At 47.9% G+C, this 576,716-nt stretch overlaps 2 protein-coding genes and 1 long non-coding RNA gene across 3 annotated transcripts; 2 read left to right on the top strand and 1 right to left on the bottom strand.

Moving 5' to 3' along the window:
- The first annotated feature begins 84,244 nt into the window (after nucleotides 1–84,244).
- Nucleotides 84,245–87,737, top strand: LOC125513212 (uncharacterized). The gene is made up of 4 exons (XM_087528056.1): nucleotides 84,245–84,396; nucleotides 84,819–84,856; nucleotides 86,668–86,985; nucleotides 87,078–87,737. Exons 3-4 carry the CDS (start codon nucleotides 86,884–86,886, stop codon nucleotides 87,522–87,524), a joined length of 549 nt encoding a protein of 182 aa, XP_087384182.1. The 5' UTR covers nucleotides 84,245–84,396; nucleotides 84,819–84,856; nucleotides 86,668–86,883; the 3' UTR covers nucleotides 87,525–87,737.
- Nucleotides 87,738–553,092: 465,355 nt separating this feature from the next.
- LOC147965349 (uncharacterized) lies at nucleotides 553,093–563,129 on the top strand. Its single transcript, XM_087530421.1, has 4 exons — nucleotides 553,093–553,127; nucleotides 553,569–554,025; nucleotides 562,470–562,619; nucleotides 562,782–563,129. The coding sequence occupies exons 1-4, from the start codon at nucleotides 553,093–553,095 to the stop codon at nucleotides 563,127–563,129; spliced, it is 990 nt and encodes a 329-aa protein (XP_087386547.1).
- LOC125512098 (uncharacterized) lies at nucleotides 560,477–561,939 on the bottom strand. The gene is made up of 2 exons (XR_007285211.2): nucleotides 561,260–561,939; nucleotides 560,477–561,156 (listed from the first exon to the last, which is right to left on the bottom strand). It is a non-coding gene; the product is annotated as an uncharacterized LOC125512098 (long non-coding RNA).
- Nucleotides 563,130–576,716: the final 13,587 nt, after the last annotated feature.

Here is a 576,716-nt window from a genome sequence, read left to right as displayed (position 1 = left end):
GATAAGTTCGATGCTTCTTTTTGTTGGCTTCTGTGTCATCCATCGTTATTGACCACTAGTTGTTTCCTTTGCACCTGTGTGTAAACAGGGTTATCTACTTCACATGGTTGCTATTGTGACCTTTTGTTGCACCGCACAAAACACTTTTGTTTTAAGTGTGTTTTGTGTAGTTCAAGCAAAATGTCACACCGACAACGTTGCTTGATTGCTTTATCTTAGTGGAACTGCAAAAGAGGAGATCTTACTTCATATCCGTGTTGGCAAATTTGGTTCAGATCTTCTTCTTGTGAGTTGTTTGAATTGCGCGTCATGAGAGGTCAGTACTAGCCTTCTTTCACATGATTGTGCAGTGTGCTTTCATATGTTGTGCTACTTGTACGCTAATGTTGCTTGATTTTAGGGAACTGCACAAATGGATACAGGACTTCCAATCTGTATGTGCACCGTAATATCCCATTGAGGTAAGATAAGGATATTTGAGAACTATTGGCCTGTATTTTGCCACTTTCATATGAAAATTAACGTCATTGTTTAGTGCTATACTTGTGCTCCCTAATTGACATGCCAAATCTTACATTGAAGGCGAAGCTTGTGTATTATTGAACCAAGTGATGAAGGGGAAGAACAAGCGGAAGAAAAACAGAAATCAACTCCTGATGCTGTAGTGAAGCACTAGAATTGTGATGACATAAGTAATGATACAGTTTTGCATCTTAATTTATTGCTATTGCAGGAATGAGCAATTATTTTGCCACTGATTTGATGCCACTCTTAATGTAATATGTAATTATCTCTACTTGTGCAAATAGGGATCTTCTTTGAAGATACCATATATTTTAGTGGAACTGCACAAGAAGATGTTGGAAACATTAAACTAATCGAGGAGTATATAGTAAGCATGGCAACCACAGTAGATAACAACAGATGGTTCTGGAGAAGTTCTTGATCTGTATGCTCTACACAATAAGCCTCCTGACAAAAGTTGGTACTCGCCCACGGATTTCATCCATATGATTGAGCTTTGTCATCTCTATTGGTGTTGTGCTACTATTTAGATACTGTCATGAGAAAGTGCTATTGTCCTTGATAAGTGCTTCATCTGTGTTGTTTTAAATATTTCCTTTCCTTTTTTCGAGCAAACAAGGATGCTAGCATTTAGTTGTTCTGTTGTCTTTGCACAACAGGATCATCCTCCTCCTTCGAAGAATATGGTGTACGTGAAGTGCGTAGTTCCTATTATGCCAGGATAAAGAAGCCAAGCCTCTCTTCTTAACAAGGGAGCAGTTGAAGGATGGTTACATTATTGCCCACAAGAACAAACTAACTTCAGCACAGAAGGACTCAGGGATCTCCATCTTTGTTGCTGTGATGGCCAATACAATGTTGTTTTACGATTCCTTTCGACGAGTTCCATTTTTTTAAATGTGTGCTCTGCATGGATCATGTAGGTTGACTGTTTAAACTATCAATTCATAGTACAGTTTGCTTTATACTAATCACTTTTTTGTATTTATGCAAATAGGGGTGTTCAGCTTGATTTCAATGGGAACTACACAAAATGTTCACGAATACATCGAATATTCTCAAATCATTCATTTCCACCACAAGAAAGGAGGTGCCGATATGTTCAAGGCGTTGCAACATATAAAGGCGAAATCATACAAGCTACGCACGAATTTGGTTGATTTTGGTGGAACTGCACAAAAAGAACAGTTAGTTTATTTAGCACGAGGTGCCATGTCAATGTCCGAAATTATGGCAAACCCTGCCCATTCCACAATCGTAGGCATTTGATATTTTGGAATGGGAAAACCTTGTGAAAGTTTGTTCATTGATGTACGCAAAACAACACGCATTTGACATTTTGGAATGGGACAACCTTGTCAAACTTTGCTCATTGATGTTAGCAAGAAGACGTTTGATATTTTCGAATGGGACGCCCCTTGCTGTTAGCAGCATCGATCAATTTTTCTTTATTCTTTAGTTGTGAAGTAAATATTGGCTATGACATGTGAATCGCTGAGATGCATAATCATCGATTGTTTTGAATGTTCTCTATGAATTGCCAGGCCTGTGTATAGATTGCAATGTACAGGAACGCTAAATTCTGTACTCCCTCAGTTCATTTTTACTTTGCATATTAGATTTCTTTCAAGTCAGTTGATTTTGCATTGTGAATGTTGATACTTTTTTCTATAAGATTGGTCAAAGTAGAGATACTTTGTCTTCAGACAAAACTTATATGCAGACTAAAAAGGACCAGAGGGAGTACATGTGAAACTGCTGCAAACGAGGTGATCACCCTGGGAATAATGCTAGTACGTATTGTTTTGCATGTTCATCCAATGCCAGTGATACAAGAATTCAAACAAATCGAACTAAATTCATTCATACACTGCCGAATTTCATATAAACATGCCGGATTTCATTACATTTCATACATTCTTCAAATAAAAAAGGGTGCGCTGGAGGTATAATTAATTAATCGTAGCACCCGTGTCCGGCTGAGCCGAACAGAAGCTTCTTCTCTAGCGGACTGAGCTTCAGTGACATAATAGCAGGTGCAGTTGCGTCACTTACAAGTGGGCCAGCTGCCTCTTGGGCCCACATGCCAGTGACCCAACTGCACCTGCAGTTAAGTAACTGAAGCGGCATCCTTCTCCAACATAGCTCTTCGACTCCACGTCGCCACCAAGAAGCTAATCGGCCGTCAATGGTCAACCCGCCTAGCTTGGGCTTCAACCGAAGGGTAGCAGCGGTGGCCTTACTTGGACCCGAGCGGCGGCGACCTACCATGTTCTAATCTTCCTCGTTTTCTGCGTGGTGCGGCCTCGTTGGCAGAAGGGCGGGGCCTCGACGGAGCCGGTGATCTCCTCTATCTCGTTGCTGGCGGGGCGGCGCCTCGGTGGAGCGGGGGAAATCCTCCCCCACGTTGCTGGCAGGGTGGGGCCTCGGCTGAGCCAGCGATGTTGATAGAGGCGAGGGTGTCCCGTCTTTTGATGAGATGGTGGCTATCGTTTTGGAGGAAGTCGACTTTGACGATCCGACAACGAACATGCGAGGACGTCGCACCTTAGCAATCGCTAAACCAACTCCGAGAGGTTATTGACCACGCCGGAGCACGATCGACTTGACCACGAAGGTCTGTTTCCTGCAGGCAAACGAAGAACAAGCATGAAAGCTTTATTGATCAAGGTGGGGTTCTGTGACGTCTTTGTCTGGTCGTTGAACACAAACGAAGTACGCGAAGTTGCAGCTCTGGAGAACTTTAATCTAAACAAAACCCAAAGTCTAAACGACGCCCTAAGGGCTGTATATATGGAGGAAGAGGGGGGAAATTTCATGGCCCTTGGAGGAGGGGTCCGAAACCAACCCTATCTCTTGTTTCCCCACACATACGGACTCTAAAAACAGCCTATACTTAAGTATTTCGAAAATACATGGGCCTGGCCCAATAATAAGGTGATGTAGCACCTAGAATAGCCTCTGGACGAAATGTATGAAGTGGCATCTTGTATATTTCGTCCAAAGCTTCATGCACTCCTTATGGTGGCTTCAAAGTCCTGAATTCATCACTTGTAACCTCGTTCTTGATCCCCTTGCACATGCCATCATCTCCATGCTTGAACTTGCTCCAAGGTTCATCTTTCTTGTCCAAGCTAGGCCCTTCATTTGTAAGCAAAACAAATGAATCCAATTTAGGCGGCATCATATTCTCATGAACATTAGAATCGTTACCAAGAAACGAAAGTACCCGATAATTCAATTGGCGTGCGCGAGCTCTCGTAATTGGTCCAGTATGTATAGCAGCAGGGGCTGTGGGTGTAACAATGGTATTGATGTCCTCATCATCCTCCCCTTCTTGAAATGAAGTCGTCCTCGACGAAAGTTCATCTTCCTCACCCAAATAAGGCTTCAAATCTACAATGTTAAAAGTGGGACTAACCCCAAAATCTACAGGCTGCTCAAGTTTATATGCATTATCATTTATTTTCTCTAACACCTTAAAAGGACCATCAACACGTGGCATTAGCTTTGATTTGCACAAATTAGGAAATCTATCCTTACGCAAATGTAACCAAACAAGATCTCCAGGTGCAAACACAACATGTTTTCTACCCTTATCTCCAGCAAGTTTATATTTATCATTCATACGATCTATATTTTCCTTAGTTAACTCATGCATTTTTAAAATCAATTCAGCATGTTCTTTAGCATCAAAATTAACCTTCTCCGAAGATGGAAGAGGCAACAAATCAATAGGTGCACGAGGTAGGAAACCATACACAATTTGAAAAAGCCACATCTTAGTAGTAGAATGCAATGAATGATTATAAGCAAATTCAATATGAGGCAAGCATTCTTCCCACATTTTCTTATTATTCTTCAAAACATCCCTAAGCATAGTAGACAATGTTCTATTGACTACTTCAGTTTGTCCATCAGTTTGTGGGTGACAAGTAGTACTAAAAAGCAGTTTAGTCCCCAACTTAGCCATAAACTTCTCCAAAAGTGGCTAAGAAATTTAGTATCACGATCGGAAATGATAGAATTTGGCACACCATGCAACCGAATAATTTCACAAAAGAACAAATCAGCAACATTAACAGCATCATCGCTTTTATGACATGGTATAAAGTGTGCCATTTTCGAAAATCTATCCATGACAACAAATATGCTATCCCTCCCCTTCTTTGTTCGAGGTAAACCTAAAACAAAGACCATAGATATATCCTCCCAAGGAATACTAGGTACAGGCAAAGGCATATATAAACCATAAGGATTGAGTCGTGACTTAGCTTTTTGACAAGTAGTGCAGCGAGCAACAAAACACTCAACATCCCGTCTCATCTTTGGCCAAAAGAAATGTGTAGAAAGTATGTACTCTGTCTTCTTCACGCCAAAGTGTCCCATTAATCCTCCTCTATGCGCCTCCTGCAACAACAAAAGACGAACAGAGCTAGCTGGAATGCATAGCTTGTTAGCACGAAACACAAACCATCGTTAAGAATGAAATTGTTCCAAGTTCTCCCTTCCTTACAATTCTGCAATACATCTTTAAAATCAGCATCATGCACATATTGATCTTTGATGGTCTCCAAACCAAATATTTTGAAGTCAAGTTGTGAAAGCATAGTATACCGACGAGACAATGCATCAGCAATAACATTTTCTTTACCCTTCTTGTGTTTAATGACACAAGGGAAAGTCTCAATGAATTCAACCCATTTAGCATGTCTACGATTCAGTTTATCTTGACTTCTAATATGTTTCAACGATTCATGATCAGAATGTATAACAAATTCTTTGGGCCATAAATAATGTTGCCATGTTTCTAAAGTCCGAAAAAGAGCATATAATTATTTATCATAAGTAGAATAATTTAGACTAGACCCACTCAATTTTTCAGGAAAGTATGCAACATGTTTGCCATCTTGTAATAACACATCTCCTAATCCAATTCCACTAGCATCACATTCAATCTCAAAAGTCTTATTAAAATCAGGAAGTTGGAGTAAAGGAGCATGTGTCAACTTATCTTTCAATACTGTGAAGGCTTCTTCCTGTGTGGTACCCCAAACAAAAGGCACATCCTTCTTTGTAAGCTCATTGAGAGGTGCATCAATGGTGCTGAAATCTCTCACAAAACGCCTATGGAATCCAGCGAGGCCAAGAAAACTCCTCAATTGTGTGACCGTTTCGGGCTGCAGCCAACTCTCAATAGCTTCAATCTTGGCTTTATCAACTTCAATTCCCTGTGGAGTAACAACATAGCCAAGAAAAGATACTCGGTCGGTGCAGAAGGTGCACTTCCCAAGGTTACCAAACAAACGTGCATCACGTAGAGCAGTAAAAACAACACGTAAATGTTCCTCCAAAGATTTGCTATAAATCAATATGTCATCAAAGTAAACTACCACAAATCGTCCAATGAAAGCACATAAAACTTCATTCATTAATCTCATGAAGTTACTAGGTGCATTAGTTAACCCAAAAGGCATGACTAACCACTCATATAATCCAAACTTAGTTTTAAATGTTGTTTACCATTCATCTCCCAATTTCTTACGAATTTGATGGTATCCACTACGCAAATCAATTTTGGAGAATATTGTAGAGCCACTCAATTCATCAAGCATATCATCTAGCCTAGGAATATTATTAATGCCTCTACAATCAACGCACATACGCGACGTACCATCCTTTTTCGGCACTAAAATGATAGGAACGGCACAAGGACTAAGGGATTCGCGTATATAACCTTTGTCGAGCAGCTCCTGTACTTGACGCATAATCTCCTTCGTCTCCTCTGGATTGGTACGGTATGGCGCACGATTGGGTAATGATGCACCGAGAATTAAGTCAATTTGATGCTCAATCCCTCGAATAGGTGGTAATCCCGGTGGCACGTCTTGTGGAAAGACGTCAGCGAACTCCTACAAATGTTAGTGATAGCAGGAGGCAAAGAGGAAGGCATGTCCTTGAATGAAAATAATGCCTCTTTGCACACAATAGCATAGCAAACAGATTTGCTAACATCTAGATCATCAATATCATATTTGGTGGCAAGTAAACATGCACTTTTCAATTTAATTTCAGAAGCAACACTAGATGGTTTATTATTGGGCTTCATTTGTTGCTCAAATTCTTTTGCCACAATCTGATTTTCACTCTTATTTTGCTCCTGTTTTGCTTTATTAGCTCTATTAATATCATATTTCAAAATGGAATCAGGAGTCATAGGAAGCAAAGTAATATTTTTATCCTTATGAACAAGAGTATACTGATTGTTTCTACCATGGTGTACAGATTTTTTTTATCAAATTGCCATGGTCTACCAAGTAATAAGGAACATGCTTGCATGGGTACCACATCACAATCAACATAATCAGCATATGTAGAAATACTAAAATGCACACGAACAGTACGTGTTACCTTAACCTTGCCGCTGTTGTTGAACCATTGGATGTAGTAAGGATGTGGATGTGGTCTTGTGGTGAGAGATAGCTTCTCCACCATCTCCATGCTAGCCAAGTTATTGCAGCTCCCTCCATCTATGATGACGCGAACAGAACGTTCCTTCACAACTCCCTTTGTATGGAACAAATTATGCCTCTGATTTTGCTCAGCTTGTGTAACCTGCACACTCAAAACACATTGAGCAACTAAACATTCATACCTGTCAACATCTTCAGCAGCCATGTATTGTGTCTCATGATCAGAATCATCTCCACCGTGTTCTTCATGTGTAATAAGAGCCAAAGTCTCCTCATCATAGTCACTAGCAGACTCATACCCACCATCCTCAATAGCAATCATCACACGCTGAGATTTGCATTCTCTCACAAAATGTCCTCTTCCCTTACAACGACGAAAAATAATATCACTTGTGTGCCATGTTGATGCCATGGAAGAAGAGCTCTGCGCAGGCCCGGCAGGTGTGCTCTTGGCAGATAGTGGTGGTTGTGCCTGCTTTCTTGTATCACGGCTGGAGGTGGCACCTGATGGAGATTGACCTGCAGAAAAGTTAGTTCACGCCAATGCCTCTCGATCCTGCACTTCATGTCTAGCTTTACAAGCAAGATGGAATAAACAAGTGATATTAGTATACTCCTTATACTCTAGAATGGTCTGAATCTCTCTATTTAATCCACCCATAAAACGTGCAAGCATAGCTTCATTCTCCTCAACAATACCACATCTAATCATGGCAGTTTGTAATTCCTGATAATATTCTTCTACAGATTTTTTTTCCTTGTCTTAAGCGCTGCAATTTTTGAAGTAATTCACGTTGATAATATGGGGGAACCCAACGAGTACGCATAGCAGTTTTCAAAGCAGCCCAAGTAGCTGGAATAGGATATAATCTACAATGTTCAGGCCACCAAACACATGCGAAGCTAGTGAAAGTACAAACAGAAGCAGGAACACGTCTCTCCTCAGGATATTGCAAACATGTAAAACATTGTTCAGTTTCTAACTCCCAAGTAAGATATATATTAGGAACATATCTACCCTCAAATGGTGGAATATTCAATTTCAGTCTAGGAAGATGGTCATAATTTCGTACCTCATGTGGTGGTGCAGGCCTACCGTTGCGATGATATACCTGAGGACGACCTGGTGGTGGTGGTTCCGGTGGTTGGGCGTACTTATGATTTTGATCAACCTCATCGTCGTAATGGTCCTCCACCTCTGCAATAGCAGCAGGAGCGACAGAAGCATCAATAGCGGCACCAGAATTTTGCCCAGGGTCAATGGGGACGCGCTGTGCTCGTCCCACTTGATTTGGAAGGCGACGTTGTTGTTGTTGTTGTTGTTGTTGTTGTTTTTGCTTTTGTTGTTGTTGTTGTTGTTTTTGTTGTTGTTGTTGTAGAGGTGCGTTAGGTGCAGCCGGTGGTGGTGGTGGAAGACGCGCGAGAAATTCATTAAACTTGTTATCGAGCTTTGTTTCGAACGTCTTCTCCATGCCATCTATCTTCTCCATGGCCTCTTCAAATCTGTTTAGCACATCTTGCACCTGTACACTCATCATTTGCTGAAATTTATCATGCAACTCCTTATTCGTCATGTTCTCCCAGTCAGTCTCGTTGGCTTGTGATCCTGCCATGATTAGCAGCAATAGAACACACACAAGAATATGATCCTACAGACTACTAACAAGAGGTGGTGGTGGGTGTCACAAATCCGTCAAGCAAATCTCAAATTCTTACCAGTTCTTACCCAGCAGGCGGTGATCGGCAACCGTCGTAGTCAAAACTCTCAAAGCTTGGATAGAGCGATTACCAAGGAGAGTCAAATGCACGACGTAGATGTATGTGGAGGTGGGAAGGCTTATAATATGGTAGCAAAAAGGGTCAGCAATAATCAATTCAGAGATGCAAAGTTGAATAAACGCTCAACGACGGTACTGTGCTGGTTCTAGGCTAGACCGTGCTAGAGATGCGAGCCTAGAACACTAACAAAATCACGACGCTGCACGTAAACAAGGGAGGAGCACGCTCCAATTTTTTTTCTTTTTTTCCACTTTTTTTGCACTTTTTTCCTCTTTTTTCGAAAAAATCTACAAATGGTCTAAAAACCGCCTAGCCAGAATTTTCCAGACTTAGTTTTTTTTTTGAGTTTGGAACTATTTTTCTACTGCGGGTAGCACGAAAGTTCAGGAGTCCTACTCTGTCATGACTCAGAGTATGGCGTGATTTGGAAATCCAAAAGAGAGTAACAAAATACAGGACACGGACTAGGACTGGTGGCGGAGATGAATCTGGTGGAACTCGGACTGGTGGCGGAGATGAATCTGGTGGAACTCGGACTGGTGGCGGAGATGAATCTGGTGGAACTCGGACTGGTGGCGGATATATGTTGCAGGTGGACTCAAATTGGCGTGATGGCGGAGGATATGTGGTGGCGTATATGGACTCAGATTGGTGGTGAATATGTGGTGGTGGTATATGGCAGCGACGATGAAGTTGGTGTGGTAATGGTATATGGCAGCAGCGATGATGATGATGCGGTGGTGATATATGGCAGCGGCGACGTGACAACCTGTGAACAGAACTCGAAACTCTAAAGGACTAGACGCTAAGACCAGCAACTTGACATGACGATGCAACTGGAAATTCAAGAAAGCAAAAACAGAAAAGATTATGCAAAGGCTCAGATTGGTTCAGATATGATGAACTAACCCTAATTTTTTTGGGCTTTTTTGTGGACTGTAGGTATGAAGAATAGACTCGATCTAAACTATGAAAAACTGTAAAATCTCACCGGGCAACCTGAAAATCTGATACCACTTGATAGAGGTGAGGGTGTCCCGTCTTTCGATGAGATGGTGGATATCGTTTTGGAGGAAGTCGACTTTGACGATCTGACTACAAACGTGCGAGGACATCGCGCCTTAGCAATCGCTAAACCAACTCCGAGAGGTTATTGACCACACCGGAGCACGATCAACCTGACCATGAAGGTCTGTTTCCTGCAGGCAAACAAAGAACAAGCAAGAAACTAAGATTGCAATCTGGATATTGTGAATATAAGATGAAAGCTTTATTGATCAAGGTGGGGTTCTGTGTCGCCTTTGTCTGGTCGTTGAACACAAACGAAGTACGCAAAGTTGCAGCTATGGCGAACTTTAATCTGAACAAAACCCAAATTCTAAATGAAGCCCTAAGGGCTGTGTATATGGAGGAAGAGGGGGATATTTCGTGGCCCTTGGAGGAGGGGTCCGAAACCAACCCTAACTCTTGTTTCCCCACACATACGGACTCTAAAAACAGCCTATTCTTAAGTATTTCAAAAATACATGGGCCTGGCCCAATAATAAGGTGACGCAGCACCTAGAATAGCCTCTAGACAAAATTTATGAACTGGCATCTTGTATATTTCGTGGAAGGTTTCATGCACTCCTTATGGTGGCTTCAAAGTCCTAAATTCATCACTTGTAACCCCGTTCTTGATCCCCTTGCGCATGCCATCATCACCATTCTTGAACTTGCTCCAAGGTTCATCTTTCTTGTCCAAGCTAGGCCCTTCATTTGTAAGCAAAACAAATGTATCCAATTTAGGCAGCATCATATTCTCATGAACATTAGAATCATTACCAAGAAATGGAAGTACCTGATAATTCAATTGGCGTGCGCGAGCTCTCGTAATTGGTCCAGTATGTATAGCAGCAGGGGCTGTGGGTGTAACAATGGTATTGATGTCCTCATTAGATGTCCTCTGCCTCATTGTTAGCGAGGCGGGGCCTCGACAGAGTAGGGCCTCTGCCTCGGTGCCAGCGGGGCAGGGCCTCGGCGGAGCCGGCGGTGTCCTCTGCCTCGTTGTTGGCGCCACGGGGCCTCGGCGGAGCAGGGCCTCGTCGACACCAGCGGAGCGGGGACTCGTCGAAGCCAGCATTGTCCTCTGCCTCGTCCTTGGTCTCACCAAACAGCGCCTCGCCCGGTTGATCGCCCTCTTTGTAGGCGACTGCAGCCTCCGCCACCCGCATGCGGTACCGCCAGTGCTCGAGGCGGCCCTCGCGGGCGGTGCGGTACGAGTCGAGTAGCACCTCCTGCTCCACCCGCTCCGCGGCGATCTGCACCTCCGCCTGCAGGTGCTCCTAGAGGAGATGGTGGTTGTAGGCGACATCGACCTGCGCCTCCCGGAACTGCTCCTCATGCTTCTGCCTCACCTTGTCCATGTATTGGGCACGGGCCTCGCCGATGGTCATGGTGCAATGCACCGGCGAGGATGGCATGGAGGAGGGGGTTGGCGCGGGATCATCGACTACCATGTTCTCCATTGGGACGTCATCGTCCTCCGGCTACCTGCTGGCCAGACAGTCGGCAGCAATGGTTGCCATCTCCTTGTTTTCCGTCGTCTGCCGATCCCGAAGAGCGCTGGAGCGCGAGGAAGCCATGGTGGGCAGTAGTGGTGTGGACAGGAGAAAGGGAACGGAGGCGGATGACTGCGGCTATGGCCGACGCAGCAGTTTATATAGCAATGGTGGGTGGCGGAGGGACGGATGTGTGGCGCCGGAGTAGCCGCCTCGAAAACCGCATATCATTAATGTGGGCGGCAGACGGACGGACGACACTTGTGTCGTTTGAAGGCGGAGCAATCACCTACACCGGGAAGCGGGGCGGGCGGCGCTGACCGTTTCAGGCGGAAAGCGCGCGCGGGCGAGGGAGGCCGTCTGGGTGGGCCAGGGCAGTCAGATTCTTGCTTGGCAGTGGGTTAGTCCAGCAGCCGGACATGCTGGCTCGCCAGCGAGCTCGCCGAGCTAAGCAACGACAATCAGACAATGGACGTAGCTTTCGACCAGGAGCCGCCGCCACTATCCAAGCCGGTTCATGCCGTGTTCACCATAGAGCAGGTGCAACCCAGAAGAGCTACCAGCACAGGAGGACCTGTGCTGCAACCTCCATCTCTTCAATGAGAACCGGTGAACAAGCGAATGATAATGCCGTCACGGACATGTGGCCCTATGATCCTGGCTTCTCGAATGAGCAGCAGGCGCTGTATCAGACCATCCGTAGGGCCCCCGAGGCCCTTTCCATCATCCTTTGAGTTCTTGTGCTCGCCATGGCGCCGCCGTCTCGCGTTGTCAACATGGTCAACGGCATGAGGAATGAGGAGATGACTTTACTTGGAGAGGATGACAGTGGGGACCCACCAGGGCCATAGCCGCACGTACGCATGTTTTCTTTGTCGATAATCCTACATCTACGTAACACACTACGAAGACTTACGAAAGCTTCCTAACTAAAACTCTTTGGCCCCCCTGATTTTAATGGGGTGGGCCCTTGCACTACAAAAAAAGACACATCCGTGACATTTTGGGCCGAACAAATTTTTTTCTGTCAGACTTATGACACTTCTATGACGATAATTGTGACAAAACCCGGTATCATCATAGATGTGGTGGGGTACTACTTCTATGAAAAAAATCATGACAGAAAATGGGCTTTTCGTCCTAGGCGGGCCAGAGACGCAGCTGCATGACATTCTTTGGGCCGTCCATGACGGAAAAACCATGGTAGAAGCGAGGGCGAGGAAAATATTGGGGTGTTCCCGGTTACGGTGGGTGGTCGGGGCCGAGCGATGCGCATTTCTCTCATACATGCACGCGCGTGGGTGCGAGGTGCTGCGCTCTAACTGAACTCAAGCGAGGCGTTGGGCTCTAACTGAACCCGAGCGATTGCACTGCAGGCTACGCGTTACTGAACCCGAGCGATCGATCGATGGCTGTTAACTGAACCCGGTTGAGCGATTCCTTCGCTACTGCTGCTAACTAAAGCCGATCGATGCTGCCTCTGGATGAACAGTGAATGTTGCTCGGGGGGTTTGGATGAATAGTTCCCGGTGTGGGTGGATGAACAGGACCCCGTGATGTTGCCTCTGGATGAACATGACCTCGATCAATCGAGCCGGTTGGGGCTGGATGAACAGGACCCCGTGGAGGGCAAGATGAACAGGACCACCCCGTGGAGGGCTGGATGAACAGTAGATGGTGGAGGGCTGGATGAACAGTCGCAGGTGGAGGGGTGGTTGAACAGGAGCCCGTGGAGAGGGCTGGATGAACAGTAGCATGCGGTGGAGGCTGGATGAACAGGAGCCCGTGGATGAACAGTCGCAGGTGGAGGCTGGAGGAGGTCGACGGTGGATGAATAGTAGCCCATGGAGGCTGGAGGGGGTCGACGGTGGAGATGAACAGTATCCCGTGGAGTCCCGTTTTGCGGTACGCCACACCCCTCCTGATGAACAGGACTCCCGTTTCGACCGTAGCGCTCCTACACTAGTCCATTTCCTCCATTTTGCGGTATGCCACACCCCTCCCGATGAACATGACCCCCGTTTCGACCGTAGGAGGTCCGTTTCCTCCGTTTTGCGGTACTCCAGACCCCTCCCGATGAACAAGATCCTGTTTCGACCGTGGCCGGTCGAACACAAGGCCGTTTCCTCCGTTCTGCGGTATGCCAGGCCTCACTTTCCATCGGCTGTTCCGTCCAAGCCCTCCCGATGAACACGATGACGCATTCCGTTTCGACCCAGCCGGTTGGCTGCCCATGAACACGACGACGACGTTGTTTCTCCGTTCCTACCCAGCCATGTACACGAGCCCTGGCCGTCCGTATGCGCGAGTAGGCGTTCGAGACCCTGCCCGTATGTACGTACATGGCCGTATTTTCTTTCCTGCACACTGGCCGTTGTACGTACGTGCACATGCTACGTGCGCGCCTCTACTATGACACGTGTGCGCCTCTACATCGACCAGTATGTACATACACATTCGTGACCAGAATGACAACGCTACATACGCTTTGACCAGGTGGGTACCGACTGTTATGCACTTCCTTGCGTGCGAAGATGTAGATGGTGGGTCCTAGTAGTCAAGGGGCGAATCATTTTTTTTGCCCGGACGCACTTCCTTGCGTGCGAAGATGTAGCTGGTGGGTCCCAATAGTTAGGGGGAAACCTTTTTTTCACGAAATACGGTGGCCCGTCTGGTGGGTCCCCGCTCTCAGGTGGAGGAATAATTATTTTGCGCGTAATAAGGAGCACTTTCTTGCTGCGGCCATGGACCCAGCTGTCAGCCTCTCCACGTACAGTCCACGTCCGATGGAAGCCGTTCCTTGACCATGCCGCACCGAGAGCACCAGGGCGGTGGACAACGGCGAGGCCTAGGAAGGGGACGACGTGGAGCCGAGGAAGACGTGGCAGTGGAAGCCCGCGTAGAGAGGAGTACGAGGGTTCACTGGTTCGGCTGCGGTGTGAGGCTGCCATTGGCGCAGGGCCTGGCCAGCGGTGGGAGTAGTAGGGGCGATGAGTCCTCTGCGGCAGCACAGCCGACCACGAGAGGCAGGAGCATGCGGCACGACCGGTGCAGCTTTGGGCGGCTGGAGCAAGAGGACCAGAGGTTGAAGAAGCACTAGGGCAGTTGGATGGACATCGTACGGTCACTAGATCTAGAATCGTTCATATTGACTAAGTTGACAAAGCACTCCATCCCCGTCAACTTAGTAGGCCCACAAGTTAGCCACCCACCAAGGTGGGTCCCAACTAGTAGGGGGAGTATTAATTTTTTTGTGCGTAATAAGGAGGCACTTCGGGTGGGTCCCAGCTGACAGCGGGGGGAATTTTTCTTTTTTGTGAAATACGGTGGCCCGTCCGGTGGGTCCCAGCAGTCAGGGGGAAATGTTTTTTTGCCAAATATGGTGGCCCGTCCAGTGGGTCCCTGCTGTCAGGTGGAGGAATAATTATTTTCCACGTAATAAGGAGGCACTTCCTTGCTGCTGGCGTAGACCCAGCTGTCAGCCTCTCCACGTACAATACTCTTCCGATGGAAGTCGTTCCTTGACCACGTTGACCACGCCGCGCCAAGAGCACAAGGGCGGTGGACGACGGTGAGGCCTAGGAAGGGGACGACGCGGAGCCGGGGAAGACACGGTAGTGGATGCCCACGCATAGAGGAGTATGAGGGTTCACTAGTTCGCTACGGTGTGAGGCTGCCGTCACCGCAGAATAATAGGGGGTGTGGGTGAGTAGAGGGATGGCCTGGCCAGCGGTGGGAGTAGTAGGGGGCGGTGAGGCCTCCGCCGCATCGCAGCCGACCACGGGAGGTAGGAGCACGAGGCACGACCTGTGCTGGTTTTGGCGGCTGGAGCAAGAAGACCAGAGGTTGAAGAAGCACTACGGCCGTTGTATGGACATCGTACGGTCACTGGAACTAGAATTGTGCATATTGACTAAGTTGACAAAGCCCTTCATCCCCGTCAACTTAGTAGGCCCACAAGTCAGCCTGCCACTATACTGGGTCCCAGCTAGCAGGGGGAGTATTCATTTTTTGTGCGTAATAAGGAGGAACTTCCTTGCGTGCGAAGATATAGCTGGTGGGTCCAAGCTGTCAGCGGTGGTAACGTTTTTTTCACGAAATACAGAGGCCCTTTCGGTGGGTCCAGAATGTCAGGTGGAGGAATAATTATTTTGCGCGTAATAAGGAGGCATTTCCTTGCATGCGGTCGTGGACCCGGCTGTCAGCATCTCCACGTACAATTCACTTAAGATGCATGTCGGTCGTTGACCACGTTGACTAGGCTGTGCCGAGAGCACCAGGGCGGTGGACGACAGCGAGGCCTAGGAAGGGAACTACACGGAGGCAAGGAAGACTCGGCAGTTGTTTCCCACGCGGAGGGGAGTATGACTGTACGAGGGTTTACTGGTTCGTCTGCCATCTCCGGAGAATAACAGCAGGTGTGGGTGAGTAGAGGGATGGCTAGGCCAGCAATGGGAGTACGGTGGGGTGGTGAGGCCTGCGCGGCAGCATAGCTGGCCACGGGGAGGAGAGAGCAGGCAGTCCCGCCGACACTTGTGTGAGCGCCTGGAGCAGGAAGAGCAGATATTGAAGAAGCACAACGGTCGTTGGATGCACATCCAACAGTCACTGCTTGTGCGTCAACCTTTTTTTAGGAAAGCCTCAAATTTGTGGAAAACATCATACAACCCATCTCCCATTATTTCTAATAATTTACAACCCATTTGCTAATTCTTAAGGTTTTTTTGGATCCCATATTCTTTTTGTTAGCATTACATCCCATATTGTGGCCACGGTTAAAAAAATATACGAATTTTTGCATATTTCGGCCCGGTCCGAACTGTTTTTAATCCCGAAATTTCAATTCACATTCAAACTAATTTTAAAAATAAATATATATCAATATAAAATCCAACAAATTGTCCACACATAAAAATCAATGCAATTTAAAATCTCAAAATGAAAAAAAGATATTTGAAATTAATTGTTGGTTTGATGTGTTTTAAAAATGTACAACCCATTTCTCATTACTATTAGGCCATTTTCTCGGCCAGCCGAATGAAGCTCTCCTCGTCTTGAAAGATTTGCAGCTCAACAGGCCTGACAAAGCGACTTACTTGGCAAATCACAAAAAAACTGGGCTGTGACCGTGGACCCAGCTGCGGTCGTGGACCCAGCTGTCAGCCTCTCCACATACAGTACTCTTCCGAAGGAAGTCGGTCGTTGACCACATTGACCACGCTGCACCGAGAGCACCAAGGCGGTGGACGACAGCGAGGCCTAGGAAGGGGACGACGCGGAGCCGGGGAAGACGCAGTAGTGGATGCCCAGGCGGAGAGGAGTACGAGGGTTCACTGGTTTGGCTGCGGTGTGAGGCTGCCGTCGCCGTAGAATAACAGGGGGTTTGGGTGAGTAGAGGGATGCCCTGGCCAGCGGTGGGAGTAGTAGGGGGTGGTGAGGCCTCCGCGGCATCACAGCCGGCCACGGGAGGCAGGAGCACGCGGCACGACCGGCGCTGGTTCGGGCGGCTAGAGCAAGAAGACCAGAGGTTGAAGAAGCTTTACTGCCGTTAGATGAACATCGTATGGTAACTAGAGCTAGAATTGTTCATATTGACTAAGTTGACAAAGCCCTCCGTCACCGTCAACTTGGTACGCCCACAAGTCAGCCTCCCACGATGCTGGGTTCTAGCTGGCAGGGGGAGTATTCATTTTTTGTGCGTAATAAGGAGGCACTTCCTTTTGTGCGAAGATAGCTGGTGGGTCCGACCTGTCAGCGGGGGGCACATTTTTTCGCGAAATACAGAGGCCCTTCCGGTGGGTCCCAGATGTCAGGTGGAGGAATCAAAGACTTGAGAAGGCGTACAGAACAAGCTAGTGTACCAGTAAAGAGATGTTGCTAAGTTTTAGAAACAAGAGAGACATGCTCCTGTAGCTGGTTCGAATCCAAACCTAGACTATGACTATATATGGTGCTATGCTACTCTGCAAGTAATGAAACCGACATATCCAACGTTCGCTTCTCCTCTTCTGTACTTACTCTTCCTAGCATAAGAAGCTCTGGCCGCAGCAACCATGTTCGCTGGCTGCTCATCCACCTGCTCTTCAGCAGGCAACAACCAAATATGTGCCAACTTTCCACCCGTACCATCACCTGTGGGTCTCATCACACCCCCACCGGCACGCGCACTGCAGCCGGTTGCTCATCGCAACCTTCTGCCGTTGGTGTGGTGCTACTGCTGCAAATCACACAGAGTCATCCGTCGCGTCTCAACCACAATCCTCAACCCTGGCCGAGTCTTCTACAATTGCCCGAATCATGGGGTAATAATATGTTTAAGTGTTGTTCTGCTACTTTCAGTTGCTGATTTTTTTTATAGTTTGGTTGATGATTGTTATAGCCTGGCCTAATAGGGATGATAGACTACTCATATCAATAAGGAATTCCTTCTTTTCCGGGAGCCCATCCGGACAGAACTCCAAAGTTAAGCGTGCTCAGCTTGGAGTAGTGTCAGGATGGGTGACCGACTGGGTAGTTGCTCCCGGGTGCGCATGAGTGAGGACAAAGTGCGCAGAAAAGACTAGTATTGATCTGTGGGGCCAGTCTAGATCCCGCCAGGAGTAACGACCACCGGCGGTTGTGTCCGGGACGTTACAAGTTGGTATGAGAGCCGACCCTCGTGGTTACACGGATGGTTGCGAACAGGTGTGCGGTCATGTTGTTCATGACGTTTGTGACCCGTCGTGGCACCCGACATGGCACATGTACCGGACTGGATGCACAAACGTATGTGCCAAGAGGGAACGTTCCTGTGGCCCGATGAGGATGTGGGTTCCTCTGAGTGGGGGTGTATGTGCTAGCCTGGCTTAATAGGGATGATAGACTACTCATATCAATAAGGAATTCCTTCTTTTCCGGGAGCCCATCCGGACAGAACTCCAAAGTTAAGCGTGCTCAGTTGGAGTAGTGTCAGGATGGGTGATCGACCGGGAAGTTGCTCCTGGGTGCGCACGAGTGAGGACAAAGTGCGCAGAAAAGACTAGTATTGATTTGTGGGGCCAGTCTAGATCCCGCCAGGAGTAACGACCACTGGCGGGTGTGTCCGGGGCGTTACAATGATCTTCCAATTTGATTCGTGCAGAAAAGGGAAGATTCATGTGATTTGTATTTCTGGGAAGTGGCTGATATGGGGGAGTGCTACTACACTGATTATTTGGTTAGCCGAGGAATCCTAATACCAGCAGGTTGGGGTGTTGGACAAGTAATTGAAGGAACAACAAAAGAGGAAGATGCAGAGCAGAAGGTTAAAGATGCAGTTCCTCTAATCTTGGCCAAGCAACAGCTGCTGAACGGCCTTGACAGCAATGAGGAGATGAAAGAGCTTGTGAAGATAATGGGCAAAATCGATGTGCTCTGTAGGATGATTGTCTCTTTATTTGCAGTGTATGTAGCACTCGTGATGTATTCAGTGGCTATGACATTAGCACTTTGCTGAAACTAGTAGTGAATGAAACCTGTGTAGCAGGCTGGGCATAGTGTTGTGAACATATAATGATTTCTATTAACGGAAATCAGGGGGTATCCCCTTTTGCTCATAAATAAATAAATAGCAGAGGCCCTTTTGGTAATAAATAAATAAATTAGCAGAGGTCCTGTCAGGTCAGCTTTGTTCTCATTCGAAGACGTCGAGCAAATTGCAGTCCAACAACAAACTATGTCATCAAATTCAAGTTTCACAGCCAAATATGAGTACAACTAAACAATAACGCCATCATGTTTTAGTCATCATACAATCACCAAACACAGATCAGCATACATAACAAGTGATGTTCTCACAGGAAAATACTAAACAACATGTTCACGAGGTTTCAGTTGTCATAGCAAACACAATTTCACATAGTAGATAAAAAACGCCTTCTGACAGGCAAATACGACAAAAGCAATGTAATCATCATCCGCAGCAGCAGCGTCAACGTCTTCGCCATGTGTATCAGTCTGAATCGTAATTCCCCACGGTGCCATCTTCTTCTTCATCCTCAACATCCTCTAACGTTGGCTTCTTCTTGATCAACTCTTGTATGTCCAGAGCACGACAGGTAATCTTTTCGCCGACGTCATTGACGTGATGGTTCTCAAAGATAATAGGACCATCTGTGTTATCTTGTACTGTAAGTGCATCTAGTGCCCCTTAGTGATTTTGGTGTATTGAAGACTTATAGGTTAAGGGACTAATGCGTTTGTGAGTGTACACAGGTCTATAAGTCTATGAGGAGTTTGATATTTACAGGAAAAGTCGACCCCTAAAAATGAATATCTTCGACTGAAGATTTTGGTATTTTTGAAGACTTTCATGAAGACTTTGAAAGTGAAGAAATTGGTGTTTCTGTGAAGACTTGATATTCATGCGAGGAATATGAAGCTTGAAGACTTTCGTTTTCACAGTTTTGTTATTCTCTTTCTTGAGTCATAGGAAACACCGTACTGTTAAAGGGGGTCGAGGAAATACTAAGGAAAAATTTCCATGTGATGCTCAACTCAAAATCCTACACCTACCAATCCCTTCGAGTGAAGCCATTGGAAATCTCATACAGTTCAGTAAATTTCTTCAGTGACAGAGACGAAGTTCTTCTGGTCTCTGAGGAATTTGTCCTGACTAAGGAGTTAGGAATTCGCCAGTGCGGTTTGCCTACACAGTGAGGAACATGATAGCCTTGAGGATTTTACTACTCAAAATTCCGCCCGTTGTTGTGCTATGCGCCAGCTGTCCCAAAATATCTATCCACCTAAAGGTCATATCATTGAAGGGCATTTATGTCTTATCATGTCGGGCTGCTCCATAGGCTATAAATAGCCGCCCCCTACAACCACCAGCTGGTTGGCTGCTCCGAGAGAAACTGACACTTGTCATTTGAGAGCAAACCATCCTCTGAGGACTTTGAGCGAAAATCATCAAGTGAGGAAAAACCAAAAACCCAAAACCCAAACACCTACAAACCCCAAGTGATTGAGCATCACTGAAGAGATTGATCCTGCGTGGATTCGACGCTTGTTACATTTGAAGACTGTGCTTCTTCCAGACGGTTAAGCGTCATGGTCTAGAGCATCCAAGAGGAATTGTGGATCACCGAGTGACCAAGTTTGTGAAGGTTTGGAAGTCGCCTGAAGACTTACCACGCATGATTGGACAAGGTCCGTGTGACCTTAGTTCAAGGAGAATATGGTGAGGACTGGGTGTCCTGAGCTGCGTGTTCAGGTCTGGGTGTCCGGGACTGTGTGTCCTCGAGTTTAAATACTCAGCCGCTCCAACCAGACATACAACTGAGACAACAGTTGGAACTGGTCTACCAAATCATTGTCTTCACCAAGCTTACTGGTTCTATTTCCTCAACTCTTTCATTTCCTCATAACTGTGTTGTGTGTTTGTTCATATCTGTGTTTGAAGACTTTGACTGAAGACTTTCTCAATTTCCTCAGTTCAATTTCTTCAGTCTATTTGTCTTCATCCTGTGTTATCCTGTGATTACGCTTCCTGTACTCTGTGCCTGTCTTCATTTCATCATGATGACTATGCTTGTATTCTGTTATGTTTACTTTTGAGTACTTATTCCGCTGCTAGTAGTTCTTCGCTAAGGAATTTCCTCACCGGCAAATTCCTCAGTGAAGAATTTCATAAAAATCGCCTATTGACCCCCCTCTAGTCGATACAACGCACTTTCAATTGGTATCAGAGCAAGGTACTCCCTTGTTCTGTGTGATTTTGGTTTAACCGCCTAGAGTTTTAGCTATGTCGACTGCAGGTATGAATAAGGTCTCTGCTGGGTGTCCTACCTTCGATGGGACGGACTACCCCTACTGGAAGAATAAGATGCGAATGCGTCTTGAAGCAATTGATAACGTTCTCTGGTATGTTGTGGAAAATGGTGTTCCCTCAGTCACACCTTCTCTGAATGCTGCTGATGTGAAGAGATTCAACAACTCGACTCTCAAGCGAAGAATATCATATGTGGCCATCTGAGCAAAGGAAAGTATGGCAGAGTGAGTGCTTTGGAGACAGCAAAGCTTATCTAGGACAGGTTGTCCAAAGTGAATGAAGGAGTCTCAACTCAGCGTGACTCTCGAGTTGATGTTCTTCGCAATCTCTTCAACCGCTTAAAAAGACTCGACAATGAAAATGTTTAACAAACTTTCGATCGCCTCACTGACATCTCAAATGAGCTTCAAGCACTTGGTGCCACTAACACCACCGACCATGAGGTTGTGAAGAAATTGCTGAGGTCGCTTGATTCCTCATTTGACACTCTGGCCTTGATGATACAAGAAGGTGCTGATTACAAGTCACTTGATCCCGCTTGAGAGGCTAAATACTCATGAGTTCCAACTTGCTGAAAAGAGAGATCTCTATGGTTCAAGCTATGGCAGATCACGTGCACTAAAGGCCAAGGCAGTATCTGAGTCCGAAGATGAAGACTCTGATAGTAGCCTTGGTGATCCTGAAGAACTGAGCCATGATCTGGCTCTGCTCGTGAAGAAGTTCCAAAAGTTCTCAAGACGTGGTCGCCTTGGAAGACCCTCAAGGAGCAATGATTCCTCATCAAGTGACTACAAGAGGAGGCTCTGCCACAAATGCAAGAAGCCTGGTCATTACATTCAAGACTGTCCTCAATGGGTAAAGGAATCAAAGAAGAAGAAATACAAGGATTACAGTTCTGATGATGCGAAGAAAAAGAAGAAATCCTCAAAATCTTCGACATCAAAATCCTCAAAGCCTTCACATCACAAGAAGATCAGCTCCAAGAAGGCCAGGGCATTCATTGGCAAGGAAATGGACTCTGAGGCTGAATCTGAAGAAAATGAGGAAGAGGAGTCATCTGAGGAGTCCGAATGCGGAGTGGCGAGCCTAGCTCTCGCTACTACATTCGTCAGCAAGTCTATCTTCAACACTGAAGAAAATAACCTCACCAACAAAGCTGATGAAGGGGATGATGACTATGCTCCCACCTACTACTTCATGGCAAAGGGTGCCAAGGTACTCAAATATACCTCATCTGAATCAAGTGAGAATGAATCTGATGAAAATCTTAAGCCCAACTATTCTAAACTTGCTAAGATTGTTGTAAAACAACAAAGGGCTTTAGAAAAGGTTCAAAACATGCTAGACAAAAGTGATGCTATGTTGGGTGAAGAAATGGATCACACTAAAGCCCTAACTGAAAATCTTCAGAGATTTCAGACTAGGTTTGACAATCTTCAAAGTCATCATAACACTCTCTTATCCGACCATGAGAAGCTTTCTTATGAATTTCTTCAAAGAAAGCAAGACCTTGAGAAGCTAAGAGTGAGTTATGAAGATCTTCAGAAGGAGCGCGATTCATTACTTGCTCAACAAATCAGGGCATCTGAGGAAGAATTTGTTCCTCCATGCTTGAAGTGCATTGAACGTGAATCTGCTAATTTTTCACCTGAATGTTCAAATGCTGCTAATGTTTCAAATTCTTCACATGCCTCTGCTATCACTAATTCCTCATCTGAGGACCTTGCTAGTATCACTGACGATGCAGGGATGAAGGAATTGTACACGACAGGCATGTACAAAAGCCTCAAAGGTCATCAGGCTCTTTGTGATGTGCTTAAAAAGCAGATCCTCAAGAGGAACCCTAGGAAAGAGGGTATCGCCTTTGAGAGGAAACTCAATGCTGATGGTACATATTGGAAGCCTGAGGAGTACCCCAAAACTACATTGGTTGCTGCAAAGGGACCTCCAGTTGATCCATCTAACTTATCTGGATTTGCATGTGAATATCCTCATTCTGATGATGAGTCAATTGACTCCAACTACAAACTATTCAAAAATTAGAATGGTGAAGTATTTGCTAGATATGTTGGCACTAACTGCAGGAACGGTCCCCCTATGAAGAAAATCTGGGTTTCCCAAAAGATGCCTTGAAAATCTTCAGGTGAATGTCATCATGACGCCACCTATGAAGAATAGGAACCCCAGATCAAATTCTTCATATGGATCAAAGTCCTCATATGAACATCATCGTGCTAACCCGTCTGTTTCACAGGGAAGATCTAAGGATTATGGATATGTGCATTATTCTTCAAATCATTATGTCCATAAGTCCTCGAAGAATTTCTCTGCTCACTCTTATGCTTATTCTAACCCCTCTTATGTGAAACGAAATGGACCGGCTTCTATGCCATCCTTCTCGTATGGAGCTCGTAGAATGATGAACTCTTTGCCACCCCTTCAGATGTGGGTGGTGAAGAAAAAGAACTAATCTCTTCTGCAGGGTCAGGTCTCCAGAGGCACGTAATCGTCTGAAGAATTTGCTGGAGACCTGAGCATGCTTGATAGGATGCAGGCTAATCTTGAAGAAATGAACTTTCATTTCTCACGTCCTCATACTGCTTTATCAATTCTTTTACTTGATGAAATTTATCTGATGAATTGATGTCATATTCTTCACAGATGAAGTATATGAGTTTGTAAGCTGCACTAATTCGTCTGCAGGATGATCAACCTAAAGCCACTGAGTGGGTCCTCGATAGTGGATGTACAAACCACATGACTGGTGACAAGAATCTATTGATGGATGCTCCATTATCTCCGTCGCATCTGAAGCATATCATCTTTGCTGACAAAGGCAAAATTCAGCTATTGGGTCTAGGTAAGCTTGCGATTACAAAGGATCGGCACATGGACAAGGTCATGCTTGTTGAGTCCTTAGGATACAACCTTATGTCTGTCTCAATGCTTTGTGATCTTGATATGGTTGTTGTCTTTGGCAAGTACTATTGTGTTGTGGTTATGGAAGCTGACAATTCCAAAGTCTTCGAAGGCTTTAGGAGAGGAGACCTGTATATTGTTGATTTCTCTACAAGACTACAACCAGCCGTGTGCTTACTTGCAAAAGCTTCAGAAAGCTGGCTCTGGCATCGACGACTTGGTCATGCAGGCATGAGGAATTTGCACATGCTTGCGAAGAAGAAGCATGTCATTAGCATCGAGAATGTCAAATTCCTCAAGGATCACCTATGCGGAGCCTGTGAAGCTGGGAAGATGACGAAGGCCAAGCATCCAGCAAAGACTATCATGACCACCACTCGCCCGTTTGAATTGCTTCACATGGATCTCTTTGGTCCTAATCATTATTCTGCTATTTCAAATGAAGCATCTCAATATGGCTTTGTTATTGTTGATGATTATTCTCGCTATACATGGGTACACCTTGTTACTTACAAACATGAAGTGCAGGAAGTCTTCAAACGATTTTCCTTGAGGGCTTCATCCAACTTTGGTGTGAAGATCAAGCACATCAGAAGTGACAATGGCACTGGGTTCAAGAATTCTGTTCTCGATGACTATCTTGATGAACTTGGTATTACTCATGAGTTATCTGCTCCCTACACTCCTTAGCAGAATGGCGTCGTGGAGCGCAAGAACAGGACTCTCACTGAGATGGCTCGCACTATGCTTGATGAATACAAAATGCCTCGTCGTTTCTGGACTGAGGCAATTGATACTGCGTGCCACATCATCAATAGAGTATATCTTCACAAATTCTTCAAAAAGACTGCCTATGAACTCCTCACTGATAAGAAACCCAATGTAAGTTATTTCAAAGTCTTTGGTGCTAAATGTTGGATTAGAGATCCTCATCACAACTCAAAATTTGCACCGAAAGCACATGAAGGTTTTATGCTTGGTTACAGAAAGGACTCGCACACCTACAGAGTCTTCAACAACGTTCTTCACAAAGTTGTTGAAACTGTAGATGTGCGGTTCGATGAAACTAATGGCTCGCACCTGGGGAAACTATCAAGTTCAAGGCTACTGAGGATGTCATTCCTACTGAAGAATCTGCTGAAGAATTCATTCCAGAACATGAAGAACGTCGAGCTAATGCACCTGAAGAAAATGCTGAAGAAAATGGTGCTGAAGAAAACACTGATCAAATTCTTCAACGGCAACCAGCTCATCCTCGCATTGCAAAAGAAGTGCAAGTTGAAAAGATCATCAATGACATCAAAGCGCAAGGTCCTCTCACACGCTCAAAAGCTTCACATTTGTCTAACTTTTGTGGGCACTATGCTTTTGTCTCTATTACATAGCCCACTAAGGTAGACGAAGCATTTCTGGAGCCTGAGTGGATTCAGGCCATGCAAGAAGAATTACATCAGTTCGAGCTCAACAATGTCTGGGAACTGGTCAAACGTCCAGATCCTCGCAAGCACAATATCATCGGCACAAAGTGGATCTACCACAACAAGCAAGATGAAAATGGCCTTATGGTGAGGAATAAGGCACGACTTGTAGCTCAAGGCTACACACAGGTGGAAGGAATTGATTTCGATGAAGATTTTGCACCTGTTGCTAGACTTGAGGCTATTCGCATATTACTTTCTTATGCTAACCATCATGATATGTGAAAAGTGCATTCCTCAATGGTAAGCTTGAGGAAGAAGTATATGTTGCTCAACCCCCAGGTTTTGAAGATCCAAAGAATCCTGACAAAGTCTTCAGACTCAACAAGGCCCTCTATGGCCTCAAGCAGGCCCCACGGGCTTGGTATGATACCTTGAAGGAACTCCTCATGAAGAAAGGCTTCAAACCCGGTTCACTCGACCCTACTCTTTTCACTAAATCTTATGATGGTGAATTGTTTGTGTGCCAAATATATGTTGATGATATTATCTTTGGCTGTACTGACCAACGTTATAGTGATAAATTTGCCTATATGATGAGAGAAGAATATCAAATGTCTAGGATGGGAGAGTTGAAATTCTTCTTAGGTCTTCAAATTCATCAACAACGCAATGGCATATTCATATCTCAGGAGAAATACCTCAAGGATGTACTGAGGAAATTCAGCATGCAAGATTGCAAAGGTGTCAAAATTCCTATGCCCACAAATGGCCATCTGTGCACTGATGAAAATGGTATTGACTTCGATCATAAGGTATACCGCTGCATGATAGGTTCCTTATTGTACTTATGTGCATCTAGGCCAGATATAATGCTTAGTGTTTGCTAGTGTGCCCGATTTCAAGCTACACCGAAGGAATCACACCATAAGGCTGTGAAGCATATTCTTCGATATCTAGCTGACACACCAACACTTGGATTATGGTACCCCAAGGGCTCGGCTTTTGACCTTGTTGGATATTCTGACTCTGACTATGCTGGTGATCGTGTGGATCGCAAGTCAACATCTGGTACATGTCATTTCCTCGGACGATCTTTGGTCTATGGATGAAGCAAACTCTCAAGGACTACGGCGTCAACATGAAGAATGTGCCTCTCTTCTGTGACAATGAGAGTGCCATCAAGATTGCTCACAACCCAGTTCAGCACTCGAAGACAAAGCACATTCAAATTCATCATCATTTTCTTCGTGATCATGTGTTGAAGGGCGACATTTCTATTGAGCATGTGAAGACTGAAGAACAGCTAGCCGATATCTTCACAAAGCCCTTGGATGAGAAGAGATTTAGCAAGTTGTGGTGTGAGCTAAATATCCTAGAATCTTTGAATGTTCTTTGAAAAGGACACTCATCCTAACACTTATGCAAAATTGATGACTTATATGTGCAACACATGAAGAAACGTTTTTCTTCAATCAATGAAGAATAACACTCTTAGTGTGATGAAATTAATGAAGAATTTGATTCTCAGAACCTACGATAATTGTACGCGGTGTTTGAAATCATCATTCTTATACGGTGGGTCACGCCACCACCGAAAGTTGAAATTCCTCAAATTATTCATATTCTTCAACTTTGCATAGTCTCCACTGGTTCCGATGTTTTTCTTCATTGGCTATATATATATATATATGAGTTTATGTCCTCTACAGCATTCACTTATTGCTATTTCTTCAAGTTGGTTTTCTGCTAAGTGAATGTTATCGGACCCTTCCCCCTCTATGCTATACTCAACCCAATCTGTTCACAAATTCTTCATGTGCGTTCTATTTGAAACTCATTCAAAATCTTCACTGTGTCCTGGTCGGCTGAAGAAATTGCGAACGGAACTTTAAAACCTATCTTATCGAAATTTTTGGCTTTGTCGCTCAAACCGCTCCGCATCCCACGATACACTTATCCACTCACCCACGATCTAACACGATCTCCACCTCTCACTACGTGGGTGACACATGTCATACAAATGAGAAGGGTCAGGGGCACGTTCGTCCAATTTCTTCGGGCGAGCAGTTTTTCACCGTGTCTATAAATACCCCTCCTTCCCTTCCTCACTTCTTTTACTTCGCTTGATCTCTCTCTCCAGCTCGAGCTTCTCAAACACTAGCGCCGCTGCTACTTCATCGCCGCCGGTGAGGAAGAGCTTCACTGCCTCGACCTCGTCGCCGACGTACTCATGCCGACCGCGGAAATCTTCACTCCGCCGCCGCCATAGCCGTCTTCCTCCGCCGAGTTAGGGCATGGAAGATCTGCACAGACAAACTTCACATCTCCTCACTCCAGTTCGTCATGTTCTTCGTCCAGGGTAATTAAAAGTTACTTTTACTACCCTTGTTGATTCGAATGATTATCTACAAAATCCTCAAAAGTGTTTTTCTTCATATGTTCACACACTGAACACCTCACAAGTCATCTGTTCTTGATTCGTTTCTCTAAGCATCATTTTTCTTCAAGATTCCTCAATTGTGTGGATCTTCGATCTATACAACTCTGGAACCTAAGACAAAGAACGCTTAGTGAAAATCTTCAAGACTCATCTGGTCAAATTCCTCAAACTTGTTCTTTTTGAAAAACCTTCTGAGAACGCATATGACCTCTCCAAATTCCTCGCAACTATACTCTGTTCACAGGTACACATGTCAGCTGCTGAATCACTAGGTTCTCATCAACTTAACTCATTTGCAGCGTTCCTCGAAGAAAAGTTGCATACTTCTTCAGAGAATTCGATTGTTCAAATTCCTCAACTGAAGAAAATGGTTGATGGTAAAAGGCCACAGAAAGGAGGAAAGAGGCCTGAGGTAAATACAGCGTTTGAGATCCCTGATGACATATATGCTGGGTACTACACACCTACTGAGGAAACCAAGAATGAGCGCAAAGTGCGCAAACAGAGGATAGAGAGGAGATGGGGAAGAGAATGGAGGGAGTACAGATATGTCACTCCTAAGTACATGAAGAAATTCGCACTCAATCCTCCATGCCCAAGAGCTCCATTGGCACCTGGCCAAATAGCAGATCCCACCAGCCTCAAGCGCGGTGAGGACTATCCTGATGAATGGGCCAAGCGCCAAACCAAGTTGGCTAAGCAAGCCAGAGAAGCAGTGAGGAAATTCAATGAAGACTCTGCTGCTGCTGCTGCCTTTGCTGAGGCCTCTGCTGTCAAGCCAAAGAAGGCCATGTCTAAGAAACCTGCGCGCAGGCCAAGTTCCACAGCAATGCCCTCACGGCCAGAATCATCAAAGCCCTCACGGCCAATTCCTCATGCTGCTCCTGTTCCTCCCAAGTCCTCAGCTCCTCTGCCAAAGCCTTTAGCTGTTCCGCCTAAATCCTCAGCACCTGTGCATCTCGCCTTGTGCCAAAGGACTGCCGGCATCTCCATTGCCTCAGGTGTCTCAGCTAGTTCCTCAGGTGCACCAAGTTCCTCAGCTGGCCCTCACTGCTGAAGACAAAGGCCACTGCTGGACGAGGTCCTCGCCCAAGTCCTCAAAAGAAGCAAGTCGCTTTCCAAGTGCCGTTTGATGAAGACGAAGCTGATGATGATGAACTTACAGAAATCATCAGAGACAGGCAAGTCAGGGCCGCTAGAGCCAAAGGATCAGAAGTGCCACTGCTTTTGGATCCCAAGCTGATCCTCGACTACATTGATGATTGGCACAAGGACCACAACACTCCCTTGCCTGACTTCAAGCTGACTCCTGGCCAGAGTCACATGCTGACCCACTTCATTCAAGAAGAAAAGTGGAAATTTGAGAAGGCCAGGAAGATCAAGAAAGCGCAGTACAAGAAAGAGCACTATCTGAAGAAAAACGTTGTCTCTATGACAACTGAAGAACATGTCACTATTCAGACTGAGATTAAGAAACTCAGTGATGACTTTGATGCATATCGCGCTGATTGGCTTGGAGCCAAGGTTCGTTTTGTGAAACTTACAGATAACTTCACTTCCAATGTTGCAGCCCCAACGCAATAGGAAATTCCTCAGGCTGAAGCATCTGCTCAGCCTACTGAAGAAAATGCTAGCACCGCTGATGACAATCAGGCTGCTGAAGATAATGTGAGTTCCAGGGCTGATGACTGCATTCCAGCTGCTGAAGAAATTGCCAAGGCACCCACTAGTGGTGTGCCTGAAGAAACTGAAGAACTCAGGGCAACTGCATCAGTTGTGCCTGAAGAAAATCAACCAGATTCCTCAGCTGCTCCTGCACCAACTTCAACTCCAATCCTTCCATCTGCATCAGATGTGAAGAAGACAAAGGCTGCAGAGCGTGCTGAAGTGAAGAAAAGGAAAGCATCAACTGCTTCAGATTCTTCAGCTCCGAAGAAAATGAAGCCTATGACAAGTTCATTTGCAAATCCGATTGATGTTGTTCCCATCTCAACCAGGCCATCAAAGGACCTTGTTCCTTTTGATGGAGAATATGTGATCCTCAGCGGATCTGATGAAGAAACTCCTTCTGCTGCTTCGTCTGAACCGTTGGATGAAGAAATTGAAGTGGATGCGATCCCTTCAACACCTATCATCTCCTCGCCTATGCCTCAGTTCATAGCTGAAGAAGCTAGCATTGAAGAAATGGAAGATGAAGATGCGGACATTGGCTGCTCCACACCCGTAATCAGTGATGAATTCTGGGAAAGTCAGCATCCAAACTCCCCAATGTTCACCCTTCTACAGAAAATTCCTCAGTCCCCCACACAAGCTGTTCACATGGGCTCTGAAGAAACTCATCCCACTGCATCTGTCCATGAGGAAATTCCAGCCACTAGCGCTGAAGAAACTGCTGCTGCTGAACAACCAACGATGCAGACTGCCACTGAGGAGGAACCAGAAATTCCTCAGCCTGAAGAACCTGCGATTGAGATTCCTGAGGTCGTGATGCAACTCACTGACACTCCTCTGCCGAAGCCAAAGGATCCTTTCTCACGCAAGCAAAAGTTCAAGGCTGATGATTTCTTTGGCGAGCACGTATTCTTCGAAGATTACAACCCATATGACTCTGCTCGCATTAGGAAGAGGCGTTTCTGGACTGCCAGTCAAGCAAATTTCTATTCCTCAGTGCTGTTCAACAAGGAGAAAATCTTCTACCATGAGCATATTCCTCACGTGGATATGGAATCTCTGCCGTGCTTCGCACCAGTCCTCAGTGTTCTTCACAATGCTGGACTCCTAAACTTTTGCTCTGACATCTGCGATTGGAATGAAGAACTGAATTCTTCAATTCTATGCAACGCTGCATATCACCGGAGATGCTGAAGATGTGAATTCATGGGTGCTGGACTGGATGTCTGAAAACACTCACTACACTACACCAGCCTTTGAATTGCTTCGTGCCCTACCACTCAGTCCTCCCCTTGAAGAAGCTCGCTGCATCTACAGTGAACCTGAGCTCACACATCATTACATGCAGGTGCTGATGAAACCTTTGAAGCCAGGTCAAGCACCAAGAACCAAATTCCTCGTGAAGGAATTGCTATACGTGCCCAGAACTTTCTATCGTATTCTTACGAGGACAATCAGTCCCATCAAAGGCCATGACTCATCTGATGAGGAAATTGTTGGCATCATGAAGAATCTGGTATTCAACATCGTTCATGGCATTCCTGTCAATTATCACGATTTCTTCATGAGGACTATGGCAAATGTTGCACTGTCACCGTTTGAGCTGAAGCCTTATGCACCTTGGATTATGAGATTCCTCAGAACAAGGTCTTCACTCAACTACAAAGCTGATTTCCAGAATCACCTCAGCTACTTGCCCCCAATTGAAGTCCTCAAGCAAACATATTCCTCAACTACTGGAAAGGGAAAAGCACCAGCTGTAATAGATGAAGGCATTCGTCCATTGGATGGTCAATTTCGCAAAGCTGCATCTTATTCCACCAATGATGACTTTGCCACACATGACTCTGCCAATGCACCTAAGTCCACTCCTCAAGCCACTGCTCCGCGCGTGATGGCTGACCGTGAACTTCTGCTTAGTCTTCACCAGAAGGTGGATCGAAATCACAAATGGGTTAAGCGTCAGTTTGGTTCACTTCTTCACAACATGACTGCCACACACAATGCAGTGAAGAAAAACCACTACTACCTCCATCAAGTCTTCGGTCGTACCTGGGAAATCCTATCACATCTGTATGGTGAAGAAGATCTGAAGAACATGGGTCTCAAAGAAAATTTTGACTAGTCTGCACCTCCACCGAAGAAATTCAAGAAGGTCCAGGTTCCTTCTCTGGTGGCCAGCTCATATTCTTCATTGCGCGACACTGATGAACATGAAGATTTAGATGACACTGCGGCATGCCCTACATCAACAAACGACCCCAAAAATGCTGGCGCTCCTTCATTAACATGATTATCTTCAGGGGCGTTAGTCCACATTTTCGATCCTTTTGGTCATTCGATGACAAAGGGGGAGAAATATGAGTTAGTCTTCAAGCGGGTCTACTATATTGGCGTTTTTTTTGCTAAGTTACAACTCTCGTTCTTCTGAAACTTTATTGGATCGAGTTGTAATCTTAAACCCGATGGTGCTCTGATACTTTTGATGCACTATGCTCTGATACTTTTGATGCACTATTCTGCATGCTTATTCCTCGTTAATATTATTGCACGCATGCTGAATTTCCTCAGGCACAATATTTCATAATGCATTTCAAATTCTTCATATTATATGTTAAATGCGTGTATGAATTACAAGATATAAGGGGAGATCTCCATGATTCAACTCTTCAAGTGTGCATTGCTTCAAAGGCAAATTCCTCACTATACACATCTTCAGGGGGAGTTCTTCTATATCTTGCAATCAAATTCCTCAATATCAGTAGTTACACTTCATATGTTTATCCCCGTTGAAAACTTAACCTATATTGTCATCAATCACCAAAAAGGGGGAGATTGTAAGTGCATCTAGTTCCCTTAGTGATTTTGGTGTATTGAACACTTATAGGTTAAGGGACTAATGCGTTTGTGAGTGTACATAGGTCTATAAGTCTATCAGGAGTTTGATATTTACCGGAAAAGTCGACCCCTAAAAATGAATATCTTCGACTGAAGATTTTGGTATTTCTGAAGACTTTCATGAAGACTTTGAAAGTGAAGAAATTGGTGTGTCCGTGAAGACTTGATATTCATGCGAGGAATATGAAGCTTGAAGACTTTCATTTTCATAGTTTTGTTTTTCTCTTTCTTGAGTCATAGGAAACACCGTACTGTTAAAGGGGGTCGAGGAAATACTAAGGAAAAATTTCCATGTGATCCTCAACTCAAAATCCTACACCTACCAATCCCTTCGAGTGAAGCCATTGGAAATCTCATACAGTTCAGTCAATTTCTTCAGTGATAGAGACAAAGTTCTTCTGTTCTCTGAGGAATTTGTCCTGACTGAGGAGTTAGGAATTCACCAGTGCGGATTGCCTACACAGTGAGGAACATGATAGCCCTGAGGATTTTACTACTCAAAATTCCGACCATCGCTGTGCTATGCGCCAGCTGTCCCAAAATATCTATCCAACTAACGGTCATATCATTGAAGGGCATTTATGTCTTATCATGTCGGGCTACTCCCTAGGCTATAAATAGCCGCCCCCTACAACCACTAGCTGGTTGGATACTCCGAGAGAAACTGACACTTGTCATTTGAGAACAACCCATCCTCTGAGGACTTTGAGCGAAAATCATCAAGTGAGGAAAAACCAAAAACCCAAAACCCAAACACCTACAAACCCCAAGTGATTGAGCATCACTGAAGAGATTGATCCTGCATGGATCCGACGCTTGTTTCCTTTGAAGACTGTGCTTCTTCCAGATGGTTAGGCGTCATGGTCTAGAGCATCCAAGAGGAATTGTGGATCGCCGAGTAACCAAGTTTGTGAAGGTTTGGAAGTCGCCTGAAGACTTACCACGAGTGATTGGACGAGGTCTGTGTGACCTTAGTTCAAGGAGAATACGGTGAGGACTGGGTTTCCTGAGCTGCGTGTTCAGGACTGGGTGTCCGGGACTGTGTGTCCTCGAGTTTAAATACTCAGCCGCTCCAACCAGATGTACAACTGAGACAACAGTTGGAACTGGTCTACCAAATCATTGTCTTCACCAAGCTTACTTGTTCTATTTCCTCAACTATTTCATTTCCTCATAACTGTGTTGTGCGTTTGTTCATATCTGTGTTTGAAGACTTTGACTGAAGACTTTCTCAATTTCCTCAGTTCAATTTCTTCAGTCTGTTTGTCTTCATCCTGTGTTATCCTATGATTACACTTCTTGTACTCTGTGCCTGTCTTCATTTCATCATGATGACTATGCTTGTATTCTATTATGTTTACATTTGAGTACTTATTCCGCTGCTAGTAGTTCTTCGCTAAGGAATTTCCTCACCGGCAAATTCCTCAGTGAAGAATTTCATAAAAATCGCCTATTCACCCCCCTCTAGTCGATATAACGCACTTTCATGTACATTAGGAGCAGTGTAAGCATCATGTTGTTGTGCAACTTCATTAAACGAATTCCTCTGCTCAAACCATTGCAATACTCTCCAGTCATCGCTATGTGCAAATGTGTCTTCCAAGAAAAATATCTGTGTTGCTTGATTTTCCAAAATAAAAGGCTCGTTGGTCTGGTACGCCGCCTTGACTTTGATGGATTTGAAATAATCATCGGCTCTGGGTTTTGCGATCCTGGAAAACAGGTTATACCAACGACAACACAACAGAACCACACACCAATGATCCTCGAAACTAGAGATATACTCCAACTGAACAATGTCTGTTATGTTAGCGTACATTTCAGTTGTCTCTTTGTCATACGTATCTGTGCTCATGATGGCACTGTTTTGTGTCTTCCTGCCTTCGTCTCGTGCAAGGGTGTTGTAGCGCACATCTCCAACAACGGAATATTCATAATGTTTTACCCGAGTATCATGACCCATTGCTAGTGAGTAAAGGGCATCATCAACTGCCTGCCCATCCTCCCACATCTTCTTAACCTATGGTTAGAAAATAGACAAGCTGATCATCTTATGTACTCAATATATTAAAAAAACTGACAGTGCAATTCAAAAGCTTACATGGCTCTTGAACCATTTCACAAATCCTGTCATAACCAGTTTGTCAATGTTTCTTGGATTTTGCGACAGTAACTCCTTTTTGTAGATGCTGCACAACATAGTGATTGCATCAAACATCTAAATATATAAGAATGTGCTGCATGTTTAGTAGATTACGATGTATAAGCTGCAGTACTTAGCACTTACTTGATATAAGGTAGTATCTCAGGACAGTTATTCAACACATACGAAACCATTTTGTCCAAATCTTTAGGTTTGTCCTCTTGTCAACTCTTCCCTGTAACTCGAACAGAATAATCGAAAAAATTGAGCCAGGGATAGTCTTCATCCACCTCTTTGCTAAGCTGATCAGCTGTTTCACTATATTTTGAGCAGAATGTCAACACTTCTGTAGCAATGTAGGCCTCTGCAATGGAACCCTCGGGTCTAGCTCTGTTCCTAACATAGCCCTTGAAAGTGCCTAGCCGCCTTTCAATAGGGTACATCCAGCCATACTGTACTGGACCTCTAAGTAGTGCCTCATCAGGTAGATGAATAGCCAAATGCACCATCACATCAAAGAAGGCTGGAAGATATATCTTCTCAAGGTCGCATAGGATAGTTGGTATCTTGTCTCTAGGACGCTCCAAAGCATCTATCTTGATATTTCTACTACAGAGTTCCTTGAAGAATTGTCCCAACTCTGCAACTGCTCTGTATAAGTTAGGGCGGCCTAATACTCTAAGGATAACAGGTAAAACCCTTTGAAGTAGGACGTGGCAGTCATGAGTTTTTAACCCTTGTACCTTGTTTCCATCTGCACTAACTCTCCTTTCAGGGTTGGAAGCAAATCCATGTGGGAATCTCACATGTGCAGGATCTCGCAGAATTCTTTTCTTTTTACCTTGTCCAAGACGTACACAGCTGGTGCCATACCCTGTGGTTTACCTTCATTTTGCACCTGCAAATCATGTCTGATACCCAAGTGTGTCAAATCAATCCAAGATTTTAAGGTATCTTTCGTCTTGCCTTCAATATTAAGAAGTGTGCCGATAATGTTGTCACATATATTTTTCTCGATGTGCATCACATCAGGATTATGCCGTAGATCCAAATCTTTCCAATACTCCAAGTCCCACAAAGTGGACCTGCGGGTAAACAATAATCTCTCTTCTGCCCTGCCATGCTTCCTTTTCCCGCTACCATTATTAGGATGGTTTCCTGGTGTAATATGCTTGACCTTCTCTAATTCCACTTGCAACTCATCGGCGGTGAGCCTCTTTGGTGCATCACGGGTTTCATGCTTTGCATCGAACACATTTCTTTGGTATTTTCTAGGATGCGGCTTGTCGTTGGCAAGGAAACCGCGGTGTCCAATGTAACAGATCTTACTAAGTATTGCATATGACAGCGGATTCCTGTCACAATGAACACATGCAGTGTAACCATGTGTCGTTCGCCCTGACATAGTGCCCAAAGCCGGATAATCATGGATGCACCAAATTATAACAGCACGCAGGAAGAAATCAGCTGAAGGGCTGCTATATAGGTCTCGAGTGAGAACACCCCTCCATAGCTGTTGAAGTTCCTCCACAAGAGGCTCCAAGAACAAATGAAAACCCTTTCCAGGACTTTTTGGACCTCGGATGAGCAAGGCCATCATGTAGTTTGATTCTTTGGTGCAGACATTTGGAGCCATGTTGTAAGGGATAACAAGCACTGGCCACATGCTATATGTGGCGCTCTGGTGGCCAAATGGGTTAAATCCATCTGAAGCTAAGCCAAGTCTAATGTTTCTCGGGTCAGCAACAAACTTTTCATGGTTCTATTGAAGCTTTTCCACTCACTGCCATGTGATGGATGGCTCATTACATTTTGATCTCTGTACTCCTAGTTCCTAGAATGCCATAGTACATCCTCTCTTGTTTCAGCATCATGAAACAACCTCTGCAATCTTGGTGTAATTGGAAAATGTCTCAGAACATTATGAGGAATCCTCTTCACAACATCGCCATCTTTCCATCTTGATGATTTGCATTTTGGGCATTCACTTAAGTTGGCACAATCCTTCCGGAACAGAACACAATTGTTCTTACAAACATGGATCATATCATATCCAATTCCAACTGCACAAAGGAAATTCTTCATTTTACTATAGGTGTGTGGAAGCTCAGATGCATCTGGGAAAGCTTTGCGGAAAGAAGCCAACATCGCATCGAATGATTTGTTGGTCATCCGCTCAGATGTCTTCACCTGAAGAAAGGTGACCATAGCTGAGAATACTGACAGCTTATTTCCTGGGGTGACAGCCACGTTGCATTGTTCCAACATGCGGGCCCACCGTTTTTCTTCTGCATGTGTAAGTTCACGGAATGCACAAGCATTTCGTAGCATTGTTTCAATGTTGGTTAAACTCACTAGCTCCGCCACCACCTCCTCCTCCTCCTCTTACACCTGAGCATCAGGCAGATCAAGATGGTGATCTGCTGCTTCCATGTAGTCAATAACATTGATGTTCACAGCTTCACCATGATGAACCCACCTAGTATATGTGATCGACATCCCATACAAGTGTGGATGATTTTGCACAGTTGACTGGGGTCTTGTAACTGAATTCATACAACTGCTACACGGGCAGAGCAAATCTGATTTCAGACCATCATACTCAGATCTGATAAAGTTCATGAAGTTTTCAACCCCCTCGACATATGCAGCGGAGAATCTTCGAGCAGAAGTTATCCAAGTCCTGTCCATCTGTTAGACATACAAATTAGTTCTTCTTTTGATATTACAAGAAAAACATATATGCTTTTTTATGAAGTCCAGAAGAAAATACCTAGGTCGATGTCTAAAGCTATGGCAAGATATTTGGACGAGCAGATCTATGTAACGAAATATATGTAAAGCTAATTCAGTAAACAGATTTGAGTCCTAAATTATGGAAGGCTGTTTCAGTAGTCAATAAGGCCGAGCACACAGCCATCGAACTATCGAAGGCCATCGTAGCAACAAAGATCGAGTATAAAACGGATTAGAGCTATTTCACCTAACAGATTGGCTACTAGACCATGGCAATCTACGTCACAATAAATATATGGTAGGATATTTTAGCAACTAATTGGCCTTGGCATGCCATCTCAGCTAAGCAAATTGAGTGCAGAACAGGGCAAGGAAGCTTCTTAAGCAGAGCATATTGATTGTAAACTACTTCAGCAAATAGTGAGATTAACAGCGTCTATCAACTAACATTCAGCGCTACACCGACATGCACGGGGCCTCAGTCTAGAATGCGCGTACTGTGGGAGAAGCTGACCGCCGTGCGTCTCCACACAAACATCGCCAGCGGTGGCGGCGCTGACCGCCGTGGGCCTCCACAAGAACGTCGCCAGCGGTGGCGGCGCGGCTAGAGGATGGCAGTCTACGAGAGCGTACTGTGGGGGCAAGAGGATCGCTGTGCGTCCCCTCGATGAACCGCGGCGCCGACGTATCAGCGTGGCGGGGAGGGCGGCTTTGGCGGAGCGAATGGAGTGGAGGGGGACGGGGGGAGGGGGGTTTGGGGAATATTATTGGCTAGTTGACCGAAGGGCGGTTGAATCTAGGATTTGGGGGGAATTTTTGCGTGGGGGGGGGGGGGGAGGATTTTCGCGCAGTGGGCGGGGGAGTTTGGCGCATGGTCGGTTTCTCCAAGTGCAGTCCCACGTGTCAGTGAAGAGGCAAGCCGAAGCGCGTTCCATTTGCGTGAGCCGTGTGCAGGACCGAACGTGTGTGGGGTGCAATGCGGCCGCGACAGGGGTGTTGTGAGTGTACCGCCTTTTTCCTTTTAAACTAGGTGCTTCACCTCCTAAAAAAACTTTTTGCTTCGCGCGATCCATTGATACTACTACTAGTAATCCGGTAATCCCGACTAAAATGGCGCGGCCGGATCTTTTCCCGCGCGATATGCTGGGAGGTTGGCTTAGTTGGGTTTTTTAGGACGAGTAATGCTACACCTACATAGTCCCAGTTACGTAATGAACATAATGTGAAACGTGTGAGCTATTGATTGTAGATTGGGGGGAGGGAGGGGCCCACCACCATGAAAATCAGGGGAGGAGAGAGAGAGAGAGGCAATTTACGTGAACCCTTGTGCAGGTTCCCGTAGATGTAGAAAGATGTGAAATGCGTGAATGTGCATTTACAGATAAGGCCTTCCCTCATTCATCCTTTTCTCCCACAAGATCTTGATCTTCCGTGCAACACATAGGCATCTTGCTAATACTCCTACAATATACTATATTATTGTGAAAGTTCATATACACCGTCCGGATTAATGCAAACACGACAGATTTTCATTACATTTCAAACTTTTATGGGACAGAAAAATAAAAGAAACCCGACCCTAAACCTATTCTACGGTGGTGACCGACGTCCTTCATCTGCGATTTCCATGTATGGGGGCGGGGTTCAAGACCCGTGAAGTGAAGGTGCGGTCTCCGGCGAGGAAAAGTAGAACATGGGAGACGGACTGGCCAGTTGGCACACCATGCCCTACCGCCTCCCATGCCCTACTCATCCTCAGAGGAGTCCCCGACCTCGGCGATGCCGGACGTTGGACAGCGGCAAGTAGGACGCGTGGCTGACGGTGCTCCCGTCATCGGCTACCAGTGTGGCCACCGCTTGTGCGGCAACTTGAGCGAGGGCGGCGACCTCGAGCTCCATCCCCGAAGACAAGCTCTCCCGTAGAGCGTTCGCGCTTGCGGTCATGGCGGATGTGGTGCCAGGTAGGAGGACGACGCGCTATGGTGTGGAGGTTAGCTGGGCATTGCCTCTTTAAGTAGCGCATTCCGGTGAGGCCAAGCGCCCTGGTGCGTCATTAAGTCGCCGGAGTTGGTTCCTCGGGCACCGAGCCTCTTAACGACGGCATACGGATGGACGACATGAATGCGGGCAGCTGGCGCTGGATGGGAACACACCGCGCGATGGCACGAGGGATGAGGGTTTTTGGTGTGCCAGGGTAGTCAGCTGCGGTCGTGGCAACTTTGGAGATGCCCTTTGCTCACATGCGATCGATGCATGTCATTGAAAAAGCAAGATGACCGTGTCTAGCGACGATGAGCGTGTCACTCACCGTGGTCGCCGTGTCCAGAGGCGTTGCTGGAGTTGCACCACATTGTTGGCCCCCACGACCCACATGAACGGTTGTCGGTGGCGAGGAGGTCGTGGGCCAGCTCCTCCATTGGACTAGTTTGCGCTACGTCATCCCGACAAGTGTGCCCCACATGTCGGTTTCCCTGTTTTCCCGGCCATATTCGAGCGTCAGTGCTCCACGTTGCGCATTAGGCCTTTCACTATGTAGGCCAAGAGAGACACCTTATTGTTTATTTGATCCGTTCAAGTATAATCATGTGGCGTTTGCTTATTTCTCATTCCTCTCCAACCCTCTTCTCCATCGATCATGTCGCCCTCCGGTCGAGTCCATCCTCCCGCATGCCTCATTTGAACATTCCGCCGAGTATCATTCAGATGTGGCCCTAGACCATGCTTGTATTTCCAATGTTTATTTGTAATTTGTCCGACATGCATACAAACAAACGGTTTGTTTGAAGTTTCACTTTGCCTCCACTACGTGTCGCTTCGCGTCTTAGTTTTGACATCCCATTCGGTTCATGCCCCGACACATGTTGACGAGATCGATTGATGTTTAGAGATCAATTGCGTGTCGTGCAAGGAGATAAAGGTTCTTATGTTTCTATGATAGAAATGACCCGCAGGGGGGGGTCTGTGGGGATCAGAGGGAGTATATTGTATGTTCATAAGCGAAACAAATGTATTGTACCCACCCTAGTCCTCTTTCAACCGATCTGCGGACCCCGAGATGAAATTGAGAGAGAACGAGTGGGGCATGTGTGATACCTAAGGCAGATTCAAAATTTTGAACCGGTGATCATAGCATTCGCAAATCATATATAAAGGGTATTCAATGTTCGTTTCGTTTTTGAACGTACAATATACTCCCTCCTAGCCTTTCTAGTTTACATATAAGTTTTATGTGTAGTCAAAGTATCTCTACTTTGATAAAAAAAAGTATCAACATTCAACAACGCCCAATCAATATTGTTAGATTCGTACGTACTCCTAGATTTTTACTCGAGATGGTTTCCAATTTGTTTTCAACCACGTGAATGTGCTTGTTCTTGCGCATGCTCTTCCTACTAGGATTTCGCCACGTATAGCCAGTCCAATAGTAACTTTTTTAAGCTCCCTGTCCAATAGTACTAGTGGAGTACTGACAACATCTGTACTAGAGTATGCAGTGCTCATAGTTGTACTCCCTCCTTCCATTTATATAGGGCCTATGTGGAGGAGAGAGATGTGAAAAAGTAAGGGGAGTGAGCTCTCATGCAAGGGCCTAGCTATATATGCATTCCTAGTTAAATACGTACAATAAATATGAAGAAAGAGATGGAGAGGAGATGGAAAAAAGTACTAATACAATAGCCAACCTTATAATTTTTTTGCGGGAAATAGGCAACCTTATAGCCCACACTACTGTATGAGTGCATATAATAGATGATGTCTATAGATGACATGGCAGTTCCTTATAGCCATCGACTGGCTATATTATTAACCATGCTCTAATGCGTTTTTCAAAACCGCATTTGACTATTGAGAAGATTAATAGTACATGCGATGTATAATGTGAAAATTATATCATTGGAAGCTCCTTCCACATACGTATCCCTGCCTTACCCTCCCTTTCGGTCACTTACTGGCAGACCCCATGCTTGCTAGGCCCCGCATGTCAGCTACTCAATGGGTTCAGCCACGTCAGGGGATCCTCATCCGTAGTATACTCCCTCTGTTTTTATTTACTCTACATAAAATGACGCGGGCGGGGGAGGGGAAGGGACGTCGGGTTGCTCTCCACTACGGGTCCCACAAGCGAGCGAAAACGCAAGACAAAGCGCGTTCCATTCGGTGAGCGATGTGGAGGGTCCAGCGTGCCGGGCTGCAACGCGAACACGACAAGAGTGATGTACAGTCAAAACCGATTGGCCGGCCGTCACCGGAACCACTATTCAAACCAGAACCTTCGCTGCTCGGCATGCGCCAGCCACTGCCCTAATACCACACCTAATCTCCATCCCCTTACCCCACCTTTCGATCCCCTAGCCCGCATCATGCGTCCCCTAGTTCGCCGGAAAGCCATCGTGCGCAGCAAGACCACGTACTACAAGATGCTGACACCGGAGCACCGCGCAGAAATCGCGGCGCCGGTCGGCGCCAGAGACCTCTGAGGGAGTCCTGGATTAGGGGGTGTCCAGATGGCCGGAATATACCTTCAAGCGGACTCCTGGACTATGAAGATACAAGATTGAAGACTCCGTCCCGTGTCCAGAAGGGACTTTCCTTGGCGTGGAAGGCAAGCTCGGTGATACGGATATGTAGATCTCCTACCATTCACTACAGGAATCAGCTATTTTGCCGTCTGCCACGGCGGACGGCAAAGGCATGAACAGCGGACGGCAAAGGCCTTTGCCGTCAGCCGCGGACGGCAAAAGGCTCCGGCAAAGTAGGCTACGGTAAACAGCTACTTTGCCGTCTGCTTCCTGGCGGCTGACGGCAAAGGCCCTTTGCTGTCTGTGGCGGATGGCAAAGAGAGCGGACGGCAATAATTGCGCTGTCAGTCCGTTAAGTGGCTAACGGCAGGCCTTTGCCGTCCGCCGCTGACGGCAAAATTTCTAGTGTCTTTGCCGTCCGCCGTATGATGTCATCTACACGTCACTACATGGCAGGTTCTTTGCCGTCTGCCACTGATGGCAAAGTGCAGGTTCTTTGCCGTCTGCCACTGATGGCAAAGTCTTTGCCGTCTGCCACTCTAGGCAAACTGACCAAATGGGTCAGCTCCCAGGAAGCACAGCTGGATGCCATGTGTCTTCTTTCCCGTCCGCGGCAGACGGCAAAGAGCCCGTTGCCGTCGGTGGCAGACGGCAAAGAGCCTGCATATTGGATCTTTTATCTGTTTTTTATTAAATCCAACAATTTTCATCACAAATATATATGACATATATAGATATATTTCAAAAGGCCATTACAGAGCAAACATATAAGATATCCAACACATAACTTCATCATCCAACCATATATATTACATGCATAGTTCCATCATACATAACAAGTTCAACATAGAGGCATCCAACCATATATATTACAATAGTTTGATCCAACGATACATGCATAGTTCAACGATACAAAAGAAACAGAGAAAGGGATAAGGAGCACTCCATCTATGCAAGCTTTCGTCAAGTGAATGAAATCTGCAAAATGAAAAATAAGAAAGTTAGAACAAGAAGAGTAGAACAAGAAGAAGAGTAGAACAAGAAGAAGACTAGAACAAGAAGAGTAGAACAAGAAGAAGACTAGAACAAGAAGAGTATGTCATTTATGAGCTAACTTACGTGAAATGGATCATATATGAGCTAACTAAGTTGAAATGGGTCGTTTATGAGCTAGCTAAGGTGAAATGGATCATTTATGAGCTAACTTAATTGAAATGGGCGTTTATGAGCTAACTAAGGTCAAATGGATCGTTTTTGAGGTAACTAAGGTGAAATGGATCGTTTTTTAGCTAACTTAGGTGAAATGGATCATTTATGAGCTAACTTAGTTGAAATGGATCGTTTTTGAGCTAACTTAGGTGAAATGGATCATTTATGAGCTAATTTAGTTGAAATGGATCTTTTTGAGCTAACTTAGGTGAAATGGATCATTTAAGAGCTAATTTAGGTGAAATGGATCGTTTTTTAGCTAACTTGGTGAAATGGATCATTTATGAGCTAAATTAGTTGAAATGGATCGTTTATGAGATAACCTAGGTAAGATGGGTCATTTTGGAGTTAACCTAGGTGAAATGGGTCATTTTAAAGCTAACGTAGGTAAAATGGATCATTTAGGAGCTAATCTAGGTAAAATGGGTCATTTTTTAGCTAACTTGGATGAACTGGATCATTTATAAGCTAACCTAGGTAAAATGGGTCATTTCAGAGCTAACTTAGGTAAAATGGGTCATCTATGAGCTAACTAAGCTAATTATGCAATTTTTGACATAAGTAAGCTAAGTACAGATCGTTTTAGAGCTAACTTAGGTAAAATGGATGGTTTTGGAGGTCAGTAAGCTTATTAAGTCATTTTGGAGGAGAAGAAGCTAAGTCTAGGTCATTATGGTAAGCATTGGAGGAAATAAAGCTAAGTCTAGGTCTTTATGCATGTGTTAAGCAAAACACTAGATAAACTTACCAAGATCCAGGAGGTGTAGGAGCGGGGTGGCTCGTGTCGGTAGATGGAGAAGGATCGTGCGATGCTTCTCTGGAGTTACGCTGCACCAAAGATCATTTCCAATGTCTTGTTAGCATGATGACACTCAAATGTTAAGACTAGCAAGTAATGTCCATTCAAATAAAACTCACCGTGGTCCCAGGAGCAATCACTGGCATCGGCGGAGTGGTCTGACCTGTCTTGTCGCACACAGACTGCACATTTGGTTTTGACGACTCAGTCATACTAGTTAGTAATGAGACAAACACTACATGAATGTTGTGGCTAATCTGCAGAAGAAACTTACCACAAGGAGCTCGTACATGGCCCTTGCCTGCATGTCATTCCGTGCCCTCTCCTCCTCCATCATCTTTGTCATCCTCTCCTCCAACTCCCGCTGCCTCTCCGCCGCCTTCGCCAGAAGTTTCTCCGTTCTATCTCTCTCACTCTGTATAGCAGCCTGCAACACCACTCACATGACCATTTGTAATCATTGATGGAAGCGCACACAATGTAATGGAGAAAGATAACTGAGTACGTATCACTAACCTTGATGGCGAGTTGCACTGGCTGTTCACGAGGCCTTATCTCAGGAGCGGAGCTCGACTGGCGCGCCTTGATCTCCGGGAGAGTGCTAGGAAAACGGATAAGTCCATCTCCAATGGCTATGGAGCCATGGGACCTCTCGCCACCAGATATCATCACCAGCTCTGGATCAATAGGACCCTGGCTCGGGTTAAAGTCCTCCCCTTTCCTCGCCTTCCCCTCATCTCTATATCTCACGAGCTTGTTGTGGGAGGAGATGTTGGTGAAGTTGTTTGCATCATCGAGGTCAGACTGAGAGAAAGCCTTGACTTTCTTGAAAGAGGCAGTGTGGGCCATGGCATACAGGTCGTACACCTCTGGCACCTTATCCGCCTTATTGTAGCGTGCCTGAAAGAGAGAAACAATGAAAATTAGTAATTAAAGGGCTCAAGCTAGCATGATGAATGACTTGCATGAATCATGAAGCAAACCACATACCCAGTTGCGTCCGAACTGATATAAGTTGGAGCTGCCTTGATGATGTGGCACACCTTCCATTTGGGCACGTTTGTCCTTGGCCTCGTTGTGGAGGGCTAGCCATTGTTTTGAGCACCACTCATCGACCAACACCTCCCAACAATCCATCCGATCTGCACACCATCTCGGAGGCGCCTAAGTTAGCAAATAGAAACTTGAGCGCTACGGCTAAGAATTACTAAATAAAGGAACTTAAGTAGAGAAGGCCTTAAGAATTACCTTCACGTACTGCTCCTTACTCAGGAACTTATCACGGCACGCCGGCTTGGTCTTCTTGATACCACGCAAGGCGTAGTAGTCTCAAACAGCCTGCACCCGAGCCTCGTGCCGTAAGTTCTGGAGTAGGCGCTTGCAGACGTTCTCGATAACATGTGCCGCGTCCTCCTCGTATCCCTCCTCACACCTGTAGAATGTCTGCAATCAAATGAGACAATATTGATTAGTACAATTAATAACTAGCTAGTTGAAGATTTTTAAATGTGTAAAGGAGAAATTACCCAGAACTTTCTGATCACCATGTCTGCCCTCGTGTCGCACACGACACCGTCGATAATCTCATCCGGTGGGGCCGGGGCAGCCACGTAGTGCTCCCAGCTCAATCCAAGCTCTGGAAGCCGACCCTCACCAGGCAACGTGACAAACCCCGGGAAGTTTTGTCGGCAAAGAACTCCAAGGACGGAGTTGGGCCGGCGGACACTATGATGGTGGTCCCAACCCCTGCAGCATGACAAGGCCAATGCATTAGTTATTTGAAGAAACGTGAATGCAAAAGGTAGAAAAATATTAAATGCACTTATGTACCTCTCCCCATCAGGGAAAATCAACCACCTCTGCTCGCGGGTCACCGGCACGTACGGGAGCCGTGTAGCACCACGCTGGTAGACGTTGCCCCCCTCCTCCCCCTCCTCATCAGTCGGCTCCCCGCCATCATCAGCATGGCCACTCGGCTCCCCGCCATGCTCAGGCTGACCCGACCAGGTACCCCATCCAGACGTGTGCTCCTCCGGGGTCTCGTGGGCCGAAGGCCCGTCGACCCGAGGCTCGTGGGCCGAAGACTCGTGGACCGGAGGCTCGTGGACCGGAGTCCGTGCAGCCTCCTCCTTAGACGAGTCCACCCTAGCAGTCACGTGCTTGGGTGAAATAGCTGGGGGCGGTGGCGAGGAAGGCGCCGTAAGAGTCACCCTACCTCCTCTCCCGCGACCATGTGCTCCACCTCCTCTCTTCTTCTTACCTCGTCCCCTGCTGGGCACCACAGTCAACGAAGAAGGGCCCGGCGGTGTCGCCATACTGTCCAGCAACACTCGGCGGAGAGGTGCGTGTGGAATGGAAGACCTCGCACCACGCGCCGACGAAGAAGGGGCATCGGCGCGTTCCCGACCAGCGCCCACCATCTTTCAACACCTTCCATGACAAAGAATAAACGAAATTAGTACAATATAAAAAAAGTACCGACATGAATAATAATATGTATATCACTTAAGTGTATCATCATCAAGTACAACATAAAAAAATTGAATACCTGACACTACTAATAATCTCGATCAGCATCATCAATAAATGCATAATCATCATCATCACTATAATCAATGATGGGCTCATAGGGTTCATTGGCATCAACATGTGCAAGGCCACCTTGACGTAATCGGTCAAGCATTGACAGGTCATCCGCAGCAGTAACCTCTTCTTGTTCCGGCTCTTCTTGTTCCTCCTCTCGGGTGATGTCGGATTCATTGTCGCTGTCTACTTCAATGTTTTGGGGTGAAGTATAGCGGTTCTTGAAACGCTTTTTGGAAAGACGTGTCTCTTGGAAGAATTCTCCTTCATATGTGTCTGGGTTAATGTGAGGTTCATAATCCTCTTCCATTGGGGGAGAAAGTCTAGCACGTGGCGGCACTTCATAAACGACATCCCAACCTTTCAGATTTGGATTAGTTTGGCAGGCCCATGGTAGATAGAGTACTTGGGTCGCCTGTTGAGCCATAATATAGACATTAGGAACATCTAAATGAGTGCTTTGGTTGATTTCAACTAGCCCTATATGTTCATGAGTCCTTCTAGTCTCCTTCGGCTGAAACCAATAACATTTGAAGACTACGACATTCGGTGGGTTTTCACCATAGAACAGAAGTTCATAAATTGCTTCAACTCTCCCATAATACTCGGTACCTCCTTCGCCGATAGCAGATACACAACAATTTGTAGAGTTTCGGTCGGCCATAGATAGCTCTTTGCCATAGGTACGAAAGCGATACCTATTGATGTCGTACTTGTCAAATGAACGGACCTTATAGTCAAAACCATTAGCGACTTGTCTCAATTCGGCGTCCATAGACTCTGAATTAGCCTACAAGTTTAATATGAAAGGATTGTTGCATTATGCACAAATTAGCGAATGAAATGAAATTGTCTAATAGAAATTACCGTTTGTTTGAACCAAGAGATGAAACCGGGATAGCCACCTCCTTGCTTTGCGAGAAGCTCATACTCTTTGACGGAATCCTTTTGGATCTCCGCTCCATACGAGAATATGGCGATGTATCGACTGTATGACATATCCAGGAATAAGAGTAGTTCAAAGGAAATAGAAGTTGCGAAACAATGTACCGAGAACTTACTCAATGTACGGCCGCACTTCTATCAGGTTGTTGAAGATATACAACGAAATGGTCCGCCATTCTTCGTTATCCAAAGATACTGGATGTGAAACACTAGCTGGTGCGAGATTCCCTTTGAATAGGCTGAGGTTGGATCCACCCTTTTTAGGCTCGTCAGCATTGTACCGAGGCTTCAGATTATGCAAATGACGATTTTTGGCTTCGTAGTGCGCTGTTACGAAGTTTGCCGCCTCCTCTGTGATGAATGCCTCAGCCATCGATGCTTCAATTCTACATTTATTTTTACATTTTTCTCGAAGCGTATTCTGCATCCTCTCAGTTGGGTAGCACCAACGATTTTGCACGGGCCCTCCCAATCTTGCCTCGGTCGGGAGATGCAAAATCAAATGCTGCATTGGATTAAAGAAGCCCGGTGGAAAGATCTTCTCTAACTTGCAGATCAACTCCGGCGCCAACTCTTCCATTTCTTCTAGCACGCCAGGCGATAGTTCTTTCGCACAAAGAACACGGAAGAAATAGCTGAGTTCTGCCAGTACTAGCCATTCATCCTCAGGGATGAAGCCACGCAACATCACCGGCATTACCCGCTCAATCCATATGTGCCAATCATGACTCTTGAGACCAAATATCTTCAATTTATCAAGATTCGCTCCCCTCTTTAGATTCGCTGCATACCCATCGGGGAACATCAACTGATGTTGCACCCACAAGAGAATTTCCCTCATAGCTGGCCTTCCAAGATTGAACCATGCCTTTGGCTTCATCCAGTTCTGCTTTCCTTTTGGTTCTTTCATGTTTTGTAACGGCCTATCACATAGCGCCTCCAGATCGACTCTAGCCTTAGTATTATCCTTTGACTTCCCATCTATGCCGAACAATGTACCAAAAAGTGCCTCGGCGATATTCTTCTCAGTGTGCATCACGTCGATGTTGTGTGGGAAAGGAGGTCTTTGAAGTAAGGCAGATCCCATAAGCATGTTTTGTGAGTCCACGCGTGCTTAGTATTATACCCCTTGAAGTACCCTGGACGTTGTGGATCTGGCTCGAGAGCATTTAACTGATCCAGGGTCTGTTGGCCTGTCAATGCAGGTGGTGCAGAGTTTTTGACAACACTACCCCTGATGAAGTTCTTCTTGTCTTTCCTGAACTTATGGCGAGGATCCAGGAACTTTCTATGCATGTCGAAGCAAGAAAACTTGCGACCGGCCTGAAGCCAACGAAACTCAAGAGCTCCCTTGCATGTGGGGCACAGGAACCTTCCATGCACACACCAGCCAACGAATAGCGCATACGCCGGCAAGTCATGCGTCGAGTACATGTACCAGACACGCATTATGAAGTTCCGTTTGCTAAAGGCGTCGTATGTCTTGAACCCATTATCCCAGGCTTCTTGCAATTCGTCCTTAAGCGGCTGCATGTACACATTCATATTTTTGCCCGGATAGTTGGGTCCTGGAATTATCAATGTCAGGAAAATGTTCTTTCTTTGCATAATCTGTCCGGGGGGGAGATTGAGTGGAAAGACACGGGCCAACAACTGTATTGGGCTGCCGTCATACCAAACACACTGAACCCATCCGTGCTGATGCCGACTCGAGAATGCCTCGGATCTGCCGCTTTGTCAGCATGTAATTCATCAAACTTTTTCCACGCAACACCATCCGATGTGTGTACCATCATCAGATTCCCATATGCATCTAGTTCGGTTCTTTTGCCTGTTTTGTGCCATGTCATCTGTCTGGCCGTCTCTTCGACCATGAAAAGACGTTGAAGTCTTGGTACGATTGGCATATACCGAAGAACACTAACGGGGATTTTGGTCTGTGTCTTCTCACCCATACCGTTGTCTACCACAATATACCTGGAAGACTTGCAAATGGGACAATAGTTCAAGTCCGCATAGTCAAGCCTAAATAAGGCACATCCTTTCTCACAGGCATGTATCTTCTCATAGGGCATCTTCAGTGCACGGAGGATTTTGTCCGAATGGTACAGGTTTGCAGGAATTACATGGCCTTTGGGTAGAAAGCATCCAAATACTGTCATAATTGCGTCATAGTATTCTCTACCCAAGTTGAACTGAGCCTTCAGAGCCATTACTTGTGAGATGGCATCCAACTGACAAAGCTCAGTGTGCTCGTGGAGCGGACGTTTCAAAGACTCCAACATTTCATTGAAGGCCTTTGCAGATTCCTCCATCTCCTCGTCCGAATCCCGAGCATCATCATAGCCTTGCACCATGTTTTCCATACCGGTACCATGCTCGTCGGTGCGACGACGATCCACCTCAGCTCGGTCACGTTGGGCAGACTCACCCTGAAATGTCCACACCGTATAATCGGGCGTAAAACCACTCTTCTGCAGGTGTTTGCCGCACCGGAAATAGGGGCACCAGGTTTTCTTTTGGCCATTTGCAAATGCGGCTTGCACAAACCCCTTAGTTTTTGTGAACCATTCAGCGCTCCATTTGTTCTGACCAGTGTGACCGGTATACATCCAAGCATGGTCACTCATCTTGACTTTCAGAGCTACTGGACACACAACAATTATATATGTAATTCACCATGTATATATTCATCAGTTGATCTACTTTGTCAATTTTATTACGTCCATGCAACCTACACTCTAATAGGTAATGATAGGTCCTAATCCCACCCGTGTATGTGTAGATTGGGTTCATTTTCCCATGCTATGCTCCGGATCCGACGCAAAATTTCGGCAGCACCTCCCCGCTGTTCTCCTGATACACGTCTCTGCAATAAACAGAGAGGATGTGTACCCGGAGAACAACAGGGGAGGCACTGACGAAATATATGCGTCGGATCCGGAGCAAAGCATATGGGAAAACGAACCCAATCTACACATACTCGGGCTGTCCATGGATAGCGTTGGACAATTCGAAAGAATCAAGGTTATAAATATGCAAATGCATGCATATTTATAACTATGACGCTTTCGAACGGGAGACACATATTGGTTACGCATACTGATGATTCAAGACACATATATAGCTAGCTATCAAGTTTCATCGGAATAGATCAAATAATTAATGGGGGAGGAGGACTTGTCATGTGTGCTCACACACGAACGAAGGGGCAGAGCTCGTCAAACGCACGGCGAGGTCGTCGAACACCAAACCTCGCAGTGATGAAACAACTGCACATTTAAAACTACACGATCAACACAATTATATATGATGTTTTTCATAACAAAATCGAAAAATATATGACCTAACTAATAATTCAAAAATATATGACCCCGTCGGCCTCTGGAAGGCCAAAGAACACCTTTTCGGGAGGTGTCGGTGGTCGGGGTGTCCTGTCGGTGTCGGGGTGCCGTGTCGGGGTCGGGGTGCTGTTTCGGGGTCGGGGGGTCGGGGTCAGGGGGTCGGTTGTCGGGGTGTGGTGTCGGGATCGGGGTGTCGGGGTCGGGGTGTCATGTCGGGGTCGGGTGTCGGGGTATCGGGGTGTCGTGTCGGGGTATCGGGGTGTCGTGTCGGGGTCGGGGTGTGGTGTCAGGGTGTCGGGGGTCGGGGGTCGGGGTCGGGGTGTCGGGCCGGGGTGTCGGGGGTCGGGGTCGGGGTCGGGGTGTCGGGCCGGGGTGTCGAGGGTCGGGGTCGGGGTGTCGGGGGTCGGGGTCGGGGTGTCGGGGTGGCGCGTCGGGGTCTTCTTCTTATTCTTTCTTCTTCTTTTCTTTCTTCTTCTCCCTCCTCCTCCTCCTCCTCTTCTTCTTCTTCTTCTTCTTTCTTCTTCTCCTTTTTCCTCTTCTATATTGTTCTGTTTTTCAACTTTCTTCTTATTCTTCTTCCTTTTTTTCCTTTTTCCTCTTCTTCTACTTCTTCTTTTTTTCAACTTTCTTCTTCTTCTTCTAATAATATAAACCTATATCTAGCACTAACCTAAACCAACCACTAACCTAAACCTATCAATAACCTAATTAAACCTAAACAGCAAAGAAAAACAGTAGAAAAAACAAAAAAAATGCTCACCTTGGCTCCTCTCGATGAAGGATGGAGGGGACGGCGCGGGCGCAAGGGCGGCGGCGAGCCTGGCTCCGGGGCGGGGGGCGCGAGGCAGACACAGGGGCGGGGGGGGCGAGGCAGACGCAGGCCTAGGGGCGAGCCCGCCTCCGGGGGCGGCGCGGGCGCAGGGGCGGCGGCGAGCCTAGCTCCGGGACGGGGGGCACGAGGCGGACGCAGGGGGCCCATGGCGAGCCTGGCTCCGGCGTGGGCGACGGGACGCCGGGGCGGTGGCGGGTGGTGGGGGCGACGGGGCGAGGGGCGGTGGGGCCAGCGGGCGGTGGCAGGTGGTGGCGGCGAGCCTAGCTCCGGGACGGGGGGCACGAGGCGGACGCAGGGGGCCCATGGCGAGCCTGGCTCCGGCGTGGGCGACGGGACGCCGGGGCGGTGGCGGGTGGTGGGGGCGACGGGGCGAGGGGCGGTGGGGCCAGCGGGCGGTGGCAGGTGGTGGCGGCGGCGAGTGCTTGGGACGGTGGGGCGACGGGGCGAGGGGAGGTGGGGCAAGGGGGCGGCGGTGGGTGGCGCGCGGGGGCGGCAGCGGGTGGTGGTGGTCGTCGGGGAGGAGAGGGGGACAGATCGAACAGAGAGATGGGCGGGGTGGGGCGCTGTTAGTAACCTAAACGTTTGCCGTCCGCCCCCCTTTGCCGTCCGCTTACTTGCTCTTTGCCGTCGGCTAGCAGACGGCAAAGAGGGGGGCCGTTAAGTTTTTTTAAACCAGCTCGTCAGTGGGGCCCCCTCCCTCTTTGCCGTCCGCTAGCCGACGGAAAAGCTTCTTTGCCATCTGCTTGCGGACGGCAAAGAACTGGCTGATGGCAAAGAAGTACTTTGCCATCAGCCCGTTCTTTGTCGTCTGCTTTTGGGTAGCTGATGGCAAAGAGCTTCTTTGCCATCAGCCCGTTCTTTGCCGTCTGCTTTTGGGTAGCTGATGGCAAAGAGCTTCTTTGCCGTCCGCTAGCAGACGGCAAAGAGCTGGCAGATGGCAAAGTAGCTGATTCCAGTAGTGACTGTAACCGACTTTGTGTAACCCTAACCCTCTCCGGTGTTTATATAAACCGGAGGGTTTTAGTCCGTAGGACAACATACAGAACAACAATCATACCATAGTCTAGCTTCTAAGGTTTAGCCTCTCCGATCTCGTGGTAGATCTACTCTTGTACTACCCATATCATCAATATTAATCAAGCAGGATGTAGGGTTTTACCTCCATCAAGAGGGCCCAAACCTGGGTAAAACTTCGTGTCCCTTGCCTCCTGTTACCATCCGGCCTAGACGCACAGTTCGGGACCCCCTACCCGAGATCCGCCGGTTTTGACACCGACATTGGTGCTTTCATTGAGAGTTCCTCTGTGTCATCGCTGTTAGGCTCGATGGCTCCTATGATCATCAATAGCGATGCAGTCCAGGGAGAGACATTCCTCCCCGGACAGATCTTTGTCTTTGGCGGCTTCGCATTGCGGGCCAATTCACTTGGCCATCTGGAGCAGATCGAAAGCTATGCCCCTGGCTGTCAGGTCAGATTTGGAAGTTTAAACTACACGGCTGACATCCGCGGGGACATGATCTTCGACGGATTTGAGCCACTGCCGAGCCCACCGCAATGTCACAACGAGCATGATCTAGCTCTGCCGCCGAACAGTGCCCTGGAGGCCGCACCCGTATCGGCTTCGACCTTTAATTCGGAACCAACTGCGCCGATTGAGGATCGGTGGTTGGACGCCGCCTCGGGGGCTGTGATCCCAACGGCGATCATGCCGAACACCAGCCCCGCACTCCGGGAGACTCATGACTCCAAGGAGCCGGACTCCTCTCCGGACTCCGAACCCTCCGCGCCCCTGCCGATCGAATCTGATTGGGCGCTGATCATGGAGTTTACTATCGCGAACATCTTTCAGCACTCGACTTTCGGCGATATTCTGAAGACACTAAACTCTCTCTCTTTATCAGGAGAGCCCTGGCCGGACTACGGTCAGCAAGGTTGGGATACGGACGATGAAGAAATTCAAAGCCCACCCACCACCCACTTTGTAGCCACTGTCGACGATTTAACCGACATGCTGGACTTCGACTACGAAGACATCGACGGTATGGACGCTGATGAAGGAGACGATGAAGAACTAGCGCCTATTGGGCCCTGGAAAGCCACCTCGTCATATGACGTATACATGGTGGACGCACCAAAAGATGACGACGAGGAGCGAAAGGACGCACCGAAGGCTTGTTCCCTTGAGAAGCAGTCAAAGCGGCGACGCAAGCGCCGCCCCAAATCCCGCCTCGACAGAAATAACGATCACACAGACCCAGCGCTGGAGCAGGGCGAACCGCTGCTGGACAACGGCAATCCAGATAATCAAACCGAACAAACAAATTCTATCAAGGATAATGGTCCGGACGACATAACGCCGGACAGGCACCCGGAGCAGCAGAATGCCCGTAAAAGGCTTGTTGCCATCGCAAGGAGTCTTAAAAAGCAGAAGCAAAGGCTCAAGGCTGCGCAAGACACACTCCAAATCAGATGGAGTAAAATACTCAACACAGCAGCAAGGTACGGCGACAATCGCCCCTCCAAGAGCTACCCAAAGCGGAAGCTGCTACCTGAATTCGATGAGGAGGCCTCAGACCCTCCACAACCAAATATCAAAGCAGCCACCTGGCCGGATAGACGACCCCTCTAGCAACACAAAGCGGCATACAACGGCACTCACAATACAACACGCGACCCATGCGAGGGCTCGCACCCAAAGAACGGCGCAACAAGATCCATCTATGGACCACGCACGCGCGCCCCAGCATACAATGCAACACAACAAACATCCGAACAACGCGGTACACCCAGCTACAGGGGTGCCGCACACCCCCTATGTTTCACTGATGAGGTGCTGGACCATGAATTTCCAGAGGGATTGAAACCCGTAAACATAGAGACATACGACGGAACAACAGACCCTGGGGTCTGGAATGAGGACTACATCCTTCATATCCATATGGCTCGAGGAGATGATCTCCACGCCATCAAGTACTTACCCCTCAAGCTCAAAGGGCCAGCTCGTCACTGGCTCAAAGGGCCCCCCGAAAGCTCCATTGGAAGTTGGGAAGAGCTCGAAGACGCCTTTCGGGCAAATTTTCAAGGGACTTATGTCCGACCTCCGGATACGGACGATTTGAGTCATATAACTCAACAGCCCGAAGAGTTAGCCCGAAAGCTTTGGAACAGGTTTCTTACTAAAAAGAACCAGATTGTCGACTGTCCGGACGCAGAAGCCTTGGCAGCTTTTAAGCATAGTGTCCGTGACGAATGGCTCGCCAGACACCTCGGCCAAAATAAGCCGAGAACGATGGCCGCATTAACAAGCCTCATGACCCGCTTTTGCGCGGGTGAGGACAGCTGGCTAGCCAGATGTAGCACCAGCGACCCCAGTACATCTGAAGTTACAGATGGAAATGGGAAATCACGGCGCAACAGCAATAACAAACGCCAGAATAAAGAAGACAGCACGAAGGGCACGGCAGTAAACGCCGGATTCAAAAGCTCTCAGCCATGTCAAAAGCCGCCCCCTAAAGGCACCAGGGATGAACTGTCCAGCCTCAACAAAATTCTAGACCAAGTATGTCAGATCCATAGTACCCCTGGTAAACCTGCTAATCATACCCATAGAGAATGTTGGGTCTTCAAGCAGTCCGGCAAGCTCAACGACGTCCATAAGGGGGAGGATACACCAAGTGAAGACGAGGACGAGCCTCCCAAGCAAGACAATGGGGAACAAAAGAATTTCCACCAGAAGTCAAAACAGTAAACATGGTACACGTGATCAAGGGAAAAAACAACGCGACACTCCCAGGAAAATATACCCAAGTGCCTGTCACCGCGAAGTCCTGCCACTGGTCGTCTCAACCGATCACTTTCGACCATTGCGATTACTCAGCAAGTATCCGATGCGCAGGATAGGCTGCCTTGGTATTAGACCCAGTAATTGGTGGATATCACTTCACACGAGTCTTGATGGACGGTGGCAGCAATCTAAACTTAATATATCAGGATACAATCCGCGGGATGGGGTTAGACCCAACAAAAATTCGCCATAGCAATACTACCTTTAAAGGAGTAACGCCAGGCCCAGGGGCTCGTTGTACGGGCTGCCTCCTACTACAAGTTATATTCGGCTCCCCCGATAACTTCCGTCGCGAGCATTTAACGTTCCACATCGCTCCGTTCCAAAGTGGCTATCAAGCACTGCTCGGACACGAAGCTTTCGCTCGCTTTAATGCAATACCACACTACGCCTCCCTCACACTCAAGATGCCTGGTCCACGTGGCATCATTTCAGTGAACGGAAATATCAAGCGATCTCTGCTCGCCGAAGAGAGTGCGGCTGCCTTGGCAGCCGCACACTAAAGGCGCCCGGACCAGCAAACGCATCCAATAGGTCGTCAAGATCCCAGATACAACTAATCAAGTCCGGCGCCGCTATTTTTACCGAATAAAGGGTCACAGCCCTATTTGTCAATACAAGGGGCTCAACGCGCGTAGACAAGTGGCAATTTCTTCTCATCTTGAATTATACATGGTTTCTTTAAAAAACTATCTTTTTGCATGACAACTTTTTCACCTAAATTCCTCTCTTTTACAGATGATCATCGTGCTACACCCGTCCAGGATACGGCACAACGGAGACACAGGCGCAGACGTGCAGCAGGGACCCGCTCCAAGGATTCTTTTTAGATTAAGACCCTGCGTAAACCTTTTTTACTGTCTCTTGTTGATACATATCCACCGTTGAGAAGGATGCTGACATCTTGGCATGTGGCCATGCCAGAACAATGCACGTACCTGGACACAAGGGGCTTCTTACAAAGGCCATTATTTAGGCTCGGTTTATACCACAAAGACCGAATACCTTAGGGAGTGTTCGGCGTCGCGAGTTTGGCCCTATATGCATCAGCTCCGAATCATTGTCTTTGGTCAAATGTTGGGTTTGCCCGGCTCCTGTGTTTTGGTGCCCTACGTTCCGCTTTACCAGCTAAGGTAGCACCAGGAGAACTACTCCGATTATGCCCTGGTTCATCCAGACGAGCACCTCAGTAGAGAAAGCCGAAAACTGACTGTCATGATATAGCGTGAGACTGGTCAACCACTCGATGACCTATTGGAATGTTAGAATTCCTCCGCCTTAACGAAGGGCCGTTTTCCGGCCAGGCATGTATGCACCCCGGGATCGGGAGAGTGCGGAGCCACCATGGGCTATCTAGTAGCCCCACTGTCAAACTCCTATGGCTAAGTGAAAGTGCTAAAGCATTATAGTCCGGTTGCCTCGCTCGCTCCGCTATCACCTCCTTAATAGGACCAAGACGCCGGGTTAAGTGTGAACGCGTGTTTTTTGTGAGCACCTCCGCATTATATGCGTGGGGGTTGAAGCCAATGGCTGCAATCTTTCAGGTTATACACATGTATACATAAACGGCCGCCCAGGAGGCATCATATTACTTTCAGGCAAAAGTATAAAAATAGCCTTATAAAAATTTATAAAAGCACTTCGCTTACAATGAGATTACATATCACTCAAACATAATATTTTTTGAGCACTGGGTCTCTATCAAACGACCACCCTCAAGAACTTTTCAAAGTAGTGCTCAGCAGCCATTCGACCTATGGCCGAATCTCGCGCTGCAACAGTGGTAGCATCCATCTCTGGCCAGTATGCTTTAACACGGGCAAAGGCCATCCGTGAGCGCTCTATGCACGCCGACCTCTTCATCGCATTAATGCGCGGCACCACGTCAAGGAGCTGCTGCACCAAGCTGAAATAGCTGTTCGATTTTGGCATTTCCGGCCATAGCTGATCCACAACAGACCTCATGGCGAGTCCGGACAGCCTATTTAGTTCGGCCCATTTGGCTAATTGGTCAGTCAATGAAAGCGGACGCTCGGGAGAATGGAATTGTGTCCAAAACAGCTGGTCCACTTCACGGCCCGTCTGACCCTGGAAGTACTTGGCCGCATCGGCAGCGCTCGCCGCCAAATCCATATACACATCCTCCGAACTCCACAGCCGATCCAGAGAGACATACCATAGATCTCCGAACTTCCTCCGCAACATAAAGGATTTCCCAGCTACAATATCCCGGCTTCCCGCAGCTCCTCCTTCTTCGCCCTCATAGCAGAGCGGATGTCTTTTCTCGTCGCAGCAGCCTTCTCAAGGTCCGATGCCTTCGCTAGGTTTTCCTTTTAAAGAACCCAAAAACGGTTGGCGGCGGCTTTTAATTCTATGGCCATCTTGGCCATCTTATCTCGGCTCCCGCCATGCGCGGCCTTCTCGGCTTTCAACTCTTCGGCCGCCTTCAAAGCAGCCGCATTACCAAACCTCGCTTGTTCCTTCGCTCGGGCAAGTTCTCCCCGCAAGGCTTCAACAGTGGCAGCTCCATCTACAGTCACAACATATTAAAGATACTGACATCATGCTGCTCTTACTATGTGGCGTTTACCAGATAATGACACTTACCCTGTGCCTCGTCAAGCCTTTTGTTAACAAGCTCAATGTCGGCGTCTGCCGCATCCAACTACCGTTTTAAATGGGCAAACTCGCTAGTCTGGCTAGCCACCGGAGCTTCCATCACCTGCACGTAGAGGCAGTATGGTTATTACCTAGGAATATGATCCTCTGTTCACTGTCATTTCCGACGACAACCAGTCTCAGGGGCTACTATCTACACAAGGCACACCTAGCATGTGCAGGACTATCATACATTATTTTACGTACCTCAAAGCCTGTCAGTAGACTCATAAAAGCTTCATGCAATCCGCTTTCGGCGGACGAGATTCTCTCCATCACCGTATTCATCAGCACACAGTGTTCATCTGAGATGGCCGCTCGCCCCACCAACTCCCTCAGAACATCCGATCACACACTAGACGGTGTCGGACTCTTTTTTCCGCTCTCTTCGGGAGCCGGACACTGGGAGCTTCGGGGGTCAATGGGATTATCTTCTGGCCTCACCGGACTCGGAGAGGCCCTCCGCGACGACACTTCGGGGTCGCCCGCTTCCGGAGCGGAGGAGTCCGGAGGAGGCGTTTCGCTCTCCATAATCTCTGGAAGAAGATCCCCCGAAGACGAGCTCATTTGACAGGGGCTAAGGCCCGAACTGCAAAGATATATGCGGTGGTTATTTTCTCAGAAAAAAAGATGGCATACCTGTACTATTAAAGTATTTCGGGTCACTTACGACTCGCTGGAGAATTGATCCCCCCGCGGACTTTGTGCGACAAAAGCACCCCCCAAGGTAGGACCCTCTGTGGGAGACTTATTCTCCCGTTTGAAAGCTTCAGCTTCCGAATGCCCAGGCGCAGTCGTTTTCTTCCTCCGGTCGTCTTCCTTCATGGAGACGCTCGCTCCCTCGGTAAGAATGGGCAGCGCTGGGGGCCCGCGTCCGCCCGTATTATCCTCCCCAGTATCTTCCTTCAAGGGCTCCAGGCAAGGTGCGACCTGGAGCATCTTTTCCAATACTGGATTGTCCAAACCCTCAGGGAGGGGGGCCGAACAACGAATCAACTTCGCCTTTGTTAGCAAGTCCTGGTCAAAAAGCGAACTCTCAGAAATAACTTTGTAACAAATGAGAGATAGTATATTTGGCCAGAAGATTCCTTACCTGTTCAGCGGCGCGGTTACTGCTCAGGCCCACGTCCTCGGTGATTTCCGGACACTCTACCTGAGGTCCGAAGAATGACTTGTACATCTCGTCGTGCGTTAGGCCAAGGAAACTTTGAATGACACGCGGTCCCTCGGGATTGAACTCCCACAAGCAAAGGGGCCGGCGTTTGCAAGGCTGGACTTGACGAACCAGCATAACTTGTATTACCGCAACCAAACTAAAATCTCCATTGAAGAGATCTCGAATGCGGCTTTGGAGTATAGGCACGTCCTTGGCTGGACCCCAGCTCAGACCTCTGCTGATCCATGACATCAGTTGTGGTGGAGGGCCCGAGCGGAAAACAGGGGCGGTCGCCCACTTGGCACTTCTAGGAGCCGTGATGTAGAACCACTCATGTTGCCACAATTCAGACACCTCTGGAATGGAACCTTTGGGCCATGGAGCTCCCATCATCTTGCATATTGAGGCACCTCCACATGCTGCGTGTTGCCCCTTGATCATCTTCGGCTTTACTTCAAAGGTCTTGAGCCACATGCCAAAGTGAGGGGTAACCCGGAGAAAGGCCTCACACACGACAATAAATGTCGTGATATGAAGAAAGGAGTCCGGAGCTAGATCATGGAAATCTAGCCCGTAATAAAACATCAAACCCCTGACGAAAGGATCCAGAGCAAGGCCTAGACCTCGGAGGAAGTGGGAGACGAACATGGCGTTGTCGTTGGGTTCGGGGGAGGGGACGGCCTGCCCTCAGGCAGGCAGCCGATGCAAAACCTCGGCAGTCAGATATCTGGCCTCCCTCAACTTTTTGATGTCTTCTTCCGTGACAGAGGAAGGCACCCATCGGCCTTGAAGGCTAGATCCAGACATGATTGAAGGTTCGGAGCACCTGACCTGAACTTTGGGTGTTTGAGATTGAGGTGGGGGAAGGATTCGATTGAGCACGGGAGGGAAAAAATAAAAGCCTTGTCCCTTTATAAAGAAGGTGAATATCAAGCGTCCTCTCCGTGGCCGTTTGGACATGCCTATAGTCTAGGAGTCCTAGAAGCGGTTGGGTTACCCACGCCCGTATTGATGAGAATCCCAGAATAAGGGGACACGATCTCTGCTTTAACAAGACGTGCCAAGGAAACCGCCTCGCATGACGCGCTGACGTGGGGTAATAAAACGATTCGAATAAAGGCTTGGCCGTGGTGCGTCACACTACGGAATACGTCAGCAGATTAGATTTGTGTAAATATTATTCTCTCTATGGCAATATGTGGAAACTTATTTTGCAGAGCCGGACACTGTCTTTGTGTTCAAAATCTTCTATGAAGTACTTGGAGGAGGAACCCGCCTTGCAATGCCGAAGACAATCTGCGCGCCGGACTTGTCATCATTGAAGCCTGGTTCAGGGGCTACTGAGGGAGTCCTGGATTAGGGGGTGTCCGGATGGCCGGACTATACCTTCAGCCGGACTCCTGGACTATGAAGATACAAGATTGAAGACTTCGTCCCGTGTCCGGAAGGGACATTCCTTGGCGTGGAAGGCAAGCTTGGCGATACGGATATGTAGATCTCCTACTATTGTAACCGACTTTGTGTAACCCTAACCCTCTCCGGTGTTTATATAAACCGGAGGGTTTTAGTCCGTAGGACAACATACAAAACAACAATCATACCATAGGATAGCTTCTAGGGTTTAGCCTCTCCGATCTCGTGGTAGATCTACTCTTGTACTACCCATATCATCAATATTAATCAAGCAGGACGTAGGGTTTTACCTCCATCAAGGGGGCCCGAACCTGGGTAAAACTTCGTGCCCCTTGCCTCCTATTACAATCCGGCCTAGACGCACAGTTCGGGACCCCCTACCCGAGATCCGCCGGTTTTTACACCGACAACCTCCATTCCCAAGTTCGCTTTGCGGTCGGCCAATCCCCGAGTTCTCTGGAGCCAAGCTACGAGGAGGAGGAAGCCAATCCAATGTTCAGGGCGGAGGTCGCGGCGCAGAAGGCCCCCAATGGGTATGAGACAATGGACGTGGACTTCGTGATGGCGTCCGAGTCCCCGATGGTGCAGGCGGACCAGTGGTTCAACCTGGCGATACTAAAGGAGAACCGGGATGCAGAGGATCAACTCAACACGGAGCGCGCGCATGCCGCTACCATCGAGGCTCTCCTACAGGCGGAACCGGATGTCGTGGATGTGAACCGGGCAGTGGAGGCTCAACTTGAGGCGGAGCGCGCGGATGCCGCTGCCATCGAGGCCCTCCTGCAGGCGGAACCAGACGTCCTGGACTTGAATCGGGCGGCAGAGGCTTAACTCGACGTGGAGTGCGCGGATGCTGCTCTCATCGAGGCCCTCCTGCAGGCGGAACCGAACGTCCTGGACTTGAATCGGCGGCGGACGCTCGACTCGACGCGGAGCGCACGGATGCCACTGCCATCGAGTCCCTCCTGCAAGCAGAACCGGACGTCCTCCACTTGAACCGGGTGGTGTTCTCGTCCGTGCAGAGCGCCCGCACGGTCCGCGTGAAGGAGTAGCTGGAGGCCAAGGACAACCACGGTGTGGAGACACACGTCGGCAGCTACGGGTGGTTCACGCCGGTAGCCAAAGACGACGAGGCCGTCTCGTTCCACGAGCAGTGGTAGTTTTTATTTATGTTGTTGTTTTTATGGATCTTTTGTTGTGTAAAAACATATATTGTTATGCAAGTCACCTGACTTGGGTCAGTCTACCATTTCAACCGGTTGGATGAATATCCTACGTCTCCTAACCCTTCTTCCTCACCTCTTCTTCTTCCCAACAGACCACCGCACGGGCCGTACGGATACTCCCCAACATGCGGTTGGATAAACATACTCTATGAACAAAAATTATGTGTCAGCGATAGGATGGCTCGGTTTGGTTTGTTCACATGCGACATCATGTGTCAGTGAGGGTGTGTTCCCTTGGTTGGGTTTGCGGCGTGCAGGAGCGACTTTGCATGTGAGGGTGCGGTGCGACCGCGGCGTGCAGGAGCGGCCGTGTGAGGGTGCGGTGCGACCGCGACAGCCGTGCGCAAGTGTACCTCCTTTTCATTTTGAAAACTTTAGGCAAGCTTGGCAAAAATGTGTGGCGAAGTATGGCAATGCAAGGCCTAGACCCAAACAGCATAAGTACGTACTACGTACTAGGAGTACTAGTGTTAAAAAGAAAGGCAGGGTTTTCCTTTGCGGGATTAATCGATACAAATCCTCGTTTCACGTGTCAATTAATGTGTATTTTTTCTCCAAAGCCCAAAGAGCTAACCATCTCATTCCTCATCGCTTGATTAATGCAGCGCCATGCAAACCAACCTTCTCACTTCCGCATGCATGCAGGGGATATTAATGTCCTTCGTTGCTAGTACGAGGCAAACCCCATCAATTTTGCCTCAATTAGTGTTAGTGGCCCTTTGAAAATTGTAATTTTGATATACTAGCCTTGTGTACAAAAAAATGGAGGTAGTAACTATATTTGACTTCCTTCCCCATTGTGGTGACGTCAATGATATCTTGAACATTGTCGTTTGGAGAAGTGCGTTCGACGGAGAACACCATTGAGGGAGACCACGGTAAGTTGTTCGCAAGTGCACCTGCACGCCGAGACAACCGCCTTATTTGCATCCAGGAAGTCCGTTGAACCAAAGGACGCGTAAATGTACTAGTACTACTCGTACACAATAGTGTCGTCCGTCTAGCTTAGTGCGGTGAGATGGTTTCTCGAAGAAGACGATGGAGAAGCGGAGTCAGCGAAGAGTGAAATGATGGTTGCTTCGTCCGTGCTTTGTGATTTGACACCTCACTGCTTTGTGATTTGTGATAGAAGGGACATGGGAGTGAACTATGTCCTCTATACTGTACATGCATCCAAGCACGGGAGAAAGAGGAGAGACGTTGCATTTTTCTATTCCTTCAATCAATCAATCAGGGAGCTTCGGTTCCATCCTTTTGGCTTTGGCAACACCGTCCACAATGGTTCCCATGATGCCAAAAGCTATTTTCACATTTGGCTACACATTATGGATGCCCTTAACCGTACCACTTGGTTTTGCTCCTGTGTGCTATCTATACAAATCTCAATTATATTGTTCTAAAAAATTATAGAATCAAGATTAGTAAAAGGTGGTGATTTTGCCGCGCGAATGGCGGGGGAGGTTTCTTATTTTTAGAGGATGTTGTCCTGGCGGTTTGCTAACATGCGGTCCCACATGTCAGTGCTTTACCAAGCCGATCCGCTTCCCACATGAGGTAGAACAACGGCAGAAGCAACACGTGGTTAACTTGAAGAAGATGAGGGAGAAGCGGATTCAACAACGAGTGAAATGATGGTTTCTTCATCCCTCCAACTTCTTTTTAGCATTATTACTTCGTCCCTCCAACTTAACTGCGGGAAAGGTGCAGCTTTGTGATTTGACGTCTCATTGCCCATTACTACGCCGACGCCATGACTGGGTACTTCACCCCGGCTGCTCTGCACTGTATTCCGGTATGACACGTGGACCCTGTAGCTTGATGCCCCACATGTCGACGAAAGGTACTAGAAGATTTATGAAAGCGAGCGCTCCACTCTTACGACGGAGGAGTACACGACACGACGGCCCAGTGAACTGGCACTTGTATTGTATATAGTACTATAGTTTTGCTGTTTCGCACGATCCATCGATATAAACCCAATTAAACAGGAAAGGGCGGGATTTTTCCTGTGTGGTCTATGATACTAGCCATACATTTCAAAGGCAATTTTAATGTATGCAAGCTGAATAATTAAGTAACAATATGATATCTAGTAAAACTAAAGACACAGACTATGATTTATTGTGTTAGAGTGTAGTAGTTGTGCTGTATTGCATAGTTGTTAGATGTAACATGCGAGAATGTGTGGAGATGTAGATTTGGAGGACCTACAGAGAGAAAAGCGTAATACGTTCACCAAACTTCAAATTAAGCTGATTACGGTCACTATATACATTTTGCGGTGATTATACGGTCACTTGCTCACGGTTCAGCATCAGATTGCACTCTGTTGACCGGCCAAATAGTCTGCATGGCACCATGTTGACTAGATAAATTGACCATGTTCCTTGTGGGTCCCACCTGTCAGTTCGCATAGGGAAAAGGTCGGATAAACACAAATTTACGCAGGCACGACAAGACTCCACCCTGTGCGTGGGAATCACCTGGTTGTGTATGTGTCTGTCAGGGCCTGATGTGTGCGCATGCATGTGTAGGTTGAGCACTTGAGCGTGAGAGTGTGTGTTGGTCGTGTGGTGTACTTGTGTGTGCATGCATGCGTGCATGTGTGCGTGTGAGTGTTGCGTGCGTGCGTGGCTACGTGTGTATGTGTGAGTGTTGCATGCATGCGTGGGTGCATGTGTTCTTGTGAGTGTTGCGTGCATGCAGTTCGTGTGCATGCGTGTGTGTGTGTGTGTGTATAATCACCACAGCAGCTCCTGTGTGTTGAAACAGACGGCTCAGCATACCAATACAAGGCCACCCTGTCCGCTATGCCCGCGGCCATGACTTCAAACCACCGTCCAATATTTTTTTGTCGTTTGTTTTCATTCTTACTAGCAAGATGCCCGTGCGTTGCACGTAACATCAAGATGCATTTGTATGACTAGTTTATCTTGTGAGAGAAAAGGATGAATGAGGAAATGCCTTATTTGCAAATGTGGAGAGGTGTGTGGGTACCTTTTTGCAAAATTGTCATAGTTTCTTTCCTATCCGTCAGATATAAATCGGCCGATGTATATTGCAGGATGGCAGGCACACCATCATCACCAACTCAGTTTTTTATATGAGTGTATTTTATCCCTACTCTTATAAAAAGCATAGTCGGTGATGACCGTGTGCCTGCCATCCTGCAATATAGGCCGTCCGATCTATATCTGACGGATAGGAAGGAAACTATGGCAATTGCAAAAAGATACCCACACCCCTCTCCACACTTGCAAATAAGGCCTTCCCTTGTTCATCCTTTTCTCCCACAAGATAAACTACTCATACAAATGCATCTTGATGTTCCGTGCAATGCATGGGCATATTGCTAGTATTTTATAAGAGTGTAGATGTAGAGTAGATACAAGCCAACAGGTGGGCCCGATGGTAGTGAGATAATGTGATGCAACACTAGAGGTGCCACGTGGAGCGTTTAACAGGTCAACTAGTCGTGTCTTGAGCGAATACAGAGTTGTACGGTGAGCCCGTGACTGTATAATAACCACAAAACGTAAATGGTGACCGTAATGAGTGGATTCTGAAGTCCAATGTACATATCATGCTTTCGCTTCGAAGAGAAAGATGAAACATGCGTGAATGTGCCGGGGGCTTACTTTTAGAGGACCTAGAGATAGTTTGTGTGCGTACGTGAAAGGGGCGTAGAGGGGGGGTATGCGATGGAGAGAGAGATGCTCTTCGTTTCTCTTTATTATGACTAACTTTATATATAGTATAAAAATATACCAATTCACAGTGCAGAATAAAATATCATTGTGGGCACCATGCAATGCAAGCGTTCATACTCCTCCATATAACTTTGTAATGTTGTATATATGTAGAAATTCGAAAATATTTTTTTGGCCACACTTTATTCAAAAGGAATGTTGTATGCGAAATAAACGTGAAGAGAGGGCTTTTTAGATCAATGGGGTACGTGATGTAACATGTGTGAATGTGTAGTTGATGCATTTGGCAGGGCCTAGAGAGGTATGTGTGTGTATTACATATTCGAGAGAGGCATGGATAGAGCGGCCGACGGGGACGGGGGGGCGTGGGAGAGATAGCACGAGAAATAAGAGTGGTCTAGAGAGAGATACACGAATATGACGTCACAGCGAGAGATTCCCTTGAGTGTGTATATGCAAGGGGGAGTGGATAGAGGCACCAGGAGAATATTTTTTTGTGTGTGGTGTCTGTGTTGGTATGTGTGGGTGCGAGAAGATAACGAGACATGGGGGCAGAGGCTGTGTCACCGTGTGAGGTCCAGTGGGTCGAGTGAGGCCCTTCGTTCGGTTCCGTCCTGCGCCACATTGGTCGGCCCGTGACGCATTTAGGGAGACCCATGGATGACTAGTCGTACAAGACAAAGATAGCATAATTGTGAAGGACTCTATGTCCACTGACAAAGCCGGCTAGGATTTGTAACCCTAGGTTCTCGGACTAAGGTAACCCCTTTATCTATGATATTACTATTCATCCAACCTAACTTTAAGGTACATCCTACAGAATGCTCTGCTAGAATCATACTCGTAGATTAGGAAGAGAGGTGTGAGACAATGCAAGAGAGACATGCCTAAAGATAATGTGCGTACAGGAGACACGTAGGCATGTCTATGTATATAGAAAGGGTCGATGGGGATTGTGCGTGTGTATGCTTGCGAGAGGAAGGGTGCTTGTGATAAAGGTTAGTGAAAATAGTCGTAAATGGTTATGAGAGGGAGGGAGGGTTATATCAAGAGCATTTGTGCGAGAAAGACACCTCGGGAGAGAGTGTGTGAGCATGTGTGAGAGACCACCGATGGAGAGTGAAACTACACGTAGAAGACTATTGTACACATTGATTAAAGCTATAAATTGTATCCAAATATTAGGATGGGATCATGATATTTGCAATTCATGCAAGGAACGGTCATTGATCCATCAGACATCTAGATTATATAGAATTTGAGCATGTCTATGTTATTATTCGACACAATTGATCCACATAGTTAGTATTTTGAACTCCAGATAATGCATCGCTTTAGCAATCGAATATAAACGTGAGTATAGTTCATGTTGTGTGTGTAAAGCACATTATACATACAAAAGTTACACAATGAACATTATAAATAGCTACCTATGAACTACCATACATTTGAATTCAACTTAAGGTGGTTTAAACAAATAGAATTCAACATGAAGTCCATTCAATTATTTTAATTTGATATCATGACATTTGTAAATCATACCTAAATTATGGGGGCACCAATCTTTGCTCTAATTTCGTACATAATAGCATATGTAGTCGTGTACAAAATAGATTCTAATTTAGCTCCTCCATTCCAAAATAATCGTAGTTATAGGATTTTCAAGTGTCAAAATTTCAAAAAGAAGTGGATAATTTAATGAGGTTTTCAAACATACAAGGTCAAATTTAATGTTGTCTATTTAGGTGAATCCTCAACGTTCAAGAGTACTCTAAACGTGAATGCTTGTGTTTCAAAATTTCGAATGAAGCGCCAAAGGTGCCTCTACTCGCTCGAAACCGCATGAGACCAATGTTTGGTAGTACAAGGAAATTAATTTTCTAATAACTCCGGCCCGTGAAACCTACCGGCCCGACGTCCAAAGGTGTAAACCGGGGTAGGTTTGTAGCTTCATCTAGACGCCATGCAACCGCCTCCGAAAAACATTCATACACAATGGCCGCCTAAGCACACATGCACGCACCCGAAATCGCTCCCACCCACTATTTGGGACACCTGGGATTACCATCCTACCCCCCGACCCGCAGTAGGTCCGAAATTTAAGAGGGGGGCAAAGTTTGTACTTTCCCCAAATTTCAAACAAGCGCGTCCAATCTTGTGTTCAAAAAGCCAAAAACAAGCCCATCCCAGACCGAAACATGGTTCTCCCCCTCCCCCCGCCCACCCGTCCGATTCCCCATTCGTAATCCATGGACACAAAAACTACCTCTCCACCAGCGGCGAAACCCCAACGTCCTCCGTCCGCCACCCCATTCCACCCATCAACCGCCGCCCTCCTCCATCACGCTAGAGCCGATACCCCGAGGTCGTCGTCCACCGCAACCTCAACCGCAACGCCCTCCACGACTAGTAGTTGAAACGGAGGCCGAGTCGTCCGTACCTAAGCCAGTTCAACCACGCTGTCCTACGCCTCACCGCTGCCGCTCCAACTTCGCCACCCTCCATCGCACCGGAGCTGTTCCTGCTACGCCGTCCTTCGCCGCGTCGGATTTGCTTCCCCTCCGCCGACATACGGTCACAGCAACACAGTCAACAACTTTGCCATGGGTTCGTCCAAGCCCGCACCCACCTCCAGAACATTGGTTTCCCCGGCAAAAAGAAGAAGATCGGCGCAACATGTGGAGGCGACCACACCGGCAACCGAAAATGATACTCCTCTTCCCTTATTCTTGCAAATCTTATGTGTCTGCTTGCACGGTATTCATCCCATAGAAGACACTAGTTGACCGCTTCTTCTTGATACTAGATGTTCCTAGTAACTCGCGATGCACAAGGTTTCTCCTCATATACTATTTCACCTTAGCTAGAGGTCTGTCGCCCCCCTGAATTTCAATTCCTGGTCAGTTGATTCCCAATTAACGGAAGCATTCCCCAGCGTAACAGGCGCTAGTCCGCCTATTACGCCGGGGAAGCAGCGCCACGGTGTTTATCTTAGGGGCGTGTGGGGCCTAGAGCTACTAGCGCCCGATCTGGAGGTCGGCCGGGATTAAAGGGATGGCCTGGGGGCGCTGCCAAGCATGGCGGTGGTGTGAGGTCGAGGGGAGGGCGGGGCGGCGGAGGCAGGGGTCCAGGCCGGTGGTCGCTGGAAGTTCGAGAAAGATCGTCAACAGTGACTGGCGGGAGGTAGACGAAGGCCATCTGCCCGTTCCTTATAGATCGGACGGTTCATTAAAAAAAATCGACTGACCTATTTATTTTCAGTCGACTGTTATCTTGATATGACCACATTTGCTGGTGTGATGGAGGAGTACCTGCATTTCTTGTGCTCATATATTACAAAATCATACGGAGTAGAATTTAATTTTGTTTGCCATGCAATGTTGTAGAGCTATCATATGTCTCCTGTCATTTATTTTTCAGCCACCTGCTATCTGCTAATTTTACAGTGCACTAGTTCCGCACACACTTCACCCATACTCTCACTATTGTGTTTTTATGCAAGGGTATTTCAGACTCTGCTGCTACGAGAGAAGCAAAAAAGAAAAAGAGAGAAGTCGCTCCAGCGTCGTACGCGGATAGGCCAGACACGTTTCAGCCTTATAATAGGTGTAGTGTCAGCAGATGGAGACGGTAAACGTAGCTCTGGAGTTGATGACCTTGCTCGCAATGAACCACCATCCTAGGTGCTTGCTTTAACTTCGCGGTGTCATATGTGGTTGCATGTTCCATATGGTGTCTAGCTTGTATTCGAAAGGCCGAAGTCGGTCTTTATTAAGATAAGAAAAGATATTTTTTACATGAACCACCATCCCATGAGCACCAAAAGACAAATAGCTAGTCAGGGCACTGGCCGAGCCAGTGACAAGCCCAACAAAGAGAGGCATCACCTGGAAGCCAACTAAAAAGCCGTGATGGTGGTGAAGAAGCCCGCCTCCCACGAGGCTCTCAAGTCCTAGATGATCATGCTCACCACTCCAGCCGGATGTCAAGCTTGTATTGCTTCCAATTTGGTTAAATTGCATCTGCTTAGCTTACACATTATACCTTTGAATGTGGCATGCCTTTCTATTTTTGGTACATACTAGTACATCTGTGTATTGACCATGTTCTTACATCAAACTAATGTTCTTGTGTATCCCTCATCAACCACTTATGATGAGGCAGTCAGGCAAGTGGATTACTCCTCATTTCAAGAATGCGGCGTCAGCCTCCTGACATGATTCTCAAGAAACAGCAAGGCTAGATGAAGATAGTGAATGTAGCTGTGTAGTTGATTACCGCATTTCCCCTACACTAGCATCGCAGGTGCTTGCTCTAACTTGGCAGCATGATATGTGGTGGCATGTTGCATATGGTGTCTAGATTGTAATTCTTCCAATCTGGTTAAACTGCATGTGCTATTTTGCATAGCTTATACATTATACATGTTAATGTGGCATGCCTTCCTGTATTTAGTACATAGTACATCTTTCTATTAAGCATGTCCTCACATAAAACAATTGTTTTTTTGTATCCCGCATAAATCAATATGACGAGACACCTTCAGTATATGTAGTGTGATATTAGTTGCATCTTTGATATGATTTATAGCATGCACTACTTCTAATTTGTTGAAATGCCATTTATGATGGGACACTTTTAACTTGGCAGATTCATATTGGTTGCATCTTTCACATGGTGTCGCTTGCATTGCTTCTTATTTGGTGAAATGGTTTCTGCGTTTACACAAACAGTTGTGAATATGCCATGCCGTCCTGTTTTTCATATTATTCCATCCTGGAATCATGTGTTTGCCTTACATCAGAGTAGGGATTGTCAGTATCATGCAAGAATGAGTTCTAAAGAGTGAATTTATTGCTTTTTCTTGTCGGTTTTACTTGACAATTCAAAATCAATAAAGCAGAAGGAAGTTAGCAAGGCAGCGGATGAAGGTGCTCCTTCCAAATGTAGGGCCTCTACAGATTCTTATCCTCCATCCCCCCAAGATGATTTTCAACACAACACATGCATACACACTCAACGTAGGTGTGTTGGTGATGAGCACGTCTCCCCTAGTGCACCATCACAGGTGCTCCCTCTAACTTGGCACTGTTATATGTGGTTGCATGTTATGTATGATCTCTAGCTTGTATTGCTTCTAATTTTGTTGAATTTCATCTGCTTACTTTACACATTATACTTGTGACTAAGACACATGTTCCTGTTTCTAGAACATACAATATCTATCTATCACACCATGTTCTTACATCAAAGTACATTTGTTCTGAAGAACTAAATTGTTATTCGTTTTCTTGTCGGCTTGACTTAACATGGCACAGAGGAAGAGGAAGCAAGACAGAACGACAGGGAAGGGGAAGCAGAACAATCCTGTAGATTCTGCTGGTACTGATGGTGCTATAGAAGGTCAAAGTCCAGCGGAAAATTGTACCGACAGGGTATCTCGTGCTACACGAGCGGCAGAACAAGCCAAACAGAAACAAATAGCTGCTGCCAAACAAGCAGAGACAACCCTAGTTGTTGCAACACCTTCCACAGTACCACCAGTTGCATGATTTACTCCTTGGTCAACTCAGCTAGCAGCACGTTCCCAAGCTCCCTTTCCACTACTTCCAAAGCACTCTTGACACAAGATGAGTTGGCAAGATCAAATGAACTTTGTGAGCTTCAACAGCAAGAAGGTAGCTGCTGGAGTCAAGTTAGAGTTGCATGCTTCTTTATATGTAGTCTCACAGTTTGATGTACACTAACACTTCCTAGGTGCAAGAGGAAACAAACATCAGGGATAATGCTCGATAGGTTAACTAAATCTAGAGGAGGAAGAATGGAGATCCGTTTTGAGGCAGGTTTAAAAAGGCCACGTGATGCTACAGAGTTAGCCAAGTTAGTATTAGACGCATCGGTTGCTGTTAGGTGTCATGTACGTATCCTCCCAACATGGATTCAGTACAGGAATGACAAAGACGAAACCCAGTTTAACACCTTCCTCAACCATTTATCTGTAAGTATGGTTATGTGTGGAAACTAGTAATATCATCTCGCTCTATCCAATACTTTCTAGGTTGCTGATAATGAGACTCCCATAATTTTCAACAGATGAGGTTCAAGTTGGATAGCCAAGATGATGCAACCAGACAAGCTTGCACCCATGTTTTCAAGTCTACTTTGTGATAGTATCGGTATAATTTGAGGAAAACTCACTTTGAAGGCAAGGCTAACAGTGAACTTGCCCAAACATCTTGAGTGGAAAATATATCTGATGAAGACTGGCGAGGCCTCGTTAAACACTGGTCCGATCCGAAGTATCAGGTACATTATATATATGTGATCAGATCACATGTTGAAGTCCTATTTACGCATGTGCCACACAAATCTATCTTCTTGTAGATGAACCGTTCAAAGAACAAGGCCAACCGTATGAAAGTGAAAGTCCAACACACGACAGGAACTCGTAGCTATATTGCACACTGCGAGGCTCTTGTAATTAGCTGATGTTTCACTGTTTTTGCTGTACCATATTATCAGATCTATATTGACTTGTTCCAAATGCAGAGGAAAGCCTGCAAGGACCAAAAAGTACCTGAACCAAACACTGTGGAAATCTTCCAGGACTGTCACACCAGCAAGAAGAAGGGCATGACTACACCAGTCAAAGCCGTTGTTGTAAGTCCTTAATCCTCATGCCTTTTAACTACTACTTATTCTGACTTGTGCCTTGAACTGTATGGTTTGCAGCCAATGTCTATTACTCTTTTCAATTTTATAAACAATTGTCTTAGCATATCATTGCACCTTACAAGGTTTAAAAGAGAGGAGTGATGTTCCTTTGATCTTGACCTATAATCTAGTTCCGTGCTAGACTTGCCCACACAATGTTACAATTGCGTGTTTGTCTGTTCTTAGTTGTTTTGTGATATGAATGATGTCATACTATGCTTACCGTATTATAAACTTCGTCTCTTTATCCTTAGCCCACAATACAATGTGAAGAAATAGACAATACATTAGCGATGGTACATGGTCATATGTTTCGAACCTGGTTTTATTATGTACTTTGCAATAAAATACAACTATTATTTTACATGGGTTCACCAAAATAAGTTCTGTATATAGACCAAAGCTATTTTGTTTGGTTTTGGTGCCTCCTTAATATCTTCTGTTCTGGTACTACTAATGTAAAACCACAACTTTTCAGCGAGCTATGGAAAAAATGGTGGAACCGCCACCTTCTGAAGGTGGCGAGGCAACTATAACCGCAATGATAGCTCTAGCTGTAGTGGGTTAGTACCTGTCCACTAACAGTGCCAAAAGCACGTTCTTGCGTAATAATGGCTTGGTTGTTAAGGCAATCTCGTCCAAACTGCCTCATGATCAAGATATTCAAGCTCAACACAATGTTCTATATGCGCTCCAGACACAAGTCCATTCCCTAACAGAGACCCTTTGTGAAACAAGGAGATACATTGTTCGATGTCGTCAAGATATGCATGGTTTTGAAACCAGATTATCAGACATTTGCTATGTTTTTCAGGAGCCTAGGAGAACTGAAGGCGAAGGTTATGGTGCTCCATCGGACAATACAACATGAAAACGTAATAGTCAGGTCAAATGAACTGAGCTTCTGAACTTCTGATGGTGCATTTATCTGCTAGACTGTTAACTTTTATGCCAACCTTCCTTTTGTTCTATAGTTGTAATTTGTTTTGGTGCGATACAAAATTTATTCTTAACATGCAGCCACCGGCTCAAGAAAACAACAAGCCATTTTTGTGTAGTGTAGGGTGTTCCCTATATTTGCAGTAGTGGCGAACTTTGATGCCCACCGGCTGTAGTTAACATGGGCCTCCTACGGGCCGTAGAAACAATGGGCCTTCTAAGGGCCATAGAAACAATGGGCCTTCTACGTGGCGTAGAAACAATGGGCCTTATATGGGCATAGACACAATGGGCGTTCTATGGGCTGTATAATCAATGGGCCTTCTATTGGCCGTATGATCGGTTGGCCAAACATGGGCCAATAGCAGACCACATTATGGCCGTAAATGGGCTAGAGTTGAAATCGTTCATGGGCCGACCATAATGGGCCGTCGTTAATCGGCCGTATTTTGATGACGCTATGAAAACGGCCCAACGTATTAATGAGCCACAAACGGGCCGACTGCAACCACGGGCTGAATTTGGCCCACAAGCAGAAAATGACAGTAACGGGCCGTAAGTAAACGAATGTGGAAATGAGCCCAAGAATAAATGGGCCCCGAGAAGGCCGAAAGATAACATGGGCTGGAAACGGCCCAACGGAATAATGGGCCGTTAATGGGCATAAAGTGATACATTGTTCAGTACGGGTCAGTTTCACCATGTGCCGTTAATCGGTATAAAGTGATACACTGTTCATTATGGGCCAGTTTTACCACGGGCCATTAATGGGCCATGAGTAATAAGGGCCTCATATGGGCCGAAAGACGTCATGGGCCATACTTGGGCCGGAAGTTAAAACGGGCTGGAATTATATTGGACGGCCCAGATGACGCTACTGGGCCTAATTCGGACAGGCCGTAAACGGGCCCTGGGTTAGCGGGCTGTAAATAGGCTATATGCGAACAGGCCGTTAACAGGCTTGCCGTGGGCTGGCCCGCCACCTTTTGACCAAGTCAAACAGGCCGGCCTTTTCACAGGAATGGGCCTCTGTTGGGCTGTGCCACATGTCGACGTATCATAGGGGCTTTGGGTCCAATGAGTGGATGACATTTGTCCCAACGGTGAGCCGACACGTGTTTCCTCCAGCCAATGATGATTTTACACGTGGAAAATCCCCATTAGTCGGGGCTGTTAACGGGTTATCGGATCCAAAACCAGACCCGATAGCTTAAAGGCGTTCCGTTACGGTGGATGCCACGTGTCGGTCACCCTTGATGAAAGCACTTCTGTGACGCGCGATTTATCGTCATGGAAGTGGACACTTCTGTGATGATAATTTTGGTAATGTCATGGAACACTTCTACGACAGCACATGTATGACTATCTTGATTCCGTCATAAATTTTTCATGGATGTATATGCAAGACAGAAAACGTGACCTACTGTGACAAACATGTATCATCACGGAAGTGTATTTTTTTGTAGTGTTGCTGCACCTATCCATCCAATCCCACCTCACCACGTTCCCTTTTACATAAAATATTTACGTAACCTTACCTAGGTCAAGCATTACTCTTTCGTTGTTGTTCAGAGGAGAGCATGGTATTAACTGGGCGGGTTGTGGCCCGTCTAGCCCAGGCCAGATATCCAGCCCAGATATTAATTTTTTTTCAAGCTGAAAATGGCTAGCTCAACTATACTTTTTTTGAGGAATACCCAGGCAAGGTCAACTTGTTATTCTCCGCCCCGCTGGGCTGAAAATCTTTCCTAGGAGGGATGCACTAGGCTTAACAAGAAAATGGGCTTTAAGAAATAATAAATGGGATGTAATTATAAAAATTGGGCAGTAACTATAAAAAAAGCACCAAACACGTAATTAGTTTATAAAATATTATTTATGGATTTTGAAAATTTTAATTTCATTAATTGTTGCGCGTGCAATGTTTCATTCGATTTTTACGTAATACAAATTTAGATTGAAACTGTATTTAATCTGACTAGAAATTTCGTAATAAAAATATTTCGGATCCCATCAAAATATTGGAAATTTTATTGAATTCTATTTTGAACGGTTTGTTGAAATTATTAATTGTTGTCCTAGCTAGAAAATGGGCTATACTTTTAACAAACTGTAAATGGGTTGTAGTAAATTCCATTAGAATTCAAAAATGGGCTGTACATTCTTACAAATCTCAAATGGGCTATAAGTTCTCTGCCACACACTTGTGGGCCTACTAAGTTGATGCGTCCCATCAAAAAAAAATAGTTGACGCGTATGCAAGGCTTTGTCAACTTATAGTCAACACACGGTTCTAGCAGAAGTGGCCGTTGGATGTCCATCCAATGGATATTGTGCTTCTTCTTCAATCTCGGATATTCTAGCTTCACCCGCCCAAAAAATGATTCCTCCCCCTGACATCTGGGGCGCACCGTTTCGGAAGCTGACCTGTAGGCCTACTAAGTTGACGCGTACCAAGGGCTTTGTCAACTTAGTCAATATAAATGTTTCTAGCTGTAGTGACCATACGATGTCCATCCAACGGTCGTTGTGATTCTTCAACCTCTGGTCTTCTTGCTCCAGCCTCCCAAAGCAGCGCCAGTCGTGCCGCCTGCTCCTGCCTCCTATGGCCGGCTGTGCTGCCGCGGAGACCTCACCTCCCCCTACCACTCCCACCGCTGGCCAGGCACTGTGGCGACGACATCCTCACACCGCAGCCGAACTAGTGAACCCTCATACTCCTCTTCGCATGGGCATCCACTGCCACATCTTCCCCAGCTCCGCGTCGTCCCCATCCTAGGCCTTGCCGTCGTCCACCGCCTTGGTGCTCTCGGCGCGGCGTGGTCAATGTGGTCAATGACCGACTTCCATCGGAAGAGTACTGTACGTGGAGAGGCTGACAGCTGGGTCCACGGCCGCAGCAAGGAAGTGCCTCCTTATTACGTGGAAAATAATTATTCCACCACCTGACAGCAGGGACCCACCGGACGGGCCACCGTATTTCACGAAAAAAACGTTTCCCCCTTACTGCCGGGACCCACCACCTACATCTTCACAAGCAAGGAAGTGCGTCCATATTACGGGCAAAAAATGATTCACCCCCCTGACCGCTGGGACCCACCAGCTACATCTTCGCACACAAGGAAGTGCCTGACAGTTGGGACCCACCTAGTTGAAGCGTACGTAGCTTTGTCATTCTGGTCACGAACATGTACGTACATACTGGTCGATGTAGAGGCGCGCACGTGTCGTAGTAGAGGCGTGCACGTGTCATAGTAGAGGCGCGCACATGCCGTATTAGAGGCGTGCACGTAGCATGTACACGTACGTAAAGTGGCCAGGGTGCAAGAAAGAAAATACGACCACGTACGTACATACGGGCGGGGTCTCGAACGCCTACTCGCGCATATGTACAGCTAGGGCTCGTGTACATTCCTGGGTCGGAACGGAGAAGCTGCGCCATCGTCGTGTTCATGAGGAGGCAACGGAATGTGTCTTGTTCATCGGGAGGCAATGGAACGCGTGCTGTTCATCGAGAGCCAACCAGCTTGGACGGAACGGGCGATGGAAATGAGGCCTGGCGTACTGCAAAACGGAGGAAACGGCATTGTCCTCGACCGGCCATGGTGGAAACGGGATCCTGTCTATCGGGAGGGGTATGGCATACCGCAAAATGGAGGAAACGGACCTTACCTCCTACAGTCGAAACGGGGTCCTGTTGATCGGGAGGGGTGTGGCGTACCGCAAAACGGAGGAAACGGACTTGTGTTGGAGCACTACGGTCGAAACGAGGGTCCTGTTCATCGAGGGGGGGGGGGGTGTGGCATACCGCAAAATGGGACTCCACGGGATACTGTTCATCTCCACCGTCGACCTCCTCCCGCCTCCACGGGCTACTGTTCATCCACCGTCGACCTTCTCTAGCCTCCACCTGCGGTTGTTCATGCACGGGCTCTTGTTCATCCAGCCCCCACCGGCTACTGTTCAACCAGCCCTCTCCATGGGGTCCTGTTCAACCACCTCTCCACGGGCTACTGTTCATCCATCCCTCCATCGGCTACTGTTCAACCAGCCCTCCACGGGGTCCCGTTCATCCAGCCCTCCACGGGGTCCTGTTCATCCACTGGCTCGATCGATCGGGATACTTTTCATCCAGCGGCAATGGCCTCTACTACAACGGGTTCCTTTTCATCCAACCCCCACCGGGAACTATTCATCCAAACCCCCCAACAACGCTCATTGTTCATCCAGAGGTAGTATCGATCGGCTTCAGTTAGCAGCATTAGCGAAGGAATTGCTCGATCGGGTTCAGTTAACAGCCATCGGTCGATCGCTCGGGCTTAGTAACGCGCACCCTGCAGTGCGATTGCTCGGGTTCAGTTAGAGCCCAACGCCCCGCTCGGGTCCAGTTAGAGCCCAACCCTCACACACACGCGCGTACGTACGTACAAGAGAAATGTGCATCGCTCGGCCCCCGACAACCCACCGTAACCGGGAACTCCCCCGATATTTTCCTCGCCCTCGCTTGTACCACGATTTTCTCCGTCATGGATGGCCCGAAGAATGTCATGCAGCTGCGTCTCCGGCCCGCCCAAGAGGAAAAGCCCATTTTCTGTCATGATTTTTTGCCATAGAAGTAGGAGCCCACCACATCTATGATGATACTGGTTTTTGTCACAATTATCGTCATAGAAGTGTCATAAGTATGATAGAAAAAAAATTCGTTCAGCCCAAAATGTCACGGATGTGTTTGTCTTTGTAGTGCATATATTCCTCCCTCATAATAATTTCCAGTAGCATCATGCATGAATTCAACAATATAAATATCACATAAACCGTTCTTTTCATGATCTACAAGCATAGAAATTTTTGTAATCTCCACATAAGCAAATTTATTCTCATGGATTGTAGTGGGAGCAAACTCAACAAAATTTCAATAATCATCATCGATGACAAGTTTCATGTTTATCATGATTCTTTATAGCATACTTGTCATCACAATAATCATCATCGATAGCAACTTTATTCTCACAATAAATTGGAAGCTCTTCCAAAATAGTGGATTCATCACTAAATAAAGCCATGACCTCTCCAAATCCACTTTAATTAATATAATCATCATAAATAGGAGGCATGCTTTCATCATAGTAAATTTTGCTCATCAAAACTTGGGGGACAAAAAATATCATCTTCATCAAACATAGCATCCCCAAGCTTATGGCTTTGCATATCATTAGCATCATGGATATTCAAAGAATTCACACTAACAACATTGCAATCATGCTCACCATTCAAATATTTAGTGCCAAACATTTATAGACTTCTTCTTCTAACACTTGAGCACAATATTCCTTTCCATCATTTCCACGAAAGACTTTAAAAAGATGAAGCATATGAGACAACCTCAATTCCATTTTTTGTAGTTTTCTATTATAGACTAAACTAGCAATAAAACAAGAAAATAAAAAAATTCAATTGCAAGATCTAAAGATATGCCTTCAAGCATTCACCTTCCCGGCAACGGCGCCATAAAAGATTTTGATGTCTACTACGCAACCTTCTTCTTGTAGACTCGTGTTGGGCCTCCAAGCACAGAGTTTTGTAGGACAATAGCAAATTTCCCTCAAGTGGATGACCTAAGGTTTATCAATCCGTGGGAGGCGTAGGATGAAGATGGTCTCTCTCAAACAACCCTGCAACCAAATAACAAAGAGTCTCTTGTGTCCCAACACACCCAATACAATGGTAAATTGTATAGTTGCACTAGTTTGGCAAAGAGATGGTGATACAAGTGCAATATGGATGGTAGATATAGGTTTTTGTAATATGAAAATATAAAAAAGCAAGGTAGCAAGTAAACAAAAGTGAGCGAAAACGGTATTGCAATGCTTGGAAACAAGGCCTAGGGTTCATACTTTCACTAGTGCAAGTTCTCTCAACAATGATAACATAATTAGATCATATGACAATCCCTCAACGTGCGACCAAAGTCACTCCAAAGTTCCTATCACAGAGAACATAAGATGAAATTGCTTGTAGGGTACGAAACCACCTCACAGTTATTCTTTTCGATCAATCCATTGGGCTATTCCTATAAGTGTCACAAACAGCCCTAGAGTTCGTAGTAAAATAACACCATATGACACACATCAATCAACCCTAATGTCACCTAGATACTCCAATGTCACCATAAGTAACCGTGGGTCAATTATGGAATATGCATCAAACAACTCTAGATTCATAATATTCCATCCAACACAAAGAACCTCAAAGAGTGCCCCAAGATTTCTATCGGAGAAACAAGGATGAAAACGTGCATCAACCCCTATGCATGGATTACCCCAATGTCGCCTCGGGAATCCGCGAGTTGAGTGCCAAAACATACATCAAGTGAAACAATAGAATACCTGATTGTCACCACTGGTATCCCACACAAGACATACGTCAAGTGTTCTCAAATCCATAATAGTATTCAGTCCGATAATAGTGAAACCCCAAAGGTAAAACTCAATTCATCACAAGAAGGTAGAGGGGTGGGGAGAAACACCATATGACTCAACTATAGTAACAAAGCTCGCGGTACATCAAGATCGTGCGAAATCAAGAACACGAGAGAGAGAGAGAGAGATCAAACACATAGCTACTAGTACATACCCTCAGGCAAAAGGGTGAACTACTCCCTCCTTCCCATGGAGACCGACGGGATAATAAAGATGGCCACCGGTGATGGTTTCCCCCTCCGGCAGGGTGCCGGAACGGGCCCCCGATTGGTTTTTCGTGGCTACAGAGGCTTGCGGCGGCGGAACTCCCGATCGAGGTTTATTTCTAGGGGTTTCTATATTTATAGGAATTTTTGGAGTCAAGAACAAGTCAGGGGGTCCACGAGGAGCCCACAAGACAGGGGGCGCCCCCCTTGTGGAGTAATCGTGGATCTTCTGGCCCAACTCTTTTGCTTTTGGGGCTTCTTATGGTGCATAAAAATCACCGTAAATTTTTAGCTCAATTGGACTACGTTTGATATTCCTTTTCTGCGAAACTCAAAAACAAGGAAAACAAAAAACTAGCACTGGGCTCTAGGTTAATAGGTTAGTCCCAAAAATCATATAAAATAGCATATAAATGCATATAAAACATCCAAGATAGATAATATAATAGCATGGAAGAAAAAAATTATAGATACGTTGGAGACGTATCAAACCCATCCATCACATGAAGACGAAGGTACTCGAGCGCTGTATAGCCGAAGAGCAGGCGCTCCAAATCCTGCTTCAAGATGCGGACGACAATGAGCTCGAGGTGCTTAAGTTTAGGGAGATGAAGAGTGCGCGCGACATCGATCCAGGGGAAAATGCCCCGCCTGAATGTAGCGCGACGCAACGTGGGCGCGAGGTGGAACACGGACGGAGGTAGCGAGCAAGGATGTCTAGCATGAAGGCTGAGCTCCTCGAGCCGATCCAGGGCTGGGGATAGGAACCGGTAGTGCAACCTTGGTCTGGTGTTGTTGTGGGGATTGAGCCTGCTGATAGCAAGGCGTCTGACCGGCCTAGGGTGCGTGTCGAGGACGTGGGACAATCCGTCCAGGCGTTGCTTCTCCCTGCTGCAGAACTCATGGTCAACAATGAGGTACAGGGGATGCAACGCCAGAGGGGGCACCACCGCCACGAGAGGACAGTGGTCCACACGCCATATTTGATGGGGAGGTGGGATATGATGGTTCCCAACATCTCGTCGGGGATGCTCCTGACAAAGTCCACATTTGCCGGAGCCTCTTGCGATTCTGGGTCGACCCGCCCCCGCTTGTTGGCCGGCTCGTCCTCCATCTCGCAGTAGGCGGCGATCCTCGGTAGCGGTGGTTGTAGATGAGAACGGAGGACTGCTCACAGTCATCCCGTCTAATCAAACAACTGCACGCGGTAATAAATGGTTAGTTGAACGCCCACACTTTGACCAATACAACTATTTGCGATAATAACGTGGTGGCTATTTGTTAAAAATGACTAGGAAAATCAATGTATAAAAAGGCGAAACGAACCCTGGATAATTTCATATGTTTAGCACAGTTGCATGTTGCCTTTGTAAAATAAATCAAGGGGGGAAGATGTAGTGTATGTCGATTCGCGACCAGATCATGTGACCAAGTTCGCTTTCGGAACCATGAGGCTTCTTGATAGAAGCTCCGGTTTGTATGAAGAAAATAAGGGTCAAAGCCGAGTTGAAAAGGGCAGGAATATCTAAGCCCAGCTTACAGAAGGTACAAAAGCACGATGATTAAGTGTTCATCAGGTTTACACAAAAATCCAGATTGAACAGGACAATAACAACTAACTCAACCAAAGTTTTGAGTAGTCACAGTGAAATGGATCGGTCTAATCCATAAAATCAAGATCCTGGACCAGAAAATCTACTGGTACATGATAAAAAAGGTTGTAAATAGAAGCCGAGCACGTTCAGAAGCCCTTTTGTCCACCTGAAACTTCCTTTTATGTTGTTCAACGTGTCCATCCGTAAGAAAGTGTCTATCCAAAAACTTAATCCTCATGAACAATAGTACTCTCGCATTCAACAGGAAGAATGTGACAAAGCTAGTGTTTGCATGGTTGGATGCATATCCTTGCAGCGTTATTGCCCTCAAATGAATGTCATGAAAACTAAGAAAATCCCGGTGCTTCTTATGGCACCGATTGGTTATACCTATTTGTCCATGTCCTTTAGCCTAAATAGACATGAAGACTGATAACAGTTAATGTCTAAAAAAATAGTATAGCTAAACGGTTAGTTCTAGTAAAGTATATCAATGTGCTTGATATCATCACCTGTATATACAAATTCTCCACACATGGAAAGCATCGCAACAAGCCGATAGCCATGCTTAGATCAAAACACCACATACTGATATGTAAGGTCTTGACAGAATCCAGCACCATTGATAGGGTACGCATGGACAAACTCTTCATTGAGCATAGAACATAATATTAGTACCAAAAGCATACTCCAAGATTGTATAAAGATTATGCACACAAATGAAAAATGCAGCTTATGATTACAAAAGTGTTGTTGATATAAAACCTACGCACACAAATGAAAAATACAACTTATGATTACAAAAGTGTTGATGATAATATACATTACCTGAATAAGTGTGGAGCCAACCACCATCTTGTAACCTTCAAACAGATCAGGAATTACACCCAAGGTCTCCAGTTTAGGCCCAGAGACCACGGTTATTTGTGAAGGTGCATAATGATAAACAAGGAGCAACCTTTGGAGTGAAGGGGTGTCTTTGATGATGAGCTCTTCTCCTTTAAAGCAAATTCCAATGCTTACAAGGTGAGGAGACTTTATTTGGAGACAACATATACAAATTCTTTTCCAAAAACAAGCAGCAAGCGCTCTAGGGTAGGGTAGCAGGAGTGGATGCATGATCCTATGCAGTGAGGCCTCCAACAGATCGACCACCATAAGCGCGAGTTTTTTTAGCAGTGGGAGTCGAAGCATTTGTACCAGATTGTGGTAGATGACACCGGGCCAGGGTGGTGGTCTGGAGAGAGGAGGAAAACTATGAGATGGACACTAGTGGTGAGGGCACAACTACAACGCTTGGTGGACAACAATTTTCATAGTAATGGTAGAACTCAAGATGTTGGAGTTTTTCGAATTGAGGGGATGTCAGCCTGGCGTTCACCGTGAGGGGTATGTGCAGCAGGCAGCTGATATGTCTCCGACGTATCTATAATGTTTGATTGTTCCATTATATTATATTATCATTCTTGGATGTTTTACAATCATTTTATATCATTTTTTGGTACTAACCTATTGACATAGTGCCAAGTGCTAGTTGTTGTTTTTTGCATGTTTTTTACATGATAGGAAATCAATAACCAATGGAGTCCAAACGCAGCGGAACTTTTTGTGGATTTTTCATGGACCAAAAGACACCCAATGGGCCGGAGAAGCACCTGGGGGTGCCCCGAGGGGGCACGATGCACCAGGGCGCGCCTGGGCCCCCAGGCATGCCCAGGTGGGTTGTGGCCACCTCGGTGGCCTCTCGAACCACCTATTTGCTCTATAAATACCCCAATATTCCAGAAACCCTAGGGGGATCGACGAAAATCAATTCTAGCCGCCGCAAGCTCCAGAACCACCAGATCCAATCTAGACACCATCACAGAGGGGTTCATCATGTCCATTGGTGCCTCTTCAATGATGCGTGAGGAGTTCTTTGTAGACCTTCGGGTCCGTAGCTAGTAGCTAGATGGATTCTTCTCTCTCGTTTGATTCTCATTACAATGGTCTCTTGGAGATCCATATGATGTAACTCCTTTTGCATTGTGTTTGTTGGGATGCAATGAACTTTCGGTTTATGATCAGATCTATCTTTTTATCCATGAAAGTTATTTGAGTCTTCTTTGATCTCTTATATGCATGATTGCTTATAGCCTCGTATTTCTTCTCCGATATTTGGGTTTTGTTTGGCCAACTTGATCTATTTATCTTGCAATGGGAAGAGGTGCTTTGTGATGGGTTCGATCTTACGGTGCTTCATCCCAGTGATAGAAGGGGAACCGATACGTATGTATCGTTGCCATTAAGGATAACAAGATGGGGTCTATTTCTACATAAATATATCTTGTCTACATCATGTCATCGTTCTTATTGCATTACTCTGTTTCCCCATGAACTTAATACACTAGATGCATGCTGGATAGCGGTCGATGTGTGGAGTAATAGTAGTAGATGTAGGCAGGAGTCGATCTAGTAATCTTGGACGTGATGCCTATATAATGATCATTGCATGGATATCATCATGATTATTTGAAGTTTTATCAATTTACCAACACTGCATTTGGATGTCCGAATTAAGGTGTGTGAAATGGATTTGGTATTCCCTGGATTACAATTCAGCTGTTTGGTTGGACTGTGAATTGCCGCTCGGAAACAAAACCAAATTCAGCGTCGTATTCAGTCCCACCAAAACTTCCCTCCAACGATACGGAGCCTTGGCACTCCAATTTCCTCCGAATTGCCGCTTTCCCGCAAAACGTACCCCTTCCCTGCCTTATCCCCTCGTCCTCGAGGAAAAAAAGAAAAGAAGGAGACGAGGAGCTCGGCGTTAACCACCACTAGGGAGCTCGGCGGCGACCACAGGCAGCTCGGCGGCGAGTCCCAAGGAGCTCGGCGGCCACCCCCAGGTTTGATTCGGCCCCGCTCCCTGCTCCTCTACCCATCTCCTTCCCCGCTCCCTTCTCTTGTTCCCATCACCATCCTCGCGCATCTCGGCGGCCACCACGAGGACCTCGCCGGTGAGCACCAGCAGGACCACGGCAGCGTCGGTGCCGGTTCCCCGGTCTAGGTTGCATCTTGTCGGCGTCCAGCGGACCACGGCGACCACCAGCAGGGCTGCGATGGCAGGGGCATAGGTCTCCTCTGGCCACGGGCGCTGCACCTCGGGCCTTCTCCCTATCCGCTGCGTGCACCCCCTGTACCCATCTCCTTTCCTACACCAGCGGACCAGCCCATGGTGCCCAACTACTGTCTTGTACCTATAACTTGTTTATGTGAGGATCTTTCTGTTCTCTGTTATTAACCAAGTTTTTGTTTATGTATTGTGCAGATTTGTGAACTGTCCGTCGATCTGCATGCCGAGTGAAGGTATATGGCTGAAATCTCCTATTTTTGCTATGCATCTATGCATGCGATGTCTTGCTGCAATGTTTTACATCTAGATAATAAAACTGAATTGTACAGCCCAATGTCGGATCAATTGGAATTGGTTGAGAGGATAATTGAAGAAAATAAAAGATGGAAGAGGAAAAGAATAGTTCTGACTAAATTGTTTGTTGAAACATGTGCTCTTGCTTTAGAATTTGTTTCTACACAAAGGAATAGGGGACCAAGGGACCTAGGAACTTATAATGATGATGAGGACAAGATTAGGAATAGGAAATATTTGCTTAAATGCATGTATGATGGATCTGCTGTGGCATGCTATGATCAATTGCGTTTAACTAAACGAAACTTTCATGACCTTTGCACCATGTTAAGGGAGAGATGTGGCCTTTGTGATAGTGTATATGTGACAGTGGAAGAGAAAGTTGCAATGTTCTTGCTTGTAGTTGGTCATAGTATTAAGATGAGGATGTTGCGTGGCACCTACAAGCGTTCTTTATGGACCATTAGCACACACTTCTCTGCTGTCCTAAACACCCTACTCTCTCTACATGGGGAGTTCATTAAGTTACGTTCCTCTACCGCTCAAGCTCCTGATGATTACAAATGGAAGTGGTTTGGTAATGCACTTGGAGCACTAGATGGTTGTCATATTGACGTGCTTGTTGATGTGGCTGACCAAGGAAGGTATAGGAACAGAAAGCAAGCCATTACCACTTGGAGCACCAAGGAAGGTACTTGGAGCACTAGGTGTTGTTGATTGGAACATGAAGTTTCTTTATGTGTTACCTGGCTGGGAGGGTTCAGTTTCAGATTCGAGAGTTTTGCGTGATGCAATGAGGGCGAACCGCCATGATTCATTTGTTGTGCGTAAGGGTACGAACTCTTACTCTTGGCATGTAGTTTCTTTGACTTGATTGTTAGCTAACTGACTTATTGATATAGGGAAATATTATTTAGTTGATGCTGGTTATACCAATGGAGAAGGATTTCTAGCTCCATTTAGGTCCACTCGGTATCATCTAAAAGAATGGGCTGCAAGTGCACAACAGCCTCAAATAGCTAAAGGGTTATATAATTTGCGTCATTCTCGTGCTAGGAATGTAGTGGAGCGAACATTTGGCTTCTTCAAGAAAAAATGGGCTATCTTGCGTTCCCAAACCTTCTTTGACATAAAGGATCAGGTACAAAAAGTAAATATGTTGTTAAATAAAATCAGTGTGTGAGATGAAAATTGCTTACTATGAACTAAAATATCATTGCAGATTCGAATTATTAGTGCTTGTTGAGTGTTGCACAACTTTGCAAGGGATAGGCAACATGTCATGGATGATTTGTTATTGCCTGAAGTGGATAGTGAATTAGCCAATGCGCCAAATGATGATCCAGATGATGACAACTTCATTAGAAGTGTGCAAGTCACTACTGAATGGTCCAACTTTAGGCAACAACTAGCTGATGATATGTTTGCTGAGTACCTTGTGGCGCAAGGAGAACAAGAGATCGAATAGGATGAGAGTATGATATGTAGCTGCGGTGGTCTTCTATTGTATAGCTAGCTGCGGTGGTCTTCTTTTGTATAGCTAGCTGCGGTGCTCTTCTTTTGTATATCTAGCTTCGGTGGTCTTCTTTTGCATAGCTAGCTGCTGGCTAATGTGATGATGCGTGTGGTATTTTGTATATGCATCATCTTCATGCAACTAATGAATGACATTATGTTTTAATCATGGTGTTTGTCAAGCTTAATATTGTATTTGTTTTTTCTATTATGTACAATTTTTATTTCCTTGTAGAACCATGGCCGTAGAAGTACCTCCAAGGACGAGGAATTATTGCACATGGGATGATGAGATGGATGAGGCATTGGTTGAAGTCCTTGTTGAGCATCACAACAAGGGTGACCATGCCCAGAAGGGATGGAAACCACATGTGTACACGCATGCCATAAGGCATGTGAAGGACAAGTGTAATAAGCATATCACAAAGGATAAGGACTTTGGATCATCACTATGAGGTCGTTAGCAAGATCCTTTCTCAAAGTGGTTTTGGCTGGGATTGGACCAATAATAGGCCCAATGGATAGTGATGATGTTTGGGCTAAATATGTGGAGGTAACCATGCATCATGAGTACACATTCTCTATATAGTTTGCATATGTACAATAACAAGGAAGTAGCTTTACTAGTTTGTGTTTATTATGCAGGCTAACAAGGCATCCAAGGAGATAAGGTCTTACAAGACCAAAGTAATCAAGCACTGGGAGTCCATATGTATCATATATTCAAAAGATCATGCTAATGGTGAGGGGGCCAAGACAGGTGCTGAGATTGCTGCAGAGTCATTAGAAGAGCCAATTGAAGTCTCTCCAGAAGTAGCGCCAAAGAGGCAGCGAACAGGTGATGCTATTCTTTGCATGCTTGGAGATATGAAGAAGGACTTAGTTGATGCTTTCAAGACAACTGAGCCCATTCCACTACCAAAGGTTACCACACCCGCTGAAATACTTGATGCACTTGGGGTGATACCTGATTTAGCCGAGCAAGATATGCTTCGGTGTTATGGGAAGTTGGTCCTCAATGATCGCCTGTTTCAAGCTCTGAAGGAGCTTCCCATCACCATGAGGAAGACATGGCTGCTAATGTTGCCTTGAGGATCGATGCTTTTATGTGTTGTTGAACTTCGAACCATCTATTTCATGTCCTGTTAAACTTGGAACTATGTATGTACTGCCATGTACTGTTTATGTCAAGCATTTGGACCTATCTTTTAAGTCGTTGTGATTTATGTCATGTACGAGACCATATTTGAGAGTACGTGCTACTTGTTTTATGTTATTGTAAGAAAATATTTTGTTGTCATTGTATGACCATTTGCGTTTCCTTATGCATTTCTAGAATATTTATTAATTTATTTTCAGTGCTATATATTCATTCGTAGTCAGATTTGATTTTTTGAGTCATGTAGAACAAGGTATAACTTGGTAATGTAGCCATGTAATTCCAAAGTTGGTCATCCAAACAAGATTTGGTATTGAAATCTCAGAGGCATTTCAAGGGCCAATTCAGTGGACAGCCAAACAGGTGAATCTGTATTCGTGCCATTTCCATTTCCTCACTGATTTGGAATTCAGACCAATTCAATATAGAGCTCTCCAATGGAGACATCCAAACGAAGCACAATAGTAATTTGTTTACCCACCATTTGCTATTTTTCTCGAGAGAAGCCACTAGTGAAACATACGGCCCCTGGGTCTCTTCTTTATTATATTTGCCTTTGCGATCTATTTTCCTTTGCTTTTATTTTCAGATCTATTAAACCAAAAATAGAAAAATACCTTGCCGCAATTTAATCTTATTTATTTTATCTCGCGTTCCCGCGTGACTATCTATCAATTTATTACAACTTTCTCACGTCCTTTTTCCAATTTCTGGGCCTGTTACCCAAAGACAACCCCTTTAATACCTCAGGTTGCGAGTATTTGTTATTTGTGTGCAGGTGTTGTTCACGTAGTGCTGCGTGGTTCTCCTACTGGTTCGATAACCTTGGTCTCATCACTAAGGGAAATACCTACCGTTGATATGCTGTATCATCCCTTCCTCTTAGGGGAAATACCGACGTAGTTGTAGCAGACATCAACAGCCTGCCGAGATGCATAGGCATTGAACGGTGCCCTGGTGGGAGAAGATGATGGCTCCGTGGAGTTCAAAATTATGAACGATAGATAGCCGGCGACAGTCTAGATTAAGAGGTGCAATGCGCAACAGAGTGCGCCACCGAGATGCGAGGACCTGTGTGCGGTAGCCATCCTTGGTGGGGAGAAGGAAGACGATCTCCCCAAGGATGGCGTCTAGGAGATCGCTGATGCGGTTCGCCTGATATTCTACGGGTTCCTCAGATCCAGGGGGCGAGGCCGCTTCTGTCCGTGCTGCCGGGTGCAGGATCTATAGCCGGCAGCGGCGCTGGCCGGAGCCTCATATCTATATATAGCAATCTGGAAGAAAAAAAGGCAGAAACATACATGTAGGACATTCAAAATCAATTTTGAAGATCTGGAAGAAAAAAAGGGCACAAACATATATGTAGCACATTCAAAATCAATTGTCAAGATCTGGCTATGAATTATTAGCACGCTAACCATAGTCGGATTATTAGCAAAACAAAGACCGAAGATCCCCCTTCCCGGAGCCCCGAACGGGCTCTAGATCTGGCTTCGCTATGAAGAAAAGGAGGCGGTGGCGGCTTTGTATCGTAAAACGTGATGAAACTTCCTCTCCTATTTTTTCTCTGAAAATTTGAATTTATATAGTTGGAATTAGCGTCAGCGGAGCCTCGTGGGCCCCACTACCCACCAGGGTGTGCCAGAGGGGGGTGGCGCACCCTGGTGCCTTGTGGGCAGCTGTCCCCCCTCAAGTGGGTCTTGGTTCCAGTTTTTTATTTATTCCAAAATAATTTTCCAAAAAGTTTCGTCCAAATCCGAGAACTTTTATTTCTGCACAAAAACAACAGCATGGTAGTTCTACTGAAAACAGTGTTAGTCCGGGTTAGTTTCATTCAAATCATGCAAATTAGAGTCCAAAACAAGAGCAATAGTGTTAGGAAAACTAGATACGATGGAGATGTATCAGCAATAATGAAATTTTTATGCAGGCGAAAGCAAAGATTAGAGGAAGTTCATTCTTGATTATTTGTAATATTCTAGCGAAAGGGTGAACAATATGGTTCGGAAGATGGCTTTGAGATACATATCTATGAAACTTTATCACTTGATTTTTAATGAAGTTGAGAAGGTTTCACCCAAGTTTGCATCAAGAGGTTCAAACAAGCAATGGTCAATATATACCAGGTGACCATTGCTTGTTTGACCACATGCAAATGGCCGATGGAGTGTTGACATCGTCCTTAGACCAAGCTCCATGTAAATTATTTTTCGGGATGCAAGATTTGCCGAAAAACAGGGGGCATGTGTTGACACCAGATTTTGGCATGGTCAAAAACATAATTAAGAAGGCCTCAAATGGAAAAGTGCTCAAAGTGGGAAAGTTCCGTATTGTCAAAAGGAGAAACTTTGATATTTGGGCCATAGCCATCCGATCTCATCTCTAAGGCTGGCTGTAATGGGGAGTATCATATAGTAGTATCATGCATATGATACTAGTGTATGATACTACCTCCCTAATGCATAGTATCATATATTAGTATCATGTAGCACTCTATTTATTGCCATGCATGACACAAAGTAGCATAGCATTTATTATGATACAATATCATGAAATGATACTCCATCCTCTTTTTCTTCATTTAATGCTATGACACCTCATCAAAATTGCCTAGTTGGCATGCATGATACTAGCTATGATACTACCATTACGACCAGCCTAATGCCGAACCTGTGTTTGAAGTACTGATATTTTGTATCTAGAATACTGTTCGGCTGATTACGCCCTCAAGGCAGCCTCATATGAAAAACTGATCTACACAAGTTGTTTTCGTCTCATCGAGTTGATCGATTTTGATATAAAAATCTTCTTCATCCGAGATCGTATGGAAAAGTTAAAGCTAAAACAATGTTGCCGCAGAAAAAATTGACATTACCACACTATCCAGAAATTGGACCGGACTGTCCGGTTCAGATTGTGAAAATAGCCCAAACCTCCTGTTTGGAACAAACTGTCCGGTGAACAGTCCGGTCCAACTCGGAATTACCAGTTTTTCTGAGTTTGATCTATACGAGAGAGATTAAGGCCTCGAGATGGATCCAGATGAAAAAAACACATAAAATGAAAGTTCTTCATTTTTTTCAAGGCGAACAGCTTTGCGTTTTACGCAATTTCAAACCGAGGTTGTTTACAGCCTAAAAAACGACCAGCAAGGTGCACTCATTGTTTTGACCCAACATTGTTGGAAGGTTTGGACTTAGCCATCCGAATTGGAACCAAAATAGGGTTTTGGACGTGAATCCGCACTGTTTCCTTGGATGGGAAGTCTAGCAGCCTCTTATATACATGAGGGGTGATGGCCTATTGAACAATAACACAAAATCGATCAAATCATCTACAAGTTTTACCTTTACTTTTATCTCTCTCCCTTGTTCTCCTTCTTTCTCGCTCTTCATTTGTTCCTCTTGTCACAGAGCTGGCAATCTCAAGGCCCTAAGGGTGATCAGGTCGACCTAGGGAAGCCCATAGCCACTGCACGCCCTGACAAGGTCTCTCCCGGGCGCATAGGGTTTCGGGTGCTCAAAAGCGCCCGCCGGATTGCTTGCGTACCGCGCTTCCGGACGGGTCTCCTTCGACGCGAGCTGCGGTGCATCACTGATGACCCACAAGTATAGGGGATCTATCGTAGTCATTTCGATAAGTAAGAGTGTCGAACCTAACGAGGAGCAGAAGGATATGACAAGCGGTTTCCGGCAAGGTATTCTCTGCAAGCACTGAAATTATCGGTAACAGATAGTTGTGTGATAAGATAATTCGTAACGGTTAACAAGTAACAAGAGTAACTAAGGTGCAGCAAGGTGGCCCAATCCTTTTTCAAGCAAAGGAAAAGCCTGGAAGAACTCTTATATAAAGCAAAGCGCTCCCGAGGACACATGGGAATTATTGTCAAGTTCATTTTCATCATGCTCATATGATTCATGTTCGTTACTTTGATAATTTGGTTTGTGGGTGGACCGGTGCTTGGGTGCTGCCCTTCCTTAGGCAAGCCTCCCACTTACAATTAACCCATCTCGCAAGCATCCGCAACTACAAAAGAAGAATTAAGATAAATCTAACCATAGCATGAAACATATGGATCCAAATCAGCCCCTTACGAAGCAACACATAAACTAGGGTTTAAGCTTCTGTCACTCTAGCAACCCATCATCTACTTAGTACTTACCAATGCCTTCCCCTAGGACCAAATCATGGTGAAGTGTCATGTAGTCGATGTTCACATAACACCACTAGAGGAGAGGCAACATACATCTCATCAAAATATCGAACAAATACCAAATTCACATGATTACTTATAACAAGACTTCTCCCATGTCCTCAGGAACAAACGTAACTACTCACAAAGCATACTCATGTTCATACTCAGAGGAGTATTAATTATCATTAAGGATCTGAACATATGGTCTTCCATCGAATAAACCAATTAGCATCAACTACAAGGAGTAATCAAAACTACTAGCAACCCACAGGTAGCAATCTGAGGTTTTGAGACAAATATCAGATATAAGAGATGAACTAGGGTTTGAGAGGAGATGGTGCTGGTGAATATGTTGATGGTATTGACCCCCTCTCGATGAGAGGATCATTGGTGATGATGATGGCTTAGATTTCTCCCTCCCGAAGGGAAGTTTCCCCGGTAGAACAGCTCCGCCGAAGCCCTAGATTGGTTCTGCCCAAATTCCCCCTCGAGACGTCGGTGCTTCGTCCCGAAAGCTTCCTTCTGGTTTTTCCAGGTCAAAACACACCTTACAGCAAAAGATGGGCATCGGGGGCCTGCCACGTGGCCTAGAAGGCAGGGGTGCGCCCCCACCCTTGTGGATGGCTAGTGGTCCCCCCTTTGGTGCTTTCTTCGCCAAATATTTTATATATATTCCAAACAATTCTGTGTGAAGTTTCAGGACTTTTGGAGTTGTGCAGAATAGGTCTCTAATATTTGTTCCTTTTCCAGTCCTGAATTCCGGATGCCGGCATTCTCCCTCTTCATGTAAACCTTATAAAATAAGAGAGAAAAGGCATAAGTAGTGTGATATAATGTGTAATACCAGACCATAATGCAATAAATATCGATATACAAGCATGATGCAAAATGGACGTATCAACTCCCCCAAGCTTAGACCTCGCTTGTCCTCAAGCGAAAGCCGAAATTGAAAAATATGTCCACATGTTTAGAGATAGAGGTGTCGATAAAATAAAATAAGGACATGAGGGCATCATGATCACCTTTAGAATAGCAACATATATTGTCATATAATTTCTTATGCTAAAGTAACAATTCGTTCACAAGGTAAAGTATGAATCAGAAACTCTATTGAAAACTAAAAAACTATGATCTCAGTCATTGAAGCAATTGCAATTTATCATAACATCGGAAAGAGTCAATTCAAGAGCTTTTCAGCAAGTCCACATACTCAACTATCATTTAGTCTTTAACAATTGCTAACACTCACGCGATACATATGGGTTCAAAGCTTCAGTCGGACACAGAGAAAGATAGGGGCTCATAGTTTCGCCTCCCAACCTGTTACCTCAAGGGTAATGTCAACATAAACACTATTCTGATCACGGGATCAGAATAATATTCTGATCACAACCTGGCCTGCCCCGCTAGTAGTACGTTGAACTTCCCTGTGAACTAGGTTGAACTTCCGCCAACATTGCCCAAATGGGGCTTGCGATATACCGAGCTATAGACCCCAATATCATGACCCAACTTAAATTTTTGGCAAAATATAAGCGGTTTAAGAGCAGTTTTGAAAACCGTTTTTTCTTTCCACAAAAAACGTGAATCGTATTTTCGATCGCATTTCTAAACCGTTTATCGGAATGAGGCATATAATATGGCGTTGGAAAGCTGCTGCAAAACCGCTCCTTCCACATGTTGAAAGTTTTCTCTAATTCCCTATGGTTAAAGTGTAATTTGAAAAAACGTAAAATTTCGTAAACCAAACAGCTAAGTTCGTTTTTCGATGTCATTTCTAAATGGCTAATGCAATGGAGGCATATGATATGGCGTTGGAAAGCTTAGGAAAATTCGCTACTTTTTCATCGTGAAAGTTTTTTTTATAATTACGAATGGTTTAAGAGTAATTTAGAAAATGGTCCAAGTCCTACCGAGTTCGTATTTTCAAGCTAATTTTTTAACCGTGCGTCCGAATGCAGCAAATGATATGGCGTTGGAAAGCTTGAACAAATGCGAAACTTTTTGGTATGTATTGTTTCTCCCAATTCTTTACGATTTTAAGTCAGTTTCAAAAATGGAGAAAAAACTTATTTTCGCCGTAATTTCTACAAACTTTATCAGAATTGGGTAAATAATATAACGCTGAAAAGCTACGGAAAATGCGAAACTTTTTCATGTTGATGGTTTTCTCTGATTCTAAGCCGTTTTCGAGTAATTTCGAAAACGGCAGGATCATGCGTTCTGCCTCTATCGCGAAACGGATTCTTCGAAAATGCACTGCGTGAAGAACCTGAACTTCTCAGCATGTCTACCTGAACTTCACTCTGTTTTCGATGTGCTTTTTTTGCTGGCAGATCTCCATCCACTACTCGTAGTTCTCCATCCACTCACCGGAATTCAACGAGTGATATACCGATGGAAAGCTGTTGTAAACACGCAAGTTTCCCGTGTTGATCATCTTTTCGTACTCGTGATGATTTTAAAAGTTTTTCATCTAAAATTCATTCAGCGTAGTAGTTGAACTTCCTGCTATTTTCACGTTGAACTTCTGTGATGTATTTTTGTTTGTAATTTTCTCATCCATTCGTTACTGTTACACAAATAATATCCCTTTTGTGCAAACATCTCTCACAATAATTTTTTAACTTTCTCGGACCGAGGACTTGAACTTACACAAATGATATTCCTGTTGTTTTGAGGTAAATTAGAAAATGGCGAGATCATGATTTATGCGTTCATCGCGAACGAAAATGCACTGTGTGAAGTAGTTGATCTTCTGGCGCATGTTTGTTTGAACTTCACTCTGTTTTTGACGTGCCATTTTTTGACGTGTTGCTTTTTGCACCGCGTGAAGTAGTTGAACTTCTGGGGCATTTCTGTTTGAACTTCACTCTATTTCACTTTATTGTATTTTTCTTATATGAAATACACACCATGTAGCACGTGAACTTCCGGTTGTTATCACTTTGAACCTCTCTCTGGTTTGAGAGAATTATTTTAAAACACAAAAAACTACATTTTTATGTATTTTTGGACATCTAAATACATGGTGGACCTCGCTCACAAGAATTTTTTAAACTTTTCCTCGCCGAGCACTTGAACTTCTAGCAACCATTTTTTTTCGTTTATGAGTTGTTTTTAAAAGTGCAAAAAATGGCGTTGTGTTTTAATTTTTTGAACATGTAAACCCTAGGTTTTAATAAACTCCGAACTTCTGTGTCTTTTCAATTTGAACTTCACCTTTTTATATTTTTGATTAAAGAATTGTATTCGATTTTTATAAAAAATCAAGCATGGAAATACAAGGTGAACCTCTCTCGCAAGGATTTTTGAACCTCCCCGGACAGAGCACTTGAACTTCTTTCAACAAACATTTTATGCTTTTATTTTTCTGTAATTTTATTCTCACCTGAAATGCATTCCTTGCACTAGTTGAACTTCTCATTGTTTTCACCTTGAACTTCTGTCACATATTTTTGTTCAACCTCTCTCACAAGAATTTTTGAACTTTCTTGGTCGAGCACTTGAACTTCTAGCAACAAAATTTTTGGACTTTGCTTTTTTATTTCTTTTTTCTCTCATACGAAATGCACACCACATAGTAAATGAACTTCTGACAGTTATCAAACCGAAATTCTCTCTATTTCATTTTCGTAACAGAAAAAGTCTGAGTTTTTTATGTACATCAAACCTCTCTAACTTTTTATTTGAACTTCTTTGTGTATTTTTTAGAAATGTGAAAATTGGAGTTCTGTTAGAATCATCGAACTTCTTCATTATTTTCAATTGAACTTATTGGTTTATTTCTTTAGTAATTGTAAACTCTGAAACTTCTAAAATGGTTAAACATACAAAACAAAATTATGGTTTTTTCCATTTTTTCTAGAAGTCACTATGTTACAACTTGTGAACTTTTTATTTTTTTGTCGTGACATTCTGTTCATTTTTTTGCTTTTGTTGAAATGGCCTAGGTGGTCCCTTTTTCTCATTCGATGAATTTCTTCTGTATGTAGTACACATGAACTTCAGAATTTCCGAAACATTAACTTAATGTGCTATTGAAAATCAAGAAAATTATGCACAAAAAAACACATACACTGCACATGCTTCATGCACAACCAACACATACACTTCCTAGAAACGGAAATAATTTAAGACCAAATAAACCTAGGACAACAGCAGCAGCTAATCTGTCTCAGAAATCTTTTTCCTCTCGCACTCAAGCTGAACTTCATGAAAGACAACCCTCTATTTTTTAATTTTGGAATTCTTGGGTTTTCTTTTTTAGAACTGAAAAATATGTTTTCCATTTGAATTCCTGAACATATCTATTTTTACATTTTGAACTTTTTGGTTGTCCTTTTTAGAAACAAGAAAAAAAAAGTCATTTATTGATTGGTATTTTTTGTGTTTTTATATTTTTTAGGTTACTGTTCTCTGAGTAAAATAATGCATATGAATTTCTATGATGAGAGTAAGTGAACTTTGTGCACATAATTTATAAAACACTCTTTTGCGCGTATATGAATTTTCCTGTAGATGTATAAGAACGTTTTTTTGCTTGCACCTCAACAACCGACATGGAATTGTACGATGATAGAAGTCTTGTACAAAGCTCCATAAAATCACAGAGAAGCTACACCAAATGGATCATAGAAAATATTGACCAAATCACACAAGAAAAAGGTCAGGTCTAGGGAATTCTTTAACATGCATTAAAAAAGAAACAGGTAGGGCATGGAAGCAACAAAATCTGAAGGGAGGTTCAGATCCCTCCTCACCGCACAAGTCCACAGCCTCTTGCGCAGGTGAGCCATTTTTGCCAGCGATCAATGTATATTAATTCTACAGTCGAAGTGCCAGACAGCATGCCTTATTCTGCAAAACAAAAATCTAAGCATATATATCAGAACTAGCACGAACAAAAAGTGTGGCAGGGCATATTTTTTCTGAACTTTATTTGCAAAAACTTTCTGTATTTCTTCACCCCTTGTTCTATGTGAACTTCAGTGTCCAGACAACAAGAACTTGGTCGATCGAACCAATGGATCGACGGGTCAGGGAGGACCTTGCGGACAGCAACTGCACCATCAGGAATCGGAAACGTCCCGTGAACAACATTCGCGCCGTGAAGGGGAGTTGGGGACGAGGACATCGGCATGATCTAGGAGCTTGAAGAACAAGAATGGCCATCGAAGGGGTCGGCCGCGATGGTGGTCCAAGGGTCACGCAGGACGCGCTTGTTCCAGCGGCGCACAAGACGAACCAGGCGGCGACTAGCGGGAGGATCATGGGGAGTTACCCGGAGGCAGAGAAGGAGAAGATGGAAGCAGAGGGCGAGAGAAGGCTCACCGGAGGGGAGAAGTGGGGGGTTGATCGAACGTGAAGGACGGGGAGAGCAGTGGCGGTTGGTGGTGGAGGCGTAAGGCGGCCGCAAGATCCGGTGGCGCGCGTGCGGATTCCGGGGAGGGCGCGCCGCGGTGGGTGGATCCGGGAAGGTGGCGCGGCGGCGGGGGCCTCCGGGGACAGGGCGTGGCGGCGGGGGCCTCAGGGAGGGGGCGCAGCGGCATGGGGGTGCAGGGAGGGCGCGGATGAGGCGTGTGGATCGGGGAAGGAGGCTCGGCGGCGGGATATCGAGGCGTGTGGGCGGTTCTCGGGTGCGGGAGAAGTGGGGGAGAAGATCCGTTTTTTCTTTCTATTTTATCGTCTGGTGCTGGCCGCACCGGTCCGGGAGGATCTCCTCGCGCTCTATATAGGGCTGTCCGTGATCCAAATAGTTATTCTAATCCTGGGATTATAATAGTGCTGTCCTATATATATATATATCCAACACATAGTGCTTGCCAAAAGAAGAAGTGTAAAAAGGAAAGGTGAAGATCACCATGACTCTTGTATATGGGTAGAAGATAAAAGTAAAAGATATGCCCTTCGTAGAGGGAAGCAAAGGTTGTCATGCGCCTTTATGGTTGGATGCACAAAATCTTAAAGCAAAATAACATCACTTTATATTGCCACTTGTGATAAAGAACTTTATTATGCAGTCCGTCGCTTTTATTTCTTCCATATCACTAGTTCATATAAAGCTTATTTTCTTCTCACTAATAGATCATACATATTTAGAGAGCAATTTTTATTCCTTGCACCAATGACAACTTACTTAAAGGATCTTACTCAATCCATAGGTAGGTATGGTGGACTCTCATGGCAAAACTGGTTTAAGGGATGTTTGGAAGCACAAGTAGTATCTCTACTTGGTGCAAAGAATTTGGCTAGCATGAGAGGCAAAGGCAAGCTCAACATGTTGGAGGATCCATGACAATATAACTTCTATTTGGATATAAGAAAACGTAACCTATTATGTTGTGTTGCTTGTCCAACATCAACTTTTTAGCATCTCATTAATGAGTGCTCACAATTATAAAAGATGTCCAAGATAGTATATTTATATGTGAAGCCTATCTTTCTTTATTACTTCCTATTAATTGCAACAATGACCAAAACTATGTTTGTCAACTCTCAACAACTTTTATTCATCATACGCTTTATATGTGAAGTCATTACTCTCCATAAGATCAATATATGATCTTTTTATTTATTTTTATTCCTTCTCTTATTCTTATACCCTCAAGATCATAGCAAGAAAGCAAAGCCCTCAACTCAAAACTACTCTTTATTATATATGACTCATGGACTCGATTACATAGATAGAGATCGAAACAAAACTCAAAGCTAGATCATGCAAAAAACTTTATTATAGTAGATCAAGATATAACCAAAAAGATCAAACTAAGAAAAACAATAAAGGTAAAGGTGTGATGGTGATACGATACCGGGGCACCTCCCCCAAGCTTGGCAGTTGCCAAGGGGACTTCCCGTACCCATATATTTATGTCTCTTTCTTCGAAGGTGGTGATGTGATATTCTTGGCGATGATGCCCCTTAGCATGCGATTCTCCTCATCGAGCCTATTATTTTCCTGCTTAAGATCCATTACCTCCTGGCAGAATTTACCCATGATGGCTAGAGCTCCATTCACCCATGGATGTTTCATAGATGCGGGGGGAAAAGCAACACTCATTTTCATATTTTCATAAGAGAGAAATTTAACATTGGGAGGGATGACCGAATTTGGTATTGCTGAGCTTTGAAGTTCCTCTAGCATGAATCTAGTTTGAAGACGAGAGGCAACTTCTTAATCCTCCTCCATGGCATCCACCCTTTTCAAGTCGGCCTCCATCTCTTCCTCCTTTAATGGCCCAAAGTGGTCAGCTTTGCTATATGCTCTTGGGCCCAGTGTCGGGTGAGAGACAGGACTCTCCCTAACAGAGTCTTGGGAAGACATCTTGCTCTAAATCTGCTGCACAAACAACTCAACACAAAAACAGGTGATATTGTCGTGGTATGGTGTGTCGGATTCAGGGTTTTGCGGACCCTTGAGAGGTTCAAACACTGGGGAGCGTGCGAAGAACTCGTCCTCCCCAACCTACCTGTTCACTGATCCCACGGTCTAAATCATCGAACCTAAGAGACAAGAGACACAACAGTTTACCCAGGTCCGGGCCACCTTGCGGTGTTAAACCCTACTCCTGCTTTGTGGTGGATTGGCCTCGAGGGGCTGAGGATGAACTAGTACAGCGGAGAGCAACCTCAGGAGGAGAGGTGTTCTTGCGCTCGATGAGCTATTGGGTATGAGGATGATCTGAGTGATCCATCCCCCTCTATGGTGGTGGTTAAGTCCTATTTATAGTGTCCTTGGTCCTCTTCCAAATGTAAGGCGGGAAGGGATCCCACAATGGCAAAATTCAAAGGGAGACAACTACTACATGCTATCCTGACAAAAGTAGTCTTCGCATGCAAAAGCTCCTGGCTGTGACGCCGTGGTGGGCTCCGCGGAGACCTCTGTCCTACCGTCCTGGTGGTCTTGGTCTTGTTGCACTGAAATGGAAACCTTTGCTTGACGCCTCGAGAATCCGCACCTGCGCTTGCCTCCTTGGCACCAAAGAGGAAACGAGTACACTGCGCCCGCTGGCACCCGCCTAGCCTTGGTCATCATGGCTCACGTCATATGAACCTCGCGAGGTGCACCTTGCATTGATATCTCCGCTCCTCGGGAGGCAGCCTGGTGAGACTGCCCTCTAGGGAGGTCTTGGTGACGTCCACCTCGTGAGGCTTGGCCCCTCGCGAGGGCCTTGGGTTGTTGTTGCTGAAGCTGGGCCATACCAGGCCATTGACAGAGCCACGCCATGGGTCGCAAGCAGGCAAGTTTGGGTACCCCCATTCCCAGAACGCAGACAGTAGCCCCTGGGCCCAAGGCGCGCTCGTACTTGGCTTCGAGGCAAAGCCAAAGGGCAAGTGCGGAGTGCCGCGGGCCCTAACCGCCTGCGGACTTAGTCAACGCATGGCGATTGATGGGACGTGGAAGCCTCTGCTTCCCCACGCTCCTGTCGACAATCGTTCGACTTGACGAGACCGTGCTGCATGCAGAAAAAACCAATATTGCGTGGGATCGTGGAGGCTGGCGGTTGGCCTCTGAGGGAGTCCTGGATTAGGGGGTCTCCAGACAACCGGACTATATCCTTTGGCCGGACTGTTAGACTATGAAGATACAAGATTGAAGACTTCGTCTCGTGTCCAGATGGGACTCTACTTGGCATGGAAGGCAAGCTAGGCAATACGGATATGTATATCTCCCCCTTTGTAACCGACCTTTTGTAACCCTAGCCCCCTCCGGTGTCTATATAAACCGGAGGGTTTTAGTCCGTAGGACAACATACAATCATACCATAGGCTAGCTTCTAGGGTTTAGCCTCTCCGATCTCGTGGTAGATCAACTCTTGTAATACTCATATCATCAAGAATAAATCAAGCAGGACATAGGGTTTTACCTCCATCAAGAGGGCCCGAACCTGGGTAAAACATCCTGTCCCCCGCCTCCTGTTACCATCCACCATAGATGCACAGTTCGGGACCCCCTACCCGAGATCCGCTGGTTTTGACACCGACAGCCTCCCTTGGCAATAAATGAGAGGAGGGGCAGAGCTCCTCTCGCTCATCTCCTTCTTTTCACTGCCCGCTTCTTCTTCCTATTTCTTGCCTCACCGTCTTGCTGTAGTCCTCATGGTGCCGACGAGGAAGTTCTCCAACGCCAAGAAGGGGAAAGCCCCCAAGGAGGGACCTGGCTCGCCACCTCCCAAGAGAGGGCGAGGCCACCCCCGCAAGCACGTCGCAACTCATGTGGCGGCTCCTCGGGGGCGCGGGCGCGCCTTGGCTGGCCATGGCGGCGTTTCTTCTCGTGGCGGGAGCCGCCAAGGGCGAGGCAGCCCCTACAACGAGGGGAGGCGCGCCATGATTGCATGGCCTCCTTGGTCGCGCTTCCACTCGGCCGAGGTGCTCCCGGAGTTCGTCGTGTGGTCGGAGAGGCCAGCCGGCACCTGGCTCCCACTCCCCCACTTCTTCGCGGGTAGGCTGCCGGCCGCGGGGCCTGACGGCCTTTGGCTATAGGGCGATGCCTGTTGCAGCAAGGCTTCATGGGTCAGGGTCGAAGTTTCCTCCGCTGGGAACGTGTCCTTGGCCCGCGGCTGGCTGCCATTTGCCCGCGCGCGCGGCGTGAGCGGGAGGTGCACCCTCCACTTCAAGTACGTCGGCGTCACGACCCTCTATGTGATGGTGTTTGGGGAAGACGGCCGTCGCGCAGGGTGCTGCCCCAAAGACGACGCCGGTGACGATGAGGTTGGCCTTGATGACAGCTGCGATGACGCCGAAGGTGAGCTCGCCCTTGGCGACAGCCATGCTTCATTCAGCGATGGCGGCTCCTCTAGCGAGAGAAAAAGCAGCAGCGTCTACGATCAGCCGCCACGTCGCTGGTCTCGCTTCGAGGAAGGTGGCAGATGATCTTGGTGCCACGCTCCGGTGAAGCGAGAGGAAGGCTCGGGTTGAGCCTGGGGGGCCTCCGGAGTCCGGCCACGGGAGCTGTCGTGGTCGCGCGGCCACTTTTTTTAGCCTTTCCTTTCTCCTGCGTTTTAAAAAAAGTAGAGGGCCCTGCTGGGCATGTAATGAACCATGGTACTTATGCCGCTTATGCCACTATGATATGCTTATTGTTCTAATGTATGCCGTGATGTTCATGTCCGGGTAGGCGCAGTAAGTTAACTTAGCTTGATTCACTCGTGGTAGTCTCGCACCTTGCGATGGGGCGCCCTCCAGTGTCTCGTGAGCCCCCCTTGCTGGTGAATCAGGGGTCGCTGGCCTCAGGAGACATCGTGAAGCTGCAGAATTGTAAGAAAATTTTGTTGGGTGTCTTGTTCTTCCTTGCGCGAGACCTCAAGCGTGGGCTAGTCGTGGCTTAGTGCATCATGCCGCGGTACCCGGCGGAAACAGACTTAAGAAGATGCGCAAATCACAAGCTCGTTCGAGGGTGTCTCGTGAGGATAGAAAAAGCCATGGCCCTGGGGGACAGGGCTGTGGCGAAGTGTGTTTGCAGCGTGGGGCAGGCCCGACGCCGCGCACGCACACACCTGCCCAGCCCCCGCGCGCGAGACATGCTAGGAAGAGCGATGGGCAACTGCCGCTCCTCCTGGGCCAAGACCGAAGGGCAAGAGAGAAGATGAAGGGGAAATCCAACTTGGCAATCGAAAATGCGAGAACTCCAAATTTCATTAAAATAAAGGGGCAAACCAACTACATAAAGCAAGCAAATGAACAGTCGCGTCCGGCACCTAGACTAGTTTTCTCACCAGCGCAGAGCTAAGTGTTGCCACAAGGACGTGGGAGGGTGCCCTTGAGTCTCGAGGGCGGCTCTCCAGAGACTCCAGGGCGTGTACAACCCCACTCATTATTACGTGAGAGTGTCACGACCGGAGACCTTCACAGGCACTGGGCCTTGCTTCATGGGTAGAACTTCTGGAGGTGCTGGATGTTCCAGGCGTTCTGGATGGCGATCCGTCCTGCATCTCCAGGCGCGTGGCGCCAGGCCTGGAGACGCGGGCAACCCTAAATGGCCCCTCCCACATGGGTGAGAGCTTATGCATCCCTTCCCTGGAGAGCACCCACCTCAGGACGAGATCACTCATCTCGAATGTCCTGGAGCGGACGCTGCGGCAGTGGTACCGCCGCAGCGCCTGCTGGCACCTTGCCGCCTAGAGCGAGGCTTGACGACGGCGTTCCTCCCCCAGCACGAGGTCCATCCCCTACGTGGCGTCTTGGCGTGCCTCATCAAACGCCAAGACCCGCGTGGAGCGATGCTTGACCTCGTGAGGGAGAACCACTTCGGCTCCGTAGACGAGGAAGAACGGAGTCTCTCCCGTCGGCTTGGTGGCGGTGGTGCGGCTGGACCACAACACGGACTGGAGCTCATCGATCCAGTCCATGCCGCAGGCCTCGAGCTTCTTGAAGGTTCTTGTCTTGAGGCCTCTCAGGACCTCCGTGTTGGCGCACTCAGCTTGGCCGTTGCTCATGGGGTGTGCCACTGAGCCGTAGCATATCTGCATTCCAAGGTTAGCACAATACATTTTGAAGAGGTTGCTAGTGAACTGCAAGCCATTGTCAGTGATGATACGATTAGGGACCCCGAAGCGGCTCACGAGGCCCTTGATGAACTTGACTGCCGAGCCGGCCGGGATTGTACGGACGACTTCCACCTCCGCCCACTTGGTGAACTTGTTGATGGCAACATAGAGGTAGCGGTAGCCCCCGGGCGCTCTTGGGAATGGTCCCAAGATATCCAGCCCCCAAACCGCGAACGACCATGTGAGAGGAATGGTCTAGAGGCTGTGAGCAGGCTAGTGGATCTGCTTGGCATGGAATTGGCACGCTTCGCAAGATCTCACCAGCTCGGTGGCATCATTGAGCACTGTGGGCCAATAGAACCTGCTACGGAATGCCTTCCCCACAAGGGTGCATGATGACGAGTGATGCCCGTAGTCCCCGCCGTGTATGTCAGCCAACAGCTCATGTCCCTTCTCCCTAGAGATGCATCGTAGAGAAACATCATTTAGTTGTTTCTTATAGAGCTCACCGTCCCGGATGCAGCCGCATCCTCCTCCTTCTCCGGTAGGGTCCCCCTAAAGCAGATACGCCTTGAACTCTTCGGTCCAGCACCCCTCCTCAGGTTCCAGCGCAAGAAGGAGGCGGGATCCAGAGGTCGGGCCACAAGTCGAGGCACTCGATAGAGGGGCCTGAGGGAGGTCCTCGCGAGGTAGTCCTGGTGCTGCTGCGGGCGGGGCTGCAGACGGCTTGAAGAGCCGCTCCTCAAAGACGCCAAGCTCTCGAGGCAGGCGTCAGGACGCCCTCTTGGTGATGTCGTGTGCTTCCTTGTTTGTGCCGTGCATCACATGCTGCAGTTCCGGACCCAAGAATTGTTTTTCAATTTTGCGTACCTTCGCAAGGTATGCATCCATGTGCTCATCCTTTGACTCGTATACTTTGTTGGACAAAATTTGACGAGGAGCTGAGAGTCGCCCTTGATGGTGAGGTGCTTCACTCCCAAGGCTGCCGCATGCCCTTGATGGTGAGGTGCTTCACTCCTAAGGCTGTCGCAGCCTTGAGACCGACGATCAAGCCCTCGTACTCCGCGATGTTGTTGGAGACCTTCTCGCCCTGCTAGAAGCAGAGCTGCAAGGCGTAGCAGAGCTTGTCCTGGGTGGATGAGATGAGCACGGCTCCAGCCCCTGCGTCCTGATGCACGAAGGCGCCATAGAAGTACATGACCCAGCCATCTGGCGCTTCGCTTCCTGGTGAGAGTGGGCGGTCCTCGCCTACTTCGGGGCTGGGAATGTCAGTCCATTCTGCCACGAAATCAGTGAGTGCCGCCCCCTTGATGTCCCTGGTGGTGCTAAACTTCAATTGGAATGCCTGCAATTCGATGTTCCACTCGGCGACTCTCCCTGTAGTATTGCGGCTCTGAAGCACCCTTTCCAGGGGGTAAGCTGAGACGACCTTGATTGGATGGCCTTAGAAGTAGTGGCACAACATGCGGGAGGCGACAAAGAGTGCGAGCAAGAGCTTCTGCGGCATGGGGTAGTGCGCCCGCGTGTCACGCAGTACCGTGTCGACAAAGTACACTAGGTGCTCAACGATGGCGGAAGTGTTGGTGGAGTCTTGCACCTCCTAAGGCTGGAGGACCGCAAGAGTTTGGTTGCTTGTTGGGGCAGCCGCGGCCTCAGGAGCATCATTCAGTGGGGTGTAGGATCGAAAGTATGTCTAGAGGGGGGTGATTAGACTACTTGACCAAATAAAAACTTAACCTTTTCCCAATTTTAGTTCTTGGCAGATTTTAGCTAATTTAGGACAAGTCAAGCAATCATCACAGAATTCAAGCAAGCATGCAAAGAGTATATAGGCAGCGTAAAGTAAAGCATGCAACTTGCAAGAATGTAAAGGGAAGGGTTTGGAGAATTCAAACGCTAATGGAGACATGGATGTTTTTCCCGTGGTTCGGATAGGTGGTGCTATCCTACATCCACGTTCATGGAGACTTCAACCCACGAAGGGTAACGGTTGCGCGAGTCCACACAGGGCTCCACCCAAGGGTAATGGTTGCGCGAGTCCACAGAGGGCTCCACCCACGAAGGTTCCACGAAGAAGCAACCACCCACAAAGGGTCCACGAAGAAGCAACCTTGTCTATCCCACCATGGCCATCGCCCACACAGGACTTGCCTCACTAGCGGTAGATCTTCACGAAGTAGGCGATCTCCTTGCCCTTACAAACTCCTTGGTTCAACTCCACAATCTTGTCGGAGGCTCCCAAGTGACACCTAGCCAATCTAGGATACACCACTCTCCAAGAAGTAACAAATGGTGTGTAGGCAATGAACTCCTTGCTCTTGTGCTTCAAATGATAGTCTCCCCAACACTCAACTCTCTCTCATAGGATTTGGATTTGATGGAAAGAGGGTTTGAGTGGAAAGCAACTTGGAAAGGCTAGAGATCAAGATTCATATGGTAGGAATGGAATGTCTTGGTCTCAACACATGAGTAGGTGGTTCTCTCTCAGAACATATGAGTTGGAATGATGTGTGTGTTCTGATGGCTCTCTCATCGAATGAGAAGAAGGTGGAGGGGTATATATAGCCTCCACACAAAATCCAACCGTTACACACAGTTTTCCAATCTCGGTGGGACCGAATCAATAAACTCTGTCGAACCGAAAATGTAAACCTAGTGACCGTTAGTGATTTTCGGTGGGACTGACATGCAACTCGGTAGGACCGATATGGTTAGGGTTTGGGCATAACGTAATCTCGGTGAGACCGATTACACAAACTCGGTGAGACCGAATTTGGTAACTAGCTAACCAGAGAGTTGGTCAGGCAAACTCGGTGGGACCGATTTGCTCTTTCGGTGAGACCGAGTGAAACTCGGTGAGACCGAAAAGTTACAAAGGGGAAACACTGAGTTTACATTGCAATCTCGGTGGGACCGATTCGCTCTTTCGGTGGGACCGAAAAGTTACGAAAGGGAAACAGATAGTTTGCAACCCCATCTCGGTGAGACCGAGATCCCTATCGGTAGGACCGAATTGCTAGGGTTTGGCAGTGGCTAATGACAAGTGAAACTCGGTGGCGCCGGATAGGAAGAATCGGTAGGACCGAGTTTGGCTTAAGTTTTAGGTCATATGTGGAAGTGGGAAAGTAGTTAAGGGTTTTGGAGCATATCACTAAGCACATGAAGCAAGAGGCTCATTAAGCAACACCTCATCCCTCCTTGATAGTATTGGCTTTTCCTAAAGACTCAATGTGATCTTAGATCACTAAAATATAAAATGAGGAGTCTTGAGCTTTCAAGCTTGAGCCAATCCTTTGTCCTTAGCATTTTGAGGGTTCCACTTTCACATCCATGCCATGCCAATCATTGAGCTTTCCTGAAATAATCATCTTGGAATAGCATTAGCTCAATGAGCTATATGTTGTTATGAATTACCAAAACCACCTAGGGATAGTTGCACTTTCAATCTCCCCCTTTTTGGTAATTGATGACAACATATAGATCAAAGCTTCGACAAAAGATAATGAGCATGAAAAATATCGTCGCTTTGAGAAGTATGTGATAAGTAAGAGCTCCCCCTAAATTTGTGCATATTTAAAATTTGCTTTGGACTTTAAATGCACAAAGAGTTAGAGTCATGGGTTACTCTTCCATGTCACATACATCTTGGTGGAGCGCTCAAAAATGATAAGAATGAAATACATGCACTCATCACCAAGAAAAGTGAATGATCACACAAGATAGATAAGATGATAATATTAAGCAAGCATTAAGTGTAGCTTATGATCAAACACATGATCATCAATGTCTCACAAATAATGACGTAGTATCAAACAAGCACTCAAAAGCAAACAAGTTCGAAAAACCACCAAATAAAGCAAGAGAGAAAAGCAACACTCTCTCTCTCGAAGCCTATGATCTATACATCTTCTCCCCCTTTGGCAACAAGTTACCAAAAAGTTCCTAGAAGATGCATAGTGCTAAATCGACGCTCAGGCTTGATCTTCAGGTGGTGGTGGAGTCCGGATCACTCCAAGGATGAAGGCTTCGGTAGACGTTGAAGTAGTCGCTGGAGTTGGAGCTGAAGTAGACGCTGGAGCTGGTGGAACTAAGGCTGTAGCTGGTGCTGAAGTGGTGGCTCTGGTGTCAGCAACTGGCACGGCAGATGACCTCGGGCCTCGTGGCACTCTGGCAAAGGTATGAGTGGTAGTCCTGCCTCTCCTCTCCTGCATGTCCTCCTGGAGCTGCTCCACTGCAGACTGAACTTCCGTTACCTTGACATCCAGGTCATAGAACTTCTGTTCCATGATTCTCTCTAGGCTCTGCTAATTCTGAGTGAGGGTGGCCAGACTTTGCTCAATCCTCAGCGTGGTGCAATCAAGTAACCAAGCTGCTCTTGTTTGGTCTTCAAGAAGTATTCAGATGCCTCCTATTCGGTAGGCATCTTGGCAGCTTTCTCCTTGCTCGCCTTCTCCTTCTTTGCAAATGCTTGGGCAGATGATGGCTCGTTCTCAGTCATGACAACTTCATTATCCTCGAAATCTGGACGGATGGGCAGGTGTTCCTTGTCCAATAGATATATGCCCGTGCCCATCTTGGAGTTGATGAGCTCCTAAATTTGAGGGGCATATCCGCAGCTCCTCTTCTGATCTGCTGCAGTCCTCTTGATAGTTTCCACTATGAGGCTCATCACCTTGAACTTCTGAGGCACATCAAACACATGTAGCAAGTTGATAGCATGGCTCTAATCATCTTGTGATCTCCAGACTTAGGCAATAAGGTGTGCCTTAGTATCCAATTGATCGTTGGGAGACCTGATAGAAGGTAATGTACTGAGCCGAACTTGAAGGTGTCAAGAGCTTCATTGGGAATTTCATTGTACATATTGGACATGGAGTTATGGTCCATCTTCTTCTTGGCATAGATATCCAAGTCATCATCTTGCTCCTCTGGGGCATTTATGATCTGTGCCCACTCAGCAACTGTGGATTGGTACCTTGTACCCTCAGACATCCATGTGATCCTCCCATCTGGATAAAAGTGTGCCGTGGAGTAGAATTGCATTATCAGTTCCACGTTCCACTTTGTGAGCTTCTGCCCAACAAAGTCAGCTACTCCACAAGCATTAAAGCTGTCAAATACTCCTGGGTAGTGCTCCTCCTTCTCCTTGATGTAGGTCCAATCAACCCAACGCATATCACAGACAATGGGCTTCTTATCTAACAGCACAGTCTCATAGAAATCCTGCTGCTCCTTGGTGTGAAACCTGTAGTCCATGGCAGTCCTTCTTCTTGAAGCATATGGGTCCGCTTCTCTCCATTTCCTTAGCCCTGAATCTCTCCTGAGCTTCATGTCCTCAGCCACAGGATGAGCATCGTTGTGGTCTGGGATCTTGGGCTTTAGCTTCCTTAGGACATTTTCTTCTTCTTCTTCAGCAACAGTCTCAGGCACTGGGGCCTTGTTCTTTTCAGCTGCAGGAATGCTCCGTGTGTTCCTCTTAGGCTTTGGCTTGGAGGCAGCTTTGGGCTTAGATGCAGTAGCCCCTGACCTTATGGCATCACCCATCAGCTTGGGTGCCTTGGGTGCTGGTGCAGCTACCTCTTCTTCCTCTTCTTCTTCCATGATGGAAGCCTTTCCAAGCACTCTAGCCACAGTCTTCTTCACCCTTTCCTTTCTTTTCTTCCCCTCTGCAGCAACTAGCTCTTGGGGAGTGGGCTTCTAAGTTGAGGCTCTTGCCTTTGACATGGGCTGCCTTCCTGCTGGCCTTTTGATTTTCAGACATGGCTTAGTGCCTTGAGCTGGCTCAATTCTCTTGGAAGTGGCCTCTTCCTCTGCCACATAGTCCTCATCCTCGGAATTTGAAGTCCTGTTCTTCCTTTGTCTCATGGAAGCCTTTGGCAAGTTTCTAGGAGTGCTCCTGCTGCCTTCATCAGAAGAACTTGAGGGACTAGTGCCCTCACTCATCACTACTTGCTGCTCTGACATGTTTTGGCTATCACTTTGATCAGACATGCTGCAAACTGACTGCTGACCCTGTGAATAGATTATAGAAGAGATAGAGTGGATGAGCATCACAAAATGCAGAGATTTTTGCAAAAGAATGATCCAAAAACTTAGTTTTAGTTTCACACTGAAATCATCTCGGATCTACCGATTTTCAAACTCGGTGATACCGAAGCAGTTTTGGAACCTAAACTAGTGAACTCGGTAGGACCGAGTCACAGTTCGGTGGCACCGAGACTGCTAGGGTTTCACTGAGTTCAAAAATCGGTCACACCGATAAGTAATTCTCGGTCAGACCAAGTCTCACATGTGCAATGGCATAAGCCACATCGGTGGGACCGAGTTTTTCAACTCGGTGGGTCCGAGATGGTTTCGGTGGAAACCTAAACCTAGAATTTTCGAATCAAACCTAATCTACGGGCGTTTTGACTGGATAGAAGTTTCTCAAACGTGGCAAGAATCAATATGATCACAATGTGCTAGGAATCAGATTGAGGAATAGCACAAAGATCAAGTCCATACCCTAGTTCGGCGGGGACTTGCTACGGCCGCAACGGCGGGGCAGAATTCCTGTTGACGGCAACGGAGACCAGCGACTGGAGGCTGCTGGCGGCGAGAAGACGATTCGGAGACCTCGAGGGCAGAGCAGGCTATCGCGCGGGCGAAGGGGTTCGGAGAAATTTCCAAATTTTGCCCGTGACTATATATAGCCCGACCCTGTTGGTGTGACCGAGTGGAACGACTCGGTGGCACCGAGATTCATAACTGCGTGCAGTTACTGAAACTCGATGTGACCGAAAGGTTCAAATCGGTTGCACCGAGATCGAAAACCTAGATCAACTTAATGATCTCGGTAGGACCGAAAGTGGAGTATCGGTCAGACCGAGAATCATAAAGAGGTTTTGGAAGTTTAAGTCTATGACGAATCGGGGACTCCGAGCGCTCCTCACACAGAGTGGTTCGAATATGACTTGATCAAATTTTGTGATGCAGCATGAATAGAGTTTGAGACGAGAAAAGCATAGATAGCTAGAGGAGGTTCTTAGGCATTCTTGTCCATCCACTTGGCAAAAGAAGATAAAACCAAACAGTCAAAACAACAAGTGGATGTCCTCGAATGAGTAAAATATGCAACCAGCATGCTCACACAATAAGATGGCAAATGAAATATGTGACATGACATGCACAACCAATTCTAGCATCTATCAAGCAATTTGCGATGACTAGATCATCTATATGTGAGTATATTGACTTAGGAGTCAAGTGAGAACACTTGATCATAGGTCATACTCATCGTTTAAGCCCAAGTGGCGTTACCACTTTTACATAAAGCATTGTTGTGTTCACATCTTTAGAGTTGCTTTAGCTCAAGTCTTAGAGTAAAGCTCCCCCTAGATGTGATATCCCCCCTAAGAGGGATGAACTAACCTTGGGTTTTGTCGATGATGACTTCATGTAGATATTGAAGATGTGGATGCTCAATGTTGATGTAGATCTCTTGGAGCTATCCATTTGAGTGAATTGTACTTTCAATATCTACATGGGTTAGTCCCACAAGGAACAAACAAGGATATCCATAGACATAGAGTGATGCACACAAAAAATGATGTCCATGAAAACTCGTCCCTTGTCTTACCAACAAGAGGGTTTGTGACTCCTTGAACTAGTGCAAGATGTGGAAGTTGATTGCACTTGTTCTTGCCAAAATGATAAGAGTGAAGTATGTTGGCGGAGTCACCCTCAAGAACTCTCTAGTTCTTCTTCTTTTGGATCCACATCATCTTGATGGGAATCCTTGGAGTTGTAGTCGTACTTGATGAAGTGGAACTTGAAGTAGTCTTGGGAACCCACTTGATTAAGGTCTTTGGAGCTTCTTCAAATGCATCAATTTCCTCTTGAAGCTTGTCCTTGCCTTTTTGCTCGTAGTCTTGTGGTGGAAGATCATCTTGAGCTTGTGTCCCCTTGAAAGAAGCATACTTCTCTTGTTGAGGGACAAACTTTGTCTTGGGGTATTGATCTTCTTCCCACTCAACTCCATTGGCATTGAACTTTTGTTCAAAACCAACACCTTGATTCTTCCGGTGCATTCCTTGCTTGCGCACAATTTCCTCGAATTGCTTACTCCTGGTAAGGCTTTTGTACACACCTTTCTCTATAATTCCCTTCAATAAGCTATTTTCTTGCTCAAGTGTAACTTGGCTAAGAGAATCATTAGTGGAATCAAGAGAACTACTAGAAGCAACAATATTGGATTTAGCATGATCATTGTTACTACTAGAGGAAGAATCTTTCTTGTTAGACTTGACTTGAGGCATGTAAGTGGATAAGAGTAAACGCTTGGCAATGTAAGAAGAACTTTTCTTGCGGAGATCATCATTGATTGCTTTTAAGAACTCATGCTCTTGCTCAAGATTGAGCTTTTCAAAGTGTAATTTCTCATGAGCTCTTAAAAGTTCTCGATGATCTTCGAAGATAGTGTCATGAGCTAACTTAAGAGTTTTTAGTTCTTTAGTTAGAGCCTCAATCTTCTCCTTATCATTGTCATTCGTTTTATCTTGACTAGCATGATTAATTTGTCTTTCATCATAGTATTCATCACTAGAGTTGTCAACAAGCAAATCATCACCTAACAAGTCATCTTCATCACTATTGAAATCAACATACTCGGGGTGTGTTACCTTAGGACCTTTGGCCATGAAGCATCTTCTAGTTCCCTCATTTGGTGAGTCAAATATGTCGTAGGAGTTGGTTGACACAAGTGCTAGACCGGCAACACCTTCATCTTGAGTATCTTCGGAGTCGGAGTGATAACTTCTCTCGGAGTAGCTGTCGGAGTCGGGGCCGGATACCCATTCACCAACATGAGCTTGATGTCTTCTTCTTGTGTACCTCCTTGATGATTTTTCCTTCCTTTCCGAATCCTTGCTTCTCCGTGAGTATCTTCGTTCATAACGATCATCTCTACTCCTTCTCTCTCTTGGTGGTGATTCTTTGCTTTTTCTTCTTGGAGAATCTTCTCTTCTCTTGTAGGGAGCCGTACACTCATTAGAATAGTGTCCGGGTTTTCCACAATTGTAGCAGTTTCTCTCTCGACTAGAAGATCTTTTGTCATTGTAGGACCTTGACTTGAAGATTCTATCTTTGCTTCTACTCTTGTAGAACTTGTTGAAGTTCTTCACCATTAAGCTCAATTCTTCATTGAAGTCTTGTTTTTCACTTGATGATGTAGGGGCTTCACATGAGGCTTTATAGGCACCACTTGATTTGTTGTGAAGTTCCTCTTTATCCTTAAGTGATATCTCATGAGCAACAATTCTTCCAATCACCTCCGTTGGCTTGAGATCTTTGTAATTGGGCATCATTTGGATCAATGTGCACACAGTATCATATTTTCCATCCAAGGCTCTTAGAATCTTCTTGATGATGAATTTATCGGTCATCTCTTCACTTCCTAAGCCGGCAATCTCATTTGTGATGAGAGCAAGCCTAGAGTACATTTCAGCGACACCTTCACCATCCTTCATCTTGAACTTGTCAAGTTGGCTTTGAAGCACATCTAACTTGGATTCCTTGACGGAGTCGGTACCTTCGTGCATATCAATCAAAGTGTCCCAAATTTCCTTTGCATTCTCAAGGCGGCTGATTTTGTTGAATTCTTCGGGGCATAATCCGTTGAAAAGAATATCACAAGCTTGAGCATTGTATTGCAACATCTTCAACTCATCCGTGGTAGCTTCACAGTTTGGTTCTCTCCCATCAAAGAAGTCACCTTGCAAACCAACACACACAATACCCCAAACGGCAGGGTTATGTCCAAGAATATGCATTTTCATTTTATGCTTCCAACTAGCAAAATTAGTACCATCAAAGTAAGGACCTCTACGGTGATAATTTCCCTCGCTAGACGCCATACTCTCCTAGGTTGTGAAACCAAGGCTATGACCACCAAAAGCTATGGAGATCAAGCAAATGGAGACCAAAGCTCTGATACCACTTGTAGGATCGAAAGTATGTCTAGAGGGGGGGTGATTAGACTACTTGACCAAATAAAAACTTAACATTTTCCCAATTTTAGTTCTTGGCAGATTTTAGCTAATTTAGGACAAGTCAAGCAATCATCACATAATTCAAGCAAGCATGCAAAGAGTATATAGGCAGCGGAAAGTAAAGCATGCAACTTGCAAGAATGTAAAGGGAAGGGTTTGGAGAATTCAAACGCTAATGGAGACATGGATGTTTTTCCCGTGGTTCGGATAGGTGGTGCTATCCTACATCCACGTTGATGGAGACTTCAACCCACGAAGGGTAACGGTTGCGCGAGTCCACACAGGGCTCCACCCAAGGGTAACGGTTGCGCGAGTCAACACAGGGCTCCACCCACGAAGGGTCCACGAACAAGCAACCACCCACAGAGGGTCCACGAAGAAGAAATCTTGTCTATCCCACCATGGCCATCGCCCACACAGGACTTGCCTCACTAGCGGTAGATCTTCACGAAGTAGGCGATCTCCTTGCCCTTACAAACTCCTTGGTTCAACTCCACAATCTTGTTGGAGACTCCCAAGTGACACCTAGCCAATCTAGGAGACACCACTCTCCAAGAAGTAACAAATGGTGTGTAGGTAATGAACTCCTTGCTCTTGTGCTTCAAATGATAGTCTCCCCAACACTCAACTCTCTCTCATAGGATTTGGATTTGATGGAAAGAGGGTTTGAGTGGAAAGCAACTTGGAAAGGCTAGAGATCAAGATTCATATGGTAGGAATGGAATGTCTTGGTCTCAACACATGAGTAGGTGGTTCTCTCTCAGAACATATGAGTTGGAATGATGTGTGTGTTCTGATGGCTCTCTCATCGAATGAGAAGAAGGTGGAGGGGTATATATAGCCTCCACACAAAATCCAACCGTTACACACAGTTTTCCAATCTCGGTGGGACCGAATCAATAAACTCGGTCGGACCGAAAATGTAAACCTAGTGACCGTTAGTGATTTTTGGTGGGACTGACATGCAACTCGGTAGGACCGATATGGTTAGGGTTTGGGCATAACGTAATCTTGGTGAGACCGATTACACAAACTCGGTGAGACCGAATTTGGTAACTAGCTAACCAGAGAGTTGGTCAGGCAAACTCGGTGGGACCGATTTGCTCTTTCGGTGAGACCGAGTGAAACTCGGTGAGACTGAAAAGTTACAAAGGGGAAACACTGAGTTTACATTGCAATCTTGGTGGGACCGATTCGCTCTTTCGGTGGGACCGAAAAGTTACGAAAGGGAAACAGAGAGTTTGCAACCCCATCTCGGTGAGACCGAGATCCCTATCGGTAGGACCGAATTGCTAGGGTTTGGCAGTGGCTAATGACAAGTGAAACTCGGTGGCGCCGGATAGGAAGAATCGGTAGGACCGAGTTTGGCTTAAGTTTTAGGTCATATGTGGAAGTGGGAAAGTAGTTGAGGGTTTTGGAGCATATCACTAAGCACATGAAGCAAGAGGCTCATTAAGCAACACCTCATCCCTCCTTGATAGTATTGGCTTTTCCTAAAGACTCAATGTGATCTTGGATCACTAAAATATAAAATGAGGAGTCTTGAGCTTTCAAGCTTGAGCCAATCCTTTGTCCTTAGCATTTTGAGGGTTCCACTTTCACATCCATGCCATGCCAATCATTGAGCTTTCCTGAAATAATCATCTTGGAATAGCATTAGCTCAATGAGCTATATGTCGTTATGAATTACCAAAACCACCTAGGGATAGTTGCACTTTCATGGGGCCTGGTCGTCTGTTGGTGCCGTCAGGGCCTCAGCGGTGCTGTCTCGGAGCCGCGTCGTCTTGGCTAGGTGCGCGATATCGCTCGGCGGGCCCCCGTCCTTGCACCCCTATCGGACAGCCACCAGTGCCGCGCTGGCCGAGTGAGGTGTGGCGGCCAGGAATAGCACCAAGGGCTCCATAGGATGCGGTGCTACCATCACCGGCGGGCTGGTGAGGTATCTCTTGAGATCTTGGAACGCTGCGCCAGTCTCTGGAGTCCACTCCAACAGGCCCTTCTTTTTCATTAGCTTGAAGAACGGGAGGGCACGCTCCCCCAACTTGGAGATAAAACTCCCCAGCAACGTTACACAACCCGCCAGTTTTTGCATCTCCTTGAGAGTCTGTGGTGGGCTCATCTCTTCTATCGCCTTGACCTTCTCTGGATTTGCCTCAATTCCCCTGTGTGACACCAGAAAACCCAGCAACTTGCCGGACGGAACACCAAACATGCATTTCTCTGGGTTGAGTCGTAGGTCCACCGCGCGCAGACTGGCAAATGTTTCCTCTAGGTCCTTGACAAGGGTCCTTGCCTCCCAAGACTTCACTACTATGTCGTCGATGTATGCCTCAGTGTTCTTCCCAAGCTGCTGGCCAGGGCGATGTGCATCAGCCGCTGGAAGGTCGACCCGGCGTTGCGCAAGCCAAACGGCATGCAGGTGTAGCAGTACACCCCGCATGGGGTCAGGAAGGCCGTCTTCTCAACATCTTGTACCGCCATCTTGATTTGATGATAGCCCGAGAAGGCATCCAGGAAGCACAACAGGTCACACTCGGCGGTGGAGTCGACGATTTGATCGATGCGCGGGAGCGGGAAGGGGTCTTGAGGGAAAGCCTTATTGAGGTTGGTGAAGTCTACACACATGCGTTCCTTCCCGCATTTCTTGGGGACGACGAACGGGTTCGCCAGCCATTCCGGGTACCTCACCTCCCGAATGACACCAGCTTCTTGTAGTTTGTGGGTTTCTTGGACGATGAAAGACTGCTTATTCATGGATTGCCGCCGCGCCTTTTGCTTCATGGGGCGCACGTTGGGGCATATCCTAAGGTGGTGCTCGATTATCCCCCTCGGGATCCTGACCAGATCCTTGGGTTCCCAGGCGAACACCTCCTTGTTTGTGCGCAAGAAGTCGACCAACGCCCTTTCCTGGTCTGGAGGAATGTTGGCGCCTATGGTGAAGCTGGCGCCGGATGCCCCGTCTTCGTCAACCAGCACCTGATTCCTCTCGGTACGATCTTGAGAGAACATCTTCTACTTCTTTGCCGGTGCAGCTCCTGGGGCCTCTGGGCCCCTTCCTCGGCCGGGCGCGCTGCCATTGCGGCCCTAAAGGAGAGCTTGAGGGCCGTCAGGGCTTCCTTGGTGTCACCGGCCATAGTGAGGATGTCGTTGCTCCCCGGCATCTTCATGAGTTTGTAGGCATGGTGAGTGGCCACCATGAACTTGGCCAGGGCTGGGTACCCGAGGATGGCATTTTACGGGAGGCCGATGCGGGAGATGTCGAAGTCGATGAGCTCGGTGCGGTAGTTGTCGCGGGTGCCGAAGGTGACGGGGTGGCGGATCTGCCCTAGGGGGCAGGTGGAGCCGTCGATGACTCCGGAGAAGGGCTTGGTGGGGCGGAGCCGGCCATGCGGCACATGGAGCAAGACGAAAGCTTCCACAGAGAGTACGTTGTGGCCAGCCCCGCCGTCGATGAGGGTCTTGGTGACCGCCATGTTGCAGATGGTGGGGGTGCAGAGCATCGGGAGTGCGCCGGTGCCCGCGGTGGTTGCAGGGTGATCTCTTGAGTCCAAGGTGAGGTCAGCCTTGGGTGCCGCCCATCCCGGAGGGGCTCCCTGATGCACATGGGCAGCGCCCACCTAATGGAAGAACTACTTGACATGGCAGTCCGAGGGCGGCGCCTGCGAGCCCCCGAGGAGAGCTGCTACGGTGTGGGGTGTTGGTGCCTCGAAGCACGCGGCGAAGAGGCCGCATGGCTCCCCCTAGTAGGCCACGGAAGATCCCGGTAGGCTGAGCAGCCAGGCATGTGGTGCGCTCGTGAGGGCCATGGGAAACTAGTTGGCCATGAACTTGTTGTCGCCACCGGCCTCCCAAACAGCTCCCTCATACGCCCGAAGGAAGGACGCTAGGTCCGCTGCGCCGTCGTAGTAGGGCGGCATCTCTGGCCTGAACTTGGGTGGCCACTTTACCCGCCGGTGGGCGGGGGTGAAGGCTTAGAGGCCCCTGGCTCCTCCAAGGGCACGCGTCGGTCCGGTCGATGGAGAAACGTCCACCATGAGAGTCGAACAGCAGAGCGTGGCAGATGGAGAGGCGGATCTCTAACGCGGCCCTGCCTGGCGTGCCAAATGACGGATTTAGGGTTCCATAGACCCTTGAGAGGTTTGTACACTGGGTGCGTGCGAAGAACTTGTCCTCCCAACCTACAAGCTCACCGATCCCACGACCTAACTCGTCGAACCCAAGAGACAAGAGACGCAACAGTTTACCCAGGTTCGGGCCACCTACTCCTGCTTTGTGGTGGATTGGCCTCGAGGGGCTGAGGATGAAATAGTACAATGGAGAACAACCTCTGTAGGAGATGTGTTCTTGCGCTCAATGAGCTGGTGGGTGTGAGGATGATCTGAATGATCCGTCCCCCTGTATGGTGGTGGCTAAGTCCTATTTATAGTGGCCTTGGTCCTCTTCCCAAATGTAAGGTAGGAAGGGATCCCACAACGGCCAAATTCAAAGGGAGACAACTAGTACATGCTATCCTGACAAAAGCCGTCTTCACCTGCAAAAGCTCCTGGTCGTGATGCCGCAGTGGGCTCCGCGGTGACCTCCGTCCTGCCATCCTGGCGGTCTTGGTCTTGTTGCACTGAAATGGAAACCTTTGCTTGACGCCTTGGGACTCCGCGCCTGCGCTTGCCTCCTTAGAACCAAAGAGGAAACGGGTACACTGCGCCCGCTGGCACCCGCCTAGCCTTGGTCGTCATGGTTCACGTCATATGGACCTCGCGAGGTGCACCTTACATTGATATGTCCTCTCCTCGGGAGCCAGCCTGGTGAGACTCCCCCCATGGAGGTCTTGGTGTCATCCGCCTCATGAGGCTTGGACCCTCGCGAGGGTCTTGGGTTGTTGTTGCTGAAGCTGGGCCATACCGGGCCGTTGACAGAGCCACGCCGTGGGCCGCAGGCAGGCAAGTCTGGGTACCCCCATTCCTAGAATGCCGACACGGTGGTCAAAACCTTCCGGATATTATATAATGAATTTTTATTGACCAAAATAAGTATTGTGCAAGAAAACGGAGTCCAGAGGGCACACGAGGTGGCCACAAGGCAGGGGGCATGCCCAAGGGGGTAGGGCGCACCCTCCACCCTTGTGGTTGCCTCGTGTCTCATTCGGACTACTTTAAGTTTTCCTGATTTTTTAAATATTCCAAAATGGAGAAAAAAATTTCTATTAGAACATTTATGGGATTGCTTACCGTATCACATACCTATTCCTTTTCGGAGTCTGAAATGTTCTGGAAAGTGTCCCTTATGTACTCCTCAAGTGTTAGAGTGTCAATTATATTGGTCTCAACATTTATGGGATTACCTGAGATATAGTGTTTGATTCTTTGACCGTTTACAACCTTCGGATTTGTGCCTTCGGCGTTGTTGATTTTGATGGCACCGGAACAACAGACCTCCTCAATAACAGAAGGACCTTCCCATTTAGAGAGAAGTTTTCCTGCAAAAAATCTTAAATGAGAGTTGTATAGCAAAACTTGATCCCCTACATTAAACTCACACTTTTTTATCCTCTTAGCATGCCATCTTTTAACCTTTTCTTTAAACAACTTGACATTCTCATAGGCTTGGATTCTCCATTCATCAAGTGAGCTAATGTCAAATGACCTCTTCTCATCGACAAGTTTGAAATCGTAATTGAGCTCTTTAATAGCCCAATAAGCCTTATGTTCTAGTTCGAGAGGTAAGTGACATGCTTTTCCATAAACCATTTTATATGGAGACGTATCCACAGGATTCTTGTAAGCAGTTCTATATGCCCATAATGCATCTTCAAGTTTCTTAGACCAACTCTTTCTAGATCTATTAACAATCTTTTGCAAAATAAATTTAATCTTTCTATTGCTCAATTCTAATTGACCACTAGACTGAGGATGATAAGGAGATGCAATTCTATGGTTGACATCATACTTAGAAAGCAACTTACGGAAAGCACCATGAATAAAATGTGAACCACCATCAGTCATTAAATATCTAGGGACTCAAAACCTCGGAAAAATAACTTCTTTAAGCTTCTTAATAGAAGTGTTACGATCAACACTAGTAGTTGGGATACCTTCTACCCACTTAGTAACGTAATCAACAACAACTAAAATATGTGTATACCCATTAGAGGAAGGAAAAGGTCCTATATATAATCAAAGCCCCAAATATCAAATGGTTCAATAACGAGTGAATAATTCATAGGCATGTCCTGACGTCTACTAATATTGCCAATTCTCTGGCATTCATCACAAGACAAGACATACTTACGAGCATCCTTGAAGAGAGTAGGCTAATAAAAACCAGATTCTAATACCTTGCGTGTCGTTCTATCTCCAGCGTGGTGTCCTCCGTAGGCCTCGGAGTGGCAATTCCGTAGGATCTGTTCCTGTTCATGCTCAGGTACACAACGTCTAATAACACCATCTACTCCTTCTCTATAAAGGTGCGTGTCATCCCAAAAGTAATGTATTAAATCATAGAAAAACCTTTTCTTTTGCTGGTATGTGAAACCAGGTGGTACAAATTGAGCAACAATGTAATTAGCATAATCATCATACCAAGGAGTATTACGAGAAGCATTTATGACAGCTAATTTCTCATCAGGGAAACTATCATCAATAGGCAGTGGGTCATGAAGAACATTGTCTAACCTAGAAAAGTTGTCTGCAATGGGGTTCTCAGCTCCCTTTCAATCGATAATATGCAAATCAAATTCTTGTAACAAGAGAACCCATCCAATAAGCATAGGTTTAGCATCTTTCTTTTCCATAAGATATTTTTTGACTGGAAACCGTGAGGCAACAACCCCACAGTATTTTATTAAATCTCAACCACCAAAATACAAGAGGTTCTAGGAAAATAAACTAGGGGATGAAAACTACTTACCTATTTACCTATGCACATATTTACAGGTAAATATACATAAATACATAGAGCCAACTAGGGCAAAGAGTTAATCCAGTGCAACAACAAAGGTTTGAGACTAGGCTTGAATCTGTGGGACAATAGAGTAACATCATGGATGAAGTTCCTCCTCCGTGCTGCAAAAGTGGGCCTTTCGTGTCTGAAGATTCTGCCATTTTTGAGCAGCCATACATTCCATGCTGCTGGATAAACTACCTCCTTGAAGAAAGGTTGCCCAAAACTCTTCCTTGCAGCAATTAAACACTGAGTTGGGGATAAACCAGCTAACCACTGAATGTGCAAGTAGTTCCAGACTCTTGTGCTAAATTGGCATGTGAAGAAAAGGTCGTTTCTGTCCTCATGAGCATGGGCATAGCATAATGGACAATTGTTGTCCTCCTAAGGCGATTGCCAGTGCCTCCTGACCAGCAAGTCTCTGGCATTGAGTCTGTCATTTAGCATTAGCCACGCAAACACCTTTATCTTCATGGTCGCCCTACTTTCCCAAATCCATTTGGCTGGTGTGTCAGTGGGTAGATGAGCGTGCATCACTGTATAATAACTCTTGGCTGAAAAGGTTCCTTTTCCAGGTGTCCAGGACCAAGAATCATTTATTCTTTCATTAGCATTCAGGTCTAGCAGACCAGCCTAGACAGTGAGCATCTCAACCATTGCTTCTGGGGACAAGGGGAGATGAAAAAGCTCAGACATATCAGATGTGTTAATAACCTCTCTTACAGACACCTTATCATCAATGGCAAAAGAGAACAACCTAGGAAACCTCGCTCTGAGTGGAACTGGAGATCCCAGAAGGACCCAAGCATCAAACCATTAAAGAACAGAGTCCCCCATATTTATGGTGACCACAGAGTATAGTCTGAAAACATCATTGAGTTTAAGGATATCTCTCCACCAATAAGAACCACATAGAACTGTGCCATGAGGAACAACACCATCATAGTATGTATTCCAGATAAGAGAGACCCAAGGGATGTCATCTTTGTTATAAAACTTGGAAAGGTGCTTGGAAAGGACGGCTCTGTTTTGGATGGTAAGGTTTACTATCCCCATGCCACCTTTGTCTTTGGGCCTGCAACCAAGAGGCCAAGCTGCAAGTGACTACCTAGGAGTGTCAGAATTGCCTCTCCAAAAGCACTATCTCATAATCCTTTCAATTTGCTTTATAATACCAGCTAGCAAGCATAAACTGCAGAGAAAATAGATGGGAAAAGAGGACATGACTGATTGAAGCAATTGCAATCTGGCTCCTTGGTTCAGAAGACTTGAGCTAGCAGATAACCTTCTTTCAACTCTATCAACCACAGGAAATAAATCTTGAATCCTAGGTTTAGTTGTACCCACAGGGAGTCCAAGATAGGTGAAGGGGAGGGTCCCAACCTGACAGCCAAAAATAGCAGCTAATCTAGCAGTTTCTGCCTCATCCACATTAATAGGCCATATGCATGGTTTACGAAAGTTTACCCTGAGACCTATGGAGGCATGAAAATATTGCAGCATTTCCTTGAGATCTAGAAGTTGTGAGTCCACAACAGGCACAATGAGGAGAGTGTCATCCGCATATTGCACTATAGGAAAATCAGGGTCATGAGTTTCAATAGGCAGAGAAATCTCTCCATTTCTGAGCATATTATTTACAAAAGTTTGTAGTAGATCAACTGCAAGAACAAATAAGAGGGGTGATAGAGGGTCACCTGCCTTACTCCCCTTTTGCAAGTAAATTGTTTTCCAGGCACTCCATTGAAAATGACAGAAGAAGTCCTAGAGGATAAAAGCTCTTTAATCCAACCAATCCATTTGCTGTCAAAACCCTTGTGGTGCAGGAGCTTTAGAATTAGGTCATGCTCAACAGTATCAAACGCCTTTGCAAAATCTAACTTAAGAATCAAGATGGGCTTCTTGGATTTGTGACACTGATGAATATATTCTAGAGTCCAAGCAATGCAATCCTAAATAGACCTGCACTTAAGGAACCCATATTGGTTTTTATGAATGCATTTGAGAATCACCTCTTGCAATCTATTAGCCATGAGCTTTGTCCGAAACATCAGACAAATATTTTTCAAGGAAATAGGTCTGAAATCATTAGGACCCTTAGGTTATAGCTTTTTTGGAATTGAAGTGATTAAAGACCCATTGATGCTGCTAATAGTGACTTTTCCATCATAAAAGTCATGGAATAATTGCAAAAAATCCTCCTTAATGATGTGCCGGCATCATTTGACAAACAAACCAGTAAAACCATCAGGGCCAGGGGCCCTATCTATGGGCAAAGACTTAAGCACCTCATTTATTTCGTCCTCAGTAAATGGAGCAGACAAATTATCAAGACCATCCACTGTGTCAATCAAGGAAGCTAGATCAAACTTCATGTCAGTCCCCTCAGAGACTCCCATTCTATCTCTGAAAGTTCCCCACAGCATGCCCGCCATCTGTTGGTGATCAGAGACAACCTCACCATCTTCATTCTGTAGTGAGGAAATGGTATTTCTCCTAAATCTTTCAGTTGCCATTGCTTGAAAGAACTTAGAGTTCTCCTCCCCAACTTTAATCCACCGAATGGTACATCTCTGTTTCCAATAAGTGAACTGCAGGTGTAGGATTTCCTCGATATGGAGTTTTACAATTTTCCTGAAATTAAATTCAGGTCTTGTTAAAGGCCTCAATTCCGCAAGGTTATCAAAAAATAGAACCACCTCATTGCAAGCCTGGATGGCCCTCTTAAGCTTGGACAGACTAGTGTACAGTGTTTGAGAGCACATCGGAGTTGTTTGAAATTTTCAGTCAAACGAGCTGCAGAATTTGATTTCTTCATTGGAGCATTCCATGATTGTTCCACATAGTCAAAGAAACCAGGTAGATCCACCCAATAATTTTCAAACCTAAAGATCTTTGACTTGGGTATAGATGTTGCAATGGAGACTACACGAGGTACATGATCCGAGGCTATTCTTGCTAGTGGATGAACCATTGTGTTGGGATAGTCATTGATCCATGTGGAGGAAGTGAAGAACCAATCAAGCTGCTCGAGCAATGGATTTTCTTGCATGTTAGACTAGGTGTAGGATCTTCCTTTCAATGACAGCTCAAGAACACCAAGGTGGCCAATTATCTCATTGAAGAGAAAAATATCATTTAAGTCTCCTCCCGGCAAGTTTCTGTTTTTAGGAGATCTAATGAAATTAAAATCCCCTACAAGGAGCCAATTATCATCCATTGGAATTTCCAGATTATACAACCATTGGACAAAATCATCTCGAGGCTGCCCTTGACATGGTCCATAAACATTTACCAGGGTCCATCGATTGGCATTGTGCGCAGATGTGAAGGAAACTACGATGCCAAATGGTTTAATATCCACTAAAGCGCCAATGAACATATTGGAGCACCACAACACAAGGATGCCACCAGAGGCAACAACAGAAGGTGAAAATGCAAAATTGTCAAATCTTCTAGGGCAAAACTTTCTAATTGCACGCTCATCAAAGAAATCACATTTAGTTTCTTGTAGGCAAATAATAGAGCACTGACTTTCCTCAATTTTGGCTCTAACACTTCTTTGCCTATCCTCAGAGTTTAGGCCTCTCACATTCCAATAGAGCACTTTCCAATCTCTAGTTTGGTGTGAATTAATGAGGAAACAATAAAAAGAGGCAGATATAATAGTTCACTGCATAACAGTGAAACAAAAGCCTATAGATAAAACCATCATTCCAGACCAAAGTGCAAGTAGTAGACAAAAGAGAAACTAGGTTCAGATAACTGGCATGACAAGGGACATGCCTCCCTGTAGAACAATTAAAAGCCTTAATCATCATGAGGAGTTGTAGGCTTGGGGGTAGCATCTGAAGAATCCATAAGCTTCTCCTCAGTAATCCTGTCAGCAGGGACACCTAGAGCTGCTCCAATCAGCCGGAGCGTAGCAATTGGAGTTGGAGGAGGAACCTGCTCTTGACTGCCTGCAATATCTGGCTGGGCCTGCCTGCTTGGAGTGGATGCCTGACTGCTAGCTTTCATCTTCTTGGCTCTAGGCTGCCTGAGGGGCTTGGGCTTTGGGGACAAAGGAGATGTAGGTTTGAAACCTTTGGATTTTGCTGCACTCCTGGTCATCCTTCTGTCAGAAAAGTCTAAAGCTGCCTAAACCACTGAAGTCTTGGGATTTCTGGCACGAGGTTTTCTGGTTTGCTTCGTTGTGGCAGTAAAAGTGCAGTCCATACTAACTGAAGCTTCAGTAGAAGGTTCAGATGAAGGGGCACTTACATCTGTCTCTGGTATTGAACATTGGATGTTCCTGTCCTCCAAAAACAATCTCCTGGCAGTGTGCCGAGAGGACTCTGGCCGGCCAGAAGCTGGAATGCAGAAAGATAGTGGTGGATCAAAAGCCAGAGCCCAAGGTCTTTTATTCCTAGCAGGTAAACCAGGTGGAGGCATGGCCTTAGGGATCTGAGCAGCTAGAAAAGTATGCATGCGTGACTCAAAAGAACTTCTTCATATAAATTCAGGTGGTAAAGCTGGGCCCATTACAATTCTCACAATGCCAACATGCAAAGGAGGTGCCTGAACCACAATGGGGTTATATGGAACAATTGCAAGATTGTTCTGAACTTGATCCTCCACATCAACAGGCATGATCACCTCCTGAATATTATTAGGTTCCTCCATATGCATGTGCTGCTTAGGCTAGGCCAGAAGATCATCAGCAACATGCTCATGTGGGCCCCCTCCATGTGATTTTCCTGGACTAAAATCGGGTCTTCAACCACAGCATTGTGAGGCCCATCAACCAGATCAGCAGGCTCAAATGGGCCCAAAGCATCTCCTGACTCATTTGAACCCATAGAAGGGTTTAACACCATAGAGTTGGCTTCTTGGACCTGGGGTTGCACTGGCTGAACCTCATCAAAATTGTTGTCCTGTCCCCAGCCATGCAAATCTTGTGGATTAGGCTGAGGTGGCTCCTCTGGTGCAGCCGGTTGAGGGACATCATTCCATCCAAGTGTAGGATATGGTGGCAAAACCCAGAAATTCTCGGGTGGCTGTAGGTTACCTGGCATTGGGTGTGGATTTCCATCAAAAGGCATGACATCCTCATCAGGTGGAAGTTGTTCAGCAAAGTCGGCAGTCAGGATAGAAACAGATGCAGTCTAAGAAACCACTACGCCACCAATATTTGCAAACTGACGAAAAACCACATCACGCAGGACTAGCTGATCGTCAGGGAAAGAGGCATAGACTAAAGATCGCACAAGCCTGTCATCTTGATGATTCCAATAATCAAAATGACCAAACGTACCCACAACCTCAGCTAAGTTGACCTCATTGCGATAATCCAATAGAACTCCAACAAACATCAGCCAGCCTGTTCTATGCCCTTGCAGTGCACAAAAACCCTCCCCATCATCATGCCTAATGAATCTGACAAACAACTCATTGCCATGTTGGTCTAAACCCAGCAGCCAAGGTGGATGAGCAACTAATGCAGCGCGGATAACAGGATCTTGCATCTCATAAAGACCTACTCCCTGAAACCAGGTCTGTGCAGATCGTACGGGTAGCTCAAGCTGATTGGTGATGAAGGCGTGGACCAGCTGGCGACGAATAACAACATCTTATGGTGGCGGAGGAAGTTCGACAATGCCAACCATGAAGGATTCATGGTGCCGGGGAGGAGCTTGGGACGACGTGTAGAACATCCTCAAGACGTGAAAAGGCTCACCGTCGACAATGTCGTGGCCCGTCGGGAGGAATCAGCGAGGATCAAGCTCATACACTGCCATGGGAGGAGGCAGCGGTGAAGCTAGGTGCGGTGGGCTACTCGGCGGTGATGTCGATGGTGGTTTTGGTGGGGAAGCGGAGGAGGCTGGAGATTTTGGTGGGGATCTATCAGAGCTGGCAGAGGAGGCGGTGGAGCTCGAAGCGTCAAGTTTCCTATTGAAGGCGCGAGGCTCGAAGCTGGGTGCTCTGGTTTTGGGAACCCAGAGTTTAATATTCGGAGGAGATCGAGTGCAGTCCTTTTTAACGTGACCAGACCAGGAGCATTTACGACATCTAACCATATTAGTGCAATGTTCTAAACAATTCCCCATGCCAAGGCAGTTTGAACAATCCCAAAAACAGGCAACCATTTCTTCCATAAAAAGATCAAGACCTTGCAAGTCTCGAACTAACTCGATCGGTGATTTAGGAGGAGAGTCCTAGGACATGGCAAACTCCGGCGTGTGGGTATTAGATTCATTTGCCTGGTCAGAATCATCATCCGATAGCTCCAACAGATTTTGGGCCGATCCCAATGGTGTGGGCTTTGGGGTCAACTCAGGCCCAACATGACTTGCATGGGAGAAAATCAAACCAGTTGACGTACCCGATCCTGAGAACTCCGGGAGAAGATCACGGGGAGATATCGATTCAAACATGACATCCGGAGATTGCAAAACCCTCCATGGCGAAGTGGCCGGAGGGGGCACCGACGGCGAGAGTAAATCAACCCGATTGAGATCAGCACATTCCTGAGGATCAACTGAATAACTAGCATCTAAAATAACAATATTGATTTCCTCGGCACTTTCCGGATAACTATAACCCTTGCAAGCATCATAATTCAAAAATGTGGCAAAACGCAGGGATTTCTTAACAGCATGGGTAGATGAGCGCAAAGACTATTTAGCCAGTGCATGTTTCATGGCCTCTAGACCAAGGCATGCATGACGCTTGGAGGGACTAACCAGGGTTCATTCTTCATGGCATTCAAGTTTCCAAGCATGAAACTCTTTCTCCCAATACGGGCCTCCATGGCCCCAAAGATGAAAATAGCATTTGAATTGCGGGCAAACAAAAGAGCGCTGATGCAAGATGAAAAACCCCACTTCTTTGCATGAAACATGAAAGGCAAAAACTTGGTCACGTTGACAAGATACCTTGATAGAAGAACAATAGCCACCAATCGCAGATTATAGTGCCAAATCCACATTCTCCTCATCTAGCCAAAAGTTGTGGCATGCAAAAGACACCACCATGATGAAGTGGCCAGATCAATCCGAGGGGTGCACCATGCGATGAAGGGAGTGCCAAATCGCTTTTGCCATGTCAATCCCAGGGGAAAAATCCAAACCCGGGGAGATGGCCGCGTGGACAGCCATGGAGATGACAACCAGGAGAAAGAGGACGAGATGCCAGACGTGATGGCCGGATCCAAAACCAAAACCCACGGAGGGAAATGGAGATCACCAGCGGTGGGTGGTCTAGGGTTTAGGTGGGGGGCGAGCGGTGGGTGCAGCCATGATGGGACATAGTTCTTTAATAGCAGCATGATTAGTGTGAACAGTTACTTTGGAATCAACAATATAAGATCGAAACTTATCACAAGCAAATACAACTGCTAGAAATTCTTTTTCAACAGTAGCATAATTTCTCTGGGCACTATCTAGAGTTTTACTAGCATAATGAATACCATTCAATTTCTTATCAACTCTTTGCCCTAGGAAAGCACCAACAACATAATCACTAGCATCGCACATAATTTCAAAAGGTAAATTCCAATCAGGTGGCTGAACAACAGTTGCATAAATCAAGGCTTTCTTAAGTATTTCAAATGCTTCTACACAATCATCATCAAAAACAAAAGGAACATCTTTTTGCAAGAGATTAGTGAGAGGCCTAGAAATTTTAGAGAAGTCTTTAATAAACCTCCTATAGAAACCAACATGACCATGGAAACTTCTCATATCTTTGATATCTTTAGGACACAACATCTTTTCAATAGCATCTACTTTAGCTTTATCAACTTCAATACCTCTTTTTGAAATTTTATGCCCCAAGACAATACCTTCATTAACCACAAAGTGACACTTCTCCCAATTCAAGACAAGATTAGTTTCTTCACATCTCTACAAAACTCGATCAAGGTTGCTTAAGAAATCATCAAAAGAAGTTTCGTAAACGGAGGAATCATCCATGAAAACCTCAACAATCTTTTCACAAAAGTCAGAGAATATAGCAGTCATACATCTTTGAAAGGTAGCACGTGCATTGCATTAACCAAAATGCATACATCTATAAGCAAAAGTACCGAAAGGGCAAGTAAAAGTGGTCTTTTCCTGATCATCTTTTGACACAGGTATTTCAGAGAAACCAGAATAACCATCTAGAAAGCAAAAATGTGTATGTTTGGATAGTCGTTCTAGCATCTGATCAATAAAAGGTAGAGGGTAATGATCTTTTCTAGTAGCTTTGTTTAATTTGCGAACATCAATTACCATTCTATAATCTGTAACAATTCTTTGTGGAATCAATTCATTCTTATCATTAGGAACAATACTAATACCTCCCTTCTTAGGGACACAATGAACATGACTTACCCATCTACTATCAGCAATAGGATAAATTATACCTACCTCCAGAAGCTTTAGTATTTCATTTTTTACCACTTCTTTCATCTTAGGATTCAACCGTCGTTTATGATCAACAACTGGTTTAGCATCCGGCTCCAAATTAATTTTGTGCTGGCATAGAGTGGGACTAATGCCCTTAAGATCATCAAGAGTATATCCAATAGCTGCATGGTGCTTCTTTAGAGTTTTCAATAATTTCTTTTCTTCATGCTCTGAAAGGTTAGCACTAATAATAACAGGATATATCTTCTTCTCATCAAGATAAGGATATTTCAAAGTATCAGGTAATTGTTTAAGCTCAAATACGGGAACACCATTGGGTGGAGGAGGATCCACAAGGATTGCAACAGGAAAATTGTGTTTCAAAACATGCCCTTGACTAAAGAATATTTCATCTAATTCCTTTCTTTCATTCATAAACATATCATTTTCATGGTCTAACAAATATTGTTCTAAAGGATCAGTAGGAGGCACAACAATAGAAACAAGACCAATAATTTCATCCTTACTAGACAATTCTTTATCATGGGGTTGTCTACGAAATTTGGAAAAATTGAAGTCATGAGACATATTCCCTAAACCAACAACAACAACATCTTTCTTGTAGTCTATCTTAGCATTAACAGTATTCAAGAAAGGTCTACCAAATATAATGGGACCAAAATCATCTTGTGGGAAGCAAGAACAAGAAAATCAGTGGGGTATTTTATTTTCCCACACAAGACTTCAACATTTGTAACAGTCTCAATTGGTGATATAGTATCTCTATTGGCAAGCTTAATAGTAACATCAATATATTCTATCTCAGCGGGTGCAATATCATTCATAATTTCTTGGTATAAGGTATAAGTAATTGCACTCACACTAGCACCCACATCACATAAGCCATGATAACAATGATCTCCTATTTTAACGGAAACAACAGGCATGCCAAGAATAGATCTATGTTTATCTTTAATATCAGGTTTAGCAATCCTAGTAGCTTCATCAAGGAAATAAATAACATGCCCTTCAATATTATCAACCAAGAGATCTTTAACCATAACAATATTTGGTTCAACTTTAATTTGTTCATGGGGTGTAGGTGTTCTAGTGTAACTCTTATGAACCACGGTTGAAGCTTTAGCATGATCCTTTATTCTAACATGAAAAGGTGGTTTCTCAATATAAGCAGTTGGAACAATAGGATCAACATTATAAGTAATAGTTTCTTCTTCAACTTTAATAGGTTATACTACTTTTACTTCAATGGGAGGATGATATTTAAACCACTTCTCCTTAGGGGATCAACATGAGTAGCAAATGATTCATAGAAAGAATCTACTATCTCAGAGTCAAGTCCATATTTAGTGCTAAAATCACGAACAACATTAGTATCCATAAAAGATTTAACACAATCAAGCTTAAGGTTTATACCTGACTCATTACCTTCGTCTAGTTCCCAATCTCCAGAGTCGTGTTCAATTCTTTCCAATAAATCCCATTTGAATTTAATATTGTTTTTCATAAAAGAACCAGTACAAGAAGTATCAAGCATGGACCGATCATTATGAGAAAGTTGATCATAATTTTTTTGAATAATAATTTCTCTTGAGAGCTCATGATTGGGGGCATGAATATAACATTGACTTAAGCCTCCCCCAAGCTTGAGCGATACTTTCTCCTTCACGAGGCCTATAAAAATAAGAATTCCGATCACGATGAACCAGATACATAGGATAAAACTTCTGATGAAATTCCAATTTCAATCGATTGTAGTTCCATGATCCAATATCATCACATAGCCTATACCATGTCAATGCCTTTCCCTTCAAAGATAAAGGGAATACCTTCTTCTTGACAATATCCTCAGACAAACCAGCAAGCTTGAATAACCACAAACTTTATCCACATAGATTAGGTGCATATCAGGGTGTAATGTTCCATCTCCTGCATATGGATTAGCCAGCAGTTTCTCTATCATACCCGAAGGAACTTCATAATAAATATTTTCTTTAGGTGCAGTAGGATCAGGAGCAACTATTTGCTCTTCTGGTCGAGGTGATGATACCCTGAAGAAGCCCCTCAAAGGATTATTTTCCATAATAACAAGTGACAGTAAATTTCAGCACACTATATAAATGTTCCCTTACCAAAGGCGCTTCACTCCCTGGAAACGGCGCCAGAAAATAGTCTAGATGACCCACAAGTATAGGGGATCTATCGTAGTCCTTTCGATAAGTAAGAGTGTCGACCCCAACGAGGAGCAGAAGGAAATGACAAGCGGTTTTCAGCAAGGTATTCTCTGCAAGCACTGAAATTATCAATAACAGATAGTTGTGTGATAATTCATAACGAGTAACAAGTAACAAGAGTAAGGTGCAGAAAGGTGGCCCAATCCTTTTTGTAGCAAAGGACAAGCCTGGACGAACTCTTATATAAAGCAAAGCGCTCCCGAGGACACATGGGAATTATTGTCAAGTTAGTTTTCATCATGCTCGTATGATTCACGTTCATTACTTTCATAACTTGATATGTGGGTGGACGGGTGCTTGGGTGCTGCCCTTCCTCGGGAAAGCCTCCCACTTATGATTTACCCCTCTTGCAAGCATCCGCAACTATGAAACAAGAATTAAGATAAATCTAACCATAGCAAGAAACATATGGATCCAAATCAGCCCCTTACGAAGCAACGCATAAACTAGGGTTTAAGCTTCTATCACTCTAGCAACCCATCATCTACTTATTCTTCCCAATGCCTTCCCCTATGCCCAAATCATGGTGACGTGTCATGTAGTTGATGTTCACATAACACCACTAAAGGAGAGATAACATACATCTCATGAAAATATCAAACGAATACCAAATTCACATGATAACTTATAACAAGACTTCTCCCATGTCCTCGGTAACAAATGCAACTACTCACAAAGCATATTCATGTCCATAATCAGAGGAGTATTAATTATCATTAAGGATCTGAACATATGATCTTCCACCGAATAAACCAATTAGCATCAACTACAAGGAGTAATCAACACTACTAGCAACCCACAGGTAGCAATCTGAGGTTTTCAGAGAAAGATTAGATACAAGAGATGAACTAGGGTTTGAGAAGAGATGGTGCTGGTGACGATGTTGATGGAGATTTACCCCCTCTCGATGAGAGGATCATTGGTGATGACGATGGCTTATATTTCCCCCTCCCGGAGGGAAGTTTCCCCAGCAGAACAGCTCCGCCGAAGCCCTAGATTGGTTCTGCCCAAGTTTCCCCCCAAGACGGCAGTGCTTCATCCCGAAAGCTTCCTTCTGATTTTTTCCAGGTCAAAACACACCTTACAATAGAACATGTGTATCGGGGGCCTACCAGGTGGCCCTGAAGGCAGGGGCGTGCCCAGGGGGGTAGGGCGCGCCCCCACCCTTGTGGATGGCTGGTGGCCCCCCTCTAGTGCTTTCTTCGCCCAATATTTTTTTATATATTCCAAAACAATTCTCTGCGAAGTTTCAGGACTTTTGGAGTTGTGCAAAATAGGTCTCTAATATTTGCTCCTTTTCTAGTCCAAAATTCCAGCTGTCGGCATTCTCCCTCTTCATGTAAACCTTATAAAATAAGAGAGAAAAGGCATAAGTATTGTGATATAATGTATAATAGCAGCCCATTATGCAATAAATATCGATATACAAGCATGATGCAAAATGGACGTATTAATCACCCTCGCATTGGAGCTACACGGTGACGTTTTCGTGTGCGAACACAATAATTTCATCTTATGTTCTCCACTAGATAAGGACTTTGGAGTGATTCTCTGTCGTACGTTGAGGGATTGTTATATGATTCAATTACGTTAGCACTGTTGAGAGATTGCACTAGTGATAGTATGAACCCTAGGCCTTGTTTCTAAGCATTGCAAATACCGTTTGTGCTTCATTCTATCACTTGATACCTTGCTGTTTTTATATTTTCAGATTGTAAAAACCTATTTCTACTATCCATACTACACTTGTATCACCATCTCTTCACCGAACTAGTGCACCAATAAAATTTACCATTGTATTTGGTGTGTTGGACACAAGAGATTTCTCGTATTGGATTGCTAGGTTGTTTGAGAGAGACCATCTGTCGGATTTTGGGTTCCGGCAAAACCCTTAAGGTTCAAACACTGGGGTGCATGCAAAGATCTCCCCCTACCAACTCACGCCCTCAACCATGCCACGATCTCTAAGGCTAACTCGACGAACTCACAACGCAACGGACACAAGATTTATACTGGTTCGGGCCACCGTTGTGGTGTAATACCCTACTCTAGTGTGGTGTGGTGGATTGCCTCTTGGGCTGATGACGAACATTACAAGGGGAAGAACTGAGGTGAGGTGTTCTTGTGCTTGGTCGGTATGAGGCTAAGGATGGAATGGCTCCGATCCAAGATGAGGTCGATCCCCTAGCTATGGTGGTGGCTAGTCCTTTTTAAAGAGGCCCTGGTCCTCTTCCCAAATATTGAGCGGGAAGGGATGCCACAATGGCCAATTCGAAAGGGGACAACTAGTACAACTTATCCTGACAAAAGTAGTCTTCGCCTGCCAAAGGCTCTGGTGGTGACGCCATCTTGGGCTCCACGGTGACCTCCGTCCTGCCGTCCTGCTAGTCTTGGTCTCCTTGCAACGATATGGAAACCTTTGCTTGACGCTGTGGTACTCTTTGTCTGCGCTTTCCTCCTTAACACCAAAGAGGAAACAAGGACATTGTGCGCGCTGGCTCCTGCGTGGTCTCGATCGTCATGGATCACGTTACTGGAACCTCGCGAGGTTTGCCTGGCCTTGATCTCTTCGCCCTTCGCGAGCTAGCCTGGTGAGGCCGCTCCTGAGGAGGTATTGCATCGTCCGCCTCACGAGGCTTGGCCCCTCTCGAGGGTGTTGAATGCTTGTCGGTGAAGATGGGCCATACGGGCCCGCTCGCAGAGCCACGCCGTGGGCTGCAAGCTGGCAAATCTGGGGACCCCCGTTCCCAGAACACCGACAGTAGCCCCCGGGCCCAAGGCGCGCTCGGGCTTGGCTTCGGGGCTGATCCAAAGGGCATGTGTGGAGCGCCGCGAGCCCCAACAGCCTGCGGCCTTGGTCGAAGCGTGGCGATTGATTGGACGTGGATGTCTCCACTTCCCCATGTTGCCTCGGCAACTGCCCGATTTGACGAGTCCCTGCTGCATTCAAGGAAAAACCATCATTACCTGTGATCGTGGGGGGCATTGGTTGGCCTTCTCCTGCAATAAATGGGAAGGGGGAAGAGCCCCCATCGCCCATCTCTTCCCATTTCGCTCGCTTCACCCCCTTTGCTCCATCGCCAGTTGCGACACCAATGGCGCCATTGAAGAGGTTCTCCGCCACGGAGAAGGGGAAGGCCCCTCGCGAGGGGCCCGGCTCTCCGGTGCCCAAGTGTGGACGCAGCCGTCCCCGCAAGAACACCGCGACACCCGCCGCGGCCCCTCGCAGCCGTGGCGGTGCCGCTTCACGTGGCAGGGGTCGCTCCGGTCGTGGCAGTCCTATTGATGAAGGGAGACATGTCGTGGTCGTGCGGCCTCCCCGGCCATGCTTCCACTTGGTGGAGGTGATGCCGGAGTTCGTTGTTTGGTTGGAGAACCCGGCCGGCAGCTGGCTTTAACTCCCGCGCTTCTTCGCCGACGAGCTGCCGGCCTCAGGTCCAGACGGGCTCTGGCTACAGGCAGATGGCTCCTGCAGCAGGGCTTCTTGGGTCACGGTCAAGGTCTCCGTCGTGGGCAAGATAGCCCTGGCCCGCGGTTAGCAGACGTTTGCCTGCGCACGCGGCCTTGGCAGGCGGTGCACCCTCCATTTCAAGTACGAGAGTGACGCGACCCTCTACTTGAGGGTGTTTGGGGAAGATGCTCGCTGCGCCGGGTGCTGCCCCGAGGTCAACGACGGCGAGGAGGTGCTCGGCCTTGGCGATGGTCATGATGAGGATGAGGGCGAACCCACGCTTGGGGCCGACCATGTCTCGTCCAGCTACGGCGGCTCTTCCTCCGGCGACAGCTCCAGCAGCGGCGGTTACGACCAGCCGCCACGCCACCACACCCGCTTCGAAGGCGACAGTGGGTAGTCTCGTCGCCGTGCCTCCGTGAAGTGCGAGGAGGGTCTGGCTGAGCTCGGGACGGCGCCAAGAGCCCGCCCTCGTGGATCAGTGTAGGGGCACGCGCCGCTTTTGTTTCATTCTTCTTTTCCTTCCTGTACTGAGAGAGACAAGTATGGGGCCCCACAGGGGCACGCAACAACTATGATTTCCAAATTGTTATACTGTGCTTGCCATTCCCATGTCGCATTGCAGCATTCATGTTTCATATAGGTACGTAAGAAAAACTTAGCTTGATGTGCTTGGAGCGGTTTCCGCCTTGCGAGGTGCATGTTTCTCGGTACCTGATAAGGAGGAACTACAAAAATTTGTCAGGAGATCCAAGTCGTGGTCACCGGCGTCGCTGGCCATGGCTTAGCGCTTTGTATCGTGGTACACGTCAGACACGGATTGAGAGAGGTGCACTAGCTTGCGGGCTCGAACAAGGGTACCTTCCGAAAACAGAAGAAGGAAGCTCACGAGGGTACCTGTTTAGCCCCCTCGGGAGGGACGCGAGAGAGAGTATAGGTCGACCAGAGAAATGAAGGCAGAAACATAGGCAGAAAGTGACAGGACGAGACCAGCAAGAGATACCAGAAAGCAAATTTCAATTAAAAGAGGGGTGAGCTAACTTCGGAAAGCAAATGAAAAGCCGCGTACGGCACCTAGTCTAGTCTTCATGTCTTGTCACCAGCGCGGAGCTAAGTGCTGCCACTAAGATGTGGGAGGGAGCCCCCGAGGCCCAAGGGCGGCATTCCTGAGACTCTGGGGCGTGTACAACCCCACTCATTATTATGTGAGAGTGTCACGAGTGGAGACCTTCACAGGCACTGGGCCTTCTTCATAGGAGCTGGGCCTTTCTTCACAGGCGCTGGGCCTTTCTTCAGGGGTAGAACTTCCAGAGGTGCTGGATGTTCCAGGCATTCTGGATGGGTAACCCGTCCTGTGTCTCCAGGCGCGCGGCGCTAGGCCTGGAGACATGGACGACCTTGAACGGGCCCTCCCACATGGGTGAGAGCTTATGCAGCCCTTCCCTGGAGAGCACCCGCCTCAGGATGAGGTCACCCACCTCGAGTGTCCTGGAGCGGACGCTGTGACACTGGTACTACCGCAGCGCCTACTGGTATCTTGCTGCCCGTAGTGCAGCCTTGCGGTGGCGTTCCTCCCCCAGCACGAGGTCCATCCCCCGCGTGGCATCCTGCTGCGTCTCATCAAATGCTAGGACCCGTGCGGAGCGATGCTTGACCTCGTGAAGGAGGACTGCTTCTGCTCCTTAGACGAGGAAGAACGGGGTCTCGCCCGTGGGCTTGGTGGAGGTGGTGCGGATGGACTACAGCACGAACTGCAGCTCGTCGTGCCAGCCCCTGCCGCAGGCTTCAAGCTTCTTCTTGAAGGTCCTGGTCTTGAGGCCTCTCAGGACCTCCGCGTTGGCGCGTTCAACTTGGCCATTGTTCCGGGGGTGCGCCACTGAAGCGTAGCAAATCTACGTTCCAAGGTTAGTGCAGTACATTTTGAAGAGATTACTGGTGAACTGCGAGCCATTATCGGTGATGATGCGGTTGGGGACCCCAAAATGGCTCACGAGGCCCTTGATGAACTTGACCACAGAGCCAGCTGGGATGGTGTGGACAGCTTCCACCTCCGCCCACTTGGTGAACAGTCGATGGCAACATAGAGGTGTCGGTAGCCCCTAGGTGCTCGTAGGAACAGCCCAGGATGTCCAGTCCCCAGACCGCGAACAGCCACGAGAGTGGAATGGTCTTGAGGCCCTGCGCTTGCTGATGGATTTGCTTGGCATGGAATTGGCAGGCCTCGCAGGACCTCACCAGCTCAGCTACGTTGTTGAGCACCGTAGGCCAGTAGAATCCACTGTGGAATGCCTTGCCGACAAAGGTTCATGACGACAAGTGGTGCCCGCAGTCCCCGCCGTGTATGTCGGCTAGTAGCTCTTTCCCCTGTTCCATGGAGATGCAACGCAATGAAATGTCATTTCACCGCTTCCTGTATAACTCACCGTCCTGGATGCAATATGTCGTGGCTTGCCGGGCCACACACTCCATGTCTTCCTCCTTCTCCGACAGCGTCCCTTGCGTCAGGTATTCCTTGAATTCCTTGGTCCAACATCCCTCCTAAGGCTCGAGCACCAAGAGTAGACGCGCTCCTGAAGTCGGGCCACAGGCTAGGCCTCCCGTGGCAGGTGGCTGTGGGAGCTCCTCCCGAGGTTGCGCTATCCTTGAAAGCGATGGTGTCGCCGATGGCTTGAAGAGCCGCTCCTCGAAGATGCCATGCTCTTGGGGCTGTCGCTTGGATGCCCTTCTGGCAATGTCGTCGGCTTCCTTGTTGGTTCCCCGGGGCACGTGCTGCAACTCCAAGCCCAGGAACTGCTTCTCCATCTTGCGTACCTCTGTGAGGTATGCCTCCATGTGTTCGTCCTTCGGCTCATATACCTTGTTGGAGAAGTTGACGAGGAGCTACGAGTCGCCCCTGATGGTGAGACGCTTCAACCCAAGTGCCGCCGCAGCCTTCAGGCTGGCTATGAGGGCTTCGTACTCTGCAATGTTGTTGGAGACCTTCTTACCCTGCTGGAAGCAGAGCTGCATGACGTAGTAGAGCTTGTCCTGACTGGGTGAGATGAGCACCGCTCCAGCCCCCGCGCCTTGGCACGCGAAGGCACCGTCGAAATACATGACCCAGCCATCGGGCGCATCACTTCCCTGCGAGAGGGACCAGTCCTCGCCTATTTCAAGCGCCGGGGCGTCCGTCCATTCTGCCACGAAATCGGCGAGTGTGGCTGCCTTGATGACCCTGGTGGTGCTAAAATCCAACTGGAATGCCTGCAGCTCGATGTTCCACTCGGCGACCCTCCCGGCGGAGTTGGGGCTCCTGAGCACCCTCTCTAGTGGGTAGGCTGAGACGACCTTGATGGGGTGGCCTTGAAAGTAGTGTCGCAGCTTTCGTGAGGCCACCAGGAGCGCGAGTAGGAGCTTTTGAGGAATGGAGTACCGTGCTCTTGCATCCCGCAACACCATGTTGACGAAGTATATCGGATGCTCGGCAAGGGTAGGTGCGCTAATGAGGCTTGCATCTTCCGGGAGTTGGGGTGCCTCCTGAGGTGGTGGAGCCCCCAACGATTGATTGCTTGTCGGGGCCTTTGTGGGTTCGGGGGCGTCGTCCTGCTGAGCTTGATCCTCTGTTGTCGCTGCTGTGGCACTTGCGGCGCCCTCCTGGTCTTGCGTCGCCTCTACTAGGGGCGTAGATCCGCACGATGCGCCCTTGGCTTGGTGTTCTTCCCGAACCGCCACTAGAGGTGCGCTGGCTCGAGAGGTCGTGGCGCCACCATCACTGGACGGCTGGTCAGGTATCTCTTGAGGTCTTGAAATGCCCGGTCGGCCTCCGGGGTCCACTCGAATGGGCCATTCTTCTTCATCAGCTTGAAGAAGGGTAGGGCGCGCTCTCCCAGCTTGGAAATGATGCGTCCCAACGCAGTCACCCGTCCAGCGAGCTTCTGCATTTCCTTGAGGGTCTGCGGTGGGATCATGTCTTCAATGGCCTTGACCTTCTCCGGGTTGCCGTCGACCCCCCTGTGGGACACAAGGAAGCCCAGCAGCTTGCCGGAAGGGACGCCAAACACGCACTTCTCCAGGTTGAGTTGCAAGTCCACCTGGCCGAGGCTTCCAAAGGTCTCCTCCAGGTCTTGGATCAAGGTCCTCGCCTCCCGAGACTTCCCCACGATGTCGTCGACGTAGGCTTCAACGTTCCTCCCGAGCTGCCGACCCAAGGCAATGTGCCTGAGCCGCTGGAAGGTTACGCCTGCGTTACACAGCCCGAAAGGCATGCAAGTGTAGCAGTACACCCCACACGGGTTCAGGAAGGTTGTCCTCTCCACATCTTCTACCGCCACCTTGATCTGGTGATATCCTGAGAACGCATTGAGGAAGCACATCAAGTCACACTCGGCAGTGGAGTCGATGATCTGGTCGATGCGTGGAAGAGGGAACAGATCTTGGGGGCAGGCCTTGTTGAGGTTGGTGAAGTCGATGCACATCCGCTCCTTCCTGCCTTTCTTGAGGATGACGACGGGGTTTGCCAGCCACTCGGGGTAATGAACCTCGCGAATGACACCCGCAGCCTCCAACTTGCGGGTCTCTTGGACGATGAAAGATTGCTTCTCCGTAGACTGCCGCCTCGCCTTCTGCTTTACGGGGCATACGTTGGGGCACACCTTCAGGTGGTGCTCTATCACCCCTCTTGGGACCCCTACCAGCTGATCGGGTTCCCAAGCGAACACTTCCTTCTTTGCGCGCAAGAACTTCACCAGCGCCTCCTCCTGGTCAGGCTCAAGGTTGGCGCCAATGGTAACGGTTGCCCCCGAGGACCCATCCTCCTCGACTGGCACTTTCTTGGTTTCTGCCTTGTCTTGAGTGAAAACTGCTTCTTCTTGGTTGGTGCGTCTCCCTTGGTCTTGGAGGTATCCGCATTACCGGGCTGTGCTGTCGCGGCGGTCTTGAGGGCGAGCTTGAGCGTCATCAAGGCTTCCTTGGTGTCCCCAACTACCGTAAGGACACTCTTGCTCCCGGGCATCTTCATGAGGTTGTAGGCCGGATGGGTCGCCGCTATGAACTGAGCCAAGGCCGGGTACCCGAGGATGGCGTTGTACGGGAGGCCGATGTGGGCGATGTCAAAGTCGACCAGCTCGGTGCGGTAGTTGTCGCGCGTGCCGAAGGTCACGGGGAGGTGGATCTGCCCCAGGGAGCGGGCGGAGCCTCCACCAACTCCTGAGAAAGGCTTGCTAAGGTGGAGCCGCTCGAGCGGTACATGAAGAATGCTGAAGGCCCCGACGAAGAGCATGTTGAGGCCAGCGCCACTGTCGATGAGCGTCTTGGTGATGGACACGTGGCAGATGTGTCGGATCACAGGATCCGGCAAAACCATTAAGGTTCGAACACTGGGGTGCGCGAGAAGTTCTCCCCCTACCGATCCACGTCCTAGCTTCGCTAATATCTCAAGGGCTACTCGACGAACTCGCAACACAAAGGACACAAGTTTTATACTGGTTCGGGCCACCGTTCTGTTGTAATACCCTACTCCAGTGTGGTGGTGGTGGATTGCCTCTTGGGCTCAGGATGAACAATACAATGGGAAGAACAGCCTCCTGAGGAGAGGTGTTCTTGTGCTTGGTGGACTTGTGGTTGTTCGGATCGATCCCTCAGCTATAGTGGTGGCTAGTCCTATTTATAGAGGCCCTGGTCCTCTCCCCAAATATTGAGCGGGAAGGGAGCCAACAACAGCCAATTCGAAAGGGGACAACTAGTACAGCTTATCCTGACAAAAACAGTCTTCGCCTGCAAAAGGCTCTGGTGGTGATGCCGCCTTGGGCTCCATGGTGACCTCTATCTTGCCATCCTGCTGGTCTTGGTCTCGTCACACTGATATGGAAACCTTTGCTTGACACCTTGGTACTCCGCGCATGTGCTTGCTTCCTTAGCACCAAAGAGGAAACAAGGACACTGTGCTTGCTGGCGCCCGCCTGGCACCCGCCTGGTCTCGATCGTCTTGGCTCACGTCATCGGAACCTCATGAGGTTTTCCTTGCCTTGAAATCTCCACCCCTCGCGAGCCAGCCTGGTGAGGCCGCTGCTGAGGAGGTCTTGTGTCATCCGCCTCGCGAGGCTTGGCCCCTCGCGCGGGTCTTGAAAGCTTGTTGGTGAAGATGGGCCATACGGGCCCGCTTGCAGCGCCACGCCGTGGGCTGCAGGCAGCAAGTCTGGGGACCCCCGTTCCCAGAACACCGACAGTAGCCCCCGGGCCCAAGGTGCGCTCGGGCTTGGCTTCGAGGCGAAGCCAAAGGGCAAGTGCGGGGCGCCGCGGGCCCCAATAGCCTGCGGCCTTGGTCGACGCATGGCAGTTGATTGGACGTGGGCGTCTCCGCTTCCCCACGCTGCCTCGGCAACTGCCCAACTGTCAAAAGGCTGGCGCACACAGCGCTTGCCTTCACTGCTTCCTTTCACCTTGCTCTAGATCCCCTTTCTTGCGCCCTACCTCAGAAATCTCCAGATCTACTCCCATCCTTTTCCGCATCAACGAACAATGGCGCCCCGGAGGGTCAAGCCCGCCTCGTCGCCGTCTTGGTATGTGCCAGCCCTTGACACTCCCAACGTCTCGGGGAAGAGCCTCGCCTCCATGCGCTTGCTAACGGCAGGGGAAAGAAACAAGAAGGGGAAGACCAGGCTCTGGGCAGGCTTCGACGTGCCGGAGCCCGAGGGAAGCACCTTCTTCCCCTTCTTTATGATTAGCATCGCCGTGGGGCTGGTTCACCCTTCTATGACTTCTTCTTTGAGGTCCTTGACCACTACGGACTGCTGGCGCTGCATCTTCGTCCCAACTCTATCTTTCTCTTGTCGATCTTCGCCTACTATTGTGAGGCGTACCTCGGCGTGATGCCGTCCGTGGCTCTGCTGTGCCACTTCTTCTTCCTCCGCATCAACGATGGCCATACCTCCGGGTGTGCCAATTTCATCACGGCCGGTAAGGCCAACTAGATCTTGAAGAAGCGGAAGAAAGCCGAAGGCTTCCGGAGCAAGTGGGCCATGATGGACGTTAAATGCATCCACCCGCGCTTGACGCTGCCGACGAAGATGCCCCAGTCCGACAAGGGGTGATCTCGCGTAAAGCTCACTGATGAGCGGGTGATGTTGGTGCTGGAGCAGATGAACGTCGACCTGAAGCCGAGCAAAGCGAAGGCGGCGAAGATGACAGGGGCCATGCTCCTGAGGGAATTCCTGATGCTGCGCGTAGCCCCACTCCAGGCGCGTACGCGCCCCTTGTGGGAGCTTGGGAATGAAGAGGACAAGGTTCGCCTGATCCCGAAAGCCTTGTCCGATGATGAGATGGCTGTGGCTCCCGCATTCTGGTCGGGAATGACCAGGAGTACCCGCCGAATATCTTCACTCCCTTGTTCCGCCGCAAGGACGGGGCGCTGGTCGTGGCCTCCAGGCCGACCTTTGACGGGCGTGGACTGGTTGTGCCAACGCCCACCGGGGCCCCTGCGGCACCGACGCCGGTGGAGCTGTCTTCTGGTGAGTCCCGCGGGGAGGAAGAGGAGGAGGAAGACTCAGAGGTGACCCCTGGAGGGGTGGGGGAAACCTCCCCCTTGAGCAAAGTTGACATCCTCCGCACCCTTCCTGACGATGACGAGGCCGACGCCTGCCTGGAGAGGGGAGAGCCGCTCGTCATCACGACAAGGGACCTATCGGCGGAGCTAGCACGCCCGCGCCTCGGGTTGTGAAGCTCTCCGGCTTCAAGCTCACCAAGAGGAGGGTGGACTATGCTACTGTGGACCAGTAAGTGCTTGAGCTTCATCTTGTTCTTGCTTACACTGATGCCTCCTGACGTTCGTCCTTGTTTGACCAGACCGCCGCCTTCAGTGAAGAACAAGAAGGATGGCGCAGCGCCCACACCTGGGACTGAACCATCTGTAGCGATCGCACCCCCCTCCATGGAGAAAGGAAACGACAGCTCTCGTACCTCTCCGGCCCTGTCACCCTCGTGAAGCCTGGAGGGGCGCCGTCTGGAGGAGCCAGCCACCAAGGCCCCGCTGGCTCCTGAAGTGCTGTTGTCCAGTTCGGCTGCTGAGGTCTCGAAGGCTTAGGAGCCCTTGGTCTCCCAAGCCCTGGTGATGACGTCACCTCCTGCTCCACCTGCTATGCCATTACTCCCAGGTTCTTCTACCTCCTCTACTGTCTTGGAGCGTGCCCTTTCAGAGATGACTTAGCTGCGGGAAGAACTCCTGGGCGCGGGTCCGCGCCTGGTAGCCGGGCGCCTGGAGCTGGCCTCCGGCTGGCTTCAGTCTGACGTAGCAGTCCGAGCGGTGCTGAGCCAGGCCGCGACGACCTCCGTGGAGGAGAAGTGGGCCGTTGCTCAAGCTGTGGCCGATCGCGAGGCGGCCGGGCGCTGGAGGACGAGCTGAAGAGTCTGCGTGATGAGCGTGCAAAAGAAGCTTGCGGCCGCCAGGCGAAGGAGGAGGAGATGAGGGCCCGGGAGGACGCCATCAAGAACCTCGACGCCGAGCTGGGGGAGTTGGCGAAGGCGCAGGCCACTAAACGCAGCCAGCTGGAGGAGCTAGAGCGGAAGGTGGAGGCGAAAGGGGTCGATCTTGACGCCAAGGCGAAGGTTCTGGCCGAGGACCACGCGGCCTTCGTGCTTCTGGAGAAGAGGTCTCGCGTGGCCTTGAAGTCACTCTATGAGAAGGGCTTGGAGAAGCCGTTGGCCACCAATGAGGACGGCCCCGCCCAGTTGCTTCCTTACTTGGTCGAGGTGCTTGAGGAAGTCGTACGCGGCATCGGACCCATGGCAGAGGCAGAGGCTCACATCCTTTCTTCAGCCATGCTGACGCGCGTCTTCAGCCACCTCCATCTTTGCGATCCTGCCGCCCGCCTTGACGAGCTACTGGAGCTTGTGGATGGGGAGCATTGTGCGGCTGCCGTCGCAGCCGTGAAGGGTCAGGTGGAAGCCCTACTGGAGAAGTTCGACGCCTTCGCCCCCGCTCCTTCGACCGGTGGTGCAGGTGAAGGCGACGCCACCAAGGAGGGGGCACCTCTTGTAGGTGCTGGCGGTATCGAGGGATGACTGGCTTGCGGCTCCTTTCTTGTTGAAACTCCTGCAGCATGTAGCGTGCCTCATGGAGGCGTTTAAACTTGTGTTTGTTATTCGGAGAACAATATGTCTTGTAATATTTTCTTTCAGATTTTGAGATTTTCTTCCTATTTGCTTTATGTTCTTCGTCGGCAGAGCCCAGCCCCACACATACCTCAACCGCCATTGGACCGACCAGAGACCAGGATGGACCCAAGGAGTGAGGGGCTACGTGACCAGTTAGGCTCCTGAGTCGCGATGCTCAGTAGTCCCCCTTGACGCACAAACAGCTTGTGGAAAAGAGATGCAATGGTTGGTCTTGTGTTCTACGTCGGTAGGGCCCAACCCCGCGCATAACTGAACCGCCGTTGGGCCGACCGGAGACCAGGACAGACCAAGGAGTGAGGGGCTATGTGCTCAGTTTGGCTCCTGAGTCGCGATGCTCAGGAGTCCCCCTTGACGTTCAAATGACCTTCATACCTTAGCTCCGCTTGGGAGGGCGAGCCACGACCAGGTCCGAGGGACCTAGCGGGGTGGCGTACGCTTGGGCGTGACCCGAGCGCAGCCCCCTCGCGTGGCTCTCCCGAGGGGAGGCGTTGCGCTCTCCAAAGGTGACTGGGAGGCAGACCTATCCTATCGGCGTGGTGGAGCCATCGTTCACTCTTGAGAAAGGCTTGATGGGCTGAAGCTGATCGTATGGCACTTGAAGTTTGTCGAACGTCTCGACGGACAGGACGTTGAGCCCTGGCCGCTGTCGTTGAGGGTCTTGGTGACTTGCACGTTGCTGATGACGGGTGAACAAAGCATTGGGAGAGCGCCGGCGGTGGCTGCACACTTGAGCTGATCTGCTGAGCTGAAGGTAATGGCGCACTTGGACCACCTGAGCTGGCGCGTGGCCTCGAGCTTGGGGAGGATTGCGTTCACCTCGCAAGCAAACTGCTTGAATATACGCTATGAGGCTGGGGCTTGAGCTCCGCCCAAGATGCAGGCGATAGCACGCGGCTCGTGGAAGCCCCCAACCCCCTCGTCTTGGTGGTGGTCGTCGTTCCTTATTGGTGGTGGCGTAGTGGAGGGAGACCGGCGTTGCCCTGAAGACGATCCTCAAGAGGCTGATCCCTCCAGGCACCTTCGCGAGGCTGGTCACACCACTCCTAGCGCGAGCCACGGTCATCCCAGCGTCCGCCGCCACGTCCTCCTCCTCGGTTGTAGCCCCGGTCATTACGCTCGGGGCGTCGACCGAAGCGTGCTTCTCGAATGGCCCTGAGCTCTTGACAGTCGCCGGTGTTGTTGCTATGCAGGTTATGGAAGGCGCAGAACGGTTAGCTGCTCTTGGATGACTCGGTCAGGTCCCTGCCGCGCTTTTGTCCGGCTCCGCCGCGATCACGACTGCTCCCTTGCGCTTCACGTCTTTGGCCTTGGCTTTCTTCTCCTCCAGGTCCGCAGCCGGGAGCTCGAGGAGAGAGAGGCGCCCCTCCTCGGCTCTTGCGCACTTGGTCGCCAGGTTGAACAGCTCCAGAGACATGCACAACTCCTCGTGGATGGCGAGCTCCTCCTTCATCTTGACATCGCGGATGCCATCAGAGAACTCAGAGATGATGGCCTCATCCGTCACCTTGGGGATCTTGAGGCGAACGTTGTTGAAGCGCTGGATGTACTTCTGGAGGGTCTCTCCTGGTTGTTGCTTGACGCAGCATAGGTCACCCGCAGCCGGTGGGCGGTCGCGAGTGCCCTAGAAGTTGGCAAAGAAACGGTCGCGCATCTTGTTCTAGGAGGAGATCGAGCCTGGAGTCACATTCAGGAGCCAGGAGCGGGCACCATCCTTGAGAGCCATGGGGAACCAGTTCGCCATGACTTTCTCGTCAACGTTGGCCGCCTTGATGCTCAGCTCGTAGAGCTGCAGGAACTCCGCGGGGGCGGGGGTACCGTCATACCGAGGAGGCATATCCGGCTTGAACTTTCTCGGCCAAGCGACGCTATGCAGCTTAGGGGTGAAGGCGTGGTAGCCTGCTGTGGTCACCGGGACTCTGCACTGGTGGACAACTTGTCCTTGATGGGGTCCGCGCACCGCCGCCGCCGGTGGCACGCGGTCTTGCCGTGGTGGCGCAGGGAGCGCGGCGGCGTTTTCTCGCGGTCGAGGGACTTCTTGGTAGCTTCCTTCTTCTTGCGCGGTCGCCGGACGCGGCAGGTCACGCCATGGGGCCGCGCGCCTGGGCACCAAGACTCCATCTTGGGGCTGAGGTGGTGCTGGCGCTCCAAGGGCCATGCCGCCCATGGCTGGCGGAGGGCGAGGCAGCGAGAGGGACGGCGTAGGGGAGCCCCCGCGGAGCTGACGAGCTCGGCGATGCGGTCGAGCCATTCCTCGTAGAGGTCGTTGATGGGGCAGTAGCGCAGGAGCTCGCGCACCATGCACAAAGCGGCCTGCGCGTCCACGGGAGCGCGACGAGCGTGGATGACGAGCCGGCCGGGGTCAGCGATGGAGTGGCGGTGCGGCAGTCCTGCCGCACCGAGAGGTGCAGCGAGGATGCTAGCCGCTCGTTCCCCGCCAGGCCGGTGGCGGCGTCAGCGCCAGGCGATGGAGAACGATGGGGTGGCCCGCCGACGGCAGACGTCTGAGCAACGTGGGCGGCAAGGGCAGCGCGGCGCTGAGCGCGAGCACGGCGAGTGTCCGCCATTGAAACGATGAGACAACGGGACGCGGAGCAACGAAAGGGAAGCTTCGGCGCACCCCTACCTGGCGCGCCAAATGTTGGATCATGGGTTCCGGCAAAACCCTTAAGGTTCGAACACTGGGTGCGTGCGAAGATCTCCCCCTACTAATCCACGTCTTAGCTTCGCTAATATCTCAAGGGCTACTCGACGAACTTGCAATACAATGGCCACAAGATTTATACTGGTTCGGGCCACCGTTCGGGTGTAATACACTACTCCAGTGTGGTGGTGGTGGATTGCCTCTTGGGCTCAGGATGAACAGTACAATGGGAAGAACAGCCTCCTGAGGAGAGGTGTTCTTGTGCTTGGTGGACTTGTGGTTGTTCGGATCGATCCCTCAACTATAGTGGTGGCTAGTCCTATTTATAGAGGCCCTGGTCCTCTCCCCAAATATTGAGCGGGAAGGGAGCCAACAACAGCCAATTTGAAAGGGGACAACTAGTACAGCTTATCTTGACAAAAACAGTCTTCGCCTGCAAAAGGCTCTGATGGTGACGCCGCCTTGGGCTCCATGGTGACCTCCATATTGCCGTCCTAATGGTCTTGGTCTCATTGCACTGATATGGAAACCTTTGCTTGACGCCTCGGTACTCCACGCCTGCGCTTGCTTCCTTAACACGAAAGAGGAAACACGGACACTATGCGCGCTGGCGCCCGCCTGGCGCCCACCTGGTCTCGATCGTCATGGCTCACATCATCGGAACCTCGCGAGGTTTGCCTTGCCTTGAACTCTCCGCCCCTCGCGAGAGCCAGCCTGGTGAGGCCGCTCCTGAGGATGTCTTGTGTCGTCCGCCTCGCGAGGCTTGGCCCCTCGCGAGGGTCTTGAAATCTTGTTGGTGAAGATGGGTCGTTCGGGCCCGCTTGCAGCGCCACGCCGTGGGCCGCAGGCAGGCATGTCTGGCGACCCCCATTCCCAGAACGCCGACAAGATGGTGGGCGTGCAAAGCATTGGGAGCGCACCCGAGCCGATGGTGGAGACGACATGATCCCCTAAGTTGATGGTGAGGTCCGCCTCGAGCACGTCCCAGCCCAGTGGAGCCCCCGGGCGCTTGGAAGTGGCGCCGATCTGGCAAAAGAGTGGCTTGCCATGACGATCCGAGGGTGGTGCTTGCGAGCTGCTGTAACACCCCGGATGTAACTTTCCCAATTTGTACTCCAACTCTTGCCGTTTCCGGCGTTAAGTTATTTTATTTTCTCGGGATCGGGTCTTTGTCTCCATGTGTTGTTGTCGTTGTCATGCATCTCATATCATGTCATCATGTGCATTGCATTTGCATACGTGTTCGTCTCATGCATTCGAGCATTTTCCCCGTTGTCCGTTTTGCATTCCGGCGCTTCGTTCTCCTCTGGTGGCCATTTCTACCTTTCTTTCATGTGTGGGGATTAAACATTTCCGGATTGGACCGAGACTTGCCAAGCGGCCTTGGTTTACTACCGGTAGACTGCCTGTCAAGTTTCGTACCATTTGGACTTCGTTTGATACGCCAACGGTTAACCGAGGGACCGAAAAGGCCTCGTGTGTGTTGCAGCCCAACACCCCTCCAATTTGGCCCAAAACCCACCTAAACCCTCTCCATCATCTAGAGCGTTCGATCACGATCGCGTGGGCGAAAACCGTACCTCATTTGGACACTCCTAGCTCCCTCTACCTATAAATATAGCCTCCTCCCCAAAAATTTCAGATCATGTCGACCCTAACCCTAGCTCCCCGCTCCTTTCGGCGCGCCGGACGTGTCCTCCGGCATCGGACAACGTTCGCCGCCGCCCGCGCCCTCTCAGCGATCGCCACATGGTGCGCCGCCGCCTCCCGCCGCGTCGGCCCGCGGGGCCCGACCGCGGCCCTCCCGGCCCGAGTCTCCGCCGCCGCTTCGCCCGCCTCCCCGCCGCCCGAGCGCCGCCCGCGCTGCTCCCGCTGCCACCGCGCGCCATCACCGCCGCCACCACGCGCCCTCGCCGGCGTCGCCGCATCCGCGCGCTGCCCGAGCTCGTCGCCGGCCGACGCGGCTCTGCCGCCTCGCCGACGCCGCCCTCCGCCGCCGCCTCGCAGTCCCCTCCCTCCTCCGGCCAGATCCGGTCGAGGAGCGACTGGATCCGGCGACCTCGACCTCGCCGGCCGCCATCTTTGAACTCCGGCGAGCAGCCCCGCCGCCTCGTTTTGCGTGCCCGGGTCAAACCCTAGATCCGGAGGTGTTTTTTTCTTCTAAGTCCCTGTTTCCACAAATCCATATGCTCTTGTTCATGGCCTTGTAACTTTGCATCCGTAGCTCCGTTTTGGGCATATAGCATATCAAAATGTTCATCTCAGAGAGTACATCATTTGATTCCATTGCATCATTTCCATTTGAGTTCATCTTGATGCCCGAAATGCTGTTAGAAGAGGGCTACTTGAGATAATTGTCAGATCTGCTACTCCGTTTAGATATTTGTCATTTTTGCCATGATTAATGTGTGCATGATATGCCCATGAGCTCTACATATGTTTTGTTAAGAGTTTTGTCATCTTTCCAGAGGTGCAACCCATGTATTTTTCTGATGTGTGTGGTGACTAGCACAAGCTTGCAAAGTGGTGCACTTGGTAATTCTGATTTCAGGGACTTAGCATTTCCACTAAGTCTTTGAGCTATTTATCTCATATGGCCATATGTTCATGTTGTTTCCTAGTGATCCGTGCCTCTTTTGAGGATGAGCAGTAAGGATGTTTTGTTAATCTTGTAGTGCTCTATCCATCCATGTCTTTGTTTGAAATTATGAAGCACCCTAGCTTGAGTCAATCGAGCTCTACTTTTGCTACTTTGTGAATCTGGGCAGATTGTCAACTTGTTTGCAATTTTGCCGATGATGTTGTAGTTGATCCGTGCATGCTATGCTATTGTTCTTGCCATTTCTAGCTTGCATTTTGTGTATTATTGATGGATGTATGCTTATCTTGTCATGACTTGCAATGTAGTGAGTGCATCGAGCTCGTAAACATGGCTACTTGAGTTATGTTTCAGCATGTGCCAGTTTTCACAAAGTCTGAAAACTGATTATGTTTTTGCTATGTTCACATGCTTGCAATTGTATTTTCTGATCCCTTTTGGCTCAAGGTCACTAAGGGACTTTTGTTAAGATCTTTGAGTAGCTCCATTCCATGCTTTAATTTGCCATGTTCAGTTCGTTCAGCATGTAGTTTTGTTGCTCCGAAGTGTGCTACCTGATCTGAAATTCCAGACAAGTGTTAATTTCACAAAGTCTGAGATCTGTTTGCCATATGCATTTTTGCCATTCTTGTTTGAACCTGTTAATGGATGAATTGGCCGTATCTCAGTGCTATACTTTTGTTAAGCATCATGAACGCATCCCTGCCATGTATATTGTTGCCATGTTTGGGTGCTGTAGCATGTTCATCTTGTTGCATTTAGATGGCTACTTGCTGTAAATCGCAGACCGGTGTCATTTTTGAATCGCTTGCCATTTCCAAACCGTAACTCCGAATCCGACGTTCTTTATATAGTTTTCAAGTGATTTCATCTCATCTTTACAGTGGCACACATGAATTCCCAAGTTGAGGCCAGGGTCATGCATTCCTTGTCGCATCTTGCATATGCATCCCGCATCGCATCCTGCATAGCATACCATCTTTGCATCATGTTGTTTGAGTTGCACGTGGTTTATTTGTGTCCTTGTTGCTTGTTTGTCTTGTTTGGGTAGATCCGGGAGACGAGTTCGCTAACGAGGAGCCCGTTGAGTTTGCTTTCGAGGATCTAGTCAACTCTGACAACTGTGCAGGCAAGATGATCATACCCTCGAAATCACTACTATCTTTGCTATGCTAGTTTGCTCGCTCTTTTGCTATGCCAATGCTACGATGCCTACCACTTGCTTTCAAGCCTCCCAAAATGCCATGTCAAACCTCTAACCCACCTTGTCCTAGCAAACCGTTGATTGGCTATGTTACCGCTTTGCTCAGCCCCTCTTATAGCGTTGCTAGTTGCAGGTGAAGACTGGAGGCCGTTCCTTGTTGGAACATTTATTTACTTGTTGGGATATCATTATATTGCCATGTTATGTTAATGCATCTATATACTTGGTTAAGGGTGGAAGGCTCGGCCTATCGCCTAGTGTTTTGTTCCACTCTTGCCGCCCTAGTTTTCGTCATATCGGTGTTATGTTCCCGGATTTTGCGTTCCTTACGCGGTTGGGTTATAATGGGAACCCCTTGATAGTTCGCCTTGATTAAAGCTCTTCCAGCAATGCCCAACCTTGGTTTTACCATTTGCCACCTAGCCTCTTTTTCCCTTGGGTTTCCGGAGCCTGAGGGTCATCTTATTTTAAACCCCCCCGGGCCAGTGCTCCTCTGAGTGTTGGTCCAACCTAGAGCCCCTTGCAGCGCCACCTCGGGGAAACTTGAGGGCTGGTTTTAGTTGTACGGATTGCTAATCCGATTGTGCCCTGAGAAAGAGATATGTGTAGCTCCTATCGGGATTTGTCGGCACATTCGGGCGGTGTTGCTGGTCTTGTTTTAACCTGTCGAACTGTCTTGAAGAACCGAGATACCGAGTTTGATCGGAACGTCTTGGGAGGAGGTCTATTCCTTCGTTGACCGCGAGGGCTTGTCATGGGCCAAGTTGGGACTCCCCTGCAGGGATTTGAACTTCCGAAAGCCGTGCCCGCGGTTATGGGAAGATGGGAATTTGTTAATGTCCGGTTGTAGATAACTTGAACCTTAACTTAATTAAAATGAATCAACTGATTGTGTTACCATGATGGCCTCTTCTCGGCGGAGTCCGGGAAGCGGACACGGTGTTGGAGTAATGTTTGCGCAGGTTGTTCTCTAGTTTCTCGCTCGCGCTTTGCCTCCTCTTCTCGCTCTCTTTTGCGAATAAGTTAGCCACCATATTTTGCTAGTCGCCTGCTACAGCTCCACATATATTTACCTTGCCTTACCTATAAGCTTAAATAGTCTTGATCGTGGGGGTGCGAGATTGCTGAGTCCCTGTGGCTCACAGATTACTATTACACCAGATGCAGGGCCTGATGATTCCGCTCCAGGTGACGCTCTTGAGCTCAAGTGGGAGTTCGATGAAGACTCTCAACGTTACTATGTTTCCTTTCCTGATGATCAGTAGTGGTGCCCAGTTGGGGGTGATCGAGACCGTGTCGCTTGTTGGGTTTTTTTTTTATTTTGGCGCCGTAGTCGGGCCATGAGTTTTTGGATGATGTAATGTTATTTATGTACTTGATTGACGTGGCGAGTGTAAGCCAACTATGTTATCTCCCCTTTTATTATCTATATTACATGGGTTGTTGTGAAGATTGCCTAACTTGCGACATATGCCTTCAATGCGATTATGCCTTTAAGTCGTGCCTCGACACGTGGGAGATATAGTCGCATCGAGGGTGTTACAAGTTGGTAATCAGAGCCTTCCCCGACCTTAGGAGAACCATTGCTTGATCGTTTTTAGCGGCCGAGTTGTGTCTAGAAAAATGTTTTGAGTCATTTAGGAATTATATATCGGAGAGTTTAGGAATTCTTTTTACTTCCCAGTCTCTTCATCGCTCTGGTAAGGCATCCTGACATAGAGTTTTGACTCTTCTCTTCTCAAATTTGACTAAATTTTTTTAGGATCACGCGGGTATCTTGGAATCGTTCCGATGGTTTTGTGGTGAGAACATTGTCTTGGTGCCTCCTGTCAGGGGTTTTGTGGAAGTGTCCCGGGGAGTTGAGCTCTGAGGTGTTGTCGTCATAATTTTATCGTTGCAATTCTGGAATACCTGAGTTTAGTACGCCGACATCGAAAATCTCTTTTATGCAGTTCGTTGGTGAGATAACCTCGACGCCACCTAGTACTGGGGCGGGAGTTCGGGAGTATCGCCATAACTTGTATAACGGATGCTTTTCGAAGGTTGAGGTAGATGGTTTCCGAAGTTTTTCTTGGTTATGTGTTGAAGGATGGATACAACTGGATGTAGGATTTGCTAGAATTGGGTGAGATATTATGCTTCCCCTGTATCCCCAACACCTGATTGCATAACCGGAAAGGTTCGGGAGTTTCATAGGTGGGAATTCTAGTAGCTCTAGTTCTTCTTCCACGGATATTGGTTTGAGATTGGGATTTCTTACCGATTATTCGTTCTTGATCCGTACCTTGTTGATTTATTTCTCTACCTTAATTCTACGTGGCTTCTCAATTTATGGATATGTGACCATTTCAAGAGGAATGCATTCGTTCATTTTGTTCGGATGTGAAGACTATATGTTGCAATTATCATTCCGTTGGATTCAGCTTCAAGATTTATCTATCAATGTGCTAATGGATGTCAACCTCTTCAGGATGGCTCCTCCAATGCACACGACTCCGAATCCTGATCCGCCACCACCTCCACCTCCTCCAGAGGCATGGCAAGCTGTGATGGCCACAACCAATGCAAACACACAGTTGATCATGCAAATTCTTCAAGAGCGCAATCAAGGCAACCAAGGGAACCAAGGCAACAATCAGAATCACTTTGCTACACTCAACCAGTTCCTTGCTAATGGGCCAAAGACTTTCAGCAATTGTGTTGAGGCAACCGATGCTGACGTTTGGCTTGTGGATCTGTGCCAGCATTTCGAGTGCAGTAACGTCAGGCCTGAGGATTTCGTCAAGTTCGCTTCCTTCCAACTCAAAGATCAAGCTGCAGAATGGTTCCAGCAGTACAAGGATTCCAGAGGTGGACGTGTTATCACCTGGGATGAATTTGGTCAAGATTTCCGAGCTCATCATATCCCTCAGAGCATGGTTGAAAGCAAGCGTGAGGAATTCTGCAACCTGAAGCAAGGCTCTTTGTCTGTCTATGAGTACAACAAGTGGTTCCAGAAGCTCGCCCGCTTTGCCAAGCAGGATGTACCTGATGAGAAGAGCATGATATACCAGTTCAGGGGTGGTCTCAGAGAAGAAATTCAGCTAGCTCTTGTTCTCTTTGAGCCCTTGAGATACGATGAGTTCTACAACATGGCATTGAAGAAAGAGGCCGCTCAGTTGAGGTGTGATGCCTCCAAGAAGCGAGTCAGAGATGTTACTCCTTCTTCCTCTACTCAACTGGCCAAGCAGCAGAAGTATTGGCTTCCTCCTCCTCCGTTCCGTCAGCCGTATCAGCAGAAGAGCAAAGGTGGTAGTGGTTCTTCCCACCCACCCAACCCTAGCTTTCAGAACAAGACTTCGTCTCAAGCTCCAAGATCGAGTGCTCCGTATCACCGTCCGCTTTCAGAGGTTACGTGCAACAAGTGCCAACAGAAGGGTCACTATGCCAACAAGTGTTTCAACCAGAGGCGTCTTCCTCCTCCTCCTCTAGTGAGATCGGCAAGTATAGTTGTGGTCAAGCATAACCCCAAGTACGCCAAGGTCAATATGGTGAATGCAGCTCAGGCAGAGGATTCATCAGATGTCATCATGGGTAACCTTCCTGTTAATGATATTCCCGCAAGAGTTCTTTTTGACACTGGTGCATCGCATTGTTTCATCTCGAGACCTTTTGCATCTAAGCATGATTTTGTTACTCCAGTGTTGTCGAAACCGTTGGCTATTGTCTCTCCGGCTATTGACATCTCGAGTATGCGTTCCGGATGTTACAATCACTTTGGGTGACTATAAGTTCTTGTCCTCTCCAAATGTTCTTGGTGACTCGGATATTGATCTTATTCTCGGAATGGATTGGCTTTCTAAGCACAAGGCTCAGCTGGATTGTGCAGCTAGGCAGATTCAATTGACTCATTCGTCTGAGGATGTAATTGTCTTTGCCGCTCGTGATGATACCATCCGTCTATTTTCTCTCAATGAGAAGGGTGAACTCGATGCCATCTCGCAAATTCCAGTCATTTGCGAATATCAAGACGTCTTTCCAGAAGAGCTTCCTAGAATGCCTCTGCACCGGCCAATTGAATTCGTCATTGATCTTGAGTCCGGCACGGAACCTGTGTGCAAGCGTCCTTACAAGCTCGGACCTGAAGAGTTGAAGGAGCTGAAGAAGCAACTCGATATTCAAGAAAGAATGGGTCTCATCCGGCCTAGTTCTTCTCCGTGGGGTTGTGGTGTTCTTTTTGTGAAGAAGAAAGATGGAACGGACCGGCTTTGTGTTGATTACCGTCCATTGAACAAGAAGACCATCAAGAACAAATACCCACTTCCCGACATCAACGAGCTATTCGAACAACTCAAAGGTGCCCAAGTATTCTCCAAGCTTGATCTCCGTATGGGTTATCATCAGATTCGAATCTGGGAGCAAGATATTCCCAAGACGGCTTTCAGGACAAGCTATGGTTCATATGAATACACTGTCATGTATTTTGGCCTCGTCAACGCTCCTCCGACTTTCTCTCGCATGATGAACTTCATCTTCAATGCCTACACCAATGACTTCGTTTTGGTCTATCTCTACGACATTCTGGCTTTCTGGAAGAACAAGGAAGATCATGCCAAGCACTTGCGTTTGGTGCTCGATAAGCTCAGAGAACATCAGTTCTACGCCAAGTTCTCCAAGTGTGAATTTTGGCTCGATGAGGTTCTTTATGTTGGTCATATCATCTCTGGCAAGGGTATTGCCGTGAATCCTGAGAAGGTGTCTGCAATTGTGAATTGGGAACCTCCTCAGAACGTGAAGCAACTCCGTAGCTTCCTCGGTCTCGCAAGCTATTGCCGAAGTTTCGTTGAAAACTTTTCTAAGACCGCGAAGCCTCTCTCAAATCTTCTCCAGAAGCACATCAAGTACGTTTGGTCTCCAGAGTGTGACATTGCTTTCAACACTTTGAAAGATAAATTGATCACTGCTCCAGTTCTGACTCCGCGTGATGAATCCAAGCCGTACGAGGTCTTTTGTGATGCCTCTCTCCAAGGTCTTGGCGCAGTATTGATGCAAGAGAAGAAAGTTGTTGCTTATACCTGTCGCCAGTTGAAGCCTAATGAGAAGAACTACCCCACTTATGATCTCGAGTTGGCGGCAGTTGTGCATGCTATTTTGACTTGGAGACATCTCTTATTGGGTAGAAAAGTGGACATTTTCACTGATCACAAGAGTCTCAAGTACATCTTCACTCAGCCTAATCTCAACCTCAGGCAAACTCGATGGGTCGAAATGATTCAAGAGTATAATCCGAGTATTGAGTATACTCGAGGCAAGGCCAATGTGATTGCTGATGCATTGAGCAGGAAGGCTTATTGCAACAGTCTGATTCTCAAGCCTTATCAACCCGAGCTTTGCGAAGCTTTCCGCAAACTTAATCTGCAAGTTGTTCCTCAAGGTTTCCTCGCCAACCTTCAAGTCTCTCCTACCTTGGAAGACCAGATTTGCCAAGCCTAGCTTCTTGATGCTATGGTGAAAAAGGTGAAGATTGGGATTGCCAAGAGTCAACCCAAGTATAAGTGCTACTGCCTTGATGACAAGGACACTCTCTTCTTCGAGGATCGTATTGTGGTACCCAAAGCTGACCTCCGTAAAGTGATCATGAACGAGGCTCACAATTCTCTCCTCTCCATTCACCCTGGGAGCACGAAGATGTATCAGGACCTTAAGCAAGCTTATTGGTGGACTCGAATGAAGCGCGAGATTGCTCAATTCATGAATGAATGTGATGTCTGCAGAAGAGTGAGGGAAGAACACCAGTAGGTCTCCTCCAACCTCTTGCCATTCCAAAATGGAAGTTTGACCAGATTGAAATGGACTTCGTGACTGGGTTTCCAAAGTCCAAGCGTGGCAATGATGTTATATTCGTTGTCATCGACAAACTCACCAAAGTGGCTCACTTTCTGCCTATCAAAGAGTCGATCACTGCAGCTCAATTGGCGGAACTCTATACCTCTCGAATTGTCTCTCTGCATGGTGTTCCACAAGTGATCTCTTCAGACCATGGCAGCATCTTTACCTCAAAGTTTTGGGATTCTTTTTAGAAGGCCATGGGCACTAACATCCGCTTCAGCACAGCTTTACATCCTCAAACTAGCGGTCAAGTCGAGCGTGTCAACCAAATTCTTGAAGATATGCTCAGAGCTTGTGTGATCTCCTTCGGCATGAAGTGGGAGGATTGTCTTCCTTATGCTGAATTCTCCTACAACAACAGTTTTCAAGCAAGTTCGGGCAAGACCCCATTTGAAATTCTGTATGGCAGGAAGTGCCGTACCCCTCTCAACTGGTCCGAAACCGGTGAACGTCAGCTTTTGGGTAATGACTTAATCATAGAGGCAGAGGAAATGTGCAAAGTCATTCGTGATAACCTCAAAGCAGCCCAATCCCGTCAGAAGAGCTACTATGATAGTAAGCACCGTGATTTGGCTTTCGAGATCGGAGATCATGTTTACCTCCGCGTCTCTCCTATGAAAGGTACTCGTTGCTTCGGTATCAAAGGGAAGCTTGCCCCCAGATACGTGGGACCTTTCAAGATTGTCAGCAAGAGAGGCGACCTCACCTATCAACTCGAGCGTCCTTCAAACTTTGCAAATGTTCATGACGTGTTCCATGTCTCTCAGCTCCGAAAGTGCTTCAAGACGCCTGACTGCACCGTCAACTTCGAGGACATTGAGCTCCAAGAAGATCTCTCCTATCGTGAGCACCCAGTTGCTATTCTTGGAGAGACTGAATGCAAGACTCGCAACAAGTCAATCAAATTTCTCAAAGTCAAGTGGTCACACCATTCCGACCGTGAAGCTACCTGGGAACGCGAGGATCACCTCCGTTCCGAATACCCGGCGTTCTTTCAGTCCTAGATCTTGGGACGAGATCCTTTCGTAGTGGTGGAGTGTTGTAACACCCCGGATGTAACTTTCCCAATTTGTACTCCAACTCTTTCCGTTTCCGGCGTTAAGTTATTTTATTTTATCGGGTTTGGGTCTTTGTCTCCATGTGTTGTTGTCATTGTCATGCATCTCATATCATGTCATCATGTGCATTGCATTTGCATACGTGTTCGTCTCATGCATTCGAGCATTTTCCCCGTTGTCCGTTTTGCATTCCGGCGCTTCGTTCTCCTCCGGTGGCCATTTCTACCTTTCTTTCATGTGTGGGGATTAAACATTTCCGGATTGGACTGAGACTTTCCAAGCGGCCTTGGTTTACTACCGGTAGACCGCTTGTCAAGTTTCGTACCATTTGGACTTCGTTTGATACTCCAAAGGTTAACCGAGGGACCGAAAAGGCCTCGTGTGTGTTGCAGCCCAACACTCCTCCAATTTGGCCCAAAACGCACCTAAACCCTCTCCAACATCTAGAGCGTTCGATCACGATCGCGTGGGCGAAAACCGTACCTCATTTGGACTCTCCTAGCTCCCTCTACCTACAAATATAGCCTCCTCCCCAAAAATTTTGGATCAAGTCGACCCTAACCCTAGCTCCCCGCTCCTCTCCGCGCGCCGGACGTGTCCGCCGGCGCCGAACAACGTCCGCCGCCGCCCGCGCCCTCTCAGCGATCGCCACGTGGTGCGCCGCCGCCTCCCACCGCGCCGGCCCGCGGGGCCCGACCGCGGCCCTCCCGGCCCGAGTCTCCGACGCCGCTTCGCCCGCCTCCCCACTGCCCGAGCGCCGCCCGCGCTGCTCCCGCCGCCACCGCATGCCATCGCCGCCGTCACCACGCGCCCTCGCTGGTGTCGCCGCATCCGCGCGCTGCCCGAGCTCGTCGCTGGCCGCCGCGGGTCCGCCGCCCCGCCGACGCCGCCCTCCGCCGCCGCCTCGCCGTCCCCTCCCTCCTCCGGCCAGATCCGGTCGAGGAGCGACCGGATCCGGCGACCTCGTCCTCGCCGGCCGCCGTCTTCGAACTCCGGCGAGCAGCACCGCCACCTCGTTTTGCGTGCCCGGGTCAAACCCTAGATTCGGAGGTGTTTTTTTCTTCTAAGTCACTGTTTCCAGAGATCCATATGCTCTTGTTCATGGCTTCGTAACTTTGCATCCGTAGCTCCCTTTTGGGCATATAGCATATCAAAATGTTCATCTCAGAGAGTACATCATTTAATTCCATTGCATCATTTCCATTTGAGTTCATCTTGATGCCTGAAATGCTGTTAGAAGAGGGCTACTTGAGATAATTGTCAGATCTGCTACTTCGTTTAGATATTTGTCATTTTTGCCATGATTAATGTGTGCATGATATGCCCATGAGCTCTACATATGTTTTGTTAAGGGTTTTGTCATCTTTCCAGAGGTGCAACCTATGTATTTTTGTGATGCGTGTGGTGACTAGCACTAGCCTGCAAAGTGGTGCACTTGGTAATTCTGATTTCAGGGACTTAGCATTTCCACTAAGTCTTTGAGCTGTTTATCTCATATGGCCATATGTTCATGCTGTTTCCTAGTGATCCGTGCCTCTTTTGAGGATGATCAGTAAGGATGTTTTGTTAATCCTATAGTGCTATATCCATCCATGTCTTTTTTTGCAATTATAGAGCAACCTAGCTTGAGTCAATCGAGCTCTACTTTTGCTACTTTGTGAATCTGGGCAGATTGTCAACTTGTTTGCAATTTTGCCGATGATGTTGTAGTTGATCCGTGCATGCTATGCTATTGTTCTTGCCATTTCTAGCTTGAATTTTGTGTATTCTTGATGGGTGTATGCTTAGCTTGTCTTGACTTGCAACGTAGTGAGTGCATCGAGCTGGTAAACATGCCTACTTGAGTTATGTTTCAGCATGTGCCAGTTTTCACAAAGTCTGAAAACTGATTATGTTTTTGCTATGTTCACATGCTTGCAATTGTATTTTCTGATCCCTTTTGGCTCAAGGTCACTAAGGGAATTTTGTTAATCTCTTTGAGTAGCTCCATGCCATGCTTTACTTTGCCATGTTCAGGTCCTGTAGCATGTAGTTTTGTTGCTCCGAAGTGTGCTACCTGATCTGAAATTCCAGACAAGTGTTAATTTCACGAAGTCTGAGATCTGTTTGCCATATGCATTTTTGCCATGCTTGTTTGAACCTGTTGATGGATGAATTGGCCGTAGCTCAGTGCTAGACTTTTGTTAAGCATCATGAACGCATCATTGGCATGTTTTTTGTTGCCGTGTTTGGGCGTTGTAGCATGTTTATCTTGTTGCATTTAGATGGCTACTTGCTGTAAATCGCAGACCGGTGTCATTTTTGAATCGCTTGCTATTTCCAAATCGTAACTCCGATTCCGACGTTCTTTATATTGTTTTCAAGCGATTTCATCTCATCTTTCCAGTGGCACACTTGGATTCCCAAGTTGAGGCCAGGGTCATGCATTCCTTGTCACATCTTGCATATGCATCCCGCATCGCATACCATCTTTACATCATGTTGTTTGAGTTGCACGTGGTTGATTTGTGTCCTTGTTGCTTGTTTGTCTTGTTTTGGTAGAGCCAGGAGACGAGTTCGCTAACGAGGAGCCAATTGAGTTTGCTTTCGAGGATCCAGTCAACTCTGACAACTGTGCAGGCAAGATGATCATACCCTCGAAATCACTACTATCTTTGCTATGCTAGTTTGCTCGCTCTTTTGCTATGCCAATGCTACGATGCCTACCACTTGCTTTCAAGCCTCCCAAAATGCCATGTCAAACCTCTAACCCACCTTGTCCTAGCAAACCGTTGATTGGCTATGTTACCGCTTTGCTCAGCCCCTCTTATAGCGTTGCTAGTTGCAGGTGAAGACTAGAGGCCGTTCCTTGTTGGAACATTTATTTACTTGTTGGGATATCATTATATTGCCATGTTATGTTAATGCATCTATATACTTGGTTAAGGGTGGAAGGCTCGGCCTATCGCCTAGTGTTTTGTTCCACTCTTGCCGCCCTAGTTTTCGTCATATCGGTGTTATGTTCCCGGATTTTGCGTTCCTTACGCGGTTGGGTTATAATGGGAACCCCTTGATAGTTCGCCTTGATTAAAGCTCTTCCAGCAATGCCCAACCTTGGTTTTACCATTTGCCACCTAGCCTCTTTTTCCCTTGGGTTTCCGGAGCCTGAGGGTCATCTTATTTTAAACCCCCCCGGGCCAGTGCTCCTCTGAGTGTTGGTCCAACCTAGAGCCCCTTGCAGCGCCACCTCGGGGAAACTTGAGGGCTGGTTTTAGTTGTACGGATTGCTAATCCGATTGTGCCCTGAGAAAGAGATATGTGTAGCTCCTATCGGGATTTGTCGGCACATTCGGGCGGTGTTGCTGGTCTTGTTTTAACCTGTCGAACTGTCTTGAAGAACCGAGATACCGAGTTTGATCGGAACGTCTTGGGAGGAGGTCTATTCCTTCGTTGACCGCGAGGGCTTGTCATGGGCCAAGTTGGGACTCCCCTGCAGGGATTTGAACTTCCGAAAGCCGTGCCCGCGGTTATGGGAAGATGGGAATTTGTTAATGTCCGGTTGTAGATAACTTGAACCTTAACTTAATTAAAATGAATCAACTGATTGTGTTACCATGATGGCCTCTTCTCGGCGGAGTCCGGGAAGCGGACACGGTGTTGGAGTAATGTTTGCGCAGGTTGTTCTCTAGTTTCTCGCTCGCGCTTTGCCTCCTCTTCTCGCTCTCTTTTGCGAATAAGTTAGCCACCATATTTTGCTAGTCGCCTGCTACAGCTCCACATATATTTACCTTGCCTTACCTATAAGCTTAAATAGTCTTGATCGTGGGGGTGCGAGATTGCTGAGTCCCTGTGGCTCACAGATTACTATTACACCAGATGCAGGGCCTGATGATTCCGCTCCAGGTGACGCTCTTGAGCTCAAGTGGGAGTTCGATGAAGACTCTCAACGTTACTATGTTTCCTTTCCTGATGATCAGTAGTGGTGCCCAGTTGGGGGTGATCGCGACCATGTCGCTTGTTGGGTTATCTTTTATTTTGGCGCCGTAGTCGGGCCATGAGTGTTTGGATGATGTAATGTTATTTATGTACTTGATTGACGTGGCGAGTGTAAGCCAACTATGTTATCTCCCCTTTTATTATCTATATTACATGGGTTGTTGTGAAGATTGCCTAACTTGCGACATATGCCTTCAATGCGATTATGCCTCTAAGTCGTGCCTCGACACGTGGGAGATATAGTCGCATCGAGGGTGTTACAGCTGCCGAGGAGGGCCGCAACCACGTGGTGTGCTGGTGCTGCGTAATGCGCGGCAAAGAGGCCGCGCAACTCCTCCCATGACGCCACCATGGATCCGACGAGGTTGAGAAGCCAGGCGCGCGGTGCGCCAGTGAGGGCCATGGGAAGCCAGTTGGCCATGACCTTGTCGTCGCCCCCGGCCTTAAGGACGGCCTCCTCATACGCCAGTGGGAAAGCCGATGGGTCCGCCGCGCTGTCGTAGCACGGCGGCATCTCCGGGTTGAACTTGGGTGGCCACTGCACCTACTGCAGGGCGGGAGCAAGGGCTTGGAGCCCCCGAGCGTCACTGTGGGCACCCGTAGATCCAGCCGGAAGGGCGGCGCCAGCCATGGAGAATGGGCGTGAAGATGGTGGAGCGCGAATCGGCGGAAGGAAAACTCTGGCGCACCCCTACCTGGTGTGCCAAATGTCGGATTTCGGGTTTCGGCAAAACCCTTAAGGTTCGAGCACTGGGTGCACGCGAAGATCCACCCTACCAACTCACGCCCTCAACCTCGCCACGATCTCTAAGGCTAACTCGACGAACTTGCAACACAAGGGACACAAGATTTGTAATGGTTCGGGCCACCGTAGTGTTGTAATACCCTACTCCAGTGTGGTGTGGTGGATTGCCTCTTGAGCTGATGATGAACAGTACAAGGGGAAGAACAGCCTCCTAAGGTGAGGTTTTCTTGTGCTTGGTCGGTATGAGGCTAAGGATGGAATGGCTCCGATCCAAGATGAGGTCGATCCCCTAGCTATGGTGGTGTCTAGTCCTATTTATAGAGGCCCTGGTCCTCTTCCCAAATATTGAGCGGGAAGGGATGCCACAACGGCCAATTCGAAAGGAGACAACTAGTACAGCTTATCCTGACAAATGTAGTCATCGCCTATCAAAGGCTCAAGTGGTGACGCCGTCTTGGGCTCCACGGTGACCTCCGTCCTGCCGTCCTGCTGGTCTTGGTCTGCTTGCACCGATATGAAAACCTTTGCTTGACGCCTCGGTACTCTTCGTCTGCACTTGCCTCCTTAACACCAAAGAGGAAACAAGGACATTGTGCGCGCTAGCGCCCGCCTGGCACCCACCTGGTCTCGATCGTCATGGCTCACGTCACTGGAACCTCGCGAGGTTTGCCTGGCCTTGATCTCTCCGCCCCTCATGAGCCACCTTTGTGAGGCCACTCCTGAGGAGGTATTGCGTCGTCCGCCTCGCGAGGCTTGGCCCCTCGCAAGGGTCTTGAATGCTTGTTGGCGAAGATGGGTCGTACGGGCCCGCTCGCAGAGCCACGCTGTGGGCCGCACGCAGGCAAGTCTGGGGACCCCCGTTCCCAGAACGCCGACACCATCTTCATCCTACGACTCCGATGGATTGATAAACCTTAGGTCATCCACTTAAGGGAAAATTTCTACTGTCCTACATAACTCTGTGCGTGGAGGCCCAACACGAGTCTATAAGAATAAAGTTGCATAGTACACATCACAGGGCTCGGGGTGAGACAAGTCACTCACGCGGGTGCACTGTGCCATCTGGACTCGTCATGTCCATGTCCACTGTGTAGGCTCCCGGCATCCTAGAGCTGCAGAGAGGTGCTAGGTGCACGAGGAGGAGAGTGTTGAGTGGCAAGGACATGTTGCGGTGGCGCGAGGAGGGCGAACGGGCGGTGGCAGAGGGGGCTTGGCGCTCAGTGCAGGTTGACCGACTATCGAACATGTCGTTGATGCGCAGTCACCGCATGCACTGGCGCACGTGGTATTCTTGGGGCTGCCAGACCATGTCTAGGGTTTTGTCCCTTCGACGCGGTGCTAGAGAGTGCCCTTGGCTTGACACGTCGGCCACTGGACAAGACTTGAGCAAGCATATAAGTTTCTGTTGGGAAGCCTAGCATGCAATTTCAAAAAATTTCCTACGCTCACGCAAGATATATCTAGGAGATGCATAGCAACGAGAGGGGGAGAGTGTGTCTACGTACCCTTGTAGACCGAAAGCGGAACTGTTTGACAATGCGGTTGATGTACTCGAACTTCTTCTCTTTCCGACCGATCAAGTACCAAACGTACGGCACCTCCGAGTTCTACACACGTTCAGCTCAATGACGTCCCTCGAAATCTTGATCCAGCAAAGTGTCGAGGAAGTAGATGAGTTCCGTCAGCACGACGGCGTGGTGACGGTGATGGTGAAGTGATCCGCGCAGGGCTTCGCCTAAGCACCACGAAGATATGACCGGAGGCGTAAACTGTGGAGGGGGGGGGGGCACCGCACATGACTAACAATTGTTTGCATGTGTTCTAGGCGCCCCCTCCCCACGTATATATAGGTGGGAGGGGGAGGGGGACAGCCTTGGGGCGCCCCAAGTAGGAGTAATCCTACTTGGGGCCCTAGTCCATTTTGCCCCCCTTACCATGTTTTCTGCAGGGGGGGGGGGGCGGGGGGAGGAGGAGGGAAGGAAGGGGGAGGCCGAATCCCTCCCCTTCCTTCTCTCCTCCCCTCTTTCCTTCCCCTCAGGTGTGGACCATATGGGGGGCACGGCAGCCCCTGCTGGCTGCTGCGTTTCCCCTCTTGGCCCATTAGGCCCATATCTTTTGTCGGGGGTGTCCGGAACCCCTTCCTGTGACCCGATATGTACCCGGTACCCTATGGAATACTTCTGGTGTCCGAATACTATCGTCCTATATATCAATCTTTATCTCTTGACCATTTCGAGACTCATCGTCATGTTCGTAATCTCATCCGAGACTCCGAACAACATTCGGTCACCAAATCACATAACTCATATAATACAAAATCGTCATCGAACGTCAAGCGGGCGGACACTACGGGTTCGAGAACTTTGTAGACATGACCGAGACACCTCTCTGGTCAATAATGAACAACGGAACCTAGATGCTCATATTGGCTCCTACATATTCTACGAATATCTTTATCGGTCGAACCGTTATGACAACATACGTTATTCCCTTTGTCATCGGTATGTTACTTGCCCGAGATTTGATCGTCGGTATATTCATACCTAATTCAATCTTGTTACTGTCAAGTCTCTTTACTTGTTCTGTAATACATCATCCCGCAACTAACTCATTAGTTGCTTTGCTTGTAAGGCTTCTTATGATGTGTATTGCCGAGAGGGCCCAGACATACCTCTCCGATACTTGGAGTGACAAATCCTAATCTCGATCTATGCCAACCCAACAAACACCTTCGGAGATACCTGTAGAGCATCTTTATAATCACCCAGTTACATTGTGATGTTTGATAGCACACAAGGCATTCCTCTGGTATCCAGGAGTTGCATAATCTCATAGTCGAAGGAATATGTATTTGACATGAAGAAAGCAATAGCAATAAAATTGAATGACCAATATGCTAAGATAAAAGGCGGGTCTTGTCCATCACATCATTCTCCTAATTATGTGGTCCCGTTCATCATATGACAACACATGTCCATGGTTAGGAAACTTAACCATCTTTGATTTATGAGCTAGTCTAGTATAGGCTTACTAGGGACACAGTGTTTTGTCTATGTATCCACACATGTATCAAGTTTCCGATTAATACAATTCTAGCATGAATAATAAACATTTATCGTGATATAAGGAAATATAAAATAACAACTTTATTATTGCCTCTATGGCATATTTCCTTCAGTCTCCCACTTGCACTAGAGTCAATAATCTAGTTCACACCGCCATGCGATTTAGCACCAATAGTTCACATCTTTATGTGATTAACACCCATAGTTCACATCGCCATGTGACCAACACCCAAAGGGTTTACTAGAGTCAATAATCTAGTTCACATCGCTATGTGATTAACACCCAAAGAGTACTAAGGTGTGATCATGTTTTGCTTGTGAGAGAAGTTTAGTCAAGGGGTCTGCCACATTCAGATCCATACGTATTTTGCAAACTTCTATGTCTACAATGCTCTGCATGGAGCTACTCTAGTTAATTGCGACTTAGAGTCATCTAGATTAGTCTCAAAGTTTGCATCGACGTAACTCTTTACGATGAACTCTTTATCACCTCCATAACCGAGAAATATTTCCTTAGTCCTCTTTAAGGTAACTAAGGATAATTTCTAGTCCTGGATCACTACTGTACCCCCTTGTCAAACTCATGGCAAGGTACACAATATGTCTGGTACACAACATGACATACTTTATAGAACCTATGGCTGAGGCATAGGGAATGACTTTCATTCTGTCTCTATCTTCTGCCTGTTGGGGAATGCAATATTTCAAAATTTTACGTACGATCATGCAAGATCTATCTAGGAGATGCATAGCAATGAGCGGGGAGAGTGTGTCTACGTACCCTCGTAGATTGAAAGTAGAAGCATTTAGTAATGTGGTTGATGTAGTTGAACGTCTTCGTTATCCAACCGATCCAAGTATCGAACGTACGGCACCTCCGCGATCAGCACACGTGCATCTCGGCGACATCCCTTGAATTCTTGATCCAGTTGAGGCCGAGGGAGTGTTTTGTCAGCACGAGGGGGAAAGAGAGGGAGGAGAAGAAGGAAAGGGGGTTCCCCCCAACCCTAGTCCAATTCGGATTGGGCCTTGCGGTGGGGGGGGGCATCTCCACCTAGCCACTGCCTCCTCTCTTCCACTAGGGCCCATGAAGGCCCATTAACTCCCGGGGGGGGGGGGGGTTCCGGTAACCCCCCGGTACTCCGGAAAATGCCCGAACCTATCTGAAACCATTCCGGTGTCCAAACATAACTTTCCAATATATCAATCTTTATCTCTCGACCATTTCGAGACTCCTCGTCATGTCTGTGATCTCATTCGGGACTCCGAACAAACTTCGGTTCATCAAAACACATAACTCATAATATAAATCATCATCGAACGTTAACCGTGCGGACCCTACGGGTTCGAGAACTATGTAGACATGACCGAGAGACATCTCCGGTCAATAACCAATAGCAGAACCTGGATGCTCATATTGGCTCCTAGATATTCTACGAAGATCTTTATCGGTCAAACCGCATAACAACATACGTTGTTCCCTTTGTCATCAGTATGTTACCTACCCGAGATTTGATCGTCGGTATCATCGTATCTAGTTCAATCTTGTCACTGGAAAGTCTCTTTACTCGTTCTGTAATGCATCATCTCTTGACTAACTCATTAGTCACATTGCTTGCAAGGCTCATAGTGATGTGCATTACCGAGAGGGCCCAGAGAAACGTCTCCGATACACAGAGTGACAAATCCTAATCTCGATCTATGCCAACTCAACAAACACCATCGGAGCCACCTGTAGAGCATCTTTATCATCACCGAGTTACGTTGTGACGTTTGATAGCACACAAGGTGTTCCTCCGATATTTGGGAGTTGCATAATCTCATAGTCTGAGGAACATGTATAAGTCATGATGAAAGCAATAACATAAAAACTAAACGACCATTATGCTAAGCTAACGGATGGGTCTTGTCCATCACATCATTCTTTAATGATGTGATCTCGTTCATCAAATGACAATACATGTCTATGGATAGGAAACTTAACCATCTTTGATTAACGAGCTAGTCAAGTAGAAGCATACTAGGGACACTCTGTTTGTCTATGTATCCACACATGGACTAGGTTTCCAGTTAATACAATTCTAGCATGAATAATAAACATTTATCATGATATAAGGAAATATAAATAACAACTTTATTATTGCCTCTAGGGCATGTTTCCTTCAGTCTCCCACTTGCACTAGAGTCAATAATCTACATTACATAGTAATGATTCTAACACCCATGGAGTCTTGGTGCTGATCATGTTTTGCTCGTGAGAGAGGCTTAGTCAACGGGTCTACAACATTCAGATCCGTATGTATCTTGCAAATCTCTATGTCTCCCTCCTTGACTTGACCGCAGATGGAATTGAAGCGTCTCCTGATGTGCTTGGTTCTCTTGTGAAATCTGGATTCCTTTGCCAAGGCAATTGCACCGGTATTGTCACAAAAGATTTTCATTAGACCCGATGCACTAGGCATGACACCTAGATCGGATATGAACTCCTTCATCCGGACTCCTTCATTTGCTGCTTCCGAAGTAGCTATGTATTCCGCTTCACACGTAGGTCCCGCCACAACGCTCTACTTGGAACTGCACCAACTAACAGCTCCACCATTCAATATAAATATGTATCCAGTTTGTGACTTAGAGTCACCCAGATCAGTGTCAAAGCTTGCATCGACGTAACCATTTACGACGAGCTCTTTGTCACCTCCATAAATGAGAAACATATCCTTAGTCCTTTTCAGGTATTTCAGGATGTTCTTGACCGCTGTCCGGTGATCCACTCCGAGATTACTTTGGTACCTCCCTGCTAAACTAATAGCAAGGCACACATCAGGTCTGGTACACAACATTGCATACATGATAGAACCCATGGCTAAGTCATAGGGAATGACTTTCATTTTCTCTCTATCTTCTACAGTGGTCGGGCATTGAGTTTGACTCAAGTTCACACCTTGTAACATAGGCAAGAACCCTTTCTTTGACTGATCCATTTTGAACTTCTTCAAAACTTTATCAAGGTATGTGCTTTGTAAAAGTCCAATTAAGCATCTTGATCTATCTCTATAGATCTTGATGCCCAATATATAAGCAGCTTCACTGAGGTCTTTCATTGAAAAATTCTTATTCAAGTATCCTTTTATGCTATTCAGAAATTCAGTATCATTTCCGATCAACAATATGTCATCCACATATAATATCAGAAATGCTACAGAGCTCCCACTCACTTTCTTGTAAATACAGGTTTCTCCAAAAATCTGTATAAAACCAAATGCTTTGATCACACTATCAAAGCGTATATTCCAACTCCGAGAGGCTTGCACTAGTCCATAAATGGATCGCTGGAGCTTGCACACTTTGTTAGCACCTTTTGGATTGACAAAACCTTCTGGTTGCATCATATACAACTCTTCTTTAAGATATCCATTAAGGAATGCAGTTTTGACATCCATTTGCCAAAATTCATAATCATAAAATGCGGCAATTGCTAACATGATTCGGACAGACTTAAGCATCGCTACGAGTGAGAAAGTCTCATCATACTCAACTCCTTGAACTTGTCGAAAACCTTTCGCAAAAAGTCGAGCTTTGTAGACAGTAACATTACCGTCATCGTCAGTCTTCTTCTTGAAGATCCATTTATTCTCTATGGCTTGCTGATCATCACGCAATTCAACCAAATTCCACACTTTGTTCTCATACTCAATCCATTTCGCAGAATCTGGGCTCATCATCGCTTCCTCATAGTTTGTAGGTTCGTCGTGGTCAAGTAACATGACTTCCAGAACAGGATTTGTCGGATCTGGAGTTCCAGCAGACCCTTAAGGTTCGAACACTTGGGTGCGCGTGAAGGTTTTCTCCCTATTGATCCACGCCCTAGCTCCCTAAGATCTCGCAGACAAACACGACGAACTCTCAACACAGAAAGACACAATATCTATGCTGGTTCGGGCCACCATTGTGGTGTAATACTCTACTCCAGTGTGGTGGTGGTGGATTGCCTCTTGGGCTAATGATGAACAGTGCAAGGGGAAGAACAGCCTCCTGAGGTTGAGGTGTTCTTGTGCTTGGTGAACTTGTGTGTGGCCTTGGTGGGGTGGATTCGGTCCAAGGTCCGATATCTCTTTTATGGTGGTGGCTAGTCCTATTTTTTTGATAGAAAGACTGTAGGGGAACCCCCTACAGTATAATTGGTGCAACAAACCCAACTTGCAAGTACCATGCCTTGAACCTGGGTGGGTGGGAAGGCATCAGCCCCTTCCCATGACTAGTCTATGCCTTAGTCTGTGTGGCTAGTCCTATTTATAGAGGCCCTAGTCCTCTCCCCAAATATTGAGCGGGAAGGGAGCCAACAACGACCAATTTGAAAGGGGACAGCTAGTACAAGCTATCCTGACAAAAGGTGGTCTTCGCCTGCAAAAGGCTCTAGTGATGACGCCGTCTTGGGCTCCATGGTGACCTCCGCCTTGCCGTCCTTCTGGTCTTGATCTTGTTGCACCAATATGGAAATCTTTGCTTGATGCCTCGGTGCTCCGCACCTGTGCTTGCCCCCTTAGCACTAAAGAGGAAACAAGGACGCTGTGTGCGCTGGCGCCCGCCTAGTCTCGATCGTCATGGCTCACGTCACAAGGTCCTCGCGAGGTTTGCCTTGCCTTGATCTCTCCGCCCCTCTCCAATTCAGGAGGTCTGGCGTCGTCCACCCCGCGAGGCTTGGCCCCTCGCAAGGGTCTTGAATGCCTTGTCGATGAAGATGGGATGTACGAACCTGCCAGACCAGCCACACCGTGGGCCGCAGGCAGGCAAGTCTGGGGACCCCCGTTCCTAGAACGCCGACAGGATTACCGTACCACTTTGGTGCGGATCTTACTCGGGTTGACCTACGAGGTTCAGTAGTAACTTGATCCGAAGTTTCATGATCATTATCTTTAGCTTCCTCACTAATTGGTGTAGGAATCACTTGAACTAATTTCTGTGATGGACTACTTTCCAATTGAGGAGAAGGTACAATTACCTCATCAAGTTCTACTTTCCTCCTACTCACTTCTTTCTAGAGAAACTCCTTCTCTAGAAAGGATCCATTCTTAGAAACGAATATCTTTCCTTCGGATCTGTGATAGAAGGTGTACCTAATAGTTTCCTTTGGGTATCCTAGGAAGACACATTTCTCCGATTTGGGTTTGAGCTTATCAGGTTGAAGCTTTTTCACATAAGCATCGCAACCCCAAACTTTAAGAAATGACAACTTGGGTTTCTTGCCAAACCACAGTTCATATGGTGTCGTCTCAATGGATTTAGATGGTGCCCTATTTAACATGAATGCAGCCGTCTCTAAAGCATACCCCCAAAACGATAGTGGTAAATCAGTAAGAGACATCATAGATCGCACCGTATGACGTTCAGACACACCATTACGCTATGGTGTTCCAGGTGGCATGAGTTGCGAAACTATTCCGCATTGTTTCAAATGAAGATCAAACTCATAACTCAAATATTCACCTCCACGATCAGATCGTAGAAACTTTATTTTCTTTTTACGATGATTTTCCACTTCACTCTGAAATTCTTGGAACTTCTCAAACGTTTCAGACTAATGTTTCATCAAGTAGATATACCCATATCTGCTCAAATCATCTGTGAAGGTTAGAAAATAACGATACCTGCCGCGAGCATCAACACTCATTGGACTGCATACATCAGTATGTATTATTTCCAATAAGTCTATTGCTTGCTTCATTGTTCTGGAGAACGGAGTCTTAGTCATCTTGCCCATGAGGCATGGTTCGCAAGCATCAAGTGATTCATAATCAAGTGATTCCAAAAGCCCATCAGCATGGAGTTTCTTAATGCGCTTTACACCAATATGACCTAAATGGCAGTGCCACAAATAAGTTGCACTATCATTATTAAACTTCTATCTTTTGGCTTCAATACTATGAATATGTGTATCACTACTATCGAGATTCAATAAAAATAGATCACTCATCAAGGGTGCATGATCATAAAAGATATTATTCAAATAAATAGAACAACCATTATTCTCTGATTTAAATGAATAATCATCTCGCATCAAACAAGATCCATATATAATGTTCATGCTTAATGCTGGCACCAAATAACAATTATTCAAGACTAAAACTAATACCGAAGGTAGATGTAGAGGTAGCGTGTCGACCACGATCACATCGACTTTGTAACCATTTCCCACACGCATCGTCACCTCGTCCCTAGCCAATCTTCACTTAATCTGTAGCCCCTATTTCGATGTGCAAATATGAGCAACAGAACCAGTATCAAATACCCAGGCGCTACTACTAGCATTAGTAAGGTACACATCAATAACATGTATATCAAATATACCTTTCACTTTGCCATCCTTCTTATCCGCCAAATACTTGGGGCAGTTCTACTTCCAGTGACCAGTCCCTTTGTAGTAGAAGCACTCAGTATCAGGCTTCGGTCCAAACTCGGGCTTCTTCACTTGAGCAGCAACTTGCTTGCCGTTCTTCTTGAAGTTCCCCTTCTTCCCTTTGCCCTTCTTCTTGAAACTAGTGGTCTTGTTAACCATCAACACTTGATGCTCCTTCTTGATTTCTACCTCCGCAGCCTTTAGCATCGCGAAGAGCTCGGGAATTGTCTTATCCATCCCTTGCATATAATAGTTCATCACGAAGCTTTTGTAGCTTGGTGGCAGTGATGGAAGAACTCTGTCAAGGACACTATCATCAGGAAGATTAACTCCCAGTTGACTCAAGTGGTTGTGGTACCCAGACATTCTTAGTATATGTTCACTGACAGAACTATTCTCCTCCATCTTGCAGCTAGAGAACTTATTGGAGACTTCATATCTCACAATCCGGGCATTTTCTTGAAATATTAACTTCAACTCCTGGAACATCTCATATGCTCCATGACGTTCAAAACATTGTTGAAGTCCCAATTCTAAGACGTAAAGCATGATGGCACACTGAACTATCGAGTACTCATCAGCTTTGCTCTTCCAGACGTTCATAACATCTGGTGTTTCTCCTGCAGCGGGCTTTGTACTTAGCAATGCTTCCAGGATGTAATTCTTCTGTACAGCAATGAGGATAATCCTCAAGTTACGGAACCAGTCCGTGTAGTTTCTACCATCATCTTTCAACTTAGCTTTCTCTAGGAACGCATTAAAATTCAAAGGAACAGTAGCACGGGCCATTTATCTACAACAACATAGACATGCAAAATACTATCAGGTACTTAGTTCATGATAAATTAAAGTTCAATTAATCATACTTAAGAACTCCCACTTAGATAGACATCCCTCTAGTCATATAAATGATCACATGATCCATATCAACTAAACCATGTCCGGTCATCACGTGAGATGGAGTCGCTTTCAATGGTGAACATAACTATGTTGATCATATCTACTATATATGATTCACGCTCGACCTTTCAGTCTCAGTGTTCTGAGGCCATATTTGCATATGCTAGGCTCGTCAAGTTTAAACCGAGTATTCTGCGTGTGCAAAACTGGCTTGCACCTGTTGTATGTGAACGTAGAGCTTATCACACCCGATCATCACGTGGTGTCTCAGCACAATGAACTGTAACAACGGTGCATACTCAAGGAGAACACTTATACCTTGAAATTTAGTGAGAGATCATCTTATAATGCTACTGTTGTACTTAGCAAAATAATATGCATAAAGGATAAACATCACATGCAATCAATATAAGTGATATGATATGGCCTTCATCATCTCCAAAGCACCGCCATGATCACCATCATCACCGACTTGACACCTTGATCTCCATCGTAGCATCGTTGTCGTCTCGCCAACTATTGCTTCTACGACTATCGCTACCGCTTAGTGATAATTAAAGCAATTACATGGCGATTGCATTTCATACAATAAAGTGACAACCACATGGCTCCTGCCTGTTGCCGATAACTATTACAAAACATGATCATCTCATACAACAATTTATATATCATCACGTCTTGACCATATCACATCAAAACAAGCCCTATAAAAACAAGTTAGATGTCCTCTACTTTGTTGTTGCAAGTTCTACGTGGCTGCTACGGGCTTCTAGCAAGAACCGTTCTTACCTATGCATCAGAACCACAACGATTTTTCGTCAAGTGTGCTGTTTTAACCTTCAACAAGGACCGGGCGTAGTCAAACTCGATTCAAATAAAGGTGGAGAAACAGACACCCGCTTGCCACCTGTGTCCGAAGCATGTTGGTAGAACCAGTCTCATGAATGCGGTCATGTAATGTTGGTCTAGGCCGCTTCATCCAATAATACCGCCGAATCAAAGTAAGACGTAAGCAGTATGACTATTACAGCCCACAACTCATTGTGTTCTACTCATGCATATAACATCTACGCATAGACCTGGCTCGGATCCAGTGTTGGGGAATGTAGTATTTCTAAAATTTACCTACGATCATGCAAGATCAATCTAGGAGATGCATAGCAACGAGCAGGGAGAGTGTGTCTACGTACCCTCGTAGAATGAAAGCGGAAGCGTTTAGTAACGCGGTTGATATAGACGAACGTCTTCGCGATCCAACCGATCCAAGTACCAAACGTACGACACCTCCGTGATCAGCACACGTTCAGCTCAGTGACGTCCCTCAAACTCTTGATCCAGTTGAGGTCGAGGGAGAGTTTCGTTAGCATGACGGCGTGGTGACGGTGATGACGAAGTTTACCGGCGCAGGGCTTCGCCTAAGCACTACGACGGTGTGACCGAGGTGTGTAACCGTGGAGGGGGGCACCGCACACGGCTAAGAGAAACTTTTGTGTGCCATTGGGGTGCCCCCTCCCACGTATATAAAGGAGGGGGGAGGAGGAGGCCGGCAAAGGTGTGGCGTGCCATGGGGGGAGTCCTACTTGGACTCCCGGTCCAAGTAGGATTCGACCCCCCCTCTCCTATTCCAAGAAGGAGAAGGGGCAAAGAGAGGGAGGAGAAGAAGGAAAGGGGGCCCGCCTCCCAAACCTAGCACAATTCGGATTAGGCTTGGGGGGGCGCCTCCACCTGGCCGCCGCCTCCTCTCTTCCACTAGGGCCCATGAAGGCCCATTAACCCCGGGGGGGAGGCCCGTCAATCAAATAACTATGTAGACATGACTGAGACACATCTCTGGTCGATAACCAATAGCAGAACCTAGATGCTCATATTGGCTCCTACATATTCTAGGAAGATCTTTATCGGTCAAACTACATAACAACATACGTTGTTCCCTTTGTCACCGGTATGTTACTTGCCCGAGATCTGATCATCGGTATCATCATACCTAGTTCATTCTCGTCACTAGCAAGTATCTTTACTCGTTCCGTAATGCATCATCCCGTGACTAACTCATTATTCACATTGCTTGCAAGGCTCATGGTGTTTGCATTACCGAGAGGGCCCGGAAAAACCTCTCCGATACACAGAGTGACAAATCCTAATCTCGATCTATGCCAACTCAACAAACATCATCGGAGACACCTATAGAGCATCTTTATAATCACCCAGTTATATTGTGACATTTGACAGCACACAAGGTGTTCCTCTGGTATTTCGGAGTTGCATAATTTCATAGTCCGAGGAACATGTATAAGTCATGAAGAAAGCAATAGCAGAAAAACTAAACAATCATTATGCTAAGCTAACGGATGGGTCTTGTCCATAACATCATTCCCTAATGATGTGACCCCGTTCATCAAATGACAACACATGTCTATGGCTAGGAAACTTAACCATCTTTGATTGACGAGCTAGTCAAGTAGAGGCATACTAGGGACACTCTATTTGTCTATGTATCCACACTTGTACTAAGTTTTGGTTAATACAATTCTAGCATGAATAATAAACATTTATCATGATATAAGGAAATATAAATAACAACTTTATTATTGCCTCTAGGTCATATTTCCTTCACTGCCGTGGTCGGGCTTTGAGTTTTTACTCAACTTCACACCTTACAATACATGCAAGAACTCCTTCTTTGACTAATCCATTTTGAACTCCTTCGAAATCTTGTCAAGGTATGTACTCATTGAAAGTCTTGTCAAGCGTCTTGATCTATCTCTATAGATCTTGATGCCCAATATGTGAGCAGCTTCACCTTGAAAATTTCTTATTCAAATATCCTTTTATGCTATCTAGAAATTCTACATCATTTCCAATCAACAATATGTCATCCACATATAATATCAGAAATGCTATAGAGCTCCCACTCACTTTCTTGTAAATACAGGCTTCGCCATAAGTCTGTATAAAACCATATGCTTTGATCACCTTATCAAAGCATACATTGCAACTCCGAGATGCTTGCAACAGTCCATAGATGGATCGCTGGAGTTTGCACACTTTGTTAGTAGCTTTAGGATCGACAAAAACCTTTTGGTTGCATCATAAACAACTCTTCTTTAAAAAAATCATTAAGGAATGCAGTTTTGACATCTTTTTGCCAGATTTCATAAAAATGCAGCAATTGCTAACATGATTCGGGCAGACTTAAGCATCGCTATGAGTGAGAAAATTTCATCACAGTCAACACCTTGAACTTGTCGAAAACCTTTCACGACAAGTCAGGCTTTACAGATAGTAACACTACCATCAGTGCCCATCTTCCTCTTGAAGATCCATCCATTCTCAATGGCTTGCTGATCATCTGGCAAGTCTACCAAAGTCCACACTTTGTTCTCATACTTGGATCCTATCTCAGATTTCATGGCCTCAAGCCATCTGTCGGAATCTGGGCCCATCATAGCTTCTTCATAGTTTGTAGGTTCGCCATGGTCTAATAACATGACTTCCAGGACAGGATTACCATACCACTCTGGTGCAAAACGTGCTCTGTTTGACCTATGAGGTCCAGTAGTAACTTGATCCGAAATTTCAGGATCATCATCATTAGCTTCCTCTCTAGTTGGTGTAGGCATCACGGGAACGGATTTCACTGGTGTGCTACTTTCCAATTCGAGAAAAGGTACAATTACCTCATCAAGTTCTACTTTCCTCCCACTCACTTCTTTCGAGAGAAACTCCTTTTCTATAAAGGTTCCATTCTAGGCAACAAAGATCTTGCCTTCGGATCTGTGTTAGAAGGTGTACCCAATTGTTTCCTTAGGGTATCCGATGAACATGCACTTCTCTTATTTGGGTTCAAGCTTATCAGGCTGAATCCTTTTGACATAAGTTTCGCAACCCCAAACATTAAGAAACGATAGCTTAGGTTTCTTACCAAACCATAGTTCATACGGTGTCATCTCAACGGATTTAGACGGTGCCCTATTTGATGTGAATGCAGCTGTCTCTAATGCATAACCCCAAAACGGTAGTGGTAAATCTGTAAGAGACATCATAGATCTCACCATATCTAATAAAGTACGGTTACGATGTTCGGACGCACCATTACGCTGTGGTGTTCCAGGTGGCGTGAGTTGTGAAACAACTCTACATTGTTTTAAATGAAGGCCTAACTCGTAACTCAAATATTCGCCTCCGCGATCATATCGTAGAAACTTTAATTTCTTGTTATGATGATTCTCCACTTCACTTTGAAATTCTTTGAACTTTTCAAATGTTTCAGACTTGCATTTCATCAAGTAGATATACCCATATCTTCTCAAATAATCTATGAAGGTCAGAAAATAACGATACCCGTCGCGAGCTTTCAACACTCATCGGACCGCATACATCGGTATGTATTATTTCCAGTAAGTCATTAGCTTGCTCCATTGTTCTGGATAACAGAGTTTTAGTCATCTTGCCCATGAGGCATGGTTCACAAGTATCAAATGATTCATAATCAGGTGATTCCAAAATCCCATCTGCATGGAGTTTATTCATGCGCTTTACACCAATATGACCTAAACGACAGTGCCACAAATATGATGCACTATCATTATCGAACTTTGCATCTTTTGAGATCAATATTATGAATATGTGTATCACTATGACCTAGATTCAATAAACCATTTACATTGGGTGTATGACCATAGAAGGTCTTATTCATGTAAAAAGAACAATAATTATTCTCTGACTTAAATGAATAATTGTATTGCAATAAACATGATCCAATCATATTCATGCTCAACACAAACACCAAATGACATTTATTTAGGTTCAACACTAATCATGAAGGTAGAGGGAGTATGCGGTGATCTTATCAACCATGGAATCAGTTCCAACACACATCATCACCTCATTCTTAACTAGTCTATTTTCATTCTGCAACTCCCGTTTTGCGTTACTAATCTTAGCAATTGAACCGGTATCAAATACCCAGGGATTGCTAAAAACACTAGTTAAGTACACATCAATAACATGTATATCAAATATACCATTGTTCTATTTGCTATCCTTCTTATCCACCAAGTTTTTGGGGCAGTTCCACTTCCAGTGACCATTTCCTTTGTAGTAGAAGCACTCAGTTTCAGTTTTGGGTCTAGCTTTGGGCTTCTTCATGGGAGTGGCAACTTGCTTGCCATTTTACTTGAATTTCTATTTCTTTCCCTTGCCCTTTTTGTTGAAACTAGTGGTCTTGTCAACCATCCACATTTGATGCTATTTCTTGATTTCTACCTTCGTCGATTTCAGTATCACGAAGAGCTTGGGAATCATTTTCGCCATCCCTTGCATATTATAGTTCATTGCGAAGTTGTAGTAACTTGGTGATAGTGACTAGAGAAATCTGTCAATCACTATCTTATTTGGAAGATTAACTCCCACTTGATTCAAGCGATTGTAGTAACCAGACATTCTGAGCACATTCTCAGTAGCTGAGCTATTCTGCTCCATCTTGTAGGCAAAGTACTTGTCAGAGGTCTCATACCTCTTAACATGGGCATGAGTCTGAAATATCATTTTCAGCTCTTGGAACATCTCATATGCTCCATGGCGTTCAAAACATTGTTGAAGTCCCCGTTCTAAGCCGTAAAGCATGGTGCACTAAACTATCAAGTAGTCATCATACATAACGTCTGCATCTGCTCCTGCAGTAGGTCTGTCACATAGAGGTGCATCAAGGACATAATTCTTCTGTGCAGCAATGAGGATAATCCTCAGATCACGGACCCAGTCCGCATCATTGCTACTATCATCTTTCAACTTAGTTTTTCTCTAGGAATATATCAAAAATAAGGGAGCTATATCATGAGCTATTGATCTACAACATAGATTTTCAAATACTATCTGGACTAAGTTCATGATAAATTAAGTTCAATTAATCAAATTACTTAAGAACTCCCACTTAGATAGACATCCCTCAAGTCATCTAAATGATACGTGATCCAAATCAACAAAACCATGTCTGATCATCACATGAGATGGAGTAGACATCAATGGTGAACATTTCTATGTTGATCATATCTATTATATGATCCATGTTCGACCTTTCGGTCTCTAGTGTTCCGAGGCCATGTTTGTACATGCCAGGCTCGTCAAGTTTAACCCGAGTATTCCACATGTGCAAAATTGTCTTGCACCCATTGTATGTGAATGTAGAGTCTATCACACGAGGAACTGTCGCAACAGTGCATTACTCAGGGAGAACACTTATACCTTGAAATTTAGTGAAGGGATCATATTATAATTCTACCATCATAAAAAGAAAAATAAGATGCATAAAAGATAAACATCACATGCAATAAAAATATGTGACATGATATGGCCATCATCATCTTGTGCTTTTGATCTTCATGTCCAAAGCATCGTCATGATCTCCATCGTCACCGCCTTGACACCTTGTTCTCCATCATAGCATCGTGGTTGTCTCGCCAACTATTGCTTCTACAGCTATCGCTAATGCATAGTGATAAAGTAAAGCAATTACATGGTGTTTGCATTTCATACAGTAAAGAGACAACCATAAGGCTCCTGCCAGTTGCCAGTAATTTTTACAAAACATGATCATCTCATACGATAATGTATATCACATCATGTCTGTCGGTGTTCTGGGAATGGGGGTACCCAGACTTGCATGCCTGCGGCCCATGATGTGGCTCTATCAACAGCCCGATACGGCCCAGCTTCAGCATCAACAACTCAAGACCCTTGCGAGGGGCCAAGCCTCGCGAGGCGAATAACACCAAGACCTCCCTGGCGGGGGGGCTTCCCCAGCGTGGCTCCCGAGGAGCGGAGATATCAATGCAAGGTGCACCTCCCGAGGTTCATATGATGTGAGCCATGACGACCAAGGCTAAGCGGGCGCCAGCGGGCGTAGTATATCAGTTTCCTCTTTGGTGCTAAGGAGGCAAGCACAAGCGCGAAGTCCCGATGGATCAGCTAAAGGTTTCCATTCTGGTGCAACAAGACCAAAACCTCCAGGACGGAGGTCATCGCGGAGCCCACTGTGGCATCACAACCAGGAGCTTTTGCAGGCCAATACTACTTTTCTCAGGATAGCATGTACTAGTTGTCTCCCTTTGAATTTGGCCATTGTGGGATCCCTTCCGGCAGCACATTTGGGAAGAGGACCAAGGCCACTATAAATAGGACTGAGCCACCACCATAGACGTGGACGGATCATTCAGATCATCATCACACCCACCAGCTCATCGAGCTCAAGAACACCTCTCCTCCGAAGGTTGTTCTCCACTGTACTAGTTCATCCTCAGCCCCTCCAGGCAAATCCTCCACAAAGCAGGAGTGGGGTTTTACACCGCAAGGTGGCCCGAACCTAGGTAAACTGCTACATCTCTTTGTCCGTTGTGTTCGTCGAGCTAGGCCGTGAGATTAGCGAGCGGGAAGGTTGGGGAAGACGAGTTCTTTGCATGCACACTAGTGTTTGAACCTCTCAAGGGTCTGCGGAACACTAAATCCGACATTTGGCGTGCCAGGTCGGGGCGCGTCAGAGATCCGCCGCTCCATCCGCCACGCTCTGCTGTTCGGCTCTCATGGCAGACGCTTCTCCATCGACTGGACTGACGCGTGCCCTCGCAGGAGCCGAGGGCCTCCAAACCTTCACTCCCGCCCTCCGGTTCAGGCCGGAGATGCCGCACAAGTATGACGGCGCGGCGGACCCGACAACCTTTCTTCAGGCATACGAGGGAGCCATTTGGGAGGCTGGTGGCGACGACATGGTCATGGCCAACTGGTTTCCCATGGCCCTCACAGGCGCACCGCGTGCCTGGCTGCTCAGCCTACCGGTATCTTTTGTGGCTTCCTGGAGGAGTTGCGCGACCTCCTTGTCACGTGCTTCGTGGCACCAGCACCCCACGCCGTTGGACCGCCATCTCAAGCAGTTCCTCCGTCAGGTGGGTGTCGCCCACGTGCATCAAGGAACTCCTTCGGGATGGGCGACACCCAAGGCTGACCTCACCTTCGACTCAAGAGACCATCCAGTGACCACCACGGGCGCCAGCACGCTCCCGATGCTCTGCACCCCCACCATCTGCAACGTGGCGGTTACCAAGACCCTCATCGATGGCGGGGCTGGCCTCAACGTACTCTCCGTGTAAGCTTTTAGCTTGCTTCATGTGCCGCACGGCCGGCTCCGCTCCACCAAGCCCTTCTCCGGAGTCGTCGACAGCTCCACCTGCCCCCTAGGGTAGATCCGCCTCCCCACCACCTTCGGCACCTGCGACAACTAACGCACCAAACTCATCAACTTTGACTTCGGCCCCATTGGCCTCCCGTACAATGCCATCCTCGGGTACCCACCCTGGCCAAGTTCATGGTGGCAACTCACCCCGCCTACAACCTCATGAAGATGCCGGGGAGAAACGGTGTCCTCACTGTGGCCGGTGACACCAATGAAGCCCTAACGGCCCTCAAGCTCGCCTTCAGGGCCGCAGCAGCAGTGCGCCCGGCCGAGGAAGGGGTCCTAGAGGCCCCAGGAGCTGCGCTGACAAAGAAGAAGCAGTTGTTCTCTCAAGATTGTGCAGAGACAAAGCAGGTGCTGGTTGATGAAGACAGGGCATCCGGCGCCACCTTCACCATAGGCGCTGTGGGGGTCTCCGGACAGCCGGACTATCTCCATTGGCCGGACTGTTAGACTATGAAGATACAGGATTGAAGACTTCGTCTCGTGTCCGGATGGGACTCTACTTGGCGTGGAAGGCAAGCTAGGCAATACGGATATGTGTATCTCCTCCTTTGTAACCGACCTTGTGTAACCCTAACTGAGGGAGTCCTGGATTAGGGGGTCTCCGTACAGCCGGACTATCTCCATTGACCGGACTGTTGGACTATGAATATACAAGATTGAAGACTTCGTCTCGTGTCCGTATGGGACTCTACTTGGCGTGGAAGGCAAGCTAGGCAATACGAATATGGATATCTCCTCCTTTGTAACCGACCTTGTGTAACCCTAACCCTCTTCGGTGTCTATATAAACCGAAGGGTTTTAGTCCGTAGGACAACAATCATAACATACAATCATACCATAGGCTAGCTTCTAGGGTTTAGCCTCTCTGATCTCGTGGTAGATCTACTCTTGTACTACCCATATCATCAATATTAATCAAGCAGGACGTAGGGTTTTACCTCCATTAAGAGGGCCCGAACCTGGGTAAAACATCGTGTCCCCTGCCTCCTGTTACCATCCGGCCTAGACGCACAGTTCGGGACCCCCTACCCGAGATCCGCCGGTTTTGACACCGACATTGGTGCTTTCATTGAGAGTTCCTCTGTGTCGTCGCCGTTAGGCTCGATGGCTCCCACTATCATCGATAGCGATGTGGTCCAGGGTGAGACTTTTCTCCCTGGATAGATCTTTGTATTTAGTGGCTTTGCACTGCGGGCTAATTCGCTTGGCCATCTGGAGTAGATTGAAAGTTATGCCCCTGGCCATCAGGTCAGATTTGGAAGTTTGAACTACACGGCCGACATCCATGGAGACATGATCTTCGACGGATTCAATCCACAGCCGGGCACGCCGCACTGTCGCGATGGGTATGACCTAGCTCTGCCGCCGAACAGTACCCCAGAGGCCGCGCCTGCATCAGCTCCGACCCTTAGCTCGGAGCCAACTGCGCCAATCGAGGACGGTTGGTTAGACACCGCCTCAGGGGCTGCAGTGTCAACGGCGATCGAGCCAAACACCAGCATAATCCTCTGCGCAGCCTGTGACTCCAAGGTGTCGGACTCTTTTTCTGACTTCGAACCATCCGCTCCCCTGCCAATCGAATGCGATTGGGCGCTGGTCATGGAATTCACCGCCGCGGATATCTTTCAGCACTCACCCTTTGGCGACATTCTGAATTCACCAAGGTCTCTCTCTTTGTCAGGAGAGCCCTGGCTGGATTATGGCCAATAGGATTGGGATGCGGACGACGAAGAAATTCGACGCCCACCCACCACCAACTTAATAGTCACTGTCGATGACTCAACCGACATGCTCGATTTCTACTCCGAAAACATTGACGGTATGGACGATGATGCAGGAGGCGAAGAGGAACCACCGCCCGCAGGGCATTGGACATCCACTTCATCATATGACGTATACATGGTGGACACACCAAAAGAAGACGACGACGAGGAACGGAAGGATGCACTGAAGGCTTGTTCCCTTGAGAAGCAGTCAAAGCGGCGGCGCAAGCGCCGCCCCAAATCCCGCCTCGGCAGAAATAACGATCATACATACCCGGTGTTGGAGCAGGGCGAACCACTGCCGAACCATGGCAATACGAAGAATCAAACCGAACAAACCAATTCTGTCAAAGATAATAGTCCGGACGACATAACGCCAGATAGGCACCCGGAGCAGCAGAATGCCCGTCAAAGGCTTGTTGCCACCGCGAGGAGTCTAAAAAAGCAGAAGCAAAGGCTCAAGGCTGCGCATGACACACTCCAAATCAGATGGAGTAAAGTAGTCAACACAGCAGCGAAGTACGGCGACAATCGCCCCATCAAGAGCTACCCAAAGCGGAAGTTGCTACCTGAATTCGAAATGGCCACCTGGCCGGATAGACGACCTCACGGCCAACATAGAGCGGCAAACAATGCCACTCACAAGACAATACGCGATCCACGCGAGGGCTCGCACCAAAAGGACGGGGCAACCAGATCCATCTATGGACCACGCAAGCGCGCCCCAGCATACGATGTAACACAACAAACATCCGAACAACGTGGTACACCCAGATACAGGGGTGCCGCACACCCCCTATGTTTCACCGATGAGGTGCTGGACCATGAATTTCTAGAGGGATTCAAACCCGTAAACATAGAGGCATACGACGGAACAACATATCCTGGGGTCTGGATCGAGGACTATATCCTCCACATCCATATGGCGCGAGGAGATGATCTCCATGCCATCAAGTACTTACCCCTCAAGCTCAAAGGGCCAGCTCATCACTGGCTTAAAGTTCTCCCCGAAAACTCCATTGGAAGCTGGGAAGATCTCGAAGACGCTTTTCGGGCAAATTTTCAAGGGACTTAACTCAACAGCCCGGAGAGTCAGCCCGAAGATTTGAGTCATATAACTCAACAGCCCGGAGAGTCAGCCCGAAAGCTTTGGAACATGTTTCTTATTAAAAAGAACCAAATTGTCGACTGTCCGGACACCGAAGCCTTGGCAGCTTTTAAGCATAGCGTCCGTGACGAATGGCTTGCCAGACACCTCGGCCAAGAAAAGCCGAGAACAATGGCAGCATTAACAAGCCTCATGAGCCGCTTTTGCGCGGGTGAGGACAGCTGGCTAGCCAAATGCAGCACCAGCGACCCCAGTACATCTGAATAGAGATGGAAACAGGAAATCACGGCGCAACAGCAATAAAAAATGCCGGAATAAAGAAGACAGCACAAAGAGCACGAGAGTAAATGCTGGATTCAAAAGCTCTCGGCCAAGTCAGCAAAAGCTGCCCTCTAAAGGCGCCAGAGACGAATTGTCCAGCCTAAACAAAATTCTGGACCAAATATGTCAGATCCATAGCACCCCTGGTAAACCCGCTAATCATACTCATAGAGAATGTTGGGTTTTCAAGCAGTCCGGCAAGCTCAACTCCGTACACAAGGTGGAGGATGCACAAAGCGAAGATGAGGATGAGCCTCTCAAGCAAGACACTGGGGAACAAAAGAAATTTCCACCGGAAGTCAAAACAGTAAACGTGTTACATGTGATCAAGGGAAGAAACAAAACGGCACTCCCAGAAAAATATGCCCAAGGGCCTATCACCGCGGAGTCCTGCCACTGGTCGTCTCAACCGATCACTTTCGACCATCGTGATTACTCAGCAAGTATCCGGCGTGCAGGATGGGCTGCCCTGGTATTAGACCCAATAATTTACGGATACCACTTCACACGAGTCCTGATGGACGGTGGCAGCAGTCTAAACCTGATATACCAGGATACAATCCGCAAAATGGGGATATACCCAACAAAAATTTGGCATATCAACACTACCTTTAAAGGAGTAACGCCAGGCCCAGGGGCTCATTGTACGGGCTCCCTGCTACTAAAGGTTATATTCGGCTTCCCCGATAACTTCCGTAGCGAACATTTAACCTTCCACATCGCTCCATTCCAAAGTGGCTATCAAGCACTACTCGGACGCGAAGCTTTCGCTCGCTTTAATGCAATACCACACTACGCTTCCCTCACACTCAAGATGCCCGGCCCACGTGGCATCATTACAATGAACGGAAGTATTAAGCGATCTTTGCGCGCCGAAGAGCGTGCGGCTGCCTTGGCAGCCGCACACTGAAAACGGCCTCACCAAATAAAGCATTTAACAGGTCTTCAAGACCTCGGACACGGTTAGATGAGTCTGGCGCAGCTATATGTAATTCATACCGGATCAATGGTCACACCCCTATTACAAATACAAGGGGCTCAACACGCGCAGACAAGTGGCAATTTTTACTCATATTGAATTATACATGGTTTCTTTAAAAACTATCTTTTTGCACGACAACTTTTTCACCTAAGTTCCTCTCTTTTACAGATGATCATCGTGCTACACCCATCCAGGATACGGCACAATGGAGACACAGGCACAGACGTGCAGCAGGGACCCGCTCCAAGGGTTCTTTTTAGATTAAGACCCTGCGTAAACCTTTTTTACTGTCTCTTGTTGATACATATCCACCGAATTCTCAGCACAGTTGAGAAGGATGCTGACGTCTTGGCATGTGGCCACGTCAGAATAATGCATGTACCTGGACACAAGGGGCTTCTTACAAAGGGCACAATTTAGGCCCGATTTATACCATAAAGACCGAATAACTTAGGGAGTGTTCGGCATCACGAGTTTGGCCCTATATGCATCAGCTCGAATCATTGTCTTTGGTCAAATGTTGGGTTTTCCCGGCTCCTGTGTTTTGGTGCCTTACGTTCCGCTTTATCAGCTAAGGTAGCACCAGGAGAACTACTGCGATTGTGCCCTGGTTCATCCGGACAAGCACCTCAGTAGAGAAAGCCGAAAACAGACTGTCATGATATAGCATGAGACTGGTCAACCACTCGATGAACTATCGGAATGTTAGAATTCCTCCGCCTTAACGAAGGGCCGTTTTCCGGCCAGGCATGTACGCACCCCGCGATCGGGAGAGTGCGGAGCCACCAGGGGCTATCTAGTAGCCCCACTGTCAAACTCCTATGGCTAAGTGAAAGTGTTAAAGCATTATAGTCCGGTTGCCTCGCTCGCTACGCTATCACGTCCTTAATAGGACCAAGATGTTGGGTTAAGTGTGAACATGCGTTTTTTGCGAGCACCCCCGCATTATATGCGTGGGGGTTGAAGACGACGGCTGCAATCTTTCAGGTTATACACATGTATACATAAATAGCATAAGTATAAACATAGCCTTATAAAAACTTCATAAAAGCATTGTGTTTACAATGAGAATACATATCACTCAAACACAATATTCTTTGAGCACTGGGCCTCTATCAAACGAGCACCCTCAAGAACCTCCTCGAAATAATGCTCGGCAGAAACTCGGCCAATGGCCGAACCCTGCGCCGCAACAGTGGTAGCGTCCATCTCCGCCCAGTATGTTTTAACACGGGCCAGGGCCATCCGCGAGCCTTCTATGCACGCTGACCTCTTCATCGCATCAATGCGCGGCACCGCACCAAGGAACTGCTGCACTAAGCTGAAATAGTTGTTCGGCTTTGGCTTTTCCGGCCATAGCTGATCCACAGCAGACCTCATGGCGAGTCCGGACAACCTATTCAGTTCGGCCCATTCGGCTAGCTGGCCAGTCAATGAAAGCAGACGCTCTGGAACGTGGAATTGCGACCAGAACAGCTTGTCCACTTTACGATCTGTCTGACCTTGCAAGTACTTCGCCGCATCGGCAGCGCTCGCCGCCAAATTCATATACGCATCTGCCGAACTCCATAGCCGATCCAGAGGGGCATACCGTAGATCTCCGAACTTCCTCCGTAACATGAAGGGTTTCCCAGCCGCAATATCCCCGGCTTCCCACAGCTCCTCCTTCTTCACTCTCATAGTAGAACGGGTGTCTTTGTCCGCCGCCGTAGCCTTCTCAAGGTCCGTTGCCTTCGCTTAGTTTTCTTTTTCAAGGACCCGGCAACGGTCGGCAGTGTCTTTTAATTCTACGGCCATCTTGGCCATCTTCTCTTGGCTCTCGCAATGTGCGGCCTTCTCGGCTTTCAACTCTTCGGCCGCCTTCAAAGCAGCGCCATTACTAATCCTCGCTTGTTCCTTAGCTCGGGTAAGTTCTGCCCGCAAGGTTTCCACGGTGGCAACTCCATCTGCAGTGACAACATATTAAAGATACTGGCATCATGCTGCTCTTACTATGTGGTGTTCACCAGATAATAACACTTACCCTGTGCCTCGTCAGGCCTCTTGTTAACAAGCTCGATGTCGACGTCTGCCGCATCAAGTTGCCGTTTTAATTTGGCAAACTCACTAGTCCGGCTAGCCACCGGAGCTTCCACCACCTGCACATAGGGGAAGTCTGGTTATTGACTGGGAATATGATCCTCTGTTCGCCGCCATTCTCGACGACAACCAGAGTCTCAGGGGCTACTATCTACACAGGCCACACCTAACATGTGCAGTACTATCACATATTATCTCACGTACCTCAAAGCCTGTCAGTAGACTCATTAAGGCTTCTGTAATCCTCTTTCAGCGGACGAGATTCTCTCCATCACCGTACCCATCAGCATACGGTGTTCTTCTGAGATGGCTGCTCGCCCCACCAACTCCCTTAGAACGTCCGACCGCACACCAGGCGGTGATGGACTCTTTTGACTGCTCTCTTCGGGAGCCAGACGCTGGGACTTCGGGGGTCTATGGGATTATCTTCTGGCCTCACCGGATCCGGAGAGGCCCTGCGTGACGACACTCCGGGGTCGCCCGCTTCTTGAGCGGAGGAGTCCGAGGGAGGCGTTTTGCTCTCCATCATCTCTGGAAGAAGATCCCCTGAAGACGAGCTCATCTGAGTGGGGCTAAGTCCCGAACTGCAAGATATATGCGGTGGTTATTTTCTCAGAAAAAAGATAGCATACCTTTACCATTAAAGTATTTTGGATCACTTACAACTCGTTGGAGGGCTAATCCCCCCATGGACTTTGTGCGGCAAAAGCACCCCCCGAGGCAGGACCCTCCGTGGGAGACTTCTTCTCCCGTTTGGAGGCTTCGGCTTCCGAATCCTCGGAAGCAGTCCTTTTCCTCCCCCGGTTGTCCTCCTTCATGGAGACGCTCATTGCCTCGGTTGGAACACGTACCGATGGGGGCCCGCGTCCGCCTGTATTATCCCCTGGTATCTTCCTTCGACGGCTCCGGGCAAGGTGCGACCTCGAGCATCTTTTCCAAATATCGGATTTTCCAAATCCTCAGGGAGGGGGGCCAAACACCGAATCATCTTCGCCTTTGTTAGCCAGTCCTGGTTAAAAAGCAAACTCTCAGAAATAACTTCGTGACGAATAAAAGACAGTGTGTTCGGCCAGTGGATTTCTTACATGTTCGGCGGCGCGGTTACTGCTCAGGCCCACGTCCTCGGTAATATCCGGACACTCTACTTGAGGTCCAAAGAATGACTTGTACATCTCCTCGTGTGTCAGGCCGAGGAAACTTCGAATGGCACGCGGTCCCTCTAGGTTGAACTCCCACAAGCGAAGGGGCCGGCGTCCGCAAGGCTGGACTTGACGAACCAGCATAACTTGTATTACCACATCCAAATTAAAATCTCCCTCGAAGAGATCTCGGATGCGGCTTTGCAGTATGGGCACGTCCTTGGCTGGACCCCAGCTCAGACCTCTGTTAATCCATGACATCAGTTGTGGTGGGGGGACCAAGCGGAAAGCAGGGGCAGCCGCCCACTTGGTACTTCTGGGAGCCGTGACATAAAACCACTCCTGTTGCCATAATTCGGACACCTCTGGAAAGGAACCTTTCGGCCATGGAGCTCCTGCCATCTTGCCTATTGATGCACCTCCCCATGCTGCATGTTGCCCTTCGATCATCTTTGGCTTTACTTCAAAGGTCTTGAGCCAAAGGCCGAAGTGAGGGGTAACGCGGAGGAAGGCCTCACACACGACAATAAATGTCGAGATGTGGAGAAAGGAGTCCGGTGCTAGATCGTGGAAATCTATCCTGTAATAGAACATCAAACCCCTGACAAAAGGATCCAGAGTGAGGCCTAGACCTCGGAGGAAGTGGGAGATGAACACGACGTTCTCGTTGGGTTCGGGAGCAGGGACGATCTGCCCTTGAGCAGGCAGCTGATACGAAACCTCGGCGGTCAGGTATCTGGCCTCCCTCAACTTCTTAATGTCCTCTTCCATGATGGAGGAGGGCATCCATCGGCCTTGAAAGCTGGATCCGGATATGACTGAAGATCCGGAGCACCTAACCAGGGCTTTGGGTGTTAGAGCTCGAGGCGGGGGAAGGGTTCGATTGAGCACGAGAGGGAAAAAGCGAAAACCTTGTCCCTTTATAAAGAGGGTGAATATCAAGCATACTCTCCGTGGCTGTTTAGGACTTGCCTATAATCTAGGAGTCCTAGACACGGTTGGGTTACCCATGACCGCATTAATGAGAATCCTGTAATAAGGGGACACGATCTCTGCTTTGACAAGACGTGTCGAAAAACTGCCTCGCGTTATGTGCGGGGCTGGTTAAAAGAAATGGTTCGAATAATCACCGGGCCATGAAATAACGTCATGCTTCCAAAACAAGCCAGCAAATTAGATCTGCGAAAATATTATTCTCTCTATGGTGGAATGTGGAACATATTTTGCAGGGTCGGACACTATCCTCATATTCAAATTCTTCTATGATGTATTCGGAGAAGGAACCCGCCTTGCAATGCCGAAGACAATACTGCGCACCGGACTCATCGTCATTGAAGCCTAGTTCAGGGGCTACTGAGGGAGTCCTAGATTAGGGGGTCTCCGGACAGCCGGACTATCTCCATTGGCCAGACTATTGGACTATGAAGATACAAGATTGAAGACTTTGTCTCGTGTCCGGATGGGACTCTCCTTGGCGTGGAAGACAAGCCAGGCAATACAAATATGGATATCTCCTCCTTTGTAACCGACCTTGTGTAACCCTAACCCTCTTCGGTGTCTATATAAACTGAAGGGTTTTAGTCCGTAGGACAACAATCACAACATACAATCATACCATAGGCTAGCTTCTAGGGTTTAGCCTCTCTGATCTCGTGGTAGATCAACTCTTGTACTATCCATATCATCAATATTAATCAAGCAGGACGTAGGGTTTTACCTCCATCAAGAGGGCCCGAACCTGGGTAAAACATCGTGTCCCCTGCCTCCTATTACTATCCGCCCTAGACGCACAGTTCGGGACCCCCTACTCGAGATCCTCCGGTTTTGACACCGACACTAACCTCTCCAGTGTCTATATAAACTGGAGGGTTTTAGTCCGTAGGACAACATACAATCATATCAAAGGCTAGCTTCTAGGGTTTAGCCTCTCTGGTCTCGTGGTAGATCTACTCTTGTACTACCCATATCATCAATATTAATCAAGCAGGATGTAGGGTTTTACCTCCATCAAGAGGGCCTAAACCTGGGTAAACCATTGTGTCCCCTACCTCCTGTTACCATCCGCCTTAGACATATAGTTCGGGACCCCCTACCTGAGATCCGCCGGTTTTGACACCGACATTGGTGCTTTCATTGAGAGTTCCTCTGTGTCATCGCCGTTAGGCTTGATGGCTCCTACTATCATCGATAGAGATGCAGTTCAGGGTGAGACTTTTCTCCCCAGACAGATCTTCATGTTCGGCTGCTTTTCACTGCGGGCCAATTCGCTTGGCCATCTGGAGCAGATTAAAAGTTATGCCCCTGGCCACCAGGTCAGGTTTGGATGCTTAAACTACACGGCCGATATCCGTGGAGACTTGATCTTTAACGGATTTGAGCCTCTTCCTTGTGCGTCATGCGGGCATGATAAGTACGATTTAGCTCTACCATCGGACAGTGTTCAGGAGATCACACAGACAGCTGCTCCGACCCTCAATTCGGAGCCAGTTGCGCCGTCCATGGGCGGGTGGATGGACCCTGCCATGGAGGCCTTACCCTCAGCGACGATCGAGCCAAACATCGACCTTACCTTGCACGAGAGCCATGTTGTTAAGCTGCCGGATCCTTCTCCGGCCATAGACTCCGAGCCGCCTGCGCCCGTTCCTATCGAATCCAATTGGGCGCCGATCATGGAGTTTACCTCCGCCGATATTTTTCAGCACTCGCCCTTTGGCGACAAACTGAACTCATTAAGGTCTCTCTCCTGTCAGGAGGATCCTAGCCGAACTATATCCGGCAGGACTGGGATGCGGACGACGAAGAAATTCGCGGCCCACCCACCACCCACTTAGTAGCCACTGTCGATGACTTTACCGACATGCTCAACTTCGATTCCGAAGACATCGACGGTATGGACGACGATGCGGGAGACGAAGAGGAACCACTGCCCACAGGGCACTGCACAGTCACCTTATCATACGATATATACATGGTGGATACACCCAAAGAAGGCAATGGCGACGAGATAGCGGAGGATGACCCCTCCAAGAAGCAACCCAAGCGCCGACGTCAGCGGCGCCGCTCTGAGTCCCGCCAAAGCATAAGTGGTGATACCGGCACAGGAGATAATAACACTCTGGATAGTGCCTAAGACAACAACAATCCCCTCCAGCAAGATTTAGAGCAGGAGGATGGAGGAGCCAGCCCTCCTGAGAGAGCGGCAGATGGAGAGGCGGAGGATGATAATTACATGCCCCCCTCCGAAGATGAGGCAAGCCTCGGCGACGACGAATTAGCCGTGCCAGAGGATCCCGACGAACAAGAGCGCTTCAAACGCCGGCTTATAGCCATGGCAAATAGCCTTAAGAAAAAGCAACAACAGCTTCAAGCTGATCAAGATCTGCTAGCTGACAGATGGACTGAAGTCCTCGCGGCCGAGGAATATAAACTCGAGCGCCCCTCCAAGAGTTACCCAAAATGCAGGTTGCTACCCCGACTGGAGGAAGAAGCGTATGACGGGGCTGATCGGCCACCTCGTGGCCGCGATAGAGAGGCATTCCAGCCAAAAACTTAGCCTGCACCCCAACGCCATTCAAATAAAAAGGCATGGGGAGATACGCCAGACCTGCGAGACATATTGGAGGACAAAGCAAAGCATGCAAGATCGATCTACGGATTACGAGGGCGCGCCACTATGCGAGACGATAAACATCACGCCGGATATAGTAAAAGTAAATCCGGCCGGGCCGAACACAGCGGGCAAGACCCATTCGAGCTGCGTCGCGATATAGCCCAATACAGAGGCGCCGCACACCCCTTATGCTTCACAGATGAAGTAATGGATCATCAAATCCCAGAAGGTTTCAAACCTATAAATATTGAATCATACGACGACACAACAGATCCCGCAGTATGGATCGAGGATTTCCTCCTCCACATCCACATGGCCCGTAGTGATGACTTACACGCCATCAAATACCTCCCACTAAAGCTCAAGGGACCAGCGCGGCATTGGCTTAACAGCTTGCCAGCAGAGTCCATTAGCTATTGGGAAGATCTGGAAGCCGCATTCCTCGACAACTTTCAGGGCACTTATGTGCGGCCACCAGATGCCGACGACTTGAGCCACATAATTCAGCAGCTAGAAGAATCGGCCAGGCAATTCTAGACTCGGTTCCTAACAAAGAAAAATCAAATCGTCGATTGTCCGGATGTAGAGGCCCTAGCGGCTTTCAAACACAACATCCACGACGAATGGCTAGCCCGGCACCTTGGTCAGGAAAAGCCGAAATCTATGGCAGCCCTCACGACACTCATGACCCGCTTTTGTGCGGGAGAAGTCAGCTGGCTAGCTCGCAGTAATAATATATCAAAGAACCATGGTACTTCGGATACCAAGGATGGCAATAGTAGGTCACGTCGCAACAAACATAAGCGCCGCATTAACAGTGATAATACCGAGGATATGACAGTCAATGCCGGATTCAAAGGCTCTAAACCCGGTCAGCGGAAAAAGCCATTCAAACAAAGTACGTTTGGCCCGTCCAGCTTGGACCATATACTCGATCGCTTGTGTCAAATACACGGCAACCCAAATAAGCCAGCCAATCACACAACAGGGATTGTTGGGTGTTCAAGCAGGCCGGCGAGTTAATTGCCAAAAACAAGGACAAGGGGCCACATAGCGATGACAAGGAGGATCCCCGGCAGCCACACACTGGAGGACAGAAGAGGTTTCCCCCACAAGTGCGGGCGGTGAACATGATATACGCAACCCACATCCCCAAGAGGGAGCGGAAGTGTGCGCTCAGGGACGTATATGCGTTGGAGCCAGTCGCCCCAAAGTTCAATCCATGGTCCTCCTATCCGATCACTTTCGATCGCAGGGACCATCCCACTAGTATCTGTCATGGCGGATTCGCCGCACTGGTTCTGGACCCAATCATTGACGGATTTCACCTTACTCGAGTCCTTATGGATGGTGGCAGCAGCCTGAACCTGCTTTATCAGGACACAGTGCGCAAAATGGGTATAGACCGCTCAAGGATCAAACCCACAAAAACGACCTTTAAGGGCGTCATTCCAGGCGTAGAGGCCCATTGCACAAGCTCAACTACACTGGAAGTGGTCTTCGGATCCCCGGATAACTTCCGAAGCGAAGAGTTAATCTTCGATATAGTCCCGTTCCGCAGTGGTCATCATGCACTGCTCGGGCGAACCGCATTTGCGAGATTCAATGCGGTACCGCATTATGCATACCTCAAGCTCAAGATGCCTGGACCTCGTAGGGTTATTACAGTCAATGGAAACACAGAGCGCTCTCTCCAAACGGAGGAGCACACTGCGGCCCTCGCAGCAGAAGCGCAAAGCAGCCTCTCAAGGCAGTCCACCAGTTCGGCGTTTCAAGACCCGGACACCTTCAAGCGCGCTCGGAGCAATCGGCAACTAGACCGCCTGGCGCGATCTAAGCTCGCGTAGCAATGCCGCCCCCACCCCAGTTCCAGCCAAATGGTGAAACTCGTGCCACGCGTACAAAATTACGCATTAAAAATACCATGGGCACAGGTGGGGAGGGGGGCACAACTGCGGCACGCCCCAAGACGCGGCTTAAACCGCACTAGGGGCTTCCCGTTTGGTTATTTTTCTCTTTTTCAGGACATTAATCTCTGGAAACCCTGCCCAGCAGCACTATTGCCGAACACATGATGCAGCAACCAAGGAGGCAAAAAGCTACATCACACCACGGAATACCCAGGTGGATTATAATAACGAGCGAAATATTTGATTTAATACTATTCCTCAGCTTGCCCTTGGAAGGGACATAGTCCTACTCTTTGCTTATCGCACCATCTGTATCATTCTGCTTTAAAACACCTTTTTGAATAAACAATGCATAACATTACGACTATTATTGCATTCTTGTTATACATATATGTGTTCATTAATGACGCTTTGCAACCGTACACTTTGGTACGGCCAATACACCAGGGGCTTATGTACCCCACAATATGGTCTGCAAAGTCCGAACACTTTCACAAGTGCGGCACCCCGAACTTATAGCATTATATGCATCAGCTCCGAATCATGTCTTTGGTCAAATGTTGGGTTTGCCCGGCTCCTATGTTTTGGTACCTTACGTTCCGCTCTATCGGCTAAGGTAGCGTTAGGAGAACTACTGCGATTGTGCCCCGGTTCTGCTGGGCTAAGCACCTCAGTACAGAAAGTTAAAATTGACTGTCATGATAAGACGAGAGACTGGTCGCTATTCGGCGAGGTTTTCGAGTCCCTAAAGACTTATGCCGCTTAGAGCGAGGAGCCGGCCCTGTCCGGCTTAAAGGCGTGTATCGCGCCCCGAATTTGGCCTTCCGAATACTAGGGGCTTCGCCGAAATTTAAAATTATAGAATTCTATGGTTAAGTGAGAGTGATAAAGCATTATTAGTCCGGTTGCCTTGTTTGTTGTGCTGAGCACCTCCCTCGAAGGACCCAAACATGGGAACAAGAGTGCTTAGGTCTATCCCGAACACCCCAGCACTCGTGGCATGGGGGTAGAAGCCGATGACTAGCCATCTCTCAGATTAGATAAACAGCCAAACAAAAGGTAGTATTTTAAATTCACACAAGCATTGCATAGCGCATATGAAACAAGTTTTCATCATATAGGATCACACGAGCAAGTTTACTCAAATATTACATCCTTTGAACATTCGTCTGCTACAAGATGGGCACCCTTTAGGACACCCTCATAATAAATTTCGGGGGTGCGATGCTCCTTGCCCTGCGTCGGCCCTTCCTTGATCAGCTTCACGGCGTCTAGCTTGGCCCACTGCACCTTCGCACAGGCGAAAGCCCGGCATGCACCTTCGATGCAGAAGGACCGCTTGACGACCTCCAGCCATGGGCAGGCATCCACAAGCCGCCTCACCAGGCCGAAGTAGCTGTTCAGAAGGGCGTCGCCAGGCCACAACCGGACTATAAGGCCCTTCATGGCCTGTTCGGCCGCCTTGTGCAGCTCGACCAGCTGCTTTAGTTGGTCGCTCAGAGGCATCGGGTGTTCGGTCCCAGTATACTGAGACCAGAACAGCTTCTCCGTTGTGCTTCCCTCCTCGTCCTGGTAAAACTGTGCGGCATCCGACACGCTGCGGGGCAAATCTGCGAATGCTCCTGGAGAGCTCCGAATTCGGGTAAGTAATCGGTAATTTACTTTTACATGCTTGCTCTGCATATAGAATGCCTTACCCGCCGCTATCTTCTTCATTGCGTCGATCTCCTGGAGGGCCTTTTGGGCTTCGGCCTTGGCACTTTTTTGCGCTCTCGAGGTCCGCGGCAAGCTCAGACTCTCGCGTCTTCGAGTCAAGCTCCAACGCCTCGTGCTTCGTCACGAGAGCCTGGAGCTCTTGCTGCACCTCACCCACCCAAGCCTCTTGCTTTTCTCGCTCGGTGCGCTCCTTGGCCACTTTATCTTCGGCCTCTGACAATGCTTGCTTTAGGGTCGCCACCTCGGTCATGGCCCCTGGCAAATTCACGATGATCCTGTCATTTTGCAATCGCACTCTTTTTATACATATCCACAGACTAGGTACTACTTACCTTTGTTCTCCTCGAGCTGCCTCTTGGCAAGGCCGAGCTCGTCCTAGGACCCTTTAAGGTCATGCTTCAGTATGGCGACCTCCGCAGTCAGTGCGGGGGACGCGAGCAGCGAAGCCTGCATATGCATATTGACATACTCGTATTAGACTCCTGCGATAGTGTTTGATCCTCTGTTCGGCTTTTCTTTGTGAATAACGGATGGAGCATCAGGGGCTACTATCTATGCGGTAATATTTTCCTGTATTTTAAACACTTACCTCAAAGCCTGTTAGAAGGCTGGCACAGGCTTCAGTCAATCTGCTCTTGGCGGACTGAAAGTTCTGGATCACCGCACTCATGATAGTACGGTGCTCCTCGTCGATGGAAGCGCTGCGAAGCGCTTCCAGCAGATTGTCCGGTGCCTCTGGATGGACAGAGGTCACCGGTACAGGCGTCTCGCCCCTCTTAGAAGGAGGCCGCCTGCCCGAGTCCGGAACCACTAGAGGTTCCGGTGCGATGTTCGACTGAGGGCCGAACTTGGAGCTCTCAGGGGCCTTGTCCCCTCGGCTCTCGAAGTCCGGGAGGCCGCCTTGAGGCGCCTCCGGGACTGTCTCCCCTCGACCCAGTGCCTCATGAGACAGCACCTCGGGGTCGTCCACAGGATGAGGGGAGGTGGCGGTCGAGACTGGATCACTATCCATATCCGATGAACCCAGGGAGCCATCGGATGATACATAAATACGGGCTCGGGGCGGCCTGCATAATCATATTTCAGCATTAGGTGAAGTAGTGCGACAAAGGAATACTATGAGTTACTCTAGTATCCGAATACTTACGACTTCCCCAGGGGCTTGGCCCTAGGTAGCCACTCGTCTTCGTAGTCGGTGGTGGTGGTAGAGCTGTCCGGAAGGAGAGTCCTCCCCTTCTTGGACCCTTCGGCCTCCCCAGTTGGGGCGGCCTTCCTTTTCTTGTCTCCCCCGTCTGGAGGGGGGGCATCTTCTTCTGCCACCTCGTCTTTGGGGGAGGATTACGCCATAGAGTCCTCGGACGGTGAGTCCGATGACGCCTGGCGTCGGGAACTCTTTCGGGTTCCCTTGGCCTTCTTGGTCTTCTCCGGCACCGTATAAGGAGCCGGAGTCAGCATCTTCGTCAGAAGAGCGTCTGCTGGGCCTTCGGGCAAAGGAGCCGGACAGTCGATCTTTTTGGCCGTGTCCTGCCAGTCCTGTCAAAGGTACGGGAGTTTAGATCCCCCATGGAGTTAGTCTATGAAAAAATAAGTATCCTGTAAGAGGTAAAGCAGCTTACCGCACTGGCTTGGCACTTTGAGCTGAATCCACGATCCTCAGTAATGGGAGGGGGGACCTCGGCGTTCTTGAACAGCACCCTCCAGGCATCTTCGTGAGTTGTGTCGAAGAGCCTGTTCAGAGTTCGGTGCTGCGCCAGGTCGAACTCCCACAAGTTGAAGGCCCGTTGCTGGCACGGGAGGATCCGGCGGTGGAGCATGACCTGGACTACGTTGACAAGTTTGAGCTTCTTGTTCACCATGTTTTGAATACATGTTTGGAGTCCGATCAGCTCTCCTAAACTACCCCAGGACAGGCCCTTCTCTTGCCAGGAGGTAAGCCCTGTGGGGAAGCCAGATCGGAACTCAGGGGCCGCTGCCCATGTAGGGTCACGCGGCTCGGTGATGTAGAACCACCCCGATTGCCACCCCTTTATGGTCTCCACGAAGGAGCCCTCGAGCCATGTGACGTTGGGCATCTTGCCCACCATGGCGCCTCTGCACTCCGCCTGGCGGCCGCTCACTACCTTCGGCTTGACATTGAAAGTCTTCAGCCATAAGCCGAAGTGGGGCTTGATGCGGAGGAAAGCCTCGCACACGACGATAAACGATGAGATGTTGAGGATGAAGTTTGGGGCCAGATCGTGGAAATCCAGGCCATAGTAGAACATGAGCCCCCGGACAAATGGGTGGAGAGGAAATCCCGGTCCGCGGAGGAAATGGGTGAGGAACACTACCCTCTCATGGGGCCTGGGGGTGGGGATGAGCTGCCCCTCCTCTGGGAGCCGGTACGCGATGTCGTCGGGCATGTATCCGGCTCTCCTCAGCTTCTTGACATGTCCCTCCGTGACGGAGGAGACCATCCACCTGCCTCCCGCTCCGGACATGGTTGGAGAAGGTCGAGGTGGGAAATGCGAACTTGGGCGCTGGAGCTCGAGTGTGCGAAGGTGGATGAGCAAAGGAGGAAGAAGGCGTGGATGAAAATGTAAATCCTTATCCCTTTATATGGGCGGACGAAACTATGCGTCCCCACTAGCCTGGTAAAACTCGCTTCTCCCCCAATCGTCATAATTGATGGCACGGTTGGGTTACCCACACCCATATTGATGAGAATCCCGTGATAAGGGGACACGATCTCTACTTTGACAAGACGTGTCAAAAAACTGCCTCGCGTTATGTGCGGGGATAGTTAAAGGAAACGGTTCGAATAATCGCCGGGCCATGACGTAATATTGTGTTGCCAAAACAAGTCAGCAAATTGGATTTGTAGAAATATTATTCTCTCTACGGTGGTATGTGGGACTTATTTTGCAGGGTCGGACACTATCCTTATATTCAAATTCTTCCGTGGTATATTCGGAGGAGGAACCCGCCTTACAATGCCGAAGACAATACAGCGCACCGGACTCATCGGCATTGAAAGCCTGGTTCAGGGCCTACTGTGGGAGTCCTGGATTAGGGGGTCTTCGGACAGCCAGACTATCTCCATTGGCTGGACTGTTAGACTATGAAGAAACAGGATTGAAGACTTCGTCTCGTGTCCGGATGGGACTCTACTTGGCGTGGAAGGCAAGCTAGGCAATACGGATATGTGTATCTCCTCCTTTGTAACCAACCTTGTGTAACCCTAACCTCTCCGGTGTCTATATAAACCGGAGGGTTTTAGTCTATAGGACAACATACAATCATACCATAGGCTAGCTTCTAGGGTTTAGCCTCTCTAATCTCTTGGTAGATCTACTCTTGTACTACCCATATCATCAATATTAATCAAGCAGGACGTAGGGTTTTACCTCCATCAGGAGGGCCCGAACCTGGGTAAAACATTGTGTCCCCTGCCTCCTATTACCATCCGCCTTAGACGCACAGTTCGGGACCCCCTACCCGAGATCCGTCGGTTTTGACACCGACAGGCGCCAACCTTCCTCCATATAAGGAAAGGGCGTTGGTCGAATTCTTGCGCGCAAACAAGGAGGGGTTCGCCTGGGAACCCAAGGATCTGGTCAGCATCCCGAGGGGGATAATCGAGCACCACTTGAGGGTGTGCGCCAACGTGCGCCCCGTGAAGCTAAAGGCGCGGTGCAAATACATGGAGAAGCAGTCTTTCATCATCCAGGAAACCCACAAACTACAAGAAGCTGGTGTCATTGGGGAGGTGCGGTACCCGGAATGGCTAGCAAACCCGGTCGTCGTCCCCAAGAAAGGTGGGAAGGAACGCATGTGCGTCGACTTCACCAACCTCAATAAATCTTACCCTCAAGACCCTTTCCCGCTCCCGCGCATCAATCAGATCATCGACTCCACCGCCAAGTGTGACCTGCTGTGCTTCCTGGACGCCTTCTCGGGCTATCATCAAAGCGGTACAAGATGTTGAGAAGACGGCCTTCCTGACCCCATGCGGTGTGTACTGCTACACCTGCATGCTGTTTGGATTGCGAATGTCGGGGCGACATTCCAGCGGCTGATGCAGATCGCCCTGGGGCAGCAACTCGGAAGGAACGCTGAGTCATACGCCGATGACGTAGTAGTGAAGTCTCGGGAGGTAAGGACCCTTGTCAAGGACCTAGAGGAAACATTTGCCAGTCTGCACACGATGGACCTGCGGCTCAACCCAGAGAAATGCGTGTTTGACATTCCCTCCGGCAAGTTGCTAGGTTTTCTGGTGTCACACAAGGGAATTGAGGAAAATCCAGAGAAGTTCAAGGCGATAGAAGAGATGAGCCCACCACAGACTCTCAAGGAGATGCAAAAACTAGTGGTTTGTGTAACCTCGCAGGGGCGTTTAATCTCCAAGCTGGGGGAGCGCGCCCTCCCGTTCTTCAAGCTGATGAAAAAGAAGGGCCCGTTCGAGTGGACTCCGAAGGCTGACGCAGCGTTCCAAGATCTCAAGAGATACCTCACCAGCCCACCGGTGATGGTAGCACCGCGTCCTCTGGAGCCCCTGGTGCTATACCTGGACACCACACCTCACTCATCCAGCACGGCACTGGTGGCTGTCCAAGAGGGGTGCAAGGACGGGGGCCTGCCGAGCGACACCGCGCACCTGACCAAGACGACGCAGCTCCAGGACAGCACCGTCGAGGCCTCGACGGCGCCAATAGACGACCAGGCCCCATAGAATGATGCTCCCTAGGCCGCGGCTGTCCCCAAGAAGCAACCAAACTCCTGAGGTCACCCAGCCTCAGGAGGTGCAAGACTCCACCAACACTTCCGCCCTCGTCGAGCACCCGGTGTACATTGTCAGCACGGTACTGTCTGATGAACGGGCATGCTACCTCATGCCGCAGAAGCTCTTTCTCGTGCTCCTTGTCGCCCCCCACAAGCTGCGCCACTACTTCCAAGGCCATTCAATCAAGGTCGTCTCAGCTTACCCCCTGGAAAGGGTGTTTCGGAGCCCCAATGCTGCAGGGAGAGTCGCCGAGTGGAACATCGAATTGCAGACATTCCAATTGGAGTTCAGCACCACCAGGGTCATCAAGGGGGCGACACTCGTTGATTTCATGGCAGAATGGACCGACATTCCTAGCCCCGAGGTAGGCTTGGACCGCCCACTCCCACCAGGAAGCAAAGCGCCAGATGGTTGGGTCATGTACTTCGATGGCTGGGGGAGTCCTGGATTAGGGGGTCTCCGTACAGCCGGACTATATCCTTTGGCCGAACTATTGGACTATGAAGATACAAGATTGAAGACTTCGTCCCGTGTCTGGATGGGAGTCTACTTGGCGTGGAAGGCAAGCTAGGCAAAATGGATATGTATACCTCCTCCTTTGTAACCGACCTTGTGTAACTCTAGCCCCCTTCGGTGTCTATATAAACCGGAGGGTTTAGTCCATAGGACAACATACAATCATACCATAGGCTAGCTTCTAGGGTTTAGCCTCTACGATCTCGTGGTAGATCAACTCTTTTAATACCCATATCATCAAGAATAAATCAAGCAGGACGTAGGGTTTTACCTCCATCAAGAGGGCCCGAACCTGGGTAAAACATCGTGTCCCCTGCCTCCTGTTACCATCCGCCTTAGACGCATAGTTCAGGACCACCTACCCGAGATCCGCCGGTTTTGACACTGACATTGGTTCTTTCATTGAGAGTTCCTCTGTGTCGTCGCCGTAAGGATTGATGGCTCCTACAATCATCGATAGTGATGCAGTGCTGGGTGAGACTTTTCTCCCCGGGCAGATCTTTGTGTTCAGCGGCTTCTCACTGCGGGCCAACTCGCTTGGCCATCTGGAGCAGATCTAAAGTTACGCCCCTGGGCACCAGGTCATGTTTGGAAGCTTAAACTACACGGCCAATATCCACGGAGACTTGATCTCCGACGGATTCGAGTGCCTACCGAGTGCGCCGCACGTTCTTGATGAGCATGATTTAGCTCTGCCATCGGACAATGTTCAGGAGATCGCACCGACAACTGCTCCGACCCTCAATTCGGAGCCTATCGCGCCATTCGAGGACGGAGGGATAGACAGCGCCACGGAGGCCGCACTCTCAGCGGCGATCCAGCCGAGGATCGATGCTACCTTTCACAAGAGCCGTGTTGCTAAACTTTCGGATCGTTCTCCGGCCACGAACTTCGAACAGCCTGCGCCCATTCCTATCGAATCCGATTGGGCGCCGACCATGGAGTTTACCTCCACGGATATTTTTCAGCACTCGCCCTTCGGCGACATACTGATCTCAATAAGGTCTCTCTCCTTGTCAGGAGGATCCTGGCTGAACTATGTCCGGCAGGATCGGGATGCGGATGACGAAGAACTTCGCCGCCCACCCACCACCCACTTAGTAACCACTGTCGATGACTTAACCGACATGCTCGACTTCGACTCCGAAGACATCAACGGTATGGACGACGATGCAGGAGACGAACAGGAACCACTGCCCACAGGGCACTGGACGCCCACTTCATCACATGACGTATACATGGTGGACACACCAAAAGAAAACAACGACGAGGAATGGAAGGACGCAACGAAGGGTTGTCCCCTCGAGAAGCAGTCAAAGCGGTGGCGTAAGCGCCGCTCCAAATCCCGCCTCAGCAGAAACAACGATCATATAGACCCAACGACATCACACCGGACAGACATCCGGAGCAACAGAATGCCCATCAAAGGCTTGTTGCCACTGCGAGGAGTCTTAAAAAGCATAAGCAAAGGCTCAAGGCTGCGCAAGACACACTCAGGATCACATGGAGTAAAGTACTCAACACAGCAGCGAAGTACGGCGGTAATCGCCCCACCAAGAGCTACCCGAAGCAGAAGTTGCTACCCGAAGCAGAAGTTGCTACCCCACAGAGGCGTTAGATCCCCCGCAACCAAAAATCAAAATGGCCATCTGGCCGGATAGACGACCTCACGGCCAACATAGAGCAGCAAACAACGCCGCACATAAGCCAATACGCGATCCACGCGAGGGTTCGCATCAAAAGGATGGCACAACCAGATCCATCTATGGACCATGCAAGCGCGCTCCAGCATACGATGCAACACAACAAACATCCGAACAACGCGGTACACCCAGATACAGGGGTGCCGCACACCCCTTATGTTTCACCGACGAGGTGCTGGACCATGAGTTTCCAGAGGGATTCAAAGCCGTAAACATAGAGGCATACGATGGAACAACAGACCCTGGGGTCTGGATTGAGGACTATATCCTCCATATCCATATGGCTCGAGGAGATGATCTCCACGCCATTAAGTATTTACCCCTCAAACTCAAAGGGCCAGCTCGGCACTGGCTTAAAAGCCTCCCCGAAAGCTCCATTGGAAGCTGGGAAGAGCTCGAAGACGCTTTTCGGGCAAATTTTCAAGGGACTTATGTCCGACCTCCGGATGCGGATGATTTAATTCATATAACTCAACAGCCCGGAGAGTCAGCCCGAAAGCTTTGGAACAGGTTTCTTACTACAAAGAACAAAATAGTCGACTGTCCGGACGCCGAAGCCTTGGCAGCTTTTAAACATAGCGTCCGAGATGTATGGCTTGCCAGACACCTCGACCAAGAAAAGCCGAGAACAATGGCAGCATTAACAAGCCTCATGACCCGCTTTTGCGCGGGCGAGGACAGCTGGCTAGCCCGATGCAGCACCAGCGACCCAAGTACATCCGAAGTTAGAGATGGAAACGGGAAATCACGACGCAGCAAAAATAATAAGCGCCGGAATAAAGAAGACAGCCCGAAGAGCACGACGGTAAATGCCGGATTCAGAAGCTCTTGGCCAGGTCAGCAAAAGCCGCCCTCTAAAGGCGCCAGAGATGAACTGTCCAGCCTAAACAAAATTCTGGACCAAATATGTCAGATCCATAGCACCCCCGATAAACCTACAAATCATACCCATAGAGAATGTTGGGTCTTCAAGCAGTCCGGCAAGGTCAACGCCGAACATAAGGGGCAGGATACACCAAGCGAAGACGAGGATAAGCCTCGCAAGCAAAGCACTGGGGAACAGAAGAAATTTCAACCAGAAGTCAAAACAGTAAACGTGTTACACGTGATAAAGGGGAGAAAGAAAGCGGCACTCCCAGATAAATATGCCCATGGGCCTATCATCGCGGAGTTCTGCCACTGGCCGTCTCAACCGATCACCTTCAACCATCAGGATTACTCGGCAAGTATCCGGCGTGCAGGATGGGCTGCCTTGGTATTAGATCTAATAATTGACGGATACCACTTCACACGAGTCCTGATGGACGGCGGTAGCAGTCTAAACCTGATATATCAGGACACAATCCGCAAAATGGGGATAGACCCAACGAAAATTTGCCACAGCAATACTACCTTTAAAGGAGTAATGCCAGGCCCAGGGGCTCATTGCACGGGCTCCCTGCTACTAGAGGTTATATTCGGCTTCCCCGATAACTTCCGTAGTGAAAATTTCACCTTCCACATTGCTCCGTTCCAAAGTGGCTATCAAGCACTAGTTGGACACGAAGCTTTCGCTCGCTTTAATGTAATACCGCATTACGCTTCCCTCACGCTTAAGATGCCCGGTCCACGTGGCATCATTACAGTAAATGGAAATATTGAGCGATCCCTGCGCGCCGAAGAGAGTGCAGCTGCCTTGGCAGCCGCACACTAAAACGGCCTCACCAACTAAAGCATTCAATAGGTCGTCAAGACTACGGACACGGTTAGAAGAGTCCGACGCAGCTATATGTAATTCACATAGGTTTGATGGCTACACCCCTATTACAAATACAAGGGGCCCAACGCGCGCAGACAAGTGGCAATTTGTAGTCATCTTGAATTGCACATGGTTCTTTAAACCTACCTTTTTGCACAACAACTTTTCACCTAAGTTCCTCTCTTTTATAGATGACCATCGTGCTACACCCATCCAGGATACGGCACAACAGAGACACAGGCGCAGACGTGCAGCAGGGACCCGTTCAAAGGATTCTCTTTAGATTAAGACCCTGCGTCAACATTTTTTACTGTCTCTTGTTGATACACATCCCTCGGATTCTCAGTACAATTGAGAAGGATTCTAACATCTTCGCATGTGTCCACGCCAGAACAATGCACGTACCAGGACAGCAGGGGCTTCTTACAAAGGGCACTGTTTAGGCCCGGTTTACACCATAAAGACCGAATACCTTAGGAAGTGTTCGGCGTCGCGAGTTTGGCCTTATATGCATCAGCTCCAAATCATGTCTTTGGTCAAATGTTGGGTTTGCCCGGCTCCTGTGTTTTGCTGCCTTACGTTTCGCTCTATCGGCTAAGGCGGCACCAGGAGAACTACTACAATTGTGCCCTGGTTCATCCGGACGAGCACCTCAGTAGAGAAAGCCGAAAACTGACTGTCATGATATAGCGTGAGACTGGTCAACCACTCGATGACCTATTGGAATCTTAGAATTCCTCCGCCTTAACGAAGGGCCGTTTCCCGGCCAGGCATATACGCACCCGGAATTCGGGTGAGTGCGGAGCCACCAGGGGCTATATAGTAGCCCCACTATCAAACTCCTCTGGCTAAGTGAAAGTGTTAAAGCATTATAGTCCGGTTGCCTAGTTCGCTGCGCTATCACCTCCTTAATAGGACCAAGATGTTGGATTAATTGTGAACACGCGTCTTCTGCAAGCACCCCCGCATTATATGCGTGGGGGCTGAAGCCGACAACTGCAATCTTTCAGGATATACATACGTAAACGGCTGCACAGGAGGCATCATATTACTTTCGGGCAAAAGTATAAATACAACCTTGATAAATTTACTAAAACATTGTTTTTACAATGGAAATACATGTCACTCAAACATAATATTCTTCGAGCACTGGGCCTCTATCAAACGAGCACCCTCAAGAATTTCTTCAAAATAGTGCTCGGCAGCAACTCGGCCTATGGCCGAACCCTGCGCCGCAACAATGGTAGCATCCATCTCCGCCCAATATGCTTTGACACGGGGAAGGGCCATCCATGAGCCTTCTATGCATGCCGACCTCTTCATCGCATTGATGCGTGGCACCACACCAAGGAACTGCTACATCAGGCTAAAATAGCTGTTCGGCTTTGGCCTTTCCGGCCACAGCTGATCCACGACAGACCTCATGGCGAGTCCGGACAACCTATTGAGTTCGGCCCAATCGGCTAGCTGATCAGTCAATGGAAGCGGACGCTCTGGAACGTTAAATCGTGACCAGAACAGCTTGTCCACTTCATGATCCGTTTGATCTCGGAAGTATTATGCCGCATCGACCGCGCTCGCTGCCAAGTCCAGATATGCGTCTGCCGAACTCCATAGCCGATCTAGAGGGGCATACCGTGGATCTCCGAACTTCCTCCACAGCATAAAGGGCTTCCCAGCCACAATATCCCCAGCTTCACGTAGCTCCTCCTTCTTCGCTCTCATAGCAGAGCGGGTGTCTTTGGTCGCCATCGTGGCCTTTTCAAGGTCCGTCGCCTTTGCTCGGTTTTCTTCTTCAACGAACTGGCAACGGTCGGCAGTGTCTTTTAACTTACAGCCATCTTGGCCATTTTCTCTTTGCTCTCGCCATGCGCGGCCTTCTCGGCTCTCAACTCTTCGGCCGCCTTCAAAGCGGCCGCTTTATTACTCCTTGCTTGCTCCTTGGCTCGGGCAAGCTCCGCCCGAAGGGTCTCCACGGTGGCAGCTCCATCTGCAGTCACAACATATTAAAGATACTGGCATCATGCTGCTCTTACTATGTGACATTCACCAGAAAAATCACCTACCATGTGCCTCGTCGAGCCGCTTGTTAACAAGCTCGATGTCGGCATCCGCCGCATCCAGTTGCCGCTTCCACCACCTGCACATAAAAGCGGTATGGTTATTACCTGGGACTACGATCCTCTATTTGCCGCCGTTCTCGGTGACAACCAGAGTCTCAGGGGCTACTACCTACACAGGGCACACCTAAAAATGTGCGGTACTATCACAAATGTATATCATTTTACGTACCTCAAAGCCCGTTAGTAGACTCATAAAGGCGTCATGCAACCCGCTTTCGGTGGACGAAATCCTTTCCATCACCGTGCCCATCAACATACGGTGTTCTTCCGAGATGGTCGCTCGCTTCAGCAGATCCCTCAGTGCGTCCGACCGCATACCAGACGGCGCCGGACTCTTTTGTTTGCCCTCTTCAAGGGCCGGATACTGGGGACTTCGGGTGACCATAGGATTATCTTCTGGCCTCACCGGACCCGGGGAGGGCCTCTGTGACGACACCTCAAGGTCGCCCGTTTCTTGAGCGAGGGAGTCCGGGGGAGGCGTTTCGCTCTCCATCATCTCCGGAAGAAGATCCCCTGAAGACGAGCTCCGTTGAGAAGGGCTAAACGCTTCGGTAATTTTCCTCGAAAGTAAGGTATAATATCTTTACTATTAAGCATTTTTTATCACTTACAGATCTTTAGAGGGCTGATCCCCGCGCGGACTTTGTGCGGCAAGAGCACCCTCCAAGGCAGGACCCTCTGGTGGAGACTTCTTGTCCCGTTTGGAAGCCTTGGTTTCTGGCTCTTCAGAGGCAGTCCTCTTCCTTCACCGGAGCGAGAGAATGTCAGATTCTTCCCCTTGGTTATCCTCCTTCACGGAGGAACTTATTCCCTCGGTTGGAATTGGTAGCGATGGGGGCCCGCTTTTGCCATCATTATTCCCCCCTTTATCTTCCTTTGAGGGCTCCGGGCAAGGTGCTAGCTCGAGCATCTTTTCCAGTACCGGATTGTCCAAACCCTCAGGAAGGCGGGCCGAACACCGAATCATCTTCGCCTTTGTTAGCCAGTCCTGGTCAAAGAGCGATTTCTTAGAATGACGTCATGATAAATGAAAGACGGTGTGTTCGGCTAGAGGATTACTTACTTGGTCGGCGGTGCGGTTCCTGCTCAGGCCCACATCCTCGGTTGTATCCGGACACTCTATTTGGGGTCCGAAGAATGATTTATACATCTCCTCGTGCGTCAGGCTGAGGAAATTCTGAATAGTGCACGGTCCTTCTGGGTTGAACTCCCACATGCGGAGGGGCCAGCGTTTGCAAGGCTGGACTCGACGAACCAACATGACTTGCACCACTGTAACCAGACTGAAATCTCCTTCGAAGAGATCTTGAATGCGGCTCTGCATTATAGGCACGTCCTTGGCTGGACCCCAGCTCATCCCTCTGCTAATCCATGACATCAGTTGTGGTGGAGGGCCCGAGCGGAAAGCAGGGGCAGCCACCCACTTGGCACTTTTGGGAGTTGTGATGCAAAACCACTCCCGTTGCCATAATCCGGACACCTCTGGAAAGGAACCCTTTGGCCATGGAGCTCCAGCGATCTTGCTTATTAATGCGCCTCCGCACGCTACATGCTGCCCCTTGACCATCTTCGTCTTCACGTCAAAGGTCTTGAGCCACAGGCCGAAGTGAGGGGTAATGCGGAGAAAGGCCTCACACAGGACAATAAATGACGAGATGTGGAGAAAGGAGTCCGGGGCTAGATCGTGGAAATCTAGCCCGTAATAGAACATCAAACCCCGAACGAAGGGATCCAGAGTGAGGCCTAGACCTCGGAGGAAGTGGGAGACGAACACAACGTTCTTGTTGGGTTCGGGAGTAGGGACGACCTGCCCTCGGGCAGGCGACCGATACGAAACCTTGGCGGTCAGGTATCTGGCCTCCCTCAACTTCTTGATATCCTCTTCCGTAATGGAGGAGGGCATCCACTGGCCTTGAAGGCTAGATCCGGACATGGTTGAAGGTCCGAAGCACCTGACCTGGGCTTTGGGTGTTAGAACTCGAGGTGGGGGAAGATTCGATTGAGCACGGGAGGGAAAAAAGTAAAAGCCTTGTCCCTTTATAAAGAGGGTGAATATCAAGCGTCCTCCTAGTGGCCGTTTGGGACTTGCCTAAAATGTAGGAGTCCTAGGCACGGTTGGGTTACCCACGACCGTATTGATGAGAATCCCGTAATTAGGGGAACACGATCTCTGCTTTGACAAGACGTGTCAAGAAACCGCCTCGCGTTATGTGTGGGGCTAGTTAAAGAAAAACGGTTCGAATAATCGCCGAGCTAGGGCATGATGTTATGTTGCCTAAACGTGTCAGCAGATTAGATTTGTGGAAATATTATTCTCTCTACGGTGGTATGTCGAACTTATTATGCAGGGTCGGACACTATCCTTTATTAGCACTCTTCTATGGTATATCCGGAGGAGGAACCTGCCTTGCAATGCCGAAGACAACACTGCGTGCCGGACTCGTTGTCATTGAAGCCAAGTTCAGGGGCTACTGAGGGAGTCCTGGATTAGGGGGTCTCTGGGTAGCCGGACTGTTGGACTATGAAGATACAAGATTGAAGACTTTGTCCCGTGTCCGGATGGGACTCTACTTGGCGTGGAAGGAAAGCTAGGAAATACGGATATGTATATCTCCTCCTTTGTAACCGACCTTGTGTAACCCTAGCCCCCTCCGGTGTCTATATAAACTGGAGGGTTTAGTCCGTAGGACAACATACAATCATACCATAGGCTAGCTTCTAGGGTTTAGCCTCTCCGATCTCGTGGTAGATCAACTCTTGTAATACCCATATCATCAAGAATAAATCAAGCAGGACGTAAGGTTTTACCTCCATCAAGAGGGCCCGAACCTGGGTAAAACATCGTGTCCCCTGCCTCCTGTTACCATCCGCCTTAGACGCACAGTTCGGGACCCCCTACCCAAGATCTGCCGGTTTTGACACCGACAATGGCGCTTTCACGCGTCAGGGCACGGGGGTTGGAGACGTGCTAATCTCACCCACCTAGGACAATCTCTGCTACGCCGTGCAGCTCTGCTTCCAGCAGGGCGAGAAGGTCTCCAACAACATCATGGAGTACGAGGGCTTGATCGCTGGCCTCAAGGCTGCGGCAGCCTAGGGAGTGAAGCGCCTCACCATCAAGGGCGAATCTCACCTCCTCGTCAACTTCTCAAACAAAGTATACGAGCCAAAGGACGAGCACATGGAGGCATACCTTGCGGATGTACGCAAAATTGAAAACCAATTCTTGGAAATGGAACTGCAGCATGTGCCGCGGGGTGATACGTCTCCAATGTATCTATAATTTTTGATTGTTCCATGCTATTATATTAGCAACCATGGATGTTTTATATGCATTTATATGCTATTTTATATGATTTTTAGGACTAACCTATTAACCTAGAGCCCAGTGCCTGTTTCTATTTTTCCTTGTTTTTGAGTATCGCAGAAAAGGAAAACCAAACGAAGTCCAATTGACCTGAAACTTCACGGAACTTATTTTTGGACTACAAGAAGCCCACGGAGTATCAGAAATGGACCAGAAGTGTCCCGGGCTGCCCACGAGGGTGGGGGCGCGCCCACCCCCCTGGGCGCGCCCCCTGCCTCGTGGACAACCCGGAGATCCACCGACGTACTTCTTCCTCCTATATATACCCATATACCCTAAAAACTTCGGGGAGCAGAATAGATCGGGAGTTCCACCGCCAGAAGCCTCCGTAGCCACCGAAAACAATCTAGACCCATTCCGGCTCCCTGCCGGAGGGGGGGAATCCCTCTCCGGTGGCCATCTTCATCATCCCGGCGCTCTCCATGATGAGGAGGGAGTAGTTCTCCCTCGGGGTTGAGGGTATGTACCAGTAGCTATGTGTTTGATCTCTCTCTCTCGTGTTCTTGAGGTGATACGATTTTGATGTATCGCGAGCTTTGCTATTATAGTTGGATCTTATGATGTTTCTCCACCTCTACTCTCTTGTGATGAATTGAGTTTTCCCTTTGAAGTTATATTATCGGACTGAGTCTTTAAGGATTTGAGAACACTTGATGTATGTCTTGCGTGGGATACTCGTGGTGACAATGGGGTATTCTATTGATCCACTTGATGTATGTTTTGGTGATCAACTTGCGGGTTCCGTGACCTTGTGAACTTATGCATAGGGGTTGGCACATGTTTTCGTCTTGACTCTCCGGTAGAAACTTTGGGGCACTCTTTGAAGTACTTTTGTGTTGGTTGAATAGATGAATCTGAGATTGTGTGATGTATATCATATAATCATACCCCACGGATAATTGAGGTGACATTGGAGTATCTATGTGACATTAGGGTTTTGGTTGATTTGTGTCTTAAGGTGTTATTCTAGTACGAACTCTATGATAGATCGAACGGAAAGAATAGCTTCATGTTATTTTACTACGGACTCTTGAATAGATCGATCAGAAAGGATAACTTTGAGGTGGTTTCGTACCCTACCATAATCTCTTCGTTTGTTCTCCGCTATTAGTGACTTTGGAGTGACTCTTTGTTGCATGTTGAGGGGTATTTATATGATCCAATTATGTTATTATTGTTGAGAGAACTTGCACTAGTGAAAGTATGAACCCTAGGCCTTGTTTCCAAGAATTGCAATACCATTTATGCTCACTTTTATTACTTGTTACCTTGCTGTTTTTACATTTTCAGATTACAAATACCTATATCTACCATCCATATTGCACTTGTATCACCATCTCTTCACCGAACTAGTGCACCTATACAATTTACGATTGTATTGGGTGTGTTGGGGACACAAGAGACTCTTTGTTATTTGGTTGCAGGGTTGTTTGAGAGAGACCATCTTCATCCTACGCCTCCCACGGATTGATAAACCTTAGGTCATCCACTTGAGGGAAATTTGCTACTGTCCTACAAACCTCTACACTTGGAGGCCCAACAACGTCTACAAGAAGAAGGTTGTGTAGTAGACATCAAGCTCTTTTCTGGCGCGGTTGTCGGGAGTTAGCGCTTGAAGGTATATCTTTAGATCTTGCAATTGAATCTTTTTGTTTCTTGTTTTAGCACTAGTTTAGTTTATAAAAGAAAACTACAAAAAAAAATATGGAATTGAGTTTGCCTCATACGCTTCATCTTTTTAATATCTTTCGTGAGTGTGATGCAAAGGGAAATTGTGCCAAGGTGTTAGAAGAAGAATGCATTAAAATGTTTGGCACTAAATCTTTGAATGATGAGCATGATTGCAATGTTATTAGTGTGAACTCTTTGAATATCCATAGTACTAATGATGATTGCACTAGTCATGATGAGAATGTCTCTCATAAGCATGTCGATTTTTGTGGAGTGCATAGAGTTTGCAAGTACACACCAATTAGGGAAGATAGATTTTTCAAGAGGCATAAGTACTTAGAAACTAAATGGTTGCAAGAAAGGAAAGATGTTTGTGCTGAAAATTTAAATTTTCTTAGCCGTACTTGTGAACTTTGCAATGAACGTGGTCATTTAACCATCCGATGCAAATTGTTTCATGATCTAATCGTTTCCAAAAATTGTGATGATTTGATTTCCCTTGCACATCATAATGAACTTAGTTTTCTTATGGGTTATGAAGAAATGAAACATATAACTAACTATCTTCCAGTATTTTCCTGTGATAAACTTCTTGATTTTGATCTAGAGGAAATTTATATGTATTGTGCGGTGAATTGTATTGAAAATCCTTATATTGCCAATTACATAAAGAAAAGAAAACAAATAGAAGATGAAGAGAATACTAATGAAAGGGAAGAGACCTCCCAATATCCTCCTATTATTTCTTATGATGAATCAGGTAACGAGGAGGAGCCTTCTATTCAACAAATCTCATTAATAAGGAGCTCTAAAAAGAGGATTGAACCCACACATCATGTGAAGAAGAAAAAGAAGAAACGAAGAAGTAAAGGTAAAACGGTATCCCTCCCAAATGATGTTGCTCCTATTACTCATTGTGATGATGATAATTGCTATACTATTGGTGTTGTCCATACTATTAATGATGAGAGTGATTATGCTTATGATATGAAAAGGCCCAAGCTTGGGGATGCTATGTTTGATGAAGATGATGTTTTTGAGAATATATTTGCTGCAGTTAATGTTTGTCCCAAGCTTGGGGATGCTACGTTTAATGAAGATGATATTTTTGGTCTCCCAAGTTTTGATATGCAAATTTATAATGATGATAGCATGCCTCCTACTTATGATGATTATAATGTTGAAAGTAGGTTTGGAAGAATGTCAACTTTAGGAAGTAATGATCCCAGTATTTTGGAGGATGTTAAATCTTATTATGATAATTATGAAAGTGTATTCTGAGAGGTCATGACTTTATTTAGTGATGATTCCACTATCTTGGAAGTGGTTTCAATCGATTATGATGAGAACAAAGTTGCTACTTATGATAATTATTGTGATGATACATATGCTATAAAAAGTAGTGATGAATATATTTATAAAATGTCTCATGATTATGATTACCCTTTTTCTGAACATTACTCTTTTAATGTGGAAACAATTTATAGTATTCGAGTTTCTTATGATACTCTCACTATTCTGAATGAGAAGAATTTTGCTTATGTGGAGAGTAATAATATTTCTATGCTGGTAGATCATGAAAAGAATGCTTTATGTGATGGTTATATCATTGAATTTATTCATGATGCTACTGAAAATTATTATGAGGGAGGACCATATGCTTGTAGGAATTGCAATAATATCAAGTTTCCTCTCTATGTGCTTAAAGTTTTTGAAGTTATGCTTGTTTTGCCTTCCTATGCTAGTTGATTATTGTTCTCATATGTTGTTTCCTCACAAAATCCCTATGCATAGGAAGTGGGTTAGACTTAAATGTGCTAGTCATATTCTTCATGATGCTCTCTTTATATTTCAATTCTTATCTTTTATGTGAGCATCATTGAAATCATTGAAATCATCATGCCCAGCTAGGGGCGTTAAACGATAGCGCTTGTTGGGAGGCAACACAAGTTTATTTTTTGTTCGTTGCTTTTTCTTCCTGTTTAGTAATAGATAATTTATTTAGCCTCTGTTTTTGTTGTGTTTTTATGTTCAATTAGTGTTTGTGCTAGCCTGGTGTCGGGTGGTAGGTGCGACATATGCCAACGGGTGGCTTATCATTGTGGGAGTCAGTAAGACATCGTCGGTGCCTGGAAACGGGATAAGGCGAAGACATGCACGCCGGCGGATCTTACCCAGCTTCGGGGCTCTCCGTGGAGATAACATCCCTACTGCTGCTCTGCGGGGTCTCCGCATGATCACTAGATGAACAAGTGCTACACAATGCTCCTTGAGCTATTTGGTGGGAGGAGGAAGAAGGGCACGGCTAGCCTGTTTCCTCTCCTCGTGTGGTGTCTAAGACTAGCAGGGGGTCGAACCCTTTGCATGGGTGCCCTGGGGGGTTTATATAGGCCTACCCCCCGGGGGTACAATGGTAATCCGACTGGGCGCGGGGCCCAGCCGTCTATGACTGCGCTCGCCGGCTTCTGCGCCTGCTGCTGGGGCCCGCCGACTGGTGGGTCCCGCCGGCTGCCGGCCCTTGGTCGACGGGCAGGCCCCACTGTCCAGGGCCTGGTCGGCGGCTGGTTACTGTGGCTCCATCTTGTTGACGTGGGCTTCGTCGTGGTAAGCGAGGCTACAGTACCGCCACCTGTCAGGCGATCGCTGTAGCCTCACCGCGTCTTGTCTCCTTAATGGGTCGTCTTCTTCGAGGGAGGCGGCAAGCCAGCTGCGGGGAGCCGGCTCTGTCTTGGGCCGACTGGTTGGAGGCGTGGCCGCCTTCGGGCATCTCTCTGCTCAAAGGGGCCCACCATCTGTGGGCCACGCTGGCGGCCCTCGTGGGTGACACCAAAGTCATCATGGCAATAGTGCTGCGCCGGACGGGTCATGCCTACTCCGTACGGCGCACTGTGCCAGGCGTGCTCCGGGATTCGGGGGTGGCAGGCTTCACTGTAGCCACGCCCCATCGCACCGCCGTTAGGTGGGTGCAAACTTTGAGGGTACGGTCTCGACCGCTTTATGGGAGTCGGCCTTCTCATGGCCGGCTTCTTGGAGTCGGCCTTCTCATGAGGGCTAAAGTCGAACCGCCTTCCGAAGGCCGGCCTGGGTGGCAGCCAGCAAGGGGAAGGCGGCCCCATGTCTTGGATTCTTGAGAGCCGGGCGGGCTCGTAATTTTTTCAGAAGGGCCAGGGGAAGCCGGCTAGGCTACCCATGGCTATTTACTCCGACAGTAGTCCCCAAAGTTGATCGAGCTCCGAGGCGAGCAGGGGGACGAGAAGCTTGGTCAGCTTCCCATCGTGAAGAGCCGGCTTTGCGGGCGTATGCCGACTTCAGAGAGCCCCGCGTCTTGTTGGCGGGAGGAGGGGGGGACCTGCGTGCCGACCACGGGCCCTCCCGCGGCCACGTGGCAGCGGGATCCTGCGAGCGCACGCGCGCGACGGGACGCCGCCGCAGGCCTGGGCCCGCCACTCGCGAGCCTTGGTCCGGGCGCGGATCTTCCGTGGCCCACAGGGGCCGCTCGCCTTCCCGAGGCAGTTTTGTTTCGCCGTTAAGGCTCAATAATCGCGGGACGTGGGGAGTGGGCACGATCGATCCCCACGCTTCCCCACGCCACGCCTCCTCGGCTCCGCCACGTGAGCCTATAAGTAGGGGGAGGAGGGAGAGCGACAGAGGTTCGCACGCTCTCTCTAGCTCCGCCCCTCCTAATCCTTGTTTCTTCCTCTTGTTGCCGCCGCAGCCTCCCATCTCAGCGCCGCCGCGTCTCTACATCGCCTCGCTCCCATGGCGTTGTCAAGCTCGTGGGACGGCTCCAACGTCCATGAAGAGCATGTGGAGTTCCTCCGCCAGACTCGGCGCCTGCCCGGCGCCAACCTCGTGCAGGTCCGCCTGGCGCCGGCGACGGAGATCTCGCCGGCCCCGGAGGAGGGCGAGCGGGTCATTTTCCGCTCGCACTGCCTGCACGGTTCCGGCCTTCCGGCGAGCGGATTTCTGCGCTCCTTCCTCGAGTTCTACAACCTCCAGCCGCATCACCTCACGCCCAATGCGGTGATGCTGCTGTCGGCCTTCGTCTCCCTCTGCGAAGGCTTCTTGGGGCTGCTCCCCACATTGGAGCTCTGGGGAGAGTTCTTCTAGAGCAAACTCGGCACCGTCGTCGCCGGCGTGCCCGCACCCTGTGGGGCCTTCATCGCCATGAGGAGGGCGAGCGAGAACAATCCGTTCACGTCCATCCCTCTAATCCAGTCGGTGAAGGTCTGGCAAAAATCGTACTTCTACGTGAGGAACATCGCCGAGCAAGGAGACTACATCAACCTACCGGCTTACGTAGCCGGCCCGCCGGCTGGGAGGCAGCCCTCGTGGGGTTTCCGGTCCCGGTCACTATCTCCGGCCGGGAACGCCGCCGTCCCGGCTTCGGGTGATGATCCAGTCAGAAGGCCTGCGCGGGGCCGACTTGGTGGCCGCCTTCGTGGAGCGCCGAATTCTTCCTCTCCAAAGCCGGCCCCATATGATGTGTCAGATGAGCGGCCGCTTCGACCCAAGCCGGCTGAGCACATGGGAAATGCCCCACGCGGAGGTGGCGCTCATGGTTAATTACATCGCCAACTGCAAGCTCGCCGGGGACTGGCAATACGGCAAGGCGCCATATTCTCGCGCCAATCCTCCGCCCATGGTAAGCTTCTCTCTCTATCTTCTTTTTGTCTTCAGCCGGCTTCGTCACGGCCGGCTTCTGACCAGTCGGTTCTTTTGAGCAGAACCCTCTTCTTCCGCCGCCGGCCGGGGCGGCAGGAATTGAACGCCAGTATGCCCCGACCGCACGGTGGACGACGTTGACGACCCAGACTTGGGGGCGGCCGCCATGGAAGACGCCGTCGTGGGGGACAACGCCGAGCCCGGAGGCTCAAGGTTCACCGCGAGCTTCGAGGACTGGCCGGACGATGCTGAAGCCGAAGTCGCCCCGCGTCGCCAGCCGGCGGCCGACTATCAGGGCGCGGGCTCGTCCATCGCACCGGCCGCCGGCGGTGCGCAGAAGTGCCGTGCCGCTTCAGGCCTCTTCGGTAGTGGGCCGAAGAAGTCCAAGCCCTCCACCGCGGCGACAAAACGAGACGAGGCGGCCGTGAAGGCGGCCCGCTTCCGCAAGGCGGTGAAGTAGCCTCAGGCGATTTCAGCGTAAGTCGCCGATTGCCTGGTCGCATGCCCTTCACCATTCTCTTTCTCTTCGAATATTCTTCTTAACTTTTTCTCGCTTGCTGGACAGGGCGCCGCTTTCCCTTGAGCGGGGTTCGGGTGGCTCCGTCATGGGGCCGGCTGGAGGGTCTTCGAGCTCCCGCCGTGTGGACCCCCGGGCCGATCTCAGGGAGGCCACAGAGCGGAACGCCCGCGAAGCGCGGGAGGAGCGCGAGGCGGCGGAGAAGGCGGCCACCCAGGCGGCGAGGGAGCAGGCCGACGCGGCAGCCAAGGCCCAGACGGAGACGGCTACAACGGAGACGGAGGCGGAAAGCTCACGCAACCAGCCTCCGCTGCTCGCCATTCCTCTCCGAGCCGTAGCCCCTGACACCCCATTGCCCTTGGCGGAGGAGATCGTCCAAGACCCGCCGCTGATGGAGAGGGGGGAGGACCCCGTGGCCTTCACGAGGAGAGTGCCGCCAGCAGCGCCAACCGGAGCGGGCCAAGGCAGCCAATCGTCAGCGGCGCCAGAGGGGCCGACCGGAGGTGAGCCGGAGAACAGAGCCGGCCTCGAGGTGCAGCCGGCGCAGGGGAGGCGCCGCTCCGCCGGAGTTGCACCGAGTCACGGGCGCAGGCCAGTCGGCGGAAGATCTGGAGGCGGCCAGCACTGCCACGTCCGAGTGGACTCCCAGCGGGGGGACTGGCGAGCTGAATGTGGCGGCTCAAGGGGTCCGGAGCCGGCTGCAAGCTCAGGCCGCCCTGCTGCAACAGTTCACCCAGGAGTTCTTGTCGACGCGAGCCACCATCCGGGTGAGTCCTTCGTTCTTGGCTGCTTTGCTTTCTTAATTTCTTCCGTGGGGGCGCGTCAGCACACCCACTGGGTGTAGTCCCCGAGATTTGGGCCGACTGCTGCGCAGTCGGGTCGGATCTTTCTCGACGGCTACCTTACTTTGCTTTTTTCTGAACTTTCAGGAATATCACAACCTTCGTGCTGCTGCCTTCAACTCCCAGGCTCGGGAGTTGAGCCGGAGGACCGACGACCTGGTCGACAGCCGAAGTAAGTACTCGATCTTGTCTGTCTCCTGTGGGGGCGCGTCCGCGCAGCCACTAGGTGTAGTCCCCGAGATTCGGACCGACTGCTGCGCAGTCGGGTCGGATCTTTCTTGACGACTCTTTCCTTATTGGTTTTTCTTTTTCTTTGTCTTCAGGGGCCAACGCCGACTTGAGGAATGAACTCGGCGAGTACGCCACCTTGGTCCAGGAACGGGATCGCCTAGCCAAGAAGCTGGCCGACCAAGAGGAGAGCCACAAGGCGGCCCTGCATGCGGCGCAGGATAGTGAAGCCGCCTTGAAGGTGGAGTATGAGACCGAGGCGGCGAGCTGGTCTAAGACCCGGCGAGCCCTAGATGAAGGCTTCGGCCGGATCGAGGATTTGATCGATGGTAAGCCGCCTTCCTCGGCCCTCCCCTGCCCCTTGCCGCCTGGGTTTTTGGCTTATCTTGAGCTGCTGCTTGTTTTTTGGTGCAGACTACTTCCCCGGCTACTCCGCCTTCGCAGCCCAAAGCATTGAGGCCCATCGCGAGGCGCGTCGTCAGGCGGGGGCCAACATCGCGCCGGATGCGAACGGGACACTTGAGGAGCAGCTCCTGGCTGTCTAGGCGCGGTTGCAGCTGGCTCATCGGATGCTTCGCTGGCTCCAACGTGCCGGGGCGCAAGTGTTGGCCGCCCTCTGGCCCGGCGAGACGATCCCCCGCACCCCAAGCCAAACTGCCGACTGGCTGGAGGTCACAGTTGGTCGCTTTGAGGCTTGGAAGGCGTCGGCGGCCCGCCCCGGAGCCGAGCGAGCGTTGGAGTTCGTTCGGGCTTGGTACCCAGGGCTGAGCCTGGACCAGCTGCGCACTTGGCGGATGGAGGCCGACGCGGAGCTGGAGGAGGTGAGGCCGGCTATCGCCCAGCGAGCTTCGACGATCGCCGAGTGCACCGATATCAGCGTTTTCGCACCCGAAATCGATGATGACGGTGTTGCTCAGCCGGAGGAGTGGTTCGGGCTGAACCGGGCGATGGGCGAGGACTCGGCGGAGGAGATTGCCTCCAGCGATGAAGGCGAGGATGACGAAGAGGAGGACGGCAAAGACGTCGAGCCGGCTGGTGGAACAACCGGCTGACCTCAGGCCGACCGTGTCTCCAGCAACGAGGCGCATGGAAGCACCCTCTGTGGGAGGCAGCGACCAAGCCGAAGTTCGCCAGCTGGCCGCTCCTTTAGCCGGCACGACCATCTCCGCCAACCAGTCCGGCTCGTCGGCCGCTCCGCCAGCTTGACCTGCCGTCTTTATCTTTCTTGCTTGTTGTCTTTTGAACAATCTTTGTTAAGTTTTCGCAGTTCCACCCACTGGGGGTGTATCCAAACTATGTTGAATGCTGGCCTCTCGAAGGTCTTTTATGTAAATATTATTATGTGCATGTTTGGTTTCCATTCGTGTATGCTTTTTCTCCTTAGGCTTTTTTCCTTTGCCGCCTTCCCTCTTTGGGGAGGCAAGTACTTGAGCTTTATTGGATTGAAATGAAGTGAATGGAAACTGGCCGGTCGGCTACTCTGGTAGCCATTCGGCGGTGGGAGAAAAACCGGCTTTTATATATTAGTCCGTTAGTCCCTAGCCGTTTTTCGTGTGGGCGCCCGTTCCTTCCTTTAACTCTTGCCAGCCGGACAGCCGGTTCTTCGAACTGCGACTTTTGGCAAGAGAAGGCTTGGGAGCCGGCACACTACTTGTCTGACTGCGGGTAGGACTTCTAACATAACTCCAGTCGGCCAGTCCCCGAGCCGACTAGTCGAACTCGGTGCCGGACGGAATAAGTAAATGACATGACAAGGTCATAAGCATGATATTTTTCATTCACAAATAAGAGATGGCAGTCCCCGAGCCCTCCTCGGGGGGCCTATTGTCTCGTACTTAATACAAAAGTTAGCGTGATACATACTGCATTTCATCAACTATAAAATCTTCGAAGGAGGTTGGCGTTCCATGGTCGTTCCGACTCCTTGCCGGAGTCGTCTCTCTTGCGTGCCTTCGGCTTCTGTGCATCGATTAGGTAGTAGGAGTCGTTGCCTAGAGCTCAGCTGATGACGAAGGGGCCTTCCCAAGGGGCTGAGAGCTTGTGCTGGCCGGCTGTTCGCTGGATCAGCCGGAGCACAAGATCACCCTCTTGGAAAGATGTTGGCCTGACCTTCCGGCTGTGGTAGCGGCGCAAACCCTGTTGGTAGATGGCAGACCGGCTGAGGGCTAACAGCCGGCTTTCTTCCAGCAGGTCGACGCCGTCTTCTCGTGCTTCCTTGGCCTCCGCTTCTGTGTACATGGTTACTCGAGGCGAGTGAAACTCGATGTCAGTTGGGATGACCGCCTCGGCACCATATACAAGGAAGAAAGGGGTGAAGCCAGTTGACTTGTTTGGTGTAGTCCGCAGACTCCAGAGGATAGCCGGCAGCTCATCGAGCCAACAGCCGGCTGAGCGCTCCAGAGTTACGACCAGTCGAGGCTTGATACCGGAGAGGATGAGGCCGTTGGCTCGCTCGACCTGGCCGTTTGACTACGGGTGGGCGACGGATGCTAAGTCCAGCCGGATACCTTGGGCTGTGCAGAAACGTGCCAAGGCTCCTTTGGCAAAATTCGTGCCATTGTCGGTGATGATGCTGTGCGGCACGCCGTACCGAGTTGTTATGTCTGCGATGAACGTCACGGCAGTCGGCCCATTCAGCTTCCTGATTGGCTTTGCCTCAATCCACTTGGTGAATTTGTCCACGGCGACAAGCAAATGCGTCATGCTGCCGCGCGCCGTCTTGAATGGGCCCACCATGTCCAGTCCCCAAACGGCGAAGGGCCAAGTGAGGGAATGGTCTTGAGTGCCGAAGCCGGCATGTGTTGCTTGGAGCTGAAGAGTTGGCATCCCTTGCAATGTTTGACTAATTCTTTAGCGTCATCCAAAGCAGTCGGCCAGAAGAAACCATGGCGGAAGGCTTTGGCGACAAGTGATGTTGAGGCTGCATGGTGGCCGCATTCTCCTTGGTGAATGTCTCTAAGGATTGCAATGCCCTTCTCTTGCTTGAGGCACCGTTGGAGGATTCCAGTGACACTGCGCTTGACTACTTCTCTGTTGATGATTGTGTATGCTCCGGCTCGACGTTGGACTTGTCGTGCTTCTGTTTCGTCAGCCGGCATGTCTTGGTTTACTAGGAAGTTGAGGATGGACTGAGCCCATGACGGAGCCGCGACTTCTCCTACTGCCAATGTGGCAACTGCTACCAGGGTGGGCGGGCTGGGTGGTGAAATGCTGGAGTCGGCCGCCGGCTGTTGTGCTGGCGCAGTCCCCGGGCCGGCTACCGTAGTCCCCGAGCCGGGTGTGGTAGTCCCCGAGCCGGTTGCCGAAGTCCCCGGGCCGGCTGTGGGAGTCTCAAGGTCGCCTGCTTGGTTCTTCGAGCCGGACCCGGCCGCATCGGGGTTAGGCAGCACGAAGATGGAGTCGGACTCTGGAGACGGCTTGATAGATGGCTTGAGGAGGCGTTGTAGAGCGACGCCGGTTGGTATTGCTTGCCGAGTAGAGCCTATTCGAGCCAGGGCATCGGCTGGCTCGTTGTCGGCTCGCGGTACGTGGAGGAACTCGCACCCTTCAAAGTATCTGCTGAGTTGTTGGACCAGGAAGCGGTAGCTCGCCATATTTGCGACCTTGGCGTCCCAGTCACCGGATGATTGCTGGACCACCAAGTCCGAGTCGCCATAACATAGGATCCGGCGAATGCCAAGTTCTTTGGCAAGTCGGAGCCCGTGTATGAGCGCCTCGTACTCGGCCACGTTGTTGGAGGCGGCAAAGTGGATCTGTAGCGTGTATCTGAGCTTGTCGCCTTTGGGAGAGGTAAGGACGAGGCCGGCTCCCAATCCGGTGCGCATCTTGGACCCGTCGAAGTGCATGCGCCAATGGGTGGAGTCGGGAGCCGACGGCAGGTACTGGGTCTCGGCCCAGTCGACGAGGAAGTCGGCAAGTGCTTGGGACTTGTTGGCGGTGCGGGGCTGGTAGAAGATCGTGTCAGGGGCCAGCTCGATGGCCCATTTCGCCACCCGGCCGGATGCGTCCCGGCTGCCTATGATCTCGCCCAGCGGGGCGGTGCATACGACCGTGACGAGGTGCTCTTGAAAGTAGGGCTTCAGCCTCTTGGCGGTGAAGTACACGCCGTAACACATCTTCTGGTAGTGCGGGTAGCTCTGCTTTGAGGCAGACAGCACCTCGCTCAGATAATACACCGGCCTCTGGACCGGCTGGGCTCGGCCTTCTTCTGGGCGTTGGACTACGATGACGGTGCTGACCACCCGGCTGGTTGCGGCGATGTAGAGAAGCATGGGCTCTTTCTCAGTCGGCGCCGCCAGAACGGGCGGCGTGGCCAGCATCTTCTTCAGCTCGTGAAAAGCTTGGTCAGCCTGGTCGTTCCACTCGAAGTGAGTGCTCTTCTTCATGAGGCGGTAGAGGGGGAGAGCTTTCTCTCCGAGCCGGCTGATGAAGCGGTTCAAGGAAGCCAAGCACCCGGTGAACTTCTGAATGTCTCGAAGCTTGGTGGGGATCGCCATTCTCTCGATGGCCTAGATCTTCACCGGGTTGCATTCGATGCCGCGTTCGGAGACCAGGAAGCCTAGGAGCTGGCCGGCTGGCACTCCGAACACGCATTTCTCGGGGTTGAGCTTGATTTGAAATCGGCGCAAGTTCTCAAACGTTTCCTTGAGGTCTCCCAACAAGGTGCCGCGCTTCTCCGTCTTCACCATGATGTCGTCCACATAAACGTGAGCGTTTCTGCCGAGTTGCTTGAGGAGGCACTTCTGCATGCAACGCTGAAAAGTGGCACCGGCATTTCTCAAGCCGAATGTCATAGTCAGGTAGCAGAAGGCTCCAAATGGCGTGATGAAGGCGGTCTTCAGGCGGTCGTTCGGATCCAGCTTTATCTGGTGATATCCGGAGTAAGCATCCATGAAACTCAACAGCTCGCATCCGGCTGTGGAGTCTATCACTTGGTCAATCCTTGGCAGGGCAAAGGGATCTTTGGGGCAGGCCTTGTTGAGACTTGTGTAGTCTATGCACATGCGCCACTTGTTGTTCTTCTTCAGCACGAGGACCGGGTTGGCGAGCCACTCTGGAAAGAAAACTTCCATAATGACGCCGGCTACCAAAAGCCGGGCTATCTCCTCCCCTACAATCCTACGTTTCTCCTCCGACAGTCGGCGAAGGGGTTGTCTGACTGGCTTTGCGTCTTCTCGAACGTGTAGTTTGTGCTCGGCGAATTTCCTCGGAACACCCAGCATGTCCTTGGGGGACCATGCGAAGATGTCCCGATTCTCACGGAGGAAATCGGCGAGCTCGCCTTCCTATTTGATGTTCAAGTTTGCCCCGATGACGGCAAGCCTCTCTGGGTGCTCGGGGTCAAGGGGGTATCTTCTTCGTCTCCTTGGCCGGCTGGAAGGATCCTTGAGCATCGTGCTCCTTGGGGTCGGGGGACACGGCCGACTGCTTGCCGGCTATGGCCACGACTCGTTCCAACATCTTCTTTTCCTCGGCAATCACAAGGGACTCGGCCAGCCTGCTGCTGGCTGCCGCGCACTCAGAGGACTTCTTGTAATCGCCGGCTACGGTGATGACGCCTTTGGTGCTTGGTATCTTCATCTTGAAGTATGCATAGTGGGGAACTGCCATGAATTTGGCCAAGGCAGGTCGGCCAAGCAATGCATGGTAAGGGCTCTCCAGGTCCACCACTTCAAACCAGATCGCTTCCCGGCGGAAATGCTCCTTGTCCCCAAAAAGTACATCGATCTTGATCTTGCCAATGGGGGCGCAGGATAAGCCGGGTACGATGCCATGAAACACTGTCCGAGTAGGCACGAGCTGCTTCGTCTCGACGTTTAGCTTCTCCAGGGTATCACGGTACAGGATGTTGATGCTGCTCCCGCCGTCTATCAACACACGGGAGAAGCGGGCGGCGCGTCTATCCGTTGCAAGGGTGGCTTCGAGGACCAAAGCATAAGAGCCGGGATATGGCATCACCTCTAGATGTTCAGCCCGGCTCCAGCTGATGGGCTTTTCTGACCAATGCATGTGTCCGGCGGGGTTGGCAGCGACCACGCTGACTTCCTGGTGCTCTTGGCGCCTACTGCGCCGGTCTTCGGGCTGGCTGGTGAAGACGATGTAGGTTACTTGCTCGTCGGGGAACTCGTCGTGCATGGCTCCGACTGTGGGCCGAGTGGCCGAAGGCGGCGGGGCCGGAGCCGGTGGGCCGGCAGGCGGAGGCGGCACGAACCCCTCGCCCTTAGAGATTCGGGTGAGCCAATGGCACTTCCGGGTTGTGTGGTTGGACGGCTTCGCGCCGCTGTGGAATTTGCACGGGGCATCGAGAGTTTGTTCGTAGGAGAAAGCCGGCTGCCAAGCTGGCCTGCCGCCCTTGGGTTTCTTGGGCGCCGGACGCTCTTCAGGCGGCGCGTCTTCAACTGTGGCCACCTGCCGACTGGCGGGAGTCGGCGCGGGGCCCTTGCGCTTGTGGTTGTTCGAGTGGGGGTGTCCGCCGGAATCCCCAGCCGGCGTCTTGTGCGCAGGGTTAAGTACTTTCTCGGACGCGTCTACCCGAAGCTCGGTCTTCATCGAGGAGTCGGCGGTGGCGTACTTGTCCGCTATGTCCAGAAGCTCGTCGCGGGTAGCCGGCTCGTCGCAGAGGAGCTTGTGCTTGAGGAGGGTGCCCTCTCGGCATCCGGCTGTGAAGTACTCGATGGCTTGCACCTCGTGCACCCCCTCGCAAGAATTGCGGAGCTCGGCCCAACGCGTGAGGAAATCGCGAGTGGACTCGGCGGGGCCTTGTACGCACAAGGAGAGCTGTCTGGGCTTGGGAGCCCGCTTGTAGGTGCTGGTGAAGTTGCGGATGAAAGCTTTGGTAAAATCTAGCCAGCTGTTGATGCTGAGAGGCTTGAGGCTGTTGAGCCAGGTTCGCGCCATGCCTTGCAGCATGAGGGGCACGTACTTCACGGCAACGCGCCGGTTGCCGTTGGCTATGCTGACCGCCGTGGAGTAGTCGATCAGCCAATCTTCCGGCTTCACGGAGCCGTTGTACTTGGGCGTGTCTCTTGGGAGAGAGAACCCTTTGGGGAAGGGCTCATCGCGGATGCGGGGCCGAAACAAGGCGGGCCGACATCATCTTCTCCTTCCAACGCCAGGGGTCGCGCCAGGCGGTCGATCCGATGGCGGGCGTCGTTCTCGCCGACTCCTTCGCGGTGACCTAGCCGTCCGCTGAGAGTCAGGTGCGCCACTGGCGGCGGGGCGGGATATCTCTCTCCATGGGGTCGAGGCGGCGACGGGTTGCCCCGCCATTCCATGGCTCAGGGATGGCCGTCCGCATCTCGCTCGATGGAGATTCGGGTCTGGCTAAGGCTGGCAGCCGGCTCTTTCTCGCGCCGCGCGCGGGTGTCACTCGTAGCCGGCGTCCGGGACGTCGCACCATGATCTCGGCGCGGGGGAGGGCTTCCCACGCGGGCGTCTGCTTCGTGCCGCTGCGCGGCTGCGTCGATCAGCTACTGGATGCGCCGGGTCATGTGGGGGAGGTCTTCGGCCTCCAAGCCGTCCAACTCGTCTACGGCCGCCTGGGCGTCACGCAAGTTCTCGAGCGGAGTGGCATAGACCGGGCGGTTAACTCCCAGCGTGTTAGCGATGACGGCGCCGCGTTGCTTGACAAGGCCGGCCCGGCTTGGCCTGCCTGGGGCCGGCGTGCCGAAGGCGGCACGGTCAGCTTCGCGCTGGTAGGCCTCAGTGAGGCGTCTTACGGAAGCCAGCCTCCGTCCCTCTGCGAGGAGGGCGAGGCGGTGTGCCTCCAGTGCTTCGTCGTCGGCATCAGCCGGGAGGGGGGTGGACAAGTCATGGGCCGCCGCATGCGGGGCATTGTGGGCGCTCTCGCCGGCCGGGCCGCCGTGGCCGACAACCATCACTTCGGTGGTGACAACGTCACAGCCACCGGCTCGGGGAAGCGGGTCGTTGTAGATCGCGATGTTGATGGGGAAGGCGTCGAACGAGGCCGTGTCGGAGTCGACAGGCATCGGGTCGGTGGAGCCAACCGACTCCAGGTCCACAGCGGGCTCGCTGGAGACATGGAGCTGGCCGAGAAGGTTGGCGAGGTGGTCGGTGCTCGCATCGAAGGCGAGCTCGTCGGAAATGAGGGTTTCGTCGAGGAGATCGGCGAGGCTGCTCGCCGCGCAGATGCTGGTGACGCCTTGCAGCGCGTCGTGGCAAGCGCCATCGGGCGTGCCGGGCTGGCTACGCTCGTTGAGGAGGAAGAGGGTTCCCATCCAGAACAGGTCTCCGGACGACGGTGCACCTGGCCCCACGGTGGGCGCCCAATGTCGGGTGGTAGGTGCGACATATGCCAACAGGTGGCTTATCATTGTGGGAGCCAGTAAGACATTGCCGGTACCTGGAAACGGGATAAGGCTAAGACATGCACGCCGGCGGATCTTACCTACCTTCGGGGCTCTCCGTGGAGATAACATCCCAACTGCTGCTCCGCGGGGTCTCCGCATGATCACTAGATGAATAAGTGCTACACAATGCTCCTTGAGCTGTTTGGTGGGAGGAGGAAGAAGGGCACGGCTAGCCTGTTTCCTCTCCTCGTGTGGTGTCTAAGACTAGCAAGGGGTCGAACCCTTTGCATGAGTGCCCCGGGGGGTTTATATAGGCCTACCCCCGGGGGTACAATGGTAATCCGACTGGGCGTGGGGCCCAGCCGTCTGTGACTGCGCTCGCCGGCTTCTGCGCCGGCTGCTGGGGCCCGCCGACTGGTGGGTCCCGCCGGCTGCCGGCCCCTTGGTCGACAGGCAGGCCCCACTGTCCAGGGCCTGGTCGGCGGCTGGTTACTGTGGCTCCATCTTGTTGACGTGGGCTTCGTCGTGGTAAGCGCGGCTACAGTACCGCCGCCTGTCAGGCGATCGCTGTAGCCTCACCGTGTCTTGTCTCCTTAATGGGGCGTCTTCTTCGAGGGAGGCGGCAAGCCGGCTGTGGGGAGCCGGCTCTGTCTTGGGCCGACTGGTTGGAGGCGTGGCCGCCTTCGGGCATCTCTCTGCTCAAAGGGGCCCACCATCTGTGGGCCACGCTGGCGGCCCGTCATGGGTGACACCAAAGTCATCATGGCAACAGTGCAGCGCCGGACGGGTCATGCCTACTCCGTACGGCGCACTGTGCCAGGCGTGCTCCGGGATTCGGGGGTGGCAGGCTTCACTGTAGCCACGCCCCATCGCACCGCCGTTAGGTGGGTGCAAACTTTGAGGGCACGGTCTCGACCGCTTTATGGGAGTCGGCCTTCTCATGGCCGGCTTCTTGGAGTCAGCCTTCTCATGGCCGGCTTCTTGGAGTTGGCCTTCTCATGAGGGCTAAAGTCGGGCCGCCTTCCGAAAGCCGGCCTGGGTGGCAGCCAACAAGGGGAAGGCGGCCCCATGTCTTGGATTCTTGAGAGCCGGGCGGGCTCGTAATTTTTTCAGAAGGGCCAGGGGAAGCCGGCTAGGCTACCCATGGCTATTTACTCCGACACCTGGTCAGCCACCTTTGACTTGCTGACGCAATGCTGCAGTCATGCTGATGCAGTAATGGTTTTCTGGATTTAAAACAAATCAGGAAAATCCAGAAAATGTTATAAACTTCGAAAATTCATAGAAATTCAACCATAGCTCAGATTGAAATAATTTATATATGAAAAATGATAAGAAAAATTCAATCTATCCATCTGTACCATTTTCATGCATGACAGACAAACCTGTACATGCTGTATATATGAAAATATATAAATGGCATATTTAAGAGCTTAATTTGGAGTTGCATTTAAACCCTTGGTTCAAAGGACTTCAACCAAATAAATGCTAGATGCATTAACTCAAACAACATCACATACTCATGCCATGTTCATGCATCATATTGTTGCATATGCTTGTGTTTGACTTTCGACACCATTCCTTCTCGATAGGTCCTGCTCCGGAGACCGATCCAGAGTACCTGTCAGTGGAGCAGTGCCCCCCTGTTGATCTACCAGGCAAGCAAACCCCCTTGTTCATTCCGATACAATCCTACTCTCTCGCTCCTGCTCTCATTTATTGCATTAGGACAACAACGATTCAACTGCTACTTTATGCTGCGGTAGTTGAACCCATTCCTCTACATGACCTGTCATTGCCATAGTAAATAGTTAAAACCCACTAGCATGTGTAGGAGTTGATTGAGCCATGTTGTATTCCTACCATGCATTGCCTGCTATTGCTTAGAGTATGTCAGGTCTGATTCATCGGGAATGAATTAGAGTGTTACGATATGTTCTGGTGCTGAGAGTTAAGCGTGTGAACATGATTTCATAAAAGTAGCGGTGAGAGGCCATGTAGGAGTACATGGTGGGTTGTCTCATTGGGACCATCCTTAAGAACTGAGTTCTATGTAAGTTGTCCAATGACAAGCTACTACCACACATTGGGCTCCGGGCGCTCCAAGCTCCCTCGACTTATTAACCGCCTTGACCTCTGTCCAGGAGTTGCAAATAGTTTCTGGTGTTTGTAGGTAGTGCTATTTTTCTACAGAGTGGCACCCGGCAGGGTGGACTTTGGACAGACTAGGCACACGTGGCCCGGTGTATTGAGTGGCACCCGGATTGTGTGCTCGGGAACCCTGTACACATCGTTTGGGGCCGTGAGCGAAACCCCGGCCGGATCTCCTTGCGGATGGAACCCGAATTGGCGCTAAACCTTGACTAGAGTCTTGTGTCGTTAGTCAGGTCGTGGCCGACACCCTCGCCAGGCTTCCGCTTGAAGGTTGCCGAGATACATGACGTGTATATGGTGATAAGTGGTGAGAGCGTGTGTGAAGAAGTACACCCCTACAGGGTTATCATGATCTATTCGAATAGCCGTGTCCTTGGTTATGGACTTCTTGGATGCTTACGTGGTACATAGACAACTTAAAGTGGATACTCTAAAATGCTCAAGACAAGTGTGAGTGCTATGGATGGCCTTCTCGTAGAGAGACGGGCATGAATCCATAGTAGTTTATTGATGTGGTGATTAGTGGACTCATGTGCGCTGCCTCACCTCAAAGAAGTTTCTCATTGTCGTAGAATAGGATAGCCACTGAGTCAAAGTTGGCTTGCTGCAACTAAACCCCACATTACCTTCTTGATACAAATGCATGTATGATAGGATCTGATGTAAGTCTTGCTGAGTACCTTGTACTCACGTTTGCTTTATTTATGTTTTGCAGGTGAGACATCTGTCTTACTAGTAGTACCGCTTGTACTTTGACGTGTAGCTTGTTACCTCAGCTACAATCTTGTACCCTTGGGAGGGACTTGTAGATAGTCAGGCTTCTCAGCCTTTTTCTTTTGTAGTTGTCTGTACATAGACATGTAATGCTTCCGTTGCTTGTATGCTCTGAATGATGGGTCATGAGACCTCTGCTTGTATTAATGCTATGTGGCTCTTCTGGGCCTTTATCTATATGAGTTTGCGTTATGCTGTGATGCCATGTTGTACAACACATACTTGCATGTTATGCGTACGTGTGACATGTATTTCTATGTATGGGTTCCGACAATCTAGCTATTTATCCTTGGCAGCCTCTCTTATGGGGAAATGTAGTCTAGTGCTTCCTTGAGCCATAGTAGTCCGCTACAGCCCGGTTCACCGGAGTCCTGATAGCCCAGCACTACTCTTAGGACACTTGACTGGCCGACATGTGTTTCGCTTCGTTCCTGTGTCTGTCCCCTCGGGGAAATGTCATGCGGTGACATCCGGAGTCCTGCCTAGCCTGCTACAGCCCGGGTTCCCCGGAGTCCTGTTAGCCCAGTGCTACAGCCCGGATTCACACGCTGCTGACCGACATGCTCGATGTGAATCATGTATGCCTGTCCCCATAGGTTAGTGCCTCTTTGGGTTCACGACTAGCCATGTCGGCCCGGGTTCTCTGTCATATGGATGCTAGCGACACAATCATATATGTGAGCCAAAAGGCACAAACGGTCCCGGGCCAGGGTAAGGCGTCACCCGTGGGAATACCGTGCGTGAGGCCGCAAAGTGATATGAGGTGTTACCGGCTAGATCGATGTGACTTGGAACCGGGGTCCCGACAACTTTGGTATCAGAGCCTGACTGCCTGTAGGATTACCAAGCCAACCTGGTCGAAGTTGGGTCTAGAAATTCTTTAGCTATATAGGGGAATTGATTGTGGAAGGGAACGTAAGGCTCTTTTTACTCCTTATACCTCATGTTTTCTGATCTGAGTCATCCTATCTTTCCTACGGGGTGAAGGAACTAGGCTTTCTCTTCCGTCTATCAGGATCACGTGTTACTACTCCGTAGTCTCTTAGGATTGGTTGATTAGAGTCATATTCTAGTTTTCAAGTACTTCCGGTGTAGTCTGTTTAGTAATATCTCAAAACCTTGAGTGATGATGTTAAGTATGGTACTACCCCATCGTTTGCAAGATGTCTCATTTTGAGCATTTTACTGCTGTTATGCTGCCGGAATTGTCCTAGGAGTTCAAGAGATAGTATTTTCCCTGTACTATATTCTACATCCTTCTGATGATGCTGAATCCATCCTTGTTTCCTTGGTTGGTTCTTCAGGATGTCATCAGTTAACCGAAGTTCTATTGCTCGTAGTCGGAACCACGGAGATGGTAGGGATGAGGATCCTCCCGACCAGCCTTTGTTGGCAAAGTTCATGTTAGAGATGGAGAAGAACAAGCGAGAGTCTAACCGCTTGTTAGCACGTATTGAGGAGAACACCTCCCATCAGCACAAAGAGTCAGCGACCATCTATGATTTCATTGGCCTGAAATCACCTACCTTCCATCATTCCATTGAACCACTCGATGCAGATGACTAGCTTCGTAGTATCACTCACAAGCTGCATTCTGCGAACGTAGCTGAAAGTGACAAGGTCACCTATGCTGCTTATCACCTGGAAGGTCCTGCTAGTATTTGGTGGCAGAACTATGAGGCTATGCTTCCAGCTGGCCAGATAATCACCTGGAGAGATTTCACTGAGGCTTTTCGCGAGCATCACATTCCTCAGGCTCTCATTGACCGCAAGAGAGAAGAGTTCTGTAGTTTCACCCAAGATAAGATGGATGTTGATGCTTACAGTAGAGAGTTTGAGAACCTTGCCTGCTATGCTACAGAAGAGGTGTCCATGAACGCCAATTACAGGCTAGGTTCCGGAAGGGTCTCAACCCCAAGTTGCGTCGTGATGTCCACTTGCATCATTGCAATACATTCCAGGCTCTTGTGAACAAGGCCATTAATGCAGAGACAACTCAACTCACTTACGAGCAGTCTCGTAAGCACACCCGTGGTTTGGGTTCTTCCTCCGGTTCTACTTCACAGAAGTGCCGGATTTGGGTTCCGAACTCCTCTCTTCCACCCGGTTATTCACCGAGGCCCTCTTATGTGGCGCCTCACCCAGTTCAGTTACATGCTCCACCCAGGCCTACGGGTAGACCGCTTGTCAAAGCGGGTCCACGTCCTACTTTAGGGACTTATTTCGTATGCGGAGAGCCAGGACACTATGCACATGACTGCTCTCAAACCAACTATGCTCCACCCCCGTCTGAGAAGTCTGTTGGCCGTGGAAAGCCATCACGCAAGATGATTAGTGTCGAGTAAGCTCCCACTGAACGTGGATGTGTGCATCACGTCTCAGCTAAAGACGGTCATGATGATTCGGATGTCGTTATTGGTACACTCCTTGTCAACTGTCATCCAGCTTCGGTTCTGTTCGATACCGGAGCATCTCACACCTTCATCTCTGAAGGCTATGCTCGTTTGCACGACATGTCATTTTGTGATATGCCAAATCCACTTGAAATCCAAACTCCAGGGTCTAGATGGCAAACTACCATAATAAGCCATGGTAATGAAATCCTTGTTGACAGACTTGTATTCCTTGCATCACTTGTAGCTCTCAAGTCTTCAGATATTAACATCATCTTGGGTATGGATTGGGTGATAGCTCATCATGCCAAGATTGATTGTTTCACCAGGTCTGTTCAGCTTACACACCCATCTGGCAAGATAGTCACTGTCTCCACTAGAGTTGCAAAGCGTCAGCTCTATTCTCTTAATGCCAACCCTCTTCTAGACCTTGAAGATATCCCGGTAGTCCGTGACTTTTCGGATGTCTTTCCATAGGAACTGCTAGGTATTCCACCTGATAGAGATGTAGAGTTTGTCATAGATCTTATCCCAGGAACCGCTCCAATCTCTAGGAGACCATACAAGATGGCACCCTTAGAACTAGCTGAGCTTAAGAAACAACTCGATGAATCCTTGCAAAAGGGTTTCATCCGTCCTAGTTCTTCTCCCTGGGCTTGCCCCGTCCTCTTCGTCAAGAAGAAGGATGGTACGGACCGAATGGTTGTAGATTATCGTCCCGTTAATTTGGTCACGGTAAAGAACAAGTATCTGCTCCCCAGGATCAACGACCTGTATGATCAGCTCGCTGGATCCTCAGTCTTTTCAAAGATGGATTTGAGGTTAGGCTACCATCAAATCAAGATCATAAATGGGGACATTCCTAAGACAGCTTTTGTCACTAGTTATGGCTAGTACGAGTACACCGTCATGTCCTTTGGTCTAACCAATGCTCCAGCTACATTCTCTCGCTTGATGAACTCGATTTTCATGGAGTACTTAGATACGTTCGTTGTGGTTTACCTCGATGATATTCTTATTTACTCGAAGAACAAGGAAGAGCATGCCAAACATCTTAGACTTGTGTTAGAGAAACTCAAAGAGCACCGCCTTTATGCCAAGTTCCCGAAGTGCGAATTTTGGTTGCCAGAAGTGACCTATCTCGGCCACGTGATCTCTGGTAAGGGCATTGCTTTCAATCCCGAGAGAGTTCAGTCTATTCTTGATTGGACTCCACCTGAAACGGTTAAGCAAGTTAGGAGTTTCCTTGGCCTAGGCAGTTATTGTCGCCGCTTCATTGAGAACTTCTCCAAAGTGGCCAAACCTCTCACGGAACTTCTCAAGAAAGATAAAAAGTTTGAGTGGTCCCCACAGTGCGAGTATAGTTTTCAGGAACTGAAAAGACGCCTGACTTCTGCTCCCATACTTGTGCCACCCGATTTCACTAAATACTTTGTTATCTACTGCGACGCCTCACGATAGGGACTAGGTTGCATTCTTATGCAAGATCGCCATGTGATTGCCTATGCATCTCGACAGTTGCATCCACATGAGGAGAATTATCCTACACATGATCTAGAGCTTGCAACTGTAGTCTATGCACTTAAGACCTGGCGACATTACCTTCTTGGTAAGCGTTGCGAGATTTACACCGATCACCAGAGTCTCAAGTATATCTTCACCCAACCAGATTTGAACCTTAGGCAAAGGCATTGGTTGGAGTTGATCTCAGATTATGACTTAGGGATTACCTACACCCCGGGCAAGGGGAATGTCATGGCTGATGCGCTAAGTCGTAAGTCCTATTGCAACAATCTTATGTTGCAATAGGGCCAACCACTTCTCCATGAGGAGTTATGTAAGCTCAACCTTCACCTTGCTCCTCACGGATTCCTTTCTACCTTGGTGGCGAAACCTACTCTTGTGGATCAGATCATCTCTGCTCAGAAGCAGGATACGGGAATTTCCCGGATCAAGAGAAACATTAACAAGGGAGTTGGTGGTAGTTTCTCTATAGATGATCGTGGTGTTGTTTTCTTTGAGAGTCGCTTGGTGGTTCCCGAGAATTAACATCTTCGATAATTAATCCTTAAGGAGGCGCATGAATCTCCTCTCACGATTCATCCCGGTAGTACTAAAATGTATCAGGACCTACGTCAGAGGTTCTGTTGGACTAGGATGACGAGAGAAATTGCTCAGTTCATTGCTAACTGCGATGTTTGTCGTCGCGTTAAGGCAGAGCATCAAAGGCCTGCTGGCACCCTTTAGCCTTTAGCTATTCCTGAGTGGAAATGGGATAAAGTTGGTATGGACTTCATCACCGGCTTTCCCAGGACCAAGAAAGGGAATAATGCTATCTTCATAGTCATTGATCGTCTTTCCGAAGTGGCTCACTTCCTACCTGTTCGAGAGAGTATCACTGCTAGTCAGCTCGCTGACTTATATATTTCTCGAATAGTGTCACTTCATGGTGTTCCACTAGAGATCAATTCAGACTGCGGTAGTCTTTTCACTTCTCATTTCTGGGAGAGTTTCCAAACTGCCATGGGAACCCATCTTTCCTTCAGTACCACTTTCCACCCTCAATCAAGTGGTCAGGTGGAAAGGGTCAACCAAATTCTCAAAGACATGCTCAGAGCTTGCATTATCTCATTCGGTATGGATTGGGAGAAGTGTCTTCCTTACGCCGAGTTTGCTTATAGCAATAGCTACCAATCCAGCCTCAAGAAAGCTCCTTTTGAGGTTCTGTATGGACGAAGATGTCGAACACCTTTGAACTGGTCAGAAACCAGTGAAAGACAATTCTTTGGACTGGATATGATCCAGGAGGAAGAAGAGCAAGTTCGCATCATTCGTGAGAATTTGAAAACAGCCCAATCTCGTCAAAAGAGCCAGTATGACCGTCGTCATAAGGAAGTGGCTTATGAAGTTGGCGACAAGGCTTATCTTCAGGTTACTCCCTTGAAGGGTACCCATCATTTCGGTATCAAGGGCAAGTTGGCTCCTCGTTACATTGGTCCTTTTCGCATTCTCGCTAAATGAGGAGAGGTTTCCTACCAGTTGGAACTACCCGCACATCTTTCTCGAGTTCATGATGTCTTCCACGTCTCTCAACTCAGGCGTTGCTTCGTAGATCCTATCCACGGAGTGGACCATGAAACGCTTGATCTCCAAGATAACCTCACATATCGAGAGTACCCTGTTCGCATTCTTGATCAAGCAGAGCGTGTCACTCGACGTCATAACATCAAGTTTCTCAAGGTTCAGTGGTCTCATCATTCCGAGAGAGAAGCTACTTGGGAGCGTGAAGATCGTCTTCGACTTGAGTACCCCGCCTTCTTTCCGCCAACTCCTGAATCTTGGGACGAGATTCTTTCGAGTGGGGGCGAGTTGTCACATCCCTAGTTCTAGTATGACCTAGGCTAGCCTTCATGTTTGCATCATGTTTAAATTTCATTGAAATTTGAAATGGGGATTTGTGAAACCCTCAGAATCATTCTGGAAATGACCCAAATAAAAAAATTGCTCCAAAAAGGTCCAAGAAAATGCTCATGTTGCTCTCTTAAAATATTGGACAGAGATAAAAATCAAACCAACATTTTCAGGAGCTCATAAGTATTTATCTTGGGCATTTGGAATTAATGCAGTAATTATTTGCTTTGGATATATATTGTTATATATATATAATATTGTCCAAAAATTATGCCAGTAGTTGAGGAGCTCAGGAATAATACCACTAGCCCCTGCAAAAGTTGGCATAAGAAAATAAAATGGTTTGCTATTTTTATTAAACCAAACAAATGTCAGAAAAATAGAAAATAGAAACAAAATAGAATGAAGGGAGAAACTTACCTGGCGCCTCTGGTCGGCCCGTTTCTGTTCTAGCCCAGCCCACCAGGGGCAGAGGGGAAGCGGTGCTCGACGCCGTGCACGCCGGCACGCAGCTGCCTGCCTGGCTCCTCCTCGTCGCGCTCAGACGTCGCCACGCACCCCCTGGATCTTTTCCCCTCTCTCTCGCTCACTCTCCTCCTCCCCAGCTCTCACCCACGCGACCACCGCACGCAACCGGAGCCGCCGCTCGCCGTAGCCATGGCCACCGGCCACTCCACTCCTTGTCGATGAGTCCCCGAGCTCCGCATCATCATCCTCTTCATCCATGTTGAGCCAAGCAACCAGAGATGAACCACAACACCGTCCCCAACGTTTTCTTCGACCTCGGTACCCGGAGGTCCTTGCCATCGATTCACCTCGTCCAGGCCTCCCCCGAGCTCGCTCTTGACGCCATCGAGACCGCTGTGAGATGTCCTCCGTCTTCCCTCCTTCCCCGTGCTTGATTCCATGCCGTAGCCCTGCTACCCGTCGCAACCGCGAGCGCCTCGCCGCCGGCCATGTCGCTGCCGTGTCCAGGGCCGCCTTAGCTAACGCCCGAGCACACCACCATGCTCAGTGCAACGCCGGGAGGCCGTAGAGGCCCTCCGCAGCCCCTGCCGTGCCCTGCAGCCACATCCCGCCCGGAGCCGTGCTCCGGCCGCCGCTGCGAGCTCCGCTCCGGCGAGCTCCGGCCACCCCGCGTCCTCCCGTCGCCTCCCCTAGATGCGCGAGTGCCCGGGCTACGCCCCGGTGCCCTTAGCCGCCGCCCCCGTGGCCTGAATCGTGGACACCGCCGCGTCCAGAGGTCACCGGCGACGACCTTGCCAGCCTGACGTGAGGGCCCGACCTGCTAGGTGATTAGCTTAAGGCTAATCACCATTTTGCTAACCCCTTGACACTGACAGTGGGCCCTGGCGCCCTAATCTTTTAGTTAAATTAGAAATAACCCCCCTGTTTAACCTATGACACTGACATGTGGACCCCACACGTCAGGTTTGACCTGGTCAGCCGCCTTTGACTTGCTGACGCAATGTTGCTGTCATGCTGACGCAGTAATGATTTTTTGGATTTAAAATAAATCAGGAAAATCCAGAAAATGTTGTAAACTTCAAAAATTCATAGAAATTCAATCGTAGCTCAGATTGAAATAATTTATATATGAAAAATGATTAGAAAAATTCAATCTATCCATCTGTACCATTTTCATGCATGACAAAACAACCTATACATGTTGTATATATGAAAACATATAAATGGCATATTTAAGAGCTTAATTTGGAGTTGCATTTGAACCCTTGGTTCAAATGGACTTCAACCAAATAAATGCTAGATGCATTAACTCAAACAACATCACATACTCATGCCATGTCCATGCATCATGTTGTTGCGTATGCTTGTGTTTGACTTTCGACACCGTTCCTTCTCGATAGGTCCTACTCCGGAGACCGATCCAGAGTACCTGTCAGTGGAACAGTGCCCCCACTGTTGATCTACTAGGCAAGCAAACCCCCTTGTTCATTCTGATACAATCCTACTCTCTCGCTCCTGCTCTCATTTATGGCATTAGGACAACAACGATTCAACTGCTACTTTATGCTGCGGTAGTTGAACCCATTCCTCTGCATGACCTGTCATTGCCATAGTAAATATTTAGAACCCACTAGCATGTGTAGGAGTTGATTGAGACATGTTGTGTTCCTACCATGCATTGCCTGCTATTGCTTAGAGTATGTCAGGTATGATTCATTGGGAATGAATTGGAGTGTTACGATATGTTCTGGTGCTGAGAGTTAAGCATGTGAACACGATTTGGTAAAGGTAGCGGTGTGAGGCCATGTAGGAGTACATGGTGGGTTTTCTCATTGGGACCGCCCTTAAGAACTGAGTTCTGTGTAAGTTGTCCAATTACTAGCTACTACCACTCATTGGGCTCCGGGCTCTCCAAGCTCTCTCGACTTATTAACCGCCTTGATCTCTGTCCAGGAGTTGCAAATAGTTTCTGGTGTTTGTAGGTAGTGCTATTTTTCTACAGAGTGGCACCCGGCAGGGTGGACTTGGGACAGACTAGGCATACGTGGCCCAGTGTACCGAGTGGCACCCGGATGGTGGACTCGGGAACCCTATACACATCGTTTGGGGCCGTGAGCGAAACCCCGGCCAGATCTCCTTGCGGATGGAACCCGAATAGGCGATAAACCTGGACTAGAGTCTTGTGTGGTTTGTCAGGTCGTGGCCGACACCCTCGTCAGGCTTCCGCTTGAAGGTTGCCGAGATACATGACGTGTATATGGTGATAAGTGGTGAGAGCGTGTGTGAAGAAGTACACCCCTGCAGGGTTATCATGATCTATTCGAATAGCCGTGTCCTCGGTTATGGTCTTCTTGGATGCTTACGTGGTACATAGACAACTTAATGTGGATACTCTAAAATGCTCAAGACAAGTCTGAGTTCTATGTATGGCCTTCTCATAGAGAGACGAGGATGAATCCATAGTAGTGTATTGATGTGGTGATTAGTGGACTCGTGTGCGCTGCCTCACCTCAAAGAAGTTTCTCGTTGTCGTAGAATAGGATAGCCACTGAGTCAAAGCTGGCTTGCTGCAACTAAACCCCACATTACCTTCTTGATACAAATGCATGTATGATAGGATCTGATGTAAGTCTTGCTGAGTACCTTGTACTCACGTTTGCTTTATTTATGTTTTGCAGGTGAGACATCTGTCTTCACTAGTAGTACCGCTTGGACTTCGACGAGTAGCTTGTTACCTCAGCTACGATCTTGTACCCTTGGGAGGGACTTGTAGATAGTCAGGCTTCTCAGCCTTTTTCTTTTGTAGTTGTCTGTACATAGACATGTAATGCTTCCACTGCTTGTATGCTCTGAATGATGGGTCATGAGACCTCTGCTTGTATTAATGCTATGTGGCTCTTTTGGGCCTTTATCTATATGAATTTGCGTTATGTTGTGATGCCATGCTGTACAACACATACTTGCATGTTATGCGTACGTGTGACATTTATTGCTATGTGTGGGGTCCGACAATCTTGCTGTTTATCCTTGGCAGCCTCTCTTATGGGTAAATGTAGTCTAGTGCTTCCTTGAGCCATAGTAGTCCGCTACAACCCGGTTCACTGGAGTCCTAATAGCCCAGCACTACTGCTCAGGACACTTGACTGGTCAGCATGTGTTTCGCTTCGTTCCTTTGTCTGTCCCCTCGGGGAAATGTCATGCGGTGACATCCAGAGTCCTGCCTAGCCTGCTATAGCCCGGGTTCCCCGGAGTCCTGTTAGGCCAGTGCTACCGCCCGGATTCACACGCTGCTGACCGACATGCTCGATGTGAATCATGTATGCCTGTCCCCATAGGTTAGTGCCGCTTTGGGTCACCACTAGCCATGTCGGCCCAGGTTCTCTGTAGAATGGATGCTAGCGACACAATCATATACATGAGCCAAAAGGCGCAAACGGTCCCGAGCCAGGGTAAGGCGACACCCGTGGGAATACCGTGCGTGAGGCCACAAAGTGATATGAGGTGTTACCGGCTAGATCGATGTGACTTGGAATTGGGGTCCCGACATTCCCATAGCCATTCTGAGATATATTGCCATGCAACTTTCCACTGTTCCGTTTATTATGACACGCTCCATCATTGTCATATTGCTTTGCATGATCATGTAGTTGAAATCGTATTTTTGGCAAAGCCACCATTCATAATTCTTTCATACATGTCACTCATGAGTCATTGCACATCCCGGTACACCACCGGAGGCATTCATATAGAGTCATATCTTGTTCTAAGTATCGACTTGTAATTCTTGAGTTGTAAGTAAATAAAAGTGTGATGATCATCCTTATTAGAGCATTGTCCCAGTGAGGAAAGGATGATGGAGACTATGATTCCCCCACAAGTTAGGATGAGACTCCGGACAAAAAATAAAAAAGAGAAAAAAAGGAGAAAGACCATAAAAAAAGAGAAGGTCCAAAAAAACAAAAAATGAGAGAAAAAGAGAGAAGGGGCAATGCTACTATCCTTTTACCACACTTGTGCTTCAAAGTAGCACCATGATCTTCATGATAAAGAGTCTCCTATGTTGTCACTTTCATATACTAGTGGGAATCTTTCATTATAGAACTTGGATTGTATATTCCAATGATGGCTTCCTCAAAATGCCCTAGTGAAAGTGCAACTATCCCTGGGTGGTTTTGGTAATTCCTAACAACATATAGCTCATTGAGCTAACATTATTCCAAGATTAATATTTCAGGAAAAGCTCAATGAATGGCATGGCATGGATGAGGAAAGCGGACCCCTCAAAATACTAAGGACAAAAAGATTTGCTCAAGCTCAAAGCTTAAGACTCTACATTTTATATTTTAGTGATCCAAGATCACACTGAGTCTATAGGAAAAGCCAATACTATCAAGGAGGGATGAGGTGTTGCTTGATGGGTTCTTGCTTCATAGTGCTTAGTGATATGCTCCAAAACCCTCAACTACCTTCCCACATCCACATATGACCTAAACCAAAAGTGAAACTCGGCCCCACCGATTCTTTCTATCCGGCGCCACCGAGTTCAGATGTCATAGCCACTGCCACAAACCCTAGACAAATCGGTCTCACCGATAGGTATCTCGGTCACACCGAGATGGGGTTGTAATCTCTCTATTTCCCTTCATAACATTTCGGTCCTACCGAGATGAGCGATCAGTCCCACCGAGATTGCAATGTAAACTCTCTGTTTCCCTTTTGTAACATTTCGGTCCCACCGAAATGAGCAAATCGGTCCCACCGAGTTTACCTGACCAACTCTCTGGTTAGCTGATTACCAAAATCGGTCCCACCGAGTTTGTGTAATCGGTCACACTGAGATTACATTATGCCCTAACCCTAACCATATCGGTCCTACCGAGTTGCATCTCAGTCCCACCGAAAATCCTAATGGTCACTAGGTTTGCTAAATCGGTCCAACCGAGTTTCTCAATTCGGTCTCACCGAGATTGGTAAATTGTGTGTAACGGTTAGTTTTTCTGTGGAGGCTATATATACCCCTCCACCCACTCTTCATTCGTGGAGAGAGCCATCAGAACATACCTACACTTCCAATACACATTTTCTGAGAGAGAACCACCTACTCATGTGTTGAGGCCAAGATATTCCATTCTCACCATATGAATCTTGCTCTCTAGCCTTCCCCAAGTTGCTTTCCACTCAAATATTCTTTCCACCAAATCCATATCCTATGAGAGAGAGAGTTGAGTGTTGGGGAGACTATCATTTGAAGCACAAGAGCAAGGAGTTCATCATCAACACACCATTTGTTACATCTTGGAGAGTTGTGTCTCCTAGATTGGCTAGGTGTCACTTGGGAGCCTCCAACAAGATTGTGGAGTTGATACAAGGAGTTTGTAAGGGCAAGGAGATCGCCTACTTCCTGAAGATCTACCGCTAGTGAGGCAAGTCCTTCGTGGGCGATGGCCATGATGGGATAGAAAAGGTTGCTTCTTCGTGGACCCTTCGTGTGTGGAGCCCTCCGTGGTCTCGCGCAACCGTTACCCTTCGTGGGTTGAAGTCTCCATCAACGTCGATGTACGATAGCACCACCTATCGGAACCACGACAAAAACATCCATGTCTCCAATTGAGTTTGAATTCTCCAAACCCCTCCCTTTACATTCTTGCAAGTTGCATGCTTTACTTTCCGCTGCTCATAGACTCTTTGCATGCTTGCTTGAATTGTGATAAGATTGCTTGACTTATGCTAAGATAGCTAATATTGGCCAAAGAATAAAATTGGGAGAAGGATAGATTTTTTAATTGGTAAAGTAGTCTAATCACCCCCTCTAGACATACTTTCGATCTTACAAGTGGTATCAGAGCTTCGGTCTCCATTTTCTTTGATTTCCACAGCTTTTGGTGGTCATAGCCTTGGTTTCACAACCTAGGAGAGTATGGCGTCTAGCGAGGGAAATTACCACCATAGAGGTCCTTACTTTGATGGTACTAATTTTGCTAGTTGGAAGCATAAGATGAAAATGCATATTCTTGGACATAACCCCGCAGTTTGGGCTATTGTGTGTGTTGGCTTGCAAGGTGAATTATTTGATGGGAGAGAACCAAATCATGAAGCTACCGCAGAAGAGTTGAATATGCTACAATACAATGCTCAAGCTTGTGATATCCTCTTCAACGGATTGTGCCCGAAAGAATTCAATAAAATCAGCCGTCTTGAGAATCCAAAGGAAATTTGGGATACTTTGATTGATATGCACGAAGGTACCGACTCCGTCAAGGAATCCAAGTTTGATGTGCTTCAAAGTCAACTTGACAAGTTCAAAATGAAGGATGGTGAAGGTGTCGCTGAAATGTACTCTAGGCTTTCTCTTATCACAAATGAGATTGCCGGCTTAGGAAGTGAAGAGATGACCGACAAATTCATCATCAAGAAGATACTAAGAGCCTTGGATGGAAAATATGATACCGTATGCACATTGATCCAAATCATGCCAAATTACAAAGATCTCAAGCCAACGGAAGTCATTGGAAGAATGGTTGCTCATGATATGTCACTCAAGGATAAGGAGGAGCTCCATAACAAGTCAAGTGGTGCTTACAAAGCCTCATGTGAAGCCCCCACATCATCAAGTGAGAAACAAACCTTCAATGAAGAATTGAGCTTAATGGTGAAGAACTTCAACAAGTTCTACAAGAATAGAAGCAAAGAGAGAAGTTCCAAGTCAAGGTCCTACAATGACAAAAGATCTTCTAGTCGAGAGCGAAACTGCTACAATTATGGAAGACCCGGACACTACTCCAATGAGTGTACGGCTCCCCACAAGAGAAGAGAAGATTCTCCCAAAAGAAGAAGTAGAAGAGAAGAATCACCATCAAGGGAGAGAAGGAGTAGGGATGATCGATATGAACGAAGACCCTCTCGGAGAAGCAAGGATTCGGAAAGGAAGTACAAGTCATCAAGGAGCTACACAAAATGAAGACATCAAGCTCATGTTGGTGAATGGGTATCCGGCTCCGTCTCCGACAATTACTCCGAGAGAAGCTATCACTCCGACTCCGAATATACTCAAGATGAAGGTGTTGCCGGTCTAGCACTTGTGTCAACCAACTCCTATGACATATTTGATTCACCAAATGAAGGAATTGGAAGATGCTTCATGGCCAAAGGTCCAAAGGTATCACACCCTGAGTATGTTGATTTCAATAGTGATGAAGATGACTTGTTAGGTGATGATGATTTACTTGTTGACAACTATAGTGATGAATACTATGATGAAACGAATGACAATGATAAGGAGAAGATTGAGTCTCTAACTAAAGAACTAAACACTCTTAAGTTAGATCATGAAACTATCTTAGGAGATCATCGAGAACTTTTAAGGACTCATGAGAAATTACATTTTGAGAAGCTCAACCTTGAGCAAGAGCATGAGTTCTTAAAGGCAATCAATGATGATCTTCGCAAGAAAAGTTCTTCTTATATTGCCAAGCGTTTACTCTTATCCACTTACATGCCTCAAGCCAAGTCTAGTAACAAGAACAAGAAAGATTCTTCCTCTAGTAGTAACAATAATCATGCTAAATCTAATATTGTTGCTTCTAGTAGTTCTCTTGATTCCACTAATGATTTTCTTAGCCAAGTTACACTTGAGCAAGAAAATATCGTATTGAAGGGAATCATAGAGAAAGGTGTTTACAAGAGCCTTGCCGGGAGTAAGCAATTCCAGGAAATTGTACGCAAGCAAGGAAGGCACCGGAAGAATCAAGGTACTGGTTTTGAACGAAAGTTCAATGCCAATGGAGTTGAGTGGGAAGAAGATCAATACCCCAAGACGAAGTTTGTTCCTCAACAAGAGAAGTATGATCCTACTTCTTTCAAAGGGATACAAGCTCAAGATGATCTTCCACCACAAGACCACAAGCAAAAAGGCAAGGACAAGCTTCAAGAGGAAATTGATGCATTTGAAGAAGCTCCTAAGGCCTGGTCAAGTGGGTTCCCAAAAATACATCAAGTTCCACTTCATCAAGTACAACTACAACTCCGAGGATTCCCATCAAGATGGTGTGGATCCTGAAGAAGAAGAACTAGAGAGTTCTTGAGGGTGACTCCGCCAACATACTTCACTCTTATCATTTTGGCAAGAACAAGTGCAATCAACTTCCACATCTTGCACTAGTTCAAGGAGTCACAAACCCTCTTGTTGGTAAGACAAGGGACAAGGTAACCTAATGCTCTCATAGACATCATCTTGTGTGTGCATCAATCTATGTCTATGTATATCCTTGTTTCTTCCTTGTGGTACTAACCCGTGTAGGTATTGAAAGTGCAACTCACTCCAAAGGATAGCCCCGAATGATCTACATCAACTTAGAGCATCCACATCTTCAACACCTACATGAAGTCGTCATCGACAAGACCCAAGGTTAGTTCATCCCTCTTAAGGGGGGATCTCACATCTAGGGGGAGATTTACTCTGGCAATTGAGTTAAAGCAACTCTAATGGTGTGAAAACAACAACGCTTTATGTAAAAGTGGTAACCCCACTTGTGCTTAAATGATGAGTATGACCTATGATCAAATGTTCTCATTTGACTCCTAAGTCAATATACTCATATATAGATGACCTAGTCATCGCCAATTGCTTGATAGATGCTAAAATTGTTTGTCCATGCTTTGCCACATATTTCATGTGTCATTTTATTGCGTGAGCATGTTGGTTGCATAATTTACTCATTCGAGGACATCCACTTGTTGTTTTGATTGATTGGTTTCCTTTTCTTTTGGCCAAGTGGATGGACAAGAATGCCTAAGAACCTTCTCTAGCTATCTATGCTTTTCTCGTCTCAAACTCTATTCATGCAGCATCACAAAGTTTGATCAAGTCAGATTCGAACCACTCTGTGTGAGGAGCACTCGGAGTCCCCGATTCGTCATAGACTTAAACTTCCAAAACTTCTTTGTGTGTTTCGGTCTGACCAATTCATCCATTTCGGTCATACCGAGATCACTAAGTCGATCTAGGTTTTCAATGTCGGTGCAACATATTCGAACTTTTCGGTCACACCGAGTTTCAGTAACTGCTTGCAGTTATGAATCTCGGTGCCACCGAGTTGTTCCACTCGGTCACACCGACAGGGTCAGGCTATATATATCCATGGGTCAAATTTTGGAAAACTTTCCGAACCTCCTCGTCTGCGCTTAGCCTGCTCTGCCTCCCTGGGTCTCCGGATCGTCCTCCTCGTCGCCAGTTGCCTCCTGCCGCTGGTCTCCGCCGCCGTCAACGAGAATCAACCCCGCCGTTGCCGCCGTAGCAAGTTCATCACCGAACTAGGGTATGGACTTGAACTTTGTGCTGTTCTAACTCCGATTCCCTAGAACATTGCTTTGCCATTAATCTTGCCACGATTGAAACCATTTTATCCATCGAAAACACTCTGTAGTTTAGTCGTGAATTGAAATTTTAGGGTTAGGTTTCCGCCAAAACCATCTCGGACCGACCGAGTTGATGAAATCGGTTCCACCGATTTGGCTCAGGCCATTGCACATGTGATTCTCGGTCTGACCAAGAATTGCAAATCGGTGTGACCGAGTTCAACACTTTGTGAAACCCTAGCAGTCTCGGTGCCACCGAACTGTGACTCGGTCTGACCGAGTTCACTAGTTTAGGTTCCAAAAGCTGCTTTGGTATCACCGAGTTTGCAAATTGGTAGATCCGAAATGCTTTCTGTGGAAAACTAAAACTAAGTTTTTAATTCATTATTTTGCAAAAAAAACCTCTGTATTTTGTGATGCTCATCCACTCTACCTCATTTATAATCTATTCATAGGGTCTGATGTCAGTGTTTGCATCATGTCAGATCAGAGTCACAGTCAGAACAAGTCAGAGGAGCAGGTTCACTTGAGTGAGGGCACTAGTCCCTCTAGCAGCTCAGATGATGGCAGCAGGAGCACACCAAGCAATCTGCCAAAGGCTGCCACTAGGGCCAGCAAGAAAAGAACCTCATAGTCAGAGGATGAGGACTATGTGGCTGAGGAAGAAGAAACCACCTCAAAGAGGAAAGTCCTGAAGAAGGAATATGGCACAGCTGCTGCCACCAAGCAAGGAATGAAGCAAAAGGTTCCTGCCAAGAGAGCTCCAATGTCTAAGGCCAGAGCATCTACTCAAGAGACTTTGGGATCTGCACCCAAAGAGCAGGTTGGGGCAGAAAAGAAAAGGAAAGAGAGGGTCAAGAAGACCACTGCCAGAGTGCTTGGGAGATCTTCAATCATGAAAGACTCTGAAGAAGAGGAAGAGGAAGAGGATGCTGCACCAGCACCTAAGGCACAGAAACTTATGGGAGATGCCATAAGATCAGGGGCTGCGTCATCTAAGCCCAAAGGAACTTCTAAGCCAGCTGCTCCAAAACCCAAAACTGCACCAAAGAGGAGTACCAGGAACATTCCAGCTGCTGAGAAAAACAAGGCCCTAGTGCCTGAAACTGCTGCTGAAGAATAAGATGATGAAACACATGTTTTGAGGAAGTTAAAGCCAAAAATTCCAGATCATAATGATGCTCATCCTGTAGCAGAAAACATGAAGATCAGGAAGGACTCAGGATTGAGGCTATGGAGAGAGTCAGATCCATATGCCACCGGAAGGAGAACTGCTGTGGACTACAGGTTCCATACCAAAGAACAGCAGGATTTTTATGAGACAGTGTTGCTTGACAAGAATCCAATAGTATGTGACATGAGATGGGTCAACTAGGAGTACATCAAGGAGAATGAAGAACATTATCCTGGAGTATATGACAGTTTCAAGGCTTGTGGAGTTGATGAGTTTGTGGCTCAGAAGCTCACAAAGTGGAATGATGAGCTTATCATGTAGTTCTACTCCACAGCTCACTTCTACCCAGATGGCAAGATAGTATGGATGTCTGAAGGCACTAGATACCAGTCAACAGTAGCAGAATGGGCTCAATTGATCAATGCTCCTGAGGAGAATGAAGATGACTTGGATGTCTATGCCAAGAAGAAGGATCACAACTCCATGGCTAGCATGTATAAGGAGATTCCTGATGCAGATCTTGAGACTCACCAATTTGGATCAGTGAAACAACTGCTGTCAAGACTACCTACTATCAATTGGATCCTCAGGCACACTCTTCTGTCCAAGTCTGGTGATCATAGAATGATCATAGGCCACTCCATCAATCTGCTACATATATTTGATGTGCCACAAAAGTTCAAGGTCATGAGTCTTATAGTTGAAACTATCAAGAGGACAGCTGCTGACCAAAAGAGAAGTTGTGGGTATGCACCACAGATCTAGGAGTTGATTAACTCCAAGATGGGCATTGGCACATACTTGTTGGAGAAGGAGCACATGCCTATCTATCCAGATTTTGAGGACAACCAAGTGGTCATGAATGAGGATGAACCATCTTCTATGCACGTTCAAGCAAAGAGGGAGAAGGCAAAGGCTAAGAAAGCTGCAAAGATGCCAACCATGGAAGAGGCATCTCAGTATCTTCTGAAGAGCAAGCAAGATCAGCTCGGCTACTTGATTTCATCCACTCTAAGGATTGAGAAAGGGCCGGCCACCCTGATTCAAAACCAGGAGAGCTTGGAAAGGATCGTGGAGCAGAAGTTCTATGACATGGATGTGAAGATAACTGAGATCCAGTCTGTTGTGGAGCAACTTTAGGATGATATGCAGGAGAGGAAGGGCAAGACAACCATTGATGCTTTTGCTAGAGTGCCCAGAGGACAAAGATCTGCTACAGTGCATGTTCCAGACACCAGAGCAACTTCATCTGCACTAGCTACAACTTCAGTGCCACCAGCTCCAGCACCTACTCCACCAACTCCATCTACATCGATTGAAGCCTTCGTTCTTGGAGTTATCCGGACACCACCACCTGAAGACCAAGCCTGAGAGATGATTTAGTGCTATGCATTTTCTAGGAACTTTTTGGTAACTTGTAGCCAAAGGGGGAGAAAAATGTACAGATCATAGACTTCGAGAGAGAGCGTTGCTATTTTTTAATTCTCTCTTGCTTTGGTAGTTGAACTTTATTTGCTTTGCTTGTTTGAGATACTTTCTGTCTGTGTGATACTTGGATGATCATGTGTGTTTGATCATATGCTACATTAATGCTTGTTGGATGACATTATCATTTTATCCCTATATGATCATTCACTTTGCTTGGTGATGAGTGCATGTATTTAATTATTATCATTTTGAGCGCTCAACCAAGATGTATGTGACATGGAAGAGTAACCCATGAGCCTAATTCTCCGTGCATTTGCAGTCCAAAGCAAATCATAAACTATGCACAAATTTAGGGGGAGCTCTTGCTTTTCACATACTTCTCAAAGCGACAATTTTTTCACTCTTATTATCATTCGTCGAAGCTTTGATCTATATGTTGTCATCAATTACCAAAAAGGGGGAGATTGAAAGTGCAACTATCCATAGGTGGTTTTGGTAATTCCTAACAACATATAGCTCATTGAGCTAACATTATTCCAAGATTAATATTTCAGGAAAATCTCAATGAATGGCATGGCATGGATGAGGAAAGTGGACCCCTCAAAATACTAAGGACAAAAAGATTTGCTCAAGCTCAAAGCTTAAGACTCTACATTTTATATTTTAGTGATCCAAGATCACACTGAGTCTATAGGAAAAGCCAATACTATCAAGGAGGGATGAGGTGTTGCTTGATGGGTTCTTGCTTCATAGTGCTTAGTGATATGCTCCAAAACCCTCAACTACCTTCCGACATCCACATATGACCTAAACCAAAAGTGAAACTCGGCCCCACCGATTCTTTCTATCCGGCGCCACCGAGTTCAGATGTCATAGCCACTGCCACAAACCCTAGACAAATCGGTCTCACCGATAGGTATCTAAGTCACACCGAGATGGGGTTGTAATCTCTCTATTTCCCTTCATAACATTTCGGTCCTACCGAGATGAGCGATCGGTCCCACCGAGATTGCAATGTAAACTCTCTGTTTCCCTTTTGTAACATTTCGGTCCCACCGAAATGAGCAAATCGGTCCCACCGAGTTTACCTGACCAACTCTCTGGTTAGCTGATTACCAAAATCGGTCCCACCGAGTTTGTGTAATCGGTCACACTGAGATTACGTTATGCCCTAACCCTAACCATATCGGTCCTACCGAGTTGCATCTCAGTCCCACCGAAAATCCTAACGGTCACTAGCTTTGCTAAATCGGCCCGACTGAGTTTCTCAATTCGGTCTCACCGAGATTGGTAAATTGTGTGTAACGGTTAGTTTTTGTGTGGAGGCTATATATACCCCTCCACCCACTCTTCATTCAGGGAGAGATCCATCAGAACATACCTACTCTTCCAATACACATTTTCTGAGAGGGAACCACCTACTCATGTGTTGAGGCCAAGATATTCCATTCTCACCATATGAATCTAGCTCTCTAGCCTTCCCCAAGTTGCTTTCCACTCAAATCTTCTTTCCACCAAATCCATATCCTGTGAGAGAGAGTTGAGTGTTGGGGAGACTATCATTTGAAGCACAAGAGCAAGGGGTTCATCATCAACACACCATTTGTTACTTCTTGGAGAGTGGTGTCTCCTAGATTGGCTAGGTGTCACTTGGGAGCCTCCGACAAGATTGTGGAATTGAACCAAGGAGTTTGTAAGGGCAAGGCGATCGCCTACTTCATGAAGATCTACCGCTAGTGAGGAAAGTCCTTCGCGGGCGATGGCCATGATGGGATAGACAAGGTTGCTTATTTGTGGACCCTTCATGGGTGGAGCCCTCCGTGGAATCACGCAACTGTTACCCTTTGTGGGTTGAAGTCTCCATCAACGTGGATGTACGATAGCACCACCTATCGGAACCACGACAAAAACATTCGTGTCTCCAATTGTGTTTGAATTCTCCAAACCCTTCCCTTTACATTCTTACAAGTTGCATGCTTTACTTTCCGCTGCTCATAGACTCTTTGCATGCTTGCTTGAATTGTGTTAAGATTGCTTGACTTGTGCTAAGATAGTTAAAATCTGCCAAAGAATAAAATTGGGAAAAGGATAGATTTTTTAATTGGTCAAGTAGTCTAATCACCCCCTCTTGACATACTTTCGATCCTACACCTAGGTCTTCGTGAGCAAGAAAGTTGGATGCACAATGAGGGAGTCTTGGATTAGGGGGTCTCCGGACAGCCGAACTTTATCCTTTGGCCAGACTGTTGGACTATGAAGATACAAGATTGAAGACTTTGTCCCGTGTCCAGATGGGACTCTCCTTGGCGTGGAAGGCAAGCTTGGCAATACGGATATTAGATCTCCTCCCTTATAACCAACTTTTTGTAACCCTAGCCCCCTCCGGTGTCTATATAAACCGGGGGGTTTAGTCCGTAGGACAACAAGCAATCATACCATAGGCTAGATTCTAGGGTTTAGCCTCTACGATCTCGTGGTAGATCAACTCTTGTAATACTCATATCATCAAGATCAATCAAGCAGGACGTAGGGTATTACCTCCATCAAGAGCGCCCGAACCTGGGTAAACATCGTGTCCCCTTCCTCCTGTTACCATCCGCCCTAGAGGCACAGTTCGGGACCCCCTACCCGAGATCTGCCGGTTTTAACATCGACATTGCTGCTTTCATTGAGAGTTCCACTGTCCTGTCACCGTAAGGCTCGATGGCCCCTTCGATCATCGGTAACGATGCGGTCCAGGGTGAGGTTTTCCTCCCCGGAAAGATCATCGTGTTCGGCGGCTTCGCACTGCGGGCCAACTCGCTTAGCCATCTAGAGCACATCGAGAGCTACGCCCCTGGCCATCAGGTCAGGTTCAAAAACCTAAACTACACTGCCGACATCCGCGGAGACTTGATCTTCGATGGATTCGAGCCCATGTCAGGTGCACCGCACGATCACGATGAGCATGACTTAGCTCTGCCGTCGGATAGTGTTCGGGAGATCACACCTACGACTACTCCGGCCTTCAATCCGGAGCAAGTTGCACCATCCGAGGACAGAGGGATAGACGCCGCCATGGAGGCCGCACTCTCAGTGGCGATGGAGCCAGATACTGACTTCACACCTTACAAGAGCCATGTTGCCGAACCATTGGATTCATCTCAGGCCACGGGCTCCGAGCCGCCTGCGTCCGTGCCTATCAAATCAGATTGGGCGCCGATCATGGAGTTCACCTCCGCGGATATCTTTCGGCACTCACCCTTCGGCGATGTGCTAAATTCATTAAGGTCTCTCTCCTTGTCAGGAGATCCCTGGCCGAACTATGTCCGGCTAGAATGGGATGCGGATGACGAAGAAATTCGCTGCCCACCCACCACCCACTTAGTAGCCTCTGTCGACGATTTAACCAACATGCGCAATTTCGACTCCGCAAATATCCACGGTATGGATGACAATGCAGGAGAGGAACAGGAACTAGTGCCCATAGGGCACTGGACAGCCACTTCATCACATGGCATATACATGGTGGATACACCCAAAGAAAACGATGACGAGGAACAGGAGGAGACGGCGGAGGATGACCCCTCCAAGAAGCAAACAAAGCGTCGGCGTAGGCGCCGCTCCAAATCCCGCCTCGGCAAAAACAGCGATAATAGCGCAAGAGAAAATAACACTCCAGTCGACTCCAGAGGAAACAACGACCACATTGCCCCGGCGGAAGAGCACGATGAAGCTCCAAACGGCAAACATAGTACGGATCCGATGTCCGAACACGGCGACGCCAAGGACAAACCTCATCAAACCCCTCTTGGGAGGAAAACAGTCTGGACGAAGATGCACACATCATCCCGGAAATGCACTTGCAGCAAGAGAACCTTCGTAGAAGGCTTATTGCCACAGCGAGGAGTCTGAAGAAGCAGAAGCAAAGGCTTAAGGCCGAACAAAATACGCTCAACAGCAGGTGGAACAAAGTGCTCGACAACGAAGAAAAGTATGGTGGAGGTTACCACACAAAGAGCTATCCAAAGCGCAAGCTATTACCCGAATTCGGCGATGAGGCCTTAGAGCCCATACATCCAAAAAATAAAATGGCCAACCGGCCGGATCAACCACCTTGTGACCGCGATAGAGCGGCTAACAAGGCTGCACATAAGTCAACACACGATCTACGTGAAGACTTGCACCAAAAAACCACTATGAACAATCCATCTATGGATCTAGGAAGCGCGCTCCGGCACAAAATCAAAACCGAATACTAGAACTGTCCGAACGCCATGATACATCCAAATACAGGGGTGCCGCACACCCCCTATGTTTCCCCGATGAGGTGCTGGACCACGAATTCCCAGATGGATTCAAACCAGTGAATATAGAGGTGTACGACGGGACCACAGACCCTGGGGTCTGGATTGAGGACTTTATCCTCCATATCCATATGGCTCGCGGAGACGATCTCCATGCCATCAAGTACTTTCCCCTCAAGCTTAAAGGACCAGCTCGGCACTAGCTGAAAAGCCTCCCCGAAAACTCAATTGGAAGTTGGGGGGAGCTCGAGGATGCTTTTCGGGCTAATTTTCAAGGGACCTATGTCCGACCTCCGGATGCAGACGATTTAAGTCATATAATTCAACAGCCTGGAGAGTCAGCCAGAAAGCTTTGGAACAGGTTTCTCACTAAGAAGAACCAAATCGTCGACTGTCCGGACGCCGAAGCCTTAGCAGCTTTCAAACACAGCGTCCGAGATGAATGGCTTGCCCGATTCCTCGGCCAAGAAAAACTTAGAACAATGGCAGCCCTGACAAGCCTCATGACCCGCTTTTGCGCGGGCGAAGATAGCTGGTTAGCCCGTAGTAGCACCAGCGACCCAAGCACATCTAAAGTCAGGGATGGAAATGGAAAACCACGACACAGTAAAAGCAAGCATCACAATAAAGAAGACAACCCAGATAATACGGCAGTAAACACCGGATTCAGGGGCTCTCGACCAGGTCAGCGGAAAAAGCCTTTCAAAGGTAGCAGATATGGACCGTCTAGCCTAAACAAGATTCTAGACAAACTATGTCAGATTCATGGCACCCCCAATAAACCTGCAAATCACACCCACAGAGAATGATGGGTCTTCAAGCAGGCCGGTAAGCTAAACGCCGAACACAAGGGGGGGAGACACCAAGCGAAGACAAGGACGAACCTCGCCAGCAAAGCACTGGAGGACAGAAAAAATTCCCTCCAGAGGTTAAAAAAGTAAACATGATCCATGTGACGAAGAGGAGAAGAAAACATGCACTCCGAGACATACGCGCTGTAGAGCCCGTCACCCCCAAGTTCACCCCCTGGTTGGCCTGCCCGATCACTTTCGATCGCAGGGATCACCCGACAAGCATCCGACATGAAGGATTGGATGCCTTGGTGTTAGACCCAATAATAAACGGATAACATCTCACACAAGTCCTTATGGACGGTGGCAGTGGTCTAAATCTGATATATCAGGACACAGTCCGCAAAATGGGCATAGACCCAACAAAAATCAGTCGCAGTAATTCTACCTTCAAGGGAGTAATACCAGGCCCAGAGGCCCGCTGCACGGGCTCTCTATTACTAGGGGTTGTATTCGGTTCTTCCGACAACTTTCTACATCGCTCCATTCCGATGTGCAGTACCGCATTACGCTTCTCTCAAGCTTAAGATGCCGGGTCCATGTGGCACCATCACAGTTAGTGGAAATATTGAGCGTTCTCTATGCGCGGAAGAACGTGCGGCGGCTTTAACATCCGAGCACTAGACGGCCTCACCAACCAGAATAAATGACAGGTTGTCAAGACCGCGGACACGGTTAGACGAGTCCGGCGCATCACTAGATATACCTGAGATTGGTTTGTGGTTAAACCCTCATAGACAGTACCATGGGCTTCACGCGTGTAATCAGGGCTAGTTCGGCTCAACTTGACTTATCTTGAATTTTAATGGTTTATCTAGAATAACCAACTTTTTTTGGCACGACAACTTTCACATAAGTTCTTCTATTTTACAGATAACAATCGTGCTACACCCGTCCAGGACACGACACAATGGAGACACATGTGGAGACGTGCAGTAGGGACCCGCTCAAAGGTTTCTATTCAGATTAAGACCCCGCGTAAATCTTTTTTACTGTCTCTTGTTGATTCACATCCTCTGGATACTCAATACAACCGAGAAGGATGCTGACGTTATTGGCATGTGGCCACGTCAGGATATTTCACGTACCTGGACACTCGGGGTTTATTATTAAGGGCATTGTTCAGCCCGGCATATGTTATAAAGACCGAATACCTTAGGGAGTGTTCAGCGTCGCGAGTTTGGCCTTATATGCATCAGCTCCGAATCATGTCTTTGGTCAAATGTTGGGTTTGCCCAGCTCCCGTGTTTTGCTACCTTACGTTCCGCTCTATCGGCTAAGGCGGCACCGGCAGAACTACTGCGATTGTGCCCTGGTTCGTCCGGATGAGCACCTCAGTAGAGAAAGCCGAAAACTGACAGTCATGATAAAGCGCGAGACTGGTCAACCTCTCGATGACTTAGCAGAATCTTCGGGATTACTCCGCATTAACGAAGGGTCATTTCCCGGTCATGTACGTACGCGCCCCATATTCAGACGAGCGCGGAAGTACTAGGGGCTATATAGTAGTCCCACCATCAAACTCCTATGGCTAAGTGAAAGTGTTAAAGCAATATAGTCCGATTGCCTCGTTCGCTGTGCTACCAGCTCCTTCATGGACCAAGACGTTGGATCAAGTGTGAATACGTGTTTTTTGCGAACACCCCCGCATTATATGTGTGGGGGCTGAAGCCGACGACTGCAAACTTTCAGGTTATATACATATATACATAAACGGCCGCACATGAGGCATCATAATACTTTCAGGCAAAAGTATAAACACAGCCTTTATAATTCAATAAAACATTGTTTTTACAATGGGAATACATGTCACTAGAACATAATATTATTTGGGCACTGAGCCTCTATCGAACGAGAGCCTTCAAGGACTTCTTCAAAGTAGTGCTCGGCAGCTACTCGGCCCACGGCCGAACCCTGTGTTGTAGTAGTGGTGGCCTCCATCTCTGCCTAGTATGTCTTGACATGGGAAAGTGCCATCCGCGCACCCTCTATGCACGCCAACCTCTTCATAGCGTCGATGTGCGGCACAGCACCAAGGAATTGTTGCACTAAACTAAAGTAACTATTCGGCCTTGGCCCTTCCGGCCACAGATGATCCACAATAGACCTCATGGCAAGTCTGGACAACCTATGGAGCTCGGCCCACTCAGCCATTCCCTAATTCAACAGCAGCGGACGCGCTGGAGCATGGAACTGTGACCAGAACATCTTTTCCACTTCACGATCTTTTTGATCCTTGAAGTACTCGGCCTCATCAGCAAAACTTGGTGCCAAATCCATGTATGCGTCTGCAGAACTCCATAGTTGATCAAGAGGGGCATACTTCGGATCTCCGAACTTAGTCCGCAACAAAAAGGGCTTCCCAGCCACGATATCTCCAGCTTGACGCACCTCCTCCTTCATCGCTCTGATTTTGGAGCGGGCTTCCTTGGCTGCTACCATGGCCTTCTCCAGGTCCGTCCCCTTCGCTCGGCTTTCCTTTTCAAGAAGCTAGTAACGGTCGGCGGCATCTTTCAACTCAACAGCCATCTTGGCCATTCTTTCCTTGCTCTGGCAATGCGCGACCTGTTCGGCCCTCAGCTCTTCGACCGCCTTTAGAGCGACGGCATTGCTATTCCTGGCTTATTCCTTGGCTCGGGCAAGTTCTGCCTGAAGGGTTTCCACGGCGGCAGCTCCATCTGCAGTCACAACATATCAAAGATACTGGCATCATGCTCATCATGTGTTGATTATCAGAGAAATCACATACCCTGTGCCTTGTTGAGCCGCTTGTTGACAAGCACGATGTCGGCATCTGCCGCATCAAATTGCTGCTTCCGCTCGGCAAACTCATTAGTCCGGCTAGCCATCGGACCTTCAGCCACCTGCACATAAAGGTAGCCTGATTATTACCTGGGACTATGATCCTCTGTTTGCCACCGGTCTCGACGGCAACCAGAGTCTCAGGGACTACTATCTGCATAGGGCACACCTAACATGTGCGGTACTGCCAAAAACATACACTATTTCATGTACCTCAAAGCCTTTCAGCAGACTCATAAAAGCTTCATGCAACCCGCTTTCGGCGGATGAAATCCTTTCAATCACCATACCCATTAGCGTACGATGCGCTTCTGAGATGGCCGCTTGCTCCAGAAGATCCTTCAGTACGTCCGACCGCATGATGTATGGTTCCGGACTCTTTCTGTTGCTCTCTTTAGGAGCCGAATACTGAGGACTTCGGGTGGCCAAAGGATTACCCTCTGGCCTTGGCGGATCAGGAGAAACCCTCCGCGACGACACTTCAGGGTCGCCCGCCTCATGAGGCGGGGTGGCTGGGGAGGTGTCTCGCTCACCATCATCTCCGAAAGAAGATCCCCCGAAGACGAACTCTGTCGAGAAGGGCTATGATCCGAACTGCAAGATATATGCTTCGGTTATTATCTTCAGAAGTAATGTAGGATATTTTTACTATTAAGTACTTTTTGTTTACTTACAGCTCAGTAGAGGGCTGATCCCCTTGCGGACACTATGCGGCAAGAGTACCCTCCGAGGAAGGACCCTCTGGCGAATATTTCTTCTCCCGTTTGGAAACCTTTGTTTCCGGGTCTTCAGAGGTGGTCCTCTTCCTTCCTTGGGGAGAGGGAATTTCAGATTCTTCTCCCTGGTTATCCTCCTTCATGGAGGCGCTAATTCCCCCGGTTTGGATGAATAATGAGCGAGGCCTGCTTTCAGCCTCTTTATACTCCCCTTTATCTTCCCCTGAGGGCGCCTGATAAGGCGCCGGCTCGAGCATTCTGGCTAATACTGGATTTGCTGAACCTTCGGGAAGGGGGGCCGAACACCTGATCATCTTCACTTTTGTTACCCGGTCCTGGTCAAAGAGCGACTTTTTAGAATGATGTTATGATTAATAAAAAGACAGCGTGTTCGGCCATGGGCTTACTTACTTGGGTATCTGGGCAATTGCAGCTCAGACCCGCATCCTCGGTGGTGTCCGGACACCTTATTTGTGGTCCGAAGAACAATTTGTACATCTCTTCGAGCGTCATGCCGAGGAAGTGCTGAATGACTCGCGGTCCTTCCGGGTTGAACTCCCACATACGGAGGGGTTGACGTTTGCAAGGCGGGACCCGATGAACTAGCATGACTTGCATTACCGAGACCAAGCTGACATCTCTCTTGAGGAGATCTCGGATGCGACTCTGCAATATCGGCACATCATTTACTGGCCCCCAGTCCAGCCCCTTGTTGATCCATGACGTTAGTTGTGGTGGGGGGCCCGAGCGAAAGGCAGGCGCGGCTACCCACTTGGCACTCCAGGGAGCTGTGATATAAAACCACTCCCGCTACCATAAACTAGACACCTCTGGGAAGGAACCCTCTGGCCATGGAACATCAGCGCTTTTTCTTATTATGGCACCTCCGCACTCTGCGTGTCGCCCCTCGATCATCTTCGGCTTCACATTGAAGGTCTTGAGCCACAGGCCGAAGTGTGGGGTAATGCGGAGGAAGGCCTCACACAAGACGATGAACGACGAGATGTGAAGGAGGGAATCCGGGGCTAGGTCATGGAAATCCAGCCCATAATAGAACATGAGCCCCCTAACAAAGGGATCCAGAGTGAGGCCTAGCCCTCGGAGGAAGTGAGAGATGAATACAACGCTCTCCCCAGATTTGGGAGTGGGAATGACCTGCCCTCGAGTAGGTAGCCTGTGCCATATTTCGCCGGTCAAATATCTGGCCTCTCTTAGCTTCTTGATGTCCTCCTCTGTGACAGAGGAAGGCATCCACCGACCTTGAAGGTTGGATCTGGACATGGTTGAAGGTCCGAAGCGCCTGACCGAAGCCTTGGGTGTTGGAACTCGAGGCGGGGGAAGGATTCGATTGAGCACGAGAGGGAAAAAGGACAAGCCTTGGCCTCTTTATAAAGAGGGTGAATATCAAGCGTCCTCCTAGTGGCCGTTATGGGATTTGCCTCAAATCAAGGAGTCATACCAACGGGCACGATTGGGTTACCCATGTATGTATTGGTGATAATCCAGTAATAAGGGGGACACGATCTCTGCTTCGACAAGACGTGTCGAGAAAACCGCCTCACAATATGCGTAGTGCTGGTTGAGAAAAACGGTTTGAATAAAGACCGGGCCATGGCATAATGTCATGTTGCTAAACGTGTCAGCAGATTAGATTTGTGGAAATATTATTCTCTCTACGGTGGTATGTGGAACTTATTTTGAAGATCCAGACACTATTCTTGTGTTCAAAATCTTCTATGGAGTATTCGGAAGAAGAACCTGCCTTGCAATGCCAAAGACAAATCTGCGCGCCGGACTCATCGTCATTGAAGCCTGGTTCAGGGGCTACTGAGGGAGTCCTGGATTAGGGGGTCTCCGGACAGCCGGACTATATCCTTTGGCCGGATTGTTGGACTATGAAGATACAAGATTGAAGACTTTGTCCCATGTCCGGATGGGACTCTCCTTGGCTTGGAAGGCAAGCTTGGCAATATGGATATTAGATCTCCTCCCTTGTAACTGACTTTGTGTAACATTAGCCCCCTCTGGTGTCTATATAAACCGGAGGGTTTAGTCCGTAGGAAAACAGACAATCATACCATAGGCTAGCTTCTACGTTTTAGCCTCTACGATCTCGTGGTAGATCAACTCTTGTAATACTCATATCATCAAGATCAGTCAAGCAGGACGTAGGGTATTACCTCAATCAAGAGGGCCCGAACCTGGGTAAAAATCGTGTCCCCTGCCTCCTGTTACCATCCGCCCTAGACGCATAGTTTGGGACCCCCTACCCGAGATCCGCCGGTTTAGACACCGACACACACCCACTAGTTTCTTTTGTTGAGCTTTCATACACTTATAGATCTAGTGCATCCGTTGCATGGCAATGCCTACTCACATTGATATCTATTGATGGGCATCTCCATAGCCCATTGATACGCCTAGTTGATGTGAGACTATCTTCTCCCTTTTTGTCTTCTCCACAACCACCCTTCTATTCCACATATAGTGCTATATCCATGGCTCACGCTCATGTATTGCGTGAAGATTGAAAAAGTTTGAGAACATCAAAAGTATGAAACAAATGCTTGTCTTGTCATCGGGGTTGTGCATGATTTAAATATTTTGTGTGGTGAAGATGGAGCTTAGCCAGAGTATATGATTTTGTAGGGATAACTTTCTTTGGCCATGTTATTTTGAGAAGACATGATTGCTTTGTTAGTATGCTTGAAGTATTATTATTTTTATGTCAATATTAACTTTTGTCTTGAATCTTATGGATGTGAATATTCTTGCCACAATAAAGAATTACATGGATAAATATGTTAGGTATCATTCCACATCAAAAATTCTGTTTTTATCATTTACCTACTCGAGGACGAGCAGAAATTAAGCTTGGGGATGCTAATACGTCTCCAACGTATCTATAATTTTTTATTGTTCGATGCTATTATATTATCAACCTTGGATGTTTTATATGCATTTATATGCTATTTTATATGATTTTTGGGACTAACCTATTAACCTAGAGCCTAGTGCCAGTGCCAGTTTCTGTTTTTTTCCTTGTTCTAGAGTATCGCAGAAAAGGAAAACCAAACGGAGTCCAATTGACCTGAAACTTCACGAAACTTTTTTTTGGACCAGAAGAAGCCCATGGAGTATCAGAGATGGACCAGAAGAGTATCGGGCTGCCCACGAGGGTGGGGGGCGCGCCCCCTGCCTCGTGGACAGCCCAAAGATCCACCGGCATACTTCTTCCTCCTATATATACCCATATACCCTAAAAACTTCGGGGAGCAGAATAGATCGGGAGTTCCGCCGCCAGAAGCCTCCGTAGCCACCGAAAACCAATCTAGACCCATTCCGGCTCCCTGCCGGAGGGGGGGAATCCCTCTCCGATGGCCATCTTCATCATCCCGGCGCTCTCCATGATGAGGAGGGAGTAGTTCTCCCCCGGGGCTGAGGGTATGTACCAGTAGCTATGTGTTTGATCTCTCTCTCTCTCTCGTGTTCTTGAGGTGATACGATTTTGATGTATCGCGAGCTTTGCTATTATAGTTGGATCTTATGATGTTTCTCCACCTCTACTCTCTTGTGATGAATTGAGTTTTCCCTTTGAAGTTATATTATCGGACTGAGTCTTTAAGGATTTGAGAACACTTTATGTATGTCTTGCGTGGGATACTCGTGGTGACAATGGGGTATTCTATTGATCCACTTGATGTATGTTTTGGTGATCAACTTGCGGGTTCCGTGACCTTGTGAACTTATGCATAGGGGTTGGCACATGTTTTCGTCTTGACTCTCCGTTAGAAACTTTGGGGCACTCTTTGAAGTACTTTTGTGTTGGTCGAATAGATGAATCTGAGATTGTGTGATGCATATCATATAATCATACCCACGGATACTTGAGGTGACATTGGAGTATCTAGGTGACATTAGGGTTTTGGTTGATTTGTGTCTTAAGGTGTTATTCTAGTACGAACTCTATGATATATCGAACGGAAAGAATAGCTTCATGTTATTTTACTACGGACTCTCGAATAGATCGATCAGAAAGGATAACTTTGAGGTGGTTTCGTACCCTACCATAATCTCTTTGTTTGTTCTCCGCTATTAGTGACTTTGGAGTGGCTCTTTCTTGCATGTTGAGGGATATTTATATGATCCAATTATGTTATTATTTTTTAGAGAACTTGCACTAGTGAAAGTATGAACCCTAGGCCTTGTTTCCTAGAATTGCAATACTGTTTATGCTCACTTTTATTACTTGTTACCTTGCTGTTTTTACATTTTCAGATTACAAATACCTATATCTACCATCCATATTGCACTTGTATCACCATCTCTTCGCCGAACTAGTGCACCTATACAACTTACCATTGTATTGGGTGTGTTGGGGACACAAGGGACTCTTTGTTATTTTGTTGCAGGGATGTTTGAGAGAGACCATCTTCATCCTACGCCTCCCACGAATTGATAAACCTTAGGTCATACACTTGAGGGAAATTTGCTACTGTCCTACAAACCTCTGCACTTGGAGGCCCAACAACATCTACAAGAAGAAGGTTGTGTAGTAGATATCACGCAGCACAAATAAGGAAGCAGACAACATTGCCAAGAGGGCGTCTTGGCGCCTGCCTCAAGAGCCTGGCGTTTTTGAGGAGCGGCTCTTCAAGCCGTCTGCAGCCCTGTCCGCAGCAGCACCAGCACTGCCTCGCGAGGACCTCCCTTAGGCCCCTCCATCGGGCGCCTCGGCTTGTGGCCCGACCTCAGGAGCCCGCCTCCTTCTTGCGCTGGAACCTCAGGAAGGCTGCTGGACCGAAGAGTTCAAGGCGTATTTGCTTCAGGGGACCCAGCCGGACAAGGAGGAGGACGTGGAGCATGTGGCTCGACAGGCCACTGCCTACTGCATCCGGGACGGCGAGCTCTATAGGAAATAGCCAAATGATGTTTCTCTACGATGCATCTCCAGGGAGCAAGGACATGAGCAATTGGCCGACATACACGGTGGGGACTGCGGGCATCACTCGTTATCACGCACCCTCGTGGGAAAGGCATTCTAAAGCGGGTTCTATAGGCCCACAACGCTTAATGATACCACCGAGCTGGTGAGATCTAGCGAAGCAGATTCACGAGCCCGCTCAGGGCCTCTAGACCATTCCTCTCAAATGGCCGTTCATGGTTTGGGGGTTGGACATCTTGGGACCATTCCCTCGAGTGCCCGGGGGCTACCGCTACCTCTACATCGCCATCGACAAGTTCACCAAGTGGGCAGAGGTGGAAGATGTCCGCACCATCCCGACCGGCTCATCGGTCAAGTTCATCAAGGGCCTCGTGAGCTGCTTCGGGGTCCCTAATCGTATCATCACTAACAACGGCTCACAGTTCACTAGCAACCTCTTCAAAACGTATTGTGCTAGCCTTAGAACGCAGATATGTTACGCCTCAACGGCACACCCCAGGAGCAATAGCCAAGCTAAGCGCGCCAACACGGAGGTCCTGAGAGGCCTCAAGACAAGAACCTTCAAGAACAAGCTCGAGGCCTATGGCAGGGGCTGGCATGACGAGCTCCAGTCCGTACTATGGTCCATCCGCACCACCGCAACCAAGCCGACGGGCGAGACTCCGTTCTTCCTCGTCTATGGAGCCGAAGCGGTTCTCGCTCACGAGGTCAAACATCGCTCCACGCAGGTCTTGGCATTTGACGAGGCACGCCAGGACGTCACATGGGGGACGGACCTCATGCTTGGAGAGGAACGCCGCCATCAAGCCTCGCTCCGGGCGGCAAGGTACCAATAGGCGCTGCGGCGGTACCACTGTCGCGACATCCGCTCCAGGACGCTCGAGGTGGGTGATCTCATCCCGAGGCAGGTGCTCTCCAGGGAAGGGCTGCATAAGCTCTCACCCATGTGGGAGGGCCCGTTTAGGATTGCCCGCAGCGCCAAGCCTGGCGTCGCGCGCATGGAGACGCAGCACGGGATCCCCATCCAGAATGCCTGGAACATCCACCACCTCCGGAAGTTCGACCCATGAAGCAAGGACCAATGCTTGTGAAGGTCTCCGCTCGTGACACTCTCATGTAATAATGAGTGGGGCTGTACACGCCCCAGAGTCTCTGGAGAGCCGCCCTCGCGCCTTGGGGGCTCCCTCCCACGTCCTAGTGGAAACACTTAGCTCTGCACTGGTGGGAAGACTAATCTAGGTGCCGGACACGGCTGTTCATTACTTGCTTTCTGTAGTTGTTTGCCCCCTTTTCTTTTAATGGAATTTGGAATTCTCGCATTTTCGATTGCCAAGTTGGATTTCTCCTTCGTCTTCTCTCTTGCCCTTCGGTCTTTGCCCAGGAGGAGCGGCAGTTGCCCGTCACTCTTCCTCGCACGTCTCACGCACAGGGACTGGGAAGTGATGACCCACAAGTGTAGGGGATCTATCGTAGCCTTTTCGATAATTAAGAGTGTCGAACCCAACGAGGAGCAGAAGGAAATGATAAGCGGTTTTCAGCAAGGTATTCTCTGCGAGCACTGCAATTATCGGTAACAGATAGTTTTGTGATAAGGTAATTTGTAACGGGTAACAAGTAATAAAAGTAAATAAGGTGCTTTAAGATGGCCCAATCCTTTTAGTAGCAGAGGGCAAGCCTGGACAAACTCTTATATAATGGAAAGCGCTCCCGAGGACACATGGGAATTATCGTCAAGCTAGTTTTCATCACGTTCATATGATTCGCGTTCGGTACTTTGATAATTTGATATGTGGGTGGACCGGTGCTTGGGTACTTCCCTTACTTGGACAAGCATCCCACTTACGATTAACCCCTATTGCAAGCATCCGCAACTACAACGGAAGTATTAAGGTAAACCTAATCATAGCATGGAACATATGGATCCAAATCAGCCCCTTACGAAGCACCACATAAACTAGGGTTTAAGCTTCTGTCACTCTAGCAACCCATCATCTACTTATTACTTCACAAGGCCTTTCCCTAGGCCCAAACAATGATGAAGTGTCATTTAGTCTACATTCACATGACACCACTAGAGGAGAGACAACATACATCTCATCAAAATATCGAACGAATACCAAATTCACATGACTACTTATAGCAAGACTTCTCCCATGTCCTCGAGAACAAACGTAACTACTCACAAATCATATTCATGTTCATAATCAGAGGGGTATTAATATGCATAATGGATCTGAACATATGATGTTCCACAAAATAAACCAACTAGCATCAACTACAAGGAGTAATCAACACTACTAGCAACGCACATGTACCAATCTGAGGCTTTGGAACAAAGATTGGATACAAGAGATGAACTAGGGTTTGAGATTAGATGGTGCTGGTGAAGATGTTGATGGAGATTGACCCCCTCTCAAGGAGAGGATCGTTGGTGATGACGATGGCGATGATTTCCCCCTCCCGGAGGGAAGTTTCCTCAGCAGAACAGCTCCGTCGGAGCCCTAGATTGGTTCCGCCAAGGTTCCGCCTCGTGGCGGCGGAGTTTTGTCCCGTGAGCTTGCTTATGATTTTTTCCTCAACGAAAGACTCCATATAGCCAAAGATGGGCATCAGAGGGCCACCAGGGGGCCTACGAGGCAGGGGGCACGCCCCCCACCCTCCTGGACGGTGGGTGGCCCCCTCTGGTACTTCTTTCGCCCAATATTTTATATATATTCTGAAACATTCTCCCGTGAAGTTTCAGGACTTTTGGAGATGTGCAGAATAGGTCTCTAATATTTTCTCCTTTTCTAGCCTAGAATTCCAGCTGCCGGCATTCCCCCTCTTCATGTAAACATTGTAAAATAAGACAGAATAGGCATAAGTATTGTGACGTAATGTGTAATAACAACCCATAAGGCAATAAATATCAATATAAAAGCATGATGTAAAATGGACGTATCAACTCTCCCAAGCTTAGACCTTGCTTGTCCTCAAGCGAAAGCCGAAATCAAAAAATATGTCCACATGTTTAGAGATAGAGACGTCGATAAAATAAAATACGGACATGAGGGCATGATGATCAATCTTATAACAGCAACATATATATATATATAGAGAGAGAGGGAGAGAGTGGCACTATTCTAATCTCGGGATTAGAATAACTATTTGGATCACAGTCAGCCCCCTATAGAGCCCGATGGGATGTTCCCGAACTCACGGACCGGGCAGCGACAAAGAAAAAAAAACCACCCCACCTCCCCCAATCCCGATCCACCACCTCCCCTGATCCAGATCCCCCACCTCCCTCCCGCACCTCCTGCCCCAAACCGGCTGATGCCCACCACCCGCCCCAGATCGATGCCACCACCCGCCCATGATCGATTCGCCGCTCGCCCCCGCCCCAACTGGCGCCGCCGGCCCCACGCCGTCCGCACCCCATCCCAGCTGACGCCGCCGCCACCATGCCACCCGCATCCCGCCCTAACCTGCCCCGCCGCACCCGCGCTGCCCCAACCGGGGCCGCCACGACCTAGCAATCCTGCGCGCCGCCGGTCACCTCCCTCGCGGCCACCTCACTCCTTCCCAACGGCCGGCGCGTGACCCTCCTCCCCCACGGCCGACGAGCCTCCTCCAGGCACCACCCTCTGATCCAGCTGCCGTAGGGCCCCGGGATCCCCGTGTGCTGTCGCCGGGCCATGGATCCCTGGAGCCGCCACAGGGTCCTGGATCCCGAGCGCCATTGCCGGTCCCTGGATCTCATCCGCCGCCGCTCATCCAGCACCATGCGGAGGCTCCCCGTCCCGAGCTCCGACTACCATCCACCGCCATCGTTGGATCTCGGAGGTGCCTCCTCCTCCTCCCCCTTCTGCTTCACAGCAGCCGGCGACCTACCACTCACGTTGTGTCGTGACTCCTCCTCCCGCGAAGTGCTGATCACAATCGTGAATAAAAATTCTCCTCTTCCTTTCTTCATTGTGTGTACAGTGCTAGGACTATTCTATTTTTTGATGAAAATCATTGTATTTTGATTGATTTCTGTTATAGCATGCATTCTGAAGTTCATGTTCTCAAGATTGTGAAATTCAAAATATTGTAACTTAGAAAAGTTTAGAAAAATCTTTCTGGTTCCTAGAAGTTCATACATTATGTTCGTGGAAAAAATCGTGTAGTGCTTCCAAATGAGGTTCCTGGAAGTTCAGACATACTGATCAAGAATAATCATGTGGTGTTTGAAAAAGAAATTGCTCAACATGTTCATAGGGTGTGGTCCCTGGAAGTTCATACATTCTGTTCGTGCCACTGCATCCTCTCTAAGGGGATTCTAAGGGGATGAAGAAAAAAGGGTGATGAGACAGATGCGTGCTTGGAGACCTACGGCGAGAACTCCGGCAATCCATGTTCTGCTGCATCTCACGCTCAAGCCGGCGACCCTCCTCTCAGTGCGCATGCGATGTTGTTATGCACTGGCCGCAATGCTCAGTTGTGCTCTCCGTGGTACAGTCATCTATCTTTTGTTTTGTTTTGACAGTACATGAGGTACAGTCATCTATGTTTTCATTTTTTGAAGTTCAAATATGACGAAAATAACTCGTGGTCGTAGACAACCAATGTCAGGCCGAGCAAGTTACTCCTGGCAGGGCGAACAAAATGCTTGAGGCTAGTCAAAGAAAAAAATTACTTGTGTCTAGAGAATAAAATTAATTGGCCATGTGCATGGAGGTGAGCGTGTGCTTAGTTTTCATTCTTTTTAGAAAATAGAAAAATCCTTTCTTTTATAAACGTATAAGCACTCTGTTGTTGTTAAAACGCAGAACTTCAAACTAAAATAACAAAGCAGCGCAAAATTTAAGTAAAAAATGAGCTTGGTGTCGCCAAAATCGGTACAAGTACAACTATCGTACTGCCTGAGAGATTTTTCAGATATCAACTTGAAACATAAATCATGCAGGGACAGAAATGAACTTTTTCTCCACATGTTCATGTTTCAGAAGTTTCGAAGTTCACATGTGCCAAATACAGAAGAAATTCATCAAAATAAAACGGGACAACACATATAAAGAAATAGATTTTCCCTAATTCAAAAAAATAAAACCAAGAAGGTCAAAATAAAATAACACAGAATGCACATTAAAATTTTGAAATTTTCTTGTATCTAGAAAATAACCAAAGTTTTTAAAAGTTAGATTTTCCACGTTTCTAAAAAAATAAGAGAGAAGGCCAACTCAAAATTACAGACCAACTCAAAAAAAGTTTATAAAAATGGATTTAAAGAAAACTAGAAAAAAAAATGAAAGAACCGAGAAGGTCAAAAAACGTAGAAGTTCAAATTTGAAAATCCTAGAAGTTCAATTTTAAATAACCAAGAAGGTCAAAAAACCTAGAAGTTCAAAGGTAAAAACCTAGAAAATTATTTTCTTTTTTAAAGCCATATTTTCTATAAGAAGTTCAAAGTAAAATAAGAGAGAAGTTCAAAGGTTAAAAATACTTAGATGTTTTCTCGTTACTAAATAATAAAATGAAGAGGTTGAAATTAAAAAAATGAATTAAAGAATTGACCATGATGATCAAAACTAAAAAAAGTCAAAATCATGTTTATTTAAAAATAAAAAAACACTTTACTAAAAAAATAAAAAATGTGAAGTTCAAGTTGAAATAACACAGAAGTTCAACGTATATTAAAACCTAGGATTTAGAAGTTCAAAAAAACAAAAACAAAAAAGAATTTCATTTTGGGCATTTTCGCCACAACTAAAGATAAAAACCAAGAAGTTCAATTTTAAAAAATGAAGTCGTTCAATGCATATTAAAAACTCAGTTTTTTCTTGTTAGTAAATAATAAAACCAAAAAGTTCATTTTTTAAAAGCAGAGCAGTTTGATATTTATTTGAAATCTCAATTTTTTCCAGTTACTAAAGAATAAGACCAATAAGTTCTATTCGAAATAATGAAGAAGTTCTATTAAAATAAACCTAGAAGTTCAAATTTAACGAAGGGGCTCGATGTCTATCAAAAAGTAGGATTTTTTCCGTTACTAAAAGAAATAAAACCAGGAAGTCCAAATTAGAAAGATGGAGAAGTTCGGTGAGTATAGAAAACTCGGATTTCCCTCGTTATTAAAGAATGGAAAACAAGAAGTTCAAAAATTAAATAACAAGAAGTTCAACTTAAAATAAATAGAGCGCTTCAAAATTTCATAAAAAGATTAGGAAAAAACCAGGAAGTCCATATTAAAAAGATGGAAAAGTTCGGTAATTATATAAAACTCAGGTTTTCCACATTATTAAAGAATGAAAACAAGAAGTTCAAAAATAAAATAGCAAGAAGTTCAACTTCTGAAAATAGAGCGCTTCAAAATTCATAAAAAATGATTAACAAAATCAGATTAAAATCATAAAAAAACTAATATATTTTCACGTAACCGAGAGAAGTTCAGATTGATAACTGCTAGAAGTTCACGTACTACACGGTGTGCATTTTGTATTAAAAAGAATAAAAAAATAAAGACTAAAAGTTTGTTGATATAAGTTCAAGTCCTCCGTCGGAGAAATTTTAAAAAATATTGTGAGAGAGGTTTATACAAAAGAAATACCATTTGTGTAACTCTTGACGAATGGATGAGAACATTACAAATGAAAAATACGTCACAGAAGTTCAACATAAAAATAGCAGGAAGTTCACCTCCTACACTGAATGAATATTAGATGAAAAACTTTTAAAATCGTCGCGAGTATGAAAAAATGATCAACACGGGAAAGTTGCGTGTTTACGGCAGCTTTCCACTGGTATATCACTTGCTCAATTCCGGTGAGTGGATGGAGAGTTATGAGCAGTGGATGGAGACCTACGACCAAAAAAAACACGTGAAAAACAGAGTGAAGTTCAGGTACACACGCCGAGAAGTTCAGGTTCTGCACGCGGTGCATTTTCGAAGAATTTGTTTCGCGATAAAGGCAGAATGCATGATCTCGCCGTTTTCGAAATTACTTGAAAACGGCTAGGAATCAAAGAAAACCATCAACATGAAAAAGTTTCGCATTTTCCGTAGCTTTTCAGAGGTATGTTATTTGCCCCATTCCGATAAAGTTTGTAGAAATTACGGCGAAAATACGTTTTTCTCCATTTTCGAAACTGACTTAAAACCGTAAAGAATTGGGAGAAACAATACATTCCAAAAAGTTTCGCATTTGGTCAAGCTTTCCAACGCCATATCATTTGCTGCATTCGGACGAACGGTTAAAAAATTAGCTCGAAAATACAAACTCGGTAGGACTTGCACCATTTTCTAAATTACTCTTAAACCATTCAAAATTAGAAAAAAAACATTTCAGATGACAAAGTAGAGCATTTTCATAAGCTTTCCAACACCGTATCATATGCCTCCATTGGATTAGCCGTTTAGAAATGACAACGAAAAAACGAACTCAACTGTTCGGTTTACGAAATTTTACGTTTTTTCAAATTACTCTTTAACCATAGGGAATTAGAGAAACTTTCAACATGTGGAAGGAGCGGTTTTGCAGCAGCTTTCCAATGCCATATTATATGCCTAATTCCGATAAACGGTTTAGAAATGCGATCAAAAATACGATTCACATTTTTTACGATTCAAAACTGCTCTTAAAGCACTTATATTTTGCCAAAAATTTAAGTTGGGTCATGATATTGGTGTCCATAGCTTTTCAACGGTACATCGCAAGCCCCATTTGGTCAATGTTGGTGGAAGTTCAACCTAGTTCACAGGGAAGTTCAACGTACTACTAGCGGGGCAGGTCAGGTTGTGATCAGAATATTATTCTGATCTCGTGATCAGAATAGTTCACAGGGAAGTTCAACGTACTACTAACGGGGCACCTAGGCCTGTTATGTTAACTCATATTCAATAGTGCATGGCATACAATTGACAATTAATGGCTTTCCATATTTTGTTTGCATGCACTAGTAACCTAAATAGTCAATGATTTCTTTTAAAAACAAAAATAATCTGAACACTCACACTTGGATGCGTATATACGTACATGTAACAAAGAGAAAACCACATGTACATGTTTTTTGACCATGATACCAGTTAGTGGGTTTTATAACTAATGAAAATATGTACGTGTTGTTTTATACTCAATAAAAATATACACATAAATGTCATAGATTTTTTAATAAGTACGTGTTGGTGTTATATTCAATAGAAATATACACATACATATACATACCTTAATGTGAATATACACATGAATATACATACCTCGATGTTAATATACACATGAATATGTACGCGTTGGTGTTATACCCAATGAAAATATTCACATAAATATATATAACTCGATGTAAATTTTATTTGTATATAACCATAAATTTCACACCTTTTAATAAGTGGTAAATGTACCCGAGAAACCCATATATACATTTTATTAGACCGCGATACCAGTTAGCAAGTATATACCTAATAAAAATATGTACATGTTGTTGTTATACTCAATAAAAATATGTACGTGTTGGTGTTATACCCAACGAGAATAAATATACATGTTGGTGTTATACCCAACGAGAATAAATATACGTGTTGGTGTTATACTCGATGAAAATGTGTACGTGGTAAAAATGTTGCATAGTATCTTGCATCTACCATGCATGCCAAAAATCATGATAAATAAATAATTACAATTTCCTATCAAGAAGGGATAAATAATGACACGTATTAATTAGACAATCATTATTACTTCCTGCAACAGTAATGCCATGCAAACAAATAGGAAAGTAGTAATGCAGGTATGCATGCAAAATTTAAACACATCTTATCAACAAAAACTAGTGTGATCCAACGGCATCTAGGCAAGGAGCTTGGGCACCTAGGTGTCCCAAACTGTCGTCCTATATATATATATATATTATATATATATATAAACATTATTCTGATCACGGGATCAGAATAATATTCTGATCACAACCTGAACTGCCTAAGTAACGCACCTGGTCTTCCCTCTGTACGAACCCGACCTTCGAGCTATCCTCGCAACCATGGCTTTCCCTGTGAATTATTCTATTTAGTCGTGTTCTGTATTATGTTAGTGTAATCTAGAAACGTTTTTAGCAACTAAATACTGGTTTTAAATAGGAATCTCGCTCGTTGGCGGATTTTGCTCTCGGGTCGTGATGAAATTGTGTTTTTTTGCAATTTTACTGCCTGAGTTGTTCGACCTGAACTTCTGCCAGTGCTAGGTTGAACTTCCGCCAACATTGCCCAAATGGGGCTTGCGATATACCGTTGGAAAGCTATGGATACCAGTATCATGACCCAAGTTAAATTTTTGGCAAAATGTAAGCAGTTTAAGAGCAGTTTTGAAAACCGTTTTTTCTTCATACAAAAAATGTGAATCGTATTTTCGATCGCATTTCTAAACCGTTTATTGGAATGAGGCAAATAATATGGCGTTGGAAAGCTACTGCAAAACTGCTCCTTCCACATGTTGGAAGTTTTCTCTAATTCCTTATGGATAAAGAGTAATTTGGAAAAACATAGAATTTCACAAACTGAACACCCGACTTTGTATTTTCGATGCCATTTCGAAATGGCTAATCCAATTCAGGAAAATAATATGGCATTGGAAAGCTTATGAAAATGCGCTACTTTTTCATGTTAAAAGTCTTCTAATTTTGAATGGTTTAAAACTAATTTAGAAAACGATACAAGTTCCACCGAGTTCCTATTTTCGAGCTACTTTTTTAACCGTACGTCTGAATGTAGCAAATGATATGGCGTTGGAAAGCTTGAACAAATGCAAAACTTTTTTATATATATTGTTTCTCCCAATTCCTTACGGTTTTAAGTCAATTTTGAAAATGGATAAAAACGTATTTTCATCGTAATTTCTACAAACTTTATCGAAATGGGACAAATAATATACTTCTGGAAAGTTACGGAAAATGTGAAACTTCTTCATGTTAATGGTTTTGTCTGATTCCTAGCCGTTGTCATGTAATTTCGAAATGGCGAGATCATTCGTTCTGCCTCTATCACGAAACAAATTCTTCAAAAATGCACCGCGTGAAGAACCTGAACTTCTCGGTGCGTCTACCTAAACTTCACTCTGTTTTTCACGTGATTTTTTTTGCCTGTAGCTCTCCATACATTTACCGGAACACTCACAGGAATTGAGCAAAGTAATATATGAGTGGAAAGCTGATGTAAACACGCAACTTTCCCGTGTTGATCGTTTTTTCATACTCGCGACGATTTTAAAAGTGTTTCATCTGAAATTCATTCACTATAGTAGTCGAACTTCCTGCTGTTTTCAAGTTGAACTTCTGTGACATATTTTCGTTTGTAATTTTCCCATTCATTTCGTCTGTGTTACACAAATGATATTCCTTTTGTAGAAACCTCTCTCACAATAATTTTCTCAACTTTATCCGATGGAGGACTTGAACTTATAACAATAAAACTTTTAGACTTTGCTTTTTTATTCTTTTAATACAAAATGCACACCGTGTAGTACGTGAACTTCTGGCAGTCATCAATCTGAACTTCTCTCGGTTACGTGAATATATCTAACTTTTTTATTCTTTTTATTCTTTTTTTCTTATTTGAAAACACACACCAGGCAGTACGTGAACTTCTGGCAGTTATTAATTTGAACTTCTCTTTGTTTCGCTTTTAGTAACGAAAAAACGACTTTTTTATAGACATTGAACCGCTCTAACGTTTTTATTTGAACTTCTTTGTGTTTTTTTAGAAATGTGAAAATTGGAGTTTTTTAGAAACAGTGAACCTCTTCATTATTTAAAATTGAACTTGTTGGTTTTATTCTTTAGTAATTGGAAAAATCGTTATAAATATCAAACTCCTCTGCTTTTTCTAATTGAACTTCTTGGTTTTATTCTATAGTAATAGGAAAACTTGATTTTTATTGGTTTTTACACCATGAATTATTCAAGTCTGCACCATTGATTTTTCTCCTCTGCACATCCCGTCTCTTGAGTCTTGACTTTTAAATCCCCCCTTGAATTATTAAAGTTTTTGTTACATAAAGTAAACAAGTTTGTTCTTTTCTGTGCCTAAATATTTTTTATTCTTTGAATTTCTCTCGTAGCTCACTTTGAATTTCTACACATATGTCATGAATGTTCCCTAGTTTTTTTGAACCTTTTCTGTTTGTATTAGTGATTTTTTTTGTTGAACTTCGCTGGTTTTCATTTTTGGACTCGAAGGGGTTGTCATATCAACTAATATATTTTTTATCATTCCCCTTGAGCATCTTATTTTATGAACTTCTAGTCTTGATGAATGCACCAGACTTGGGAACACCTCGTTCTTTTTTTGACCTTTTTTAGCAGAAGTTATACTTGAACTTCACTGACTTTTTTTGTGGAGCAAGCAAATGTGCAGACCACACAAGGAACAGGGCACATTTTCTTTCGTTGTGGACATTTTTTAAAATCACATGGAGAGCACACAATCACAAAGAGGAATATAAAGAAGGAAAAAATTATGCATTTTTCTTTTTTTTGCTCATACATAGAAAATGTGTGTATCCACATTTTTAAATCTTCTATGTTCTTTCTTTGATCTACATGACTTGGAAAGAACAACATGTCACAAGCTGCCCCGAGGTACATCCCTGAGGTTGTTAACGACACCGAGCGAGAGCGCTCCTATGATGGCACCCATTTTGCTAGGACTATGTGAATGGCAAGAAATATGAAACCTTGTGCCACACCAACAAAAAGGGCGAGAAGAAAGGTTGGAAAAAGCGCTAGGCGGTAGGCGGGCGATGATTCTGAAAGGATCGATATGGTTGACTAGAGGGGGGGGTGAATAGGCAACTACCAATTTTTACTTTTCTTTACCAAATTAAACTTTGCATCAAAGTAGGTTGTCTAGATGTGTAACTAGGTGAGCAACCTATATGATGCAATAACAACAAGCATACAAGCAAGCAAGGGAAGAAACACTAAAGAGCTTGCACAAGTAAAGGTAAGAGATAACCAAGAGTGGATCCGGTGAAGACCAGGATGTGTTACCGAAGTTCCTTCCTTTTGAGGGGAAGTACATCTCCGTTAGAGCGGTGTGGAGGCACAATGCTCCCCAAGAAGCCACTAGCTAGGGCCACTGTATTCTCCTCACGCCCTCACACAATGCGAGAAGCCGTGATTCCACTATTGGTGCCCTTGAAGGCGGCGACCGAACCTTTACAAACAAGGTTGGGGCAATCTCCACAACTTAATCGAAGGCTCCCAACAAGACCACGAAGCTTCACCACAATGGACTATGGCTCCATGGTGACCTCAACCGTCTAGGGTGCTCAAACACCCAAGAGTAACAAGATCCACTAGGGATGAGTGGGGGAATCGAAAATCCCTTGGTGGAAGTGTAGATCGGGGCCTTCTCAACCACTCCCGAGCAAATAAACAAGTTTGATTGGCTAGAGAGATAGATCGGGCGAAAATGGAGCTTGGAGCATTTAATGGAGCTTGAGCAATAAATGGAGCTTGGGGGAGGAAGAGGTAGGTCAAAGAGAAGAAGGGGACTCCATTTTATAGTGGGGGCAACAATCCAACCGTTGCTCCCCACCAACCAGCCCCGCACAGGGCGGTACTACCGCTGAGAGGGGGCGGTACTACCGCCAGGACAGCGGTACTACCGCGCCAGCCAGCGGCACTGCCGCACAGAGGAGACTAGTAGGGAAAGGACCCAAATGCGGTACTACCGCCTCTACAACCGCAACTAGTGCCGCAAAACCCGACATGAGAAAAAGACATCTTGAATTGAGGCGGTAGGAGCCAGACTGCCCAGCGGTACTACAGCAGCGGGGTCACGGGCGGTACTACCGCTGTGGAGCGGTACTACCGCTTTTGACCCTTCGGCCGTACTACCGCTGGCAGTGCGGTACTACCGCTGGGGCGCATAAGAGAGAGAGAGAGAGAGAATGTATCAAAGATGCTGAGGACGAGGCGGAGGTGCCAGGAACCCTAGCGGTACTACTGCTGTGGAGCCACGGGCGGTACTGCCGCGGGTGGCTCCTCAGCGGTACTACTGTTGGGTGCGTGGTACTACCGCTTGGACCCAGACAGGATAAGGAAGAGAGGAGAGAACTCTACAATGGAATGGAAAAGCTCAGAGGGTGAGAAGCTGATGTGTACGTGATGATTCCACCCATGCAATACCCCAGCGGACCCCCTCTTCATAGTACGGTGCCCTCTACGCAAATAGTCCACCGAGAAAGAAACGAAAGAGCTACACCATCTTGAAATACACTCCGAGGGGAAGAAAGTGTCTCGTGCCAGGGGAGAATCTGTGAATTATTCAAAGCACAAGATTAGTCCGCAAACATGTCGTCATCAATCACCAAAACTAACTTGAGAGAGATATGCCGTAACAATCTCCCCCTTTTTGGTGGATTGATGACAACTAGGGATTTGTGCAAAGAAAAGAAATAAAACAAAGAAAACTAAGAACTACAACATACAGACGGGCTCCCCCAGAATGTGTGCACCTAGATATGGCAAGACACACACATTCGGATAAACACTCCCCCTATATTTTATAGTCCAACAATACTAAGCATAAGATATATGAGAGAAGAGAATAAACATGACAAGCATGCATCTCATAATAAACTACAGTACTCTGAATAGACATAAGTAATAAGGTAGCGATAGGGAGCATATGTCTCACACCATATGGCTAGAACTTAGGTCTCACAACCAAACCAAACCAAATAAAGACACCGAGAGAACACACAAGAACCCACAAGACGACTCAAAGCACGGCAACAAACACAAATCCCTACACTCTCTCCCCCTTTGGGAGCGAGACACCAAAAAGGGCAAAGAGTGACGCTACGACTCCAGGTGATGAGAAGATGAAGATCTCAAACATCACATCTCTGTATCTTCATCGTGGGTCGAAAACTGCTCGGCATCGGAGTCGGTCCAAGGGCAATGCTGATCAATCCATTCCTCCTCTTCAGTGATCTGACCCTCAGACCCACTGGCAACTATTGCTCCCATCTGACGCATGAGCTCCTTGTGGCGCGTCCTGGCATGGTTTTCCGCCACATGAGTCATGTACTGACCATGAGACTCCATGCAGAAAAGCTTCTTCATCTTGCGCTTAAGCTTCTCTTCCCACGACGGTTCTGTACTAGAGGGGCCAAAGTCCTCCTCATGATCATCAGTAGCAGCCCCACCCTCGGTCCCCATGGCAGCAACAGCAGCCGACGGATCCCCCATGGCAACAGCAGCAGACGGACCCCCTGTGGCAGCAGTAGCAGATGGACCCCCTATGTGAGGTGCTGTCCAATTGTGCTTCTTCCTCAAACGCTTGATCTCATGAGAAACCAAGTCTCCAGTTTCTAGCAACACTCTGGGATAAGTCTGTGCCCAGGCCCTCTCAATGAGCATCATGATGAATGGACCATATATAGGGCACTTGCGCTCAGACACGGCAGAGAGAAGTTCAGACCACATGACATGAGAAATATTCAAGCTCTCTCCAGTGCTTGCTTCCTTCTCATGCTGACAGAAAAGGAGCATGTCCACGAGGTAAGAGTGGACCATATCCAGATTCCCGATCCGAGGGAAGAGAGTCTCACAGAAGATGCGATGAAGAATGTCCAGATACGGAGACAGCTCATAGGTCTTCTTCTCAGTTACTAGGTGAACTTTCACAGTGCAGTAGGGCCAAAGGGCTTGCTTGTGGGTGGACGTAGCATTGCGGTGAGGGCAGAAACCGACAGGAGTCTCAAGCTCGTGATCCACCACATCAAGTAACTCCATGAAAGCCTTCCACTTGACAGAAAGCAGCTTGCCATTGGTCATCCATGTCAGAGTCCTATCGACATCCGTCCCAAGATGGACGGTGGCATAGAATTGAGCCACCAAATCCGCATCGAAATCCTTGTTGAATTGCACGATCCTGAGAATGTTCAGCTGAGTGCACATCTGAAGGGCTTCGCCAAAGTACTCCGGGTCCTTCTCCATAGCATCAGTTTCAATGGAGCGAACATCAACAAAAAGATTCTTCTTGGCCGTGATCACATCAAAGTAGATGGCAAACTAAAAACGGTTCCAGAACGGGCGGTTGACCAAAGTGGGTTCTTGGTCCACCGCATAGGGGTTGCGGCGACGCTTCTCCCAAAACTCCTTGTTGGTCATTTCAGTCACAGTCTTCCCCTTTGGCTTGTTGGCGGGCTTCGATTGCTGAGGAGGTGGAGGAACACTTGTAGATGCACTTGCTAGAGGCGGATGGGTGCTCGAGGAACCACCGGCTGGCTCTGAGGTGCGGTAGCGTTTTGATGTAGCACGCCCAGGGTTGATACGGCGACCTTGCTGCTTGGAATGGTCATCACCTGGAGCCAAACACAAGAACACGCAAAACAACCAGAAAGAACGAGCATAAGCCAACAAACTCAACAAAAATGATCAAGGTAAGGCAGGAAAATGATGGAATTTGGCATGCAGCGGTAGTACCGTGACATGCTCGCGGTAGTACCGCCCCAAAGAGAGCGGTAGTACCGCTCGAGGTCAAGCGGTAGTACCGCTCCAATGAGAGTGGTAGTACTGCTCGAGGCGGAGGAACAGCAGTTTCCTACAGCATGGGGTGGTGAAACAGCAGTTTCCTACTACCGTGGTCAGATCCGGCACTACCGGCCTACCAAATTCAAAAATATTCCTACCAAACTCTAATCGAGATAGTCTAGTTGCCTTCTCCAACCAACTCAAGCCTAGATTTGGCCAAAATTCTAGACATGCAACCACCATTGCCCCTAAGAAACAAGATCTGAAAACGAGACAAAAGGAAAGAAGGAACGGGGGCAATACCGACATCCATGGCAAGAGAACAAGGTGGGGATCGACTCCACCAAAGGAAATGGAGAGGGACGTCCCAGAGACGGAGATCCGCCGGAGCCCTCCCGCGGCGAGTGGAGGCTGGAGAGAGGAAGAGAAAAGAGGGGGCGAAGTGAATGGGTATGGGGGAGAAGAAACCTCCCCCTGCCCTGACTTAACCCCCTGGTCCCGTCCCTCAGTGGTAGTACCGTGCTGGGGGGGCGGTAGTACCGCTTACGAGCGGTAGTACCGCGCACCACCAGTTGTAGTACCGCCCAGCACGCCATGGCAACTAAACAAACAAGGATTTTAGCTCGAAGGAAATACAAAACGGCAGGAAAAGAGAGCAAGAAAAGAGAGCACACGAGAAACAACACACCTCTTCAAAAGAGGGCGGTGGCCGAGGCCACCTATGTTTGAGTTAAGAGGTATGGCGCCGCGAAGATTTTAACCTTGGGCCCATGACCAAAACTCGTCTTTGAAACACAAATACCATCAACAATGGCTAAAGTGAAAGACTTGATCAATTTATGCATAATGGGGGGAGGGAGAGTTCATTCAGAGAACAACACTCCCCCTATGTCCATGCCTACACCTCAACTAGACAAAAAATTGAGCGTGGTGGGGTGTGCAAGGGTTCAAGCCACATTGCTCGAATCAATGATATTTAGCTCATGCCTTAACTCGCGAAATCTTGCTTCATCCAAGGGCTTCGTGAAAATATCTGCAAGGTTGTCATGAGTGCTGACATAGTTGAGCTCGATCTCTCCTCGCCTAATGTGATCCCGGATGAAGTGATACCGAATCTCAATATGCTTCGTCTTGAAGTGTTGCACCGGGTTGAGAGAGATCTTGATGGCACTTTCATTGTCACACCAAAGAGGCACTTTGTCACAAGTGACACCGTAATCCTTTAAAGTTTGCCTCATCCATAGGATTTGTGCACAACAACTACCGGCGGCAACATACTCCACCTCAGTGGACGAGAGAGACACACAACTTTGCTTTTTGGAAGACCAACTTACCAAAGAGCAACCAAGGAATTCGCACCCTCCGAAAGTGGACTTCCTATCCACTTTGTCTCCGGCCCAATCGGAATCCGAGTACCCTACAAGCTTGAAGTTTCATCCTCTTGGGTACCATAAGCCAAAGTGTGGGGTATGAGCCAAATACTGAAAGATTCGTTTGACCGCCACATAGTGACTCTCCTTAGGTGCGGCTTGAAACCGTGCACAAATTCCCACACTCAACATGATGTCCGGTCTAGATGCACAAAGGTAAAGCAAGGATCCAATCATAGAACGATATACCTTTTGATCCACCACTTTACCATTGGGATCTAAGTCAAGTTGGCACTTGGTGGGAATTGGAGTGGAGGCCGGCTTGACGTCACTTAGCTTGAATCGTTTGAGCATGTCTTGAGTGTATTTGGATTGATTGATGAAGGTTCCTTCTCTTCTTTGCTTCACTTCGAACCCTAGAATGAACTTCAACTCTCCCATGGAGGACATCTCGAACTTTGAGGTCATGAGAGCGGCAAATTCCTCATTGAAAGCTTTGTTAGGAGAGCCAAAGATAATATCATCAACGTATAATTGGCACAAAAACAACTCCCCTTTGACCTTCTTAGTAAAAAGAGTGGGGTCGATTAGCCCAACTTCAAAACCACGGTCTTGTAACAACTCGGTAAGGTGGTCATACCATGCACGTGGGGCTTGTTTAAGGCCATAGAGTGCCTTATCGAGTTGATACACATGATCGGGAAAGTAGGGATCCTCGAACCTGGGGGGTTGCTTGATGTAAACCAACTCATTAATAGGACCATTAAGAAAAGCACTCTTCACATCCATTTGTTGTAACTTAAAGTTATGATGAGAAGCATATGCAATCAACATGCGAATGGATTCAAGACGAGCAACGGGAGCAAAGGTTTCACCGTAGTCGATACCCTCGACTTGGGAGTAGCCTTGTGCTACCAAACGAGCCTTGTTGCGAATGATAATCCCATGGGCATCTTGCTTGTTCTTGAATATCCACTTGGTTCCTATGACATTGTGATTCCCAGTCGGTCTTGGCACCAATCTCCACACTTTGTTGTGCTCGAAGTTGTTGAGTTCTTCATGCATGGCATTGAGCCAATCCGGATCTTCTAGCGCTTCATAGACCTTGTGGGGTTCCACACAAGAGACAAACGCGTGATGCTCACAATAATTTGCTAATTGTCTATGAGTGCTTACCCCCTTTCTTAAGCTTCCAAGCACATTCGTCATGAGATGATCCTTGGTGGAGATCTTGGAAGCAACCTTGGCGGCACGACGCTCTAATTCCTCCTCCGGGGTGAGATGAGGAGTGGTCACTTGATCATCTTGAGCGTCGTCTTGGGCTTGTTCTTGTTCTTGAACTTGCTCGGAGGAGAGAACTTGACCTTGGGCATCACTTGATGTATCAACACCGTCTTGAGCGTGATCTTGCCCTTGGTCATGTTCTTGAGGTTAAGGTCCTTCATGTTGTTCTTCGGAAGCGTGTGGGCCTTGGGTTGGTGATGGCTCCTCTTGAGTGGAGCTTTGTCCTTCTCCTTCGGCCACAAGGGGTTCCTCAATGGGTAGGATAAAGCCAACACCCATTCTTCTTATGGCTTGGGGAGGAATTTCATCACCTACATCACAAGTGCCACTTTGCTCCACTTGGGAGCCGTTATTCTCATCAAACTCCATGTTACACGTCTCCTCAATAAGTCCCGTGGATTTATTGAGGACACGGTAAGCATGAGAGTTTGTAGCATAGCCAACAAATATGCCCTCATAAGCTCTAGCCTCAAATTTAGACAACCGAACACCTTTCTTGAGAATGAAACACTTACACCCGAATACCCGGAAGTACTTGAGATTGGGCTTGTTACCAGTGAGTATCTCATATGGAGTCTTGTTCAAGCCCTTGCGGAGGTAGAGCCGATTGGATGCATGACACGCGGTGTTGATGGCTTCGGCCCAAAAGTTGTACGGAGACTTGAACTCCGCCATCATGCTCCTTGCCGCATCCATCAACGTCCGGTTCTTCCTCTCTGCAACACCGTTTTGTTGAGGGGTGTAGGGTGCGGAATATTGATGCTTGATTCCCTCATCACTAAGAAATTCATCAAAGGTGTAGTTCTTGAACTCGGTGCCGTTGTCACTTCTTATTGTCAAGATCTTTGCATTGTGTTGACGTTGTGCTTGACGGTTTGTTGGGTCTCGCTCTTCCTCTTGAAGAAATACACCCAGGTGTACCTTGAGTAGTCATCCACAATCACCAAGCAATACTTCCTACCTCCAAGACTATCGAAAGATGGAGGCCCAAATAGATCCATGTGAAGGAGCTCCAAAGGCCTCTTCGAATAAATGATCGTCGTGGGAGGGTGAGCCTTCTCATGTAGCTTTCCTTCGATACAGGCACTGCAAGCACGATCTTTAGCAAAACTAACATTCGCTAGTCCACGGACATGGTCCCCCTTGAGGAGACTTTGCAAAGATCTCATATTGACATGGGCTAAACGGCGATGCCAAAGCCATCCCACATCAACTTTAGCTATTAGGCACGTCGCGGTCTTAGTGGGCCGCTCTGAAAAGTTAATCACATATAGACCGTTCTCGACATGCCCAACAAAGGCTACTTTAAGAGTCTTGCTCCACAAGAGGGCCACGGTATTGATATCAAAGAAAGTGGCAAAGCCCATGATTGCAAGTTGACGAACGGAAAGTAAATTGTATGCAAGGGACTCAACAAGCATGACCTTCTCGATCATGAGATCATGAGAGATGACCACCTTGCCAAGTCCCAATACCTTATAAGATGAGGCGTCACCCCACTCGACATTGGTGGGCATAGATGGAACCTTGTGCACGTCCACCACCAAGTCCTTGCTTCCGGTCATATGATTTGTAGCTCCGCTATCGAGCAAACATGATCCACCACCGGAAGCAAACACCTACAAGAGATCAATGCTTGGTTTTAGGTACCCATTTTGTAATGGGTCCTTTGATGTTAGTAACAATGGTCTTTGGAACCCAAATAGACCATTCAATGTACTCATGAAGAGAGCCAACAAATTTGGCGTAAACATGCCCATCACTAGCACGGCATAACACATAAGAAGGATTAAAATCGCCGGCTTTGTTGGGAGGGGTGACATTGCCCTTCTTGACATTGTTCTTCTTCTTCTCCTCGGAGGCACTCTCTCCCTTCTTCACAAAGGTTTGCATGAGAGGAGGAGGTCGTTTGGTCTTGTCATTCTTCTTCTTGTTCTTGGAGTCGGGCATGTACCCAACCCCTTCCTTGGCCACAACCCCCTTTTGGTTGATCAAGAGATCGTTGAGGTTCTTCTTGCCTTGTATGCAAGTTGCAAGACCTCTCTCAAGTTGTCCCTTTAGCTTAGCGTTCTCCTCAACGAGATGCACATGCTCACAACACGGGTTAGTAGCATTTGCATTATCAATTAACATCATACGAGGGAAAGTGGCTTTTTCCTTGGTTAGCTTTACTTGAAGTTGATCATGAGACTCTTTGAGGCTAGCATGAGCACCCTTCAAGACCTTGTGAGCCTTGTCAAGTAGATCAAACTCCTCTTTGAGTCTAGCAAGATCAACCTCAAGTTCGGCCTTCTCGGAGTTTAGCACATGAGAAACTATGAGGACATGATCATAATCTTTCTTTAACTTAGCATGATCAACGTTGTGTGACTCCTCAAGAGCCAAACGTAGACCACGCTCTTCCTCAAGAGCATTGGAAAGATCCGAAATCTCATCGGCATAGTCACGACTATGCCCTTCCATCTTAGTGATGGTGTCTTCGTGAGCCTCGATCATGTCATTGGCTTCACCAAGTTGTTGCAAGAGAGCAACAAAGTGCTTCTTGGATTTTCCCTTGAGTTTTCCCATAAAGGCCTCAAACTCGTTAGCCTCCATATTAGCTCCCTCAAGTTCATTAATGCTATCCGTCGGAGAAGGATGATTAATGATGGTAGTTTTGATGTTGGGGGTTACCTTGTTGGTGGCTTTAGCCATGAGGCACTTGGCGGTGATGCTCTCATTGGGTGAGTCGAAGAGAGACACCCGTGACATTGTCGCAATGGCAACGGAGGCCATGGCAACCGACTCATCATCTTCATCATCGTCATCATCCTCATTGTACTCTTCTTGCACAACCAAAGCCTTGGGAGGAGTCTTCTTGGTGAAGTTGTTCTTGTTGGGGAACGACTTGGCCTTGTCCTTTCGGATGAGCTTGCCACCATTGTCTTCCCTCTTCTCATACGGGCATTCCGCACTGAAATGACTCACGTTGTCGCAATTGTAGCAAGTCCTTACACGTTGCTTGCCCCTCGTGCCACTCGAGTTGTTTTTGCTAAAGTTTGGCCTCGAGTTTTTCTTGCTCCAAAATTGCCTTGAAGCAAGTGCCATGTGTTCATGATATGCATACTTCGTATCTTCGGGGTTGCCCGCCTCTTCTTCCTCTTCTTCTTCTTCCACGGTGAGCTTGACCTTCAATGCAAGGTTAGGCTTCTTTGCCCGTTGAGAACGGAGCACCGCATTGTCGGCGGTCTTGTCCAAAATGTTCATGGCCACAAACTCATCCAACACTTCGCTTGAGGTCAAAGTGTGGAAGTCCGTTCTTTGACGAATGACGGAGGACATGGCCTTGTGATAGGGCATTATTGCCTTGAGGAATTTGCGCTTGATTCAATTGTCATCCATTTCCTTGCTCCCGTGATCTTGTAGTGAGACCGCGAGTTTGGTTACTCTCCGATAAAGCTCACGAGGTTCTTCATCTTCTTTCATTGCAAACTCATCGGCCTCATCTTGTACCACTTCATAGTTGGAGCGTTGAATGCTTGCGCTTCCCCGGTAGAGAGAGACAACACAATGCCATGCATCTTTGGCCAAGGCAAAGGGACGAAGATGAGGTAGGTCTTCGGGTGGAATTGCATCTTGAATGATGAAGAGAGCATTCTCATTGAATTGATCGTCCGCGGCTTCTCGAGGAGTGAAGTTTCTTGGATCATGTGGATAGAAACCTTATTCAATGATTCTCCAAAGGTTAGTGTTCACATGATTTAAATGACGTTTAAAGCGGTAAACCCAAGAATCAAAATCCTCATTTTTCACAATCTTAGGGGGAGGACCGTCATGATTCAAATGAGTGGAAGGAACCGGTCCACCATAAACAAGTGGTGGTTCCACATGGGCAAAGATGCCGGTGCCATTCTTACCACTAGAAGAAGGAGCCTTTTCACTACTAGCTTCCCCCTTGTCGGGGATAGCATCCGTCACCTTGTTGGCGGGGTCACCCACTTTCAACGGTGTGGTGGATAGTTTAAGCCCCTCAAGAAATTTAGTAAACATGCTTTCAACTTCGGTCGTCATGGAGGTTTTCAATGTCTCCAAGGCCACATTGAACTCCTCACGAGAGACCGAGGTTCCCCCATCGCCCGTAGACAAGATCGGATTCACACCGGACTGTTCCTCCACACCGTCTACGGTATCAACCATACTCTTTGGACGGTAAAGTCCTTAATAAAGAGACGAGGCTCTGATACCAATTGAAAGGATCGATATGGTTGGCTAGAGGGGGGTGAATAGGCAACTACCAATTTTTACTTTTCTTTACCAAATTAAACTTTGCATCAAAGTAGGTTGTCTAGATGTGCAACTAGGTGAGCAACCTATATGATGCAATAACAACAAGCATACAAGCAAGCAAGGGTAGAAACACTAAAGAGCTTGCACAAGTAAAGGTAAGAGATAACCAAGAGTGGATCCGGTGAAGACGAGGATGTGTTACCGAAGTTCCTTCCTTTTGAGGGTAAGTACGTCTCCGTTAGAGCGGTGTGGAGGCACAATGCTCCCCAAGAAGCCACTAGGGCCACCGTATTCTCCTCACGCCCTCACACAATGCGAGATGCCGTGATTCCACTATTGGTGCCCTTGAAGGCGGTGACCGAACCTTTACAAACAAGGTTGGGGCAATCTCCACAACTTAATCGGAGGCTCCCAACAAGACCACGAAGCTTCACAACAATGGACTATGGCTCCGTGGTTACCTCAACCGTCTAGGGTGCTCAAACACCCAAGAGTAACAAGATCCGCTAGGGATTAGGGATGGCAGTTTTGCCCATGGGTATGGGTACCCACGGGTACCCTACCCGAAAACAATGGTATGGGCAAGACTTGAAGAGATTTTCTACCCACAGGTAATGGGTACCCATACCCGCAAAATATATGGGTAGGGCATGGGTAAGAAATTGTGCCCATGGGTAACCCAATGGATACCCAGAAAAAATTAATAAATGAAAATAACTCCAATAACATGTGGGGTTAACATCCAACTCATATGGTCCAACCCTAAATCTCGTATTTCTTAAACAAGTCATAGCTCATAGGCTCATAATCACCTGCTCGCCACTCCTCATACGTCCTATGTGACTCCTCAAAAGATGAAATATCGACTCTTAGCTACCAGACTCTTGTCAAACACTCGATCCAGTGATCCCTAATTTCCACCACCGCCTTCCACTACGTCGGCCTTCCACCAACCGCTACTCATACTCCCCTGATGCCTCCAAGAGGCCACCCACTGGAGGAGGCCACATACTTGCTATACTACTCTACCATGATCACTTGAATTTTGAACTCATTTCTCTACCTCTTAAGAATTTGAATGCTATATATTATACCCAATGGATACCCATTGGGTATAGGATACCCGATGGGTATGGGCATGGGTGTTAGTTTATACCCATGGGTATTGAAGTGGGTGGGTATAAAAAGTTCGTATGGGTATGGGTTTGGGTAGAAGGAGGTTGTACCCGCCCATACCCTACCCATTGCCATCCCTACTAGGGATGAGTGGGGGAATCGAAAATCCCTTGGTGGAAGTGTAGATCGGGGCCTTCTCAACCACTCCCGAGCAAATCAACAAGTTTGATTGGCTAGAGAGATAGATCGGGCGAAAATGGAGCTTGGAGCATTTAATGGAGCTTGAGCAATAAATGGAGCTTGGGGGAGGAAGAGGTAGGTCAAAGAGAAGAAGGGGACTCCCTTTTATAATGGGGGCAACAATCCAACCGTTGCCCCCCACCAACCAGCCCCACACAGGGTGGTACTACCGCTGAGAGGGGGCGGTACTACCGCCAGGACGGTGGTACTGCCGCGCCAGCCAGCGGCACTGCCGCGCAGAGGAGACTAGTTGGGAAAGGACCCAAACGCGGTACTACCGCGGTGGTAGGGGCGGTACCAACGCTCCTGGAATGGTACTACCGCCTCTACAACCACAACTAGTGCCGCAAAACCCGACACGAGAAAAAGACCTCTCGAATCGAGGCAGTAGGAGCCAGACTGCCCGGCGGTACTACGGCAGCGGGGTCACGGGCGGTACTTCCGCTGTGGAGCGGTACTTCCGCTTGTGACCCTTCGGCCGTACTACCGCTGGCAGTGCGGTACTATCGCTGGGGCGCATAAGAGAGAGAGAGAATCTCTCAAAGATGCTGAGGACGAGGCGGAGGTGCCAGGCACCCCAGCGGTACTACTGCTGTGGAGCCACAGGCGGTACTACCGTTGTGGAGCGGTACTGCCGCTTGTGGCTCCCCAGCGGTACAACCGCTGGGTGCGCGGTACTACCGCTTGGACCCAGATAGGACAAGGAAGAGAGGAGAGAACTCTACAATGGAATGGAAAAGCTCGGAGGGTGAGAAGCTGATGTGTACGTGATGATTCCACCCATGCAATACCCCAGCGGACCCCCTCTTGATAGTACGGTGCCCTCTACGCAACTAGCCCACCGAGAAAGAAACGAAAGAGCTACACCGTCTTGAAATACACTCCGAGGGGAAGAAAGCGTCTCGTGCCAGGGGAGAATCCGTGAATTATTCAAAGCACAAGATTAGTCCGCAAACATGTTGTCATCAATCACCAAAACTACCTTGAGAGAGATATGCCGTAACAGACTCTTTGCCTAGCGCCTAGCCTACCTAGGCGTAGCCTTAGCCGGCCACGGCGTTTTGTATGGTAGCAGGCTAGCAGGGTAATTTTTTGGCTAGGCATAGCCTTAGGCATTTTCTACTACATTAGGTTAGGACAATTGAATGATAATAGATACTCCCTTCATCCCATGATATAAGATTTGAATATTTCACTCCATCCCATGATATAAGATCCTATATTCAAATCTTATATCCTGGGATGGAGGGAGTACATCAGAACAACATGAAGAACTAAAAATGTTCCACTCAAGGGAAGTAGCAGTAACATAGGAACATCAAATATTCAAATATAGTTGAGGGAAACATCACACAAGACCAAATATGGCATATAGCATTATAAATTATGATCTCAAGTTCACAAGTACTTTATTCCTAGAATCTTATTTGAAAGACTTCTCTCAAGTCACAATAGGGATAGTTCCACATAGACGCACAACTTGAGTTAATTTAGGATCAATAGGACGTGCCCACTGTCAATGGGACCTATCTTGTGTGGCTCAGCTCTTCCAATACAAGTAACTTAAGGATCTCCAGCATGAGAAATATTCACGCCTTCTCTGAGCTCTAGCTCACGGGAAGTATTTTCCCTCCTCTTCTTAGATGCCTCCTGAAGAGATTTCTTGCACCTATCTTTTGCTTCCTGCGAGCTTTTCTTACATTTAGCCACAAAATTACCAACATGAGCCACATACTGCTTGTGACGATAAACACCTCCAATGATCACATGGTTACAAAACAAACACTTCACTTTGTCCTAGTTGTAAACATCGGCTAGACTCCCATACTCCCATCCCACATCATCTGACTTTCCCTTACGGGCATTCTCTTCCAGCAACACTGATGTTGTATTTGTCTCCAACATCCTACAAATGCTCAAATACACAATAGCAATAGTTTAATGATTCACATTGATAATGATAAAAAATATGGACCAGGTCTATCAAAGTGGAGACCACAAGTAGGCATAAATCTAGATAATAATCAAAGCAAAAAATGCAATATAGTATGTCTGTATGGGTGTGCGTGTGTCCACATCTGAAAAACATATAGCATAAGATAAATCATTACCCACTTAATTACGTATATGATTTTTATAGAAGAAGGCAGAAGCAAAGCAATATAAGTTATAATATCATAAATTCATAGTATATGCAGATCAAATATGAAATAGGTAGGAAGCTGCCTATCAAGAGATTCCAAGCAAAACAAACTAAATATAAAATACAAAAACTACAATGAGGGAAACCAAAGAACATAATTTTTTGCATTACAAGCTTATAAATTTGTTGCATAATTGTAACACCCCGGATGTAACTTGCCATATTTGTACTCCGAATCTTGCCATTTACGGCTTTAAGTTATGAGATTCCCTTCGTGGTTGGGTTTTTTCTTCGTTTTGCTTTTTGTTCATGTCATGCATTTCATATCATGTCATCATGTGCATCGCATTTGCATACGTGTTCGTCTCATGCATCTGAGCATTTTGCCCGTTGTCCGTTTTGCAATCCGACACTCCTACGTGCATCGGCGTTCCCCTTTTCCTCTTTTCATAAGCAGGTCTTAAACTTTCTCAAAATGGACCAAGATTTGCCATGCGGCCTTGGTACACCACCGGTAGACCGCATGTCAAATTTCGTGCCATTTGGAGTCCGTCTGATACTCCAATGGTTAACCGGGGTACCGCGAAGGCCTCTTTTGTGTTGCAGCCCAACACCCCTCCAAAATGGCCCAATAACCCTTCCAAACCCTCTCCATGTCCTCCACTGTCGGATCACGATTGCGTGGGTGAAAACTACACTCCATTTGGACACTCCCACCTCCTCCTACCTATAAATATGTGCACCCCTCCTCAAATTCGGGTCCAAACCCTAGATCAAATCGCCCCCGCCGCCATCGGACGAAACCCGCCGCCGCCCGTGACCAACCACAGCGCGACACGTCACCACCCCCACGCCCACTTCGCCGCCTCCCACGCCGGCCCACCTTGGGCCCAGATTCGGCCCCTGCCGTGCCCGAACCGGGCCGCGCCCGTGCGCTGTCGTCCGCCCACGTCACCGCCGTCTTCTCCTCACCGCCTCGCTCCGCCACACCTTTGCCGCGCCGCCGCTTCCTCCGCCGCTCGCCGCCAGCGCGCTCTTCCCCGCCGCGTCACGCCTTGCGCCGCCACGACGCTACACCGACCGGCGCCGCCCCCGCTCCGCCTCCTTAGATCCGGATCTGGCGCCCCCAACCGCTTCGGCCTCCTCCTTCTCCATCTCCGGCAAGACTCCGACGAACCTCATTTCCCGTGCGAAGAAACCCTAGATCTGTTCTTCTACGAGGTAGTTTTATGCTAAGTCCCTAACATTGTATGCCTCTGTTCATGATGCCATAACTTCTTGTGTGATGCTCCGTTTTGTGTGCATGATATATCAAAGTGTTCACCATGATGTGCTGTTCATTTGGTTCCATTGTGGCATGCTTGTTTGAGTTCATCTGGGTGCCCAAATCATTGATGCAAGAGTGCTATAAAATGTTAGCTCCTGTTACTTAGCAGATTATGTTGATTTGTCATTTTTGCCACATTTGATGTGTGCTTCATATGGGCATGAGCTCTACATGTGTTTTGATCTATGCTATGCCATCTTTACAGGGGTGCTTTCCATGTATTTTTGTGATCAATGTGGTGACTAGCACAAGCATGCAAAGTAGCATTCGTGTTATTGCTGATTTCAGGGACTTAGGATTTCACCAAGTCATTTTCCTGCTGTTATTTTTATGCCATGTAAACATGATGCTTCAGTGAGATCCATGCTTGTTTTGAGTTGCTTCAGTAAGGATGATTGGACATATGGTTGTGCTCTATCCATCCATGCCCCTGTTTGCAATTATGGAGTGCCCTAGAATGTCTTAGTCTTGCTCTACTTTTGCTATAAAATGTTCCCGGCAGATTGTTTACATGTTAATCAATTTTGCCATGGTTGTTGTAGTTGATCCATGCATGCTATGAACTTGATATTGACATGGTTAGTTTCATGAACATGTCTTCTTGCTGGTAGTATGCTTATCTTGTCATACAATGCCTTGTGGTGAGTGATTTGAGCTCGCAATGATGCCTTCATAACTCTGTTTATGCCATGCTCTGTTTTCTGCTAAGTCTGAATCTGTTAATAAAACTTGCTATGTTTACATGGGTGCCATCATATCTTCTGTGCCTTTTTGGCTCATGGTTAGTAAGGGACTTTTGGTCTATGCATTTAGTAGATTCGTGCGATGCCTTTGTTTTCTATGTTATGTTCCTATAGGATCTTGTTTGCTTGCTCTAAACGTTGCTTCGTGATGTTAATTTCCGGCATGTTAGTATTTTCACCAAGTCTATGAAGCTGATATCTTTTGCACTTTTTCCATGCTTGTTTGAACCTGTTCTTTTGTGTTTTAGCCATATCTCAGTGTTCATGTTTTGTCAAGCATCTTGAGTACATCACTGCCATATGCTTTGTTGCTATGTTGGAGTGCAGTAGCTTAGTTCCTTGTTGCATTCTAGATGGCATCGTGCTGTTAATCGCAGAATTGTGCCATTATTGATTTGCTTGCCATTTGCAAACCGTGCATCTGATTCCGGTGATCTTTATATCGATTTCAACCGTAATCATCTCATCTTTCCAGCGGTACACTTGGTTTGCCAAGTTGATGCCTTGTTCATCCTTTTCCTTTAAGATCACGCATATGCATTGCATATCACATCTCGCATATCATGCCATGTTTTGCATAACGTTGATTGTGCATTGCACCGTGATTGATTGTTGGTCCTTTTGCTTGTTTTCTTTCTTTGGGTAGAGCCAGGAGACGAGTACGTGATCGAGGAACCTGTTGAGTACGCTAACAAGGATCAAGCTTTCGTCAACTTTGAGAACTTTGTAGGCAAGATGATCATACCCTCGAAATCACTTTTATCTTTGCTTGCTAGTTGTTCGCTCTATTGCTATGCTGCGATACCTACCACTTGCTATACCATGCCTTCCATCTTGCCATGTCAAGCCCCTAACCCACCTTTCCTAGCAAACCGTTGTTTGGCTATGTTACCGCTTTGCTCAGCCCCTCGTATAGCATTGCTAGTTGTAGGTGAAGATGAAGTTTGTTCCATGTTGGAACATGGATATTGTTGGGATATCATTATTATATCTTGTTTACTTTAACGCACCTATATACCTGGTAAAGGGTGGAAGGCTTGGCCTTATGCCTGGTGTTTTGTTCCACTCTTGCCGCCCTAGTTTCCGTCATACCAGTGTTATGTTCCTTGATTTTGCGTTCCTTACGCGGTTGGGTGTTATGGGAACCCCTTGACAGTTTGCCTTGAATAAAACTCCTCCAGCAAGGCCCAACCTTGGTTTTACCATTTGCCACCTAAGACTTTTCCGTTGGGTTCCGCGGACTCAAGGTTCATCTTTATTTTAAACCCTTGGGCCAGTGCTCCTCTGAGTGTTGGTCTAACCTGTCAGCCGCCGGTGGCCACCAGGGGCAACTCTGGGTTGGTCTACTAGAATCTTGGACAATCTGGTGTGCCCTGAGAACGAGATATGTGCAGCTCCTATCAGGATTTGTCGGCACATTCGGGCGGCTTTGCTGGTCTTGTTTTATCATTGTCGAAATGTCTTGTAACTGGGATTCCGAGTCTGATCGGGTCTTCCTGGGAGAAGGAATATCCTTCGTTGACCATGAGAGCTTGTGATGGGCTAAGTTGGGACACCCCTGCAGGGTTTTGAACTTTGGAAAGCCATGCCCGCGGTTATGGGCAGATGGGAATTTGTTAATATCCGGTTGTAGAAAACTTGACATCTAACTTAATTAAAATGAATCAACCGCGTGTGTAGCCATGATGGTCTCTTTTCGGCGGAGTCCGGGAAGAGAACACAGTCTCGTGTTATGCTTGAACGTAAGTAGCTTTAGGATCACTTCTTAATCACTATTAGCTTCTCGACCATGCTTTGCTTCTCTTCTCGCTCTCTTTTGCGTAAGTTAGCCACCATATATACTAGTGCTGGCTGCAGCTCCACCTCACTACCCTTTCCTACCTTTAAGCTTAAATAGACTTGATCACGAGGGTGTGAGATTGCTGAGTCCCCGTGACTCACAGATACTTCCAAACAGATGCAGGTGCCGATGATGCCAGAGTAGGGGACGCTACTGAACTCAAGTGGGAGTTCGACGAGGTTTCGGTCGTTACTATGTTTCCTTTCCGGATGATCGGTAGAGGAGCCCAGTTGGGAAGATCGGGGATCTAGCATTTGGGGTTGTCTTTCTTTTATTTGGTTCCGTAGTCGGACCTTGATTGTATTCTGGATGATGTATGATATATTAATGTATTGTGTGAAGTGGCGATTGTAAGCCAACTTATTCAGTACATGGGATGTGTAAAGATTACCCCTCTTGCGACATGCGTACCATGCGGTTATGCCTCTAAGTCGTGCCCCGACATGTGGGAGATATAGCCGCATCATGGGTGTTACAAGTTGGTATCAGAGCCTTCCCCGACTTAGGAGCCCCCTGCTTGATCGAATCGCTGACGTTGTTGAGTATAGAAGAAAATGTTTTCAGTCTTAGGATTATATATCAGAGAGTAGGATTCTTTTTACTCCTCAGTCTCTTCATCGCTCTGCCTGCTGACGTAGAGTTTTGACTCTTCTCTCCTCAAATTTCACTAGAAAAATTTAGGATCACGCGGGTATCTTGGAATCGTTCTGATTGTTTTTGACGAGCACATTATTCTTGGTGCCTCCTGACATTTAGGGGTTGTGGAAGTGTCCCGAGGAGTTGAGCGCCGAGGTGTTGTCGTCACAATTTTATCGTTGAAGTTCTGGAATACCTGAGTTCGCCGACATCGGAAACTCTTTTATGCAGTTGTTGGTGAGATAACATCGACGCCACCCAGTACTGGGGCGGGAGTTCGGGAGTATTGCCATAACTCGTATAATGGATGCTTTTCGAAGGTTGAGGTAAATGATTTTTGAAGGTTTCTTGGTTATGTGTTGAAGGATGGATACAACTGGATGTAGGATTTGCTAGTTTTGGGTGAGATATTATGCTTCCCCTGGATCCCCAACACCTAATTGCATAACCAGAAAGTTTCGGGAGTTGTATAGGTGGGAATTCAAGTAGCTCTAGTATTTCTTCCCACAGATATTTGGCTTGTGATTGGGTAATCCATAACAATTATTTGTTCATATCCGTACCTTTCTGTTTTATTCTTCTACTTTTATCTAAGTGGCTTCTCAACTTATGGAAGTACGATGATTTACTTTGGAATTCATTCGGTCATTATTGTTTGAATGTTAAGGCTATATGTTGCAATTTTGATACATTGATTCAGCTTGAATATATGTCTGTCAAGATGCTAACGGATGTCAACCTCTTCAGGATGGCTCCTCCAATGCGTCAGAATCCGGACCCTCCGCCACCACGTCCACCTCCGGAGGCATGGCAAGCTTTCATGGCAGCCACCAACGCCAACACTCAGATGCTTTTGCAACTCTTGCAAGAGCGCAACCAACGGCAAGGCAACCAAGGAAATCAAGGACAAGGCAACAATCAGCCTCAGTTTGCTACCCTCAATCAGTTCCTCGCAAACCAGCTGAAGTCCTTCAGCAACCGTGTCGAGGCCACAGACACTGACGACTGGCTCGTGGATATCTGCAAACATTTTGAGTGTAGCAATGTCAGGCCTGAGGACTGTGTCAAGTTTGCTTCATTCCGACTCAAAGACCAAGCTGCTGAGTGCTATCAACAATACAAAGATTCCAGAGGAGGTCGTGTGATTACCTGGGATGATTTCCGCCGAGACTTCAAAGCTCACCACTTCCACAAAGTGTTGCTGAGAGTAAGCGTGAGGAGTTCCGCAATCTCAAGCAAGGCAGCATGTCTGTGTATCAATACAATATCCAGTTTCAGAAATGCGCTCGCTTCGCTAAACAAGACGTCCCTGATGAGAAGAGCATGATTTATCAATTCAGAGGTGGCCTCAGAGAAGATCTGCAATTAGCTCTCGTGCTTTTTGAGCCGACCAAGTATGATGAATTCTACAACATGGCACTAAAGCAAGAAGCTACTCAAATCAAGTGTGATGCTTCTAAGAAGAGAGTCAGGGATGTAGCTCAATCTTCTTCTTCAACTCAAGTGGCAACTAAGCAACCGAAGTTCTGGTTGCCTCCTCCTTCTCCATTTCGTCAGCCTTACTAGTAGAAGAGCAAAGGTGGCAATGGATCTTCCCACCCACACAACCCAGTCTATCAGAACAAAGCTCAGCCTCATGCTCCAGGGTCAAGTGCTCCTAACCATCGGCCGCTCTCAGAGGTTACTTGCAACAAGTGACAGTAGAAAGGGCACTATGCAAACAAATGCTTCAACCAAAGGCGCCTTCCGCCTCCTCCTCCTGTGAGATCTGCCAGAAATGTAGTGGTCAAGCATAATTCCAAGTTTGCAAAGGTCAACATCATGAACGCAGCTCAGGCACAGGATTCTTCAGAAGTGATCATGGGTAACCTTCCAGTTAACTCTTTTCCTGTAGAAGTTCTTTTTGACACTGGTGCATCGCTTAGTCTCATCTCAAGACCATTTGCATCTAAGCATGAATTGCCGTTCCAAGATTTGCCTAGACCGTAATCAGTTGTCTCACTGGGTAAATGCTTGTACGCAAGCTACATGGTTCCGTATGTTTCTATCAAGATGGGTGACTATAAATTTCTGTCCTCTCCAATTGTTCTTGGCGACTCAGATATTGATCTAATTCTTGGCATGGACTGGATTTCTAAGCACAAGGCTCAGCTTGATTGTGCTGCCAGGCAGATTCAATTGACACACTCTTCTGAGGATGTGATCATCTATGCCGCTCGTGAAGATACCATTCGACTGTTTTCTCTCAATGAGAAGGGTGAGTTGAATGCCATCTCTCAGATCCCAGTCGTTTGTGAATATCAAGACGTCTTTCCAGAAGAGCTTCCAGGAATGCCTCCTCACCGGCTAGTTGAATTCGTTATCGATTTTGAGCCTGGCATGGAACCTGTTTGCAAACGTCCTTACAAGCTTGGACCAGAAGAGTTGAAAAAGCTGAAGAAACAACTCGTTGAACAAGAGCATATGGGTCTGATCAGACTGAGTTCTTCTCCATGGGGTTGTGGTGTTCTTTTTGTCAAGAAGAAGGATGGCACGGACCGACTTTGTGTCGACTACCGTCCGTTGAACAAGAAAACAATAAATAAAAAGTACCCACTTCCAAAATAATCAATGAGCTTTTCGAGAAACTTAAAGGCGCCCAAGTTTTCTCCAAGCTTGACCTCCGTATGGGCTATCATCAGATTAGCATTCATGAACAAGATATCCCTAAGACAACATTCAGAACAAGCTATGGTTCTTATGAATATACTGTTATGTCTTTCGGCCTTGTCAATGCTCCTCCAACGTTCTCTCGCATGATGAACTTCATCTTCAACCCTTACACAAATGATTTCGTCTTGGTGTATCTCGATGGTATTTTGGTCTTTTCCAAGAACAAGGAGGATCATGCCAAGCATTTGAGATTGGTACTCAACTAACTCAGAGAGCATCAATTCTATGCGAAGTTTTCAAAGTGTGAGTTTTGGCTCGATGAGGTTCTCTACCTTGGCCATATCATCTCCGCCAAGGGCATCGCCGTTAATCCTGAGAAGGTGTCTGCAATTGTGAATTGAGAACCGCCTCAGAATGTGAAGCAGCTCTGCAATTTCCTTGGGCTCGCAAGCTATTGTCGAAGATTCATTTATAATTTCTCTAAGATTGAAAGCCTCTTTCCAACCTCCTCTAGAAGCATGTCAAGTATGTCTGGATGCCTGAATGTGACGTGGCTTTCAACACACTCAAAGAGAAGTTAGTCACAGCTCCTCTTTTGACTCTTCCTGATGAATCCAAACCATTCGAAGTTTTCTGTGATGTGTCCCTGCAAGGTCTCGGTGCTGTGTTAATGCAAGATAAGAAAGTTGTGGCTTATACCTCTCGCCAGTTGAAGCCCAACGAAAAGAACTACCCCACTCACGACCTCGAGTTGGCGGCAGTTGTCCATGCTCTATTAACATGGAGACATCTCTTGTTGGGAAGGAAAGTGGACATCTCCACTAATCATAAGAGTACATCTTCACTCAGCCCAACCTCAACCTTAGGCAGACTCGTTGGGTCGAAATGATACAAGAATACAATCCGAGTATTAAATATACTCCAGGCAAGTCCAATGTCATTGCAGATGCTTTGAGCAGGAAGTCTTATTGCAACAACCTAATTCTCAAGCCCTTCCAACCCAACCTTTGTGAAGCTTTCCGCAAACTGAATGTCCAAGTTGTTCCTCAAGGCTTTCTTGCCAATCTTCAAGTCTCTCCTACTTTGGAAGATCAAATTCATGAGGCACAACTTCTTGATGCAATGGTGAAGACGGTGAAAATTGGGATTGCCAAGAGCCAACCCTAGTATAAGTGCTATCGCATTGATGACAAAGATACTCTATTCTTCGAGGATCGAATTGTGGTTCCTAAGGGTGATCTACATAAAGTCATTATGAACGAGGCTCACAATTCCCTCCTATCCATTCATCCTAGAAGTACAAAGATGTACCATGACCTCAAGCAGTCATTGGTGGACTCTAATGAAGCGAGAAATTGCTCAGTTCGTGAATGAATGTGATGTCTGCAGAAGAGTGAAAGTAGAACACCAACGGCCAGCTGGTCTCCTCCAACCTCTTGCCATCCCAGAATGGAAGTTTGACCATATTGAGATGGACTTTGTGACTGAATTTCCCAAGTCCAAACATGGAAATGATGTTATCTTTGTTGTCATCGACAAGCTTACTAAAGTGGCTCATTTTCTTCCTATCAAAGAATCTATCACAGCAGCTCAGTTGGCAGAGCTATACACCTCCAGGATTGTCTCCTTGCACGGCATTCCGCAATTGATATCTTCAGATCGGGGAAGCATCTTTACTTCTAAGTTCCGGGACTCCTTCCAGAAGGCCATGGGCACCAACATTCGCTTCAGCACAACCTTCCATCCTCAAACTAGTGGACAAGTCGAGCGAGTCAATCAAACTCTTGAAGATATGCTCAGGGCTTGTGTCATTTCCTTCGGTATGAAGTGGGAAGATTGTCTCCCATATGCCGAGTTCTCCTACAACAACAGCTTCCAAGCGAGCTCGGGCAAGGCCCCAATCGAGATTCTCTATGGCAGAAAGTGTCGTACTCCTCTTAATTGGTCCGAGACTGGTAAACGCCAACTTCTTGGCAATGACATAACCACAGAAACAGAAGAAATGTGTAAAGTCATCCGCGAAAATCTCAAAGCCGCGCAATCGCGCCAAAAGAGTTACTATGATAGCAAGCACCGTGATTTGGCTTTCGAGATCAAAGACCATGTCTACCTCCACGTCTCTCCAATGAAAGGTACTCATCGCTTCGGTATCAAAGGGAAGATTGCCCCTAGATACGTGGGTCCTTTCAAGATCATTGGCAAAAAGAGGCGATCTCGCCTATCAACTTGAGCTTCCGTCCAACTTCGCAAACGTGCATGACGTGTTTCATGTGTCACAGCTTCGCAAGTGTTTCAAGACTCCTGAGCGCACCATCAACTTCGAAGAGATTGATCTCCAAGAAGACATGTCTTATCATGAGCATCCCGTCGCTATTCTTGAAGAAACTGAGCGCAAGACTCGCAACAAGTCTATCAAATTTCTTAAAGTGAAGTGGTCACATCATTCCGACAGAGAAGCCACCTGGGAATGCGAGGACCACCTCCGTTCCAAATATCTAGAGTTCTTTCAGTCCAAGATCTCAGGACGAGATCCTTTCGTAGTGGTGGAGTGTTGTAACACCCCGGATGTAACTTGCCATATTTGTACTCCGACTCTTGCCATTTCCGGCTTTAAGTTATGAGATTCCCTTCGTGGTTGGGTTTTGTCTTTGTTTTGCTTTTTGTTCATGTCATGCATTTCATATCATGTCATCATGTGCATCGCATTTGCATACGTGTTCGTCTCATGCATCTGAGCATTTTGCCCGTTGTCCGTTTTGCAATCCGAGACTCCTACGTGCACCGGCGTTCCCCTTTTCCTCTTTTCATAAGCAGGTCTTAAACTTTCTTGGAATGGACCAAGATTTTCCATGCGGCCTTGGTACACCACCGGTAGACCGCCTGTCAAATTTCATGCCATTTGGAGTCCGTTTGATACTCCAATGGTTAACCGGGGTACCGCGAAGGCCTCTTTTGTGTTGCAGCCCAACACCCCTCCAAAATGGCCCAATAACCCTTCCAAACCCTCTCCATGTCCTCCGCTGTAGGATCACGATCGCGTGGGCGAAAACTACACTCCATTTGGACACTCCCACCTCCTCCTACCTATAAATATGTGCACCCCTCCTCAAATTCGGGTCCAAACCCTAGATCAAATCGCCCCCGCCGCCATCGGACAAAACATGCCGCCGCCCGTGACCAACCACAGCGCGACACGTCACCACCCCCACGCCCACTTCGCCGCCTCCCGCACCGGCCCGCCTCGGGCCCAGATCCGGCCCCTGCCGGGCCGCGCCCGTGAGCTGTCGTCCGCCCACATCACCGCCGTCTTCTCCTCACTGCCCGGCTCCGCCAAACCTTCGCCGCGCCGCCGCTTCCTCCGGCGCTCGCCGCCAGCGCGCTCTACCCCGCCGCGCCACGCCTTGCGCCGCCATGATGCTACACCGACCGGCGCCGCCCCCGCTCCGCCTCCTTAGATCCGGATCTGGTGCCCCCAACCGCTTCGGCCTCCTCCTTCTCCATCTCCGGCAAGACTCCGAAGAACCTCGTTTCCCGTGCGAAGAAACCCTAGATCTGTTCTTCTACGAGGTAGTTTTTTGCTAAGTCCCTAACATTGTATGCCTCTGTTCATGATGCCATAACTTCTTGTGTGATGCTCCGTTTTGTGTGCATGATATATCAAAGTGTTCATCATGATGTGCTGTTCATTTGGTTCCATTGTGGAATGCTTGTTTGAGTTCATCTGGGTGCCCAAATCATTGATGCAAGAGTGCTATAAAATGTTAGCTCCTATTACTTAGCAGATTATGTTGATTTGTCATTTTTGCCACATTTGATGTGTGCTTCATATGGGCATGAGCTCTACATGTGTTTTGATCTATGCTATGCCATCTTTACAGGTGTGCTTGCCATGTATTTTTGTGATCAATGTGGTGACTAGCACAAGCATGCAAAGTAGCATTCGTGTTATTGCTGATTTCAGGGACTTAGGATTTCACCAAGTCATTTTCCTGCTGTTATTTTTATGCCATGTAAACATGATGCTTTAGTGAGATCCATGCTTGTTTTGAGTTGCTTCAGTAAGGATGATTTGGACATATGGTTGTGCTCTATCCATCCATGCCCCTCTTTGCAATTATGGAGTGCCCTAGAATGTCTTAGTCTTGCTCTACTTTTGCTATAAAATGTTCCTGGCAGATTGTTTACATGTTAATCAATTTTGCCATGGTTGTTGTAGTTGATCAATGCATGCTATGAACTTGATATTGACATGGTTAGTTTCATCAACATGTCTTCTTGCTGGTAGTATGCTTATCTTGTCATACAATGCCTTGTGGTGAGTGATTTGAGCTCGCAATGATGCCTTCATAACTCTGTTTATGCCATGCTCTGTTTTCTGCTAAGTCTGAATCTGTTAATAAAACTTGCTATGTTTACATGGGTGCCATCATATCTTATGTGCCTTTTTGGCTCATGGTCAGTAAGGGACGTTTGATCTATGCTTTTAGTAGATTCATGCCATGCCTTTGTTTTCTATGTTATGTTCTTGTAGCATGTTGTTTGCTTGCTCTAAACGTTGCTTCCTGATGTTAATTTCTGGCATGTTAGTATTTTCACTAAGTCTGTGAAGCTGATATCTTTTGCACTTTTGCCATGCTTGTTTGAACCTGCTCTTGTGTGTTTTATCCGTAGCTCAGTGTTCATGTTTTGTCAAGCATCTTGTGTTCATCACTGCCATATGCTTTGTTGCTATGTTAGAGTGCAGTAGCTTAGTTCCTTGTTGCATTCTAGATGGCATCGTGCTGTTAATCGCAGAATTGTGCCATTATTGATTTGCTTGCCATTTGCAAACCGTGCGTCCGATTCCGGTGATATTTATATCGATTTCGACCGAAATCATCTCATCTTTCCAGCGGCAGACTTGGTTTGCCAAGTTGATGCATTGTTCATCCTATTCCTTCCATAGCATGCATATGCATTGCATATCACATCTCGCATATCATGCCATGTTTTTGTAGGATCTATAAGTACATGTGTCTAGAGGGGGGTGATTAGACACTTAGTGCTGAAGTTGCAAGTTTTAGACCTTTTTGGTTTGAGTGGAGTTTTAGGCACAATTTCAACATACACAATACATATCAAGCAAGCATGCAAAGAGTATATGAGCACCGGAATGTAAAGCATGCAACTTGCAAGAATGTAAGGTGAAGGGTTTGGAGAATTCAAACGCAATTGGAGACACGGATGTTTTTCCCGTGGTTCGGATAGGTGGTGCTATCCTACATCCACGTTGATGGAGACTTCAACCCACGAAGGGTAACGGTTGCGCGAGTCCACGGAGGGCTCCACCCACAAAGGGTAATGGTTGCGCGAGTCCACGGAGGGCTCCACCCACGAAGGGTCCACGAAGAAGAAACCACCCACAAAGGGTCCACGAAGAAGCAACCTTGTCTATCCCACCATGGCCAACGCCCATGAAGGACTTGCCTCACTAGCGGTAGATCTTCACGAAGTAGGCGATCTCCTTGCCCTTACAAACTCCTTGGTTCAACTCCACAATCTTGTCGGAGGCTCCCAAGTAACACCTATCCAATCTAGGAAACACCACTCTCCAAGAAGTAACAATTGGTGTGTAGGTAATGAACACCTTGCTCTTGTGCTTCAACTGATAGTCTCCCCAACACTCGACTCTCTCTCATAGGATTTGGATTTTGTGGAAAGAAGATTTGAGTGGAAAGCAACTTGGGGAAGGCTAGAGATCAAGATTCATATGGTAGGAATGGAATATCTTGGTCTCAACACATGAGTAGGTGGTTCTCTCTCAGAACATATGAGTTGGAATTGTGTATGTGTTCTGATGGCTCTCTCAACGAATGAAGAGGAGGTGGAGGGGTATATATAGCCTCCACACAAAATCCAACCGTTACACACAGTTTTCCAATCTCGGTGGGACCGAATCAACAAACTCGGTCGGACCAAAAAGGTAAACCTAGTAACCGTTAGAGATTTTCGGTGGGACTGATGTGCAACTCGGTAGGACCGATGTGGTTAGGGTTTGGGCATAACGTAATCTCGGTGAGACCGATTACACAAACTCGGTGAGACCGATTTTGGTAATTAGCTAACCAGAGAGTTGGTCAGGCAAACTCGGTGGGACCGATTTGCTCTTTCGGTGAGACCGAAAAGTTACAAAAAGGAAACACTGAATTTACATTGCAATCTCGGTGGGACCGATTTGCTTTTTCGGTGAGACCGAAAAGTTACGAAAGGGAAACAGAGAGTTTGCAATCCCATCTCGGTGAGACCGAGATCCCTATCGGTAGAACCGAATTGCTAGGGTTTGGCAGTGGCTTATGACAAGTGAAACTCGGTGGCGCCGGATAGAAAGAATCGGTAGGACCGAGTTTGGCTTAGGGTTTAGGTCATATGTGGAAGTGGGAAAGTAGCTGAGGATTTTGGAGCATATCATTAAGCACATGAAGCAAGAGGCTCATTAAGCAACACCTCATCCCTCCTTGATAGTATTGGCTTTTCCTATGTACTCAATGTGATCTTGGATCACTAAAATATAAAATGAAGAGTCTTGAGCTTTTGAGTTTTAGCCAATCCTTTGTCCTTAGCATCTTGAAGGAGTTCCCACAACCTTTAGTCCATGCCACTCTATTGTTGAACTTATCTGAAACATGCTAGATAGAAATGTTAGTCCAACAAGAGATATGTTGTCATAAATTATCAAAACCACCTAGGGAGCACTTGTGCTTTCAATCTCCCCCTTTTTGGTAATTGATGGCAACATACATCAAAGCTTTAGATAAAGATATAAAGAACAGCAAGTAAAGCTTTGGAAGGACATGTAACAAGCATAGGCTCCCCCTACATGTATGCACTCATGTAAATATGAAATATAGAGGCATGTGAGAGCATAACCATGACAGAGTAGGCAATGTGTTACATGTATCTTGGCCATATGCATCAGAGCAAAAGATTATCAAGGAAAATACCTTCATGCTCATGAGTCCTTCTTGCAAACAGTATGTACATAAGCAAGAACTCCTCATACTCATGATTTTGATGCATATACTTACCTTGTGGTCTTGAGTTGGCTTAGGATGAAATGAACCTGCACAAACAAGGTTAGATAACACAGGTACATCCACTAGCCAGAGCAAACAAAAGAAACCACAAGAATACCAAGACTGGGATGACATGTAGAGAGTGAGTACAAGGTACCACATTGGATTCAACATGTCCCCAAGAATAAGGATATGCAATGAATTTGACTGATTTCTTTCCCTTAGGTGTCTTGCTCCCCCTGAATCTTACATGGGATATTGGGAGAAGATAGGGAATAGAAAATCAGAGCTGAAAGATACAAATGGATAGAACTTAATGCAAATACATGTCTTTCCCCCAAAAAGGCATGTGACATCTCTCCTCTTGAACATCAAGCATCTGGGATCCTTGAGTATTCTCTCCCCCTGGAAATCTCTTTCTCCCCCTTAATAACAGCTGGGAAATCTCTCTCTCCCCCTTAACAACATCTGGGATCCTTGAGAGTTTCTCTCCCCCTTGAGCTTTGATGTGAACTCTTTCTCCCCCTTTGACATCAATTTCCAAGAAGGGCTTTCTAGAATCCGTCGTATAGGTTTGGTCCTTGAGACTCAGCACAAAGCACAGGATAAAATTGTGATGCTTGTAGAGGACAAGATTCATTGAGTGGAGCTGGATCAGAAGAAATGTAGAACAAGTGGCAAACTGTTTTTCTGATTGCAAAGTCGGTGGCACCGAGTGGCATATTTCGGTGGTACCGAAAAGATTCGGTTGGACCGAAAATTGCAAGTCGGTGAAACCGAGTTTACACAGAGAAAAACACTTGTCACCTCAGCTCACTAGACATGTAGGATCTCACAAAGATTTGCAATGAATTAAACGCAGAAAATGCAGAACAAAAGCAAAGAGAAAAGAGAAGAAACTGAAAGATCTAGATGAAGTTTTTTTTAAAAAAAGAGAAAGAAGCTAAACATGCATGAGATAAATGCAATAACACAGAAAAGAACACAAGAGAACTTCATCTAGAGTTGGGCGGTGACATAGTCACCTATGTTAGAGTATATTGACTTAGGAGTCAAGTGAGAACACTTGATCATAGGTCATACTCATCGTTTAAGCTCAAAATGGGGTTACCATTTTTCGTTTAAGCATCTTGATGTATTCACATCTTGTTGAGTTGCTTTGACTCATGTCTTGGAGTAAAGCTTCTCTAAGATGGAATAACATACCTTGGGTGGTGGTGTGGTTCTTGTTCATGTAGTTGAACTTGTGTGGGTGCTCAAGGTTGATGTAGCTCATCAAGAGTTGGGAGCACCACTTGGAGTTTGAGTTCATCTACCTACATGGGTTAGTTCTTGCAAGGAAGAGCACTTGTGTATCCAAAAATGACAATCATGAAGCTCAACATAGAATTTGTCAAAGGATATGTTTGAATGGTTTTGTGCTTCCTTGTCTTTAACCACCATTGTGTAGAGTCTTGGTGATGTAGAGATTGCTCAAGATGTGAGTGAGTCGCAATCTCATGGAATTAGATTCAACCAAGAACCTATATGGGTTAGACAACATGCAAGGTACAAATATATCCAAGACATAAGATAGTTATCATAAGAGATATATCATGGATTAGTCATAAGCTCATGTCTTGCATGTATCCAATGGAGTTTCTACTCCAAGTTCGAAGCATCAATGATGTTCAATTGTCCTCTCAACCTGCAAAACACTTTCTCATCAAGAGGTTTAGTAAATATATCCGCTAATTGCTTATCGGCACGAACGTGCTTAAGATTAATGTCACCCTTAGCAACATGATCTCGAATGAAATGATGACGAACTTCAATATGCTTAGTTCGAGAATGTTGTACAGGATTATGACCAATTTTGATAGCACTTTCATTGTCACAAAGCAGTGGAACATGTTTAACATAAATCCCATTATCTTTAAGAGTTTGGGTCATCCAAAGTAATTGAGCACAACATGAACTAGCGGCTATGTATTCTGCTTCGGCGGTGGATAAGGATACCGAGTTTTGTTTCTTGGAAGACCAAGACACAAGAGATCTACCAAGAAATTGACAAGTACCCGAAGTGGACTTTCTATCAACCTTGTCTCCGGCATAATCCGAGTCGGAATAGCCAACAAGATCAAAAGAAGACCTCTTAGGATACCAAATGCCAAAATTTGGTGTATGGATTAAATATCTCACTATCCTTTTCACAGCCTTAAGATGACATTCTTTAGGAGCAGCTTGATATCGTGCACACATGCACACACTTAGCATAATATCGGGACGTGAAGCACATAGGTATAACAATGAACCAATCATAGAGCGATAAACCTTTTGATCAACCGGTTCACCATCTTTGGTACAATCATTATGTCCACTAGTAGGCATGGGTGTAGACATACCTTTGCATTCTTGCATATTGAACTTCTTGAATAAGTCCTTGGTGTACTTCGTTTGAGAGACAAATGTACCTTCCTTAGTTTGCTTGATTTGCAAACCGAGAAAGAATTTGAGTTCACTCATCATAGACATCTCAAACTTCTCTGACATTAGCTTTCCAAACTTTTCACTAAAGAGAGGGTTAGTTGAACCAAATATGATATCATCAACATAAATTTGGCATACAAACAGTTCTCCATTAACCCTTTTAGTAAAAAGAGTAGAATCAATTTTACCAATTTCAAAACCACTTGTAGTAAGGAACTTGGTCAAGCATTTATACCATGCTCTAGGAGCTTGTTTAAGACCATAAAGAGCTTTGTGAAGTTTGTAAACATGATTTGGTTTCTTAGGATTGATAAAACTGGGAGGTTGTTTGACATAAACTTCCTCCTCTATTTCACCATTTAGAAAAGCACTTTTGATGTCCATTTGGTACAAGGTGATATTATGGTGATTAGCATAGGCAAGTAAGATGCGAATGGACTCAAGTCTAGCAACGGGAGCATATGTCTCACCATAGTCCATACCTTCGACTTGTGTGTATCCTTGGGCGACGAGACGTGCTTTGTTGTGAACCACTTGTCCATCTTCATCTTGCTTGTTGCGAAACACCCATTTGGTACCAATGATGTTGTGGTTGTTGTCGGGCTTCTCAACTAATGTCCAAACTTGGTTTCTCTCAAAATTGTGTAGCTCTTCATGCATAGCGTTTATCCAATCCGGATCTTCCAATGCTTCTTCAACCTTCATAGGTTCAATGCTAGAGATGAATGAATAGTTTTCACAAAAGTTAGCTAAACGAGTTTTTGAGCGAGTGATTCTCCTGGTTTGTATATCATTGAGGATTTGCTCGACGGGATGATCTTTGGAAATTCTTGCTCGAACTCGTGAGAGCTTTTTCTTGGGTCTTTGTTGAACATCTTCTTCATCTTGTTCTTCTTCTTGGTCTTCTTCATTGTTGACGGTGTCGTTCTCTTGTCGTGGTGGAGAAGGAGGTTGTTGATGTTCGTCTTGATGTATTTCCTCGTTTTCTTCATCTTGGTGTGTCCCGCTTGTGGATGCTTCCGTATCGATTCTTGGTTCACCTTGTCGTGAAGTAGAAGCTTCCACTTGGATGGATGAAGTACTCTCCTTCACCTCTGTTGGACGAATTTTGCCAATGGACAAGTCTTGGATTGCTTCTGAAGGGTCTTTGTCTCCTACATCAATTGGCAATTGCTCTACTTGCGAGCCATTAGATTCATCAAACTTCACATCTACCGTCTCTTCAACCTTTTGGGTGAAATTGTTGTAGACACGGTAAGTGTGAGAGTTTGAGCCATAACCAAGTAGAAAACCTTCATGAGATTTAGGAGCAAACTTTGAACGACGATGCTTATCAAGAATGTAGCACTTTGAGCCGAATACTCGAAAGTATCCAACTTGGGGTTTGTTACCGGTGAGAAGCTCGTATGCCGTCTTGCCGAGTAGCTTGTGAAGATATAAGCGATTTGTTGCGTGACAAGCTGTCTCAACCGCTTCTGCCCAAAAGTGCTTCGGCGTCTTGTATTCATAAAGCATCGTTCTTGCCATTTTGTTGAGCGTCCGGTTCTTCCTCTCAACAACTCCATTTTGTTGAGGTGTGTACGTAGCCGATAACTCGTGTGAAATCCCTTCTTCGTCAAGAAAGGTGTCCACATTTGCGTTCTTGAACTCCGTTCCGTTGTCACTCCGAACCTTCTTGATCTTCACGTCAAACTGATTTTGGGCCTTCCTAGCAAAGTTTCTGAAGATCTTCTGGACCTGCGACTTGTCATTAAGAAAGAACACCCACGTAAATCTTGAAAAATCATCAACTATAACTAGACCAAAAGAATTTCCACCGAGACTCTTGTAGGCGTTGGGACCAAAAAGATCCATATGAAGTAGCTCGAGTGGCCTTCTTGTGGTCATGATGTTCTTCACGGGATGCCTTCCTCCAACCTGTTTACCTGCTTGACAAGCACTACAAAGTCTATCCTTATCAAATATGACATCGTTAACTCCAAGGATATGATTTCCTTTAATAAGCTTGTCAAGGTTTCTCATGCCAACGTGACCTAGTCGTCTATGCCACAACCAACCTTTTGAGGATTTAGCAACAAAGCAAGTTTTAGGTTGTGCCTTTTTAGAGAAATCGACGATGTAAAGATCACCTCTACGCATACCGGTAAAGACCATTTTATGATTGTCTCGACGAAATACTTGGCAATCTACCTCAGTAAATAGGACATTCAAACCGAAATTAACATGTCTAGATACTGAAAGTAAGTTGTAGCCAAGAGATTCAACGAGCATGACATTTTGAATGGAACTATCATGTGAGATGGCCACCTTACCAAGGCCAACCACTTTACCCTTTGAATTATCACCAAAGGTGACATATTTTCGAGGGCCGTCATTTTCAGCAAGCTCACGAAACATCTCTTCATCTCCGGTCATATGATTAGTACATCCACTATCAAGAACCCATTCCTTTCCTCCTCATTCATATCCCCGAAGATTTGCCATAAGACCAAAATGTCTCATTGCATCATCAAGATCGAAGTCACTATCATCATCATCATCATAGTATCCATGTTCATCATGATCTTGTGACTCATCATTTCCTAGAGAGGGTAATTCATTAGGTAAATGATCATCAAAGTGGTCACTTTTATGAATTCTTATAGCTTCGAATATGATATCATTAATGATTCCAACATCTCCTTTAGCATGCTTAAGATTGGTAAGTTCAAATAGACAATTACCAAAACTAGGATCACTAGAGTTCATCTTACTCAAGGCAATAGATTTATGGAGAATTTCATCCAAAGTTTTCAAGGAATGATTGGGAAATCGTTCCTCAAGAAATTTCCATATAGTATAGGCACAATTAAGAGTTGGCAAACTAGCAATCAAATTTTTGGGCAATCCTCTAATGATGAGCTCAATAGTTCTAAGATTGCGAATCATGTCAATATCTTCATCTAGGGTAGGATGCAAAGGATCAATATGAGGTGCACAAGGACTAGCAATATACTTGTTCAAATGATATTGATTGAAGATTACAAGCATCTCATTTTTCCACTCATGAAAATGCTCTCCATCAAGAATAGGCACTCTATGTCTAAGACTCCCTAAGGTAGACACATCCATCTTCCTCCAATGGTGATTAAACCAAGGCAATGGAGACCAATGCTCTGATACCACTTGTAGGATCTAGAAGTAGATGTGTCTAGAGGGGGGGTGATTAGACACTTAGTGCTAAAGTTGCATGTTTTAGGCCTTTTTGGTTTGAGTGGAGTTTTAGGCAAAATTTCAACATACACAATACATATCAAGCAAGCATGCAAAGAGTATATGAGCAGCGGAATGTAAAGCATGCAACTTGCAAGAATGTAAGGGGAAGGGTTTGGAGAATTCAAACGCAATTGGAGACACGGATGTTTTTCCCGTGGTTCGGATAGGTGGTGCAATCCTACATCCACGTTGATGGAGACTTCAACCCACGAAGGGTAACGGTTGCTTGAATCCACGGAGGGCTCCACCCACAAAGGGTAACAGTTGCGCGAGTCCACGGAGGGCTCCACCCACGAAGGGTCCACGAAGAAGCAAGCACCCACAAAGGGTCCACGAAGAAGCAACCTTGTCTATCCCACCATGGCCAACGCCCACGAAGGACTTGCCTCACTAGCGGTAGATCTTCATGAAGTAGGCGATCTCCTTGCCCTTACAAACTCCTTGGTTGAACTCCACAATCTTGTCGGAGGCTCCCAAGTAACACCTAGCCAATCTAGGAGACACCACTCTCCAAGAAGTAACAAATGGTGTGTAGGTAATGAACTCCTTGCTCTTGTGCTTCAAATGATAGTCTCCCCAACACTCAAATCTCTCTCATAGGATTTGGATTTTGTGGAAAGATGATTTGAGTGGAAAGCAACTTGGGGAAGGCTAGATATCAAGATTCATATGGTAGGAATGGAATATCTTGGTCTCAACACATGAGTAGGTGGTTCTCTCTCAGAACATATGAGTTGGAATTGTGTATGTGTTCTGATGGCTCTCTCAACGAATGAAGAGGAGGTGGAGGGGTATATATAGCCTCCACACAAAATCCAACCGTTACACACAGTTTTTCAATCTCGGTGGGAACGAATCAACAAACTCGGTCGGACCGAAAAGGTAAACCTAGTGACCGTTAGAGATTTTTGGTGGGACTGACGTGCAACTCGGTAGGACCGATATGGTTAGGGTTGGGCATAACGTAATCTCGGTGAGACTGATTACAAAAACTCGGTGAGACCGATTTTGGTAATTAGCTAACCAGAGAGTTGGTCAGGCAAACTCGGTGGGACCGATTTGCTCTTTCGGTGAGACCGAAAAATTACAAAAAGGAAACACCGAATTTACATTGCAATCTCGGTGGGACCGATTCGCTTTCTCGGTGAGACCGAAAATTTACGAAAGGGAAACAGAGAGTTTACAATCCCATCTCGGTGAGACCGAGATCCCTATCGGTAGAACCGAATTGCTAGGGTTTGGCAGTGGCTTATGACAAGTGAAACTCGGTGGCGCCGGATAGAAAGAATTGGTAGGACCGAGTTTGGCTTAGGGTTTAGGTCATATGTGGAAGTGGGAAAGTAGCTGAGGATTTTGGAGCATATCATTAAGCACATGAAGCAAGAGGCTCATTAAGCAACACCTCATCCCTCCTTGATAGTATTGGCTTTTCCTATGGACTCAATGTGATCTTGGATCACTAAAATATAAAATGAAGAGTCTTGAGCTTTTGAGTTTTAGCCAATCCTTTGTCCTTAGCATCTTGAAGGAGTTCCCACAACCTTTAGTCCATGCCACGCCATTGTTGAACTTATCTGAAACATGCTAGATAGAAATGTTAGTCCAACAAGAGATATGTTGTCATCAATTATCAAAACCACCTAGGGAGCACTTGTGCTTTCAGTTTTGCATCATGTTGATTGTGCATTGCACCGTGATTGATTGTTGATCCTTTTGCTTGTGTTCTTGCTTTGGGTACAGCCGGGAGACGATTACATGATCGAGGAACCTGTTGAGTACGCTAACGACGATCAAGCTTTCGTCAACTTTGAGAATTTTGTAGGCAAGATGACCATACCCTCGAAATCACATCTATCTTTGCTTGCTAGCTGTTCGCTCTATTACTATGCCGTGATAACTACCACTTGCTATATCATGCCTCCCATATTGCCATATCAAGCCCCTAACCCACCTTTCCTAGCAAACCGTTGTTTGGCTATGTTACTGCTTTGCTCAGCCCCTCTTATAGCGTTGCTAGTTGCAGGTGAAGATGAAGTTTGTTCCATGTTGGAACATGGATATTATTGGGATATCATTATTATATCTTGTTTACTTTAATGCAGCTATATACTTGGTAAAGGGTGGAAGGCTCGTACTTATGCCTGGTGTTTTGTTCCACTCTTGCCGCCCTAGTTTCCGTCATACCGGTGTTATGTTCCTTGATTTTGCGTTCCTTATGCGGTTGGGTGTTATGGGAACCCCTTGACAGTTCGCCTTGAATAAAACTCCTCCAACAAGGCCCAACCTTGGTTTTACGATTTGCCACATAAGCCTTTTCCCTTGGGTTCGCGGACTCAAGGGTCATCTTTATTTTAAACCCCCGGGCCAGTGATCCTTTGAGTGTTGGTCCAACCTGTCAGCCGCCGGTGGCCACCAGGGGCAACTCTGGGTTGGCCTACTGGAATCTTGGACAATCCGGTGTGCCCTGAGAATGAGATATGTGCAGCTCCTATCGGGGTTTGTCAGCACATTCGGGCGGCTTTGCTGGTCTTGTTTTATCAATGTCGAAATGTCTTGTAACTGGGATTCCGAGTCTGATTGGGTCTTCCTGGGAGAAGGAATATCCTTCGTTGACCGTGAGAGCTTGTGATGGGCTAAGTTGGGACACCCCTGTAGGGATTTTAACTTTCAAAAGCCGTGCCCGCGGTTATGGGCCGATGGGAATTTGTTAATATCTGGTTGTAGAAAACTTGACACTTAACTTAATTAAAATGAATCAACCGCGTGTGTATCCGTGATGGTCTCTTTTCGGCGGAGTTCGGGAAGAGAACACGGTCTCGTGTTATGCTTGAACGTAAGTAGCTTCAAGATCACTTCTTGATCACTATTAGCTTCTCGACCATGCTTTGCTTCTCTTCTCGCTCTCTTTTGCGTAAGTTAGCCACCATATATGCTAGTGCTTGCTGTAGCTCCACCTCACTACCCTTTCCTACCTTTAAGCTTAAATAGACTTGATCGCGAGGGTGTGAGATTGCTGAGTCCCCGTGACTCACAAATACTTCCAAACAGATGCAGGTGCCAATGATGCCAGAGTAGGGGATGCTACCAAACTCAAGTGGGAGTTCGACGAGGATTCGGGCCATTACTATGTTTCCTTTCCGGATGATCAGTAGAGGAGCCCAGTTGGGACGATCGGGGATCTAGCATTTGGGGTTGTGTTGGGGATATTACTATCAGTTGAGACCCGCCCAGGAGGGGCCGGGTCAGCTTCAATGGCGGGTTACGCAAGAAGCCTAGTAAATATTCAAGATTGTAGTTTATTAAGTCTTATAGAAGGCCCAAAGGCCTGAAGGCGGTTTAAGGCCTGATATTATGAACCGCCATATGTAAAGAAAGACTTGTAAGGAAAGGCATGTAAAGGAAGTCACCAAACCGGACACGACTATGAGCCGGCCGGGACTCTGTAGGCCACAAGGCGTCAACCCATGTATATAAAGGGACAACCCGGTGGCGGCTGAGGGCAAGAAACAACCAATCGATAACCAAGTCGCCGAGTTGAGCCTCTTGGAGATCGAAACCCCAGCAATACCAACCCAACTAGACGTAGGCTTTTACCTTCATCGTAAGTGGCCGAACTAGTATAAAAACTCTCTTGTGTCCTTTGTCCCGATTAACCCCTTTAAGCTTCCTAGTGCGATGGGCCTACGACTAAGTCCTTGCTCAAGGACATCTACCGTGACGATTCCACGACAGTTGGCGCCCACCGTGGGGCCAGCGCACGATGGATTTAAGTTCTTGAAGGGCAACTTCGAAGGGCTCAAGGGATACGCTGTGGGCTGAATGACCAAGAGTCGTCGCGGCAAGCTCTACATCGACGACGAAGGCCGGGGCCCCAAGGCCGGCTCAATTGAGTACGGGTACCGGGTCCCCTTCGGCGGAATCCACGTCTTCATCGGCCGGATCGGCGAGTCAGGCCCTGAGCCAGACGTCCACACCAACCTCATCGAAACGGCTCAGTGTGCAAGGATAAACCGTGTTCAATCTGTCGTGAAGCATGCTTTCATAAGCTGCGTCCACGACGGTGAATACTCTGAAGGATCGGTGGAGGGCGGCGAGACGGCTATCTGTTCTGACACTGCATCATCAACGGGCGAGATGGGCTCTTTGTACCAGCTGCAGGACGACATGCTTGGGGGATGTTCTGATGGCAGCAGTATTCTGGACCCCCTTGAGCCATCGAAGTGGGCCGGAGTCTTCATGGCAGGGACACAACCCGTGTAGAAGTGCACAGCTACCGAGTCGGCTGCAGCCGAGTCAGGAGACCCCGCGCGCCCCTTGGCTCAGATCTTGATGGACCTCATGGATAAACTGACGACTCTGTTGACTGCCGTAGTGGAGCCGGCGGATAAAGCCCAGCATGACGCAGAGGTAGCACGTATACGTGAAGAGATGGTGCAAGCTAAGGAAAATCTGGCCGCACAGGAAGTCAGGATGGCTGCAGAGCGGGCGGCTTTGGATGTTTGTGCTCAACAGCTTCAAGCGGAGACTTTCCGGCTCTTGGTGGATCTGAACGCGTCGAACAAGGTCATGAGGAGGAGGTATCAAAAACCCAATCACGTCTGCCTCTGGCGCTCGATCCTAGGAATCTTTTCCACACACCCGGAGCCGGGGGAAGTAACCCGCCAGAGGTACCCCGGATTACAACACCCGGTGCACCGGTTCAGCCGCGTGCCATGGATCCGCCTCGTACGATTACCGCTCCGCCTCATTACGTCCCAACGCCGCCGGGTCACTTCTCCAACCCTTTGGAGAACCTCATCGCAACATCGGCTCGTCTGGCGGCTCTTTCGACGGAAGGTGACTCACCGGCGGCAATTGAAACACGGAGGGTAAGAGAACTTCTTCAAACAGCTCTGGCGCAGCAGGATGCATACTCCTACAGTTGAGACAGGATCCATTCAACCCCTCGCCCAAGACGGAGCCCGAGTTACAGTAGGCATATGGAATCCGCAGAGATGTCAAGCAATGCTCAACACCACAACCGGCCATATAGGCATGAGCCGGAGCAGGCTGGAGCCCTCAACTTGGCGGATCAGGAGAGGATTCGTCAAGAGGCGGAACGAGCAGCTCAAATGGCAGCAGATCAGGCGGCTCATCAAACTTTTCTGGCTTATCCAGCAATCTCGATGGAGGCAGGAGTGGCCACAAGAACCGGAGGTGTGCCTTGCTTGGTGCCGGCCATACGTAATGAGCGTTTTCCAAAGGACTTCAAGGGGCCTCGTAAGGTGCCTAATTACACAGCTGACCTACAGCCTGGGGCTTGGATTGAGAGTTACGAGATGGCTATGGAGTTATTGGAGGTCAGTGATGCTGCAATGGCCAAGTATTTCACCATGATGTTAGATGGAACAGCTCGTACTTCGTTGAAGGGATTGCCACCCAATTCTATCGGCTCATGGGCGGAGTTGAAGGCCTGGTTCATCCAAAATTTTAAGGACACTGTAAATAGCCTATGTCGATTGTGGACCTAACCGATTACAAGCAAGAGGATGGTGAATCCACAACACATTGGGTCCGACGGGTCAAGGAGATAATACATTCATCTGATAAGATGGATGCCGGCTCAACAGTCTTGATGTTGGAGAAAAATTGCCGTTTTCAACCTCTGAAGCAGAAGTTGGTGCGGCTCAAGCGTGACTGTAATGACATGGGAACGTTGATGGCGGCTCTCATCAAGTATGCTGATTCTGATACTACCAAGGACCCAGTGTCTGACGAAGAAAAGGCAACGAAGGGAAAGAAGAACGGCAACGGCAAGGGTTACCAGCATAACCTAACAAATCAGGGAGGTAATAAATGTAAGGCTGATGAGTTTGTTGCTAACACCAATGCACAGGGCGGTAATCAACGGCGCAAGGGCAGACAGCCCCTCGGTCCAGCGGGTCAAGTCCTACTCTTGAGCAATTATTGAATGAGCCTTGTCCAAAACACGGCACCCGGGAGAAGGCAGCCACCTACCTGTGGAAAGATTGTACGATCATGAAGGCGTTTTCAAACGTGTTTGATGGAGGTCACGGCCCGAGTGGCGGCTCAGGAGGAGGCGGTTTTCATGGCCCGGGCGCCGGTTCAGGTGGAGGTGGTTTTCACGGTCAGGGCCATCCTGGTAACCAAGGAGGATATAATCAACAACCCGGCCAAGGTAATCAGTAGCAACAATCCGGTTATCTGAGCAACCCAAAACAGGCGAGTAGTGGGGAATACCATGTATTTACCACTAGTTTATGCAAGAGGGACCAGAAGCTTCACAAGAGGGCCGTCAATGCCGTTGAGCCGGCGATTCCACGTTATCTACGTTGGTCAGAGTAGCCCATTGTGTGGAGCAGAGAGGATCACCCGCCCCGGGTTGATAATCCGGGCCACTTAGCCTTGGTAGTGGCACCTCAGGTTGGTGGATACAAATTCACTAAAGTACTCAGGGATGGAGGCAGCAGCATCATCCTCTACTATGAGACGTTTCGCCGGATGGTATTGACTGATAAAAATCTTAAACAATCCAACACTATTTTTCACGGTGTGGTACCTGGTAAATTGGCATATCCAGTTGGTAAGATTGAGCTGAAGTAGCCTTTGGGGACGAGTATGACTCCAGAGCGGAAAAATTAACCTTTGAGGTGGTTAAAATTAAAAGCCCATATCACGCTCTGTTTGGGCGACCGGCTTATGCCAAGTTTATGGCTCGGCCGTGTTATGTGTATTTACAGCTCAAGATGTCGGGTCATAAGGGCACCATTACAGTACATGGGAGGCGGAAGATAGCCTTGGAGTGTGAAGAAGGGGATGCCGCCTATGCTGAATCTGTTTGTGCAACAGAGGAACTAAAGTTTTATAAGGATCATGTTGACCCGGCAGACATGACGTCATTAAAGGAACCAACAACCGAGCATGAGCCGGCGTTGAAATTCAAATCAGCTGATGACACCAAGATGGTTGACTTTGTACCTGGCGACTCATCCAAGCAGTTCATCATCAGTGCAAACTTGGATCCAAAATAGGAAACCGCGCTCATCGAGTTCATCCATGAGAACCAGGACATCTTTGCATGGAAACCTTCAGACATGCCAGGTGTCCCGAGGGAACTCGCTGAGCACACTCTTAATATTGATCCAAAATTCAAACCTGTCAGAGAGTTTCTCCGATAGTTCAATGAAGAATGGCGCAAGGCCATCGGAGAGGAGGTGGCTCGGCTCTTGGCGGCCGGGTTCATTGTAGAGGTCTTTCACCAAGAGTGGTTAGCTAACCCGGTGCTTGTACTTAAAAAGAATGGCACCTGGCGTATGTGTGTGGATTACACAGATCTGAACAAGGCTTGTCCGGCTGATCCTTTTGCTCTCCCCCGTATTGATCAGATCATTGATGCTACGGCGGGTTGCGCACATTTGAATTTCTTGGATGCTTATTCCGGTTATCAACAGATTAAGATGGCAGTCAAGGATCAGGAAAAGACAGCTTTTATCACTCCTTTCGGAGCTTTCTGCTATGTGTCTATGCCTTTTGGGCTTAAGAGTGCCCAGGCGACTTAAAAATGGTGTGTGCAGAATTGTCTTCACGATCAAATTGGGCGTAATGTTCATGCCTATGTGGATGCTATAGTGGTAAAGTCCAGGAAAGAGGAAACCTTGGTCACAGATCTGAAGGAGACTTTTGATAATCTCCGGGTCTACAAAATGATGCTTAACCCGGCCAAGTGTGTTTTTGGAGTTCCAGCTGGCAAGCTCTTTGGTGTTTTGTTGTCTAACCGAGGTATTGAGGATAACCCGGAGAAAATCAAGGCAATTACATCCCTGGCCAAGCCAACATGCATCAATGAAGTTCAACGACTGGCGGGCCGTGTTGCTGCTTTGAGCCGGTTCATAAGCCGGTTAGGCAAGAAGGCAATGCCTCTTGTATCGGATGATGAAGAAAACAAATGATTTTGTTTGGAGCGACGCTGCAAACTCTGCATTTGAAGATTTGAAGATGCAGCTTGCTGAGCAGCCGGTCCTGGCTGCTCCAGTTGAGAAAGAGCCACTACTGTTATATGTAGCCGCTAACTCACGAGCTGTTAGTGTGGCTATTGTGGTAGAGCGCAAGGAGGCTGGCAAAGAGCATCCGGTTCAACGGCCGGTTTACTACGTCAGTGAGGTGTTAATTGAATCCAAGCAACGATATCCACATTGGCAGAAGCTTGTATATGGGGTGTTCATGGAAAGACGAAAGCTTAAACATTATTTTCAGGGACATCCAATCACCATGGTTAGTTCTGCTCCTTTGGGAGACATCATTCAAAACAGAGAAGCCACTGGGCGAGTTGCCAAGTGGGCAATAGAGCTTGGGTCTCATGGGTTGAAGTATGTGCCACGTACCGCGATCAAATCTCAAGCACTAGTTGACTTCATTAATGACTGGACAGAGATGCAGATGCCAGAAGAAAAACCAGACAACATGTATTGGACTATTCATTTTGATGGGTCCGGACAGTTGGAAGGCTCGGGGGCTGGAGTCGTGTTAACCTCTCCGCGAGGTGAAAATTTTTGTTATGTGTTACGGTTGATGTTTCCTTGCACTCACAATGCAGCAGTGTATGAAGCCTTTCTCCATGGTATTCTAATGGCAAAAGAGATGAGTTCGAGCCGGGTCAAATGTCTTGGTGACTCAGATCTAGTGGCTCAACAGGTATCAGGCAAGTGGGATTCCAAGGACCCTCTCATGGCGGCTTATCGCCGGGAGGTTGATGTTGTGGCAAGGCATTTTAAAGGTTATCAGGTGGAGCACATTGACCGTCGAAAGAATGAAGCGGCTGATGCTTTAAGCCGGTTGGGGTCTCAGCGCAAGCCAGTACCACCTAACACCTTTTTGGATGTCTTACATAGCCCGTCTGTTAAGTTGCCCAAAGAGGAAGATTTAGCTGTTCCTGACCCGGAGGCACAGGTGGTGGCGGCTCTTCATGTCATCCCAGATTGGACAGTACCTTTTTTGGCTTACATGACCCGTGGAGAGTTACCAGCAGATGAGACTCTGGCTTGACAGATAACCCGGCGGTCTAAGTCAATGACGATTTTGGATGGAGAATTATACCATCGTAGTGTCTCTGGAGCATATCAGCGGTGTGTTTCCCCTGAAGAAGGTCAAGAAATACTTCGTGAGATCCATGAAGGCGATTGTGGCCATCACGCCGGGTCAAAATCTCTGGTGGCCAAGGCTTTTCGTCATGGTTTTTACTGGTTGACGGCTCACGCTGATGCAGAAGATCTGGTCGGTAGATGTGATGGATGTCAAAAGTTTGTACGACGAGCGCATGTGCCGGCTCAAGAGCTCCGGATGATTCCAATCACTTGGCCATTTGCGGTCTGGGGGCTTGACATGGTGGGACCTTTCAAAAGGTCTAAGGATAAAAAGACACATCTCTTGGTGGCAGTTGATAAATTCACCTAGTGGGTTGAGGCGGAGCCTGTGAGTAAGTGTGACGCGGCCACGGCGGTTTAGTTCATGAAAAAGGTGATCTTCCATTTTGGTTTTCCACATAGTATTATCACTGACAATGGCACTAATCTCTCCCAAGGGGCTATGGAGGAGTTTTGTCAAGGAGAGCACATCCGGCTTGATGTTTCTTCTGTAGCTCATCCTCAATCCAATGGTCAAGCTGAGAGAGCCAATCAGGAAATTTTGAAAGGGCTCAAACCCCGGCTTATGGTTCCTTTACAGCGAACACCGGGTTGTTGGGTAGAGGAATTACCCTCGGTGTTGTGGAGTATCAACCCCACAACCAATAGGTCTACAGGTTACACAACTTTCTTCATGGTTTATGGAGCAGAAGCAGTGTTACCTAGTGACATCCGTCATGACTCGCCCCGTGTGGCGGCTTATGTTGAAGCTAATAATGAACAAGCCAGACAGGATGCACTTGACTTGTTGGATGAAGAAAGAGACTTAGCAGCGGCCCGGTCAGCAATTTATCAACAGGACCTGCACCGTTATCACTGCCGCCGGGTTAAGTCCAGGACTTTTCAGGAAGGCGACTTGGTGCTCCGGCTCATCCAGGATCTGTCAGATGCACACAAGTTATCCCCACCTTGGGAAGGACCCTTTGTGGTCAGTAAGAACTTAAACAACGGGTCATATTACCTCATTGACGTTCAAGAGCACGAAGACTCACGTATGTCGGAGGAGGAGACCCGCCGGCCGTGGAACATTGCTCAACTTCGGCCGTACTACACCTGAGCCACTGGCAATCATCATGTACATACTTTAACATTGTGTATACCATGATAAGCAATAAAGTAAGACCATCGGTCTCTTTTCTTTTCAAAGACTATACATCTTTGTTATTTCTTATTTTCAAATGACTATTAAGGAGCTGATCATATTTGAATCAAGTTTTACCTTTTTGGTCCAACTTATGATCGTATCTGAATCTAGCTGCAAATCTCACGGTCACTTGGGGGCTTCCTGTTCAAACATAGGTCGTATTCGAACCAAAGAGAACATAGCTGTCGTAACCCTCTTGATTGGCTCAAGGCCAAACTCACTTGGGGCTTCTTGATCGTATCCGAATCATAGCTTAACCCCTTTTGGGTCCGACTTGGATCGTATTCGAACCAGGGTCGTTAAAAACCTCTCAAGGTCATTTGGGGGCTTCCTGTTCAAACATAGGTCGTATTCGAACTAAAGAGAACATAGTTGTCGGTACCCTCTTGATCGGAGCAACGCCAAAGCCACTGGGGGCTATATGGTCGTATTCGAACCTTAGCTTAACCCCTTTGGTAAGGTTTACTGATCGTATTTGAATCAGAAAACCCCAACCTTTTGAATACAGGGTTAAATTATGCTTATTATCTGTTGCCTGCCTTTTAGTTTTTTGTTGTTTCAATATTACAAATAATTAGCCTGGTCTTCTTCACCGGCTCAACTATTGGACAACACAGCCGCCCGGGTCATTCAAGCCGGTGGTTCAAGGATCAAAAGGTACGAGCTACTAAGGTATACTGATCATTGAGTATTCAAGAAGCATTGACTTTTAATGAAGATTGAATTATCAAATTCATCACCCGGGTTATTCAAGCAGACAGTCTAAGGATAAAGAAGTACAAGGTATGGTTATTACTTATACACAATTACCTGCTGCATTAACTAAAAGAGTTAGTCTCAGCCCTTGTCCTTTGTTTATATTTGTCTCTGGTTCTTATTATGGTAAAGATATTGGCTATAAACTAGGTGTTTTAACACGTTTGGTTCTAAGCCGCCAAGCCAGTCTTTTCTTTGTGTTTACAGGAACAGAGTTCAAACATTGCAGAAACATACATTAAATATGATGCATACATTGGCATCAGGAAGCACAGACTCACATAAAAGTGTTTTATGCGCGATGGCATAAGCAAAGCATACAGTATTTTCACAACTAAGTTATTACAAGGCTTTCTAAGCCCATGAAGATGATCATTGTTCCTCCCTCGCCGGTTCACCACCTTATGTTGGCTGGAAGTTGGGTTTCGACCAATCAAAACCATTCACAGTGACAAATTCGGCTTCGTCGTCGATCAGGCCGACCCGGTCAACTTCCAGGGCAAATGTGTCTTCTCTCACTGGTGGGATCAAATCTATTACCTTGTATGAGGGAGTGGCCATCTTCTTATTCTCACTATCAAAACCCGGCTGGTGTTTATCAACATTGGTATCATCTCCAAGGGTAGTTGCCTGAGTCCTGACTCCGCGCACGCAAGCCATGAAGTCATCCTGATCAAAAGGAGACTCGTCTTCCTTCATGGTGGGATAGCGTCTGGCCACGTCCGCCGGGTCTAGGTCTGGCACCCAAGCCTTGGAGCGGCTCAGGGCAGTCAAAGCTCCAGCTCGCGCGCAGGAGCGTTTTACTTCTTGAAACCTGGAAGGAAGGATTGACAGTTTCTTCAGGACGTCGCTGAGCCGGTTGGGTCCTTGATTTGCTGGAGAGATGGCGGCAAGAGCCTGTTGTGCGCCAATATATAGTTGTTCAACCAAAGTATATATACTGCCTTCAGTTTAATCAACGGGTCTTGGCTCAGATTTTTGCTTCGAGGACCTGCATAAATTATACATGCAAAGTCAGTTGGCGGATTATACTCCGGATCAGCAAAAAGCACACAAAAGTTAAAGTCAGACAGCTTACCAAAGATAGCAGCTACCATTTGAGACACCCGGCCCTTTAACCCGTTCAACTCTGTTGAAATCTCTATCAGAGTTATTTCGGCCGTCTCAGCACATTGGGTCCGAAGCGTTTTTTCCTCTTCCCAAGTTTTCTTCTTGGCAGCAAAGCTGGTCTTTAAATTTCCGTTGCAGAGAGACTTATTTGCAGTTTGGAGTTAGTGGATTTGATTTCTGTCTCCTGACTCGCTAGCCGGGTCTTCGCGTCAGTCAATTGAGAGTTCAATTTAGATTAGGCATTCTGCAAAACATTCAGATGAGTCAAGAATTGGTTTCAAATTCAAAAATCAAGATTCAAGTCTCAAGTACTCTACAAAAAACCACTTGACACTTGGGGGCTAATGTATGCCAAATCAAATTTCTATGACTCTACAAACATATTTAAGTCCCAAGTACCTTACAAAGTAACAACACTTGGCACTTGGGGGCTAATGTATGCAGTTCAGCAAGTTTCTCAAAGGTACCAAACAATTTAAAGTACCGGTTCATTTATTATCAAAATGAACCGGCCCTTGGGGACTACAGGTGAAGCTTTGATCTATTAAAGTCAAGAAAAGTTTCAAAGGTAAAGGTCTTGGCCTATATTTTAAAGTCTACAGGTCATTCCGGTTCTCTCATAATCTGAAGACTTGGGGGCTGAAGGAATACATATAAGCCAGAAAAACATACCTCGTATTTCAACTGCAGTTGTTTGACCATTTCAATCTCAGAGTCGCGGCTGGAGTGTACATGGTTAAGATAGCAGGATAAAGTATCATTAGCATTGAGATGGTCATAGTTGGCAACGTCAAAGCGAACTTTCTGCCTCTCCAACGCCTCTTGGTTTGCTACACACCGAGCCAACACGGTTGGGTTCCCCGGTTCAATAAAGCGGCTCCCGGTAATTTGAACATCTTGTGCAGAAGGAGACGGTGGGTTGGCTGAGCTTGATGGTCCGGTTGTGGAAGGGTTCACAGTGGTTTCATCAAATGATGGTTCAGGAGGATTTGCTTCGGTGTCAACAGGCGGGTCTTGTGGAGCGTCTGTTAACGGAGAAGAAGGCCTAGCCGGGTCAGATGCCAGTGCCGGCAGGTCTTCTGCCGGCTTAGCTGCCTTCGCTTTCTTGGATTTAGCTTGGCCACTAAGAAAAAATGTTGCAGGATTGTCAGTATAAAGATACAATTGAACAACCCGAAAGAAAGTGGTATTTCGGATTACCCGTGAGCAGTCTTGAAAGCCGGGAATTGCGTCTGTGATGAGTCGCCAGAAGAGCGAGACACCTCCTGAAAGGATAAAATAGAGTTAAAAGAAATACAAGGAGAAGGATCCATTAAACAGAGTTAAAGACAGAAATAAGTAAACCTCATTCGGACGTTCCCGAGGAGTGCGTTGAAGAACGACAGCCGGTTCATCTTCAATCCCATCTTGACGGCGGCTTTCATGTTGCTGCTTTTTCAAACGAAAGTTGGGATACAAGTGAGCTAAAGGGTTAGAAAACCTTACTTTATGGATCACTCGTCAAACTTTGTGTCTTGGTAAGGGCTTTGAGTCGGAGGAAATGATAGTTACCTCTACTTCCCCGGCCTGACTGGCCCCAGTGTCATCCTAGTAATGACCAGTGTCAATAAGATTGTTAAAAAATTAGCCAATGGAATCAAGGGCTACCTCCGAGTCAGATGTATCATCAAGCTTCATCAGGTCTTCAGCAATACTCTTTTTCTTCTTTTTCGACCTTCGGGTCGTTTTCTTGCCATTTATGGCGGCAGCTTTCGCTTTCTTCGCCGCCTCGTGGTCATACTTAACTTTCCAGAAGTCAGAATTGGCCTCCAGACAGGTAAAAACAAGGTAAAGAGTCAGGCAAGTATTAAAACAATACGGCTGGAGAAATACAAAAAAGATAAATAATGACATCCTTACTTCTGGAACTGGGTTAAGCTGACAGAAGGGGTTTAACCCGACGACAATGCAATCTTCATATTTCCCGTTCACCAGAAGAGTTGACACTGAGAAAATATCTTCCTCTGTCAATTGAACGGGGCTGTGACGAAGGGAGTCATCCGGGCCTCCACCATACTCATACATCAGCTTTGACCGGCGGCTCAAAGGGATGACCCGCCATGAGATCCAGCAGCGGGTCAGATCAACTCCAGTTAACCCGTTCCCCAACAGAGCGTTGATCCTTTTGATGGATGGAAGAAATCTCTTGCGTTCAGCGACTGTCAGCTTATCAGGAAGCGCGAACTTGGAGTCAAGGCGATCGGGGCGATAACCCGGCAGGGGCTTCTCGTTTGCTGGTGAAGTGTCCTGGCAGTAGAACCAAGTCTGGTTCTAGTCCTTTGGGTGGCTTGGTAAGAAAATAAGGGGAAAGACGGCACCCTGCCGGCGCTGGATTGATATACCTCCAAGTTCTAAACTAAGGCCGTTGGTGCACACATTCTGCCGGTTCAGATAAAAGTATTCTCTGAACAACTCCACGGTCGGCTCTTGTTGAAGATATACCTCACAGAGCACTTGGAAGTTACATATGTTAGATATGGAGTTGGGCCCGATATCTTGAGGGTGGAGTTTGAAAAAATGGAGGACCTCTCTGAAGAACTTTGAGCCGGGCGGTGAGAAGCCACGGTTCATGTGGTCAGTAAAAACGATCACCTCACCATCTCTCGGATTGGGCCGTTCTTCTTCCGGGTCAGGGGCATGATAAGACATGACAGCTTTTGATGGAAGAAATCCTATGATGAAGAACTCTTTTAAACGTTCCTCAGTTATGGTTGAGGGGACCCAGTTACAGATGGTTGGTGTCTTTGACGACATGATGTGCAAGGAACTGAAAAGAAAAGAAACATGCCGGTTCAGTTTTACGGTGAGGTTAACAGTTAAAGGATGAAGATGCAAAACAAGTAATGGCGGCTTAACTAAGGGCTAATGACATATAAGGAAAATAAAGCCGGTGCGTTAAGCCGCCATCACTACAGATTCTTTTAGAAAGTGGATTCAGCTAAGTGTTGGGACAAACAAGTTTCCCAAAATGCTTGATATTATTTCAAATCAAATGGATGTTCAAAATGAAAAAAAATTCTAGACCTAAAAATACAGCCCAGATGAGTTCATTAGATCTAAATATGGTTCTTGTACCAGAAAAAGGAGTCTGCTAGTATCAAAAGGAGGCACCAAACAACTGTTGCATAAACATACATCTCTTTTGGATCAAAAAGAGGAGGCAGTGGAAGAACTACGAAGAAGCTATGATGAACTATGAAGAACACGCAGGAGCTTGGAAACCCTAATGAAGATCTGAGACACGAAGGGAAGGAAACTTACGGTTGCAGTCTACTGCGGAGGTCGCCGCGGGTTTTATGGATCGGTTCAGGTCGATGCAGCGGCCGGAGTCGATGACGGAGATGAGGCGCGGCGGCGGCGAAGCTCGAGCAGCGGCAGGGACGCAAGAGGAAGAAGACAGAGAGAGAGAAGAATGAGGAAGGCCGGGGCAAGCCTATTTATAAGGAAAGATGCGAACAGACGAGCGCGATAATCAAGGGAAAACCGAATAATGGTTATCCAGCTATATAGGCGCCTCGATTCTCGGGAAACAATAAAGATAAAAGATCCGTTGGAAGATGACGTCATGAAAGTTTTTTGTGTTTTCAAGAGATGACGTCACGACGGGTTACAAGGAAATTTCAGTAAAGATAAGAAGATGGATTTTTTGCTAAGTATGGAAGATTGACAAAGAACAAAGTTCAAAGTCAACCTGGGGCCTAATGTTGGGGATATTACTATCAGTTGAGACCCGCCCAGGAGGGGCCGGGTCAGCCTCAATGGTGGGTTACGCAAGAAGCCCATTAAACATTCAAGATTGTAGTTTATTAAGTCTTATAGAAGGCCCAAAGGCCTGAAGGTGGTTTAAGTCATGATATTATGAACCGCCATATGTAAAGAAAGACTTGTAAGGAAAGGCATGTAAAGGAAGTCACCGAACTAGACACGACTATGAGCCGGCCGGGACTCTGTAGGCCACCAGGCGTCAACCCATGTATATAAAGGGACGACCCGGTGGCGGCTGAGGGCAAGAAACAACCAATTGATAACCAAGCCGGTGAGTTGAGCCTCTTGGAGATCGAAACTCCAGCAATACCAAACCCAACTAGACGTAGGCTTTTACCTTCATCGTAAGGGGCCGAACTAGTATAAAAACTCTCTCGTGTCCTTTGTCCCGATTAACCCCTTTAATCTTCCTAGTGCGATGGCCCTACGACTAAGTCCTTGCTCTAGGACATCTGCCATGACAATTCCATGACAGGTTGTCTTTCTTTTATTTGGTTCCGTAGTCGGACCTTGATTGTATTCTGGATGATGTATGATATATTTATGTATTGTGTAAAGTGGCGATTGTAAGCCAACTCTTTATCCCTTTCTTATTCAATACATGGGATGTGTAAATATTACCCCTCTTGCGACATGCCTACCATGCGGTTATGCCTCTCAGTCGTGCCCCGACACGTGGGAGATATATCCGCATCATCCAGCAATTTATTTTAGAATTTTTGGGGTTCTAGAAGTATTAGAAACCTACAGATTACTACAAACTGTTCTGTTTTTGACAGATTTTATTTTTTGTGTGTTGTTTGCTTATTTTGACGAATCTATGGCTAGTAATAGAGTTTACGAACCATAGAAAAGTTGGAATATAGTAGGTTTAACACCAATATAAATAAATAATGAGGTCATTACACTACCTTGAAGTGGTGGTTTGTTTTCTTTTACTAACAGAGCTCATGAAGATTTTCTTTTAAGTTTTGTGTTGTGAAGTTTTCAAGTTTTCGGTAAATATTTGATGGATTATGGAACAAGGAGTGGCAAGATCCTAAGCTTGGGGATGCCCAAGGCACCCCAAGGTAACATCCAAGGACAACTAAGAGCCTAAGCTTGGGGATGCCCCGAAAGGCATCCCCTCTTTCGTCTTCGTTCATCGGTAACTTACTTGGAGCTATATTTTTATTCACCACATGATATGTGTTTTGCTTGGAGCGTCATTTTATTTTCTTTTGTTTTGCTTGCTGTTTGAATAAAACACCAAGATCTGAAATTCTTAAATGTTACAGAGTCTTCATATAGTTGCATAATTATTCGACTACTCATTGATCTTCACTTATATCTTTCGAAGTAGTTTGTTGTTGCTCTAGTGCTTCACTTACATCTTTTTAGAGCACGGTGGTGGTTTTATTTCATAGAAATAGATGAACTATCATGCTTCACTTATATTATTTTGAGAGTCCTAAACAACATGGTAATTTGCTTTGGTTATGAATTTAGTCCTAATATGATGAGCATCCAAGAGGGATATAATAAAAACTATCATATAAAGTGCATTGAATACTATGAGAAGTTTGATCTTGATAATTGTTTTGAGATATGGAGATGGTGATATTAGAGTCATTCTAGTTGAGTAGTTGTGAATTTGAGAAATACTTGTGTTGAAGTTTGTGATTCCCGTAGCATGCACGTATGGTGAACCGTTATGTGATGAAGTCGAAGCATGATTTATTTATTGATTGACTTCCTTATGAGTGGCGGTCGGGGACAAGCGATGATCTTTTCCTACCAATCTATCCCCCTAGGAGCATGCGCGTAGTACTTTGTTTCAATAACTAATAGATTTTTGCAATAAGTATGTGAGTTCTTTATGACTAATGTTGAGTCCATGGATTATACGCACTCTCACCCTTCCACCATTGCTAGCCTCTCTAGTACCACGCAACTTTCACTGGTACAACCCTCTAATTAATGAACCTCTATTCTCCACAGTAAAGATTAGCAGCAACCACATACATATGATCCTACTTTTACACTAGGACTAGTTCTGGCTGGAGTTGCATCTTGGCATCAGGCAATAGAAGAGAAAATCATAGAACAAACTTCCAAGAAACTTTCTGTTGTGAAGTAAATCAATAATACAAAAACTACCATGGAGGAAACCAAAAGAACATATTTTTTGCAAAAGCTCATAAATGTGTTGCATTCAGAACTTGTTTTGTATTCCAATGCTCAATACTGATCCAGAAGCAATTTCCTTTTTATACAAACTGAACAACTCCTCTGATATACTAATTTGAAGTATCATGTGAAATAAATAACCTCGTATCTCTACATTCAAGATTACTAGTAGGCACATTCACACACATATGACCCTACTTTTAGACTAGTGTACTAGTAGCAGCTATGTCAGTGTCACATTTTGGCATCATGCAACATAATATGATCCTACTTCTATACTAGTACAGTAGTACTAGTAACGTCCAGTATCACATCTTGGCATCATGCCATGTATATAACTTATGAACTGGGACAATCATAGAAGGAACTTAATTAACATGAATAGTGCACAGAATGATTACCTTCAGACTAGTGGATACTTGCCTTGCTTCTTCACGCGCTAGATATGACTAGCCCACTTTAACCTCCTCGTCGGATGAGTTGTCGAGTACAACTGCATCACAAAGTTACTATTATTTGCAGGCGTGTCTTTTTCCATTAGAAGTGATCAGTAAAGAAAATTTCATAGGTTCAGTGTCTAGGGTGATCAGGTCATTTGGTGCAACGGCCAGCGGCAGTAGGCGTAGGTCAGGCAGAGGGAGCACTGCATGCTACTGAGCTGGCTGCCGGCGAGCATAGGCATGCCGGATTGCGGTGACATACTAGGCGAGACCAAAGGCATTGAGCCAGGCCAGGAGCAGCTTTTACCTTGAGCCTGAGCATAGTTCTTGTCTCCCACTATATTGTTTATGCCCAAATACTAATTGCTTCTTAACTGTATTTGTTACATCTTGTAAATGCATGAGCAAATTCAGACACAACAACATTAAGGCATGTATAAATTAGTTGCAGATCTAACAAACTAACTATCATTTCTTGTGTTGACTCGATTATGTTACTGCTACGTGATGCTTACATGACATTTAAATTGTGAGATCTCTGCACAATTTTTTTTATTGAGTGGTACCCCTGCGCTCCAATTCTAGATCCGCTAGGGATGGATCAAACAGCACCCAATTAACAATCTAGATAAATCAATATCGATACATAAACTGTAGATCAAGTGATTCCATGCGAGGGACAGGGCAACAAGTAGCAACAAACTAGCAATCCAGGGGACAATGTAGAGGCAGTACACATGCACAATGAATACACGAGAAGGGAAGGGACAAACAAAATCGAATTGGTAGCTCACCTGTAGCAGGGAAGAATATCGGATCTCAGCTTGTCTTCGAGCAGAGGGCTGGAGAGGAGGAATAAGTCATGGGCGACCGGATGAGGTTGGTTGCGGCGGCCGGAGGGAGGGAGGCTGGGCGCCATGGCGGAAGGAGGCTGGCCGCAGCAGCGGGGGATGGAGGCCGGGCACGGCGGGTGATACGTCTCCAACGTATCTACTTTTCCAAACACGTTTGCCCTTGTTTTGCACTCTAACTTGCATGATTTGAATGGAACTAACCCGGACTGACGCTGTTTTCAGCAGAATTACCATGGTGTTATTTATGTGCAGAAACAAACATTCTCGGAATGACCTGAAACTTCATGGAGCCACACTTCAGAAAATATGAAAAATACCTACAAAAGATGAAGGCCAGGGGGCCCACCACCTCTCCACGAGGGTGGGGGCGCGCCTGCCCCCTAGGGCACGCCCCCTACCTTGTGGGCCCCATGTTGCCTCTCCGACTCCAACTCCATATATTGTGTGTTAGGGAGAAAAATGAGAGAGAAGAATTCATCGCGTTTTACGATACGGAGGCGCTACCAAGCCCTAAAACCTCTCGGGAGGGCTGATCTGGAGTCCGTTCGGGTCTCCAGAGAGGGGAATCCGTCGCCATCGTCATCATCAACCATCCACCATCACCAATTTCATGATGCTCACCGCCGCGCGTGAGTAATTCCATCGTAGGCTTGCTGGATAGTGATGGGTTGGATGGGATCTATCATGTAATCGAGTTAGTTTTGTTAGGGTTCGATCCCTAGTATCCACTATGTTCTAAGATTGATGTTGCTATGACTTTGCTATGCTTAATGCTTGTCACTAGGGCCCGAGTGCGATGATTTCAGATCTGAACCTATTATGTTTTCATCAATATATGAGTGTTCTTGATCCTATCTTGCAAGTCTATAGTCACCTATTATGTGTTATGATGCGTTAACCCCGAAGTGACAATAATCGGGATACTTACCGGTGATGACCGTAGTTTGAGGAGTTCATGTATTTACTATGTGTTAATGCTTTGTTCCGGTACTCTATTAAAAGGAGGCCTTAATATCCCTTAGTTTCTATAAGGACCCCACTACCACGGGAGGGTAGGACAAAAGATGCCATGCAAGTTCTTTTCCATAAGCACGTATGACTATATTCGGAATACATGCCTACACTATATCAATGAACTGGAGCTAGTTCTGTGTCACCCTAGGTTATGACTGTTACATGATGAACCGCATCCGGCATAATTCTCCATCACTGATCCATTGCCTACGAGCTTTCCATATATTGTTCTTCGCTTATTTACTTTCCCGTTGCTATTGCTATCATCTCTACAAAATACCAAAAACATTACTTTACTACTGTTACCTTTTGCTACCGTTATCACTACTATCATATTACTTTGCTACTAAACACTTTGCTGCAGATATTAAGTTTCCAGGTGTGGTTGAATTGACAACTCAGCTGCTAATACTTGAGAGTATTCTTTGGCTCCCCTTGTGTCGAATCAACAAATTTGGGTTGAATACTTTACCCTCGAAAACTGTTGCGATCCCCTATACTTGTGGGTTATCAAGACTATTTTCTGGCGCCGTTGCCGGGGGGCATAGCTCTATTCTTTGAGTCACTTGGGATATATATATCTTCTTATCATTATGAAGAACTTGAAAGATCCAAGAACTAAGATATATCCCTCAACTACGAGGGGAGGTAAGGAACTGCCATCTAGCTCTGCACTTGATTCACCTTCTGTTTTGATTAAGCTTGCGACACCTACCACCTGCTTCTGCTATTCTTTCTGATATCTCGCATGTTATTGATGATGACACCTCTGCTATGCATGATACTTATGATGAAACTACCTCTATGCCTGATACTACTATGCCACTTAGTGATTTTCTTGATGAACAACTTGCTAGGGTTAGAGAAATTGAAAATATTGAATCTGATGATACTAATGAAAGTGATGATGAAGAATCACTTGTTATTCCTAAGGGTTATGTTTTTGATCAAGAAGCTTCTTTCGCTATTTTAGCTTGCAAAAATAGAAATGAACTCAAAAGGTTATTAGCTAAATGGAGTAAGCAATCTCTAAATGCTAGAATGAAACCTGAGCCTGCTTTTGCTACTTCACCTATCTTTGTTACTGATAAGGATTATGAATTCTCTGTTGATCCTGAATAATTACTTTGGTTGAATCTGATCCTTTTCATGGTTATGAATCTGAAACTGTTGTGGCACATCTTAGTAAATTGAATGATATAGCCACCATGTTCACTAAAGATGAGAGAACTCGTTACTTTTACATCCTTAAAATATTTCTGTTCTCATTAAAGGATGATGCTAAGATATGGTTTAATTATCTTGATCCCGATTGTGTGCATAGTCCCTAGGATATGACTTATTACTTCTCTACTAAATATTTCCCTTCTCATAAGAAACAAGCTGCTTTAATGGATATATATAATTTTGTGCAAATTGAAGAAGAGAGTCTCCCACAAGCTTGGGGGAGGCTTCTCCAATTACTTAATGCTTTGCCTGATCATCCTCTTAAGAAAAATGAAATACTTGATATCTTTTATAATGGACTAACCGATGCTTCCAGAGATTACCTGGATAGTTGTGCTGGTTCTGTTTTCACGGGAAGAACACCGGATGAAGCTGAAATTCTACCGAATAATATGTTGACAAATGAAAATAATTGGAGACCTCCAGAGCCAATTCCTGAGCCTATTCCTAAGCCAACTCCGAAGAAGAGGGGTATTCTATTTCTCATTCTTGATGATATGCAAGAGGCAAAGAAATCTATGAAAAAAAAGGTATTAAAGCTGAAGATGTAAGAATTTACCTCCTATTGAAGAAATACATGGTCTTAATTTACCGCCTATTGAAGAAACATATAATCCAAATCCTTCTCCCATTGAAGAATCTCATGGTCTTGATAACCCGACACAGGTAGTAAAGGTAAATTCTCTCTATAGATATGATAAAGCTGAAATCCCATTTACTAAATTTGCTAGCCCATGCTTAGATGAGTTTGATAAATTTATGGCTATGCAAGAAGATTTTAATGCTTATTTTGGTAGACAACTGAAATACAATTCAAATATGCTTGAACACTTGGGTGATTATATGGCTAATGTTAAAGGTGAACTTAAACTTATTAGTAAACATGCTTCCATGGTTACCACTCAAGTAGAACAAGTACTTAAAGCTCAGAATGATTTGCTTAATGAATTGAATAGTAAGAATAATGATAATGTTGTTAGAGTGGCTACTAGAACTAGTAGAATGACTCAGGAACCTTTGTATCCTGAAGGCCACCCTAAGACAATTGAGCAAGATTCTCAGAGAAATAATATAGATGCACCTAGTCCTTCTAAAAGGAAGAAAAAGAAAAATGATAGGACTTTGCATGCTTCTAGTGAACCTATTACTGAAACACCTGAGAATCCAAATGATATTTCTATTTCTGATGCTGAAACACAATCTGGTAATGAACCTGAAACTAGTAATAATGTTAATGATAATGTTCATAATGATGCTCAACCTAGTAATGATAATGATATAGAAACTGAACCTGCTGTTGATCTTGATAACCCACAATCAAAGAATCAACGTTATGATAAGAAAGACTTTGTTGCTAGGAAACATGGTAAATAAAGAGAGCCTTGGGTTCAGAAAACCATGTCTTTTCCTCCCAAACCATATAAGAAAAAGGATGATCAGGATTTTGAGCGCTTTCCTAAAATGATTAGACCTATCTTTTTGCGTATGCGATTAACTGATATGCTCAAAACAAATCCTTATGCTAAGTACATGAAATATATTATTACAAATAAAAGAAAGATACCGGAATCTCAAATTTCCACCATGCTTGCTAACTACACTTTTAAGGGTGGATTACCAAAGAAACTTGGAGATCCAGGAGTACCCACTATACCATGCTCCATTAAAAGAAACTATGTTAAAACTGCTTTATGTGATCTTGGAGCCGGTGTTAGTGTTATGCCTCTCTCTTTATATCGTAGACTTGATTTGAATAAGTTGACACCTACTGAAATATCTTTGCAAATGGCTGATAAATCAACTGCTATACCTATCGGTATTTGTGAGGATGTTCCTGTTGTAGTTGCAAACGTTACTATTTTAACAGACTTTGGTATTCTTGATATTCCCGAGGACGATAGTATGTCTATTATTCTTGGTAGACCCTTTTTGAATACTGCAGGGGCTGTTATTGATTGCACTAAAGGCAAGGTCACTTTTCATGTTAATGGTAATGAGCATACGGTACACTTTCGGAGGAAACAACCTCAAGTTTATAGTATCAACTCTATTGGAAAAATTCCATCGATTATATTTGGAGGTTTTGAATTCCTCTTCCTACTGTCAAGAAGAAATATGATATTCTTATTATTGGGGATGTTCATATCCCCGTTGAGGTAACATAGTGTTATTTGAAATTTCTTCGGTTCCATGTTATTCGGAATGAGTTCGTTAACAAGACTTGATCAACCTTGTTAGTGGATTCCTTTTGATGACCATGAGATGGATGAAACTAGAAGGCACAACCCTTTGTACCCCACTTTTACTTTTGTTATTTATATTAAATAAAATAAAAATAAATATTTTTCTGTCTGTTATCTGATTATCCGTGCAATATAAAAATACCCCGGAAATAAAAGTTCTCCAAATGCCCTGAAATTTAAATATGACTTTTTCTAGAATATTTGGGAATATTTGGCACTAAGAAGATAACAGGGGGGTCAACCACCTGCCCACGAGGGTGGAGGGCGCGCCCTACCCCCCTGGGCGCGCCCCCTGCCTCGTGGACCCACGGTGGCCCTCCTCCACTGATTCCTGCACCCACACACTTCTTCTTCCTCCCACAAACACGAATATCCAGCTCAAGCATGAGTTCTAGCTCATTTTGCTGCCATTTTCGATCTCCTTGCTCAAAGCACCTCTCACAAAACTGCTTGGGGAGATTGTTCCTTAGTATGTGACTCCTCCATTGGTCCAATTAGTTTTTGTTCTACTACTTTATTCATTGCGAATTTTTGCTGCTTAGGTGACCCTGTTCTTGAGCTTGCATGTCAAATTTATATGGTCAAAAGTAGTTTTGATGCATGATATAGGCCCTAGGCACTTGTAGGAGTAGTTGCTATCAATATTATTGAGTTTGGTTTAATTTTATTTTGAAGTTACTAAAAATTTCATAATTTTTCAAAAAATGATGAAGAGACTTTTGAGGGGCTCATCGAGCCAAAGCTCGAAGGAAAAGGCATCGAAGCCTAAGTATAATCTGCCTCGCACCATGGAGGTTCGGGCGTGTGAATGGCCTTCCAATGATTTCTTGAGAGCATCCGGGATTTAGGAAGATTTTTATGAATTGGCTAAGAATGCAGTCCTCACCGCTTTCCTCCATGACCAATGCAATCAGTATCTCTTACTCACAAATACCTTTGTGCAAAACTTTCATTTCCATTCTAGGAACTCGCCACCTATGGTGGAGTTTCATTTATATGATGAGCATAAGGAGATGTCACTTTATGATTTTTGTCGGATTTCTTTAGTCCCTTTTGAGGGCAAGATAGAAGAACCACATCATGATGATGTGGAGGGGTTTATTGATACTATCACTGTAGGGGAAACAAGGAAGGTTTACGATGCACGAATCACTAGCATACATTTTCCTGTTTTACGTTACTTTGCATTATTTGCTAGTCGTTGCTTAATTGGACGCGGAAACTATGGAAACCTTAGTATCCCTGATATTATTATTCTGATGCACGGTTTATACAGTGATAACACTTTTAGTATGGGCGATATTATTGCCAAACGGTTAAGTCTGAACCGTACCAAGGGCCCCATCTTTGGAGGCATCTATGCTTCATGCCTAGCTGCACATTTTAACATACCTATTAGGCATTTTGAGAAGGAAGAAAAGGTGCTGCCTCATGTTTGTCTAGATTATAAAAGTATGGTGGCACATGATTTTATTGTTAAGAATAGGGAAGGAGAGCTTAAATACCAATTCTTCTTTAATAAACATCATCCTGAGACTATTACCCTGCCTGCTCCTTCTTTGTTTGATTTATCTTCAGGCATGTACCTTGTTCCGTTGAAGGCTATTCACGCCTACCAGAACCCTGCACCAGCTGAGGAGCCAGAGCCGGAACCACAAGTTGATCCGTCACGACAGTCTAATTACTAGTGGGATCCGGAGATGATTGTCAGCCAGTGGTAATCGGAGTCTTCCTCTTCTTCTTCTTCTTAGTACGACCCCAACTACTATTATGGATATCCGCTAGGCCAGCCGTGGCCATAGACCAACTTAGGACAAAAGCCTAAGCTTGGGGGAGTACGTATTTCCCACCGACATTACATTTATGTTCACACACTCATTGCTAGATGTCGGTGCTCATACTTTTTAATTGTGTCATCCATGCTAGTTTATTTTCCTTTTTATGCTTTCTTCTTGTGTGTTAAATAAACCTTAAGAAAAACCAAAAAATTAGTTGTAGATTTTAATTATTTTACTTTCCATGCTTGTAGTAGTAATTAAAAAGAAAACCTAAAAAGATTTCCTGTTCTTCTTTTGCTTGTTGGGAGCTTTCCCGTGTAAATAGTTTTATTTCTTTTCTTTTCTTTGGGGGTCGATAGGAGAAGACCATAATTAAATTGTTGAAGTGGCTCTTATATGCATTATTGTTTATCTGACAAAACAGCCCATATTACCTTGTCTTCTCCTTTTTATTGAATGCTTGCAGATTCCAGCTTAGTCCAATGCACATGCACTATTATTATTATTCACACTATTCGGTCGTGCAAGTGAAAGGCAATTATGACGATATATGATGGACTGACTGAGATGAGAAAAGCTGGTATGAACTCGACCTCTTTTGTTTTTGTAAATATGATTAGCTCATCGTTCCTGATTCGACCTATTATGAATAAACATGTTTGCAATGACAACTAGAGATCATAGTTTCTTGTGCCATGCTTGATTAACTATGAGTTATAATATTTTACCTTGCGTGCCAACATGCTATTGAGATAGTTATGATGTGGTATGATGGGGTGGTATCCTCCTCTGAATGATTTAAGTGACTTGACTTGGCACATGTTCACGCATGTACTAGAAACGATATCAACATAGCCTTCACGATATTTATGTTCATGGTGGATTATATCCTACTCATGCTTGCATTCGGTGTTGATTAATTTTAATGCATGTTCATGACAATTGTCGCTCTCTAGCTGGTCGCTTCCCAGTCTTTTGCTAGCCTTCACCTGTACTAAGAGGGAATACTGCTTGTGCATCCAAACACCATAAATCCCAAAGTTATTCCATATGAGTCCACTATACCTACCTATATACAGTATCTACATGCCGTTCCAAGTAAATTTGTATGTGCCAAACTCTAAAGCTTCAAATAAATATCCTGTTTTGTATGATCGAATAGCTCATGTATCAACTAGGGTTGTCTGTATCTTCCATGTTAGGCGGGTTATTCTCAAGAGGAGTGGACTCCGCTCCTCACTCATGAGATAAATGGCTGGTCACTGGGATGCCCAGTCCCATGCTTTATGCAAACTAAATCAAAATAATTGCAAACGAAACTCCCCCTGGGACTCTTGTTAGTTGGAGGCACTCGTTGTTTCGAGCAAGCCATGTTTTGATGCTTGTTGGTGGAAGGGGAGTATAAACTTTACCATTCTGTTTGGGAACCGCCTATAATGTGTGTAGCATGGAAGATATCGCCATCTCTTGGTTGTTATGTTGACAATGAAAGTATACCGCTCAAAATATTATTCACCTCTATTTCAAAACCGAGCTCTGGCACCTCTACAAATCCCTGCTTCCCTCTGCGAAGGGCCTATCTATTTACTTTTATGCTGAGTCATCATCCTCTTATTAAAAAGCACCAGTTGGAGAGCACCACTGTCATTTGCATTCATTACTGTTAATTTACATTGAGTATGACTTGACTGGATCTCTTTTACCATGAATTACAATGTCTAGTCAGTCCTTGGTCTTTAAAGGTACTCTGCATTTATGTTTTGCGGTCTCATAAAGGGCTAGCGAGATACCACCTTGTTATATCATATTATGATTGTTTTGAGAAAGTGTTGTCATCCGAGATTTATTATTATTGCTCGCTAGTTGATTATGCTATTGATATGAGTAAACTTGAGACCTATGCATTATTGTGAATGTGGTTACTTATAATCTTTGATGAAAACATGAATGCTGGCTTTACATATTTACAACAACAAGAGAAAATAGAGTTTGTAAAAGTTTTTCTTTAGCACTTTCAATTTGTCAACTGAATTGCTTGAGGAAAAGCAAACGTGTAAGCTTGGGGGAGTTGATACATCTCCAACGTATCTACTTTTCCAAACACTTTTGCCCTTGTTTTGGACTCTAACTTGCATGATTTGAATGGAACTAACCCGGACTGACGTTGTTTTCAGCAGAATTACCATGGTGTTATTTTTGTGCAGAAACAAACATTCTCGGAATGACCTGAAACTTCACGGAGCCACTTTTCAGAAAATATGAAAAATACCTGCAAAATATGAAGGCCAGGGGGCCCACCACCTCTCCTCAAGGGTGGGGGCGCACCTGCCCCCCTAGGGCACGCCCCCTACCTCGTGGGCCCCCTGTTGCCTCTCCGACTCCAACTCCAACTCCATATATTGTGTTTCGGGGAGAAAAAATGAGAGAGAAGAATTCACCGCGTTTTACGATACGAAGCCACCGCCAAGCCCTAAAACCTCTCGGGAGGGCTGATATGGAGTCCGTTCGGGGCTCCGGAGAGGGGAATCCGTCTCCATCGTCATCATCAACCATCCTCCATCACCAATTTCATGATGCTCACCATCGTGCGTGAGTAATTCCATCGTAGGCTTGCTGGACGGTGATGGGTTGGATGGGATCTATCATGTAATCGAGTTAGTTTTGTTTGGGTTTGATCCATAGTATCCACTATGTTCTGAGATTGATGTTGCTATGACTTTGCTATGGTTAATGCTTGTCACTAGGGCCCGAGTGCGATGATTTCAGATCTGAACCTATTATGTTTTCATCAATATATGAGTGTTCTTGATCCTATCTTGCAAGTCTATAGTCACCTATTATGTGTTATGATCCGTTAACCCCGAAGTGACAATAATTGGGATACTTACCGGTGATGACCGTAGTTTGAGGAGTTCATGTATTCACAATGTGTTAATGCTTTGTTCCGGTACTCTATTAAAAGGAGGCCTTAATATCCATTAGTTTCCATAAGGACCCCGCTGCCACGGGAGGGTAGGACAAAAGATGTCATGCAAGTTCTTTTCCATAAGCACGTATGACTATATTCGTAATACATGCCTACATTATATCAATGAACTGGAGCTAGTTCTGTGTCACCCTAGGTTATGACTGTTAGATGATGAACTGCATCCGGCATAATTCTCCATCACTGATCCATTGCCTATGAGCTTTCCATATATTGTTCTTCGCTTATTTACTTTCTCGTTGGTATTGCTATCATCACTACAAAATACCAAAAACATTACTTTTACTACTGTTACCTTTTGCTACCGTTATCACTACTATCATATTACTTTGCTACTAAACACTTTGCTACAGATATTAAGTTTCCAGGTGTGGTTGAATTGATAACTCAGCTACTAATACTTGAGAGTATTCTTTGGCTCCCCTTTTGTCGAATCAACAAATTTGGGTTGAATACTTTACCCTCGAAAATTGTTGCGATCCCCTATACTTGTGGGTTATCAGTGGGGGAGGGAGGCCGGCCGTGGCGGCTGGTGGGAGGCCGCCAGTCGCGGCGGGATCCAGTCCAGGCGTGGCGGCAGGTGGGTTTGGTCAAGGTGGGAAGGAGAAGGTCACGGGTTAGCTACTGGGCCGTTCGGGAGGTGTATGTGGGCTGGTCGGTTCCATGTTACGATCTCGGGAATGTCTCTGATTGCTCCTATATAGGGCCCCATGATCCAAATAGTTATTCTAATCCTAGAGTTAGAATAGTGCCACTATATATATTGTCATATGATCTCGTATGCTAAAGTAACAATTCATTCACAGTTTCAAGTATGAATCATAAACTTCACTGAAAACTAACAAACTATAATCTCAGTCATTGAAGCAATTGCAATTTATCATAACATAGGAAAGAGTCAATATAAGAGCTTTTCAGCAAGTCCACATACTCAACCATCATTTAGTCTTTCACAATTGCTAACACTCATGCAATATTTATGGTTATGAAGTTTTAATCATACACAGAGAAAGATAGGGGCTTATAGTTTTGCCTCCCAACCTTTTACCTTAAGGTTAATGTCAACAATAATAGTTCATGAAAACTCACATCCAATTAGCTATATATATCTGGATCTTTCCAACATATTGTGCTTGCCAAAGCATAAAATGTAAAAAAGGAAAGGTGAAGATCACCGTGACTCTTATATAAAGTAATAGACAAGAATAAAAGATAGGCCCTTCGCAGAGGGAAGCAGAGGTTGTCATGTGCTTTTATGGTTGGATGCACAAAATCTTAATGCGAAAGAACGGCAATTTATATTGCCACTTGTGATATGGACCTTTATTATGCAGTCCGTCGCTTTTATTTCTTCCACATCACAAGATCGTATAAAGCTTATTTTCTCCACACTAATAAGTCATACATATTTAGAGAGCAATTTTTATTGCTTGCAACGATGACAACTTACTTGAAGGATCTTACTCAATCCGTAGGTAGATATGGTGGACTCTCATGGCAAAACTGGGTTTAAGGATATTTGGAAGCACAAGTAGTATCTCTACTTAGTGCAAAGAATTTGGCTAGCATGAGAGGGAAAGGCAAGCTCAACATGTTGGATGATCCAAGACAATATAATTTATTTCAGATGTAAGAAAACATAACCCATTACGTTGTCTTCCTTGTCCAACCTCAACTCTTTAGCATGTCATATTTTAATGAGTGCGCCCAATCATAAAAGATGTCCAAGATAGTATATTTATGTGTGAAAAACTCTCTTTATTTATTACTTCCTATTAATTGCAACGATGACCAAAACTATGTTTGTCAACTCTCAACAACTTTTATTCATCATAATCTTTATATGTGAAGTCATTACTCTCCATAAGATCCACATGATCCCTTTATTTATTTTTATTCCTTTTCTTTTATTCCCTCAAGATCATAGCAAAACAAGCCCTCGACTCAACACTAATATTTATTATATATAGCTCATGGACTCGATTACATAGAAGGATCATAAAGCAAAACTCAAAACTAGATCATACTAAAACTTTATTCTACTAGATCAAGATATAACCAAAAGGATCGAACTAAGAAAAACGGTAAAGATAAGAGTGATGGTGATACGATACCGGGGCACTCCCCCAAGCTTGGCAGTTGCCAAGTGGAGTGCCCATACCCATGTGTTTATGTCTTCTTCTTCGGGGGTGGTGATGTGATATTCTTGGCGACGATGCCCTTCGGGATATGATTCTCTTCCTTGATCTTATTGACTTGCTGCTTGAGGTCCATTATTTTCTTACGGAGCTTGCCCGTGATGGATAAAGCTCCTTTCACCCAAGGATGTTGCATAGCTGCGGGAGAACAAGCAACACTCTTTTTCATATTTTTTTCATAAGAAAGAAATCTAACATTGGAATGGATGACCGAGTTTGGAATAGCTGAGCTCTGTAGTTCCCCCATCGTGAATCCAACTTGGAAACGAGAAGTAATTTCTTCATCCTCCTCCATGGCATCTATCCTTTTCAAGTCAGCTTCCATCTCTTCCTCAGTTGATGGCTCAATGTGGTCAACATTGTTGTTTGCTCTTGGCCCCGGTGTCGGGGGAGACACCCGACTCTCCCCGACTGACTCTTGAGAAGACATCTTGCTCTGAATCTACAGCAGAAACAGCTCGAAACAAAAACAGAGCATGTTTGCATGATACGGTGGTCAAAACCTTTGGGAGATTATATAATGAATTTTTACCGACCAAAAGAAGTATCGTGCAAGAAAACAGAGTCCGAGGAGCACACGAGGTGCGCACGAGGCAGGGGGGCGCCCAGGGGGGTAGGGCGCGCCCTCCACCCTCGTGGAAGCCTCATGTCCTATCCGAACTACTTCTTATTTTTCTATTTTCTTAAATATTCCAAAACGGAGAAAAATTTCCATTAGAATTGTTTTGGAGTCGCTAAGTACTTACCGTACCAAGTACCAATTCCTTTTCAGAGTCTAAAACGTTCTGGAAAGTGTCCCTTATGTATTCCTCCGGGGTAACGGTTTCAATAGCATTAGTTTCAACATTTATAGGATTACCTGAGATATAATGTTTGATTATTTGACCATTCACCACCCTCGGATTTGTGCCTTCGAAGTTGTTGATTTTTATGGCACCGGAACAATATACCTCCTCGATGACGTAAGGACCTTCCCATTTAGAGAGGAGTTTTCCTGCAAAAAATCTTAAACGGGAGTTGTATAACAATACATAATCACCTACATTAATTCACGTTTTTGTATCCTTGTGTCATGCCATCTTTTAACTTTTTCTTTAAACAGTTTGGCATTCTCATAGGCCTGGGTTCTCCATTCATCAAGTGAGATAATGTCAAATAACCTCTTCTCACCGGCAAGTTTGAAGTCATAATTGAGCTCTTTAATGGCCCAATATGCCTTATGTTCTAATTCAAGAGGTAAGTGACATGCTTTTCCATAAACCATCTTATATGGAGACATACCCATAGGATTCTTATATGCAGTTCTATAGGCCCATAATGCATCATCAAGTTTCTTGGACCAATTCTTCCTAGATCTATTAACAATCTTTTGCAAAATTAATTTAAGCTCTCTATTACTAAATTCTACTTGACCACTAGACTGTGGGTGATAAGGAGATGCAATTCTATGATTAACATCATACTTAGCAAGCATTTTACGAAAGGCACCATGAATAAAATGTGAACCACCATCAGTCATTAAATATCTAGGGACTCCAAACCTCGGAAAAATAACTTCTTTAAGCATCTTAATAGAGGTGTTATGATCAGCACTACTAGTTGGAATAGCTTCTACCCACTTAGTAACGTAATCAACAGCAACTAAAATGTGTGTATACCCATTAGAGGAAGGAAACGGTCCCATATAATCAAAGCCCCAAACATCAAATGGTTCAATAACAAGTGAATAATTCATAGGCATTTCTTGACGTCTACTAATATTACCAATTCTTTGACATTCATCTCAAGACAAAACAAACTTACGAGCATCCTTGAAGAGAGTAGGCCAATAAAAACCGGATTGCAATACCTTATGTGCAGTTCTATCTCCAGCATGGTGTTCTCCATAAGCCTCGGAGTGACACTTGCGTAGGATTTGTTCCTGTTCATGCTCAGGTACACAATGTCTAATAAAATCATCTACTCCTTCTTTATAAAGATGTGGGTCATCCCAGAAGTAATGTCTTAAATCATAGAAGAAGTTTTTCTTTTGCTGGTATGTGAAACTAGGTGGTATAAACTTAGCAACAATATAATTAGCATAATCAGCATACCATGGAGCAGTACGAGAAGCATTTATGATACCTAATTGTTCATGAGGAAAGCTATAATTAATAGGTAGTGGGTCATCAAGAACATTCTCTAACCTAGACAAGTTGTCTACAACGGGGTTCTCAGCTCCCTTTCTATCAATAATATGCAAATCAAATTCTTGAAGCAAGAGAACCCATCTAATAAGTCTAGGTTTAGCATCTTTCTTTTCCATAAGATATTTAATAGCAGCATGATCAGTATGAACAGTTACTTTAGAATCAACAATGTAAGGTTTGAACTTATCACAAGCAAACACAACTGCTAAAAATTCTTTTTCAGTAGTAGCATAATTTCTTTGAGCACTGTCTAGAGTCTTACTAGCATATTGGATAACATTTAATTTCTTATCAACTCTTTGTCCTAGAACAGACCCTACAGCATAATCACTAGCATCACATATAATTTCAAATGTTAAATTCCAATCAGGAGGCTGAACAATAGGTGCAGAAATCAAAGGTTTCTTAAGTATTTCAAATGCTTCTACACAATCATCATCAAAGACAAAAGGCACATCTTTTTGTAAGAGATTAGTCAGAGGCCGAGAAATTTTAGAGAAGTCTTTAATGAACCTCCTATAAAAACCAGCATGACCAAGGAAACTTCTTATACCTTTGATGTCCTTAGGACACGACATCTTTTCATTAGCATCTACTTAGCTTTATCAACTTCAATACCTCTTTCAGAAATTTCATGCCCTAAGACAATACCTTCATTAACCATAAAGTGGCACTTCTCCCAATTCAAGACAAGATTAGTTTCTTCGCATCTCTGCAAAACTCGACCAAGGTTGCTTAAGCAATCATCAAAAGAAGTTCCGTAAAGGGAAAATTCATCCATGAAAACCTCAATGATCTTTTCACAAAGGTCAGAGAATATAGCAGTCATGCATCTTTGAAAAGTAGCAGGTGCATTACATAAACCAAAAGGCATACATCTATAAGCAAAGGTACCAAAAGGTCAAGTAAAGGTTGTATTTTCTTGATCTTATTTCGACAGAGGTATTTGAGAGAAACCAGAATAACCATCTAGAAAGCAAAAATGTGTATGTTTGGATAATATTTCTAGCATTTGATCAATAAAAGGTAAGGGGTAATGATCCTTTTTAGTGGCTTTATTTAATTTGCGGAAATCAATTACCGTTCTATAACCTGTAACAATTCTTTATGGGATCAATTCATCTTTATCATTAGGAAAAACAGTAATACCTCCCTTCTTAGGGACACAATGGACAAGACTTACCCACTGACTATCAGCAACGGGATAAATTATACCTGCCTCAAGAAGCTTTAGTATTTCTTTTCTTACCACTTCTTTCATCTTAGGATTTAACCGTCGTTGGTGATCAACAACCGGTTTCGTGTCTTTCTCCGATTTTATTTTGTGCTGGCATAGAGTGGGACTAATGCCCTTAAGATCATCAAGGGTATATCCAATAGAAGCATGGTGCTTCTTTAGAGTTTTCAATAATTTCTTTTCTTCATGCTCTGAAAGGTTAGAACTAATAATAACAGGATAAATCTCTTTCTCATCAAGATAAGCATATTTGAGAGTATCAGGCAAAGGTTTAAGCTCAAACACGGGATCACCCTTGGGTGGAGGAGGATCCCCTAGGATTTCAACAGGCAAGTTGTGTTTCAAAATATGTCCCTGTTTAAAGAATACTTCATCTATTTCCCTTCTTTCATTCATAAATATACCATTTTCATGGTCTAGCAAATATTGTTCCAAAGGATCACTAGGTGGCACAGCAATAGAAGCAAGACCAATAATTTCATCTTTGCTAGGCAATTCTTTATCATGGGGTTGTTTACGAAATTTAGCAAAATTAAACTCATGAGACATATCCCCTAAACCAACAGAAACAATCTCCTTATTGCAGTCTATCTTAGCATTAACATTATTCAAGAAGGGTCTACCAAATATAATGGGACAAAAGTTATCTTGTGGGCAACCAACAACAAGAAGATCAGCAGGGTATTTAACTTTCCCGCACAACAATTCAACATCTCTAACAATCCCAACCGGTGAAATAGTGTCTCTATTGGCAAGTTTAATTGTAACATCAATTTCCTCTATCTCAGCAGGTGCAATATCAGGCATAATTTCTTTATATAAGGAATGAGGTATTGCACTAGCACTAGCACCCATATCACATAAGCCATAATAGCAATGATCTCCTATTTTAATAGAAATAATAGGCATGCCTACAACAGGTCTATGTTTATTTTTAGTATCGGGTCTGGCAATTCTAGCCGATTCATCACAAAAGTAAATAACATGCCCATCAATATTATTAGCCAAGAGATCTTTAACCATAGCAACACTAGGTTCAACTTTAATTTGCTCATAGGGAGTAGGTGTTCTAGTATTACTCTTACGAACCACAGTTGAAGCTTTAGCATGATCCTTTATTCTAACAAGGAAAGGTGGTTTCTCAATATAAGTAGTAGGAACAATAGGATCATTATAAGTAATAGTCTTTTCTTCAACTTTAATAGGTGCCACTACTTTTACGTCAATGGGAGGATTATATTTAAACCACTTCTCCTTAGGGAGATCAACATGAGTAGCAAAGGATTCACAGAAAGAAGCTACTATCTCAGAGTCAAGTCCATATTTAGTGCTAAATTCACGGAAAGCATCGGTATCCATAAAATATTTAACACAATCAAACTTAGGTGTTATACCTGACTCCTTACCTTCGCCGAGATCCCAATCTTTAGATTTGCGTTTCATTCTTTCCAATAAATCCCATTTGAATTCAATAGTCTTCATCATAAAAGAGCCAGTACAAGAAGTATCGAGCATGGAGCGATTATCCAGAGAAAGCCGAGCATAAATTTTTTGAATAATAATTTCTCTTGAGAGCTCAATGTTGGGGCATGAATATAGCATTGACTTAAGCCTCCCCCAAGCTTGAGCGATGCTTTCTCCTTCGTGAGGGAAAACATTATATATGTAATTACGATCACAATGAACAAGATGCATAGGATAAAACTTCTGATGAAATTCCAATTTCAATCGGTGGTAGTTCCATGGTCCCATATCATCACATAGCCTAAACCATGTCAATGACTTTCTATTCAAAGATAAAGGGAAGACCTTCTTCTTGATAACATCCTCGGGCATACCTGCAAGCTTAAATAATCCACAAACTTCATCCACATAGATTAGGTGCAAATTGGGATGTAATGTTCCATCTCCTATAAAAGGATTAGCTAGCAGTCTCTCTATCATACCAAAAGGAATTTCAAAATAAACATTTTCAATAGGTTCAGTAGGTTGAGGAGCAACTCTTTGCTCTACTGGTTGGGATGAAGATACCTCGAACAAGCCCCTCAAAGGATTATGTTCCATAGTAACAAGTGACAGTAAATTTCAGCACACAATATAAATTTTTCCTTACCAAATTCCACCTACCAAAGGCACTTCACTCCCCAGCAACGGTGCCAGAAAAGAGTCTTGATGACCCACAAGTGTAGGGGATCTATCATAGTCTTTTCGATAAGTAAGAGTGTCGAACCCAAAGAGGAGCAGAAGGAAATGATAAGGGGTTTTGAACAAGGTATTCTCTGCGAGCACTGAAATTATCGGTAACAGATAGTTTTGTGATAAGGTAATTTGTAACGGGTAAAAAGTAATAAAAGTAAATAAGGTGCAGCAAGATGGCCCAATCCTTTTTGTAGCAAAGAACAAGCCTGTATAAACTCTTATATAAAGGAAAGCGCTCCCGAGGACACATGGGAATTATTGTCAAGCTAGTTTCAGCACGTTCATATGATTCGCGTTCGGTACTTTGATAATTTGATATGTGGGCAGACCGGTGCTTGGGTACTTCCCTTACTTGGACAGGCATCCCCTATTGCAAGCATCCACAACTACAACAGAAGTATTAAGGTAAACCTAACCACAACATGAAACATATGGATCCAAATCAGCCACTTACGAAGCAACGCATAAACTAGGGTTTAAGCTTCTATCACTCTAGCAACCCATCATCTACTTATTACTTCCAAATGCCTTCCCCTAGGCCCGAACAATGGTGAAGTTTTCATGTAGTTGACATTCACATGACACCACTAGAGGAGAGACAACATACATCTCATCAAAATATCGAACGAATACCAAATTCACATGACTACTTATAGCAAGACTTCTCCCATGTCCTCAGGAACAAACATAACTACTCACAAATCATATTAATATTCATAATCAGAGGGGTATTAATATGTATAATGGATCTGAACATATGATCTTCCACCAAATAAATCAACTAGCATCAACTACAAAGAGTAATCAACACTACTAGCAACCCACAGGTACCAATTCGAGGCTTTGGAACAAAGATTGGATACAAGAGATGAACTAGGGTTTGAGATGAGATGGTGCTGGTGAAGATGTTGATGGAGATGGGCCCCCTCCCGATGAGAGGATCGTTGGTTATGACGATGGTGATGATTTCCCCCTCCCGGAGGGAAGTTTCCCCGTAGAACAGCTCCGCCGGAGCCCTAGATTGGTTCCACCAAGGTTCCGCCTCATGGCGGCGGAGTTTCATCCCGTGAGCTTGCTTATGATTTTTTCCTCAATGAAAGACTCCATATAGCCAAAGATGGGCATTAGAGGGCCACACTCTGGTACTTCTTTCGCCCAATATTTTTTATATATTCTGAAACGTGCTCCCATGAAGTTTCAGGACTTTTGGAGATGTGCAGAATAGGTCTCTAATATTTGCTCCTTTTCCAGCCCAGAATTCCAGCTGCCGGCATTCCCCCTCTTCATGTAAACCGTGTAAAATAAGAAATAATAGGCATAAGTATTGTGATGTAATGTGTAATAACAACCCATAATGCAATAAATATCGATATAAAAGCATGATGCAAAATGGACGTAGCAGGCAGGTGTGTGCGTGTGTGGCGTTGGGCCCACTCCGCGCTGCAAACACACTTCGCCACAGCCCTCTTCCCCCAGGGCCATGGTTTTTTCTATATTCATGAGACACCCTCGAACGAGCTTGTGATTTGCGCATCTTCTTAAGTCCATGCCCCCCGGGCACCGCGATGCGATGCACTAAGCCACGACTAGCCCACGCCTGAGGACTCGCGCAAGGAATAACAGGACACCCAACAAAATTTTCTAATAATTCTGCAGCTTCACTGTGTCTCCTGAGGCCAGCGACCCCTGAGTCAGCAGCAAGGGTGCCTCACGAGATGCTAGAGGGCGCGCCATCGCAAGGTGCGAGGCTACCGCGAGTGTATCAAGCTAAGTTATCCTACCGCACCTACCCAGGACACGAACATCATGACATATATCAGAACAATAAGCATAGCATAGTGGCATAAGTACCATGTATCATTACACGCCCCAGCAGGTCCCTCTACTTTTTTCAAAATGCAGGAGAAAGTAAAGGCTAAACAAAAGTGTCCCGCGCGACCACAGCAGCTCCCGAGGCCGGGCTCCTGAGGCCCCCGGGCTCAGCCCGAGCCTTCCTCCCGCTTCACCGAAGCATGGCGACGAGACAATTTACCACCTTCCTCAAAGCAAGCCCGATGACATGGCGACTGGACGTAGCCACCGTTGCTTGTTCTCTCGCTGGAGGAGCGGCCACCGTTGAACAAGCCACGGTCATCGCTAAGGGAGAGCTCACCCTCAGCGTCGTCGCGACTCTCGTCAAGGCCAAGCTCATCGTCGCCGCCGTCGTCTTTGAGGCAGCACCCTACGCGACGGGCGTCTTCCCCAAACTCCCTCACGTAGAGGGTCGCGAAACTGGCGTACTGGAAGTGGAGGGTGCACCTCCCTCTCAGGCCGCGCGTGCGGGCAAACGCCTGCCAGCTACGGGCCAATGACACGTTCCCAACGGCGGAAACTTCGACCCCGACCCACGAATCCTTGCTGTAACAGCCATCAGCCTGTAGCCAGAGGCCGTTAGGCCTCACGGCCGACAGCTCACCCACGAAGAAGGAGGGGAGCAGGAGCTAGGTGCCGGCTGGCCTCTCCGACCACACGACGAACTCCGGGAGCACCTCGTCAAGTGGAAGCATGGCCGAGGAGGCCGGGCAACCATGGCGCGCCTCCCCTCATCGCATGGGCTGCCTCACCCTTGGTGGCTCCCGCCACAAGAAGAAACGCCGCCATGGCCGGCCAAGGCGCGCCCGTGCCCCCGAGGAGCTGCTGCAGGAGTCGCGACGTGCTTGCGGGGGCAGCCTCGCCCTCTCTTGGGAGGTGGCGAGCCAAGTCCCTCCTTGGGGGCCTTCCCCTTCTCGGCGATGGAGAATTTCTTCGTCAGCGCCATGAGGACTTCAGCGAGGCGGCGAGGCAGAGAGGAGGACGAAGAAGCAGGCAGTGAGTAGATGGAGATGAGCAAGGGGGCTCCGCCCCTCCCTTCATTTATAGGCAAGGTAGGCCAACCGCCGGCCTCCACGATCCCTTGCAATGATGATTTTCTCTGCATGCAGCACGGTCTCATCAAGTCGAACGGTTGCCGAGGAAGCATGGGGAAGCGGAGGCACCCACGTCCCATCAATCTCCATGCGTCGACCAAGGCCGCAGGCGATTAGGGCCTGCGGCGCTCCGCACTTACCCTTTGGCTTCACCTCGAAGCAAAGTACGAGAGCGCCTTGGGCCCCGGGGCTACTATCGGCATTTTGGGAATGGGGGTACCCAGAGTTGCCTGCCAGCTGCCCACGGCGTGGCTTTGTCAATGGCCCGGTATGGCCCAGCTTCAGCATCAACAACTCAAGACCCTCGCGAGGGGCCAAGCCTCGCGAGGCAGACGACACCAAGACCTCCCTTGGGGGCGGCTTCCCCAGGCTGGATCCTGAGGAGCGGACATATCAATGCAAGGTGCACCTCGCAGGTTCATATGACATGAGCCATGACGACCAAGGCCAGGCGGGTGCCAGAGGGCGCAGTGTACCAGTTTCGTCTTTGGTGCTAAGGAGGCAAGCGCAGGCACGAAGTCCCGAAGGATCAGCTAAAGGTTTCTGTTCCGGTGCAACAAGACCAAGACGGACAGGACGGAAGGACGGAGGTCATCACGGAGCCCACCGCGGCGTCACAACCAGGAGCTTTTGCAGGCGAAGACTACTTTTGCTAGGATAGCATGTACTAGTTGTCTCCCTTTGAATTTGGCTGTTGTGGGATCCCTTCCCGCCTCACATTTGGGAAGAGGACCAAAGCCATTATAAATAGGACTTAGCCACCACCATAGAGGGGGACGGATCATTCAGATAATCCTCACACCCACCAGCTCATCGAGCTCAAGAACACCTCTCCTCCGGAGGTTGTTCTCCACTTTACTAGATCATCCTCAGCCCCTCGAGGTCAATCCACCACAAAGCAGGAGTAGGGTTTTACACCGCAAGGTGGCCCGAACCTGGGTAAATTGCTGTGTCTCTTGTGTGTTGGGTTCGTCGAGCTAGGCCGTGAGATCAGCGAGCAGGCAGGTTGGGGAAGACAAGTTCTTCACACGCACCCCAGTGTTCGAACCTCTCAAGGGTCTGCGGAACCGTGAATCCGACAATGTCTTGACCATATCACATTGATGTCTACTACACACCTTTATTCTTGTAGACACGAGTTGGGCCTCCAAGTGCAGAGTTTTGTAGGATAGTAGCATTTTTCCCTCAAGTGGATGACCTTAGGTTTATCAATCCGTGGGAGGTGCAGGATGAAGATGGTCTCTCTCAAACAACCCTGCAACCAAATACAAGAAATCTCTTTTGTCCCCAACACACCCAATACAATGGAAAATTGTATAGGTGCACTAGTTTGGTGAAGAGATGGTGATGAAAGTGTAGTATTGATGGTAGAAATATATTTTTATAATCTTAATAAATAAAAACAGGAAGGTAGCAAATAGTAAACGGGCACAAAAATGGTATTGCAATGCTTGAAAATGAGGCCTAGGGTCCGTACTTTCGCTAGTGCAATCTCTGAACAATGCTAATATAATTGGATCATATAACCACCCCTCAAAGTGCGACGAAGAATCACTCCAAAGTTCCTATATAGCGGAGAACATACGAAGAAATCGTTTGTAGGGTACGAAACCACCTCGAAGCTATTCTTTCCGAACGATCTATCCAAGAGTTCGTACTAAAATAACACCAAATAATTTCAGATTCATAATACTCAATCCAACACAAAGAACCTCAAAGAGTGCCCCAAGATTTCTACTGGAGAAACAAAATACGAGAATGTGCATCAACCCCTATGCATAGATTACCCCAATGTCATCGCAGAAATCCACTAGTTGAATGGCAAAACGCATGTCAAGTGAATCAATATGATACCCCATTGCAACCACGAGTATTCATATGCAAGACATATATCAAGTGCTCTCAAATCCATAAAAGTATTCAATCCGATAACAACGAAATCTCAAAGGGAAAAGCTCAATTCATCACAACAAGATAGAGAGGGGAAAACACCATATGATCTGACTATATTAAAAAAGCCTGCGATATATCAAGATCATGACATCTCAAGAACACGAGAGAGAGAGATTAAACACATAGCTACTATTACAAACCCTTAGTCCTGAGGGTGGACTACTTCCTCCTCATCGTGGTGGCCACTGGGATAATGAAGATGGCCATCGAAGATGATTCCCCCCTCCGACAGTGTGCCGTAACAGGGTCTAGATTGGTTTTCGGTGGCTACAGAGCCTTGCGGCGGCAGAACTTCTGATCTACATTTTTCCCGAGGTTTTTTTGAATATTTAGGATTTTATAGGGAAAAGAGGGGGTGCGGGAGGCCGCCGAGGTGGGGACAACCCACCTGCCCCCCCCAGGCGCGCCCTGGTGGGTTGTGCCCCCTCAGGGCACCCCCAGGTGCTGCTCTGGCCCACCGGGAGTCTTCTGGTCCATAAAAGATCCACAAAAAGTTTCGTAGTGTTTGGACTCCGTTTGATGTTGATTTCCTGCGATGTAAAAAACAAGCAAAAAACAACAACTGGCACTGGGCCCTGGATCAATAGGTTAGTCCCAAAAAATGATATAAAGTTGCTATAAAATGATTGTAAAACACCCAAGAATGATAATAAAACAACATGAATACTTCATAAATTATATATACATTGGGGACTTATAAGCATCCCCAAGCTTAATTCCTACTCATCCTCGAGTAAGTAAATGATAAAAGAAATAATTTATGAAGTGTGAATGCTAGCAAAGTGCATAAGTTTGATCAATGATAATTTCAATCACTTTTCCTAGTGTCATGACAACAACTCTTTGTTATAAAATTTCTCATGTTTAAAGTAGCAACCAATTCACATGTTATGGTTCAAACGATGAATTCTCCTGAAACTCAACAACCTATGTTCTCAGTCAGCAAGCAATTACAATTCAACTTATTCAACAGAGTCTAAGTAAGAGATTCACATACTCAACCATCATATAGTCTTATGATTGCTAACACTCACCGCATACACATGAGCAAAACGTTTCAACCGGACATAGAAAGATAGGGGCTTATAATTTTGCCTCCCAACATATTCACCTCAAGGGTGATGTCAACAATAATAACTCATGCTACCCATATCCAACTGGATATATGTGCCTAGATGTTTCCTCACCACATGATGCTTGCCAAAAGAGAAACATAAAAAGGAATAGAGAGAAACACTTTGACTCTTGCATGAAAGTAAATACATAAAATTAAAAGATAGGCCCTTCGCAGAGGGAAGCAGAGGTTGCCATGTGCTTATTTGTTTGTATGCTCAACCGCTTAGTGCAAAAGAATGTCATGTTATATTGCCCCTTATGATAGCAACCTTTATTATGCAGTCTGTCGCTTTTATTCTTTGCCATCACAAGTTCGTACAATGCTCAATTTTCTCTTACACTAAATGATATAACACTTTTAGAAGCAATTTTTATTGCCTTATTGCACCAATGACAACTTACTTCAAGGATCTTGCTCAAACATTAGGTAGGTATGGTGGACTCTTGAAAATAAGATTTGGGTTTAAGGGATTTTGGATGCACAAGTAGTATCTCTACTTGGTGTGGAATATTTGGCTAGCAAAGATGGGGGGCAAGCACCACATGTTGAAGGATCTATGAAAATATAACTTCTATGTGAATATGAACAAACATAAACCGTATGATGTCTTCCTTGTCCAACGTCAACAATTTTGGCATATAATATTTTGATGGGGGCTTACAATCACAAAACATTTCCAATATAGTGTATTTGCATGTGAAAGTTCTCTTCCTTATACTAATTATTCATGAATTGCTTGTATGACCAATATTGTGACTCTCAAGCTTCAAAATATTCACTTTTCTAAACCCAATGTGAAGCTACCACTAGGCATGATATAATTTTGACGTCATGATATTCAATTCATTCAATAATTTACTCATAGGATATAAGTGAAGCAGAAGAGTAAATGACAAGCTACTCCAAAAAGATATAAGGGAAGATCAAGCGAGTAGTTATGTAAATGGATTGCTATTTGAGGACTCTCTCTTATTTAAAAACTTTCAGATCTAAGTATTTTATTAAAACAGCAAGAAAAACAAAATGACATTCCAAGAATAGCACAACTCATGTGAAGAAGCAAAAACTTAGGCTCAACCGATACTAACCGATAATTGTTGATGAAGAAAGGTGGGATGCCTACTGGGGCATCCCCAAGCTTAGATACTTGAGAATTCTTGAAATATTATCTTGGGATGCCTTGGTAATCCCCAAGCTCGAGCTTTTGTGTCTCCTCGATCCCTTTTATATCACGATTTCCCTAAATCTTAAAAACTTCATCCACAAAACTCGTGAGATAAGTTAGTATAAACCAATGCAAAAACCTTATCATTCTCTATGGTAGAAAATCACTAAAACTATTATTCAAAATTTCATACTAAATGCCTCTGCATATTTAATACTACTATCCTCAAATAGAATCATTAAACAAGCAAACATATGCAAACAATGCAAACATAAGAGGAATCTGCCAAAACAGTACAGTCCGTAAAGAATGCAACAATATCAATACTTATTTTACTCAAAAAATTATAAAAATTTGGCACACTGTATAAAATTTATCATAGAATATTTTTCAAAAAGTTTCAACATTTTATCACATTCTTACTTTTCTAGAGAATTTTTTCACCATCGATAAACTTTCTGTTTTGAAACAGCAACTCATATACTTGCAAGATAAGCATGGTAAAGGCTATCCTTTCCACTTTTATTGAAATAAAAGATGCAAAAACTTATTATAAATAACATCAAGTAAATGCTAACAAAAAAATTATGCTCCAAGCAAAACACATATCATATGATGAATAAAAATGTAGCTCCAAGTGAGGTTACCTATAATGTTGGAGACCAAAGAGGGGATGCCTTCCGGCGAATCCCCAAGATTAGTTGCTTGGATCCTCCTTGGATATTAACTTGGGGTGACTTCGGAATCCCCAATATTAGGTTCTTGTCACTACTTATTCTCCTCAAATCGACATCTCACGCAAAAACTTGAAAACTTCAATCACACAAAACTTAACGGAACTTCGTGAGATAGGTTAGTATGATAAAGAGCAAACCATTTCACTTTGGTACTGTCAAAGAGAAGATTCATAATTTATTCCACACAGTGCCAACTGTAGCATATAATTTCCACAATTTATATTGAGCAATATAAGCCGTAGAAACTAGAAAACAAGCAAACTATGCATTGAAAACAGAATCTATCAAAAACAGAACAGTCTGTAGTAATCTATACTCCAACCATACTTATACTACTCCAAAAATTGTGAAAAATCAGGAAAACTTGAGAAATTTGTCTATTAATGTTGTGAAAAAATAATAAGTATTTTATCACGCTTCTGTTAAAAATGAGAACTATTTTCCTGAGTGCAAAAGTTTCTGTTTTTTAGCAAGATCAAATCAACTATCACCATAGACCATCCCAAAGGTCTTACTTGGCACTTTATTGAAATGAAAGCTATAAAACATATTACTACAGTAGCCTAATCATGTGAACACATAAAAACAGTAGGGGTAAATGTTGGGTTGTCTCCCAACAAGCGTTTTTCTTTTATGCCTCTTAGCTAGGCATGATGATTTCAATGATGCTCGCATAAAAGATAATAATTGAAACATAACAAGAGCATAATGAATCATAAGTTCCTCTCTCATAATAATTTTCAGTAGAATCGTGAATAGATTCATCAATATAACCATCACACAAAGCATTGTTTTCATGATCCAAAAGCATAGAAAACTTTTTACTCTCCACATAAGCAAATTTCTTCTCATCAATGGTAGTGGGAGCAAACTCAACAAAATAACTATCATGAGAGTGAAAATTAAAATCATGATGAAAAGTTTCATGGTTATCATTATTCTTCATAGCATACATGTCATCACCATAATCATCATAGATAGCAACATTGTTATCATAGTCAATTGAAGCCTCATCCAAAATGGTGGATTCATCACTAAATAAAGTCATGACCTCTCCAAATCCACTTTCATCATTATAATCAGCATAAATAGGAGGCATGCAATCATTATAGCAAATTTGCACATCAAATCTTGGGGGACTAAAAATATCATCTTCATCAAACATAGCATCCCCAAGCTTATGGCTTCGCATATCATTAGCATCATGGACATTTAAAGAATTCATACTAACAACATTGCAATCATGCTCATCATTTATATCAAACATTCTATTGAATTCTTCTTCTATCAATTGAGCACAATTTTCCGATCCATCCTTTTCAAGAAACAAATTATAAAGATGATCAATAATATGATGCAACTTCAATTCCATTTTTATGTAGTTTTCTTTTATAAAACAAACTAATGATAAAATAAGAAACTAAAAGATTCGATTGCAAGATCTAAAGATATACCTTCATGCACTCATCTCCCTGGCAATGGCGCCAAAAAAGAGCTTGATGCCTACTATGCAACTTTATTTCTGTAGACATGAGTTGGGCCTCCAAGCGCAGAGTTTTGCAGGACAATAGCAATTTTCCCTCAAGTGGATGACCTAATGTTTATCAATCCGTGGGAGGTGTAGGATGAAGATGGTCTCTCTCCCTGCAACCAAATACAAGAAATATCTTGTGTCCCCAACACACCCAATACAATGGAAAATTGTATAGGTGCACTACTCCGGCGAAGAGATGGTGATAATAGTGTAGTATTGATGGTAGAAATATAATTTTATAATCTGAATAAATAAAAATAGCAAGGTAGCAAATAGTAAACAGGCACAAAAACGGTATTGCAATGCTTGAAAATGATGCCTAGGGTCCGTACTTTCGCTAGTGCAATCTCTCAACAATGCTAATATAATTGGATCATATAACCACCCCTCAAAGTGTGACGAAGAATCACTCCAAAGTTCCTATCTAGCGGAGAACATATGAAGAAATCGTTTGTAGGGTACGAAACCACCTCGACACTATTCTTTCTGATCGATCTATCCAAGAGTTTGTACTAAAATAACACCAAATTATTTCAGATTCCTAATACTCAACCCAACACAAAGAACCTCAAAGAGTGCCCCAAGATTTCTATCGGAGAAACCAAAGATGAGAACGTGCATCAACCCCTATGCATAGATTACGCCAATGTCACGGCGGGAATCCGCGAGTTGAATGCCAAAACACATATCAAGTGAATCAATATGATACCCCATTGCAACCACGAGTATTCATATGCAAGACATATATCATGTTCTATAAAATACATAAAAGTATTCAATCCGATAACAATGAAATCTCAAAGGGAAAAACTCAATTCACCGCAACAAGATAGAGAGGGGGCAACATCATATGATCCGAGTATATTAACAAAGCCCGTGATACACCAAGATCGTGAGATCTCAAGAACACGAGAGAGATATTAAACACATAGCTACTAGTAGAAACCCTCAGCCCCGAGGGTGGACTACTGAGGGAGTCCTGGATTAAGGGGTCCTCGGGTGTCCGACCTGCTGGACATGGGACGGACTGATGGGCTGTGAAGATACAAGACAGAAGACTCTCTCCCGTGTCTGGATGGGACTCTACTTGGTGTGGATGGCAAGCCAGGCATTCGGATATGAAGATTCCTTCTCTGTAACCGACTTTGTACAACCCTTGTCCCCTCCGGTGTCTATATAAACCGGAGGGTTTAGTCTATAGGGGCAATCATAATCATACATGCTAGACTTCTAGGGTTTTAGCTAATACGATCCCGTGGTAGATCAACTCTTGTAATCCTTATACTCATCAATATCAATCAAGGAAGACATAGGTTATTACCTCCATCAAGTGGGCCCGAACCTGGGTAAAACATCGTGTCCCCTGCCTCCTATTACCATCGACCTTAGACGCACAGTTCGGGACCCCCTACTCGAGATCCGCCAGTTTTGACACTGACATTGGTGCTTTATTGAGAGTTCCTCTGTGACGTCGAAGACAAGATTGATGGCTTGCCTTGTTATCAAGGACAGTATCACCTCCGGAGGAGCCCTGGCCTTAGGCCATACCCTCTGGCTGGGCAGCTTTACCATGATCGCCCGTCCGTCCGTTAAGCCGATGATGACTTCTCGGGTCATCGAAAATCGCCTCTGCGTTGACTCTGAATAGTCCCAATGGATGGATCCGATGGAGTTGTCGCCTTTAAACGAACTCCTGGATCGCATCGCTGCCTTGGGGGTCTCTACAGACTACGATCGGATTGGGCTTAAACCCGATCAGAGAGAAATCAAATCTCCGCCGATCACCCATCATATAGCGGTAGTAGAGGAGCAAATCAAAAACTCTTCCTCTATACTAAGGACGAACTATGTTCGGATTTCCAAGCTCGAAGAGCCAGCTACCCGTCCGTGAAACAACACGTCCTGCCGTCTGAACCTAGAATCGGACGGTGGACTTGAAAAATCAGTTGATATCCCAGAGCCCGAACTATTAAGCTCGGAAGTTTTTCAAACTCCGGATCCCAAATTGGGTCAGGATTCGGATTTAAAGCCACCCACCGATCCAGATATGCACGATCTCATGAACATACGACAACAGTCTCAGGAAACAGTCCATCACTTTTGGGCCAGATTCCTCCTTGTCAAAGACAAGATTAAAGATTGCCGCAACAAAGACGCAATCTCAGTATTCTACAATAATTGCATGGACGAAGGAATCCTCAACTCCATCAACCGCCGTCGCGTATGACACTTCGCTGACTTGGCAACCATAGTACAGAAGTACTACGCAATGGAAAACACCTGGAAAACTCAGGCAGCTCACTAGGAACCACCGGTTTCCACTCAACCCCTTGTCCGGGCAAAAAGGATGCACCCTCGCGAGGCGCCCGACCCAATAGTAAAGAAATCTAAGCCCATCACGGGGCGCGGAACCGTTCTGGAGGGATGGCTCGATCGGCCATGCAAAATACACACAACACCGGATACCATACCAACCCACAGCCTTAGAGCTTGTTGGATACTCTGGCAAGTGGCCAAGAGCGGCGAGGATATCCTCACCAAAAAACCTGAGAGCAACACCCCCCGGAAGACGATGACCTCAGTATATTGACGGTCTTCGAGATTTTTGCTTCAAACAACCGGCGCAGAAGGGCCTTCCGCGACCTCGCCGAGGTCTGCGACCTAACCACTGGAACGACACAGCCATAACTTTCAATGCCAATGACGAACCAAAATTCCGAACAGTCCGGGCACTAGCCGCCTTGGTCCTTAGTCCAATTGTGGATGGTTTTTAGTTCACCAAAGTGCTCATGGACGGCGGCAGCGGACTAAACCTCATCTACAAGGACACAATCAACAAAATGAAAATAGACAGGAGCCGCATCGAGCAAAGTAGCACGACCTTCCGAGGAATCATTCCTAGTCGGGAGGCGCAATGCGCGGGAAAAATCACGCTCGACGTGGTATTCTGCATGCCAGAGAATTATCGGTCCGAAGAGATAACCTTCCATGTGGCCCCTTTCAATAGTGGATATCACACCCTATTGGGGCGAGATGCATTTACACGCTTCCAAGCTATACCTCATTACGGGTACATGAAGCTCAAGATGCCCAGGCCCAATGGTATTATCACTCTTGCCAGTGATCCGGACATAGCACTCCGTGCCGAAAACAAAACCGCATCCCTGAAGCCCTCACGACCGAAGAGTTAACTGCGCTGCGCTCCATGGTGGATAAGGATGATGTAATCCTGGACAAGCGACCCAAATCCACCTCCTTTAAACCAGCAGACGAAATAGTCAAATTTCAAGTCCACCCGACGGACCCCAAGAAGACAGCATCCATCGGGGCACAACGGACCCAACGGTTGACGCCGCACTATGAGAGTTCCTGCGCGAGAACTGTTACATATTTGCTTGACACCCTTCTGATATGCCAGGAATCCCACGCAGGTTGGCCGAACACAGCCTCAGCATATTGAAGGGATATAAACCGGTCAAACAAACACTATGGCACTTTTCCGAATCCAAACGACAAGCTATGGGGGAGGATTTAGCCAAGTTAATCGAGGACGGATTCATCAGAGAAATAAACACCCGGACTGGCTAGCAAACCTGGTGATGGTGCCAAAGAAGGATAAATCCTGGCACCTATGCGTCGATTTCAAAGACCTCAACAAGGCCCACCCTAAGGATCCCATCCCCCTCCTTGCCATAGATTAGATTATTGACGCTACTGCGAGACACGACGCACTGTGTTTCCTCGACGCATACTCTGGATACCATCAAATCCAAATGGAGTCCCACCAAGCTCGAACTGCATTCGTTACCCCATACGGGCCGTTCTGCTTCAACACTATGCCCTTTGGACTTAAAAACGTTGGCTCCACCTACCAATGCATGATTCAAACATGCCTGGAGAAACAGATCGGCAAGACAGTTGAAGCATATGTGGATGACGTCGTCATCAAAACTAGGCACGTCGAGTCATTGGTAGATGATCTGCGTCTCACATTCGACAACCTCCGTACATATGACATCAAGCTCAATCCGGAAAAGTGTGTTTTCAGCGTTCCCGCTGGAAAAATGCTGGGCTTCATCGTCTCCAATAGGGGAATTGAGGCGAATTCAGCCAAAATCCGAGCTTTGTCTCAATTGGCTACACCAATAGACCTTAAACAGGTCCAAAAACTAGCCGAATGTGTGGCAGCTTTAAGCCGCTTTATCTCTAGACTAGGAGAAAAAGCATTGCCGCTTTATCGCCTTCTCCGATGCACTGACCACTCCGACTGGACGGATGCGGCAACGGCCGAACTGGAAGAGATAAATGCTCTTTTAGCGAGCAACCCAATCCTGGCCGCACCGAACGTCGGCGAACCTATGTTATTACACATCTCGGCAACACACCAGGTGGTGAGTGTGGTTCTCGTCGTCGAGCGAGAGGAGGACGGACACAAATTCCAACTTCAGAAACCGATATACTACGTATCCACTGTCCTCACACCATGCAAGTCCCGGTACCCTCATTACCAAAAGATAGCATACGCGTTCTTCATGGCATCCTGGAAACTACGTCACTACTTTCAAGAGTGCTCAATCACGGTGGCTTCCGAAGTACCACTCAATGACATAATAAACAACCGCGATGCCATGGGCCGGATTGCAAAGTGGGCCATTGAGCTAATTCCATTCGACATAACATACAAGCCGCTGTTGGTGTCAAAACCGACGGATGTCGGGTAAGGGATCCCGAACTATGCGTCTAGGATCGATGGTAATAGGAGACGGGGGACACGATGTTTACCCAGGTTCGGGACCTCCCTATGGAGGTAATACCCTACGTCCTGCTTGATTGATCTTGATGAATATGAGTGTTACAAGAGTTGATCTACCACAAGATCGTAATGGCTAAACCCTAGAAGCCTAGCCTGTATGACTATGGTAATGAGTATATCATTTCCAGACTAACCCCTCCGGTTTATATAGACACCGAGCAGATCTAGGATTTACATAGAGTCGGTTACATAAGAAGGAATCTTCATAATCGGCTGCCAAGCTTGCCTTCCACGCCAAGGAGAGTCCAATCCGGACACAGGTACAGTCTTCGGCCTTCATGTCTTCACAGCCCATCAGTCCGGCCCATGGATAGCAAGCCGGACGCCAGAGGACCCCTTAGTCTAGGACTCCCTCAGTAGCCCCTGAACCTGGCTTCAATGACGAGGAGTCCGGTGCGCAGATTGTCTTCGGCATTGCAAGGCGGTTTCCCCCTTCCGAACTCCTAGTTGATCTTCAGACGTAATGATTGTATCCGGACTTGTATGCACAACCGCAGAGGACATAATATTTCATGAGTTCAACCCACCGACCACTTTTTGGTAATATGACACCACGCCTGCCTGACCAGTACTTGCGAACCGTTTTAGCCGGTCTGTCGCCCCACGCCCCAAGGCGTGGTCCTATTGGCGCGTCTTATCCAAGCGGAGATCACGCCTCCCTTTTTTTAAGGGATTCCTGTCAACCCGGACGTTGGTAATCCAACTGTCACTGGGGGACAACTCTTTGGAAACAAGCAATTTTTTGAGGCCCAAGAGGAGACGTTTGATATTTGCAGCCTTTATATAGGGGTACAGACCCGTCTTTTTCTTACACGCTTGCCTCTTTCTCAAGCCCTGCTATCCCAAGTTCCAACACCCGAGTTTTGGTCGCCACCAGCCCGAATCATGTCCGGATCCAGCCGTCAAGGCCGGTGGGTAGCTTCTTCTGTTACGGAGGAAGACATGGCAAAGCTTCGGGCGGCGAGGTACCTGACCGCTGAAATCCATCGTCGACTTCCTGCCGAGGGGCAGGTTATTCCCACCCCCAAATTCGGCGAGAGGGTCGTGTTCGTGTCCCACTTCCTCCGTGGGTTAGGGTTTGCACTTAGCCCCTTCGTCCGAGGGCTCATGTTCTATTACGGGCTAGACTTTCACAATTTGGCCCTGAACTCTATTCTTCTTATCTCGGTGTTTTTCGTCACATGCGAAGCCCTCCTTCGAACTCCCCCGCACTTCGGCTTGTGGCTCAAGACCTTCGATGTGAAGCCACAAGTGGTAGAGGGGGAGCAAGCCGAGTGTGGCAGCGCTAAAGTGAGCAAGCTTGCTAGCGCCGTTTGGCTGAAAGGATCCTTCGCCAAATCTTCTAATCTGTGGCGGTAGGGGTAGTTCTATATCACCGAGCCCTGTAGCTCCAAGTGGGCAACTATGCCAGTATTCTGATCCAGCCCCCCAATTCAGCTTGCATCGTGGATTAACAAGGGGCTGGATTGGCAATCAACGAATGATGTGCAAACTCTGCAAAGCCGCATCCAAAGCCTCATCGAGAGGGACATCGACATAGCCAACGTCGTTCATGTAATGGTAGTTCGTCGGACACTGCCGTGCCAGCGACGGCCTCTCCGCCTATGGGAGTTCAATCCAGAAGGGTCGCGGACTCTTCAGCACTTCTTTGTCACAACACATGAAGGAATGTGGAGATTATTCTTCAGGAAACGAAGGCAACGGCCGGACACTAGCGAAGATGTCAGCCTAGACTGTAACCATCCAGATACCCCGATAATTACCTGTTTACCGAATACCTTATAATCAGATATCTAGTGGCAAGATACCAACAACATCATCCTTTTTCAGGGCTGGAGAAAGAAGGTGGAATTGATTATGTGTCCAGCTCCCCTTCCCAAAGACTCAGCTACTCCTGTGTTAACAAGGATGCTGGCCTCGGTGCCATACTAGGCACCAGCAGGGGAGGGCGAAAAGATCCAATATGACCTTGGTTCCGGAGGTAAGTCGGACACTGAGTCTGAAGAAATCGACCTTTGCTCGCCCGAAGACGGAGGTGGAAAAGGACCCAGTATCCCTTCTCCAAATAGGAGGAAAAGGGCCGCCTCCGAAGATTGGGAGGGGTAGTCTTCCAAGAAGGGCAAGATGCCACCGTCGACCGGCTTGGGTTTGGAGAGTGACGCCGTTGAGCAGCTCCAACAAGGGGACAAACCCTTAGCCAAACCGTAAGAGAATCTGTAATACTTTGATAGCGTCCCACTCCGTTATTGTTACCGAAGATACACGTAACGTATTTATGCATTTTTACAGGTCGGCACAGAATTTTTCTGGGCAATCCTCTTCTTCGGGGAGTCTTCTCCTAGAGATGATGGAGAGCGAGACGCCTCCTCCGACCTCCTCGCCCAATAAGGCGGATGACTCTGAAGTGTCATCGCGGATGGTCCCTTTAGACCGGGGGACAGAAGAGGCAGTACCCAAAGGTGGATCTCCGACCATCCGGGATTCCGGGGTTGATGACAACAAAGGCCCCGGACTGTCTGGTTCACAGCCGATAGCGATTTTGAAGATGGGTGAGCCAATTCCTTCAAAGGATGATTGTGCTTTTGGAGCAGCTTCTAGAGACGCACGGACTCCGGATATGTTGCGAGACATGTTGCGGAAAGCATCCGTCTTGGGGAACAACGTAGCTTGATGGGTATAGTGATGGAAAAGATTTCGTCCACGAAGAGCGGATTAAATGAGGCCTTCATGAGCCAACTGAAGGGCTTCGAGGTTTGTGACATAATGTTTTCAACTATGTTTCATTTGCAAAGATGCACTTGTGAATAGGTAGTAGCGCCTGATACTCGGGTTGGCTTCTGCTGGGAAGCAAAATGGAGGATCGAAAAGGATCGTTTGAGGACTAACCTGATCAACTTTGAACACAGGCTGCTTCCCCCTTGGCCGCTGCCGGACTATGGAAATTGTCGATTTGTAGCGGAAGCTTGATGTGGCAGGGGATGATCTTGCTTTAATCCATATGCGTCTTGACGAGTCGGAAGGTATGTATTCAGGGCAATCCTCATACATATTTGTGGTATAAGCATGATGCTGAGATTTAGATGCTGGAATATGCATGGCTGCAGATGGTGCTGCCGCCGTTGAAGGTCTTTGAGCAAGGCCAAGGAGCAAGCCCGTCGAAGTAATGCTGCTGCCGAAAAGGCATCAGCTGAATTAAAAGCCGAACAAGCTGCACGGCGCCAAGATGAGGAGAAGATATCCGCTATGACGCTTGAACTGGAGAATGCTACCGGTCGCTGTGAATTTCTGGAGAAGGAGAGTAAAGCCTTGAAGGCTGATCTGGACAAGGCCTTACAAGAGGCTAGGGCAGCGCGGTCGAAATACAGAGCAGCCCGTGAGGATGTTCGACAAGCGAGGGAGATTGTGGCTGGAAAGCCCTTTGTGCTGCAAACTAAGTTCGGTGACCCGAACTATGCCCAGCTTAACCAAGTATGGAGTTCTCCGGACGAGTTCTTGGACTTGCCGAAGAGTTCTGCCGATGCGGTGCAGTATTACCAAGCACGATATGGATATGCAATGGAGAAAATTTTTTGGTCGCAGTTTGGCGCATCAAAGCACCCTCTGTTGCTCAATGAATAGATGTCCCAATGGGCCGAACTTCATAGAATATCCGGCGCTGCCATGAAAGATGCCGTAATCCGGTTGTGGCCAACTGAGCCTGTTTCGACTAGCTATTTCAGTTTGGTCCAGAGGCTTGTTAATGCGGTGCCGCGTATCGATGTTGTGAAGCGATCATCGTGGATTGAGGGTGCACGGATGGCTTTTGCCCGAGTCAAAACATTCTGGGGGAAGATGAAGGCCATCGATGTTGCGACGAAGACTCCACCCAAAGGCAAGGACCGCCCGAACCGGAGAATTATTTTGAAGACGTCCTAGAGCCCTCCTGCTTTATAGAGGGTCAGTGCTCGAAAGACATAATGTTCGAGTGAGGTGTATGAAAATTGTAAAAGACAATTTTATAGTTAATCTATTTATGTTTTGCTTAAAAGCTCGAATCCCTCCTATGCGGCCGTTTTTATATAATCTGAAAGTTTCCTAGTCGTCGGCTTCAGCCCCCTTGTTGGAAGTACAGGGGTGCTGGGAAAGGCATTTAATCACTCTTTATCCAACGTCTTGGTCCATGAAGGAGGTGATAATGCGGCGAACCAGGCAATCGGACTATAGGGCGTTAACGCTTTCACTTAGCCATAGGAGTTTTATTGTGGGGCTATGACATAGCCCCTGGTATGTATGCGGCATATGGTGCCTTACATATTTGATCTGAAAAAGATCCCTCGTGTGACACGGAGAATCGCTAAAGATTCCAAGAAGTCGTCAAGTGGTTGACCAGCTCACGCCGCATCATGACAGTCAATTTTCGGCTTTCTCTACTGAGGTGCTCGTCCGGTTTAGACCAGGGCACAATCGCAGTAGTTCTCCCTTTACTACCCTAGCCGATGGGGCGGAACGTAGGGTAGCAAGCACAGGAGCCGGGCAACCCAACTATTGACCCAAGACAATGATTCGAAGCTGATGCATATAAGGCCAAACTTGCAACGCCGAAGTATGCTATAGAGCTGTTCGGACTTTTACTGGCAACTCATTTGTTCCCACACCAAGCCCCTGGCATGTTATGCCAAGGTATTTCTGTGAAATAACCATAGGAGCCATATTTTTTGGGGAAAAAATGCGGGTGATTAGTTCGAATATTGTTTAATAGGAACTCAGCTATATGCCAATGATTACTTATGATATATATATATATAGGATAGCACTATTCAAATCCTAGGATTAGAATAACTATTTGGATCACAACAAGACCTATAAGGGCCCGACAGGATGCTCCTGGATCCTGCCCACCCGACAGTACAGAAAAAAAGTTCACCCACCCGCTCCCCCGATCCCCTCCCCTGACCTTCCTCGATAACCTCCTGGATCGCCGTCGCGACCTGACTCCTTGGATCGCGCCACTGCTAACCCCACCCTACCTGGAGTGCGCCGCCGCCGCCACCCTCCTTGCATCGCGCCTCCGCCGCCGCCTCCCTCCCTGCATCGCGCCTCCGCCGCCGCCTCCCTCCCTGCATCGCGCATCCGCCGCCGCCCACCCCTGCCCTGATGCGCCTCTGCCGCCGCCCACCCCTGCCCTGATGCGCCTCCACCGCCACCCACCCCGTCCTAGACGTGCCTCCATCCATGGTCCCCTTGTCCCCACGCGCCTCCTGTCACCGTACCTCTAGCCCCGACGCGCCTCCTGCCCACGGGGCACATCCGACACGCCAGGCCTGCCGACCACTGCGGGCCGGCGCTGCGCCACCCCCCATGCCGAAGCACTCCATCCTCCTCCTCTGGCGCTTCCCCAACGAGGATCTGGATCGGGGTCATCCAGATGCTCGCCATTGACGCGACCTTCTCGCTCCGCCCCACCCGTGCCTCCTCCCTCTTCTGCCCCTGGCCATGCCCGCGCCGGCGGCCCAACCATCCATCTCGAGCACCTGAAGTTCACGCCTCACGTGCGAGCAGTCCATCCAGGTGCTCGTTGTGGGTCTCCCGCAGCACCCTCGACGACCTGCCTGAGTCCTACGATGTGACCTTCATGCCCGTGTTTTCTCCGCCGCCCCCCCATCTTCAAATGCATGTGGTGGACACCATGGCGAGCTAACCGGATCCCTGGACAAAACGGTTGGACCAAGCATGCCTTCTTGCCACATTTGACAGAAGATCCCATTTTTCTGAACATGTAGCATTTGTTTCTTGGGAGGTTGTCAGGTTTCATTAACATGAATCTTTTGTCACATGTGTTTACCACAGTTACCTTGGGATTACTCAGCTCTTTCTGTCGGTTCGCAAAAACACATATCTTGCTTCTTCCAAATTGTTGCAAGAAGTTGCTTCTTTTGTATTGCTGCCTAGGAAAAGCAGTTTCTCTAAATGCAGCGACAGGCTGCACCACCCAATGGTGGAGTCGAACAAAGCAACAGTAGATCATGAACGAACCGTGGAGGTGGAGAGGGTATTTTTTGGTAGATTGATTTTCATCTGAGAGCTTGCTAGCTTGCCAATGGAGCTTCAATATTGTAGAGAACTCAAGTGTGATAAAAGAAGTATGATACTTGCAGACAAGCTATTGTTCATAAAAATGTGTTTGTATTTATGCCTAAATAAAGAAGTGATGGTTCTGAAGTTACTGTGTGTGTGTTTCTTGATCACACGGTTATAACAAAACCACTCACAAAAACTAAAAATATTAATTTTGAAAAAGATACCATAAGCAAATTATGCCTTGTTTTAAAAAATGTGATGCAAACGGGACACGTGTGTGTGTGTGCCCGTGCGTGTATTGGGTGCAAATGCTCCCCAAATGCCGAAAAGAGTGCATCGAAGCTCTAGTACTTCCTTGCACAATTTTCTTTTCTCCATTTATATTTAAATGAAGCTTCTTGTGCTCACCTGCTTGTCCAAAAAATGATGTTTCACAAGTTTGCAAGTATAAAAGTTTGGAAGTTCGGGTCTGAAAATTTACAAAACTTTGGATAAAAAATGGAAAAATATGAACCATAGGAAATTTAGTGTGGAGACCCCCCCTCTATTTTTTGGAAGAAAACTAAAATTTTGAAGTCAAGAAAAAAGTGGTTTCCCAATTTCTAACAGAACATAGAAGTTCAAATTTAAATAACCAAGAAGGTAAAAAATCCTAGAAGTTCAAATTTAAATAGTGGACCGGTTAGATGTTTATTACAAAACTTGGATTTCTTCAATTACTAAAAAATAAATCAAAGAATTTCAAATTAAAATAAGAGAGTTGTTCGATGTTCGTATACCAAGAAAGAACAAGCGTCACCTAGAAAATGTTAACTCTCGAAGTTCAAAATTTAATAAAATGGAGAGTTCGAAAAAAATGTTATGTGTGTACAAAAGAAAAATTCTCACTGATTTCTTCGTGATTGGAAAATGATGACCAAAAATTTGAAAGTAACATAATAGAGCCATTCAAATATTTGTAACAAAAAGCCAAGCAATTCAAAAAGTTTATAAGAAACAGATTTTTCCTTCTTTTAAAAATAAGACCTAGAAGTTCAACTTTGAATAATTGAGCGGTTCGATATTTATTATATAACTAGCACTTTTCCCGTTACTAACGTATAACACCAAGAAGTCCAAAAATTAAAAAATATGAAGTTGTTTGATGTCTATTAAAACTCAGATTTTCCCCAATGCTAAAGATTAAAACCAAGAAATTCAATTTCAAAAAAACGGAGTAGTTCAATGTATATAAAAAACTCAGATTTTCACATTACTAAGAATAAAACCAAGAAGTTCAGTTGGAAAAAGCGGAGCAGTTTGATACTTATTTGAAAAAAATCTGATTTTTATATTTACTTAAGAATAAAACCAATAAGTTCAATTTCAAACAATGAAGAAGTTTGATGTTTCTAAAAAACCTCCAATTTTCACATTTCTTAAAATACACAAATGAAGTTCAAGTAAAAGAGGCGGAGTGGTTCAATGTTTATAAAAAACTTAGATATTTTCACGTAACCGAGAGAAGTTTGGTTTGATAACTGCCAAAAGTTCACATACTATACGGTGTGCATTGTATGAAAAGAAAGAATGAAAACGCAAATGCCAAAAGTTTTGTTACTAGAAGTTCAAGTGCTCGGCCTGAGAAAGTTCAAAAATTCATGTGAGAGAGGTTGAACAAAAATATGTGACAGAAGTTCAAGGTGAAAACAACGGGAAGTTCAACTAGTACAGGAAATGCATTTTAGATAGGAATATAAAAATAGAAAATAAAAAGCTTAGAAAGTTTGTTGCAAGAAGTTCACGTGCTCCTCCTGGTGAAGTTCAAGATCTCTAGTGCGGGACGTCCAACCTTCAATTACATGTAAAAAATAGGCAAAAAATGACGTAGTTTTTTCCATTTTTAAAACTACTCTCAAACGACAAAAAATTGTAACGTGTGTCTATATGAAAAAGATGCTCCTATTCATAAGGTTTCCAACGGTATATTATATGTTACATTCTGATGTACAGTTTAAAAGTTTCATGTATACCAATTAAAACACGTTTTTGTGTAATGAAAAAATAATTTTGAACCGTCACAAGTATGAAAAAATGATAAACGCGGGAAAGTTGCGTGCTTTCAACAGCTTTTCATTGATATATCATTTGCTCAATTCTGGTAAGTGGTTGGGGAGTTACGGGTAAAAAATAACACGTGAAAAATAGAGTGAAGTTCAAAAAGAACTGATCCAGAAGTTCAATCTCTTCACGAAGTGCTTTTTCGGAGACTGTTATTTCGATGAAGGCATAACGCGTGATCTCAGAAGTTCAGATCAATAACTGCCAGAAGTTCACATAGTACACGGTGTGCATTTTGTATTAAAAAAGAATGAAAATGCAAAGCCTAAAATTTTCTTGCTAGAAGTTCAAGTGCTCGGCCGGAGAAAGTTCAAAAATTCTTGTGATAGAGGTGAAAACAACACAAAAGTTCAACTACTGCAAACGAAAATACGTCACAGAAGTTCAACGTGAAAACAGCAGGAAGTTCACCTACTACACTGAATGAATTTCAGATGAAAAACTTTCAAAATCGTCGCGAGTATGAAAAAAATGATCAACACGGGAAAGTTGCGTGTTTACAGCAGCTTTCCATCGGTATATCACCCGCTCAATTCCCGTGAGTGAGATGGAGAGCTACGAGCAGTGGATGAAGATCTACGAGCAAAAAATCACGTGAAAACAGAGTGAACTTCAGGTACACGCACCGAGAAGTTCAGGTTCTTCACGCGGTGCATTTTCGAAGAATCTGTTTCGCGATAGAGGCAGAACGCATGATCCTGCCGTTTTCGAAATTACTTGAAAACGGCTTAGAATCATAGAAAACCATCAACATGAAAAAGTTTCGCATTTTCCGTAGCTTTTCAACGGTATATTATTTGCCCAATTCCGATAAAGTTTGTAGAAATTAAGGCGAAAATACGTTTTTTCTCCATTTTCGAAACTGACTTAAAACCGTAAAGAATTGGGAGAAACAATACATACCAAAAAGTTTCGCATTTGTTCAAGCTTTCCAATGCCATATCATTTGCTACATTCGGATGCACGGTTAAAAAATTAGCTCAAAATACAAACTCAGTAGGACTTGGACCATTTTCTAAATTACTCTTAAACCATTCAAAATTAGAAAAAACTTTCCAGATGAAAAAATAGCGCATTTTCATAAGCTTTCCAACGCCATATCATATGCCTCCATTGGATTAGCCGTTTAGAAATAACATCGAAAAAACGAACTCAGCTGTTCGGTTTATGACATTTTATGTTTTTTCAAATTACTCTTTAACCATAGGGAATTATAAAAAACTTTCAACATATGGAAGGAGCGGTTTTGCAGCAGCTTTCCAACGCCATATTATATGCCTCATTCCGATAAACGGTTTAGAAATGCGATCGAAAATACGATTCATGTTTTTTGTGCGAAGAAAAAACGGTTTTCAAAACTGCTCTTAAACCGCTTATATTTTGCCAAAAAATTAAGTTGGGTCATGATATTGGTGTCCATAGCTTTCCAACGGTATATCGCAAGCTCCGTTCGGGTAATGTTGGCGGAACTTCAACCGAGTTCACAGGCAAGTTCAACGTATTACTAAATATATATATATAGGAAAATGGGTTAGTACACCTAGGAGTACATACTCCCATGCCCATGTGTCTCCTTTATTACGTGGGAAAAATTCAGCCGATTGCTTCGATTTTCTAGGTGTTTTTATATGCATCGTTGGACCATCCTATCAATTTGAGTCCTTATCCATCTATCCCGTCATCTCATTTGTGGCATGCGGCGGCAGCGGCGACGGCTAGCACGGCTGCGGCGACAACAGCGACGGCTGGCATGACACCGACAGCGGCGGACTACATCACCCTCCAAGAGAAGGAGCTCGCTCGGCAGCAGCCTCCATTGGTAGTTGTTCATCCTCTCATTGATTGGATCCAGTCTTTTGAGAATTAGTACTCAATATGCTGCAGAACTTTTGAGAAACACAAAAGAGGATCCGATGTAATACAAAACGAGCATGATCCATTCTATTCCAGAGGTACGTTCATGTGTTATCAGTTGGGGTCCAGCTTTCATTCTGACGACAACTTCTCCATCTCCCCAACAACAAACAATATTTCTTGTGGATAAGAGGCCACGGTACACATGATGTTCTTGGTCACCGACCATCCTCTAGGTGTTGACCTGAAGTAATTGTTTTTTGTATCTATCCTACATGATTTCTGCAAGCGGTTTCCTTTTGCCATTTTTTGTAACCTGTGGAAGTGATGAATGTTATATCTACAGAGCAGTAGCATCGATGGCCAAGGGTGCAGCGCAAAGATGATAGCGGCCGATGGCGGTCTGACCTCCTGTAATCAAGCACATGTCGTGAGGCAAACTTGAACGTGTTCACATAGCCACCGCTGATGCATATACATGAATGCTTTATCATGTACTGTATGAATGGAACGACTATAGCAGGTTTCTTTGCACTTTTGCAAACAAGCCATTTTTGTTACCAGTGATCAAACATGTGCATACTTCTTCTTACGTGTATACATATACTCTTTTTTGGTGAATAAATTCTTATGCGAGCTTACCATACTAATTTTTCTTTTTGTTGATAACACAGTATATACTCTTTGATAAAAAAGTATATAATTGATAAATAATGTGGTATATACTCTCAGATACAAAAATAACATATATACTCAATCACAATTTCGCAATATATACTCTCTTGTATAACGAAGACATATATTTCCTCACAGATGATGTAGTATATACTTCTTTAGAAAAAAGAGTATATACTCCCTCAGAAAAGATGTGTTGCATACTCTCCCATAAGATATTAAGTATATACTTCCTCACAAATGAAGCTGCACGCACTTACTCACAACATGTAGTATATACTTCCTCAAAAAAGATCAGGTATATGCACTTTCATAAAACAGAAGCATATACTTCTTAAAAAAATGTAGTATAAACTATCTTGTATAAAAATAGAGTATATACTATCTCACGACAGAAACATGTACTCCCATATCTACAGAAATAAAAAAAGTATAATACTCAGTACAATAGGATCAGAGTAGTATAGACCCGTCAAACAACTAACAACCAGATTAGATAAATGGATTAGCATGCACCGTTCCATCTTTTTAGGGAGTAGCTACGCATACAAACTAAATTTGTTAGTCTTTTTTACTAATTAGCACGTCCACACCTTTAAACCTTATCCATTGTGAGTGGGAGTACATACTCTTAGGAGTACAAAAGAGGAGTCATATATATATATATATAGTAGCACTATTCTGATCCTGGGATCAGAATTTATTTGGATCACGGTGGTCTATATAGAAGCGATGGGATGTTACTGAGATCCGAATAGACAAAAAACAGAGCAATCTACCCACCCGTTCTGGACGTCCCGAACGGCCCATTCCATCACCCACGACCTTCTCATCCCCGTGACGACGCCCTCCACCATCCCCGGATCAGCCCTCGCGCCGCCCCTCCCGCCGGCCTCGCGCCGCCCCTCCCGCCGGCCCCGCGCCACCCTTCTCCGCCGGCCCAGTGCCACCCCTCCGCGCCGGTCCATCTCGCCGGCCCCGTGCTACCCCTCCGCGCCGCTCCTTCCCGCCGGCCCCATGCTGCCCCTCCCCGCCGCCCCTTCCCGTCGGCCCCTCGTCGCCCGTCCCCACACTACCCCTCCACGCTGCCCTTCCGGCCGGCCCCTCGTCGCCCGTCCCCGCACTACACCTCCCCGCCGGCCCCGTGGGACCTCCATCCACCTAGCTTGCCGCCGGTGACATCCACCCGAAGTGGTCGCCGCCGTCATCCATCCAGTGCTGCCTCAGCCACCAAACTCCCAGCGAACGGGCGCCGCCACCTCCCCCCTTTGGGATCCCGCCACCGCACTTGGCTCTGTGCCCCAATCTCCACCGCCGCGGATCTCTGAGCACCATCAACCTGTCGTCAGTCCCGGGTCATCTTCCCCCACAGTCCTCCGCTTTATGCCGACGCAGATGCCACACTCCTTCCCTCCGGTGAGCCTCCTCCCTCCCTCTGCCATCCTCTTCTCCTTCTCTACCTCCGGCAGATGCGCCCCTGCCCCATCGCCTCCTACGGCCGCTGCGTCCGACCACCATCCCCCTACCGCACCCAATCACCCGAAGGGTGTTGGCTCGCTGCGTTGATGCTCGGCAGTCCACCCTCTCCCCCGTTGGAAGGGTTGTTCTCGTCCCGCTGGATGATTTTCCTAATTTCAACGGCCTCTGGAACATTCACATGAGGTTCACATTTTGGTTTTTTATAACTATTTTTCGTTTGGTGATACTTCAGTGCACATGAGTTTCACTGATCCATGATTGATCTGATAGATGTACAATATGTTCATTCCTATTTTGGGCATGCTAGTTGTTCAATGTAAATTTGCATGAGAATCATTTTTCTGAACCTAACCTTCGCGAAGATTGTGCAGCATTTGAGCATTGTAATTAGTAATTAGTATGAGTGTTTGATTGAATTCGAGCATTGTAATTCGGACATTGTAATTTGGGCATTTCTGATCCATGTTTGAATGACTATTTCCTTTGGTTTTGTAGAGCACCATTTTGTGCAGTAAGTAGTAAAGGCTGCAGTTCGACTGCAGTTCAAAATGTTGATTTTCAGCAGGCCAATGTATTCATGGACAAGTTTTTGTGCATTGAAAAATAGTTGGACAATTGTTCATGAATCAATTTGGTTGCAGTAAAAAAAGTAGGCCAACCAGCTAAATGTGTTGATGAACCAATTAAGCAAAGATGGATTGTCGGCTAGCTGGGTACTACCGGGTGTTTACTTAGTAACCCTGTATGGTCTACAGGTTGCTCCATCGATGAGGCTATTGCTTTTCTGCAAAGTGCAGCAAATTTAGATTTCATTTTTAGTGTACCATGCACAACAGTTTGAATGTATCTTTCTATGTTTACTTTCATATAGCTATAGTTCATCCTTGCAATATGGACATGTTGTGTGGTCAATTTGGCCGATGTTTTTTCCATAGTGGATATATCAGCTTCCAATGTAACCAAGAAGGTCAAATTGAAATAATATAGCAGTTCAATTTTTAATAGAAAAACAGATTTCTCCATTTCTAGCAAGACCCCTAGAAGCTCGGACAAAATAACTAGAAGTTCAAAGTTAAATAACGAAGGGGTTTGATATTTATTATTAAATTAATTTTTTCCTCGTTACAAAAGATAACCCAAGAAGGCCAAATTAAAAAATAGAGCAGCTCAAAATTTATGAAAAATGGATTTTCCTTGTTTCGACAAAAAACCTAGAGGTTCAAATTTAAATAATGGAGAATTTCAATGTTTATTGCAATAACAAGAAGATCAAATTAAAAGAAGAGTAGTTCGAATCAAAATATATTTGTCCCCTATTAACAAAAGACCTAGAAGTTCAAATTTAAATATTGTATCAGTTTGATATTTATTACCAAACTGGGACTTTTCCTGTTACTAATGAATAACACCAATAAGTCCTAATTAATAAAATGAAGTTGTTTGATGTTTACATAAACTCATATTTTCCACAATGCTAAAGATTAAAACCAAGAAGTTCAATTTTGAAAAACAGAGTATTTCAATTTATATAAAAAAAACCTCAAGTTTTCACATTACTAGAGAATAAAACCAAGAAGTTTAATTGGAAAAAGTAGAGCAGTTTGATGTTTATTTGAAAAACTCAGTTTTTCCGGTTACTAAAGAATAAAACCAATAAGTTCAATTTCAAATAACGAAGAAGTTCGACGGTTCTAAAAAACCTCCAATTTTCACATTTCTAAAAGTACATAATGAAGTCCAAATAAAAAAGGTAGAGTGGTTCAATATCTATAAAAAAACTTCGATATTTTTGCGTAATCGACAGAAGTTCAGTTTGATAACTGCCAGAAGTTGATGTACTACACGGTGTGCATTTTGTATGAACAAAAAGAATGAAAAAGCAAAGGCTAAAAGTTTTGTTTCTAGAAGTTCAAGTGCTCGGCCCAAGAAAGTTCAAAAATTCTTGTGAGAAAGATTGAACAAAAATACGTGACCGGAGTTCAAGGTGAAAACAGCGAGAAATTCAACTACTACACGGAATGCGTTTCAGATAAGAATATAATAATAGAAAACAAAGAGCTTAAAAGGTTTGTTGCAAGAAGTTCACGTGCTCCTCCGTGCATGGTTCACAATTTATATTGCGGGACACCCGACCTTCCAATTACATATTTTAATATGGCAAAAAATGACGTCCCACCTTCAATTGCATGTAATTCGACGTATACACAAACATGCGACAGAAGTTCATAGTGAAAACAACAAGAAGTTCAAGTACTACAAAGAATGCATTTCAGGTGAAAATAGAGTATAGAAAAATAAAAGCTTAAAAGGTTTGTTGAAAGAAGTTCAAGTGCTTTGTCCGGGGAAGTTCAAAAATTCTTGTGAGAGAGGTTCACCTTGTATTTCCATGTTCATAAACACAAAAAAGAAATTATTTTTTCCTTTTAAAATAATTCTCTCAATCCAGAAAAAAGTTCAATTATTATTTGGGAGCAATTTGATTTCAAAAAAGAAAATAAAAAAAATCAAATTATAAAAATGGAAAAAGTTCTTGTACTACATGGTGTGTTTAACATGAGAAAAATGAATAAAAAGGCAAGATCCAATTTTTTTGTTGTTATAAGTTCAAGTCCTCAGTCGGAGAAAATTAAAAAATATATTTATGAGAGAGATTTGTACAAAAGGAATATTATTTTTGTAACACTGACGAATGAATGAGATAATTACAAACAAATGTACGTCACAGAAGTTCAACTACTACGCTGAATGAATTTTAGATGAAAAACTTTTAAAATCATCGCGAGTATGAAATAACGATCAACACGGGAAAGTTGTGTGCTTACAGCAGCTTTCCACCGGTATATCACTTGCTCAATTTCGGTGAGTGCATGGAGAGCTACGAGTAGAGGATGGAGAGCTACAAGCAAAAAAATCACGTGAAAAACAGAGTGAAGTTCAGGTACACGCGCCGAGAAGTCCAGGTTCTTCACGCGGTGCATTTTCGAAGAATCTGTTTCGCGATAAAGGCAGAACGAATGATCTCACCATTTTCGAAATTACTTGAAAAGGGCCAGGATTAATAGAAAACCATCAACACAAAAAAGTTTCGCATTTTCCGTAGCTTTTCAGCGGTATATTATTTGCCTCATTCCGATAAAGTTTGTACAAATTACGGCAAAAATACGTTTTAACCATTTTCAACACTGACATAAAACCGTAATGAATTAGGAGAAACAATATATACAAAAAAATTCGCATTTTTTCAAGCTTTCCAACGCCATATCATTTGCTGCATTTGGACGTACAGTTAAAAAATTAGCTCGAAAATACGAACTCGGTGGAATTTGTACCGTTTTCTAAATTACTTTTAAAGAATTGTAAATTAGAAACAACTTTTAACATAAAAAAGTAGCGCAATTTCATAATCTTTCCAACACCATATTATTTGCCTCAATTCGATTAGCCGTTTAGAAATGACATCGAAAATACGAACTCGGGTGTTCGGTTTGCGAAATTTTACAATTTTCCGAATTACTCTTTAACCGTAGGGAATTAGAGAAAACTTTCAACATGTGGAAGGAGCGGTTTTGCAGCAGCTTTCCAATGCCATATTTGCCTCATTCCGATAAACGGTTTAAAAATGCGATCAAAGATACAATTCACGTTTTTTGTATGAAGAAATAACGGTTTTCAAAACTGCTCTTAAACCGATTACATTTTGCCAAAAATTTAAGTTGGGTCATGATACTGATGTCCATAGCTATCCAACAGTATATCGCAAGCCCCATTTGGACACTTTTTAGCTGAAGTTCAACCTAGTACTCGGGGAAGGTCAGGCGCGTTACTCGGGAAGTTCATGTTGTGATCAGAATATTTGACATGCTCGGGGTTGGAGGCAGAGGAACATGCATAGTACAGGCTTGAGAAATAGAGAGTGCGGTCTACAAAAAGTTATTTTGGACCTCCTGTCGCATGTCTGCGCCGCCAATCCTCGGCGGGGGAATTCTTGATTGAAATAGCCAGTTTCTGATGTTTATCCTATTCGTCAACTGTTTTTTAAAGGATAGCGAAGGAAGAAATAAAAAGAAAATGAATAATAATAAAAAAAGTTACTAGAGTGCTTGCAGGCTGCCACTGCCCATGGTATCTTGAGTGCGTAATGATGTATGCGCAATACAAACTTTGTAGGTGTACGGAGTGGGCGGCGGAACCCGGGTTGCTATTTCCGTTCTAGGAGTAATTGATCCTCGGGTGGAGACTGCTTCTGACCCCCGGTGTTTCGTTGGTGAACCTTTCCGTTATCCCTGTCGCTTGGCAGCCTCCTCCCGCTGTGTTCGGCGTTGAGCTTGCGGGCCTGTTTAAAGACCCAGCAGTTTCTGTTGGTATGATTAGCTGGTTTGTCAGGGTGGCCATGAATCTGGCAGGGTCGGTCCAATATCCTGTCCAGGTTGGATGGTTCGTCTCGATTCGCCTTGAATGGCTTCTTCCGCTGACCGGGCTTGGGGTTGCTAAATCCGGCGTTGACCGCTGTGTCGCCTGATCTTTCATTGTCATTGCGACTATTGTTTTTGCTTCCTTGTGTCTTTCCGTTTCCGTCTCGGATTTCGGAGGTGCCCTGGTTGCTGGTGCTATTGCTTCTATGAGCGAGCCATCTATCTTCTCCTGCACAAAAGCGGGTCATCAGAGCAGTGAGGGCTATCATGGATTTAGATCCTTCTTGGCCGAGGTGGCGTGCAAGCCATTCATCTCGCACGCTGTGTGTCGGTGTCAAAACTGGCGGATCTCGGGTAGGGGGTCCTAAACTGTGCGTCTAGGCAGATGGTAACAGGAGGCAGGGGACACGATGTTTACCCAGGTTCGGGCCCTCTTGATAGAGGTAATACCCTACGTCCTGCTTGATTGTTCTTGATAATATGAGTAGTACAAGAGTTGATCTACCACGAGATCGAAGAGGCTAAACCCTTGAAGCTAGCCTATGGTATGATTGTTGTTGTTATGGACTAAACCCTCTGGTTTATATAGACCCCGGAGGGGGATAGGGTTACACATAGTCGGTTACAAGGAAGGAGATCAACATATCCATATTGCCAAGCTTGCCTTCCACGCCAAGGAGAGTCCCATCCAGACACGGGACAAAGTCTTCAATCTTATATCTTCATAGTCCAACAGTCCGGACAAAGGATATAGTCCGGCTGTCCGGATACCCCCTAATCCAGGACTCCCTCAGTAGCCCCTAAACCAGGCTTCAATGACGATGAGTCCGGCACGCAGATTGTCTTCGGCATTGCAAGGCGGGTTCCTCCTCTGAATACTTCATAGAAGATTTTGAACACGAGGATCGTGTCCGGCTTTGCAAAACAAGTTCCACATACAACCGTAGAGAGAATAATATTTTCACAAATCTACTCTCCCGACGCATTCCGCAGTGTGACATCACACCACACCCAGGTCATCATTCAAATTGTTTTTCACAACCAACCTCAGCGTGTTTCGCGAGGCGGTTTCCTTGGCACGTCTTGTCGAAGCAGAGATCGTGTCCCCTTATTACGGGATTCCCATCAATACGGACGTGGGTAACCCAACCACGCCATCAATTACAGCGCTTGCGGGATAAGCGAGTTTTACCAGGCTGGTAGGGTTTAACACCCTCGATGCGACTATATCTCCCACGTGTCGAGGCACGACTTAGAGGCATAATCGCATTGAAGGCATATGTCGCAAGTTAGGCAACCTTCACAACATCCCATGTAATATAGATAATAAAAAGGGAGATAACATAGTTGGTTTACACTCGCCACGTCAATCAAGTACATAAATAACATTACATCAACCAAACACTCATGGCCCGACTACGGCGCCAAAATAAAAGATAACCCAACATGCGACACGGTACGGATCACCCCCAACTAGGCACCACTACTGATCATCAGGAAAAGAAACATAGTATCGTTGAGAGTCCTCGTCGAACTCCCACTTGAGCTTGAGCGCGTCACCTGGAGCGGAATCATCAGGCCCTGCATCTGGTGTAATAGTAATCTGTGAGCCACAGGGACTCAGCAATCTCGCACCCTCGCGATCAAGACTATTTAAGCTTAAAAGGTATGGCAAGGTAAATATGTGGAGCTGCAGCAAGCGACTAGCAAATATGGTGGCTATCCTGTTCGCAAAAGAGAGCGAGAAGAGGAGGCAAAGTGCGAGCGAGAAACTAGAGAGCAACCTGCGCAAACATTACTCCAACATCATGTCCACCTCCCGGACTCCGCCGAGAAGAGGCCATCACGGTAACACACTCAGTTGATACATTTTAGTTAAGTTAAGGTTCAAGTTATCTACAACAGGACATTAACAAATTCCCATCTGCCCATAACCGTGGGCACGGCTTTCGAAAGGTCAAATCCCTGCAGGGGAGTCCCAACTTAGCCCATGACAAGCTCTCACGGTCAACGAGGGAATAGACCTCCTCCCGAGACGTTCCGATCAGACTCGGTACCTCGGTTCTTCAAGACACTTCGACAGGTTAAAACAAGACCAGCAACACCACCCGAATGTGCCGACAAATCCCGATAGGAGCTGCACATATCTCGTTCTCAGGGCACACTCAGATTGTTACGTGTAGGCCAGCCCAGAGTTGCCCCTGGTGGCCACCGGCAGCTGACAGGTGGACCAACACTCAGAGGAGCACTGGCCCGGGGGGGTTAAAATAAGATGACCCTCGGGCTCCAGAAACCCAAGGGAAAAAGAGGCTAGGTGGCAAATTGTAAAACCAAGATTGGGCATTGCTGGAAAAGCTTTAATCAAGGCGAACTATCAAGGGGTTCCCATTATAACCCAATCGTGTAAGGAACGCACAATCCGGGAACATAACACCGATATGACGGAAACTAGGGTGGCAAGAGTGGAACAAAACACTAGGCGAGAGGCCGAGCCTTCCACCCTTTACCAAGTATATAGATTCATTAAGATAACATGGCAATATAATGATATCCCAACAAGTAAATAAATGTTCCAACAAGGAACGGTCTCCAATCTTCACCTGCAACTAGCAACGCTATAAGAGGGGCTGAGCAAAGCGGTAACATAGCCAATCAACGGTTTGCTAGGACATGGTGGGTTAGAGGTTTGACATGGCAATTTAGGAGGCTTGAAAGCAAGTGGTAGGCATCATAGCATTGGCATAGCAAAAGAGCGAGCATCTAGCAAAGCAAAGATAGTAGTGATTTCGAGGGTATGATCATCTTGCCTGCATAGTTGTCAAAGTTGACTGGATCCTCGAAAGCAAACTCAACGGGCTCCTTGTTAGCAAACTCATCTCCCGGATCTACCCAAACAAGACAAACAAGCAAACGGAACACAATCAACCACGTGCAAGGGTCAAACAATATGATGCAAAGATGGTATGCTATGCGGGATGCGATGCGGGATGCATATGCAAGATTTGAAAAGGAATGAATGATCCTGGCCTCAACATGGAAATCCAAGTGTGCCACTGGAAATGTGAGATGAAATCACTTGAAAACGATATAAAGATCATCGGAATTGGAGTTACGTTTTGGAAATGGCAAGCGATTCAAATATGACCACGGTCTGCGATTTACAGCAAGTAGCCATCTAAAAGCAATGAGATGAACATGCTACAGCACTCAAACATGACAAAAAAATACATGGCAGGGATGCATTCAAGATGCTTAACAATAGTCTAACACTGATCTACGGCCAATTCATCCATTAACAGGTTCAAGTAAGCATGGCAAAAATGCATATGGCAAACAGATTTGAGACTTGGTGAAATTAACACTTGTCTGGAATTCCAGATTAGGTAGCACTCTTCGAAGCATGAAAACTATATGCTACAGGAACTGAACATGGAAAAGTAAAGCATGGCATGGAGCTACTCAAAGAGCTTAACAAAAGTCCCTTAGTGACCTTGAGCCAAAAGGGATCAGAAAATACAATTGCAAGCATGTGAACATGGCAAAAACATAATCAGTTCCCAGACTTAGTGAAAACTGGAGCATGCTGAAAACAGATATCAAGTAGGCATGTTTCAGAGCTCGATGCACTCACTACGGAGCAAGTCATGACAAGGTAAGCATACATCCATCACGAATACACAAAATATAAGCTAGACATGGCAAGAACAATAGCATAGCATGCACGGATCAACTACAACATCATCGGCAAAATCGCTAACAAGTAGACAATCTGCCCAGATTCACAAAGTAGCAAAAGTAGAGCTCGATTGACTCAAGCTAGGGTGCTCCATAATTGCAAAAAGAGACATGGATGGATAGAGCACTACAATGTTAAGAAAACATCCTTACTGATCATCCCCAAAAGAGGCACGGATCACTAGGAAACAACATGAACATATGGCCATATGAGATAAACAGCTCAAGGACTTTGTGGAAATGCTAAGTCCCTGAAATCAGCATTACCAAGTGCCTCACTTTGCAAGCTTGTTCTAGTCACCACACACATCACAAAAATACATGGGTTGCACCTTTGGAAAGATGGCAAAACCGTTAACAAAACATATGTAGAGCTCATGGGCATATCATGCACACAATAATCATGGCAAAAATGACAAATATCTAAATGGAGTAGCAGATCTGACAATTATCTCAAGTAGCACTCTTCTAACAGCATTTCGGGCATCAAAATGAACTCAAATGAAAATGATGCAATGGAATGAAATGATGTACTCTCTGATATGAACATTTTGATATCCTATATGCCCAAATCGGAGCTACGGATGAGGAGATACGACATGATGAACAGGAGCATCTGGATCTGAGATTTGAGGACTTAGGAAAAAAAATCCAAAGTCAACCTAGGTTTTACTGTAGCGGCGGATCCAGATCGAGCGCGCACGCGAACCGAGGTGGACAGGGAGCTCGCCGGAGCTTCTTGCCAGAGTAGGAGGGAGAGGCCGGCCGGGGCTTGCCAGCGAGGGGCGCGGGGCCGCGGGGCCGGCGCGGGATCCGCCGGCGACGAGGAGGACGAGGCGGCGGAGTTGATGGGGCGGCGCGGCCGGAGAAGGTCGCCGGCGCGGGGCGACGGAGCTGCGCCGGCGAGGCGGAGGCGGCGGCGCGGTGATGGAGGTGGCGGCGCTCGGTCGGTGGCTCCCAGGCGGCGGGGCGAGCCGAACGGGCTTCGGGGGCCCCGGCCGGGCCGAGCGGGCCGGCGGGGATGTGGTCACGGGGGCGCCACGTGGCAGCTCCCGGTTGGGGCGGCGGCGATGTCCGGCGCGTCCGGACGTTGTCCGGCACGCAGAGAGATGGGGAGCTAGGTTAGGGTGGGAATGGATCCGGGATTTCGGGGGAGATGCCTATTTATACATAGAGGGAGCTAGGAGAGTCCAAATGAGGTGCGGTGTTCGGCCACGCGATCGTGATTGAACGCTCTAGATGATGGAGAAGGTTATGGTGGGTTTTGGGCCAAATTTGAGGGGTGTTGGGCTGCAACACACACGAGGCCTTTTCGGTCCCTCGGTTAACCGTTGGAGTATCAAACGAAGTCCAAATGGCACGAAACTTGACAGGCAGTCTACCGATAGTAAACCAAGGCCGCTTGGCAAGTCTCGGTCCAATCCGGAAATGTTTAATCCCCACACACGAAAGAAAGCTAGAAATGACCACCGGAGGAGAACGGAGCGCCGGAACGCAAAACGGACAACGGGGAAAATGCTCGAATGCATGAGATGAACACGTATGCAAATGCAATGCACATGATGACATGATATGAGATGTATGACAACGACAACAACACATGGAGACAAAAACCCGAACCCGAGAAAATAAAATAACTTAACGCCGGAAACGGCAAGAGTTGGAGTACAAATTGGGAAAGTCATATCCGGGGTGTTACAACACTCCACCACTACGAAAGGATCTCGTCCCGAGATCTAGGACTGAAAGAACGCCGGGTACTCAGAACGGAGGTGATCCTCGCGTTCCCAGGTAGCTTCACGCTCGGAATGGTGTGACCACTTGACTTTGAGAAATTTGATTGACTTATTGCGAGTCTTGCGTTCAGTCTCTTCAAGAATAGCAACTGGGTGCTCACGATAGGAGAGATCTTCTTGGAGCTCAATGTCCTCGAAGTTGACGGTGTGGTCAGGAGTCTTGAAGCACTTTCGGAGCTGAGAGACATGGAACACGTCATGAACATTTGCAAAGTTTGAAGGAAGCTCGAGTTGATAGGCGAGGTCGCCTCTCTTGCTGACAATCTTGAAAGGTCCCACGTATCTGGGGGCAAGCTTCCCTTTGATACCGAAGCGACGAGTACCTTTCATAGGAGAGACGCGGAGGTACACATGATCTCCGATCTCGAAAGCCAAATCACGGTACTTACTATCATAGTAGCTCTTCTGGCGGGATTGGGCTGCTTTGAGGTTATCTTGAATGACTTTGCACATTTCCTCTGCCTCTGTGATTAAGTCATTACCCAAAAGATGACGTTCACCGGTTTCAGACCAGTTGAGAGGGGTACGACACTTCCTGCCATACAGAATTTCAAATGGGGCCTTGCCCGAACTTGCTTGAAAACTGTTGTTGTAGGAGAATTCATCATAAGGAAGACAATCCTCCCACTTCATGCCGAAGGAGATCACACAAGCCCTGAGCATATCTTCAAGAATCTGGTTGACACGCTCGACTTAACCGCTAGTTTGAGGATGGAAAGCTGTGCTGAAACGGATGTTGGTGCCCATGGCCTTCTGGAAAGAATCCCAAAACTTGGAGGTAAAGATGCTGCCACGGTCTGAAGAGATCACTTGTGGAATACCGTGCAGAGAGACAATCCGAGAGGCATAGAGTTCCGCCAATTGAGCTGCAGTGATCGACTCTTTGATAGGCAGAAAATGAGCCACTTTGGTGAGTTTGTCGATAACAACGAATATACCATCATTGCCACGCTTGGACTTTGGAAACCCAGTCACGAAGTCCATTTCAATGTAGTCAAACATCCATTCTGGAATGGCAAGAGGTTGGACGAGACCAGCTGGCCTTTGGTGTTCTGCCTTCACTCTTCTGCAGACATCACATTCATTCACGAATTGAGCAATCTCGTGCTTCATTCGAGTCCACCAATAAGCCTGCCTGAGGTCCTGATACATCTTCGTACTCCCAGGGTGGATGGAGAGGAGAGAATTGTGACCCTCGTTCATGATCACTTTATGAAGGTCACCTTTGGGTACAACAATACGATCCTCGAAGAAGAGAGTATCCTTGTCATCAAGGCGGTAGCACTTGTACTTGGGTTGACTCTTGGCAATCCCAATCTTCACCTTTTTCACCATAGCATCAAGAAGCTGGGCTTGGCGAATCTAGTCTTCCAAGGTAGGAGAGACTTGAAGGTTGGCAAGGAAACCTTGAGGAACAACTTGCAGATTAAGTTTGCGGAGAGCTTCACAAAGCTCGGGTTGATAAGGCTTGAGAATCAGACTGTTGCAATAAGACTTTCTGCTCAATGCGTCAGCAATCACATTGGCCTTGCCTGGAGTATACTCAATACTCAGATTATACTCTTGAATCATTTCGACCCATCGAGTTTGCCTGAGGTTGAGATTAGGCTGAGTGAAGATGTACTTGAGACTCTTGTGATCAGTGAAAATGTCCACTTTTCTTCCCAATAAGAGATGTCTCCAAGTCAAAAGAGCATGCACAACTGCCACCAACTCGAGATCATGAGTGGGGTAGTTCTTCTCATTAGGCTTCAACTGGCGAGAGGTATAAGCAACAACTTTCTTCTCTTGCATCAATACTGCGCCAAGACCTTGGAGAGAGGCATCACAAAAGACCTCGTACGGCTTGGATTCGTCAGGCAGAGTCAGAACTGGAGCAGTGATCAATTTCTCTTTCAAAGTGTTGAAAGCAATGTCACACTTCGGAGACCAAACTTACTTGACGTGCTTCCGAAGAAGATTTGAGAGAGGCTTCACGATCATAGAAAAGTTTTCAACGAATCTTCGGCCGTAGCTTGCGAGACCGAGGAAGCTACGGAATTGCTTCACGTTCTGAGGAGGTTCCCAATTCACGATTGCAGATACCTTCTCAGGATTCATGGCAATGCCCTTGGCAGAGATGATATGACCAAGATAAAGAACCTCATCGAGCCAAAATTCGCACTTGGAGAACTTGGCGTAGAACTTGTGTTCTCTGAGCTTATCGAGCACCAAACGCATGTGCTTGGCATGATCTACCTTGTTCTTCGAGAAAACCAGAATGTCGTCGAGATAGACCAAAACGAAGTCATTGGTGTAGGCGTTGAAGATGAAGTTCATCATGTGAGAGAACGTCAGAGGAGCGTTGACGAGGCCAAAAGACATGACAGTGTATTCATATGAACCATAGCTTGTCCTGAAAGCCGTCTTGGGAATATCTTGTTCACGGATTCGAATCTGATGATAACCCATACGGAGATCAAGCTTGGAGAATACGTGGGCACCTTTGAGTTGTTCGAATAGCTCATTGATGTTGGGAAGTGGGTATTTGTTCTTGATGGTCTTCTTGTTCAATGGACGGTAATCAACACAAAGTCGGTCCGTTCCATCCTTCTTCTTCACAAAAAGAACACCACAACCCCACGGAGAAGAACTAGGCCGGATGAGACCCATTTTCTCTTGAATATCGAGTTGCTTCTTCAGCTCCTTCAACTCCTCAGGTCCGAGCTTGTAAGGACGCTTGCAAACAGGTTCCGTGCCGGGCTGAAGATCAATAAGGAATTCAACTGGCCGGTGTGCAGAGGCATTCCTGGAAGCTCTTCTGGAAAGACGTCTTGATATTCACAAACGACTGGAATTTGCGAGATGGCATCCAGTTCACCCTTCTCATTGAGAGAAAACAGATGGATGGTATCATCACGAGCGGCAAAGAAAATTACATCCTCAGACGAATGAGTCAATTGAATCTGCCTTGCAGCACAATCAAGCTGAGCCTTGTGCTTAGAATGCCAATCCATTCCGAGAATAAGATCAATATCCGAGTCACCAAGAACTGCTGGAGAAGCCAGAAACTTGTAGTCTCCCAAAGTGATAGTAACATCCGGAGCAATGGAGTTAGCATGCATGCGCCTACCGGGAGAGACAACTGCTAATGGACTAGGCAAAATTTGCAAAGCCAAACCATGCTTAGATGAAAACGGTCTCGAGATGAAACAATGCGATGCACCCGTGTCAAAAAGAACTTTTGCGGGAACATCGTTAACAGGAAGGTTACCCATGATGACATCTGATGAGTCCGCTGCCTAAGCTGCGTTCATCAAGTTGACCTTGGCGTGCTTGGGGTTATGCTTGACCACAGTTGTACTTGCCGATCTGATAGGAGGAGGAGGAGGAAGACGCCTCTGGTTGAAACACTTGTTAGCATAGTGACCCTTCTGTTGGCACTTGTTGCACATGACCTCTGAAAGCAGACGGTGATACGGAGCACTCGATCTTGGAGGTTGAGACGAAGTCTTGTTCTGAAAGCCAGGGTTGGGTGGGTGGGAAGATCCACTGCCACCTTTGCTCTTCTGATACGGCTGACGGAACGGAGGAGGAGGAAGCCAAAACTTCTGCTGCTTGGCCACTTGAGTAGAGGAAGAAGGAGTAACATCTCTGACTCGCTTCTTGGAAGCATCACACCTCAACTGAGCGGCCTCTTGCTTCAATGCCATGTTGTAGAACTCATCGTACCTCAAGGGCTCAAAGAGAACAAGTGCTAGCTGAATTTCTTCTCTGAGACCACCCCTGAACTGGTATATCATGCTCTTCCCATCAGGTACGTCCTGCTTAGCAAAGCGGGCGAGCTTCTGGAACAACTTGTTGTAGTCATAGACAGACAAAGAGCCTTGCTTCAGGTTGCGGAATTCCTCACGCTTGCTTTCAACCACGCTCTGAGGAATATGGTGAGCTCTGAAATCTTGAGGGAATTCATCCCAGGTAATAACACGTCCACCTCTGGAATCCTTGTACTGCTGGAACCATTCTGCAGCTTGATCTTTGAGTTGGAAGGAAGCGAACTTGACAAAGTCCTCAGGCCTGATGTTACTGCACTCGAAATGCTTGCACAGATCCACAAGCCAATCGTCAGCATCGGTTGGCTCAACACAATTGCTGAAAGTCTTTGGCCCATTAGCAAGGAACTGGTTGAGTGTAGCAAAGTGAATCTCATTGTTGCCTTGGTTCCTTTGGTTGCCTTGATTGCGCTGTTGGAGAATTTGCATGATCAACTATGTGTTTGCATTGGTTGTGGCCATCACAGCTTGCCATGCCTCCGGAGGAGGTGGAGGTGGTGGCGGATCAAGATTCGGAGTCGTGCGCGTTGGAGGAGCCATCCTGATGAGGTTGACATCCATTAGCACATTGATAGACAAATATTGAAGCTGAATCCAACGGAATGAAAATTGCAACATATAGTCTTCACATCCGAACAAAATGAACGAATGCATTCCTCTTGAAATGGTCACATATCCAAAAATTGCGAAGCCACATAGAATTAAGGTAGAGAAGTAAATCAACAAGGTACGGATCAAGAACGAATAATCGGTAAGAAATCCCAATCTCAAACCAATATCCGTGGAAGAAGAACTAGAGCTACTAGAATTCCCACCTATGAAACTCCCGAACCTTTCCGGTTATGCAATCAGGTGTTGGGGATACAGGGGAAGCATAATATCTCACCCAAATCTAGCAAATCCTACATCCAGCTGTATCCATCCTTCAACACATTACCGAGAAAAAATTCGGAAACCATCTACCTCAACCTTCGAAAAGCATCCGTTATACAAGTTATGGCGATACTCCCGAACTCCCGCCCTAGTAGTGGGTGGCGTCGAGGTTATCTCACCAACGAACTGCATAAAAGAGATTTTCGATGTCGGCGTACTAAACTCAGGTATTCCAGAACTGCAACGATAAAATTATGACGACAACACCTTAGAGCTCAACTCCCCGGGACACTTCCACAAAACCCCTGACAGGAGGCACCAAGACAATGTTCTCGTCATAAAACCATCGGAACGATTCCATGATACCTGCGTGATCCTAAATTTTTTTAGTGAAATTTGAGAAGAGAAGAGTCAAAACTCTACGTCAGGATGCCTTACCAGAGCGATGAGGAGACTGGGAAGTAAAAAGAATTCCTAAACTCTCCGATATATAATTCCTAAATGACTCAAAACATTTTTCTAGACACAACTCGGCCGCTAAAAACGATCAAGCAATGGGGCTCCTAAGGTCGGGGAAGGCTCTGATTACCAACTTTTAACACCCTCGATGCGACTATATCTCCCACGTGTCGAGGCACGACTTAGAGGCATAATCGCATTGAAGGCATATGTCGCAAGTTAGGCAACCTTCACAACATCCCATGTAATACAAATAATAAAAAGGGAGATAACATAGTTGGCTTACACTTGCCACGTCAATCAAGTACATAAATAACATTACATCAACCAAACACTCATGGCCCGACTACGGCGCCAAACTAAAAGATAACCCAACATGCGACACGGTCCCGATCACCCCCAACTGGGCACCACTACTGATCATCAGGAAAAGAAACATAGTATCGTTGAGAGTCCTCGTCGAACTCCCACTTGAGCTCGAGCGCGTCACCTGGAGCGGAATCATCAGGCCCTGCATCTGGTGTAATAGTAATCTGTGAGCCACAGGGACTCAGCAATCTCGCACCCTCGTGATCAAGACTATTTAAGCTTAAAAGGTATGGCAAGGTAAATATGTGGAGCTGCAGCAAGCGACTAGCAAATATGGTGGCTATCCTGTTCGCAAAAGAGAGCGAGAAGAGGAGGCAAAGCGCGAGCGAGAAACTAGAGAGCAACCTGCACAAACATTACTCCAACACCATGTCAACCTCCCGGACTCCGCCGAGAAGAGGCCATCACGGTAACACACTCAGTTGATACATTTTAGTTAAGTTAAGGTTCAAGTTATCTACAACCGGACATTAACAAATTCCCATCTGCCCATAACTGCGGGCACAGCTTTCGAAAGTTCAAATCCCTGCAGGGGAGTCCCAACTTAGCCCATGCCAAGCTCTCACGGTCAACGAAGGAATAGACCTCCTCCCGAGACGTTCCGATCAGACTTGGTACCTCGGTTCTTCAAGACACTTCGATAGGTTAAAACAAGACCAGCAACACCGCCCGAATGTGCCGACAAATCCCGATAGGAGCTGCACATATCTCGTTCTCAGGGCACACTCAGATTGTCTTAGGTACGGGTAGGCCACCCAGAGTTGCCCCTGGTGGCCACCGGCAGCTGACAGATGGACCAACACTCAGAGGAGCACTGGCCCGGGGGGGTTAAAATAAGATGACCCTCGGGCTCCGGAAACCCAAGGGAAAAAGAGGCTAGGTGGAAAATGGTAAAACCAAGGTTGGGCATTGCTGGAAAAGCTTTAATCAAGGCGAACTATCAAGGGGTTCCCATTATAACCCAACCGTGTAAGGAACGCAAAATCCGGGAACATAACACCGATATGACGGAAACTAGGGCGGCAAGAGTGGAACAAAACACTAGGAGAGAGGCCGAGCCTTCCACCCTTTACCAAGTATATAGATGCATTAAGATAACATGGCAATATAATGATATCCCAACAAGTAAATAAATGTTCCAACAAGGAACGGTCTCCAATCTTCACCTGCAACTAGCAACGCTATAAGAGGGGCTGAGCAAAGCGGTAACATAGCCAATCAACCGTTTGATAGGACATGGTGGGTTAGAGGTTTGACATGGAAATTTAGGAGGCTTGAAAGCAAGTGGTAGGCATCATAGCATTGGCATAGCAAAAGAGCGAGGATCTAGCAAAGCAAAGATAGTAGTGATTTCGAGGGTATGATCATCTTGCCTGCACAGTCATCAGAGTTGACTGGATCCTCAAAAGCAAACTCAATGGGCTCCTCATTAGCGAACTCATCTCCCGGCTCTACCCAAACAAGACAAACAAGAAAACAGAACACAATCAACCACGTGCAAGGGTCAAACAATATGATGCAAAGATGGTATGCTATGCGGGATGCGATGCGGGATGCATATGCAAGATTTGAAAAGGAATGAATGAGCCTGGCCTCAACATGGAAATCCAAGTGTGCCACTGGAAATGTGAGATGAAATCACTTGAAAACGATATAAAGATCATCGGAATTGGAGTTACGTTTTGGAAATGGCAAGCGATTCAAATATGACCACGGTCTGCGATTTACAGCAAGTAGCCATCTAAAAGCAATGAGATGAACATGCTACAGCACTCAAACATGACAAAAAAATACATGGCAGGGATGCATTCAAGATGCTTAACAAAAGTCTAACACTGAGCTACGGCCAATTCATCCATTAACAAGTTCAAGCAAGCATGGCAAAAATGCATATGGCAAACAGATTTCAGACTTGGTGAAATTAACACTTGTCTGGAATTCCAGATCAGGTAGCACCCTTCGAAGCATGAAAACTATATGCTACAGGAACTGAACATGGCAAAGTAAAGCATGGCATGGAGCTACTCAAAGAGCTTAACAAAAGTCCCTTAGTGACCTTGAGCCAAAAGGGATCAGAAAATACAATTGCAAGCATGTGAACATGGCAAAAACATAATCAGTTCCCAGACTTAGTGAAAACTGGAGCATGCTGAAAACAGATATCAAGTAGGCATGTTTACGAGCTCGATGCACTCACTACGGAGCAAGTCATGACAAGGTAAGCATACATCCATCACGAATACACAAAATATAAGCTAGACATGGCAAGAACAATAGCATAGCATGCACGGATCAACTACAACATCATCGGCAAAATCGCTAACAAGTAGACAATCTGCCCAGATTCACAAAGTAGCAAAAGTAGAGCTCGATTGGCTCAAGCTAGGGTGCTCCATAATTGCAAACAAAGACATGGATGGATAGAGCACTACAATGTTAAGAAAACATCCTTAGTGATCATCCCCAAAAGAGGCACGGATCACTAGGAAACAACATGAACATATGGCCATATGAGATAAACAGCTCAAGGACTTAGTGGAAATGCTAAGTCATTGAAATCAGCATTACCAAGTGCCTCACTTTGCAAGCTTGTGCTAGTCACCACACACATCACAAAAATACATGGGTTGCACCTCTGGAAAGATGGCAAAACCCTTAACAAAACATATGTAGAGCTCATGGGCATATCATCCATACAATAATCATGGCAAAAATGACAAATATCTAAATGGAGTAGCAGATCTGACAATTATCTCAAGTAGCACTCTTCTAATAGCCTTTCCGGCATCAAGATGAACTGAAATGAAAATGATTCAATGGAATGAAATTATGTACTCTCTGAGATGAACATTTTGATATGCTATATGCCCAAATCGGAGCTACGGATGAGGAGATATGACACGATGTACAGGAGCATATGGATCTGAGATTTGAGGACTCAGGAAAAAAATCCGAAGTCAACCTAGGTTTTACTGTAGCGGTGGATCCAGATCGAGCGCGCACGCGAACCGAGGTGGACAGGGAGCTCTCCGGAGCTTCTCGCCGGAGTAGGAGGGAGAGGCCGGCCGGGGCTTGCCAGCGAGGGGCGCGGGGCCGCGGGGTCGACGCGGGATCCGCCGGCGACGAGGAGGACGAGGCGGCGGAGTTAATGGGGCGGCGCGGCCGGAGAAGGTCGCCGGCACGGGGCGACGGAGCTGCACCGGCGAGGCGGAGGCGGCGGCGCGGCGATGGAGGTGGCGGCGCTCGGTCGGTGGCTCCCAGGCGGCGGGGCGAGCCGGACGGGCTTCGGGGGCCCCGGCTGGGCCGAGCGGGCCGGCGGGGATGTGGTCACGGGGGCGCCACGTGGCAGCTCCCGGTTGGGGCGGCGGCGATGTCCGGCGCGTCCGGACGTTGTCCGGCGCGCAGAGAGACGAGGAGCTAGGTTAGGGTGGGAATGGATCCGGGATTTCGGGGGAGATGCCTATTTATACATAGAGGGAGCTAGGAGAGTCCAAATGAGGTGCGGTTTTCGGCCACGCGATCGTGATCAAATGCTCTAGATGATGGAGAAGGTTATGGTGGCTTTTGGGCCAAATTGGAGGGGTGTTGGGCTGCAACACACACGAGGCCTTTTCGGTCCCTCGATTAACCATTGGAGTATCAAACGAAGTCCAAATGGCACGAAACTTGATAGGCGGTATACCGGTAGTAAACCAAGGCCGCTTGGCAAGTCTTGGTCCAATCCGGAAATGTTTAATCCCCACACACGAAAGAAAGCTAGAAATGACCACCGGAGGAGAACGGAGCACCGGAACGCAAAACGGACAACGGGGAAAATGCTCGAATGCATGAGATGAACACGTATGCAAATGCAATGCACATGATGACATGATATGAGATGTATGACAACGACAACAACACACGGAGACAAAAACCCGAACCCGAGAAAATAAAATAACTTAACGCCGGAAACGGCAAGAGTTGGAGTACAAATTGGGAAAGTCATATCCGGGGTGTTACATGGGGGCGCATAGTTTAGTCCGTCCTTATAAAGGGATAAAGGTTCACCTTTTTCTACCCACGCCTTCTTCCTCCTTGCTCATCCATTCTCGCCTACTCGAGTTCCAGCGCGCAAGTCCACATCCTTCTCCTCGACCCTCTCCAAACATGTCTGGAGCGGGAGGCAAGTGGATGGTCTCCTCTGTTACGGAGGGAGACATCAAAAAGCTGCGCGGGGCCGGATACTTAGCCGCGGATATCGCGCACCGGCTGCCAGCCGCGGGGCAGATCGTCCCTACCCCGGAACCTCACGAAAGGGTGGTTTCCTCATCCACTTCGTCCTCGGACTGGGGTTTCCCCTCCATCCATTCGTCCGCGGCCTTATGTTCTATTATGGGATGGACTTCCATGATCTGGCCCCGAATTTCATCCTCAACATATCGGCATTCGTCATCGTGTGTGAGGCTTTCCTCCGCATCCGGCCCCACTACGACCTGTGGCTGAAGACCTTCAATGTCAAACCGAAGGTAGTAGGCGGTCAGCAAGCGGAATGCAGCGGAGCCATGGTGGGCAAAATTCCCAACGTTACATGGCTCGAGGGCTCTTATGTGGAGACCATAAAGGGGTGGCAATCGGGGTGGTTCTACATCACCGAGCCGCGTGGCACCAACTGGGTGGCGGCCCCCGAGTTTCGATCCAGCATCCCCACTAGGCTTACTTCCTAGAAGGAGAAGGGCCTGTCCTGGGGCTCATCGATGGAGCTGGATGGACTCCGGAAGTGTATCCGGAACATGATAAGCAAGAAACTTAAGCTCGTCAACATAATCCAAGTCATGCTCTTCCGCCGGATCCTCCTGTCTCAACAACGGGCTTTCTACTTATGGGAGTTCGACCCAGCCCAACACTAGAATCTACGCGAGCTCTTTGACATGACGCATAAGGATGTATGGAAGGTGCTGTTTAAGGGCGCCGAGGTCCCCCCTCCCCTTACCGAGGACCGCAGGCTAAGCGCGACGCGTCCTGCAAATCCGGCAATTTCTATACATCTCGTAGGGTATTTATTTTCCATAGTTTAACCATGTGCGGGATCTGAGCTCCCATGCCTTTGACAGGACTGGGTGGAGACATCGAAGCAGATTGATTGTCCGGCCCCTCTGCCCGAAGACCCTACAGACGCTCTCCTGACGGAGATGTGGACTCCAGCTCCTTATGAGGTGTCGGAGAAGAAGATCAAGAAGAAGGCCACGGGAACCCGAAAGAGTTCCCGGCGCCAGGTGGTGTCGGACTCATCGTCCGATAACTCCGAGACGCACTCCTCCCGTAAAAACCAGGAGGAGGAAGATGAAGATTCTCCCCCTCCAGCCGGGGGAGACAAGAAAAGGAAGGCCGCCCCAACCAGGGAGGCCAAAGGGTCCAAGAAGGGAAGGACTCTCCTTCTAGACTGTTCCACCACCGCCGCCGATAGCGAAGACGAGTGGTTACTCAGGGCCAAGCCCCTGGCGAAGTCATAAGTATTCGGATACCAGAGTAACTCATATCATACTTTTATTGCACTGCTTCTCCTAACGTCGAATATGATCATGCAGTCTGCCCCGAGCCCGTATCGACGTATCCTCGTCGGACGGTTCCTTGGACTCGTCGGATATCAATAGTGATACACTTCCAACCGCCTCCTCTCCTTGCCCTACAGACGATGTCGAGGTATTGTCTCAAGGGGAACTGAGCCAGGGGGAGATAGTCCCGGAGGCGCCTCAAGGCGACCTTCCGTACTCCAGGCGCAAAGGGAGCAAGACTCCCAAGGGCTCCAAGTTCGGCCCTCAGCCGAACACCGCGCCGGAACCTCCAGTGGTTCCGGAATCCGGCAGGTGACCCCTTCCAAGAGGGGCAAGCCGCCCGTGCCAGTGACCTCTGTCCATCCAGAGGCACCGGACAACCTGATGGGAGCGCTTCGCGACACTTCCATCGACGAAGAGCGCCGCCCTATTATGAGTGTGGTGATCCAGAAGGTTCAGTCCGCCAAGAGTGGACTGACTGAAGCCTGTGCCAGCCTTCTAACAGGCTTTGAGGTAAGTGTTTAAAATATAGGAAAATATTACCGCATAGACAATAGCCCCTAATGCTCTGTTTGGTGTTCACAAAGAAAAGCCGAATAGAGGATCAAATAATATCTGCAGGAGTTTAATATAAGTATATCTGTATGCATATGCAGGCTTCGCTGCTGACCTCTGCCGCACTGACTGCGGAGGTCGCCGCACTGAAGCAGAACCTCGAGCGGTCCGAGAAAGAGCTCGGCCTTACCAAGAGGAAGCTCGAGGAGAACAAAGGTAAGTAATACCTTGTCTGTATATATATAAAAAAGATGTGGTTGCAAAATGATAGGATCATCATGGATGTGCCAGGGGCCACGACCGAAGTGGCGACCCTGAAGCAAGCGCTGATCGAGGCCGAAAACAAAGCGGCCAAGGAGCGCACCGAGCAGGAGAAACAAGAGGCACGGGTGGGCGAGGTGCAGCAAGAGCTCCAGGCTCTCGTGAAGAAGCACGAGACATTGGAGATTGACTCGAAGACGCGAGAGTCCGAGCTTGCGGCGGCCCTCGAGAGCACAAAGTGTGCCAAGGCTGAAGCCCAAAAGGCCCTCCAGGAAATTGAGGCAATGAGGAAGATAGTGGCGGGTAAGGCATTCATTATGCAAAGCAAGCATGTGAAAGTAAATTACTTGTTACTTACCCGAGTCCGGAGCTCTCCAGGAGCATTCGCAAATTTGCCGCGCAGCATGTCAAATGCCGCAAAGTACTACCAGGCTGAGGAGCGAAGCTCGATGGAGAAGTTGTTCTGGTCTCAGTATACTGGGACCGAACACCCGATGCCTGTGAGCGACTAGCTGAAGCAACTGGTCGAGCTGCACAAGGTGGCCGAACAAGCCATGAGGGGCCTTATAGTTTGGATGTGGCTTGGCGACTCCCTTCCCAACATCTACTTCGGCCTGGTGAGGCGGCTTGTGGATGCCTGCCCACGGCTGGAAGTCATAAAGTGGTTCGTCTGCATCGAAGGTGCACGCCGGGCTGTTGCCCGTGCGAAGGTGCACTGGTCCAAGATGGACGCCGAGAAGCTGGTGAAGGAGGGGCTGCCGCAGGGCAAGGAGCATCGCCACCCTGAAATGTATTATGAGGGTGTCCTGAAGGCTGCCCGTCTTGTGGCGGACGAGTGTGCGAAAGATGTAATTTTTGAATGAACTTGCTCGTGTGATCCTGTATTATGAAAACTTGTTCATGTGCTCTATGCAATGCTTGTTTGAATTTAAAATATTACCTTCTGTGTGGCTATTTATCAAATCTGAGAGATGGCCAGTCGTCGGCTTCTGCCCCCATGCCACGAGTGCTGGGGTGTTCGGGATAAATCTGAGCACTCTTTTTCCCATTGTTGGGTCCTTCGAGGGAGGTGCTCAGCGCAACGAACAAGGCAATCGGACTATAATGCTTTATCACTCTCACTTAGCCATAGAAGTCTACATTTTTAAATTTTGGCAAAGCCCCTAGTATTCAGAAGGCCGAATTCGGGGCGCTATACACGCCTAAGCCAGAGAAAGCCGACTCCTCGCCCTAAGCGGCATAAGTCTTTAGGGACTCGAGACCTCTCGAACAGCGACCAACTCTTGCCTTACCATGACAGTCATTTTTAGCTTTCTCTACTGACGTGCTTGCCAAGATGAACCGGGGCACAATCGCAGTAGTTCTCCCAGTGCTACCTTAGCCGATATAGCAGAACATAAGGTACCAAAACATGGGAGCTGGGCAAACCCAACTATTGACCCAAGACATGATTCGGAGCTGATGCATATAATGCTATAAGTTCGGGGTGCCGCACTGTTGAAAGTGTTCGGACTTCTCACGCCGTATTATGTGGTATGCTTAAGCCCCTGGCGTATTGGCCATACCAGAGTGTACTGGTGTTGAATGTCATGAATGAACATATATATAAAAAGGAATAGAGAATGTGGTAATAGTCTAGTGCTATGCATTGTTTACTCAAAAAGGTGCGTCGAGGCAGAATGATACAAGTAGTGCGATAAGCAAAAAGTAGGACTATTTGACATGTCCCCTCAAAGGGCTAGTTGAGGAATGGTATTTAAAGCAGGTATTTCACTTGTTATTAGATACCACTTGGGAATTCCATGATGCGACGTAGCTTTCTGCCTCCTTGGTTGTTGTATCGTGTGTCCAGCAATCATACTGCCAGACGGGGTTTCCAGAGAGTAAAGTCCTGAAAGAGAGAAAAAATAATAAGGCGGGAAGCCCCTAGTGCGGTTGAGCCGCGTTTTGGGGTGTGCCGTAGTCGTGCCCCCCACCTATGCCCATGGTATGTTCAATGCGTAAGTATGTACGCGTGGCATGGATTTTGCCGTTTGGCTGGGACTGGGGTGGGGCCACATAGCTATGCAAGCTCGGAACATGCCAGGCGGTCTTGTTGCAGATTACTCCGGGTGTGCTTGACGGTATCCGGGTGTTTAATCACCGAACTGGTGGATTGCCTGAAGAGGCTGCTTTGTGCTTCTACTGGGAGGGCCAAAGTGTGCTCCTCCGTGCAGAGAGAGTGCTCTGTGTTTCCATTGACTGTGATGACCCCTCGAGGTCCTGGCATCTTGATCTTGAGTTATGCATAATGCGGTACCGCATTGAATCTCGCAAATGCGGTTCGCCCGAGCAGTGCATGATAACAACTGCGGAACGGGACTATATCAAAGATTAACTCCTCGCTTCGGAAGTTATCCGGCGATCCGAAGACCACTTCCAGTGTGACTGAGCCTGTGCAATGGACCTCTACACTTGGTATGACGCCTTTGAAGGTCGTTTTTGTGGGTTTGATCCTTGAGGGGTCTATACCCATTTTGCGCATTGTGTCCTGATAAAGTAGGTTCAGGCTGCTGCCGCTGTCCATAAGGACTCGAGTGAGGTGAAATCCGTCTATGATTGGGTCTAGGACCAGTGCGGCAAATCCGCCATGATGGATACTAGTGGGGTGGTCCCTGCAATCGAAGGTGATCGGACAGGAGGACCATGGGTTGAACTTTGGGGCGACTGGCTCCAACGCATATACGTCCCTTAGCGCACGCTTCCGCTCCCTCTTGGGGATGTGGGTTGCGTATATCATGTTCACCGTCCGCACTTGTGGGGGGGAACCTCTTCTGTCCTTCGGTGTTCGGCGGCCAGGGCTCCTCCCCGTCATCACTATGTAACCCCTTATCTTTGTTTTTGGCATTTAACTTAATGGCCTGCTTGAACAGCCAACATTCCTTGTTGGTGTGGTTGGCTGGCTTGTCGGGGGTGCCGTGTATTTGACATGAGCGATCGAGTATACAGTCCAAAATGGATGGGCCTGGAGTGCTTCTTCTGAATGGCTTTTTCCGCTGACCGGGTTTAGAGCCTCTGAATCCGGCGTTGACTGTCGTATCCTCGGTATTGTCATTGTTGATGCGGCGCTTGAGTTTGTTGCGACGTGGCCTGCCATTGCTATCTTTGGTATCCGAAGTACCATGGTTCTTTGATATGTTATTGCTGCGAGCCAGCCAACTGACCTCTCCCACGCAAAAGCGGGTCATGAGTGTCGTGAGGGCTGCCATAGATTTCGGCTTTCCCTGGCCAAGGTGCCGGGTGATCCACTCGTCGCGGATGTTGTGCTTAAAAGCTGGTAGGGCCTCTGCATCCGGACAGTCGACGATTTGATTTTTCTTTGTCAGGAACCGTGTCCACAATTGCTTGGCAGATTCCTCTGACTGCTGAATTATGTGGCTCAAGTCATCGGCATCTGGTGGTCGCACATAAGTGCCCTGGAAGTTCTCGAGGAATGCGGCTTCTAGATCTTCCCAACAGCCAATGGATTCTGCTGGCAGGTTGTTGAGCCAATGCCGAGCTGGTCCTTTGAGTTTGAGTGGGAGGTATTTGATGGCGTGTAGATCGTCACTGCGGGCCATGTGGATATGCAGGAGGAAGTCCTCGATCCATACCGCAGGATCTGTTGTACTGTCGTATGATTTGATATTTACGGGTTTGAGTCCCTCTGGGATTTGGTGATCCATTACTTCGTCTGTGAAGCATAGGGGGTGTGCGGCGCCTCTGTACTGGGCTATATCGCGACGCAGCTCAAATGAGTCTTGTCCACTGTGTTCTGCCCGGCCGGATTTACTTTTACTGTATCCGGCGTGACGGTTATCGCCTCACGTAGTGGCACGCCCTCGTGATCCGTAGATCGATCTTGTGTGTTTTGCTTTGTCCTCCAATTCATCTCGCAGGTCTGGCGTATTTCCCCGTGCCTTGATATTTTTATTTGAGTGGCATCGGGGTGCGGGCTGAGCTTTTAGGTGAAATGCCTCTCTGTCACGGCCACGAGGTGGCCGATCAGCCGCGTCATACGCTAGAGATGTAGGTTTTAGTGCTTCCTCCTCCAGTCGGGGTAGCAACCTGCGCTTTGGGTAACTCTTGGAGGGGCGTTCGAGTTTATATTCCTCGGCCGCAAGGACGTCAGTCCATTTGTCAGCTAGCAAATCTTGATCAGCTTGAAGCTGCTGTTGCTTTTTCTTAAGGCTATTTGCCGTGGCTATAAGCCGGCGCTTGAAGCCCTCTTGCTCAACGAGATCCTCAGGCACGACAAATTCATCATCGTCGAGGCTTGCCTCGTCTTCGGAGGGAGGCATGTAATTATCATCCTTCGCCTCTCAATCTGCCGCTCTCTCGGGAGGGCTGGCTTCTCCATCCTCCTGCTCTAAATCTTGTTGGAGGGGATTGTTCTCATCTTTGGCACTGTCCGGAGTGCTATTATCTCCTATGCCGGTATCACCGCTTTTGCCTTGGCGAGACTTAGAGCGGCACCGCTGACGTCGGCGCTTGGGTTGCTTCTTGGAGGGGTCATCCTCCGCTGTCCCGTCGCCATTGCCTTCTTTGGGTGTGTCCACCATATATATATATATATATATATATATATCATATGATGAGGTGGCTGTCCAGTGCCCTGTGGGCAGTGGTTCTTGTTCTTCTCCTGCATCGTCATCCATACCGTCGATGTCTTCGGAGTCGAAGTCGAGCATGTCGGTCAAATCGTCGACAGTGGCTACTAAGTGGGTGGTGGGTGGGCGGCGAATTTCTTCGTCATCCGCATCCCAATCCTGCCGGACATAGTTCGGCCAGGACTCTCCTGACAAGGAGAGAGACCTTAATGAGTTCAGTATGTTGCTAAAGGGCAAGTGCTGAAAGATAACCGTGGAGGTGAACTCCATGATCGGCGCCCTGTCGGATTCGATAGGCACGGGCGCAGGCGGTTCGGAGTCCGTGGCCGGAGAAGAATCAGGTAGTTTGGCGTCACGGCTCTCGTGAAGGGTAAGGTCGATACTCGGCTTGATCGCCACTGAGAATGCGGCCTCCATGGAGGGGTCTATCCACCCGTCCATGGAAGGCGCAATTGGCTCCGAATTGAGGGTCGGAGCGGTTGCCGGTGCAGTCTCCCGAACACTGTCCAATGGTAGAGCAAAATCATGCTCATCGTGGCAGTGCGGCGCACTTGGCAGGGGCTCGAATCCGTCGAATATCAAGTCTCCGCGGATGTCATCCGTGTAGTTTAAACTTCCAAACCTGACCTGGTGGCCTGGGGCGTAACTCTTGATCTGCTCCAGATGGCCAAGCGAGTTGGCCCGCAGTGCGAAGCCGCCGAATACAAAGATCTGTCCGGGGAGAAAAGTCTCACCCTGGACTACATCGCTATCGATGATCGAAGGAGCCATCAAGACTAACGATGACGACAAAGAGGAACTCTCAATGAAAGCACCAATGTCGGTGTCAAAACCGGCGGATCTCGGGTAGGGTATTACCTCCATCAAGAGGGCCCGAACCTGGGTAAGCATCATGTCCCCTGCCTCCTATTACCATCTGCCTAGACGCGCAATTCAGGACCCCCTACCCGAGATGTGCCGGTTTTGGCACCGACATTATGTCTGAAAGCCGCAAGGGCTTCCGCATCCAGACAGTTGACGATTTGGTTCTTTTTGACTAAGAACCGAGTCCAGAGCTCCTCGGCTGATTCTCTAGGTTGTTGGACAATGTGACTTAGGTCATCGGCATCCGGTGGCCGGACATGTGTTCCTCGGAAGTTATCGAGGAAGGCCTCTTCCAAGTCCTCCCAGCTGCCTATGGAGTTTTCAGGCAGGATGTTTAACCAGTACCAAACTGGTCCTTTTAGTTTTAGTGGGAGGTATTTAATGCCATGGAGGTCGTCCCCACGGGCCATATGGATGTGGAGGATGAAATCTTCAATCCATACCACGGGATTGGTTCCCATCGTATGATTCAATATCGACGGGTTTGAATCCTTCGGGGAATTAATGATCCATTACTTCATAAATGAAGCAAAGTGAGTGTGCGGCACCTCTATGTTGGGCCATACTGCAGCGTAACTCTGAAGGAGTCTCCGTGCGGTTTTCGGCTCGGTCGTGGCGAGGTGTGACACGTCCGAATACGTAGCCATCGTCGCGTGTCGAAGCATGATTTCACGATTCGTAGATCGGTCTTCCGTGTCCTGCTCTATTGTCCAAGTCCCTCTACAGGTTGTCTGGGTGATCGTGACCCGTGTTGTTCTTGCCTTTACTGTGAGGTGGGGCGGTCTGGTGTTCGGCTTGAGTTGCCTCTCTATCCGGATAGAGTTGTCGACGACCTGCCGCATTGTGTGACGATGGTATGGGCTCCAACGCCCCGTCGTCGGACTGGTATAGCGATATGTGCTTTGGGTAGCTTTTGGCTAGGCCACTAAGGCCGTATTCTTCAGCGACTAGGACTTCGGTCCATCTGTCATTGAGTAGGTCTTGGTCAGGTTGAAGCTGTTGCTGCTTCTTTTTCAGGCTCCTTGCTGTAGCTATCAGCCTGTGCTTGAAGCGCTCCTGCTCGAGGGGCTCTTCGGGTACGATGAAGTCTTCGTCGCCGAGGCTTACCTCATCCTCGGAGAGCGGAAGGTAGTTGTCGTCCTCCGAACCGTCACTGGGCGGGGCCTGTTCATCGGGGCTGGCTTGCCCGTTTTCCTGTTCCTCCTGTTCAGATATGGCTCCCATAGGGTCTTCATTGCTTTCGGCGCCGTCCGAAATACTATTTTCTCCAGTGCCATCATTGCTGTGGCGTGACTTGGGGCGGCGTTTGGGGCGCCAGAACTTAGACTGTGTCTCAGGAGTTTTAGCCGGATCTCCCTTGTCCTTGTCGTGAGGCTTTTTAAGTGTATTGATCATGTACACGTCATATGAAGAGGTGGCCGTCCCACGCCTGATGACTGGCGGGTCTTGGCCTTGCTCCTTATCGGCATCATCTATGCCGTCAATGTCTTTGGAGCTACAAGTGGGCATGTCGGTTAAGTCCTCGATAGTTGTCGGGGTATGGGGTTCCGGCAAACCCTTAAGGTTCGAACACTGGGGTGCGCGCGAAGTCTTTCCCTTCAACCGATCTACGCTCTAGCTCGCTAAGATCCCGCGGACGAACTTGACGAACTCACAACACAGAAGGACACGGGGTTTATACTGGTTCGGGCCACCGTTGTGGTGTAATACCCTACTCCAGTGTGGTGGTGGTGGATTGCCTCTTGGGCTGATGATGAACAATACAAGGGAAGAACGGCCTCCTGAGGTTGAGGCGTTCTTGAGCTCGGTGAGCTTGTGTGTGGGGGTGGTCTCTCTAGCCAAGATGAGATGCCTTCTCCACTGTGGTGGCTACTCCTATTTATAGAGGCCCTGGTCCTCTTCCCAAATATCGAGCGGGAAGGGAGCCAACAATGGCGGGCTAATTTAAAGGGAGACAACCAGTAGAAGCTATCCTGACAAAAGTAGTCTTCGCCTGCACAAAGTTCTGGTGGTGACGCTGTTCTGGGCTCCACAATGACCTCCGTCTTGCAGTCCATGGTCTGATCTTGTTGCACCGAAATGGCAACCTTTGCCTGAGGCCTCGGTACTCCGCGGCTGCACTTGCCCCCTTTGCACCAAAGAGGAAACAAGGACGCTGTGCACGCTGGCGCTCGCCTAGCGCCCGCCTGGTGTCGATCGTCACGGCTCACGTCATGAGATCCTCGTGAGGCTCGCCTCACCTTGATATCTCTGCTCCTCGCGAGTCTGCCTAGCTAGGCCACTCCAGAGGAGGTCTTGCGTCGTCCGCCTTGCAATGCTTGGCCCCTCGCGAGGGTCTTGGGCGCTTTGTTGGTGAAGATGGGCCGTACGGCCTACTGGGCTAGCCACGCCGCGGGCCGGAGGCACGGAACTCTGAGACCCCCGTTCGGACAACGACAGTAGCCCCCGGGCCCAAGGTGCGCTCGGGCTTGGCTTCGAGGCGAACCCAAGGGTCAAGCTCGAAGCGCCGCGGGCCTCGAAAGCCTGCGGCCTCGGTTGACACGTGGCGGTTGATTGGACGTGGGCGTCTCCGTTTCCTCACGCTGCTTCGGTGACTGCATGACTTGACAAGTCCCTGCGACATGCAAGGGAAACCATCATTACCTGTGATCGTGGGAGACGCCGGTTGGCCTTCTCTTGCTATAAATGGGGAGGGGCGGACCCCCCGTTGCCCATGTCTTCCTTGCTTGCTTCCTCCTTCTTTCTCCATTGCTTGCAGTGCCTCCGATGGCGCCTCAAAGGAAGTTCTCTGCCACCAAGAAGGGAAAGGCCCCTCGTGAGGGCCCTGGTTCCTCGGTGCCCAAGCGCGGTCGCGGCCGCCCGCGCAAGCACGCCACGGCACGCGGAGGGGGCCGTCCCAACCGTGGCAGTCCAGTTGACGGGGGGAGGTGCGCGATGGTGGTGAGGCCCCACCGCCCGCGCTTCCATTTAGCGGAGGCATCGCCGGAATTCGTTGTTTGGTCGGAAAACCCGACCGGCAACTGGCTCCAGCTTCCGCGCTTCTTTGTCGATGAGCTGCCGGCCTCTGGTCCAGTGGGGGCTCTGGTTGCAGGCGGATGGTTGCTGCAGCAAGGCCTCCTGGGTCATGGTCGAGACTTCTGCCACGGGAAACATAGCCCTGGCCCGCGGCTGGCATATTGTAGGATCGAAAGTATGTCTAGAGGGGGGGGTGATTAGACTACTTGACCAAATAAAAACTTAACCTTTTCCCAATTTTAGTTCTTGGCAGATTTTAGCTATTTTAGGACAAGTCAAGCAATCATCACACAATTCAAGCAAGCATGCAAAGAGTATATGGGCAGCGGAAAGTAAAGCATGCAACTTGCAAGAATATAAAGGGAAGGGTTTGGAGAATTCAAACGCTATTGGAGACACGGATGTTTTTCCCGTGGTTCGGATAGGTGGTGCTATCCTACATCCACGTTGATGGAGACTTCAACCCACGAAGGGTAACGGTTGCGCGAGTCCACACAGGGCTCCACCCAAGGGCAACGGTTGCGCGAGTCCACGAAGGGCTCCACCCACGAAGGGTCCACGAAGAAGCAACCACCCACAAAGGGTCCACGAAGAAGCAACCTTGTCTATCCCACCATGGCCATCGCCCACGAAGGACTTGCCTCACTAGCGGTAGATCTTCACGAAGTAGGCGATCTCCTTGCCCTTACAAACTCCTTGGTTCAACTCCACAATCTTGTCGGAGGCTCCCAAGTGACACCTATCCAATCTAGGAGACACCACTCTCCAAGAAGTAACAAATGGTGTGTAGGTAATGAACTCCTTGCTCTTGTTCTTCAAATGATAGTCTCCCCAACACTCAACTCTCTCTCATAGGATTTGGATTTGATGGAAAGAAGATTTGAGTGGAAAGCAACTTGGGAAGGCTAGAGATCAAGATTCATATGGTAGGAATGGAATGTCTTGGTCTCAACACATGAGTAGGTGGTTCTCTCTCAGAACAAATGAGTTGGAATGATGTGTGTGTTCTGATGGCTCTCTCACTGAATGAGAAAGAGGTGGAGGGGTATATATAGCCTCCACACAAAATCCAACCGTTACACAGTTTTCCAATCTCGGTGGGACCGAATCAATAAACTCGGTCTGACCGAAATAGTAAACCTAGTGACCATTAGGAATTTCGGTGGGACTGACATGCAACTCGGTAGGACCGATTCGGTTAGGGTTTGGGCATAACGTAATCTCGGTGAGACCGATTACACAAACTCGGTGAGACCGAATTTGGTAATTAGCTAACCAGAGAGTTGGTCAGGCAAACTCGGTGGGACCGATTTGCTCTTTCGGTGAGACCGAGTGGAACTCGGTGAGACCGAAAAGTTACAAAGGGGAAACACTGAGTTTACATTGCAATCTCGGTGGGACTGATTCGCTCTTTCGGTGGGACTGAAAAGTTACGAAAGGTAAACAGAGAGTTTGCAACCCCATCTCGGTGGGACCGAGATCCTTATCGGTAGAACCGAATTGCTAGGGTTTGGCAGTGGCTAATGACAAGTGAAACTCGGTGGTGCCGGATAGGAAGAATCGGTAGGACCGAGTTTGGCTTAGGGTTTAGGTCATATGTGGACATGTGAAAGTAGTTGAGGGTTTTGGAGCATATCACTAAGCACATGAAGCAAGAGGCTCATTAAGCAACACCTCATCCCTCCTTGATAGTATTGGCTTTTCCTATGGACTCAATGTGATCTTGGATCACTAAAATATAAAATGAAGAGTCTTGAGCTTTTGAGCTTGAGCCAATCCTTTGTGCTTAGCATTTTTGAGGGTTCCACTTTCATATCCTTGCCATGCCAATCATTGAGCTTTCCTGAAATAATCATCTTGGAATATCATTAGCTCAATGAGCTATATGTTGTTATGAATTACCAAAACCACCTAGGGATAGTTGCACTTTCAATCTCCCCCTTTTTGGTAATTGATGACAACATATAGATCAAAGCTTCGACAAATGATAATAAGCATGAAATATATCGTCGCTTTGAGAAGTATGTGATAAGTAAGAGCTCCCCCTAAATTTGTGCATATTTAAAATTTGCTTTGGACTGCAAATGCACAAAGAGTTAGAGTCATGGGTTACTCTTCCATGTCACATACATCTTGGTGGAGCGCTCAAAATGATAAGAATGAAATACATGCACTCATCACCAAGAATAGTGAATGATCACAAATGATAGATAGAATGATAATATTTAAGCAAGCAATAAGCAAACATTAAGTGTAGCTTATGATCAAACACATGATCATCGATGTCTCACAGGCATAAGGACGTAGTATCTCACACACAAGAAAACAAAGTTTCGAAAAACCACCAAATAAAGCAAGAGAGAAAAGCAACACTCTCTCTCTCGAAGCCTATGATCTATACATCTTCTCCCCCTTTGGCAACAAGTTACCAAAAAGTTCCTAGAAAATGCATAGCACTAGATCGACGCTCAGGCTTGATCTTCAGGTGGTGGTGGAGTCCGGATCACTCCAAGGACGAAGGCTTCTGTAGATGTTGAAGTAGTCGCTGGAGTTGGAGCTGAAGTAGATGTTGGAGCTGAGGCTGTAGCTGGTGCTGAGGTGGTGGCTCTGGTGTCAGCAACTGGCAGTGCAGATGACCTCGGGCCTCGTGGCACTCTCGCAAACGCATGAGTCGTGGTCCTGCCTCTCCTCTCATTCATGTCCTCCTGGAGCTGCTCCACTACAGACTGAACTTCTGTTACCTTGACATCCAAGTCATAGAACTTCTGTTCCATGATCCTCTCTAGGCTCTGCTGATTCTTAGTGAGGTTGGCCAGACTTTGCTCAATTCTCAGCGTGGATGCAATCAAGTAACTGAGCTGCTCTTGCTTGGTCTTCAAGAAGTACTCAGATGCCTCCACTTGAGTAGGCATCCTGGTAGCTTTTTCCTTCTTCGCCTTCTCCTTCTTTGCAAATGCTTGGGCAGATGATGGCTCGTTCTCAGTCACAACAACTTCATTGTCCTCGAAGTCTGGACGGATGGGCAGGTGTTCCTTATCCAACAAATATACGCCCGTGCCCATCTTGGAGTTGATGAGCTCCTAAATCTGAGGGGCGTATCCACAGCTCCTCTTCTGATCTGCAGCTGTCCTCTTAACGGTTTCTACAATGAGACTCATGACCTTGAATTTCTGAGGCACATCAAACACATGTAGCAAGTTGATAGCATGGCCTCTGATCATCTTGTGATCACTTGACTTAGGCAACAGAGTGTGCCTTAGTATCCATTGATAGTGGGCAATGCTGATAGCAGATAATGCACTGAGCCAAACTTGAATGTGTCAAGAGCTTCATTGGGAATTTCCTTGTACATGTTGGACATGGAGTTATGGTCCATCTTCTTCTTGGCATAGATATCCAAGTCCTCATCTTGCTCTTCTGGGGCATTTATCAACTTCGCCCATTCCTCAACAGTGGATTGGTACCTTGTACCCTCTGACATCCATGTAATCCTCCCATCTGGATAAAAGTGAGCTGTGGAGTAGAACTGCATGATGAGTTCCTCGTTCCACTTTGTGAGCTTTTGCCCAACAAAGTCCTCTACTCCACACGCTCTGAAGCTATCCTGAACTCCTGGGTAGTACTCTTCATTCTCCTTGATATAGGTCTAGTCGACCCATCTCATGTCACAAACGATTGGCTTCTGGTCAAGCAAAATAGTCTCATAAAAATCTTGTTGCTCCTTGGTGTGAAATCTGTAATCCACGGCAGTCCTTCTCCTAGAAGCATATGGATCTACTTCTCTCCACTTCCTGACCCTGAGTCTCTCCTGAGCTTCATATCCTCTGCCACAGGATGAGCATCGCTGTGGTCTGGGATCTTGGGCTTGAGCTTTCGAAGGACACTCTCTTCTTCTTCTTCAGTAGCTTCAGGCACTGGGGCCTTGTTCTTTTCTGCAGCAGGTACACTCCTTGTGTTTCTCTTTGGTGCTGTCTTAGGCTTAGATGCAGCCTTAGGTGTTTCCTTGGGCTTGGATGCAGCTGTTCCTGACCTTATGGCATCTCCCATAAGTTTGGCTGCCTTGGGCGCTGGTGCAGCTGCCTCTTCTTCCTCCTCCTCTTCTACCATGATGGAGGCTCTCCCAAGCACTTTGGCTACAGTCTTCTTTACTCTCTCCTTCCTCTTCTTGCCCTCAGCTGCAACGAGCTCAATGGGAGCAGGCTTCTCAGTAGAGGCTCTAGCCTTTGACATGGGCTGCCTACCTGCTGGCCTCTTGATTTTCAGGCCTGGCTTTGAGCCTTGAGCTGGCTCAACTCTCTTGGAGGTGGCCTCTTCCTCTGCCACATAGTCTTCATCCTCAGAATCAGACGTTCTCTTCTTCCTTTGACGTGTGGCAGCCTTAGGCAGATTGCTGGGGGTGCTCCTGCTGCCATCATCAGAAGAACTTGAGGGGCTAGTTCCCTCACTCATCACAACTTGCTGCTCAGACACATTCTGGCTGTCACTTTGATCAGACATGTTGCAAACTGACTGCTGACCCTGTGAATAGATTATGGATAAGATAGAGTGGATGAGCATCACAAAAAGCAGAGATTTTTGCAAAAGATTAATTCAAAAACTTAGTTTTAGTTTTCCACAGAAAGCATCTCGGATCTACCGATTTTCAAACTCGGTGACACCGAAGCAGTTTTGGCACCAGAACTGGTGAACTCGGTCAGACCGAGTCACAGTTCGGTGGCACCGAGACTGCTAGGGTTTCACAGAATTCCAAAATCGGTCGCACCGATAAGTTATTCTCGGTCAGACCGAGTTTCACTTGTGCAATGGCAAAAGCCAGATCGGTGGGACCGAGTTTTTCAACTCGGTGGGTCCGAGATGGTTTCGGCGGAAACCTAACCCTAAATTTTTCGAATTAAGCCTAATCTACGAGTTCATTGACTGGATAGGAGTGTTTCAAACGTGGCAAGAATCATGATGATCACAATGTGCTAGGAATCAGATTGAGGAATAGCACAAAGATCAAGTCCATACCCTAGTTCGGCGAGGACTTGCTACGGCGGCAACGGCGGGGCAGAAATCCGTTGACGGCGGCGGAGACCAGCGACAGGTGGCTGCTAGCGGCGAGAAGACGATCCGGAGACCACGAAGGCAGAGCAGGCTATCGCGCGGGCGAGGAGGTTTCGGAGAAATTTCCAAAATTCTGCCCGTCACTATATATAGCCCGACCCTGTCGGTGTGACCGAGTGGAACAACTCGGTGGCACCGAGATGAAAAACTGTGTGCAGTTATTGCAACTCGGTGTGACCGAAAAGTTCAAATCGGTTGCACCAAGATCGAAAACCTAGATCAACTTAATGAACTCGGTAGGACCGAAATGGAGTAAAGGTCAGACCGAGATTCATAAAGATGTTTTGGAAGTTTAAGTCTATGACGAATCGGGGACTCCGAGCGCTCCTCACACAGAGTGGTTCGAATCTGACTTGATCAAATTTTGTGATGCATCATGAATAGAGTTTGAGACGAGAAAAGCATAGATATCTAGAGGAGGTTCTTAGGCATTCTTGTCCATCCACTTGGCAAAAGAAGATAAAGCCAAACAATCAAAACAACAAGTGGATGTCCTTGAATGAGTAAAATATGCAATCAGCATGCTCACACAATAAGATAGCAAATGAAACATGTGGCAAAGCATGCACAACCAATTCTAGCATCTATCAAGCAATTTGCGATGACTAGGTCATCTATATATGAGTATATTGACTTAGGAGTCAAGTGAGAACACTTGATCGTAGGTCATACTCATCGTTTAAGCTCAAGTGGGGTTACCACTTTTACATAAAGCATTGTTTTGTTCACATCTTTAGAGTTGCTTTAGCTCAAGTATTAGAGTAAAGCTCCCCCTAGATGTGATATCCCCCCTAAGAGGGATGAACTAACCTTGGGTTTTGTCGATGATGACTTCATGTAGATGTTGAAGATGTGGATGCTCAATGTTGATGTAGATCTCTTGGAGCTATCCATTTGAGTGAATTGCACTTTCAATACCTACATGGGTTAGTCCCACAAGGAACAAACAAGGATATCCATAGACATAGAGTGATGCACACAGAAGATGATGTCCATGAAAACTTTTAGGTTACCTTGTCCCTTGTCTTACCAACAAGAGGGTTTGTGACTCCTTGAACTAGTGCAAGATGTGGAAGTTGATTGCATTTGTTCTTGCCAAAATGATAAGAGTGAAGTATGTTGGCGGAGTCACCCTCAAGAACTCTCTAGTTCTTCTTCTTTTGGATCCACATCATCTTGATGGGAATCCTTGGAGTTGTAGTCGTACTTGATGAAGTAGAGCTTGAAGTAGTCTTGGGAATCCACTTGACTAAGGTCTTAGGAGCTTCTTCAAATGCATCAATTTCCTCTTGAAGCTTGTCCTTGCCTTTTTGCTCATAGTCTTGTGGTGGAAGATCATCTTGAGCTTGTGTCCCCTTGAAAGAAGTATACTTCTCTTGTTGAGGGACAAACTTTGTCTTTGGGTATTGATCTTCTTCCCATTCAACTCCATTGGCATTGAACTTTCGTTCAAAACCAACACCTTGATTCTTCCGGTGCATTCCTTGCTTGCGCACAATTTCCTCAAATTGCTTACTCCCGACAAGGCTTTTGTACACTCCTTTCTCTATAATTCCCTTCAATAAGCTATTTTCTTGCTCAAGTGTAACTTGGCTAAGAGAATCATTAGTGGAATCAAGAGAACTACTAGAAGCAACAATATTGAATTTAGCATGATCATTGTTACTACTAGAGGAAGAATCTTTCTTGTTAGACTTGACTTGAGGCATGTAAGTGGATAAGAGTAAACGCTTGGCAATGTAAGAAGAACTTTTCTTGCGGAGATCATCATTGATTGCCTTTAAGAACTCATGCTCTTGCTCAAGATTGAGCTTTTCAAAGCGTAGTTTCTCATGAGCTCTTAAAAGTTCTCGATGATCTTCGAAGATAGTGTCATGAGCTAACTTAAGAGTTTTTAGTTCTTTATTTAGAGCCTCAATCTTCTCCTTATCATTGTCATTTGTTTTATCTTGATTAGCATGATTAATAGGTCTTTCATCATAGTATTCATCACTAGAGTTGTCACCAAGCAAATCATCACCTAACAAGTCATCTTCATCACTATTGAAATCAACATACTCGGGGTGTGTTACCTTAGGACCTTTTGCCATGAAGCATCTTCTAATTCCTTCATTTGGTGAGTCAAATATGTCGTAGGAGTTGGTTGACACAAGTGCTAGACCAGCAACACCTTCATCTTGAGTATCTTCAGAGTCGGAGTGATAACTTCTCTCGGAGTGGCTGTCGGAGTCGGAGCCGGATACCCATTCACCAACATGAGCTTGATGTCTTCGTCTTGTGTAGCTCCTTGATGATTTTTCCTTCCTTTCCGAATCCTTGCTTCTCCGTGAGTATCTTCGTTCATAACGATCATCTCTACTCCTTCTCTCTCTTGGTGGTGATCCTTTGCTTCTTCTTTTTGGAGAATCTTCTCTTCTCTTGTAGGGAGCCGTACACTCATTGGAATAGTGTCCGGGTCTTCCACAATTGTAACAGTTTCGCTCTCGACTAGAAGATCTTTTGTCATTGTAGGACCTTGATTTGGAGCTTCTATCTTTGCTTCTACTCTTGTAGAACTTGTTGAAGTTCTTCACCATTAAGCTCAATTCTTCATTGAAGTCTTGTTTCTCACTTGATGATGTAGGGGCTTCACATGAGGCTTTATAGGCACCACTTGATTTGTTGTAAAGTTCCTCTTTATCCTTAAGTGACATCTCATGAGCAACAATTCTTCCAATCACTTCCGTTGGCTTGAGATCTTTGTAATTGGGCATCATTTGGATCAATGTGCACACGGTATCATATTTTCCATCCAAGGCTCTTAGGATCTTCTTGATGATGAATTTATCGGTCATCTCTTCACTTCCTAAGCCGGCAATCTCATTTGTGATGAGAGCAAGCCTAGAGTACATTTCAGCGATGCCTTCACCATCCTTCATCTTGAACTTGTCAAGTTGGCTTTGAAGCACATCCAACTTGGATTCCTTGACGGAGTCGGTACCTTCATGCATATCAATCAAAGTGTCCCAAATTTCCTTTGCATTCTCAAGGCGGCTGATTTTGTTGAATTCTTCAGGGCACAATCCGTTGAAGAGAATATCACAAGCTTGAGCATTGTATTGCAACATCTTCAACTCATCCGCGGTAGATTCACGGTTTGGTTCTCTCCCATCGAAGAAGTCACCTTGCAAACCAACACACACAATAGCCCAAACAGCGGGGTTATGTCCAAGAATATGCATTTTCATTTTTTGCTTCCAACTAGCAAAATTAGTACCATCAAAGTAAGGACCTCTACAGTGATAATTTCCCTCGCTAGACGCCATACTCTCCTAGGTTGTGAAACCAAGGCTATGACCACCAAAAGCTATGGAGATCAAGCAAATGGAGACCAAGGCTCTGATACCACTTGTAGGATCGAAAGTATGTCTAGAGGGGGGTGATTAGACTACTTGACCAAATAAAAACTTAACCTTTTCCCAATTTTAGTTCTTGGCAGATTTTAGCTATTTTAGGACAAGTCAAGCAATCATCACACAATTCAAGCAAGCATGCAAAGAGTATATGGGCAGCGGAAAGTAAAGCATGCAACTTGCAAGAATATAAAGGGAAGGGTTTGGAGAATTCAAACGCTATTGGAGACACGGATGTTTTTCCCATGGTTCGGATAGGTGGTGCTACCCTACATCCACGTTGATGGAGACTTCAACCCACGAAGGGTAACGGTTGCGCGAGTCCACACAGGGCTCCACCCAAGGGCAACGGTTGCGCGAGTCCATGAAGGGCTCCACCCACGAAGGGTCCACGAAGAAGCAACCACCCACAAAGGGTCCACGAAGAAGCAACCTTGTCTATCCCACCATGGCCATCGCCCACGAAGGACTTGCCTCACCAGCGGTAGAGCTTCACGAAGTAGGCGATCTCCTTGCCCTTACAAACTCCTTGGTTCAACTCCACAATCTTGTCGGAGGCTCCCAAGTGACACCTAGCCAATCTAGGAGACACCACTCTCCAAAAAGTAACAAATGGTGTGTAGGTAATGAACTCCTTGCTCTTGTGCTTCAAATGATAGTCTCCCCAACACTCAACTCTCTCTCATAGGATTTGGATTTGGTGGAAAGAAGATTTGAGTGGAAAGCAACTTGGGAAGGCTAGAGATCAAGATTCATATGGTAGGAATGGAATGTCTTGGTCTCAACACATGAGTAGGTGGTTCTCTCTCAGAACAAATGAGTTGGAATGATGTGTGTGTTCTGATGGCTCTCTCACTGAATGAGAAAGAGGTGGAGGGGTATATATAGCCTCCACACAAAATCCAACTGTTACACAGTTTTCCAATCTCGGTGGGACCGAATCAATAAACTCGGTCTGACCGAAATAGTAAACCTAGTGACCGTTAGGAATTTCGGTGGGACTAACATGCAACTCGGTAGGACCGATTCGGTTAGGGTTTGGGCATAACGTAATCTCGGTGAGACCGATTACACAAACTCGGTGAGACCGAATTTGGTAATTAGCTAACTAGAGAGTTGGTCAGGCAAACTCGGTGGGACCGATTTGCTCTTTCGGTGAGACCGAGTGGAACTCGGTGAGACCGAAAAGTTACAAAGGGGAAACACTGAGTTTACATTGCAATCTCGGTGGGACCGATTCGCTCTTTCGGTGGGACCGAAAAGTTACGAAAGGGAAACAGAGAGTTTTCAACCCCATCTCGGTGGGACCGAGATCCTTATCGGTAGAACCGAATTGCTAGGGTTTGGCAGTGGCTAATGACAAGTGAAACTCGGTGGCGCCGGATAGGAAGAATCGGTAGGACCGAGTTTGGCTTAGGGTTTAGGTCATATGTGGACATGTGAAAGTAGTTGAGGGTTTTGGAGCATATCACTAAGCACATGAAGCAAGAGGCTCATTAAGCAACACCTCATCCCTCCTTGATAGTATTGGCTTTTCCTATGGACTCAATGTGATCTTGGATCACTAAAATATAAAATGAAGAGTCTTGAGCTTTTGAGCTTGAGCCAATCCTTTGTCCTTAGCATTTTTGAGGGTTCCACTTTCATATCCATGCCATGCCAATCATTGAGCTTTCCTGAAATAATCATCTTGGAATAGCATTAGCTCAATGTGCTATATGTTGTTATGAATTACCAAAACCACCTAGGGATAGTTGCACTTTCACATATGTTTGCCCGCGCGTGCGGCCAGGGCAGGCGGTGCACGCTCCAATTCAAGTATGATGGCGGGTCGACCCTCTACGTGAGGGTGTTCGGGGAAGATGGCCGCTGCGCCAGGTGCTGCCCCGAGACGAACGACGGCGAGGAGGTTCTCGGCCTTGGCGACGGTCGTGACGATGGTGCAGGCGAGCCTGCCCAGGGCGGCGACCGCATGTCCTCCAGCTACGGCGGCTCTCCCTCCTGCGACAGCTCCAACAACAGTGGCTACGATCAGCCGCCGCGCCGTCGTGATCGCTTCGACGGAGGCAACGGGTCATCTCGTCGCCACGCCTCCATGAAGCGCGAGGAGGGGTCTGGCTAGGCTTGGGCGTCGCTAAGGGCCTGCCCCCGTAGATTTTTGAAGCGCCGCTCTGTCTGGTTTTTTCCTTTCTTTCCCTGCACCAGAAAATGAAACCAGTATGGGCCCAGAGGGGCGTGTATTGAACTATGGTTCTTGGTTAATGCAACGTGTTTGTTATTCCCATGCCATGTTGTTATTTTGCGTAGAGATAACCTAACGTGGCGTGTTTGGGACGCCCCTTCCTTCAGGAGATATCGGCGTTTGCTCAGGAACTGCAAGAATTTGTTAGGGGTGCGCTAGAGGATTTTCCCATTCACCCGAACCTTGACTTGGTGCTTTGCACCGTGGTACCCAAGGGGCACGGATTTTGGAGAGTTGCGCCAGCTTCTAAGCTCGAACGAGGGTGACTCGTGATAAGGCATGGAGAAGGAAAAGCTCGCGAGGGCACCTGCCTAGCCCCCTCGCGAGGTATGCAAGAGAGAGATCACGGGTGAACCAGAGCCGAAAAACACGGTAAAAGGCGAAGGAACCAAATCAGAAAGGAACACCAAAGGCAAACTCGATTAAGGAAAAGCAAGCCAACTACGGAAAGCAAATGAAAAGCCGCGTCCGGCACCTAATCTAGTCGTCGAGTCTTCTCACCAGCGCGGAGCTAAGTGCTATCCACTAGGCGTGGGAGGGAGCCCCAGGGCCTGAGGCCGGCGCTCCTGAGACTTCGGGGTGTGTACAGCCCCAACTCATTATTACATGAGAGTGTCACGGGCGGCGATTCTTCACAGGCACCGGGCCTTGCTTCTCAGGCTCTGGGCCTTGCCTCATGGGTAGATCTTCCGGAGGCGCTGGATGTTCCAGGCGTTTTGGATAGGTGTCCCCTCTTGCGTCTCCAAGCGCACGACGCCAGGCCTGGTGATGTGAACGACCCTGAACGGGCCCTCCCACATGGGTCAGAGCTTGTGCAAGCCTTCCCTGGAGAGGACCCGCCTTAGGACCAGGTCACCCGTCTCGAGTGTCCTGGAGCGAATGTTACGGTAGTGGTAGCACCGCAGCGCTTGCTAGTACCTTCCGCCCTTAATGCAGCTTCGCGGCGTCGTTCCTCCCCCAGCACGAGATCCATCACCCGTATGGCGTCCTGCTGCATTTCATCGAACGCAAGACCCGCGCGGAGCGATGCCTGACCTCATGAGGGAGGACCGCTTCAGCTCCATAGACGAGGAAGAAGGGAGTCTCGCCCATTGGCTTGGTAGCGGTGGTGTAGATGGACCACAACACGTACTGGAGCTCATCGTGCCAGCCCCTGCCGTAGGCCTCCAACTTCTTCTTGAAGGTCCTGGTCCTGAGGCCCCTCAGGACCTCAGCGTTGGCGCACTCGGATTGACCATTGCTCCTGGGGTGGGCTACCGAAGCGTAGCAAATCTGCATTCCAAGGTTAGCATAGTAGGTTTTAAAGAGGTTACTAGTGAACTGCGAGCCGTTATCTGTGATAATGCAGTTGGGGATCCCGAAGCGGCTCACGAGGCCCTTGATGAACTTGACAGCAGAGCCGGCTGGAATGGTTCGGACGGTTTCCACCTCTCCCACTTAGTGAACTTATCAATGGCGACGTAGAGATAGCGGTAGCCCCCTGGCACTCGCGGGAACGGGCCTAGGATGCCCAGCCCCTAGACCACGAACGTCCACGTGAGTGGGATGGTTTGGAGGCCCTGAGCAGGCTGATGGATTTGCTTGGCGTGGAATTGGCAAGCTTCGCAGGACTTCACCAGCTCAGCTGCATCGTTGAGTGTTGTAGGCCAATAGAGTCCACTGCGGAAGGCCTTGCCGACGAGGGTCCGTGATGACAAGTGTTGTCCACAGTCCCCGCCGTGTATGTCAGTCAGCAGCTCCCTCCCTTGACCACTATAGATGCAGCACAGTGTGACGCCGTTCGGTCGTTTCCTGTACAACTCGCCGTCTTGAATGCAGTATGACGTGGCCTGTCGGGACACGCGCTCCGCGTCCTCTTCTCTCTCCGGCAGTGTCCCGTGCATCAGGTACTCCCTGAACTCCTTGGTCCAGCACTCCTCCTGGGGCTTGAGTGCCAAGAGCAGCCGAGCTCCTGAGGATGGGCCGCAATCTGGGGCTCCCGAGGCTGGGGGCTAAGGGAGCTCCTCCCGAGGCCGAGTCGTGCTTGAAAGAGGCGGTGTAGCTGACGGCTTGAAGAGCTGCTCTTCGAAGATGCCACTTGGATGCTCTCCTGGTTATGTCGTCGGCTTCCTTCTTGGTGCCCCGGTGGACGTGCTGCAGCTCCAAGCCTTCGAACTGCTTTTCCATTTTGCGCACCTCAGTAAGGTAGGCCTCCAGGTGCTCATCCTTTGGCTCATACACTTTGTTGGAGAAGTTGATGAGGAGCTGCGAGTCGCCATTGACAGTAAGGCGCATCACCCCCATAGCCGCCGCAGCCTTCAGGCCGGCTATGAGGTCCTCATATTCTGCAATATTGTTGGAGACCTTCTCGCCGTGCGGAAAGCAGAGTTGCATGGCGTAGCAAAGCTTGTCCTGAGTGGGCGAGATGAGAACTTCTCCAGCCCCCGCGCCTTGATGCGCAAAGGCGCCATCAAAATACGTGACCCTGCCGTCTGGCGCCTCGCTTCCTGGGGAGGTGGACCGGTCTTCTCCTTCCTGAAGAGTCGGGGCATCTGTCCATTCTACCACAAAATCGGCGAGCGCGGCTCCCTTGATGACCCTGGTGGTGCTAAACTCCAGCTGAAATGCTTGCAGCTCGATGTTCCATTCAGCGACCCTTTCGGCTGAGTTTGGGCTCCTGAGTATCCTCTCCAACAGGTAAGACGAGACGACCTTGATGGGGTGCCCTTGGAAGTAGTGCCGCAGCTTTTGCAAGGCCACCAAAAGTGCGAGCAGGAGCTTCTGCGGCATGGGGTAGCGCGCCCTCGCGTCCTGCAGTACAGTGCTGATGAAGTACACTGGGTGCTCGACGAGGGCCGGCATACTGTTCAGGCTAGGGTCCCGCGTAGATTGCGGCATATCCTAAGGTGATGGGTCTCCTGAGACCTGACCGCCCTCAGGAGCTTCCGCGATGTTGCTCTGCTGAGCTAGGTCCTCCGCCGCTGATGGCTTTGCTGCACCTCTCTGGACCGGTGCTGTATCAGCTCTACCCTTGTCTTGATGCTCCTCCCGAACCGCAACCAGCACCACGCTGGTAGAGTACGGGGTGGCGGCAAGGTAGAGCAAGAGAGGCTCGAGAGGCCGCGGTGCCACCATCACCGGGGGGCTAGTGAGGTATTTCTTGAGGTCTCGGAAGGCTTGGTCGGCCTCCGGGGTCCACTCTAAGGGGCCTTTCTTCTTCATGATCTTAAAGAAGGGAAAGGCGCACTCGCCTAGCTTCGAGATGAAACGCCCTAATGCGGTCACCCATCCTGCCAGCTTTTGCATCTCCTTGAGTGTCTATGGTGGGCTCATGTCTTCGATGGCCTTGATCTTTTTCGGGTTCGCCTCGATCCCTCTGTGGGATATGAGAAACCCTAGCAACTTGCCGGATGTGACGCCAAACACACACTTTTCCGGGTTAAGCCTCAAGTTCACTTCGCGCAAGCTCTCGAAGGTCTCCTCCAAGTCATGAATCAACGTCCTCGCCTCGCGAGATTTGACCACTATGTCATCAACGTAGGCCTCTGTGTTCCTGCCGAGATGCCGCCCCAAGGCGATGTGCATCAGCCGCTGAAAGGTTGCGCCTGTGTTGCGAAGGCCGAAAGGCATGCGAGTGTAGCAGTACACCCCACATGGTTTCAAGAAGGCCTTCTTCTCCTCATCCTCCACCGCCATCTTGATCTGATGGTATCCAGAGAACGCATCCAAGAAACACAGCAAGTCGCACTCGGCGGTGCAGTCGACAATTTGATCGATGCGCGGAAGGGGGAACGGGTCTTGGTGGCAGGCTTTGTTTAGGTTGGTGAAGTCGACGCACATCCGTTCCTTCCCTCCTTTCTTTGGCACTACAACGGGGTTCGCCAACCATTCGAGGTATCGAACTTCCCGGATTGTACCTGCCGCCTCCAGCTTGCGTGTCTCTTGGACGATGAAGGCCTGCTTCTCAGTGGACTGCCGTCTTGCTCGCTACTTCACGAGGTGTATGTTGGGGCACACCTTTAGATGATGTTGGATTACCTCTCTTGGGACCCCTACCAGTTGATCGGGCTCCCACACGAATATCTCCTTGTTCGCACGCAAGAACCTCACCAAAGCTTCTTCTTACCCCGAGTTAAGGCCGGTTCCTATGGTGAAGGTGGCTCCTGAAGACCCATCCTCCTTGACCGGCACCTTCTTGGTCTCTGCCTTGTCTTGGGTGAACAGCTGCTTTTTCTTGGTGGGCGCGGCCTCCATGGTCTCCGGCGCACCGGCGCCGGCTGGCTGCGCTGATGCCGCGGTCTTGAAGGCGAGCCTAAGCGCCATCACGGCCTCCTTAGCGTCCCCTTGGATGGTGAGGAAGCCCTTGCTCCCTGGCATCTTCATGAGGTTGTAGGCCGGGTGAGTTGCCGCCATGAACTGAGCGAGGGCCGGGTTCCCGAGGATGGCATTGTATGGGAGACCGATGCGGGCGATGTCAAAGTCCACCAGCTCGGCGCGATAGTTATCCCGCGTGCCAAAGTTGACAGGGAGGCGGATCTGCCCCAAGGGGTGAGCAGCTCCACCGCCCACCCCTGTGAAGGGCTTGCTGAGGCCGAGCCGTTCGAGCGACACATGAAGACGCACTAGTAGAAAAAGGGCCTTCAGTCCCGGTTCATAAGGGCCTTTAGTCCCGGTTCTGGAACCGGGACTAAAGGGTCGGTACTAATGCCCTGGCCCTTTAGTCCCGGTTCAATCCAGAACCGGGACTAAAGGGCACGGCCACGTGGAGCTCCACCTTTTCTCGGGTGGTAGGTGCGACATATGCCAACGGGTGGCTTATCATTGTGGGAGCCAGTAAGACATCGCCGGTGCCTGGAAACGGGATAAGGCGAAGACATGCACGCCGGCGGATCTTACCCAGCTTTGGGGCTCTCCGTGGAGATAACACCCCTACTGCTGCTCTGCGGGGTCTCCGCATGTTCACTAGATGAATCAAGTAGCTACACAACGCTCCTTGAGCTGTTTGGTGGGGGGAGGAAGAAGGGCATGGCTAGCCTGCTTCCTCTCCTTGTGTGGTGTCTAGAACTAGTAAGGGGTCCAACCCTTTGCATGGGTGCTCCGGGGGGTTTATATAGGCCTACCTCCCAGGGGTACAACGGTAATCCGAGTGCGCGGGGGGCCCAGCCGTCTGTGACTGCGCTCGCCGGCTTCTGCGCCGGCTGCTGGGGCCCGCCGACTGGTGGGTCCCGCCGGCTGCCGGCCCCTTGGTCGATAGGCAGGCCCCACTATCCAGGGCCTGGTCGGCGGCTGGTTACTGTGGCTCCATCTTGTTGACGTGAGCTTCATCGTGGTAAGCGCGGCTACAGTACCGCCGCCTGTCAGGCGATCGCTGTAGCCTTACCGCGTCTTGTCTCCTTAATGGGGCATCTTCTTCGAGGGAGGCGGCAAGCCAGCTGCGGGGAGCCGGCTCTGTCTTGGGCCGACTGGTTGGAGGCGTGGCCGCCTTCGGGCGTCTGTCTGCTCGAAGGGCGGTGGGCCACGCTGGCGGCCCATCGTGGGTGATGCCAGAGTCAACATGGCAACAATGCCGCGCCGGACGGGTCACGCCTACCCCGTACGGCGCACTGCGCCAGGCGTGCTCCGGGATTCGGGGGTGGCAGGCTTTACTGTAGCCACGCCCCGTCGCACCGCCGTTAGGTGGGTGCAAACTTTTGTGGGTACGGTCTAGACCGCTTTATGGGGAGCCGGCTTCTTGGAGTCGGCCTTCTCATGGCCGGCTTCTTGGAGTCGGCCTTCTCATAAGGGCTAAAGTCGGAACGCCTTCCGAAAGCCGGCCTGGATGGCAGCCAACAAGGGGAAGGCGGCCCCATGCCTTGGATTCTTGAGAGCCGGGCGGGCTCGCAACTTTTTCAGAAGGGCCAGGGGAAGCCGGCTAGGCTACCCATGGCTATTTACTCCGACAGTAGTCCCCGAAGCTGATCGAGCTCCGAGGCGAGCAGGGGGACGAGAAGCTTGGTCAGCTTCCCATCCTGAAGAGTCGGCTTAGCGGGCGAATGCCGACTTCAGAGAGCCCCGCGTCTTATGGGCGGGAGGAGGGGGGGACCTGCGTGCTGACTACGGGCCCCCCCGCGGCCACGTGGCAACGAGATCCTGCAAGCGCACACGCGCGACTGGACGCCGCCACAGGCCCGGGCCCACCACTCGCGAGCCTTGGTCTGGGCGCGGATCTTCCGTGGCCCACAGGGGCCGCTCGCTTTCTCGAGGCAGTTTTGTTTCGCCGTTAAGGTTCAATAATCGCGGGACGTGGGGAGTGGGCATGATCGATCCCCACGCTTCCCCATGCCGCGCCTCCTCGGCTCCGCCACGTGAGCCTATAAGTAGGGGGAGGAGGGAGAGCGACAGAGGTTCGCACGCTCTCTCCTGCTCCGCCCCTCCTAACCCTTGTTTTCTTCCTCTCGCTGCCATCGCAGCTTCCCGTCTCAGCGCCGCCGCGTCTCTACACCGCCTCGCTCGCATGGCGTTGTCAAGCTCGTGGGACGGCTCCAACGTCCATGAGGACCATGTGGAGTTCCTCCGCCAGACCCGGCGCCTGCCCGGCGCCGACCGTGTACAGGTCCGCCTGGCGCCGGAGAAGGAGATCTCGCCGGCACCGGAGGAGGGCGAGCGGGTCGTCTTCCGCTCGCACTGCCTGCGCGGCTTTGGCCTTCCGGCGAGCGGGTTTCTGCGCTCTTTCCTGGATTTCTACAACCTCCAGCCGCATCACCTCACGCCCAATGCGGTGATGCTGCTGTCGGCCTTCGTCTCCCTCTACGAAGGCTTCTTGAGACTGCTCCCCACGCTGGAGCTCTGGAGAGAGTTCTTCCAGAGCAAGCTCGGCACAGTCGTCGCCGGCGTGCCCGCCCCCTGCGGGGCCTTCATCGCCATGAGGAGGGCGAGCGAGAACAATCTGTTCCCGCCCATCCCCCTGATCCAGTCGGTGAAGGTCTGGCAGAGATCATATTTCTACGTGAAGAACGTCGCCGAGCAAGGAGACTACATCAACCTGCCGGCTTACGTAGCCGGCCCGCCGGCTGGGAGGCAAGCCTCGTGGAGCTTCCGGTCCCGGTCACTGTCTCCGGCCAGGAACACCGCCATCTCCCGGCTTCAGGTGATGATTCAGTCGGAAGGCCTGCGCGGGGCCGACTTGGTGGCCGCCTTCGTGGAGCGCCGGATCCTTCCTCTCCAAATCCGGCCCCATATGATGTGTCAGATGAGCGGCCGCTTCGACCAAAGCCGACTGAGCACATGGGAAATGCCCCACAAAGAGGTGGAGCTCATGGTTAACTACATCACCAACTGCAAGCTCGCCGGGGACTGGCAATACGGCAAGGTGCCGTATTCTCGCGCCAATACTCCGCCCGTTGTAAGCTTCTCTCTCTATCTTCTTTTTGTCGTCGGCCGGCTTTATGACGGCCGGCTTCTGACCAGTCGGTTCTTGTGAGCAGAACCCTCTTCTTGCGCCGCCGGCCGGGGTGGCGGGGATTGAGCGTCAGTATGCCCCCGATCGCACGGTGGACGACGTTGATGACCCGGACTTGGGAGCGGCCGCCATGGAAGACGCCGTCGTGGGGGACAATGCCGAGCCGGGAGGCTCAAGGTTCACCGCGAGCGTCGAGGACTGGCCGGACGATTTCGAAGCCGAAGTCGCCCCGCGTCGCCAGTCGGCGGCCGACCATCAGGGCGTGGGCTCGTCTATCGCGCCGGCGGCCGGCGGCGGCGCACAGAAGCGCCTGGCTACTTCAGGCCTCTTTGGCAGTCGGCCAAAGAAATCAAAAGCCTCCGCCACGGCGACCAAGCGAGACGAGGCGGCTGCGAAAGCGGCCCGCTTCCGCAAGGCGGTGAAACAGCCTCCGACGGTCTCAGCGTAAGTCTTCGACTGCCTTGCCGCATGCTCGCCATCATTCTCTTGCTCTCCAAATACTCTTCTTAACTTTTTCTCGCTTGCTGGACAGGGCGCCGCTTTCCCTTGAGTGGGGTCCGGGCGGCTCCGTCGTGGGGTCGGCTGGAGGGTCTTCGAGCTCCCGCCACATGGACCCCCGCGCCGATCTAAGGGAGGCCACAGAGCGGAACGCCCACGAAGCGCGGGAGGAGCGCGAGGCGGCGGAGAAGGCGGCCGCCCAGGCGGTGAGGGAGCAGGCCGACGCGGCAGCCAAGGCCCAGACGAAGGCGGCTACCGCGGAGACGGAGGCGGAAAGCTCGCGCAGCCAGCCTCCGCTGCTCGCCATTCCTCTCCGAGCCGTAGCCCCCGACACCCCATTGCCCTTGGCAGAGGAGATCGTCCAAGACCCGCCGCTGTTGGAGAGGGGGGAGGACCCCGTGGCCTTTGCGAGGAAAGCGCCGCCAGCAGCGCCAACCGGAGCGGGCCAAGGCGGCCAATTGTCAGCGGCGCCGGAGGGACCGACCGAAGGTGAGCCGGAGAATAGAGCCGGCCTCGAGGTGGAGCCGGCGACGGGCCGGCGCGCAAGGGGAGGCGCCGCTCTGCCGGAGTTGCGCCGAGTCGCGGGCGCAGGCCAGTCGGCGGAGGATCTGGAGGCGGCCAGCACTGCCACGTCCGAGTGGACTCCCAGCGGGGGAACTGGCGAGCTAAATGTGGCGGCTCAAGGGGTCCGGAGCCGGCTGCAAGCTCAGGCCGCCCTGCTGCAGCAGTTCACCCAGGAGTTCTTGTCAACGCGAGCCACTATCCGGGTGAGTCCTTCATTCTTGGCCGCTTTGCTTTCTTAATTTCTTCCGTGGGGGCGCATCAGCGCACCCACTGGGTGTAGTCCCCGAGATTCGGGCCGACTGCTGCGCAGTCGGGTCGGATCTTTCTCGACGGCTACCTTACTTTGCTTTTTTCTGAACTTTCAGGAATGCCACAACCTTCGTGCTGCCGCCTTCAATTCCTAGGCTCGGGAGTTGAGCCGGAGGACCGACGACCTGGCCGACAGCCGAAGTAAGTACTCGATCTTGTCTGTTTCCTGTGGGGGCGCGTCAGCGCACCCACTGGGTGTAGTCCCGGAGATTCGGGCCGACTGCTGCGCAGTCGGGCCGGATCTTTCTTGACAACCTTTTCCTTATTGGTTTGTCTTTTTCTTTGTCTTCAGGGGCCAACGCCGACTTGAGGAAGGAGCTCGGCGAAGTGAAGGCTGCCCTTCATACCAAGGAGGCTGAGTGCACCGCCTTGGTCCAGGAACGGGATTGCCTAGCCAAGAAGCTGGCAAACCAATAGGAGAGCCACAAAGCGGCCCTGCAGGCGGCGCAGGAAAGCGAAGCCGCCTTGATGGCGGAGTATGAGATCGAGGCGGCGAGCTGGTCCGAGACCCGGCGAGCCCTGGACGAGGGCTTCGGCCGGATCGAGGATTTGATCGATGGTAAGCTACCTTCCTCGACCCTCCCCTGCCCCTTGCCGCCTGGGTTTTGGCTTATCCTGAGCTACTGCTTGTTGTTTCTTGTAGATTACTTCCCGGGCTACTCCGCCTTCGCCGCCCAAAGCATTGAGGCCCATCGCGAGGCGCGTCGTCAGGCGGGGGCCAACATCGCGCCGGATGCGAACCGGACGCTCGAGGAGCAGCTCTTGGCCATCCAGGCGCGGTTGCAGCCGGCTCATCGGATGTTTCGTCGGCTCCAACGTGCCGGGGCGCAAGTACTGGCCGCCCTCTGGCCCGGCGAGACGATCCCCCGCACTCCAAGCCGAACTGCCGACTGGCTGGAGGTCGCAATTGGTCGCTTTGAGGCTTGGAAGGCGTCGGCGGCCCGCCTCGGAGCCGGGCGGGCGTTGGAGTTCGTTCGGGCTTGGTACCCAGGGCTGAGCCTGGACTAGCTGCGTACTTGGCGGATGGAAGCCGACGCGGAGCTGGAGGAGGTGAGGTCGGCTATCGCCCAGCGAGCTTCGATGATCGCCGAGTTCACCGACATCAGCGTTTTCGCACCCGAAATCGATGATGACGGTGTTGCTCAGCCGGAGGAGTGGTTCGGGCTGAACCCGGCGGTGGGCGAGGACTCGGCGGAGGAGATTGCCTCCAGCGACGAAGGCGAGGATGACGAAGAGGAGGATGGCGAAGACGTCGAGCCGACTGGTGGAACAACCGACCGACCTCAGGCCGACCGTGCCTCCAGCAACGAGGCGCGTGGAAGCGCGCCCTCTGCGGGAGGTGGCGACAAAGCCGAAGTTCGCCAGCCGGTCGCTCCTTCAGCCGGCACGACCGTCTCCGCCAACCAGTCTGGCTCGTCGGCCGCTCCGCCAGCTTGACCTGCCGTCTTTATCTTTCCTGCCTTGTTGTCTTTGAACAATTTTTGTTAAGTTTCGTAGTTCCACCCACTGGGGGTGTATCCAAACTATGTTGAATGCTGGCCTCTCAGAGGTCTTTTTATGTAAATATTATCATGTGTATGTTTGGTTTCCATTCGCGTATGCTTTTTTATCCTTAGGCTTTTTCCTTTGCCGCCTTCCCTCTTTGGGGAGGCAAGTACTTGAGCTTTCTTGGATTGAAGTGAAGTGAATGGAAACCGGCCGGCCGGCTACTCTGGTAGCCAGTCGGCTGTGGGAGAAAAAACCGGCTTTTGTTATATTAGTCCGTTAGTCCCTAGCCGTTTTTCGTGTGGGCGCCCGTTCCTGCCTTTAACTCTTGCCAGCCGGACAGCCGGTTCTTCGAACTGCGACTTTCGGCAAGAGAGGGCTTGGGAGCCGGCACACTACTTCTCTGACTGCGGGTAGGACTTCTAACATAACTCCAGTCGGCCAGTCCCCGAGCCGACTAGCCGAACTCGGTGCCAGACGGAATAAGTAAATGACACGACAAGGTCATAAGCATGATACTTTTCATTCATAAATAAGGGATGGCAGTCCCCGAGCCCTCCTCGGGGAGCCTATTGTCTTGTACTTAATACAAAAGTTAGCGCGGTACATACTACATTTCAACTGTAAAATCTTCGGAGGAGGTTGGCGTTCCATGGTCGTTCCGACTCCTTGCCGGAGTCGTCTCTCTTGCGCGCCTTCGGCTTCTGTGCATCGATCAGGTAGTAGGAGTCGTTTCCTAGAGCTCTGCTGATGACGAAGGGGCCTTCCCAAGGGGCTGAGAGCTTGTGCTAGCCGGCTGTTCGCTGGATCAGCCGGAGCACAAGATTGCCCTCTTGGAAAGATCTTGGCCTAACATTCCGGCTGTGGTAGCGGCGCAAACCCTGCTGGTAGATGGCAGACCGGCTGAGGGCTAACAGCCGGCTTTCTTCCAGCAGGTCGACGCCATCTTCTCATGCTTCCTTGGCCTCCGCTTCCGTGCACATGGTTACTCAAGGCGAGTCGAACTCGATGTCAGTTGGGATGACCGCCTCGGCACCATACACAAGGAAGAAAGGGGTGAAGCCGGTTGACTTGTTTGGTGTAGTGCGCAGACTCCAGAGGACAGCCGGCAGCTCATCAAGCCAACAGCCGGCTGAGCGCTCCAGAGGTACGACCAGTCGAGGCTTGATACCGGAGAGGATGAGGCCGTTGGCTCGCTCGACCTGGCCGTTTGACTGTGGGTTGGCGATGGATGCTAAGTCCAGCCGGATACCTTGGGCTGCGCAGAAACGTGCCAAGGCTCCTTTGGCAAAATTCGTGCCATTGTCGATGATGATGCTGTGCGGCACGCCGTACCGAGTTGTTATGTCTGCGATGAACGTCACGGCAGTCGGCCCATTCAGCTTCTTGATCGGCTTTGCCTCAATCCACTTGGTGAATTTGTCCACGGCGACTAGCAAATGTGTCATGCCGCCGCGCGCCGTCTTGAATGGGCCCACCATGTCCAGTCCCCAAACGGCGAAGGGCCAAGTGAGGGGAATGGTCTTGAGTGTCGAAGCCGGCACCTGTTGCTTGGAGCTGAAGAGTTGGCATCCCTTGCAATGTTTGACTAATTCTTTGGCGTCAACCAAAGCAGTCGGCCAGAAGAAACCATGGCGGAAGGCTTTGGCTACAAGTGATCTTGAGGCTGCATGGTGGCCGCATTCTCCTTGGTGAATGTCTATGAGGATTGCAATGCCCTTCTCTTGCTCGACGCACCGTTGGAGGATTCCAGTGACACTGCGCTTGAGTAGTTCTCTGTTGACGATTGTGTACGCTCCGGCTCGACGCTGGACTTGTCTTGCTTCTGTTTCGTCGGCCGGCAGGTCTTGGTTTACTAGGAAGTTGAGGATGGACTGAGCCCATGATGGAGCCGCGACTTCTTCTACTGCCAATGTGGCTACTGCTACCAGGGTGGGCGGGCTGGGCTGTGAGGTGCTGGAGTCGGCCGCTAGCTGTAGTGCTGGTGCAGTCCCCGGGCCGGCTACCGCAGTCCCCGAGCCGGTCGTGGCAGTCCCCGAGCCGGTTGCCGAAGTCCCCGAGCCGGCCGCCGAAGTCCCTGAGCCTGCTGCCGAAGTCGCCGCCGGCTACGGGGGTCTTGGGGTCGCCTACTCGGTTCTTCGAGCCGGACCCGGCCGCATCGGGGTCAGGCGACACGAAGATGGAATCGGACTCTGGAGACGGCTTGATGGACGGCTTGAGGAGGTGTTGTAGAGAGACGCCGGTTGGAATTGCTTGCCGAGTGGAGCCTATTCGAGCCAGGGCATCGGCTGGCTCGTTGTCGGCTCGTGGTACGTGGAGGAACTTGCATCCTTCAAAGTATCCACTGAGTTGTTGGACAAGGAAGTGGTAGCATGCCATATTCGCGTCCTTGGCGTCCCAGTCGCCGGATGATTGCTGGACCACCAGGTTCGAGTCGCCGTAACATAGGATCCGGCGAATGCCAAGTTCTTTCGCAAGCCGGAGCCCGTGTATGAGTGCCTCGTACTCGGCCACGTTGTTGGAGGCGGCAAAGTGTATCTGTAGCGTGTATGTGAGCTTGTCGCCTTTGGGAGAGGTAAGGACGACGCCGGCTCCCAAGCCGGTGCGCGTCTTGGACCCGTCGAAGTGCATGCGCCAATGGGTGGAGTCGGGAGCCGGTGGCAGGTACTGGGTCTCGGCCCAGTCGACGAGGAAGTCGGCCAGTGCTTGGGCCTTGATGGAAGTGCGGGGCTGGTAGAAGATCATGTAGGGGGCCAGCTCAATGGCCCATTCCGCCACCCGGCCGGATGCATCCCGGCTGCCTATGATCTCGGCTAGCGGGGCAATGCATACGACCGTGACGGGATGCTCTTGAAAGTAGGGCTTCAGCTTCTTGGCGGTGAAGTACACGCCGTAACACATCTTCTGGTAGTGCGGGTAGTTCTGCTTTGAGGCGGACAACACCTCGCTCAAATAATACACCAGCCTCTGGACCGGCTGGGCTCGGCCTTCTTCTGGGCGCTGGACTACGATGACGGTGCCGACCACCCGGCTGGTTGTGGCGATGTAAAGGAGCATGGGCTCTTTCTCAGTCGGTGCCGCGAGGATAGGCGGCGTGGCCAGCATCTTCTTCAGCTCATGAAAAGCTTGGCCGGCCTGGTCGTTCCACTCGAAGTGAGTGCTCTTCTTCATGAGGCGGTAGAGGGGGAGAGCTTTATCTCCGAGCCGGCTGATGAAGCGGTTCAAGGAGGCCAAGCACCCGGTGAACTTCTGAATGTCTCGAAGCTTGGAGGGGATCGCCATTCTCTCGATGGCCTTGATCTTCACCGGGTTGCATTCGATGCCGCGTTCGGAGACCAGGAAGCCTAAGAGCTGGCTGGCTGGCACTCCGAACACGCATTTCTCGGGGTTAAGCTTGATTTGGAACCGGCGTAAGTTCTCAAACGTTTCCTTGAGGTCTCCCAACAAGGTGCCGCGCTTCTCCGTCTTCACCACGATGTCGTCCACATAAACGTGAGCGTTTCTGCCGAGTTGCTTGAGGAGGCATTTCTGCATGCAATGCTGAAAGGTGGCACCGGCATTTCTCAAGCCGAATGTCATGGTCAGGTAGCAGAAGGCTCCAAATGGCGTGATGAAGGCGGTCTTCAGGCGGTCGTCCGGGTCTAGCTTTATCTGATGATCTCCGGAGTAAGCATCCAAAAAACTCAACAGCTCGCACCAGCTGTGGATTCTATCACTTGGTCAATCCTTGGCAGGGCAAAAGGATCTTTGGGGCAGGCCTTGTTGAGGCTCGTGTAGTCTATACACATGCGCCACTTGTTGTTCTTCTTTAGCACAAGGACCGGGTTGGCGAGCCACTCTGGAAAGAAAACTTCCATGATGAAGCCGGCTGCCAAAAGCCGGGCTATCTCCTCCCCTACAATCCTGCGTTTCTCCTCCGACAGTCGGCGAAGGGGTTGTCTGACTGGCTTTGCGTCTTCTCGAACGTGTAGTTTGTGCTCGGCGAATTTCCTCGGAACACCCGGCATGTCCTTGGGGGACCATGCAAAGATGTCCCAATTCTCACGGAGGAAATCGGCGAGCTCGCCTTCCTATTTGTTGTTCAGGTTTGCCCCGATGATGGCAAACCTCTCTGGATGATCAGGGTCAAGAGGTATCTTCTTCGTCTCCTTGGCCGGCTGGAAAGATCCTTGAGCATCATGCTCCTTGGGGTCGGGGGACACGGCCGACTGTTTGCCGGCTATGGCCACGACTCGGTCCAACATCTTCTTCTCTTCGGCCATCACAAGGGACTCGGCTAGCCGGCTGCTGGCTGCTGCGCACTCAGAGGACTTCTTGTAATCGCCGGCTACGGTGATGACGCCTTTGGTGCTTGGTATCTTCATCTTGAAGTATGCATAGTGGGGAACTGCCATGAATTTGGCCAAGGCAGGTCGGCCCAGCAATGCATGGTAAGGGCTTTCCAGGTCCACCACTTCAAACCAGATCGCTTCGCGGCGGAAATGCTCGTTTTCCCCAAAAAGCACATCAATCTTGATCTTGCCAATGGGGGCGCAGGACAGGCCGGGTACGATGCCATGGAACACAGTCCGAGTAGGCACGAGCTGCTTCGTCTTGACATTTAGCTTTTCCAGGGTGTCACGGTACAGGATGTTGATGCTGCTCCCACCGTCTATCAACACGCGGGAGAAGCGGGCGGCACGTCTGTCCGTCGGAAGGGTGGCTTCCAGGACCAAAGCATAAGAGCTGGGAGACGGCATCACCTCCGGATGGTCGGCCCGGCTCCAGCTGATGGGCTTTTCTGGCCAATGCATGTGTCCGGCGGGGTTGGCAGCGACCACGCTAACTTCCTGGCGCTCTTGTCGTTTGCTGCGCCGGTCTTCGGGCTGGTTGGTAAAGACGATGTAGGTTGCTTGCTCGTTAGGGAACTCATCATGCACGGCTCCGACTGCGGGCCGAGCGGCCGGAGGCGGCGGAGGCGGAGGCGGCGGGCCGGCAGGCGGAGGCGGCACAAGCCCCACGCCCTTAGAGATTCGGGTGAGCCAATGGCACTTCCGGGTCGTGTGGTTGGACGGCTTCGCGCCACTGTGGAACTTGCAGGGGGCGTCGAGGGTTTGCTCGTAGGAGGAGGCGGGCTGCCAAGCCGGCCTGCCGCCCTGGGGCTTCTTGGGCGCCGGTCGCTCTTTAGGCGGCGTGTCTTCGACTGTGGCCACCTGCCGACTGGCGGGAGGCGGCGCGGGGCCCTTGCGCTTGTGATCGTTCGAGTGGGGGAGTCGGCCGGAATCCCCAGCCGGCGTCTTGGGCGCCGGGTTGAGTACCTTTCCGGACGCGTCCACCCGAAGCTCGGTCTTCAGCGAGGAGTCGGCGGTGGCGTACTTGTCCGCTATGTCTAGAAGCTCGTCGAGGGTAGCCGGCTCGTCGCAGAGGAGCTTGTGCTTGAGGAGGGTGCCTTCTCGGCATCCGGCTGTGAAGTATTCTATGGCTTGCACCTCGTGCACCCCTTCACAGGAGTTGCGGAGCTCGGCCCAACGCGTGAGGTAATCGCGAGTGGACTCGGCGGGGCCTTGTACGCACAAGGAGAGCTGTCTGGGCTTGGGAGCCCGCTTGTAGGTGCTGGTGAAGTTGCGGATGAAGGCTTCTGTGAAATCTAGCCAGCTGTTGACGCTACGCAGCTTGAGGCTGTTGAGCCAGGTCCGCGCCGTGCCTTGCAGCATGAGGGGCACGTACTTCACGGCAACGCGCCGGTTGCCATTGCCTATGCTAACCGCCGTGGTGTAGTCGATCAACCAATCTTCCGGCTTCACGAAGCCGTTGTACTTGGGCGTGTCTCTTGGGAGCGAGAACCCTTTGGGAAAGGGCTCGTCGCGGATGCGGGGGCCGAAACAAGGCGGGCCGACATCGTCTTCTTCTTCCAACGCCAGGGATCGCGCCAGGCGGTCGATCCGATGGCGGGCGTCGTTCTCGCCGATTCCTTTGCGGCGGCCTAGCCGGCCACTGAGGGTCGGGTGCGCCACTGGCTGCGGGGCGGGATATCTCTCTCCATGGGGCGGAGGCGGAGGTGGGTCGCCTCGCCATTCCATGGCTCGGGGATGACCGTCCGCGTCTCGCTCGATGGAGATCCGGGTCTGGCTGCGGCTGGCAGCCGGCTCCTTCTCGCGTCGCGCGCGGGTGTTGCTCGTAGTCGGCGTCCGGGACGTCGCGCCGTGTTCTCGGCGCGGGGGAGGGCTTTCCGCGCGGGCGTTGGCTTCGTGTCGCTGCGCGGCTGCGTCAATCAATTGCCGGATGCGATGGGTCATGTGGGGGAGGTCTTCGGCCTCCAAGCCGTCCAACTCGTCCACAGCCGCCTGGGCGGCACGGAAGTTTTCGAGCGGAGTGGCATAGACCGGGCGGTCGACTCCCAGCATGTCGGCGATGACGGCGCCGCGTTGCTTGACAAGGCCGGCCCGGCTTGGCCCGCCCGGGGCCGGCGTGCCGAAGGCGGCGCGGTCAGCTTCGCGCTGATAGGCCTCATTGAGGCGTCTTACGGAGGCCAGCCTCCGGCCCTCTGCGAGGAGGGCGAGGCGGCGTGCCTCCAGTGCTTCGTCGTCGGCATTAGCCGGGAGGGGAGCGGACAAGTCATGGGCCACCGTGTGCGAGGCGTCGCGGGCGCTCTCGTCGGCCGGGCCGCCGTGGCCGACAACCATCACTTCAGTGGTGACACCATCGCAGCCGTCGGCTCGAGGAAGCAGGTCGTTGTAGATCGTGACGTTGGTGGGGAAGGTGTCGTAGGAGGCCGTGTCAGAGTTGACAGGCATCGGGTCGGTGGAGCCAACCGACTCCAGGTCCGCAGCGGGCTCGCTGGAGAAATGGAGCTGGCCGAGAAGTTTGGCGAGGTGGTCGGTGCCCGCATCGGAGGCGAGCTCGTCGGAGATGGGAGTTTCGTTGAGGAGATCGGCGAGGCCGCTCGCCGCGCAGATGCTGGTGACGCCTTGCAGCGCGTCATGGCAAGCTCCATCGGGCGTGCCGGGCTGGCTACGCTCGCGGGGGAGGAATAAGGTTCCCGTCCAGAATAGGTCTTCGGACGACGGTGCACCTGGCCCCATGGTGCGCGCCAAATGTCGGGTGGTAGGTGCGACATATGCCAACGGGTGGCTTATCATTGTGGGAGCCAGTAAGACATCGCCGGTGCCTGGAAACGGGATAAGGCGAAGACATGCACGCCGGCGGATCTTACCCAGCTTCGGGGCTCCCCGTGGAGATAACACCCCTACTGCTGCTCTGCGGGGTCTCCGCATGTTCACTAGTTGAATCAAGTAGCTACACCACGCTCCTTGAGCTGTTTGGTGGGGGGAGGAAGAAGGGCACGACTAGCCTGCTTCCTCTCCTTGTGTGGTGTCTAGAACTAGTAAGGGGTCCAACCCTTTGCATGGGTGCTCCGGGGGGTTTATATAGGCCTACCCCCCGGGGGTACAACGGTAATCCGACTGGGCACGGGGGCCAGCCGTCTGTGACTGCGCTCACCGGCTTCTGCGCCGGCTGCTGGGGCCCGCTGACTGGTGGGTCCCGCCGGCTGCCGGCCCCTTGGTCGACAGGCAGGCCCCACTGTCCAGGGCCTGGTCAGCGGCTGGTTACTGTGGCTCCATCTTGTTGACGTGAGCTTCATCGTGGTAAGCGCGGCTATAGTACCGCCGCCTGTCAGGCGATCGCTGTAGCCTTACCGCGTCTTGTCTCCTTAATGGGGCGTCTTCTTCGAGGGAGGTGGCAAGCTGGCTGCGGGGAGCCGGCTCCGTCTTGGGCCGACTGGTTGGAGGCGTGGCCGCCTTCGGGCGTCTCTCTGCTCGAAGGGGCCCACCGTCGGTGGGCCACGCTGGCGGCCCATCGTGCGTGATGCCAGAGTCAACATGGCAACAGTGCCGCGCCGAACGGGTCACGCCTACCCCGTACGGCGCTCTGCGCCTGGCGTGCTCCGGGATTCGGGGGTGGTAGGCTTTACTGTAGCCACGCCCCGTCGCACCGCCGTTAGGTGGGTGCAAACTTTTGTGGGTACGGTCTAGACCGCTTTATGGGGAGCCGGCTTCTTGGAGTCGGCCTTCTCATGGCCGGCTTCTTGGAGTCGGCCTTCTCATAAGGGCTAAAGTCGGACCGCCTTCCGAAAGCCAGCCTGGATGGCAGCCAACAAGGGGAAGGCGGCCCCATGCCTTGGATTCTTGAGAGCCGGGCGGGCTCGCAACTTTTTCAGAAGGGCCAGGGGAAGCCGGCTAGGCTACCAATGGCTATTTACTCCGACACCTTTGGTCCCGGTTGGTAACACCAACTGGGACTAAAGGAAATTTTATGATTTTTTTTTTGAATTTTTTTTGAATTTTGTTTATTTTCAAATTTCTGAATTATTTTAACCTCTAGTCTGTAATCACCACACCTCATCACTTCTCAATTTATCCTCTAATCACCCCTCATCATTCCAAATCATCTAACTTCCCGAACGGTCACCCATCCTCCCACTGAAGGAAATATGCCCTAGAGGCAATAATAATGTTATTATTTATTTCCTTATTTCATGATAAATGTTTATTATTCATGCTAGAATTGTATTAATCGGAAACGTAATACATGTGTGAATACATAGACAAACAGAGTGTCACTAGTATGCCTCTACTTGACTATCTCGTTAATCAAAGATGGTTATGTTTCCTAACCATGAACAAAGTGTTGTTATTTGATTAACGAGGTCACATCATTAGTTGAATGATCTGATTGACATGACCCATTCCATTAGCTTAGCACACGATCGTTTAGTATGTTGATATTGCTTCCTTCATGACTTATAAATGTTCCTATGACTATGAGATTATGCAACTCCCGTTTGTCGGAGGAACACTTTGGGTGCTACCAAACATCACAACGTAACTGGGTGATTATAAAGGAGCATTACAGGTGTCTCCAAAGGTAGATGTTGGGTTGGCGTATTTCGAGATTAGGATTTGTCACTCCGATTGTCGGAGAGGTATCTCTGGGCCCTCTCGGTAATACACATCACATAAGCCTTGCAAGCATTACAACTAATATGTTAGTTGTGAGATGATGTATTACGGAACGAGTAAAGAGACTTGCCGGTAACGAGATTGAACTAGGTATAGGATACCAACGATCGAATCTCGGGCAAGTAACATACCGATGACAAAGGGAACAACGTATGTTGTTATGCGGTCTGACCGATAAAGATCTTCGTAGAATATGTAGGAGCCAATATGGGCATCCAGGTCCCGCTATTGGTTATTGACCGGAGACGTGTCTCGGTCATGTCTACATTGTTCTCGAACCCATAGGGTCCGCACGCTTAAGGTTACGATGACAGTTACATTATGAGTTTATGCATTTTGATGTACCGAAGGTTGTTCAGAGTCCCGGATGTGATCACGGACATGACGAGGAGTCTCGAAATGGTCGAGACGTAAAGATTGATATATTGGAAGCCTATGTTTGGACATCGGAAGTGTTCCGGGTGAAATCGGGATTTTACCGGGTTACCGGGAGGTTACCGGAACCCCCCGGGAGCCATATGGGCCTTCATGGGCCTTAGTGGAAAGGAGAAAGGGGCAGCCCAAGGTGGCTGCGCCACTTCCCCTTCCCCTAGTCCTATTAGGACTAGGAGAAGGTGGCCGGCCCCCCTCTCTCTCTCTCCCCCCTTTGGGGAATCCTAGTTGGAATAGGATTGGGGGGGAGTCCTACTCCCGGAAGGAGTAGGACTCCTCCTGCGCCTCTCTCTCTGGCCGGCGCCCCCCTCCCCCCTTGGCTCCTTTATATACTGAGGTAGAGGCACCCTAGAACACACAAGTTGATCCACGTGATCTATTCCTTAGCCGTGTGCGGTGCCCCCTGCCACCATATACCTCGATAATACTGTAGCGGAGTTTAGGCGAAGCCCTGCTGCTGTAGTACATCAAGATCATCACCACGCCGTCGTGCTGACGGAACTCTTCCCCGACACTTTGCTGGATCGGAGTCCAGGGATCGTCATCGAGCTGAACGTGTGCTCGAACTCGGAGGTGCCGTAGTTTCGGTGCTTGATCGGTTGGATCGGAAAGACGTACGACTACTTCCTCTACGTTGCGTCAACGCTTCTGCAGTCGGTCTGCGTGGGTACGTAGACAACACTCTCCCCTCTCGTTGCTATGCATCACCATGATCTCGCGTGTGCGTAGGAATTTTTTTTTTGAAATTACTACGTTCCCCAACAGTGGCATCCGAGCCTAGGTTTTATGGTTTGATGTTATATGCACGAGTAGAACACAAGTGAGTTGTGGGCGATATAAGTCATACTGCCTACCAGCATGTCATACTTTGGTTTGGCGGTATTGTTGGATGAAGCGGCCCAGACCGACATTACGCGTACGCTTACGCGAGACTGGTTTCCCCGATGTGCTTTGCACAAAGGTGACTTGCGGGTGACTGTTTCTCCAACTTTAGTTGAACCGAGTGTGTCTACGCCCGGTCCGTGCGAAGGTTAAAACGGAGTCTATTTGACAAACTATCGTTGTGGTTTTGATGCGTAGGTAAGATTGGTTCTTGCTTAAGCCCGTAGCAGCCACGTAAAACTTGCAACAACAAAGTAGAGGACGTCTAACTTGTTTTTGCAGGGCATGTTGTGATGTGATATGGTCAAAACGTGATGAGATATAAGTTGTTGTATGAGATGATCATGTTTTGTTAAAGTTATCGGCAACTGGCAAAAGCCTTATGGTTGTCTCTATACTGCATAAGATGCAAGCGCCAAATAATTGCTTTACTTTATCGCTATGCGATAGCAATAGTTGCAAGAGCAATAGTTGGCGAGACGATCGTGTGACGACACATTGATATAGATCAAGATGATGGAGATCATGGTGTCATGTCGGTGACGATAGAGATCATGACAGTACTTTGGAGATGGAGATCAAAGGCGCAAGATGATGATGGCCATATCATGTCACATATTTTGATTGCATATGATGTTTATCTTTTATACATCTTATTTTGCTTAGTTTGACGGTAGCATTTTAAGATGATCTCTCACTAATTATCAAGAAGTGTTCTCCCTGAGTATGCACCGTTGCCAAAGTTCGTCGTGCCCAGACACCACGTGATGATCGGGTGTGATAAGCTCTACGTCCATCTACAACGGGTGCAAGCCAGTTTTGCACACGCGGAATACTCAGGTTAAACTTGACGAGCCTAGCATATGCAGATATGGCCTTGGAACACGGAGACCGAAAGGTCGAGCGTGAATCATATAGTAGATATGATCAACATAGTGATGTTCACCATTGAAATCTACTCCATCTCACGTGATGATCGGTTATGGTTTAGTTGATATGGATCACGTAATCACTTAGAAGATTAGAGGGATGTCTATCTAAGTGGGAGTTCTTAAGTAATATGATTAATTGAACTTAAATTTATCATGAACTTTGTCCTTGTAGTATTTTGCAAATTATGTTGTAGATCAATAGCTTGCATTGTTGCTTTCATATGTTTATTTTGATATGTTCCTAGAGAAAATTATGTTGAAAGATGTTAGTAGCAAAGTTGCAGATTGGATCCGTGATCTGAGGTTTATCCTCATTGCTGCACAGAAGAATTATGTCCTTGATGCACCGCTAGGTGACAGACCTATTGCTGGAGCAGATGCAGACGTTATGAACGTTTGGCTAGCTCAATATGATGACTACTTGATAGTTTAGTGCACCATGCTTAACGGCTTAGAATCGGGACTTCAAAGACGTTTTGAACGTCATGGACCATATGAGATGTTCAAGGAATTGAAGTTAATATTTCAAGCAAATACCCGAGTCGAGAGATATGAAGTCTCCAACAAGTTCTATAGCTAAAAGATGGAGGAGAATCGCTCAACTAGTGAGCACGTGCTCAGATTGTCTGGGTACTACAATCACATGAATCAAGTGGGAGTTAATCTTCCAGATAAAATAGTGATTGACAAAATTCTCTAGTCACCATCACCAAGTTAGTAGAACTTCGTGATGAACTATAATATGCAAGGGATGACTATAGTGATTCCCAAGCTCTTCGTGATGTTGAAATCGACGAAGGTAGAAATCAAGAAAGAGCATCAAGTGTTGATGGTAGACAAGACCACTAGTTTCAATAAAAGGGCAGACGGAAGAAGGGGAACTTCAAGAAGAACAGCAAGCAAGTTGCTGCTCAAGTGAAGAAGCCCAAGTCTGGTCCTAAGCCTGAGACTAAGTGTTTCTACTGCAAAGGGACTGGTCACTGGAAGCGGAACTACCCCAAGTGATTGGCAGATAAGAAGGATGGCAAAGTGAACATAAGTATATTTGATATACATGTTATTGATGTGTACTTTACTAGTGTTTATAGCAACCCCTCAGTATTTGATACTAGTTCAGTTGCTAAGATTAGTAACTCGAAACGGGAGTTGCAGAATAAACAGAGACTAGTTAAGGGTGAAGTGACGATGTGTGTTGGAAGTGGTTCCAAGATTGATATGATCAATATCGCACACTCCCTATACTTTCGGGATTAGTGTTGAACCTGAATAAGTGTTATTTGGTGTTTGCGTTGAGCATGAATATGATTTGATCATGTTTATTGTAATACGGTTATTCATTTAAGTAAAAGAATAAATTGTTGTTCTGTTTACATGAATAAAACCTTATATGGTTACACACCCAATGAAAATAGTTCGTTGGATCTCGATCGTAGTGATACACATAATCATAATATTGAAACCAAAAGATGCAAAGTTAATTATGATAGTGCAACTTATCTGTAGCACTGCCGTTTAGGTCATATTGGTGTAAACTCCATGCTGATGGGATTTTGGAATCACTTGATGCTTGCGAACCATGCCTTTTGGGCAATATGACTAAAACGCCGTTCTCCGGAACAATGAAGCAAGCAACAGATTTGTTGGAGATCATACATACTGATGTATGTGGTCCGGTGAATATTAAGGCTTGCAGCAGGTATCATTATTTTCTGACCTTCACAGATGATTTGAGCAGATATGGGGATATCTACTTGATGAAACATAAGTCTGAAATATTTGAACAGTTCAAAGAATTTCAGAGTGAAGTGGAAAATCATCGTGACAAGAAAATAAAATTTTCTATGATATGATCGCAGAGGTAAAATATTTGAGTTACGAGTTTGGTCTTCAATTAAAACAATGTGGAATAGTTTCACAAATTCATGCCACATGGAACACCACAGCATAATGGTGTGTCCGAACATCATAATCGTACTTTATTGGATATAGTGCAATCTATGATGTCTCTTACCGATCTACCACTATCGTTTTGGGGTTATGCATTAGAGACAGCTGCATTCACGTTAAATAGGGCACCATCTAAATCCGTTGAGACGACACCGTGTGAACTATGGTTTGGCAAGAAACCTAAGCTGTCGTTTCTTAAAGTTTGGGGTTGCGATGCTTATATGAAAAAGTTTCATCCTGATAAGCTCAAACTCAAATCGGAGAAGTGCGTCTTCATAGGATATCCAAAGGAAACTATTGGATACACCTTCTATCACAGATCCGAAGGCAAGACTTTTTTTGCTAAAATTCGGAAACTTTCTGGAGAAGGAGTTTCTCTCGAAAGAAGTGAGTGGGAGGAAAGTAGAACTTGACGAGGTAACTGTACCTGCTCCCTTATTGGAAAGTAGTACATCACAGAAAACTGTTTCTGTGACACCTACACCAGTTAGTGAGGAAGCTAATGATGATGATCATGAAACTTCGGAACAAGATACTACTGAACCTCGTAGATCAACCAGAGTAAGATCCGCGCCAGAGTGGTACGGTAATCCTTTTCTGGAAGTCATGCTACTAGATCATGATGAACCTACGAACTATGAGGAAGCGATGATGAGCCCAGATTCCGCAAAGTGGCTTGAAGCAATGAAATCTGAGATGGGATCCATGTATGAGAACAAAGTATGGACTTTGGTTGACTTGCCCGATGATCGGCAAGCAATTGAGAATAAATGGATCTTCAAGAGGAAGACGGACGCTGATAGTAGTGTTACTATCTACAAAGCTAGAATTGTCGCAAAAGGTTTTTGACAAGTTCAAGGTGTTGACTACGATGAGTTTTTCTCACTCGTATCTATGCTTAAGTCTGTCCGAATCATGTTAGCAATTGCCGCATTTTATGAAATTTGGCAAATGGATAAACAAAACTGCATTCCTTAATGGATTTACTAAAGAAGAGTTGTATACGATGCAACTAGAAGGTTTTGTCGATCCTAAAGGTGTTAACTAAATATGCAAGCTCCAGCGATCCATCTATGGACTGGTGCAAGAATCTCGGAGTTGGAATATACGCTTTGATAAGTTGATCAAAGCATATAGTTTTATACAGACTTGCGGTGAAGCCTGTATTTACAAGAAAGTGAGTGGGAGCACTACAACATTTCTGATAAGTATATGTGAATGACATATTGTTGATCGGAAATAATGTAGAATTATTCTGTAAAGCATAAAAGGAGTGTTTGAAAGGAGTTTTTCAAAGAAAGACTTCGGTGAAGCTGCTTACATATTGAGCTTCGAGATCTATAGAGATAGATCAATACGCTTGATAAGTTTTTCAATGAGTACATACCTTGACAAGATTTTGAAGTAGTTCAAAATGGAACAGTCAAAGAAAGAGTTCTTGCCTGTGTAACAAGGCGTGAAGTTGAGTAAGACTCAAAGCTCGACCACGGCAGAAGATAGAAAGAGAATGAAAGTCATTCCCTATGCCTCAGTCATAGGTTCTATAAAGTATGCCATGCTGTATACCAGATCTATTGTATGCCCTATCACTGAGCTTGGCAAGGGAGTACAATAGTGATCTAGGAGTAGATCACTGGACAACGGTCAAAATTATCCTTAGTGAAATAAGGATATGTTTCTCGATTATGGAAGTGGAAAAAGGTTCGTCGTAAAGGGTTACGCCGATGCAAGTTTGACACTAATCTAGATGACTCTAAGTCTCGGTCTAGATACATATTGAAAGTGGGAGCAATTAGCTAGAGTAGCTCCATGCAGAGCATTGTTGACATAGAAATTTGCAAAATACATGCGGATCTGAATGTGGCAGACCCGTTGACTAAGATTCTCTCACAAGCAAAACATGATCACACCTTAGTACTCCTTGGGTGTTAATCACATAGGGATGTGAACTAGATTACTGAATCTAGTAAACCCTTTGGGTGTTGGTCACATGGCGATGTGAACTATGGGTGTTAATCATATGATGATGTGAACTATCGATGTTAATCACATGGTGATGTGATCTAGATTATTGACTCTAGTGCAAGTGGGAGACTGAAGGAAATATGCCCTAGAGGCAATAATAAAGTTATTATTTATTTCCTTATTTCATGATAAATGTTTATTATTCATGCTAGAATTGTATTAATCGGAAACGTAATACATGTGTGAATACATAGACAAATAGAGTGTCACTAGTATGCCTCTACTTGACAAACTCGTTAATCAAAGATGGTTATGTTTCCTAACCATGAACAAAGTGTTGTTATTTGATTAACGAGGTCACATCATTAATTGAATGATCTGATTGACATGACCCATTCCATTAGCTTAGCACACGATCGTTTAGTATGTTGCTATTGCTTCCTTCATGACTTATACATGTTCCTATGACTATGAGATTATGCAACTCCCGTTTGCCGGAGGAACACTTTGGGTGCTACCAAACATCACAACGTAACTGGGTGATTATAAAGGAGCATTACAGGTGTCTCCAAAGGTAGATGTTGGGTTGGCGTATTTCGAGATTAGGATTTGTCACTCCGATTGTCGGAGAGGTATCTCTGGGCCCTCTCGGTAATACACATCACATAAGCCTTGCAAGCATTACAACTAATATGTTAGTTGTGAGATGATGTATTACGGAACGAGTAAAGAGACTTGCCGGTAACGAGATTGAACTAGGTATAGGATACCGACGATCGAATCTCGGGCAAGTAACATACCGATGACAAAGGGAACAACGTATGTTGTTATGCGGTCTGACCGATAAAGATCTTCGTAGAATATGTAGGAGCAAATATGGGCATCCAGGTCCCGCTATTGGTTATTGACCGGAGACATGTCTCGGTCATGTCTACATTGTTCTCGAACCCGTAGGGTCCGCACGCTTGAGGTTACGATGACAGTTACATTATGAGTCTATGCATTTTGATGTACCGAAGGTTGTTCGGAGTCCCGGATGTGATCACGGACATGACGAGGAGTCTCGAAATGGTCGAGACGTAAAGATTGATATATTGGAAGCCTATGTTTGGACATCGGAAGTGTTCCGGGTGAAATCGGGATTTTACCGGGTTACCGGGAGGTTACTCGAACCCCCCGGGAGCCATATGGGCCTTCATGGGCCTTAGTGGAAAGGAGAAAGGGGCAGCCCAAGGTGGCTGCGCCACTTCCCCTTCCCCTAGTCCTATTAGGACTAGGAGAAAGTGGCCGCCCCCCCCCTCTCTTTCCCCCCTTTGGGGAATCCTAGTTGGAATAGGATTGGGGGGGAGTCCTACTCCCGGAAGGAGTAGGACTCCTCCTGCGCCTCTTTCTCTGGCCGGCGCCCCCCTCCCCCTTGGCTCCTTTATATACTGAGGTAGAGGCACCCTAGAACACACAAGTTGATCCACGTGATCTATTCCTTAGCCGTGTGCGGTGCCCCCTGCCACCATATACCTCGATAATACTGTAGCGGAGTTTAGGCGAAGCCCTGCTGCTGTAGTACATCAAGATCATCACCACGCCGTCGTGCTGACGGAACTCTTCCCCGACACTTTGCTGGATCGGAGTCCGGGGATCGTCATCGAGCTGAACGTGTGCTCGAACTCGGAGGTGCCGTAGTTTCGGTGCTTGATCGGTTGGATCGGAAAGACGTACGACTACTTCCTCTACGTTGCGTCAACGCTTCCGCAGTCGGTCTGCGTGGGTACATAGACAACACTCTCCCCTCTCGTTGCTATGCATCACCATGATCTCGTGTGTGCGTAGGAATTTTTTTTTTGAAATTACTACGTTCCCCAACACCCACTCCCCCAGCCTGAGCACGCTTAACTTCCGGGTTCTATTCTCCCTCGCTCCAAGTCTGCACTTCTTGTTTTCCTGACAATAGTAAGATGTCAATCCTATTAACCTTCAGGAATTTTGCTTGAGCATGAAGTGACACATTTCACTGTTTTAGTTTGAAACTATTGTTTTAAAAAACAATAATTATTTAGTAACACTAATATTTCTTGAATAATTAGTTTGACCATTGTTTGACCATAGTTTGACCACAGTTTGACCAGATTTGACCAAAATTGAAATAACTGAAATAATTATTTAGTAACAATAATATTATAGAATAATTAGTTTGACCATTGTTTGACCACAGTTTGCGCACTGTTTGAATTTTTTTCGATTTTTCCCACTCCAGATCTTAAAAGCCCCGTAACTTTTTTTCTGTTAGGTTTTTTCCACTCCAGATTCTTATGAACCTTTAATCAATAAATAAAATGTTTGTGTACTTTTAATCATCATCTCAATGGCTTAAGACACCTTTTTTATAATTAGCTATGCAATTAATTTTAGTTATTCTCTTAAATGATAATAAGCAAAAGGAAATTATAGTTCATACACAATTTTATATTTGGTTCATGTTAATTTTGTTAATATTAGCATTTTCATAATTATAATGACCTCCATGCGAATGCACGGGTTGATGACTAGTATTATTAATTATTCACAAAGACCATACAAGGTGATACATCAATAATGTTGAAGCCACCATCTTTGCAACACTGTTGCTACTCTTATCCCCTTGATGAAGGTGTGCCGAATGTCCGGGCCTAATACCAAACAGACATCGCACGGAAGCCTAACATTTCGAGTAGATGATTTTTCATATAAAAAACTTTTTCATCCGAGTTAGTATGCAAAAGTTATGCCCATTTTTACAAATTTCAGAGAGATTTTGCAAATAAAGTCAAAATTCACATTTGCAAATTTTCCCAACAACTAGACCACATATCACATGGGAAACTTATTTTCTTTTATTTTTTTGACATTTCCATCATTTTCTTTTTTTTAAAAAAAACAGAAAAGGCGATCCACGAGGGGGGGGGGGGTAGAGTTTGAAAATGGGACCTTTAGTACCGGTTCATGGCACGAACCGGGACTAAAGGTGTCAACCCCATTAGTCCCGGTTCGTTCCTCAAACCGGGACTAAAGGTCTAACCTTTAGTCCCGGTTTGTGCCACCAACCGGGACTAATGGGCCTCGCACCCTTTAGTCCCGGTTCGTGGCACGAACCGGGACTAAAGGGCCCAGGTGAACCGGGACTAATGCCTTAGCCGTACGAACCGGGATAAATGCTCACATTAGTCCCGGTTCGTGATTGAACCGGGACTAATGTGAAAACTGCCCCGTGACCATAGCCCTGTTTTCTACTAGTGAAGGCTGAAAGCTTCCACAGATAGCAGGTTGAGACCCGCGCCGCGGTCGATGAGGGTCTTGGTGACGGCCATGTTGCAGATGGTGGGTGTGTAGAGCATCGGAAGCATCCCTGAGCCGGCGGTGGAGCCGAGGTGGTCTTCCGAGTCGAAGGTGAGGTCGGCTTCCGGCGCGGCCCAACCCGACGGAACCCCTGGGCACTTGCAGGCGGCCCCAATCTGGCGGAAGAAAGGCTTGACGTGGCGATCTGAAGGAGGTGCTTGGGAGCCGCCCAGCAGTGCCGTGACTGTGTGGTGTGCCGGTGCCGCGTAGCGCACAGTGAAGAGGTCACGGAGTTCCCCCCAGGACGTCACCATGGATCCCGGGACGTCGGGCAGCCAAGCGCGCGGCTCGCCTGCGAGGGTTAGGGGAACAAGTTTGCCATGATCTTGTCGTCACCTCCAGCTTAGAGGACGGCCTCCTCGTACGCTAGCAGGAACAGTGCCGAGTCTGCCGCGCCGTCGTAACGCGGCGGCATCTCTGGCCTGAACTTGACCGGCCACTACACTCGCCGGAGAGCGGGGGCCAGGGCTCGGTACCCAGACTCCCTGCTGCTGGCGTCGGCCGAGGAGGTCGGTGGCGAGTTACCTGCCATGGGAGCGCGGTGCGGCGGTACGGGGCGCTGGTTAATGGAGAAAGGCTCCGTCGCACCCCTACCTGGCGCGCTAAATGTCAGGGTACGGGGTTCCGGCAAACCCTTAAGGTTCGAACACTAGGGTGCGCGCGAAGTCTTTCCCTTCAACCGATCTACGCTCTAGCTCGCTAAGATCCCACGGACGAACTTGACAAACTCACAACACAGAAGGACAAGGGGTTTATACTGGTTCGGGCCACCATTGTGGTGTAATACCCTACTCCAGTGTGGTGGTGGTGGATTGCCTCTTGGGCTGATGATGAACAATACAAGGGAAGAACGGCCTCCTCAGGTTGAGGCGTTCTTGAGCTCGGTGAGCTTGTGTGTGGGGGTGGTCTCTCTAGCCAAGATGAGATGCCTTCTCCACTGTGGTAGCTACTCCTATTTATAGAGGCCCTGGTCCTCTTCCCAAATATTGAGTGGGAACGGAGCCAACAATGGCAGGCTAATTTAAAGGGGGACAGCCAGTACAAGCTATGTTGACAATAGTAGTCTTCGCCTGCACAAAGTTCTGGTGGTGACGCTGTTCTGGGCTCCACAATGACCTTCGTCTTGCAGTCCATTGTCTTGGTTTTGTTGTACCGAAATGGCAAGCTTTGCTTGAGGCCTCGGTACTCCGCGGCTGCGCTTGCCCCCTTTGCACCAAAGAGGAAACAAGGACGCTGTGCTCGCCTGGCGCCCGCCTGGTGTCGATCGTCACGGCTCACGTCACGAGAGCCTCGTGAGGCTCGCCTCACCTTGATATCTCCGCTCCTCGCGAGCCTGCCTAGCTAGGCCACTCTAGAGGAGGTCTTGCATCGCCCGCCTCGCGAAGCTTGGCCCCTCGCGAGGGTCTTGGTCGCTTTGTTGGTGAAGCTGGGCCGTACGGCTTGCTGGCTTAGCCACGCCGCGGGCCGCAGGTAGGCAACTCTGGGGAACCCCGTTCCTAGGATGCCGGCAACAGTGGCTATGAAGTGGGTGGTGGGTGGGAAGCGAAATTCTCCCTTGTCAGCCTTTAGCTCGAACCGGACATAGTTTGGCCGCGAGTCCCCCATCGGGGACAGGTTTTTTAGCGAATTTACCACATCGCCAAAGGGCGAGTGTTGGAAGACATCTGCAGCACCGAACTCGATGATTGACAACCAATCCAGCTCGGTGTCCGGTTGCGCGCAAGGTTCGGAACTTATAGTCAGAAATGAGTCTGAAATCCCGTTGACGCTGATATTGCATGGTGTTGACTTTGTGTGCGGCTCCAATGCCGCGGACTCTGTGGCCTCGGATGGCACGATCTGCTCCGGTTCTAAGGCCGTTGCAGCAACAAGGACCCTCTCCTCGATGTGATCTGATGACAGATTTAAGTCAAGTTCATCAGGGCAAGGGGGAGCGGTCGCTGCGCTCTCAAATCCATTGAAGATCAAGTCTCCATGGATATCCGTGACGTAGCTCAGGCTTCCAAATCTGACCTGGTGGCCAAGGGTGTAGGTATCGATCTGCTCCAGATGGCACTACAAAAAAGACACATCCGTGCCATTTTGGGCCGAACGAAATTTTTTTCTGTCATACATATGACACTTCTATGATGATAATTGTGACAAACCCGGTATCATCATAGATGTGGTGGTCTCCTACTTCTATGACAAAAAATCATGACAAAAAATGGGCTTTTCGTCCTGGGCGGGCCGGAGACGCAGCTGCTTGACATTCTTTGGGCCGTCCATGACGGAAAAAACCGTGGTAGAAGCGAGGGGGAGGAAAATTTCGGGGAGTTCCCAGTTACGGTGGGAGGTCGGGGGCCGAGCGATGCGTGTTTCTCTCGTACACGTACGCGCGTGTGTGCGAGGGTTGGCTCTAACTGAACCCGAGCGAGGCGTTGCGATCTAACTGAACCCGAGCGATTGCACTGCAGGCTACGCGTTACTGAACCCGAGCGATCGATCGATGGCTGTTAACTGAACCCGATCGAGCGATTCCTTCGCTACTGCTGCTAACTGAAGCCAATCGATGGGATGACCAGTGAGCGTTGCGGGGGGGTTTGGATGAACAGTGAGCGGAGGCGTTGCCTCTGGATGAACAGGACCCCGTGGTGTGGTGGAGGGCTGGATGAACAGTAGACGATGGAGGGGTGCCCGTGGAGGGGTGGATGAACAGGACCCCATGGTATGGAGGGCTGGATGAACAGTAGACAGTGGAGGGGGTGGTTGAACAGGACCCCATGGTGTGGAGGGCTGGATGAACAGTAGACGGTGGAGGGGTGGTTGAGCAGTAGCCGGTGGAGTAGCGCGCGGTGGAGGCTGGATGAACAGGAGCCCGTGGAGGCTGGATGAACAGGAGCCCGTGGAGGCTGGAGGAGGTCGACAGTGGAGATGAACAGTATCCCGTGGAGTCCCGTTTTGCGGTACGCCACACCCCTCCCGATGAACATGACCCCCGTTTCGACCGTAGCGCTCCAACACAAGTCTGTTTCCTCCGTTTTGCGTTACGCCACACCCCTCCCGATCAACAGGACGCCCGTTTCGACCGTAGGAGGTCCATTTCCTCCATTTTGCGGTACGCCACACCCCTCCCGATCAACAGGACCCCCGTTTCGACCGTAGGAGGTCCGTTTCGTCCGTTTTGTGGTACGCCACACCCCTCCCGATGAACAGGATCCCGTTTCGAACGTGGCCGGTCGAACACAAGGCCGTTTCTTCCGTTCTGCGGTACGCTAGGCCTCGTTTCCATTGCCTGTTCCGTCCAAGCCCTCCCGATGAACACGACGCATTCCGTTGCCTCCCCATGAACACGACGCATTCCGTTGCCTCCCCGTGAACACGACGATGACACTGTTTCTCCATTCCGACCCAGCCATGTACACAAGCCCTCGCCGTATGTATGCGCAAGTAGGCGTTCGAGACCCTGCCTGTATGTACACATACATGGACGTATTTTCTTTCTTGCACCCTGACTGCTATACGTACGTGTACATGCTACGTGCGCGCCTCTACTATGACACTTGCGCGCCTCTACATCGATCAGTACATATGTACGTACACGTTCGCGACCAGAATGACAACACTACGTACGCGTCGACCAGGTGGGTCCCGACTGTCAGGCACTTCCTTGCGTGCAAAGATGTAGCTGGTGGTTCCCAGCAGTCAGGGGGGCGAATCGGTTTGTTTTTTTTGCCCAGACGCACTTCCTTGCGTGCGAAGGTGTAGCTGGTGGGTCCTAGCAGTCAGGGGGGAAACATTTTTTTCGCGAAATACGGTGGCCCGTCCGGTGGGTCCCCGCTGTCAGGTGGGGGAATAATTATTTTGCACGAAATAAGGAGGCACTTCCTTGCTGTGGCCGTGGACCCAGCTGTCAGCCTCTCCACGTACAGTCCACGTCTGATGGAAGTTGTTCCTTGACCATGTTGACCACGCCGTGCTGAGAGCACCAGGTCAGTGGACGACGGCGAGGCCTAGGAAGGGGACGACGGGGAGCCGGGGAAGACGCTGTAGTGGAAGCCCGTGCGGAGAGGAGTACGAGGGTTCACTAGTTCGGCTGTGGTGTGAGGCTGCCGTCGCGGCAGGGCCTGGCCAGCGGTGGGAATAGTAGGGGGCGGTGATGCCTCAGCGGCAGCATAGCCGGCCACGGAAGGCAGGAGCATGCGGCACGACCGGCGCTGCTTTGGGCGGCTAGAGCAAGAAGACCAGAGGTTGAAGAAGCACTACAGTCGTTGGATGGACATCGTACGGTCACTGGAGCTAGAATCGTTCATATTGACTAAAGTTGACAAAGGCCCCCGTCCCAGTCAACTTAGTAGGCCCACAAGTCAGGCTCCCACCATGGTGGGTCCCAGCTAGCAGGGGGGTATTCATTTTTTTGTGCGTAATAAGGAGGCACTTCCGGTGGGTTCGAGCTGACAGCGGGGGGAACGTTTTTTTCATGAAATACGCTGGCCCGTTCGGTGGGTCCGAGCAGTCAGGGGGGAAACGTTTTTTCGCGAAATAAGGTGGCCCGTCCGGTGGGTCCCTGCTGTAAGGTTGAGGAATAATTATTTTGCGCGTAATAAGGAGGCACTTCCTTGCGGCCGCCTGGACCCAGCTGTCAGCCTCTCTACATACAGTACTCTTCCGATGGAAGTCAGTCGTTGACCACGTTGACCACGCCGTGTCGAGAGCACCAGGGCGGTGGTCTGGACGATGGCGAGGCCTAGGAAGGGGACGACGCGGAGCCGGGGAAGACGCAGCAGTGGAAGCCCGTGCGGAGAGGAGTATGAGGGTTCACTGGTTCGGCTGCGGTGTGAGGCTGCCGTCGCCGCAGAATAACAGGGGGTGTGGGTGAGTGGAGGGATGGCCTGGCCAGCGGTGGGAGTAGTATGGGGACGGTGTGGCCTCTGCGGCAGCATAGCCGGCCACGGGAGGCAGGAGCAGGCGGCATGATCGGCGCTGCTTTGGGCGGGTGGACCCAGAAGACCAGAGGTTGAAGAAGCACTACGGCCGTTGGATGGACATCGTACGGTCACTGAAGCTAGAAACGTTTATTATTGACTAAGTTGACAAAGCCCTTGGTACACTCCAACTTAGTAGGCCCACAGGTCAGCCTCTGAAATGGTGCGCCCCAGATGTCAGGGGGAGGAATCATTTTTTGGGCGGCCGAAGCTAAGAACATCCGAGATTGAAGAAGAAGCACGACATTCGTTGGATAGACATCCAATGGCCACTGCTGCTAGAACCGTGTATTGACTATAATAAGTTGGCAAAGCCTTGCATACGCGTCAACTTATTTTTTTAGGGGACACGTCACTTAGTAGGCCCACAAGTGTGTGGCAGATAACTTATAGCCCATTTGCGTTTTGTAAGAATGTACAGCCCATCTTGGAATTCTAATGGAATTTACAGCAACCCATTTACAGTTTGTTAAAAGTACAGCCCATTTTATAGCTAGGAGAATGATTAATAATTTCAACCAACCGTTCAAGACAGAATTCAATAAAATTTCCCACATTTTGGTGGGCTCCGAAATATTTTTATCCTGAAAATTCTAGTCAGATTAAATATAAATTTGTATTACGTAAAATCCAACGAAACATTGCGCGCACAACAATTAAAATTTAAGATTTTCAAAATCCATAAATAATATTTTATAAACTAATTTCGTGTTTGGTGCATTTTTTTATAGTTACTGCCTAGTTTTTATAATTACATCCCATTTATTATTTTTTAAAGCCCATTTTCCTGTTAAGCCTAATGCATCCTTCCTAGGAAAGATTTGCAGCCCAGTGGGGCGGAGAATAACAAGTTGACCTTGCCTGGGTATTCCTCAAAAAGACGTATAGCTGGGCTAGCCATTTTCATCTTGACAAAATTAGTACCTGGGCTGGATATCTGGCCTGGGCTAGACGGGCCACAGCCCGCCCAGTTAATACCCTGCTCTCCTCTGAATAACAACGAAATCATCGCCAAGAAAACTCTACAGTGCTCACACCTCAAAAACACAAATACTGCTCGAGCTCCTTGGTCCCAGCTGTCGGCCGCACCTTGTGCAATTCTCCCGTTTATATTGACTACATAATAAGGAGGCACTTGCGTACGTACGGCTATGTCCCTAGTGGGTCCCTAGTGTCATCCAGTCAAAATAAAGTCATCTCCTGAATCCTCATGTTCGTTGACGATGTTAACAATGCTCGGCGCCACGGCGAGCGCAACAACTCAAAGGACAATGGAGAGGGCCTTGCGGGCCCTACGGATGGTCTGATACAGCACCCGCTACTCATTAAGGAAGCCAGGACCATCGGACACCTATGAGCACCTTCGAGAAACTGAGACGGCATGAAACGGTAAGGCCGCGCTTGGGAGCTCTGGTTTATTTCAAACCTGTATTAACATACAAGTGTAATTTACTCGTCATCGAAAACAACGCGTAAAATGCAGGCGTAATGAAACAGAGGGCCCGAGGTCTGTAAGTAAAACCGGCAGGTTACGCGTGTAATTTGAGAGACCAGTGTATATTTTACGAGCACTGCTATATGGAAGACATTACCAGACAATACATGCACGACGTGGGTATCATGCCATCCATGGGCAAGGCTGAAACAGAAGCTAACGGCTGGATTAGCAATCGTCTGAGTGTCGTTTAGCTTTTTTATCGTGTGTTAAGTACTTCCGATATTTTACTAGTTGAAATCGACCAACCAAGCGCCTTCACCCGAGACCATCTGCTTTAATTTACAAGTGTCAGTTTTACAAGCGGTTTTCGTTGGAAAACGACGATCCAATCATGCCCTAATATCACGAGTTGGTTGGAAGATCATATGGTTTCACGTCTAACCTACCCGACTTGTCGTATAGGCTATGAATGAAACATCAGACAATGAACTTCTTAAGCATGGAAACAACAGAAGAAGATGATCTTCTTAACAAGAAAATCACTGGCATTAGATCGACATGCAAAACAATACGAAGCATTATTCTCAGGAGGCACGGTGAACAGCTCGTGATGCCGCATGCCACAACATTCCAAGCTCAACTTTGCAATCAAACACAAGGCCTCGCATTACATAGACAATATTCAGAACAAACTCTTAACACAGGAATATCTCAGTAGAGTAACTATTTACTTCTAAACTGAACACATGAATAGGAAAAAACACTCGACGCTGCTCACGGCAAGGGCTTCCCACTCAAAAATATCAAATGCATGTCTTCTGGCTAACATCAATGAGCAAATTCTGACAAGGTTTTCCAATTCCAATATATTAAACTAACGTCTTCTTTCTAACATCAATGATTAAACTTTGACAAGCTTTTCCCATTCAAAATATGTAATGCCTATGATCGTGGAGTCCTGTCGTAGCTTTTGTACTTGTTTGGGCACTTTTTGCCCAGGGCACTCCACGTGTTGTTAAATTGCCAATGGTCTCTGCAGACTAATCATGTCACCGGTGTCTAATAATACTCTATAAAGCTTCTCGGTCATTCCTTCTGTAATGTAGCGCAAACAGTGACTGCTTCTTTCTGCAAAGTGGAACGACCAACTAGACCCAGCAATGCAGCAGTTTGCCTTACACATTGGCTCCTTTTGTGTAGTTCAACTAAAATCGAAGTCGGAATAAAACCGAGCTTTAATTTTGATATCCCTGTAAGCAACAATAGGTATAAGGGAAAAATTACTAAGAAATAATGGTTGATGACTTGTACTCCCAGAAGAAAAGCATCTACTGATCTACTTTATCTTAATGGGAAACAAAGCAAGAGAGTAGCAATTCTCCATCAGTGTGATTCATTCATATTGACTGAGACATTATCTTAACAATGCCTTGTTTCAACATGTATAAAGAACGACAAATCTTATAAAGGGGGTGATGTTGAATTTGTTGTAACAAAGCAACAAGCATCATGTGTGGGTTGGTCCCATTTTTGTTCACTACTTAATGGGAAAAGACAACAATACAATAGCTTCAATTCATCATTTATTTAAAACAGTACCAATACAAGTAGCACAACATCTCAAAACACACTGCACGATCATGTGGATGAAGGCAAGTACCAACCTGTCATGACGCACACAAGATCACGTATGAATCTGCCAACACGAATAGGAAATCCAATCTCGTTTTGTGCAGTTGCACTGAAATCAAGCAAAGTGTTTCGCGTAGCGAATCAAAATGTCACAATAGCAACAAGTCGAACAGATATCCCTGTATAAACAGAGGCAAAAAAGGAATCAATTACTGGCTAATAAAGGAGGATGAAACATGCGGCCACAAAAATGGTAATCCCGCCAATCCCTAACAAGTGTTGCAGTTTTGAAATAAGATTCAGTAGTTAATTCTGAGAGTGGCATCAATTACTGGTTTATAAAGGGGGTGATGCTGAATTTGTTGTAACAAAGCAACAAGCATCATGTCTGGGTTGGTCCCATTTTTGTTCACTACTTAATGGGAAAAGACAGCAATACAATAGCATCAATTCATCATTTATTTAAAACAGTAACAATACAAGTAGCACATCATCTCAAAGCACACTGCATAATCATGTGGATGAAGGCCTGTACGGACCTACGGACCTTTCATGAGACGACCAACATAAAATACGAATCTACCAACACGAATAGGAAATCCAATCAAGTTTTGTGCAGTTGCACTGAAATCAAGCAAAGTTGCCGGTGTGACATTTAAGTTTTCTATAGCAACAAGTTGAATAGATATCCCTGTTTTAAGAGGCAAAAAAGAAAACAATTACTGGCCAATAAAGTAGGATGAAACATGCGGCCACAAAAAGAAGCATCTACCTTATCTTGATGGAAAATAAAGTATAGGAAAGTAGCATTTCTAAAATGGTTGCATTGATTCATATTAAGAGAGAAATTCTTTTAAAACAGATGAGTAGTTAATTCTGAGATGAACAACAACAAAATAGCTACATGGGACATGCCAGCACCATGTGCATCCACACATATAAATGGGTGATGCAGAGTATGTAGCCAAGCAACATATATGCGCTGGTCCCATATTTGTTCTCTTTGAACCTTCTTCCTATGTGAGGGCAGCAAATCTAGTCGTGCACAAACTACCCGACCCCCCAGTTTCTTCCCCTTTTCAACAAAGAGATTGGTTCCTTACATATGTGTGTACTGGGTTACCCCCTTTTTCGCTTTTCGACCTACAAAGCGGCTGGATAGCCAGTCTATACTACTTTCTGCCCATCCTTTCCTCATGGAACCATGTCCTAGATTCTTGCTCCAGCCCACCGCACCCTTCTTTCCTCTTTGAACCAAGACCTAGATTCAACTACAGATGGAAAAAGATCCACATGCAGCTAGAGCAACGACGGTTTCAAAGAAACTTATACCTTAGGGTCGTCGGGATGTGGCAAGGCGTGGGGCGGGAGGCCGGATCTGCCCACACTACGTACGGTAGCGAGGAAGAAGGGGTCGGTGGCCCTCCCGTACAGGCGCTGGGTGAAAGAGAACAGCGCAGCCAGCAGTGGATTGCTTCCCTCGCTGAAGGCGATAGAGTGAACGCTGCACCTCCTCCCCTTCCCGGTGCGACGGGATACAGACGCCTCCTTCACCAGCTATGAGGCGTGAGAGAGAGACAAGAGGCCAACGCAATCTTGTTTAGATCTGGTGAAGAGAGGGTGAGATACTATGAATATAGCAAACCCTAGCAAATGAACACTGAGCCTCCAGCGTGTAACATATATGTAGTGCGGCGAGCGTGTGGAGAGTGCAAACCCTAGCGAACAAGCGCTGAGGCTCCCGCTTATATATATATATATACTACTGTAGTACGGACTGAGCTCCGGTGCCTTCACTGCACCTGCTTTTGGTTGTATGACAGGTGAGCCAGCCACATTTTGGGCCCACCTGTCGTAAAACCCTAGCGAAAATTGCACCAACGTGAAACACGACTGCATCTCCAAAGCAACCAAGGTGAACTGACGAAGGATATCATCTTTGTGTGTAACAAGCAAAGAGCACTGATGGAAGACAGCTTGTTTTTCGTCGAAAATCGATTAGCTTCACCAGCCGACGCAACCATGAGGCGCAACCATGAGCATCGATAGGTCATCATGGTGATGCATCATCCATTTGGCATCAAGTTTGGGTGAGGCACCTAAGAAGTTCGACAAATCCTCACTGTGGTTTGTTTCTTCTCAGTAATCAAGCTCGAGGAGGGAAGAACCACGTGGCAGAGGACAGTGAGGCGGAACAACAATGGCCATCCAATTTTGTGCAGTTCCACTAAAATTGAGGAAGACATGCCCGGGTATGGAGACACGCATCACTGTTTCCAAAAATATAAAAAAGGGTTAGCAACGACATCTCAATTGTCAATAAGAATTAATGAAAAGTACACCAACAAACAGAAGCATCATAATTATCTTGATGGGAACTAAACCAGGATACCCGAGAAAAAAAGCATTTGTTCATTTAACCAGTGATAGTACTACCACCATATGGACAATGACCGCACAACCACCATGTACTTTTTGTCGAAACAACATGTATACCTCCACCGAGGCATAAATCAGGACAACTTTTTGAGTGGCATTTCCTTTATAATAGTACTAGTAGGTGATGTTGGACCAGCCGACGAACCCTAGCTACTATGCATGGGGAGCTGGGGAGTAGTCGCATAAAAGAAAACCCACACGCAACGACCTGCGGAGATGGACCAGTACAAGAAGTTATACCTCGGGTGGGCGAGATGTCGTTTAGGCGGGCGGGCGGGATCTGCCCACACGACGGCAGCGAACAAGGGCGCGAAGGATCTTCGTCTGCGCCAACGCCGGCTCCGAGAGGACAGTGCGCATCGGCTTCCTCCGTCGCCGATGGCGACAACGTCAACGCTGCACCTCCTCACCTCCCGGAGTAGACGAGATTCGGCCGGATCTGTGACCACCGGTGAGGAGAGAGATAGAGTGGACACTGTCATCTTGTTTTGATATGGAGAGGGTGAGAGAGCGAGACGCGAGAAACTCTATCAAACAAGAGGCTATAATGGAGTAAAAAAATCTGTCCATAGCAGTGGTTTTAAATAGAATACGTGCGTTCCCGAGAAAAGAAACGAAAACTGGCAGACAATTTTTTAAGGGTCTGTCTAGGACACATCTAGATGTGGCATAGCTATGTCACATATAAGTTGATGTCCACTCTGTTTGTGGTCTTTTCCTAGTTTTTTTGTTTCTTGTTGCTACATTATATATTTGTGGGAGCTTAGATGTGATATCCTTAAATAACATCTAGATGTGAGTTAGACAAACTGATTTTCTAACGTACCAAGAAAGAAAACTCGATCAAAAACACGCCCCCGCTTCTAGGTCGCAAGAGTCGTCGCGCACACACACATAGACACAGACATGCATATCCGTGTTTACTTAAAATTCCATTTCCATCTACATCTCCAATCATATTTGTCCAACTGGCACATTATTTACATTGTTATTTATATACGCAGCAATATTAACGTACAACATCTCTTGTTTGCGCACGTCCGGACCGCTGCCACGGCCGGTCCTGACCAACCAGAACCCTCTTCATCACCCGCGCGTGCTTCCCGCCCGAAACGGTCAGTGCCGCATTCATGCCCGGCCAGAGCGGACGCAACCTCTCACTGGCGCTGGCATTGATTGCGGCGCGCCGGCCGAGAGAGCGTCGCCCGTGCCGCTTTCGGGTGCACGCGGCTGCTCCGCGTTCGAAGGTCGCAATAGCCGGCTACAACATGCGCGATCTCTTCCCGTAGTAAGTTCTTGGGAGTCCGTGCTACAGCTAGCTGTCCTCCCCCAACTCGTCAATCTCTTCCAGTAGTGCTAGTACTCCATGGCGTGATCCATCAACAAGCAGGCAGGAAAGCTATCGTATACTACTCGGTTTGCGGTGAGTGGCATGCCGAGGGACCATGTGGGGTCAAGCCGTGGAGGAGGGTGAGACACGAACACGACAGACGTGATTTAAATGTTGGTTTTGCTCGATGGCGCGATCCAACGAAACGAAACGTTGGTTTCTCTCCGTTTCCATTTTTTCTCTGGAAAAACAGAAACTTTTCCACTCCATTTTCATTCCTATTCCAAGGTTGCCCCATTACAACATTCCATCAAATACAAAGGAAAACTAACACGCATGCTGATGCATCTCAATGATTCACAGATCGTCGCCAATATTTACTTCACAACTAAAGAAAAAAGTTGTGAGAGCGTGTACGATAGAAAAACTACTGATGGGGCCATTACGACTTAAACCCTAAAACCCTAAACATGATTTAATTTCCTGGCTAGGTAGAACCTGTCGAAGGAATGTGCTAGAGGGAGATTCTTTAGTGAGAATTCCAGCAACAATAGAAGCAACACTCTTTGGTTCTCCACCTTCTGGTACCTCTTGTTCCATAGCACTTTCCATGTCGGGAAGGAAAGACGGCTGGCACCCTTGGATCATACGATGCTTTTGTGCAGTTCCACTAAAATCGACTCGAGCATCCCTGATGGCAAAGATATTGAAGAAGTGTGATTAAAATAATAGCACTGGCACTAGTTCATGAGACATAAACTCATCACAAATAGAAGCCGGTAGAAGTTGAGAAAGATAGACATGGAGATGGAGCTACGGCAGTGGAGCAAGTCGGCTCCAAAAGGAAGATGGACTACGTGGGACGTCGGGCTGTAGCTAGAAGGGCGGTTGGGATGCGGCATCAGCCCATACCGCGGTGACCCCCGATTGGGACGCACCGACTGTGGGTTTTCTCCCTCGTCGATGTCGACCGCGTCTACGCAGAACATTGTTCCCTTCCCCCAGCCGCGGGATCAGGCCCGTCGTTCTATGCTTGTGAAGAGAGCAACCTAAGCAAGCAGGCTTGTAGCTTAGGCTCCTGCTAGTGTATATATAGTGGTTTTCTTTTTCTCTCCATATCAACCATTTTATATTGCGTACGTGTCATTCAAGAGTGCAATGATGGTTGCTTCTTCTGACTAACTTACTGTGTGATTTGACTGCTCCTTAGTGGCCCCTACACGTACCCCCCCTATGTGTATGCAATAGTCACATGTACACATGGACGCAAAAACGCGCGCGACGCCCCAATGCATGCATGTCCGTGCACAAGACGGAACACACACGGTCACGCTCAAGTGCTCAACCTACACGTGCATGCACACACATAATCAGTCTGGGTGAGCTAGTGACTGTATGAACACCGGAAAATATATATATTGAGCGCAATGAGCGTATTATGAAGTCCACTAACCGTATTTTTACAAATATACAGTGACAGACAGTGTATTTATCTCGTTTGAAATTAAGCCATATTAACCGGAGAGGAGGCAGCATGGACTAGCATTACTTTGCTGTGTCCCGTCAACTTGCTGAACAAGGAGAAGGTTGCAGGACGGGAGAAGCTTGCGCGCGGTGGCTCGCAGGACAAGGAGAAACTTTTGACTAATGCAAGCTCTCCCTCGCTCAGGCGGTGGACGTGCAACAGTTAATTCGGTGTCAGATTGCCAGAAGCATACACTATACTACTAGTGCTATTATTGTTCGACTTCCCGAATAGCCAAGCGCAAAGTTTACTAGTACTACTACTATAGTCCATAAAGGTACGTACTATACTAGTACTAGGAACCAGATGGAGGAGCGTCTGCACTCTTATTATAATTTTAAAATGTGATAAAGCAATCTTCAACACATTTGGTTCTCTTCGAGGGTTCTCGCATGTGATAATGGAAGTTGATTGCATGGAACACTCGCCACAATTCTCGCTTAATTCTGGCTCATATCCTGTTACAAATAGTAGCGCTCAGTAATATTTCCTCTTTTTTGTTATTCAGCATGTAAACAGGTCAGCAAACCTTGCGGCGCATCTTCGTGCGAACCGTGCTTGCTCCACTTTGAATGTGGCCGAGAGCTGGCTTGATGAAACACCTCGCTTCCTACTTCTTTTTTTGTGGGGTACCTCGCTTCCTAGTGACCAGTGTCTTGGCTGATCGTCCTAAGAATGCTTATATATGAATAAAGCTCTCTCATTTACCCACAAAAAAGATTAAGACATATTAACCGGAAAGGAGGGAGTATGGACTAGCACAACATGCGGAGTACCATCATTGTTCAACTTCATGAAGGGGCGAAGTGCCAAGCGCAGTAGTACGCGTACTTGGTTTTGCACCTTCATACTACTCCACCCTCCGTCATAGTTTATAGGGCGCACTTCATTATGATGCATTTCTCTCAATGCATTTCCACCACCAGAGAGACTTTAGACGCGATTGGTTTAATGCTCATTAATTAGGGCGTGGTAACCGCAATCAAGTCCACAATTTTCTCTCCATGTATTGTACTACTACGGACTGCATGCATGTGTGTACCCAGGGTGGAAGCACTGCATGCATGTGTGTACGCATTATTCCCTCTAGTAATAGACCTCGTGCTATAACTATCAATGCTATTTTTCAGGCCCATCGCTAGTCGCCTTGGTCCCACAGATTTTTTTCTTTTTTCTGAAGCGCGCTGTATAAACAGTGACGGATGGAGTAGTATGAGCGGATTCAAAGAAGAGCATATTGATGGTTGCTTCTTCAGAGCAACTTACAGTGGGAAAGGTGGGGCTTATGATTTGACTGCTCATTACTCACTATTAATGCGGCGCAACGACCGGGCTGAGTCTCCCATGCCGTTGTGCACTACCCCCTCGGTTCTTAAATATACTCCAAAGTATTTGTCTTTCAAGAGATTTCCATGAGTGACTACTCAAATATTTGTCTTTTTAGAGATTTCAAATGGACTGGCACATACGGATGTATATAGACATATTTTAGAGTGTAGATTCACTCATTTTGCTCCGTATGTAGTCACTTGTTGAAATCTCTGTTAAGATGAATAGAATATTTAGGAACGGAGGGAGTACACATACGAAGCAAAATGAGTGAATCTACACTCTAAAATATGCCCGTTTGAAATTTGTAAAAGGACAAATATTTAGGAACGAAGGAGTATAATTTTGTGCATGGCACATGGACCCGGATGATGAAGAGGCTTCTGGCAATGCTATCAAGCTTCCATCATTTTTTTACATAATTGATGTACTATACAAATAATTTTCCAGCGACATGAAATTGTACAATGGTGTGAGCTTTCAGCTTTTGTTTCGCGTGTCTTGCCATCGATGCTCTTTCAGAAACAATAAAAAACTAACTTCCTTGCTAATGCATGTCAATTATTAGCAGATCAGAGCTAATAATTACATCACAACTGAAGACAAAGTTGTGAGAAGGTGTTAAATTAAAATTGATCCATGCTTTTATTGGCAGCAACGTCCCCCCAGCTCTGTCTAAATCAACAAGGCATGTTGGGAAAAAAGTAGCTATCTGGAGCATGCAACATTCCGATCATTTTGTGCAGTTCCACTAAAATAGAGCTGAGCGTCCCTGTGCCAAAGATATCAAGTGTGATTACGATAATAGAGGACTGCTAATGAAACAATAAACACACAAATAGAAGCCGATCACCTTTGCAGTCTCTCTTAAGATTAACTAGTTGGAGAAGATTAGGCTCGGAGTTGGATGAGGAGGATAGAGCAAAACCAATCTCCCTTTGTGCAGTCGCACTGAAATGTAGAGACGTTGTCCGTGTGACATTTTAGTACAACTGCACAAAACACTCTTAAGAAAAAAGTGATTTGTGCAGTTCACCAAAAGGTCGCAATAGCAACGAAGTGAAATGGATAGCCCTGTTTGCAAAAAAGAGGTGGAAAGGAAACAATTACTGGCCAATAACAGTTGATGACACATGCGATGACAAAAAAGAAGCATATTCCGTGTCCTAAGGGAAGATAACAACACGGTTCTGTTTGTCTAAAACGGTGTGAGGACGAGAATGCAATATGGAAAGTACGCCGGACGAGCTACGTTTTGGGCAAAGAACTATGGAAGATCCACATGCAGCGATGTGGGAAAAGGGCAGTGGAGCAAGGCCGGAGGGGATACCTGGAGGTCGTCGGGATGTAACTAGGTGAGCTGCGGCGGGCGGAATCTATGAGCAGGTGGCGTAGGCCCTGTCGCGCCGGATCTTGGTCAGAGAGAACGGCGTGTACCGAAGATCAGGACGTGCTTCCTCGGCGCCATCGAACGGAGAAACGATGCACTTCCTCCCTTTCCCCCGGCGGACAGCATGTGGCCGGATCAGTGACCAACGATGAGAGAGAGAGAGGCCACCGCACTCCCTTTCCCCCGGCGGACGGGATGCGGCCGGATCAGTGACCAACGGTGAGAGAGAGAGAGGCCACCACACTCCCTTTCCCCCGGCGGACGGGATGCGGCCGGATCAGTGACCAACGGTGAGAGAGAGAGAGAGGCCACCGGACCCTTGTGTGAGATACTCTAAAGAGCGGACTACCTTTTCCTCCACAAAAATCGTTTTATATTCTGCATACGTGCCATTGAGCGCTATAACTTTATTTAAAAATAACGCGGAAACGCGTCAAGTCGAACTTTGTTTCGTGCACGCGTGGTACACGACCTCCCTAGGTAAACAACCGCTACAGGCGTTCAAATTAGCACGTGGGCTGCCATTTTGTAAAGAAATGAGCTCCACCGTGTACCCGCACGGGTCTGGCTGGGCACGAAGTGTGAGTACGTGCACGGTGCACCTATTCTCTTCTTGTATACGTACACCACCTACGTGGGGTTGTGTGAGAGAGATACAAACCTAGAGAGATATAGTGTGTGGGTTCTTGAGAGTTTTGGGGGGGGGTCAATCAAAAAATTTAACATATGCAATGTGTGTCAAATAGAGTCCTGGATATAACATATATATAGAGGGGGCGATCCACGAGAAGAGAGTGGAGGTATCATCGGCTTGAGGTGTCCATAGAATCGAAGAGAGGGATGATGTGTGTTTGTGTGTGCGTGCGCGCGATCGATAAAGAGTGCCATCGAATTTGTGTGTGCCCAAGTCAAAGATATAGAGTGGTTGGCCTACTGGAAGGTGAGATGGGACATGTGCAGTTTGTCTCTGTGGCATGGATACCTACCTACAGCGCTCGACTATCGGTGTGTGGTGGGGGAAGAGGGAGGCCAAATTAACTATAGAGGTACAATGGCTGGTGTATGTGTGAAGGAGGACAGAGGCCTACCTCATGTATTAAGGAGATCGATCTGCCTCATGTATTAAGGGAGATCGATCGGCATCCATGCATATGTGCAGGAGATGAATAAGGTTGGGAGAGAGACAGAGCTAGAGTGTTGGAGGGGGTGGTAGTGGAGTTGCTTCTAACAAATGGTGGGATAGGCTTGCTAGACAAACGGAGGGCACGCCCGCAATATCAACAAGAGAGGAGATGGCTGCTTGTTGTCTGTGCACGTGCGTGTGAGAGACGGGTCAGGAGGCATGCATGAATGATGAGGGGGGACGATGTGGCTGTGGTAAGCAGACATAACTACATAGGAAGATCAATCGCCCTTTGTAAGAGAAAGGAGAGACATAACTTGTGAGGTACGTCGATCGATGGGGGGTAGTTAAAGTCGATCTAGGTATATGTTGGGAGATCGATTGGTATACATGCATGTGTGTGTTAGAAGCAAATGAGGCACGAGGAGAAGGATAGAGAGAGAGGGATGCATGTAGGAGGTGGTACGAGAGGCATACTATATCGAGGGGGAGGAGTGTGAGAGTACGAGAACGATGAAAAGAGTGGTGGGAGTGAGGCATGGATGGTGACAAGAGAAGAGGGGAAGCTTGTGTTTGTGCTAGGCACACCTGGCTAGAGAGGCATATCGATCGATGTGCGCCGTAAAGAAGGAGCTGGGGGGCCTACAAACACCGTGGGTGAACGACCTAAAGTGAAAAGACGAATTTGCGCGATGGAGCTAGAGAATGCTGAGGGAGGGTGAGAGGGATGCGGGCGTGTGCATGCACAAGAGAAAGTTAGCGCTAGCTACAAAGATAAGAGGGTTGTGTGGGTGTAAAAGACAAATAGATATCATATATACTTCATTATAAAAAGCGAATTTGGATATTTGAAGAATTTATCATAGTGTTTCAAACCGACGGATGTGTGAATATATATAACGGTGATACACATGGTGTGGTTATGAACATGGTATACTACATTTAATATATTTTATCTCTACTCTTATAAAAAACGGAGTTGTTGATGATGGTGTGCCTGCTATCCTGCATTATAGGCCGTCTGATTTATATCTGGCGGATAGCAAGGAAACTATGATGGTTGAAGTTGGCAACAATCATGATTGTAGATTCTTATTGAAATAGAGAAACGAATTCAAATTTAGTTCGAATTGCAGCGGTAGTATAGACATTTGGAATGCACTAAAATGTTGGTATGAGTAGGTTACATGCATTATACAGCAAGCGAAAAAATTTAATCGGACATAACATGGATTCATACTCCCTCCTTCCATCTATATAGGGCGTAATGAGATTTTTAAGACCGCCTTTGACTATTGACTAGATTAATAGTACATGACATGCACAATGTGAAAATTATATCATTGAAAGAACCTTTCACAGACGAATTTAACGGTGTGCTTTGTGTAAGTTGCATGTCATATATCATTGCTCTAATATTTGGTTAAAGTTAGCATCAAAAATGCATTAGGCCCTATATAGATGGAAGGAGGGAGTAGCTTTGAATAGCATTTGTATAGTAAATCGGGGCAAGACCCTCTCTTTGTGTGGTGTGAATAGTTTTATTTTTTCATTTTCTTTTTGGTTGAGGGAAGTGCGAATTGATTTGGTACGTACAAGTACAATATTACTACACGTTAGGCTTGTCCCTAAAATTCAACCCGCGTCTTGTTATATCCCGAAAATTCAGATATCGTGCTCCCAAAACAGGCGCCTTCACAACCCGCGCCTTGCTATCCCGAAATTACAACGCGCGCGAAAACTCCCTCCAGCTGCCAAATCCCGACACGCGAAATCACCCTTCTAACCCTGAGCCGAAAGGGCCGCTAGTTCAAATCGGTGTGGGGAACTTTTGTAACACACCCTACATTTTGGACAAGTGCATTCCTAAGTCATGCTTCACCCCCTCCCATCGCCCTCTTTTCACCATTCGAAATCCCAGGCCGCCATAACCTCTCCGCTCCAGCCGCGAAACCCCACCCTCCTCCGTCCGCACGTCAACGCTGCTCACTAGGAGCCTCTTGCCCAACGATGTCGTCCACCGCAATAGGTCGATGTCCCTCGTCCACCTCTCCGGATGAGGATCCGTCGTCCATCTCGCCGTCCCGCCGGTTCAGCCGCCCCGTCCTCCACCTCCAAGGAGCTGCTCCGACGATCGCCTCATCTATCGCGGCTGCTCCATCCCCAGAGCGCCGCCTTAACCTGCTCCACCAGAACCGCATCATCCTCACCGACTCCTTGAACGAAGTCGAGGCCTACTCGGCGCCACCAAAGAGGTTGTACACTCATCCCATCGCACCTTCTCCTTAACTCGACCTCCCGGCGCCGACAGTGCTCCATTCCGCACCCCCATGGAGCGGCTACCTTGAAGCCGGCGCCGCGGGCGACACCACCACGGCGACTCTCCCCCAGTGCGAGGCCCTTCGGCGGCGGCGTCCATACCAGCCGGATCTGTTGCTGCTGCTCCAGTTCTCGCTCGATCGCTCACTCGCCCAGCTTCTGCTGCTGCTCTCCCCCTCGCTCCTGCTGCTGCTCTACTCCGATTAAGCCACACTTCAGTCGACTGAATTGACTTTTTGTTCAGTCGATTTTCAGGGGTTGGGGGGCTCGCCAGAGTTAAGGAAGAACAACCCGCAACAGGGACGGGGGCTCGCCGGAGAGGTACCCCACTATCTATCTTAGGGTTCATGGTGGGGAGGGGGCGGGGGGCCTAGAGGGCTGGCCGGGGCGGTGGTGGCGAGTTGTTTCAGGGCGGCGAGGCGGCGCTACGGCTGACGGTTCGGCCGGTGGTGGCTGGCGGCTCAGGGGGGGTGCGGGTTGAAGATTAACTGCAGGCCCTCCCTAAACTACATGTCAAGTGCCTCTCTGCTACTATTGCGTTCAGTTTCGACAGTAGCATTCAGATTCCACAGTAAATTTCAGTTTCGATAGTTAAGTTCAGAGTCAACAATTTTTACCTCATCTGTTGTAGTCAGGTGGTTTTTGGTGATGTTAATTTTACATCCATTTTACATCATCTATTGGAGATGCTATTAGAATCCCACTTGAGATTGACGATGTATATCTTGTGCTGCTTCAGCCTTGACGTCTTACGGCTCACCGGAGCTGCTCCAATGATAGAACGATCCATCACAATAGAGCAGTGCCCTAGACGCCGTCTACAGATTCCTCAGATCTTCCTCCACACCTCCAACATCCACCTCTGCCTCAACTGCTTCAGCGACCAACCCAATGATGCTGAGGTCGACACGGCTACGGCAAAGAGGTTGTACACTTGTTGCATCACTTATTACTATACATTCACGTCGATCCATTAGGGCTATTTTGGTTCAACGGAAAAACATCGATCCACTGGTTGTTACCCTCACTCTAAATTTCTGCATGCTCTCCTTACATAATCTCACCATATTTTTTTCGTATGCATGTCAGATATTGTACACAGTCATGCTGAACATGTAGAGAAAAAGAGAAGAGTTTTGCGCGGCAATACAATGTCATGCAGACATCGCTCCATGGCGGGTTCAATGGCAAAAAATCCCCACCCCTCTCCAGATTGTAATCCAGAGGAAGATATCTGTTCTGAGGCGGATTCGTACGCCGCTGACCACTCCTAATTACCCCCCAAGTTGTTTGCTCTACCTTGGCATGATGATGTTAGTCATATCATGCATATGTTGCCTTGCAGTGCCTACTTTTGACATCATATATGTCATCTGCTTAGTTTAGACATGTTCTCTAATGCCACCTATTTAGTTTCTATATCATATATGGGAATTATGCAGTCTCATGTCTTTTAGCCAGCCATAATATATGTGAAATGTGCAATGCCATCCTGTTAAACCACGCATCATATATTTGAATGATATGTTGCCCATCCTTTTCTTCATTACATTTCCAATTGTCGACAATGTTTGTACATTAAACTACTCTTCGTGTGAATCAGCCATTTCGGTGGGAGATGGAAAAATCTGGAGTGAAAACAAGGCCTTCAGAGCAGACAGTGCTACCTGTCGAAGCAGATCTCTTGTTGGGTCCCGATAGCTCCTCAGAGATGGATTCAGAGACAGATGACCAGTCCTATTCCCCCACTAAGTTGTATGCTCTAACTTGGCACGGTTATACTGCTCATATCATGCATACGGTGTCTTGCATTGCATAGTTTAGACATCATATACACAATATTCAACACCATGTTCTTAGTTCAGACATCATATCGAATGCCCTCTGTTTAGCATATAAATCACATATGTGAATTAAATGATGCGATCCTGATTACTTAGATAACATGTAGGTGAATTATGTCATGTGATCCTGTTTTGTTATTCATCATATCTTTGAATTATGTTATGCTATGCTATCCAGTTTAGATAGACATCATATATGTGAAATTATGTCATGCTATCCATTTTAGTTAAACAATATACATGTCAACTATTTCATGCCCTCTTTTTTTCCACACTATCTATTGCATCTGTCTCTCATACAATGTCTGTACATTCAACTATGTTTCCTGTTTATCAGCCATTTGAATTGGAGCGGGTGATGCCAGTATCTAGCCGACTAAAAACACGGTCTTCAAATAAAACAGTGCTACCTCTTGGTGGAGATAACACCCCGGTTGTACATGCACAAGAACAAGCCCTACCACACATAACCCAAACTCTCGCAGATTGTACCCCTACTACGATGGACGGAGAACCAGCTTCACCCAATCTAACCCCAACCCCAGCCGATAGTAACCCAGTTCCTGTTGACACAGCACCTTCTCCACCACAGAGCTCCCAAACAAGAGAAGTTAGTAAGGCAGCTCCAGTGCCCAAAGGTCCAGTACTATCACGGCGAACCCCAACTCCACCAGTTAGTACACCTATTCTTGTGGAGGAAGCACAACCAGCTAGTCGTAGTTTAGCATCTATCGCATTTGATGTTGTTAAATCGTATGTGTGTATCTTCCCATCCTGAAAATATTATACTGAAGATGAAGGAAAATGCCAGTTACAGGTGTTTGTCAAGGAGTTATGTGTAAGTAATGTTATTCATGGCAATTACTTTGCTTCGTCCCATACATCCTACCTCCATGATGGTTATAATACAGGAAATTTTCCCATTTTTCTCTATAGAGAAGGACCGATTTGGAAACTCAGGATGAGGTAACCTATGCTAATACCTCTGCTATCTTCAAGAATGCTTGGTGGCAGTATTGGAATTACCTGAAGAAAACATACTTCACCGGCAAAGGAACTCATCAAATTCCCTTATGTTCTCTTGAGACACATTTACTAGACGATGACTGGGAACGCCTTGTTCTGTACTGGTCCTGAACCAAGAATGTGGTAAGGTCTATGAGCTGATTTTCTATTTTTTAGTATTATATTTTGCGTCTTATTGTACTCTGTTCATGTAGAACAAGTGCCTAAACCTGAAGAACAATTGTTCTAATTTAAGATTCCATTGCTACCATAGGACATAAATATATGTTTGTATGATGCTTTTATTATGTAATAGTACTTGGCAATAGAAGACTTGGTAGTTTAATCCTGTCCACCTTACTAATGAATTGGTTCACCGAAATGAGTTTCATATACTAGTACATGCTAAACTTGTTATGTGTCTACTTGTTTCTTCTTTTAGAATGCTGACAGAATATTAGGGAAGAGTGCCTTATTAAGCAACGGTAAAGGAAGTAATGCAGATAAGGTTCAGGATAGTGACACATCCTGTCTTGGTTTAGTGTTGGAGTTACTGGCCACTACCGCTTGCACAAGCTATTCAAACTCACTGTCTGAATCAGTTCGGTTTCTTGAGTCTCAACTACAAGTTAAAAGACATCGATTAGCTGTGCTGCGACAAGAAGCAGAAGGACTGCGGATGTCCCTGGAGCATTCAGATGCATACTTTCTGGTGCAACAACAAGCGTTGGAGGATTTTAGCGCCAAACAGGACAAAGCTAATCACCTTGCTAAGGTTATTGCCAGCATGGTGGATACCCAAGATAACGTTTCTTGAGCTCTTCTGAAGTTGTTTCAGTTATGCTCTTGTTTTGCTGCCGCGTTTATTTGCACTGGTGGCCAATTTTGACGGCCAGTGTATGTGATATGCTGCTTTGTTCCCTATATTTGCACTGGTGGCGAACTTTGATGCCAAGTGGATGTAATATGTGTAATAGCCGTGATAGCCTAGCATTAGTTGCTTGCTTATTTATTACCTTGTTGTCTTGTTTATTTGTTTGCTTGTAGTCATTGCAGTTCTTTTTCCACGGTTAGCTAGTGGCTGCAATAACCTATTTTTTAAAACTAGGCCACAATAACCATGGGCTAATATTTACTGTAGTGACACTGGGCCTCCTACGGGCCGTAGAAACAGTGGGCCTTCTACGGGCCGTAGAAACAGTAGGTCTTCTACGGGCCGTAGAAACAATGGGCCTTCTACGGGCCATATCATCAATGGGCCTTATACGGGCCGTATGATCGATTGGCCAAACATGGGCCAATAACATGCCGCATTATGGCCGTAACGGGCTAGAGTTGGAATCGTCCGTTCATGGGCCGACCGTAACGGGCCATCGTTAATAGGCCGTATTTGATGAGGCTATGAAAATGGCCCAACGTATTAACGGACCACAAACGGGCCGACTGTAACCACGGGTTGAATTTGGCCCACAAGCAGAAAATGACAGTAATGGGCCATAAGTAAACGAATGCTGGAAATGAGCCCAAGAATAAATGGGCTCTGAGAAGGCCGAAAGATAACATGGGATGGAAACGGCCCAACGGAATAACGGGCTGTTAATGGGTATAAAGTGATACACTGTTCATTATGGGCCAGTTTCACCACGGGCCGTTAATGGGTGTAAAGTGATACACTGTTCATTACGGGCCAGTTTCACCACGGGTCATTAATAGGCCAAGAGTTACATAGGGCCGAAAGATGTCATGGGCCATACATGGGCTAGAAGTGAAAACGGGCTGGAATCATATTGGATGGCCCAGATGATGCTACCGGGCCAAATTCGGATAGGGTGTAACAGGCCTTGGGTTAGCGGGCTGTAAATGGGCTATATGCAAACATGCCGTTAACAGGCTTTCCGTGGGCTGGCCCGCCACCTTTTGACCAACTCAAACGGGCTGGCCTTTTCACAGGAATGGGCCTCTGTTGGGTCGTGCCACGTGTCGACGTATCATAGGCGCCTATCTGACCCACTGACGAGCTGACACGTGTTTCGTCCAGCCAATAAGAATTTTACACGTGGAAATTTCCTATTGGTCGGGGATGTTAATGGGTTATCGGATCCAAAACCCGACCCGATAGCTTAACGGTGTTCCATTACGGTGGATGCCACGTGTCGATCACCCTTGACGAAAGCACTTCTGTGACGCGCAATTTATCATCATGGAACTGGACACTTCCGTGATGATAATTTTGGTAATGTCATGGAACACTTCTACGACAACACAGGTATGACTATCTTGATTCTGTCAAAAAAAATTCATGGATGTACATGCATGACAAAAAACACGACCTACTGTGGCAAACACGTATCATCACGGAAGTGTATTTTTTTTGTAGTGTGGCCAAGCGAGTTGGCCTGTAGTGCGAATCCGCCGAACGGGAAAATCTGTCCGGGGAGGAAAGTTCCACCTTGGATAGTGTTACAATAGACAATTATAGGGGCCATCGAACCTTTCGTTGACGGCACGGCGGAACTCTCAATGAAAGCACCAATGTCAGTGTCAAAACCGACGGATCTCGGGCAGGGTGTCCCAAACTGTGCATCTAGGATCGATGGTAACAGGAGACGGGGGACACGATGTTTACCCAGGTTTGGGCCCTCCCTATGGAGGTAATACCCGATGTCCTGCTTGATTGATCTTGATGGATATGAGTGTTACAAGAGTTGATCTACCATGATATCGTAATGGCTAAACCCTAGAAGCCTAGCCTGTATGACTATGGTAATGAGTATATCCTTTCCGGACTAACCCCTCCGGTTTATATAGATACCGAGGGGATCTAGGGTTTATATAGAGTCGATTACATAAGAAGGAATCTTCATAATCGGCCGCCAAGCTTGCCTTCCACGCCAAGGAGAGTCCAATCCGGACACAGGTACAGTCTTCGGCCTTCATGTCTTCACAGCCCATCAGTCCGGCCCATGGATAGTAGGCCGGACGCCCGAGGACCCCTTAGTCCAGGACTCCCTCAGCCGCGCCAGGCCATCAAATCCCAAGTACTGGCCAACTTCGTCGCCGAATGGACAGATGCCGAACTCCCTAAAGAGTACGACACATATTCCAACTGGGTCATGCACTTTGATGGTACCAAAATGCTGGCGGGCTTAGGAGCGGTCGTCGTCTTAACGTCCCCTACTGGAGACACAGTTTAGTACGTACTCCAAATATGATACATAGACTCCAACAACGCATCCGAATACGATGCCCTATTGTGTGGTCTTCGGATGGCTGTCTCCATGGGCATACAATGCCAGGAGGTGCGCGGGGATTCAAACCTTGCAATATCCCAAATAAATGGAGATTTCGATGCCAAAGATCCGAAGATGGTGGCCTATCGTAACGTCGTTCTCAAAATGTCGGCTCGGTTCGAGGGGCTCAAGTTTCATCATGTGGCTTGAGAAAGTAATCAAGCTGCGGATGTCCTTGCTCGCATCGGCGCCAAGTGTGACCCCGTCCCTCCTAACATATTCCTGGAAAGGCTCTTCAAGCCATCCGTGGTGTGGCAGGGGAGAGCGGCAACACCAGTTGAGACCTGATTATGCCCCCAGATTCCAAACACAATACCGACATCATCGGGGGCTCAGCAACCAAAATAACACCATCGGCCAATCTTATCATGGCAGTAATTGCCCCATGGACCGAACCCTTCTTGGCCTACCTTAATAGGCAAGAGCTCCCCGAGGATCAGAATGAGGCTCGCTGCATTGTCCGGCGCATGAAAGCCTATAAGGTCCATGGCAGAGAGCTCTACAAGAAAAGCGCTACTGGAGTACTTCAAAGATGTATCTCCGAAGAAGAGGGACGGTAGCTCTTGGCCAAAATTCACGCCGGTCTCGGTGGCCACCATGCCACGGCTCGGGCCCTTGTAAGCAAGGCCTTCCGTACATGTTTCTATTGGCCGACGGCCAGAGAAGATGCACCATATGCCTCCCACCACTCTACAAACAATCCCCATTACTTGGGCTTTTGCGGTCTGGGGGATTGCTATGGTCGGACCCCTTAAAGGAGGAAGCCATAAGAAAAAATATCTGCTCGCAATGGTAGATGAATTCACCGAATGGATAGAGGCCAAACTAGTTAAAACGGCCGAAGCCGGACGGTGATATACTTTATATCCGGTGTTGTGCACTGCTATGGCGTCCCACACAGCATCATCACCGATAACGGCTCCAATTTTACAGCCGATGAGGTGAAAGCCTGGTGTGCTAACCTGGGCATTAAGCTCGATTACGCCTCCGTCTATCATCCACAAACAAACAGTCAAGTCAAATGAGATAATGCTCTTAGTATGAGGAGCATTAAGGCTAGACTAGTGCGGTCTTTGAAAGAATCAGACAAGCATTGGGTAGAGGAGCTCGACTCCGTACTCTGGGGGCTGCAGACCATGCCCAATCACACTACTGGATATACGCCCTTCTTCTTGGTGTATGGCACAGAGGCTGTGTTGCCCTGCGATATTATTCTGGACTCACCTCGAGTGCGCATGTATGAAGAGAGAGAGAGAGAGAGAGAGAGAGAGAGAGGTCGAGCTTGATCGGCAGGACGACTTAGATTCCCTAGAGGAGGAGCACGACATCGCAGAAGCCCGTTCCGCACTTTATCAACAGCAGGCTCGAAGATATCAAAGCAGAGAAGTGCGGGCCAAGACTTATAACGTTGGCGAACTTGTTCTACGCTTACCAGAGAGGAAAAAGGACAAATTCAAGCCCAAGTGGGAGGGTCCCTTCATCATAAATGAAGTTCTTACTGGAGGAGTGTACCGCCTGCGTGATGCATCAGACAACCGCTTAGAGCCAAACCCATGGAATGCCGCCAGACTCCGAAGATTCTACTCCTAGAGCTGGACTCTTTGTTCGTCTTCTTCTCCGTTTGTTTCCATTATTTTTTCCTCTCTTTTACTTTTCTTCTAGCTTTAAGCTCTTGTGCGGCTAAACCACACACCTATGACGTACACATCCTTAAATGTATACACTCATAATACCTGGGGGCTTCTTTTACCGAAACTTATTATTATTTTCCGAGCATCAAGCTCAACACATATGTGTCCTCTTCCGCATATGTACCTTTTCTTCGCCATTACATGCATCGTTATGACTTAAGTTTTTGCCAAGTTGGGTTGCCTGGCTCCTGTGCTTATGCCCTACGTTTCCGTTTGTTCGGCTAGGGCATAAAGGCAGCACCTCTGCGATTGTTACAGCTGGGTCATCCAGACTTGTACCTCAAACTGGGTGAAGCCAAAAGCTAGCGTTCTTAAGGAAATATTCGGTGGGAGAACTAAAGACGTTTTACCTTGATCACACGATGAACCCCCAGATGTTACGTATACTGCGATTTTTCAATCACAGTTTGGACATGCATACAAATGCATATCCGCCCAGGGAAAGGAACCCTTAACAGAACTATTCTCTCTGGAAGATGTTTCTTACAATCAACATGTAATATAACATAGCTAGCCGGATACAACTTGTATGTTCAAGAAACTTTGACCCCTACACCTAGTTTCCATGCATGCCCCGGTTTATATTACTGAGTGGGTATTCAGAAACACTCTGAGCCTTCGCATCCAGAGGTCGAAGCAAAATGGTTTGCCATGACAATTGTTTTACAATCCAGCTAGGGACAATTATGTCAATTGAAGTCCGACCGGGCCATATGATTCGGGTCAAGCTTGGTGTACCGTGTCTTCACCATGGCCCAGGCCTCCCGCGCACCTTCTCGACGGGCTGATATCTTCCGTAATCGAATATGCCACCGTGCTCCTTTGAATAGCTCCACGAGCTCCGCCATACTTCCTGGAGGGGAGGCGGATGGCCTTAACGCCTTGGCAACACTCCACATTGCTTGCCAATCTCGCTCATGCATTTGGGACAGCTCTTGTAGCAGGTCGCCTTGAGATCCGGACATTTCCTCTTCGGGACGTCCAGACAGCATACCTGCAGACATAAATCTGTCAGTTCCTCTCCTCGCTGAATTATATGGAGGCAAGTTTGCAACGCATACTGAATATGGCGCCTCGTAGTCTCTTATTCTCCTTCATAGAGTCGGCCAGCTGGGCATGCACATCTTTTAATTCTTCGCCCAGCAGGGTGTTGGAATCCTGCAACTTATTTTTATCATCCCTGACCCATGTCAGCACACGTTCACCCGCAGCCAGTTGCCTTTTGGCTTCTTGTTCACCCGCTTGCGCGACTTTCAGGGCCTCCTCACTACAAAAAAAATACACTTCTGTGATGATACGTGTTTGTCATAGTAGGTCACGTTTTTTGTCATGCATGTACATCCATGACAAATTTATGACAGAATCAAGATAGTCATACATGTGCTGTCGTAGAAGTGTTCCATGACATTACCAAAATTATCATCACGGAAGTGTCCACTTCCATGACGATAAATCGCGCGTCACAGAAGTGCTTTCGTCAAGGGTGACCGACACGTGGCATCGGTATCGGGTCGGGTTTTGGATCCCATAACCCGTTAACAGCCCCGACCAATGGGGATTTTCCACGTGTAAAATCATCATTGGCTGGAGGAAACACGTGTCGGCTCATCGCTGGGACAGATGTCATCCACTCATTGGACAGAAGGCGCCTATGATACGTCGACACATGCACGACCCAACAGAGGCCCATTCCTGTGAAAAGGCCGGCCCGTTTGACTTGGTCAAGAGGTGGCGGGCCGGCCAATGGAAAGCCTGTTAATGGCATGTTCGCATATAGCCCATTAACAGCCCGCTAACTGAAGGCCCATTACGCCCTATTCGAATTAGGCCCAGTAGCGTCATCTCGACCATCCAATATGATTCCAGCCCGTTTTCACTTCTGGCCCATGTATGGCCCATGACGTCTTTCAGCCCATATGAGGCCCTATGTAACTCTTGGCCTATTAATGGCCCGTGGTGAAACTGGCCCGTAATGAACAGTGTATCACTTTACACCCATTAACGGCCCGTGGTGAAACTGGCACGTAAAGAACAGTGTATCACTTTATACCCATTAACGGCCCGTTATCCGTTGGGCCGTTTCCAGCCCATGTTATCTTTCGGCCTTCTCAGAGCCCATTTATTCTTGGGCTATTTTCCAGCATTCTTTTACTATGGCCCGTTACTGTCATTTTCTACTTGTGGGCCAAATTCAGCCCGTGGTTATAGTCGGCCCGTTTGTGGTTCGTTAATACGTTGGGCCGTTTTCATAGCGTCATCAAATATGGCCTATTAATGATGGCCCGTTATGGTCGGCCCATGAACAGACGATTCCAACTCTAGCCCGTTTACGGCCAGAATGTGGTCTGTTTGGCCCATGTTTGGCCAATCGATCATACGGCCCATATAAGGCCCATTGATGATACGGCTCGTAGAAGGCCCATTGTTTCTACGGCCCGTAGAAGGCCCATAGTTTCTACGGCCCGTAGAAGGCCCACTGTTTCTACGACCCGTAGAAGGCCCACTGTTTATACGGCCCATAGAAGGCCCACTGTTTCTACGGCCCATAGGAGGCCCAGTGTCACTACAGTAAATATTAGCCCATGGTTATTGTGGCCTAGTTTTAAAAAATAGGTTATTGCAGCGACTAGCAAACCGCAGAACTGCACTCACTACAAGAAAAAAAATAAACAAGACAACAAGGAAATAAATAAGCAAGCAACTTACAATAGGCTATCACGGCTATTACACATATTACATCTACGGGGCATCAAAGTTCGCCACCAGTGCAAATATAGGGAACACAGCAGCATATAAACGCCGCAGCAAAACAAGTCCAGAACTGAAACCACTTTAGAAGAGCTCAAGAAACAATATCCTGGGTACCCATAATGCTGGCAAGATGCTTAGCAAGCTTATTAACTTTATCTTGTTTGGCGCTTAAGTCCTCCAGTGCTTGCTGTTGCACCAGAAAGTATGCATCTAAATTCTGCAGGGACTTGCTCAGTCCGTCGGCTTCCTATCGCATAACATCTGATCGATGTCTTTCAACTTGAAGTTGAGACTCAAGAAGCCAAACTGATTCAAACAACGAGTTCGAAGAACTGGTGCCAGCAGTGGTAGCCAGTAACTCGAACACTACATCAAGACAGGACATTGGGGTTGTCTCAGTGTCTTAAATATATTTTTTATCAGCTTTCTTGGAGACCAACAAGGATGTCTCACTATCTTGAACCTTATCTGCATTACTTCCTTTACCATTGCATAACAGGGTACTCTTCTCCAATATTTTATCCACGTTCTAAAAGAGAAACAAACAAACACATCTTAGGTTTACAATGTAGTATATGAATCTCATTTTGGTAAACCAGTTCAGTAGTAAGGTGGACAGGATAACAGCATGAAACAAACATATATCTATGTAGTATGGTCACTGTATGGTCTATATAATTCTAGTTTATGTTGCCAAATCAAGATAGATACAGTTTGAATCATATCTATTTAAGACAAAGCAGCATAGACAGAATATAAGTGTGGGAAACTACACAGCAATAACAACACTTGTAATGTGCATGGCATGAGAACATAACTGTTTATTCAATTGAAACTGAAATCAACATAGAGCAAGTTACAACAGCAAACAGCCAAACACGTTGAAGAAACAGGTTTAAAACATACCTGTTGCGCCATTGGAGTTTCAATTGCATCCTTAAAATTTGAAATTAGTTGGTATCAGTAAATACAGTGATGCAAGAGCAAAGTAGTATGAACCATAGCTACAGAACCTAACCTGAGAACAATTCTTCTTCTGCTTTAAGCGTTGACATCGGGTTCGGAGTGGTGGTCCTCGTGATTTGGGCACTGCAGTTGCCTTACTAACTGCTCGTGTTTGGGTGCTCTGTGGCGGGGACAGTGCTATGTCAACGGGAACTGGGTGTCTATCTGTCGGGGTTGGGGTTAGAAGGGGTGTAGCTGGTTCTCTGTCCAATCGGGTAGGGGTACAATCTGCATGAGTGTGGGTTATGTGTGGTGGGGCTGGTTCTTGGGCAAGTACAACCGTGGTTCTATCTGCATCGACAGGTAGCACGATCTTTTCTGAAGACCGTGTTTTTACTCCCACAGATACTGCCATCACTCCCTCCAATTGAAATGGCTGATAAACAAGAAAAGTAATTGAATGTACAGACATTGTAAGATAGACAGGTGCAATGGATATTAGGGAAGAAAATAGGGCATGAAATAATTCACATTTATGTTGTCTAAGCACAGAATAGCAGGATATAATTTCACATATATGATGGCTAATTAAATAGGATAGCATGACACAATTTCACATGTATGATGGCTAACTAAACAGGATAGAATGACATACTTCAAAATATGATGACTATGTAAACAGGATGACATGATATAACTATACGATGTGTCTATTAAAGTGGTTGGCATGCCATAAATCACAAACATGCCGTTGATGGAAACATGATGGCATGATATAATTCACGGATAGAATGATATAATTTAAAATATGAGGACTATGTAAACAGGATAAGATGATATAACTAGATTATGTCTTTAGAAAATGGGTTGGCATGCCATAATTCAGATACATGCTGTCTATGTAAACATCATGGCATGACATAATTCAAATATATGATTTATATACTAAGGAAGTGAGCAGAGGGAAATCGCATATATGATGTGTCAACTAAGGAGATGGCATTCAATATTGTGTATATGATGTAAAAACTAAGCATTGCAATACAACATATGCATTATATGAGTAATATAACCCTGCCAAGTTTGAGCATACACCTCAGGGGGATAATAGGACTGGTCATCTGCCTCTGAATCCTCCTCTGAAGAGCTATCTGTAACCACCAAGATATCTGCTTCAGCAGGTAGCTTTGTCTGCTCTGAAGACCTTGTTTTCACTCCAGATTTCTCCATCACCAATTCAAATGGCTGATGCACAGGAAGAGCAGTTGAATATTCAAACATTGTCAACAAAAGCAATGAGAAATACAAAAAAGGATGGCATAATATAATTCACATATATGACGCTTGCCTAAACAACATGGCATTGCATAATTCACATACATAGTGCCTTGCAACAAGATGACATTGCATAACTCACATATATAATGTCTGGCAACAAGATGGCATTGCATAATTCACATATATGGTAATTAGACACTAAACAGGTGGCATTCACACAAAGCATGTCTAAACTAAGCAAATGACATAGCAATGCAAGATACCATACGCACGATATGAGCAACATAACCCTGCCAAGTTAGGGCATGCACCTCGGGGGGAAATATGACTGGTCATCTGTCTCTGAATCCTCCTCTGAGGAGCTATCGGTAACCAGCAAGACATGTGCTTCGTCAGATAGCATTGTCTGCTCTGAAGAGCTTGTTTCCACTCTAGATTTTTCCATGACCATGCCGAATGGCTGATGCACATGAAGAGTAATTGAATGTACTAAAATTGTTGACAAATTTAACATGTAATAAAAAAATGATGGCATGATATAGTTCACATATAAGATGACTGGCTAACCAGGGTGGCATTGCAAAATTCACATATATGATGCCTGGCTAGACAACATGGCATTGCATGATTCACATATACGATAAACAAACTAAACAGATGGCATTGACACAAAGCATGTCTAAACTAAGCAGATGACATCTTTAATGTATACAGTAAGCAATGCAAGGCACCATATGCATGATATTACCAACATCAGCATGCCAAGTTAGAGCGAAGACCTCATGGGGTAAATAGGAGTGGTCTTCTCCTTCTGAATCCCCCTCAGAACAGTTATCTTCCTCTTGATTACGATCTGAAATGGGTGGAGGGGGGCTGCCTTTGCACCCACCATGGAACGACGTCTGCATGAAATTTTATTGCCACGCAAGGCTCGTCTCTTTTGCTCTACATGATAAGTTCCATTGTGTACAATAACTGGCATGCATAGGAAAAAACATAGTGAGATTATGTAAGGAGTGCATACACAAATCCAGAGTGATGGTAGCAAACTGTGGATAGACTCAAAACCAATGATAGCAGGCGGATATTAGCTTTAGTTAAAAATACAGATAATGGCTCCTTTAATGTTTGTTTGCACCCAACATGAAACTCCTAGTAGACACCGGAGATTAACCAGATAGTAGACACGTAGTACTGATTGCTGCCCCAATATGTACCCCACAACCATTTAAAAACTCAAGTTTCAGCATTAGTTTGGACATGACTCGGAGTCTAATAGGTGAACACGACGATAATGTAGCATGTCATCATATTAAGCGACGCATAATGTAAGCAGACACGGAAGAGTGGGACCTCTCTTGCGGTCCCGTGTAGTCCTCAAGGTCATCTGCTTAGTTGATGATGGTAACGCAGTTGCCATGGCTGCCGGCGGCGGGGAAGAAGATCTGAGGCAGCGAAAGACAGTCTGGAGAGCGGATCCCTGGTGTGGTGAACCCTTCCGTCGTTGGAGCAGCTGAGCTGCGGTGGAACACAGCGCCGTAGGAGCAGGACAAACCACACAAGGTTTTCTTTGACACATATCTATAACAGAAGTAATTGAGTAAGGGCTTGTTTGAATTTGAGGATTCTAACAATGCAGGGATAGGAAATAGACAGGAATAGGATAGGAATGCACATGCAAAATAGAGAATTTAAAAACACATGATTTCTGCCAATCTTGGTGTTTGATTCACAACAATTGGAAGATCACAAGATGCAAAAAAGCATGGTGAGATTAAGTCAAACCACAAGAAAATGTACAATTATAATGCTATTATGCTACTATCTCTTAGTCTTGTGCTTGATGAATAGGAATATGAAAAGGAGGAGAAGTGGAAATTAGAATTCCTACGGTTTTTCTTTCAAGGAGACACTAAAGGAACAAATCCTACAGTTTTCCTTTGCTCCATTCCTTTGCACCAAATTCATGAAAAGTAGTACCATAGGAAACTTTCCAATTCCGATGTTTTCATTTAGATTTCCTTTCAAGCACTGGCGATTCTAGTAGGCAGGCTTGAACAAGGAAAATCCTACACTAAAAAAATGCTTTTGTGATACTTCTATTACTTTGGACCCAGGCCACTGCCATACTAGCTCAACTCCCAGGCCCATCGACAAATGCACAGCTCAAACGCGCAGAGATAAATAATGATGGCGTTCAAGAGAGTCCATCACGGATAGCTAATTGCCTGGTACCTCACTGCTTGTCATATAGTAGGATAAAATAATCGTATTTCCCGTTACTACGAGTGCTCAGTGGATAATATATATAACATGTAGAGTAAAAAAGAGATGCAACAAGTGTACAACCTCTTTGGCGAAGCCATGTCGATCTCAGCGTGATTGGGTTGGCCGGTGAGGATGCTCCGGGTGACTTGGCTGTCGGAGGAGGGGAAGAAGATCTTAGGCGTCTGGAGATGGAGCCCGAGGTACTGCTCCGCTGTGATGGAGGGTTTCGTCGTTGGAGCAGCTCCGGTGAGTTGTACGATGCCGAGGCTGAAGCAGGACAAGAGAGACAACGAAAAACGTTAACCTTAGTGGAATTCTAATAGCATCTCCAATACATGACGTAAATTACATAACCATAAAGTGCTATATGTAAAATACATCAGCCGCTCATCTCTGAACTTAACTGTCAAAACTGAATTTAACTGTCGAAACTGAACTTAACTGTCGAAACTGAACTTAACTGTCGAAACTGAATTTTGCTGTCGAAACTGAACGCACTAGCAAGGTGAGGCTACATGTCGGTCGACTGACTTTTCCATCTCTGGTCTGTCTATTTTGCAGCCGTTGGATACGAAATCAAGGGCCTGCGGTTCATCTTAAACCTCCACCCCCCTGAGCCGCCGGCCACCACCGGCCAAACAGCAGCCCCCCGCCGCCCGCAGCCGGTGGTGCGCCGCCCTGCCCGCCCCGAAAACACTCCCCACCGCCTGTCCGCTGCCGCCCCGGCCATCCCTCTAGGACCCCCCGTGCCGAGCTTTTTCTACGGCGATCCCCACGCCAACGCCCCGCCACCGCCGTTGACCACCGCCCATCCTGAACCCTAAGATAGATAGTGGGGTACCTCTCCGGCGAGGCCCCCTCCCCGCTGCGGCTGGTTCTTCCTTCACCCCGGCGAGGGCCCCCCCCCACCCCCTGAAAATCGACTGACCCAAAAGTCGATTCAGTCGACTGAAGTGTTGCTAAATCGGAGCAGCATCGCAAGCAAGAGCAAGAGCGAGAGCAGCAGCGCGAGCAAGAGCAATAGCAAGAGCGGACTAGGCAGGGGACCAAGAGCAAGAGCAGAGCAGCAGCGCGGGCGAGAGCTAAAGCAGCAACCTCTCCTACTGATGTGGACGTCGCCGCCGAGGGAGCGACGCCGTGGAGGAAGTGGCCAGCGACGCCGCCGTGGATGGAGTCGAGCTGTGTCGGCTCGAGACCGAGCGCTGGCAGCACCGTGAGATCGAATCAAGAAGAAAATGCGGCGATTAGTGTACAACCTCTTTGGTGGCGCCGATTAGGACGCACCTTCATCCGAGGAAACGGTGATGATGATGCTCTTCCGATGGTTCAGGTGAAGACGGCGGTGTGGGAATGGAGGTGGTGCGAAAGACGAGGTGAACGTCGGGGCAGCTCCTTGGAGGTGGACGACGGGGTGGCTGAACCGGCGAGACGATGAGATCGACGATGGATCCTCATCCGGTACGATGGATGAGGGACGTGGAGGTGTTGCTGTGGACGATATCGTCGGGGAAGAGGCTCCGGCTGGGTGGCGGACGGAGCAGGGTGTGGGGTTTCGTCGCCGGTTTTCAAGGCCTCGGTGTATGAATGGGTGAGCGGATGGGATGGCGGTGGGGAACCATGGCTTAAAGACACAGTTGTCTGAAATGTGGGGTAAGTTACGAAAGTACACCCACCGATTTGAGGCGGTTCTTTTGGTTCAGGGGTACCACGGGCATTTCGCGTGTCGGAATTTCACAGGAGGTGGGAGTTTCGCGCGCGTTGTAATTTAGGAATAGCAAGGCGCGGGTTGAGATGGAGGGAGTTGTCGGAGCACAACGAGACAAAGATATATCTTAAATATTTCGGGCTAACAAGGCGCGGGTTGAAGAGGCGGGAGTTCGCAGCACGATAGACAGAGACGCTAGCTTGAATTTTCGGCATAACAAGGCGCGGCTTGAAATTTCGAAAGAACAAACTTAACGTGTACCCAAAAAAGACAATTTGCACCTCAACACGCACAACACACACACAAACACCATTTAGACTAGAGTAAGGTACACGTGCATTACATGCATGAGATTTGGCAACCAAATTATGAATAAATACCACATTATAGCATGCAAGCTTTGAGTCATATATGCATGATGTAGATGTTTGTTTAATTCTTATAGTTCATTTCATTCAAAATCATCTAGTTTTTATAAGAAAGCTAATCTATTTTAAGATTCCTGGAATTATGCGTCGTAAGACATAAAGTAAAAACAAATAATGGAAAATCATGTAGAAAAACATTTGGGCAATTCTGATACGGAAGATTCTAGAACAAATAAGAAGTGCTTGTGTTTTGATGTTTGTGCATTATGCTTAAGTTCAACCATGGAGTCTTCTAGATTGTACATGTGGCGAAATCTGGTGGAATCTAGATGATATCCACTGGCCAGTAGTGCTCAAATTTGCCATCTTTGGACCATCGGATTCGCCTCATCCAACGACCATCTTTCAAAGTTAAAGTTACCCGCACACTATATAAAAAAATATAAAAAATAATAGATATATAGGGGTATAGATATAGATATGTGATGCAAAAGCCGCCCATCATCTCCAATTAGAATAGTGTGTCCATGCACGGATGCGACGTGGCCAAAAGATGTCTGCCATCGGTATCTCAAATTCAAATCAGTCTGACCTTGTTCAATGTGTATACATTACAACATGCTTGTTTCCAAACCACACCGCGCAGATCTCCGTTATATTCATGCATGCATGGGTTTCAAACATTAGGATCTCTTATTCAAATATTTGAATTCAACTTTACGTTGATTATGACCTCACTTATTCTTTTACACCCACACAGTAGTCTTCTCTTTATAATTGTACCACTAACTTTCTCTCGTGCATGCATGCACACACACTACCAGTCGGCATTATCCATCGCACGCATGCAATCTTTTTCTTCAGGTCGGTTTCCCATGAAGGCACACACCCACACACATCCCCCTCTCCATCATATCGGGCATTCTTTATCTCTCACGCGTGCATGCGCAACGATAGATGTTCCTCTATGTATGTGTGTTTATAGTTAGGTCTTCCATAGTTTTCCACACAAACCGATCAATCGATATATCCAGTGAGGTCTCACCCTCTTTCCCATGTCCACATCGATCAATCTATACCTCTCTATATAGGATTAACATATATAGCTAATACACCCACATTAATTATATATCCAACATCCCCCTCTCATCGTCCATGCCTTCCGCTTCATCTCTCACATGCGTGCACAATGGCAAAGACAGGGAGCAGTAAGGGCCCTACCCCCCTCCCCCCCAACATCACTATATATGGAGGATAATATGAATGTGATCATTAGACAATTGCTGCTAAAAATGGTTTAAGTTCATGAATTGACCCTCCTCATAAAGGATAAGCAATGCTTGGCCCCTAGCTCATTTATTTTTCATGGTTGCGCCACTGCGCGCAACAGCGCACGTGTTCGCCCCCTCTCTCTAAATATCGATCTCGCACTTGTGCATTCCTTCATAGTCTCCCTCCACTCGGCCCCTCGCACCATCTTCTAGCCCCCCACCGGATTTTGCCACATGTACAATCTAGCAGACTCCATGGCGGAGATGAAGAAGCAGTTACGACTCCGCGGCGAATTAGATCATTTGGGGTGATAATCTTCCTTCTTCTTTTGCTCCTGTGTTTCATCTTTTGCTTCGGGTGTTTCGCCGCACGTGTCACATTCTCTGCAAGGCATGAATAGTACAATGGTTTTTTTTGAGGGAATGAATAGAACAATGCTAACAATGAGATGACTAGAAAATTAGATCATTTTTTATTGCCATATGGCACTGGGTTGCCGTGTTTCGTGCTCCTCCGTCGCAGTACTACTCCAGTGGAAAACTTGAGTATACCGCACGGTTCTTTGCTCCTCCTCAATCAGGTCGTCGGCGCATTTATACGAGCAGTCAAATCACAAGGCCCCGCGTTCCAGCAGTAATGAGCCATCAAATCACAAAGGCCCTCACCTCTCGTGAAACCGACCAAGCTAGACTGCCCCGCCCTCTAGCCTTTTAAAAAATGTATACTTTTGTACAACAGTAGTATCGATGGATTGCACCATGGAGCAAAACTTTAAATTAAAAAAAAGGTGGTACATATAGAGAGCGCTCGTTGCCAAATTATGCATATATTACTATTAAAAAGGCTAGTCACAATAATGGTGTCCAGCACAACCCACCCCTCAAATAAAATTAAGAGGGTGCTTGGATACGTTTTAGTCCCATGACTAAAAGTAGTGGGACTAAAACATGCTAGCCTGTAGCGACCAGACCTCAAACAGTCTGATCTCTGTGCTCCGGTGTCATCCGTGGATCAGTAATGCTGACACCACACAGTACTCGGAGGATTTATAGCAGAGTAGCAATCACACACTTATTACATCGAGTGTCTCAAAAGAGAACTTATTACAATAAATATGGCTTAAGGCCATCTAGTGACGATAACAGCGGAAGGCTTGGAAGATAAGTGAGTCCATCAACTCCAACGGCATCACTAAGTATAGAACCACGACCTAAAAACTCCTTAATCGTCGTCTGAAAAGTCTGCAACATTAACGTTGCAGCCCGAAAACGGGTCAGCACATGGAATATGCTGGCAAGGTAACACATAGAGAGTAATGGAATGCAACGGCTATACTATATGCATATTTGGCTGGTGGAAAGCTCTATGGTTACAGTTTTTGCGTAAAGCCAATTTTTCCCTACTTCAAAGGAATAAATTTAATTACTATCATGGTGGTTGTTAAACATTGAGAATGGTTGATAGCATTCTCAATCCCAATTAAGTAACATCATTAAAACCCATCAAAATTAATTTAGTGTAACATGTTGAGATTCACATGAAAATCCAGGTACTAGATACTCAGAATGTCCATAATCGGGGACACGGCTAACCATGATTAGTTTGTTACACTCTGCAGAGGTTTGCGCACTTTTCCCCACAAGACTCGATCGCCTCCGTTTGGTTTCTCGCACTACATGGTGTTTGAGAAGACGGATGACCGAGACATAGTCTTTCAGAAGCGCTAGCACCTTATGATCGGGTAGACCGTACCACCTACATCCCCTACATCTGCTAGTCTACCACTGTAAGAGTTCGCACAACTTAGTCAACTATGCCAGAGCCCATAATGGCTTGTGGCTGCACACGGAAGTTTCTAGTATGAATAATCTCATGATCCCTTTGAGCCTGGGTGGCGGTCCAAAAGAAAAACAGGCGAGTCCTGGAAACCAGGTGCCTCAATCCACCCAGATGTGTGTTTAAGTTGCCACCTTAGATAAACCATTAATTATCAATCTCACATCTGTCATGGATTTCACTCACCCAATCCACGTCTACTAGCATAGCATGGCATAATAAGCAAACGTAGAAGTAACTCTCAAAGGTTTGATAATAAACAGGTAATAGGTACTACCTCATCTACTTCCCATCCCACAATTTAATTAGATCCTAATAATGCAATGTGTGAGGATTGATCTAATGCAATAAAACTGGTTGTAGAAAAAGGTATGATCAAAGTGTTACTTGCCTTGCTGATGATCCGCGAAACCTAGAGATTCAAAGTAACAGGCGGCGCACTCCGGGTATTCTATCGTAGAAAAACAAACAAGCATACAATAAGTACTCATCTAATGTACAGGTAAAACGCAAATAGAAGATCTAACCAGAAAGTTCATCTTAAGAACCCTGGTTGGCAAAAAGAATCAAATCGAACGAAGCAAAAGAAAACAAACGGCGAAAGAAACAACTTCGTTCTAGTAATCTGGATCTAAGGCAAATTTTACAGTAGCAAAAACTTGTTTAAGTTGATTATTCGGAAAGAGGGTTTCGAGACGAAACTCCAGGCGCTTGAATCGCCTGATTCTGATAAACGAGCGAAAAGTTATACTAAAACAAAAATCGGATCAGAAATCACGATCAGAAAATAACTGCGAAAAACCGACGAAAAAGAAAAACGACGAACAGAATTTTTTTTTAAACGGCACGGAAAACAAGGCGGCGCGCTGCTCCGGCGAGTCAGCGGCGGGGCGGCGGCAGCGGCGGTGGCGGCGGCGGTGGCTAGCGGCGGCTAGGGTTAGGTCAGGGGCGGCTGGCGGCTGGGCTTTCGGGCCCCGGGGCGGCGGCTTATATAGCCTTGGCCGGCGGTGTCCTGGCCGAGTACGGCCCAAAGTCGGTTCCGCGCGTTTTTTTTATAGTTCCGCTCGGAAGAAAATTAAAAAGAAACACTAAACGGACTCCAAAAATCACGAAATAAATTTTCCCGGGTTCCTAAAATCCAGCCCGATAAAGTGAACATTTATCTGGGCCCAAACTACAACTTTGAAAAACGCGCATTTTTCCTAAATTCAAAATAAAATACCGAAAAACTCTGAATAAATCTTATTTGATTTTTTTATTCAATCCTCAATATTTCTATATTTTGGGAAAGTCATTTTATTCCCTCTCTCATATTTTTGTAATAGAAATAATTGATGATAAAATAAATAAAATCAAATGATCCTGTTTACAAAATTGGAGAAAACTCAAATATGTAAATAACGAAATCCCCAACTCTCTCCATGGGTCCTTGAGTTGCTTAGGATTTTCTAGGATCAAAACCAAAAGCAGAATAAAATATGATATGCATGACGACCTAATGTATAACATTCCAAATTGAAAATTTGGGATGTTACAAACCTACCCCCCTTAAGATGAATCTCGCCCTCGAGATTCGGGTTGGCTAGAAAATAGGTGAGGGTGGTCTTTGAGCAAATCTTCCTCTCACTCCCAGGTGGCTTCATCCTCCGTTGTCGGAGTAAATAGCCATGGGTAGCCTAGCCGGCCTCCCCTGGCACTTCTGAGAAAATTACGAGCCAGCCCGGCTCTCAAGAACCCAAGACATGGGGCCGCCTTCCCCTAGCCGGCTGCGATCAAGGCCGGCTTTCGGAAGGCGGTCCAACTTCAGCCCTCATGAGAGGGCCGACTCCAAGAAGCCGGCTGTGGAAGGCCGACTCCTTCGAGCCGGCTGCCCGTAAAGCAGTCAAGACCGTACCCACAAAGTTTGCACCCACCTAACGGCGGTGCGACGGGGCGTGGCTACAGAAGAGCCTGCCACCCTCGAATCCCGGGGCACGCCTGGCACAGTGCGCCGTACGGGGTAGGCATGACCCGTTCGGCGCAGCACTGTTGCCATGTTGACCCTGGCCTCACCCACGACGGGCCGCCAGCGCGGCCCACAGGCGGTGGGCCCCTTAGAGCAGAGAGACGGTAGAAGGCGGCCACGCTTCCAACCAGCCGGCCCAAGACGGAGCCGGCTCCCCGCGGCCGGCTTGCCGCCTCCCTCGAAGAAGACGCCCAATTAAGGAGACAAGACGCAGTAAGGCTACAACGATCGTCCGACGGGCGGCGGTACTGTAGCCGCGCTTACCACGATGAAGCTCACGTCAACAAGATGAGGCCACAGTGACCAGCCGCCGACCTGGCCCCGGACAGTGGGGCCTGCCTGTCGACCAAGGAGTTGGCAGCCGGCGGGACCCACCAGCCGGCGGGCCCCAGCAGCCGGCGCAGAAGCCGGCGAGCGCAGTCACAGACGGCTGGGCCCCGCGCCCAGCCGGATTACCATTGTACCCACGGGGGGGTAGGCCTATATAAACCCCCCGGGGCACCCATGCAAAGGGTTGGACCCCCTGCTAGTTCTAGACACCATACAAGGAGAAGAAGCAGGCTAGCCGTGCCCTTTCTTCCTCCTCCCCCCAAACAGCTCCAGGAGCGTTGTGTAGCTACTTGATTCATCGAGTGAGCATGCGGAGACCCCGCAGAGCAGTAGTAGGGGTGTTATCTCCACGGAGAGCCCCGAAGCTGGGTAAGATCCGCCGGCGTGCATGTCTTCGCCTTATCCGGCTTCCAGGCACCGGCGATGTCTTACTGGTTCCCACAAAGATAAGCCATCCATTGGCATATGTCGTACCCACCACCCGACATTTGGCGCCCACCGTGGGGCCAGGCGCACCGTCGTCCGGAGACCTGTTCTGGACGGGAACCCTTTTCCTCCCCAGCGAGCGTAGCCAGCCCGGCACGCCCGATGGCGCTTGCCACGACGCACTGCAGGGCGTCACCAGCATCTGCGCGGCAAGCGGCCTCGCTGATCTCCCCGACAAGACCTCCACCTCCGACGAGCTCGCTTCCGATGCGGGCACTGACCGCCTTGCCAACCTTCTCTACCAGCTCCATGTCTCCAGCGGGCCCACTGCGGACCTGGAGTCGGTTGGCTCCACCGACACGATGCCTGTCGACTCCGACACGGCCTCCTACGACGCCTTCCCCGCCAACGTCGCGATCTACAACGACCCGCTTCCTCGAGCCGACGGCCACAATGCTGTCACCGCCGAAGTGATGGTTGTCGGCCACAACGGCCCGGCTGACGAGAGCGCCCACGACGCCTCGCGTGCGGTGGCCCACGACTTGTCCGCTCCTCTCCCGGCCGACGACAACGACGAAGCACTGGAAGCACGCCGCCTCGCTCTCCTCGCAGAGGGCCGGAGGCTGGCCTCCGTAAGACGCCTCACTGAGGCCTACCGGCGCGAGGCTGACCGCGCCACCTTCGGCACGCCGGCCCCGGGTGGGTCAAGCCGGGCCGGCCTTATCAAGCAAAGCGGCGCCGTCATCGCCAACACGCTGGGAGTCGATCGCCCGGTCTATGCCACTCCGCTCGAGAACTTGCGTGCCGCCCAGGCGGCCGTAGACGAGCTGGACAGCCTGGAAGCCGAAGACCTTCCCCACATGACCCGGCGCATCCAGCAATTGATTGACGCCGCCGCGCAGCGGCACGAAGCCGACGCTCGCGCGGAAAGCCTTCCCCCGCGCCGAGAGCACGGCGCGACGTCCCGGACGCCGACTACGAGCAATACCCGCGCGCGACGCGAGAAGGAGCCGGCTACCAGCCGCAGCCGGACCCGGATCTCCATCGAGCGGGACGTGGACGGTCATCCCCGAGCCATGGAGTGGCGGGGCGACCCGCCTCCGCCTCCGCCCCGAGGAGAGAGATATCTCGCCTCACCGCCAGTGGCGCACCCGACTCTCAGCGGCCGGCTGGGCCGCCGCGAAGGAATCGGCGAGAACGACGCCCGTCATCGGCTCGACCACCTGGCGCGATCCCTGGCATTGGAACAAGAAGACGATGTCGGCCCGCCTTGCTTCAGCCCCCGCATCCGCGACGAGCCCTTTCCCAAAGGGTTCTCGCTCCCAAGAGACACGCCCAAGTACAACGGCTCCGTGAAGCCGGAAGATTAGTTGATCGACTACTCCACCGCGGTTAGCATAGCCAACGGCAACCGGCGAGTCGCCGTGAAGTACGTGCCCCTCATGCTGCAGGGCACGGCGCGGACCTGGCTCAACAGCCTCAAGCCGCGTAGCATCAACAGCTGGCTAGACTTCACAGAAGCCTTCATTCGCAACTTCACCAGCACCTACAAGCGGGCTCCCAAGCCCAGACAGCTCTCCTTGTGCGTACAAGGCCCCGCCGAGTCCACTCGCGATTACCTCACGCGTTGGGCCGAGCTCCGCAACTCCTGTGAAGGGGTGCACGAGGTGCAAGCCATAGAGTACTTCACAGCCGGGTGCCGAGAAGGCACCCTCCTCAAGCACAAGCTCCTCTGCGACGAGCCGGCTACCCTCGACGAGCTTCTGGACATAGCGGACAAGTACGCCACCGCCGACTCCTCGATGAAGACCGAGCTTCGGGTAGACGCGTCCGGGAAGGTGCTCAACCCGGCGCCCAAGACGCCGGCTGGAGAACCCGGCCGACACCCCAACTCGAACGACAACAAGCGCAAGGGCCCCACGCCGCCTCCCGCTAGCCGGCAGGTGGCCACGGTCGAAGATGCGCCGCCTGAAGAACGACCGGCGCCCAAGAAGCCCAAGGGCGGCAGGCCGGCTTGGCAGCCCGCCTTCTCCTACGAGCAAACCCTCGACGCCCCTTGCAAGTTCCACAGCGGCGCGAAGCCGTCCAACCACATGACCCGGAAGTGCAACTGGCTCACCCGAATCTCTGAGGGCGAGGGGCTCTTGCCACATCCGCCTGCCGGCCCGCCGCCTCCGCCTCCGGCCGCTCGGCCCGCAGTCAGAGCCATGCACGACGAGTTTCCTGATGAGCAAGCAACCTACATCGTCTTCACAAGCCAGCCCGAGGACCGGCGCAGCAAACGCCGAGAGCACCAGGAAGTCAGCGTGGTCGCTGCCAACCCCTACGGACACATGCATTGGTCAGAAAAGCCCATCAGCTGGAGCCGGGCCGACCATCCGGAGGTGATGCCTTCTCCCGGCTCTTATGCTTTGGTCCTGGAAGCCACCCTTGCAACGGACAGATGCGCCGCCCGCTTCTCCCGTGTGCTGATAGACGGCGGGAGCAGCATCAACATCCTGTATCGTGACACCCTGGAGAAGTTGAACGTCAAGACAAAACAGCTCACGCCCACACGGACAGTGTTCCACGGCATCGTACCCGGCCTGTCCTGCGCCCCCATTGGCAAAATCAAGATTGATGTACTTTTTGGGGACAAGGAGCATTTCCATCGGGAAGCGATCTGGTTCGAAGTGGTGGACCTGGAGAGCCCTTACCATGCATTGCTGAGCCGACCTGCCTTGGCCAAATTCATGGCGGTTCCCCACTATGTATACCTCAAGATGAAGATACCAAGCACCAAAGGCGTCATCACCATAGCCGGTGACTACAAGAAGTCCTCCGAGTGCGCAGCGGCCAGCAGCCGGCTGGCCGAGTCCCTTGTGATCGCCGAAGAGAAGAAGATGCTGGACCGAGTCGTGGCCATAGCCGGCAAGCAGTCGGCCGTGTCCCCCGACCCCAAGGAGCATGATGCTCAAGGATCTTTCCAGCCAGCCAAGGAGACGAAGAAAATACCCCTTGACCCCGAGCATCCAGAGAGGTTTGCCGTCATCGGGGCAAACCTGAACAGCAAATAGGAAGGCGAGCTTGCCGATTTCCTCTGTGAGAATCGGGACATCTTTGCGTGGTCCCCCAAGGACATGCCGGGTGTTCCGAGGAAATTCGCCGAGCACAAACTACATGTTCGAGAAGACGCAAAGCCAGTCAGACAGCCCCTCCGCCGACTGTCGGAGGAGAAACGCAGGATTGTAGGGGAGGAGATAGCCCGGCTCTTGGCGGCCGGCTTTATCATGGAAGTTTTCTTTCCAGAGTGGCTCGCCAACCCGGTCCTTGTGCTAAAGAAGAATAACAAGTGGCGCATGTGTATAGACTACACAAGTCTCAACAAGGCTTGCCCCAAAGATCCTTTTGCCCTGCCAAGGATAGACCAAGTGATAGACTCCACAGCCGGATGCGAGCTGTTGAGTTTTTTGGATGCTTACTCCGGATATCACCAGATAAAGCTAGACCCGGATGACCGCCTGAAGACCGCCTTCATCACGCCGTTCGGAGCCTTCTGCTACCTGACTATGACATTCGGCTTGAGAAATGCCGGTGCCACCTTTCAGCGTTGCATGCAGAAGTGCCTCCTCAAGCAGCTTGGCAGGAATGCCCACGTTTACGTGGACGACATCGTGGTGAAGACAGAGAAGCGTGGCACCTTGTTGGAAGACCTCAAGGAAACATTTGAGAACCTGCGCCGGTTCCAAATCAAGCTCAACCCCGAGAAATGCGTGTTCGGGGTGCCAGCCGGCCAGCTCCTAGGCTTCCTGGTCTCCGAACGCGGCATCGAATGCAACCCAGCGAAGATCAAGGCCATCGAGAGAATGGCGATCCCCACGAAGCTCCGAGACATTCAGAAGTTCACCGGGTGCTTGGCCTCCTTGAACCGCTTCATGAGCCGGCTCAGAGAGAAAGCTCTCCCCCTCTACCGCCTCATGAAGAAGAGCACTCACTTCGAGTGGAATGACCAGGCCGACCAAGCTTTTCACGAGCTGAAGAAGATGCTGGCCACGCCACCTGTCCTCGCGGCGCCGACCGAGAAAGAGCCCATGCTCCTTTACATTGCTGCAACCAGCCGGGTAGTCAGCACCGTCATCGTAGTCCAGCGCCCGGAAGAAGGCCGAGCCCAGCCGGTCCAGAGGCCGGTGTATTATTTGAGCGAGGTGATGTCCGCCTCAAAGCAGAACTACCCGCACTACCAAAAGATGTGTTACGGCGTGTACTTCACCGCCAAGAAGCTGAAGCCCTACTTTCAAGAGCATCCCGTCACGGTCGTATGCACTGCCCCGCTAGCCGAGATCATAGGAAGCCGGGATGCATCCGGCCGGGTCGCGAAATGGGCAATCAAGCTAGCCCCCTACACGATCTTCTACCAGCCCCGCACCGCAATCAAGTCCCAAGCACTGGCCGACTTCCTCGTCGACTGGGCCGAGACCCAGTACCTGCCGCCGGCTCCCGACTCCACCCATTGGCGCATGCACTTCGATGGGTCCAAGATGCGCACCGGCTTGGGAGCCGGCATCGTCCTTACCTCTCCCAAAGGCGACAATCTCAGATACACGCTACAGATCCACTTTGCCGCCTCCAACAATCTGGCCGAGTACGAGGCGCTCTGCACGGGCTCCGGCTTGCCAAAGAGCTTGGCATTCGCCGGATCCTATGTTATGGCGACTCGGACCTGGTAGTCCAGCAGCCATCCGGCGACTGGGACACCAAGGCCGCGACTATGGCGAGCTACCGTTTCCTGGTCCAACAACTCAGTGGATACTTTGAAGGATGCGAGTTCCTCCACGTACCACGAGCCGACAACGACTCAGCCGATGCCCTGGCTCGAATAGGCTCCACTCGGCAAGCAATTCCAACCGGCGTCGCTCTACAACGCCTACTCAAGCCGTCTATCAAGCCGTCTCCGGAATCCGATTCCATCTTCGTGCCGCCTGACCCCGATGCGGCCAGGTCCGGCTCGAAGAATCAAGTAGCCGACCCCAAAACCCCCGTAGCCGGCCCGGGGACTTCGGCAGCCGGCTCGGGGACTGCGGTAGCCGGCCCGGGGACTGCACCAGCACTACAGCCGGCGGCTGACTCCAGCACCTGATCGCCCAGCCCGCCCACCCTGGTGGCAGTAGCCACTTTGGCAGTAGAAGAAGTCGCGGCTCCGTCATGGGCTCAGTCCATCCTCAACTTCCTAGTAAACCAAGACCTGCCGGCAGACGAAACAGAAGCAAGACAAGTCCAGCATCGAGCCAGAGCGTACACAATCGTCAACAGAGAACTACTCAAGCGCAGCGTCACCGGAGTCCTCCAGCGATGCGTCGAGCAAGAGAAGGGCATTGCAATCCTCGCAGACATTCACCAAGGAGAATGCGGCCACCATGCGGCCTCAAGATCACTTGTCGCCAAAGCATTCCGCCATGGTTTCTTCTGGCCGACTGCTTTGGACGACGCCAAAGAATTAGTCAAGCATTGCAAGGGATGCCAGCTCTTCAGCTCCAAGCAACACATGCCGGCCTCGGCACTCAAGACCACTCCCCTCACTTGGCCCTTTGCCGTTTGGGGACTGGACATGGTGGGCCCATTCAATACGGCGCGCGGCGGCATGACGCATTTGCTCGTCGCCGTGGACAAATTCACCAAGTGGGTTGAGGCGAAGCCGATCAAGAAGCTGAATGGGCCGACTGCCGTGATGTTCATCGCGGACATAACAACTCGGTACGGCGTGCCGCACAGCATCATCACCGACAATGGCACGAATTTCGCCAAAGGAGCCTTGGCACGTTTCTGCGCAGCCCAAGGTATCCGGCTGGACTTAGCATCCGTCGCCCACCCGCAGTCAAACGGCCAGGTCGAGCGAGCCAACGGCCTCATCCTCTCCGGCATCAAGCCCCGACTGGTTGTACCTCTGGAGCGTTCAGCTGGCTGTTGGCTCGATGAGCTGCTGGCTGTCCTCTGGAGTCTGCGCACTACACCAAACAAGTCAACCGGCTTCACCCCTTTCTTCCTTGTGTATGGTGCCGAGGCGGTCATCCCAACTGACATCGAATTCGACTCGCCTCGAGTAACCATGTACACGGAAGCGGAGGCTAAGGAAGCACGAGAAGACAGCGTCGACCTGCTGGAAGAAAGCCGGCTGTTAGCTCTCAGCCGGTCTGCAATTTACTAGTAGGGTTTGCGCCGCTACCACAGCCGGAAGGTCAGGCCAAGATCTTTCCAAGAGGGCGACCTTGTGCTCCGGCTGATTCAGCAAACAGCCGGTCAGCACAAGCTCTCAGCCCCTTGGGAAGGCCCTTTCATCATCAGCAGAGCTCTAGGCAACGACTCCTACTACCTGATCGACGCACAGAAGCCGAAGGCACGCAAGAGAGACGACTCTGGCAAGGAGTCGGAACGGCCATGGAACGCCAACCTCCTTCGAAGATTTTACAGTTGAAAGGCAGTATGTATCACGCTAACTTTTGTATTTAGTACAAGACAATAGGCTCCCCGAGGAGGGCTCGGGGACTGCCATCCCTTATTTATGAAAGAAAAATATCATGCTTATGACCTTGTTGTATCATTTACTTATTCCGTCCGGCACCGAGTTCGATTAGTTGGCTCGGGGACTGGCCGACTGAAGTTATATTAGAAGTCCTACCCGCAGTCAGACAAGTAGTGTGCCGGCTCTCAAGCCTTCCCTTGCCAAAAGTCGCAGTTCGAAGAACCGGCTGTCCGGCTGGCAAGAGTTAAAGGTAGGAACGACCGCCCACACGAAAAACGGCTAAGGATTAACGGACTAATATAACAAAAGCCGGTTTCTTCCCACACCGCCGATTGGCTACCAGAGTAGCCGGCCGGCCGGTTTCCATTCACTTTACTTTAAATCCAAGAAAGCTCAAGTACATGCCTCCCCAAAGAGGGAAGGCGGCAAAGGAAAAAGCCTAAGGATAAACAAGCATACGCGAATGGAAACCAAACATGCACATGATAATATTTACATTAAAGACCTCCAAGAGGCCAGCATTCAACATAGTTTGGATACACCCCCAGTGGGTGGAACTGCGAAACTTAGCCAAAGATTGTTCAAAGAAAACAAAGCAGGAAAGATAAAGACAGCAGGTCAAGCTGGCGGAGCGGCCGACAAGCCAGACTGGTTGGCGGAGACGGTCGCGCCGGCTGAAGGAGCGGCCGGCTGACGAACTTCGGCTTGGTCGCCGCCTCCCGCAGAGGGCGCGCTTCCACGTGCCTCGTTGCTGGAGGCACGGTCGGCCTAAGGTCGGCTGGTTGTTCCACCAGCCGGCTCGACGTCTCCGCCGTCGTCGTCTTCGTCCTCTTCGACCTCGTCGCTGGAGGCGATCTCTTCCGCCGAGTCTTCGCCCACCGCCGGATCAGCCCGAACCACTCCTCCGGCTGAGCGACACCGTCATCATCGATTTCGGGTGCGAAAACGCTGATGTCGGTGCACTCGGCGATCGTCGAAGCCCGCTGGGGGATAGCCGGCCTCACCGCCTCCAGCTCCGCGTCAGCTTCCATCCGCCAAAGCTCGTCCAGGCTCAGCCCTGGGTACCAAGCCCGGACGAATTCCAATGCCCGCCCGGCTCCGAGGCGGGCCGCCGACGCTTTCCAAGCCTCGAAGCGACCAACTGCGACTTCCAGCCAGTCGGCAGTTCGGCTCGGAGTGCAGGGGATCGTCTCGCCGGGCCAGAGGGCGGCCAGCACTTGCGCCCCGGCACGTTGGAGCCGGCGAAGCATCCGATGAGCCGGCTGCAACCGTGCCTGGACAGCCAGGAGCTGCTCCTCAAGGGTCCGGCTTGCATCCGGCGTGATGTCGGCCCCCGCTTGCCGGCGCGCCTCGCGATGGGCTTCAATGCTCTGGGCGGCGAAGGCGGAGTAGCCCGGGAAGTAATCTGCAAGAAACAACAAGCAACAGCTCAAGATAAGTCAAAAGACCCAGGCGACAAGGGGCAGGAGGAGGGCCGAGGAAGGCAACTTACCGTCGATCAAGTCTTCAATCCGGCCGAAGCCTTTGTCCAGAGCTCGCCGGGTCTCAGACCAGCTCGCCGCCTCCATCTCATATTCCGCTAGCAAGGTGGCTTCACTTTCCCGCGCCGCCTGCAGGGCCGCTTTGTGGCTTTCCTCTTGGTCGGCCAGCTTCTTGGCCAGGCGATCCCGTTCCTAGGCCAAGGCAGCGCACTCGGCCTCTTTGGTGTAAAGGGCGGCCTTCGCTTCGCCAAGCTCCTTCCTCAAGTCGGCGTTGGCCCCTGAAGACAAAGAAAAATCGATAAGAAAAGAGTCGTCAAGAAAGATTCGACCCGACTGCATAGCAATCGGCCCGGATCTCGGGGACTACACCCAGTGGGTGCGCTGACGCGCCCCCATAGGAGACAGACGAAACCAAGTACTTACTTCGGCTGTCGGCCAGGTCGTCGGTCCGCCGGCTCAACTCTCGAGCCTGGGAGTCGAAGGCGGCAGCACGAAGGTTGTGGTATTCCTGAAAGTTTAGAAAGAAAGCAAAGTAAGGTGGCCGTCGAGAAAGATCCGACCCGACTGCGCAGCAGTCTGCCCGAATCTCGGGGACTACACCCAGTGGGTGCGCTGACGCGCCCCATGGAAGAAATCAAGAAAGCAAAGCAGCCAAGAGCGAAGGACTCACCCGGATAGTGGTTCGCGTTGATAAGAACTCTTGGTTAAGCTGTTGCAGCAGGGCGGCTTGAGCTTGTAGCCGGCTCCGGACCCCTTGAGCCGCCGCATCCAGCTCGCTGGTCCCCCCGCTGGGAGTCCACTCGGACACGGTGGTGCTGGCTGCCTCCAGATCTCCAGCCGGCTGGCCTGCGCCCGGGGCTCGGCGCAACTCCGGCGGAGCAGCGCCTCCTCCAGCACGCGGCCCGTCGCCAGCTGCACCTTGAGGCCGGCCCTGCTCTCCGGCTCACCTCCGGCCGGCTCCTCTGGCGCCGCTGACGATTGACCGCCTTGGCCCGCTCCGGTTGGCGCTGCAGGCGGCGCTCTCCTCGCCAAGGCCACGGGGTCCTCCTCCCTCTCCAACAGTGGCGGGTCTTGGATGATCTCCTCCGCCAAGGGCAACGGGGTGTCGGGGGCCACGGCTCGGAGAGGAACGGCGAGCAGCGGAGGCTGGCTGCGCGAGCTTTCCGCCTCCGTCTCTGGGAGCCGCCTCCCTCTGGGCCTTGGCTACCACTTCAGCCTGCCCCTTTGCCACCTGGGCGGCCTCCTTCTCCGCCGCCTCGCGCTCTTCCCGCGCTTCGCGGGCGTTCCGCTCTGTGGCCTCCCTAAGATCGGCGCGGAGGTCCATGCGGCGGGAGCTCGAAGACCCTCCAGCCGGCCCCACGACGGAGCCGCCCGGGCCCCGCTCAAGGGAAAGCGGCGCCCTGTCCAGCAAGCGAGGAAAAGTTAAGAAGACATTTGAAGAAAAAGAGAACAATAACGAGACTGCGGCAAGGAAATTGAAGACTTACGCGAGACCGCCTGGGGCTGTTTCACAGCCTTGCGGAAGCGGGCCGCCTTCGCGGCTGCCTCATCCCGCTTTGTCGCCGTGGCGGAAGGCTTGGACTTCTTCGGCCAACTGCCGAAGAGGCCTAGAGCGGCCCGGCGCTTCTGCTCGCCGCCGGCAGCCGGCGCGACAGACGAGCCCGCGCCCTGTTGGTCGGCCGCCGGCTGGCGATGCGGAGCGACTTCGGCTTCGAAATCGTCCGACCAGTCCTCGAAGCTCGCGGTGAACCTTGAGCCTCCGGGCTCGGCACTGTCCCCCACGACGGCGTCTTCCATGGCAGCCGCCCCCAAGTCCGGGTCGTCAACGTCATCCACCGTGCGGTTGGGGGCGTACTGGCGTTCGATCCCTGCCACCCCGGCCGGCGGCGCAAGAAGAGGGTTCTGCACAGAGAACCGGCTGGTTAGAAGCCGACCGTCACGAAGCCGGCTGACGACGAAAAAGAAGATAAAGAGAGAAACTTACCACGGGTGGAGGATGTGCGCGAGAATACGGCGCCTTGCCGTATTGCCAGTCCCCGCTGAGCTTGCAGTTGGCAATGTAATTGACCATGAGCGCCACCTCCGCGTGGGGCATCTCCCATGTGCTCAGCCAGCTTGGGTCAAAGCGGCCGCTCATCTGACACATTATATGGGGCCGGCTCTGGAGAGGAAGGATCCGGCGCTCCACGAAGGCGGCCACCAAGTCGGCCCCGCGCAGGCCTTCCGACTGAATCAGCACCCGAAGCCGGGAGATCGCGGCGTTCCCGGCCGGGGACAACGACCGGGATCAGAAGCTCCACGAGGGCTGCCTCCCAGCCGGCGGGCCGGCTACGTAGGCCGGCAGGTTGATGTAGTCTTCTCGCTCGGCAACGTTCTTCACATAGAAATAAGATCTCTGCCAGACCTTCACCGACTGGATCAGGGGGATGGGCGGGAACGGATTGTTCTCGCTCGCCCTCCTCATGGCGATGAAGGCTCCGCAGGGGGCGGGCACGCCGGCGACGACTGTGCCGAGCTTGCTCTGGAAGAACTCTCCCCATAGCTCCAGCGTGGGGAGCAGCCCCAAGAAGCCTTCGCAGAGGGAGACGAAGGCCGACAGCAGCATCACCGCATTGGGCGTGAGGTGATGCGGCTGGAGGTTGTAGAAGTCGAGGAAGGAACGCAGAAACCCGCTCGCCGGGAGGCCGAAGCCGCGCAGGCAGTGCGAGCGGAAGACGACCCGCTCGCCCTCCTCCGGCGCCGGCGAGATCTCCCTCTCGGGCGCCAGGCGGACCTGTACGCGGTCGGCGCAGGGCAGGCGCCGGGTCTGGCGAAGGAACTCCACGTGATCCTCATGGACGTTGGAGCCGTCCCAAGAGCTTGACAATGCCATGGGAGAGAGGCGGCGTGGAGACGCGACGGCGCTGAGACAGGAGGCTGCGGCGGCAGCGAAAGGAAGAAGACGAGGGTTAGGAGGGGCGGAGTGGGAGGGAGCGCGCGAACCTCTGTCGCTCCCCCTCCTCCCCCTACTTATAGGCTCACATGGCGGAGCCGAGGAGGCGTGGTGTGGGGAAGTGTGGGGATCGATCGTGCCCACTCCCCACGCCCCGCGATTATCGATCCTTAAGGGCGAGACGAAAACTGCCTTGAGAAGGCGAGCGGCCCTGTGGGCCACGGGAGATCCATGCCCGGACCGAGGCTCGCGAGTGGCGGGCCCGGGCCTGCGGTGGCGTCCCGTCGCGCGCGTGCGCTCGCAGGATCCTGCCGCCACGTGGCCGCGAGAGGGCCCATGGTCAGCACGCAGGTCCCCTCTCCTCCCGCCTGCGCGGGGCTATCTGAAGTCGGCGTACGCCCGCGAAGCCGGCTCTTCAGGATAGGAAGCTGACCAAGCTTCTCGTCCCCCACTGCTCACCTCGGAGCTCGATCAGCTTCGGGGACTACTGTCGGAGTAAATAGCCATGGGTAGCCTAGCCGGCCTCCCCTGGCACTTCTGAGAAAATTACGAGCCAGCCCGGCTCTCAAGAACCCAAGACATGGGGCCGCCATCCCCTAGCCGGCTGCGATCAAGGCCGGCTTTCGGAAGGCGGTCTGACTTCAGCCCTCATGAGAGGGCCGACTCCAAGAAGCCGGCTGTGAGAAGGCCAACTCCTTCGAGCCGGCTCCCCGTAAAGCAGTCAAGACCGTACCCACAAAGTTTGCACCCACCTAACGGCGGTGCGACGGGGCGTGGCTACAGAAGAGCCTGCCACCCTCGAATCCCGGGGCACGCCTGGCACAGTGCGCCGTACGGGGTAGGCATGACCCGTCCGGCGCAGCACTATTGCCATGTTGACCCTGGCCTCACCCACGACGGGCCGCCAGCGCGGCCCACAGGCGGTGGGCCCCTTAGAGCAGAGAGACGGCAGAAGGCGGCCACGCTTCCAACCAGCCGGCCCAAGACGGAGCCGGCTTCCCGCGGCCGGCTTGCCGCCTCCCTCGAAGAAGACGCCCCATTAAGGAGACAAGACGCGGTAAGGCTACAACGATCGTCCGACGGGCGGCGGTACTGTAGCCGCGCTTACCACGATGAAGCTCACGTCAACAAGATGAGGCCACAGTGACCAGCCGCCGACCTGGCCCCGGACAATGGGGCCTGCCTGTCGACCAAGGAGTTGGCAGCCGGCGGGCCCCAGCAGCCGGCGCAGAAGCCGGCGAGCGCAGTCACAGACGGCTGGGCCCCGCGCCCAGCCGGATTACCATTGTACCCCCGGGGGGGTAGGCCTATATAAACCCCCCGGGGCACCCATGCAAAGGGTTGGACCCCCTGCTAGTTCTAGACACCATACAAGGAGAAGAAGCAGGCTAGCCGTGCCCTTTCTTCCTCCTCCCCCCAAACAGCTCCAGGAGCGTTGTGTAGCTACTTGATTCATCGAGTGAGCATGCGGAGACCCCGCAGAGCAGCAGTAGGGGTGTTATCTCCACGGAGAGCCCCGAAGCTGGGTAAGATCTGCCGGCGTGCATGTCTTCGCCTTATCCCGCTTCCAGGCACCGGCGATGTCTTACTGGTTCCCACAAAGATAAGCCATCCATTGGCATATGTCGTACCCACCACCCGACATCCGTGTGGTGGCTCCACTGAACTTTGCAAAACTTGGTAACCTTGCTGCGAGTAACTCGGCTGGCAAACTCAAGAATCTTGACAGGTTTCTCCTCATAGGTCAAATTGTTATCCAACTGAATTGCTTCCAATGGCACTGTGTCTCTCAATGGTATGTCAGCCATCTCCGTGTGACATTTCTTCAACTGAGAAACGTGGAACACATCATGAACTCCTGTCAATCCTTCTGGCAATTCCAACTTGTAAGCCACTTCTCCCATACGCTCCAAAACTCGATATGGTCCTACAAATCGTGGCGCTAACTTCCCCTTAACTCGAAAGCGCTTAATCCCTCGAAGTGGGGATACTCGAAGATAAGCTCTATCTCCGACTTCGTAAACTGTCTCCTTGCGATTAGAATCTACGTAGCTCTTCTGCCTGGACTGGGCTACCTTGAGCCTATCGCGAATCAACTTCACCTTCTGTTCAGACTCTTTAATCAGATCTGGTCCAAACAACTTGCGGTCTCCAACTTCGTCCCATGACAACGGTGTCCTGCACCTCCTTCCGTACAGAGCTTCGAAAGGGGCCATCTTCAAACTGGTCTGATAGCTATTATTGTAAGAGAACTCTGCATATGGCAAATTATCGTCCCAACTAGATCCATAATCTAGCGCACAAGCTCTCAGCATATCCTCCAAAATCTGATTGACTCTCTCGATCTGTCCATCTGTCTGCGGATGAAAAGCTGTACTAAATTCTAGCCTAGTACCCAAAGTCTCATGCAACTGCTTCCAGAACTTTGAGGTAAACTGGGTTCCTCTATCTGATACGATACTCCTCGGAACTCCGTGCAGACATACGATCCTGGTCATGTATATCTTTGCCAACTTAGCACTGGTGTAAGTGGTCTTTACTGGGATGAAATGAGCTACTTTCGTCAATCGATCGACTACAACCCAAACCGAGTCATAGCCTGAACGAGTCCTTGGTAATCCCATGATAAAATCCATTCCTAGCTTATCCCACTTCCATTCGGGTATCGGCAATGGTTGCAACAATCCTGCTGGCTTCTGATGCTCTGCCTTTACTCTCTGACATACGTCACAAACTTCTACATACTCCGCAATATCCTTTTTCATTCCGGTCCACCAGCAAATATCCTTCAAATCCAAATACATCTTGGTATTTCCTGGGTGAATCGAATACGGTGAATCATGTGCCTCTTGCAAAATCAACTTCCTGATCTCCGGTTTGTTGGGTACATAAACACGGTCTTCAAACCATAGGGTGTCATGCTCATCCTCACGAAATCCTTTAGCTTTTCCTCTGCTCAGTTTCTCCTTTATAGCGGAAATCTCTTTGCCCGTTTTCTGAGCTTCCCTGATTCTGTCCATCAAAGTTGACTGAATTTCCAACGCTGCTACATAGCCTCTCGGAACTATTTCCACACATAGTTCACGAAGATTTTCTGCTAACTCGTTGGGTATTTCTCCCATTATTAACGTATTGACATGGCTCTTGCGTCTTAATGCATCAGCTACTACATTAGCCTTCCTAGGATGATAATGCAATTTCATATCATAATCCTTGATAAGCTCCAACCATCTCCTTTGTCTGAGATTCAACTCCTTCTGTGTAAAAATGTACTTCAAACTCTTATGATCCGTGTACACCTCACAATGATTTCCAATGAGGAAATGTCTCCATGTCTTCAATGCATGCACTACGGCTGCTAACTCCAAATCATGCGTGGCATAATTCAATTCGTGAGGCTTCAGTTGTTGTGAAGCATATGAAACAACTCTCCCTTCCTGCATAAGCACTGCTCCAAGTCCTCGACGTGAAGCGTCACAATACACCTCATAATCCTTGGTTTGATCTGGCAAAATCAACACTGGTGAGGTCACCAAACGTTTCTTCAACTCCTGGAAACTAGCCTCACACTCCTCAGTCCATTTGAACTTAGTATCCTTCTTCAGCAACTCCGTCATAGGCTTTGCAATCTTTGAGAAATTCTCAATAAATCTCCGGTAGTATCCTGCGAGTCCCAGAAAACTCCGGATCTCTCCAACTATTGTTGGGGCTTCCCACTTGGTCACGGTTTCAACTTTAGCGGGATCTACTGCTATACCTTCTCCGGATATAATGTGTCCGAGGAACCCTACTTCCTTCAACCAAAACTCACATTTGCTGAACTTGGCATATAATTGATGTTCTCTGAGCTTTCCAAGTACCAAACGCAAATGCTCCTTATGCTCCTCTTCATTCTTCGAATAAACCAGGATATCATCAATGAACACTACAACGAACTTATCCAAAAACTCCATAAACACTGTGTTCAAAATGTTCATAAAATAGGTAGGCGCGTTAGTCAGTCCAAATGACATAAAGGTATACTCATATAGTCCATATCTTGTGGTGAATGTTGTCTTAGGTATGTCCTGCTCTCGAATCTTCAACTAGTGGTATCCTGATCGCAAATCGATCTTGGAAAACACTTTAGCTCCTTGCAATCGATCAAACAAATCATTGATCATTGGTAACGGGTACTTGTTCTTGATCGTTACTTCGTTCAATCCTCGATAATCAACAACCATCCTTAACGATCCATCCTTCTTCTCCAATAGAAGTACTGGCGATCCCCAAGGCGAAGAACTTGGGCGAATATATCCCTTATCCAGTAACTCCTTAATCTGCTTCTTAATTTCCACCAAATCTTTTGCTGGCATCCTATATGGTCTCTTCGATATTGGCCCAGTGCCTGGCAAAAGCTCAATCAAAAACTCAATGTCTCTATCCGGTGGCATGCCTGGCAACTCTTCGGGAAATACATCAGGAAAATCCCTTACCACTGGTACTTCCTCCTGCACAACTCCTGCTAAGGAATTTACTTGTGTCCTCTTTGGTACATGTCGGGATACATACTTGACCCTTCTCCCTTCTGGTGTGGTAAGCAAAATTGACTTACTAGCACACTCAATATTCCCTTCATACTTTGATAACAAATCCATGCCTAATATCACATCCAATCCTTGAGATTCCAATACTATTAGGTCTGAGGGAAAAACATAGTTACCAATCCTTAATGGTAACCGATCACACCATAGACTTGCCACATACTCTGCTCCTGGCAAGGTTACTAATATGGGTGACCTAAGGGCTTGGGTTGGTAGGTTATACTTATCCACAAATCCCCTTGATATGTATGAATGCGATACACCAGTATCAAAAAGAACGAGTGCAGTAAATGACTTAACCCAAAAACTTACCTATTACTGCATCGGGCTGGGCTTCAACCTCCTCCACATTAATGTGGTTCACCTGTCCCTTGTTGACAGGGTTCGGCTTCTTTCTAGAACTTCCATTGCCATTTTGGCCTTCAGGACATTCATTTGCATAGTGTCCTGGCTTCGAACACTTATAGCAAGTGACGTGGCTCAAGTCCTTCTTGGCTGGGGTCGATGGGGTGCTGCGGTTATGGCCATTGCTTCCTCCATTCCCATTACCATTCTTGGTGCCATTGTGATTGTGCGAGCTACCTACTCCATGGGTATGCTGAAAATGTCCTCCTGGTCTAGGGGTAAAACGAGGCTTCTACTGAGCTCCTGAATTATACTTTCCTTGTCCATACTTCCTCTTGCGGTTCTCAATTTGCTGCTGCTTCCCTTCAATCATAAGAGTACGATCTACCAACTCCTGATAGTTGTTGAAAGTGGCTACCATCAACTGCATACTCAATTCATCATTCAGTCCTTCCAGAATTTCTCCTGCTTAGCTGCATCCGTAGCAACGTCATCTGGGGCATAACGTGCTAGCTTACTAAACTCCTCCACATACTGGCCAACTGTCCGTCCTCCTTGGCGCAAGTTACGAAACTCACGCTTCTTCATGGCCATTACTCCTGCTGAAACATGGGCAATACGAAAAGCCTGCTGAAATTGGTCCCATGTGACAGTGTCGACTGGGAAGGTGGCTGTGAAATTCTCGCACCAAGATGCTGCGGGTCCTTCTAACTGATGTGCGGCAAACTTAACCTTCTCCACATCTGTGCATCCTGCTGTGGTCAACTCCCTAGCTATCTTGCGGAGCCAATCATCTGCTACTATCGGCTCGGTGCTACTGGAAAACACCAGCAGATTCAGCCTAAGAAAACGGGCTAAGTGGTCAATAGGTGGTGGTGGTGGTGGTGGGTTGTTGTTGTTCCCCAGATTCTGATTCTGAACTAGCAACTGCATCAAGGTGTTCTGCTGCTGGATCAACTGGGTGAGCTCCGGCGGAAAGGCAAATCCAGGCTCATGTCTCGGAGGCATCTGAGGGTTTAGAAAAGATGAGACATAAGAATAGAGGGGGTCTAAAGGGAAAACACTACCCATATGCACATGAGGCAAAAGCACACAATTCACTTCAATCAATCAAACAAGGACATACAATTGATCTAGCTATCACAAAAGTGCTCGGACTACTATATTTACATGGTGGACTACTACTACTGATGAGGTGGTCTACTAGAAATATTCTACGGTTGTAGACTCCATGATATCCGCTCCTGCTTCATAACCATCATCACTACTATCTTGTTTCGAGTCGGTGCCGTCGATGATGATGTAGTCTTCCGGGCTAATCTCCTTGGGTTCCTCGTCTTCATCCACTGGTGTCGGGCCTCCCATAAATATGCCAATCTTCTTGATCAGATCGTCATTCTTCTCCACCAATACTTCAATTTCTTCTTCATAATCTTCACGTGTAGCCTTGAGTTCTTCCTCCAATTCCTTGATTCTAGTCTTAGCCTTCTTCAGATCGATCATGTCGGCGCACATCTGATTTTCCTGTCGTCGAATGTGCTGGTTTAATTCCTGGATAAAATCTGCAATTGATCTATCTTTCCTGGTGCTGATCATCTCCTAGTGTTCATCTCGGCACCCACAAATCTGGTAGATAGTATCCTTGAGATCCTTGCGGTAGACTTCTCCAATGCGTCCCATGGTGATGTGAGCTGCCATACTCTTTCCTAGACTCCAAGTTGGTGCATCAAAAGAAAACTCTATGAGCTCAGTGACTGGCATGAACGTCCTTCCTAGAACTTGAACTTGAATCATCCAGCACTCTTCTTCAGGTAAAGTGGCGTTGTAGGTTCCCGTGAAGCTTGGTACTCCTATGTTCAGGTATCTAGTGACTTCCTTCAAGTGGCGTCCAAAGGGTGTATCTTCGTCTGGTTGTGTGAACTTATTCCTTGCATCCGCCATCCTGAAGAGTAGAAAAGATGAGAGGTCAGAAGAGAAGAGAGTGAGTAGTGATCTAGGTCTTTAGCTTAGTGGTCGTGTCCTACAGTCAGCGTGTGCTCTGATACCATCTCTGTAGGGACCAGACCTCAAACAGTCTGATCTCTGTGCTCCGGTGTCATCCCTGGATCAGTAATGCTGACACCACACAGTACTCGGAGGATTTATAGCAGAGTAGCAATCACACACTTATTACATCGAGTGTCTCAAAAGAGAACTTATTATAATAAATATGGCTTAAGGCCATCTAGTGACGATAACAGCGGAAGGCTTGGAAGATAAGTGAGTCCATCAACTCCAACGGCATCACTGAGTATAGAACCACAACCTAAAACCTCCTTAATCGTCGTCTGAAAAGTCTGCAACATTAACGCTGCAGCCCGAAAATGGGTCAGCACATGGAATATGCTGGCAAGGTAACACATAGAGAGTAATGGAATGCAATGGCTATACTATATGCATATTTGGCTGGTGGAAAGCTCTATGGTTACAGCTTTTGCGTAAAGCCAATTTTTCCCTACTTCAAAGGAATAAATTTAATTACTATCATGGTGGTTGTTAAACATTGAGAATGGTTGACAGCATTCTCAATCCCAATTAAGTAACATCATTAAAACCCATCAAAATTAATTTAGAGTAACATGTTGAGATTCACATGAAAATCCAGGTACTAGATACTCAGAATGTCCATAACCGGGGACACGGCTAACCATGATTAGTTTGTTACACTCTGCAGAGGTTTGCGCACTTTTCCCCACAAGACTCGATCGCCTCCGTTTGGTTTCTCGCACTACATGGTGTTTGAGAAGACGGATGACCGAGACATAGTCTTTCAGCAGCGCTAGCACCTTACGCTCGGGTAGACCGTACCACCTACATCCCCTACATCTGCTAGTCTACCACTGTAAGAGTTCGCACAACTTAGTCAACTATGCCAGAGCCCATAATGGCTTGTGGCTGCACACGGAAGTTTCTAGTATGAATAATCTCATGATCCCTTTGAGCCTGGGTGGCGGTCCAAAAGGAATTTTGGAGGATTCTAATCATTAGGAATTTTTCCTATCTTGGTTGTTTGATTCGTAGGATTGTAAACCATAGGAATTTTTCCATATGATTCATTTGCACTAGATTTCATAGGAAACATCCCATCCACTCAAACCTATTTGAAAGAATTCTGTGTTTTTTCTATGCACAATCAAACACTCGTACAATCCTGTAGGATTCAAGACGACATTCCACGATAATCCCATGTTTTTCCTATTCCTGCGTTCTTAGCTTTTTTATAAAAACTAATTGATTTTGAATGAGATGAACTATAAGAATTAAACGAAGGGCTACATCAGGCATCTATGACTCAGAGCTTACATGCTATAGTGTGGTATTTATTCATAATTTGGTTGCAAAATCTAATGCGTGCAATGCATGTGTACCTTACTAGTACTTCGACTATGTGCAAAACACGTAAATTAGAATACCAATGGCACGCTACACAGTGTCTCTCTTACAGTTCATGAAGCCACGTGGCACATGCGGAGGCGTTGTCGCAACCTCCTTGTGTGGATTGATCACAGTGACGGCCTGCTGGTTCCAGAAGAATGTACTCGTCCTCCCTGAGCCATACTGGCGGTACATGCACGAAGCAAAGATGTGCACGCATGCCACCCACGCACTCATTCCTTCGCACGCACATGCGGGTACGCGGGTGGACGCAATTTTGTACTAAGATCCACCCCATGTGATAATTTGATGCGTGTAAAGTTGTTCACTTTATTGATGGTCAATTAATACAGCGCATGCAAATTGAGTGGACATGAGGGCGGAGGAAAGAAACTATTACTCCACTGCGCGCATGCGAGTAGTTAAATCGTGGGTTGCTAATAGTACTTCCATTGGTCTCCTTCGTATTTTGTGCCAATTTTTGACAATAACATAATATTTACGCATTGAGCAGTGTAGTACTTGAAATTTATGTTCCGCTAAACTCATCGGGAGCCGTTTCAGGCCTCGAAACCAAAACCATCAATTAATCTTTACCTTGTTCCCATCACATTCGAAAGCCTGCTCACACCTACTAGTACGTACCAAACCTGAACGTGTTCCCACTATGTAGGTATTAGTACTAGTGCTAGTACTTAGGTTATAAAAAGGGGAACTACCTAACCGAAAATTACTCTACCTTTCCTCCTCATAAGTGCTTCTTCTTCGCCCGTCGTTGCCATGGCCGGTGTGCAGAGCTCTAAGTCGAGAACTACTCGTAACAAGGGAGCGGCAACCAAGGCTGCGGAAAAAAAAGAGGGCTCGCCGCCACATAGAGACCTCGAAAGATCTCTCACGGGCAGGCGATGGCTCCCAGGAGCGCCCTAGCCACGGAGGCGAACATGCCGAGCCGGTGGAGCTGGAGTCGTTATCCCTCGACGACATGCCCGATCAGCTCAATAAGCACCTCAATAAGTAGAAGGAGTTCATCCAAGGCTTGATGGAGTTGCTGAAGGAGAGCCTGGACGACATGTCCGATGAGCTCAATCAGCAGGAGGAGTTGACCGCCGGCTTGGTGATGCTGCTGAAGAAGAGCATTGCCTCAGAGAAGAAGGCGACCAGCAAAATCCTGCGACTTCAGGAGGACAAGGCGAAGCTCTGCCACGAGATCGACCTGTTGAAGGAGAAGAATGCCGGGTGGAAGAAGCTGCATGAGAATAGTAGTTCCTCGATGAAGATGTTGTAGGCCCTCGTCATGGAACAGAAGGAGGAGTTGGCGAAGCTCCGCATCGAGCACCCGACTGCTGTCAAGGTACGTAATGCTGCTGTGGAACAGATGATGAAGGCTCGCGTCGAGAAATCCCGCGTCATGGACAGAATGAAGAAGATGGCGGAGGAGACGCGCAAGGAGATGGAGGTCGTGGCGGAGATGAAGAAGCAGTTACGACTCCGCGGCGAATTAGATCATTTGGGGTGATAATCTTCCTTCTTCTTTTGCTCCTGTGTTTCATCTTTTGCTTCGGGTGTTTCGCCGCACGTGTCACATTCTCTGCGAGGCATGAATAGTACAATGGTTTTTTTTGAGGGAATGAATAGAACAATGCTAACAATGAGATGACTAGAAAATTAGATCATTTTTTATTGCCATATGTCACTGGGTTGCCGTGTTTCGTGCTCCTCCGTCGCAGTACTACTCCAGTGGAAAACTTGAGTATACCGCACGGTTCTTTGCTCCTCCTCAATCAGGTCGTCGGCGCATTTATACGAGCAGTCAAATCACAAGGCCCCGCGTTCCAGCAGTAATGAGCCATCAAATCACAAAGGCCCTCACCTCTCGTGAAACCGACCAAGCTAGACTGCCCCGCCCTCTAGCCTTTTAAAACATGTATACTTTTGTACAACAGTAGTATCGATGGATTGCACCATGGAGCAAAACTTTAAATTAAAAAAAAGGTGGTACATATAGAGAGAGCTCGTTGCCAAATTATGCATATATTACTATTAAAAAGGCTAGTCACAATAATGGTGTCCAGCACAACCCACCCCTCAAATAAAATTAAGAGGGTGCTTGGATACGTTTTAGTCCCATGACTAAAAGTAGTGGGACTAAAACATGCTAGCCTGTAGCGACCAGACCTCAAACAGTCTGATCTCTGTGCTCCGGTGTCATCCATGGATCAGTAATGCTTACACCACACAGTACTCGGAGGATTTATAGCAGAGTAGCAATCACACACTTATTACATCGAGTGTCTCAAAAGAGAACTTATTACAATAAATATGGCTTAAGGCCATCTAGTGACGATAACAGCGGAAGGCTTGGAAGATAAGTGAGTCCATCAACTCCAACGGCATCACTAAGTATAGAACCACGACCTAAAAACTCCTTAATCGTCGTCTGAAAAGTCTGCAACATTAACGTTGCAGCCCGAAAACGGGTCAGCACATGGAATATGCTGGCAAGGTAACACATAGAGAGTAATGGAATGCAACGGCTATACTATATGCATATTTGGCTGGTGGAAAGCTCTATGGTTACAGTTTTTGCGTAAAGCCAATTTTTCCCTACTTCAAAGGAATAAATTTAATTACTATCATGGTGGTTGTTGAACATTGAGAATGGTTGATAGCATTCTCAATCCCAATTAAGTAACATCATTAAAACCCATCAAAATTAATTTAGTGTAACATGTTGAGATTCACATGAAAATCCAGGTACTAGATACTCAGAATGTCCATAACCGGGGACACGGCTAACCATGATTAGTTTGTTACACTCTGCAGAGGTTTGCGCACTTTTCCCCACAAGACTCGATCGCCTCCGTTTGGTTTCTCGCACTACATGGTGTTTGAGAAGATGGATGACCGAGACATAGTCTTTCAGAAGCGCTAGCACCTTATGATCGGGTAGACCGTACCACCTACATCCCCTACATCTGCTAGTCTACCACTGTAAGAGTTCGCACAACTTAGTCAACTATGCCAGAGCCCATAATGGCTTGTGGCTGCACACGGAAGTTTCTAGTATGAATAATCTCATGATCCCTTTGAGCCTGGGTGGCGGTCCAAAAGAAAAACAGGCGAGTCCTGGAAACCAGGTGCCTCAATCCACCCAGATGTGTGTTTAAGTTGCCACCTTAAATAAACCATTAATTATCAATCTCACATCTGTCATGGATTTCACTCACCCAATCCACGTCTACTAGCATAGCATGGCATAATAAGCAAACGTAGAAGTAACTCTCAAAGGTTTGATAATAAACAGGTAATAGGTACTACCTCATCTACTTCCCATCCCACAATTTAATTAGATCCTAATAATGCAATGTGTGAGGATTGATCTAATGCAATAAAACTGGTTGTAGAAAAAGGTATGATCAAAGTGTTACTTGCCTTGCTGATGATCCGCGAAACCTAGAGATTCAAAGTAACAGGCGGCGCACTCCGGGTATTCTATCGCAGACAAACAAACAAGCATACAATAAGTACTCATCTAATGCACAGGTAAAACGCAAATAGAAGATCTAACCAAAAAGTTCATCTTAAGAACCCTGGTTGGCAAAAAGAATCAAATCGAACGGAGCAAAAGAAAACAAACGGCAAAAGAAACAACTTCGTTCTAGTAATCTGGATCTAAGGCAAATTTTACAGTAGCAAAAACTTGTTTAAGTTGATTATTCGGAAAGAGGGTTTCGAGACGAAACTCCAGGCGCTTGTATCGCCTGATTCCGATAAATGAGCGAAAAGTTATACTAAAATGAAAATCGGATTAGAAATCACGATCAAAAAATAACCGCGAAAAACCAACGAAAAAGAAAAACGACGAACAGAATTTTTTTTTAAACGGCACGGAAAACAAGGCGGCGGCGAACCTCGGGCGGCACGCTGCTCCGGCGAGTCGGTGGCGGCGGCGGCGGCGGGCGGCGGCTAGGGTTAGGTCAGGGGCGGCTGGCGGCTAGGCTTTCGGGCCCCGGGGCGGCGGCTTATATAGCCTTGGCCGGCGGTGTCCTGGCCGAGTATGGCCCAAAGTCGGTTCCGCGTGTTTTTTTTTATAATTCCGCTCGGAAGAAAATTAAAAAGAAATACTAAACGGACTCCAAAAATCACAAAATAAATTTTCCCGGGTTCCTAAAATCAAGCCCGATAAAGTGAATATTTATCTGGGCCCAAACTACAACTTTGAAAAACGCGCATTTTTCCTAAATTCAAAATAAAATACCGAAAAACTCCGAATAAATCTTATTTGATTTTTTTATTAAATCCTCAATATTTCTATATTTTGGGAAAGTCATTTTATTCCCTCTCTCATATTTTTGTAATAGAAATAATTGATGATAAAATAAATAAAATCAAATGATCCTCTTTACAAAATTTGAGAAAACTCAAATATGTAAATAACGAAATCCCCAACTCTCTCCGTGGGTCCTTGAGTTGCTTAGGATTTTCTAGGATCAAAACCAAAAGCAGAATAAAATATGATATGCATGACGACCTAATGTATAACATTCCAAATTGAAAATTTGGGATGTTACATAGCCTCACCCATGCTTGGATCCAAATACTAAAAAGGGTAAAATCAAGTTAATGAGCATTTATTATCCTCCAAACCCTCCAATCCAGAACTCGCCTGTGTTAAAAACGAGGAGTTAAATGAGTTGAGAGAGGACTAATCCACATTTAAGTAGGGGTACCCCTGACTAAAAAAAATTAGTCTCAAGACTAGTTTTAGCCCCTCTTTAGTCAGGGGTGCTTGGAACTTTAGCCTCTTAAAGAGACTATTTTTAGTCAGATTAAAATAAGTCCCTTGGAACCAAGCACCCTCTAAGCATCCTGGAATTCTTTGACAAAACTAAGCACCCTGAAATTTTTTGACAACTAAACTGCTGGCTATATGATGTTGGCCATATATATTTTACGTATATAATGTGAAGAAACGAGTGGTAGCACTATACCAACTAACAGATGAAATGTAAGATATACCAGTATGTACGTACTAAAGAGTTAAAGTAACGAGAAGAAACATAACATAGTTCTGCTGGGGGCTCAACACAACACACCCCTCAAATTAAATTAAGCACACCTGAAATTAAACTTTGCAAATATTCCAGTAGACACTGCATTAGAACCACCATGAGCAACGACACTGCCACCTTACTCGAAGTCCTCGTCCACGTCCTCGACTTCGTCCTTGTCCCTCTTCCTCTTGGCCGATACTTCTTTGCTTGAACCGCACACTTGGCTGTTGCTCTTCATCCAACCCTTGTAGATATTGAAGCAATGGTAGCCATCCATTGCAGCATAGTGGATGTGGTCTATATCTAGTACATTCCGCTACCATGCATGACGATGAAACATGTATGTAGGTTTCTCTAGTTTACCGTACGAAGGATGAACCATGGCTCCTGCCAGGGTCAGCATTGAAGGCTGACGAGAGGACACCAGCCGATTCTTCTGGAGGTCGAAGGGGTTGCCTACAATGAGACCTATCCGACGCAGGACATCCCTGTCGTCCTTAAAGTATACAGTAACGAATTTCACTGTTTTGTCCTTGAAGAAGTTCTTAAAATCCTGGCACTCAACGTCGGCATGGCATACGTGGTAGACCAAGCAAACGTTATGTACGCAAACCTGGATCATGGCGGGCTTCTTCCTCTCTTCGTCCTTTAGATCCTTCTCTGGTCCCAGGACTATAGTGTACTCAACATCTAGCCCAATGGCCCACTCATCATCTGAGTTTTCAAACATGCGTCTAAAGCGAGAAAGGCATCCTTTCACCGTCGCGGAATAACGGGTGTAGATGACGTCGAACTCATCGCTGGTGATGGTTCTAACCTTGTACTCACCGCCGATCGTGGAGATTTGGGACGCCATGGATTTGGGAGGAGGGTTAGGATTAGTGGAACTGCCATAATGTGAATGGACGGGACGACTAGGAGCGAACCACCGTAGTATTGAAGGACATGCGGGGACGAGTAGGAGCGAACTGCCAGCGTGCGAACGGCAGGGTAGTGGCTTTCCATTCTCCCATGATACGGGCTTCCGAGAGCCCTTGGATCTGAGATCGAACGGTTGCATGGCGTGATTCTAGACCTATGGGTGAATATCCTATCCTGGAGGGTTATTCTGCAAATTTTCAGCAACTTAGCATGCGACCATTTGATCTCAGATCCAAGGGCTTCGAGCAGCCCGTATCATGGTCGTGCCTACCACGACCGTCGCGTCGCTCGTGCGGTCGCACCCTTGGAGATTTAACACGGTGCGTTAGGCTATCTGATGTTGGCATGTCATACATAGTCATCAGTTAGTCACTCATACTACAACAAGGTTGGCTATAAGATTGGCTATAAGTGTATTTTTTTACTCCTCTCTATCTCTTTCTTCGTACTCCCTCCGTCCCATAATATAAGAATGTTTTTGACACTAGTATAGTGCCAAAAACGTTCTTATATTATGGGACACAGGGAGTACTAGTATTTATTGCATTTGCCAAGGAGTGACCTCTTCCAATGAAATGGTGTTGCTAAGTATGCTTCATTTAATTAGCTATAGACTCAAAATTGCCTTTTCACCTAGGTACACGCGCTTAGCACTGTTTCTTCCTTGGGTCAACAAACTAATCTCTCTCTTCTTGATTAACTTGCCACATCAGACTTTTTGCCTATGTGGCAAGCTTAAGCATCGGTAGGAGCAAGTAAAATTAAGTACAATAGTGCGCTTTACATGGCATTTTTGCATATGTGGAGGAAAGAGACGCAAGGAAAAAGTGGAGAAGTGGGCTCTCATGCAAGAGCCAGCCTCTACTACATGGTGGAGCATTGGGAGAGGCACCTGTATGGAGGTGGTCAGGAATCGGGAGACTCACGCCGGTCGTAGCGCCGCAGTTAAAATGATAATGGCAAGTCAAATCACGGGGCCCCACCTGTCCAGCAGTAACTCGCTGTCAAATTACACAGCCCTATGTTTGCAGCAGCCTACTCCCTCGTCTTCTCGCGTCTTTGTCGAACCGACTAGGCGGAACTGCCCCACCGCCTACCCCGCAGGAAAAGCCCTGCCCTCGACTTTTAAATAGTATACAGTATACTAATTTTGTATCCATGGATTGCGCCCACGCCATGGAGAAAAGCATCTAGAAACGGAGGAGAGATGGTGGTCTTGCAATAGAGAAGAGGGAGAGGCGAGACGGTGGTTTTGGAATGGAGATGATGGAGAGGAGAGGAGAGGAGGTGGTTTTGCAATGGAGAAGATCAGAAGAGGGAGAGGCGAGACGGTGGTTTTGGAATGGAGATGATGGAGAGGAGAGGAGGTGGTTTTGCAATGGAGAAGAGGGAGAGGAGCGTGCGGCAGCGATGTTGGATTGGACGAGAGGGCCGGCGCACTGTGACTGGATTAAAATCAAAATCAATTTACCATTCAATTAAGAAAGCGACCCCACATTAACTAGTCTCCCTTTTATTCCGGGTCATAATTGACCATGATTTTCGCACATAAAATATATGTTATACGTTGCAAAAATAATATAATTTGAAAGTACATTCAGATACGAACCAAACGATACAATTTTTGGTGACATGCATTCACATTTTTCTTGTCAAATATAGTACGTGGTCAAACTTTGACCCAAAATACGCAAAACAACAAAAAAATACTTCCAAGACCAGCGCCACTCTTACGCTCTTCTCCTCTTAAACCACCGCCGCTCCTCTCCTGTTCCAATCTAAATGCAGCGCCGCTCCTCTCCTCTTCCATTTCAAAACCACTGCCCCTCCTCTCCTATTCCAGTCCAAAACTAGCGTCGCTCCTCTCCCGTTCTAATCCAAAACCAGCGCTTCTCCTCTCTTCTTCCATTCAAAAACCACCACCGGTGAGTGAAGGTGCTGTAGACAAGTAGATCGATGGAGGAGTACAACCGATACGTGAGGATCGCAGACGGCGACCCTGTGAAGCTAGCTAGGATGTTGGAGATACAGTCTTGGTTTGACAACAAGGACCAACTAGCGGCGACGGCGACATCCATGGCCAAATATCTACAATAGAGCGAAAAGGCGGTGATACTCCCGGAGGGAGTCACGCCGGAGTACATAGAGCTGCTCCTCTAGGCCATGGAGCAAACAGATTCACCGAATCCGATCGTGAGGGAGCGGTGGTGGGTGTATCGATCCCAGATGGAGCATCCACCAAATATTGAAGGATCGAGCATCTATAGGGTGCCATTTGTGAGGGTGTCCTGCCAGAGCGAGCCGGTGGAGTCTTCGTCGACCGAACCCAACTGCAAGAGGAGAAAAGAAGTTGGCTCGACGACGCCTCCCCGCCATCGTCTCCCTCGCCGTTCACATCGTCTCACGGGGCGGCTGTCTGCCGCCGAGGAATAGGAGGGGGCTGCCCGCCCCCCCAGCCCAATAGTCGGGCAGGTTGTGAATTGTCAGGAGGAGCTTAGGGTTGTCAGTATTTGCAGGTTGTGAATTGTGTTTTGTGTTGTGTATTTTAAGAGTACTTTCAGATATGAATGTCTTTTGAATTCCAGATTTGCAGTATTGAGCATATGAAGTATTTTATGAATTCTAGATATCTATTTTTAGCACTTCAAAAAATGTAGTTTCATAGGAGTATAAAAGTGCAGACAATGTGATTCTCATAGAAGAAACTGCAAGTTTCAGTTTCAGATAAGAAACTGCAAGTTCAGTTTCAGATAAGAATCTGCAACTTTCAGAGGCAGAGCATTTATATTAACATGGCCTTTTCAAACAGGGTTAACATCATGTTGGAAGTTTTATTCATGGTCGAAAATGGAACTACCAGCCAGTTAACATCATGCTGATCAACATTCATGCATAGCACATCTTCATATGATTAACAGTCAAAATGCCCACACAATGTCGAGTGTGCGAAACACATAGAAAACGAGGGACGAAGTTTTGGCAAGTGTTGGACGTGGTTTTGGGCTTCCCCGTCTAGGCTTTCATTTTTAACATGCGCAGCCCACGACCTTGGATGGGAGGTCCATAGGCCTGTTTGTATTTTCTTAGGGTCGTCATGTATCGACGGGCCTATGGACCTCCCATCCGAGGTTTTATTTTTGGTAGCCCAATTTATGTATTTTTTTAAAGAAAACGCAGAGGTCTATTCTATTTTTCTATATAAGAATAAGAACGCCAGGTCCAACTTATGTTTCCCTTCTAACTATATTATATATATTTAAATTATTTTATATGTTGAATATTTAGTTCACATAACTGGCAAATAGATGACCGCTCTCGCGATCACCTTTGCCCCCGCCGCTACCTCCACCCTCGCCGCCGCCATAGATCTCGCCGCCACCCCCCGCCTCCTGACTCCGGGCACGCCTGCCACCCTCAGCAAGTCCGCTCGCGCGCCCCATGGAGTCGCCGGCCATATCCACAGGGGAATGGCTGGAAGACAGGCAGATGTACAAGATGCATCTCCCACATGTCTACAAAGCCTTCCCGCGGATGCTCCAGCCGCTCAACTCCGTCGCGCCGGCGGTGCTACGGGAGACTCGAGGGAGGAGATGGAGGGAGCGGGCGATGTGGATCCGCGACGACGCTCCCTCCTCGACCCAGTGCACACGCTAATGTAGGGAAGCAGAGGAGGAAGCTGTGAGGGAGGAAGCCGAGGAGGGACCGAATCCGTTCTCTCACTCGCGCAGGTATGCTCAGATGTGCAAGGATCATGTGGATTGGGAGCTGCTGAATCTAGCCCTGCGGATCTACTTCGAAGGAGATTTCTCGGAGAAGCACATGATGCCCCACCCTAGAGAGCCGCCAATTGCGTTCGTTCGATGGGCGAAAGGAGAAGTCAATTCAGGAGATCCACGCCGTGCTACGAGATGGGAATGCTTGACTAGACTCATGCCCACCAGCACGCCACCGGAGCTGGAGAAGGTGGATCCCCTACCTTACCTCCCCCTCAAACTTGCAGAAGATTGAAACTAGGCTTGCAATCTGCTTCAATTGAGCTGTCTGGTGGTTATTTCTGCTTCCTGAGAGACAACATCTGGCTAGAGGATGAGAAGGAACCAGGAACTCCGATGAATTTCCCCTATCACAATGGGGGGAAGCGTCGGTTGGGTAGTGGTACGGCCCAACTCCGCCCCAAATGGGGGCACAATTTGGGCAGGCTCCTGTAATTGCCCAAGATCAATCTGCTGGTGGTTCTAACTCTCAGATTAGTGGGAAATCTCAAGGCAAGAATCAGCAAAAGAAGAGACATGACATCCATAAAACTGCTCCTGCCCCTGCTTCGGGCCTTATGGCATACTCTGAGGTGATCTACTACAACTGTGGGGAACCAGGGCATCATTTGGATAAATGTGTCAAGCCCATGAGTTGTTTTATCTGCAAAATGGTTACCCATAAAGTTGAGAATTGCCCTGTCAAAAGGAAAACCCATAGTTCTGATAGATATGTTGGAAGTGCTGCTCCAGGATTAGGGTTCTACCACATAGACCCACCTGATGAAAATGCTCAGTATCATGGTTCCCTGAAGAATGTGGGGATTGTTCTGGTAGAAGCTGGTGAAGTGACCAAGCAGGAACTTGCCACTGAGTTTGCAGACATTTGCAAAACCAACTGGCCCTGGCCAATCAATGCCCTAGATGAGTTGACATTCTTGGTCAAATTCCCTCCTGAAATAGATGTAGTTCAAGTTGCTGGATACCCCTGTTTTGGTCTCAAAAAAGACAATGTTGTAGTCAATGTTGAAGTCTGGAAAGCCAGGATTGAGGCTGAAGAGGACGTCCAGGAAACTTGGATCAAGATCATGAAATTGAACCCCCAAGTGGTGTGACTGGACTATGCTGGATCAAATCACTTCCACTATGGGGGTCTTACTGGATGTGGATTGGCAGCATAATTTCAAGTCATTCTATGAAACTGTTAGGGTCAAAATCATATGTAAAGATCCCTCCAAAATCCCTGCTGAAAGGCTTTTTGAAGTTGGGAACAAAATCTACAAGCTACTCATTGAGGTGGAGTCCTTAACCCCCACTGAAACTGGCACCTCCACCAACCTCTCTGCTGGTACCAATCTTACTAAAGATGTTGAATCCAACAGGAGCTCTAGATCTGAATCAGATAAAGGCCCTACTGCCAATTCTGGGCCCCTAACATCAGAGGACAGTCTTTTGGCCACAATCAGATGCTTGGAGAAACTACACCCACTTCAGTCCTCAAGACACACCTCCCTGATTCTCCATACACTCCTCAACTCAGCATCCAGGAAAAGATCTTGAATTTTGTGCTTGATGAAACTGATGGATTCAACGTCCTCAGGGAAATGGAGCTCCTGGAAGATGATGATCTGATGGAATTAGAAGGTTTTGTAGATCTACAAGAGGATCAAGAGGCACTTGTTGAAACAACTGAACTCCCAGACAATTTGGACTCAAAATACAACTCTGACTTCCCTACCCTTCCTAAGGAGAAGCACCTTCCCAAATGGGGTCCTGTTCAAGCCACCAGAACCAGTGCCAGGGTAGGTGGTGACAAGAGAACCATTATTGAAAAGGCTCAACAGCTCAAAGAGGTTCAGATCCTGGAAGTGCAAAAACCCCAGGGTATGAAACACACTTCCTTCTCCAACTTTAATGATCCTTCCTTCAATGCCATTGCTGCTAAGATTGGAGTAGATGTTACTTCTCTTAATGATGGCATTGAATGCTCTTCCTTTATTTACCCTCACCAAAACAGATCTGAAGGTTCTGTTTGTGATAATTTTTCTCTAGATGGTAGTTCTATTTTAGACTGCCTTCGATAAACTTGACCTTGATTTCCTTATGAAACTCCTGGATCTTAGAGGTTTTGGGGGTAAATGGACTAGTTGGATCCAGCAACTTAATCATGGGGGGTCTGTTGGGGTCAAGTTAAATAACTATGAAAGTGATTTTTTTCCTTGCTGGTAAAGGCCTTAGGCAAGGTGACCCCATCTCCCCGCTTTTGTTTAATTTAGTAATGGACGTTCTTACTAAAATGCTGAGCAAAGTTGCTGATCATAGTCTGATTGCAGGCCTCTGTTCTAAGGTCTGCCCTGGTGGCATCATCTGCCTTCAATATGCAGATGATACCATCCTTTTCTTAGACAATGACTCCACACAGGCTAGCAATCTGAAAACTGTTCTAACCTGTTTTGAACAAGTCTCGGGCATGAGAATCAACTACTCTAAAAGTGAACTCATCCCTATCAACATGGATGATCAGGAGTTAGCTGACTTCCTCTCTATTCTAGTCTGTAATAAAGGTAACTTCCCCATTAAGTACCTAGGTATCCGTCTCCACTATCATAAACTGAGGAGAGAAGATATCCAACCCCTTCTGGATAAAATCATTAAAAGGATTGCTGGGTGGAGGGGCAAACTTCTCTCTTACAGAGGTAGATTGATCCTCATACAAGATTGTTTGGCTAGCATTCCAGTGTATCTCCTCTCCTTCTTCAAGTTCCATAAATGGGCAGTGAACCTCATCAATTCTCAGATGTCTCATTGCTTGTGGAATGATTTTGAGGGAAATATGAAGCTACACCTTGCTAATTGGGCCCTAGTCTCTAAGAAAAAGGATTTTGGAGGCCTAGGCATACCTAACCTCCATGAAATTAACATCTGTCTTCTAGGGTCTTGGATTAAAAGATTCTATGAGGAAGACGTGAAACCCTGGAAGCTTCTTATTACCCATAAATACCTAGGAAATAAACCTAATATTTTTGTCCCTTCCTCCAACCCTAAAACCTCTAGATTCTGGAAAGGATTAAAATCTATTATGCATGCTGTGAAATTTGGCTACAGATGGAACATAGGGGATGGGAGCAGAACCAGGTTTTGGGAAGAAAATGGTTTGGCACATCCCCCCTAGCAGTCCAATTTTCGCCTATTTACTATGTCTTCAATGAGCTTAACGAAAGTGTCAATGAAGTTTGGGACGGTCAATGCCTAAAACTCTCTTTTAGAAGGAACTTTAGTGATAGTCTCATGAAACAATGGTTCCAGTTGGAGGAAATTGCCAAAAGCATTACCTTTACTGCCGAGCCAGATGCCCTGATTTGGCAGCTGGACAATAAGGGGAAGTATTCCTCCAGCTCCCTCTATCATGTTATCAACTTTAGAGGGGTTCAACCCGTGTTTATCCTTGCTGTCTGGAAATTGACAGTTCCCCCTAAAATTCATGTATTTCTCTGGCTTCTCTACAAAAACAAATTGATGACTAGGGATAACCTTAGGAAGAGACACATCATCAAACCCCTTGATTGTGTTTACTGCTTGGAACAAGAGTCTTGTTCTCACCTATTTTTTGAATGTATAGTTGCTAAACATCTCTGGGCCCACATTAGGGAATATTTCTCTAGTCAGATGGGCTCATCCTTCGAATCTGTCGCCAGATTCTGGATTGCTACCAAAAAGTGCTCAGTTTTAAATACTATTAGCTCAATTGTCCTTTGGTGCCTCTGGAAATATAGAAATGCTATGATTTTTAGTAACACCTCCTGGATTTCCATTCCGCAGGTCTTGAGGTTGATCGGAACATGGTCAGGAACTAGGCGATTCTCCTCCGGATCGGACAAGGACAAGTTGATGAGCTTCGTGCAAACCCTAACAAGGTCCCTCCGGAAACCGTTGGCGATCACTTGTGGCTGAACAAGGCTCAACCTGCTCTAGGGCTGGACCCGTGGGCTCGTCTCAAGATCTCTGATGAAGATGATGGGCACTTGGCACCGAAAAAGAGGGACATCCACCATGCTACGCCTTCCAGCCCGGTGTCTCCGCTTGCTTACTGGTCGCCGCAGGCTGACACGGCCCCTCGGCTGAAGACCATGAAGGCTTCGCTGGACCCTCCTTGTGTCATTTGAGTGCTCTATCCGCTCTGCCTTTGGCACCGCTCGGGTGATTTGTGTTATTCAGAGAACTTGTTCATCCACCCCCCCTAGTTTGTAGTTTTTCTACCTTTGCTTTCGAACTGCTCTTTGAGCTGTTGTATCAGAATATGTTGTGGTTTCATTCTCAGCAATGGAACCGGGGAGATGCTCCCTGTTTTTCTAAAAAAAATTATTTTATATGTTATTATATATTATTTTTATTGTCATCATATATTTAACAGATACTTACATATGTAAGAAAACAATATCCCACATCTTATTAACTTATAAAAATAATTTCTTAACAAATAAAATCCAGGATTGTTTTGGCACTAAAATCCTAGTGACTGTGTACAAAAGCTTGGTAAGATTTAAGGACGAATGTAATAATATCACTTATTATTTAAATATATTTATAACAAAATGCTTAACCCCTTTTTATTTTTTGATAACATTGCTAGCCCAACCCAACATTATAGTTAGAATCAGCCCAGCAAAATCATGTATTTCGAGAAAGTGCAAATGGCCTGTAATTTTTTAGGAAATAAAATAAATGGGCCGCATGGACGCTACATTATTTGTTCACCCAGCCCAGCTAATGGCCGTAATTCAAAAAAAGATCAAACTGACTGTAAATTCTACCACGCAAAAAAGACCGTAAATTCTAAAAAAATGGGTTGAATACGTGCCACATTTTTGGAGGCTGAAATGTGGGCCAATAGGTCGAAGCCAACGCAAGTCGTTGTCAATTTAGTCAACAAATGATTCTAACATGTTAGTCATTGGATTTACATCCAACGACCGGCATCCATCTTCAATCTGTCGTCTTCTTCCTCCAGCGCCGCCGGGACCACCTCCCGCCTCCTGCTGCTAGCAGCTCTGCTTAGCACGCTTTGCTATGAAGCGCTACTCCATCGTTGGCCAGGCCATCCCTCCACCCCTCCACACCTCATGTTCTTCTCCACCGACTGTCGAACCACACTGCACTAGAACTAGTTAACCCTCGTACACCTCTCCGTCTGCGACTCTACTCCCGCGTCTTCCCATCTTCGTCTCGTTGCTCTCCGAGGCCTCGCCATCGTCCACCACCTTGGATGCGCTCGGCGCGGCGTGGTCAACATGGTCAACGAACGACACCATCGGAGGTAGACTGTGCGTGGAGAGACTGACAGCTGGGTCCACGGCCGCACACAAGGAAATTTCTCCTTATTACGCGCAAAATAATGATTCCTCCACCTGACATCTGGGACCCACCGGAAGGGCCTCCGTATTTAGCGAAAATAACGTGTCCCCGCTGACATGTTGGACCCACTAGCTATCTTCGCAAGCAAGGAAGTGCCTCCTTATTACACAAAAAATGAATATTCCCCCTGCCAGCTGGAACCCAGCATAGTGGGAGGCTGACTTGTGGGCCTACCAAGTTGACGGGGACGGAGGGCTTTGTCAACTTAGTCAATATGAATGATTCTAGCTCCTGTTACCGTACGATGTTCATCCAACGACCATAGTGCTTCTTCAACCTCTGGTCTTCTTGCTCCAGCCGCCCAAACCAGCGCCGGTCGTGCCGCGTGCTCCTGCCCCCCGTGGCCGGCTGTGATGCCGCAGAGGCCTCACCACCCCCTACTACTCCGACCGCTGGCCAGGCCATCCCTCTACTCACCCACACCCCCTGTTATTCTGCGGCAACAGCAGCCTCACACCGCAGCCGAACCTGTGAACCCTTGTACTCCTCTTCGCATGGGCATCCACTGTTGCGTCTTCCCCGGCTCCGAGTCGTGCCCTTCCTAGTCCTCGCCGTCGTCTACCGCCGTGGTGCTCTCGGCGCGGCGTGGTCAACGTGGTCAAGGAATGACTTCCATTGGACGTGGACTGTACGTGGAGAGGCTGACACCTGGGTCCACGGCCGCAGCAAGGAAGTGCCTCCTTATTACGCGCAAAATAATGATTCCTCCACCTGACAGCGGGGACCCACCGGACGGGCCACTGTATTTTGAAAAAAACGTTTCCCCCAGACTGCTGGGACCCACCAGCTATATCTTCGCACGCAAGGAAGTGTGTCCGGGCAAAAAAAATGATTCGCCCCCTGACTGTTGGGACCCACCAGCTACATCTTCGCACGCAAGGAAGTGCCTGACAGTCGGGACCCACCTGGTTGAAGCGTACGTAGCGTTGTCATTCTGGTCGCGAACGTGTACGTACATATATACTGGTGGATGCATAGGCGCGCACGTGTCGTAGTAGAGGCGCGTACGTGTCGTAGTAGAGGCGCGCACATAGCATGTACACGTACGTATAGCGGCCAGGGTGCAAGAAAGAAAATATGGCCACGTATGTGTACATACGGGCGGGGTCTCGAACGCCTACTCACGCATACGTACGGCCATGGCTCGTGTACATGGATGGGTCGGAATGGAGAAACGGCGTCGTCAACATGTTCATGGGGAGGCAACGGAATGCGTCGTGTTCATGGGGAGGCAACGGAATGCGTCGTGTTCATCGGGAGGCAACGGAATGCGTCGTGTTCATCGGGAGGCAACGGAATGCGTAGTGTTCATCGGGAGGCAATGGACGCGTGGGAGCCAACCGGCTGGGTCGGAACAGAATGCGTGGTCGTGTTCATCGGGAGGGCTTAGACAGAATAGGCGATGGAAATGAGGCCTGAACGGGGTCCTGTTGATCGGGAGGGGTCTGGCATACCGCAAAATGGAGGAAATGGACCTCCTACGGTGGAAACAGGGGTCCTGCTGATCGGGAGGGGTGTGGCGTACCGCAAAACGAACGAAATGGACCTCCTACGGTTGAAACTGGGGTCCTGTTGATCGGGAGGGGTGTGGCGTACCGCAAAACGGACGAAACGGACTTGTGTTGGAGCGCTACGGTCGAAACTGGGGTCATGTTCATCGGGAGGGGTGTGGCGTACCGCAAAACGGGACTCCACGGGATACTGTTCATCTCCACCGTCGACCTCCTCCAGCCTCCACGGGCTACCGTCGACCTCCTCCAGCCTCCACGGGCTCCTGTTCATCCAGCCTCCACCGCGCGCTACTCCACCGGCTACTGTTCAACCACCCCTCCACGGGCACCCCTCCACCATCTACTGTTCATCCAGCCCTCCACACCACGGGGTCCTGTTCAACCACCCCTCCACGGGCACCCCTCCACCGTCTACTGTTCATCCAGCCCTCCACCACACCACGGGGTCCTGTTCATCCAGAGGCAACGCCACCGCTCACTGTTCATCCACCCCCCCCCCCCCCCCCGCAATGCTCACTGTTCATCCCAGAGGCAGCATCGATCGGCTTCAGTTAGCAGCAGTAGCGAAGGAATCGCTCGATCGGGTTCAGTTAATAGCCATCGATCAATCGCTCGGGTTCAGTAACGCGTAGCCTGCAGTGCAATCGCTCGGGTTTAGTTAGAGCCCAACCCCTCACTCAGGTTCAGTTACAGCCAACGCCTTGCACACACGCGCGTACGTGTACGAGAGAAACGCGCATCGCTCGGCCCCCGACCTCCCACCGTAACCGGGAACTCCCCGAAATTTTCCTCCCCCTCGCTTCTACCATGGTTTTTTCCATCATGGACGGCCCAAAGAATGTCATGCATCTGCGTCTCCGGCCCGCCCAGGATGAAAAGCCCATTTTCTGTCATGATTTCTTGTCATAGAAGTAGGAGCCCACCACATCTATGATGATACCAGGTTTTGACACAATTATCGTCATAGAAGTGTCATATGTATGACAGAAAAAAATTGTTCGGCCCAAAATGTCATGGATGTGTGTCTTTTTTTTGTAGTGCCTTCAGTTGATCTGATGATCCTGTCATGGGGAATGCAAAAGTACTAATATTACTAGTATATAATTATGTTTCCTCAATGGAGGGGAACATTACTAGGCGATGCCTTCTTGAATTTCTCCAGTTTGGCGGTAGTAACAGCTAGCTGGGTCCGACACTTTTCCAGCTCTTGAGTCAATAGGTTGTTCTTCTCTGGGAGCACATGGTTATACAATGATCCTTAAATCAGTTGTATCAACTGCTTCAAGTCTCAAGGGGTACTGGTATATAATTATCAGATTTGTACAAATGTGTACTTACTCGCATATCTTTCAAATGCTGGTATGTGGCTCTGGTAAGCCCATCTCGAGCATCTCGAATGTATGCATCAGCTGAGCTGAAGGCGTTGAATGCCTCTTCTGTAAAGTCGGGGTCACGAAGAACGGCCCACCGGCGCCGATGATTCATGGCGCTTTCCACTTTAGAGTTTGTGACGGATACATCATCAGAATCCTCTGTTGAAGGATAATCCGGTGTCACTCTCATATTAGCCCTTGCCTTTAAGGCAGGGTCTGGAACCTGACTTGTGGAGGCACGGCCGGCAGGATCCCCGGACATAGTCCGGTGAACACTTTTCCTGATAAGACACGGCGGATAATGTCGTAGTTTGATGTGACTGCCAGGGGGCATGATTAGAAAACCATACCTCTTTGATGAAGGTTTTGCCGTGTTGTCGTTCACCTTCCTCTTCAAAGATTTGCTCGGCGCGGGCGTCGCTCTCCTAGGAGATGCCTCTGGTGCATGTTGAGGCGTCGGCGCCTCCCCATTGGAGCACAAAATAGTGCGGTGGGTGAGGCATAATGGGGAAGCTCTTTAGAAGAAGGTGTCACTTGATTACTTACATGCGAGGCAGGGAGGAGGCCGGGATAGTCGGTGAGGATGGCCACTTCCGTGCCGTCATAGCTCGCCTAGTAGAATACTCTATCCTCAAGCTCCATGAATATGTCTAGATCCTCTTCGAATCCGGGGTCAAGGTCCCGGTTGTGATCGTCTAGCTGTGGGGCGGGGTTATGGATCCCCTCGGTAACCATCCGCCATTCCTGTTACAAACAGATGGGTTAATGTCCATTGAAAGTGACTCGGGGAGAGGATTGAGTAAAGTGGTGGGGTTAGAGATCACCCAGCTCGGAGGATTATACATAGAAAAATCCATCTCGACATTTAATACGAGTGAACTCCTCTTTCTCCCCTTTGTACAGTCCGGCCAATATTTTGACCAAAGCGGCGGGGGTGTCCGGACCCTTCTGACCGCAGCGTGAGGCGTCATCTTTCCCATTATAGTGCCACATGGGAAGCCCTCTGTATTGGAGTGGCTGGAACCCCCGCACTATGGAAGTCGCCATCACCTCGATTATTGATAATACAGACTGGGCAAGTGTCCTTATCTTGCCCATTAATTGACGGACTTCCGTGCTATCTTCCTCCTCGAGGCTCCGAGGGCGCCAGCTGTGGCGTTTCTTCAACGGAGCATTTGAAAATTTGGGAAGACCCATTCGAACTGGGTCGGGGAGAGCGATGTCCTTCAATATAGAACCATTCTCAGGGCCATTCTTCGGGCGCCTTCTTTGGCGTACCGGACATGTATCCGGTCTCGGCTATGCGCCGTACTTCGGCGCCGCCCACCTCAAATATCGACCCCTCTTGGTTGCGAGGGATGAGGCAGAATAGCTTCCTCCACAAACCAAAGTGGGCTTCATAGCCCAGGAAAAGCTCGCAAAGGGCAACAAAACCCGTGATGTGCAGGATAGAGGCCCGCGTGAGGTTGTGCAGGATAGAGGCCCGCGTGAGGTTGTGCAGTTGGAGGTTGTAATACTCCAGGAGTCCATGGAGGAAAGGGTGGATTGGAAACCCGACGCCTCTCAACAAGTAGGATACGAAGCACACCCGTTCCCCTGGTGGATTGGGGAAATTTTCCGCCAGAACTTTGCCTGTGAAGGAGGTCAATCCTACTCGAACAGGGACCAGATCTGCGGGGGGGGGGGGGGGGGGGGGAAGGAATCCCTGTGTTTGGAGCTTAACCAACTATTTATGGGATACAAAATATCTCTCCCAATCATCTTTTTCGGAGCCACGAGGGCGGGAGGAAGAACAATGTATGCTAGCCATGTTGAATGGTTTCCCCTGGCAAGACTGTAAGGATTTTCCGCTGGGTATGGAATGGATCTGAGATCCAATCCCTTTAAATAGAGGCCTTTCTTACATGGCCGGGGGTTATGTGCAAAAAATACCTCGACCTCTCGTATTCGCTTGACACATGGAAGCAGAAGGTGTGGAAGCACAGAAGCCGATGGGTGCGACATTAAATGGAAGGCCGAATGCAGCTCTTTATGTCAGGTACTTTGAAGTGATCAGAGGAGGAACCCACATTGCAATGCCGAAGACAATCTGTGCACTGGACACCTCGTCGTTGAAGCCTGGTTCAGGGGCTACTGAGGTAGTCCTGGATTAAGGGGTCCTCGGGCGTCCGACCTGTTGGACATGGGTCGGACTGATGGGCTGTGAAGATACAAGACAGAAGACTCTCTCCCGTGTCCGTATGGGACTCCCCTTGGCGTGGATGGCAAGCCTGGCGTTCGGATATGAAGATTCCTTTCTCTGTAACTGACTTTGTACAAACCTAGTACCCTCCGGTGTCTATATAAACCGGAGGGTTTAGTCCGCAGGGGCAATCATAATCATACAGGCTAGTCTTCTAGGGTTTTAGCCAATACGATCTGGTGGTAGATCAACTCTTGTAATCCTTATACTCATCAATATCAATCAAGCAGGATGTAGGGTATTACCTCCATCAATAGGGCCCGAACCTGGGTCAAACATCGTGTCCCCTTCCTGTTGTTACCATCGACTTTAGATGCACAGTTCGGGACCCCCTACCCGAGATCTGCCGGTTTTGACACCGACAACTACACCCTCCTCATTGTGGTGGCCGCTGGGATGATGAAGATGGCCACCGGAGATGATTCCCCCCTCTAGCAGGGTGCCGGATCGGGGTCTAGATTGGTTTTCAGTGGCTACAGAGCCTTGCGGCAGCGAAACTTCTGATAGGTTTTTCCCAACGGTTTTTGGAATATTTGGGATTTTATAGGGCAAAGAGGGGGTGCGGGAGGCCACCGTGGTGGGCACAATCCACCTGGGCATGCCTGGGCCCCTAGGCGCGCCTAGTGGGTTGTGCCCCCCTCGGGGCACCCCCAGGTGCTGCTCTGGCCCATCGGGGGTCTTCTGGTCCATAAAAATCCATAAAAAGTTTGGACTCCGTTTGATATTGATTTCCTGCAATCTAAAAAGCAAGCAAAAAAATAGCAACTGGCACTGGGCACTGGGCCAATAGGCTAGTCCCAAAAAATGATATAAAGTTGGTATAAAATGATTGTAAAACATCCAAGAATGATAATAAAACAACATGAATACTTTATAAATTATAGATACGTTGGAGACGTATCACACATCACAACATGCCTTGCAAAAACAAGTTAGACATTCTCTACTTTTTTGTTGCAAATTTTACGTGACTACTATGGGATTCTAGTAAGAACCGTTCCTACCTACGCATGAAAACCACAATGGTGATTTATCAAGTTTGCTGTTTTAACCTTCAATGAGGATCGACCGTAGTCAAATTCGATTCAACTAAAGATGGAGAAACAGACACCCGCGAGCCACCATTATGCAAAACTAGATGCATGTATGTCAGTGGAACAGGTCTCATGAACGTGGTCATGTAAGGTTGGTATGGGCCGCTTCATCAAACAATATCGCGGAATCAAAATAAGATGTTGGTGGTAAGAAGTATGATGATCACCGCCCACAACTCTTTGTGTTCTACTCGTGCATATCATCTACGCATAGACCTGGCTCTGATGCCACTATTGGGAAACCTAGCATGCAATTTCAAAAAAATTCCTATGATCACGAAAGATCTATCTAGGAGATGCATAGCAACAAGAGGGTGAGAGTGTGTCTACGTACCCTCGTAGACCGAAAGCGGAAGCATTTGACAATGTGGTTGATGTAGTCAAACTTCTTCTCTTTCCGACCGATCAAGTACCGAATGTATGTAACCTTCAAGTTCTGCAAACGTTAAGCTCGATGATGTCCCTCAAACTCTTGATCCAACAAAGTGTCGAGGAAGTATATGAGTTCCATCACCACGCTAGCGTGGTGACGGTGATGGTGAAGTGATCGCGCAGGGCTTCGCCTAAGCACTACGAAGATATGACCGGAGTCGTAAACTGTGAAGGGGGGTGCCGCACACGGCTAACAATTGTTGGTGTGTTTTCTAGGCGCCCTCCCCACGTATATATAGGTGGGAGGGGGAGGGGGACAGCCTTGGGGTGCCCCAAGTAGGAGGAATCCTACTTGGGGCCCTAGTCTAATTCGCCCCCCTTACCATGATTTCCGGAGGGGAAAGGAAGAGGGAGGGAGGATGGGGGAGGCCAAATCCCTCCCCTTCCTTCTCTATTCCCCTCTTTCCTTCCCCTCAGGTGCGGCCCATATGGGGGGCATGGCAGCCCCTGCTGGCTGCAGCGTTTCCCCCCTTGGCCCATTAGTCCCATATCTTTTGCCGGGGGTGTCCGGAACCCCTTCCGGTGACCCGATATGTACCCGGTACCCTCCGGAACACTTCTGATGTCCGAATACTATCGTCCTATATATATATATATCAATCTTTACCTCTTGACCATTTCGAGAATCCTCTTCATGTCCGTGATCTCATCCGGAACCCCAAACAACATTCGGTCACCAAATCACATTAATCATATAATACAAACTCATCATCGAATGTTAAGTGTGCGGACCCTACGGGTTCGAGAACTATGTGGACATGATCAAGACAAGTCTCCGGTCAATAACCAACAGCAGAACCTGGATGCTCATATTGGCTCCTACATATTCTACAAAGATCTTTATCGGTCGAACCGTTGTGACAACATACTTTATTCCCTTTGTCATCCGTATGTTACTTGCGCGAGATTCAATCGTCGGTATCTTCATACCTAGTTCAATCTCGTTACTGGCAAGTCCCTTTACTCGTTTCGTAATACATCATCGTGCAACTAACTCATGCGTAACTTTGCTTGCAAGGCTTCTTATGATGTGTATTACCGAGAGGGCCCAGAGATACCTCTCCGATACTTGGAGTAACAAATCCTAATCTCAATCTATGCCAACCCAACAAAAACCTTTGGAGATACCTGTAGAGCATCTTTATAATCATCCAGTTACATTGTGACGTTTGATAGCACATAAGGCATTCCTCCGGTATTCAGGAGTTGAATAATCTCATAGTCGAAGGAATATGTATTTGACATGAAGAAAGCAATAGCAATAAAACTGAACGATCAATATGCTAAGTTAACAGATGGGTCTTGTCCATCACATCATTCTCCTAATGATGTGATCCCGTTCATCAAATTACAACACATGTCCATGGTTAGGAAACTTAACCATCTTTGATTAACGAGCTAGTCTAGTAGAGGCTTACTAAGGACAGAATGTTTTGTCTATGTATCCACACATGTATCAAGTTTCCGGTTAATACAATTCTAGCATGAATAATAAACATTCATCATGATCTAAGGAAATATAAAATAACAACTTTATTATTGCCTGTAGGGCATATTTCCTTCAGTTTCTGGGCAAAAACTTGTGATGGAACTAGAGAGAAAATTACAGAGTGTTAGATAGTACAATTCGGTGGTTAAGCTTCCCATGTGGTAAAAATTTCAGCCTAAATGGATCAAGTAAAAATGGACTTGCTTCACAAAGTGCCTTCATTGTTCAGAAGCAAAAATAATTTCTTGAGCTGAAATTCTCCAAATGACGATGGCATATTTTTGCATGGGAAGGTGAGACGTGATCCAAAGAATATTTGGGAATTTATTGGGAATACTCTGAGAAAGGAAAATGAGGGTTGCTTCATAGCTCAAGAAGAAAACCATAATATTCAGAATGAAAATGAAAATAATGCCATTAAATAAAATTATTCCATGGCAGAACTTTGAGAGAGATGAGGTCAAGAGAGGGTTTAGAGATGATAGAACCCACTTGGAAGAAAAATAAAAATATTTCCAAGTGGCAAGTCCAAAAGAATTGACTGAAAATTCAAATGCAATTCAAATACCCAATAGATTCAAAAAATCCCCTTAGGATGAATCTCATCCTCGAGATTCGGTTGCTCAGGAAACAAATCAGGGTATGTAGTCCTTAAGAAATCCTCCCTTTCCAAGGTGGCTTCATCCTCAGTATGATGTTCCCACTACACTTTTTTAAACTTCATTATCTTATTGCGGATGAGTCTTTCCATCTCATCCAATATCCAAAAAGGTTCTCTTCATATGTCAAATCCTTAGCAAGCTCTAGTTCGGTCAGATCCGTCCGTTTTTCGGGCGGTGAGATGAACTTCCTCAGTTGAGACACATGGATCGGAAGACATCATGAACTTTAGATAATTCAGGTGGTAGCTCTAACTGGTAAGCCACAGTACCAACTCTTGTCATGATTTGGAACAGGCCAATGTATCTCGGTGCAAGCTTTCCTCGAGTTTGGAATCTCTTAATTCCTTTCATGGGGTTGACTCGGAGATAGGCATAATCCCCTGGTTCAAAGTTGTTTTCTTTCATGCATGTACATCCATGACGATTTTATGACAGAATCAAGATAGTCATACCCGTGCTGTCGTAGAAGTGTTCCCTGACATTACCAAAATTTTCATCACAGAAGTATCCACTTCCATGACGATAAATCGCGCGTCATAGAAGTGCTTTCATCAAGGGTAATCGACACGTGGCATCCACTGTAACGGGTCGCTGTTAAGCTATAGGGTTCTGGTTTGGATCCGATAACCCGTTAATAGCCTGGACCAATGGGGATTTTCCACGTGTAAAATTCTCATTCGCCGGCAGATCCACATGTCGGCCCGGCGTTCGGACAGTTGTCATCCAGAGAATGGATGGGACGCACCTATGATACGTCGACACGTGTCTCGACTGAAAAGTGGCCCATTCAGGTTAAAAGGTCGGGCGTGTCAAAGTAAGCGGGTCGGCCCATTAGTGGCCTACTTGAGTCAGGCCCATTCACAAACACGACCCATACAAGTTACACAAAATCGGCCCATCAAAGCCCCATTCTAGATTTGACAATTTCCAGCCCATCGTCAATTTCAGCCCGTTAACGGCTCGCTACGTCTTTGGGCCCAATTACAGTACGAGCTTCTTTCGGCCTGTTAGCAGCCCATCGCTAGTTCCAGCCCGTTAACGGCCCGAAATGCCTTTCGGCCTTTTCTCGGCCCATTCTGCAGTTGGGCCAACTTCTAGCCCGTTGTGAGTTTAGACCTGTCCTCCGCCCATTCAGTAAATGGGCCAAATCCTAGCCTATTTTTTCTTTCAGCCTGTTAACGTCCTGCACAACAGTTGGGCCTTTGCCCGTGGAACCTAATTTTGGGTCCATTAGGGGCCCACATTCCGTAGGGGAAAATTTCAGCCCGACGTGACTTTTAGCCTGTTAAAATCCTAGCCTACGAAGAGCCGTTGTTACGATGGGCCACAACATTTGGGATCCACTAAATATTATTTTGACCAGCCCAATTAAGGCCCGCTTTGACTACACATGTTTGTTTGTTCGTATGGTGTGCAGGAAATGTTTGGGCGTGTTGGCCCCCGTTTCAAAGATATAGCATATTAAAATAATTATCCTACTCTATAGTATTGCCTCTAAAAAACATACACTATACAATAAAAAGAGTAAGGCATAGAAACATAGAATAATCCTACACTATACACTAAAGAAATTACAACCGATTATACCCACTAGGCATTATAGTTAGGCACCAGTGTTAATAAAGCATACACAAACAAAAAATTACATACACTGGGCAAATAAAGCTCATACATCATGGACACACATCAACAGAACTTACCATTTGAACTATAATCTCTTCAGAAAATAGGATTGGTTGGATTCAGATAGCACAAATTTGAGTCTGCAAAATCTCCAATTCCTTTGTGGTTACCACAGTGTCTCATTTCATTTTTGGCTCCTGCAAGTCTAGTGTTGATTGCACATTCGGAATCATGTACATGTTGTCTTGCCACCTCTAGTTGATGCTCGTAAACATCAGCACATTCCAATTCCAATCCATAATCATTTGGTAACAGCCATGCTGCACCGCTCGCAGATCTTTGTGTTGGTGTCACTTCATCCTGAAATGTTTATGTAAGTACACATGACTAGGGCAAAAATATAGTTACAAGAGTGAAGCGAACAAGACAAACTATTTTGTACATGGCAAAACAGGACTAACAATAATGTTACACGTCATGAAGCATAAGTAGGTGATATTTTAAAAATTATAAAAATGGTAGTCTGTGCAGACCACATACATAAATCTCTCTTAGCTCACTAGAGGAGCATGATGTTGGGGCCAAATCCAAAACACGGACAAGTTAGAAATTTAGACAACACGTTGTGTATAAGTAAGCAAGCAGTTGGCCATTCTGTAGCTCAATTAAAGTCTTAGGGAGCATAATGAACAACAGAGGGATTCATACAAACCTACTACAGTAAGCAAAACTATGCAATCATTAGCCTAGTATAAACTATATTGTGAGCCTCATGCAGTAATAGTTGGTCAATAGACTTCAAAGTTTCAGGAACACTTCGCCGGAGTAATTAAATAGTAAGGCCTTTAATTATGTCAAGTAATAGTTATACAAGTACCAAACATCGGGCATCATTGTTTGGGAATCTCAATAACTGAGATAAATAAAGCAATTGAAAAGAGCAATTTAACTATGCCTGAAACAAACAAGCAATTGAACTGTTGAGTTGGCAGCATGCATGCATGCACGCCTCAATAACTTCCATGGCCTAGCTACATTTACTATATAAAGGAACAAGTAATGTAATATTGTTTTCCCCCTATGAAGTATCCCGACTAGTATGTAATCAATATCCTAGTAATGATAGGCAGTCTAATGATGTGAAATGCGTTTGGTTAAGACATTTACTAGATACTTGATGGCGCGCGTTCCCGTGCCCGTCTATTTGTACAATAAATATGAGTGCGTGAAATATAATAAATTTTGTAAAAACATAAACATCTTTTAGTTGGTAATTGAGAAAAATATCATATGTACAAATGGGCTTTGGTATGACAAAAAAACAATGTACACTTAGTAAATAGAGCTAATGTCAAGACCGTTAATAAGCAGCAAAACAAATAAGAAATAAACATGCAACAGTATACATATATAGTGCGTCATCCAAATCTTCTCTGTTTGTGAATCTTGAATTTGGTTAGTAGATTCTGAGTGCTCAAAGTCTCCCACAGTTCACTGGGTACACCAACCAATTTATGCCAACAAAAATGACATAATTAGATTTCCTTGTGGCCGCTGGCAATATCCGTGCCTTTGGTTGGCTGCACCACAACTACCCCATAAATTGCAATTTTTGCATCCTAAACGAATGAGATATGAGGATATGAAGAGTTCAATTTCATTAAAAAAACTAAACTTGGAAAAATCTAACCAAACTAAATTTCTAAGTATGTGTCATTTTTCTATAAAATGGATATTTTAGCAGATATAAAATATTGAAGACAAATAAATGCCCACTTACACCCAAGAATCAGAGAGATTTAGAACATGGGCAAGAAACACATTAGTCAAGTTGAACAAAATACTACGGGAATGAGCACCAAGCTAAGAGAAGTATAGGAATGCATCATCCTAATTGTAAAGTACTGACAAGATTACCAATTGCCAACATCGACCAACACCGAGCTAGCAACCAAGAAATTACGAAGCAGGGGATCTTCTTCCAGCGTGTTGGTGGTTAGCATGCATGAACCAAGACATGTAATAGGTATTTTTTTATTAATAGATGTATGTCACCATATCATCAGTTCTATTGGTCCTAGAGTTGCCTTATAAGGTATCTTAACGAAAATCCAAAGCCTTCATCTTACCTCATGTCAAATCGATTATGCTGTTAGTGTTTCTTCACAAGGTTGATCTACGGGATTTGCATCTCATCAGTATATAGAAAAGAGTTTTGTATTTCCATCCCTTGGACTTGCCTAATAATTAACATGAATGTGATGGAATATGAAAATGGGTTTGTTAGCATCCGTGCAGTAGGCCAGATACCTTATAGTTGAGGCCACAAATAACATGAAGATTATACAGTACCTGTAAGTGGGCAGAGGCATCAGTGACTGTAACATGTCAGGGTGATAATTGGAAGTAAATTAAAGAACTGAAGATACAAATCTCAAGATTAAGTTACTCTGTTCTCTAGTGCATATGAGGCCAGCCTTGCTCTGACTTCCTAAGAAATTATTGTATGATCGTCCGTCTAGGTAATTTCATATCAAGCATCAAGGGAGAGCTCGGGCATGGGAAATTAGACAAAGAACACATCAATATATATGTAGACAACAATTGATAATATGAACCAGCGCATCACCTTCTACCCCAACAGAAGCAGGCTGAAAACTGTCAATGTGTGGAACCTGCATTTTTTAAAACAAAGAATAGTATCACTAAAATAGAGGAAGAATTGGGTGAAGAAGAAATGCAACAAATAGGTGGAATCGGAATGGCTACCCTTCCTGTGTTGGAGAATGGTTTGTGAAAGTGAGCAATGTGGGAAAGCAGAAGCGGCAAGGTTGGGATTATATTGGCACGCATGAATTGAATGGAAAACATGAATCACCATTGTAACTGACCTGCCAGGAGCATCGATTGGCATTAATAGTGGATCATAACCTTTCAATCAATCATCCTTGGCGGTTCAACTTCACGACTGTTTTCCGCCACACCCCATCCCGCAGCACAGCTCGCCTCCATGCCACTGACCAGACCGACGTGGCTCTGTCCGTTATGCCCGTGCAACCAAATGGACCGAGCAGGCGATGTCCCTCCTGTCAGTGCAAACCTAGCTAGTCGTTGTTGCAGTACAAGCCCCATATTGGTCAGCACCCAGGTCGGTCAACCATGGAGAGGCGCCGCCAGGTGAGGCTGCGACCGCGAAGGAAACCTGGTTCAGCGAGCATTCAGTTTGTTTTCGGGTTTTCCAATTTTGCGTTGCACGGGAGCCTAAATACTGGCCCGGTATGCCTAATTGAATCTTGGAGGGACGAAAAAACTACCGGAGCAGCGGCCCGATACGATTAGCGCTCGTTTCAATGCGAATGACACATGTACGCGCTATTTAGGTGCGATTAAGACTCAATCCGACGGCCGAGGAAGCCTAAAAGTGGCGATCTGATGGATATAAATACTAATGGCCTAAGAGGGCAGGAAAAGTGTGCAGTTATAATATATCTAAATGACATCGACAACTCTACCATGTCAGGAAGCAGTTTCACACTGTTCACTACTATAAGATGTTTTAGATATTTAAAAGTGGACTAGAAACGTAATGAGTGAATATACACATTAAAATGTGTACATACATCTGATTTACAAAAAGTTAGAACATCATATAGTAGTGAGTGGAGGGGGTTTTAATCAATGGCCCAATGACTGGGTTACAGGTGAAGAACCCTACGCAAGCACAATGTCAGAAAAATAGGATGTCCTGGTAATTGTAATACAGTGTGACTTACCTTAACTGGTTGAACAGGCTCAAGACTGCTCCTCCTCTTGCAAGGCTCCTTCCTAACATCACGAACTTGGAAATCCTCAATCTTATCTTCATTGCACCCCTTCTGCAAGGTGACATGATAACCCACAAGTATAGGGGATCGCAACAGTTTTCGATAAGTAAGAGTGTCGAACCCAACGAGGAGCTAAAGGTAGAACAAATATTCCCTCAAGTTCTATCGACCAACGATACAACTCTACACACACTTGACGTTCGCTTTACCTAGAACAAGTATGAAACTAGAAGTACTTTGTAGGTGTTATTGGATAGGTTTGCAAGATGATAAAGAGTACGTAAATAAAAAGTAGGGGCTGTTTAGGTAAAGAAAGAATAAAGTAATATAACGAGTGTGGAAAAGTGGTGGTAGGAGTTGCGAAATTGCCCCTAAGCAATTGACTACTTTACTAGACCGATATCAAGTATTATGTGGGAGAGGCCACTGCTAGCATGTCATCCCTGACTTGGAATTCTATGCACTTATGATTGGAACTATTAGCAAGCATCCGCAACTACTAATGTTCATTAAGGTAAAACCCAACCATAGCATTAAGATATATTGGTCACCCTTCAATCCCGTATGCATCAATTTCTATGCTTGGTTGAAGCTTCTGTCACTCTTGCCCTCCAATACATAGTCCTATCAACATACAACTAACCCTAGGGTGTGATCCATGCGCGCAATCATATCATGGGCACCAAAGGACAACAAGATAACCACAAGAAAATTAAATCAATCATAGCAATTCATCAACCACCGATAGGACAACGAAAATCTACTCAGACATCATAGGATGGCAACACATCATTGGATAATAATATGAAGCATCAAGCACCATGTTCAAGTAGAGGGTACAGCGGGTTGCAGGAGAGTGGACTGCTGTAGATAGAGGGGGGAAGGTGATGGAGATGTTGGTGAAGATGGCGGAGGTGTTGGTGTAGATCGCGGTGATGATGATGACCCCCGGCGAGAGCCCCTCCGAGGTTGGATCAGTCTCTCTGTCTCTCTCTGTTTCTGCGTTCCCCGATTCTTCCCTTTCACCGTTTCTTATATTCCTGGAGATCCGTAACTCCGATTGGGCTGAAATTTTGACACGATCTCTATCCTGATATTAGCTTTCTTGCGGCGAAAGAAGGATATCAACCGCCTTACGGGTGGCCCACGAGGGTCAGGGGCGCACTTGGGGGGGCAGGCGCGCCCCCATGCCTCGTGGCCACCTCGGGCACCGTCTCGCGTGGATTTTTCTTCCCAAAAATCATGTATATTCCAAAAAAAATCTCCGTCAGTTTTTTTCCCGTTTGGACTCTGTTTGATATGGATATTCTGCGAAACAAAAAAATGCAACAAACAGGAACTGGCACTGGATCAATATGTTAGTCCCAAAAATAGTATAAAAAGTTGCCAAAAGTATATGAAAGTTGAATAATATTGGCATGGAACAATAAAAAATTATAGATATGACGGAGACGTATCATGACACAAACTATTTACTGGTTTCCTTGGAAGATAAATATGCATACTTTCTAGTTTGTGAACAACACAAAAGGATGATATTATAACAAAACACCACCACATAATGAAACATGGCATATCTCTTGCACACAATGAAATGAGCATTTACTATGTGTGCACTATGTAAAAAGTAGGCATACCTTCGAACTGGATCTCCAGGTACTCTTGGAGAACCTACTTTAGTGTACAACTAAACCTTTATGTCACCTATTAGTTATACAAGCCCCCACTACATCAGCCCTTAGTGATTAAATCAAGAACAACAAGTAATCAAAGCAAACAGTCCTAGTATGGTTGGCTGACACAAACAAGCAATTGAAAAAATGTGTGAGAAAATCTTACATATCAAGAAAAGAAGCATAGAAGGAGGCTTAAAGACCATCACTTGACTGGCTAGATTTAAGGGGCATTTAAACATCATGTACACCGTATGAACTAACATAAACATTGCATGTTTTAGATTATATAATGAAATGCACATGTGTTAGGTTATGCCATGTATGATGATGCCTAATTGTACACTATAGCAGGCATGCGTGATTCACAAGTGCACGCACAATTGAATTGCAGGTTAAGGGCCAGTTCTATTCTGCCTTTTCAGAGCTTATTGTCAAAATAAGCCATAAAAGATGTAAAGAAGTCATTTTTGAGTTACTGGCTTGGGCTTAACTTATTTCTCTTTCGAGGGGGTTGTTTCGGGTAGAAGCTCACTAAAAATTGAAGGGAAGGGGAATAGTGAAAAGACTCTGATGTCTGCCTATATTACACTCACAAAGGCACTGCTCACGCCCGCGTCACACCTGACACTCAAGTAAAAACAAACACGCAAGCATTCATTGCCCTGCCCGCATGCATCTCCTCTCCCCTTTCCCTCTACCTCGATCCCCTGCCTATAGTGTTAGGGTTCCTCCACCGAGCCGTCGCCACTGGTCCTATCTGGCCTGGTCCTCGATGATGCTGTCGGATTTCGGGTTCCGGCAAACCCTTAAGAGGTTCAAACTCTGGGGTGCGCACGAAGAACACTCTCTCCCTAGCTCGCTCGCTCAATGATTCCATGGCCTAGCTCGACGAACCCAAAGAACAAGAGACACAAGGGTTTATACTGGTTCGGCCCACCTCGTGGTGTAATACCCTACTCCAGTGTGTGGTAGATTGCCTCGAGGGGCTGAGGATGAACTAATACAATGGATGAACAACCTTAGGAGGTGAGGTCTTCTTGGGCTTGATGAGCTGGTGAGTGTGAGGGTGGCCTGAATGATCCATCTCCCGCTCCTATGGTGGTGGCTAGGTCCTATTTATAGTGGCCTTGGTCCTCTTACCAAATGTTTAGGTGGGACTGGATCTCACAACGGCCAAGTTTGAAGGGGGACAACTAGTACAAGCTATCCTAACAAAAGTAGTCTTCGCCTGCCAAAGGCTCTGGTGGTGACGCTGTTGTGGGCTCCGCAATGACCTCCGTCCTGTCGTCCTGCTAGTCTTGGTCATGTTGCACCGATATGGAATCCTTTGCCTGATGCCTCAGGAATCCTCGTCTGTGATTGCCTCCTTAGCACCAAAGAGGAAACTGGTACACTGCGCCCGCTGGCGCCCGCCTGGCCTTGGTCATCATGGCTCACGTCACGTGAACCTCACGAGGTGCCGCTTGCATAGATATCTCCGCTCCTCGGGAGCCAACCTAGTGAGGCCGCCCCTAGGGAGATCTTAGTGTTATCTGCCTCGTGTGGCTTGGCCCCTCGCGAGGGACTTGAGTCGTCGCTACTGAATGTGGGATGTACCGGGCCATTGATGGAGCAACGCCATGGGCCGCAGGCAGGCAAGTCTAGGCACCCCCATTGCCAGGACGCCGACAGTAGCCCCTGGGCCCAAGGCATGCTCGAGCTTGGCTTCGAGGCGAAGCCAAAGGGCAAGGGCGGACCGCCGTGGGCGCCAACCGCCTGCGGCCTTGGTTGACGTGTGGCGATTGATGGGTCGCGGGCGCCTCCGCTTCCCCACGCTGCCTCGGCAACCGTTCTTATCTGACAAAAGGCCGGCGCACACTACGAAGCCTTCATTGCCTTCATTCGTTTTGCTCCAGATCCCTTTCCTGTTATCGCCCCAAGAGACTCCAGATCCGCCTGAACTCTTCTCCGAGCCTGCAGCCGATGGAGTCCAACAAGGTGGAGGCCGCGCGCTTGCCCTCCTGGTATGAGCCTGCCTTGAGCGCATCCACAGTCTCAGAGAAGAAGCTTGCCACCGCGCTTCTTGTGAAGGTGGGTGACGGTAATGAGGGGGGAGAGACTGTGCTTTGGGTCGGCTCCGCCAAGCCGGAGGCCCCGGGCAGTACCTTCTATCCCTTCTTCTGGCACAGCGTCTTCGCGGGGCTGGTCCCCCTTTCTCCGATTTCTTCTATGCTGTCCTCAGCCATTATAATCTCCACGCCCTCCGTCTTCATCCCAACTCCGCCTTTTACTGTGAGGCATTTGTGGGGGTGATGCCGTCTGTGGTGCTGCCCCGCCATTTCTTCTACCTCCGGAACAACGAGGGCCAGTGCTCTGGGTGCGCCAACTTCGTCACGGCCAACGGAACCAATGCAATCTCAAGAGCTGGGAAGAAGGTCGAGAGCTTCAAGAACAAGTGGGTCCTCATGGACGCCAAGAGCTCCTACCCTCGGCTGGCGCTGCTAATGGGGATGCCTTCGCCTCATGAGGGATGGCTCAACACAAAGTTCATCGACCCCCAGGCAAAGAAGGTGCTGGAGAAGATGGCAGTCGGCCTGAAGCCAGATGACCCGAAGGCGGAGAGGCTGACTAGGGCCATGATCGTCACGGAGTTTTTGTTGCAGCATTTCGGCCCGCTCCAGGCACGCTCGCGCCCCTTGTGGAGGCTCATGGAAGAAGGAGGCGACCTCCACCTGCGCCCAGATGCCTTGTCTGACGAGGAGCTAGACAAGACACTCCATTTCCTGGTCGGGGAGGACCAAGGGCACCTGCCAGACACCCATCTTCCACTGTACCGCCGCCCAGATGGGGCGGAGGTCGCCGCCGCCATGCCTGTCTTCAACGAGCATAGGCTCGTCCCGCCGGCGCCCAACGAGGCTTCGGTGGTGGTGTCGTCCGACGAGTCTGGCAAGAAGGAGAGGTCGGACTCAGAGGCAACCCGGGAGGGGGAGGGGGAGAATTCTCCTCCACGCATGGCGGACCTCCTCCGCACCTTCCTCGATGACAACGACATCGACGAGCATCCGGTGAAGGAGTCACCGTACTCCGCCGGGGTCACCGCAAGGTCGAAGGGCACCCCCAGAAGAAGCCGCAAGCCGGGGCCCCAAAGAGGCGCAGATCGGTGCTGGTCTCCCGAGGCAGTGCCTCCACTTCATCACCGGCCGGTGCTGCCACGGATCTGGCCGCCGTACCCTTGTCCGTTCCTGGGGCTCGCGCACCGGTGCCGCTGTCGACGAAGCCATTGGTGCTCCAGAAGAGGGTGAGGGAGTACGCCGCCATGGACCAGTAAGTGCTCCGTCTTGATCCTTTGCCCCCGTTCTTGCCATAGTTTCTTGATGCCTCCCGTTGTATTGTTAAGCCATCGCCGGTGGTGATGAAGAAGAAGGGGGCGACCACAATTTCTGTGACCCAGCAGCCTACCGCGGCCGTGCCTTCTCTGGTGCGGAAGGACGGTGACGGCCCTCAAGCCTCGGCGACCGGGTCATCCTTGCCAGGTTCGGAGGCCCAGCCTCAGGAGAAGGTGACCTCCGTGGCCAAGCTGGCTCTAGAGGCGCCCGCCCCCAGCTCGCCTGCTGATGTCACGAAGGCTCAGGAGCCCCTGGCCCCTTCTGCCGCCGCTAACCTGCAGGCCTTGGCGCCGACGCCGTGTCTTCCTCCTTCTATCATGCTGTTGGGCCATGGTCCCCCCACTTTGCCTGATGTTCTAGGGGATGCTCTGTCCGTGTTGACCCAGCTTCACGACGACCTTTAGGGTGGCAATCACGGGTTGGCATCGGGGCGACTGGATTTGGTCTCGGGGTGGTGACGGTCCAACGCGTCCATCCGGGCGGCATGGGGTCAGGCCACCGTAGCAGCCTCCGAGGAGGGTGAATGGGCCGCTGGCCTGGCCGCGGCTGCCCATGATGTGGCGCTCAAGGATGTCGAGGTCGCCAAGGAGCGCTGTCGGGTGGCGGAGGCCGAGCTGGAGACCCTGCGCAACGAGCGCATCATCGAGACTCGTTAGCGCAACGCGTAGGAGGAGAAGATGAAGGCTTGAGAAAACGCGTTCGCTGGTCGTGACACCGAGTTGGAACAGTCGGCGCAGGCGTAGGCCGTGAAGCGTAGCCACCTGGAGGAGCTGGAGAAGAAGGTGGAGGCGGAGAAGGCCCAGCTGGAAGCCAAGGCGAAGGTTCTTGTTGAAGATCAGTGTGACCTTCAAATCCCTTGAGCTGAAGTCCCGCGAAGCACTGCAGGAGCTCTACGGGAACGCATTGAAGAAGTCGTTGGTGATCGACGAGGAAGGCCCCGCCGAGCTACTCCCTTAGCTTGTACGGCGCTTGAGGGCGTCGTTACTGGGATTGTCCCCATGGTACAGGGGGAATCCCGCACACTCTTTGCTTCAGCTTTGACGCGCGTCTTCATTCATCTTCATCTCTGCGAGCCTAACGTCGACCTCGACCCTGCTCGAGCTCGTGGACGAGGAGCACTGTGAGGCTCATACCGAAGCTGTGAAGGACCGGGTGGAGGCCCTGCTGGAGAAATTGCTAGCCATCGACCCAGTGCCTCCGGTTGATGGTGCCGCCGATCCTACAGCCCCGGTTGATGGCACGGGCGACGGCAACGTTGTCGACGAAGGGGCACTCCTTGCAGGCGATGGCAGCGCCCTAGGTTGAAGAGAAGGCTTGCTGGCGACACTTCCCTCCACTTCTATTTCCTGCAACGTGCAACGTGCCTCATGGAGGCATTAAAACTTGTGTTTGGTATTTGAAGAACAATATGTTTTCTAATAATTTGTTAAGGTTCCGCGATTTCCTTCCTGTTGCTTTAGTGTTCCGCGTCGGCAGGTCCTGACCCCGCGCATGCCTCAGCCGCCGTTGGGTCGTCCGGATTACCAGGATGAGGCTAAGGGGTGAGGGGCTACATGATCAGTTATGCTCCTGAGTCACAATGCTCAGGAGTCCCCCTTGACGTACAAACAGCCCTTGGGAAGGGAATGTGAAAGTAGGCCTTAGCATTCTGCGTCGGTAGGGCCCGACCCCGCGCATGCCTCAGCCGCCGTTGGGTCATCTGGATCGCCAGGCCAGACCAAGGGGTGAGGGGCTACGTGACCAGTTAGGCTCCTGAGTCATGATGCTCAGGAGTCCCCCGTGACGTACGAACGAACCTCCATACCTGTCCTCGCCGAGGTCTTGCTCGGGAGGTGCGCATGATGACCAGGTCCGAGGGACCTGGTAGGGTGGCGTACGCTAGGCGTGACTTGAGCGTAGCCCCACGTGCCTAGCCCCCTCGCGCGACTCTCCCGAGGGGGAAGTGTTGCGATGAGGCAGGACACTGAGCCTGGTGGCTCCCTGAGGTTGATGCGGCCATGGAGCCGCCCTAGTTATTTATCACCAGCGCGGAGCATAGCCCTTCCGCACTTGCACGAGCATAGCCACTCCTCAACCGTGTCGACTGCCAGCGCGGAGCATGTTGCTTCCACTGGTGCATGGGTGAGGGCTCCCTATGAGTGGAGCCCCCAGGGCATGTACAGCCCCGCCCTAACACATGGCTTGCATGGCAGGGCCAGACGAGGTGTATCTGGGAACTCGTGAGCTAGCGCAGGACTCACGAGGCCCCACCTCAAGGCGGGTTGCACCTGAACTTGATTCTTGTCAGCTGTGGTGGTCCTGCGAGATGGTTAGACAACCTGTGCTGGATGAATCTCCTAAGGCGATCACATGAGAAGGCCAAACACCAACGACCCCAGGAGATGACGTGAACGGGTCCGTCCCGCCAGACAGAGCTCAGTCATTGGGTTTATCGACGCTGCAGGGACGGACCCAAGCACAGACGCCGTGCCCACTCTTCTCATGCGAAAAATCCTGAAGAAAGACAACCAGCATGCTGCTCCCATGGTGGCGAGGCACCGGGTCGCGCGCCCTAGCTCATCCGCCCGCGATTAGCTCATGCAAGAGCCAATCACCAAGGGTAATGGGAGGTGACATAGACAGGACTAGCCCGCGAGCCAGAGCTCAGCCACTTGGATTTAGCAACGCTGCAGGGACGGACCCGAGCACAAACGCCTTGTCGGCCCTTAATCATGAGGCAGTCATGGGTGGGTTCGCAAGGGCACACGACGTTCATGGCATCGAAGTGACGGACTGGCAAGTGATAATCATAAGGTAGCTCACAGACGGAGGCAAGCTAATTCAGATAAATGGGACACATGCCACAGGGACGGACCCATGCGGCCTGGGGATGATGCGGCCCGAGGGGCGCCCCCAATAGAGTAAGCTAGAGATGCAAAAGGATACATGTCGTAGGGACAGGCCCGAGCGACTTGGGGATAGTGCTGCCCGAGGGGCACCCCGAACTAAATGAATCGGAAAGAGTCACCAGGCACTGTTGCTGGAGGGATGCTGAAGCAGCTGAAGACGCATGTCGAAGAAGTTGCTCCTCATGAGCCGCCTGAGTCCAGAGCCTCTGGAGGCTTTGGGGGCCCTGGAGGCTCATGAAGAATAGTCGCCATCTCCGCCAGGACTGCATGATTCCTGGCCCCCTGAGCTGCCAGAATGCTCCGCGGGTGGCACTAGAAAGTGATAGCCGCGTTCGGCAGGACGAAGGGCTTGCAGACGTAGCTGTGAGGGGAACCCTTGCACCGACCAACGCGCGAGGGCCAGAAGCGCTCCTAAGATGCGGCTCTGTTGAGACTTTAAATGTTGAGTAGACGCGCCGCTCGTCGTCCTCGCCAGGACAAGGAGCTACGCTAGGTGGTGGGCGGCAATCGCCGTGCATGGCTCGCGCCTCTTGAAGCTCGTGCATGGCTAAGTCAGAAGCCCTCCAAAAGAGAGCCCCCGAGCCCAGCCCGAGGAGGGCGTCGGGTGCGCCTTCCTATGCGAGGGAGGGAGGCACCCCATCCGTGGGCGCATGTCCCGAGGTGGCGCTGTTGGAGACTCCGCTCTCCTGAGGCCCTTGGCAGAGCAGCTGCTTCTTCTTCTTGGGCGCAACCTCAAGAGGGTAGATGGAACCTTCATTGTCTGGGTCTTCGGCGGCCATAGCCTGGTAGGCGCGCTCGAGAGAGCACACCTCGTCCTTCTCCTCGCAAGCAACCGTGATGACGCCGCAACACCCTGGCATCTTGAGGACATTGTAACCATGATGAGTCACCACCGTGAACTTGGCCAGGGCTGGATACCCGAGGATGGCGTTGTACGGAAGGTGAATGTGGGCGACATCGAAGTCGATGAGCTCAGTGCGATAGTTGTCATGCCTGCTGAAGCTGACAGGGAGGCAAATTTGCCCTATCGGGGTGGTGGAGTCATCGGTCACTCCTGCGAAGGGCTTGGTTGGCTGCAGCTCATCATATGGTACTTGGAGGCGGTCGAATGTCTCGACGGAGAGAACATTAAGCCCTACACCACCGTCGATGAGGGTCTTGGTGATGAGGACATTGCTGATGATGGGTGAGCAGAGCATCGGGAGGGCGCCGGCAGTTGCCGCGCACTTGAGCTGGTCGGACAAGCTGAAGGTGATGGTTTACTTGGACAACCTGAGCGGGCGCGTGGCCTCGAGCCTGGGGAGGGCTGCGTTCACCTCACGAGCAAACTACTTGAAGATGCGCTGGAGGCTGGGGCCTGAGTGCCGCCCAAGATGCAGGAGATGGCGCGCGGTTCCTGGAAGCCCCTAGCTCCCTCATCCTGGTGATGGCCTTCGTTCCTCCTTGGTGGTGGTGGCAGTGGAGGGAGCCCAGCCTTGCGCTGAGGATGGTCCTCACGAGACTGGTCCCTCCAGGCGCCCTCATGAGGCTGGTCCTGCCAGCGGTACTCGCGTGGCCGGTCGCACCACTCCTGGCGAGGGCCATGGTCGTCCCACCGTCCTCCACCTCTGCCTCCTTTACGGCTTTAGCCTCAGTCGTTGCGCTCGGGGCGCTGACCAAAGCACCCTTCTCGGATGGCCCAGATCTCCTGACAATCGTTAGTGTTGTGGATGTGTATGTTGTGGAAGGCGCAGAACGGGCGGCCGCCCTTGGATGACTCAGGGTAGTCGCAGCCACGCTTCATCTCTGGTTCAGCCGCAAGCACGGCCGCTCCCTTACGTTTCACGTCCTTGGTCTTGGCCTTCTTGTCTTCTGGGTCGGTAGCTGGAAGCTCGGGGAGGGAGAGGCGTCCCTCCTCAGCTCTCGCACACTTGGTCCCATGTTGAACATCTCCAGAGCCGTGCATAGGTCCTCGTGTATGGCGAGCTCTTCCTTCATCTTGACATTGCGGACGTCACCTGAGAATGCCGAGATGATGTCCTCATCTGTTACCTTGGGAATCTTGAGGCGGACGATCTTCAAGCGCTAGATGTACTTCTGCAGGGTTTCCCCTGGCTGCTGCTCGATGCGCCGCAGGTCACCCGTGGCAAGCGGGCGGTCGCGAGTGCCCTGGAAGTTGGCAATGAAACGCTCGCGCATCTTGCCCCAGGAGGAGATCGATCCTGCTGGCAGGTTCAGGAGCCACGAGCGCGGTCCGTATTTGAGAGCCATGGGAAACAAGTTTTCCATGACCTTCTCGTCGCTGTTGGCCGCCTCCATGCTCAACTCGTAGAGCTGCAAGAATTCAGTAGGGTCGGGGGTGCCGTCGTAGCGCGGAGGCAGGTCGGGCTTGAACTTGCCGAGCCAGACAACACTACGCAGCTCGGGGGTGAAGGCCCAACAGCCCGCTGTGGTCACTGGAGCCCGTCATGGAGGTGGAGCCTGGTCTTGGTATCCACGCGCTGCCGTTGGTGGTGCTGGAAGTGCAGGAGCATCTTCTTGCGGCCGCGGGATTTCCCGACAGCTTCCTTCTTCACGCGCGGGCGCCCTGCGCGGTGGGTCGTGTCGCGGGTCCACGCGTCTTGGTGCGAGGGCAACATATTTATGTGGAGGTGGCGGAGGTGCTCCATGGGCCATGTCGCCCGCAGTAGGAGGCAGATGAGGCAGGGAAAGGGACGGTGTAGGGGAGCCCCCAGCGGTGCTGACGAGATTGGCGATGCGGTCCGGCCAACCCTCGTAGAGGTCGTCGATGGGGCGGTAGCGCAGGAGCTCACGCGCCATGAGCATCGCAGCCTGCGCGTCCACGGGTCCGCGGTGAGCATGGGATGACAAGCCGGCCGGAGTCAACGACGGGGTGGCGGTGCGTCCATCCCGCCGCATGGAGGGGTTCAGCGACGAGGCTTGCTGCTCGTTCCCCACCGGGCCAGTGGGAGCATTGGAAGCAGGTGATGGAGAGCGACGGGGAGGCCCACCGATGGGTGCCGTCTGGGCGATGCGAGCGTTGAGAGCGGCTCAGCGCTCCACACGGGCTCGACGAGCGTCGGCCATGGAAGCGGTGGAGCAGTGGGGCACCGATTGGTGGAAGAGAGGTTTCAACGCACCACTACATGGTGTGCCAAATATCAGATTTCGGGTTCCGGCAAACCCTTGAGAGGTTCGAACTCTGGGGTGCGCACGAAGAACACTCTCTCCCCAGCTCGCTCGCTCAATGATTCCACAGCCTAGGTCGACGAACCCAAAGAACAAGAGACACAAGGGTTTATACTGGTTCGGGCCACCTCGCGGTGTAATACCCTACTCCAGTGTGTGGTGGATTGCCTCGGGGGGCTACGGATGAACTAATAAAGTGGATGAACAGCCTCAGGAGGTCAGGTGTTCTTGAGCTCGATGAGCTGGTGAGTGTGAGGGTGGCCTAAATGATCAGTCTCCCTCTCCAATGGTGGTGGCTAGGTCCTATTTATAGTGGCCTTGGTCCTCTTCCCAAATGTTTAGGCGGCAAGGGATCCCACAACGGCCAAGTTTGAAGGGGGACAACTAGTACAAGCTATCCTGACAAAAGTAGTCTTCGCCTGCCAAAGGCTCTAGTGGTGATGCTGTTGTGGGCTCCGCGATGACCTCCATCCTGCCATCTTGCTGGTCTTGGTCTTGTTGCACCGATATGGAAACCTTTGCCTGATGCCTCGGGACTCCTCGCCTGCGCTTGCCTCCTTAGCACCAAAGAGGAAAACGGTACACTGCACCCGCTGGCGCCCGCCTGGCCTTGGTCGTCATGGCTCACGTCACGTGAACCTCGCGAGGTGCCCCTTGCATAGATATCTCCGCTCCTCGGGAGCCAGCCTAGTGTGGCCGCCCCCAAGGAGGTCTTGGTGTCGTCCGCCTCGCGAGGCTTGACCCTTCGCGAGGGTCTTGAGTCGTTTCTGATGAATCTAGGCCATACCGGGCCATTGATGGAGCCACGCCACGGGTCGCAGGCAGGCAAGTATGGGCACCCCCGTTCCCATGATGCCGACAGATGCTCTGTCCATCTAGGCCACGTGGCCGATGGGTAGGGACAAATCTCCCTGGCTGCTCCTCCCTCTGGCGCCGCCCCTCATTCTCATGGTCTCTAGCAAATGCTCCGTTGAGGTCCGTCCAACACACTACTCTGGCGGGCGCCGCACAACTACGGCCGATGCCACACTGCGGCAGAAGGCACCTCGTTCCCCCTTCCCTCCTCCCAGGCCGTGGCCTTGAGGTGATATTGTAGGATGAGCTCATTCAACAAGGTGAGGATCTCCTATGATTTTTGCCAAATTTTCATTCTAATCCGCTATACGATGAATTGCCATGAGCTGCTTCTGCTGATGTTGTATGATGCATTGCTATGAGTTTCTCCTGCTACTGTTATATGATGAATTGCTATGATCTGGTGCTGCTATATGATGAATTGCTATGAGCTGCTGCTGCTGCTATATATGATGAGTTTCTATAAGCTGCTCCTGCTGCTGCTATATGATGAGTTGCTATGAGCTGCTCCTGCTGCTGCGATATGATGAATGGCTATGAGCTACTCCTGCTGCTGCTATATGATGAATTGCTATAAGCTCCTGCTGGTATATGATAAATCGGACACTGTTGGTGTTGTTGCTGTATGATAAGTTGCTGCTGCTATATGATGCTTTCAGGTGGTGCTTCTATATGATAATAATCAACCACTTGGACCATTGAATTTCGATAAATAATTGTTCATTTAAATTTAGGTCATGCGTTCTTCATTTAAATTAATCAATGGGATATCTATGGAAGACATTGACCAAAGTAGATTGTGCCAAGTAGATGGTATCTTTGTATTTGCATTTTGAACAAATATTGATGGTATGTTTTCGTATCATACTACTTACTGCACTGGGTTCAATTTGTGACGTTTGCAAGTCAAATTAATTTTCGTATGTGCAGCAAAATTACAAAATATAATGCAATCTAGACTTTCCACTGATCATACAACATATAAGCTGGAAAGGTAGGCAATGAAAAGAATTGGTTGGCTTATTACCTGGAGCTTATATTAAAAGGTGCTTATTTTCTTAGGATAACTTGAAATAACTGTCCCTAAGAAACTTGGACAATAGAACTGACATACAAATAACATGTCACGATGATTGCAATGGGGGCCCAGTTCTTACCACATTCTCCCAGAATCCGACCCCTAACCAGATTCTCCCAAAATGTTTGAGCCCCATTTGTTTTACAATCCTATCTAGTTAGGGTCTAATTAGGTAGGATTGTGAAAGAAAAGGGAGTCAAAGATTCTAGGAGAAGCTAGAGAGGGGCAGATTCTGGGAGAGTCCTGCAAAAGAACTGGGCCGGAGTGACCTACCATGGCACACTGTATAGGCTCACCACTGCCTCTCCTTTTTTTGCGATGTTCCATGAAATTACCACATACATCTTGTACTTTTTCATTGCGTAACCCTATCTGTCGTGGACTTAACATGGTGGATTCCCTAGCAAAAGGACTTAGGTGTGGAGCCATCGCAACTAGATTAGCTTGAAGGGGTTGAACGGGACAAAGGACATAGAGAGTTTTACCCAAGTTCGTCCCCTCTCAATGAGGTAAAAGCCTACTCCTGCTTTCGATTGTATTGCTTGTGTTTTGATTACCAGGGACCAAATACGCTTGACCTAGTTCTCGATTTATTGTTACTTGAGTTAACCCGCCGCCGGGTCATTGATGTCTACTACACAACCTTCTTCTTGTAGACGTTGTTGGGCCTCCAAGTGCAGAGGTTTGTAGGACAGTAGCAAATTTCACTCAAGTGGATGACCTAAGGTTTATCAATCCGTGGGAGGCGTAGGTTGAAGATGGTCTCTCTCAAACAACCCTGCAATCAAATAACAAAGAGTCTCTTGTGTCCCCAACACACCCAATACAATGGTAAATTGTATAGGTGCACTAGTTCAGCGAAGAGATGGTGATACAAGTGCAATATGGATAGTAGATAATGGTTTTTGTAATAAGAAAATATAAAAACAGCAAGGTAGCAAGTGATGAAAGTGAGCACAAACGGTATTCCAATGCTTGGAAACAAGGCCTAGGGTTCATACTTTCACTAGTGCAAGATCTCTCAACAATAATAACATAATTGGATCATATAACTATCCCTCAACATGCAACAAAAGAGTCACTCCAAAGTCACTAATAGCAGAGAACAAACGAAGAGATTATTGTAGGGTTCGAAATCACCTCAAAGTTATTCTTTCTGATCAATCCGTTGGGCTATTCCTATAAGTGTCACAAACAGCCCTAGAGTTTGTAGTAAAATAACACCTTAAGACACAAATCAACCAAAACCTAATGTCACCTAGATACTCCAATGTAACCTCAAGTATCCGTGGGTATGGTTATACGATATGCATCACACAATCTCAGATTCATCTATTCAACCAACACAAAGAACTTCAAAGAGTGCCCCAAAGTTTCTACCAAAGAGTCAAGAAGAAAACATGTCCCAAGCCCTATGCATAAGTTCACGAGGTCACAGAACTCGCAAATTGATCACCAAAACATACATCAAGTGGATCACGTGATATCCCATTGTCACCACAGATAAGCACATGCAAGACATACATCAAGTGTTCTCAAGTCCTTAAAGACTCAATCTGATAAGATAACTTCAAAGGGAAAACTCAATTCATCACAAGAGAGTAGAGGGGGAGAAACATCATAAGATCAAAATATAATAGCAAAGCTCGCGATTCATCAAGATCATGCCGATTCTAGAACACGAGAGAGAGAGAGAGAGAGAGATCAAACACATAGCTACTAGTACATACCCTCAGCCCTGAGGTTGAACTACTCCCTCCTCGTCATGGCGAGCGCCGGGATGATGAAGATGGCCACCGGAGAGGGATTCCGCCCTCCGACAGGGTGCCGAACGGGTCTAGATTGGTTTTCGATGGCTACTGAGGCTTCTGGAGGCGAAACTCTCGATCTAGGTTTCTTTCTGGAAGTTTCAGTATATATAAGAGGTTTTGGTGTCGAGAACAAGTCAAGGGGGTCTCCGGGCTGTCCACGAGGTAGGGAGGCGCGCCCCCACCCTCTTGGGCAGCCCGGGACTGTTCTGGCCAAACTCTTTTACTCCATGGCCTTCTTCTAGTCCAAAAATAAGTCCCGTGAAGTTTTAGGTCAATTGGACTCCGTTTGATTTTCCTTTTCTGGAAAACTCCAAAACAAGGCAAAAAACAGAAACTGGCACTGGTCTCTAGGTTAATAGGTTAGTCCCCAAAATCATATAAAATAGCATATAAATGCATATAAAACATCCAAGGTTAATTATATAATAGCATGGAACAATAAAAAATTACTGATATGTTGGAGACGTATCAAGCATCCCCAAGCTTAATTCCTGCTCGTCCTCGAGTAGGTAATGATAAAAATAGAATTTTTGATGTGGAATGCTACCTAACATATTTATCAATGTTATCTCTTTATTGTGGCAAGAATATTCAGATCCATAAGATTCAAGACAAAAGTTTAATATTGACATAAAAATATTAATACTTCAAGCATACTAACTAAGCAATTATGCCTTCTCAAAATAACATGGCCAAAGAAAGATTATCCCTACAAAATGATATAGTTTGGCTATGCTTCATTTTCGTCACACAAAAATGCTCGCATCATGCACAACCCCAATGACAAGCCAAGCAATTGTTTCTTACTTTAGTAATCTCAAACTTTTTTCAACTTTCACGCAATACATGAGCATGAGCCATGGACATAGCACTATGGGTGGAATAGAATATAATGATGGGGGTTGTGTGGAGAAGACAAAAAGGAGAAAGTATCACATTGACGCGGCTAATCAACGGGCTATGGATATGCCCATCAATTGATGTCAATGCGAGGAGTAGGGATTGCCATGCAACGGATGCACTAGAGCTACAAATGTATGAAAGCTCAACAAAAGAAACTAAGTGGGTGTGAATCCAACTTGCTTGCTCACGAAGACCTAGGGCATTTGAGGAAGCCCACTGTTGGAATATACAAGCCAAGTTCTATAATGAAAAGTTCCCACTAGTATATGAAAGTGACAACAGAAGAGACTCTCTATCATAAAGATCATGGTGCGACTTTGAAGCACAAGTGTGGAAAAAGAGGATAGTAGCATTGTCCCTTTTTATTTCTTTTTATTTCTTTTTTGGGCCTCTTTTTATTTGGCCTTTATTTTTTATTTTTTTTTAATTGGCCTTTCTTTTTTTTCGGGATAATGCTCTAGAAAATGATGATCATCACACTTCTATTTATTTACAACTCAATGATTACAACTCGATGCTAGAACAAAAGATGACTCTATATGAATGCCTCCGGTGGTGTACCGGGATATGCAATGAACCAAGAGTGACATGTATGAAATAATTATGAACGGTGGCTTTGCCACAAATACTATGTCAACTACATGATCATGCTAAGCAATATGACAATGATGAATGTGTCATGATAAACGGAATGGTCGAAAGTTGCATGGCAATATATCTCGGAATGGCTATGGAAATGCCATAATAGGTAGGTATGGTGGCTGTTTTGAGGAAGATATAAGGAGGTTTATGTGTGATAGAGCGTATCATATCACAGGGTTTGGATGCACCGACGATGTTTGCACCAACTCTCGAGGTGAGAAAGGGCAATGCATGGTACCGTAGAGGCTAGCAATGATGGAAGGGTGAGAGTGCGTATAATCCATGGACTCAACATTAGTCATAAAGAACTCACATACTTATTGCAAAAATCTACAAGTCATCAAAAACAAAGCACTATGCTCATCCTCCTAGGGGGATAGATTGGTAGGAAAAGACCATCGCTCGTCCCCGACCGCCACTCATAAGGAAGGCAATCAAAGAAACACCTCATGCTTCAAATTTGTCACACAACGGTTACCATACATGCATGCTACTGTATTTGCAAACCTCAACACAAGTATCTCTAAAATTCACAACTTCTCAACTAGCATGAGTCTAATATCACCATCTTCATATCTCAAAACAATCATCAAGTATCAAACTTCTCATAGTATTCAATGCACTTTATATGAAAGTTTTTATTATATCCCTCTTGGATGCCTATCATATTAGGACTAGTTTCATAACCAAAGCAAATTACCATGTAGTTCTAACATAGTATCAAAATAATATAAGTGAAGCATGAGAGTTCATCACTTTCTTCAAAATAAGACCACTGCCATGCTCTAAAAGGATATAAGTGAAGCACTAGAGCAAACGACAAACTACTCCGAAAAATATAAGTGAAGATCAATGAGTAGTTGAATAATTATGTAAATATGTGAAGACTCTCTAGCATTTAAGAATTTAAGATCTTGGTATTTTATTCAAACAGCAAGCAAAACAAAAGAAAATAAAATGACGCTCCAAGCAAAACACATATCATGTGGTGAATAAAAATATAGCTCCAAATAAAGTTACCAATGAACGAAGACGACAGAGGGGATGCCATCCGGGGTATCCCCAAGCTTAGGCTCTTGGTTGTCCTTGAATATTACCTTGGGGTGCCTTGGGAATCCCCAAGCATAGGCTCTTTCCACTCCTTATTCCATAGTCCATCGAATCTTTACCCAAAACTTGAAAACTTCACAACACAAAACTTAACAGAAAACTCGTAAGCTCCGTTAGTATAAGAAAATAAATCACCACTTTTGGTTCTATTGTGAACTCATTATAAATTCATATTTGTGTAATATCTACTTTATTCAAACTTCTCTATGGTTCATACCCTCCGATACTACTCATAGATTCATCAAAATAAGCAAACAACACAATGAAAACAAAATCTGTCAAAAACAGAACAATCTGTAATAATATGTATCAAACATATACTTATGTAACCCCAAAAATTCTGAAATAAATTGGTGGACGTGAGGAATTTGTCTATTAATCATGTGAAAAACAAATCAACCTAATTGCACTCTCCAGTAAACAATGGCAGCAAAACTCGTGAGCGCTAAACTTTCTATTTTTTACAAAAAGATCGCAAAGACTTCGCCCAAGTCTTCCCAAAGGTTGTACTTGGCACAAACACTAATTAAATTATAAAACCACATCTAAACAGAGTCTAGATGAATTATTTATTACTAAACAGGAGCAAAAAGCAAGGAACAAAAATGAAGTTGGGTTGCCTCCCAACAAGCGCTATCGTTTAACGCCCCTAGCTAGGCATGATTATTTCAATGATGCTCACATAAAAGATAAGAATTGTAACATAAAGGGAGCATCATGAAGAATATGACCAGCACATTTAAGTCTAACCCACTTCCTATGCATAGGTATTTTGTGAGCAAACAACTTGTGGGAACAAGAATAAACTTGCATAGGAAAGCAAAACAAGCACAACTTCAAGATTTTAAGCACATAGAGAGGAAACTTGATATTATTGCAATTCCAACTAGAATATATTCCTCCCTCATAATAATTTTCAGCAGCATCATGAATGAATTCAGCAATATAACCATCACATAAAGCATTCTTTTCATGATCTACAAGCATGCAAAGTTGACACTCTTCCAAAATAGTGGGATTAACATTAACTAAAGTCATGACCTATCCATACCCACTTTCATAATTATCACAATAAGATTCAACACCCTCCAAAATAGTGGGATCATTACTTCCTAAAGTTGACACTCTTCCAAACCCACTTTCATCAATATAATCATCATAAATAGGAGGCATGCTATCATCAAAATAAATTTGCTCATTAAAACTTGGGGGACAAAAAATATCATCTTCATCAAACATAGCATCCCCAAGCTTGTGGCTTTGCATATCATTAGCATCATGGATATTCAAAGAATTCGTACTAACAACATTGCAATCATGCTCATCATCCAAAGATTTAGTGCCAAACATTCTAATGCATTCTTCTTCTAACACTTTGGCACTATTATCGGAATCGTTATTTTCATGAAAGATATTAAAAAGATGAAGCATATGAGATATCCTCAATTCCTTTTTTTAATTTTCTTTTCTAAACTAAACTAGTGATAAAATAAGAAACTAAAAGATTCGATTGCAAGATCTAAAGATATACCTTCAAGCACTAACCTCCCCAGCAACGGCGTCAGAAAAGAGCTTGATGTCTACTACACAACCTTCTTCTTATAGACGTTGTTGGGCCTCCAAGTGCAGAGGTTTGTAGGGCAGTACCAAATTTCTCTCAAGTGGATGACCTAAGGTTTATCAATCCGTGGGAGGCGTAGGATGAAGATGGTCTCTCTCAAACAACCCTGCAACCACATAACAAAGAGTCTCTTGTGTCCCCAACACACCCAATACAATGGTAAATTGTATATGTGCACTAGTTCGACGAAGAGATGTTGATACAAGTGCAACATGGATAGTAGATAATCGTTTTTGTAATCTGAAAATATAAAAACAGCAAGGTAGCAAGTGGTAAAAGTGAGCACAAACGGTATTGCAATGCTAGGAAACAAGGCCTAAGGTTCATACTTTCACTAGTGCAAGTTCTCTCAACAATAATAACATAATTGGATCATATAACTATCCCTCAACATGGAACAAAGAGTCACTCCAAAGTCACTAATAGCGCGGAACAAATGAAGAGATTATTGTAGGGTACGAAACCACCTCAAAGTTATGCTTTCTGATCAATCCATTGGGCTATTCCTATAAGTGTCACAAACAACCCTAGAGTTTGTAGTAAAATAACACCTTAAGACGCAAATCAACCAAAACCCTAATGTCACCTATATACTCCAATGCCACCTCAAGTATCTGTGGGTATGGCTATACGATATGCATCACACAATCTCATATTCATCTATTCAACCAACACAAAGAACTTCAAAGAGTTCCCCGAAGTTTCTATCGGAGAGTCAAGACAAAAACGTGCCAACCCCTATGCATAAGTTCAGGAGGTCACGAAACTCGCAAGTTGATCACCAAAACATACATCAAGTGGATCACGTGATATCCCACTGTCACCACAGATAAGCACATGCAAGACATACATCAAGTGTTCTCAAATCCTTAAAGACTCAATCCGATAAGATAACTTCAAAGGGAAATCTCAATTCATCACAAGAGAGTAGAGGGGGAGAAACATCATAAGATCCAAATATAATAGCAAAGCTCGCGATACATCAAGATCGTGCTGACTCAAGAACACGAGAGAGAGAGAGAGAGAGAGAGAGAGAGATCAAACACATAGCTACTGGTACATACCCTCAACACCGAGGGTGAACTACTCCCTCCTCGTCATAGAGAGCGCCGGGATGATGAAGATGGCCACCGTAGAGGGATTCCCCCCTCCGCAGGGTGCCGGAACGGGTCTAGATTGGTTTTCGGTGGCTATGGCGGCTTCAGGTGGCGGAACTCTCGATCTAGGTTTCTTTTTGGAAGTTTCAGTATATATATAAGAGGTTTGGGCGTCGAGAACAAGTCAGGGGGGTCTCCGAGCTGTCCACGAGGTAGGGAGGCGCGCCCGGGGGGTGGGCACGCCCCCACCCTCGTCGGCAGCCCGTGACTCTTTTGGCCCAACTCTTTTACTCCATGGCCTTCTTCTGGTCGAAAAATAAGTTCCGTGAAGTTTCAGGTCAATTGGAATCCGTTTTATTTTTCTTTTTTGTAGAACTCCAAAAACAAGGAAAAACAGAAACTGGCACTGGGCTCTAGGTTAATAGGTTAGTCCCCAAAATCATATAAAATAGCATATAAATGCATATAAAACATCCAAGGTTGATAATATAATAGCATGGAACAATCAAAAATTATAGACACGCTGCAGACATATCAGTCATCCCTTTATATATAGGTTGATGCCCGACGGCTTACAAAGTCCCACCCAGCTCACACAAACGTGACAAGTTCGGTTTCTAACTAAGCTTGCCTTACAGGACAAGTTAAACATATGGTGGCTCATCCCTTTAGGCCTCAAGTCGCCTCCGTGTCTTGGGCCATCAATAGGCTTGCTCTATGAACCGCCATCTTCATGTCTTCTTGGCCCTTATCGGGCCTCTTCATCTTTAAGCCACCAGTGGCATGACTTGGCCCCTCCTGGGCGGGTCATACCTAATAGTTATATCCCCAACATTAGGCCCCGGGTTGATTTGAACTTGTTCACATCAATCTTCACCACTTGTCTTAGCGGAATCCTCCATTATCAATTCCCTTCCAATTCACTGTAAACTGCCATGACGTCACATCACAAAACCATAGTAACTCACCATGACATCACTTCGCATTAATTTCACACGAAGCACAGGATATCTCAACAGATCTTTATCTTAATAGACCTCCCGAAAATCGAGGCGTCCATATAGCCACATAATCATTTTCAGCCTCCTCGATTCCCGTGTATGCCGTCTAGTCACCTCCTTATAAATATGGATAGGAGGCCCTTCTTTTCACTTTTTACCCTTGCCCCCTCATCTCCATCTTCCTCTTCATGACGCCTCTGCAACCCGAGCTCCATCGCCACCGTCTTCCTCCAGCTTCATCAGCTCCAGCCGCTGCATCAACCTGAATGGACCAGAGAACGCGGCGCACCTACACTGCTCACCGGTGCCAGTAAGTACTCATTCTGCTTCACATAAGTAGATTTGCATTAGGGTTTTCGTTGTCCGTCGGTGTTCTTCACCGTTCTTCATCTTTTCTCCTTAGAACACGTAGTTCGATATGAACACAATGCTGAAGTTGTGTGGTAGTCATTTGAGCATCCTTTTCCAATGACAGCAGATACCCTTTCTATATGAGATCCCATCTGATTACCTGAGTTCTTCCACTTCCACAACCTTTGGTTTAAAATTTATTTTATTTTCTGAACTGATGTACATCCAAAATCATAGAACTGGTCTATGGAATCTGTTTGTCCAGTACTTAGCAAAATTTCACTTATAGATCTTCATATACTTATGAACTGCAGCCGCGCGGGTGGCTCATATGATAGGCCGTAACCTGCCAAACACCATTATCCCCGCTTTAAGCTGTCAGTATTCATTCAAAAGCTGTACAACCCGGCATCGTCTTCCGATTTAATCATGCCCACCTTTACAGCACGTGCCCTCTGCATATGAATTGGCCTGGCATAATGCCCTTACTTTTTAATCACTGGACGGCTTAATAGCATAACCTTAATTCGGCAATATTTTCCTTTCTAGGCTTTTCATCAAAAAAATAACCAAGACCGTCACTTCTTGCAACTGGGTCCCCTCCCGGGTCAGGGAGTAGACGTTGAACAAGCATAGTCAAGTTGGCGTCTTAGCTGCAAAAAAACGTTATCCACCAGAGAGTCCCAAGAACCGAGACCACCCCTGATCCAAAAGAGGGCGAAGTTGTAGTTTTTACTAATCACATGCTCCAGGGGTTCACTCCGCCCGGCTCAAATTTTTTTCGTGATGTGTTGCATTTCTTCCAACTCCATCCGCAAGATATTGGGCCCAACTCTGTTTCAAACATCTGCAACTTCCAAGTGTTTTGCGAAGTATATCTTCAACAAGAGCGCACTATAGAACTGTTCAGAAAATCCTACTACTTGAACCGTCAGACCGAGTTCACAGACGGCCCCAATCTAGAACTAGATGGTATTTCAATTCAGCGATGGAAAGAAGCCACCTTCCCTGCCGCCGCACCTCCCAGTCATCCTAAGGACTGTAACCAGAATTGGTTTTATTGCAAGGACACATCTCTAGAGGGCGAAAATCCACTGCCAGGTTACCATGAAAGCCGGCTTAGCAACAGACCTCCTCTCCCAGAATGGATCATCACAGAAGAACGGGCCAAATATATGCCCATTTTTTCAAAGATCAAAGCCTTAATGGCCAATGGTTTGACTAGAGTTGATCTGGTTCGATGCTGGGTCACATGGAGAATCCTGCCCTTATGCCGCCGATCCGGCTTAATGTGTGAATATACTGGCAATGTCAAATACCCGCTGCGTTACTCTTCATTCCGTCTAGAAGATGAACAGATTAATGATATGACGAAGACTCTGCTCAATGAGAATTTAGAGACCTGCAGCAAAGTGGGGCTGAACCCCTTTTGCACCTTCAACAAACCGCTAGCTGTAAGTATTTTCAAGCCACTTTCATTAAATCATTATTTCTCAATCTGCCTTCTCATTATTACTTGAACTTCTGCAGGCTGATTCCCCCTTTTGTATAAGAAACTCCAAGACAAGCCAGCTAAGAAGGTCAGAACCAAAACCAAGGCTTCCAAGAAGGCCGCCAAAAAGAAGACAAACACCTCATAACTACTCACTTTGAATGACGACGACTCGGAGGTAGAACTTGACTCCCTTGGCTCTTTCTTTATATATCTGATTGACATTGAAAACTCTCAGGATGACGCGGAAGGAAGTCAGGCGAATATTGAAGAGGTAACTATCACTTCCTCCGACTCAAAACCTCTACCAAGACAGAAAGTTCGTCAAGCAAGTTGGAAAGTACAGTTTTCTCACCCTTTTGGTCACTTGGATCCCAACTTTATTTTGAAGAAACAATAGCATGAAGCTCGCCGCACAACCTGGAATAGTGGAGGTGGAGAACTTTCCTCCGGTTTACCCAATACACAACTCCTCACAAACGCCGGAAAGAGGTGCCTCAAAACTCAATCTCTGTTTATCGAAAGGCAGGTCTCATTCGCCAACCACTTAATCCATCCGACTCAAATTATCAGGGAACTCCTCACTCTTCCTCCGGGACTCAACTGGAACTTAGATTCCTCTTTTGAAAGTCGCTCCTGGGTGAGAAAATTAAAATTCTTTGTTTCCGTACTTATACATTTGATATATTAACTCTTTCATGTGTTGCATTTCCAGTCGTATAGCCAAGCCCAACAAAAAGCTGCAGGTAAATAAACTGGCGGAAGATCCCATGGCTGCTGACCCGGAGAAGCAGACTATGTCTGAATCTTTGCATCAAACCTCTAAAGCAGCTACTGGTGATCCTCCACCAGAACACAATGTTATAATGGATTCCATGGATGTTTTCCCGGCAAGTGCTAAGCCACCAAGTCCCATTAAGCCTGCTGAAGAAAAGGTTGACAGTGTTATTGTCACCGGGATTGGCTATACAGAACCGGGCAACCCCACTGTTTTATCAGAACATAGTGCCAAGGAAGAATTCACAACTACTGACAAGGGCAAGTGGAAGCTGGATTTGGAAAGTTATGCCCAGTTTAATGCTCATGAGATTCATGCGAGTTACCTAAACCGCCTTCACACCAGTCGTGACTTTGAAGCCAGCTTAGTCAATCTGATGAAACAGCGCTTTGAGGTAAACACTCAAAAACTCTTCATATATATATATAGGGTGGGTCTATTATGATAACACCCTTAAGAGTCTTATTCTGCACATCAATTTGTTATGGCGCCTGCTAGGCGTCATCCGGTTGATAACCGAGAAAAATCATCCGCCTTGTTCGCCCTACGATCTATGGGAATCGGACCGCTCAGATTCACGTAGGTGCTGAAGCGTAGGCTTTTCGCACATTACGTGGGCGCTGGGACTACAAGGCTGGTTATACACGTCGTTACTCGCCTCCATGACCCAACCAACTACTATTAAGGCAGCTACGTAGTCAATGTAGAAAAGCCTCCCATTCTGTTCAGCTAGGGGTTGTCCACTAGTATCCATGCAGCCTAGTTCTTGCGTACATATTTGACACTTTGGATTGGAAGTCAAACGAAAGAGCAACACGAGCTATTGCGGCTTCATGTTGTGACCGCGGCCTGACCTCCTCGACGACCAAGGTGATACTACGAGGCGTGTTGCAATTGTGGCTCGACTGCTTCAACGAGCACAGAGATGCTACGAGCCGTGAAGTGATGGCGGCCCGGCTGCTTCGACGATGTTGCGACCACATGTTTCAAAAGATATGGCGATGTAGCAATGGCCTTCTTTAAACAGTCGCGGTGTGCTTCGACGACATGCGCCGACGGACACGGTAATGCTACAACGGCAGCCTAGTTGCGCCTCGTCGATATCTTTCCAATGGCGTATCATTTGAATCATTCCGACCAGCAGTTTGTAAAAATTTCGCCAAAAAATGGCCGCTGCCACTCGTCGTCTGCCACACAATTTTCAAAATTAACTTAAAACCATAAGGAATCTCAAAAACATCTCAACATATGAAAGTTGCGCCTCATCCATAGCTTTTCAACAGTATATTACACGGATTATTTCGACAAGCGTTTAAAAAACTGGAGCGAAAACAATACCAAAAATTTGCAAAAAATTGGAAAACAGAATTTCGCGATTTAGTAAATTTGAAACTGCTCTTAAACTGTAACGAATTAGAGAAAAAACTACATATGAAAAAGATGCGCCTCGACGATATCTATCCAACTTTGTATCATTTGCTTCATTCCAACGAGCGGTTTAGAAAAGAACGCGGAAAAACGCTCGCTGCCACTCGTTGTGGGCTGCACCATTTTCAAAACTGCTCTTAAACCATGAGGAATCTCAAAAAGTGTTTAACATTGCAAACTAGCGCATAATCTATAGATTTTTAACGGTATATTACACACCTCGTTCCGATAAACGGTTAAAAAACTAGAGCAAAAAAGGTACTGAAAAAATACAGCGTGCAGTTTTTTGCGACGAGAAGTTCACTCGCGTGAGTACTGCAGCACATGGTTCAAGCAATGACGTGCACTTGCGTTGAGCGTGCAGTGCAGAAGCGTTATCGGAATAGTTATTCTGCTAATATTAGCAGAATAGACTGGCTGTAAGGAATTATATATATATATATATATATATATATATATATACATAAACACTATTCTGATCACGGGATAAGAATAATATTCTGATCACAACCTGAACTGTCTGAGTAACGCGCCTGGATTTCCCTCTGTAAGAACCCGACCTTCATGCTATCTTCGCAACCGTGGCTTCCCCCGCGAATTATTCTGTTTAGTCATGTTCTCTATGATATTAGTGTAATCTAGAAATGTTTTTTGCAACTAAATACCGGTTTTAAATAGGAATCTCGCCCGTTGGCGGATTTTGCTCTCGGGTCGTGATGAAATTGCGTTTTTTGCAATTTTACTGCCTGAGTTGTTCGACCTGAACTTCTCCCGGTGCTAGGTTGAACTTCCGCCAACATTTCCCAAATGTGGCTTGAGATATACCGTTGGAAAGCTATGGACACCAGTATCATGACCCAAGTTAAATTTTTGGCAAAATGTAAGCGGTTTAAGAGCACTTTTGAAAACCGTTTTTTCCTCATACAAAAAACGTGAATCGTATTTTCGATCGCATTTCTAAACCGTTTATCGGAATGAGTCAAATAATATGGCGGTGGAAAGCTGCTGCAAAACCGCTCCTTCCACATGTTAAAAGTTTTCTCTAATCCCCTATAGATAAAGAGTAATTTGTAAAATCGTAGAATTTTTTAAACGGAACACCCGAGTTTGTATTTTTCGATGCCATTTCTAAACGGCAAATCCAATTAAGGCAAATAATACTCCCTCCATTCCATAATGTAGTGCTTCTTCTATCCCCGTGCTTCAACTTTGACCGTAAATTTGACTACCAAGACCGATTGCGGCGGGAGAAAAAGTTGTATCACTGAATTCGTTTTGAAATAAGTTTTTAATTATGTAACTTTTTCTCCTGCCGCAGTCGGTCTCGTTCGTTTAATTTATGATCAAAGTTCGACCTCGGGAAGTGCGGGCACACTATATTTTGGAATGGAGGGAGTATGGCGTTGGAAAGCTTATGAAAATGCGCTATTTTTCATGTTAAAAGTTTTTTCTAATTTTGAACTGTTTAAAAGTAATTTAGAAAACGATACAAGTTCCACCGAGTTTGTATTTTCGAGCTTATTTCTTAACCGTACGTCCGAATGCAGCAAATGATATGGCATTGGAAAGCTTGAACAAATGCGAAACTTTTTTGAATATATTGTTTCTCCCAATTCCGTACGGTTTTAAGTCAATTTTGAAAATGGCCAAAAACATATTTCCCCGTAATTTGTACAAACTTTATCGGAATGAGGCAAATAATATACCTCCAAGAAGCTACGGAAAATGCAAAACTTTTCCATGTTGATGGTTTTCTTTGATTTCTAGTCGTTTTCATGTAATTTCAAAAACGGTAAGATCATTCGTTCTGCCTTTATCGCGAAATAGATTCTTCGAAAATGCACGACTTGAGGAACCTGAACTTCTCGGTGCGTGTACCTGAACTTCACTCTATTTTTCACATGATTTTTTTGCTCGTAGCTCTCCATCCACTGCTCGCAGCTCATCCACTCACCGAAAGCTGCTGTAAGAAAACAACTTTCCCGTGTTGATCATTTTTTCATACTCGCGATGATTTTAAAAGTTTTTCATCTGAAATTCATTCTACATAGTAGTTGAACTTCGTGCTGTTTTCACGTTGAACTTCTGTAACGTACTTTCGTTTGTAATTATCTCATTCATTCGTCAGTGTTATACAAATGATATTCCTTTTGTACAAACCTCTCTCTCAAATACTTTTTTTAACTTTCTCCGACAGAGGACTTGAACTTATAACAACAAAAAATTTGGACCTTTCCTTTTTATTCATTTTTCTCATATTAAGCACACCATGTAGTACAAGATCTTTTTCAATTTTTACAATTTGAATTTTTTATTTTCTTTTTGAAATCAAATTGCTCCCAAATAATAACTGAACTTCTTTGTGGATTGAGAGAATTATTTTAAAAGGCAATAAAACAATTTCTTTTTTGTGTTTACGAACATGGAAATACAAGGTGAACCTCTCTCACAAGAATTTTTGAACTTCCCCAGACAAAGCACTTGAACTTATTTCTACAAACATTTTAAGCTTTTATTTTTCTATACTTTTATTTTCACCTGAATGCATTCCTTGCAATACTTGAACTTCTCGTTGTTTTCACTATGAACTTCTGTCGCATATTTGTGTATATGTCGAATTACACGCAATTGAAGGTGGGACGTCATTTTTCGCCATTTTAAAACATGTAATTGGAGTTTGGGCATCCCAGAATATAAATTCTGTACCGTGCACGGAGGTGCACGTGAACTTCTTGCAACAAATCTGATTTTTTTATATACCTCGAACTTCTCTGTTATTTTAATTTGAACTTCTTAGTCATATTCTTAGAAAGAAAATATGTTTTTAAATAAGCATTGAACATTTTTTTTGTAAATTGCACTTCATACTTTTTTTTCTTAGAAACGTTAATAATTTGAGTTTCCCGTATACATCAAACTACTCCTCTGAGTTTTGAACTTCGTTATTTTTATTCTTTAGTAACAAGTAAAATCTGAGTTTTTTTATAAATATTGAACTTCTTTATTTTGTAATTTGGACTTCTAGGTTTATTTCTATTAGCATCAAAATATCCTAGTTTTGTCATAAATATTGGACTCCCTCCACATTATTTTTAAATTTTGATTTATTTGTAAAAGCATAGACACAAACGGGAGAGAGAATTATGTGTGCCTAAAGTGGGTAGCAATTTCCAACTTTCCCACGTTGAGCACTTGAACTTTTAGCAAGAAATTTTATTCATTTTATGAGTTGGTTTTAAAAATGCCAAAATCGCATTGGTCATTGTTTTTTTCGAACATGTCCATCTTAGGTTTTAATAAACTCCAAACTTCCATGTTATTTTAATTCGAACCTCACATTGGTTTTATTTTCTATTAGCGGTTAGAATTCGAGTTTTTAATAAACATTGAACCGCTCATTGCTTTAATTTGAACTTCTATGTTTTTTTACAAATGGGGAAATCCATTTTCTAATTCAATTTTCTAAACTATTTTTTGTTTAATTTGAACTTTCTCAGGCCCAGCACTTAAACTTCTAGGAAATGTTTTTTTGGACTTCGCCTTTTTATTCCTGTTTTCTCATATGAAACACACACCATGCAGTACATGAACTTCCGTCTGTTGTCAATTTGAACTTCTCTCTATTTCACTTTAGTAACGAAAAAAATCTGAGTTTTTATAGACATCGAACCGCTCTAACTTTTTTATTTGAACTTTTTTGTGTGTTTTTTTAGAAATGTGAAAATTGGAGTTTTGTTAGAAACATTGAACTTCTTTGTTATTTCGAATAGAACTTTTTGGTCTTATTCTTTAGTAACCGGGAAAAACTAAGTTTTCAAATAAGTATCAAATTGCTTTGCTTTTAAAATTGAACTTGGTTTTATTCTTCAACAACTTTTTTATGTAGACAATTGTTACAAATTCGTTGCCTTTTGAGAGCATAAAATGACGAAAACAACATTGGTTTTCCCTTTTTACATGTAATTGAAGGCCAGACGTCTCACAATTTAATTTTTCAATGGTGCATGAGGAGCACGTGAATTTCTCGCTACAAATCTTTTAGGCTTTTAGTTTTGTATTCTTTTTATTCTCAACTGAAAACACATTTTATATAAATAGTTGAATTGCTCGTTGTTTTCACATTGAACTTCGGTCACGTTTTTTTGTTCGTAATTTCCCCACCCGTTCATCAGAGTTGCACGACGTTTTGTGTGTGTTTTTGCACAAGTAAATAGACGGCGAATCTCCTTTACAAGAATATTTGAACTTCCTGGGACGATCACGTGAAATTATAAAGTCTTTTTATACCTTGTCTTTTTATTATTATTTTTCTTATATGAAACACACTCCATGTAGTAGTTGAACCACTGGTTTCAAATTTTCAGTGGATCCTTACCATATTCGGCGCCCTGAGGTGCAAGGTGGTGGCACAGTGTAGCCGAGACGGGAACCATAGCCGGTGGCGCACGGGCCGGCGGCCGGGTATCATAATACCGCTTGGAAAAGCTTATGTATAGAAAACCGTGTTATTTGAATTTTGAACTACTCTGTTATTATAAATTGAACTTCTTGGTTTATTTTTTACTAACGGGAGAAATGAGAGTTTTGTAAAAACCTCAAACCACTCTACTATTTATAAATTGAACTTCTTGGATTTATTGTTTTAGTAATGGGGAAAATCTTGGTTTTATTCTTTTCATAACAAGAAAAATCCAAGTTTTTAATATACTTCAAACTATTCTATTATTTAGAATTGAACTTCCTAGTTTTTTCTAGGAGTATTTTATTGAACATCCAACTTTTGTGCTATTTAAACCTGAATTTTTTATTTTATTTTTTAGAAATGAATAATATTTTTCTTTTTTTTAATAAACTTCAGACCTCTCTAGTTTTAAAATTTGAGCTTCATGGAATTTTTGTATGTTCGCCTCTTTGTTTTTGGATACCCAATGTGTGTGTTTTACCGTAAGTGAACATATTGAACTATCTGTGGCAGAGAATATGAACATCACATAAACCTTTTTTTGTCTTCAAGAAATACTCGCTTTTTTTGCTTTTAATATTGAAATTATATGCTCTATTTTTTGTAACAGTTTCATGAAGGAAAAGGAAAGCAGCACCATAATGTGTGTCGGAGAGCAACTAGTTGGGGAAACCAACCAATACATGATACATTTTTACCATAAAGAATAGAGATCAATTTTTATCATGTCTTTCCATTTTGAACCTCACTAAAAAAGTTTCTATTCAATGTATGTTTTAGTGTTTTCCCTATTGGGTGAACTTGCTGCTTTCTCAAAATTGAACTACCTAATTTTTTACTCCATGAACACAAAAAACTGACACTATAAAATCAATATGGAAAACAAACATGACAAAAAAGAGTTCTAAAATTTAGTGTAATATGCGTGCGCACGCACACACACACCCACAACACATCCACAATTTTTTTTGGCTTTCATGAAATGAAAACAGTTTTAGTCTCAAAAGCATAGGCATCAAACTTCCATGAATTACAAAACGAACTTTTTTGCGTCAACTTAGGTAAAATTCCCTCGTGAGAAAAAATACATGAACCTCTCCTAGCTTGTTGGGACCAGTGCTCGATTTCTACAAGGAATACTGGTCGAGGGCAGAGGGGCTGAGAAGCTCGGCGTCATCAGCGTTCTGCACCAGGAGGTGGGGAAAGATGACCTGCTGCTCCTCTGCTGGTGGCCGACGACCTAGCAGCTTGGCAGCCTCCTGGCCGGAGGGGCGCGTGCAAGATCCGTCACCCAGCTGCCTCTATCTTCTCTGCAGGATGTGGCCACCTAGCTGCAGGTCGTGCCCTCCTCTTGCTGCAGGCCGAGCCCTCCTCTAGCTGCAGGTTCATCACTAGTATAGGAAATATAGATGTACAACAATCAAATAACTCAGAAAGAAGCGAGCAACCACAATTTTGTACGTACAACAAAGTAAGAAGCATGTTTGGGTGCTAACTAAAATGCCATTGCACGACACACACACATCAGCAGCACACACATACGTCTATCACAAATGTTCAGTTCAGAAATAGAGAATGCAACAGTAGGCAAAACTGAACTGCATAGGCAGGGGCTTCACCGCGGCAGCTGCGTGCCTGCATACAAGAGACCCTGTCCGTGAGCTGTTTCCACACTGATCCGTTGGTGCAAGTGTCATAGTGGCCGCTCTCGTGGCTGAAGCAGGCGGAGGAGGCTCACCATCTGCCCAACACGCACCGTCGGACTGCATAGGCTCACCCATCGAACTTCGCACGTTGTGCGGAGCTCCATCCCTCTTCAGTCGAGCGACACCAAGGGACGACGAGTAGGACCACGCCTCAGGCCAGCTCCCATGCTCGCCAGTGCAAAGGGTGACGCCACGGGCCAAAGACAAACTACTTGCACGTGTCTGTCGAATAGCAGCCCACCACGGCTTGTGTGTTCCAATGAGCAACACCGTTCATGGAGTGAGGAGAAGCCTCCAGAACTACATCCTAGGTATTGAAGATACAAGCACGATTGGGGAGGAGTACAGAGGGGGTGGGGGATCTCATCGTTTACCTCACCGAAGGGAGCAATAGGGGATGGGGTGGAACGGTTTTCGCGCTGTGGGGGAGGAAGCTTCCTCCGCCTCTGGCAGCGCGTGGTGGCGCGTGGTGGCACGACGTGACGGTGGAGCGTATTGACGGCAGGGAAAGCTGGGGGCAGCGGCGGGACGTTGGGGCCGCGGTGTCTCCGGTTGAGGCATGGCGGGGCTGCCGTGGTGTCACCGGTTGGGGCGGGACGGCCGCCGCGTCTCCGGTTGGGGGCTTGGTGGCGGCGGTGCCGGTGCCACTGGTTGGGGACAGGGCGGTAGGCGGGAGGTGCGGGAGCTGGTGGGATCAGGATTGGGGGGGAGGTGGGGTGGGCTTATTCCCCTTCTTTTTCTGTGACGGCCCGGTTCGGGAACATCCTATTCTAATTCTGAGATTAGAATAGTGTTGTTCTATATATATATATAAGCCGCCAAGTCTACTGAATATGAAAGAATTGAGTATGCTGTAGACTTAAATAACATCTTTGACTTTGTAGCTATTCCATAGCATTTTGTAACTCTACTGAATCAAAACGACTAGTCCCCAAGGGCCAGATTAAACTAGAAGGTTAACCCGGGACTTCAAATTGTAATGTTAAAATCCTCATACGTAGCCCCCAAGGGCCGACTTGAGCTGCATAGCTAAGCCGGGACTTATCACCATACTTATGAACAAATCCTCATATGTAGCCCCCATGAACCGACTTCAGTAGAAGAAACTAACCGGGTCATTAAAGATTTGTCTTCAAAAATAGCAATGTACATTAGCCCGCAAGTGCCAAGTAAATTACTTGTATTATGCTTGGGACTTCAAATAAGATGATTATAATGCTACCTGTCTTTGTATATTTGCAGGCTGAACTGCACATGAAAGAATCTCAAATCATCGATCTGCGACAAAACATCAAGTCCCAACAATCAGAAACTTCAAAGGCCAAGTCAGAGCTGAACACTACCTTAGAAGAAACTGAAAAGTTGAAAAGGGATTTCAACGCTGAGAGAACCGTTTGGGAGACTTAGAAGGCGGCTCTGTTGAAAAGAGTTGAAGACGCCGAAGCTGCGCTTAAGCCGGTGACTGAAGAGTTATCTGGCTTAAAGCATCAGATTAATAGCATGAAGCTTCCATCTTCAGTAAGTAATTTTATACTGTTAATCTTTCACCGCCAGCGTATAACAACCATCAGCCGGTTTATCAATAACTTTGATGATGCAGGCCCCATAAGTTCCAACCTGGGTCAAGACATGCGTGTGAAGCTGAAAGCTGCATACACCCTTATGGAGCAGTTATACACCAACGCTCAACGGGTTGTAGCTGCCGTCTCTCATACTAAACAGCCACCTTCACTTATCAGAGAAACACTGGACAAATTGTCAGTCGTACCCCAAAGGGTGGAGGAGATAAAGCGATCAACTGCCAGAGCTGGTGCCATCATCGCCCTGAGCCGGGCCAAGGCATGGCAGGTAGAGCTAGATGTCGTGGCAATGAGTCTGATAGTAAGAGTAGGGGGTATGTAGGAGGAGGCAAGATCCTAACTACGGCGAGGTTGTACACACGAGTTTACTGTCGGCGTTTTGGGAACAGGGGTCCGCAGACATGCCTGCCTGCGGCCCGCAGCGTGGCTAAGCCAGCAGGCCGTACGGCCCATCCTCACCAACGAAGCGCCCAAGACCCTCGCGAGGGGACAAGCCTCGCGAGGCAGATGACGCAAGACCTCCTCTGGAGCGGCCTAGCCAGGCGGGCTCACGAGGAGCGGAGATATCAAGGCAAGGAGAACCTCATGAGGTTCTCGTGACGTGAGCCATGACGATCGACACCAAGCGGGCGCCAGCGTGCACATCGTCCTTGTTTTCTCTTTGGTGCAAAGGGGGAAAGCGCAGCCGCGGAGTACCAACGCCTCAAGAAAAGGTTGCCATTTCGGTGCAACAAGACAAAGACCAAGGACCGCAAGATGGAGGTCACCGTGGAGCCCAAAACGGCATCACCACCAGAGCTTTGTGCAGGCGAAGACTACCTTTTGTCAGGATAGCTTGTACTAGTTCTCCCCCTTCAAATTAGCCCGCCATTGTTCGCTCCCTTCCTGCTCGATATTTGGGAAGAGGACCAGGGCCTCTATAAATAGGACTAGCCACCGCAGTGGAAAGGGGAGCTAAAAAAGAGAGAGGAGCTAAAAAAAGAGAAGAGCTAAAAAGAGAGACCACCTCACACACAAGCTCACCGAGCACAAGAACGCCTAAACCTCAGGAGGCCGTTCTGCCCGTGTACTATTCATCATCAGCCCAAGAGGCAATCCACCACCACCACACCAGAGTAGGGTATTACACCACAACAGTGGCCCGAACCAGTATAAACCTTGTGTCCTTCCGTGTTGTGAGTTCGTCGAGTTCGTCTGCGAGATCCTAGCAAGCTAGAGCGTAGATCCGTTGGAGGGAAAGACTTCGCGGCACCCCAGTGTTTGAACCTTAAGGGTTTGCCGGGACCCCATACCCCAACATTTGGCGCACCAGGTAGGGGTGCACCGTAGCTTCCCTTCCATCAGTTCGTCGCTCCGTCGATCCGTCGTCTCCATGTTGGACGCTCGTCGTGTTAGAGCTGAGCGTAGGGCTGCCCTCACCGCCCGCGTCGCTCATACGGCTCCCGTTGGCGGGCCGCCTCATCGTTCTCCATCCCCCACTGCCAACGCTGCCACTGGCCCGGTGGGAAACGAGCAGCAGGCATCCTCGCAACATCCTTCGGTCCGGCAGGACGGCCGCACCGCTACTCCATCACTCACTCCTATTGGCTCTTCGTCCCACGCGCACCACGCTGCCCTGGAGGCGCGGGCCATGCTCATCGCGGCGAATGAGCTCCTATGTTACCGCCCCGTCGATGACGTCTATGAGGAGTGGCTCGACTGCGTCGCCGAGCTTGTCCGCGCCGCGGGGGGCTCTCTGGCGCCGTCCCACTCCGTGCCTCCCCCTCAGCAGGCCGCGGGCAACGGGGCTCATGGCACGCCTCCACCACCTCGACCCCAAGACGGTGCCTTGGCGCCAAGGCGCGCGCCTCCGCGGCGCGATCCACCGCGCCCAGCGCCCGCGCATGAAGAAAGGAGCTGCTAAGAAATCCTGCGGCCGCGAGAAGCTGCACCAGCGCTCCCCGCGCCACCTCGTCAAAACCGTGTGCTGCCTGCAGTGGCACAGCACGAAGCTCGCCAAGACCAAGCTCCGCCCTCGAAGCGGGCCCCAGCAACCATGGCAGGTTGCCGCGCCTTCACCCCTGAGCTGCGCAGGGTTGCCTGGCCAGGCAAGTTCAAGCCAGATCTGCCTCCTCAGTACGACGGCACCGCCGACCCCGTGGAGTTCCTGCAGCTCTATGATTTGAGCATCGAAGCGGCCAACGGCAACGAAAAAGTCATGGCGAACTGGGTTCCCATGGCTCTCAAGGATGGGGCCCGTTCCTGGCTCCTGAACCTACAGCACGGCTCGATCTCCTCCTCGGACGAGATGCGCGACCGCTTCGTCGCCAACTTCCAGGGTACTCGTGACCACCCACCGGTCGCGGGCGACCTATGCTGCATCAAGTAACAGCCAGGAGAGACCCTCCAAAAGTACATCCAGTGCTTCAACAACACCCGCCTGAAGATTTCCAAGGTCTCGGACGAGGCCATCATCTCCGCGTTTTCTGACGGCGTCCGCGACGTCAAGATGAAGGAAGAGCTGGCAATCCATGATGAGCTTTGCACATCTCAGGAGCTGCTCAACCTGGCGACCAGGTGCGCAAGAGCCGAGGAGGGGCGCCTCTCTCTCCTCGAGCTGTCGGCTGTAGGAGTGGAGGAAAAGAAGGCCAAGGCCAAAGACATGAAGCGCAAGGAAGCAGTAGTGCTTGCAGCAGAGCCAGACACCAAGCGAGGCAGATATCAGCCCAAGTCATCCAAGAACGGCCGCCCATTCTGCGCCTTCCACAACCGAAACACCCACAACAACAGCGACTGTCAAGAGCTCAGAGCCATTCGGGAAGGACGCTTCGGCCGACGCCCTGAGCGCAACGACCGGGGCTACGGCCGTGGAGGAGTACGCGGAGGCAGACGCTGGGATGACCGTGGCCCACGTCAGGAGTGGCGTGACCGGCATCGTGAGGACCGCTGGTAGGACCAACCTCGCGAGCGTGCCTAGAGGGACCCGCCTCACGAGGATCGCCCCCAGGGTAATCTGGTCTTCCCGCGTTGCCGCCGCCAAGAAGGGACGACGACCACCACCAGGACGAGGGGGCTGGGGGCTTCCAGGAGCCATGCGCGGTCGCTTGCATCTTGGGCGGCGCTCAGGCCCCAGCCTCTCAGCGCATCTTCAAAAAGTTTGCTCGCGAGGTGAACGTGGCGCTCCCCAAGCTCGAGACCACGCGCCCGCTCTAGTGGTCCCAATGCGCCATCAGCTTCAGCTCGACCGACCAGCTCAAGTCCGCAGCCACCGCTGGCACACTCCCTATGCTTTGCTCCCCAGTCATCAGCAACGTGCAAGTCACCAAGACTCTCATCGATGGCGGCGCAGGGCTGAACGTCCTATCTGCCGACACATTCGACAGCCTCCAAGTGCCCTATGAGCAGCTCCAGCCAACCAAGCCTTTCTCAGGAGTGACTGACGGTTCCACCACACCAATAGGGCTGGTCCGCCTGCCTGTCACCTTCGGGAACGCAAGAATTACTGCACCGAGCTCATCGACTTCGATGTTGTGCACATCCGCCTGCCGTACAATGCCATCCTCGGGTATCCAGCCCTGGCCAAGTTCATGGCAGTCACCCACCACAGCTACAATGTTCTCAAAATGCCAGGAAGCGGGGGGGGGGGGGCTCATCACGGTCCCATGTGAAGAAAGGGATGCAGTGTGCTCCCTTGAGCGCGCCTTCCAAGCTGCGGCAATCGACAACCCTGACGGCAGAAGTGAAGGCCCTCCGGAGACCATCCCCAAGAGGAAGCTACCGCGCCGTGCAAGACCCAGGGAGATGGCTTCACATCAGGGGCTTCGTCAGGATCGGTGCCCGCTCCAGGGGTGCCCTCCACCACCGCATAGGAAAGCGCACCTGGCGCCCTCCTCAGCCAAGGCTCGGGGGCTCTCTTCTGGAGGGCCTCAGACCTTGCCAATCTCATGAGGGAGACACTTGGGCACCCCTTGGAAGCGTACTGCACGGCACGTGTTCCTCAGGAGAGCATGGGGCAAGGAATGCCCACCACCCAGGAGTTTGTCATCAAGACCACCCAAGAGCTACAAGACGCAAGAGCCATGCGTGGCGACAACAGCTCACAGAGTGTGGCTCACCACCAAGGCGAGGGTGCTTAGCTACGGGCCTGCATCGACATCCCAGGGCTTAACAGGGCTGCATCTCAGGAACGCTTTTGGCCATCTCGCGCAGGCCGATGTGAGGACCCACCACACAGCTTCGTTCGCATGCCCTTCGGCTTGCCGAGTGTGGCATCAGCACATCAGGGCCATGTGCGGCAAGTCTAGGCGGCTCAGGAGGCCAGGTCCACGCCGTTCGGGAGGAGATGGCGACGGCCTTCAGGGAACCTCTCGAGCTCCCAGAGCCTCCCGAGGCTCAGGGTCCCGGTGGCTCATGAGGAGTCATTTCTTCGACGCACGGCTTCAGCTGCACCAGCTCTACTTCGTCTACAGACCCAGGTGACATCTTCCAAGTTCATTTAAGCTAGGAGCGCCCCTCGGGATGCACTATTCCCAGACGTGTGGGTCCGTACCTGTGGCATGTATCCCTTTTACTTATGTCTTTTAGCTTACCTGGCTGGGGGTGCCCCTCGGGCTGCATCATCCCCATGCCGCTCGGGCCGGACCCGGTGGCATGTATCTTCCTGCATTTATCCAAGTCAATCTACTCTTTGTGCTTAACCTGCCGACTGCTATCACCTGTTTTATAACCACCCGCCACGGATCCATTCACTCCATGCAATTTGCTTGCACGTTAAAAGGGGGGCGCCTGAGCATCACGACTCAGGAGCTCTTACTGGCTCTCTAGCCCTCACCCCTTGGCCTTGACCACGGCATCGCGACCTGGCATACCAGCGGTGGCTAAGCTCGCTCGAGGGCCGGGACCTAAGGACGTAGAGTGCTTGCATCTAACCGCCTTGCAAGGACATACAGTCACCAAGACTCAAGACCATGTGCAACCCGCCTTGAGGTAGGGCCTCGTGAGTCCCGTGCTGGCTCACTAGTGCCCAGATACACCTAGCAGCCCTACCGTGCAAGCCACGTGTCAGGGCGGGGCTGTACACGCCCTGGTGGCTCCTCCCGGAGGGGAGCCCCCATCCCACGCCCAAGTGGAAGCTCCATGCTCCGTGCTGGCTGTCGACACTGCCGATGAGCGGCTATGCCCGTACACAAGCAGAAGGACTACGCTCTGCGCCGGTGATAAAAAACTGAGGGCGACCCCACGGTCGTACCAACCTCAGGGAGCCTAGAGCTCAATGCCCAGCCTCACCACGACGCCTACCCTCGGGAGAGTCGCGCGAGGGAGCTGGGCACGGGGGCTGCGCTCGGGTCACGCCCAAGCACACGCCACCCAACCAGGTCCCTCGGACCTGGGCGTCGCGCGCCCCTCCCGAGGCCTCTGCGAGGGCATGTATGGAAATTGTTTGAACGTCAAGGAGGACTCCTGAGCATCACGACTCAGGAGCCAAACTGGTCATGTAGCCCCTCACTCCTTGGTTCGTCCTGGTCTCCGATCGGCCCAACGGCGGTTGAGTATGCGCGAGGCCGAGCCCTACCGACGTAGAACCTTAATATATCCTCACGAACTCTCCCTATATGCTGTTCGCACGTCAAGGGGGACTCCTGAGCATCGCGAGTCAGGAGCCTAACTGGTCACGTAGCCCCTCACTCCTTGGACCGTCTTGGACTTCGGTCGGCCCAACGACGGTTGAGGTATGCGTGGGGCCGGGCTCTACCGACCCAGAACAAGGCAAATAAGGAAGGAAATCGCAGAATCTCAAAGCAAATATTACAAGCATACTGCTCTCACAATACCAAATGAAAAGTCTAAATGCCTCCGTGAGGCATGATGTATGTCGCAGGAATAAAACAAGGAGAATAGCCGCGGGTCACCCCTGGATGTCGCTGTCGCCTGCGGAAGGAGCTCCCCTGTGGGCAATGATGTCTTCACCTTCGCCACCAGCCGCAAGATCTGCGGCATCACCAGACAGAGGATCGGAGACAAAGCCGCGGAACTTCCCCAGCAAAGCCTCCACTTGACCTTGAACGGCTGCAGCGGTGGTCTCGTAGAGGTCTTCAGCCACAGGCTCCAGCAGCTCGTCAAACTGGGCATTGGGGTCGCAGAGGTGTAGATGGCTGAGGACGTGGGTAAGAGCGGCTGAAGACAGAACACGAGCTTCCGCCTCCGCCATGGGATCGAGGCCTTCAATGACCTCCTCAAGCGCCTTCACCACGAGAGGAAGCAGCTGGGTGGGGCCATCCTCGTCGGTATCCAGCGGCTTCTCCAAGCCATGCTCATAGAGCATCTTCGGCGCCTTTCGAGATCTCTTCTCGAGATTGGTGAAGGCCACACGGTCTTCGGCCAAGACCCACGCCTTGGCATTGAGATCGGCCTCCTTCGCCCACATCTTCTGCTCCAGCTCTTCCAACCGGTTGCTCTCGGCAACCTGCCTCTTCCCAAGCTCCGCCAGCTCAGCATCAGGATTCTTGACGGCTTCCTCCCGGGCCTTCATCTCCTTCTCCTCTACTTCGCGGCGGTGCGCCTCTTCGGCGTGCTTATTGCGCAAGCTCTGCAACTCGCCCTCCAGCGCCTGGCACCGGTCTCTGGCGGCCATGGCGTCTTTGAGCGCCGCCTCATGATCGGCTGCAGCATCTACGACTTCTTGCTTCTCTCTCTCGGAAGCCGCAACTGCCTCGCTCAGCGCCGCATGCACCGTCAGGTCAGAATGAAGCCAGCCGAAGGCCAAATCTAGACGCCCGGCCACCAGGCACGGGTCAGCGCTCAGGAGATCCTCCTGCAGTTGGCTCATCTCTGAAAAGGCACGCTCCAAGACGGCAGCAGGAGCAGAGGAACCAAGTAGTGGAGGCGCAGCAGTAGGAGGAAGTGGCGCTGTCACCAGGGATTGGGAGACTGTGGGCTCTGGAGCAGCTGGGACCTCATCAGCCGCGCCAAGTATCGGCACCTCCAGAGCCAGCGGGGCCATAGGGGCTGACTCCATGCGAGGGGGCTCCTCTTGGCCCCGCGAAGACGACCGGGCTGGGTAGGCACAGGCGATGTTGCCTCCTTGCTATGCGGAGGGAGGCACAGTTGCCTTACCATCCTTCCTCTTCTTCGCCGAAGATCTCGTCCTGATCAACCAAAGGCGAGCGTCAGGAAAAAAACAGGCACCTGCATGGACCAAGCGAAGTTCGAAACACCTACCAGTCCACTGCAAGGTACTCCACCCTTCGCTTGTGAAGCTTGAGGCCCGACAGCATCGGGACCTGAGGAGCAGGCGCTCGGGCTCGAGTGGCGCCATGCGGTGCGCAGGCAGAAACGGCTCCATCCCCAGGAGGTGTTAGAGTGGAGGCAGCACCGCGGTCCACCAGCAACGACCTGCCCTTCGTCGGGACGAGGGCCTGCTCCTTCCCTCCTGGGTAGGCGTCCACATCAGCATCATCAGGAAGGGCGCGGAGAATCTCGGCCTTGCTCGGAAGGGAGGTCTCCTCCACCTCTTCTTGGGTCTCCTCAGAATCCTCCTCCTCCTCCCCCTCTCCGCGGGACTCGCCAGAAGACACCTCCACCGGCTTTGGCGCCGGAAGAGCCCCCGAAAGCACCGACGGCACAAGCCTGTCGGATTTCGGGTTCTGGCAGACCCTTGAGGTTCGAACACTGGGGTGTGCGCGGAGATTTCGCTTCCTACCTACCTGCACCCCTCCGCCTCGCTAAGATCTAAGCTATGGAAAGAACAACACAAGGGACACAGGGTTTATACTGGTTCGGGCCACCGTTGTGGTGTAATACCCTACTCCAGTGTGTGGCGTGGTGGATTGCCTCTTGGGCTGATGATGATGAATGATACAAGGAAGAACAGCCTCGCGAGGGTCTGTTCTTGGCTAGGGTGATGAACTGCTGGGAGGAGTTCGGCCACCCTTCTCTCTCTCTGATTCCTCTCCTATTCAACCTCTCTTCCCAACCCCTCTTCTTAATCCTTCCCCGCAGACCTCCTTCTTCTGTGGGTGGCTGGTCCTATTTATAGAGGCCCTGGTCCTCTTCCCAAATATCGAGCGGGAAGAGAGCCAACAATGGCGGGCTAATTTGAAGGGGGACAGCTAGTACTAGCTACCCTGACAAAAGCAGTCTTCGCCTGCACAAAGCTCTGGTGGTGACGCCGTCCTGGGCTCCATGATGACCTCCGTCTTGTAGTCTTCCTGGTCTTGGTCTTGTTGCACCGAAATGGCAACCTTTGCCTGATGCCTCGGTACTCCGCGGCTGCGCTTGCCCCCTTTGCACCAAAGAGGAAAGGAGGACACTGCGCGGGCTGGCACCCGCCTGGCGCCCTTGGTCGTCATGGCTTGCGTCATGGGCACCTCATGAGGTACCCCGCCTTGATCTCTCCGCCTCCTCGTGAGCCATCCTGATGAGGCCGTGCCTGAGGAAGCTCCGTGTCGTCTGCCCCGCGAGGCTTGGCCCCTCGCGAGGGTCTTGGGTCTGTGTTGATGAAGATGGGCCATGCTGGCCCCCCCTTTGAGCCACGCCGCAGGCCGCAGGCAAGTCTGTGGACCCCCGTTCCCAGAACGCTGACAGTAGCCCCCGGGCCCAAGGCGCGCCCGGACTTGGCCGTGCAGGGAGGCAGAAGGGCAAGAGCGAAGCACCGCGGGCCCTAACAGCCTGCGGTCTTGGGCGCCGCGTGGCGGTTGATTGGACATGGGCGTCTCCACTTCCCCATGGTGCCTCGGCAACTGCACGGATTGGACAAGTCCCTACATGCAAAGCGGGTCATGATTACCTGCGATCATGGAGGTCGGCGGTTGGCCTTCGCCGGCTATAAGTATGGAACGGCACGCGCCCTTCCAGTCCATCCCTTCTTGCTTCTCCTTCTTCCCGATCCTTGCTCCGTCTTGCTGCGATGGCTCCGATCCACCGGTTCTCGATGGCAGAGAAGGGGAAGGCTCCCCGATAGGAACCAGACCCACTCCCGCCGAAGAAACGGCTCGTCCCCCGTGGCCCGGACGAGGGGGCCCTTCAGGTGGTGTCGAGGCCATGGTGCGAGCGGGCGCTGCCGGGGTTCCCGCTTCCATTGTACGCCCACGTCGAGGGCCCTGAAGGAGCTGATGCTGACCGCCATGGGTGTCGCCGCCGTCGGCGCCGACGGGTCACGAAGGTGTGGGTCGTCCCCCCTGGGGTCCACACCGAGGGCTCCTCCTGAGAGTTCGTGCTCTCGAAGATGTCGCCCTTGGCCATGGCCCCACGGCTGAGGCCGAGGCGCGTGTCCTGTCTTCTGCAGCACTGACGCGTGTTCTCACCCACATCTACCTTCGTGATCCCGGCGTCGACCTCGACAGCCTGCTGGAGCCAGTAAGCGGCGAGCGTGCCGCTGCCGCTGCCGAGGCCATGAAGGGTCGCGCGGAGGCTTTGCTGGGGAAGTTCCGGTCCTTCAGCACCAAGCCGGAGCAAGGCGCTGCCGACCCCACTGCTCCATAAGGCGAACCCATTCCGCGCTGCTCCTCCGCAGACAAGTGACTCTGTCGTGGCTCCTCTCCTGCCTTTAATTCCTGCACATGTATCATGCCTCGGGGAGGCGTTTAAACTTGCGTTTGACATTGAGATAACAGTGTGGACTGTAATATTTGCTCTTGAATTCCTCGAAATTTGTGCTTTTCCTTCCTACTTGCTTATGTTCTACGCCGACAGAGCCCGGTCCCGCGCATACCTCACCCAGCGTTAGTCCCGACCAGAAACCAGGACGGGGCCAAGGAGTGAGGGGCTACGTGACAAGTTAGGCTCCTGAGTTGCGATGCTCAGGAGTCCCCCTTGGCGCACGAACAGCAAGTAGGAAGGTGTGAAGTGGGTGGATCTACCGTTCTATGTCTCCAGAGCCTGGCCGTGCGCATACCTCACCCAGCGTTAGTCCCGACCGGAAACCAGGACCGGGCCAAGGAGTGAGGGGCTACGCGACCAGTTAGGCTCCTGAGTCGCGATGCTCAGGAGTCCCCCTTGACGCTCAAACGGCCTTCGTACCTTGGCTCTGCTCAGGGAGAGACGCGCGACGAACCAGGCCCCGGGGGAGGGGGGCGGCTGGGCGGCGTGCGTCTGCGCGTGACCCAGGCGCAGCCCCCTTGCGCGGCACTCCCGAGGGGAGGCGTTTCGATGAGGCCAGACACTGAGCTCTGGGCTCCCTGAGGTTGATGCGGCCCGGGGGCCACCCTCAGTTGTTTATCACCAGCGCGGAGCATAGCGCTTCCGTATGTGTACGGGCATAGCCGCTCCTCGGCAGTGTCATCAGCCAGCACGGAGCATGGTGCTTCCACTGGTACGTGGGAGGGGGCCCCCCTCCGGGAGGAGCCCCCGGGGCGTGTACAGCCCCGCCCTGACACGTGGCTGGCATGGTAGGGCCTGGCGAGGTGTATCTGGGCACCCGTGAGCCAGCGCGGGACTCACGGGGCCCTACCTCTAGGCGGGTTGCACCTGGCACTGGGCCTTATCTTGTGATGTGTCCCTGCAAATTCGGTTAGATGTCGGCACTCTACGTCCTCGGGTCCCGGCCCTCGAGCTGGTCTCAGCCTTCGCTGGTATGCCAGGTCGCGATGTCGTGGACAAGGCCAGAGGGTGAGGGCTGGAGAGCCAGTAAGAGCCCTGAGTCACGATGCTCAGGTACCCCACCCTTTAACATGCAAGTGGTCAGCATGGAGAAGAAGAGGTGCCGTGGACCGGCATCAAATAATCTAACATGGTGGGTATAACGCATAACCGTGAATAAACGCAAATGGGATACAAGCCGCTGGGTCTGGCCCGAGCGACTTGGGGATCATGCAGCCCGAGGGGCGCCCCCAATAAGGTAAGCTAGCAACATGAAATAAAAGGGATACATGCCGCAGGGATGGACCCACGCGGCCTAGGAATAATGCAGCCCTGGGGGGCGCTCCCAGCTGGAAGTGAAACTTGAAAGATGTCACCTGATGACGTTGAGGACGAAGAGGCGTTGGTGTAGCAGACTCGGTGGGCTGCGGAAGCCGATCCTCATGAGCCCCCAGGCCCGAGGGCCTCGGGAGGCTCCGGAGGTGCTGGCGGCTCCCCGCGGACCATCTCCATCTCCGCCAGGTCTGCGAAACGCCTGGCCTCTTGTGCCTCCATGATGCCCCTCATGAGGCGCTGGTACATGGCAGCCACGTTCGGCAAGCCGTAAGGCATGCGAACGTAGTTATGGGGTGGACCTCCGCAGCACCCCGCGTGCGAGGGGCAGAGGCGCTCCAGGGAGGCGACTCGGTTGAGCCCTGGTATGTCGGTGCAGACGCACAGCTCACTATCCTCGCCTGGATGGGGAGCCACTGCTGGTAGGCGGCGGCCGCCTTTCATGACTCTTGACTCCTGTAGCTCCTGAATGGCTTTGCTAACGAACTCCTGAGGGTCTGGCTCTCCTTGCCTTACTCCTTCTTGAGGGAAACATGCTTCGAAACATGCCTCCATGTGGTGCCCAAGCGCCTCCCTCGTGACCCTAGCCAGGTCGGTGGCCCTCCAGGGGAGAGCCCCCGAGCCCTGCCTAAGGAGGGCGCCGAGCGCGCTTTCCTATGCAATGGAAGGAGGTTCCCCCTGGGCAGGCACGGGCCCAGAGGGTCCTGCCTCCTGAGGAGCCGGGCCGGACGATGTCTTCTTCTTCTTGGGGGCGGTCTCGGGAAGCCTCCTGCTTCCGCGATCAGGGTCTTCTAGTGACGCGGCCTGAAAGGCTCGTTCCAGGGAACACACCGCATCCTTCTCTTCACAGGGCACCATGATGACTCCGCCACTTCCTGGCATCTTGAGGACGTTGTAGCCGTGGTGGGTTACGGCCATGAACTTGGCCAGCGCTGGGTACCCGAGGATTGCGTTGCACGGCAGGCGAATGTGAGCGACGTCGAAGTCCGTGAGCTCGGTGCGGTAGTTGTCGCGTGCCCCGAAGGTGACAGGGAGGCGGACCTGACCAATCGGGACCGTGGAGCTGTCGGTGATTCCGGAGAAAGGCTTGGTTGGCTGAAGCTGGCTGTAGGGCACTTGGAGATTGTTGAATGTTTCCACGGACAGGACGTTGAGCCCTGCCCCGCCATCGATGAGGGTCTTGGTGACCACCACATTGCTGATGATTGGGGAACAAAGCATCGGGAGGACTCCGGCTGTAGCCGCACACTTGAGCTGATCTGTTGAGCTGAACGTGATGGCGCACGCCGACCACCTGAGCGGGCGCGTGGCTTTGAGCTTGGGGAGGACTGCATTCACTTCGCGGGCGAACTGCTTGAAGATGCGTTGAGAGGCTGGGGCTTGAGCCCCGCCCAGGATGCAGGCGATCGCGCGTGGTTCCTAGAAGCCCCCAGCCTCCTCGTCCTGGTGGCGGTCCTCGTTTCTCCTTGGTTGCGGCGGCAGCAGAGGGAGGCCTGTGTTGCCCTGCGGGCGATCCTCACGAGGCCGACCCCTCCAGTCTCCCTCGCGAGGCGGGTCTTGCCAGCGATCCTCGTGAGGTTGATTGCGCCACCCTTGGCGCGGGCCACGGTCTTCCCAGCGTCCTGCGTTCCTTCCTCCTCCTCGACCGTAACCCCGGTCACCGCGGTCGGGGCGACGGCCGATCCTTCCTTCTCGCACGGCTCGGAGCTCTTGACATTGGTTGGTGTTGTGGGTGTGGAGGTCGTGGTACACACAGTACCGGCTGCCCTTGGAAGGTTCGGGATGATCTCTGCCCCGCTTGGTGTCTGGTTCTGCCGTGAGCACGGCAGCCCCCTTGCGCTTCACATCCTAGGCCTTGGGCTTCTTCTCTTCCGGGTCCGCGACAGGCAGCTCGAGGAGGGAGAGACGCCCTTCCTCAGCCCTGGCGCACTTGGTTGCCAAGTTGAACAGCTCCAAAGAAGTGCACAGGTCTTCATGCATCGCAAGCTCCTCCTTCATCTTGACATCGCGCACGCCGTCGGAGAAGGTTGAGATGATGGCCTCCTCAGTCACCTTGGGAATCTTGAGGCGTGCGTTGTTGAAGCGCTGGATGTACTTCTGTAGGGTCTCCCCGGGTTGTTGCTTGATGCGGCGCATGTCGCTCACGGCGGGTGGCCGGTCTCGAGTACCTTGGAAGTTGGCGATGAAGCAGGTGCGCATCTTGTCCCAGGAGGAGATCGTGCCTGGAGCCAGGTTCAGGAGCCAGGTGCACGCCCCGTCCTTGAGCGCCATGGGAAACCAGTTCGCCATGACCTTCTCGTCTCCGTTGGCAGCTTCGATGCCCAGCTCGTAGAGCTGGAGGAACGCCGCAGGGTCAGCCGTGCGTCGTAGCGAGGAGGCAGGTCTGGCTTGAACTTGCCGGGCCACGCGACACTGCGTAGCTCGGCGGTGAAGCACGGCAGCCTGCTATGGCCACGGGAGGCCTTGGGTGACGGAGAGCTTGGTCTTGCATGTCCCCACATGCCGCAGCTGGGTCTTGACGTGCGGGGGCAGGAGCATGGTCGCGACGTGCTGGAGCAGGGAGCGCCCGGGCAGCTTCTTGCGGGCGAGGGACTTCCTGGCAGCTCTGCTCTTGCTGCGCTGGCACCTGACGGAGCGGGTTCCGCCCAGGGGCCACGCGCCTTGGAGCCATGGCGCCTTCCTGAGGAGGAGGCGGCCGGGGCACCGCCGGAGCTTCGTCGCCCGCATGGGGCGGGGTGCGGTGCAGCGGAACGGACGGCGCAGGAGAGCCCCCTGCGGCGCGGACGAGCTCGGCGACGCGGTCGAGCCATTCTTCGTAGACGTCGTCGACGGGGCGGTAGCGCAAGAGCTCGTTCGCCGCGATGAGCGCAGCTCGAGCCTCCATGGGTGCGTGGAGCGCGCGGGACGAGGAACCAGCCGGGGGGAGTGAGGGAGTTGCGGTGCGGCCGTCTTGCCGCACGGAGGGATGCTGAGACGATGCTTGCTGCTTGTCCCCCGCCGGGCCGGTGGCGGCGTTGACGGC

Source organism: Triticum urartu, chromosome 6A (assembly GCF_056163025.1).
Source record: "Triticum urartu cultivar PI428250 chromosome 6A, HENAU_Tu73, whole genome shotgun sequence".
NCBI classification, from domain to species: domain Eukaryota; kingdom Viridiplantae; phylum Streptophyta; class Magnoliopsida; order Poales; family Poaceae; genus Triticum; species Triticum urartu.
The sequence above is the reverse complement of the archived record's forward strand: the minus strand, read 5'-3'. Positions and strand labels throughout refer to the sequence as shown.

Bases quoted from the DNA above. Each gene is read 5' to 3' on its own strand.
- LOC147965349 (XM_087530421.1), top strand. From the start codon at position 553,093: ATGACGCGGAAGGAAGTCAGGCGAATATTGAAGAG. The intron at 553,128-553,568 runs GTAACTATCACT...TTGCATTTCCAG, and splicing joins GTCAGGCGAATATTGAAGAG to TCGTATAGCCAAGCCCAACA. The intron at 562,620-562,781 runs GTTTGGGAGACT...TTTCACCGCCAG, and splicing joins ATTTCAACGCTGAGAGAACC to CGTATAACAACCATCAGCCG.
- LOC125513212 (XM_087528056.1), top strand. From the start codon at position 86,884: ATGAGGTCGTTAGCAAGATCCTTTCTCAAAGTGGTTTTGGCTGGGATT. The intron at 86,986-87,077 runs GTAACCATGCAT...TTTATTATGCAG, and splicing joins TTTGGGCTAAATATGTGGAG to GCTAACAAGGCATCCAAGGA.